The 576716-nt window shown below is 46.9% G+C and overlaps 8 protein-coding genes across 13 annotated transcripts; 7 read left to right on the forward strand and 1 right to left on the reverse strand.

Moving 5' to 3' along the window:
• Positions 1 to 15262: 15262 nt before the first annotated feature.
• On the forward strand, positions 15263 to 79635 carry LOC137327027 (lysozyme C-like). Its single transcript, XM_067992407.1, has 6 exons — positions 15263 to 15357; positions 27434 to 27578; positions 38133 to 38351; positions 52075 to 52248; positions 73602 to 73680; positions 78166 to 79635. The coding sequence occupies exons 3-6, from the start codon at positions 38222 to 38224 to the stop codon at positions 78230 to 78232; spliced, it is 450 nt and encodes a 149-aa protein (XP_067848508.1). The 5' UTR covers positions 15263 to 15357; positions 27434 to 27578; positions 38133 to 38221; the 3' UTR covers positions 78233 to 79635.
• A 32231-nt stretch (positions 79636 to 111866) lies between these two features.
• On the forward strand, positions 111867 to 127576 carry LOC137326865 (lysozyme C-2-like). The gene is made up of 4 exons (XM_067992248.1): positions 111867 to 111996; positions 121070 to 121243; positions 126465 to 126543; positions 127510 to 127576. The coding sequence occupies exons 1-4, from the start codon at positions 111867 to 111869 to the stop codon at positions 127574 to 127576; spliced, it is 450 nt and encodes a 149-aa protein (XP_067848349.1).
• Positions 127577 to 155289: 27713 nt separating this feature from the next.
• On the forward strand, positions 155290 to 160728 carry LOC137326866 (lysozyme C-2-like). The gene is made up of 4 exons (XM_067992249.1): positions 155290 to 155419; positions 157214 to 157387; positions 158643 to 158721; positions 160662 to 160728. Exons 1-4 carry the CDS (start codon positions 155290 to 155292, stop codon positions 160726 to 160728), a joined length of 450 nt encoding a protein of 149 aa, XP_067848350.1.
• Positions 160729 to 243524: 82796 nt separating this feature from the next.
• On the forward strand, positions 243525 to 346172 carry LOC137327504 (ubiquitin-associated and SH3 domain-containing protein A-like). Of its 2 annotated transcripts, none has more exons than XM_067993397.1 (14): positions 243525 to 243643; positions 255958 to 256011; positions 265107 to 265293; positions 277010 to 277208; positions 278552 to 278721; positions 280702 to 280910; positions 288701 to 288839; positions 296547 to 296655; positions 309736 to 309858; positions 320601 to 320693; positions 321183 to 321327; positions 323293 to 323399; positions 327162 to 327271; positions 345589 to 346172. In XM_067993397.1, the coding sequence occupies exons 1-14, from the start codon at positions 243531 to 243533 to the stop codon at positions 345724 to 345726; spliced, it is 1896 nt and encodes a 631-aa protein (XP_067849498.1). In that variant the 5' UTR covers positions 243525 to 243530; the 3' UTR covers positions 345727 to 346172. The 2 variants fall into 2 exon arrangements, with proteins under 2 accessions (XP_067849498.1, XP_067849499.1); XM_067993398.1 differs by having other exon boundaries at positions 327165 to 327271.
• A 5467-nt stretch (positions 346173 to 351639) lies between these two features.
• Positions 351640 to 427773, forward strand: hsf2bp (heat shock transcription factor 2 binding protein). Its single transcript, XM_067992408.1, has 8 exons — positions 351640 to 351706; positions 359121 to 359271; positions 360366 to 360469; positions 366575 to 366724; positions 371339 to 371480; positions 385119 to 385236; positions 397172 to 397275; positions 426574 to 427773. The coding sequence occupies exons 1-8, from the start codon at positions 351641 to 351643 to the stop codon at positions 426774 to 426776; spliced, it is 1038 nt and encodes a 345-aa protein (XP_067848509.1). The 5' UTR covers position 351640; the 3' UTR covers positions 426777 to 427773.
• A 23123-nt stretch (positions 427774 to 450896) lies between these two features.
• On the forward strand, positions 450897 to 472015 carry sik1 (salt-inducible kinase 1). 3 transcript variants are annotated; one of them, XM_067993390.1, is made up of 14 exons: positions 450899 to 451209; positions 451355 to 451471; positions 459908 to 459971; positions 460076 to 460237; positions 463854 to 463978; positions 464079 to 464202; positions 464381 to 464598; positions 465109 to 465261; positions 465516 to 465641; positions 465867 to 466080; positions 467661 to 467945; positions 468522 to 468682; positions 468781 to 468863; positions 469734 to 472015. In XM_067993390.1, exons 1-14 carry the CDS (start codon positions 451054 to 451056, stop codon positions 470149 to 470151), a joined length of 2406 nt encoding a protein of 801 aa, XP_067849491.1. In that variant the 5' UTR covers positions 450899 to 451053; the 3' UTR covers positions 470152 to 472015. The 3 variants fall into 3 exon arrangements, with proteins under 3 accessions (XP_067849493.1, XP_067849491.1, XP_067849492.1); XM_067993391.1 differs by having other exon boundaries at positions 465870 to 466080; XM_067993392.1 differs by lacking the exon at positions 468781 to 468863 and having other exon boundaries at positions 450897 to 451209; positions 469734 to 469946.
• Positions 472016 to 483566: 11551 nt separating this feature from the next.
• On the reverse strand, positions 483567 to 522679 carry cryaa (crystallin, alpha A). 2 transcript variants are annotated; one of them, XM_067993395.1, is made up of 3 exons: positions 522248 to 522679; positions 486632 to 486754; positions 483567 to 483857 (listed from the first exon to the last, which is right to left on the reverse strand). In XM_067993395.1, the coding sequence occupies exons 1-3, from the start codon at positions 522611 to 522613 to the stop codon at positions 483636 to 483638; spliced, it is 711 nt and encodes a 236-aa protein (XP_067849496.1). In that variant the 5' UTR covers positions 522614 to 522679; the 3' UTR covers positions 483567 to 483635. The 2 variants fall into 2 exon arrangements, with proteins under 2 accessions (XP_067849496.1, XP_067849497.1); XM_067993396.1 differs by lacking the exon at positions 522248 to 522679 and adding an exon at positions 490394 to 490678.
• On the forward strand, positions 514036 to 559954 carry u2af1 (U2 small nuclear RNA auxiliary factor 1). 2 transcript variants are annotated; one of them, XM_067993394.1, is made up of 9 exons: positions 514036 to 514143; positions 521489 to 521576; positions 530170 to 530236; positions 535312 to 535361; positions 541033 to 541131; positions 541838 to 541971; positions 547305 to 547397; positions 551465 to 551548; positions 558852 to 559954. In XM_067993394.1, the coding sequence occupies exons 1-9, from the start codon at positions 514100 to 514102 to the stop codon at positions 558988 to 558990; spliced, it is 798 nt and encodes a 265-aa protein (XP_067849495.1). In that variant the 5' UTR covers positions 514036 to 514099; the 3' UTR covers positions 558991 to 559954. The 2 variants fall into 2 exon arrangements, with proteins under 2 accessions (XP_067849495.1, XP_067849494.1); XM_067993393.1 differs by lacking the exon at positions 530170 to 530236 and adding an exon at positions 531176 to 531242.
• Positions 559955 to 576716: the final 16762 nt, after the last annotated feature.

Genomic DNA, 576716 nt, shown 5'->3' on the forward strand with positions numbered 1-576716 from the left:
CACTACTGATGTTAGGCTAACTGGTCTGGAATTCCCTGTTTTTTCTCTCCCTCCTTTTTTAAATAGTGGGGTTACATTTGCCACCCTCCAATCTGGAGGAACTGTTCCAGAGTCTATCGAATTTTGGAAGATGATCACCAATGCATCCACTATTTCCAGGGCCACTTCCATTAGTTCTCTGGGATGTAGATTATCAGGCCCTGGGGATTTGTTAGCCTTTCGCCCCATTAATTTCCTTCGCACTATTTTTTTGCTGATACCGGTTTCCTTCAGTTCCTCCCTCTCACTAGACCCTTGGTTCCCTAACATTTCTGGCAGGTTATTTGGGTCCTCCTTTGTGAAGACAGAACCAAAGTATGTGTTTAATTGTTCTGCCATTTCTTTGTTCCCCATTATAATTTCCCCCATTTCTGACTGTAAGGGACCTACATTTGTCTTCATTAATCTTTTTCACTTGACATATTTATAGAAGTTTTTACAGTCAGTTTTTATGTTCCCTGCTAGTTTACTCTCATACTCTATTTTTCCCCTCTTAATCAATCTCTTTGTTCTCCTTTGCTGAATTCTGAACTGTTCTCAATCCTCAGGCTTGCCGCTTTTTCTGGCAATTTTATATGTCTCCTCTTTGGATCTAATACCATCACTAATTTCTTTTGTAAGGCACGGTTGAGCCACCTTTCCTGTTTTATTTTTGCACCAGACAGGAATGAATAATTGTTGTAATTCCTGCACAAGTTCTTTAAATATTAGCCATTGTCTATCCACCGTCATCCCTTTTAGTAAAGTTCCCCAATCTATCATAGCAACTCGCACCTCATACTTTCGTAATTTCCTTTATTTAGATTCAGGACCCTAATTTCAGATTCGACTACTTCACTCTCCATCTTATTGAGGAATTCTATCATGTTATGATTGCTCTTCCCTAAGGGACCCCGCACAACAAGATTGTTAATTAATCCTTTCTCATTGCTCGATACCCAGTCTAGGATCGCCTGTTCTCCAGTTGGTTCCTCAACGTATTGGTCTAGAAAACCATCATGTACACACTCCAGGAATTCCTCCCCCACAGTATTATTGTTAATTTGATTTGACCAATCTATATGTAGATTAAAGTCACCCATGATTATAGTTGTACCCTTCTTGCATGCGTCTCTAATTTCCTGTATAATGCCCTCCCCTACATCTCCACTACTGTTTGGGGGCCTATAGACAATCCCCACCAACGTTTTCTGCCCCTTGGTGTTTCTTAGCTCCACCCATACAGATTCCACATCGTGATTTTCCGAGCCAATATCCTTCCTCACTATTGCATTAATTTCCTCCTTAACTAACAACGCTACCCCACCTCCTTTCCCTTTTTGCCTGTCCTTCCTAAATATTGAATACCTCTGGATGTTCATTTCCCATCCTTGGTCACCCTGCAGCCATGTCTCCGTAATCGCAACTATATCATAACCGTTAATATCTATCTGCGCTGTTAATTCATCTAGCTTATTGCGAATGCTCCGTCCATTAAGACACAATGCCTTTCGACTTGTCTTTTTAAGATTGCTAGTCATCTTAGTTTTATTTTGCACTATGGCCCTTTTTGTTTCTCGCCCTTTTCTCTGCCTTCCACTATAGCTTCTTCTCTTTCTGCCCTTTGTTTCTATCCTTGTTTCCCCCTCCTCTGTCTCCCTGCTCAGGTTCCCATCTGTAAGAATTCTGGGAATTCCATCTTTTCCCTGAGTATGTAAAACTTTAGCCATTGACCAAAATCCTAAGATGGAAGGATAGGTGAGAGGTCACCAGACGAATCAACAACACACACAATGGAAGGTGGGAGAATTACTGCTTCAGACATGTCTCTGTTTTAATGCAAAACCTACAGCAGGTGGTCAACGATCAGCACTAATTCGAGAGGCAGTAGACCATTGAGAGAGGCAACTGCTCCAGACATGGCGGAGCCATGCCTTGGTTCTGATGCAAAACCAATCGACACCTAGGACGTGGGATGAAAAGGGAGCCTTGTGTGGCAAGTGCTCGATGATCGGAATGAATTCGAAGAACAATGGCCCATCGAAGGAAGCAATTGCAACATGATGAGAGACCATCAAAAGCCATCAAGGACTCTTAAGGACTTTGTAAGAACTGTTTATACAGACATGGAAGTGCCTCATTTAACGACGAAAACTAATGTAAGAGAGGGGTATATAAGTGGAAGCTCAAAACCCCTCTCTCGTTTGCTCTCTTGCTTTTGGTCTCTTGTTTTTTGCTCTTGTTTGCTGTCTCTGGTTCTTGCTCTCTTGCTTCTTAGCTCTTATCTCTTTTCCAGCTCTCTCTCTCTCTCTCTTTCTCTCTCTTCCTCTTAGTTCCTGCTCGCTCTTTCTTTTTTCACCCAAGCTCACCAGGGAGGAGAGCAGCTTCCAGCGAATCCAACGAACCCTACGTGAGAGAACTGGTTAGCCAGACCTGCAAGTGCAAAGGATTGGGAAGCCTCGACCATACGTGTGTGTGTGTGATAGGTGTCTCCAGGGTCCCCACCAACCTCTTAGTTTAGCGGGATAAAGTACTGTAATGGGTGTGTGTAACTCAATGCACTGTGGAGGAACGTTTTTATCGTTATTTTCTTCGTGTTGACGGTATAATAAAACCAACATTCCAATTCAATTCAAACACCGAGTTTGTGTGTTCTCTGTGCTATTCAGCTACGTGATCCATCACCGGGTGCGTGAGCATAAGTCCCGTTTTCCTGAACCCCCGATCCGTGAGGTATAAGTGTTCCTTGGCTAGACCGGGGACCAGATATCTGCACCGAGCAATAAGGTGAGAACAACCCCAAGACACCCTACACATCCCCCTGCCATTCTAGTTTAAACCTTCCCCAACAGCACCAGCAAACACCCCCGCGAGGACATCGGTCCCGGTCCTGCTCGGATGTAACCCGTCCCGCTTGTACAGGTCCCACCTTCCCCAGAACCGGTCCCAATGTCCCAGGAATCTAATTCCCTCCCTCCTACACCATCCCTGCAGCCACACATTCATCCTGTCTATTCTCTTGTTCCTATACTCACTAGCACGTGGCACCGGTAGTAATCCTGAGATCACTACCTTTGATGTTCTGCTTTTTAATTTATCTCCTAACTCCTTAAATTCGCCTTGCAGGACCTCATCCCTTTTTTTACCTATGTCGTTGGTACCGATACGGACCACGACTACTGGGTGTTCACTCTCCCTCTCCAGAATGCCCTGCAGTCGCTCCGTGACATCCTTGAGCCTACCACCAGAGAGGCAACATACCATCCGGGAGTCACGTTTGCGGCCGCAGAAATGCCAATCTGTTCCCCGAGGGGAGGCAATATAAACTAGAGGGCACAACAATAAAAGGCTTTCAGAAACAGAGCGATCTGGGGGCAAATCAGTGGGAGTGCTGAGGTCCAGCACGATAGCAGTGGCCAGTCATGCAATGGGAAGGGAACATGTTGCCATCTTTCAGGATCACAGCAGGTCCAGACGCTCATGACTTCCTCAACCGATGCCTGTTCTGGTACCAGAAAGCCAGATGGGTCAGACTGCCCTGTATGTAGCCCCCGAGTTGCTGCAATTTAATGCCAGGGCTTCTCAGGCCCAGCTCCGAGAGGTCACTGAGCACGAGCATCTCAAGAACCCTTAACCGAGCCCCTTGCCATGGTCCACCCAGTAGGGGAGCACCTCATGGAAACACCAGACAAGGTAAGAGAGCATTTAAGACAGGCACCAGGGATTTACACTGGGTGATAATTAATGTTGAGCATTTGTACAAGGCTATAAAATTACAATCCTTTTTGAAATCTTGATGTGCAGAGTGTGTTCCTGCAGTAGCTGGTGATGCTGTAATTTTAGTTCATGTAAAGAAAAGAAAGAAAGACTTGCATTTCTGTAGCGCCTTTCATGACCTCAGGATGTCCCAAAGCGCTTTACAGCCAATGAAGTCCTTTTGAAGTGCAGCCACTGTTGTAATGTAGGAATCGCGCCAGCCAATTTACGTATATCAAGATCCCACAAACAGCAATGTGATAAATGACCAGATATCTGTTTTTAGTAATATTCATTGAGGGATAAATATTGACCAGGACACCAGGGAAAACTCAACTTCTCTTCTTCGAAATAGTGCCATGGGAGCTTTTACATCCACCCGAGAGGGCAGATTGGGCCTTGGTTTATCATCTCATTTGAAAGACGGAATCTCCGACAGTGCAGCACCCCGTCAGTACTGCATTGGGAGTGTCAGCCTGGATTTTGTGCTCAAGTCTCTGGAGTGGAGACTTGAACCCACAACCTTCTGACTTACTTCAGCAAAGCCTTTGACAAGGTACCGCATGGTAGGTTGTTACATAAGGTTAAATCTCACGGGATCCAAGGTGAGGTAGCCAATTGGATACAAAATTGGCTTGACGACAGAAGACAGAGGGTGGTTGTAGAGGGTTGTTTTTCAAACTGGAGGCCTGTGTCCAGCGGTGTGCCTCAGGGATCGGTGCTGGGTCCGCCGTTATTTGTTATTTATATTAATGATTTGGATGAGAATTTAGGAGGCATGGTTAGTAAGTTTGCAGATGACACCAAGATTGGTGGCATTGTGGACAGTGAAGAAGGTTATCTAGGATTGCAACGGGATCTTGATAAATTGGGCCAGTGAGCCGATGAATGGCAGATGGAGTTTAATTTAGATAAATGTGAGGTGATGCATTTTGGTAGATCGAATCGGGCCAGGACCTACTCCGTTGATGGTAGGGCGTTGGGGAGAGTTATAGAACAAAGAGATCTAGGAGTACAGGTTCATAGCTCCTTGAAAGTGGAGTCACAGGTGGATAGGGTGGTGAAGAAGGCATTCAGTATGCTTGGTTTCATTGGTCAGAACATTGAATACAGAAATTAGGATGTCTTGTTGATGTTGTACAAGACATTAGTAAGGCCACACTTGGAATACTGTGTACAGTTCTGGTCACCCTAATATAGAAAGGATATTATTAAACTAGAAAGAGTGCAGAAAATATTTACTAGGATGCTACCGGGACTCGATGGTTTGACTTATCGGGAGAGGTTAGATAGACTGGGACTTTTTTCCCTGGAGAGTAGGAGGTTAAGGAGTGATCTTATAGAAGTCTATAAAATAATGAGTGGCATAAGAACATAAGAACATAAGAAATTGGAGCAGGAGTAGGCCAATCGGCCCCTCGAGCCTGCTCCGCCATTCAATAAGATCATGGCTGATCTGATCCCAACCACAAATCTAAAGAACACAAGAAGTCGGAGCAGGACCCGGCCACATAGCCCCTGGGCCCTCTCCGCCACCCACAGGGCATTGACCGATCCGAACTCAGCTTCATGTCCAATTTCCTGCCCGCTCCCCATAACCCCTAATTCCCTTTACTTCTAGGAAACTGTCTATTTCTGTTTTAAATTTATCTAATGATGTAGCTTCCACAGCTTCCTGGGGCAGCAAATTCCACAGACCTACCACCCTCTGAGTGAAGAAGTTTCTCCTCATCTCAGTTTTGAAAGAGCAGCCCCTTTCAAAACTGAGATGAGGAGAAACTTCTTCACTCAGCTAGTCCCAATAGATAAGGTAGATAGTCAAAATCTTTTCCCAAAGGTAGGGGAGTCTATAACGAGGGGACATAGATTTAAGGTGAGAGGGGAGAGATACAAAAGGGTCCAGAGGGGCAATTTTTTCACTCAAAGGGTGGTGAGTGTCTGGAACGAGCTGCCAGAGGCAGTAGTAGAGGCGGGTACAATTTTGTCTTTTAAAAAGCATTTGGACAGTTACATGGGTAAGATGGGTATTTTTTTTTTTTATTCGTTCACGGGATGTGGGCGTCGCTGGCGAGGCCAGCATTTATTGCCCATCCCTAATTGCCCTTGAGAAGGTGGTGGTGAGCCGCCTTCTTGAAACGCTGCAGTCCGTGTGGTGACGGTTCTCCCACAGTGCTGTTAGGAAGGGAGTTCCAGGATTTTGACCCAGCGACAATGAAGGAACGGCGATATATTTCCAAGTCGGGATGGTGTGTGACTTGGAGGGGAACGTGCAGGTGGTGTTGTTCCCATGTGCCTGCTGCTCTTGTCCTTCTAGGTGGTAGAGGTCGCGGGTTTGGGAGGTGCTGTCGAAGAAGGGTATAGAGGGATATGGGCCAAGTGCAGGCAATTGGGACTAGCTTAGTGGTATAAACTGGGCGACATGGACATGTTGGGCCGAAGGGCCTGTTTCCATGTTGTAAGTTCTATGATTCTATGATTCTATGACTCAGAAGCCGAGAGAATGCTCTGCTCCTCAGATCAATGCAGGTATGTGTCCTGGGCCTATTCCAGTGAGCTCGCCTCCTTCTATTTGCTCTCTCTGAAGCTGCAGCTCTGTGAGCTTCTTCCTCCTCCTCCTTTGGCCAACTTTCCTTTTGCCAACATGGAATTGCCAGAAGCCGTTAAGAGTTCAGAATGGCATCAATACAGTTGACGGTGAATGGAGGACCAAAATGGTGGCCATTGAAGTGCTGATGGACTGACTGCTGCTGTCATTGCAACAATTATTCATGACAATTTGAGTCTGAAGAAAGAATCTGAATTTGTAACGCACCTTTCACACCCTCAGGATTTCCCAAAGCATTCCACAGTCAATTAATTATGTTTGTGAAGTCACATAGGCAAATGCAGCAGCCAACTTGCGCACAGAAAAATCCCACAATAAGCAAAGAGATAACTGACCACATTATTCTGCCTAGATGGTGTCGTTTCAGGGATAAATGTTGACCAGGACATCAGGAGAACTCCCTTACTCTTCGAATAGGTTTCTTGGAATCTTTTATGTCCACTGGTCCAGCCTAAGACCTGGGGTTGAGAAATGGATAATATTTATGAATTTAATATTGAGAGAGTAGTGACAGTTATCGCAGCGAAGGGAATTTCTTTATTTTTGATAGGGTCTGGGGGAATCATAGAATCATAGAAAATTTACAGCAGAAGGAAGCCATTCGGCCCATCGTGTCCACGCCAACTGAAAATGAGCCACCCAGCCTAATCCCACTTTCCAGCACTTGGTCCGTGGTCTTGCAGGTTACGGCACTTCAGGTGCGTATCCAGGTCCATTTTAAATGTGATGAGGTTTCTGCCTCTACCACCCTTTCAGGCAGTGAAGTTCCAGACCCCCACCACCCTCTGGGTAAAGAAACTTTTCCTCAGCTCCCCTCTAATCCTTCTACCAATCACTTTAAATCTAGTTCCCCTGGTTATTGACCCTTCTGCTAAGGGAAATAGGTCCTTCCTATCCACTCTATCTAAGCTCGTGATAATTTTGTACACCTCAATTAAATCACCCCTCAACCTCCTCTGAACCATAGAAAACAATCCCAGCCGATCCAATCTTTCCTCATAGCTAAAATTCTCCAGTCCTGGCAACATCCTTCTAAATCTCCTCTGCACCCTCTCGAGTGCAATTAAATTCTTCCTGTAATGTGGTGACCAGAACTGTGCGCAGTACTCAAGCTGTGGCCTATCCAATGTTTTGTACAGTTCCAGCATAATCTCCCTGCTCTTATATTCTATGCCTCGGCTAATAAAGGAAAGTATCCCGTATGCCTTTTTAACCACCTTATCTCCCTTCAGGGATCTGTGGACATGCACTTCCTCTACACCTCTCAGTATTCTCCCATTTATTGTGAATTCCCTGGCCTTGTTTGCCCTCCCCAAATGCATTACCTCACATTTCTCCAGATTGAATTCCATTTGCCACTTTTCTGCACACCTGACCACTCCATTGATATCTTCCTGCAGTCGACAGCTTTCCTCCTCACTATCAACCACACGGACAATTTTTGTATCATCTGCAAGTTTCTTAATCATGCTCCCTACATTTAAATCCAAATCATTAATGTATACCACAAAAAGCAAGAGACCCAGTACTGAGCCCTGCGGAACCCTACCGGAATTGGCCTTCCAATCACACCTATCAACAAAGGGGTCTTGGCCCGCAACAATGCCATCCCAGAAAGTTCACTAGTTTCCAGATGTACTGTCGCCAAAGTTATGGTGGGTGGGCCATTTCAAAACGGCCACAGATTGTTGGAGCCTACGGGCTAGAAATTGTTTTGGCGCTACGCGGCATTCCGATGTACCAAAATGGCATCCGGAATGCTCGTGCACGCTGCGCCTGTCGGCCATTACCCTTTGCTTTCTGCCACTGAGCCAATTTTAGATCCAACTTGCCACTCTCCCTTGGCCCATGGGCTTTTACTTTTTTGACCAGTCTGCCATGTGGGACCTCGTCATAAGCCTTACTAAAATCCATGTAGACTACATCAAACGTTCTATCTGTAACCCTCCTGGTTACCTCCTCAAAAAAATTCAATCAAGTTAGTAGACACGACCTTCCCTTAACAAATTCATGCTGACTGTCCTTGATTAGTCCATGCCTTTCCAAGTGACGGTTTATCCTGTCCCTCAGAATTGATTCCAGTAATTTGCCCACCACCGAGGTGAGACTGACTGGCCTGTAATTACTCGGTCTATCGGTCTCTCCCTTTTTAAACAATAGTACAATGTTAGCAGTCCTCTAATCCTCCGGCACCACGCCTGTGTCTAGTGAGGATTGGAAAATAATGGTCAGGGCCTCCACTATTTCCTCCCTTGCTTCTTTTAACAGCCTGGGATACATTTCATCTGAGCCTGGTGATTTATCGACTTTCAAAAATGCCAAACCCCTTAATACTTCCTCCATCACAATGTTTATCCCATCCAATATTTCACACTCCTCCTCCTTAACTACAATTTCTGCATCGTCCGCCTCTTTTGTGAAAACAGACGCAAAATATTCATCAAGAACCAGACCCACATCTTCTGCTTCCACACGGAGGTTACCTTTTTGGTCTCCAATAAGCCCTATGCTTTCCTTAGTTATCCCCCTTGCTCTTAATGTATTTATAAAACATCTTTGGGTTTTCCTTGATTTTACTTGCCAATATTTTCATGCCCTCTCTTTGCTTTCCTAATTTCCTTTTTAATTTTTTTAATTATTCGTTCATGGGATGTGGGAATCACTGCGAGGCCGGCATTTATGGCCCATCCCTAATTGCCCTTGAGAAATTGGTGGTGAGCTGCCTTCTTGAACCGCTGCAGTCCGTGTGGTGAAGGTTCTCCCACAGTGCTGTTCGGAAGGGAGTTCCAGGATTTTGACCCAGCAACGATGAAGGAACTGCGATATATTTCGAAGTCGGGATGGTTTGTGACTTGGAGGGGAACATGCAGGTGTTGGTGTTCCCATGTGCCTGCTGTCCTTGTCCTTCTAGGTGGTAGAGGTCGCGGGTTTGGGAGGTGCTGTCGAAGAAGCCTTGGCGAGTTGCTGCAGTGCATCCTGTGGATGGTGCACACTGCAGCCACTGTGCGCCGGTGGTGAACGGAGTGAATGATTAGGGTGGTGGATGGGATGCCAATCAGGCAGGCTGCTTTGTCCTGGATGGTGTCGAGCTTCTTGAGTGTTGTTGCAGCTGCACTCATCCAAGCAAGTGGAGAGTATTCCGTCACACTCCTGACTTGTGCCTTGCAGATGGTGGAAAGGCTTTGGGGAGTCAGGAGAATACCCAGCCTCTGACCTGCTCTCGTAGCCACAGTATTTATATGGCTGGTCCAGTTAAGTTTCTGGTCAACGGTGACCCCCAGGATGTTGATGGTGGGGGATTCGGCGATGGTAATGCCGTTGAATGTCAAGGGGAGGTGGTTAGACTCTCTCTTGTTGGAGTTGGTCATTGCCTGGCATTGTCTGGCGCGAATTTTACTTGCCACTTATCAGCCCAAGCCTGGATGTTGTCCAGGCCTTGCTGCATGCGGGCTCGGACTGCTTCATTATTTGAGGGGCTGCAATTGGAACTGAACACTGTGCAATCATCAGCGAACATCCCCATTTCTGACCTTATGATGAAGGGAAGGTCATTGATGAAGCAGCTGAAGATGGTTGGGCCGAGAACACTGCCCTGAGGAACTCCTGCAGCAATGCCCTGGGGCTGAGATGATTGGCCACCAACAACCACTGCCATCTTCTTTGTGCTAGGTATGACTCCAGCCACTGGAGAGTTTTCCCCCTGATTCCCATTGACTTCAATTTTACGAGGGCTCCTTGGTGCCACACTTGGTCAAATGCCGCCTTGATGTCAAGGGCAGTCACTCTCACCTCACCTCTGGAATTCAGTTCTTTTGTTCATGTTTGGACCAAGGCTGTAATGAGGTCTGGAGTCGAGCAGTCCTGGTGGAACCCAAACTGAGCATCGGTGAGCAGGTTATTGGTGAGTAAGTGCCGCTTGATAGCACTGTCGACGACACCTTCCATCACTTTGCTGATGATTGAGAGTCGACTGATGGGGCGGTAATTGGCCGGATTGGATTTGTCCTGCTTTTTGTGGACAGGACATACTTGAGCAATTTTCCACATTGTCGGGTAGATGGCAGTGTTGTAGCTGTACTGGAACAGCTTGGCTAGAGGCGCAGCTAGTTCTGGAGCACAGTCTTCAGCACTACAGATGGGATGTTGTCGGGGCCCATAGCCTTTGCTGTATCCAGTGCACTCAGCCGTTTCTTGATATCACGTGGAGTGAATCGAATTGGCTGAAGACTGGCTTCCGTGATGGTGGGGATATCGGGAGGAGACTGAAATGGATCATCCACTCGGCACTTCTGGCTGAAGATGGTTGCAAACGCTTCAGCCTTGTCTTTTGCACTCACGTGCTGGACTCCGCCATCATTGAGGATGGGGATGTTTGCAGAGCCTCCTCCTCCCGTTAGTTGTTTATTTGTCCACCACCATTCACGACAGGATGTGGCAGGACTGCAGAGCTTTGATCTGATCCGTTGGTTGTGGAATCGCTTAGCTCTGTCTATAGCATGTTGCTTCCACTGTTTAGCATGCATGTAGTCCTGAGTTGTAGCTTCACCAGGTTGGCACCTCATTTTTAGGTACGCCAGGTGCTGCTCCTGGCATGCTCTTCTCTACACCTCATTGAACTAGAGTTGATCCCCTGGCTTGTTGGTAATGGTGGAGTGAGGAATATGACGGGCCATGAGGTTACAGATTGTGCTGGAATACAATTCTGCTGCAGCTGATGGCCCACAGCGCCTCATGGATGCCTAGTTTTGAGCTGCTAGATCTGCTCTGAATCTATCACATTTGCACTTTCTGTACGCCTCTCGGCTTTCTGTAGTATTGAGTTCTCGGTGTATGACATAAGCTTTCCTTTTTTGCCTTATCTTACCCTGTATGCTCCTTGACATCCAGAGGGCTCTAGATTTGGCAGCCCCACCCTTTTTCTTTGTGGGAAGTGCTGTAGAGGTGCAACCCGTACAGCTTGTACAGGTCCCATCTCCCCCAGAACCAGTCCCAATGCCTCAGGAGTATAAAGCCCTCCCTCCTGCACCATCTCTCCAGCCACGCATTCACCTGCACTATCCTCCTATTTCTACACTCACCAGCACGTGGCACCGGGAGTAATCTGGAGATTACTATCTTTGAGGTCCTGCTTTTTAATTCCTTTCCTAGCTCCTTAAAATCTGCCTGCAGGTCTTCATCCCTCTTTCTACCTATGTCATTGGTACCGATATGGACCACGACCTCTGGCTGTTCACCCTCCCCCCTCAGAATATTCTGCAGCCACTCAGTGACATCTTTGACCCTGGTACCAAGGAAGCAACATACCGTCCGGAATCACGTCTGCGTCCGCAGAAACACCTGTCTATGCCCCTAACTATTGAATCCCCGATCACTATTGCTCTCCTCACCTTTCTCTTCCCCCCCTCTACAGAAACATAGAAACATAGAAAATAGGAGCAAGAGTAGGTGGTGAATACTGGTGGGGGAGAGGGTTCTTCTGGGGAGTCCAGCCAGAGCCCAGTCCATAGCACCATGGGTGGCTCAGCTGGAGTATTGTGTGCAGTTTGGGTTATTTTGAATGGCCATGTTTCTGTAATAGCTAAGATATTCGGCTGCTGGTGGAATAGGATGTGTTTCTTGACGCTTCCTATACTTACAGAGAATTGCTATGGTACATTTGAGAGTGGTTTGATAGGTACTGCCTTACGGTTGCTGTAATTTACAACAGTGTTTGAACAAGATTCCTGGCACCCATGGGTGGCCTGCTAGGGCTCCTGCTGGGCATAAAACATGACTGGGACCATGCAGAGAGGCCACGCGGAGCAGGTCAAGCTGCAAGGAAAGGGAGGAGGAGGCACAGGGCACTGAGCAGGAGGCCATATCGAACGAGGGCCTTCAGGGACCAATTCTCTTACCTCAACATGAACGAAGATCAGTGCATCCGACGGCTGCAGTTCACCAAAGAGGTTGTGATGGAGATATGTTAACTGCCGCAGCCACAACTGCAGCTTCAGTCCAGGGCAAGGACAGCATTGCCTGTGGCTGTCAAGGTCACCGTGGCGCTGAGCTTTTACGGCTCTGGATTCTTTCAGGCCGCTGTTGGCGATCTGTACATACCATAGGCATCCTCAAGCAGTGCTTCCGCTGCCTGGACCGTTCTGGGGGAGCCCTCCAGTACTCAGCTGAGCGGGTGTCAAGATTCATCATGATATGCTGCATGCTGCACAACCTCACCATAATGAGGGAACAGCCCTTGCCACCAATTATCCGGCAAGACCTTCAACCAGAGGCTGAGGAGGAGGAAGAGGCTGAGGATGAGGGGGACAAGACGGAGGGGAAAATGGAGGGGGGCAACAAGGAACACTGGCCCTGTCTGCCAGGGCTCTGAATGCTCACCTGATCCGTGAGCGATATCAATAACGTGAACGACACCTCCCAAGTCACCGACTATCCTACACTCCCCGCCCGTCCTCTCCCACATGACCATCAAATCACCCTCCATATGATTACACATTGCTTCCACCACCAAATGCAAATTCAGATTCACAATTATAAATTAACACATGAAAGGACGCAAACAAAATGAAACTATTCAACCTTGTGCATTCCCTTAGTGCCTTTTGTTCGTGTGCCTTTACCTATCCTAGTGATCCTACGAGATGCTTCCCCAGTGCCTGGAGCATGGGTGGTGGGAGGCTGCTGTCCTTCAATGGAGGAGCGTCCAGATGGCCTTGGAGGACGACCTCGAGCAGCTCTGGGCTAGGAGGGCCCGGCTTCAGACTGCACCGTCTCAGCCTGGGCTACAGCAGTCTGGCCTGGCTGGCTGATAGGCACAGCAAGGGCACTGGTGGAGTGGCAGGGATGGGAGCAGGAACGCTGTCGTCCGGAGAGAGGACAACAGGTTCGATTGCCATGGCACCACTGCCACTTGCACAGGGCAGTGTCTCAGCACTCCTGGCAATCAGCTGGAGAACGGATTGCTGGAGTGCTGTGATGCCTTGGAAGCCCCGTTCCACAGTGGTCCCCAGAGCCCCAGATAGCAGCAGTCTGAACTGCCAAAGCAGCAGGCTGAGCTTCAACTGAAGCACGCAGACCTTTGATGACATCAGTTTCTACTGCAATGGAAGCCGCGAATCGGCCATCAGACGTTGCATCATGGTGGGTTCCACAGGTGTGCTGATAGAGGTGACTACCCGTTCCATGTGGGTAAGGATGGGCTCCAAGCTCTGCACAAAGTCCTGTGCCAAGTTCGATGTGGACTCCTCCATGCCCCTTCACATTGTGCGCAGGCTTTCCCGTGCACCAAGCATTTGGTGGTGTACGCCGTCTCCTGTAGCCTGGCCCATCGAAGCCCTCATCTGACTCCTCAGCAGCAGCACCATTGTGTGACTTCGTCCTCCGGCGAGCTGGTCCTGTGGTATCCATTTCCCCCCGCCCCAGCTCCTGCGCACTTGTACCCAGTGTCTCACCACGTGCAGATCCCTCCTCAAACCCAGCCTCTAAAGGGCAATCAATGTCAGTATCTGAGCTGGTGGATGCGAGTGTAAGATCAAATGACGGTGTGGCTTCGTTATCAGTGTCCTCCTCCTCTACCTCTGACGGTGGCAACTCCAGTTCTTGGGTACCTGCAAAGACAAAGGGAGACAGGTTGAGTTGTGGAGCGGGGATAGGAGCGAGTAAGGCGTGTGTGCTGACACCATCTGCAGCACGAGCATCAGAAAAGATTGTGCGATGAGGGAGATGTGGGAAACGAGAAGGAGGATTCGGTATTCAGGGACCCCTTTCGCCAGGACCACCAGCACCGCCAGAGGCCACGTTCACAGCGACGGTCCGCCCAATCATGCGCATCATGGTCTCCTCTGGGGGGGTGAGGACGTGCAGGCGCACCTATCCTCCCTCAGGTCTCTCCTGCTGCCGGCCGTTATGTGCCACCTTCTCCTGCAAGACGGAGGACAGTGTGTGAATGAGTGTCCTGCAAGGTATCTGGGTGATGTGTCTGTCATGGTCGAATAACTGCCAGTATGTGTGACCTGTGAGTGGTGGTTGTGTGGCCTGCAAGTGTGCTACTGTGTGAGGGTGAGATGCAGCATCCAAAGGGCAGCGTTGTGTATGGATGGGCAGCGTTTGTTGGTGGGTGGGTGATGGGGGTGTCGTGCCTGGAGCAGTGCTGCGGTTGGTAGGACGTGCCACTCGACTCTTGCATTCACTCACCTTGACCACTCGTGTCTAATCATTGAACTTTCTCCGGCACTGCACCCATGTGCGTGTTGCCATGTTCCTGGCATTCACCTCCTAGGCCATTCCCTCCCACTGCCTGCGCAGCTGGTATCTGTAGGGTCACCTACCACCATGCGGGTACAGGATGGCCCTCCTTTCAACCTCTCCCACCATTAGGGCCTCCAGTGCATCGTCCGAAAACCTTGGGCCACGCTGTCTTGCCGGCCCAGCAATTCTGCCTGTAATCCTGCACTGCTCTCGTTGACTGTGCACCTCCCCTTTAAGAGGTGCAAGCTGCCTTTACTTAGTGCTGGCCACACCCCATATCAGGCCTCCTGCTGATGCGGGCAGTCTCTCAGCAGCACGGGTAACACTGGCTGCACGTACAAATCATGGTACTGATCAGGCAGCACGAATCTCACGTGGTGCCTGCATCGGAAGCACTGGGCATGGATTAATCGCAGACCGCGACACCCACTCCCGGATTGGGGCGTTATCGACTTTATCCCCCGAAGTTTTTTGGGTTTTTGTGGTAAAGTTTGTTCTGTCTTAAAAAGAAATGTGGCTGGGCTCCAGAATTTCACTCGCACCTGTTTTCTCGGAGTACACTGGCTTCAAATAGGCAGTTTCTGTGAATTTTTGTTTTCTCTGCTCTGTTTCTCGATTGCACAACACGATTGCTGAGATATAAAGCTGCTCCATCAGTCGGAATTCAATTCAATTGAGGGAGTCGCTCACAGTGACATCAGCCCCAGCAAGACCATGGTCAAGGAGCATGCAGGGTAAGATAAGGCCAAAAAGGGAAGCTTATGTCAGACACCGAGAGCTCAATATTACAGAAAGCCGAGAGGAGTATAGAAAGTGCAGGGGTGAAATTAAAAGGGAAATTAGGAAAGCAAAGAGAGGGCATGAAAAAAATACTGGCTAATAAAATCAAGGAAAACCCAAAGATGTTTTATAAATACATTAAGAGCAAGAGGATAACTGAGGAAAGAGAAGGGCCTATTAGAGACTGAAAAAGGTAACCTACGGGTGGAGGCAGAAGATGTGGGTATGGTTTTTAATGAATACCTTGCGTCTGTCTTCATAAAAGAGGGAGACAATGCAGACATTGTAGTTAAGGAGGAGGAGTGTGAAATATTGGATGGGATAAATATAGTGAGGGAGGAAATATTAAGGGGATTAGCATCGTTGAAAGTAGATAAATCACCAGGCCTGAATGAAATGTATCTCAGGCTGTTAAGAGAAGCAAGGGAAGAAATAGCGGAGGCCCTGACCATCATTTTCCAATCCTGCCTGGCTACAGGATTGGTGCCGGAAGATTGGAAGACTGCTAACGTTGTACCGTTGTTTAAAAAGGAAGAAAGAGATAGACTGAGTAATTACAGGCCAGTCAGCCTAACCTCGGTGGTGGGCAAATTATTGAAAACAATTCTAAGGGACAGTATTAATCGTCATTTAGAAAGGCACAGATTAATCAAGGACAGTCAGCATGGATTTGTTAAGGGAGGGTCATGTCTGACGAACTTGATTGAATTTTTTGAGCAGGTAACAAGGAGGGTCAATGGGGGTAGCACGTTTGATGTAATCTACATGGATTTTCGCAAGGCTTTGAACAAGGTCCCACATGGTCAGAAAAAAACAAGCCCATGGGATCCAAGGGAAAGTGGCAAGTTGGATCCAAAATTGGCTCAGTGGCAGGAAGCAAAGGGGATTGGCTAAGGGGTGTTTTTGTGACTGGAAGGCTGTTTCCAGTGGGGTTCCGCAGGGCTCAGTACTCGGTCCCTTGCTTTTTGTGGTATGCATTAACTATTTAGACTTAAATGTAGGGGGCATGATTTTGAAGTTTGCAAATTGGCCGTGTGGTTAATAGTGAGAAGGAAATCAGTAGACTGCAGGAAGATATCAATGGACTGGTCAGGTCGGCAGAAAAGTGACAAATGGAATTCAATTTGGAGAAGTGTGAGGTAATGCATTTGGGGAGGGCAAACAAGGTAAGAACATAAGAACATAAGAAATTGGAGCAGGAGTAGGCCAATCGGCCCCTCGAGCCTGCTCCGCCATTCAATAAGATCATGGCTGATCTGATCCCAACCACAAATCTAAAGAACACAAGAAGTCGGAGCAGGACCCGGCCACATAGCCCCTGGGCCCTCTCCGCCACCCACAGGGCATTGACCGATCCGAACTCAGCTTCATGTCCAATTTCCTGCCCGCTCCCCATAACCCCTAATTCCCTTTACTTATAGGAAACTGTCTATTTCTGTTTTAAATTTATCTAATGATGTAGCTTCCACAGCTTCCTGGGGCAGCAAATTCCACAGACCTACTACCCTCTGAGTGAAGAAGTTTCTCCTCATCTCAGTTTTGAAAGAGCAGCCCCTTATTCTAAGATTATGCCCCCTAGTTCTAGTTTCACCCATCTTTGGGAACATCCTTACTGCATCCACCCGATCAAGACCCTTCACAATCTTATATGTTTCAATAAGATCGCCTCTCATTCTTCTGAACTCCAATGAGTAGAGTCCCAATCTACTCAACCTCTCCTCATTTGTCCGCCCCCTCATCCCCGGGATTAACCGAGTGAACCTTCTTTGTACTGCCTCGAGAGCAAGTATGTCTTTTCTTAAGTATGGAGACCAAAACTGTATGCAGTATTCCAGGTGCGGTCTCACCAATACCTTATATAACTGCAGCAATACCTCCTTGTTTTTATATTCTATCCCCCTAGCAATAAAAGCCAACATTCCGTTGGCTTTCTTGATCACCTGCTGCACCTGCATACCAACTTTTTGATTTTCTTGCACTAGGACCCCCAGATCCCTTTGTACTGCAGTACTTTCCAGTCTCTCGCCATTAAGAAAATAACTTGCTCTCTGATTTTTCCTGCCAAAGTGCATAACCTCACATTTTCCAATATTATATTGCATCTGCCAAATCTCCGCCCACTCACCCAGCCTGTCTATATCCCCTTGCAGGTTTTTTATGTCCTCCTCACTCTCTACTTTCCCTCCCATCTTTGTATCATCTGCAAATTTTGATATGTTGCACTCGGTCCCCTCCTCCAAATCGTTAATATAGATTGTAAAGAGTTGGGGACCCAGCACCGACCCCTGTGGAACACCACTGGTTACTGGTTGCCAGTCCGAAAATGAACCATTTATCCCAACTCTCTGCTTCCTGTTCGATAACCAATCCTCCACCCATGCCAGAATATTACCCCCAATCCCGTGATTTTTTATCTTAAGTAATAATCTTTTATGTGGCACCTTGTCGAATGCCTTCTGGAAGTCTAAATACACTATGTCCACTGGTTCCCCTTTATCCACCCTATACGTTATATCCTCGAAGAACTCAAGCAAATTTGTCAGACATGACTTCCCCTTCATAAAGCCATGCTGACTTTGTCCTATTAAATTATGCTTATCTAAATGTTCCGTTACTGTCTCCTTAATAATAGACTCCAAAATTTTACCCACCACAGATGTTAAGCTAACTGGCCTATAATTTCCAGCCTTCTGCCTACTACCCTTTTTAAATAACGGTGTTACATTAGCAGTTTTCCAATCTGCCGGGACCTCTCCTGAGTCCAGGGAATTTTGGAAAACTATCACCAAAGCATCCACAATCCCTACTGCCACTTCCCTCAAGACCCTAGGATGGAAGCCATCAGGTCCAGGGGATTTATCCGCCTTGAGTCCCATTATTTTACTGAGTACCATCTCCTGAGTGATTTTAATCGTATTTAGCTCCTCCCCCCCGAGAGTCCCCTGTTTGTCCAGTGTTGGGATATTCTTAGTGTCCTCTACTGTAAAGACTGAAACAAAATATTTGTTCAGCATTTTTGCCATCTCCATGTTTCCCACCATTAATTTCCCGGTCTCATCCTCTAAGGGACCTATGTTTGCCTTAGCCACCCTTTTTCTTTTTATATAACTATAGAAACTCTTGCTATCTGTTTTTATATTTTTTGCTAATTTCTTTTCATAATCTAACTTCCCTTTCTTAATCAATCCTTTAGTTACTTTTTGCTGTCTTTTGAAGAATTCCCAATCTTCTATCCTCCCACTAAGTTTGGCTACCTTATATGTCCTTGTTTTTAGTCGGATACTATCCTTGATTTCTTTACTTAGCCACGGGTGGCTGTCATTTCTTTTACACCCTTTTTTCCTCAGTGGAATATATTTATTTTGCAAGTTGTAAAATAACTCCCTAAATGAACACCACTGCTCATGTACCGTCTTACCCTTTAATCTATTTTCCCAGTCCACTTTAATCAATTCCGCTCTCATACCATCATAGTCTCCTTTATTCAAGCTCAGTACGCTTGTTTGAGAATCAACCTTCTCACCCTCTAATTGGATATGGAATTCAACCATGTTGTGGTCGCTCGTTCCAAGGGGATCCTTAACTAGGACATTATTAATTAATCCTGACTCATTACACAGGACCAGGTCCAAGGTTGCCTGCCCCCTTGTAGGATCAGTTACATACTGCTCAAGAAATCCATCCCTGATGCACTCAATGAACTCGTCCTCAAGGCTGCTCTGCCCAATTTGATTTGTCCAGTTAATATGATAATTAAAATCCCCCATAATTATGGCTGTTCCCTTATTACATGCCCCGACTATCTCCTGATTAATACTTCTTCCAGCAGAGTTGCAACTATTAGGAGGCCTATATACTACGCCCACTAATGTTTTTTTTCCCTTATTATTCCTTATCTCCACCCAAACTGTTTCATTATCTTGATGCTTTGTCCCAATATCATTTCTCTGTATTACAGTGATTCCTTCCTTTATTAACATAGCCACCCCACCTCCCCTTCCTTCCTGCCTGTCCTTCCTGATTGTTAAATACCCTGGCATATTTAATTCCCAGTCGTTGTCACCCTGCAGCCATGTTTCTGTAATGGCCACAAGATCATACCCATACGTAGTTATTTGTGCCGTTAACTCGTCCATTTTATTACGAATGCTACGTGCATTCAGATAAAGAACTTTCAAATCTGTTTTGTGACGCTTAGTTCCTGCTTTTTCCTTTTTTAACACTTTACCTATTACTCCATACCTTCTGTCCCTTCCTGTTACGCTTTCCTCTCTCTCCCTGCTCAGGTTCCCAACCCCCTGCCACTTTAGTTTAAACCCTCCCCAACAGCACTAGCAAACACTCCTCCTAGGACAGCGGTCCCAGCCCTGCCCAGGTGCAGACCATCCGGTTTGTACTGGTCCCACCTCCCCCAGAACCGTTTCCAGTGTCCCAGGAATTTGAATCCCTCCCCCTTGCACCATTCCTCTAGCCACGTATTCATTTGAAATATCCTCCTATTTCTACTCTGACTAGCACGTGGCACTGGCAGCAATCCTGAGATTACTACCTTTGAGGTCCTATTTTTTAATTTACCTCCTAACTCCCTATATTCTGCTTTTAGGACCTCATCCCCTTTTTTACCTATATCGTTGGTGCCTATGTGCACCACGACAGCTGGCTGTTCGCCCTCCCCCTCCAAAATGTTCTGTAGCCGCTCCGAGACATCCTTGATCCTTGCACCAGGGAGGCAACACACCATCCTGGAGTCTCGGTTGCGGCCGCAGAAACGCCTGTCTATTCCCCTTACAATTGAGTCCCCTATCACTATAGCTCTGCCACTCTTTTTCCTCCCAGCCTGTGCAGCAGAGCTACCCGTGGTGCCAGGAAGTTGGCTGCTGCTGCCTTCCCCTGATAAGTCATCCCCCCCAACAGCATCCAAAGTGGCATATCTGTTTGAGAGGGGGATGGCCACAGGGGACCCCTGCACTACCTGCCTGCATCTCTTACTCTTCCTGGTGGTCACCCATTCACTTCCTGCCTGTATACCCTTTACCTGCGGTGTGACCAACTCGCTAAACGTGCTATCCACGAGTTTCTCTGCATCGCGGATGCTCCACAGTGAGTCCACCCGCAGCTCCAGCTCCGAGATACGATCGGTCAGTAGCTGCAGGTGGACACACTTCCCGCACACATGGTCGGCAGGGACACTGGTAGTGTCCATGACTTCCCACATCTTGCAGGAGGAGCATATCACGGGTGCGAGGTCTGCTGCCATGACTTGCCTTAGCTTAGTTACCCCTTTTAAATTACGTTGAAATTAGAAAATGTTAACTATACTAGGGACCTAGGTTCACTAAAAAAAAAACACTATCTGCTATAAAACCTGCAGATCTTCCCTTTCTTATTACTTTACTTACAGTAAAATGGTAGAAATACTCACCTGAACCTACTCACCAATCAGCTGCCTCCCCTGTGCCGCGTCACTTTCTGACTGGTGACGTCACCCCGAACTCTGCCGCTGGTCTCAGAGTCTCGCTCTCAGAGTAAGCTCTGGTCTCGCTCTCTCCGCGCTGTTTATATCTCCGCTCTGGTCTCGCTCTCTCCCGCCTCTCACCGCTCTCAGGTCCACTACCGCTCTGCAGGAAAAGCAAGGCAAAGCAGCACCTCCTTCCCCCACTTTACCAAACTCCCACACGTACCGAACTCTCAGCACACTGTGTTGTCCTCACACCGTGCTGTCCGCACTGACAGGCCCCTGTATTTCTACAGTTGAGACTCAGATGAGTCAGGCCTGCCCCACCTTCAGGTACCAATTGAATCTAGCTAACCAATTAACTTGCTACAGCAGCTCTCTGCTGAAGCCAGACAGAAACTTAGAAATTTAAACTTTTAAATTGACCTTAAACAGTTGAAGCAATATGCACTAGATTTAAAGAGATTAACCCTTAAAGAGATTAACCCTTCAACTCCCACACGTACCGAACTCTCAGCACACTATGTTGTCCTCACACCGTGTAAGGGAATACACAATAAATGGGAGAATACTGAGAGGTGTAGTGGAAGTGAGGGACCTTGGAGTGCATGTCCACAGATCCCTGAAGGTAGCAGGACAGGTAGATAAGGTGGTTAAGAAGGCCTACGGGATACTTCCCTTTATTAGCCGAGACATAGAATATAAGAGCAGCGAGGTTATGCTCGAACTATATAAAATACTAGTTAGGCCACAGCTTGAGTCCTGCGTACAGTTCTGGTCAACACATTACAGGAAAGATGTGGCTGCACTAGAGAGGATACAGAGGAGTTTTCTGAGGATGTTGCCAGGACTGGAGAATTTTTGCTATGAGGAAAGATTGGATAGACTGGGGTTGTTTTCTTTGGAACAGAGGAGTCTGGGGGGAGATTTAGTTGACGTGTATTAACTTATGAGGGGCCTAGATAGAGTGGGTAGCAAGGACCTATTTCCCTGAGCAGAGAGGTCAATAACCAGGGGCATAGATTTAAAGTCATTGGTAGAAGGATTAGAGGGGAGCTGAGGAGAAATTTTTTCACTCAGAGGGTGGTGGGGGTCTGGAACTCACTGCCCGAAAGGGAGGCAGAAATCCTCATCGCATTTAAAAAGCACTTGAAATGCCAAAATCTACACGGCTACGGACCAAGTACTGGAAAGTGTGATTAGGCTGGATGGTTCTTTCTCGACCGACACAGACACGATGGGCCGAATGGCCTCCTTCTGTGCCGATAATTTCTATAATTCTGTGAAGACCAGAAGTGAATCAATGTATGTTTGTTACAAATTCAGCCAAACAGGTAACTGAATCAGAGTACATTATCCAGAATTTATTTAAATGGATTTCTTCTTACAGTTAATAAGTTCGTTATATTCTCTCAATATTGTCCTTTCTAAATTCAAATTTAATGGACGACTCTTACTAGATCAGTATCCCTCTTCTCGGTGATTCTTTCATGCATTTCAGCATAGAATCATACAGCACAGAAGGAGGCCTTTGATTGAGTTCTTTGATGAAGTAACAGAAAGAGTTAATTATTTATTTTCCAAGCAGAGAGCCAGCCAGGAACAAAATGGCATAAAGAAATTCTGAATTTTGCATCCAAAGTTTAAAGTTAAGAACCAAGCAAAAAGGTCAGCAGCAAAATATCCCAAGGGCCCTGAATGGCGAAGTTTGAAATCAGCCATTTACTTGGAAGAGGCCAAGACAGGTTCAAGGCTACAGTGAGGAGAGGAGTAGTGCAACAGGGCCACAGATGGAGGACGTGTGTACTGCAAAAGAAAAAGAAGAAAGCTAGAACTTGCATTTATATAGCGCCTTTCACCACCTCAGGACATCCCACATTCTCGACGAGCTGAAGCCAGTAAACTCCGTGCACTCAGGTGCAAGTCAAAGTCAAATTTCTTCTTTACGAGAAAACAACCGTTTGCCGATCCAAAAAAACACATGAAATACATTTAAAGAAACGAGAGACCAATGGGAGTGAAACTCGTCTCAGGCGGTCGTACTAAATAGGCGATAGTGAATCGGCAGCCCGTCTGACACCCGGTCCGATTTGATTATTCATTGAATGGGACGTTCAAAGAGCTGCCGATTCGTTGTCATCCATTTTGATCCACTGCCCAAAATAAGTTTCACCTTAGAATTTTTTTTATTAACTTATTTTGATAACAGCAGGCACTGACTTTCATTGGATTTAAAAGGGGAAAAAGAAACAGCTACTTGTTCAAATGCAAGGACAGCGAGTGGGTGCAGCAGCATCAATCTCTAATTTACTTAAATGTACTTTGTTGCCTGATAATCCGGATGGTGTGTCAGTGCTCAAAGTCGAATTGGGGCCCTGAGCACCAAGATCACTCAGGGGCCCTCCGCACTCCCCCCGCACAGCCTCGTCCCATCCAAAAAAACTCAAATGTGTAGTAAAAAGCACTAAGATATCGGCCTGTCGAATGTTTACACACTGCTGCTCTTCTATGCAGTTTTTCAATGATGAGTTTTACAGTGGACCCCATATTTGGCTGGAGATCCCTCAGTAGGCTCGTGTGGTAATCATTTTATCACAGTATCATAGTAAATACAGCGTAGGAGGAGGCCATTTGGTCCATTGTGCTTGTGCTGGCTCTTTGAAAGAGCTATCCCATTAGTCCCATTGTTACTATTGAATCTGCTTCCACCACCCTTTCAGGCAGCGCATTCCAGATCATAACTACTCGCTGCATAAGAAAGTTTTTCCTCATTTCGCCTTTGGTTCTTTTGCCATCACTTTAAATCTGTGTCATCAGCTTTTCGACCCTTCTGCCAATGGAAACAGTTTCTCATTATTTACTTTATTTAAACCTTTCATGATTTTGATCACTTCGATCAAATCTCCTCGCAACCTTCTCTGCTCTAAGGAGAACAACCCCAGCTTCTCCAGTCTATCCACGTAACTGAAGTCCCTCGTCCCTGGAATCATTCCAGTAAATCTTTTCTGCACCCTCACTAAGGCCTTCACATCCTTCCTAAAGTGCGGTGCCCAGAATTGGACACAATACTCCAGTTGTGGCCGAACCAATATTTTATAAATGTTCAACATAACTTCCTTACTTTTGTACTCCATGCCTTTATTTATAAAGCCCAGTATCCCATATGCTTTTTTAACCACTTTCTGAACCTGTTCTGCCACCTTCAAAGATTTGTGCTTACAGACCCCCAGGTTCCTGCACTACCTTTAGAATTGTACCATACAGTTTAGAAAGTTTACATAACTGAACTCCCTCATCCTTGGCACCATTCTAGTAAATCACCCTCTCCTGCTCCCTCTCCTTGACATCCCTGACATCTTTACTAAAGTGAAGTGCCCAGAATTGAACACAATACTCCAGCTGATGCGTAACCAGTGTTTTATAAAGATTTAGAATAATCTCCTTACTTTTGTACCCTATGCCTCTATTAACAAAGCCCAGCATCCCATATGCCTTTTCAACCGCCTTCTCAACTTGTCCTGCCACCTTCAAAGATTTGTGTATGTGCACCCCCAGGTCTCTCCATTCCTGAACCTCTTGAAAATCGTATAATTTAGCTCATGTTGCCTCTCCTCATTCTTCCTACCAAAATGTATCACTTCACACACTGCGTTAAATTTCATCTGCCATGTGTGTGCCCATTTCACCGGTCTGTCTATGTCATCCTGAAGTCTGTTACTAGCCTCCACATTGTTTACTACAATTCCGAAGTTCGTGTCATCTGCAACCTTTGAGATTATACCCTCTATACCAAGTCCAGGTCATTAATATATATCAAAAAGAGCAGTGGTCCTAATACTGACCCCTGGGAAACACCACTGTATACTTCCCTCCAATCTGAAAAACAATCATTCACCATTACTCTCTGTCAATTTTGTATCCACGCTGCCACTGTCCCTTCAATCCCATGGGCTTTAATTTTGCTAATAAGCCTATCATGTAATACTTTATCAAATGCCTTTTGAAAGTCCATATACACATCAACCTCACTACCCTCATCAACCCTCTCCATTACTTCATCAAAGAACTCAAGCCAGTTAGTCAAATAAGATTTTCCTTGAACAAATTCGTGCTGGCTTTCATTTATTAGCCCATACTTTTCCAAGTGCCAATTAATTTTGTCCGGATTGTTGTCTCTAATAGTTTTTCCAGCACCGACGTTATGCTGACTGGCCTGTAATTGCTGGGCTTATCCCTCTCCTCTTTTTTGAACAGAGGTGTAACATTTGCAATCCGCCAGTCCTCTGGCACCACTCCCATATCTAAGGAGGATTGGACGATTGTGGCCAGAGCCTCTGCAATTTCCATCCTTCCTTCCCTCAGAAACCTAGGATGCATCCCATCTGGATCAGGTGGCTTTGCTATTTTGAATATCGCCAATCTTTTAAGTACCTCCTTGATCTATTTTTATCCTATCCAGTATCGCTGCCACCTCCTCCTTTACTGCTACAATGGCAGCATCCTCTTCTCTAGTGAAGACCGATGTGAAGTATTCATTTAGTGCCTCAGCCATGCCCTCTGCCTCCACAAGATGATCTCCTTTTTAGTCCCTAGTCGGACCCACCCTTCCTTTGACTACCCATTTACGATTTATATGTTTATAAAAGACTTTCGTGTTCCCTTTTAGGTTAGTCACTAATCTATTCTCATATTCTCTCTTTGTCTCTCTTATTCCATTTTTTAGATCTCCTCTATACTTTACGTATTCAGCCTGGTTCTCTGCTGTGTTATGAGCCTTACATTTGTCATAAATCTCCTTTTTCTGTTTTGTTTTAATCTCTATATCTTTAGTCATTCAGGGGGCTCTAGCTTTGGATGAACTTCCTTCCCCCCTCGTGTCTACTCTGTACCCGAACCAATTCCTCCTTGAAGGCCTCCCACTGTTCAATTACTGTTTTGCCACCAATTTTTGACACCAATCTACCTGGGCAAAGATCCCTTTTAAATTCACTGAAATTTGCTCCCGTCCAGTTAATTATTTTCACATTTGATTGTTCCTTGTCTTTTTCCATAACTGTTCTAAACCTAATGATATTATGATCACTGTTCCCCAAATGCTCCCCCACTGAAACATGCTCCACCTGCCCCACTTCATTCCCCAGAACTAGATCCAGCACTGTTTCCTTCCTAGTTGGGCTGGAAACACACTGTTCCAGAAAGTTCTCTTGAACACATTTCAGGAATTCCTCCCCCTCTTTGCCCTTTACACTGTCACGTTCCTAGTTTATGTTGGGATAATTGAAATCCCCCATTATCACCACTATATAATTCTTGCATCTTTCTATAATTTGCCTACAAATTTGCTCCTCTATCTCCTTCCCATTATTTGGTTGCCCTTAGTATACACCCAGTAGTGTCATAGCTCCTCTATTGTTCCTCAATTCTAACCAAATAGATTCTGTCTTTGACCCCTCAACTACACCATCCCTTTCCGGTGTTATAATAGTTTATCTGATCAATATTGCCACCCACCGCCCACCCCACCCACACCAGTGCCCAGATGTGCCTGAACCTCTGCCCCTGACCCCACCAAAGTTTGTAGGGACAAGTCACAGGGTTTAAATGTCTTTGGTGGGCTTGGGACACATCTGGGTGTTCTGCTTCCCGCTGAAGAGTTTGAATATCGGGTGGAAGAGTCGTGGGCCAGAGGAGGGGCAGGGTTTGGGGGGGTGGGCAGTGCCGGATTCCTCCCCAGAAGAAAACAATCGGCCTCTCCTTAGACAGGGAGCAGGTTAAAAACTTTTTAAAAAATTATGATGGCCAAATCCTTTTGTGGGTCCAGGCTTCAGTTGTGCCTTGGATTCCGAGATCATCCCCTCGCCCTCACCCCACCCACACCCCCTCCCCGAGGTGGGCTGAGATATATCAGGCTCTACCGGGCAAACCTCTGCCGGGTCATTCTGAAGGCCCGGGACGTAAGAAAGAAAGAATGAATTGCATTCATGCAGCACCTTTCACAACCTCAGGACGCTCCAAAGCACTTCACAGACAATGAAGTACTTCTTGAAGAAAAACCACTGTTGTAATCGAGGAAACACAGCAGCCAGTTTGCACTCAGCAAGATCCCACAAACAGCAAAGAACCAGAAAATCTGTCTTTGTGATATTGTTTACGAAACAAATATTAACCCAGGAAACCAACTATCTCAATACTGACACTGGATTATCAAACTAGATTTTTTACTTGAGGTGTCTGGAGTGAAATTTGAACCCATAAACCTGCTGATTTAGAGGTGAATAAGCTGCCCACTGAGCCACAGCTGACACCTCCCAATGTGGGCGTCTCGGCCCCCTATAATGCCATTCCAGAAAGTTCACTCGTTTCCGGGTGCACGGCCTGCAAAGTTACGACGGGCAGGTGCAGATTTTTGGTGCCTACGTTTATTGTATTTTCGGAAAAGTTTGTTCTGACTTCAAAAAAAATGTGGCCGGGCTCCAGAATTCCACTCATGCCTGTTTTCTCGGAGTACGCTGGCTTCAGATCCTTTGGAATAGGCAATTTCTGTGAATTTTTGTTTTCTCTGCTCTGTTTCACAGTTGCGCAACACGATTGCTGAGATATAAAGCTGCTCCATTGGACGGAATTCAATTCCATTGAGGGAGTCGCTCGCAGTGACAGCAGTCCCGGCAAGACCAGCAGTGAATCAACACGAGTATCTTTGTTACAAATTGTGGTAAACAGGTAAGTGAATCAGAGTACGTTAACTAGAATTTATTTGAATAGTTTTCTCCTTACAGTTAATAATTTATTTTCATTCTCCCATTATTGTTCAATCTAAATTCATATTTAATGGATGCCTCTCACTGGATCAGGACCCCTCCTCTCGGTGACTATTCCAGTGTTTCATTCCAGAATCATAGAATCATACAGCACAGAATGAAGCCTTTGATTGGGTTCTTTGATGAAGTAACAGAAACGGTTGATGAGGGTAGCACGATTGACATTTGTAAAGTATTAGGGTACGGTAGCATAGTGGTTATGTTACTGGACTAATAATCCTAGAGGCTTGGACTAAAATCCAGAGTCATGAGTTCAAATCCTGCTGTGGCAGCTGACGAGTTTAAATTCAACTAATTAATTTTTTTTAAAATGCAATTAATTAAATAAAAATCTGGAATTAAAATACTCGTATCAGTAATGATGGCCATGAAGCTACCGGATTGTCGTAAAAACCCATCTGGTTCACGAATGTCCTTTAGAGAAGGAAACCTGCTGTCCTTACCTGGTCTGGCCGATATGTGACTCCAGACCCACAGCAATATGGCTGATTCTTAATTGCCCTCTGAAATGGCCGAGCAAGCCACTCAGTTGTAAAATCTCGCTACGAAAAGTCATAATAAGAATAAAACCGGACGGACCACTAGGCACCGGACACGACAACGGCAAAACACCAAGCCCAGTCAACCCTGCAAGGTCCTCCTTACTAACATCCGGGGACTTGTGCCAAAATTGGGAGAGCTGTCCCACAGACGAGTCAAACATAGCCATACTCACAGAATCATACCTTTCAGCCAACGTCCCAGACTCTTCCATCACCATCCCTGGGTCTGTCCTGCCGGTGGGACAGGACATACCCAGGGTGGCGGTACAGTGATATACAGTCAGGAGGGAGTGGCCCTGGGAGTCCTCAACATTGACTCTGGGCCCCATGAAATATCATGGCATCAGGTCAAACATGGGCAAGGAAACCTCCTGCTGATTACCACCTACCGTCCTCCCTCAGCTGATGAATCAGTCCTCCTCCATGTTGAGCACCACTTGGAGGAAGCACTGAGGGTAGCAAGGGCACAAAATGTACTCTGGGTGGGGGACTTCAATGTCCATCACCAAGGGTGTCTCGGCAGCACCACCACTGACCGAGCTGGCCGAGTCCTGAAGGATATCGCTGCGAGACTGGGCCTGCGGCAGTTGGTGAGCGAACCAACACGAGGGAAAAACTTACTTGACCTCGTCCTCACCAATCTACCTGTCGCAAATGCATCTGTCCATGACAGTATTGGTTGGAGTGACCACCGCACAGTCCTCGTGGAGATGAAGTCCCGTCTTCGCACTGAGGACACCATCCAACGTGTTGTGTGGCACAACCACCGTGCTAAATGGGATAGATTCAGAACAGATCTAGCAGCTCAAAACTGGGCATCCATGAGGCGCTGTGGGCCATCAGCAGCAGGAGAATTGTATTCCAGCACAATCTGTAACCTCATGGCCCGGCATATTCCTCACTCTACCATTACCAACAAGCCAGGGGATCAACCCTGGTTCAATGAGGAGTGTAGAAGAGCATGCCAGGAGCAGCACCAGGCGGACCTAAAAATGAGGTGCCAACCTGGTGAAGCTACAAGTCAGGACTACATGCATGCTAAACAGCGGAGGCAACATGCTATAGACAGAGCTAAGCGATTCCACAACCAACGGATCAGATCAAAGCTCTGCAGTCCTGCCACATCCAGTCGTGAATGGTGGTGGACAATTAAACAACTAACGGGAGGAGGAGGCTATGCAAATATCCCCATCCTCAATGATGGCGGAGTCCAGCACGTGAGTGCAAAAGACAAGGCTGAAGCGTTTGCAACCATCTTCAGCCAGAAGTGCCGAGTGGATGATCCATCTCAGCCTCCTCCCGATATCCCCACCATCACGGAAGCCAGTCTTCGGCCAATTCGATTCACTCCACGTGATATCAAGAAACGGCTGAGTGCACTGGATACAGCAAAGGCTATGGGCCCCGACAACATCCCAGCTGTAGTGCTGAAGACTTGTGCTCCAGAACCAGCTGCGCCTCTAGCCAAGCTGTTCCAGTACAGCTGCAACACTGGCATCTACCCGACAATGTGGAAAATTGCCCAGGTATGTCCTGTCCACAAAAAGCAGGACAAATCCAATCTGGCCAATTACCGCCCCATCAGTCTACTCTCAATCATCAGCAAAGTGATGGAAGGTGTCGTCGACAGTGCTATCAAGCGGCATTTACTCACCAATAACCTGCTCACAGATGCTCAGTTTGGGTTCCGCCAGGACCACTCGGCTCCAGACCTCATTACAGCCTTGGTCCAAACATGGACAAAAGAGCTGAATTCCTGAGGTGAGGTGAGAGTGACTGCCCTTGACATCAAGGCAGCATTTGACCGAGTGTGGCACCAAGGAGCCCTAGTAAAATTGAAGTCAATGGGAATCAGGGGGAAAACTCTCCAGTGGCTGGAGTCATACCTAGCACAAAGGAAGATGGTAGTGGTTGTTGGAGGCCAATCATCTCAGCCCCAAGACATTGCTGCAGGAGTTCCTCAGGGCAGTGTCCTAGGCCCAACCATCTTCAGCTGCTTCATCAATGACCTTTCCTCCATCATAAGGTCAGAAATGGGGATGTTCGCTGATGACTGCACAGTGTTCAGTTCCATTCGCAACCCCTCAAATAATGAAGCAGTCCGAGCCCGCATGCAGCAAGACCTGGACAACATCCAGGCTTAGGCTCATAAGTGGCAAGTAACATTCGCGCCAGATAAGTGCCAGGCAATGACCATCTCCAACAAGAGAGAGTCTAACCACCTCCCCTTGACATTCAACGGCATTACCATCGCCGAATCCCCCACCATCAACGTCCTGGGGGTCACCATTGACCAGAAACGTAACTGGACCAGCCATATAAATACTGTGGCTACTAGAGCAGGTCAGAGGCTGGGTATTCTGCGGTGAGTGACTCACCTCCTGACTCCCCAAAGCCTTTCCACCATCTACAAGGCACAAGTCAGGAGTGTGATGGAATACTCTCCACTTGCCTGGATGAGTGCATCTCCAACAACTCTCAAGAAGCTCGACACCATCCAAGATAAAGCAGCCCGCTTGATTGGCACCCCATCCACCACCCTAAACATTCACTCCCTTCACCACTGACGCACTGTGGCTGCAGTGTGCACCATCCACAGGATGCACTGCAGCAACTCGCCAAGGCTTCTTCGACAGCACCTCCCAAACCCGCGACCTCTACCACCTAGAAGGACAAGAGCAGCAAGTACATGGGAACAACACCACCTGCACGTTCCCCTCCAAGTCACACACCATCCCGACTTGAAAATATATCGCCGTTCCTTCATTGTCGCTGGGTCAAAATCCTGGAACTCCCTTCCTAACAGCACTGTGGGAGAACCGTCACCACACGGACTGCAACGGTTCAAGATGGCGGCTCACCACCACCTTCTCAAGGGCAATTAGGGACGGGCAATAAATGCTGGCCTCGCCAACGACGCCCACATCCCGTGAACGAATAAAAAAAAAAGAGTTTCTACAGTATATAAAAAGGAAGAGAGTAGCAAAAGTAAATGTTGGTCCCCTAGAAGCTGAGACAGGAGAAATTATAATGGGGAATCAGGAAATGGCAGATGCATTAAACAAATATTTTGGCCCCGATATGAGAGTGGAGGTGAGATGGCAGCAGGGGGGTGAATGGGTGCGCGGGTAACCCAACTAATAAAAAATGTCCATTTCCCACACGATCGCAATTCAACTGGTGTCACTTAAAGCGGCTTCCGGGTTTGCCGTCCGAAAGCTGCACAGTGGGCGGACTGCGCACCCGCATCACAGGCTGTCAGCTGGAGGAGCTCTATTTAAAGGGCCATAGCTCCAATGGCTTATCCTGGAGCAAACACCCACACACCACAATGGAGCAGCACAGGGGCAAGGCTGCTCCAAGGTTCAATGCTGCCTCCTCTCCAGGTGACCGAGTCTGCCCCTGCACAGGTGCAGGTGGAGCAGTCTTTGGAGGGGCCCTCATGGGCTCCAAAACCCACAGGGCAGAGGCCCAAAGCATCTAAGCAGTCAGGGCATGAACATGAGCAACCTGCCACTACCTTTGCTGCAGCCACACGGGATGCACCACGTAGAAATAGCCACAAGAGAAAGGTGAAGGGTATGTGAGCACGAAGGGTATGCACAAGGGTGTTTGACAGATGGTCATCTTTTTCATTTATATTTGTTTTTTGTTAATATCACATTAAATATTATGATTGTCACCACTACTGCCACGTCTTGGTCATTCTTGACTGGCTTTTGTGACAGGGCCCTTTCATCAGGTTCACCATGAACGACGACACTTGATGCCACCCATTGGGTCACTTTACAGTGGACGTATGTGTAGTTGCAGGACTGTTTGGTGCAGGAAAGGGTGGGCAGCCTGGGTGTGGGCGCTGCTCTTTCCAGGTGGTCTGAAGACTGGATCTTCACACTTTCTAATGTTAGGAGAACCGTTCACATATCAGTGACTCCCTGGCCTCACGAGCAGCCAGGTGAGCCCCTGCTCTGCCCTTGGGTTCCTCCTGCTCCTCCTCCTCCTCCTCAATGTGGGTGGCAGGTGTGGATGGGGCCTCTTCAAATGGCACCCTTCCCTGTTGTGCCATGTTGTGCAGGGCACAACACTACTATAATGTATCCCACTTTGTCTGGTGCATATTGAAGCGCTCCCCCAGAACGATCAAGACACCTAAATTGTATCTTGAGCAGCCCTATAACATACTCAACTGTAGACGTGGTGGCGATGTGGCTGTCTTTATATCGACGCTGTTGCTCGGTGATGGGGTTCCTCAGAGGTGTCATGAGCCATGTGTGCAGGGGGTATCCCTTGTCCCCGAGGAGCCAGCCCTTAAGGATGTTCAGTGCATGGAAGAGGGGCGGGATCTTGGATTCCCTCAGGATGAAGGAATTGTGGCAGCTGCCAGGGAAGCTGGCGCACACGTGAAGGAATCTTTTGCGGTGGTCACAAACGAGCTGAGCGTTGATGGAGTGATACCCCTTTCTGTTGATGAACAGTCCTGGCTCATGTGGAGGTGCTCGGATTGCTATATGGGTACAGTCAATTGTACCCTGAACCCTATGCACTTGTGTGCAGACGACTGAGAGACCCTGGCGCTGTCCCCGGTGGCACCCTGGAATGATCCGGAGGCGAAGAAATTGCGGACAGTGGTGACTTTGACAGTGACAGGTAAGGAGATGCTGCTCGGCCCTGCCGGGAGCAGCTCGGTATGAAGGAGGCTGAGATGTCTGCGACCACCTGGCGACTCACTCTGAGCCTCCGTATGTCCTGCTCCTCAGAGATGTCCAGGAAGCTGAGCTTCACTCTGTAGAGCCTGTGGCGAGGGTAGTGCCACCTGCGACATCGTGATCTCTGTTGTTGCCCTGTGTGCTCTTGTGCAGGTGCCAGGGTTCAGCACTGTATTGTGGAGCTCCAAGTGGCGGAGGTGGCCTGGCGAGGCTGGTGATGTTGCTCGTCCTCAGATGTAGCGGTAAATGCAGCCATGGCACCTCCCATCCTGACGGTGTGAGTTTGAGGGGGTCGGAAAAGTAGTTAAATATATGTGAACAGAAGAATTGTGAGTGGAAAGTAAGAATTTTTAGTGAAAACACAAAGATCTTGCAGCCAAAAGTTTGTCTGAAAGAACTGAGTACCCTGCTGCAAGAACTCACCTTTTCTCCACATCTGTCAAACAAGCATTCGAATGTCCAACTGGCTGCTGGCTGAAACACGTCTGTTAGAACGTGGAGTGTGTCCTACAGCACAGGAAACACACCGAGGATGCTTCAAAATCGGACCCCTGCCTCAATGTGGAGAAAATTAAGGACTTCAAGTACTTAACTATCTAAACAACTGTGTAAAGTATCATCCCGCCGGCTTTAATTGCCAGTGGGACTTCCTCATTCGGGAGGCACGCATGCACCCAGACGCGTCAGTGGGGAACCCGGAAGTCTGCGGGTTGGAGCCGGTTTCCGAACCCGATCAGGATTTCCCCAATTTTCGGAGCCCCCCTACCCCCAACGCACATGCTACTTCCCTGCAAAATTGAGTCCTTTGTATCTGTCTTCACAGTAGAAGACACAAAAAGCATACCAGAAATAGGAGGGAACCAAGGGGCTAATGAGAGTGAGGAACTTAAAGTAATCAGTACCAGTAGAGAAAAAGTTCTTGAGAAACTAATGAGACTAAAAGCCAATAAATCCCAGGACCTGATGGCCTACATCCTCGGGTTCTAAAAGAGGTGGCTGCGGAGATAGTGGATGCATTGGTTATGATCTTCCAAAATTCCCTACATTCTAGATACTAGGTCCCAACGGATGGAAGGTGGCAAATGTAACCCTGCTATTCAAGAAAGGAGGGAGAGAGAAAACAGGGAACTACAGGCCAGTTAGCCTGACATCAGTCGTCAGGAAAATGCTGGAATCCATTATTAAGGAAGTGGTAACAGGGCACTTAGAAAATCATGATATGATTAGTCAGAGTCAACATGGTTTTATGAAAGGGAAATCATGTTTGACAAAATTATTAGAGTCTTTGAGGATATAACCAACAGGGTAGATAAAGGGGAACCCAGTGGATGTCGTATATTTGGATTTTCAAAAGGCTTTCGATAAGGTGCCACATAAAAGGTTGCTATGCAAGATAAGGGCTCATGAGGTTGGGGGTAACATATTAGCATGGATAGAGGATTGGTTAAAGGACAGAAAAGAGAGAGTAGGGATAAAGGGTCATTTTCAGGTTGGTAGGCTGTAACTAGTGGGGTACCGCAAGGATCAGTGCTTGGGCCTCAGCTATTTACAATCTATATTAATCATAGAATCATAGGAAGGCTACAGAACAGAAGGAGGCCAACTGGCCCATCGAGTCTGTGCCGGCTCTATGCAAGAGCAATCCAGCTAGTCCCACTCCCCCGCCCTATCCTCTATGTCCTCTGGTTCTTGACCCTTCTGCCAATAGGAACAGTTTCTCTCTATCTACTGTGTCTAGACCCTTCATGATTTTGACTACCTCTATCAAATATCCTCGCAACCGTCTCTGTTCTAAGGAGAACAACCCCAGCTTCTCCAGTCTATCCACATAACTAAAGTCCCTCATCCCTGGAATCATTCTAGTAAATCTTTTCTGTACCCTCTCTAAGGCCTTCACATCTTTCCTAAAGTGCAGTGCCCAGAACTGGACACAATACTCCAGTTGTGGCCTAACCAGTGTTTTATAAAGCTTCATTGTGACTTCCATATTTTTGTACTCTTTGCCTCTATTTATAAAGCCCAGGATCCCGTATGCTTTTTTAACCGCTTTCTCAACCTGCCCTGCCACCTTCAACGATTTGTGCACATATACCCCCAGATCTCTCTGTTCCTGTACCCCTTTTAGAGTTGTGACCTCTAGTTTATATTGCCTCTCCTCGTTCTTCCTACCAAAATGTATTACTTCGCATTTTTCTGGGTTAAATTTCATCTGCCACCAGTCCACCTATGCCACCAGCTTGTCTATATCCTCTTGAAGTCTATCACTATCCTCCTCACTGTTCACTACCCTTCCAAGTTTTGTGTCATCTGCAAATTTTGAAATTGTGTCCTGTACACCCAAGTCCAAGTCATTAATATATATCAAGAAAAGCAGTGGTCCCAGCACCGACCCCTGGGGAACGTCACTGTACACCTCCCTCCAGTCCGAAAAACAACCGTTCACCACGACTCTCTGTTTCCTGCCCCTTAGCTAATTCTGTACCCACGTTGCTACTGCCCCCTTTATTCCATGGGCCACAATCTTGATGATAAGCCTACCATGTGGCACTTTATCAGACCCATTTTGAAAGTCCATATCAACTGCATTGCCCTCATCAAAAATACTCTATCAGGTTAGTTAAACATAATTTGCCTTTAACAAATCCATGCTGGCTTTCCCTAATCAATCTACACTCGTCCAAGTGACTGATAATTCTGTCCCGGATTATTGTTTCTAAAGGTTTCCCCACCACTGAGGTTAATCTGACTGGCCTATAGTTGCTGGGTTTATCCTTACACCCTTTTTTGAACAAGGGTGTAACACTTGCAATTCTCCAATCTTCTGGCACCACCCCCGTATCTATGGATAACTTGGATGAAAGGACCGAGTGTAATGTATCCAAGTTTGCTGATGGTGCAAAGCTGGGTGGGAAAGTCAGCTGTGAGGAGGACACATTGAGTCTGCAAAGGGATATAGACAGGTTAAGTGAGTGGGCAAGAAGGTGGCAGATGGAGTATAATGTAGGGAAATGTGCAGTTATTCCCTTTGGTAGGAAGAATGGCAAAACAGAATATTTTTTAAATAGTGAGAAACTATTAAATGTTGGTGTCCAGAGAGACTTGGGTGTCCTGATACAAGAAACACAAAAGTTAGCATGCAGGGACAGCAGGCAATTAGGAAAGCAAATGGCATGTTGGCCTTTATTGCAAGGGGGTTGGAGTACAAGAGTAAGGAAGTCTTACTACAATTGTACAGGGCTTTGTTGAGACCTCACTTGGAGTACTGCGTACAGTTTTGATCTCCTAATCTAAGGATGGATATACTTGCCTTCGAGGCGGTGCAACGAAGGTTCGCTAGATTGATTCCTGGGATGACAAGGTTGTCCTATGAGGAGAGATTGAGTAGAATGGACTTGCACTCTCTGGAGTTTTGAAGAATGAGAGGTGACCTCATTGAAACAGATAAGATTATGAGGGGGCTTGACAGAGTAGATGCTGAGAGGTTGTTTCCCCTGGCTGGAGAATCTTGAACTAGAGGACACAGTCGCAGGATAAGGCTTCGGCCATGTAAAACTGAGATGAGGAGGAATTTCTTCACTCAGAGGGTTGTGAATCTTTGGAATTCTATATCCCAGACGGCTGTGGATGCTGAGTCGTTGAGTATATTCAAGGCTGAGATAGATAGATTTTTGGACCCTCGGAGAATGAATGGATATGGGATCGGGCAGAAAAGTGGAGTTGAGGACGAAGATCAGCCATGATCTTATTGAATGGCGGAGCAGGCTCGAGGGACAGAGTGGCCTAATCCTGCTCCTATTTCTTATGTTCTTATATGTATGTGGACTTTCAAAAGGCATTTGAGAAAGTACCACATAATTGACTTCCAAAATTAAAGCCCATATGATTAAAGGGATAGTGGCAGCGTGGATACAAAATTGGCTCAGGGACAGAAAGCAGAGAGTAGTGGTGAACGGTTGTTTTTCAGATTGGTGGGAAATATACAGTGGTATCCCCCAGGGGTCGGTATTAGGACCACTGCTCTTTTTGATATATATTAATGACCTAGACTTGGGTATAGAGGGTATAATTTCAAAGTTTGCAGATGACACGAAACTCGGAAATATAGTAAATAACGTGGAGGATAGTAACAGACTTCAGGAGGTTATAGACTGACTGGCGAAATGGGCAGACACATGGCAGATGCAATTTAATGCAGAGAAGGGTGTCGTGATACATGTTGGTAGGAAGAATAAGGAGAGACAATATAAACTAAATGGTACAATTTTAAAGGGGGTTCAGGAACGAAGAGACCTGCGGGTGCACATACACAGATCTTTGAAGGTGGCTGAACAAGTTGAGAAGGCTGTTAAAAAAGCATATGGGACCCTGGGCTTTATTGATAGAATAATAGAGTACAAAAGCAAGGAAGTTATGTTAAACCGTTATAAAACACAGGTGAGGCACTAGCTGGAATATTGTGTTCAATTCAATTCCCATCTAATGGGCAAGTAGGGATGCCGACCTTGCCAGCAATGCCCACATCCTGAGAATGAATAAATAATAAATTACATTTTATTCCGAGTGGCAATTCCTCCCCTCACCGAACACGAGCGCCCCGTTACCCACACTAATTACATCAATTACCCTGATCCGAGCGATGAGAGGCAAAGGCAAGGGGCCAGGCGGAAGGCCCACTGAAGATCCACTGCCACTGTGGCAAAGAGGGTAATTCAGGCGGCAGCAGACGAACTTGTAAAGAACTGTCTAAAACATCGCTGCCCAGAGACTGTGAAAGAGGTGTTTTATTTGATTGGTTCCTGGAAGAGAATGAATTAACATTTTCCTCACACACTCCAGCAGTATTAACCAATCCTTACGTAAAGAACGGTTGGTTTGGAATTCTCAACATCCACCCGGGATGCCTAAAACCTTAGGCCCCATGAATTTGGCAGTGGGACCAACGCCTGCATAGATTGGGCGCAGTCCAACATCAACATGCTTTACGCCCGAGGTGTGCCCTAAAATCGAACACAACTCCGACCAATTTCTACCACAATATTTCCGGGCTGTTAAGGAGATGAACCACCAACAGATTCATGTTTGAGAAATTTCAACCCCTTTGCTACTTATCCTCATATCACATATCATTAAATCAGTATGAAGTTTAGTAATCATGGTCCAATCTTACACACTTTATTTCTCTTTTTTTGTTTTCAAATTTTATTTCAGGAGCTTTGCAAAAAAGGATAAACCCGAGAGATATTTCCAGATTAGAGCAGACTCGTTTAAAGGCTGCACTTCGAGTGATTACCAACAAGATGAAGACCTTTTTCATTCTCAGTGCCCTGCTTGCAGGCACAAGTCTTGCCTTCTTTGACAAATGCGAGCTTGCCACCTTATTACGTCTTTTTGAATTTGACGGATATCAGGGATACAGTCTGGCAGACTGTGAGTCTCATGTTCTCTGCACCAGTAAACTGTTTCTGAATGTCTTCACTTCTCCAGGCTCAAACCACACTTTCGTTTTGTATCGATTCCTTTACACCATATTCAGTATTAAGAAAAAAAGAAAGACTTGCATTTATGTAGCTCCTATCACTACCTCTAGGACGTCCCAAAGTGTTTACAGCAAATTAAGTATTTTTGAACATAAGAACATAAGAAATAGGAGCAGGAGTAGACCATACGGCCCCTCGTGCCTGCTCCACCATTCAATAAGATCATGGCTGATCTTTGACCTCAATTCCACTTTCCTGCCCGATCCCTAGAGCTCTTGATTCCCTTAGAGTCCAAAAATCTATCGATCTCAGTCTTGAATATACTCAACGACTGAGCATCTACAGCCCTCTGGGGTAGAGAATTCCAAATATTCACGACCCTCTGAGTGAAGAAATACTTCCTCATCTCAGTCTTAAATATCCAACCCATTATCCTGAGACTATGTTCCCTAGTTCTATACTCTCCAGCCAGTGAAGTATAGTCACTATTGAAAAGTAGGTAACGTGGCAGCCAATTTGCACCCAGCAGAATCCCACAAACAGCAATGAGATAAATGACCAGACCAGATAATCTGTTTTTCATGGTGTTGGTCGAGAGATAAATATTGGCCAGGTCACCACGGAGAACTCTCCTGCCCTTCTTCAAAATAGTGCCATGGGATCTTTTAGCTCCACCTGAGAGGGCAGACATGTCATCTGAAAGACAGCACCTCTGACAATGCAGCACTCTCTCAGTATTGCACTGGAGTGTCAACCTGGATTTTGTGCTCAAGTACCTAGAGTTGGACTTGCTACTACTGAGCTACGGCTGACACCAATAAGTGCATCGTTTGTAGTTTTTCTCAATGGTTTTAGTTGTTGAGCTCACTGTTTGGTGTGAATTGAGCCACACTGACCAGGAGGTCCATGTTCCACCTCAGGACTGTGCTCAGCTGATGGTGCACTATAATTAGCCTCAGCACCCTCCGGGCTAGGGAGGGGGAAATAGAGCAAGTAGGGCACCAGCCAATGATGGCTACCAAGTGACCTCTTGCGAGAAGGTGCAAACATCCAGGGGGAAAACTGCCCATCCTGTATGTAGAGTTTGCTCCCGCACTGGAACCTCTGCAAATGACCTAGAAATGTTAAAGCCTTCCTTCTACATCATCTGTCAAGCCACTCTTTAATATGTTACACCCCTGTTCAAAAAATGGAAGAGGGATAAACCAGGCCAGTCAGGCTAACATTGGTTGTGGGGAAACTTTCAGACACAATAACCTGGTACAAAATTAATTGGCACTTGGAAAAGTATGGGCTAATAAATGAAAGCCAGCAAGGATTTGTTAAAGGAAAATCGTGTTTGACTAACTTGATTGAATTCTTTGATGAAGTAATGGAGAGGGTTGATGAGGGTAGTGCTATTGATGTTATGTATATGGACTTTCAAAAGCCATTTGATCACATAATAGACTTGTTAGCAAAATTAAAGCCCATGGGATTAAAGGGACAGTGGCAGCGTGGATACAAAATTGGCAGAGAGTAGTGGTGAATGATTGTTTTTCAGACTAGAGGGAAGTATACAGGGGTATACTATAATTATAGTGTTCACCAGGGGTCAATATTAGGACCACTGCTCTTTATGATATATATTAATGACCTGGACTTGGGTATAGAGGGTATAATCTCAAAGTTTGCAGATGACACAAAACTCAGAAATGTAGTATTCAGTGAGGAGGTTAGTAACAGATTTCAGGAGGACATAGACAGACTGGTGAAATGGGCAGACACTTGGCAGATGAAATTTAATGCAGAGAAGTGTGGATTGATACATTTTGGTAGGAAGAATGAGGAGAGGCAACTAAAATTAAGTGGTACAAATGTAAAGTGGGTGCAGGAACAGAGAGGTCTTTGAAAGTGGCAGGACAAGTTGAGCATATGGGATTCTGGGCTTTGTTAATAGAGGCATAGAGCACAAAAGCAAAGAAGTTCTGCTGAACCTTTATAAAACACTGGAGTATTGTGTTCAATTCTGGGCACCACACTTCAGGAAGGACATCAAGGACAGCAGAGACAGATTCAAGGTGATTGACAAAAGAGCCAGAGACGACATGAGGAAACATTACTTTATGCAGAGGGTTGTTTGAGAATTGTCACAACCACCTCCCTCGACCCCCACCCCCCATTGTCTCTCATTTATCACATTGCTTGTCCAAGATAGGCAAAAATTTCCTCCAACTAAATATCAGGAAGACCGAAGCCATTGTCTTTGGTCCGCGCCGCAAATTCCATTTCCTAGCCACCGACTCCATCCCTCTCCCTCGCCATTATCTGAGGCTGAACCAGACCGTTCGCAACCTTGGCTCCTATTTGACCCTGAGATGAGCTTCTGACCACATATCCGCTCCATCGCCAAGAACACCTACTTCCACCTCCGTAACATTCCCCCATCTCTGTCCCTGCCTCAGCTCATCTGCTGCTGAAACCCTCATCCATGCCTTTGTTACCTCCAGACTAGACTATTCCAATGCTCTCCTAGCTGGCCTCCCATCTTCCACCCTCCATAAACTTGAGCTCATCCAAAACTCTGCTGCCCATATCCTAACTCGCACCAAGATCCGTTCTCCCATCATCCCTGTGGCACTGACCTACATTGGCCCGCAGTCCGGGAACGCCTCGATTTTAAAATTCTCATCCTTGTTTTCAAATATCTCCACAGCCTCTACCCTCCTTATTTCTGTAACCTCCCCCAGCCCTACAACCCCTGAGATCACTGTGCCCCTCCAATTCTTGCCTCTTGCGCATCCCCGATTTTAATCGCTCCACCATTGGTGGCCATGCCTTCAGTTGCCTAGGCCCTAAGATCTGGAATTCCCTCTCTAAACATCTCTGCCTCTCTCTCCTCCTTTAAGACACTCCTTAAAACCTACCTCTTTGACCAAGCTTTTGGTCACCTGTCCTAATACCTCCTTATGTGGCTCAATGTCAAATTTTGTTTGATTACACTCCTGTGAAGCACCTTGGGACATTTTACGAAGTGCATTTTACTATATAAATGCAAGTTGTTCTTGTTGTTGTGATGATCTGCAATGCGCTGCCTGAAAGGGTGGAGGAAGCAGATTCAATAGTAACTTTCAAAATTAACTGGATTAATTGGATAGTTCTTTCAAAGATAAAAATAAAAGCAGAAAATGCTGGAGAAGTTCAGCAAGTCAGGCAGCATCGGTAGAGAAAGAAACAGAGCTAATGTTTCAGGTCGAAGACCTTTCGTCAGAACTGGAAGATGTTAAAAGATGTTAAAAGAGCTCTTTCAAAGAGCCGGCACAGGCACGATGGGACAAATGACCTCTACTGTGCTGTAACATACTATGATGCAATGATACCATGTCTAATCTACTTCTCCCGAACTAGTTCAGAATGTAACATGGGCGTTGTCCTGAGGTAACTACCCTGGAGGTCCTGCTTTTTAATCTAATACCGAACTCCTTAAACTCTCTTTACACGCCCTCTACCCTCTTCTTGTGGTTGGTTCTAGGATTAACCAGGGCTTTAATTTGATCAGGATGCTCACTCTTCCTTTCCAGAACCTTCTCCACCGTTCTGTTATTCTGTTGTTACCTCCATCCTACATTCATGCCTTTATCACCTCCGAGTCAATTACTCCAATGCTCTCCTCGTCAGCCTCCCATCCTTTACCCTACATAAACTTCAGTTCATCCAAAATTCTGCTGCCCATGTCCCATCCCACACTGCTTGCCTATCACCTCTCCTTCAATGACCTACTTTGGCTCCCAGTGTCTCAGATTTAAAATTCTCATCCTTACATTTAAATCTCTCTATGGCCTCGCCGCTCTCTATCTCTGCAACCTCCTCCAGCTCTACAATCCGCCTGAACTGTTTGCCCTCTGACTCCAGACTTTTGTGCATCCCATCCTCTCTTTACCCCACCAATGGCAGCCTTCCACTGCCTAGTCCACATGCTCTGGAATTCCCTCTCTACACCCCTCCGTCTCTTCATCACTGTCTCCTTCTTTAAGACCTTCTTAAAACCCATCTCATTGACCAAAGCTTTTGGTCACCCTTCCTAATCTCTCCTTCTTTGGCTGTGTGTCTGTTTTTCCGAATGTCTCTGAAGTGCCTTTCTCTATGATAAAGATGCTATATAAAGACAAGTTGTTGTTGTTATGTGCCTTACCATTAAGCTTGACAGCAATAGACCAAATGGGACTCCATTCAGAGCTGCAGAAAAGACTATCTAAACCTTTAATGCCCCATTAGAATCATAGAAATTTACTGCATAGAAGGAGGCCATTTGGCCAGTCGTATCTGTGCTGGCCGAAAAAGAGCCATCCAACCTAATCCCACTTTCCAGCTCATGGTCCGTAGCCTTGTGGGTTACAGCACTTCAAGTGCACATCCAAGTACTTTTTAAATGTGATGAGGGTTTCTGCTTCTACCCTATCAGGCAGTGAGTTCCAGACCCCCACCACCCTCTGGATGAAAGAATAACTCCTCAACACCCCTCTAATCCTTGTACCAATTATTTAAAATCTATGCCCCCTGGTTATTGACCTCTCTGCTAAGGGAAATAGGTCCTTCCTATCCACTCTATCTAGGCCCCTCATAATTTTATACACCTCAATTAAATCTCCCCTCAGCCTCCTCTGTTCCAAAGAAAACAACCCCAGCCTATCCAATCTTTCCTCAGAACAAAAACTCTCCAGTCCTGGCAACATCCTCGTAAATCTCATCTGTACTCCCTCTAGTGCAATTACATCCTTCCTGTAATGTGGTGACCAGAATTGCACACAGTACTCTAGCTGTGGCCTAACTAGTGTTTTATACAGTTCTAGCATAACCTTCCTGTTCTTATATTCTATGCCTCAGCTAATAAAGGAAAGTATCCCGTATGCCTTCTTAACCACCTTATTTGCCTGTACTGCTACCTTCAGGCACTCCAAGGTCTCTCACTTCCTCTACACCTCTCAGTATCGTATCAATTATTGTGTACTCCCTTGCCTTGTTTGCCCTCCCCAAATGCATTACCTCACACTTCTCCGAATTGAATTCCATTTGTCACTTTTCTGCCCACCTGACCATTGATATCTTCCTGCAGTCTACTGTTTTCCTTCTCACTTTCCTTCTATCAACCACACGGCCAATTTTTTGTATCATCTGCAAACTTCTTAATCATGCCCCCTACATTTAAGTCTGAATCATTGATATATACTACAAAAAGCAAGGGACCTAGTACTGAGCCCTGTGGAACCCCACTGGAAACAGCCTTCCAGTCACAAAAACGTCCATCGACCATTACCCTTTGCTTCCTGCCACTGAGCCAATTTTGGATCCAACTTGCTACTTTCCCATTGGCTTTTACTTTTCTGACCAGTCTGCCACATCAAAAGCCTTGTTAATATCCATGTAGACTACATCAAATACGCTACCCTGATCGACCCTCCTTGTTACCTGCTCAAAAAATTCAATCAGGTTAGTCAGACACGACCTTCCCTTAACAAATCCATGCTGACTGTCCTTGATTAATCCATGCCTTTCTAAATGACGATTAATATTGTCCCTCAGAATTTTAAACAACAGTACAAAGTTAGTCGTCCTCCAGTCCCCCGACACTGCATCTATAGCCAGAGAGGATTGGAAAATAATGGTCATAGCCTTTCCTATTTCCTCCCTTGCTTCTCTTAACAGCCTGGGATACATTTCATCCAGGCCTGTCGATTTATCTACTTTCAAAGATACTAAACCCCTTAATACTTCTTCTCTCACTATGTTTATCACATTCCTTCTCCTTAACTACAATGTCTGCACGTCCCCCTCTTTTGTGAAGAGAGACAGAATGTATTCATTAAGAACTTTACCCATGTCTTCTGCCTCCACACACAGGTTACCTCTTTGGTCTCTGATAGCCCCTACTCTTTCAATAGTTATCCTAAGAATATAAGAACATAAGAAATAGGAGCAGGAGTAGGCCATACAGCCCCTTGAGCCTACTCCGCCATTCAATCATGGCTGATCTTCGACCTCAACTCCACTTTCCCGACAATCCCCATATCCCTTGATTCCCCTAGAGTCCAAAAATCTATCTATCTCAGCCTGGAATATATTTAATGACTCAGTATCCACAGCCCTCTGGAATAGAGAATGCCAAAGATTCACAACCCTTTGAGTGAAGAAATTCCTCCTCATCTCAGTCCTGAATGGCCGCCACTTTATCCTGCGATTATAAGAACATAAGAACATAAGAAATAGGAGCAGGAGTAGGCCAATCGGCCCCTCGAGCCTGCTCCGCCATTTAATAAGATAATGGCTGATCTGATCGTAACCTCAAATCTAAATTCATGTCCAATTTCCTGCCTGCTCCCCGTAACCCCTAATTCCCTTTACTTCCAGAAAACTGTCTATTTCTGTTTTAAATTTATTTAATGATGTAGCTTCCACAGCTTCCTGGGGCAGCAAATTCCACAGACCTACTACCCTCTGAGTGAAGAAGTTTCCCTCATCTCAGTTTTGAAGGAGCAGCCCCTTATTCTAAGATTATGCCCCCTAGTTCCAGTTTCACCCATCCTTGGGAACATCCTCACCGCATCCACCCGATCAAGCCCCTTCACAATCTTATATGTTTCAATAAGATCGCCTCTCATTCTTCTGAACTCCAATGAGTAGAGTCCCAATCTACTCAACCTCTCCTCATATGTCCGCCCCCTCATCCCCGGGATTAACCGAGTGAACCTTCTTTGTACTGCCTCGAGAGCAAGTATGTCTTTTCTTAAGTATGGACACCAAAACTGTATGCAGTATTCCAGGTGCGGTCTCACCAATACCTTATATAACTGCAGCAATACCTCCCTGTTTTTATATTCGATCCCCCTAGCAATAAATGCCAACATTCCGTTGGCCTTCTTGATCACCTGCTGCACCTGCATACTAACTTTTTGATTTTCTTGCACTAGGACCCCCAGATCCCTTTGTACTGCAGTACTTTCCAGTCTCTTGCCATCAAGATAATAACTTGCTCTCCGATTTTTCCTGCCAAAGTGCATAACCTCACATTTTCCAATATTGTATTGCATCTGCCAAATCTCCGCCCACTCACCCAACCTGTCTATATCCCCTTGTAGGTTTTTTATGTCCTCCTCACTCTCTACTTTCCCTCCCATCTTTGTATCATCTGCAAACTTTGATATGTTACACTCGGTCCCCTCCTCCAAATCGTTAATATAGATTGTGAAGAGTTGGGGACCCAGCACCAACCCCTGTGGAACACCACTGGCTACTGGTTGCCAGTCCGAGAATGAACCATTTATGCCCCCTAGTTCTAGACTCGCCAGCCAGGGGAAACAATCTCTGAGCATCTACCATGTCAAACCCCCTCATAATCTTATATGTTTCAATGAGATCACCTCTCATTCTTCTAAACTCCAGAGAATATAGGCCCATTCTACTCAATCTCTCCTTATAGGGGAACCCTCTCACCCCAGGAATGAATCTAGTGAACCTTAGTTGCACCGCCTCCAAGGCAAGTATATCCTTCCTTAGATAAGGAGACCAAAACTGTAGGCAGTACTCCAAGTGAGGTCTCACTAAAGCCCTGTACAACTGTAGTAAGACTTCCTTACTCTAGTACTCCAACCCCCTTGCAATAAAGTCCAACATGCCATTTGCTTTCCTAATTGCCCGCTGTACCTGCACACTAACTTTTTGTGTTTCTTCTACGTGGACACCCAAGTCTCTCTGAACATCAACATTTAATAGTTTCCCACCATTTTAAAAAAATCTGTTTTTCTATTCTTCCTACCAAAGTGAATAACCTCACATTTCCCCACATTATACTCCATCTGCCACCTTCTTGCCCACTCACTTAACCTGTATCCTCCTCACAGTTTACTTTCCCACTTAGCTTTGAATCATCAACAAACTTGGACACATTACACTTGGTCCTTTCATCCATGTCATTAATATAGATTGTAAATAGCTGAGGCCCAAGCACTGATCCTTGCAGCATGCCACTAGTTACAGCCTGCCAACCTGAGAATGACCCGTTCATCACTCCTCTCTGTTTTCTGTCCTTTAACCAATCCTCAATCCATGCTAATATATTACCCCCAATCCCATGAGCCGTTAACTTGCATAACAACCTTTCATGTGGCACTTTATCGAAAGCCTTTTGAAAATCCAAATATACTAAATCCACTGTTCCCCTTTATTTACCCTGCTAGTTATATCCTCAAAAAACTCTAATAAATTTGTCAAACACATTTTCCCTTTCATAAAACCATGTTGACTCTGCATAATCATATTGTGATTTTCTAAGTGCCCTGTTACCACTGCCTTAATAATGGATTCCGGCATTTTCCTGACGACCGATGTCAGGCTAACTGACCTGTAGTTCCTTGTTTTCTCTCTACCTCCCTTCTTGAATAGTGGGGTAACATTTGCTTCTTTCCAGTCCACTAGGACCGTTACAGAATCTGGAGAATTTTGGAAGATCATAACCAATGCATCCACTATTTCCACAACCACCTCTTTTCGAACCCTCGGATGCAGGCCATCAGGTCCAGGGGATTTGTTGGCTTTTAGTCCCATTAGTTTGTCCAGTACTTTTTCTCTAGTGATATTAATTGCTTTAAGTTCCTCACTCTCATTTACCTCTTGGTTCCCCATTATTTTTGGGTATGCTTTTTGTGTCTTCTACTGTGAAAACAGATACAAAATATTTGTTTAACGCATCTGCGATTTCCTGATTCCCCATTATAATTTCTCCTGTCTCTGCCTCTAAGGGACCAACATTTACTTTTGCTACTCTTTCCCTTTTTACATTCCTGTAGATGCTCTTAAACTTCATTTTTATATTTCTTGCTAGTTTACTTTTGTATTCTATTTTCTCCCTTTTTATCAATATTTTGGTTGTCCTTTGTTGGATTTCTAAAACTCTCCCAGTCAGCAGGGTTATTACTCTTCTTGGCAACATTATAGGCCTCTTCTTTCAATGTAATACTCTCCTTAACTTCTTTAGTTAGCCGTGGGTGGATCACTTTCCTCTTGCTCTTAATGTGTTTATGAAACATCTTTTGGTTTTCCTTGATTTTACTTTCCAATAATTTTTCATGCTCTCTCTTTGCTTTCCTAATTTCCTTTTTAATTTCACCGCTGCACTTTCTATACCCCTCTGGGCTTTCTGCAATATCGAGCTCTCAGTATCTGACATAAGCTTCCCTTTTTTGCCTTATCTTACCCTGTATGCTCCTTGACATCCAGGGGTCTCTAGATTTAGGAGTCCCGCCCTTTTTCTTTGTGGGAACATATTTGCTCTGAACCTTCACTATCTCCTTCTTGAATGCCTCCCCCTGCTCTGACACTGATTTACCTTCAAGTAGCTGTTTCCAGTCCACTTTTGCTAAATCACATCTCAGCTTGGTAAAATTGGCCTTTCCCCAATTGAGAACTTTTACTCTTATTCTATCTTTATCATTTTCCATAACTACGCTAAATCTAACTGAATAATGATCACTACCACCTAAATGCTCTCCCACTGATACTCCTTCCACCTGCCCAGCTTCATTCTCTAAAACTAAGTCCAGAACTGCCCCCTCTCTTGTTGGGCTTGCTACGTACTGGCTAAAAAGTTCTCCTGAGTGCATTTTCAGGATTCTGCGCCCTCTATACATTTTACATTGATTTTGTCCCAGTTAATATTAGGGTAGTTGAAATCCCCTACTATTACTGCCCTATTGTTTTTGCACTTCCCAGAAACTTGCCTACAAATTTGCTCTTCTATCGCCCTCTGACTGTTTGGGGGTCTACATTACACTCGCAGCATGCGATTGCCCCTTTTTTATTCTTCAGTTCAACCCATATGGCCTCATTTGATGATCCTTCTAACATATCATCCCTCTTCACAGCTGGACCATGACCTCTGGCTGTTCACCCTCCCCCTCAAAATGTTCTGCAGCCGCTCAGTGACATACTTGACCCTGGCACCAGGGAGGCAACATACCATCCTGGAATCATGTCTGTAGCCGCAGAATCATCTGTCTGTTCCCCTAACTATTGAATCCCCTTTCACGATTGCTTTCCTGACCTTCCTCCTCAATTAGCACCACTAGTCTTTCCTCAACACTATCATTTCTTCCCCTCACTTAGCTGCCCGCTCCATGGGGCACTGGCCTTTCTTGTGATACCTTTTCTGCATGTTGCTATCCTAGTCTGGATCATGCCCATCTAGCATGGTGTATCCAAGGTAAGGAATAAAAACAGGAAATGCTGGAAACATACAGGAGGCCAGTTAGCATTTGCAAGGAGTAAGGAGAGGTTATAGGAACAGGAGTAGGCCATTCAGCCCCTCGAGCCTGTTCCGCCATTCAATTAGATAATAGCTGGTCTATATCTTAACTCCATTTACCCACCTTGGTTCTATATTCCTTAATACGCTTACCGAACAAAAATCTATCAATCTCAGTTTTGACATTTCTAATTGACACCCAGCCTCAACATCTTTTTGGGGGAAAGTGTTCCAGATTTCCACCACCCCTTGTGTGAAGACATGATGCTTTGGGTTGAAATCTCGAGTTATCCTTCCTTCACGGCAGATGGGCATCCACTTCCCTTCCTCTACCTCAATATTTCTCGCTCGGTATCATAGAATCATAGAATCATAGAAAGGTTACAGCATGGAAGGAGGCCATTCGGCCCATCAAGTCCACACCAGCTCTATGCAAGAGCATTCCAGCTAGTCCCATTCCCCCCGCCCTATCCCCATAGCCCTGCAAATTTTTTCCTTTCAAGTACTTATCCAGATCCCTTTTGAAGGCCATGATTGAATCTGCCTCCACCACTCCCTCAGGCAGTGCATTCCAGATCCTAACCACTCGCTGTGTAAAAAAGTTTTTCCTCATGTCACCTTTGGTTCTTTTGCCAATCACCTTAAATCTATGTCCTCTTGTTCTTGACCCTTCCACTAATAGGAACAGTTTCTCTCTATCTACTCTGTCCCTTCATGATTTTGAATACCTCTATCATTCAATTGTAAGGGGAACAGATAGGCGTTTTTGCGGCCGCAAACGTGACTCCAGGATGGTATGTTGCCTCCCTGGTGCTAGGGTCAAGGATGTCACGGAGCGGCTGCAGGGCATTCTGGAGGGGGAGGGTGAACAGCCAGTAGTCGTGGTCCATATTGGTACCAACGACATAGGTAAAAAAAGGGATGAGGACCTACAAGGTGAATTTAAGGAGTTAGGAGATAAATTAAAAAGCAGGACTCAAAGGTAGTGATCTCAGGATTACTACCAGTGCCACATGCTAGTGAGTATAGGAACAGGAGAACAGACAGGATGAATGCGTGGCTGCAGGGATGGTGTAGGAGGGAGGGATTTAGATTCCTGGGACATTGGGACCGGTTCTGGGGAAGGTGGGACCTGTACAAGCGGGACGGGTTACACCCAAGCAGGACCAGGACCAATGTCCTCGCGGGGGTGTTTGCTAGTGCTGTTGGGGAAGGTTTAAACTAGAGTGGCAGGGGGATGGGAACCTGAGCGGGGAGTCAGAAGGGAATAAAGTTGAGAGCAGCAAGAGAGGGGAAGACCCAGGGGAAATCTACAATACAAATAGTACAAACAGTTGTTCAAGAACAAGTGAAAGGGAAAAGCGTAGAGCAGCGGAAGGAAAGTGTACTTTAGGCACGACAGACAAAATAAAAACTCGAAGGCGTAAGGCGATTAACCCAGAATCAATGCTGTGGCAGGGGGTTGGGAACCTGAGCAGGGAGACAGAGGAAAGCGTGTCAGGAAGGGACAGAAGGTATGAAGTAAAAGGTAAAGTGTTAAAAAAGGAAAAAGCAGGAACTAAGTGTCACAAAACATATTTGAAAGTTCTTTATCTGAATGCACGTAGCATTCGTAACAAAATGGACGAGTTAACGGCACAAATAACTACGTATGGGTATGATCTTGTGGCCATTACAGAAACATGGCTGCAGGGTGACAACGACTGGGAATTAAATATGCCAGGGTATTTAACAATCAGGAAGGACAGGCAGGAAGGAAGGGGAGGTGGGGTGGCTATGTTAATAAAGGAAGGAATCACTGTAATACAGAGAAATGATATTGGGACAAAGGATCAGGATAATGAAACAGTTTCGGTAGAGATAAGGAATAATAAGGGGAAAAAAACACTAGTGGGCATAGTATATAGGCCTCCTAATAGTTGCAACTCTGATGGAAGAAGTATTAATCAGGAAATAGTCAGGGCATGTAATAAGGGAACAGCTATAATTATGGGGGATTTTAACTATCATATTAACTGGACAAATCAAATTGGGCAGGGCAGCCTTGAGGAAGAGTTTATTGAATGTATTAGGGATGGATTTCTTGAGCAGTATGTAACTGATCCTACAAGGGGGCAAGCAACCTTGGACCTGGTCCTGTGTAATGAGCCAGGATTAATTAATAATGTCCTAGTTAAGGATCCCCTTGGAATGAGTGACCATAACATGGTGAGACCGCACCTGGAATACTGCATACAGTTTTGGTCTCCATACTTAAGAAAAGACATACTTGCTCTTGAGGCAGTACAAAGAAGGTTCACTCGGTTAATCCCGGGGATGAGGGGGTGGACATATGAGGAGAGGTTGAGTAGATTGGGACTCTACTCATTGGAGTTCAGAAGAATGAGAGTCGATCTTATTGAAACATATAAGATTGTGAAGGGGCTTGATCGGGTGGATGCGGTAAGGATGTTCCCAAGGATGGGTGAAACTGGAACTAGGGGGCATAATCTTAGAATAAGGGGCTGCTCTTTCAAAACTGAGATGAGGAGAAACTTCTTCACTCAGAGGGTAGTAGGTCTGTGGAATTTGCTGCCCCAGGAAGCTGTGGAAGCTACATCATGAAATAAATTTAAAACAGAAATAGACAGTTTCCTAGAAGTAAAGGGAATTAGGGGTTACGGGGAGCAGGCAGGAAATTGGACATGAATTTAGATTTGAGGTTAGGATCAGATCAGCCATGATCTTATTGAATGGCGGAGCAGGCTCGAGGGGCCGATTGGCCTACTCCTGCTCCTATTTCTTATGTAAATCTCCTCGCAACCTTCCTCTGTTCTAAGGAGAACAAACCCAGCATCTCCAGTCTATCCATGTAACTAAAGTCCCTCATCCCTGGAATCAATCTAGTAAATCTCTATGGCCTTCACATCTTTCCTAAAGTGCAGTGCCCAGAACTGGACACAATATTCCAGTTGTGGCTGAACTAGTATTTTATAAAGGTTCATTCTGACTTCCTTACTTGTATGTTCCAGGAAGCCTTCCTCCTCTTGTTCAGTTTAGAGTATCTCTGGTTTAGAGGAACTCCCACAACATGCAAGTTCCACACCACTGGTTTCCATTATCCGGCAGTAATGAACGGACTCTTCTCAATCCTGGTGTGTGTCCTGAACTATCAGCCCTGCCCCTCATCTAGATTTCTCAGTTTTAAAATAAAGAGAATGTAATTGTCAATGGCATTGACAGAGACTGAATGGGTCCTTAGCACAGGAGTGTGTGGGGAGAGGGGCAGAAGAGGAAAAGTGACAGAAAGTTGTTGCAAAGCCCAAGCTACTCCAGACTCACCCCGATGGAGCTTGTCCATGAGGTGCAATGTGAGTCACATTTTCAGTGGAACTCAAAAATGGTTTTGCCTTTGTTTTAGGGACGCATCTGCTGCTAACTGAAATGACAACTCACGGTAATTTCCGTAGCTTCAGCAGGAGACGCAGAAGGACTGTGCCGTCGGTCTACAGGCTCTTGCAGATCAACAGCAAAAGGTGGTGTGAGGATGTTCAAACTCAGAACTCAAAGCCTGCCTGTGGGACAAAGTGTGATGGTGAGCGATTCAACACATCATTAAACTCAGGGTCAGTTCCCTTTCTCTCCTAGGATCCCTTTTAATAATTATTCTCAGGCTGTTCATTACTGCCGGATAATGGAAACCAGCGGTGTGGAACTTGCATGTTGTGGGAGTTTCTCCAAACCAGAGATACTCCGAGCAGGAGGAGGAAGGCTTCCTGGAACATACAATCAATTGTTGACCTGAAAAGGTGGTGGTCGACCTTCTCCTTACATTGAGTTGCATTGAGTTACATTGAGTCTACAGCACAGAAACAGGCCATTCGGCCCAACTGGACTATGTCGGCATTTATGCTCCACATGAGACTCCTCCCTCCCTATTTCATCTGACCCTATCAGAACACCCTTCTATTCCTTTCTCTTTCTTGTGCTTATCTAGCTTCCCCTTAAATGCATCTATACTATTCGCCTCAACTACTCCTTGTGGTAGTGAGTTTCACATTCTTACCATTCTTTGGGTAAAGAAGTTTCTCCTGAATTCCCAATTGGATTTATTAGTGACTATCTTATATTTATGTCTTCTAATTTTGGATCCTCCACAAGTGGAAACATTTTCTCTATGTCTACCCTATCAAATCCTTTTATTATCTTAAAGATCTCTATCAGGCCACCCCTCAGCCTTTTCTTTTCTATGGAAAAGAGCCCCAGCCTTTTTAGTCTTTCCTGATAAGTATATTCTCTCATTTCTGGTATCATCCCTGTGAATCTTTTTTGTACCTTCTCCAATGTCTCTATACCTTTTTTATAATATGGACACCAGAAATGTTCACAGTTCTCCAAATGTGGTCCATCCAAGGTTCTAGACAAGTTTAACATAACTTCTCTGCTTTTCAATTCTATCCCTCTAGAGATGAACCCCAGTGCTTGGTTTGTGATTTTTATGGCCTTATTAGTCTGCGTTGCTAATTTTTGTAATTTGTGTATCCGTATTCCCTACATCAAGAAAGGAGGGAGAGAGAAAACAAGGAACTACGGCCAGTTAGCCTGATATCAGCCATCGGGAAAATGCTGGAATCCATTATTAAGAAAGTGGTAACAGGGCACTTAGAACATCATAATATGATTAGGCAGAGTCAACATGGTTTTATGAAAGGGAAATCATGTTTGACAAATTTATTAGAGTTTTTTGAGGATGTAACTGGCAGGGTAGACAAAGGGGAACCAGTGGATGTCGTATATTTGGATTTTCAAAAGGTATTCAATAAGGTGCCACATAAAAGGTTGATACGCAAGTTAACGGCTCATGGGATTGGGGGTAACATATTAGCATGGAAAGAGGATTGGTTAAAGGACAGAAAACAGAGAGTAGGGATAAAAGGGTCATTTTCAGGTTGGCAGCCTGTAACAAGCGGGGTACCGCAAGGATCAGTGCTTGGGCCTCAGCTATTTACAATCTGTATTAATGACTTAGATGAAGGGACAGAGTGGAATGTATCCAAGTTTGCTGATGATACAAAGCTGGGTGGGAAAGTAAGCTGTGAGGAGGACACAGAGTCTGCAAAGGGTTATAGACAGGTTAAGTGAGTGGGCAAGAGATGGCAGATGGAGTATAATGTGGGGAAATGTGAGGTTATTCACTTTGGTAGGAAGAATAGAAAAACAGATATTTTTTAAATGGTGAGAAACTATTAAATGTTGGAGCTCGATTTTCAAGCTGAAGTGCGTTGGGGGTGGGAGTGCTCTGAAAATCGGGGAAATCCCGAGCGGTTGAGGAAGCTGGCTCCAACCCGCCGAATTCCTGGTTCCCCACAGACGCGTCTGTGTGTGTACGGCTCACGAATGCAGAAGTCCCACCGGCAATTAAAGCCAGCGGGATGATAGTTAACAAAGTTATTTAGATAGTTTAAATATTTGAACCAGTTAATTTCATGGTGATTGAGGCAAGGGACCGATTTTCATTCAGCCTCAGCATGTTTCCCGTGCTGTGGGAAACATTCCATGTTTTAGGAGACGTGTTTCAGCCAGCAGCCAGTTGGACACTGAAATACTTGTTTAACAGATGGGGATAAAAGGTGAGTTATTGCAGCAAGGGCACTATGGTCTTTCAGACAAACTTTTGGCTGGGAGATCTTTGTGCTTACACTGAAAATTCTTAGTTTCCACTCAGAATTCTTCTGTTGACGCATATTTACCAACTTTTCGGACCACCTCAAATTGACACCATCAGGATTGAGGGGGATGATATCTGCATTCACCACTACATCCGAGGACAAGAAACATCACCAGCCTCACCAAGCATAGCGTGAACTTCTGCCTCTTGGAGTTCCATAACACAGTGCTGCGCCACAGGCACCCGCACAAGAGCACAGAGGGGAACAACAGAGAGAACGACGTCGCAGGAGGCACTACCCTCGCCACAGGGTCTATGGACTGAGGCTCAGCTTCCTGGACCTCTCTGAGGAGCAGTGCATACAACGGCTGAGAGTGAGACGCCAGGTGGTCGCAGACATCTGCAGCCTCCTTCAAGCCAAGCTGCTCACAGCTGGGCTTGGGGGCATCCATAACCCGTCGCAGTTAAAGTTACCACCGCCCTCAACTTCTCTACCTCCGGATCTTTCCAGGGTGCCACCGGTGACATCACCAGGGTCTCTCAGTGGCCTGCACACATGTGCATAAGGCAGGTCACCGACGGCTTGTTTTGCAGGGCCTCACAATACATCAACTTCCCCAAGGATTGCACCCATATAGCGATACAAGCACTTCCACACGAGACAGGACTGTTTATCAACCGAAAGGGGTATCACTCCATCAACGCTCAGCTCGTTTGTGACCACCGCAAAGGATTCCTTCACATGTGCGCCAGATTCCTGGCAGCTGCCACGATTCTTTCATTCTGAGGGAATCCAACATCCCGCCCCTCTTCCACGCACCAAGCACCCTTGAGGGCTGGCTCCTCGGGGACAAGGGATACCTCCTGCACACATGGCTCATGACAGCTCTGAGGAACCCCATCACCGAGCAACAGCATCGATAAAACGACAGCCACATCGTCACCAGGTCTATAATTGAACATGCGATAGGGCTGCTCAAGATGCGATTTTGGTGCCTCGATCGTTCTGGACGAGAGCTTCAATACGCACCAACTAGAGTGGGTCGCATTACAGTAGTGTGTTGTGTCCTGCACACTATGGCTCAACAGAGAGGGGTACTGGTTGAGGAAGCCCCATGCCCTCATCCACCGTCCACATCTGCCATCCACATGGAGGAGGAGCAGGAGGAGGAGGAGGAAGAAGACAAACCCATGGGCAAAGCAGCGGCTCACCTGGCTACTCGTGAGGCCAGGGAGTCACCTATATGTGAACGGTTCTCATAAGATCAGAAAGTGAGAAGACTCCAGTCCTCACACCACCTGTAAAAACCAGCACCAGCCCCACCCCCCCTGCACAAAACAGTTCTGCAACTACACATACACCCACTGTAAAGTGATCCAATTGGTGGCATCAAATGTCGCCGTTCATGGTGAACCTCATGAAAGGGCCCCAACTAAAAAGCCAGTCAAGAATGGGCAAGACGTGGCAGTAGTGGTGAGAATGATAACATTTAATGTGACTTCAACAGAAACCAAATATAAATGAAAAACATGACAGTCTGTCAGACACCCTTGTGTATACCCTTCGTGATCACAAAACCTTAGCCCTTCTCTTCCTATCGTTTCTACGTGGTGCGTCCCCTGTGGCTGCAGCAGAGGTAGTGGCAGGTTGCTCATGTCCATGGCCGGACTGCTTAGATGCTTTTGGCCTACGCCCTCTGCGTTTTGGAGCCCATGAGGGCCTCTCCAAAGACTGCTCCACCTCACATGCAGGGGCTGAATCGGCCACCTGGAGAGGAGGCAGCATTGTGGGTACTGGTTGAGAGGGGGGCAATAGGTGAGACGTGGGAGCACTTTGAATGGCGTCGCCACTTCCATGTCCCCTTTCGCCATCATCCCTCTCCTGGACCAGGCTGACATCACTCCTACCACCCTGCTGGACAACAGTTTGGAGGACATGTTTGGTGCCTTAGAAGCCCAGTTGTAAAGTTCCTGTCTGCCTGTTTAAGGCAGCAGAATGTTGTTCACCGTGAGTCTGAATGGCTGTTGTCAGGGCCAGAATGGACTCATTTGTGAGCCATGCTTGAAGCTCAACAGAGACTAGCCTTCGCTCCATCGCAGACATTCCTGCACTTACCTGCGACACTATCTCAGACATTTCCCCACTTACCTGCGACACTATCTCAGACATTTCCCCACTTACCTGCGACACTATTTTTGACCCAGCGACAATGAAGGAACGGCGATATATTTCCAAGTCGGGATGGTGTGCGACTTGGAGGGGAACGTGCAGGTGGTGTTGTTCCCGTGCGCCTGCTGCTCTCGTCCTTCTAGGTGGTAGAGGTCGCGGGTTTGGGAGGTGCTGTCGAAGAAGCCTTGGCGAGTTGCTGCAGTGCATCCTGTGGATGGTGCACACTGCAGCCACAGTGCGCCGGTGGTGAAGGGAGTGAATGTTCAGGGTGGTGGATGGGGTGCCAAACAAGCGGGCTGCTTTATCTTGGATGGTGTCGAGCTTCTTGAGTGTTGTTGGAGCTGCACTCATCCAGGCAAGTGGAGAGTATTCCATCACACTCCTGACTTGTGCCTTGTAGATGGTGGAAAGGCTTTGGGGAGTCAGGAGGTGAGTCACTCGCCGCAGAATACCCAGCCTCTGACCTGCTCTCGTAGCCGCAGTATTTATATGGCTGGTCCAGTTAAGTTTCTGGTCAATGGTGACCCCCAAGATGTTGATGGTGGGGGATTCGGCGATGGTAATGCCGTTGAATGTCAAGGGGAGGTGGTTAGACTCTCTCTTGTTGGAGATGGTCATTGCCTGGCACTTATCTGGCGCGAATGTTACTTGCCACTTATGAGCCCAAGCCTGGATGTTGTCCAGGTCTTGCTGCATGCAGGCTCGGACTGCTTCATTATTTGAGGGGTTGCGAATGGAACTGAACACTGTGCAGTCATCAGCGAACATCCCCATTTCTGACCTTATGATGGAGGGAAGGTCATTGATGAAGCAGCTGAAGATGGTTGGGCCAAGGACACTGCCCTGAGGAACTCCTGCTGCCCTGGGGCTGAGATGATTGGCCTCCAACAACCACTACCATCTTCCTTTGTGCTAGGTATGACTCCAGCCACTGGAGAGTTTACCCCCTGATTCCCATTGACTTCAATTTTACGAGGGCTCCTTGGTGCCACACTCGGTCAAATGCTGCCTTGATGTCAAGGGCAGTCACTCTCACCTCACCTCAGGAATTCAGCTCTTTTGTCCATGTTTGGACCAAGGCTGTAATGAGGTCTGGAGCCGAGTGGTCCTGGTGGAACCCAAACTGAGCATCGGTGAGCAGGTTATTGGTGAGTAAGTGCCGCTTGATAGCACTGTCGACGACACCTTCCATCACTTTGCTGATGATTGAGAGTAGACTGATGGGGCGGTAATTGGCCGGATTGGATTTGTCCTGCTTTTTGTGGACAGGACATACCTGGGCAATTTTCCACATTGTCGGGTGGATGCCAGTGTTGTAGCTGTACTGGAACAGCTTGGCTGGAGACGCAGCTAGTTCTGGAGCACAAGCCTTCAGCACTACAGCTGGGATGTTGTCGGGGCCCATAGCCTTTGCTGTATCCAGTGCACTCAGCCGTTTCTTGATATCACGTGGAGTGAATCGAATTGGCCGAAGACTGGCTTCTGTGATGGTGGGGATATCGGGAGGAGGCCGAGATGGATCATCCACTCGGCACTTCTGGCTGAAGATGCGACACTATCTCAGACATTTCCCCACTTACCTGCGACACTATCTCAGACATTTCCCCACTTACCTGCGACACTATCTCAGACATTTCCCCACTTACTTGCGACACTATCTCAGACATTTCCCCACTTACCTGCGACACTATCTCAGACATTTCCCCACTTACCTGCGACACTATCTCAGACATTTCCCCACTTACCTGCGACACTATCTCAGACATTTCCCCACTTACCTGCGACACTATCTCAGACGTTTCCCCACTTACCTGTGACACTATCTCAGACATTTCCGCAGTTACCTGCGACACTATCTCAGACATTTCCCCAGTTACCTGCGACACTATCTCAGACATTTCCCCAGTTACCTGTGACACTATCTCAGACATTTCCCCAGTTACCTGCGACACTATCTCAGACATTTCCCCACTTACCTGCGACACTATCTCAGAAATTTCCCCACTTACCTGCGACACTATCTCAGACATTTCCCCAGTTACCTGCGACACTATCTCAGACATTTCCCCACTTACCTGCGACACTATCTCAGACATTTCCGCAGTTACCTGCGACACTATCTCAGACATTTCCCCACTTACCTGCGACACTATCTCAGACATTTCCACAGTTATCTGCGACACTATCTCAGACATTTCCGCAGTTACCTGCAACACTATCTCAGACATTTCCGCAGTTACCTGCGACACTATCTCAGACAGTTCCTCACGTCTCTGCGACACTATCTCAGAGATTCCCTCCTGTACCTGTGCCACCATTCCACTAATACAGGAGATGGACTCCCCCATCCTCTGGGCTATGGTGGAGAGTGTGCGTGACACCTGTTCCAGTACCTCGCAAATGTGCTGCTGTGCCTCGATCATTCTCCTTTTAAAGGATGGCCCCCGGGGTTCAGCATCTGCGTCCAGCTGAGCAGAGCCTGCAGATGAGTGCGCCCACCGACGCGGACCCTCCACATCTGTCCCTGCTACCAGTGTCTGCTCGTGCTTACTTGTGTGTGGTGACTCACCAGGTGCCAACCCAACCAACTGACTACTAGGGCCCACCGAGGTGTGAGTATCTGTGCTGGTGGATGGCTCGCTAAGATGTGACAGTGCGCCCTCAGAGGTCGGCAGGTCCTCTGAGGAATCACCCTCTGCTGTCACTGAGGTCGTAGAAGGGCCTGTAAGAGAACAGAAGGCAATATTAAGTATCATCGTGGATGTGTCATGTTGCAATGAGCATACTGAAGTGTTCAACATGGCAAGCATTGTTAACACAATTCATGTTGTGTGTGATGAATGTTAAAGTTGTGTCACCACACAACTGTGGGGTGCCAGTCTCGGCATTCCCGACAGACAGGCACTCGAGGGTGCAGCTGATCTGCAGGGCCTCCTCCTCTGTCTCTGTGAGGGCCACAAGAAATAGTTATTATCTAAATAATATTAGAAGACCTTAAAGTGGACAAAGTGATCCAGGCTCAAAATTCATATGCGGCAAATTCTGGAACTCTCACAATTTTGTCTGAAACTGCAACCTCTCTGCCTTCAGATGGTAACCTTTATCCTCGTCTGTATCCTGAATTGTCTCAGTATATGGGGCTGAGTCTGAATGATGAAGAGATACAAAAGAACATGGCTGTGGATGCAGCAACAGAGCAAGCTGTTGCTAGGCCATCTAGTATAAATTACATGGTGCCACCAGTAACTGGAAATGATTTGGGTCTTCGGAGAGCTCAAGGCAAACAGCTCTTGACTGTTTGAGCCTCCAGTCCCCACCCTCTCGCGCGCATTTTGCGCTCTCTTCTCCTAGAAGGGGAGAAAGGTCAGACGTGTGAGTGAGTGAGGGTGAAGTGGTCAGCCAATGAATGCATTGCTTTGGGTGAGGCTGACCATGAAAGAGGTGCATCAGAGGGTGAGTATGAGACAGAGACATCACATTGGATGAGGATTTGAGTGGTAGTGGTGAGGACACAAATGGGGAGGTGAGGATGTGCTCAGGATGTGCAGGTAAGTTGAGGATGAACCTTAAGTGGGTGTGAGGAGTGATGTGATGGAGTAGTCTTGACAGTGCAGAATGAGTTGGGAGGGTGGGGTGATGTGCACCACGGAATGCAGGAGAATCAGTAAGTGTACTCACATTTGCTGACCTAGTTAGGTCATTGAACCACTTCCTGCACTGGACCCAAGTGCGGGATATGATGCTCCTGCTCGTGACCTCCTCTGTCACCTCGAGCCAGACCTTCTTGGTGGCAGAGGCAGGGTACTTCCTCCTGTCGGCTGGGTCAAATAGTTCCCTCCTCCTTCTCACCCCAGCCAGTAGCAGCCGAAGTGAGGCATCGCTGAATCTTGGAGCAACCTTGCCCCTGTGCTGCTCCATTGGGTCTTCTTGCTCCTTGCTCCAGCAAAATCTATTGGAGCAATGGAGCAATAGCCCTTTAAACCCAGACGCTCCAGCTGAGAGCCTGTCATGCGGGTGTGCAGTCCACCCACTGCGCAGCTTTCGGATGGCAAACCCGGAAACAGATTAATGGCCACCAACTAAGTCGCAATCGCATGGGAAACGGTAAGATTTTATTATTTGGGTTTGCCCATTGACCCCCCCCCCGCCCTCTGCTACCATCCCGCTGCCCTTTTAAATCAAGCCCTTGGTGTCCAGAGAGACTTGGGTGTCCTGGTACAAGAAGCACAAAAAGTTAGCATGCAGGTACAGCAAGCAATTAGGAAAACAAATGGCATGTTGGCCTTTATTACAAGGGGGTTAAGAAATCTTACTACAATTGTACAGGTGAGACCACATCTCAGAGTCTAAATGGGATAGAGGAGCAAAGGGATATATAGAGGCGCAAAGGGATATAAGACCACATCTATGAACAGTTTTGGTCTCCTTATCTAAGAAGGGATACACTTGCCTTAGAGGCGGTGCAACAAAGGGTCACTAGATTAATTCCTGGGATGAGAGGGTTGTCTTATGAGGAGACGTCGAGTAAAATGGACCTATAGGAGTTTAGAAGAATGAGAGGTGATCTCATTGAAGCATACAAGATTCTGAGGGGGTTTGACAGGGTAGATGCTGAGAGGTTGTTTCCCCTGGCTGGCGGGCCTAGAACTAGAGGACACAGATGCAGAATAAGGGGTCGGCCATTAAGACTGAGATGAGGAGGAATTTCTTCACTCAGAGGGTTGTGAATCCTTGGAATTCTCTACCCCAGAGGGCTGTGGATGCTGAGTCATTGAGTATATTCAAGGCCAAGATAGATGGATTTTTGAACTCTAGAGGAATCAAGGGATATGGGGATTGGGTGGGAAAGTAGAGTTGAGGTCAAAGATCAGCCATGATCTGATTGAACGGTGGAGCAGGCTCGAGGGGCTGTATGGCCTACTCCTGCTCTTATTTCTTATGTTCTTATATCCCTTTGCTCCTCTATCCCATTTAGACTCTTATTATCCAAGCAGTATGTGGCCTCCTTATTCTTCCTACAAAATGCACCACCTCACACTTATCTATATTGAAATTAATTTGCCAATTTCACGTCCACTCTGCAAGTTTATTGACATCTTCTTGCATTTTAGTGCATTCTTCCTTTTATATTAACTATAACCCCCAATTACGTGTCGTCTGCAAATTTTGAAATTGTACTTCCGATTCCCGAGTACAAATCATTGAAGTAAATTCTAAACAATAGTGGTCCCAGCATCGATCCCTGTGCAACACCAATTCCCACCTTTTGCCAGTCTGAGTAGCTACCCTTAACCCCTAATCTCTGTTTTCTGTTTTGTAGCTAGCTTGTTATCCATTCTGCTACCTGTCCCCTGACTCCACATGCTCTGACCTTAGTCATGATTCTACAATGTGGTATCTTATCGAAGGCCTTTTGAAAATCTAAATATATTACATCTACTACATTACCCTTGTCTACTCTTTCTGTTACTCCATCAAAGAATTCAATAAGGTTAGTTAAGCATGACTTTCCCTTCTGAAATCCATGCTGACTATTCTTTATTATATTTTCATTTTCTAGATGTTTTTCTATTACATCTTTCAGTGAAGATTCCATTATCTTTCCTACCACCGATGTTAAGTTAACTGGTCTAAAGTTCCCTGGACTTGTTCTATCTCCCTTTTTAAATATAGGAACAATATTAGCTGTCTGCCAGTCCTCTGGCGCTGTTTCCTTTTCTAATGAATTTTGATATATAACAATATAACAGTAAGAACATAAAAAATAGGAGCAGGAGTAGGCCATACGGTCCCTCGAGCCTGCTCCATCATTCAATAAGATCATGGCTGATCTTCGACCAAAACTCCACTCTCCCACCAGATCTCCATATCCCTTGATTCCCCTAGAATCCAAAATTCTATCTAACTCAGCCTTGAATAATTTCAATGACTCAGCATCCACAGCCCTCTGGGGTAGTGAATTCCAAAGATTCACAACCATCTGCGTGAAGAAATTCCTCCTCATCTCAGTCCTGAATGGCCGCCCCCTTATTCTGCGACTATGCCCCCTTGTTCTAGACTCTCTAGCCAGGTAAAACAGTCTCTCAACATCCACTCTGTCAAGCACCCTCATAATCTTATATGTTTCAATAGATCACCTCTCATTCTTCTAAACTCCAGAGAGTGTAGGCCCATTCTACTCAATCTCTCCTCATAGGATAACCCTCTCATCCCAGGAATTAATCTAGTGAACCTTTGCTGTACCGTCTCCAAGGCAAGTATATCCTTCCTGAGATAAAGTCTATGTAATAGCGCCTCTGCTATCTCTTCTCTAACATCTTTTAATATGCACAGATGCAATCCATGCAGACCAGGGATTTTATGCTCTCTAACTTTGATTAGTTTATCAATTATCTCTCCCCTTTCTATCTGAAATGTTTTAATATCTTTTTTGTCCTCCTCTTCTAATGTCATGCCTATCTTGTTAGGCTCCCTGGTAAATACTGAAGCAAAGTAACTATTCAATATTTCTGCCATTTTGCTGTCATTACCTGGTGAGTTTATCTTCTGCATGCCCTGGTGGCCCTATCCCTATCCTGATTTTTCTTTTATTATTTATGTGTCTGTAGAATACTTTACGATTTCTTTTTATATTCCTCGATAATTTAATTCTGTAGTTCCTCTTTGCTTTCCTAATTGTTTTTTGACATCTTTCCTAACCTTTTCGTATTCCCTTTTGGAGAGAATGCTTTTTTTAGTTTCAATTTTACCCTTATCTCTTTATTCATCAATGGTGTTTGATTATTGGCTAGTTTGCTTTTGTTTTTTAGAGGAATATATTTCTCCTGAACGCTATTGATCGCAGTTTTAAGTATTTCCCACTGCTGTTCTATTTCCTTGTCTGTCAAAATTGTTTTCCAGTTTACCTTCCCAAGTTCTCACCAAGAGTGGCTCGGTAGCACCACTACTGACCGAACTGGCCGACTCCTGAAGGACATAGCTGCCAGACTGGGCCTGCAACAGGTGGTGAGCGAAGCAACACGAGGGAAAAACCTACTTGACCTTTCCCTCATCAATCTACCCGTCTCAGATGCATCTGTCCATGACAGTATTGGTTGGAGTGACCACCTTAGAGACGAAGTCCCGTCTTCACACTGAGGACACCATCCAACATGTTGTGTGGCACTACCACCATGCGAAATGGGATAGATTCAGAACAGATCTAGCAGCTCAAAACTGGGCACCTGTCAGGTGCTGTAGGCCATCAGCAGCAGCAGAATTGTATTCCAGCACAATCTGTAATGGCCCGGCATATTCCTCACTCTGCCATTACCAACAAGCTAGGGGATCAACCCTGGTTCAATGAGGAGTGTAGAAGAGCATGCCAGGAGCAGCATCAGGTGTACCTAAAAATGAGGTGCCAACCTAGTGAAGCTTCAACACAGGACTTACATGCATGCTAAACAGCGGAAGCAACATGCTATAAACAGATCAAAGCGATTCCACAACCAACGGATCAGATCAAAGCTCTGCAGTCCTGCCACATCCAGTTGTGAATGGTGGTGGACAATTAAACAACTAACGGGAGGAGGAGGCTCCATGAACGTCCCCATCCTCATTGAGAGCAGAATCCAGCACATGAATGCAAAAGACAAGGCTGAAGCGTTTGCAACCATCTTCAGACAGAATTGCCAAGTGGATGATCTATCACACCCGCCTCCCGATATCCCCACCATCACAGAAGCCAGTCTTCAGCCAATTTGATTCACTCCACGTGATATCAAGAAACGGCTGAGTGCACTGGATACAGTAAAGGCTATGGGACCCGACAACATCCCTGCTAAAGACTTGTGCTCCAGAACTAGCCAAGCTGTTCCAGTACAGTTACAACACTGGCATCTACCCGACAATGTGGAAAATTGCCCAGATATGTCCTCTCCACAAAAAGCAGGACAAATCCAATCCGGCCAATTACCGCCCCATCAGTCCACTCTCAATCATCAGCAAGGTGATCATCCACATCATGGCTACTATGGACACCACAAACTGCCGGCTCACAGTGGAGAGAATATCCAAGAAGATCACGCATATAGACACAGACATCAAGTTTTTACAGAGCTGCAAGAAAGCAGACAAGATCCCGAAAGGACTACAGATCGCGAACCCACTCAAGTCGACATACAACTCGGATTACGCTGAGAGACTCTGCCGTCGTACCTCTCGCACACTCCGCAACCATCTCGTACGCCAACTCTGCAGCAGACACCGCAACCTCGAAACCAAGATAGAGTCCATACTCTCAACCTGTACTCAGGACACAGCAGACCAGCTACGAGACACCGCCAATCAGACGGGGCAACGGAACTACGCTGCCTACATGAAAACCAAGAGCAGGAAGCTTCAGAAACTCGGCATCACCACCAGCGTTAACCAAGCCTCCCCCGGTACCACGGTTCCAACTACAGGCAAGTCTATCGTCAATTTATCCGACCACACCCTTCAACCAGACGAAATCGAAGTTCTCAGCCGAGGGCTCAATTTCTGCCCCACCACCAAAATGGACCCCATTGGTCTCGCGGCGGACACAGAGGAATTCATCAGGAGAATGAGGCTCCGGGAATTTTTCCACAAATCCCAAGATTTCAGCAGCGAACCCAATGAGACAATCAACGATCCGGAACAGCAGACAGAGGGATCCGCGGTACAGCAACCGAAGAAGAAAGAGTCAATTTGGACTCCTCCGGAGGGTCGCTGCCCTAAGCTTGACATGTATGCTCAAGCTGTCAGGAAATGCGTCAATGCCAGATTCATCAGCCGCACTCACAAGACAGTCCAGAATGTCACCCGAGCACAACGCAACGCCATCGATGCTCTCAAGACCAACCGCAACATCGTCATCAAACCAGCAGACAAAGGAGGAGCCATCGTCATACAGAACAGAACGGACGATTGCAAAGAAGCATACCGACAACTGGACAACCAGGAACACCACAGACGGTTACTCGCAGATCCGACCAAGGAGCACACCCACCAGCTCAACAAACTGATCAAGACCTTCGATCCAGACCTTCAAAGCATCCTACGCGCTCTCATCCCACGTACTCCCCGCGTGGGAGACTTTTACTGCCTCCCAAAAATACACAAAGCCAACACACCCGGACGTCCTATCGTATCAGGCAACGGAACCCTGTGTGAGAACCTCTCTGGATACGTCGAGGGCATCCTGAAACCCATCGTACAGGGAACCCCCAGCTTCTGTCGCGACACTACAGACTTTCTACAAAAACTCAGCACCCACGGACCAGTTGAACCAGGAACACTTCTCACCACGATGGACGTCTCGGCACTCTACATCAGTATCCCCCACGATGACGGCATCGCTGCAACAGCATCAATACTCAACACCAACAACAGCCAATCGCCAGACGCCATCCTACAACTCATCCGCTTCATCCTGGATCACAATGTCTTCACCTTTGACAACCAGTTCTTTGCCCAAACACACGGAACAGCCATGGGGACCAAATTCGCACCCCAATACGCCAACATTTTCATGCACAAGTTCGAGCACGACTTCTTCACTGCACAGGACATCCAACCAACGCTATACACCAGATACATCGACGACATTTTCTTCCTATGGACCCATGGCGAAGAATCACTGAAGAGACTACACGATAACATCAACAAGTTCCATCCCACCATCAAGCTCCTCAGAATCGGTTTCTTTCTTGGACACACGAATCTCCATCAAAGACGGGTACCTCAGCACCTCACTCTCCCACAAGCCCACGGACAACCTCACGATGCTCCACTTTTCCAGGTCCCACCCGAACTACGTCAAAGAGGCCATCCCCTATGGACAGGCTCTGCGAATACACAGGATCTGCTCAGACGAGGAGGAACGCGATGGACACCGACAGAGGCTGAAAGACGCCCTCGTAAGAACAGGATATGACGCTCGACTCGTCGATTGACAGTTCCGACAGGCCACAGCGAAAAATCGCATAGACCTCCTCAGGAGACTAACACGGGACGCAACCAACAGAGTACCCTTCGTCGTCCAGTACTTCCCCGGAGCGGAGAAACTACACCATGTTCTCCGCAGCCTTCAACATGTCATTGATGACGATGAACACCTCGCTAAGGCCATCCCCACACCTCCACTACTCGCCTTCAAACAGCGGGTACGGTAGCATAGTGGTTATGTTACTGGGCTAGTAATCCAGAGGCCTGGACTAAAATCCAGAGACATGAATTCAAATCCCGCCACGGCAACTGGCGAATTTAAATTTAATTAAATTCAATTAATTAAATAAAAATCTGGAATTAAAATACCAGTATCAGCAATGATGGCCATGAAACTACCGGATTGTCGTAAAAACCCATCTGGTTCACTAATGTCCTTCAGGGAAGGAAGCCTGCCGCCCTGACCCGGTCTGGCCTCTCTGTGACTCCAGACCCACAGCAATGTGGTTGATTCTTAATTGCCCTCTGAAATGGCCGAGCAAGCCACTCAGTTGTAAAATCTCGCTACGAAAAGTCAAAATAAGAATAAAACCGGACGGACCACCCGGCATCGGACCACGAGGCACCGGACACGACAACGGCAAAACACCAAGCCCAGTCGACCCTGCAAGGTCCTCCTTACTAACATCTGGGGACTTGTGCCAAAATTGGGAGAGCTGTCCCACAGACGAGTCAAGCAACAGCCTGACATAGCCATACTCACAGAATCATATCTTTCAGCCAACGTCCCAGACTCTTCCATCACCATCCCTGGGTATGTCCTGTCCCACCGGCAGGACAGACCCACCAGAGGTGGCGGTACAGTGATATACAGTCAGGAGGGAGTGGCCCTGGGAGTCCTCAACATTTACTCTGGACCCCATGAAATCTCATGGCATCAGGTCAAACATGGGCAAGGAAACCTCCTGCTGATTACCACCTACCGTCCTCCCTCAGCTGATGAATCAGTCCTCCTCCATGTTGAACACCATTTGGAGGAAGCACTGAGGGTAGCAAGGGCACAAAATGTACTCTGGGTGGGGGACTTCAATGTCCATCACCAACAGTGGCTCGGTAGCAGCACTACTGGCCGAGTCCTGAAGGACATAGCTGCTGGACTGGGCCTGCGGCAGGTGGTGAGCGAACCAACACGAGGGAAAAACTTACTTGACCTCGTCCTCACCAATCTACCTGTCGCAAATGCATCTGTCCATGACAGTATTGGTAGGAGTGACCACCGCACAGTCCTCGTGGAGATGAAATCCCGTCTTCGCACTGAGGACACCATCCAACGTGTTGTGTGGCACTACCACCGTGCTAAATGGGAGAGATTCAGAACAGATCCAGCAGCTCAAAACTGGGCATCCATGAGGCGCTGTGGGCCATCAGCAGCAGCAGAATTGTATTCCAGCACAATCTGTAACCTCATGGCCCAGCATATTCCTCACTCTACCATTACCAACAAGCCAGGGGATCAACCCTGGTTCAATGAGGAGTGTAGAAGAGCATGCCAGGAGCAGCACCAGGCGTACCTAAAAATGAGGTACCAACCTGGTGAAGCTACAACTCAGGACTACATGCATGCTAAACAGCGGAAGCAACATGCTACAGACAGAGCTAAGCGATTCCACAACCAACGGATCAGATCAAAGCTCTGCAGTCCTGCCACATCCAGTCGTGAATGGTGGTGGACAATTAAACAACTAACGGGAGGAGGAGGCTCTGCAAACATCCCCATTTTCAATGATGGCGGAGTCCAGCACGTGAGTGCAAAAGACAAGGCTGAAGCGTTTGCAACCATCTTCAGCCAGAAGTGCCGAGTGGATAATCCATCTCAGCCTCCTCCCGATATCCCCACCATCACGGAAGCCAGTCTTCGGCCAATTCGATTCACTCCGCGTGATATCAAGAAACAGCTGAGTGCACTGGATACAGCAAAGGCTATGGGCCCTGACAACATCCCAGCTGTAGTGCTGAAGACTTGTACTCCAGAACTAGCTGCGCCTCTAGCCAAGCTGTTCCAGTACAGCAACAACACTGGCATCCACCCGACAATGTGGAAAATTGCCCAGGTATGGCCTGTCCACAAAAAGCAGGACAAATCCAATCCGGCCAATTACTGCCCCATCAGTCTACTCTCAATCATCAGCAAAGTGATGGAAGGTGTCGTCGACAGTGCTATCAAGCGGCACTTACTCACCAATAACCTGCTCACCGATGCTCAGTTTGGGTTCCGCCAGGACCACTCGGCTCCAGACCTCATTACAGCCTTGGTCCAAACATGGACAAAAGAGCTGAATTCCAGAGGTGAGGTGAGAGTGACTGCCCTTGACATCAAGGCAGCATTTGACCGAGTGTGACACCAAGGAGCCCTCGTAAAATTGAAGTCAATGGGAATCAGGGGGAAAACTCTCCAGTGGCTGGAGTCATACCTAGCACAAAGGAAGATGGTAGTGGTTGTTGGAGGCCAATCATCTCAGCCCCAGGGCATTGCTGCAGGAGTTCCTCAGGGCAGTGTCCTTGGCCCAACCATCTTCAGCTGCTTCATCAATGACCTTCCCTCCATCATAAGGTCAGAAATGGGGTTGTTCGCTGATGACTGCACAGTGTTCAGTTCCATTCGCAACCCCTCAGATAATGAAGCAGTCCGAGCCTGCATGCAGCAAGACCTGGACAACATCCAGACTTGGGCTGATAAGTGGCAAGTAACATTCGCGCCAGATAAGTGCCAGGCAATGACCATCTCCAACAAGAGAGAGTCTAACCACCTCCCCTTGACATTCAACGGCATTACCATCGCCGAATCCCCCACCATCAACATCCTGGGGGTCACCATTGACCAGAAACTTAACTGGACCAGCCATATAAATACTGTGGCTACGAGAGCAGGTCAGAGGCTGGGTATTCTGCGGCAAGTGACTCACCTCCTGACTCCCCAAAGCCTTTCCACCATCTACAAGGCACAAGTCAGGAGTGTGATGGAATACTCTCCACTTGCCTGGATGAGTGCAGCTCCAACAACACTCAAGAAGCTCGACACCATCCAAGATAAAGCAGCCCGCTTGATTGGCACCCCATCCACCACCCTAAACATTCACTCCCTTCACCACCGGCGCACTGTGGCTGCAGTGTGCACCATCCACAGGATGCACTGCAGCAACTCGCCAAGGCTTCTTCGACAGCACCTCCCAAACCCGCGACCTCTACCACCTAGAAGGACAAGGGCAGCAGGCGCATGGGAACAACACCACCTGCACGTTCCCCTCCAAGTCACACACCATCCCGACTTGGAAATATATCGCCGTTCCTTCATTGTCGGTGGGTCAAAATCCTGGAACTCCCTTCCTAACAGCACTGTGGGAGAACCGTCACCACACGGACTGCAGCGGTTCAAGAAGGCGGCTCACCACCACCTTCTCGAGGGCAATTAGGGATGGGCAATAAATGCCGGCCTTGCCAGCGACGCCCACATCCCGTGAACGAACAAAGAAAAAAGCCACCCAACCTCAAACAGACCATCGTTCGCAGCAAATTACCCAGCTTTCAGGAGAACAGCGTCCACGACACCACACAACCATGCCACGGCAACCTCTGCAAGACATGCCAGATCATCGACACAGATACCACCATCACACGAGAGGACACCAGGTACATGGTTCATACTCCTGTGACTCGGCCAACGTTGTCTACCTCATACGTTGCAGGAAAGGATGCCCCGGAGCATGGTACATCGGCGAGACCATGCAGACACTGCGACAACGGATGAACGGACACCGCGCAACAATCACCAGACAGGAGGGTTCCCTCCCAGTCGGGGAACACTTCAGCAGTCAAGGACATTCAGCCTCTGATCTTCGGGTAAGCGTTCTCCAAGGCGGCCTTCGAGACACACGACAACGCAAAATAGTCGAGCAGAAATTGATAGCCAAGTTCCGCACCCATGAGGACAGCCTCAACCGGGATCTTGGGTTCATGTCACGCTACACGTCACCCCACCAGCGAAAAAAAGTAATCTGTTTTTAATACAACGGGTCATTCTCTGTCTTTCTCTTCCTTTTGGATGTTTCTCTCTCTCTCTCTGTCTTTTGTTCTGGCCGTTTGTATATTCAGTGGTCCTGTAGGTAACATCTCTCTGTCTGAACACTTTGATTGCCTTGACAACGGGCAGTTGGAAAGATTATCTGTAATCACCAGGTATTGTTCTCTGACTATAAATGCGGTAACCTTCCATGGAATCCCACACTCATCTGACGAAGGAGAAAGCCTCCGAAAGCTTGTGATTTTCAAATAAAACAGTTGGACTATAACCTGGTGTTGTAAGATTCCTTACATTTATCAGCAAAGTGATGGAAGGTGTCGTCGACAGTGCTATCAAGCGGCACTTACTCACCAATAACCTGCTCACCGATGCTCAGTTTGGGTTCCGCCAGAACTCGGATCCAGACCTCATTACAGCCTTGGTCCAAACATGGACAAAAGAGCTGAATTCCCGAGGTGAGGTGAGAGTGACTGCCCTTGACATCAAGGCAAAATTTGACCGAGTGTTGCACCAAGGAGCCCTAGTAAAATTGAAGTCAATGGGAATCGGGGAAAACTCTCCAGTGGTTGGAGTCATACCTAGCACAAAGGAAGAGGGTAGTGGTTGTTGGAGGCCAATCAACTCAGCCGAAGGACATTGCTGCAGGAGTTCCTCGGGGGAGTGTCCTCGGCCCAACCATCTTCAGCTGCTTCATCAATGACCTTCCCTCCATCATAAGGTCAGAAATGGGGATGTTTGCTGATGATTGCACAGTGTTCAGTTCCATTCGCAACCCCTCAGATAATGAAGCAGTCCGTGCCCGCATGCAGCAAGACCGGGACAACAACCAGGATTGGGCTGATTAGTGGCAAGTAACATTCATGCAAAACAAGTGCCAATGACCATCTCCAACAAGAGAGTCTAACCACCTCCCCTTGACATTTAACGGCATTACCATCGCTGAATCCCCCACCATCAACATCCCGGGGGTCACCATTGACCAGAAACTTAACTGCACCAGCCACATAAATACTGTGGCAACAAGAGCAGTTCAGAGGCTGGGTATTCTGCGGCAAGTGACTCACCTCCTGACTCCCCAAAGCCTTTCCACTATCTACAAGGCACAAGTCAGGAGTGTGATGGAATACTCTCCACTTGCCTGGATGAGTGCAGCTCCAACAACACTCAAGCAGCTAGACACCATCCAGAAAAAGCAGCCCGCTTGATTGGCACCCAATCCACCACCCTAAACATTCACTCCCTTCACCACCGGAGCACCGTGGCTGCTGTGTGTACCATCCACAGGATGCACTGCAGCAACTCGCCAAGGCTTCTTCGACAGCACCTCCCAAATCTGCAACCTCTACCAGCTAGACGGAGAAGAGCAGCAGGCACATGGGAACAACACCACCTGCACCTTCCCCTCCAAGTCATACACCATCCCGACTTGGAAATATATCACCGTTCCTTCATCATCACTGGGTCAAAATCCTGGAATTCCCTTCCTAACAGCACTGTGGGAGAACCTTCACCACACGGACTGCAGCGGTTCCAGAAGTTGGCTCATCACCACCATCTCAAGGGCAAATAGGAATGGGCAATAAATGTTGGCCTCGCCAGCGACGCCCACATCCCATGAACGAATTTTTAAAAAGTTCCATTCTCATCCTCTCAAAATTGGCTTTTTTCCGTCTATTAATTTGGTCTTTGTCTCACTTATGTCTTTCTCAATCATTATTTTAAACCTTATTATGTTATGATCGTTACTGCCTCGACGTTCCCTTATGCTTACCTCTCTTATTTTCTCCAGTTGATTTCCCATTACTGGATCCAGCAGTGATTCCTCTCTTGTTGAGTTTCTCACATACTGGGTAAGAAAGGAGTCATGTACACACTGTAAATGCCCCATTCCCTTTTCCCTTTCCCTACCTCTTCTTTCCAGTTTATTTGTGGGTAGTTGAAATCGCCCATGATTATTATTCAATGTTTTTTACTCATTTCATAGATTTGTCTACATATTTCATTCTCCACTTCCCTTCTGTCGAATATCCCTATTAACGTGATCGATCCCTTCTTATCCTTTGTCTCAATCCATATGGATTCTGTTTCTAAATATGATTTATGTCCCTTTTTTCTATTGCCATTATGTTGTCTCTAATTAATACAACTACTTCCCCCTCTCGTCCTTCCCTCTTCTTTCTAAATGTGTTATACCCTGCCTGTTCTTTATGCAGCCATGTTTCAGCTATCCGTATTACATCTGGCCTCTGGCTACAAATTATTGCCTCCAATTCCCCTGTTTTGTTTCGCGTGCTTTGCACATTGCTGTACAGGCAATTTATTTTGTTCTTAACAATTGTTCCCCTCACTTTATTTTTTGCAGACATTTTGTACTCATGTTCTATAATTGTATTTGTTCCCTGACTGTACATTGCTGCACTTATTGTGCTGATGGTACTCCCATGATAAAGAAAAAATTGCATTTATACATCACCTTTCTCAACCTCAGGACGTCCTAAAGCGTTTAACAGCCAATAAAATACATTTTGAAGTGTATTCACTGTTGCAATGTAGGAAATGCGGCAGCTAATTTGCATACAGCAAGGTCACATAAACAGCAAAAATGACCAGATATTCTGTTTTCGTGATATTGGTTGAGAAAAAAATATTGGCCAGGACACCCCTACTTTTTGTTGAATAGTGCCATGGGATCTTTTATGTCCACCTGAGAGGGCAGACGGGGCCTCGGTTTAATGTTTCAGCCAAGAGACAGCATCTCCGACAGTGCAGCACAGCCTCAGTGATGCACTGGAAGTGCCCGCCTACATTTTGTACTCAAGTCCCTGGAATTGGAGTTGAATTCACAACCTTCTAACTCAGAGGTCAGGATGCTACCACTGAACCACAGCTGATACTTACGATGCTTGGTGGGGAAGGGAAGAGTAGATAATTAAATCCTACCCCTTCAAAGAGATGTGTTTCCTGCACCCAGTGGCACATCGCCTGGGCCTAGTTTCCTAAGCCTTTCTAACTCTGTCATAATATACCTCAAGTATGAACATTCAACTGATTGATTTTAATGCCACATTTTATTTTTCTTTGTAGATTTTATCAATGATAACATCGCAGATGACATTCAATGCTTGAAAAGGGTGGTGAGAGACCGCCAAGGAATGAATGCCTGGTATGTTAAAACCTGTTCACTGTTTTGCCTCTAGCCTTGTGTTTCAATACCATTTGCATTTGGGAGTAATGGAGCCCTGTCGGTTGGTGTCTGCAAACACTGCAGCCTTGCTCTAAGAACAGTCTATAAGAGCCACAGCTTCAATGCACTGGAAAAATCAGCCATCTTTCTCCATTGAACATCCTCACACACTGTCGGAGTGAAACCGAGATTGATTGGCTCATTCACTGATCAATACCTTGAGTGCTTGGTGTCTGTATGTGACACCATGCTGTGCCATACTTGCTTTCAGTTCTTGGCCGGTTCTTGATAGTTCTACTTCTGAATAGTGAATGATTAATTCACATCAAAATGAACAAATAAAGAAAGATAAAGGCAAAAGGAAGAAGGCTGTTCCTGATCAGGATTGGCCATCCCTGGACAGTTCCAAATGTTACAAAATAAGGGCACACCAAACCCGACCTACTACATCCAAGGGAGGGCTGCGTTGGGTTATTGATTGGTTATTGGGGGCCACACATACACCCCAACTGAACACCACTTTAACGTAGAAAAATGTCCCACAGTGCATCACAGAGGGCTGAGGAAAACAATGAACATCAGGTCAAAGAAGGAGCTATTAGATGGGGTGACGAAAAGCTTGGTCAAAGAAATGGGTTGTAAGGAAAAGGAGGAGTAAACATTGGAACAGGAGTAGGCCATTCAGCCCTTCGAGCCTGTTCCACCATTCAATTAGATCATGGCTGATCCGTATCTTAACTTTGTTTACCTGCCTTTACTCCATATCCCTTGATACACTTAATAGCGAAAATCTATCGATCTCAGTCTTGATAGCTCCAATTGACCCCAGCAACCACAGCCTTTTGGGGGAGAGAATTCCAGATTTCCACTACCCTTTCTGTGAAAAAGTGATTTCACTCCAGAATGGCCTAGCTCTAATTTTAACATTATGCCCTCTTAGAATTACATAGAATGTACAGCACAGAAACAGGCCATTCGGCCCAACTGGTCCATGCCGGTGTTTATGCTCCACACAAACTTCCTCCCTCCCTACTTCATCTAACCCTATCGGCATATCCACTTTTCCTTTATCCTTCATGTGTTTATCTAGCTTTCCCTTAGAGACATTTATGTTTGTCGCTTCAACTGCTCCTTGTGGTAGCGAGTTCCACATTCTAATCGCTTTCTGAGTAAAGAAGTTTCTCCTGAATTCCCGATTGGATTTATTAGTGACGATCTTATATTTATCTGGGTTTCCTAGAACATGAATCACAAAAAGTTAGTATGCAGGTACAGCAAGTGATTAGGAAGGCAAATGGAATGTTGCCATTTATTGCAAGGGGAATGGAATAGAAAAGTAGAGATGTTTTGCTACAGTTGTACAGGGCATTGGTGAGACCACATCTAGAATACCGTGTACAGTTTTGGCCTCCTTATTTAAGAAAGGACATAATTGCTTTGGAGGCGGTGCAGAGAAGGTTCACTTGACTGATTCCTGGGACGAGGGGGTTATCTTATGAGGAAAGGTTGGACAAGTTGGGCCTGTATACACTGGAGTTTAGAAGAATGAGAGGTGACCTTATTGAAACATATAAGATCCTGAGGAAACTAGAAGGTGTAGATGCTGAGAGGATGTTTCCCCTTGTGGGAGAGACTAGAACTAGGGGCCACAGTTTAAATATAAGGGGTCTCCCATTTAAGACAGAGATGAGGAGAATTTTTTTCTCTCAGAGGCTCGTGAGTCTGTGGAACTCCCTTCCCCAGAGAGCGGTGGAGGCAGGGTCATTGAATATTTTTAAGGCTGAGTTGGATAAATTCCTGATTAACAAGGGAGTCAAAGGTTATAGTAGGTAGATGGGAAAGTAGGGTTGAGGTCACAATCCGATCAGCCATGATCTTATCAAATGGCAGAGCAGGCTCGAGGGGCCGAATGGTCTACTCCTGCTCTTAATTCGTATGTTCGTATGTTATGGCCACCAGTTCTGGTCTCCTCCACAAGTGGAAACACCTTCTGTACGTCTGTCCTATCAAACCCTTTCATAATCTTAAAGACGTCTATCAGGTCACTCCTCAGTCTTCTCTTTTCGAGAGAAAAGAGCCCCAGCCTGCTCAATCTTTCCTGATAGGTGTAACCTCTCAGTTCTGATAACATCCTGGTTAATCATTTTTGCACCTTCTACAGTTTCTCTGTATCCTTTCTATAATATGGAGACCAGAACTGTTCACAGTACTCCAAGTGTGGTCTAACCAAGGTGCTATGCAAGTTTTACATAACCTCTCTGCTTTTCAATTCTATCCCTGTAGAAATGTACCCGTGCTTGGTTTGTTTTCTTCATGGTCTTATTAACCTGCATGGCTACTTTTAGCGATTTGTGTGTCTGTACCCCCAGATCCCTCTACCCCATTTACACCATTATCCAAGCAGTATGTGGCCTCCTTATTCTTCCGACCAAATGTAATGCCCCACACTTATTTATATTGGAATTCATTTGCCAATTATACACTCATTCTGCAAATTTATTAATGTTTTCCTTTTTTTTGTCGCAGTTCTGGTATCACCCTGGTAAATCTTTTTTGAACCCTCTCCAGTGGACAGGTCCATCTCAGTGTTTAGCAACACGTTACACTGCTGTAATGTTTAAATATCGAGCTGTTAATGTTAGGACACAGTATTCCTTCCTGTGCAGGACATTGAGTTAATGATAAAATGTAGAGCATTGAGTGCGTGAACCGTGTATTAGCTTCTGTGCAGGACGTTGAGTTAATGATAAAATGTAGAGCACTGAGTACATGAACCGTGTATCACCTTCTGTGCAGGACGTTGAGTTAATGATAAAATGTAGAGCATTGAGTGCGTGAACCGTGTATCACCTTCTGTGCAGGACATTGAGTTAATGATAAAATCTAGAGTATCTAGAGCTGGGACAGTAACTCCCCCCATCCCTTTCTTCCCAACCACCCCACCCCAAAAGAAGGGAGTAGCTGCCGACTCGTGTTCAGGCAGTGGAACTGTCCCATTGGCCCAGTCCGGCAGTGGGGATGGGACATGCTCTTTGCAGTCGGGCCGGGGGGGTGATCCCATTGAAGGGAGGGAGAAAAGGGGGCGTAAAAAATCCTCCCATTGGTTTTAAGGAGGAGGAATCTGCTGCTCTTTGCCACAGATATAAGTCTGTGGGACACAGCCTGTTAGCCAAGCCTGCTTTAAGAAGCCTTTCGCTTCCTTCAAGCACACGGTGAGTGTGTACAATGATCCTTTTCTGGACCTGGTCTGCAGGTTGGGGAAGGAAATCCCCATGTGATTACTGTCAATGCACCTTGTTTTGTCATTTTAAAGAAACCCACGACTAACTGCGTTAATTGTTTTGCACGATTTGAATTCAGAACCTTGGGTGAAGCCAGCTCCAACTCTAATCGTGTCGAGCGGACCTCCACCTCTTGCATTGTGTGTACCTGTAGAGGGCAGGGAATGACTGCATAGCCCGATTGGTTCAAGTCCTCAATCTGATTGCTAACACTCTCCTCCATGAATCAGAAGGTTGTGGATTCAAGACCCACTCTCTTGTTCTGGATTTCCCAACCAGGGGAAACAGCTTCTTTGTATCTACCCGAGTGAATCCCTTTATCATTTTAAATATCTCAATTAAATCACCGCTCAACTTTCTGAACTCAAGGGGATACAAACCAAGTGTATGCAGGGAAATGGAAGGGCGGAAGGTGTTTGGAGAACGAATTCCGGATGTGGGGCCACGATGGCTGAAGCTGCAGCCACCATTAGTGGGAGGAGTTGGGAGTCAGAGGAAGGAAGGGTGGGAAATAGGGTTGTAGTGCTGGATGAGGTTATGGAGATAGAACGGGAGGGATTTAAATACAAGGATAAGAATTTTAAATTTGAGGCATTGGAGGACCGGAAGCCATTGTAGGTCGATGAGGATGGGTGTGCTGGGAGAATGGGTCAGGCAAGTGGGCCTCGGTATAGGATAGGATACTGGCAGCAGAGGTTTGGATGAGATTAAGTTGGTACAGGGTGGAAGATGGGAGGAGAGCATTGGAATAATCCATGTTCAGTCCAATTACTGTTTAACAGTCAAAGTTGCTCAGCCGATTTGTTTTCACGAATCAGCGCTGGCTCCCAAATGTCTGATGCAAACTGACCTGTCAATGGGCGTCTTCTTCACCAGCAGTTGCTGGAGTGTTTAGTCTTATAACCTCACACCCAGCATGAACATAAGATCGGGCTCTTCGTGCAATGACCCTTCACACTCACTGTCTTGCTGAACAATAACTTGAGTGAATTGCTGGACACCTGCCGGCATCACGAGAACTGGACAAAAGGCCTGGTTCAATCCCTTCAGGAGAGGAGGGACAAAACTGGGGCAAGAGAAAGCCCTCAGCCCCCTGATACCAGTAAATAAATAAGAATGTTGCTGGGACTCTGGCTATTCATTGCCACAGTTTTATCGTGTCTGACGCTTTTTTCTTTTGCAGGAATGGCTGGAAGAATAATCGCAAGAGGAGAGAGCATGAAGATTATCTGGATGATTGCCATTTTTAATGGGTGAAAGAGCCGATCCATTGGGCCTGCTTGCTGCATGTGTTGCTTTTACTAGTTCGCTTGGAGATGTGAAATAGACAAAGTTATGCAATCACTTTCTGTGCCTTTGATTGGTGAAGTGATTGGAATCCACTGCCATCTATTTGTCATCTTGAAGGAACTGATTTAGTCCAGTGAAAGAAATGTTGCCCTCTGCTCTGGACATGGTCTCCACACGATCCCATGTCAGTGTGGAGTGGAGTGACCTGTGTGGGACTGAAAGATTCAGGCCAGGAAGGTCCGAGCTTCAGCCTTTCCATCTGTGCTACATTAACTGCCTTGGTCAGGGCAGGTGTGGGTGAGTGGTAGTACTACAATTAGCAAGTGGTAATACTTCAGTGACCCTGAGCTAGAGAGGCTAACAATTAGCCACACACCCCACCCCGTTCACCATCCAGTGATCACTGCTGCAAAACTCGACATCGCCACGTCAGCACTGGGAATTTCCTTTGGGATTTTCCGGATTGGCCGCCACAACTTTGGCGGAAACCCCAGATAAATTATGTAAACAGGACTTCCACCAATCTTCTGCTGAAATTAAGGCGGTCGATCGAGGGAATCCTCGAGAAAATGGGGGTTAGCTGAGGATCAGATGAGGCTTCCCACAGTTGAATATCCTGCCAACATCCAGTGTCTGTGGCCAAGCAGGAAGAATGGTCACTTGTCCCCTCACACTGAGAAACCATCATATCCTGTGGAACTGACTCGAGCTCAAGTCACCACCTCGAAGAGCGGAAAGGATAAAATTGCTGGGGGAGAGGGAGAGGAAACTGACTCACGTTGGGTATAAATTGGAAATCCATCTTCATCAGCTCAATGTAGAGTTTGCTTCATTTCTTCAAACTCACGAGCAATCAGATCTTTCCATCTAATGCAGTAAACTTCACTTCAGTCCTTTCGAGACACTTAACAACAGAACACCGAACAATAAGGCAACAACAGAACCTCTGGGGTGGTGACACCATCACATTGGCAAGGACATCCACCGCTACTAATTATTTTCAAACTTGTTAATTAACAGTTGGCACAGAGAAAAGTCTAACTGAACAAGTTGTACATGTTTGTGCAATAGTGGGTAGAGTGAATGATATCTGTTGGTCAGTGTGAGTCTATCAGGGCCTGAGGTCAAAACCTCCTTCAAGATGGCGACATTAACACTGGAGCTTATTACAGTGAGAGGCTACCATGGTAACCATTAACTTGCTCCAGCCTTGCACTAATTCCTTTCATTGCTTATAATCCATATTATTGTGTATTACACAGTGAATACGTTCTGCGCTGAAACGCTTCTCGTTGTGATTTAAATCGTGGGATTTCCACCCCGTGGCAATTATTTTACAGCTGTCCGCATTAAATAAACAAACACAACAAATATCAGGCCTCGAGTGTTTCATTTCCGTTTCGCACACATTCCTGACCCTTCCACTCTCACGGTCACTGGACCGCAGGGGTGGGAGAATGAAACAATTGACAGAAAGGAATGGTGTACTTGAGGAGTCAAAGACAGAATCGATTCGGTTAGAATTGAGGAACAAAGAGGAGCGATTATGCTGCTGGGTGTATCCTCTCGGCCACCAAATAGTGGGAAGGAGATAGAGGAGCAAATTTACAGGAAGATGCAAGAACTATAGAGTAGTGATAACGGGAGGGGGGCTTCAATTATCCCAATACAGACTGGGATAGTAACAGTGTAAAGGGCAAAGAGGGGGAGGAATTCCTGAAATGTGTTCAAGGGAATTTTCTTGATCAGTGTGTTTCCAGCCCAACAAGGAAGGAAGCAGTGCTGGATCTAGTTCTGGAGAGTGAAGTGGGGCAAGTGGAGCTTGTTTCAGTGGGGGTGTTTTTGGGGAACAGTGATCATGATATAATTAGGTTTAGAATAGTTATGGAAAAGGACAAGGAACAATCAAGCGTAAAAATACTGAACTGGAAGAGGGCGAATTTCAGTGAGTTAAAAAGGGATCTTGCCCTGGTGGATTGGTAACAAAAATTGGTGGCAAAACAGTAATTGAACAATGGGAGGCCTTCAAGGAGGACATGGTTCGGCTACAGAGAAGACACTTTCCCACAAGGGGGAAAGGAAGGGCATCCAAAGCTGGAGCTCCCTGGATGACTAAAGATGACTAATGAAATACCATGGATAAATAAAGAGATAAGGGTAAAATTGAAGCTAAAGAAAAAGGCATACACTAAGTACATAGACAATAAAGGAGAGGATGACAAAAGGGAATACGAAATGATTAGGAAAGAAGTCAAGAAAACAATTAACAAAGTGAAACTATGAAATTAAATTATCAAGGTATATAAAAGGAAAAATAAACTATTCTACAGACACAAAAATAACAGAAGAAAAATCAGGATAGGGATAGGGCCACTAAGGGATGCACACAATGAACTCACAGGTAATGAGAGCAAAATGGCAGAAATATTAAATCATTACTTTGCTTCAGTATTTACCAGGGAGACTAACAAGGTGGGCAGGACATTAGAAGAGGAGACAAAAAAAGTAGAAAGACATTTAAGATAGAAAGCGGGGAGATAATTGATAAACTAATCAAATTTAGAAAGGATAAAACCCTGGTCCGGATGGATTGCATCCGCGAATTTTAAATATGCTCGGGAAGAGATAGCAGAGGCACTATTACATATATATAACAATTCATTAGAAAAGGGAACAGCGCCAAAGGACTGGCAGACAGCTAATGTTTTCCTATATTTAAAAAGGGAGATAGAACAAGTTGAGGAAACTTTAGCGCAGTTAGCTTAACATCGGTGTTAGGAAAGATAATGGAATCCTTCCTCAAAGATGTAATCGAAAAGCGTCTAGAAAATGAAACTACAATAAAGAGAAGTCAGCACGGATTTCAGAAGGGAAAGTCATGCTTGACCAACCTTATTGAATTATTTGACAAAGTAACAGAAAGAGTAGACAAGGGGAATACAGTAGATGTAATGGGCTATAAATTCGGCCATGTAGCGCCCATTTTGCAGGCGCTATGTGGCCTCCTAAGGTACCAAAATGGCATCCGGAATGTGCGTACATGCTTTTAGCGTGACGTGGGCCGAACGACAACTTGGTAAAGGCGTTTGCGCATGCACAGATGACGAACGCTGGTACCATGTAAAGTAAGAAGAATATGCGTTAGACCAGTGTACAATACTGATTTACAGGGATAGACACCATTTTGGCACTCAATACTCCAGCCAATGCACTGTTTTAACCATGAACACCTGAACATGTCGATCAAGGCCTGGAGAACCCCCCACCAGCGCTATTTAAAGGGACCATGCAGGATTTACAGGTTGGTTGCTGGATTATTGCTTCTGGTTGCATTTGTAGCTGGTTTTGGAGGCATCTTATACTTAAATATTATGACTAGGGGACATAGCCTAAAATTTAGAGCCAGGACTTACAGGAGTGAAGTTGAAAAATGCTTCCACATGCAAAGGGTGGTAGAAGTTTGGAATGCTCTTCTGCAAACGGCAGTTGATGCCAGCTCAATTGTGAATTCTAAATCTGAGATTCATAGATTTTTGTTAACCAAAGGTATTAAGGGATATGGGGCTAAGGCGGGTATATGGAGTTAGGTCACGGATCAACCATGTTCTCATTGAATGGCGGAACAGGCTCGAGGGGTTAAATGCCGCTGCCACTTGCAGCCTCCTGTTACGCTCCACCTTCTCTTGCAAGGAAGCGGGATGTGTGTCAGTGAGTGTCCTGCAGGATGTTTGGGTGATGTGCCTGTCATGGTTGAATAGCTGCCAGTGTGTGTGACCTGTGAGCTGTGGGTGTGTGGCTTGCAAGAGTGGTAATGTGAGAGGGTGAGAGGAAGCATCTGATTAGAAGAGTTGAGGACTGATGGAAAGAGTTTGTTGGTAGGTGGGTGATGGGGGATGTAGTGCGTGGAGCAGTGGATGTGATTTGTGGTGCAGTTGGTAGGAGACGCCACTTGACAGTTGACCTCCTTCACCTTGACCACTCGTGTCAAAGCATTGAACTTCACCCTGCACTGCTTCCATGTTCATGGTGCGATGCGCTTGGTATTGACTTCGTCCCCTGCTGCCTCCCACTGCCTTTTCAGCAGATGTCTGGAGGGCCTCTTGCCCCCCCCGCTCGGATATAGGATGACCCTCTTTCTGTCTACCTCTTGCACCAAGGTCTCTCGTGCATCATCAGAGACCCTTGGTGCACGCACTCTTACAGGCCTGGTACAAACTCAGAGCGACACATTGGTGAGGTCTAGCGTGCAGATTGGTGGATGTGGGATTTAGTAGTGCACAACCTTAATTTAATATTTTAACATAACTCAGCAGTTTGTAAACATAGGGACGGGACCTGCACCTGTACTTTACATGTGCGATGTCTGATCTCCGTTCAGACTCCTTGCGGACCCGTATCTTATTTTTTGCAAAGCAGAGGTGCAGGCTGCCTTTATGAGTTGCAGGCTGTCTTTAAGAGTTGCGAGCCACTCATGCGATATCTGGGCCCACCTGCTGATGAGAAGTCACAGAACACGCAGCTCGGCCTGGCTGCTCGCGCTGGAATCAGGTAAGTGAGCAGGATCAACGAATCGCCCGTGCTGCCTGCATCGAAACGACCGGGCGTGGGTTAATCAGACACTGCAACCCCTGCACCTGGATTCGGGGGTTATCGAATTTTTTTTTTATTTGTTCATGCGATGTGGGTGTCGCTGGCAAGGCCAGCATTTATAACCCATCCCTAATTGCCCTTGAGAAGGTGGTGGTGAGCCGCCTTCTTGAACCGCTGCAGTCCGTGTGGTGAAGGTTCTCCCGCAGTGCTGTTAGGGAGTACCAGGATTTTGACTCAGCGACGATGATGGAACGGCGATATATTTCCAAGTCAGGATGGTTTGTGACTTGGAGGGGAACGTGCAGGTGGTGTTGTTCCCATCTGCCTGCTGCCCATGTCCTTCTCGGTGGTAGAGGTCTCGGGTTTGGGAGGTGCTGTCGAAGAAGCCTTGGCGAGTTGCTGCAGTGCATCCTGTGAATGGTACACACTGCAGCCACGGTGCGCCGGTGGTGAAGGGAGTGAATGTTTAGGGTGGTGGATGGGTTGCCAATCAAGCGGACTGCTTTGTCCTGGATGGTGTCGAGCTTCTTGAGTGTTGTTGGAGCTGCACTCATCCAGGCAAATGGAGAGTATTGCATCACACTCCTGACTTGTGCCTTGTAGATGGTGGAAAGGCTTTGGGGAGTCAGGAGGTGAGTCACTCGCTGCAGAATACCCAGCCTCTGACCTGCTCTTGTAGCCACAGTATTTATGTGGCTGGTCTAGTTAAGTTTCTGGTCAATGGTGACCCCCAGGATGTTGATGGTGGGGGATTCGGCGATGGTAATGCCATTGAATGTCAAGGAGAAGTGGTTAGACTCTGTCTTGTTTGAAGTGGTCATTGCCTGGCACTTGTCCGACACGAATGTTACTTGTCACTTATCAGCCCAATCCTGGATGTTGTCCAGGTCTTGTTGCACGCGGGCACGGACTGCTTCATTATCTGAGGAGTTGCGAATGGAACGGAACACTGTGCAATCATCAACGAACATCCCCATTTCTGACCTTATGATGGAGGGAAGGTCATTGATGAAGCAGCTGAAGATGGTTGGGCCTAGGACACTGCCCTGAGGAACTCCTGCAGCAATGACCTGGGGCTGAGATGATTGGCCTCCAACTTTAACCCCCAGTATATTGGATTTTCAAAAGGTGTTCGATGAGGTCCCGCATGATAGACTCATGACTAAGGTCAGAGCATGTGGAGTCAGGGGACAGGTAGTAGAATTAATAGCAAGCTGGCTACAAAACAGAAAACAGAGTGTTGGGGTGAAAGGTAGTTACTCAGAGCAGCAAAAGATGGGAAGTAGTGTTCCACAGGGATTGGTGCTGGGACCATTGTTATTCACAATTTACATTCATTATTTGGACTCGGGAATCAAAAGTACAATTCCAAAATTTGCAGATGACACCAAATTGGGGGGTATAGTTCATACAAAGGAAGAATGCGTTAAAATGCAAGAAGACATTAATAAACTTGCAGAATGGGCGTGTAATTGGCAAATGAATTTCAATATGGATAATTATGAGGTGGTGCATTTTGGTAGGAAGAATAAGGAGGCCATACTGCTTGGATAATAAAAGTCTAAGGAGACGAGCAGGAGGATTTAGGGGTACAGGTACACAAATCACTGAAAGTAGTGACGCAGGTTAACAAAGAAATGAAAAAGGCAAATCAAGCACTGAGGTTCATTTCTCGGGGGATCGAATTGAAAAGTAGAGAAGTTATGTTAAACTTGTCTCGAACTTTGGTTAGTCCACACTTGGAGTACTGTGTACAGTTCTGGTCTCCATATTATAAAAAGGATAGAGAGGCATTGGAGAAGGTACAAAAAAGATTCACAAAGATGATACCAGAACTGAGAGGATATACTTATCAGGAAAGGCTGAACAGGCTGGAGCTCTTTTCTCTAGAAATCAGAAGGCTGAGGGGTGACCTGATCAGGGTCTTTAAGATTATAAAAGGGTTTGATAGGGTGGACGAAGAGAAAATGTTTCCACTTGTGGGGGAGTCCAAAACTGGAGGTCATAAATATAAGATAGTCACAAATAAATCCAATAGGGAATTCAGGAGAAACTTCTTTACCCAAAGAGTGGTGAGAATGTGGAACTTGCTACCACAAGGAATAGTTGAGGCAAATGGCTTAGATGCATTTAAGGGGAAGCGAGAGAAGCACACGAGGGAGAAAGAATGGAAGGGTGCAACGAAGCAGCGAGTGAGACAACTGAGAGTTTGGTGAGTGTGGGAGTTTAAGCGTTAATCTCTTTAAAATCTAGTGTAAATTGCTATCAACTGTTTAAGTTCAATTGCTATCAACTGTTTAAGTTCAATTTTAAAGTTTAAATTTTTAAGTTTCTGTCAAGCTTCAGCAGAGAGAGCTGCTGTAATTAGTTAATTAGTTAGCTGGATTAAACTGGTTACTGAAAGAGGAGCAGGCCTGACTCATCTGAGTCACAAACAGTCGAAATACAGGGGCCTGTTAGTGCAACCAGCACTGAGTGCAGCGGACACAGAGTGAAACAACTGAGAGTTTGGTGAGTGTGGGAGTTTGTTGAGGTGGGGGAAGGAGGTGCTGCTTTGCCTTGCTTTTCCTTACTTTTCCGCAGAGCGGCAGCGGACCTGAGCAGCAGAAGACTGAGAGTGGGGAATAAAAGCAGCAGCAGACCTGCAACAAGAGAAAACTACTGTGCGATGTCACAGGTGAGGCAGGAGAGTCCGAGAGGTGAGCACAGTATAAAAGGAGAGACCGAGAGTGGGAGGAGAGTCTGAGAGGTGAACGCAGTGTAAATCTAAGGCAAGTCATGGCAGCAGAGCTCGCACCCGTGATGTGCTCTTCCTGCACGATGTGGGAAGTCATGAACACGACCAGTGTCCCTGGCGACCATGTGTGCAGGAGGTGTGTCCAGCTGCAGCTACTGGCAAACCGCATTACAGAGCTGGAGCTGCGGGTGGATTCACTGTGGAGCATCCGCGTGCTGAGATTATCGTGGCTAGCACGTTCAGTGAGGTGGTCACACCGCAGGTAAAGAGTACACAGGCAGAAAGGAAATGGGTGACCGCCAGGCAGAGTAAAAGGACTAAGCAGGTAGAGCAGGAGTCCCCGGGGGCCATCTCCCTCTCAAAGAGATATACCGCTATGGATACTGTTGGGGGAGATGGCCTATCAGGGGAAAGCAGCAAGACTCAAGTTCGTGGCACCATGGGTGGCTCTGCCTCACAGGACGGGAGGCAGAAGAGTGGCAGGGCTATAGTGATAGGGGATTCAATTGTAAGGGGAACAGATAGGCGTTTCTGCGGCCGCAAACATGACTCCAGGATGGTATGTTGCCTCCCTGGTGCTAGGGTCAAGGATGTCACGGAGCGGCTGCAGGGCATTCTGGAGGGGGAGGGGTGAACAGCCAGTAGCCGTGGTCCATATCGGTACCAATGACATAGGTAAAAAAAGGGATGAGGTCCTGCAAGGTGAATTTAAGGAGTTAGGAGATAAATTACAAAGTAGGACCTCAAAGGTAGTGATCTCAGGATTACTACCGGTGCCACGTGCTAGTGAGTATAGGAACAGGAGAATAAACAGGACGAATGTGTGGCTGCAGGGATGGTGTAGGTGGGAGGGATTTAGATTCCTGGGACATTGGGACCAGTTCTGGGGAAGGTGGGACCTGTACAAGCGGGACGGGTTACACCCGAGCAGGACTGGGATCAATGTCTTCGCAGGGGTGTTTGCTAGTGCTGTTGGGGAAGGTTTAAACTAGAGTGGCAGGGGGATGGGAACCTGAGCGGTGAGTCAGAAGGGAGTAAAGTTGAGAGCAGCAAGAGAGAGGAAGACCCAGGGGAAATTTACAATACAAATAGTACAAACAGTTGTTCAAGAACAAGTGAAAGGGAAAAGCGTAGAGCAGCAGAAAGAAAGTGTACTTTAGGCACTGCAGATAAAGTGAAAACTAGAAGGCGTAAGGCGATTAACCCAGCATCAAGGGTGTGTGGCCCAACTAAGAGTTCTATATACAAATGCATGGAGTATAAGGAATAAATTAAATGAACTACAGGTTCAAATTCAAATTGGAGGGTATGACATGATAGCTATTATTGAGACATGGCTGCAGGATGGTCAGGATTGGGAACTAAATTTACCAGGTAATAAGAACATAAGAACATAAGAAATAGGAGCAGGAGTAGGCCAATCGGCCCCTCGAGCCTGCTCCGCCATTCAATAAGATCATGGCTGATCTGATCCGAACCTCAAATCTAAATTCATGTCCAATTTCCTGCCCGCTCCCTGTAACCCCTAATTCCCTTTACTTCTAGGAAACTGTCTATTTCTGTTTTAAATTTATTTAATGATGTAGCTTCCACAGCTTCCTGGGGCAGCAAATTCCACAGACCTACTACCCTCTGAGTGAAGAAGTTTTTCCTCATCACAGTTTTGAAAAAGCAGCCCCTTATTCTAAGATTATGTCCCCTCGTTCCAGTTTCACCCATCCTTGGGAACATCCTTACCGCATCCACCCGATCAAGCCCCTTCACAATCTTATATGTTTCAATAAGATCGCCTCTCATTCTTCTGAACTCCAATGAGTAGAGTCCCAATCTACTCAACCTCTCCTCATATGTCCGCCCCCTCATCCCCGGGATTAACCGAGTGAACCTTCTTTGTACTGCCTCAGGAGCAAGTATGTCTTTTCTTAAGTATGGAGACCAAAACTGTATGCAGTATTCCAGGTGCGGTCTCACCAATACCTTATATAACTGCAGCAGTACCTCCCTGTTTTTATGTTCTATCCCCCTAGCAATAAAAGCCAACATTCTGTTGGCCTTCTTGATCACCTGCTGCACCTGCATACTAACCTTTTGATTATCTTGCACTAGGACCCCCAGATCCCATTGTACTGCAGTACTTTCCAGTTTCTCGCCATTAAGATAATAACTTGCTCTCCGATGTTTCCTGCCAAAGTGCATAACCTCACATTTTCCAATATTGTATTGCATCTGCCAAATCTCCGCCCACTCACCCAGCCTGTCTATATCCCTAGGTTATAAGGTCTACAGGAGAGATAGGGAAAATGGAAGAGGGGGAGGATCTAAGACTATAGTGGGAGTTGTGTATAGGACCCCTGGCAGCAGCTCTGAAGTGCTGGATTGTATAAATGCAGAGATTAGACAAGCGTGTAGCAAAGGCATAGTGGTCTAAATGGGGGACTTTAACCTTCACATAGATTGGGAAAAGCAGACTAGCAACTGTCAGAAAGGTAGTGAATTTCTTGAGTGTGTCCGGGATAGTTTTATACAGCAGTATGTCCTGGAGGCAACAAGGGGGCAAACCATTCTAGATTTAGTAATGAGTAATGAACCAGATTTAGTTAACAGCTTAACTGTGTGCGAACATCTATCCAATAGCGATCATAACATGATCGAGTTCAGTGTAGTGTTTGAAAGGGAAAAAAGTGAATCAGCTGCTAAGATTCTAGACTTGGGTAAGGCCGACTTCAATGGGATGAGTCAGAGACTGTCCACAGTAAACTGGGCAAATCTGTCAATGGGTAAAACGACTGATGATCAGTGGGAAATGTTTAAAGAAACAGTTAACGAGATACAGAATCGGTTTATACTCCTGAGGGGCAAGAACTCTACTTGCCAAAAAAACAGCCATGGACAAGTAAAGAGGTAAGGGACAGTATAAGATATAAGGAAAGGGCATACAAAAAGGCAAAAAATGGCACAGATCCTGGTGAATGGGAAAGGTAGAAAAATTAACAAAGGGTCACAAAACAGATGGTAAGAACGACAAAAAGAGAGTATGAAAAGAAACTTGGAAGGGATATCAAAACCAATACGAAGAACTTTTATCGTTATATTAGGAAAAAGAGGGTGGTCAGGAGCAGTGTTGGCCCCTTAAAAACTGAAAGTGGGGATATTGTCATTGACAATGGGGAAATGGCGGACATGTTGAATAATTACTTTGCGTCAGTATTTACAGTAGAAAAAGAGGATAGCATGCCGGAAATCCCAAGAAAACTAATATTGAATCGGAGACAGGGACTCAATAAAATTAACATAAGTAAAACAACAGTAATGAAGAAAATAATAGCTCTAAAGAGTGACAAATCCCCAGGACCAGATGGTTTCCATCCCAGGGTTTTAAAGGAAGTAGGTGAGCACATTGCAGATGCCCTAACAACAATCTTTCAAAGTTCTCTAGATTCAGGAACTGTCCCTCTAGATTGGAAAATTGCACGTCACTCCGTTTTTAAGAAAGGAGAGAGAGGGAAACCAGGGAATTACAGACCAGTTAGCCTAACATCTGTTATGGGGAAAATGCTGGATTCGATAATTAAGGATCGGGTGACTGAACACCTCAAGAATTTTCAGTTAATCAGAGAAGGCCAGCATGGATTTGTGAAAGGTAGGTCGTGCCTGACAAACCTGATTGAATTTTTTGAAGAGGTGACTAAAGTAGTGGACAGGGGAATGTCAATGGATGTTATTTATATGGACTTCCAGAAGGCATTTGATAAAGTCCCACATAAGAGACTGTTAGCTAAGATAGAAGCCCATGGAATCGAGGGAAAAGTACGGACTTGGTAAGGAAGTTGGCTGAGCGAAAGGCGACAGAGAGTAGGGATAATGGATAGGTACTCACATTGGCAGGATGTGACTAGTGGAGTAACGCAGGGATCTGTCTTGGGGCCTCAATTATTCACAATATTTATTAACGACTTAGATGAAGGCATAGAAAGTCTCATATCTCAGTTTGCTGATGACACAAAGATTGGTGGTATTGTAAGCAGTGAAGATGAAAACATAAAATTACAAAGCGATATTGATAGATTAGGTGAATGGGCAAAACTGTGGCAAATGGAATTCAATGTAGACAAATGTGAGGTCATCCCCTTTGGATCAAAAAAGGATAGAACAGGGTACTTTCTAAATGGTAAAAAGTTAAAAACAGTGGATGTCCAAAGGGACTTAGGGGTTCAGGTACATCGATCATTGAAGTGTCATGAACAGGTGCAGAAAATCATCAATAAGGCTAATGGAATGCTGGCCTTTATATCGAGAGGACGAGAGTACAAGGGGCAGAAGTTATGCTGCAGCTATACAAAACCCTGGTTAGACCGCACTTAGAATACTGTGAGCGGTTCTGGGCACCGCACCTTCGGAAGGACATATTGGCCTTGGAGGGAGTGCAGCGCAGGTTGACTAGAATGATACCCGGACTTCAAGGGTTAAGTTACGAGGAGTGATTACACAAATTGGGGTTGTATTCTCCAGAGTTTAGAAGGTTAAGGGTTGATCTGATCGCGGTTTATAAGATATTAAGGGGAACAGATAGGGTGGATAGAGAGAAACTATTTCCGCTGGTTGGGGATTCTAGGAGTAGGGGGCACAGTCTAAAAATTAGAGCCAGACCTTTCAGGAGTGAGATTAGAAAACATTTCTGCACACAAAGGGTGGTAGAAGTTTGGAACTCTCTTCCGCAAACAGCAATTGATACTAGCTCAATTGCTAAATTTAAAACTGAGACAGATAGCTTTTTGGCAACCAAAGCTATTAAGGGATATGGGCCAAAGGCAGGAAAATGGAGTTAGATCATAGATCAGCCATGATCTTATCAAATGGCAGAGCAGGACGAGGGGCTGAATGGCCTACTCCTGTTCCTATGTTCCTATGTGTGCTGATAGGGTTAGATGAAGTAGGGAGGGAGGAGGCTCATGTGGAGCATAAACGCCGGCATAGGCCAGTTGGGCCAAATGGACTATTTCTGTGCTGTAGGCTCGATGTGACAGCAAGGTTCCACAAAGAGCAATGAGATAACTGACCACATTATTCTGCTTCAATGGTTCCGTTTCAGGGATAAACGTTGGCCAGGACATCTGGAGAACTCCCATACTATTCGAATAGGTTTCTTGGAATCTTTTATGTCCACTGGTTCAGTCTCAGACCTGTGGCTGAGAAAGGAACATAGGAACATAGGAACAGGAGTAGGACATTCAGCCCCTCGTGCCTGCTCCGCTATTTGATAAGATCATGGCTGATCTGTGATCTATCTCCATAAACCTGCCTTTGGCCCATATCCTTTAATACCTTTGGTTGCCAAAAAGCTATCTATCTCAGATTTAAATTTAGCAATTGAGCTAGTATCAATTGCCGTTTGCGGAAGAGAGTTCCAAACTTCTACCACCCTTTGTGTGTAGAAATGTTTTCTAATCTCACTCCTGAAAGGTCTGGCTCTAATTTTTAGACTGTGCTCCCGACTCCTAGAATCCCCAACCAGCGGAAATAGTTTCTCTCTATCCACCCTATCCACCCTATCCGTTCCCCTTAATATCTTATAAACTTCGATCAGATCACCCCTTAACCTTCCAAAATCTGGAGAATACAACCCCAATTTGTGCAATCACTCCTCATTGCTGCAGGAGTTCCTCAGAGCAGTGTCCTAGGCCCAACCATCTTCAGCTGCTTCATCAATGACCTTCCCTCCATCATAAGGTCAGAAATGGGGATGTTCGCTGATGACTGCACAGTGTTCAGTTCCATTCGCAACCCCTCAAATAATGAAGCAGTCCGAGCCCGCATGCAGCAAGACGTGGACAACATCCAGGCTTGGGCTCATAAGTGGCAAGTAACATTCGCGCCAGACAAGTGCCAGGCAATGACCATCTCCAACAAGAGAGAGTCCAACCACCTCCCCTTGACATTCAACGGCATTACCATCGCCGAATCCCCCACCATCAACATCCTGGGGGTCACCATTGACCAGAAACTTAACTGGACCAGCCATATAAATACTGTGGCTACGAGAGCAGGTCAGAGGCTGGGTATTCTGCGGCGAGTGACTCACCTCCTGACTCCCCAAAGCCTTTCCACCATCTACAAGGCACAAGTCAGGAGTGTGATGGAATACTCTCCACTTGCTTGGATGAGTGCAGCTCCAACAACACTCAAGAAGCTCGACACCATCCAAGATAAAGCAGCCCACTTGATTGGCACCCCATCCACCACCCTAAACATTCACTCCCTTCACCACCGGCGCACTGTGGCTGCAGTGTGCACCATCCACAGGATGCACTGCAGCAACTCACCAAGGCTTCTTCGACAGCACCTCCCAAACCCGCGAACTCTACCACCTAGAAGGACAAGGGCAGCAGGCGCATGGGAACAACACCACCTGCACGTTCCCCTCCAAGTCACACACCATCCCGACTTGGAAATATATCACCGTTCCTTCATTGTCGCTGGGTCAAAATCCTGGAACTCCCTTCCTAACAGCACTGTGGGAGAACCGTCACCACATGGACTGCAGCGGTTCAAGAAGGCGGCTCACCACCACCTTCTCGAGGGAAATCCGGGATGGGCAATGAATGCTGGCCTCGCCAGCGACGCCCACATCCCGTGAATGAATAAACAAAAACATCTTGCCAACCTGAAAATGACCCATTTATGCCTACTCTCTGTTTCCTGTTAGCTAACCAATCCTTTATCCATGCTAATATGTTACCCCCTACACCATGGGCTCTTATTTTGTGTAGTATTCATACAAAGTGAGAAAGGCCTAGGATAGTAGGCCCAGGCGGTTTGCCACTGGGTGCACAAAACACATCTCTTTGAAGGGGGTCAGGATTAATGTCCCGTTCTGCTTCCAGGAGAGGTTTGTTATCTGGGGCGAGGGGCTGGGCAGTGTCTATGCTGGAAACATTCCTCAAATGGAGAATGAAAAAGCAAAAAACGTAGTGTCCCTATTTAGCAAGTTACCAAGAGCTCCTTCATGAGTGGGCCCTCGGAAATGGCCTGATACATAACCCATCTTTATGATGAAGCAGCGAGTCACTGACAACGTGTAGCTACGTGAATATTTGGAATTCTTTACCCCAGAGTCCTGAGTATATTCAAGACGGAGATTGCTCGATTTTTGGACTCTAAGGGAATCAAGGGATATGGGGATCGGGCGGGAAAGTGGGGTTGAGGTTGAAGATCAGCCATGATCTTATTGAATGGCGGAGCAGGCTCAAGAGGCCATATGGCCTACTCCTGCTCCTATTTCTTATGTTAATAAATGACAGCCAACATGGATTTGTTAAAGGCGAATTGTGTCTGATTAACTTGATTGAGTTTTTCGCCGAAATAACGAAGAGGGTTGATGAAGGTCGTGCAGTTGATTTGTATTTATGGACTTTCAAAAGGCATTTGATGAAGTACCACGTAATAGACTTATTATAAAGCCCATGGGATTAAAGGGACAGTGGAAGCGTGGATACAAAATTGCGAAACGGAAAGCAGAGAGTATTGGTGAACGGTTGTTTTTCGGACTGGAGGGAAGTGTGCAGTGGTGTTCCCCGTGGGGTTGGTGTTGGGACCTTTGCTCTTTTTGATATATATTAATGACCTGGAGTTGGGTATAATTTCAAAGTTTGCAGATGACACAAAGCTTGGAAATGTAGTGAACAGTGAGGAGGATAGTAACAGATTTCAGGAGGACATGGACTGGTGAAATAGGCAGACACATGGCAGATGAAATTTAATGCAGAGAAGTGTGAAGTGATTCATTTTGCTAGGAAAAATGGCGAGAGGCAATATAAACTAAATGGTACAATTTTAAAGGGGGTGCAAGAACAGATAGACCCGGGGTTGTCCGCACACAAATCTTTGAAGATGGTAGGACAAGTTGATGAAGCTGTTAAAACTGCATTTGGGATTCTTGGCTTTATAGAGGCATAAAGTACAAAAGCAAGGTAGTTATGCGAAACCTTTATAAATCACTGGTTAGTCCTCAGCTGGAGTATTGTGCCCAATTCAGGGCACCACACTTTTGGTATGACATTAGGGCATTAGAGAGGGTGCAGAAGAGATTTACCAGATATGGGGATTCAGTTGTCTGGGGAGACTGGTGAAGCTGGGATTGTTCTCCTTAGAGTAGAGACGGTTAAGGGGAGATTTCATAGAGATGTTCAAAATTATGAAGGGTTTCGATAGAGTAGATAGGGAGAAATTGTTTCCACTAGTGGGAAGTTCGGTAACCAAAGGACACAGATTTAAAATAATTGGCAAAAAAGCCATAGAATCACAGAATCATAGAACATTTAGGGCACAGAATGAGGTCATTCGGCCCATCGTGTCCGCGCTGGCCGAAAATGAGCCACCCAGCCGAATCCCACTTTCCAGCACAACATCCCAGCTGTAGTGCTGAAGTCTTGTGCTCCAGAACTAGCTGCCCCTCCAGCCAAGCTGTTCCAGTACAGCGACAACACTGGCATCTACCCGACAACGTGGAAAATTGCCCAGATATGTCCTGTCCACAAAAAGCAGGACAAATCCAATCCGGCCAATTACCGCCCCATCAGTCTACTCTCAATCATCAGCAAAGTGATGGAAGGTGACCGAGTGTGGCACCAAGGAGCCCTAGTAAAATTGAAGTCAATGGGAATCAGGGGGAAAACTCTCCAGTGGCTGGAGTCATACCTAGCACAAAGGAAGATGGTATCATAGAATAGAATCATAGAAGTTACAACATGGAAACAGGCCCTTCGGCCCAACATTTCCATGTCGCCCAGTTTATACCACTAAGCTAGTCCCAATTGCCTGCACTTGGCCCATATCCCTCTATACCCATCTTACCCATGTAACTGTCCAAATGCTTTTTAAAAGACAAAATTGCACCCGCCTCTACTACTGCCTCTGGCAGCTCGTTCCAGACACTCACCACCCTTTGAGTGAAAAAATTGGCCCTCAGGACCCTTTTGTATCTCTCCCCTCTCACCTTAAATCTATGTCCCCTCGTTATAGACTCCCCTACCTTTGGGAAAAGATTTTGACTATCTACCTTATCTATGCCCCTCATTATTTTATGGACTTCTATAAGATCACCCCTTAACCTCCGACTCTCCAGGAAAAAAAGTCCCAGTCTATCTAACCTCTCCCTATAAGTCAAACCATCAAGTCCCGGTAGCATCCTAGTAAATCTTTTCTGCACTCTTTCTAGTTTAATAATATCCTTTCTATAATAGGGTGACGAGAACTGTACACAGTATTCCAAGTGTGGCCTTACTAACGTCTTGTACAACTTCAACAAGACATCCCAACTCCTGTATTCAATGTTCTGACCAATGAAACCAAGCATGCCGAATGCCTTCTTCACCACCCTATCCACCTGTGACTCCACTTTCAAGGAGCTATGAACCTGTACTCCTAGATCTCTTTGTTCTATAACTCTCCCCAACGCCCTACCATTATCGGAGTAGGTCCTGGCCCAATTCGATCTACCAAAATGCATCACCTCACATTTATCTAAATTAAACTCCATCTGCCATTCATCGGCCCACTGGCCCAATTTATCAAGATCCTGTTGCAATCCGAAATAACCTTCTTCACTGTCCACAATGCCACCAATCTTGGTGTCATCTGCAAACTTACTAACCATGCCTCCTAAATTCTCATCCAAATCATTAATATAAATAACAAATAACAGCGGACCCAGCACCGATCCCTGAGGCACACCGCTGGTCACAGGCCTCCAGTTTGAAAAACAACCCTCCACAGCCACCCTCTGTCTTCTGTCGTCAATCCAATTTTGTATCCAATTGGCTACCTCACCTTGGATCCCGTGAGATTTAACCTTATGTAACAACCTACCATGCGGTACCTTGTCAAAGGCTTTGCTGAAGTCCATGTAGACCACGTCTACTGCACAGCCCTCATCTATCTTCTTGGTTACCCCTTCAAAAATCTCAATCAAATTCGTGAGACATGATTTTCCTCTCACAAAACCATGCTGACTGTTCCAAATCAGTCCCTGCCTCTCCAAATGCCTGTAGATCCTGTCCCTCAGAATACCCTCCAACAACTTACCCTCTACAGATGTCAGGCTCACCGGTCTGTAGTTCCCAGGCTTTTCCCTGCCACCCTTCTTAAACAAAGGCACAACATTTGCTACCCTCCAATCTTCAGGCACCTCACCTGTAGCTGTCGATGATTCAAATATCTCTGCTAGGGGACCCGCAATTTCCTCCCTAACCTCCCATAACGTCCTGGGATACATTTCATCAGGTCCCGGAGATTTATCTACCTTGATGCACGTTAAGACTTCCAACCCCTCCCTCACTGTAATATGTACACTCCTCAAGACATCACTATTTATTTCCCCAAGTTCCCTAACATCCATGCCTTTCTCAATCGTAAATACCGATGTGAAATATTCATTCAGGATCTCACCCATCTCTTGTGGTTCCGCACATAGATGACCTTGTTGATCCTTAAGAGGCCCTACTCTCTCCCTAGTTACTCTTTTGCCCTTTATGTATTTGTAGAAGCTCTTTGGATTCTCCTTTGCCTTATCTGCCAAAGCAATCTCATGTCCCCTTTTTGCCCTCCTGATTTCTCTCTTAACTCTACTCCGGCAATCTCTATACTCTTCAAGGGATCCACTTGATCCCAGCTGCCTATGCATGTCATATGCCTCCTTCTTCTTTTTGACTAGGGCCCCAATCTCCCGAGTCATCCAAGGTTCCCTACTTCTACCAGCCTTGCCCTTCACTTTATAAGGAATGTGCTTACCCTGAACCCTGGTTAACACACTTTTGAAAGCCTCCCACTTACCAGACGTCCCTTTGACTGCCAACAGACTCTCCCAATCAACTTCTGAAAGTTCCTGTCTAATACCATCAAAATTGGCCTTTCCCCAATTTAGAATGTTAACTTTTGGGCCAGTGGTAGTTGGAGGCCAATCATCCCAGCCCCAGGACATTACTGCAGGAGTTCCTCAGGGCAGTGTCCTAGGCCCAATCATCTTCAGCTGCTTCATCAATGACCTTCCCTCCATCATAAGATCAGAAATGGGGATGTTCGCTGATGATTGCACAGTGTTCAGTTCCATTCGCAACCCCTCAAATAATGAAGCAGTCCGAGCCCGCATGCAGCAAGACCTGGACAATATCCAGGCATGGGCTCATAAGTGGCAAGCAACATTCGCGCCAGATAAGTGCCAGGCAATGACCATCTCCAACAAGAGAGAGTCTAACCACCTCCCCTTCACATTCAATGGCATTACCATCGCCGAATCCCCCACCATCAACATCCTGGGGATCACCATTGACCAGAAACTTAACTGGACCAGCCATATAAATACTGTGGCTACAAGAGCAGGTGAGAGGCTGGGTATTCTGTGGCGAATGACTCAACTCCTGACTCCCCAAAGCCTTTCCACCATCTACAAGGCACAAGTCAGGAGTGTGATGGAATACTCTCCACTTGCTTGGATGAGTACAGCTCCAACAACACTCAAGAAGCTCGACACCATCCAAGATAAAGCAGCCCGCTTGATTGGCACCCCATCCACCACCCTAAACATTCACTCCCTTCACCACCGGCGCACTGTGGTTGCAGTGTGTACCATCCACAGGATGCACTGCAGCAACTTGCCAAGGCTTCTTGGACAGCACCTCCCAAACCCGCGACCTCTACCACTAGAAGGACAAGGGCAGCAGGTACATGGGAACAACACCACCTGCACGTTCCCCTCCAAGTCACACACCATCCCGACTTGGAAATATATCGCCATTCCTTCATTGTCGCTGGGTCAAAATCCTGGAACTCCCTTCCTAACAGCACTGTGGGAGAACCGTCACCACACGGACTGCAGCGGTTCAAGAAGGCGGCTCACTACCACCTTCTCAAGGGCAATTAGGGATGGGCAATAAATGCCGGCCTCGCCAGTGATGCCCACATCCCATGAACGAATAAAAAAAAACTTTCCAGCACTTAGTCCGTAGCCTTGTAGGTCACGGTACTTCAGGTGCACATCCAGGTACTTTTTAAATGAGTTGAGGGTTTCCGCCTCTACCACCCTTTCAGGCAGTGAGTTGCAGACCCCCACCATCCTCTGGGTGAAAAGATTTTTCCTCAGCTCCCCTCTAATCCCAGAGGGGAGATGAACAGAATTTTTTTTACTCAGCGAGTTGTTATGATCTGGAATGTGCTGCCTGAAAGGATGGTGGAAGCAGATTCAATAGTAACTTTCAAAAGGGCTATGGGGAAAGTGCAGGGGAGTGGGACTAATTGGTAGCTCTTTCAGAGAGCCAGCACAGGTTCAATGGGCCAAATGGCCTCCTTCTGTGCTGTATGATAAGACACTCCTTAAAACCTACCGCTTTGTCCATGCTTTTGGTCACTTGTCCTAATATCTCCTTATGTGGCTCAGTGTCAAGTGATGTTGGATAATGCTCCTGTGAACGCCTTGCAATGCTTTACTATGTTAAAGGCACTATATAAATGCAAGTTGTTGTACTTTGTTATTGTATAATGAGAAGGCTCATCACCACCTCCTCACGGCAACTAGGGATGGACAATAAATGCAACCTGAGGATAATTAATAAAAGGGATCCTAGGAGAGAAAGGAAGCTGACCATGAGTTTAATGATGTGTTGAATCGCTCACCATCACACTTCCTCCCACACCCATCCTGAGTTTTTTGAGCTCTGAGTCAGCCCATCATCACACCACCGGATGCTGCTGATCTGAAAGAGCCCGTAGTCTGATGACTAGAAAGACGTATTATTCTATGATTCTTTGACAGAGTCCTTCCACTTCTCCTGTTCCGTCCAACTACTCTTGTGTTATAACTGCTTTCATATTGAACCAAACACACCCCTAAAAACGAAGGCAAAATCACGTCCGTGTGTTATACTTTTGCTCTGAATTCCCACCACCCTGTCCCCACACACAGTCCTGAGATAAGGATCTATTCAGTCTGTCAGTTCCATTTACAATTACAATCGCTCTTTTTTCACCTGAGAAATTTAGATGATGGGTCAGTGCTGATAGTGCAGGATACTGCCAGGGTTGAAAAGAGTCCATTCCAGCAAAATGGAAACCAAACGTTCTATGGAACTTGAGGGAGTTCCTACAAACCATGCCTCATGCCCAGAAGAGGAGTTGTCCAGCTCAAAGTTACTGAGCTTGAGAAACAGTTGGAGGCAAGGGTTGCCCTCGTGGACGATGTCCAATTGCCCAGTTCAGATCTACCACAGAGGTATTCGACATTGAGCCCAAAGCTTTTCCCACAGAATGTCTGCTGCTCGCACCTTCCAGCAAGAGGTCACTTGGTAGCCCTCATTGGCAGGTGCCCAACTTGCTCTACTTCCCCCTCTTTAACCTAGGGGATGCTGAGGCTAATTATAAGAACATAAGAACATAAGAAATAGGAGCAGGAGTAGGCCATATGGGCCCTCGAGCCTGGTCCGCTGTTCAATAAGATCATGGTTGATTTTCGACCTCACTCTACTTTCCCACCCGATCCCCATATCCCTTGATTCACTTAGAGTCCAAAAATCTATCCATCTCAGCCTTGAATATATTCAATGACTCAGTATCCACAGCCCTCTGGGGTAGAGAATTCCAAAGATTCACAACCCTCTGCATGTAGAAATTCCTCCTCATTTCAGTCTTGAATGGTCGACCCCTTATCCTGACACTATGCCCCCTAGTTCTAGACTCTCTAGCCAGGGGAAACAATCTCTCAGCATCTACCCTGTCAAGCCCCCTCAGAATCTTATATGCTTCAATGAGATCACCTCTCATCTAGAGAAACATTGGACTTGTTCAAAGTCAAGTTGGATGTTGTGATGTGAGTGTTGGGGGAATTAAAGGTTTGAGTTTCCATAGGATAAGGGGTCGGCCATTTACGACTGAGATGAGGAGGAATTTCTTCACTCAGAGGGGTGTGAATCTTTAGAATTGTCTACCCTAGAGGGCTGGGGATGCTGAGTCATTGAGTATATTCAAGACTGAGATCGATAGATCTTTGGACTCTAGGGGAATCAAGGGATATGGGGATCGGGCGGGAAAGTGGAGTTGTGGTTGAAGATCAGCCATGATCTTATTGAATGGCAGAGCAGGCTTGAGTGGCTATATGGCCTACTCCTTTTCCTATAGAAACATAGAAACATAGAAAATAGGAGCAGGAGTAGGCCACGAGGCCCTTCAGGCCTGCTCCGCCATTCAAAATGATCATGGCTGATCGTCTAACTCAGTACCCTGTTCCCACTTTTTCCCCATATCCCTTGAGCCCTTTAGCATTAAGAAATATATCTATCTCCTTCTTGAATACATCTAATGACTTGGCCTCCACTGCCTTCAGTGGTAGAGAATTCCACAGGTTCACCACCCTCTGAGTGAAGAAATTTCTCCTCAACTTGGTTCTAAATGGCATACCCCGTATCCTGAGACAGTGACTCCTGGTTCTGGACACCCCAGCCATTGGGAACATCCTCCCGCATCTAGTCTGTCTAGTCCTGTTAGAATTTTATATGTTTCGATGAGATCACCTCTCATTCTTCTAAACTCTAGTGAATATAGGCTTCATCGACCCAATCTCTCCTCATACGTCAGTCCTGCCATCCCAGGAATCAGTCTGGTAAACCTTCATTGCACTCCCTCCATGGCAAGGACATCCTTCCTCAGATAAGGAGACCAAAACTGCACACATTACTCCAGATGTGGTCTCACCAAGGCCCTGTACAACTGCAGTAAGACATCCCTGTTCCTGCACTCAAATCCTCTTGCAATGAAGGCCAACATACCATTCGCCTTCCTAACTGCTTGCTGCACCTGAATGCTCAGTTTCAGCGACTGGTGTACAAAGACACCCAGGTCTCGTTGCATCTCCCTTTTTCCCAATCTATCATCATTCAGATAATAATCTGTCTTTCTGTTTTTACAACCAAAGTGGGTAACCTCACATTTATCCACATAATACTGCATCGGCCATGTTCTTGCCCACTCACCCAACTTGTCTAAATCACATTGGAGCCACTTTGCATCCTCCTCACAGCTCACATTCCACCCCAGCTTTGTGTTGTCTGCAAACTTGGAAATGTTACATTCCGTTCCCTCATCCAAATCATTGATATATATTGTGAATAGCTGGGGCCCAAGCATTGATCCCTGCGGTACCCCACTAGTCACTGCCTGCCACCCGGAAAAAAACCCGTTTATTCCTACTCTCTGTTTCCTCTCTGTCAACCAATTCTCAATCCATGCCAGTATATTCTCCCCAATCCCATGTGCTTTAATTTTGCACTCTAACCTCTTGTGTGGGACCTTATCAAAAGCCTTCTGAAAATTCAAGTACACCACATCCACTGGTTCTCCCCTATCTAGTCTACTAGTTACCTCCTCAAAAAACTCCAGTAGATTTGTTAAGCATGATTTCCCTTTCATAAACCCATGCTGACTTTGTCCAATTAATGCCTTCCAAGTGTTCTGTTATCACATCTTTTATAATAGACTCTAGCATTTTCCCCACTACTGATGTTAGGCTAACTGGTCTGTAATTCCCTGTTTTTTCTCTCCCTCCTTTTTTAAATAGTGGGGTTACATTTGCCACCCTCCAATCTGTAGGAACTGTTCCAGAATCTATAGAATTTTGGAAGATGATCACCAATGCATCCACTATTTCCAGGGCCATTTCCTTTAGTACTCTGGGGTGCAGATTATCAGGCCCGAGGGATTTGTCAGCCTTCAGCCCCATTAATTTCCCGAGCACTATTTTTTTACGAATACTGATTTCCTTCAGTTCCTTCCTCTCACTAAACCCTTGGTTCCCTAACATATCCGGGAGGTTATTTGGGTCCTCCTTTGTGAAGACAGAACCACAGTATGTGTTTAATTGTTCTGCCATTTCTTTGTTCCCCATTATAATTTCCCCCATTTCTGACTGTAAGGGACCTACATTTGTCTTCACTAATCTTTTTCTCTTGACATATTTATAGAAGTTTTTACAGTCAGTTTTTATGTTCCCTGCTAGTTTACTCTCATACTCTATTTTTCCCCTCTTAATCAATCTCTTTGTTCTCCTTTGCTGAATTCTGAACTGCTCCCAATCCTCAGGCTTGCCGCTTTTTCTGGCAATTTTATATGTCTCCTCTTTGGATCTAATACTATCCCTAATTTCTTTTGTAAGGCACAGTTGAGCCACCTTTCCTGTTTTATTTTTGCACCACTCAGGAATTAATAATTGTTGTAATTCCTGCACACGTTCTTTAAATATTAGCCATTGCCTATCCACCATCATCCCTTTTAGTAAAGTTCCCCAATCTATCATAGCCAACTCACACCTCATACTTTCGTAATTTCCTTTATTTAGATTCAGGACCCTCGTTTCTGATTCAACTGCTTCACTCTCCATCTTAATGAGGAATTCTATCATGTTATGGTCGCTCTTCCCTGAGGGACCCCGCACAACAAGATTGTTAATTCATCTTTTCTCATTGCACAATACTCAGTCTAGGATCGCCTGTTCTCTAGTTGGTTCCTCAACATATTGGTCTAGAAATCCATCACGTACACACTCCAGGAATTCCTCCCCCACTGTATTATTGCTAATTTGGTTTGACCAATCTATATGTATATTAAAGTCACCCATGATTATAGTTGTACCCTTCTTGCATGCATCCCTAATTTCCTGTTTAATGCCCTCCCCTACATCTCCACTACTGTTTGGGGGCCTATAGACAACTCCCACCAACGTTTAGTGCCCCTTGGTGTTTCTTAGCTCCACCCATACAGATTCCACATCATGATTTTCCGAGCCAATATCCTTCCTCACTATTGCATTGATTTCCCCCTTTACTAGCAACGCTACCCCACCTCCTTACCCTTTTTGCCTGTCCTTCCTAAATATTGAATACCCCTGGATGTTCAGTTCCCATCCTTGGTCACCCTGCAGTCATGTCTCCGTAATTGCAACTATATCATACCCGTTAATATCTATCTGCGCTGTTAATTCATCTACATTTTTATTATTATTTTTTAATGTTTCTTATGTCCTCTGGCACGCCCTCCAAATGCAAGTTCTTTCTTTCCAATCACCATGAGATGGTGGTGATGGACCTTCTCCTTGAACGGCTGTAGTACTCTTGCCCATGGCGCTTCCATGGTGGGGAATTCCAGGATTTTGATCCATAGTCAATGAAGAAGCAACCATATGTGTCCAAGTCAGGATGGTGCATGACTTGGAGGGGAACATGGAGGTGATGGTGTTCCCATGAGCTTGATGTTCTTGTCCTTCTCAGTGGTGGAGGTTGCTGGGAGGAGTTGTTGAAGTAAACTTCATCATAAAAGGGAAACAATCGAACAGACAGCTCTGTTCTGGATGGGGTATCGAGCCTCTTAAGTGTTGTTGAGGCTGCACTATCCAGGCGAGTGGTGAGTATTCCATCAAACACCCAACGTGAGTCATGTGATGGTGGATAGAATGAGGCAATCTTGATGATGGATAGTATGTAGGGTTTGGAGCTCAGCTCAAATTAATTCGGGTTAGCCTAACTAAGTAGCCAGTTTTTTTTTATTCGTTCATGGGATGAGGGCGTGGCTGGCGAGGCAGGCATTTATTGCCCATCCCTAATTGCCCTTGAGAAGGTGGTGGTGAGCCGCCTTCTTGAACCGCTGCAGTCCGTGTGGTGAAAGTTCTCCCACAGTGCTGTTAGGAAGGGAGTTCCAGGATTTTGACCCAGCGACGATGAAGGAACGGCGATATATTTCCAAGTCGGGATGGTGTGTGACTTGGAGGGGAACGTGCAGGTGGTGTTGTTCCCATGTGCCTGCTGCTCTTGTCCTTCTAGGTGGTAGAGGTCGTGGGTTTGGGAGATGCTGTCGAAGAAGCCTTGGCGAGTTGCTGCAGTGCATCCTGTGGATGGTACACACTGCAGCCAAGGGAGTGAATGTTTAGGGTGGTGGATGGGGTGCCAATCAAGCGGGCTGCTTTGTCCTGGATGGTGTCGAGCTTCTTGAGTGTTGTTGGAGCTGTACTCATCCAAGCAAGTGGAGAGTATTCCATCACACTCCTGACTTGTGCCTTGTAGATGGTGGAAAGGCTTTGGGGAGTCAGGAGGTGAGTCACTCGCCGCAGAATACCCAGCCTCTGACCTGCTCTTGTAGCCACAGTATTTATATGGCTGGTCCAGTTAAGTTTCTGGTCAATGGTGATCCCCAGGATGTTGATGGTGGGGGATTCGGTGATGGTAATGCCATTGAATGTCAAGGGGAGGTGGTTAGACTCTCTCTTGTTGGAGATGGTCATTGCCTGGCACTTGTCTGGCGCGAATGTTACGTGCCACTTATGAGCCCAAGCCTGGACGTTGTCCAGGTCTTGCTGAATGCGGGCACAGACTGCTTCATTAACTGAAGGGTTGCGAATGGAACTGAACACTGTGCAATCATCGGTCAACATCCCAATTTCTGACCTTATGATGGAGGGAAGGTCATTGATGAAGCAGCTGAAGATGGTTGGGCCTAGGACACTGCCCTGAGGAACTCCTGCAGCAATTTCCTGGGGCTGAGATGATTGGCCTCCAACAACCACTACCATCTTCCTTTGTGCTAGGTATGACTCCAGCCACTGGAGAGTTTTCCCCCTGATTCCCATTGACTTCAATTTTACTAGGGCTCCTTGGTGCCACTCTCGGTCAAATTCTGCCTTGATGTCAAGGGCAGTCACTCTCACCTCACCTCTGGAATTCAGCTCTTTTGTCCATGTTTGGACCAAGGCTGTAATGAGGTCTGGAGCCGAGTGGTCCTGCCGGAACCCAAACTGAGCATCGGTGAGCAGGTTATTGGTGAGTGTGTGCCGCTTGTCGACGACACCTTCCATCACTTTGCTGATGATTGAGAGTAGACTGATGGGGCGGTAATTGGCCGGATTGGATTTGTCCTGCTTTTTGTGGACAGGACATACCTGGGCAATTTTCCACATTGTTGGGTAGATGCCAGTGTTGTAGCTGTACTGGAACAGCTTGGCTAGAGGCGCAGCTAGTTCTGGAGCATAAGTCTTGAGCACTACAGCTGGGATGTTGTCGGGGCCCATAGCCTTTGTTGTATCCAGTGCACTCAGCTGTTTTTTGATATCACGTGGAGTAAATCGAATTGGCCGAAGACTGGCTTCTGTGATGGTGGGGTTATCGGGAGGAGCCCGAGATGGATCATCCACTCAGCACTTCTGGCTGAAGATGGTTGCAAATGCTTCAGCCTTGTCTTTTGCACTCACGTGCTGCACTCCGCCATCATTGAGGATGGGGATGTTTGCAGAGCCTCCTCCTCCCGTTCGTTGTGTAATTGTCCACCACCATTCACGACTGGGTGTGGCAGGACTGCAGAGCTTTGATCTGATCCGTTGGTTGTGGAATCACTTAGCTCTGTCTATCGCATGTTGTCCCCACTGTTTAGCATGCATGTAGTCCTGAGTTGTCGCTTCACCATATGGAGCTGGCCACATACGGAGCTGGCCACATACCTATGGGCCATGCTCACTGAGGAGCAGGATATAGACAAAGAATAGGAGGGAAAAAAATGATTAAAGTCCTTCTCGACATCCAGCTGTATATAGGGGGCATGTTTGTAGCTTGTGCATGCAACAGTACCTCAACAGGACAGAGGTCACTCGTGCAGATGCTGGAGATGTTTCTGTGTAAGAACTACTGTACAGTGAATGCCCCTTAATTTATTAATTACATCGAATATACAGCACAGAAACAGAACATTCGGCCCAACAGGTTTATGCTCCATATGAGCGTCCTCCCTCCCTACTTCATCTCACCCTATCCACAGATCCTTCTATTCCTTTCTCTCTCATGTGTTTATCTAGTTTCCCCTTAAATGCTTCCATGTTAATCGCCTCAACTACTCCTTGTGGTAACGAGTTCCACATTCTAGCCACTCTATGGGAAAAGAAGTTTCTCCTGAATTCCCCATTGGTTTTATTTGTGACTATCTTATATTTATGGCCCCCAGTTCAGGTCTCCCTGCAAGTGGAAACATGTCCTCTATATCTACCCTATCAAACAGTTTCATAATCATAAAGGCCTCTATCAGGTCACTCCTCAGTCTATTTCTGGAGAAAAGAGCCCCAGCCTGCTCAATCTTTCCTGATAGGTATGACCTTTCAGTTCTGGTATCACCTTGGTAAATCTTTTTTGCACCTTCTCCAGTGGGTGGGTCTATCTCAGTGTTGAGCAACACGTTGTACAGCTGTAATGTTTAAATATCGAGCTGTTAATATTGGGACACAGTATTCCTTCCTGTGCAGGACATTGAGTTAATAATAAAATGTAAAACATCTCGGGCTGGAACCGTGTATTACCTTCTGTGCAGGGCATTGAGTTAATGATAAAATGTAAAACATCTAGGGCTGGAACCGTGTATTACCTTCTGTGCAGGGCATTGAGTTAATGATAAAATGTAAAACATCTAGGGCTGGAACCGTGTATTACCTTCTGTGCAGGACATTGAATTAATGATAAAATGTACAGCGTCTAGAACTGAGACAGGGTATTTCCTCCTGTGCTTTGAAGCACTGTTGCACGGAATACCGCAGCATAGGTGCATAGCACAGTAACTGTCCCATTGGTCCAGTCGAGAGCGGGGGGGTGATCCCATTGCAGGGATGGAGAAAGGGGGGTGTAAAAAACCCTCCCATTCGTTTTAAGGTGGAGAAATCTGCTGCTCTTTGCCACAGATATAAGCCTGCTTTAAGAAGCTTTTGGTTTCCTTCAGGCACACGGTGAGTGTGTACAATGATCCTTTTCTGGACCTGGGTGCAGGTTGGGGAAGGAAATCACCATGTGATAACTGTTTTGTCATTTTAAAGAAACCCACACCTAACTGTGTTAATTGTTTTGCACGATCTGAATTCAGAACCTTGGGTGAAGCCGACTCCAACTCTATCCCTGTCAAATGGACCTCCACCTCTTGCACTGTGTGTACCTGTAGAGGGCAGGGAATGACTACATAGCCCAATAGGTTCAAGTCCTCCAGCTAATTGCTAACACTCTCCTCTATGAGTCAGAGGTTGTGGGTTCAAGACCCACTCCAGAGACCTGAGCACAAATTCTAGGCTGACACTCTCAGTGCAGTATTGAAGGAGCGCTACACTGCCGGAGGTGCCGCCTTTCGGATGAGGCATGGACGTAAAAGATCACACGGTACTATTTCAAAGAAGTGCAGGAGTTCTCCCTGATGTCCTGCCAATTATTATCCCTCAACCAACATCACTAAAAACAGATTATCTGGTCATTAGCACATTGTTGTTTGTGGGATCTTGCTGTGTGCAAATTGGCTGCTGAGTTTCCCTGCATTACAATAGTGACTACACTTCAAAAGTACTTCATTGGTTGTAAAGCCCTTTCGGACATCTCGAGGTATCAAAAGGTGCTTTATAAATGTAAGTTCTTTTTCCTTTTTCTTTTATAACTGATGAAGCAGCTGAAGATGGTTGGGCCAAGGACAGTCCCTTGAGGAAGACTGGAAAGGCACCATCAGATTGAAAACAGGGCAATGCAGCACCCATGTTCAAAAATGACAGCTTACACTCATGCAACTACAGGCCAAATAATGCAAAGTGAGAGCAGGTGCTCTGGGATTGGGGAAACCGGAATTTGGGGCTGGGCCCAGACATGCCGGGATTCTGCCCTATGCACAATAAGCAGAGGAAATTCCAGCCAGCGAGAGTGGGCGAGTCTTCTGCCCATCACCAACTACATCAAACTGTATAGTGCTCTGATCAGACGGCACCTTGAGTACTTGGTCCAGTAACCCTTATCAAGACAAAATGGGGAGCCTTGCAACATTGCAGGCTATTCCTTAGTCCGAAAGCTTTGCCTGATGAGGAAAGACCGGAGATACTTGGGCTTTTCACTCTTGAAAGGAGACGTCAGAGGATGTCAACAGTGACTACATGTCAAAAGTACTTCATTGGCTGCAAAGCGCTTTGGGACGTTGTAAAGTCGTGAAAGGCACGATATAAATGCAAGTCTTTCTTTATTTCTTTCTCAGACTCGCCTCACACATGAAAAATTCCCAACCAGACTAGGAAGGGTTGCTGGTGCCCCGAGAACCGTAACCAGCAAGAGCCAGTGCTTCCAGGAAGGGTGGGGAGAGAATTGAAACAAATCTTTTTTCTTTTTATTCATTCGTGGGATGTGGGCATTTATTGCCCATCCCTAATTGCCCTTGAGAAGGTGGTGGTGAGCCGCCACCTTGAACCGCTGCAGTCCGTGTGGTGAAGATACTCCCATAGTGCTGTTAGGTAGGGAATTCCAGGATTTTGATCCAGCAACGATGAAGAAATTGCCGATATATTTCCTAGTGAGGATGGTGTGTGACGTGGAGGGGAACGTGCAGGTGGCGTTGTTCCCATCAGCCTGCAGCCCTTGTCCTTCTAGGAGTTAGAGGTCGCTGGTTTGGGAGGTGCTGTCAAAGAAGCCTTGGCAAGTTGTTGAGATGCACTGCAGTGGATAGCAGTGGCAAACATTTAAAAAGATATTTTATGACTCGCAACAAAAATATATCCCTGTGAGGAGGAAAGACTCCACAAAAAGGGTGAACCAACCATGGCTAACTAAGGAAATAAAGGGTGGTATCAGGTTAAAAGAAAAAGCATACAACATGGCAAAGATTACTGGTAAGCCCGAAGATTGAGAAAACTTTAAAAAACAGCAAAGGATGACTAAAAGAATAATAAAGAGGGAGAAAATAAATTATGAGAGTAAACTAGCAAGAAATATAAAAACTGACAGTAAAAGCTTCTACAAGTATATAAAAAGGAAGAGGGTAGCTAAAGTAAACATTGGTCCCTTAGAGGATGAGACTGGGGAAATAATAATGGAAAACAAAGAAATGGCAGAGGAATTGAACAGATATTTTGTATCTGTCTTCACAGTAGAAGACACTAATAACATACCAATAATAGTAGAAAATCAAGGGGCAAAGGGGAGGAAGGAACTAAAACCAATCACTATCACTAGAGAAAAACTACTAGGTAAACTAATGGGTCTAAAGGCTGACAAGTCCCCTGGACCTGATGGCTTGCATCCAAGGGTCTTAAAGGAAGTGGCTACAGAGATAGTGGATGCATTGATTGTAATCTTCCAGAATTCACTAGATTCTGGAAAGGTCCCAGCGGATTGGAAAACCACAAACGTAACATCCCTATTCAAGAAGGGAGAGAGACAGAAAGCAGGTAACTATAGACCAGTTAGCCTAACATCTGTCATTGGGAAAATGCTAGAATCCATTATTAAGGAAATAGTACCCAGACATTTGGAGACTCATAATACAATCAAGGAGAGTCAACATGGTTTTATGATGGGGAAATCATGTCTGACAAATTTATTAGCGTTCTTTGAGGAAGTAACGGGCAGGGTGGATAAAGGGGAACCAATGGATGCAGTATATTTGGATTTCCAAAAGGCATTCGATAAGGTGCCACATCAAAGATTACTGCACAAGATAAGAGCTCATGGTGTTGGGGGTAATATACTGTCATGGATAGAGGATTGGCTAACCAACAGAAAACAAAGAGTCGAGATAAAAGGGTCATTTTCAAAATGGCAATCTGTAACTAGTGGGGTGCCGCAGGGCTCAGTGCAGGGGCCTCAACTATTTACAATATATATCAATGACTTGGATGAAGGAACAGAGTGTCTTGTGGCCAAAGTTGCTGATAATACAAAGATAGGTGGAAAAGCAAGTTGCGATGAGGACACAAAGTGTCCGCAAAGGGATATTGACAGGTTAAGCGAATGGGCAAAAATTTGGCAGATGGAATATAATGTGGGAAAATGTGAAGTCATCCACTTTGGGAGGAAAAATAAAAAAGCAAAATATTATTTGAATGGAGAAATACTACAAAATGCTGTGGTACAGAGGGATCTGGGTGTCCTTGTACATGAAACACAAAAAGTCAACATACAGGTGCAGCAGGTAATCCGGAAGGCAAACGGAATATTGGCCTTTATTTCTAGGGGGATGGAATATAAAAGCAGGGAAGTCATGCTACAACTGTACAGGGTGCTGGTGAGACCAAACCTGGAGTACTGCGTACAGTTCTGGTGCCCTTATTTAAGGAAGGACATACTTGCATTGGAGGCAGTTCAGGGAAGGTTCACTGGGTTGATTCCGGGTATGGAAGGGTTGTCTTATGAGGAAAGATTGAACAGGTTGGGTCTATACTCATTGGAGTTTAGAAGAATGAGAGGAGATCTTATTGAAACATACAAGATTCTGAGGGGACTCGATAGGCTAGATGCTGAGAGGATGTTACGCCTCATGGGGGAATCTGAAACTAGGGGGCATAGTCTGAGAATAAGGGGTTGCCTGTTTAAGACGGAAATGAGGAGGAATTTCTTCTCCCAGAGGGTCGTGAATCTTTGGAATTCTTTACTCCAAAAAGCTGTGGAGGCTGAGTCATTGAATACATTCAAGGCTGAGTTAGACAAATTTTTGATCAGCAAGGGAGTCAAAGGATATGGGGAAAGGGCGGGAAAGTGGAGTTGAGGTAAAAATCAAATCAGCCATGATCTCATTGAATGGCGGAGCAGGGGCCGAATGGCCTATCCTGCTCCTATCTCTGATGGTCTTATGGTCTCATTCAGCCACGGTGCACTGGTGGTGAAGGGAGTGAATGTTTAAGGAGGTGGATGGGGTGCCAATCAAGTGGGCTGCTTTTCCTGGATGGTGTCGAGCTTCTTGAGTGTTGGAGCTGCACTCATCCAGGCAAGTGGAGAGTATTCCATCACACTCCTGACTTGTGCCTTGTAGATGGTGGAAAGGCTTTGGGGAGTCAGGAGGTGAGTCACTCGCCACAAAATGCCCAGCCTCTGTCCTGGTCTTGTAGCCACAGCTGAAGATGGTTGCAAACGCTTCAGCCTTGTCTTTTGCGCGCAAGTGCAGGGCTCTGCCATCACCGATGATGGGAATGTTCACGGAGCCTCTCCTCCCATTCGTTGTTTAATTGTTCACCACTATTCACAACTGGATGTGACAGGGCTGCAGAGCTTTGATCTGATCTGTTGGTTGTAGGATCGCTTATCTCTGACTATAGCATGCTGCTTCTGCTGTTTAGCATGCACGTAGTCCTGTGTTGTAGCTTCACCAGGTTGGCACCTCATTTTTAGGTATGCCTGGTGCTGCTCCTGGCATGCTCTTCTACATTCCTCATTGAACCAGGGTTGATCCCCTGGCTTGATGGTAATGGTAGAGTGAGGGATATGCCGAGACATGAGGTTACAAATTGTGGTGGAAAACAATTCTACTGCTGCTGATGGATGCCCAGTTTTGAGAAGTCCCCCACCCATTCTGTGCCCTTGCTAACCTCAGTGCTTTCTCCAAATGGTGCTCAACGTGGAAGAGTACTGATTCATCAGCTGAGGGAGAGTGGTAGGTGGTAATCAGCAGGAGGTTTCTTTACCCATGTTTGACCTGATGCCATGAGATTTCTTGAGGTCCGGAGTCAATGTTGAGGACTCTCAGGGCCACTCCCTCCTGACTGTATACCACTGTGCTGCCACCTCTGGTGGGTCTGTCCTGCCGCTGGACAGACCCACCAGTTGGCTGAAAGGTATGATTCTATGAGTATGGCTATGTCAGGCTTGACTAGTCTGTGACACAGCTCTCCCAATTTTGGCACAAGTCCCCAGTTGTTAGTGAGGAGGACTTTGCAAGTTCGACTGGGCTTGGTTTGCCATGGTCGTGTCCAGTATCTTATTACGTCTTCTTGTAGTGGGATTGCAACTGAGTGGCTTGCTCGGTCATTTAAAAGGACAATTAAGAATCAATCACATTGCCGTGGGTCTGGAGTCACATACAGGCCAGACCTGGTGAGGTTTCCTTCCCTAAAGGACATTAGTGAACCAGATAGGTTTTTACGACAATCCAGTAGTTTCATGGCCACCATTACTGATACTAGCTTTTTATTCCAGATTTTATTAAATTAACTGAATTTAAATTCCCCAGCTGCCATGGTGGGATTTGAACTCATGTCTCCAGATTTTTAGCCTTGTTGCAGATTCTATCTGTGTCATATCCATTCCCCTTGTATCATAGACGATTGTTAAATCAGTGGGACATTTGGTCATTTTTAAAAAAGTTTTTCTCTTTTCATTCCAGAGTCGTGTTTGAGGAACTTTGTGAGCTGAACACAGCTCGAACGTATTTCTATATAAGGACAGAATCAATATCAGTCTCCAGCCTTTGCTGTTAGAGACAAGATGAAGATACTGCTTGTACTCAATCTCCTGCTTGTGGCCACGAGTGCCAAAATCTTTCAGAGATGTGAGCTTGCACGAATCTTAAAGGCTCACGGATTGGATGGATTTCATGGATACAGCCTGGCTAACTGTGAGTCTCAATGCGTCAGCGCTAGTTAAACACAGCCGGCACACTCGTACATCCCCACTGGGTCAGGGCCTTCCCTTGGTGCACACTCCCTTCCCTGATAGTGATAATTTAAGATGTGGAGATGCCGGTGATGGACTGGGGTGGACAAATGTAAGGGGTCTTACAACACCAGGTTATAGTCCAAAAGTTTTATTTGAAATCACAAGCTTTCGGAGGCTTCCTCCTTCGTCAGGTGAGTGTTGGATTCCATAAAGGTATAGCATAGAGTCAGAGAACAATGCCTGGTGATTATAGATAATCTTTCCAACTGCCCGTTATCAAAGCAATCAAAGGAGTTGAATGGTGTTCAGATCGGGAAACATTACATACAAGACTACTGAATACACAAACGGTCACAACACAAAGACAGAGAGAGAGAGAGAGAGACACACACACCTGAAAGGCAGAGAAAGAGATAGAATGACCAGTTGTATTAAAAACAGATAACTTTTTTTCGCTGGTGGGGTTACATGTAGCGTGACATGAACCCAAGATCCTGGTTGAGGCCGTCCTCATGGGTGCGGAACTTGGCTATCAATTTCTGCTTGACGATTTTGCGTTGTCGTGCATCTCGAAGGCCGCCTTGGAGAACGCTAACCCGAAGATCGGAAGCTGAACGTCCTTGACTGCTGAAGTGTTCCCCGACTGAGAGGGAACCCTCCTGTCTGGCGATTGTTGCACAGTGTCCGTTCATCCGTTGTCGCAGTGTCTGCATGGTCTCGCCGATGTACCATGCTCCGGGGCAGCCTTTCCTGCGACGTATGAGGTAGACAACGTTGGCCGAGTCGCAGGAGTATGAACCATGTGCCTGGTGGGTGGTGTCCTCTCGTGTGATGGTGGTATCTGTGTCGATGATCTGGCATGTCTTGCAGAGGTTACCGTGGCAGGGTTGTGTGGTGTCGTGGACGCTGTTCTCCTGAAAGCTGGGTAATTTGCTGCGAACGATGGTCTGTTTGAGGTTAGGTGGCTGTTTGAAGGCGAGTAGTGGAGGCGTGGGGATGGCCTTAGCGAGGTGTTCGTCGTCATCAATGACATGTTGAAGGCTGCGAAGAACATGGCGTAGTTTCTCCGCTCCGGGGAAGTACTGGACGACGAAGGGTACTCTGTTGGTTGTGTCCCTTGTTTGTCTTCTGAGGAGGTCTATGCGATTTTTCGCTGTGGCCCGTCAGAACTGTCGATCGACGAGTCGAGCGTCATATCCTGTTCTTAGGAGGGCGTCTTTCAGCATCTGTAGGTGTCCATCGCGTTCCTCCTCGTCTGAGCAAATCCTGTGTATTCGCAGGGCCTGTCCATAGGGGATGGCCTCTTTGACGGAGTTAGGGTGGAAGCTGGAAAAGTGGAGCATCGTGAGGTTGTCCGTGGGCTTGCGGTAGAGTGAGGTGCTGAGGTGCCCGTCTTTGATGGAGATTCGTGTGTCCAAGAATGAAACCAATTCTGAGGAGTAGTCCATGGTGAGTTTGATGGTAGGATGGAACTTGTTGATGTCATTGTGTAGTCTCTTCAGTGATTCTTCGCTGTGGGTCCATGGGAAGAAAATATCGTCGATGTATCTGGTGTATAGCGTTGGTTGGAGGTCCTGTGCAGTGAAGAAGTCGTGCTCGAACTTGTGCATGAAAATGTTGGCGTATTGGGGTGCGAATTTGGTCCCCATGGCTGTTCCGTATGTTTGGGTAAAGAACTGGTTATCGAAGGTGAAGACATTGTGATCCAGGATGAAGCGGATGAGTTGTAGGATGGCGTCTGGAGATTGGCTGTTGTTGGTGTTGAGTACTGAGGCTGTTGCAGCAATGCCGTCATCGTGGGGGATACTGATGTAGAGTGCCGAGACGTCCATCGTGGTGAGAAGTGTTCCTGGTTCAACTGGTCCGTGGGTGCTGAGTTTTTGTCGGAGGTCTGAAGCTTCGCGACAGAAGCTGGGGGTTCCCTGTACGATGGGTTTCAGGATGCCCTCGACGTATCCAGAGAGGTTCTCACACAGGGTTCCGTTGCCTGATACGATAGGACGTCCGGGTGTGTTGGATTTGTGTATCTTTGGGAGGCAGTAGAATTCTCCCACGCGGGGAGTACATGGGATGAGAGCGCGTAGGATGCTTTGAAGGTCTGGATCGAAGGTCTTGATCAGTTTGTTGAGCTGGTGGTTGTGTTCTTTGGTCGGATCTGTGGGTAACCGTCTGTAGTGTTCCTGGTTGTCCAGTTGTCGGTATGCTTCTTTGCAATAGTCCGTTCTGTTCTGTATGACGATGGCTCCTCCTTTGTCCGCTGATTTGATGACAATGTTGCGGTTGGCCTCGACAGCGTAGATGGCGTTGCGTTGTGCTCGGGTGACATTCTGTCTTGTGAGTGCAGCTGATGAATCTGGCATTGACGCAACTCCTGACAGCTTGAGCATACATGTCAAGCTTAGGGCAGCGACCCTCCGGAGGAGTCCAATTTGACTCTTTCTTCTTCGGTTGCTGTACCGCGGATCCCTCTGTCTGCTGTTCCGGATCGTTGATTGTCTCATTGGGTTCGCTGCTGAGATCTTGGGATTTGTGGAAGAATTCCCGGAGCCTCATTCTCCTGATGAATTCCTCTGTGTCCGATGCGAGACCGATGGGGTCCATTTTGGTGGTGGGGCAGAAATTGAGCCCTCGGCTGAGAACTTCGATTTCGTCTGGTTGAAGGGTGTGGTCGGATAAATTGACGATGGACTTCCCTGTGGTTGCAACCGTGGTACCGGGGGAGGCTTGGGTGATGCTGGTGGTGATGCCGAGTTTCTCAAGCTTCCTGCTCTTGGTTTTCATGTAGGCAGCGTAGTTCCGTTGCCTCGTCTGTTTGGCGGTATATCGTAGCTGGTCTGCTGTGTCCTGAGTACAGGTTGAGAGTATGGACTCTATCTTAGTTTCGAGATTGCGGCGTCTGCTGTAGAGTTGGTGTACGAGATGGTTGCGGAGTGTGCGAGAGGTATGACGGCAGAGTCTCTCAGCGTAATCTGAGTTGTATGTCGACTTGAGTGGGTTCGTGATCTGTCGTCCTTTCGGGACCTTGTCTGCTTTCTTGCAGCTCTGTAGAAACTTGATGTCTGTGTCGATATGCGCGAACATCTTGGAGATCCTCTCCACTGTGAGCCGGCAGTTTGTGGTGTCGATAGTAGCCATGATGTGGAGATGCCGGTGATGGACTGGGGTGGACAAATGTAAGGAGTCTTACAACACCAGGTTACAGTCCAACAGTTTTATTTGAAATCACAAGCTTTCGGAGGCTTCCTCCTTCGTCAGGTGAGTGTAGGATTCCATAAAGGGATAGCATATATAGTCAGAGAACAATGCCTGGTGATTACAGATAATCTTTCCAACTGCCCATTATCAAAGCAATCAAAGGAGTTGAATGGTGTTCAGACATGGAAACATTACATACAAGACTACCAAATACACAAACAGTCACAACACAAAGACAGAGAGAGAGAGAGAGAGACACACCCGAAAGGCAGAGAAAGAGATAGAAGGACCAGTTGTATTAAAAACAGATAACTTTTTACCGCTGGTGCGGATGCAACCACGGGGAAGTCTATCGTCAATTTGTCCGACCACACCCTTCAACCAGACGAAATCGAAGTTCTCAGCCGGGGCTCAATTTCTGCCCCACCACCAAAATGGACCCAATCGGTCTCGCATCGGACACAGAGGAATTCATCAGGAGAATGAGGTTCCGGGAATTCTTCCACAAATCCCAAGATCTCAGCAGCGAACCCAATGAGACAATCAACTATCCGGAACAGCAGACAGAGGGATCCGCGGCACAGCAACCGAAGAAGAAAGAGTCAATTTGGACTCCTCCGGAGGGTCGCTGCCCTAAGCTTGACATGTATGCTCAGGCTGTCAGGAGATGCGTCAACGCCAGATTCATCAGCCGCACTCAAAAGACAGTCCAGAATGTCACCCGAGCACAACGCAACACCATCGACGCTCTCAAGACCAACCGCAACATCGACATCAAACCAGCGGACAAAGGAGGAGCCATCGTCATACAGAACAGAACGGACTATTGCAAAGAAGCATACCAACAACTGGACAACCAGGAACACTACAGAGTTACCCGCAGATCCGACCAAAGAACACACCCACCAGCTCAACAAACTGATCAAGACCTTCGATCCAGACCTTCAAAGCATCCTACGCACTCTCATCCCACGTACTCCCCGCGTGGGAGAATTCTACTGCCTCCCAAAGATACACAAATCCAACACACCCGGACGTCCTATCATATCAGGCAACGGAACCCTGTGTGAGAACCTCTCTGGATACGTCGAGGGCATCCTGAAACCCATCGTACAGGGAAGCTTCTGTCGCGACACTACAGACTTCCTACAAAAACTCAGCACCCACGGACCAGTTGAACCAGGATCACTTCTCACCACGATGGACGTCTCGGCACTCTAGACCAGTATCCCCCACGATGACGGCATCGCTGCGACAGCATCAGTACTCAACACCAACAACAGCCAATCTCCAGACGCCATCCTACAACTCAGCCGCTTCATCCTGGATCACAATGTCTTCACCTTCGATAACCAGTTCTTTACCCAAACACACGGAACAGCCATGGGGACCAAATTCGCACCCCAATACGCCAACATTTTCATGCACAAGTTCGAGCACGACTTCTTCACTGCACAGGACCTCCAACCAACGCTATACATCAGATACATCGACGACATTTTCTTCCTATGGACCCACAGCGAAGAATCGCTGAAGAGACTACACGATGACATCAACAAGTTCCATCCCACCATCAAACTCACCATGGACTACTCCTCAGAATCGGTTTCATTCTTGGACACACGAATCTCCATCAAAGACGGGCACCTCAGCACCTCACTCTACCGCAAGCCCACGGACAACCTCACGATGCTCCACTTTTCCAGCTTCCACCCTAACCACGTCAAAGAGGCCTTCCCCTATGGACAGGCCCTGCGAATACACAGGATTTGCTCAGACGAGGAGGAACGCGATGGACACCTACAGATGCTGAAAGACGCCCTCCTAAGAACAGGATATGACGCTCGACTCGTCGATCGACAGTTCCGATGGGCCACAGCGAAAAATCGCATAGACCTCCTCAGAAGACAAACAAGGGACACAACCAACAGAGTACCCTTCGTCGTCCAGTACTTCCCCAGAGCGGAGAAATTACTCCATGTTCTTCGCAGCCTTCAACATGTCATCGATGACGACGAACACCTCGCTAAGGCCATCCCCACGCCTCCACTACTCGCCTTCAAACAGCCACCCAACCTCAAACAGACCATCGCTCGCAGCAAATTACCCAGCTTTCAGGAGAACAGCGTCCACGACACCACACAACCCTGCCACAGCAACCTCTGCAAGACATGCCCGATCATCAACACAGATACCACCATCACACGAGAGGACACCACCCACCAGGCACATGGTTCATACTCCTGCGACTCGGCCAACGTTGTCTACCTCATATGTTGCTGGAAAGGATGCCCCGGAGCATGGTACATCGGCGAGACCATGCAGACACTGCGACAACAGATGAATGGACACCGTGCAACAATCGCCAGACAAGAGGGTTCCCTCCCAGTCGGGGAACACTTCAGCAGTCAAGGACATTCAGCCTCCGATCTTCGGGTAAGCGTTCTCCAAGGCGGCCTTCGAGACACACGACAACGCAAAATAGTCGAGCAGAAATTGATAGCCAAGTTCCGCACCCATGAGGACGGCCTCAACCGGGATCTTGGGTTCATGTCACGCTACATGTAACCCCACCAGCGAAAAAAAGTTATCTGTTTTTAATACAACTGGTCATTCTATCTCTTTCTCTGCCTTTCAGGTGTGTGTGTCTCTCTCCCTCTCTCTCTCTGTCTTTGTGTTGTGACCGTTTGTGTATTCAGTAGTCTTGTATGTAATGTTTCCCTGTCTGAACACCATTCAACTCCTTTGATTGCTTTGATAACGGGCAGTTGGAAAGATTATCTATAATCACCAGGCATTGTTCTCTGATTATATATGCTATATCTTTATGGAATCCAACACTCACCTGACGAAGGAGGAAGCCTCCGAAAGCTTGTGATTTCAAATAAAACTGTTGGACTATAACCTGGTGTTGATAATTTAAGGCCACAGATTTCTGGTCATCTCAGTGGCTTAGATAGTAAACGCAGCATGTGGTATGGGACTGAGCCAATGTAGACCAGAAGTTCCACGGTTCCAGCCCATTCACTGATCTCAGCTTGGGTGATGGCCTGTGGACTGTACCCCAGTAAACATCAAGGGGAAAAACAGAGAGACCTGGAAACAGCGTTTGTGTTTGTGTCTTTCTCCAGTTTGTGCAACCTCTATCTGCAAACAAACGATGTAAACTGAAGGGTTCTCAAAATTCCCACATTTTTCATATCATCAATGAGGATATGACTTTTGGACTTTTATGGCAGAGGACCCAACTGCTGGGTTAAATGTGGAACCCTGCAGACAGGAGGTTAGGCCCATGAGGGCCTGGGACTTGACATGCCTGGGCTTGTTGGGTGCAGTGTGGATTGTTGCCTGAAACCAGACAACGAGAGGAGACAGAATATGCATTCTTCCCTTTAAAACAATCAACCCAGAGAAAGACTTCATCTTACACGAAACTAAAGCCCATCAAAACCTTGCATAAATAATCGCTACTAACTACTAAGGCAGGAAGACAACAATGGAGCAATTATGCAAGCCCATCAAGACTTCACATATACAATGGCTTTCAGTTCAAGGCTAGTTACAGGGGCAGGAAGGCAACGATAAACATTATGCAAGCCCATTAAAAAGGAGACAACCGCCCCAAAACCAGTTAAGGCGAAAAACTATAATCACCTGAAGAAGCCCACCTAAATCAGACAAAGAACTAACCTTGATTTGGCACTCAGATAAGAAATTTGAAAAAACAGTATAACTGGGCCACCAGTTACAAAGGGGGCGGGTTTTAAGCAGAGTTTAAGCAGGGAGAGATAGCTGAACCAACGGAGGAAGGAGATCCGGAGGTTCGCAGGCCTGCAGGCAACATCACGGCAAGGGGCACAGTGTGGCAGGCTCAACCGAAGACAACATGGCCTCAACCGCAGCCCTCCACGAAGATCGACCACCCACAACCGCGCTTTATCGCATCAGCGGACTCCACCCAACTGAAGAACCTTTGCAAATTCCACAGACCAGGACCACGTGGGGACGGCAGGCCCCAAAGGACACAAAGAGCATACCCCAAAACTGCAACCGGCTTACCTGGCTGGATTTCGAACTGTCAAGGAACCCTGGTTGGTAAGCATGATCCCTGACCTCTCCTAGTTCAATTTAGTTAGGTTTTGGGGGTGGGACAAGGGTAAGGGGATTAATAGCGTGATTTTCCCCCGTTATGCCATGTGTTCCCCATTCTTAACTAAGTGTACTTTTGTATGTCTGTATAATCTCAGTGTAATCCTAATGTTATAAGTTCATTTGTGACTTCAATAAACCCAGTTTTTCTTGCACCAAAACCAGTTGTCCGCTGCACTTTTTGTCACAACCCCCAAATAAGTCCAAGGTCTAGAACCAAGGGAGTGGGAGCGATTCGAACCGCTCAGAAGTCAGAGGTGAAGCTGACACACACCACCACCCCCTACAAAACCTACATCGGTACCCACATTCTGTGCTGTTTTGGTTGTTCTCGGTCTCACTCCTGCACCTGGATCCAACAGAGAGACCTGGAAACAGCGTTTGTGTTTGTGTCTTTCTCCAGTTTGACTCTTTCCGATCCTTTAAAACTCAAACTTCAGATCATCCAATCATTGCGACTTGATTTACTTCATCTCTTCTATTATCAGTCTAACAAGTGGCCTGACTATGGACCTCAGCCCTTCACCAAGGTCACTCAATAAAAACCATTGTAAATGGACTGTAAGTGAGGAGAGAGGGGGAGAGAGAGAGAAAAACAGAGAAAGACTCTCTTAATGGGACTCCCCGAGACTGAATGGAGCCTTGTGACAAGGGCAATGGAGTGGAGAGAGCAAATGAAAGAAGGTTGCTGCTACAAGAGATCTGTAGCAGTTATGCTACGGACTAGTAGCTCAGAGGTCATGAGTTAAAATTCCACCGTGGTGAGTTATGAACTAACAAATCTGTTTTTTTGTGGGCGAGCACCAGTAACAAAACATGAGCAGATGTTTCCACTTGTGGGGGAGACCAAAATTAGGGCCATAAATGTGAGATCGTCACTAATAAATCCAGTAAGGAATTCAGGAGAAACTTCTTAACCAGAGTGGTGAGAATGTGGAACTCGTTACCACAAGGAGTAGTTGAGGCGAATCGCATAGATGCATTGAAGGTGAAGCTAGATAAACACATGAGGAAGAAAGGAATAGAAGTATATGTTGATAGGGTGAGATGGAGTATGGTGGGAGGAGGCTCATGTAGTGCATAAATACCGACATGTTTGTGTGTGTGTGAAGTTCTATGTAATGAAAACTGTTGGATTGTTGCAAAAATATAAGGAGTTCATCGATGTCCTTCAGAACAGAGAATCCAGTCCAATGACATGACTCCAGTCTACATCACGTGGTTCACTCTTTATGCCTTCTGAAGTATAAAAAAACACAATCACTTATTACTACAACTGGGCAGTAAGTAGGGTTGCCAACTCTAGTTGGAAGTATTCCTGAAGGTTTCATCACAAGCCCTCCCACCTCCAACTGCCCTGCAGAGTCAAACGGCCTTTTTTTTCCTATTTCTATAACTAAAAAACAAAAGTATTCAAAGAATATGAAAAAAACATAATTTTTTTAAGGCCCCGTGGCTTTTTCTCTCTGGGGTTTTGCTCGCAGCAGTGTCCAGGAAATTAATCTTCAATTCCTTGAGACTCCAGGGCAAAGCTGGAGGGTTGGCAACCCTGGCAGTAAGTGCAGCCTTGTCAGTATTTACCCACCTCCTGAGGACAGTTTAAAAAAAACGCTGAGGTTTAACATGAATTAAACTTGTGTTTATGAAGTTTTACAAACAATGGTGTTCGTGTGTTATTTTAATTGCAGGGCTGTGCGTGGCTTACGGTGAAAGTGTCTTCGACACGCAAGCAATCAAACATTATCGGAATGATGGAATAATGATATCAACTAACTATGGGATTTTCCAGATTAACAGTAGGCTGTGGTGTAATGATGACATGACCGAGTTCTCCAAAAATCTCTGTGGGATCAACTGTCACAGTAGGTCAATCAACACAACAATAATCTTGGTTATTTTCTTTTTTTATGTATCAGCCGTGGATCAGTGGGTGGCACGCTCGCCTCCAAGTCAGAAGGCTTGTGGGGTCGAGTCCCACTCCAGAGACTTGAGCACATAATCTAAACTGACACTTCCTAGGGAGTGCTGCATTGTCGTAGGTGCTGTCTTTCGGATGAGACGATAAACCGAGGCCCTGTCTGCCCCCTCAGATGGAGGTAAATGATCCCATGGCACTATTTCGAAGAAAAGCAGGGGCATTTTCCCTGGTGTCCTGGCCAATATTTAACCCTCAACTAACAATGCTAAAACAGGTTATCTGGCCATTATGAACATAGGAACCAGGAGTAGGCCATTCAGCCCCTCAAGCCTGTTCTGCCATTCAATGGGATCATGGCTAATCTATATCCTAACTCCATCCACCCGCCTTGGCTCCATATCTATTAATACCCTTGGCTAGCAAAAATCTACCACTCTCAGATTTAAAGTTATTAATTGAGCCAGCATCTATTGCTTTTTGTGGGAGACACCACCTTTTGTGTTAAGAAGTGTTTCTTAACTTCTCTCCTGAGTGTCCTGGCTCTGATTATAAGGTTATGTCCCCTTGTCCTAGACTCCCTCCGCCAGCAGATTACTAGTCCAGGGAGATAACCACTAGTGTACCTTATCCTGAGTGTTATCCAGCAAAGGCAGCTTGTTTGTGTGATGTGGTGGAATAACCCACTGCTATTTCTCCCCGCAGAGGTATCTGGTCCGGCAGGGATAAGAAGACTGGTGGGATTACGCAGGAAGAAAGGAAATGGGTGACCGCCAGGCAGAGTAAAAGGACTAGGCAGGTAGAGCAGGAGTCGCCGGGGGCCATCTCCCTCTCAAACAGATATTGTGCTTCAGATGCTGTTGGGGGAGATGGCCTATCAGGGGAAAGCAGCAAGAGCCAGGTTCGGGGCACCACGGGTGGCTGTGCTGCACAGGACGGGAGGAAGAAGAGTGGCAGGGCTATAATGATAGGGGATTCAATTGTAAGGGGAACAGATAGGCGTTTCTGCGGCCGCAAACGTGACTCCAGGATGGTATGTTGCCTCCCTGGTGCTAGGGTCAAGGATGTCACGGAGCGGCTGCAGGGCATTCTGGAGGGGGAGGGTGAACAGCCAGTAGTCGTGGTCCATATTGGTACCAACGACATAGGTAAAAAAAGGGATGGGGTCCTGCAAGGTGAATTTAAGGAGTTAGGAGATAAATTAAAAAGCAGGACTTCAAAGGTAGTGATCTCAGGATTACTACTGGTGCCACGTGCTAGTGAGTATAGGAACAGGAGAATAGACAGGATGAATGCGTGGCTGCAGGGATGGTGTAGGAGGGAGGGATTTAGATTCCTGGGACATTGGGACCGGTTCTGGGGAAGGTGGGACCTGTACAAGCGTGACGGGTTACACCCGAGCAGGACCGGGACCAATGTCCTCGCGGGGGTGTTTGCTAGTGCTGTTGGGGAAGGTTTAAACTAGAGTGGCAGGGGGATGGGAACCTGAGCAGGGAGTCAGAAGGGAATAAAGTTGAGAGCAGCAAGAGAGGGGAAGACCCAGGGGAAATCAACAATACAAATAGAACAAGTGAAAGGGAAAAGTGTAGAGCAGCGGAAAGAAAGTGTACTTTAGGCACGACAGATTAAATAAAAACTAGAAGGCGTAAGGCGATTAACCCAGCATCAAAGCTGTGGCAGGGGGTTGGGAACCTGAGCAGGAAGACAGAGGAAAGCGTGTCAGGAAGGGACAGAAGGTATGGAGTAAAAGGTAAAGTGTTAAAAAAGGAAAAAGCAGGAACTAAGTGTCACAAAACATATTTGAAAGTTCTTTATCTGAATGCACGTAGCATTCATAACAAAATGGACGAGTTAACGGCACAAATAACTACGTATGGGTATGATCTTGTGGCCATTACAGAAACATGGCTGCAGGGTGACAACGACTGGGAATTAAATATGCCAGGGTATTTAACGATCAGGAAGGACAGGCAGGAAGGAAGGGGAGGTGAGGTGGCTATGTTAATAAAGGAAGGAATCACTGTAATACAGAGAAATGATATTGGGACAAAGGATCAGGACAATGAAACAGTTTGGGTAGAGATAAGGAATAATAAGGGGAGAAAAACACTGGTGGGCATAGTATATAGGCCTCCTAATAGTTGCAACTCTGCTGGAAGAAGTATTAATCAGGAAATAGTCGGGGCATGCAATAAGGGAACAGCTATAATTATGGGGGATTTTAACTATCATATTAACTGGACAAATCAAATTGGGCAGGGCAGCCTTGAGGAAGAGTTTATTGAATGTATTAGGGATGGATTTTTTGAGCAGTATGTAACTGAACCTACAAGGGGGCAAGCAACCTTGGACCTGGTCCTGTGTAATGAGCCAGGATTAATTAATAATGTCCTAGTTAAGGATCCCCTTGGAATGAGTGACCATAACATGGTTACATTCCATATCCAATTAGAGGGTGAGAAGGTTGGTTCTCAAACAAGCGTACTGAGCTTGAATAAAGGAGACTATGATGGTATGAGAGCGGAATTGATTAAAGTGGACTGTGAAAATAGATTAAAGGGTAAGACGGTACATGAGCAGTGGTGTTCATTTAAGGAGTTATTTTACAACTTTCAAAAAATATATATTCCACTGAGGAAAAAAGGGTGTAAAAGAAATGACAGCCATCCGTGGCTAAGTAAAGAAATTAAGGATAGCATCCGACGAAAAAAGGACATTTTAGGTAGCCAAACTTAGTGGGAGGATAGAAGAATGGGAAGTCTTCAAAAGACAGCAAAAAGTAACTACAGGATTGATTAAGAAAGGGAAGATAGATTATGAAAATAAATTAGCAAAAAATATAAAAACAGATAGCAAGAGTTTCTATAGTTATATAAAAAGAAAAAGGGTGGCTAAGGCAAACGTAGGTCCTTGAGAGGATGAGACCGGGAAATTAATGGTGGGAAACATGGAGATGGCAAAAATGCTGAACAAATATTTTGTTTCAGTCTTTACAGTAGAGGACACTAAGAATATGCCAACACTGGACAAACAGGGGGCTCTAGGGGGGGAGGAGCTAAATACGATTAAAATCACTAAGGAATTGGTACTCAGTAAATTAATGGGACTCAAGGCGGATAAATCCCCTGGATTTGACGGCTTACATCCTAGGGTCTTGAGGGAAGTGGCCGTAGGGATTGTGGATGCTTTGGTAATAATTTTCCAGAATTCTCTGGACTCGGCAAAGGTCCCAGCAGATTGGAAAACTGCTAATGTAACACCCTTATTTAAAAAGGGTAGTAGGCAGAAGGATGGAAATTATAGACCAGTTAGCCTAACATCTGTGGTGGGTAAAATTTTGGAGTCTATTATTAAGGAGACAGTAGCGGAACATTTGGATAAACATAATTTAATAGGACAAAGTCAGCATGGCTTTATGAAGGGGAAGTCATGTCTGACAAATTTGCTTGAATTCTTTGAGGACATAACGTACAGGGTGGATAAAGGGGAACCAGTGGACGTAGTGTATTTAGACTTCCAGAAGGCATTCGACAAGGTGCCACATAAAAGATTATTGCTCAAGATAAAGAATCACTGGATTGGGGGTAATATTCTGGCATGGGTGGAGGATTGGTTATCTAACAGGAAGCAGAGAGTTGGGATAAATGGTTCATTCTCGGACTGGCAACCAGTAGCCAGTGGTGTTCCGCGGGGTCAGTGCTGGGTCCCCAACTCTTTACAATCTATATTAACGATTTGGAGGAGGGGACCAAGTGCAACATATCAAAGTTTGCAGATGATACAAAGATAGGAGGGAAAGTAGAGAATGAGGAGGACATAAAAACCTACAAGGGGATATAGACAGGCTGGGTGAGTGGGCGGAGATTTGGCAGATGCAATACAATATTGGAAAATGTGAGGTTATGCACTTTGGCAGGAAAAATCAGATAGCAAGTTATTATCTTAATGGCGAGAAACTGGAAAGTACTGCAGTACAAAGGGATCTGGGGGTCCTCGTGCAAGAAAATCAAAAAGTTAGTATGCAGGTGCAGCAGGCGATCAAGAAGGCCAACGGAATGTTGGCGTTTATTGCTAGGGGGATAGAATATAAAAACAGGGAAGTATTGCTGTAGTTATATAAGTTATTGGTGAGACCGCACCTGGAATACTGCATACAGTTTTGGTCTCCATACTTAAGAAAAGACATACTTGCTCTCGAGGCAGTACAAAGAAGGTTCACTCGGTTAATCCCGGGGATGAGGGGGTGGACATATGAGGAGAGGTTGAGTAGATTGGGACTCTACTCATTGGAGTTCAGAAGAATGAGAGGCGATCTTATTGAAACATTGAAACAAGATTGTGAAGGGGCTTGATCGGGTGGATGCGGTAAGGATGTTCCCAAGGATGGGTGAAACTAGAACTAGGGGGCATAATCTTAGAATAAGGGGCTGCTCTTTCAAAACTGAGATGAGGAGAAACTTCTTCACTCAGAGGGCAGTAGGTCTGTGGAATTTGCTGCCCCAGGAAGCTGTGGAAGCGACATCATTGAATAAATTTAAAACAGAAATAGACAGTTTCCTAGAAGTAAAGGGAATTAGGGGTTACGGGGAGTGGGCAGGAAATTGGACACGAATTTAGATTTGAGGTTCGGATCAGATCAGCCATGATCTTATTGAATGGCGGAGCAGGCTCGAGGGGCCGATTGGCCTACTCCTGCTCCTATTTCTTATGTTCTTATTGTGTCAGTCAAGTCCCCAATTTATCGAAATCCATTCGCAAAATGTGTCCCTCCTCTAAAGTTCTGATTTTGTTGCAGAATTTGGCGCCAACCACAAATGTAACTATGGTACTGTCTATACTCTCCTCCAGGTCCTTACTGAATATAATGAATGGGGAGGGGGGTGTGGTGGCGGCGGGGGGGAACCTTACAATTAACTCTGTGGTACCCGCTTATGACTAAACCACATGTAAAATCACTATTTGTTCATGGTCCCTTAGATCATTTGTTATGCATCTTCTCTGAAATAAGCCTGGTTTAAAAGAAAGACTTGCATTTATATAGCGCCTTTCACAACCTCAGGACGTCTCAAAGCTTTTTGCTGCCAATGAAATGCTTTTGAAGTGCAGTCACTATTGTAATGTAGCAATTAAAAATATTGGAATAAATATATTGTATTTTTTTATTACAGGTTTGTTGGACGATGACATCACTGATGACATTCAATGTGCCAAGTCTGTAGTTGTCACCCAGCTTGGAATGGAAATCTGGTACACTAAACCCTGCTTTCTTTTTTTTGCCTCAAGCTAAAACTTTGAATATTCATGTTGGCAATTCAAAGTGATGGAAATACACTTTTAAATGAGAACCCAAGGTGAAGGGTCAAGGCCCACAGGCCCATGGGTGAAAAAAGTAACAGAATTCAATTTGTGTTTTGGTGACTCCAAAATTAGGTGTTAAGAGACTAAGATGAGGGAAATACTCAGGGTGATCAGTAAGGAGTTCCAAGACTTTTGGGAATGAGTTATAATAGGAGGCAGTGTGATGAGGCTTGATTTGTGTCAGCTGTGGCTCTAGTAGCACTCTCATCTCTAAGTCAGAAGTTCGGATTGCCAACACTGGTTGGACGTATTCCTGGAGGTTTCATCACATGACCTGGAGGTTTGGCAACCCTATCAGAAGGCTCAACCTCATTAAGAAACTTGAGCATATAATCTAGGCTGACACCTCAGTGCTGCACTGTCGAGGTGCCATCTTTTGGATGAGACATTAAACTGCCCTCTTAAGTGGGCATAAAACATCCCATGGCACTATTTCAAGAAGTACAGGGGAGTTCTCCCATTGCTCTGGCCCACATTTATCCCTTATCCAGTGTCATTAAAATAGATCACCTGGTCATGTGTCTCATTGCTGTTTGTGGGACTTTGCTGTGCACAAATTGGCTGCCATGTTACATGGAGTTTACATAGAATATACAGCACAGAAACAAGCCGGTGGAAATGCTTCACACGAGCCTCCTCCCACTCTATTTACTTCATCTCAACCTATCATCATATCCTTCTATTCCTTTTTCACTTATGTACTTATCTAGCTTCCCCTTAAATGCATCTACGCTATTCACCTCAACTGCTCCAAATGGCCTGTTTCTGTGCTGTAAAGTCTATGTGCAAATGCTGTGGGATTCTCCTTATTCACTGTCACTGTTCTTTCATGTCTGATGCTCTTTTCTATTGCAGGCCTGGCTGGAAGAGGAAGTGCATGGGGCAACAAGTCGATCGGCTTCTGTTTCGATGCGAAATATAAAGATGGAAGAGACCCCACTCGCCAGTCCCACTCCCTCCATCCCTAATGCAGCATGAGGCTCCTTTGCTAGTTAGCTTTGCATTGCTAGAGCATTCACATCTCTTTAAACTGCACTTACCAGAGACGTTAAATTGTCAACCCCATGGGAATTGCTTTCTACACCTTCCGTTGATGGGGGAGGGGAAGTGATTGTCAGGAGCTGTGACCCCCCCCCACCACCATCTGATCACCATTTGGAGGGAGGTCATGTGAGCCTAGTAGCCTAGTACAGGAGATGTCCATATCCTGTTGCATCAGTATGTAAATCACCATTCAATGTGGACCCCATGAATAAATACTATATAGGTCCTGGATCTGATCCCTTGTCTGTGCTGAGATAGTTGTGAGGGGAGAGGAGAGAAGGCTACAATTGGCTTCAATATCCTTGGGCTACGGGAGGTGGGGGGGTGAAAATAAACCAATCTATGGCACCCGATGCGAATGATCCCCAATCAACAATGTGGCACTTTCAGCACCTGAGGCTGGCTCCAAACTTCCCGACAAGATGGCGACATGAACACCAGCGCTTTAAATGATGCTTGTTACACTCGGCGTATGACAGTAAGGCTACCATGGTAACCGTTAAATTGTCTCAGCCTTGCACCAATTCCCTTCGTTGCTTCTGTAATGCTTCTCGCTACAGTTAGAACCGCTGAACTCCTCTGGACAGTTATTTTACAGCTGTACCTACCAGAGTTAATAAATAAAGAAGCACAGCCAAAAAAAGCAGGCCTCGAGTGTTTCATTTCCATTTATGTTCTCAAACATTCCGCCCTGGATAACTAGCAAAAGCTGACATAGCCCCCAAAAGTGAGACAATGCAAGAATGGGCCTGGCAGGTGACAACAAGTCAGTAAAGGGGCCTTGTACTTTAAGTGGTCAGTGTACACAACATTCTTTCAACAACAATAAGAACTTGCATTTATACAGTGCCTTTAACATAGTAAAAGGTCGCAAGGCACTTCACAGGAGCGTTATCAAACAAAATTTGACACCGAGCCACATAAGCAGATATTAGGACAGGAATCTTGGTAAAAGAGGTAGATTTTTTAGAGTCTTAAATGAGGAGAGAGCTGGTAGAAAGGCGGAGAGGTTTAGGGAGGGAATTCCAGAGCTTAGTACCTAGGCAGATGAAGGTCTCCAATGGTGGAGTGATGAAAATCATGGATGTGCAAGAAGCCAGAATTGGAGGAGCGCAGAGATCTCGGAGGATTATAGAGCCAGAGGAGGTTACAGAGATAGGGAGGGGCGAGGCCATGGTGGAATTTGAAAAGAAGGATTAGAAATTTAAAATCGAAGCGTTGCCGGACCGGGAGCCAATGTAGGAGAGTGAGCACAGGGATGATGGGTGAACAGGACCTGGTGCAAGGTAGGATATGGGCTCAAGTTTTGGATGAGCTCAAGTTTACGAAGGGTGCAAGATGGGAGGCCGCCACAAGACCATTGGAATAGTCAAGTCTGGAAGTCTCAGAGGCTCTTGTCATGGAGGATAAAAGGACCCAAGGGCATGAGACTGTGAAGGGTAAATCCAAATGTTGAAGGGGGGGACATGTTTCCTCATAATTTTATCATGACCGCATTTATGCTTCACAATTAATAGATTAAGAAAGAACTTGCGTTTATATATCGACTTTCATGACCTCAGGACGTCCCAAAGTGCTTTACAGCCAATGGAGTACTTTACAAGCGTGGATACTTTTGTAATGTAGGAAACGCAGCAGCCAATTTGTGCACAGCAAGGTCCCACAAACAGTAATGTGATAATGACTAGTGGGACAGGAGCTTGTTGTAACTTAAGCAGCGGGTGTACCCAGTATATCCATCACTTGTATCCATCACATCCCCATCTATCACATAGGGATGGGCAATAAGTGCTGGCCTTGCTAGCAACGCCCACATCCCAAGAATTAATTTTTTTTTAATTGTATTGCAGATAGAACCGATTTACATAAAAGTGCATTTTTCACTTTGGTAAATCTAGACGTCCGTGAAGGAGAGTGTGAGCACTGAAGATGCAAAATTAATTTCCTAAAGGTGACTGGGGACATATCCTCGCCCCAGGAAATTTTACGATACTTTGATGCATTTTCCAGCATTTTGAAGTGTATTGTGTCTTAGTTTTTGCAGCCAAAAAATAATATACTCGGGAATGGGTGCAGATATTTTGAATATTAAAATAAGAATCTAGGACGCAGTGAGGGTGAATTTCTGCTTTTGATACATGGGGTAAACTGGGGTAAGCTGGGGTGAGCGGGAGAGGAAAGTTGGGTAGAATATTTTGCCGTGGGCTCTCCTACAATTTGACGCCGGAAATAATGTCAGCCATATAATATGTTATCCCAAATATGGGCACTGTATTATAATATGACGCAAATGATGGCAAGATGTCACACAATGTATTTCATGCACAAGTTCGAGCAGGACTTCTTCACTGCACAGGACCTCCAACCAACACTATACACCAGATACATCGACGACATTTTCTTTCTATGGACCCACGGTGAGGAATCACTAAAGAGACTACACGATAACATCAACAAGTTCCATCCCACCATCAAGCTCACCATGGACTACTCCTCAGAATCAGTTTCTTTCTTGGACACACGAATCTCCATCAAAGACAGGCACCTCAGCACCTCACTCTACCGCAAGCCCACGGACAACCTCACGATGCTCCACTTTTCCAGCTTCCACCCTAACCACGTCAAAGAGGCCATCCCCTATGGACAGGCCCTGCGAATACACAGGGTCTGCTCAGACGAGGAGGAACGCGATGGACACCTACAGACGCTGAAAGACGCCCTCGTAAGAACGGGATATGATGCTCGACTCATCGATCGACAGTTCCGACGGGCCACAGCGAAAAATCGCATAGACCTCCTCAGAAGACTAACACGGGACGCAACCAACAGAGTACCCTTCGTCGTCCAGTACTTCCCCGGAGCGGAGAAACTACGCCATGTTCTCCGCAGCCTTCAACATGTCATCAATGATGACGAACACCTCGCTATGGCCATCCTCACACCTCCACTACTCGCCTTGAAACAGCCACCCAACCTCAAACAGACCATCGTTCGCAGCAAATTACCCAGCTTTCAGGAGAACAGCGTCCACGACACCACACAACCCTGCCACGGTAACCTCTGCAAGACATGCCAGATCATCGACACAGATACCACCATCACACGAGAGGACACCACCCACCAGGTGCACGGTTCATACTCCTGTGACTCGGCCAACGTTGTCTACCTCATACGTTGCAGGAAAGGATGCCCCAGAGCATGGTACATTGGCGAGACCATGCAGACGCTGCGACAACGGATGAACGGACACCGTGCAACAATCGCCAAACAGGAGGGTTCTCTCCCTGTCGGGGAACACTTCAGCAGTCATGGACATTCAGCCACCGACCTTCGGGTAAGCATACTCCAAGTCGGCCTTCGAGACACACGACAACGCAAAATCGTCGAGCAGAAATTGATAGCCAAGTTCCGCACCCATGAGGACGGCCTCAACCGGGATCTTGGGTTCATGTCACATTACACGTAACCCCACCAGCGAACAAATGTTATCTGTTTTTAATATAACGGGTCATTGACTGTCTTCCTTCTCTCTCTCTCTTTTTTTTGGGGGGGTTTGTATATTCGGTGGCCTTTTAGGTGACACCTTTCTGTCTGCTCACTGTGATTGCCTTGGCAACGGGCAGTAATCACCAGGCATTGTTCTGTGATTTTTAAATGCGAAGGATTCGAAGGTTTCATTTCCACACCGTTCACCTGAGGAAGGAGGAAGCCTCCGAAAGCTTGTGGAATTTAAAATAAATTTGTTGGACTATAACTTGGTGTTGTAAAATTGTTTACAATTGTCAACCCCAGTCCATCACCGGCATCTCCACATCATGGCTACCATCAACACCACAAACTGACGGCTCACAGTGGAAAGGATATCCAAGAAGATCGCGCATTTAGACACAGACATCAAGTTTTTACAGAGCTGCAAGAAAGCAGACAAGATCCCGAAAGGACTACATATCACGAACCCACTCAAGTCCACATACAACTCGGATTACGCTGAGAGACTCTGCCGCCGTACCTCTCGCACACTCCGCAACCATCTCATACACCAACTCTACAGCAGACGCCGCAACCTCAAAACTAAGATAGAGTCCATACTCTCAACCTGTACTCAGGACACAGCAGACCAGCTACGATATACCGCCAAACAGACGAGGCAACGGAACTACGCTGCCTACATGAAAACCAAGAGCAGGAAGCTTGAGAAACTCGGCATCACCACCAGCATCGACCAAGCTTCCCCTGGTACCACGGTTGCAACCACAGGGAAGTCTATCGTCAATTTGTCCGACCACACCCTTCAACCAGACGAAATCGAAGTTCTCAGCCGAGGGCTCAATTTCTGCCCTACTACCAAAATGGACCCCACTAGTCTCGCGGCAGACACAGAGGAATTCATCAGGAGAATGAGGCTCCGGGAATTCTACCACAAACCCCAAGATTTCAGCAACGAACCCAATGAGACAATCAACGATCCGGAACAGCAGACAGAGGGATCCGCAGTACAGCAACCGAAGAGGAAAGAGTCTCACTGGACTCCTCCAGAGGGTCGCTGCCCTCAGCTTGACATGTATGCTCAAGCTGTCAGGAAATGCATCTATGCCAGATTCATCAGCCGCACTCGGAAGACAGTCCAGAATGTCACCCGAGCACAACGCAACGCCATCAAAGCTCTCAAGCCCAACCGCAACATCGTCATCAAACCAGCGGACAAAGGAGGAGCCATCGTCATACAGAACAGAACGGACTATTGCAAAGAAGCATACCGACAACTGGACAACCAGGAACACTACAGACGGTTACCCACAGACCCGACCAAAGAACACACCCATCAGCTCAACAAACTGATCAAGACCTTCGATCCAGACCTTCAAAACATCCTACGCGCTCTCATCCCACGTACTCCCCGCGTGGGAGAATTCTACTGCCTCCCAAAGATACACAAAGCCAACACACCCGGACGTCCTATCGTATCAGGCAACGGAACCCTGTGTGAGAACCTCTCTGGATACATCGAGGGCATCCTGAAACCCATCGTACAGGGAACCCCCAGCTTCTGTTGCGACACTACAGACTTTCTACAAAAACTCAGTACCCACGGACCTGTTGAACCAGGAAGACTTCTCACCACGATGGACGTCTCGGCACTCGACACCAGTATCCCCCACGATGACGGCATCGCTGCGACAGCATCAATACTCAACACCAACAACAGCCAATCTCCAGACGCCATCCTACAACTCATCCGCTTCATCCTGGATCACAATGTCTTCACCTTCAATAAACAGTCCTTTACCCAAACACACGGAACAGCCATGGGGACCAAATTCGCACCCCAATACGCCAACATTTTCATGCACAAGTTCGAGCACGACTTCTTCACTGCACAGGACCTCCAACCAACACTATACACCAGATACATCGACGACATTTTCTTTCTATGGACCCACGGTGAGGAATCACTAAAGAGACTACACGATAACATCAACAAGTTCCATCCCACCATCAAGCTCACCATGGACTACTCCTCAGAATCAGTTTCTTTCTTGGACACACGAATCTCCATCAAAGACGGGCACCTCAGCACCTCACTCTACCGCAAGCCCACGGACAACCTCACGATGCTCCACTTTTCCAGCTTCCACCCTAGCCACGTCAAAGAGGCCATCCCCTATGGACAGGCCCTGCGAATACACAGGGTCTGCTCAGACGAGGAGGAACGCGATGGACACCTACAGACGCTGAAAGACGCCCTAGTAAGAACGGGATATAACGCTCGACTCATCGATCGACAGTTCCGACGGGCCACAGCGAAAAATCGCATAGACCTCCTCAGAAGACTAACACGGGACGCAACCAACAGAGTACCCTTCGTCGTCCAGTACTTCCCCGGAGCAGAGAAACTACGCCATGTTCTCCGCAGCCTTCAACATGTCATCAATGATGACGAACACCTCGCTATGGCCATCCCCACACCTCCACTACTCGCCTTTAAACAGCCACCCAACCTCAAACAAACCATCGTTCGCAGCAAATTACCCAGCTTTCAGGAGAACAGCGTCCACGACACCACACAACCCTGCCACGGTAACCTCTGCAAGACATGCCAGATCATCGACACAGATACCACCATCACACGAGAGGACACCACCCACCAGGTGCACGGTTCATACTCCTGTGACTCGGCCAACGTTGTCTACCTCATACGTTGCAGGAAAGGATGCCCCAGAGCATGGTACATTGGCGAGACCATGCAGACGCTGCGACAACGGATGAACGGACACCGCGCAACAATCGCCAAACAGGAGGGTCCCCTCCCAGTCGGGGAACACTTCAGCAGTCATGGACATTCAGCCACCGACCTTCGGGTAAGCATACTCCAAGGCGGCCTTCGAGACACACGACAACGCAAAATCGTCGAGCAGAAATTGATAGCCAAGTTCCGCACCCATGAGGATGGCCTCAACCGGGATCTTGGGTTCATGTCACACTACACGTAACCCTGATGTGGAGATGCCGGTGATGGACTGGGGTTGACAATTGTAAACAATTTTACAACACCAAGTTATAGTCCAGCAATTTTATTTTAAATTCACAAGCTTGTGAATTTAAAATAAAATTGCTGGACTATAACTTGGTGTTGTAAAATTGTTCACACATAACCCCACCAGCGAACAAAAGCTATCTGTTTTTAATATAACGGGTCATTTGCTGGCTTTCTCTGCCTTCCGGATGTTTCTGCCTCTCTCTCTGTTTTTTTTTTCCTTTTTGTTTTTTTTTGTTGTTGAATGTATATTCGGGGGTTCTGTAGGTAACACCTCTCTGTCTGAACACGGTGATTGCCTTGGCAACGGGCAGTTGCAAAGAATGTCTGTAATCACCATGTATTGTTCTGTGATTTATAAATGCGTAGGCTTCGAGGAGTTCCTGACATTTACCCGAGGAAGGAGGAAGCCTCCGAAAGCTTGTAAATTTCAAATAAAATCGTTGGACTATAACTTGGTGTTGTAAAATTGTTTACAATGGTGATAGAAGGAAATCTGATGTATCACGGAGAAAAGTAGCAATGTAAGGTGGCCAACCACAACCATCACGTAGGTCCAATAAAGGCACCTAAAGGAAATCAGAAAGCAGACGAATTGGCTAAGAAAGGAGAAGAGGAGGGAACGGATCGGGATCCGTTGAAACGTTTCCCCCAGTGGACTCTAATCAGCCTGAGAAATTGCCCGGCCTATCAGCCCAAATTAAAGGTGAAAGATGGGATCCTGCTATATGATCAAAAGTGGGTGGTACCACAGATTGAGCACAATGCCTTTCTTTACCAAGCCCATGATGCACCCACTTCAGGACACCCCGACCCATGGGGAACGTTAGAAAGGCTCCAGCAAGTTGAATGGTGGCCAGGAATGAAAAGCCAAGTGGAGCATTATTGTCAAAACTGTTTAATTTTCATATAACACAAGCCGGATGCTAATACCATGAAGGCACTGTTGCACCACACTCGGCCGACAGACGGCCTTTGATCAGATCTACAGATCGATTATATTGGGGCCTTTCCCCCTTCCTGTCGAGGTAATCAGTATGTATTAATGGTAATAGACACATTCTCAAAGTGGGTAGAAGCATTTCCAACACCCCATGCGACAACACAGGCCACTGCTAAAATACTGGTGAACCACATATTCACTGGATGGGGACTCCCAAAGTCCACTGACTCGGGCCAAGGTAGTCATTTTACGGGGAGGGTACTGCAAACTGCTATGCAGCTGTTAGGAATCAGAACACGATTCCGTTTTTCACATAATCCCACTTCATCAGGCATAGTGGAGAGAATGAACCGAACATTAAAAACAATGCTAAAGAAGTTGACTGAGCAATCCTGCAAAACTTGGGATCAATTGCTGCTTTTGGCATTAATGGCTATAAGATCTACTGAGTCACATACCACCAAGGTTTCACCCCATGAGTTAATGACAGGAAGGGTGATGAGAACCCCATAACATGTGATGTATCAGGATATGTCTGAGCCACAGTATCAGGCCTTGACTCAAGAGTGGAACATTAACCGATTACGTGACCAGCTGCAACAGACAATGGTCTTTGCTGCCGTTAATATTGGACAAACTAAAAAGGCCAACAAAATGTATTTTGACACCAAAGTCAAAGCAGTAGAATGGAAGGTGCGACAGACAGTGATGGTAAAAACTTACCAATCAGCCGGGCCATTTGCAGATCACTTTTCTGGACCATATCCCATTGTGGATAAAGCTAGTCCATCTGTGTACAAAGTAGCCCTGTAAAAGGGAAAAGGAACATGGTTCCATGTTAACCAAACAAAAGAGTACAAGAGAGATGTACATAGTGTAATGAGCCCGATAGAGGAAGAGATTACTCAACTCCCTCCTATGCTATGGGACGAGGAGAATGTCAACACATTACACCCACCTGTGATAAGACAGAGAGCCCCCAGTACTAGGCGACTGAGACAAAGGCCAGTCCTTCCACCTGATAGGTACACTCCTCCATGGGATGATAGACAAAGACGGTTACGATACGTAAATGGCAGAAGACATCTACACGAAACGGAATAAAAGAGTAATAAGATATTAACAAAGAGCAAACATTACCCATGTTTTGTTTTGTCCTAGTTCCTGACTTAAGACCAACATCGAGAAAGGCAAACGAAACATCATCAAGAATGAAATGTTAACATTGTGTCTAAATGGATTTCAAGAAAGAAATGAAGAATGTAGCTTAACAGTATATCAAGGTAGCGACCCAACAGGACAAAACTGGAACAGGAAGTTGGGATGGGTAGGAGAGGAAGAAGTTAGACTACATTGTAAATGCACAGGAGAGAGTGGTACACCAAGCCTCTCCCTAACCTGAAAGAAAGGAGAGATCCTGGATGGTAACATAGAAGGAGACCTAATTAAGAAATCTTAAAGACTAGCATTTAATAAAAGGTATGAGGAGCTGTTTAGCTGTGGCAATATCTTTTACAAGTATGGCGATTAATGTTGTCTGGGACAATGTTACAACCATTCCACTCACCAATGGTACGGGACCCACAGTAGAAGAAGGCGGGGAGATGAGAGTCATGGCTGGAACAGCAGCCTGGAACTAGACAGACATAGAGAACAGCGAGAATAAATGAGGGACCTTTTAAAGAGCATGAATAAAGGGGATAGAGATCTGATATATGAAACCCAATAGGATACAGTATCAATAGCCAAAATAACAAAAAGCATGGAGTAAATAATGGCAAGAGTAAATGACATAACGGGACTCAAACACAATATAGCGGGATATTTTAGGAAATAAAAAAAGTCGAAGAAGAGGTTAAATAAAATAAATGAACAGTATAACTTAGACCAGGTTGGGAATGTTTAGTCTATGTTTCAATAATATTGTATTGAACAGTAAAGCTCCTCCAGGACTCATGGCTGAGATGAAATCGTAAATTGAGAGCTTTCTTTTGGAGATGTTTGTGTCTTTGCCTGTCCTGATAGGCTGGCCACTACCCAAAACATCCGGACCATGAAGGGGGAGATAAGCAAAGGCCTCCAGGCATCTTAGCAAGAATTATCTACAAAATGGATAATGGTAAAAGGAGAGCTGGAGGATCCTTTAAGTCCAAGATTTCTTGATAATATTGTACACTGTAATTTTCTGACAAACTTGGTGAGGATGAAACTAGCTAATGCGCTTATAGAACAAAAAAATACAAAAGCTAGTAGATAATGAGTGGTGAGTGACAGTATATAATTTTGGACAACATGATTAGAATGGCTTTAATTTGTACGGAATGTATACTAGTGTTTATTATGATAATCTGCTTATATGTAATGCGATGTTTAATCTGCAAGCGTGGCAAAGCAATATTATTTCTGCGTCTGTCATGGCAAACCTGTCCTACATTGGAACATGACCCAATGATAAAGAAAACTTAACAACCATGGACAATGCTCAAGGAGTGTGAAAGTGGATGGGTCAAAAGATTAGTCAGATCCACTTGAGGAGGGACTGTAAGGATTTTGGACATTGGGTCAAACTCCATTTCACTCTTTTGAACTACTGGATGATTCAACATAAAGGGTTAACCAGTTCCTTTAAGGATTTGGACATTCACTAGGATAGTACATTTACGTACATTCGAAAGCAAGGGTTAACTTGCCCCGGACATTACAGTATAAATGCACAATTGCAAAGCAACAAAGTGCAGATGGATTAAACTGGATAGTTGTACATCAGTTTAACAATGCAGGAGCAATACAATACAGAAACTGTAAACAGGCTGTGACTTCCAATAACAATTGATGAGGAGAAGCTTCCTGAAGGTTTTCGATGTCGACAATTGCAAAGGACAAAGAACTGATAGCACACCTGGCTTCGTCTAAAGGGGAGGATATAAGGGGTTCATACAGTCCATGAGTGGTCCAATCAGCTGTCCATCTTAATGCGATGGGCATATTGGGCCTTCTCTTAACTTGGTTCACACCTATTTGCAAAAGCATATAAAGATAAAACATCGTAGCAGTCAAAACAACAGACAACAGGCAACATCAGAGAAGCTGAAAGAGGCTTCAAGAGTTAACGACTGCAACATGAGCTCCTCCAACAATGAGCACTTCAATACTTTGCTTCTAAACTTTGACAAAAAGACTTTGATTCTGAGCTTTGACCAAACCACTTTGTCTCTAAACTCTGATGGAAAGACAAACCTTGATTAGAAGAACCTTGAGACATCACTCAATACATCTTTCAATGTCGCACCTGTTACCACAGCAATCAACTCCCCACTTTTGAACGGAAACGACTGCTTTGATGTATAAGGTTGTATATGCTACCTGCTCACTTTGCTTCATGCCTGCTTATGTGCTCTTTTAAATTATTAAATAAAGAATGCTGCGAACCCCCACTTGTATTGTCGGGTACAGTAATCCATGTGTTGATTGAGTCGCTTCATGCTTGCCATGTGGTCTTTTTAAATCACTAAATAAATAATCACTTTGATCAAGGAAATACCGCGTCATGTATCTGAACTATTGTCCAGATCCACAACGTCTGGGAAAGACCCTAAATTCCCTACAGCATACACTAAGTAAGTAGATAACAAAGGAGAGGATGACAAAAGGGAATACAAAAAGGTTAGGAAAGCCAAAAAAACAATTAGGAAGGCAAAAAGAAACCACTGAATTAAATTATCAAGGAATATAAATAAAGTAGTAAAGTATTCTACAGACACATCAATAACAAAAGAAAAATCAGGATAGGGATAGGGCCATTAAGGGATATACACAATAAACTCACAGCAATGACAGCAAAATGGCAGAAATATTAAATAATTACTTTGCTTCAGTATTTACCAGGGAGACTAATATGGTAGGCATGACATTAGAAGAAGAGATCAAAAAAGATGTAAAGACATTTAGAATTGGAAGGGGGGAGATAATTGATAAACTAATCAAACTTAAAGAGGATAAGACCCCTGATCCGGATGGATTGCGTCTGTGCATATTAAAAGAAGTTGGGGAAGAGATAGCAGAGGCACTATTCCATATATACAAAAATTCATTAGAAAAGGGAATAGTGCCAGAGGACCGGCGGACAGCTAATGTGATTCCTACATTTAAAAAGGAAGATAGAATAAGTCCAGGGAACCATAGGTCTATTAGCGTAACATCGGTGGTAGGAAAGATAATAGAATTCATACTCAAAGATGTAACAGAAAAAATCTAGAAGCCAAAAATATAATAAAGAGTAGTCAGCACAGATTTCAGAAGGAAAGGTCATGCTTGACCAACCTTATTGAATTCTTTAAAGAAGTAACAGAAAGGGTAGACAAGGGTAATGTAGTAGATGTAATATATTTGGATTTTAAAAGGTCTTCGATAAGGTACCGCATAGTAGACTCATGACTAAGGTCAGAGCATGTGGAGTCAGGGGACAAATAGCAGAATGGATTGCAAGCTGGCTACAAAACAGAAAACAGAGATTAGGTGGCTAGAGTCATACCTGGCACAAAGGAAGATGGTAGTGGTTGTTGGAGGCCAATCATCTCAGCCCCAGGACATTGCTGCAGGAGTTCCTCAGGGCAGTGTCCAAGGCCCAACCAACTTCAGCTGCTTCATCAATGAACTTCCCTCCATCATAAGGTCAGAAATGGGGATGTTCGCTGATGATTGCACAGTGTTCAGTTCCATTCGCAACCCCTCAGGTAATGAAACAGTCCATGCCTGCATGCAGCAAGACCTGGACAACACCCAGGATTGGGCTGATAAGTGGCAAGTAACATTTGTACCAGACAAGTGCCAGGCAATGACCATCTCCAACAAGAGAGAGTCTAACCACCTCCCCTTGACAGTCAACAGCATTACCATCGCCGAATTCCCCCACCATCAACATCCTGGGGGTCACCATTGACTAGAAACTTAACTGGACCAGCCACATAAATACTGTGGCTACAAGAGCAGGTCAGAGGCTGGGTATTCTGCGGGGAGTGACTCACCTCCTGACTCCCCAAAGCATTTCCACCATCTACAAGGCACAAGTCAGGAGTGTGATGAAATACTCTCCACTTGCCTGGATGAGTGCAGCTCCAACAACACTCAAGAAGCTCGACACCATCCAGGACAAAGCAGCCCACTTGATTGGCACCCAATCCACCACCCTAAACATTCACTCCCTTCACCACCGGCGCACAGTGGCTGCATGTGTGTACCATCCACAGGATGCACTGCAGCAACTCGCCAAGACTTCTTCGACAGCACCTCCCAAACCCGCAACCTCTATCACCTAGAAGGACAAGGGCAGCAGGCACATGAGAACAACACCACCTGCACCTTCCCCTCCAAGTCACACACCATCCCGACTTGGAAATATATCGCCGTTCTTTCATCGTCGCTGGGTCAAAATCCTGGAACTCCCTACCTAACAGCACTGTGGGAGAACCTTCACCACAAGGACTGCAGCGGTTCAAGAAGGTGGCTCACCACCATCTTCTCAAGAGCAATTAGGGATAGGCAATTAATGCTGGCCTCGTCAGCGGCGCCCACATCCCATGAACGAATTTAAAAAAAGATAGTCACTCAAACTGTCAAAAGGTGGGAAGTGGTGTTTCACAGGATCAGTGCTGGGACCACCATTGTTCACCATATACATAAACAATTTGGACTCAGGAATCGGAAGTATAATTTCAAAATATGTGGAAGACATCAAATTGGGGGTATAGTTAATACTGAGGAGGACTGCAACAAAATATAGGAAGACATTAATAAACTTGCAGAATGGGTGTGTAATTGGCAAATGAATTTCCATATAGATGTGTAAGGTGGTACATTTTGGTAGGAATAATAAGGAGGCCACATACTCCTTGGAAAATAAGATTCTAAACAGGGTAGAGGAGCAGAAGGATTTAGGGGTACAGATACACAAAGCACGAAAAGTAGCGACGCAGGTTAATAAGGCTACGAAGAAAGCAAACCAAGCATTGGGGTTCATGTCTAGAGGGATAAAATTGAAAAGCAGAGAAGTTATGCTAAACTTGTACAGAACCGAGGTTAGACCATACTTGGAGGACTGCAAGCAGTTCTGGTCTTCACATTATAAAAAGGATATAGAGGCACTGAAGAAGGTGCAAAAAAGATTTACTCGGATACCAGAACTGAGAGGTTATATCCATCAGGAAAGATTGAATAGGCTGGGGTCTATTCTCTAGAAAAGAGAAGACTGAGGGGTGTCCTGATAGAGGTATTTAAGATTATGAAAGAGTTTGATGTTTCCACTTGCAAGGGAGACCAGAACTCAGGGCCATAAATATAAGATAGTCAATAACAAATCCAATGTTGAATTCAGGAGAAACTTCTTCACCCGATGAAATACTTTTGAAGTGTAGTCAGTTGTAATGTACAATACGGGGCTGCCAATTTGTGCACAGCAAGGTCCCACAAACAGCAATGTGATAATGACCAGATAATCTGTTATTAGTGTTGGTTGAGGGATAAATGTAAGAATGGCAAGAATGTGGAACTCGCTACCATAAGGAATAGTTGAGGTGACGAGCATAGATGTATTTAAGGGGAAGCTAGATAAACACATGAGGGAGAAGGTAATCAAAGGATATGTTGATAGGGCTAGATGAAGAAAGTTGGGAGGAGGCTCACATGGAGGATAACAACGGCATGGACCTGTTGAGCTGAATGGCCTGTTTCTGTGCTGTACATTCTTTGTAATTCTTTGCAAACACCTTAACTTTCTCTGGTCATCTTTCACCTTCAGTCGGAACCTCCTGCTACACTACACTTCGGGAAGGGGCTGAAGCAATGTCCCTGCCACGTTAGGCAGGGGTGATTGAGATCGCTGAAGATGAAGTCAAAAAAGACCTAATAGCTTAGTAGATTTATCACTCAAGATGCCCAACTAATTAGTAGCCGCAATCAACAAGAGAATGTAATGTTGACCTATGGAGTGAGAACAAGAGAATACAAGTCAGAGGAATCCATGCATCAGTTTCTTCAGACGCTCAACAGCCAAAACATCCAATAGGTGCCATCCAGAATGGTTTTTACTTATCTTATTGTGGAGCCACAAGGAGCAAGAGTGTTCAGCTGTGTCAGCCATGGCTCAGTGGTAGCATTCTCACCTCTGAGTCACAAGATTGTAAATTTTTTTTTATTCGTTCATGGGATGTGGGCGTCGCTGGCGAGGTCGGCATTTATTGCCCATCCCAAATGCCCTTGAGAAGGTGGTGGTGAGCCGCCTTCTTGAACCGCTGCAGTTCGTGTGGTGACGGTTCTCCCACAGTGCTGTTAGGAAGGGAGTTCCAGGATTTTGACCCAGCGACGATGAAGGAACGGCGATATATTTCCAAGTCGGGATGATGTGTGACTTGAAGGGGAACGTGCAGGTGGTGTTGTTCTCATGTACCTGCTGCTCTTGTCCTAGGTGGTAGAGGTCGCGGGTTTGGGAAGTGCTGTCGAAGAAGCCTTGGCGAGTTGCTGCAGTGCATCCTGTGGATGGTACACACTGCAGCCACAGTGCGCCAGTGGTGAAGGGAGTGAATGTTTAGGGTGGTGGATGGGGTGCCAATCAAGCGGGCTGCTTTATCTTGGATGGTGTCGAGCTTCTTGAGTGTTATTGGAGCTGCACTCATCCAAGCAAGTGGAGAGTATTCCATCACACTCCTGACTTGTGCCTTGTAGATGGTGGAAAGGCTTTGGGGAGTCAGGAGGTGAGTCACTCGCTGCAGAATACCCAGCCTCTGACCTGCTCTTGTAGCCACAGTATTTATATGGCTGGTCCAGTTAAGTTTCTGGTCAATGGTGAACCCCAGGATGTTGATGGTGGGGGATTCGGTGATGGTAATGCCGTTGAATGTCAAGGGGAGGTGGTTAGACTCTCTCTTGTTGGAGATGGTCATTGCCTGGCACTTATCTGGCACGAATGTTCCTTGCCACTTATGAGCCCAAGCCGGGATGTTGTCCAGGTCTTGCTGCATGCAGGCTCGGACTGCTTCATTATTTGAGGGGTTGCGAATGGAACTGAACACTGTGCAATCATCAGCAAACATCCACATTTCTGACCTTATGACGGAGGGAAGGTCATTGATGAAGCAGCTGAAGATGGTTGGGCCTAGGACACTGCCTTGAGGAACTCCTGCAGCAATGTCCTGGGGCTGAGATGATTGGCCTCCAACAACCACTACCATCTTCCTTTGTGCTAGGTATGACTCCAGCCACTGGAGAATTTTCCCCCTGATTCCCATTGACTTCAATTTTACGAGGGCTCCTTGGTGCCACACTCGGTCAAATGCTGCCTTGATGTCAAGGGCAGTCACTCTCACCTCACCTCTGGAATTCAGCTCTTTTGTCCATGTTTGGACCAAGGCTGTAATGAGGTCTGGAGCCGAGTGGTCCTGGCGGAACTCAAACTGAGCATCGGTGAGCAGGTTATTGGTAAGTGCCGCTTGATAGCACTGTCGACAACACCATCCATCACTTTGCTGATGATTGACAGTAGACTGATGGGGCGGTAATTGGCCGGATTGGATTTGTCCTGCCTTTTGTGGACAGGACATACCTGGGCAATTTTCCACATTGTCGGGTAGATGCCAGTGTTGTAGCTGTACTGGAACAGCTTGGCTAGAGGCGCAGCTAGTTCTGGAGCACAAGTCTTCAGCACTACAGCTGGGATGTTGTCGGGGCCCATAGCCTTTGCTGTATCCAGTGCACTCAGCTGTTTCTTGATATCACGTGGAGTGAATCGAATTGGCTGAAGACTGGCTTCTGTGATGGTGGGTGGGGATATCTGGAGGAGGCCGAGATGGATCATCCACTCGGCACTTCTGGCTGAAGATGGTTGCAAACGCTTCAGCCTTGTCTTTTGGAATCACGTGCTGGACTCCGCCATCATTGAGGATGGGGATGTTTGCAGAGTCTCCTCCCCCCGTTAGTTGTTTAATTGTCCACCACCATTCACGACTGGATGTGGCAGGACTGCAGAGCTTTGATCTGATCCGTTGGTTGTGGAATCGCTTAGCTCTGTCTATAGCATGTTGCTTCCGCTGTTTAGCATGCATGTAGTCCTGACTTGTAGCTTCACCAGGTTGGCACCTCATTTTTAGGTAAGCCTGGTGCTGCTCCTGGCATGCTCTTCTGCACTCCTCATTGAACCAGGGTTGATCTCCTGGCTTGTTGGTAATGGTAGAGTGAGGAATATGCTGGGCCATGAGGTTACAGATTGTGCTGGAATACAATTCTGCTGCTGCTGATGGCCCACAATGCCTCATGGATGCCCAGTTTTGAGCTGCTAGATCTGTTCTGAATCTATCCCATTTAGCACGGTGGTAGTGCCACACAACACGTTGGATGGTGTCCTCAGTGCGAAGACGGGACTTCATCTCCACTAGGACTGTGCGGTGGCCACTCCTACCAATACTGTCATGGACAGATGCATTTGTGACAGGTAGATTGGTGAGGACGAGGTCAAGTAAGTTTTTCCCTCGTGTTGGTTCGCTCACCACCTGCCGCAGGCTGAGTCTGGCAGCTATGTCGTTCAGGACTCGGCCCGCTCGGTCAGTGGTGGTGCTACCGAGCCACTCTTGGTGATGGACATTGAAGTCCCCCACCCAGGGTACGTTTTATGCCCTTGCTACCCTCAGTGCTTCCTCCAAGTGGTGCTCAACATGGAGGAGGGCTGATTCATCAGCTGAGGGAGGACGGTTCGACTCCAAGTCACACACATAGTATTGGCCATTCCTTGAACACATGCCTGTGCCGGTTCTTTGAAAAAGCTATCCAGTCTCTTTCCCCATAGCCCTGTAACTTTTTTCCCTTCAAGTATTTATCCAATTCCCTTTTGAAAATTATTATTAAATCTGCTTCCACCACCCTTTAAGGCAATGCATTCCAGATCATAACAACTCTGCATAAAAAAATGTTAGCTCATATCACCTCTGGTTGTTTTAATTCCATGTCTTTTGGTTACCGACCCTTCTGCCACTGGAAACAGTTTCTCCTTATTTGCTCCATCAAAACCATTCATGATTTTGAACACTTCAATCAAATTGCCTCTTAGCCTTCTCTGTTCTGAGGAGAACAACCCCAGCTTCTCCAGTCTCTCCACATAACTGAAGTCTCCCATCCCTGGTACCATTCCAGTAAATCTCTTCTGCACCCTCTCTAAGACCTTGACATCCTTCCTAAAGTGCGGTGCCCAGAAGTGAACACAATACTCCTACTGAGACCTAACCAGTGTTTTATAAAATAACTTTCAGAATAACTTCCTTGCTTTTGTACTCTATGCCTCTATTAATAAAGCCTAGGATCCCATGTTTTTTAACAGCCTTCTCAACTTGTCCTGCCACCATCAAAGATTTGTGTACGTACACCCCCAGGTCTCTCTGTTCCTATACCCTTTAAAATTGTACCATTTAGTTTATATTGCCACTCCTCATTCTTCCGACCAAAATGTATCACTTCACACTTCTCTGCGTTAAATTTAATCTGCCATGAGTTTCGTGTCATCTACATACATTGAAATTATACCCTGTATACTCAACTCCAGGTCATTAATATAAATCAAAAAGAGCAATGATCATAATACTGACCCCCGGGGAAAGCCACTGTCTGAAAAACTACCGTTCACCACTACTCTCTGCTTTCTGTGCCTTACCTAATTTTGTATCCACACTGCCACTGTCTTATTAATCCCATGGGCTTTAATTTTGCTAACAAGTCTATTATGTGGTACTTTATCAAATGCCTTTTGAATGTCCATACACACATCAACTGCACTCAACAGGACATTCTGGAGGGGGAAGGGTGAACAGCCAGTAGTTGTGGTCCATATCGGTACCAATGACATAGGTAAAAAAAAGGGATGAGGTCCTGCAAGGTGAATTTAAGGAGTTAGGCGATAAATTAAAAAGCAGGACTTCTAAGGTAGCGATCTCAGGATTACTACCAGTGCCACGTGCTAGTGAGTATAGGAACATGAAAATAGACCGGAGGAATGCGTGGCTGCAGCAATGGTGTAGGAGGGAGGGATTTAGATTCCTGGGACATTGGGTTCTGGGGAAGGTGGGACCTGTACAAGCGGGACGGGTTACACCCGAGCAGGACCGGGACCAATGTCCTTGCAGGGGTGTTTGCTAGTGCTGTTGGGGAAGGTTTAAATGAGAGTGGCAGGGGGATGGGAAACTGAGAGGGGAGTCAGAAGGGAGTAAAGTTGAGAGCAGCAAGAGAGGGGAAGAGCCAGGGGAAATTTACAATACAAATAGTACAAACAGTTGTTCAAGAACAAGTGAAAGGGAAAAGCGTACAGCAGCAGAAAGAAAGTGTACTTTAGACACTACAGATAAAGTGAAAACTAGAAGGTGTAAGGTGATTAACCCAGCATCAAAGCTGAACGTCAGACTAGGGGGTGTGGCCCAACTAAGAGTTCTATATACAAGCGCACGGAGTATAAGGAATTAATTAAATGAACTACAGGTTCAAATTCAAATTGGAGGGTATGACATGATAGCTATCACTGAGACATGGCTGCAGGATGGTCAGGATTGGGAACTAAATATACCGGGTTATAAGGTCCACAGGAGAGACAGGGAAAATGGAAGAGGGGGAGGAGTAGCCTTAGTGATTAGAGATGAAGTCACTTCAATGATAAAGGAGGATATAATGAGGTAAGCAGCCAACAGACACCTTATGGGTTCAATTGAGAAATAGGAAAGGATCTAAGACTATAGTGGGAGTTGTGTATAGGACCCCTGGCAGCAGCTCTGACGTGCTAGATTGTATAAATACAGAGATTAGACAAGCGTGTAAGAAAGGCATAGTGGTCTTAATGGAGGACTTTAACCTTCACATAGATTGGGAAAAGCAAACTACCAACTGTCAGAAAGGTAGTGAATTTCTTGAGTGTGTTCGGGATAGTTTTCTACAGCAGTATGTCCTGGAGGCAACAAGGGGCCAAGCCATACTAGATCTAGTAATGAGTAATCAACCAGATCTAATTAACAGCTTAACTGTACGCGAACATCTATCCAATCGCAATCATAACATGATTGAGTTCAAGGTAGTGTTTGAAAGGGAAAAAAGTGAATCAGCTGCTAAGATTCTCGACTTGGGTAAAGCCGACTTCAAAGGGATGAGACAGAGACTGTCCACAGTAAACTGGGCAAATCGGTTAATGGGTAAAACGACTGATGATCAGTGGGAAATGTTTAAAGAAAGATTTAACGAGATACAGAATCGGTTTATACCCGTGAGGGGCAAGAACTCTACTTGCCAAAAAAAACAGCCATGGACAACTGAAGAGGTAAAGAAAGGACATACAAAAAGGCAAAAAATGGCACAGATCCTGGCGAATGGGAAAGATACAAAGATCAACAAAGGGTCACAAAACAAATAGTAAGAGCTACAAAAAGAGAGTATGAAAAGAAACTTGCAAGGCATATCAAAACCAATTTGAAGAACTTTTATAGTTATATTAGGAAAAAGAGCAGTGTTGGCCCCTTAAAAACTGAAAGTGGGGATATTGTCATTGACGATGGGGAAATGGCGGACATGTTGAACAATTACTTTGCGTCAGTATTTACAGTCGAAAAAGAGGATAGCATGCCGGAAAACCCAAGAAGACTAATATTGAATCGGGGACAGGGACTCGATAAAATTAATATAAGTAAAGCAACAGTAATGAAGAAAATAATAGCACTAAAAAGTGACAAATCCCCAGGACCAGATGGTTTCCATCCCAGGGTTTTAAAGGAAGTAGGTGAGCACATTGCAGATACCCTAACTATAATCTTTCAAAATTCTCTAGATTCAGGAACTGTCCCTCTGGATTGGAAAATTGCACGTCACTCTGCTTTTTAAGAAAGGAAAGGGAAACCAGGGAATTATAGACCAGTTAGCCTAACAGCTGTTGTGGGGAAAATGCTGGAGTCTATAATTAAGGATAGGGTGACTGAACACCTCAAGAATTTTCAGTTAATCAGAGACAGCCAGCATGGATCTGTGAAAGGTAGGTCGTGCCTGACAAACCTGATTGAATTTTTTGAAGAGGTGACTAAAGTAGTGGACAGGGGAATGTCAATGGATGTTATTTATATGGACTTCCAGAAGGCATTTGATAAAGTCCCACATAAGAGACTGTTAGCTAAGATAGAAGCCCATGGAATCGAGGGAAAATTACGGACTTGGTTAGGAAGTTGGCTGAGCAAAAGGCGACAGAGAGTAGGGATAACGGGTAGGTACTCACATTGGCAGGATGTGACTAGTGGAGTCCCGCAGGGATCTGTCTTGGGGCCTCAATTATTCACAATATTTATTAACGACTTAGATGAAGGCACAGAAAGTCTCCTATCTAAGTTTGCCGATGACACAAAGATTGGTGGCATTGTAAGCAGTGTAGATGAAAACATAAAATTACAAAGCGATAGTGATAGATTAGGTGAATGGGCAAAACTGTGGCAAATGGAATTCAATGTAGACAAATGTGAGGTCATCCTCTTTGGATCAAAAAAGGATAGAACAGGGTACTTTCTAAATGGTAAAAAGTTAAAAAGTGGATGTCCAAAGGGACCTCGGGGTTCAGGTACATAGATCATTGAAGTGTCATGAACAGGTGCAGAAAATAATCAAGAAGGCAAATGGAATGTTGGCCTTTAAATCTAGAGGACTAGAGTACAAGGGGGCAGAAGTTATGCTGCAGCTATACAAAACCCTGGTTAGACCGCACCTGGAGTACTGTGAGCAGTTCTGGGCACCGCACCTTCGGAAGGACATAATGGCCTTGGAGGGAGTGCAGCGTAGGTTTACTAGAATGATACCCGGACTTCAAGGGTTAAGTTACGAGGAGAGATTACACAAATTGGGGTTGTATTCTCTGGAGTTTCGAAGGTTAAGGGGTGATCTGATCGAAGTTTATAAGATATTAAGGGGAACGGATAGGGTGGATCGAGAGAAACTATTTCCGCTGTTTGGAGATTCTAGGAGTGGGGGCATAGTCTAAAAATTAGAGGCAGACCTTTCAGGAGCGAGATTAGAAAACATTTCTACACACAAAGGGTGGTAGAAGTTTAGAACTCTCTTTCGCAAACGGTAATTGATACTAGCTCAATTGCTAAATTTAAATCTGAGATGGATAGCTTTTTGGTAATCAAAGGTATTAAGGGATATGGGCCAAAGGCGGGTATATGGAGTTAGATCACAGATCAGCCATGATCCTATCAAATGGCAAAGCAGGCACGAGGGGCTGAATGGCCTACTCCTGTTCCTATGTTCCTAACCCTCTCCATCACTTCATCAAAGCACTCAATCAAATTGGTCAAATATGATTTTTCTTTAACAAATCCATGCTGCCTTTCATTATTGGCCCATACTTTGCCAGGTACCAATTTATTTTATCCTGGATTATCGTTTCTAAATGTTTCACCACCACCGCTGACTGGCCTGTAATTGCAGGGTTTATCCCTCTCCCCTTTTTTGAACAGGGGTGTAACATTTGCAATCCTCCAGTCCACTGGCACCATCCTCCAAATGCAAGTTCTTTCTTTCTAATCACTCTGAGATGGTGCTGGTGGACATTCTCCTTGAACGGCTCTAGTACTCTTGCCCATGGTGCTTCCATAATGGGGAATTCCAGGATTTTGACCCAGAGACAACAAAGAAGCAACAGTGTGTGTCCAAGTCAGGATGCTGCATGACTTGGAGGGGAACGTGGAGGTGATGGTGTTCCCTTCTTGTTGAGCTTGATGTTCTTGTCCTTCTCAGTGTTGGAGGTTGCCGGGAGGTGTTGTTGAATTAAACATCATCATGGAGGGTCACCAATCGAACAGACAGCTCTGTCCTGGATGGGGTATCAAGCTTCTTGAGTGTTGTTGAGGCTGCACTATCCAGGCGAGTGGTGAGTATTCCATTACACACCCAACGTGAGTCATGTGATGGTGGATAGAATGAGGCAATCTTGATGATTGATAGGATGTGAGGTTTGGAGTTCAGCTCAGGATTAATTAGGATTCAGCATCATTAGGGTTAGCCTAGCCAAGTAGCCAGTTACTATATATATGGAGTTGGCCACATGCCTATGGGCCATGTTCACCAAGGGGCAAGGTATAGACAAATAGGAAGGAACAAACGAATAAAGTTCTTCTGGACTTCCAACTGAAAAAGGGGGCATGGACCCACAACAAAGGGAGCTCAGGTACAAATATAGAATCCGCCTGTTTGCTGCTTGTGTATGCAACAGTACCTGATGTACCTTAACAGCACGGAGGTCACTAGTGCAAATGCTGGAGATGTTTCTGTGTAAGAACTACTGTACTGTGAATGCTCCTTAATTTATTAATTACATAGAATGACATAGAATGTATAGCACAGAAACAGGCCAATCAGCCCAACAGGTCCATGCCAGTGTTTATGCTTCACATGCGTTTCCTCCCTCCCTACTTCATCAAACCCTATCAGCATATGAGCCCCAGCCTGCTCAATCTTTCTTGATATGTATAACCTCTCAGTTCTGATATCATCCTAGTAATTCTTTTTTGCACCTTCTCCAGTGCCTCTGTATCCTTTTTATAATATGGAGACCAGAACTGTTCACAGTACTCCAAGTGTGGTCTAACCAAGGTGCTATGCAAGTTTTACATAATCTCTCTGGTTTTCAATTCTATCCCTGTAGAAATGTACCCGTGCTTGGTTTGCTTTTTTCATGGTCTGCTTTTAGTGATTTGTGTATCTGTACTCCCAGATCTCTCTACCCCATCTACACTATTATCCAAGCAATATGTGGCCTCCTTATTCTTCCTACCAAAATGTAATACCTCACACTTGTCTATATTGGAATTAATTTGCCAATTATGCACCCATTCTGCAAGTTTATTAATGTCTTCCTGTTTTTTGTCACAGTCCTCCTCGGTATTAACTGTACCCCCCAATTTGGTGTTGTTCGAAAATTTTGAAATTGTACTTCAGATTCCCGAGTCCCAAATCTTTCCTGATAGGTATAACCTCCCAGTTCTGGTATCATCCTGGTAAATCTTTTTTGAACCCACTCCAGTGGACAGGTCCATCTCAGTGTTTAGCAACACGTTACACTGCTGTAATGATTCAATATCGAGTTGTTAATGTTGGGACACAGTATTCCTTCCTGTGCAGGACATTGAGTTAATAATAAAATGTAAAACATATAGGGCTGAAACCTTCTGTGCAGGACATTGAGTTAATGATAAAATGTAGAGCACTGAGTACATGAACCGTGTATCACCTTCTGTTCAGGACATTGAGTTAATGATAAAATGTAGAGCATTGAGTGCGTGAACCGTGTATTACCTTCTGTGCAGGACATTGAGTTAATGATAAAATCTAGAGTATCTAGAGCTGGGACAGTAACTCCCCCCATCCCTTTCTCCCCAACCACCCCACCCCAAAAGAAGGGAGTAGCTGCCAACTCCAGTGTTCAGGCAGTGGAACTGTCCCATTGGCCCAGTCCGGCAGTGGGGATGGGACATGCTCTTTGCAGTCGGGCCGGGGGGGTGATCCCATTGAAGGGAGGGAGAAAGGGGGGACGTAAAAAATCCTCCCATTGGTTTTAAGGAGGAATCTGCTGCTCTTTGCCACAGATATAAGTCTGTGGGACACAGCCTGTTAACCAAGCCTGCTTTAAGAAGCCTTTCACTTCCTTCAAGCATACGGTGAGTGTGTACAATAATCCTTTTCTGGACCTGGGCTCCCGGTTGGGGAAGGAAATCCCCATGTGATTACTGTCAATGCACCTTGTTTGGTTGTGTTAAAGAAACCCACATCTAACTGCATTAATTGTTTTTGCACGATCTGAATTCAGAACCTTGGATGATGCCGACTTCAACTCTATTCGTGTCGAGAGGACCTCCACCTCTTCAACTTTGTGTACCTGTAGAGGGCAGGGAATGACTGCATAGCCCGATAGGTTCAAGACCTCTATCTGATTGCTATTACTCTCGTATATGAATCAGAAGGCTGTGGGGTCAAGATCCACTCCAGGGTTTGAGCATGAATTCTAGGCTGATACTCCCAATGCAGTACTGAGGGAGTGCTGCATTGTCGGAGGTCCCGTCTCTCGGATGAGACGTTAAACCGAGGCCCTTTCGGGTGGATGTTAAAGATCACCTGGCATTATTTTGAAAAAGAGCAGGGATGTTCTCCCTGGTGTCCTGGCCAATTATTATCCCTCAACCAACACTAAAAAACAGATTATCGGTTCATTATCACATTGCTATTTGTGGGACCTTGCTGTGCTCAAATTGGCTGCCTACATTATACCAGTGACTACATTTCAAAAATTACTTCATTGGTTGTAAAGCCTTTTGGGACATCCTATGGTTGTGAAAGGTGCTATATAAATGCAAGTTCTTTCTTTTTTTCCTTTTTATGTTGAGAATTCAGGCACCAGGAACTGGACAATGATACAGAAGTCAGGAGTGAAATAACAAAACACAGCATCAGCTCTGTATACAGCTCTGGTTTTGATGCTCTCTCTACATGTATTACTGCCCTCCCCACACTGGAAGTATCACACAAGCCTAATGTAGCACCACTGTTATACAACACAGCACCGTTGTTTCTCACAGAGCCAAAAGAGAAAAAATGAATTGGAGAGTAGAGTTGATATGCTCACAGTGATCGGTGAATGTGAAAGGTTTGTAAGTGATACATGGCTGCTCTTCAACTCAATTGGAGAGCCAACACAGGACGGGCACCATGGAGAGGGGCATTTAGACATAGGCAGAAGTGATAGTGGAGGAAGAGATAGGGATTGGGCTACACTATGAGGAGGCCGCAAGAAAAGGCAGGAAGCACCTTGGAGCAATACAGGAAATAACAGCATCAAATGCAATTCAGGCACTGAATAACACTGAAGGCATAACTCGGGAGCAGGAAGAGAAAAAAGGAGGGGAAACAGGTGAAATGAGAGATAATGAGGGAGAGGGGAATGAGAGGGACAATGAAGGAAAGAGGAATGAGAGAAATTAGGAATGAGGGCAAGCAGGGCAAATGAGAGAGAATGAAAAAGAGGTAGAAGGAATGAAGAACGCAGGGAGAGAAAGAGTGAGTCCTGGAGAATGAGGAAATGAGAGGAGGAGGAATAAGGGGAAAGGGTTTGCAAGACAGAAAGGAGGAAGATTGTGATAGAGGGGTACAAAAGATGAGGAAAATAAGAGCAGAGGAATGACGGGAAAAATAGGAGAGAAAATAAAGGAATGTGGCTCAAAATAAAGAGGAAGAAGGAAATAGATAGAAGATGAATAAAAAAGGAGCAGGGAAGGTGAAGGGGGAATGAGGATGATGGGACAGAGAAAGAAACCTGATGATTGAGGGAATAAGAGGGAATGAGATAGCGAAAGACAGTGAAAGGAAATAACAGTGATACGGTGAATGAAAGCAAGAGAGGTAAAAATTGATTTGTCCTGGAAGGTGTCAAACTTCTTGAGTGTTGTTGCAGCTGCACCCATCCAGGCAAATTTCACCCTGCTTCCAATTTGAGTCTTGTAGATGTTAAGAGGTACTGAAGGGTCAGGGTGTGGTCACTTGTGACAGAGTAGCCAGCCTCTGACATGATTCCTTATCCACCGCGTTGATATGGGTGGTCTAGTTAAGCTTCTGGTCAAAGCCGACCCCCGCCCCCAGGATGTTGAAGATGCGGGACTTGGTGATGGTGTTGCCATTAAAGATCAGGAGATAGCTAGGCTTTTTCTTGTGGGAGATAGTCATTACCTGGCACTTATGTGGTGCAAATGTCACCGGCCACTTGCCAGCCCAAGCCATGATGTTCTACCACAGGCTGCTTTACTAACATGAATGGAGCTGAACATTGCAGAATCATCAGTGAACAGCCCCAATCCTGATTTTATGAAGGGGGTTAGCCATTGCTTAGTGGGTAGTACTCTCACCTCTGAATCAGTAGGTTGTGGGTTCAAGTCCTACTCCAGGGACTCGAGCACGAATTCTAGGCTGACACTCCCAATGCGATACTGAGGGAGCACTGCACTGTTCGAGGGGAAATCTTGCAGATTGCACAAATTGGCTGCTGTGTTTCCTACAGAACAACTGACTATACTTCTAAAGTACTTTATTGGCTGTAAAATGCTTTGGGATGTCCTGAGATCATGAAAGGAGCTGTATAAATGCAAGTTCTTTCTTTCCTTTTTCTTTTCTTTTATAACTGATGAAGCAGCTGAAGATGATTGGGCCAAGGACAATTCCTTGAGGAAAACTGGAAAGACACCATCAGATGGGAAACAGGGCATGTTCAAAAATGACAACAAATCAGACTCAGGCAACTACAAGCCAAAAAGGCAAGGGAGACCAGGTGCTCTGGGAGTGGGGCGGGACCAGAATTTGGGACTATGCCCAGACATGCCAGGATTCTGCCCAATGCAGAATAAGCAGAGGAAATTCCAGTCAGGGAGAGTGGGCAAGTCTTCTGCCCATCTCCACTATGTCAAATTGTACAGTGCTCTGGTCAGACCGCACCTTGAGTACTGTGTTCAGTCACGCTTATCAAGACACATTGGGGGAACCTTCCAACATTGCAGGTTATTCCTTAGTCCTAGAGTTCTGCGTTATGAGGAAAAACCAGAAATACTTGGGCTTTTCACTCTTGAAAAGAGACATCTGAGGATGTCAAGTGACTACATTTCAGAAGTACTTCCTTGGCTACGAAGTGCTTTGGGACATCCCAAGGTCGTGAAAGGCTCTACATAAATGCAAGTGTTTCTTTTTTTCTCAGATCCTCCTCACACATGAAAAATTCCCAACTGGACTAGGAAGGGCTGCTGGTGTCCCTGGGAATGTGACCAGCAAGAGCCAGTGCTTTCAGGAAGGATAGGGAAAGAACTGAAACAAATCTGCCCTGGTTGCAGACTCTGTGTCAATCCCTTCCCCTTTTACAACAGATGATTGTTAAATCAGTGGGACATTTGGTCATTTTTAAAAAACGTTTTTTTTGCTTTTCATTCCAGCGTCGTGTTTGAGGAACTTTGTGAGCTGAACATAGCTCCAACGTATTTCTATATAAGGACAGAATCAATACCAGTCTCCAGCCTGTGCCATCAGAGACAAGATGAAGATACTCCTTGTACTCAATCTCCTGCTTCTGGCCACGAGTGCCAAAATCTTTGAGAGATGTGAGCTTGCACAGACATTAAAGGCACACGGATTGGATGGATTTCACGGATACAGCCTGGCTAACTGTGAGTCTCAATGCGTCAGCGCTAGTTAAACACAGCCGGCGCACTCGTACATCCCCACTGGGTCAGGGCCTTCCCTTGGTCCACACTCCCTTCCCTGATAGTGATAATTTAAGGCCACAGATTTCTGGTCATCTCAGTGGCTTAGATAGTAAACGCAGCATGTGGTGCGGGACTGAACCAATGTAGACCAGAAGGTCCACGGTTCCAGCCCGTTCACTGATCTCAGCTTGGGTGATGGCCTGTGGACTGTACCCCAGTAAACGTCAGGGGAAAAAAACAGAGACACCTGGAAACAGCGTTTGTGTTTGTGTCTTTCTCCAGTTTGTGCAATCTCTATCTACAAACAAACTGTAGATAAACCTACATCGGTAGCCACTTTTTGTGCTGTTTGGTTGTTCTTGGTCTCACTTCTGTCCCTGGATCCAACTCACTCTTTCCCACAACTTCAAAACTGTGGAACTCTTTCCCATCCTTCAGATCGTCCAATCACTGCAACTTGATTTACTTCATCTCTTCTATTATCAGTCTAACAAGTATCCTGCACTATGGACCCCAGCCCTTTACCAAGGTCACTCAATAAAAACCATTGTAAATGAACTGTGATTTAGGAGAGGGGAGAGAGAAAGAGGAAAAGAGAAAGAGGGAGAGCGAGGAAAAGAGAAAGAGAGAGAGAGAGGAAAAGAGAGAGACTCTCTTAATGGGACTCACCAAGATGGAATGGAGCCTTCTGACAAGGGCAATGGAGACGAGAGAGCAAATGAAAGATGGTTGCTGCTACAAGAGATCTTGGAGCCATTCTATAGTTTCGAGTTCTGTTGTAGTTATGCTATGGACTGGTAGCCCAGAGGTCGTGAGCTAACATCCCACTGTGGTGAGTTATGAAACTGAACTAACAAATCTGGTCTTTTGTGGGCTAGCAACAGAAACAAAACATGAGAAGATTGTTTCTACTTGTAGGGGAATCCAAAACTAGGGGCCATAAATATAAGATAGTCACTAATAAATCCAACAATGAATTGAGGAGAAACTTCTTTACTCAGAGACTGGTTGGTGAGCATGTGGAATTCGGTACCACATGGAGTAGTTGAGGCGATAGCATAGGTTCACTGTAGGTGAAGCTAGATAAGTACATAAGGAAGAAAGGAATAGAAGAATATGTTGATAGGGTGAGATGAAGTATGGTGGGAGGCTTGTGTGAAGCACAAACCCCAACATATTTCTGTGTGTAAAATTCTATGTAATGAAAACTGTTGGATTGTTGCAAAAATATAAGGAGTTCATCAACGTCCTTCAGAACAGAGAATCCAATTCAATGACATGACTCCAGTCTGCATCATGCGGTTTCACTCTTTATGCCCTCTGAAGTATTTTTAAAAATCACTTATTACAATGACTGGACAGTAAGTACGGTTGTCAACGCTGGAGGTTTCATCATAAGACCTCCCACCTCCAACTGCCCTGCATAGTCAAACAGCCTTTTTTCCTATTTCCAATATTTCTATAACTAAAAAACAAAAGTATTCAAAGAATATGAAAAAAAAAATTTTTTTTAAGGCCTCTATAACTTTTCCCTTGGGGGTTTTGTTCGCAGCAGTATCCAGGAAATTAATCTTCAATTCCTGGATGCTCCAGGGCAATCCTGGAGGGTTGGCAACCCTGGCAGGAAGTGCAGCCTTGTCAGTATTTAACCACCTCATGAGGACAGTTTAAAAAAAAACTAAGGTTTAACATGAATCAAATTTGTGTTTGTGAAGTATTACAAACAATGGTGTCCTTGTGTTATCTTAATTGTAGGGTTGTGCATGGCTTATAGTGCAAGTGGCTTCAACGCACAAACAATCAAAAATTACCGGAATGAAGGGATTATTTCGTCAACTAACTACGGGATTTTCCAGATTAACAATAGGCAGTGGTGTAATGATGGTACGACCAAGTTCTCCTACAATCTCTGTGGGATCAACTGTCACAGTAGGTCAATCAACACAATAACCTTGGTTGTTTTCTTTTGTGTCACGTATCATTTTATGTGTCAGCTGTGGCTCAGTGGGTACCACACTTGACTCTGGGTCAGAAGGTTGTGGGGTCATGTCCCATTCCAGAGACTTGAGCACATAATCGAGGCTAACATTCCCAGTGCAGTACTGAGGGAGTGCTGCACTAACGGAGGTTCCGTCTTTCAGATGAGATGTTAAACCGAGGACCCGCCTGTCCTCACCGGTGGAAGTAAAAGATCTCACAGCAGGGGAGTTCTCCCTGGTATCCTGGCCAATATTTATCCCTCAACCAACATTGCTTAAACAGGGTTATCTGGTCATTATCACATAATTATGGGCATATAGAAACAGGAGTAGGCTATTCAGCCCCTCAAGCCTTTTCCGCCATTCGATGGGATCATGGTTGATCAGTATCCTAACTCAATCCACCCGCCTTGTCTCCATATCCCTTAATACCCTTGGCTGGCAAAAATCTACCGCTCTCAGATTTAAAATTATTAATTGAGCTAGCATCTACTGCTTTTTGTGGAAGACAGTTCCACACTTCTACCACCTTTTGCGTGAAGAAGTGTTTCCTAACTTCGCTCCGGCTCTGATTTTAAGGTTATGTCCCCTTGTCGTAGACTCCCCCGTCAGCGGATTACTAGTCCAGAAAAATAACGATTAAACTGCCATACCATGAGTGTTATCCGGCAAAGGCAACTTGTTTGTGTGACGTGGTGGAATAACCCACTGCCATTTCTCCCCACAGAGGTACCTGGTTCGGCAGGGATAAGATTGGTGGGACTGTATCAGTCAAGTCCCCATTTTATTCAAATGCACTCGCAATCTGTTTCCCTCCTCTATGATTCTGATTTTGCCACAGAATTTGGCACCAATCACAAATGTAATTGTGGTACTGCCTATATCCTCCTCCAGGTCCTTATTGAATATAATGAATGGGGTGTGTGGGGGGGGGGGGGGGGGGAACCTAACACTTAACTCTATGGTACCCATTTATGACTAAACCACATTTAAAACCACCATTTGTTCATGGTCCCTTAGATCATTTGTTATGCATCATCACTGAAATAAGCCTGGTTTAAAAGAAAGACTTGCATTTATATAGCACCTTTCACAACCTCAGGATGTCCTAAAGTGCTTTACAGCCAATGAAGTGCTTTTGAAGTGTAGTCACTGTTGTAATGTAGCAATTACAATATATTTATTCCAATTTATTTTTCTTACAGATTTGCTGGACGATGACATCATTGATGACATTCAATGTGTCAAGTCTGTAGTTGTCACCCAGCTTGGAATGGAAATCTGGTACACTAAACCCTGCTTTTTTTTGCCTCAAGCTAAAACTTTGAATATTCATGTTGGCAATTCAAAGTGATGGAAAAAAGTTTTTAAATGAGACCCCAAGGTGAACGGCCCACAGTGCAGGACATCACCACAGGTGATAAAAGTAACAGAATTAAATTAGTATTTAGGTGATGCCAAAATTAGGTGTTAAAATCATAAGATAAAGGAAATACTCATGCTGATAGGTTAGGAGTCCCAAGACTTTTAGGAATGAGGTAGAATAGGAGGCAGTGTGACGAGGCTTGATTTGTGTCAGCTGTGGCTCTGTAGTAGCCTTCTCATCTCTGCATCAGAAGATAGGGTTGCCAACTCTGGTTCGAAGCATTCCCGGAAGTTTCATCCCATGACTTCCCATCTCGAAACACCCCCCCACCATTGATCCATCTTCCAGGCACCACTGCCTTCCCAGCCAATTGGAAAGGGTACAGAATCTTTGTTGCCCAACTGGATTAATCTTGACTGTCAGTCAAACAGTCTTTCTCCCCATCCCCAATATTTTTATAACTAATAAATGAAACTGTTCAAGAAAATTTTAAAAAACATAATTTGTTTGATGCCCCTATGATGTTTCTCCCGGGTGTTGCTCACAGCAGTGTCCTGGAGATTAATCTTCAATTCCTGGAGACTCCAGGACAATCCTGGAGGGTTGGCAACTCTATCAGGTCATGGGCTCAACCCCAATAAGAAACTTCAGCATATATCTAGTTTGACACCCCAGTGCTGCACTGTCGAGGTGCCATCTTTCAGATGAGACATTAAACTGCTCTCTTAAATGGACATAAAAGATTCCATGGGACTATTTCAAGAACAGCAGTGGTGTTCTTCCGCTGCCCTGAACCACATTTAATCCTTATCTAAAGTCATTAAAGCAGATCATCTGGTCATGTATCTCATTGCTGTTTGTGGGACTTTGCTGTGCACAAGTTGGCTGCCGTGTTACATAGAATTTAAAGCACAGAAACAGGCCATTCAGCCCAACTGGTCTATGTTCCACGCGAGCCTCTTCCCACTCTATTTATTTCATCTCACTTTATCAGTATATCCTTCTATTCCATTCTGCCTCATGTACCCTCCCTCCCTAGCTTTGACGAACCGGATTCTTTCCCCTCAGTCTGGTTCAGTAAAAACTGAAGTCGAATGTATTTTAAAGTTCATCACAACTTTAATAGCAGGGTTCTTAGTCTGCAGCACTGATTTGGACTCCTGATAGAGTCCCTCTATGCTGGCAGAGCAAGAACAAAAACATACAGAAATCCACACGTTTTTATACAAATCAATAGGGTTGGAACATACTTAACGAGGGTCAACACCAATCATAAGCCGGGCACAGGTTGCCATGCGAGGTTACATTATTTCCGGCCAATCATAGATAATCCATGTGCTGACCATGTTGCTGTTAGACATCAAAGGGGATACTTCCTCACCTTCCAACTTGGAATGTTCTTCCCTGTTCCTTCTGTTCCTTATCTCCCAACCTGGAATGTCTTTCAACTTTGGCTAAGCTCGTTACCTATATTGATCTGCCATCAACATGGAGACATTCAGACCAGTCCTTGAATCACATCAAAGACTCTACATTGATAAGACAATGCAAACCTGCTGACTACGCAAACATATGGCCCAGCAGGAGGCCAGGCCACCTGTACCAATCTCAGTTACTAACTAATTAACCCTTTCTAACCATTTTACATTCTGCTTCTTTGCCACGTAGGCATTTTAATATTTTACCGAAAACTGACCACGTAGGGATTCTCAGCTTCCCCTTAAATGCATCTACGCTATTCACCACAACTACTCCAAATGGCTTGTTTCTGTGCTGTAAAGTCTATGTACAAATGCTGTGGGACTCTCCTTATTCACTGTCACTGTTCTTTCATGTCTGATGCTCTTTTCTATTGCAGGCCTGACTGGAAGAGGAAGTGCATGGGGCAAGAGGTCGACCAGTTTCTGCACCAATGCGAAATATAAAGATTGTAAACAATTTTACAACACCAAGTTATAGTCCAGCAATTTTATTTTAAATTCACAAGCTTTCGGAGGCTACCTCCTTCCTCAGGTGAACGATGTGGATTTTCCACATCGTTCACCTGAGGAAGGAGGTAGCCTCCGAAAGCTTGTGAATTTAAAATAAAATTGCTGGACTATAACTTGGTGTTGTAAAATTGTTTACAATTGTCAACCCCAGTCCATCACCGGCATCTCCACATCACAAATATAAAGATGGAAGAGACCCCACTCGCCAGTCCCACTCCCTCCATCCCTAATGCAGCATGAGGCTCCTTTGCTAGTTAGCTTTGCATTGCTAGAGCATTCACATCTCTTTAACCTGCACTTACCAGAGACGTTAAATAGTTAACCCCATGGGAATCGCTTTCTACACCTTCCGTTGATGGGGGAGGGGAAGTGATTGTCAGGAGCTGTGACCCCCCCCCCACCCACCATCTGATCACCAGTTGGAGGGAGGTCATGTGAGCCTAGTACAGGAGATGTCCATATCCTGTTGCATCAGTGTGTAACTCACCATTCAATGTGGACCCCAGGAATAAATACTATATAGGTCCTGGATCTGATCCCTTGTCTGTGCTGAGATAGTTGTGAGGGGAGAGGAGAGAAGGCTACAATTGGCTTCAATATCCCTGGGCTACGGGGGGTGCAAATAAACCAATCTATGGCACCCGATGCGAATGATCCCCAATCAACAATGTGGCACTTTCAGCACCTGAGGCTGGCTCCAAACTTCCCGACAAGATGGCGACATGAACACCAGCGCTTTAAATGATGCTTGTTACAATTACATGACGGTGAGGGGGCTACCATGGTAACCGTTAAATCGTCTCAGCCTTGAAGCAATTCCCTTCATTACTTCTGTAATGCTTCTAGCTGCAGTTGGAACCGCTGAACTCCTCTCGGCAGTTATTTTACAGCTGTACCAACCAGAGTTATTAAATAAAGCACAGCATAAAAAAGCAGGCCTTGAGTGTTTCATTTTCATTTACGTTCTCAAACATTCCACCCTAGATAACTAGCAAAAGCTGACATAGCCCCCAAAAGTGAGTCAACCTAAAAATGGGCCTGGCAGGTGACAACAAGTCAGTAAAGCGATTTACTTGTACTTCTTTCAATTTAGTATAGTGTATTTGCTGCTCTCAACACAGTCTGCTCTACAATGGGGAGACCAAATGCAGATTGGGTGATTGCTTTGCTGAACACCTCCGCTCAGTCCGGAAGCGTGACCCTGACCTGCCGGTCGCTTGCCATTTTAATTCTCCGTCCCACTCCCATTCTGACCTCTCTGTCCTCGGCCTCTTACACTGTTCCAATGAAGCTTAACGGAAGCTCGAGGAACGGCAAGTGCTTGTAATGATCCTGATATTGCCATTTACAGCTCCTCGAGACCCAACTGTTGTTTCTTTATTTGTCCCATTCCCACCCTCCTTACTTTGCACCATCATCCCTTTTGTCATTTAATAACTCCAGCCCTCCACCCAATCAGAGACCTTCCCTTTTGTTCTTTCCTCCCCTTCCTTACCCACCTCCCCCCCGCCCCTGATTTTCCCTGGCTCTGTACTTGCTTAAAAACTGTTTAATCTTCAACTTCTTCCAGTTCTGACGAAAGGTCATCGACCTGAAGCTTTAACTTTGTTTGCTTCTCCACAGACTGACTTGCTGAGTATTTCCAACATTTTCTGCTTTTAAGTCAGAAAAGGGGCCTTTTACTTTAAGCGGTCAGTGTGTCCAACATTCCTTCAACAAAAACAACTTGAAATCATACAGCACCTTTACCATAGTAAAACATCCCAAGGTGCGTCACAGGAGCGTTATCAAACAAAATTTGACACCGAGCCATATAAGAATATATTAGGACAGGAATGTTAGTCAAAGAGGTTGGTTTTAAGGAGCATCTTAAAGGAGGAGAGAGAGGTAGAAAGGCGGAGAGGTTTAGGGAGGGAATTCCAGAGCTTGGGGTCCAGGCAAATGATGGCACGCCAGCCAATGGTGGAGCGATGAAAATCATGCATGTGCCAAAGGCCAGAATAGGAGAAGCGCAGAGATCTCGGAGGATTGCAGGGCTGGAGAAGGTTACAGAGATTGGGAGGGCGAGGCCATGGAGAGATGTGAAAACAATGAGTATATTAAAATCAAGGCGTTGCTGGACCGGGGAGCCAATGTAGGTCAGCCAGCACAGGGGTGATGGATGAACGGGACTTGGTGTGAGTTAAGAGATAGGCAGCAGAGTTTTGGATGAGCTCAAGTCAATGGAGGGTGTAAGGTGGGAGGCCGGACAGGAGACCATTGGAATAGTTGAGTACAAACATACATGTATTGGGGGGAAAAATGGTCTGAGAGTGTGAAGGGTAAATCCAAATGTTGAAAGAACAAAATTGGTCATTCATTTCTATAGAGGTCTAACGTGCCAGCTATCTTTCACTCGACTCTGCAAGTCAAAGGCTGGCTACTGGGCGACAAGGGCTATCCCCTCACGCCGTGGCTCATGACAGGAACCCATGCACATGTGCACAGCAGGCCTATAATGAGATGTATGCTGCCACACGCAACATCGTGGAGCACACCATAGGCCTCCTCAAACAATGCTTCCGCTGCCTGGACCGGTCTGGAGGAGTCCTGCAGTACTCCCCTGAATGGATGGGCAGATTGGTGGTGTAATGCTGCATGTTGCACAACCTTGCCATAATGAGGGACCAGCCTTTGCCACCAATGATTGGAGAAGACCCTGAGCCAGAGGTGGAAGAGGAGGAGGCTGAGGAGGAAGAGGCTGAGGAGGAGGAGGACGAAGAGGCTGAGAAGGAGGAGAAGGGGGGGTGGAGCCAGAAGAGGAAGTGGAGGAAGATGCAAAGATGCAACAGGAACCACAAGCCTTGTCTGCAAGGGCTCTGCGTGCTCGCCTGATCCATGCCCGCTATCAATAATGTCAACTACATCCCCCAACTCACCAACAGTCCTACATTCCCCACCTTTCCGCTCCCACAAGACAATCAAATCGCCCTCCATCTGATTACACATTGGTTTCTCTCTCAGCTCATTGCATAAATAAAAACCACCACCAAATGCAAATTCAAAGCCACATTTATCAATGAATAAATGAAATTATGCTAACGCATTCCCTTAGTGACTTTTGTTTGTGTGCCTTTACCTATCCTAGTGCTCCTACGAGGTGCTTCCCTAGTGGCTGGAGCATGGGTGGTGGGAGGCTGCTGGCCTTCAATGGAGGAACGTGCAGATGGCCTTGGAGGACGACCTCGAGCAGCTCTGTGCCAGGACAGCCCGGCTTCAGACTGCACCATCTCAGCATGGGCTGCAGCAGTCTGGCCTGCCTGGCCGATAGGCAACAACAGGGGCACTGGCAGAGTGGCAGGGGTGGGAGCAGGGAGACTGTTGTCCTGACAGAGGACAGCAGGTCCGACTGCCATGGCGCCACTGCCACTCTCACGGGGCGGCGCATCAGCAATCCTGGTGATCAGCTGGAGAACGGATTGCCGGAGTGCTTTGACGCCCTGGGAAACCCTGTTCCACAGTGGTCCCCAGACCCACGATAGCAGTAGTCTGAGCTTCCAAGGCAGCAGTCTGAGCTCCAAACGCAGCAGTCAGACCTTGGATGGCAGATGTTTGTGCTGCAATGGAAGCTGTGACATCAGTCATCAGCCACTGCATCATGGTTGGTTCCACAGGTGTGCTGATGGAGGTAACCACCAGTTCCATGCTGGAAAGGATGGGCTCCAAGCTCTGCGTAAAGCCCTGTGCCAAGTTGGAGCTGGACTCCTCCATGCCCCTCCTCATTGTACGCAGGCTTTCTGGCAAGCTTTCCAGTGGCCTGAGCATTTGGTGGTGTATGCCCATCAGCCATCTTCTGTAGCCTGGCCCATCGAAGTCCTCATCCAAGTCCTCTGCAGCAGAACTAGTGAGCAACCTCGCCCTCCAGCGAACTAGCTCATCTGGTATCTGATCCCCCCGCCCCGGCTCCTGCGCACTTGTGCTCAGTGTCTCACCACGTGCAGGTTCCTCCTCTAACCTAGCCTCTAAAGGACGTGCAGTGTCAGTCTCTGAGCTGGTGGAAGCAAGTGTCAGATCGAGTGACGGTGTGGCTTCAGTGTCTTCCTCCTCCTCCTCCTCCTCGGACGGTGCCGCCACGTGTTCTTGGGTATCTGCAATGACAAAGGGAAACAGGTTGAGTTGTGGAGTGGGGAGAGGAGCAAGTAAGACGTGCATGCTGACAGCATCTGCAGCACATGAGTCAGAAAAGATTATGGGTGGAGGAAGATGTGGGAAAGGAGGAGCAATAGATATGCAGAGACACCCTTCATCGGGACCTCCAGCGCGGCATGCTGTGACGGCTGCAGCGAAGGCCCGCCCAATGATCCTAAGCACTGTCTCCTCTAGGGAGGTGAGGATGTATAAGTGTGCCCGTCCACCCTCAGGTCCCTCCTGCTGCCAGCTGTTATGCACCACCTTCTCATGCAAGACAGAGGACAGTGTGTCAGTGAGTATCCTGCAAAGTGTGTGGGTGATGTGCCTGTCATGGTCGAACAGCTGCCAGTTTGTGTGACCTGTGAGTGCTGGTTGTGTGGTCTGCAAGTATGGTACTATGTGCGGGTGAGATGCAGCATGCTGAGCGCAGCATTGCGTATGGATGGACAGTGTTTGTTGGTGGGTGGGTGACGGGGCGTGTGATGCTTGGAGCAATGGTGCAGTTGGTAGGATGTGCCACTTGATACTTGCATTCACTCATTTTGACCACTCGTGACAAATCATTGAACTTCTTTCGGCACTGCATCCACGTGCATGGTGCAATACTCCTGGCGTTGACTTCCTGCACCACAGCCTACTAATGCCTGCGAAGCTGCAGTCTGGAGAGTCTCCTGCCACCCTGCGGGTAACTGTTGGCCCTCCTGTCATCCAACCCTTCCACCAGGACCTCCAGTGCATCATCGGAGAAGCGAGGAGCCCTCTCTCGTGTCGGTCTTGCTATCCTCGTGGCCATCTTTCCTTCCTGCAAGTACGCTATGTACCTGCCATTTGAAATGTGCACCTGCACCTTTAAAAGGTGCAGGCTGCTGATGACATGCGCTGTGCATGCCCCATTTCCAACTTCCTCATTCACAACCCTCCGAGTGAAGAAATTCCTCCTCATCTCAATCTTAAATGGCCAACCCCTTATCCTGCGACTATGCCCCCTAGTTCTAGACTCTCCAGCCAGGGGAAACAACCTCTCAGCATCTACCCTGTCAAGCCCCCCCAGAATCTTATATGTTTCAATGAGATCACCTCTCATGCTTCTAAACACCAGAGAGTATCGGCCCATTCTACACAACCTCTCTTCACAAGGCAATCCTCTCATCCCAGGAATTAATCTAATGAACCTCCATTGCACTGCCTCTAAGGGAAACATATCCTTCCTGAGATAAGGAGACCAAAACTATATGCAGTACTCCAGGTGAGGTCTCATCAAAGCCCTGTACAATTGTTGTAATTGGGATGTCGTCAAAGGTGCTTTATAAATGGAAGTCTTTCTTTTTATTGTGGGAGTGCCATTACCACGATGACTACGGTGGTTAAAGGAGATGGCCCACCACCATCTTCTTAGGGTATCTAGGGATGGCTAATGTTGCTCATATACCAAGAGAAATATCAAACAGTCTGGTGAAATGGTCAAACACATGGCAGATGAAATTTTACACAAAGAAGTGTGAAGTGATACATTCTGATAGGAAGATAGAGGAGAGGCAATATAAACTAAATGGTACCATTTTAAAGGGGGTGCAGGAACAGAGAGACCTGGGGATGTATACACAAATCTTTGAAGGTGGCAGAACAAGTTGAGAAGGCTGTTAAAAAAGCATATGGGATCCTGTGCTTTATAAAAAGAGATTTCTAAATAAACTTCAGCGGTTCAAGAACGCGGCTCACCACCACCTTCTCAAGGGCTATTAGGGATGGGCAATAAATGCTGGCCTTGCCAGCGGCGCCCACATCCCATGAACGAATTTTTTAAAAAGTACAAAACCAAAGAAGTTATGCTAATCCTTTCTAAAACACTGGTTAGGCCTCAGCTGGAGTACTGTGTTCAATTCTGGGCACCACACTTTAGGAAGGATGTCAAGGCCTTGGAGAGGGTGCAGAAGTGAATGCCACGAACATTGCACCATTCACATGCATGCAGTGGAAGAAAAAATGTAACGATTTGACACGAGTGCTCAAGTGAATTCAAGTGTCAAGTGGCACAACCTACCAACTGCACCACTGCTTCACGCATGACACCCCCCATCACCCACCCACCAACAAAAGCTTCTCATCCGCACACAATGTTGCACTTCGGATGCTGCATCTCACCCTCACATAGTACCACTCTTATATCCACACACCCACCACATATAGGTAACACACACTGGCAGCTACTCAACCATGACAGGCACATCACCCAAACATCTTGCAGGACACTCACTCATATTTCCCTCTGTCTTGCAGGAGAAGGTGGCGTATAACAGCCAGCAGCAGGAAAGAATGGACAGAGGACAGGCACGACTACATAGCGCTGGTGAGGGGTCCTCCAGGCCATCTATGACCTGTTCAGCTGAGCGTGGTTAAGACTGTGCATTTGTTTCTGTCCCTAATCAGTCCCACCCTTGCTTTGACTACCCTTTTACTATTTGTACATTTATAAAAGACTTTTGGGTTCCCTTTTATGTTAGCCGCTGATCTATTCAGATTCTCTCTCTTTGCCCCTCTTACTCTTTTTTAGATCTCCTCTGTACTTTCTGTATTCAGCCTGGTTCTCTACTGTATTATGAACCTTACATTCATCATAAGCCTCCTTTTTCTGTTTCATTTTAATCTCTATGGGGGTTAAATTGGTTAGTCCCTGAAAATAGGCTCAGGGATTGCAGTGTGCGATTTTCCAGCACCTGGCCGTTGAGATACAGGCAGCACGTAACATTCATGCTGCCTGATGATCTACATGATGGCTGCACATACCAGCGGGGACCCCGATATCCAGAGTGGCTAGCACTACTTAAGGCCAGCCTGCACCTCTTAAAGGCAAGGTGCACTGTGGCTGCAGGAAGTGGTGTGAGAAGTGAGTCCTGGGCTGGAAGATATTGAAGGATGGCTGCGCCTGCGAGAGAGCATGCACCAAGGTTCTCAGACGGTGCACTGGAGGCCTTGGTGGAAGAGGTGGACAGATGGAAGGCTATCCTGTATCCCCGGGGGGGCAGGAGGCCCTCCAGACATATGCTCAAAAGGCAGTGGGAGGCTGTAGCGGATGAGGTAAATGCCAGGAGCATCATTCCATGCACATGGATGCAGTACAGGAAGTAGTTCAATAATTTGACACGAGTGGTCAAGTTGAGTGCGTACAGCTGTCACGTGTCCTATCCTACCAACTGCACCACTAGCCTCATCCACTGCTCCATGCATGACTTCCCCAGTCACCCATCTACCAACAAACTCTTTCAATCAGTACGTAACCCCGCAAATCAGATGCTGCATCTCACCCTCACACATTATCATTCTTACAAGCCGCACACCCAGGTCACACACAATGGCAGCTATTCAACCATGACAGCCACATCACCCAAACATCTTGCAGGACACTCACTGATACACTTCCCTCTTTCTTGCGGGAGAGGTTGGTGCATAACACTAGGCAGCAGGAAATACCTGGGGAAGGACAGACGCACCTACACGTCCTCATCCCCATGGAGGACACGTGGCTGGCGATCATTGGGTGGTCCATCGCTAAGCACGTAGCCACTGGCAGTGCTGGAGATATCGATGATGAGCATCCCTGCATACCTAATCCTCCTTCTCGCTTCCCACTTCTCCCTCATCCCACAATCTTTTCTGACTCACGTGCTGCAGATGGTGTCAGCACGCATGTCTTACTTTCTCCTCTCCCCTCACCACAACTCAACCCGTGTTCCTTTGATATTTCAGATAACCAAGACCTGGAACCAGCACCATCAGAGGAGGCAGAGAAAGATGGCAATGATGATACAGACATGCCGTCACTTGATCTTACACTCGCAGCCAACAGCTAAGATACTGACACTGCATGTACTTTAGAGGCTAGGATAGAGGAGGGATCTGCACGTGGTGAGACACTGGGTACAAGTGCGCGGGAAGTGGGGGTGGGGGTGCAGGTACCACAGGTGTGAGCTCGCCAGAGAGCAAGGTCGCACGCTAGTTCTGCTGCAGAGCAGTCATGATGACTTTGATGGGCCAAGCTACAGAAGAAGGCTGATGGGCGTACAGAAACAAATGCTCAGTGTACTGGAAAGCCTGCTCACAATGTCAAGGGGTATGGAGTCCAGCTCCAACTTGGCGTAGGGCTTTGCGCAGAGCTTGGGAGCCCATCCCTTCCTACATGGAATAGGAGGTCACCTCCATCAGCACACCTGTAGAATCCACCATGATGCAGCGTCTGATGACCAATGTCTCAGCTTCCATTGCAGCACAAACATCTGCCATCTAAGGTCTGCATGCTGTATTCAGAGCTTAGACTGCTGCATGGGCAGCTCAGGCTGCTGCGTTACAGGCTCAGACTGCTGCTATTGTGGCTCTGGGTACAACTGTGGAATGGGCTTCCAAGGCGTCACAGCACTCCAGCTGATCACCAGGATTGCTGAGGCGCCGCACCATCGGGAGAGTGGCAGTGGCGCCATGGGAGGCGAACCTTCTGTCCTCTCTCAGGATGACAGAATTCCCGCTCCCACCCCTGTGACTCTGCCAGTGCCCTTGCTGTTGCCTGTCAGCCAGTCAGGCCAGATTGCTGCAGCCCAGGCCGAGATAGTGCAGTCCGCAGCCGGGCCCTCCCGGCCCAGAGCTGCTCGAGGTCGTCCTCTAAGGCCATCTACACTCTCCTCCATTGAAGTTTAGCAGCCTCCCACCACCTATGCTCCAGCCACTGGGGATGCACCTCGTAGGACCACTAGGATAGGTAAAGGCACACGAATGACAGGCACCAAGGGAATGCATAAGGGTGAATAGTCTCATTTTGTTTGCTTTATTACATATGTTAATTGATAAATCTGGATTTGGATTTACATTTGGTGTTGGCTTTCATTTCTGTGATGAGCAGAGAAATGAAGCAATATGTAATCATAAGGAGGTCAATTTGATGGTCATATGGGAGCAGAAAGATAATGAATGTGGGACTGTTGGTGATTGGGGAGGATTTTTTTTTTATTCATTGAGGTTACTGGTATCTCTCATTAATATGGGGAAATACTGGAGTATAATGTGGGGAAATGTGAGGTTATTCACTTTGCTAGGAAGACAGAAAAACAGGATAATTTTTAAATTTTGAGAAACTATTAAACGTTGGTATTCTGAAAGATCTGGGTGTCCTCGTACAAGAAACATAAAAAGTTAGCATGCAGGTACAGCAAGCAATTAGGAAGGCAAATGGCGTGTTGGCCTATATTGCAAGGGGGCTGGTGTACAAGAGTAAGGAAGTCTTACTACAATTCCACAGGGCTTTAATGACACCTCCCCTGGAGTACTGTATACAGTTTTGATCTCCTTACCTAAGGAAGGGCATACTTGCCTTAGAGGCAGTGCAACAAAGGTTCACTAGAATCATTCCTGAGATGAGAGGGTTTTTTTTATTCGTTCATGGGATGTGGGCGTCGCTGGCAAGGCCAGCATTTATTGCCCATCCAAATTGCCCTTGAGAAGGTGGTGGTGAGCCGCCTTCTTGAACCGCTGCAGTCCGTGTGGTGAAAGTTCTCCCACAGTGCTGTTAGGAAGGGAGTTCCAGGATTTTGACCCAGCGATGATGAAGGAACGTCAATATATTTCCAAGTTGGGATAGACTTGGAGGGGAACGTGCAGGTGGTGTGTTCCCATGTGCCTGCTGCCCTTGTCCTTCTAGGTGGTAGAGGTCACGGGTTTGGGAGATGCTGTTGAAGAAGCCTTGGCGAGTTGCTGCAGTGCATCCTGTAGCCGGTACACACTGCAGCCACGATGCGCCGGTGGTGAAGGGAGTGAATGTTTAGGGTGGTGGATGGGGTGCCAATCAAGCAGGCTGCTTTGTCCTAGATGGTGTCGAGCTTCTTGAGTGTTGTTGGAGCTGCACTCATCCAGACAAGTGGAGAGTATTCCATAACACTCCTGACTTGTGCCTTATAGACGGTGGAAAGGCTTTGGGGAATGAGGAGGTGAGGTACTCACCACAGAATACCCAGCCTCTGACCTGCTCTTGGAGCCACAATATTTATGTGGCTGGTCCAGTTAAGTTTCTGGTCAATGGTGACCCCCAGGATGTTGATGGTGGGGGATTCGGCAATGGTAATGCCGTTGAATGTCAAGGGGAGGTAGATAGACACTCTCTTGTTGGAGATGGTCATTGCCTGGCACTTATCTGGCGCGAATGTTACTTGCCAAGCCTGGATGTTGTCTAGGTCTTGCTGCATGCGGCCACAGACTGCTTCATTAACTGAGGGGTTGCAAATGCAACTGAACACTGTGCAATCGTCAGCGAACATCCCCATTTCTGACCTTATGATGGAGGGAAGGCCATTGATGAAGCAGCTGAAGATGGTTGGGCCTAGGACACTGCCCTGAAGAACTCCTGCAGCAGTGTCCTGGGGCTGAGATGATTGGCCTCCAACAATCTTCCTTTGTGCTAGGTATAACTTCAGCCACTGATTCCCATTGACTTCAATTTTACGAGGGCTCCTTGGTGCCACACTCGGTCAAATGCTGCCTTGATGTCAAGGGCAGTCACTCTCACCTCACCTCTGGAATTCAGCTCTTTTGTCCACGTTTGGACCAAGGCTGTAATGAGGTCTGGAGCCGAGTGGTCCTGGCGGAACCCAAACTGAGCATCAGTGAGCAGGTTATTCGTGAGTAAGTTCCACTTGATAGCACTGTCGGCGACACCTTCCATCACTTTGTTGATGATTGGGGGCGGTAATTGGCCGGATTGGATTTGTCCTGCTTTTTGTGGACAGGACATACCTGGGCAATTTTCCACATTGTTGGGTAGGTGCCAGTATTGTAGCTGTACTGGAACAGTTTGGCTAGAGGCGCCGCTAGTTCTGGGGCACAAATCTTCAGCACTACAGCCAGCATGTTGTTGGGCTCATAGCCTTTGCTGTATCTAGTGCACTCAGCCGTTTCTTGATATCACGTGGAGTGAATCGAATTGGCTGAAGACTGGCTTCTGTGATGGTGGGGATATCGGGAGGAGGCAGAGATGGATCGTCCACTCGGCATTTCTGGCTGAAGATGGTTGCAAACGCTTCAGCCTTGTCTTTTGCACTCACGTGCTGGACTCTGCCATCATTGAGGATGGGGATGTTTACAGAGCCTCCTCCTCCTATTAGTTGTTTAATTGTCCACCACCATTCACAACTGAATGTGGCAGGACTGCAGAGCTTTGATCTGATTCGTTGGTTGTAGAATCTGTCTATAGCATGTTGCTTCCGCTTTTTAGCATGTATGTAGTCCTGTGTTGTAGTTTCACCAGGTTGGCGCCTCATTTTTAGGTATGCCTGGTGCTGCTCCTGGCACGCTCTTCTACACTCCTCATTAAACCATGGTTGATCCCTGGCTTGTTGGTAATGGTAGTATGAGAAATATGCCAGGCCATAAGGTTACAGGTTGTGCTGGATTACGAGGTCAAGTAGGTTTTTATCTCGCGTTGGTTCACTCACCACGTGCCGCAGGCCCAGTCTGGCAGCTACGTCCCTCAGGACTCGGCCAGCTCGGTCAGTAGTAATGCTACCGCGCCACTCTTGGTGATGGACATTGAAGTCCCCCACCCAGAGTACATTCTGTGCCCTTGCTACCCTCAGTGCTTCCTCCAAGTGGTGCTCAACATGGAGAAGGACTGATTCATCAGCTGAGGGAGGGGGGGTAGGTGGAAATCAGCAGGAGGTTTCCTTGCCCATGTTTGACCTGATGCCATGAGATTTCATGGGGTCCAGAGTCAATGTTGAGGACTCCCAGGGCCACTCCCTCCTGATTGTATATCACTATACCACCACCTCTGGTGGGTCTGTCCTGCCTGTGGGACAGGACATACCCAGGGATGGTGATGGAAGAGTCTGGGACGTTGGTTGTAAGGTATGATTCTGTGAGTATGGCTATGTCAGGCTGTTGCTTGACTGATCTGTGGGCAGCTCTCCCAATTTTGGCACAAGTCCAATTGAATCCAGTTGTCCAATGAGAAGAAATTGAGTGGAATGGGCCTATACTCTGGAGATTAGATGAATGAGAGGTGATCTCATTGAAACATACAAGATTCTGAGGGAGCTTGACAGGGTAGTTGCTGAGAGGTTGTTTCCCCTGGCTGGAGAATCTAGAACCAGGGAGCATAATCTCAGGATAAGAGGTTGACCAATTAAGACTGAGATAAGGAGAAATTTCTTCATGCAGAGTTGTGAATCTTTGGAATTCTCTACTCCAGAGGGCTGTGGACGCTGAGTCATTAAGTATATTCAAGGCTGAGATAGATTTTTGGACTCTAGGGAAATCAAGGGATATGGGGATTGAGCGGGAAAGTGGAGTTGAGGTCGAAGATCAGCCATGATCTTATTGAACGGCGGAGCAGGCTCGAGGGGCCGTATGGCCTACTCCTGCTCCTATTTCTTATGTTCTTATAATCTGATCACGCAAAGTCCTGGCAAACAGGGTCTGTCTACCATGTTGCCTCCTTCCCTTTTCCTCCACTTCCTGCTGCACTTCCTCCTCCTCTTCCTCTACTTCCTCCTCTGTCTCTTCCTCCTCTTCCTCTGCCTCTGGCTCAGGTTCTCGATGGATTGGCAGTGGCAAGGGCTGTTCCCTCATAATGGCAAGGTTGTGCAGCATGCAGCATACAACGACAAATCTTGATACCCGCTCAGCTGAGTACTGCAGGGCTCCTCCAGAGCGGTCCAGGCAGCAGAAGCGTTGCTTGAGGACGCCTATGGTGTGCTCAATGATGTTCTGTTTGGCAGCATGGCTCTCGTTGTACACCTGCTGTGCACGTGTGTGCGCATTCCGGACCGGAGTCACATGCCACTTCATGAGGGGATAACCCTTGTCGACCAGTAGCCAGCCTTTGATTTGCTGTGCTGCTTGTAATACAGCTGGCACAATGGTCTGCCGCAAAATGAAGGAGTCATGACTGCTGCCAGGATAGCGAGCATTGACCTGCGAGATGAGATGCTTTTGGTCGCACACCAGCTACACATTGAGGGAGTGGAATCCCTTTCTGTTCATAAAGATGGTCGAGTTCTAATCTGGAGCACGCCTACCAATGCAGGGAAAACCCTCGTGCTCACTCATGTTGCTTGTCTCTGTCAAGAGGGAACATGATGAATCTGTTTCTCAGTGCGTACAGCACCTGCGTGACCTCCCTTATACAGCAGTGCACTGCAAACTGCGAGATGTTGCTTATATCGCCAGCAGCAGCCTGAAAGGAGCCAGAGCCATAAAAATTAAGCGCCACTGTTACCCTGACAGCCACAGGCAATGCTGATCTTACCCTGTTCTGAGCCAGCAGTTGTGCCTGCAGCAGTTGACAAATCTCAGTCACGACCTCTTTCGTGAACTGCAGCCGTCGAACGCGCTGGCCGTCGCTGAAGTGGAGTTCAGAGAATTGGTCCCTGAAGGCCCTCGTTCGATATGGCCTCCTGCTGAGTGCCCTGCACCTCCTCCTCCACCTCCCTCTTCTCACAGCATGTCCTGCTCTGCATGGCATCTCTGTGTGCTCCCATTCATGTTCAATTCCCAGAGGAAGCCCTAGCAGGCCACCCATCTCTGGAAGCAACGTTGTTCAGGACACTATTTTAAATGTCACTAACGGTACTGCAAGACCACCCAGACCACTCTCTATATAATATTGCAACTTTCTCCAAGTATAGGAAACTTCCACAAACATGTAGGGGATTAAATTCGAGAAGGCCGGATATTGGGCACAGCAGTCACAGTGCGCAATTTGTATGTGCGGCCAACGCTACCCGCGCTGTTGAGTAGCTGCACACACCAGCAGGAGACCCAATATGGTGTGTGGCCAATACTAGGTAAAAGCAGCCTGCATCTCTTAAAGGGGACGTGCATTGTCAATGGAAGCAGTGCAGGATGACAGGCAGAATGGCTGGTGCAACAAGAGAGCATGCCCCGAGGTTCTCCAACAGCGCACTGGAGGCCTTAGTAGAAGGAGTGCAGGAATGCAGAGCGATCCTGTATCCGCAGGGTGGCATGAGATCCTCTGCTGAGGCAGTGGGAGGAAGTGGTTATGGAGGTGAATGGCAGGAGCACAGAACCACACACGTGGATGCAGAGCCAGAAAAAGTTCAATGATTTGACACAAGTGGTCAAGGTGAGTGAATGCAAGTGTCGAGTGGCACATCCTACAAACCACAACACTGCTGTAGGCACAACACCCCATCCCCTCACCCACCCACCAACAAATGCTGCCCAACTGTACACAACGCTGCACTTTGGATCCTGCATCTCACCCTCACATAGAAGCACACTTGCAATTCACACACCCACCACTCACAGGTCACACACACTGGCAGCTATTCAACTATGACAGACACATCACCCAAACACATTTCAGGACACTCACTGACACACTTCTCTCTGACTTGCAGGAGGTGGTGCGTAACAGTCGGCAGACCGAAAGACCCAAGGGAGGACAGGCACACCTACACGTCCTCGCTATGGCAGTCGAACCTGCTGTCCTTTCTCCGGACAGCATTCTTGCTCCCATCCTTGCCATTCCGCCAGTTCCCTTGCTGTTGCCTGTCAGCCAGCCAGGCCAGACTGCTGCAGCCCATGGCGAGATGATGCAGTCCGAAGCCGGGCCCTCGCGGCCAAGAGCTGCTCGAGGTCGTCCTCCATGGCCACATGCACGTTCCTCATTTGAAGGCCAGCAACCTTCCACCATCCATGCTCCATCCTTTGGGGATGTGCCTCGTAGGAGCACTAGGAAAGGCAAAAGCAGATAAACGACAGGCAATGAGGGAGTGCACAAGGGTGAATAGTGTAATGTTTGATACTTGAGTTAATGGCCCCAATTTTAGAATGGAGGCGGGATGACAGCTGGAGGCGGGGGGGGGCAGTGGATAGGTGCATGGGTAATCCAACCAATAAATATATCCGTTTCCCACGCGATCGCAAGTGAATTGGTGCCACTTAACGTGGCTTCCGGGTTTGCCGTTTTTTGCGGTGGTCACAAACAAGCTGAGCGTTGATGGAGTGGTACCCCTTTCCGTTCATGTGGAGGTGCTCGTATTGCTATATGGGTGCAATCGATTGCACCCGTGGGAAGCCAGCCACTGCCCTTTCCGACTGGCTGAGGTCGTCCATGGGGAAGTTGACGTACTGTGAAGCCCTGCAAAACAAGCCGTCGGTGACCTGCCTTATGCACTTGTCTGCAGAAGACTGAGAGACCTCGGCGATGTCCCCGGTGGCACCCTGGAATGATCCGGAGGCGAAGAAGTTGAGGGCAGTGGTCACTTTAACCGCGACGGGTAATGAGATCCCACTCGGCCCAGCCGGGAGCAGCTTGGCATGGAGGCTGCAGATGTCTGTGACTACCTGGCGACTCACTCTCAGCCTCCGTACGCACTGCTCCTCAGAGAGGTCTAGAAAGCTGAGCCTTGGTCTGTAAACCCTGTGGCGAGGGTAGTGCCTCCTGCGATATCGCTATCTCTGTTGTTCCCCTCTGTGATCTTGTGCAGGTGCCTGTGGCGCAGCACTGTGTTGTGGAGCTGCAAGTGGCAGAAGTGCGCGCCGTGCCTGGACAGGATGGTGATGTTGCTTGTCCTCGGATGTAGTGGTGAATGCAGCCATCGCTGATGGTGTCAGTTTGAGGTGGTCCGAAAAGTTGGTAAATATGTGTGAACAGAAGAATTCTGAGTGGAAAGTAAGAATTTTCAGTGAAAACATAAACGTTTGTCTGAAAGAACAGAGTGCCCTGCTGCAATAACTTACCTTTTATCCCCATCTGTTAAACAAGCATTCGAATGTCCAACTGGCTGCTGGCTGAAACACGTCTGGTAGAACATGGAGTGTTTCCCACAGCATGGGAAACACGCTAAGGATGTTTGAAAATCGGACCCCTGCCTCAATGTGCACAAAATTAAGTACTTCAACTATCTAACTAACGGTGTTAACTGTCATCCCGCCAGCTTTAATTGCCGGTGGGACTTCCGCATTCGTGAGATGCGCGCACACCCAGACGCGTCAGTGGGGAACCCAGAAGTCTGCAGGTTGGAGGCGGGTTCCGAACCCGCTCGGGATTTCCCCGACTTTCGAAGCCCCCCTCCCCCAACACAACCGCACTTGGATTCCAAAATTGATGGTCACGTGTGGGAGAGGACAGGTGGAGAGTGTAGGACCGTTGGTGACTTGGGAGGTGTTGTTGAGGTTAGTGATATCGCTCACGAATGAAGTGAGCACGCAGAGCCCTGGCAGACAGGGTCTGTGTATCTTGTTGCCTCCTCCTCCTTCACTTCCTCCTCCTCAGCCTCTCCTGCGGTGGCAAGGGCTATTCCCTCAGAAGGGCGAAGTTATGCAGAATGCGGCATACCACGACGAATCTTGAAACCCGCTCAGCTGAGTCCTGCAGAGCTCAACCATAACGATCCAGGCAGCGGAAGCGTTTCTTTAGGAGGCCTACTGTGTGCTCAATGACGTTCTGTGTGACCGCATGACTCTCATTGTATGCCTGCTCTTTACGTGTGTGTGTGTGTGTGTGTGTGTGTCTGTCTGACCAGGGTCATGAGCCACCTCATGAGGGGCTAGCCCTTGTCGCCCTGTAGCCAGCCTTTGACTTGCCGGGCCAGTGCAAAGATAATTGGGATGTTGGGCTGCCACATAATGAAGGTGTCGTGACTGCTTCTAGGGTAGCGGGCATTGACCGGCATGATGCGCTGTGTGTGGTCACACACCAGCTGCACATTGAGGGAGTGGATCCCCTCTCGGTTCATGAAGATGTGGAGCATGCCTGGCTATATGCCTGGAGTCAATAGCACCCTGCAACATGGGGAAGCCTGCAATGCGAGCAATCCCTCATGCTCGCTTGTTCTGCTTCTCTCTGTCAAGAAGGAACATGATAAACCTGCTGAGCAGCTTGTACAGTGCCTCCGAGATCTCCCTAATGCAGCAGTGCACTGCAAACTGCAAGATGTTACACATATCACCAGCAGAGGCCTGAAGGAGTCCAGAGTCATAAAAGCTCAGCGCCACGGTTACCTTCACAGCCACAGGAAATGCTGTCCTTGCCCTGGACTGAGGCTGCAGTTGTGGCTGCAGCAGTTGACACATCTCTGTCTCAACCTCCTTGGTGAACCGCAGCCATCAGATGCACTGATCTTCGCTCATGTTGAAGTATGAGTATTGTTCCCTGAAGGATCTCATGGGATATGGCCTCCCGCTCAGTGCCCTGTGCCTCCTCCTCCCTCTCCTTGCAGCTTGACCTGCTCTGCGTGGCCTCTCTGCAAGCTCCCAGTTGTGTTCTCTGCCCAGCGGGAGCCCGAGCAGGCCACCTGTGAGTGCCAGGAATCTTGTTCAGCACACTGTTGTAAATTGACACCAACAGGAAGCTTCAACAAACACGTACAATTGTACCAGCAGCCAGAAACAATAATCCAGCCACTAACCTGCAAGACCTGCATGATCCCTTTAAATTGCACTGGTGGGGTATCCTCCAGGCCTTCTAAGACATGTTCAGCTGCTCATCGCTAAGAAAGTTCATTGGTTGGAGCGTTGAGTGCCAATATGGTGTCTATCCCTTTAAATCAGCGTTGCACACTCATCTAATGCATATTCCCCTTATTTTACATGATGCCAGCGTTCATTATCAGCTCGTCTGCAAATGCCTTTACCAAAATGGCGTCTAGCACGTCACGCTAGAAGTGTGCGCATGCATTCCGAACGCCATTTTGGTACGCTGAATTTTTAGCCCATACAATTGTACCAGCAGCCAGAATAACTAATCCAGCAACTAACCTGTAACTCCTGCATGCTCCCTTTAAATAGCACTGGTGGGGGGGTCCTTCATGCCCTTTAATTCCTGTTCAGCTGTGCGCGTTTAGGACAGTGCATTGGCTGGAGCGGGAAGTTCGAAAATGTTGCGGACTGCTTCGAATCAGTGTTGCACCTTGATTTACGTCATAATTTCCCTACTCTACATGATTCCGGCGTTCATTAGTTTCGCCTGAGCAACTACCTTTACCAAGAAGACTTCCTGCGCACATCACGCCGGAACTGTGCGCGCGCATCTCGGACAGTTCCTTGATACTTAGGCATCCGTGTAGCTACGCGGCCCAATTTAGCCCCCTATATCTTTAGTCATTCAGGGAGCTGTAGCTTTGAATTACATTCCCAGTAAATTATTAAACATTCCAAGTAAATTATTAATAAATTATTAAAACATTCCTGGTAAATTATTAAACATTCCAGTAAACTATTAAAATATTCTAGTAAATTATTAAACATTCCTGGTAAATTATTAAAACATTCCCTGTATTATTATTAATGCTGGGAATGTTTTAATAATTTAATAATTTACCAAGAATGTTCAATAATTAATAAATTATTAAAACATTCCCAGTAGGTTATTAAAACATTTCTGCTAAATTATTTACAAATTATTAAAACACTTCTAGTAAATGATTAAACATTCCTAGTAAATTATTAATAAGTTATTAAAAAATGCACAGTAAATTATAAAACATTATTAAACATTCCCAATAAATTCTTAAAACAGTCCCACTGAATTATTAAACTTTCTTGGTACATTATTAAAACATTCCTGGTAAATAATTAATAAATTATTAAAAATTCCCACTACATTACTAAAGCATTCCTAGTAAATTATTATGTATTCCTGATAAATTATTAAACATGCCTGGTACATTATTAATAAATTATTAAAACAGTCCCGGTAAACTATTAAACCATTTGAGGTAATTTATTAAATCATTTAAAACATTCCCAGTAAATCATAAACCAGTCCCGGTAATTTATTAATAAATTATTTAAAGCATTCCCAGTAAATTATTGAACATTTACCCAGGAAGGATAGGAAAAAAGGTAAAGGTGGTGGGGTAGCTCGGTTAATAAAGGATGAAATTGGTATAATAGTAAGAAATGATCTTCGCTCAGAAGATCAAGATATCAAATCAATTTGGGTGGAGATAAGAAATAGCAAGGGAAAGAAATCACTGGTGGGAGTAGTATATAGGCCCCCCAACGGTAGCTACACTGTAGGGCAAAATATAAATCAGGAAATAAGGGGGGCTTGTAAAAAAGGTAATGCAATAATCATAGGCGATTTTAACTTTCATACAGATTGGACAAATCAAATTGGCAAAAATAGCCCTGAGGAGGAGTTCATAGAGTGTATTCGGGACTGTTTCTTAGACCAATACTTCGGGGAACCAACCAGGGAACAGGCCATTTTGGATCTGGGAATGGGTAACAAAACAGGATTAATTAATGATCTCAAAGTAAAGGATCCCTTGGGGAGCAGTGATCATAACATGATAGAATTTCACATCCAGTTTGAGAGTGTATTAAACTTAAATAAGGGCAATTATAAAGGAATGATGGCGGAATTGGCTAAAGTGGACTGGGTGAACAGATTAGATGGTATGATGGTAGAGAAGCAGTGGCAAACATTTAAAAAGATATTTTATGACTCGCAACAAAAATATATCCCTGTGAGGAGGAAAGACTCCACAAAAAGGGCGAACCAACCATGGCTAACGAAGGAAGTCAAGGATGGTATCAGGTTACAAGAAAAGGCATACAACATGGCAAAGATTACTGGTAAGCCCGAAGATTGGGAAAACTTTAAAAACTAAAAGAATAGAGGGCGAAAATAAATTATGAGAGTAAACTAGCAAGAAATATAAAAACTGACAGTGAAAGCTTTTACAAGTATATAAAAAGAGGATAGCTAAAGTAAACATCGGTCCCTTAGAGGATGAGACTGGGGAAATAATAATGGAAAACAAGGAAATGACAGAGTAATTGAACAGATATTTTGTATCTGTCTTCACAGTAGAAAACACTAATAACATACCAATAATTGTAGAAAATCAAGGGGCAAAGGGGAGGGAGGAACTAAAAACAATCACTATCACTAGAGAAAAAGTACTAGGTAAACTAATGGGTCTAAAGGCTGACAAGTCCCCTGGACCTGATGGCTTGCATCCGAGGGTCTTAAAGGAAGTGGCTGGAGATAGTGGATGCGTTGGTTGTAATCTTCCAGAATTCACTAGATTCTGGAAAGGTCCCAGCGGAAAACCGCGAACGTAACACCCCTATTCAAGAAGGGAGTGAGACAGAAAGCAGGTAACTATAGACCAGTTAGCCTAACATCTGTCATTGGGAAAATGCTAGAATCCATTATTAAGGAAGTAGTAGCAGGACATTTGGAGACTCATAATACAATCAGAGAGTCAACATGGTTTTATGAAGGGGAAATCATGTCTGACAAATTTATTAGAGTTCTTTGAGGAAGTAACGGGCAGGGTGGATAAAGGGGAACCAATGGATGCAGTATATTTGGATTTCCAAAAGGCATTCGATAAGGTGCCACCTAAAAGATTACTGCACAAGATAAGAGCTCATGGTGGTGGGGGTAATATATTGGCATGGATAGAGGATTGGCTAACTAACAGAAAACAAAGAGTCGGGATAAAAGGGTCATTTTCAAAATGGCAATCTGTAACTAGTGGGGTGCCGCAGGGATCAGTGCTGGGAAGGACATACTTGCATTGGAGGCAGTTCAGAGAAGGTTCACTAGGTTGATTCCCGGTATGGAAGGGTTGTCTTATGAGGAAAAATTGAACAGGTTGGGTCTATACTCATTGGAGTTTAGAAGAATGAGAGGAGATCTTATTGAAACATACAAGATTCTGAGGGGACGCGATAGGGTAGATGCTGAGAGGATGTTACGCCTCATGGGGGAATCTAAAACTAGGGAGCATAGTCTCAGAATAAGGGGTCGCCCCATTTAAGACGGAAATGAGGAGGAATTTCTTCTCCCAGAGGGTTGTGAATCTTTGGAATTCTTTACCCCAAAAAGCTGTGGAGGCTGAGTCATTGAATACATTCAAGGCTGAGTTAGACAAATTTTTGATCAGCAAGGGAGTCAAAGGATATGGGGAATGGGCAGGAAAGTGGAGTTGAGGTAAAAATCAGATCAGCCATGATCTCAATAAATGGTGGAGCAGACTCGAGGGGCCAAATGGCCTACTCCTGCTCCTATCTCTTATGGTCTTATTCCTGGTAAATTATGAAACCATTCCCTGTAAATTATTAATACATTCCTGGTAAATTATGAAACCATTCCCTGTAAATTATTAATACATTCCCTGTAAATTATTAAAACATTCCTGGTAAATTACGAAACCATTCCCTGTAAATTATTAATACATTCCTGGTAAATTATGAAACCATTCCCTGTAAATTATTAACACATTCCCTGTAAATTATTAAAACATTCCTGGTAATTTATTAAAACATTCCTAGCGAATTATGAAACATTCCTGGTAAATTATTCATAAATTATTAACAACATTCCCAGTAAGTTATTAAATATTCCTGGTAAGTTATTAAAACATTCCCAGTAAATTATTAAACATTCCAGGTAAGTTATCAAAAACGTTACTGGTAAATTATTAAAATATGCCCAATAAATTATTAATAAATTATTAAAAATTCCTGGTAAATTATTAAAACATTCCCAGTAAATTATTAAAACATTCCTGCTAAATTATTAAACATTCCTGATAAATTATTAAAACATTCCCAGTTAATTATTAAAAACATTCACGGTACATTATTAAACATTCCGAGTAAATTATTAAACATTCCTGGGGCAAGAAATTCAGCCGTGTAGCGTCCGTTTCAGGCGCTACGCGGACTCCCATGGTCCCAAAATGGCATCCAGAATGCACGCACGTTTCTAGCTGGAAGCCATTTTGGTAAAGGCGTTTGCGTACGTACAGATAACGAACGCCAGCACCATGTAAAGTAAGGAGACTATGCGTTAAATCAGTATGCAATGCTGATTTGAAGAAATGGACACCATTTTGGCACTCAACGCTCCAGCCAACGAACTTTCATAACCACGAGCAGCAGAACGGGCGCTAAATTGGGCCGTGTAGCGCGGCTTCTCTGACATCCAAGATGGCGTCTTGGTTGCGCACGCATGTTTCCTGCGTGACGTGCGCCAGACGCCATATTGTTATAGGAGTTTGCACAGGCACAGATAAGAAACGCTGGAATCATGTAAAGTAGGGAGAAAATGGCTTCAATTAGTATGCAACGCTGATTTAAAGTGATAGATACAATTTTGGGACTTAACGCACAACTCAACGCACAGTCTTAACCCCGACCATCTGAACATGTCTTAGAGTGCCTGGAGGACCCCCCACCGGCGCTATTTAAAGGGACGATGCAGGATTTACAGGCTGCCGGGACATTTGTAACCGTTTTTGGAGGTCTCCTAGACTTCAATACTAGGACGCGGGGACATTGCCTAACATTTAGAGCCAGGACGTGCAGGAGTGAAGTTAGGAAATGCTTCTACACGCAAAGGATGGGAGACGTTTGGAACGCTCTTCTACAAATGACAGCTCGCTTGTGAATGTTAAATCTGAGATTGAAAAATTTCTGTGAACCAAAGGTATGAAGGCATATGGGGCTACAGCGGCTATATGGAGTTAGGTCACAGGTCCGCCATGATCTCACTGAAAGGTGGAACAGGCTCAAGGGGCTAAATGCCACTGCCACTTGCTGCCTCTTGATATGTGCCACCTTCTCCTGCAAGAAAGCGAGGCGTGTGCCTGGATGATGTGCCTGTCGTGGTTGAATAGCTGCCAGTGTGTGCGGCCTGTGAGTTGTGGGTGGGCGGCTTGAAACGGTGGTAAAGTGTAAGGGCGGGAGGAAGCATCTGATTGGAAGAGTTGAGTACTGATGGAAAGAGTTTATTGGTATGTGGGGGATGAGGGGTGTAGTGCGTGGTGTAGTTGGTAGGAGACGCCACTTGGCAGTTGACCTCATTCACCTTGGCCACTCATGTCAAAGCATTGAACTTCTTCCTGCACTGTGTCCATGGTCATGATGCTGTGTGCCTGGCATTGACTTTGTCCACCGCTGCCTCCCACTGTCTTTTGAGTATATGTCTGGAGGGCCTCTTGCACCTCCCCCCCCCCCCCCCCCACTGCAGATATAGGATGTCCCTCCTTCTGTCCACCTCTTGCACCCAAGGTCTCTAGTGCATCAGCAGAGAACCTTGGTGCACGCACTCTCCCAGGTGTACCAACTCAGATCGGCGGATTGGTGAGGTCTGGTGTGCAGATTGGAGGGTGTGGGATTTAGTAGTGCGCAATCTTTATTCAATGTTTTAACATAGCTCATCAGTGTGTAAACATAGGGATGTGATCTGCATCTGTGTTTTATGTGTGCGATGTCTGATGTCTGTTCAGACTCCATGCAGACAGTAGACTGATGTTTTCAGCAAATAACAGGTACCAGCGACCTTTAAGAGATTTCGAAGAAACATCCTCCCTTTAAGAGATGGTGCTCCCTCTGGTGGTGGAAAGTGCGAATTGCATTCATTCCAGGTGCAAGGCCTGGAAAGGAACGCCGATTGCAGGTAAGTGCTCCCTTGGGACCAAACTTGCGTCTTGCCTGCCCAGGGTCCGTCAGGTGCAGGGTGTTTCACACTAACATCGCTCAGAACGGACCCGTAACCAATTTCTCCCCCAACATGTTTTAGATAGCCTGAAGGACACCCCACCAGCGCAATTTAAAGGGATCGTGCAGGTGTTGCAGGTTAGTGGTTGGATTATTGCTTCTGGCTGCTGATACAATTGTACTCATTTGTTGAAGCTACTTATACTTGGATAGAGTTGTTAGAGTATATAAAGAGTGGTTTGGCAGGTCCTGCATTAGTGTTGGTGTCAATTTACAAGTGTGCTGAACAGGATTCCTGGCAACCATGGGTGGCCTGTTATAGAACACAACTGAGCAGAGCACGTCAAGCTGGGAAGAGAGAGAAGAGGAGGAGGCAGGGAACAATACCCTTACCTCAACATGAACGAAGATCAGTGCATCTGACGGCTGCGGTTCACCAAAGAGGATGTGATGGAGATATGTTAACTGCTGCAGCTACAATTGCAGCTTCAGAGCAGGGCAAGGACAGCATTGCTTGTGGCTGTCAAGGTAACCGTGACGCTGAACTTTTATAGCTCTGGATCCTTTCAGGCCTCTGCTGGCGATCTGTGCAACATCTCAGTGTACAGTGCACTGCTGCATAAGGAAGGTCACGGAGGCACTGTATGAGCTGCACAACAGGTTCATCACATTCCCTCTTGACGGAAAGAAGCAGAACAAGCCAGCACAAGGGTCTGCTCGCATTGCAGGCTTCCCCGTGGTGCAGGGTGCCAGTGACTGCACGCACAGGGCATCATGCAGTTCAATGCCTGCTACCCTGGCAGCAGTCACGACGCCTTCATTATGTGGCAGTCCAATGTCCCAACTATCTTTGCACCGGCACAGCAAGTCAAAGGCTGGCTACTAGGTGACAAGAACTGTCCCATCATGAGATGGCTCATGACTTCAGTCAGGCATGCACACAAACGTGCAGAGCAGGCATACAACAAGAGCCATGCTGCCACAAGGAACATCGTCGAGCACAACATAGGCCTCCTAGAGCAATCTGGACCGTTCTGGTGGAGCCCTTCAGTACTGCACGGAATGGGTGTCAAGATTCGTGATGGTATGCCGCATGCTGCATAACCTCACCTTTATGAGGGAACAGCCCTTGCCACCGCCTATCCGGCAAGACCCTGAGCCAAAGGCAGAGGAAGATGGGCAAGGGGAGGAAGAGGCTGAGGAGGATGAGGAAAAGGAGGAAGAGGTGGAGGAGGGGGAGGAGACGGAGGAGGAAGCGGAGAAAGAAGAAATGTGAAGAGGCAAGAAGGTGCACGGGCTCTGTCTGCCAAGGCTCTGCGAGCTCACCTTATTCATGAGTGGTATCACTAACCTCAACAACACCTCCCAAGTCACCAACAGTCCTACACTCCCCACCTGTCCTCTCCCACATGACCATCACATCGCCCTCCACATGATTACACATTGCTTCCTCCTGCAGCTCGTCACATAAATAAAAACCACCACCAACTGCAACTTCAAATCCAAACTTGTAATGTAACACATTAAGTCAAGTATCAAACATTACACTATTCATCCTTGTGCATTCCCTTAGTGCTTGTCGTTCGTGTGCCTTTGCCTTTCCTAGTGCTCCTACGAGATGCATCCCCAGTGGCTGGAGCATGGGTGGTGGAAGGCTGCTGGCCTTCAATTGAGGAGCATGCAGATGGCCTTGGAGGATGACCTCGAGCAGCTCTGGGCCAGGAGGGCCCGGCTTCAGACTGCAACAGCTCGGCATGGGCTGCAGCAGTCTGGTCTGGCTGGCTGACAGGCAACAGCAAGGGCACTAGCAGAATGGCAGGGGTAGGCACAAGAATGTTGTCATCCGGAGAGAGTACAGAGGGTTTGACAGCCAGAGCACCACTGCCACTTGCATGGGGCGGCACCTCAGCATTCCAGGGGATCAGCTGGAGAACGGATTGCTCGAGTGCTGTGATGCCTTGGGTACCAAAGCCATGATAGCAGCAGTCTGCGCTTCCAAAGCAGCAGTCTGAACTGCCATTGCAGCAGGCTGAGCTTTAACTGAAGCACGCAGACATTTGATGACATCGGTTTCTGCTGCAATGGAAACCGCAACATCAGTCATCAGACACTGCATCATGGTGGGTTCCACAGGTGTGCTGATGGAGGTGACTACCCGTTCCACGTGGGTAAGGATGGGCTCCAAGCTCTGCACAAAGTCCTGTGCCAAGTTCGATGTGGACTCCTCCATGCCCCTTGACATTGTGCTCAGGCTTTCCCATGCACCAAGCATTTGGTGGTGTACGCCGTCTCCTGTAGCCTGGCCCATCGAAGCCCTCATCTGACTCCTCGGCAGCAGAACCATTGTGTGACTTCGTCCTCCGGCGAGCTGGTCCTGTGGTATCCATTTCCCCCGCCCCAGCTCCTCCACACTTGTACCCAGTGTCTCACCACGTGCAGATCCCTCCTCTAACCCAGCCTCTAAAAGGCAATCAGTGTCAGTATCTGAGCTGGTGGATGTGAGTGTCAGATCAAGTAACGGTGCGGCTTCGTTATCAGTGTCCTCCTCCTCTACCTCGGACGGTGGCGGCTCCAGTTCTGCGCTACCTGCGAAGACAAAGGGAGATGGGTTGAGTTGTGGAGCGGGGATAGGAGCGAGTAAGGCGTGTGTGCTGACACCATCTGCAGCACGAGCATCAGAAAAGATCATGTGATGAGGGAAATGAGAAGGAGGATTAGGTACACAGAGAACCCCTTCGCCAGGACCTCCAGCGCTACTAGTGGCCACAGCCACAGTGATGTCCCGCCCAATGATGCACAGCACAGTCTCCTCCGGGGTGGGAGTGGCGGGGGGGGGGCGGGGGGGTGGAGGACGTGTAGGCTTGCCTGTTCTCCCTCAGATCTTTTGGTCCGCCGGCTGTATGCGCCACCTTCTCCTGCAAGACAGAGGGAAATGTGTCATTGAGTGTCCTGCAATGTGTTTGGGTGATGTGTCTGTCATGGTTGACTAGCTGCCAGTGTGTGTGACCTATGAGTGGTGGGTGTGGATTGCAAGTGTGCTACTATATGAGGCTGAGATGCAGCATCCAAAGGGCAGCGTTTGTGGTGGGTGGGTGATGGGGGTTTCGTGCCTGGAGCAGTGCTGCGGTTGGTAGGACGTGCCACTCGACACTTGCATTCACTCACCTTGACCAATCATGTCTAATCATTGAACTTTTTCCGGCACTGCATCTACGTGCGTGGTGCTATGCTCCTGCCATTCACCTCCACGGCCACTTCCTCCCACTGCCTCCGCAGCTGGTGTCTGGAGGGTCTCCTGCCACCCTGCAGGTATTGGATGGCTTTCTGTTCCTACATTGCCTCCACTAAGGCCTCCAGACGGAGAACCTCGAGGCATGCTCTATTGCCGCTTCAGCCATTCTGCCTGTCATCCTGCAATGCTTCCATTGACAGTGCACCTCCTCTTTAAGAGGTGCAGGCTGCCTTTACCTAGTGCTGGCCACTCACCGTATGGGGACTCCTGCTGGTGCGGGCAGCCACTCAACGGCGCAGGTAGCACTGGCTGCACGTACAAATCATGGTAATGAGGATGCAGCATGAATCTTACATGCTGCCTGCATCAGTAACACTAGGCGTGGGTTAATCGCACACTGTGACCACCATGCCCGGTGTCGGGCCTTATCAAATGTAACTCCCCTGGTAAATTATTAAACCATTCCTGGTAAATTATGGATAAATTATTAAACACATTCCTGGTAAATTATTAAACCATTCCTGGTATTCCTGATAAATTATTAAAACATTCCCACTAAATTATCAAACAATCCTCGTAAATTATTAAATTATTCCCAGTAAATTAGTAAAACATTCCTGGTAAATTATTAATAAATTATTAAAACATTCCTATAAATTATTAAACATTCCCAGCAAATTATTAAAACATTCCTGATAAATTATTAAACATTCCTGGTAAATTATTATTAATTTATTTAAAACATTCACATTAAATTATAAAATATTAATAAACATTTCCACTAAATTATTAAACATTCCCGGTACATTATTAAAATATCCCTGGTAAATTATGAACCATTCCCTGTTTTCTCGGCTCTAACAGGGGGAATTCATTCACCTGCCCAACCGCTCGAGCCACAGCCACAATAACGGATCCACACGCGACCTGACAACCGACTCCCGTAGGCACGAAATCAGGGCCCGCCAATAGGAGGCAGGGACAGGAAACCACATGATCCAGCACCTGGCGCCCGCCAATAGGAGGCAGGAAAAGGAAACCACGTGACTCCTCCCTCACAGCACCGGCACCCGGCGCTTGAGACAAGAGCACTCCGGGCGCCTCCAGCCATGGTCCAATTCCACCAAGCCCACATACTAGTAACTAGTGTTACTAACTCTGGTTACACTAATCCTAGAGGCTTCCCCACAGATTACAAAGGTTAGTGCATTTAACTTATAAAGGATGACTTCCCCCCCACCCCGAAGATGCTGTCTGATCCCCACCCCCCCCCCAGATACTGTCTGATCTCCCCCCCCAATACTGCCTGATTCCCCCTCCCGATACTGTCTGATTCCCCCCGATACTGCTTAATTGCCCCCATATACTGTCTGATTCCCCCCCCAAGATACAGTCTGATTCTCCCCTCCCCAGATACTGTCTGGTTTCCCCCCTCCCCAGATACTGTCAAGTCTCCACACCCTCCCCCCGCAGCAGATACTGTCTGAATCCCCCCTCCAATAGATACTAGCTGGTCCCACCCCTCCCCACCACAGATACTGTCAGATATCCCCCCACCTCGATACTGCCTGATCCCCCACCCCAGATACTGTCTAACACCCCACCCCCAGATACTGTCTGATCGCCCCCCACCACAGATACAGTCTGATCGCCCCACAGTAAGTCTGATTGCTCCCCCATATACTGTCTAATTTCCCCTCCGATACTACCTGATTCCCCCCTCCCAGATACTGTCTGATTTCCACTCCCCCATATACTGTCTGCTCCCATCCCCCAACCCCACACCGATACTTGTTACAAACTGGATAGAGGTGGTGAAGAATAGAACACAACAGCCTAGTCCTCAGTTGCCTTTATGCACAGAGCTCCACGTTACACCCACACCACGCCCTAGATCAGCTCTATTATAAATGGATAGAAGAGTTCTCAATTGATACACACCACCTGAATACAATTAACACTAATTGACATAAATCACATGGATACAATTAACAATAATGTCTGCTCCCACACCCCAGATAATGTCAGCTCCCAAACCCCAGATAATGTCTGATCCCCCATCCCAGATAACCCTAACCCTAACCTTAATACCCTAACCCTAACCCTGACCCTAACAACATCCACCCCAATCCTTAAACCCCAACCCGTAACCATAAACCCTAATCCACCCTCCAATACCCTAGCCCTAACCCGCCCTCCAATCATAACTGCCAAAATGACACTAACCACCCTCTAACCCTAACCATCCCCATAACCCTAACCACCCCCATTACCCTAACCGTCTCCTAACCATAACACTCACCCTGAGCTTGACTCTAACCTTACCTCTTGCCCTAGCCGTAAACCCTACTCCCCCCAAACCCTAAATCTAGCCCTACCTCTAACCCCTACCCTCACCACCAACCTCACCCCCACCCTAACCCTAACACCCTAACCCTAACAACCCAACCCTAATGCAGTGTTACCCTAGCACTAACCCTAACATCTAACCCCAGCCCTAATGCAATGCAACCCTAACCCTAAACCCTAACCCCAACCCAAATCCTAACCCTAACCCTAAACCTCACACTGAACCACACCTTGACCCTAACCCTAATATCTTAATGCCCTAATCCTAATATCCTAATACACCAACCCTGGCCCCTGACCCTAACCCTAACCCCCGTCCCAGAGACTGTCTGATCCCCTGTCCCACATAATATCCGATGCCCCAGATAAACCTAACCCTGAACACTAACCTTAACCCCAACCCTAATACCCTAACCTTAATACCGTGACCCTACCGGCCTAACCCTAATACCCTAACACTGAACCTGACCCTAACCTCTAACAACTAACATCTACCCCAACCCCTAACTCTAACTCCCTAACCCTTAGCATTTCCTAACCCCAACCGTCCCCTGAACCCAAACCGTCCCCCTAACCCTAGCCATCCCACAACCCCAACCGTCCCCACAACCCTAACCCCAACCCTAACCATCCCTTAACCCTAACCATCACCCTGACCCTAACCCTAACTCTAGCCCTGGCCCCAATCCCTACCCCTAACCCCTAATCTCAAACCTAACCTTACCCCTAACCCCTACCCTCATCACCAATCTCACCCCATCCCAACCCTAAACCTAATACCCTAACCCTAACATCCTAACTCTAACCAAATGTAAAACAAGCTCAATATGTAAGGGCCCGGTAACAACAGCAACAATGAAACAGTATAAAACACAATCAATATACAAGGGATACAGTACCAACATCAATATTAAACATTATAAAACACACTCAATATGCAAGGGATATGGTACCAACAGCAATAATAAAATAGCATAAAACTACAATCAATATACAAGGGCAACAGTACCAAAACAAGTAGACAGTGTGTATCTCCGGTTTAATTCACGCCCCTCAGTTGATTTAATTCTCTCTCATCAGGAGCTTTAATTCTCTCCACTCAGATGCATTAATTATATCCCCTCAGGTGCTTTATTTATCTCCTCTCTTGTTTTAATTCCCTCCCCTCTGTTGCTTTAATTCTCTCCCTTCAGTTGGTTAATTCTCTCCCCTCAGTTGGTTTAATTCTTTCTACTCAGATGGATAATTCTTTCCCTTCAGTTGGTTATTTCTCATCCCTCAGATGCTTTAATTGTTTCCCCTCAGCTAGTTAATCCACTCCCCTCAAAAAGTTTCTCTCCCCTTAGTTGATTAATTCTCACCCGTCACTTGGTTTCTTTCCCCTCAGTTGGTTTTATTCCCCTCAGTTGGTTAATTCTCTCCCCTCAGTTGGTTAATTTCTCTCCCCTCAGTTGGTTAATTTCTCTCCCCTCATTTAGGTTAATTCTCTCCACTCAGTTAGTTTAATTCTTTCTGCTCTCTTGGTTAATTCTCTCTCCTTAGTTGGTTTAATTCTCACCCTTCAATTGGTTAATCCTCTCCCCCTATTAGGATAAATTCTCTGCCATAAGTTGGGTTAATTCCCTCCCCTCAGTTGGTTAAATTCCCTCCCCTCAGTTGTTTAAATTCTTTTCTCTCTGATCATAAAATTCTCTCCCCTCAGTTGGTTAAATTCTCTCCCCCGTTGGTTTAATTCTTTTCTCTCTGATCGTAAAATTCTCTCCCCTCAGCTGGTTAAATTCTTTCCCTTGAGTTGGTTTAATTCTCTCCCCTCAGTTGGTTTTCCTCCCCTCACTTAGTTTAATTGTCTCCCTTCTTTTTGTTAAATTCTCTCCCCTCCGTTGGTTAAATTCCCTCCCCTCACTTGGTTAATTCTCCCCCCTCACTTGGTTAATTCTCCCCCCTCACTTGGTTTCTTTTCCCTCAGTTGATTTAATTATTTTCCCAGTTGGTTAATTCATTCCCCTCAGTTCCTTAAATTCTGTCCCCTCAGTTGGTTTCATTCCCCTCGGTAGATTTAATTCTTTCCCCTCCGTTGCTTTAATTCTCTCCCCTCAGTTAGTTAATTCCCTCCCTTCAGTTGGTTTAATTCTTTCCCCTCAGTTGGTTTAATTCGCTCCCCACAGTTGGTTTAATTCACTCCCCTCAGTTGGTTAAATTCTCCCCCCTCAGTTGGTTTAATTCGCTCCCCACAGTTGGTTTAGTTCTCTCCCCTCAGTTGGTTTAATTCGCTCCCCTCAGTTGGTTAAATTCTCCCCCCACAGTAGGATACACTCTCTCCCGTAAGTAAATTCTTTCCCCTCAGTTGGTTTAATTCTCCTCCCTCAGTCGGTTTCCTTCCCTTCAGTTGCTTTCGCTCACCTCAGTAAATTTAATTCTCTCCCCTCAGCTGGTTTAATTCTTTTCCTTAACTTGATTCAATTCTCTCCCCTTAGTTGATTAATTCTCTCCCCTCAGTTGGTTAATTCTCTCCTCTCAGTTGGTTAATTCTCTCCTCTCAGTTGGTTTAATTCTTTTCGCAGTTGATTAATTCTCTACCGTTGGTTAATTCTCTCCCTGCAGTAGTTTTCTGTCCCCTCAGTTGGTTAATTGCCCACCTCAGTAGCTTCCTTTCCCCTCAGTTGGTTAATTCCCTCCCATCAGTTGGCTAATTCTGTGCCCTCAGTTGGTTTAATTCTGTCCCCTCAGTTGTTTTAATTCATTCCCCTCAGTTGATTAATTCTCCCACCTCAGTAGGATAATTCACTCCCCTCAGTAGGTAACTCTCCCCTCAGTTCGTGAATTCTCTTCCCTCAGTTGGTTTCTTTCTCCTCAGTTGATTAATTCTCTTCCCTCAGTTGGTTTAATTCTTTCTCCTCAGTTGATTAATTCTCTTCCCTCAGTTGGTTTAATTCTTTCCCCTCAGTTGGTTTCTGTCTCCTCAGTTGATTAATTCTCTCCCCTCAGAAGGATAATTCACTCCCCTCAGTTGGTTTCTTTCTCCTCAGTTGGTTAATTCTCTTCCCTCAGTTGGTTTAATTAAAACTCCCCTCAGTTTGTAGAAAATCCCCCCCCCCCACCGATACAACGCCGGCCGACCCGCCGATAGAACAGCAGCCGAGGACCGGGAGGGCGGCTCCGAGTCGCGGCCTCGGCCTCCCGTTCAAGGGCAGGATTTGAAACGTGGTCAGAAGTCGGAGTCGGGGATGAACCGCTTCCAACAACCCCGGTAAATTAATGAAAACATTGCCGGTAAATTATTAAACCAATCCCGGCTCGGGCACGGTTCTAACGGTGGGAATTTACTCACTCTCCGCAGCGCTCGAGCTTCAGGCGCCAGAACCGCTCCGCACGCGCCGCCGCCAGTGCACTCCCGCAGGCGCCAAACTTACTCCCGCCAATAGGAGGCAGGGAAAGGAAACCACGTGACACCCCCCCCCCCCCCCCAAGCACCGGCTCCTGGTAGCGTGCGCGCAACGTACGTTTTCGACCGTTTGTGGAATACTGGGGGGCACATTGCACCTGGTCCAATTCCACCAACCCATCCACAAGCAGGGCTGATAACTCAGGTTGGGCTAATCCTGGAGGTTTGATGAAGTGATGTTTGGCTGCAGTTTGAAAAGTTAAGTGCATTTACCTTATAAAGTTTGGCCTTAGTGTAAAGGTCCCCTGTAGTTGAGTGTATTTACCACGAGTTACATCGAAACTACAGCACCGAAACAGGCCATTCGGCCCAACATCCCAACATAAGAAATAGGAGCAGGAGTAGGCCATACGGCCCCTAGTGTCTGCTCCGCCATTGAATAAGATAATGGCTGATCTTCGACCTCAACTCCACTTTCCTGCCCTATCGCCATATCCCTTGATTCCCTTAGTGTCCAAATATCCATCGATCTCAGTCTTAAATATACTCAATGACTGAGCATCCACAGTCCTTTGGGTAGACAATTCCAAAGATTCACAACCCTCTGAGTGAAGAAATTTTTCCTCATCTCGGTCCTAATTGGCCGACCCCTTATCTTGAGACTATGCCCTCTAGTTCTAGACTCTCCAGCCAAGGGAAACAGCTGGTCTATATCGGCGTTTATGCTCCACACAAGCCTCCCCCCCACTTCATTTAACCATATCAGCATATCCTTCTATTCCTTTCTCTCTCGTGCTTATCTCGCTTCCCCTTAAATGCATCTATGCTATTTGCCTCACCTACTTGTGTTAGTGCATTCCACATTCTTCCCACTCTTTGGGTAATGACATTTCCCCTGAATTCTCTATTGGATTTATTAGCGACTATTTTATATTTATGATCTCCAATTTTGGACTCTTTCACAAGTGGAAACATTTTGTCTACGTCTACCCAATCAAACTCTTTCATTATCTTAAAGACTTCTATCAGGTCACCCCTCAACTTTCTCTTTTCTATCTTGTGAATCTTTTTTGCACCCTCTCTAATGACTCTATATTCCTTCTATAATATGGAAACCAGAACTGTGCACAGTAACAAGTGTGGTCTAACCAAGATTCTATACAAGTTTAACATATCTTCTCTGCTTTTCAATTCTATCCCTCCAGAAATGAACCCCAGCGCTTGATTTGTCTTTTTCATAGCCTTATTAACCTGCGTCGTTACTTTTAGTGATTTGCGAACTTGTACTCTTAGATCCTCTGCTCCTCTATCCTGTTTAGACATTTGTTATTCAAGCAGTATGTGGCCTCCTTATTCTTCCTACCAAAATGCACCACCTCACACCTATATTGAAATTCATTTGCCAATTACATTCTGCAAGTTTATTAATGTCCTGTTGCATTTTGAGGCATTCTTCCTTTGTATTAACAATACCCTCCAATTTGGTGTTGACCGCAATTTTGAAATTGTACTTCCGATTCCCGAGTCCAAATTGTTTATGTAAATTGTGAACAATAGTGGTCCCAGCACTGATCCCGTGGAATACTACTCCCCACCTTTTGCCAGTCTGAGTAGTTACCCTTAACCCCTACTCTCTGTTTTCTTTTCGTAGCCAACTTGCTATGCATTCTGCTACCTGTCCCCTGACTCCACGTGCTCTGACCTTAGTCATGAGTCTACAATGTGGTACCTTATAGAAGGTCTTTTGAAAATCTAAATATATTACATCTACTGCATTACCATTGTCTACTCTTTCTGTACTTCTTCAAAGAATTCAATAAGGTTAGTCAAGCATGGTTTTCCCTTCGGAAATCCGTGCTGATTATTCTTTATTATATTTTCGTTCTCTAGGTGTTTTTCTATTAGATAATTGAGTAAAGATTCCATTATCTTTCCTACCACTAATGTTAAGCCAACTGTAGGGGGTGGTGGTGTGTGTCAGCTTCACCTCTGACTACTGAGCGGTCCGAATCGCTCCCACTCCCCGGGTTCTAGACCTTGGACTTATTTGGGGGCTGTGACAAAAAGTGCAGCAGACAACTGGTTTTGGTACAAGAAAAGAAAATGGGTTTATTGAAGTCACAAATGAACTTATAACATTAGGATAACACTGAGATTATACAGACATGCAAAGTACACTTAATTAAGAATGGGGAACACACGGCATAACGAGGGAAAATCACCCTACTAATCCCCTTACCCTTGTCCCACCCCCAAAACCTAACTAAATTGAACTAGGAGAGGTCAAGGATCATGCTCACCAAACCAGGGTTCCTTGACAGTTCGAAATTGCAGTTTTGGCATACGCTCTTTGTGTCCTCTGGGCCCTGCCGTCCCCACGTGGTCCTGGTCTGTGGAATCTGCGAAGGTTCTTCAGTTGGATAGAGTCTGTTGGTGCGGTAAGGCGCAGTTGTGGGTGGGCGATCTTTGTGGAGGGCTGCGGTTGCCTTCTTGCTGCTCCAAAACTGTTGTTTAAAACTGAACTGCTTAGAACCTGCTCCAAAACCAAACTCCCTGTGCTTCGTAACTGGTCGCCCAGTTATACTGTTTTTCGAATTTCTTATCTGAATCCAAAACAAGGTTAGTTCTTTGTCTGATTATGGTGGGCTTCTTCCGGTGATTGTTGGCTTCCTGTCCCCGTAACTAGTCTTGAACTGAAAGCCATTGTATTGATGGGTTTGCATAATTGCATTGATTGCTACCTTCCTGCTTTTAGTAGTTAGTAGCGATAATTTATGCAAGGTTTTGATGGGCTTTAGGTTCGTGTAAGCTGAAGTCTTTCTCTGGGTTGATTGTTTTAAAGGGAAGAATGCGTATTCTGTCTTCTCTCATTGTCTGGTTTTCAGGAACAATCCACACTGCACCCAACAAGCCCGGGCATGTCCAGTCCCAGGCCCTCATGGGCCGAATCTCCTTTCTGCAGGGATCCATATTTAACCCAGCAGTTGGGTCCTCTGCCATAAAAGTCCAAAAGTCATATCCTCGTTGATGATATGAAAAATGTGGGAATTTTGAGAACCCTTCAATCCCCCCTGTGATACTTAAACCTTGCTTCAAGTATCATACTGGAAAAAGATAAGCAAAATTCCCGATACTCCATAGTCAATCTTCCCCTGTAATTACCTATCTAAGATCTCATGACACATACATTCCCCATTCTATAAAAATGTGGGGTACGTAAGCATGCAAAGGCAAAATACAGTTATTTACATACATCCAAACATGGAGGGGGTCCAACACCCCACTTGGTGCACATACATCTTTATTAAAAGAAAACAACACGTAAAAGTCTTTCTTAAAAATAACCGAACACAAAAAAAACAACAATCTTTATTCAGGGACACAAAAAAAATATCAAAGGTTCAAACAGGTGTATCTCTCTCCACCTTAGCATAATGCTTCTTCCAGGTCCTTTCGTTTCGGAACTCTAGGATTTTGCCTTTTCCCTTGCACTGAGAGCACAACAGGTACAACACTATTCCCAGCTGGCAAACCACGAGGATGTGGGAAGCCATTCTGACCCATGAAGGAACCTCTATGTTTTTGAAAATGTCCCACCAGGGCGGGACTGTGATACCTTGAATCTCTCCCTCTATCTCGTGTGTTTTCTGTTCCAAAGTATAGAAATGCTTTTGTGATAACTCGACAGCTTTTAGTAGTTTAGTAAGATGTTCTGGTAGAGGGGGAATTTCGTAACCGAAATGTGTGACATAGCTCTGCAGGTTGGTAATGTTTTCCCTAACAGTGAGGTGAACAGTGGAGGGTTCAGGAATGGGGACAATCCGTTCCTGGGCCACTTGAACTTCTGCCTCGGGTTTAAAACAAAAATTGCTGTCACTCACCGGACACCAGATGTGCTGTCCAAGCTGGTAGTGGGGCGCACTTGTGGTGACACAATATGTCCCACCCCCTATATATGCTACCTGTGGGGGAACATGGCCTTGTGCCATTACCTCCATGGTACAGTTTATAGGTCGTGCACCAGCAGTTTTAAACCCGTACTGTGGTCTAACATAGGCATTCAAGTGCTGAGGACACAGTGTGCACCCCGGCTCCGAAACCCAGAGAGGTCTGTACCTGTCATCATGTGCTCCCACTTTATGACGTAAGGTGGGACCGCTGCGAAACGGACGTGTGCACCCCCTTGAATGACTCCAATGTTCTCCACCCTATATATCGGTGCAGGTCGGGCTGTCCCACCCATGACCGGCATCCTCACTACGATACCCATGATGGTGTGGTTGGAGCGCCCACAATCTACTGGGACAGGGTATGCTTCAGAGGCTAGGCGGAACTGACACGGGCTTAGTGAATTCTCAAATGGGTGGAGGGCTGCGAGGTGCTTGTTGCTGATCCAGGAGGGGACTAAACCCTGCTTTAAATCCTCCAGGTTGCTGCGGCCCTCGCCCAGCAACCATGCCCCGTATAGCACGCACACCTCATTCTGTGCAGCCTGGTCTGATGCATTCCTATGCTCTCGAATGAGTGCATTCACTGTTTTGGCGTGCCTTTCCAACTCAGCAATAATCTCCTTTAAATGGACCGTCATGGCCTGGTCCTCGTGTAGCTCTGAGCCTACCACTATGTTTTTCTCTATTAAGATTTTTCGTAATTGTGTTTTTAAACCGTTTATTTGTGTCTGCAATTCTATGTCATCCAGACTGTTTATCACAGAGGATCCTGTATTATACGCTGTGAAAACATCATTCCAGGTTCCCCTTCTTTGTCTCCCCGCATTGCTAAAGTACTCAGTGTAGGTAGTGTACAGTTCTGTTTTGTCTACATTGGCAAAATCGAACTCGTAGAATTTCCTGAACATTTCTCTTAACAGGGCCTGGTATAGCTGTTCTGTCTCCTTGGGGCACCACTCAGGTAAGTGTACCTCTGTGAGGTTTAGAATCACGGAAGCTACCGCGTCGTGTACCCCCTGGTATAGCACCTTTTCGGTCGGCACTAGTACCAGTCCATTCCCTGGTCCCTTGGTGGTGGCAGGGCACTTCTCCATATGTGTCCTTACTGTCGGAGCCGTGGGCAGGGCCTTTCGGGCGCGTGCCACGAGTTCAGTGGCCTTAACTGAGGCTGGAGAGGATGGGGTTATGCAAGTGTGTAGATGGGAATCCCATTCCACCCCCTTCCCCTTGTCCAGCCATGCTGCGGAAAAGATAATGGATACGCCCATGGGGCAGGTCTTCCGCGACCCCCACATGCAGACATAGAAACCCTGTTCCGATATCCACCACTTGTCCCAGCACACGCTTACCCCCCCATGGTTCCCTGTAATGGTCCGATGGATGTCATTCCCCAGTCGCTCCCAGTCAGCTGTACGGTCCCCCATGTCTCTGCTCAGCTTCCTGAGCCACCACCACCTTCCCAGGGGAATCTGTCCTCTGCAGGTCAGGCACACGCGTTTCCCCTCAGTGACCCCGACCTGTGAGGCCACAACCTGTATGCTGGGGCAGGGGAGGGAGGCCTCCCCGTAGGTGAACCTGGTCTGACTGGAGTATCGGGTGGAGTTAGATCCCAGCCACCCTGGCCATCTTCCCTCATGGGAATAGGTGGTGATCTCCTCCACGTTACCTTCGCTGCCCCCCGCAGTCACAACCGGTGCTCTCTCCCCTGAGCACCCCAAAATGTGGGAGTCCTCTACGTCACCTCGTCTCCCAGCGGCCATTCCTATCAGGGCGAGTAGGAGTATGCCCCCCATCCTATCGAAATCTCTTCTGTAGGGAGACATAAGAGCATATAGCCAGGTCCCGAACAGATTCGCTGGCTTGGGTAAAGCATAGTCGAGTCTTGCAACCTCGACTCAATACAAACATTCTTAAACAATAATACTTAAACTACCAACCACCTTATTTAAAATTTAACTAAAACACTCAAACTTAACAATCTCAAAATTAAATAACAGAAGCTATGTACATCCGCTGCCCGTCCCCGGGCGGCCAGGCTAATCCCTGTTCGGGCTACAGCACACTACTCCCTTCGGTGTGGCCGCCCTGTCCTGTACCTTTGGTCCCTTGCAGCCTGCGGCTGCTGGCTGGGGACCTCTGTCCTCAGATCGATCCCTGACTTGAGGGGCTGCCCTTTTAAACTGGGGAGCCGGTGACCACGGTTTCTTTGGCCGTGGCGTTCGTGGGGGCCTTCTAGGGACTCTGGCTGGTCGGAGCTTTCTGGCTGGTGAGTCTTTAACTCGAGCCACTGTCCCCTCTTGTGCGGTCTGTGGAATCTCCACTGCCGCTGGCTGGGGATTTCTATCCTCAGGCTGTACCTCTTCTAAACCTGTGTCAGGGGCAGGTAACTCTCTGCCCTCAGGTCCCACCTCGTCTGAGTCCCAGATGAGCGGGGGAGTGTCCCAAACGGTGGGTGGGATGGCCCTTCCCTTAAAACAAGCCGCTGCACCCGCTTGTGCAGTCTGTGAGTTTGCTCCTGCTGCAGGCTGAGGATTTTTATCTCCCACTCGTGGTGCGTACGGGGTTCTAACAGCAGTCGGTTACTCCAATGCTGTTTTCCCATGTTGCTAGCAGCCTGCCAGTGAACCTGTTTCAGGTGTTCAAACAGATTCCTGTCGAAGCTGTCCCAGTTCACCTCTCTGAGCTGACCCTCCGTGAGCACCGGGGCTAGCACATGGGTGGGGGTCCGCATAACCCTACCAGTCATGAGCTCGTGTGGGGAATACCCCGTGCTTTTTGACTGGCTGGCTCGGATGCCCATTAGGACCAACGGTAAGACTTCTACCCACTTTCTAGGTGAGTCTACCGTCTCTTTCCTCAGCCTTTCTTTCAAGATTCTGTTCATCCTCTCTACAATCCCTGAGGACTGTGGGTTGTGTGCAACGTGCCATTTCCCCTCTATGCCAAGTACCATAAGGGTATTCTGCATGACCTGCCCGGTAAAGTGGCTCCCTTGGTCGGACTCCACATACTGTGGTAGCCCCCATTGTGAGAACACCTCCCTGACCAGGATCCTGGCTGTACTCATAGCCGTGGCTGTTCGACAGGGGAAGGCTTCTACCCACTTTGTGAACACATCCACCAGGACTAGGCAGTACTTATAGCCTCCCTGAGCGGTGGGTAGGGGCCCAATGTAGTCGACCTGGATCGACTGCCATGGTCCCTCTACCCTCCTGATGTGTCCCATAGGTACTTTCCTTTTGTGGGGGTCAGGGTTGTTAGCAGCACACACCAGACAGCTGACACAGAACTCACGGACATCTTCCCTGAGTCCTGGCCACCATCCTGCCTGTTCCACCCGCTGCCAGGTGATCTCAGGCCCGGGATGCCCCGCTCCTGGACCCTCATGGGCCAGTTGAAGGAATTCCCTCCTGTGCTGCTGTGGTACTACCCATTGCTCTCCCTTAAACAGCATGCCCTCCTTTACAGAGAGGGCTGGTGTGCTGTAAGGGCCCTCTATCCTTTTCCCTTCTGCCACTGCACTGAGGACTGCCTTGAGGACGGGGTCTTGGGTTTGGACCGTCTTAAGGTCCGGGGTTAAAGCTACCCCTGCACTCCCCTGTGTCCCATTCTTACCCGTGACTGCTGCTATAGGATGGGACCCAAATGGGTCCCAGAAAGTGCCTGTGCGGGCACCCTCCTTAGCTAGCACGTCGGCCTGCCGGTTGCCCTCACTCCGGGGTTCTGCGGAGGAATGGGTTTTCACCTTATGGATGAAAACCTCCCCTTCCTCCCCGACTGCTGCTAAGATTTTCTCCAGCAAGGGTTTCACTGTGAGGGGTCTCCCGTCAGCGGAGGTGTATCCGCGGCGGGACCAGATGGCCAGGTACTCCGTACACGAATTGCATGTGAACATGTTGTCCGAGCAAATTGTGTATGGGGTGGGGAAGATCTCGGGGTGTGTAACCACGTACACTACCGCGGACATTTCAGCCTGCTGGGCGCTCATGGTGCTGGGGAGCTTAATTGCCAGGGCAAGGTTTGCCGCTGGGTCATAAACTCCACACCCCGTGAGTCGCTCACCAGCAGATACTGTGCTGGAGCCATCCACATAGATTTCATGGCCTGTGGGGTGTATCCCGGCCCGTAAACCTATGTTTACTTCCCAAACCCCTTCTATGGAACACCGGTGGGCTGTTCCAGGATATACCAGGTTAGCTGCGAGCTTTGGCTCGCAGAGCCCTTTTACTTTCAGGTCCATCTGTGAGAGAAGCAGGGTCCAGCAAGCAATGCGGGCACTGCTCACTGTCCCATCCTTGATTCTCCCGTCCAGGAGCATCTGGGTGGGCGTGTGATGGGTGAGGAGGGTGATGGGAGAGGTGCCTGTGAAGATCAGCGATCTTTTCACAGCCCAATATGTGGCCAAGAGGTGCCTTTCACAATTGGAGTAGCTCTTCTCCACATCTGTTAGTATCCTGGAGGAGTAGACTACTGGTCTCAGCTTGCCATGCCGCTCTTGGAGCAGCACAGCACTCAGGCTGTCCCCGCTGGCTGCTACCTCCAGGAAGAACTTTTTCCCTCCATCTATGGCCCCTAGAGCTGGTGCGGTCTGCAGATCTTTCTTGAGCCTGACAAATGCTGCCTGGCAACCCTCATCCCAAACCCACTCCACTCCCTTATGCAGGAGTCGGAGCAGAGGGGCTGCTGTGGCCGCATAGTCCTCAATGAAGTCTCTGCAGTACCCGGTTAGCCCTAGAAACGATCTCACTCCCATGACTGTGTTGGGGACTGGTAACTCCTGTACTGCTTCCCTTCTAGCTTTATCTATGGCCCTTTCCCCAGCGCGTATTGTCAGGCCCAGGAATTTCACCTCCTGCTGGCCAATCTGTGCTTTCTTTGGGTTCACTTTAAAACCTTCCTGCCCGAGCAGTTCCAGCAGTTCGGCCAGAAGTGGGCCATGCTCCTCTCTCAAATCGGTGAATAGGAGCAGGTCATCCACGTATTGTACCAGCTGCCTGGGCTGGCTGAAGCCCTTTAAACTGTTTGCCATGCATTGGTGGAAAATGCTGGGGCTATTGTGGAAGCCCTGAGGCAGACAGTTCCAGGTGTACTGTTGCCCTTTAAAGGTAAAGGCAAACTTGTACTGATCCTCTCTCCTTAAAGGGATGGACCAAAACCCGTTGGAGATATCCAGCACCGTGAAAGTGGTCGCGGATGCTGGGATACTTCCTATCAGGTCGGCAACTGCTGCTACCGTGGGTGCACAGGCTGGGATGTTACTGTTGAGCACCCGATAGTCCACTGTGGCCCTCCAGGAGTTGTCCGGTTTTCTAACCGGCCACAGTGGAGAGTTCACGTGGGTGGCTATCGGTCTCAGGACGCCCTGTTGCACTAAAAAGGACATGGCTGCTTCCATGTCTGGCTCCGCTTCCCTGGGGAAGTTATATTGCTTTTGTGGTCGGGCCATAGGGTCCCCATCTACACTGACCTCGAACCCGTTGACCCTCCCACAGTCGTGTTTGTGTGTGGCAAATGTGGCTCGGTGGGCTCGCACAAATGCCTGGAACTCCCTTGGGGTATTGCTGACCATGAGTTCGAGGTTATAACCCTCTTTAGGCTTCATGGTGCACAGGGTCCCCTTCCCCTGTTTCCCTGGGATGACTACTACTCCGCCTTCCTTTCCTGTATTTGCCCCCCCACAGGCAGTGATTCCTCAAATCCACTAGGATCCCGTGGCCTACAATAAAGTCGGCTCCCAGGATCCCTTTTCCACCCTCCACTTCCCACTTCATTAGGATACAGGTCCACTTACAGCGGAGTGTTCCTAAACGAATGTTCAGCAGGATGGAAAATGAGTCAGCCTGTTCTTTACCTGTGAATCCCGACAGACTGTATGGGACCCCGTTAGATAGAGGTAAGGTGGTGGGGTTAGCTGAATGGATCACGGTACATGATGCTCCCGTGTCCAACAGATAGGTCCCCTTTACCTCTTCTCCCTCCATCTCAACGAGGGTCTCTTCCATAAGTCGTAGGTAAGGGAACACAGGTAAACAGGCTGCGCTGGCTCTAGTCAGGGTTGTGGGTTAGATGGGGCTGATGGGGTCAGAGCGCCGGTGGTGGCTGCTACCTTCCCTGGGCCAGTCAATAGGGTTCTCATGGCGTCCAAAAATGACTCGACAGTGGCGGGAGGGATTCCTGTCTCTGCCTTTTGGGCTGGGGTTGAGGAATTCTTTCCCTTGTTATCTTTCCAAGGATTCTTACACTCCTTCCTCCAGTGTCCATCCTTCCCACACCCATAACAGTTGAGCTTTGTGCTGGAAGGGTTATTCCCTTCCTGATGCCACTCCTTCCTACCCTGGCCGGGTTTCATTTCATGCACTTTCCCTTTAGGTGGGTGTGCATCGGTTCCTTTACCATTACGGTAAGCTATGGTCAATTGTCTGATCACTGTGAGTTCGGTAGTCATGGAATTCTTTGGGTCAAACCACATTCCAAGCTGTTTGCCACCAGGCAACGGAGCCAGTGGGCCCGCTGATCCTGGTCCAGGTTAGCTCGGTTAGGCGTCCCACTGCATGCGCTCCTATACACCGGCCACAACCTGTCTGCAAAAGCCTGCGGGGTTTCTCCTACGAGCTGCACTGTTTTTTCCACCCGGGAGAAAGGACTTCCCTCATTCATCCCCATGGCCTCAAGAACTTCCTCCTTGAGCTCCCCATAATCACACTGTCCCATCTTACATTGGTCAGAGAGGGACTGGAAGAGCTTACTCTCCAGGGAGAATAGCAGCATTTTGGCCTGTTCAGCATCATTGCACTCGTTGATGCTTGCTGCTTGTTCCACTTCCCTGAAGTGGACCGAGGTTGTCCCCATTTGCCGCAAGTTTAGTTAAATGGCTTACCATGGCCCTAAGCTGTTGGGTGCCGTGGGGAACTACGAACTGGTTTTGGAGGGGTCCCTCATCCCCATTATCAGCGGGCGGGCCGAACCTTTGCTGCCGGGCCGGGCACATCAGCCCCGGTCCCAGCCTCTCTTGCTGGGGGTTTTCCTCCTCAGCTTCTGCCCCTAATTCCACCCCCCTCTCCTGCCAGATTTCGCTAAAGCTTGGCGCTACGGGTGGTGGTCGTGGGCCCTCCTGCTCCTCAACTGGATCGTCCCTTGGCACTACCTGTGGTGTCTGAACCGTTCTCCCCAGGTTCCCTGTGAAGTCGACCTGGGCTGCACTAGGGCTTATGAGGCATACCATGCCTTTTGCCGTCCTTAGAGCAAGGTTCAGACTCTCTATCTGCTTCTGGCAGGGGCCATGGTCTGCATCCTCAAACCTCTGTGTGCTCACTATCTTATAGGCTGCCTGTAAGCCTTTTACTTTCTCCTCCTGCTCTCTTACTTGTCTTGCTAGGTGGGCATTCTTTTCCCGCAGCCTCAGCTCGTTGTTCTTGGCCTCAGTGACCTGACACTGTAAATATTCCTGCTAGGTCTTATGCTCCCCCACTAACTGCACCCTTTCCTGGTTCAGAGTTTGTAATGCTAACAGTAACTTCTCCCCTGCTAGGGCCTTTGTTTGGACTTCAAGGGCTGACTGCCGAATCTCAGCTGCCTGTGCTTCAACGAGCCTGTCCAAAAGCTGGATCTGTTTCTTGAAGCACATCAGCCAGACTGCCTTTTCTATGGATTTTTTATGATCCTTCCCTCCTGTCCATTTAGCTGCAGCATCTACCGGGAGCCCAGCCTTTAACAGATTAGAGACCCATTTTTTTTCCATATTCACCTTACTGAACACATAATTTGAAATCCTCTCTTCCATTACAGTTCTCTCTTCCAAATCAGTGTCCACTGTGTCACATCCCTTTTGCCAAGGTCCCATCTTGGTGGTCGCCATTTCTGTAGGGGGTGGTGGTGTGTGTCAGCTTCACCTCTGACTACTGAGCGGTCCGAATCGCTCCCACTCCCTGGGTTCTCGACCTTGGACTTATTTGGGGGTTGTGACAAAAAGTGCAGCAGACAACTGGTTTTGGTACAAGAAAAGAAACTGGGTTTATTGAAGTCACAAATGAACTTATAACATTAGGATAACACTGAGATTATACAGACATGCAAAGTACACTTAGTTAAGAATGGGGAACACATGGCATAACGAGGGAAAATCACCCTACTAATCCCCTTACCCTTGTCCCACCCCCAAAACCTAACTAAATTGAACTAGGAGAGGTCAAGGATCATGCTCACCAAACCAGGGTTCCTTGACAGTTCGAAATCCAGCCAGGTAAGCCGGTTGCAGTTTTGGCGTACGCTCTTTGTGTCCTCTGGGCCCTGCCGTCCCCACGTGGTCCTGGTCTGTGGAATCTGCGAAGGTTCTTCAGTTGGATAGAGTCTGTTGGTGCGGTAAGGCGCAGTTGTGGGTGGGCGATCTTTGTGGAGGGCTGCGGTTGCCTTCTTGCTGTTCCAAAACTGTTGTTTAAAACTGAACTGCTTAGAACCTGCTCCAAAACCAAACTCCCTGTGCTTCGTAACTGGTCGCCCAGTTATACTGTTTTTCGAATTTCTTATCTGAATCCAAAACAAGGTTAGTTCTTTGTCTGATTATGGTGGGCTTCTTCCAGTGATTGTTGGCTTCCTGTCCCCGTAACTAGTCTTGAACTGAAAGCCATTGTATTGATGGGTTTGCATAATTGCATTGATTGCTACCTTCCTGCTTTTAGTAGTTAGTAGCGATAATTTATGCAAGGTTTTGATGGGCTTTAGTTTCGTGTAAGCTGAAGTCTTTCTCTGGGTTGATTGTTTTAAAGGGAAGAATGCGTATTCTGTCTTCTCTCATTGTCTGGTTTTCAGGAACAATCCACACTGCACCCAACAAGCCCAGGCATGTCCAGTCCCAGGCCCTCATGGGCCGAATCTCCTGTCTGCAGGGATCCATATTTAATCCAGCAGTTGGGTCCTCTGCCATAAAAGTCCAAAAGTCATATCCTCGTTGATGATATGAAAAATGTGGGAATTTTGAGAACCCTTCACAACTGGTCTATAGTTCCCTGAACTTGTTCTATCTTGCTATTTAAATATAAGAATAACATTAGCTGTCTGCCAATTCTCTGGCACTATTCCCTTTTCTAATGAATTTATATATATATATATGTGTAACAGTGCCTCTGCTATCTCCTCCCTAACTTCTTTTAATATTCACGGATGCAATCGATCCGGACCAGGGGTTTTATCCTTTCCAAGTTTGATCAGTTTATCAATTATCTCCCCCTTTCTATCTTAAATGTTTTAATATCTTTTTTGATGTCTTCTTCAAATGTCATGCCCACATTGTTAGTCGCCCTGGTAAATACTGAGGCAAAGTAACTATTCAATTTTCTGCCATTTTGCTGTCATTACCTGTGGGTTTATCTTGTGTATCCCGAGTGGCCCTATCTCTATTCTGACTTTTCTTCTGTTATTTATGTGTCTGTAGAATACTTTACTTTTTTCTTTTTATATTCCTTGACAATTTAATTTCATGGTTGCCTTTTGCTTTCATAATTGTTTTTTGACTTCTTTCCTAACCTTTTCGTATTCCCTTTTGTCATCCTCTCCTTTATTGTCTATGTACTTAGAGTATGCCTTTTCCTTTAGTTTTAATTTTACCCTTATCCCTTTATTCATCCATGGTGTTTCAATATTGGCTAGTTTGTTCTTGCTTTTTAGAGGAATATATTCCTCCTGAATGTTATAAATCAACATTTTAAATATTTCCCACTGCAGTTCTATATTTTTGTCTGTCAACATTTTTTTCCAGTTTACCTTCCCTAATTCCATTCTCATCCCCACAAAAATAGCTTTTTTCCAATCTATTATTTTGGTCTTTGTCTTACTTACATCTTTCTAAATCATTATTTTAAACCTTATTATGTTATGATCACTATTGCCTAGATGTTCCCCAAAGCTTACTTCTCTTACCTGCTCTGGTTCATTTCCCATTATTAAATCCAGCAGTGATTCCTCTCTTGTTGGGCTTCTCACATATTGGATAAATGTACACACTGTAAAAACTCCATTCCCTTTTCCCTTTCCCTACCTCTTCTTGCCAGTTTATTTGGGGTGTTGTGGGAAAATCACCACTCAGAGTCAGACTTAAAGATTCAACATGCAGTTTATTGGACAAAGTACTTTGGGAGAAGAACTGGTCACTCCGCAGCGCACGCAGCTACCTTCTCAACTTCAAAATGGTTGTCGCGCTTATTTTATACCTTTGAAATACAGATTTTCAGCAGCTATTACATTATTAGTCTTGATTAGTGTATACATTAGCCAATTAAGCCCGCACAGCAACCACGGACCTCCAATCATATTAAAACAACTGTTATCACCTTAAGACAGTATGGTCTTTGTCTATTCAGTCTGGTTCTGTAGTTTTTATCAGCTCATTGTGAAATGTCTTTTGTATTCCCAGACTGTAAGTCAGTTTTCTGAACATACAAACTCAGCATTTTAAATGTCTTTCCCACAGTCACATAATCCATTTTGTTTAGTAGAGTCCATTTTGTTAGTCGTCCTATGTTATGTTTAAGCTTTTAATTAGGGTTAGTCTGGTCTGCACAAAGCGCATTTCAGTGTGGTCTTGGGGCAATGACCGCAGCCATGCACATAATAGTCACTTCATCTTTGCCTTTAACCCAACAGCCCAAATTTTACCCTAACAGATCCTCCTTTTGGTCATGATTATGGCTTAATAATCATTGAGACCAATACCGATAAAGTCCATGCAACATTGGTCCGGCACTTAATACACAGCCTTTCAAGTATTTAACTTCCGTGATGTTCTGTGCGTATGCCTAACCCGTAACTCTCAGGTTACATGTTACAGATAGTGTTGCTCCGCTTTGTTATCGTCCTTCCTGGCGTCCTCAGGTGTCTTCAGATGTTCTTGGTCAGTGACCACGCTGGATCCTGGCATAATCCGAGTCATCATAACTTTGCAGCAGACATTAAAACATCCGACCACGAAACAACAAGCAATTATGATTCCAACGAAAATAATTAGTCCATGCAGTAAATAAGACCCCCAGGATCCTCCCAATAACCAATCAAGCCAACCACTTCCTTTCCTGGGGCCTTGTCTAAATTCATTGAGTTGTTCTTTAATATCGTTAACGGCTTGGGTGATATTGTAGGATTCGTCTGTAACATGTGTTATACAGACGTCTCCTATTATAGTGCATACTCCCCCCTGCTGGGCTAATATATAGTCCACGGCATAACGGGTTTGCTGCGAGTACAAACTTAATTCAGCTAGTTCTTTATTAATGGCGCTTAATCCTTTTGCTGTGCTATTTCCCAAGATTGTTAGTCCACAGATTAAATAGTTTCTGTTCTTTGCGCCGATTACTCCTGTAGATCCTCCCAGAGAGAGAGACCCCAAGAACCCATAGCCGATCGAAGATCCCATTGTGACTGGGCCCCTCCAGTCGGCACAAAACTCCTGGCTGATAGCCCGTGTTACAATCTTTCTGTGGACATGTACCCTCTGAGGGCATGGGACCGTGAGTGGTCCAATTGTCCCTACTGCAAAAAGGATGGGGAGGGTTGGCGTTGCCGTCGTGAAGGTGCCGTTTAGGAGGAACACAAATCCCTTCCTAGCTCGGTAACATTTAACGTCCCGAGTGCCGGTTCGTACAAATTGCAGATATCGCCAATTGCTTGGATCCTTCGATGTTCCCCCTACCTTTGTCAGTTGATAAGTATCGAATGGGTATGACCATGTGGCTGAGCTAACATGCGTCCCATTACACTGACCACAAATGAATTGTCTCCCTGCGGTCACGTTCAGGCATCTTTGCTCTTTACAAATACAAACAAAGTGATCTCCGTTCACTTGACAGTGTTGACGGGCACATTGCATCTGCACACAGGAGGCACTCTCGGGGACCCAGGCGTACGCACACCCCCATCCGTATCCCGTAAAGCAGAGCGGGTAACTTGTATTGTCTGAGCATACTCTCCCTTTTACTCCCTGCACCCCCCAAAACACAGGATTTGTGGAGTTTATTAGTTCCACGCATCTTCCCTGTATACCCCTCGTGTATGGGCCTGCACGTCCCTTACAGGGTGCGTCTGAAGTATCTGTGGTATATAAATTATGGGGGTTCCACCCAGGGGTGGCCACAAACAGGGCCTCAACGGATTGGGCTAATGGGTAACACACGGTTCGATTTCCATGTAAATGTACATGGGTCTTGAAAAATAAATTATCTTTCAATCCCATTAATTTTACAACTGCGAGCACATAAAATGACATGATTATACACATATATTTAGACATGTTAGTTAGGTTTTTCTTATTACTCTATATTAACAACTTCCCAAAGGCTATATCGCCAACCCGAACGCTTCAATTAATCTTGCTTGTAGTTATCATCTGTTGTAAAATAAAATGAAAGATTTGTTCAATGTTTATTCATTGGGTTCTTTGTATAACTTTAACTGAGTCCAATGCTTCCATATTCCCTTCCCTCTTATGTCCAGACAGGCACAAGTGTCCCCACTAATTATGACCTCGTATGGGCCGTTCCATTTTGGGGCAAACCCCGGTTTCTCGGGTAAAACTTTTACCATGACGCGACGTCCCGCCGTTGGGACGTAAGGGAGCGTTCCAAGTTCTCTCTGCGCGTCTCTCTTTTCCTGATTATCTCGTACTGCTGTGCGCATTCCTTTTAACTGGGTACTTAGTTCCAAAACATAACGTTTAATTTTGTCTTTTAGTGGGCCTACATCGGCCCCACCTGTTATGATGTTTTCTAGTAATTGCATTGCTCTGCCTGTCATTAACTCATAAGGGGTCAATCCGGTTGTCCGGTTTGTTGTGGCTCTTAATCTCATTAATATAATAGGTAATACTTCTGTCCATGTTTTTCCTGACATTTGCATAGCTTTGGCCAGGGTATTCTTAAGGGTTCGGTTCATACGTTCTACCATTCCGGAACTCTGCGGATGGTAAGGGATGTGGAATTTTTGTTTTATCCCCATCAATTGACACACTGTTTTTATCACTTTACCGGTGAAGTGTGTCCCTTGATCCGAATCAATTTGTGTGGGTACTCCCCATCTAGGGATTACCTCCTCTGCTAATACTCTAGCCACTGTAGTGGCAGTGCAATTTCTGGTAGGGAATGCTTCCACCCACCTAGTAAACTGATCTATGATAACCAAACAATAGGTTTTACCGTGGGATTGTGGTCGCGGCCCCGTGAAATCTATTTGTAGATGTTCCCATGGTCCCTTTGGTCGGGGTTGGTGTCCCATCTTAATTTTTATGGGTCGACCGGGGTTATGTTGCGCACATGTCACACAGCGGTGACAATATCGGGCTATATCTCTCCCCATTCCTTTCCACCACCATTCCTTCCCAATACGAGTTGTCATGGTTTCCCTCCCTGCATGTGAGAGTCCATGGTGTAATTCCAAAAGGGTGTTCTGTATACATTCTGGCGCCACTACCTTGTCATTATGTCTCCAAACGTTATCAGTTCCTTTGCTTGCTCCCTGTGTCTCCCACCTAGTCTTTTCCTCTTCCGAGGTATCCTCATGTAAGTCTTGAATATTTATTTTGTCTTCTGTCTGGCCTGTTACTGCCACTGGCAAATCGCCAATTGTCTCTTGTTCTAACGCTAGCTGCGCTGCTCTATCTGCGGTTTGATTCCCTTTGTATTTTAGCCAGTCGGGGCTGTCTTTTCCTGGTTCTTTCTGATGTGCCTTAACTTTTATTACTGCTGCTTCTCGGGGTTTTTCACTAGCTTTCAGCAATGCTTGAATTCTTTGTTGATGTTTAATAGGGGTTCCCCCCGTAGTTAGGAACCCTCTTCTACCCCATGCCGCCATATAATCATGCACTACTCCGAACGCGTATCTACTGTCGGTATATATATTTACCGCCTTTCCCCTCGGATAATTCCAGTGCCTCTGTGAGTGCCACTAATTCCGCCACCTGCGCGGATAAGCCCCCATCAATTCTCCCTGCCCGTACTGTTTGCAATTGGTCATTTACTACTGCCCACCCCATCCGGGGTGACCCTTGCACGTATTTACGTGAGCCATCTACAAAAAAGGTTTCTTCAGCCATTGCTAAAGGTACATCCTTTATTTCACTCTCTTCTGTATTCATGTCTACGTCTCCACAGTTATGTGGTTCGCCTAGTTCCAAAATTCCTTCTGCTGGGTTTTGTCCTGTATCGCGTACTATTGTGACTGATTTATTAGGAGGTAGGAGAACGGCTTCCCATTTGGCCCTTCTCATATTCGAAACAGATCTTAATTTCCCCGTATTTAGCATTTCCACTAAAGTGTGTTTGGTGTGCATGATTATATTTCCTGTCATCACTATTGGTTCGCTAACCCTTACTGCCCATGCGGCGCAATCTAAAGCAGCTATACACCTTGGTAGTCCGGTTACTACCGGCCCTTCTGCCGTCGAATAATAGCCTATGGGTCTCCGTTTGTCGCCGTGATCTTGCGTTACTACAGCAGAGTAAAACCCCCCTTCATTATTGCAGTATATGTGGAAATCTTTGTTGGAATCTGGTAGTCCCAGTCCGGGGGCTGCTATTAGTTCTGTCTTCAATTTACTATAGGCTCCCTCTTGTTCAGGTCCCCATTCTATAGAGTTTAGAGCTGGCTTTCCGCCTTTGACTAACCGTTGTATAGGCTCTGCCAATTTTGCGAATTCTGGGATAAAGCTTCGGCTGTAATTAAATAGCCCCAACACTTTCCTGACTCCTCTTACGGTGACTGGCCGCGGCATTTGCTGCACTGCCTTCTTTCGGTCTGAGGGCATTTCTTTAATGCCCTGTGAAATTGAGTGTCCCAGGTACAGGACTTGTGCTTTCCCAATTTGTGCCTTTTTGGGATTGACCTTTAATCCTGCAACTTTTAGTTCATCCAATACTAAATATAGCGCTTCCTGATGCCCCGGTTTCGATTCTGAGACTATCAATATATCATCCACATATTGTAAAATTGTGCTGCTCTTTTTTAATTTTACCCTTTTCAAAATGTCACTCATTACTCGATGGAAGATAGCGGGACTATTGTGGAATCCCTGTGGTAGGCGAGTCCGTGTATATTGTTTGTCTCCCACCGTAAATGCAAATTTTTCCTGGGAGTCGGGATCCAGGGGTAGGGACCAGAATCCATTGGCTATGTCTAATACCGTAAAAATTTTATGCTTCGGCGACAATCCGTTTAGGATTGTTGAGGGGCTTGCTACAATGGGATGCAATTTGGGCGTAACTTTATTAAGGGCAGTATAGTCTATCGTGAGTCTATAACTTCCGTCGGGTTTGCTCACTGGCCAAGTAGGGGAGTTAGTGGTACTCGTAGTTTCCCTTAGGATTCCTTTTTCAACTAATCCCTTAACTATTTCTACTACTGCTGCTTTTGCTTCTGGTTTTATTGGGTACTGTCGGTGGGGCTTATGCTCCGGTCCGGGCACCTGTATCGGGTCAGTCTTGGTTAGTCCGGTATCCAATTTCGTTTTGGCCCATACTTCAGGGACGGAGGTACAGATGGCTCCGAACCCTTCTGTTTCTAGTCACCAATCCCTAGAGGTAACCGTGGCCACCTTAAGGGTCTCGAGGTGACTCGTAAGTCTCCCCATTCTTGTTTTCCGGCCGTCCTGTTTTGGCCAGATTAATTCTCCCTTTCCACAGTCAATCAAAATTCAATACTCTTTCATTAAATCGTTCCCCATTATCATACCTTCGTTGTTTTTACATACGCAAAATTTCATGGGTATATACAAATTATTTATCTCCACTAATGTAGTCTCACTCAGGTAAGCGGGTATTTTATTCCCCCCTACCCCTGTTAAATAAATCATCTTACTTGTAATGGGTAAGGGGAGGTCAGTAACGGATATGGATGCCCCTGTGTCCACTAACATTTCACATTGCCTGCCCCCTACCAGTGCAGACACATAGATCCTTCCCTCTTTCTTACCCTTACTAATGGGGGCTGCCGACCGTCAGTCTTGCTGACCTCGGAGGTTGCTTGGTCCCTCCGGTTCCATGGACACGGGTCGGGGTGGGGGTTTGCCATATTTGCTCCAGCATATCTCTTCTATGTGTCCATATTTATTACACTAAGTACAAAGTTTCCTGCAGTTGTTTGATTTGGTGTGGAACCGGCACTCTCTTGCAACATGCCCATGTCGGCCACAATTGTAACAAGTCAGACCAGAACAGGTTCCGTTCTCACTCCCGTATGCGGCTACTCTTTCCTGCTTTATCTTTGTGTGAGATTTCTCCTCTCCACTCCCTTGTACGCCGCTAGCCCATTCTACCAATTCATCATAATCTTGGGACAGGATCACTCCCATTTTTAAGATAGCTTGGTGAGCGCTCGAGAGCCCATCCTTGAAAGCCTGGATGAAGGCTCGATCCCCACGGCCCGGGTTTTCTTGCCCTGAACATTCCTGATATATTTGGAACAATCGTTCCCCATATTCAGAGGCCCCTTCCGCCCTCTGCTGTTTGGTTGTTGTAATTTTACTCCAATTAGTAGGGGCATTCCCTAAAACTCTCTGCATTTCTGTTTTAAACAAGATAAACAGTGCCTGCTGGGCATCCAATTCTGCCGTCAGAGCTACCGCATGTGTCCAACGCCCCCCATTATAGTCTACTGCGGCGAGGGCGGCGGGCCCTCCGGCCACCTGTCTCCATTTGTCCGCTGGACATGCGGCTCTGACTAATTGGTGTATATCTCTTAAGTGCAATTGGTGTCCTACCCAGGCTGTATCTGTATTTGTGCTCCTGGGTTGTAATTTACCCAGGGATGCCATTATCTGTGGTCTTTCTCCCGGGGTGAATGATTTATACTGTGCTGTTGGCCGTGCGTTAGTCCCCCCCCCTCCCCGTGTTATTGGCGCTAAATTATGTTCGGGCATAATTTCTTCTTCTTGAGGGGCGGTAGCTTCCTCATAAGGGGGAAGAGGGAAATTTTTCTCCTCCCATTGAGTCCCTACTTGCTTTCCCTTTTCTAACTCCTTTATCCTAGTTTCCAATTCCCTTATTTTATCCTTATCTTCGCTCCACTTTCTAGTGGAGGTGCCTACTTGTCCTATTAGTCCAGCTAGTTGGTGGACTAGTAAAACTCCTGCCTTTTTTGTTCTGTCCTTCTTTTCCCCATCTATCCACTTTCTCTGTTGTTCTAAGGTCTGAGAAAGATCCCAGCCATCCTTTTGCATCTGCTTAATCAACGAGTGTCTGTCTGTCATATATTTATCAATAAGGGAACCCGCAGGTCCCCATCTAGGTTGTTCACTTGTCATCTTTATTTGCTGTGTCTCGATCTCGCTATATCTTTCGGGTCCCGGTCTTTCCCACCGGATTTTCTTTTCTCTCAAACTTTCTGCCTCCAGTCTCTTTATCGCCGGCCTATGCCGATCTCTTTATCACCGGTCTTTGCCGGTCTCTTTATCGCCGGCCTATGCCGATCTCTTTATCACCGGTCTTTGCCGGTCTCTCACTGGAATCTTTCTCTCAAACTTTCGGGTCCCGGCACCGGAACTCCGCCGGTCTCTAATCACTGATCACTGTCGGTTTTGTCGGGCACTGCCGACCTCTAATCACCGGTCACTGCCGCTCTCGCCAGATTTACTTTTCTCTCCCAAACTTTCTGAAACTTTCTCACTCCCAGCCCGAACTCCACTCCAGATTTTACTTTCAGTTGCAACTATATACTCACGGCCACAATTACCAGTTTGGTAATGTGCTTCCTCGTATGGAGTTCGGCTCCAGGTTAAGGTGATCAGACAGTACACATCGTAAATTAACTTATGCTCTAATCTCTGCTTTTGTTCGCCACTACAGAGTTTGATACCGGATGGTTCTGATTACTTGTGCTTCACAATCGCAAGTGCCCCCAGTTTCTGCGCCCACTTCAGGGTCCTGACCTTCGCGTGGGGGATCTCCCCTCTTAACAGCCGGTCTAAGGCTGGGCGTCGGCCGGAGGCACTCCCTTGTCCTTAGTCGATCAGCACAAGCAACCAGTTCCTGTTATACCCAACAATCCCATAAATTCTCTTAACTTACCCCCCGTTTTTAACTGCAGTGTTGGCTCAGTCTGACTCCCACAGTTCAATAATCTCTACTCCAGTTCGCTGATCGAGGCCAACCGATCAACTCACCAGCAGTGAGATCCTGCCGACTATGCCAATTTGTTGTGGGAAAATCACCACTCGGAGTCAGACTTAAAGATTCAACATGCAGTTTATTGGACAAAGTACTTTGGGAGATGAACTGGACACTCCGCAGTGTACGCAGCCACCTTCTCAACTTCAAAATGGTTGTCGCGCTTTTTTTATACCTTTGAAATACAGATTTTCAGCAGCTATTACATTATTAGTCTTGATTAGTGTATACATTAGCCAATTAAGCCCGCACAGCAACCACGGACCTCCAATCATATTAAAACAACTGTTATCACCTTAAGACAGTATGGTCTTTGTCTATTCAGTCTGGTTCTGTAGTTTTTATCAGCTCATTGTGAAATGTCTTTTGTATTCCCAGACTGTAAGTCAGTTTTCTGAATATACAAACTCAGCATTTTAAATGTCTTTCCCACAGTCACAGAATCCATTTTGTTTAGTAGAGTCCATTTTGTTTAATAGTCATATGTTATGTTTAAGCTTTTAATTAGGGTTAGTCTGGTCTGCACAAAGCGCATTTCAGTGTGGTCTTGGGGCAATGACCGCAGCCATGCACACAATAGTCACTTCATCTTTGCCTTTAACCCAACAGCCCAAATTTTACCCTAACAGAGGGTAGTTGAAATCTCCCATGATTATTATTTGTTTTTTTACTGATTTCATAGATTTGCCTTCATATATTTCATCCTCCACTTCCCTTCCACTATTAGGTAGTCTGTAGAATATATCTGTTAACGTGACCGATCCCTTCTTACCTTCTTATCCTTTGTCTCAATCCATTATTTGCCCCCATGAGCCTATGAAAAATCTTTCTACTCACTGATAGGGGCGGTCTGGGTATGAGGAAGTCAGGAAAATTCCCGAGTGCCCCATGAATGTTTTCCGACCAACACTGGCCGTTGCACTCTCTGATTTTCCACCCCCCCCACAAGATACTCCCTGATCCACCCCGAGATGCTCTCTGAACCCCGAGATGCTCTCTGAACCCCGAGATGCTCTCTGATCCTCGAGGTAATCTCTGATTCCCCCCCCACACCGAGATAATCTCTGAATCCCCCCCCCCACGAGATAATCTCTGATATCCCCCCCACCGAGATAATCTCTGATATCCCCCCCACCGAGATAATCTCTGATATCCCCCCCACCGAGATAATCTCTGATATCCCCCCCACCGAGATAATCTCTGATATCCCCCCCACCGAGATAATCTCTGATATCCCCCCCACCGAGGTAATCTCTGATATCCCCCCCACCGAGGTAATCTCTGATTTTCCCCCCCACCGAGATAATCTCTGATCCCTCCCCTGGCGATGCCGTCTGATCCCCCCAGAGATACTCTCTGATCCCCCAAGATACTCGCTAATCCCCCGGAGATGCTCTCTGATCCTCCGAGATACTCTCTGATCCCTTTCCAATGCTCTCTGATCCCCCTGAGAAACACTCTGAACCCCCCCAAGATACTCTCTGATCCTCTCCAATGCTCTCTGATCCCCTCCAATACTCTCTGATCCCCCCGAGATACTCTCTGATCCCCTCCAATACTCTCTGATCCCCCCGAGATGCTCTCTGATCCCCCCCGAGGTGCTCTCTGATCCCCCCCGAGGTGCTCCCTGATCCCCCCCGAGGTGCTCTCTGATCCCCCCCGAGGTGCTCTCTGATCCCCCCCGAGGTGCTCTCTGATCCCCCCCGAGGTGCTCTGTGATTCCCCCCGAGGTGCTCTCAGATTCCCCCCGAGGTGCTCACTGATCCCCCGAGATTCTCTCTGATTTCCCCCCCGAGATGCTCTCTGACCCCCCCCCCCCCCGCCCTTTCCCCTGCCTAACCTTCTAACAGAAACCCACCCCCATCTGAAGACCATAGGCCTCCACTCAGTGCACTGGCCCTGCTCATAACTTTACTTCCTATTTTATCCTGGGTTGCTTGCACCAGTGCCCAGGAGATCTATCCTCAATTCTAGGAGTCTTCAGGGCCGTCCAGGAGCATTGGCAAACCTACACTCAACACAAAGACCTTGACCCTCACCTTAATGCCCTCAGTCTACTACAATAGTGATTTTTTTTGGTGACTAATGATGGCCTACTCAACCAGTCAGCCTAACACAGTAATCCTAATGCAGTTGTGGGTTATAACCTTTACATAATCCATACCCTAACCTCTACCTTCACCTCTACCTTGATGCTCTTAACACAGTGGCCGTGACCAACTGTTACCCTAATGCACCACCCCTCACCCTGATTCAACACTTCTCACATCTGCACACTGCCAGTAAGAACCATGTACGCAAAGCCATAACCTTCATCCACACATCCATTGTCAGATACACACAGACACACATAAACAAAGTTCTCTCATCTAAAAATGGTTGCAATTCACATATCAAGAACATTCCAAATTATACCATAATCAATCTGATCTTGTACTGATATGTATCAGCCAGCCAGGCTTTTTTCTTCAACTGAACCTGGTTTTAACCCAGAAGGTAATCAAGACAACAAAAAAAAGACATTATATAGCATGGATAAAACAAATGTTGTCACAAGGTTTAATACTCCTTTTTCAATACTTTACACAGGGCAGTGTTATTAGGAGAAAAGTGATACATATTAACATTTGAAAAATGGTAGACAGGAAAAGACCAGCTGATAAGAACGTAAAAACATAAGAAATAGGAGCAGGAGTAGGCCATACGGTCCCTCAAGCCTGCTCCGCCATTCAATCAGATCATGGCTGATCTTCTACCTTAACTCTACAATTCTGCCCTATCCCCATATCCCTTCATTCCCTTAGTGTCCAAATATCCATCGATCTCTATCTTGAATATACTCAATGACTGAGCATCCACAGCCCTCTGGGGTAAAGAATTCCAAAGATTCACCACCCTCTGAGTGAAGAAATTCCTCCTCATCTCAGTACTAAATGACCGACCCTTTATCCTGAGACAATGCCCACTCGACTCTCCAGCCAGGGGAAACATCCTCTCAGCATCTACCCTGTCAAGCCATCTAAGAATTTTATACGTTTCAATGAGATCACCTCTCATTCTTCAAAACTCCAGAGAATGCAGGCCCATTCAATCACTCAATCTCTCCTCATAGGACAACCCTCTCATTACAAGAATCAATCTAATGAAACTTCGTTGCACCGCCTCTAAGGCAAGTATATCCTTCCTTAGGTAAGGAGACCATGGGGGAAAAGAATTGGATCGGAGCCGTTTTTGGGCACGGGTAGTGTAATGCGTTATTACCCCGCACCCAATGGCCCCTCGCGCAGGCAGGAAGAAAGTTTCGGCCGGCCCGAGGACTTACCTGCAATCAGGGTTCCATTCCAGGCCTTGCACGTGGAATCAATGCAATTCGCACTTTCCAACACCAGAGGGAGCTCCATCTCTTAAACGGAGGATGTTTCGTAGAAGTCTCTTAAAGGTAGCTGGTACCTGTTATTTGCTGAAAATAACTGTCTACTGTCTGCACAGAGTCTGGACGGAGATCAGACATCGCACACGTAAAACACAGATACAGGTCCCATCCCTATGTTTACACACTGATGAGTTATGTTAAAACATTGAATAAAGGTTGCGCACTACTTTTTTTTTATTCGTTCATGGGATGTGGGTGTCGCTGGCGAGGCCGGCATTTATTGCCCATCCCTAATTGCCCTTGAGAAGGTGGTGGTGAGCCGCCTTCTTGAACCGCTGCAGTCCGCGTGGTGAAGGTACTAAATTCCACATCCTCCAATCTGCACGACAGATCTCACCAATCTGCCAATCTGAGTTGCTACCAGTCCTGCGAGAGTGCATGCACCAAGGTTCTCTGCTGATGCACTAGAGACCTTGGTGCAAGAGGTGGACAGAAGGCGGGATCTCCTATATCCGCAGGAGGGTGGCGGAGCAAGAGACCCTCCAGACATTTATCCAAAAGGCAGTGGGAGGCAGCGGGGGACAAAGTCAATGCCAGGCGCACAGCATCATGAACATGGATGCAGTGCAGGAAGAAGTTCAATGCTTTGACATGAGTGGTCAAGGTGAGTGAGGTCAACTGTCAAGTGGCGTCTCCTACCAACTGCACCACGTACTACACCCCTCCATCCCCCACATACCAACAAACTCTTTCCATCAGTACTCAACTCTTCCAACCAGATGCTTCCTCTCACCCTTGCACATTACCACTGTTGCAAGCCACCCACCCACAACTCCCAGGCCACACACACTGGCAGCTATTTAACCATGACGGCACATCACCCAGACACATGTCCCACTTTCTTACGGGAGAAGGTGGCGCATATCAAGGGGCAGCAAGTGGCAGTGGCATTTGGCCATCGAACCTGTTCCACCATTCAATGAAATCATGGTGGACCTGTGACCTAACTCCATATACCCGCCTTAGCCCCACATCCCTTAATACCCTTGGTTCACAGAAATCTATCAATCTCAGATTTAAGTTTCAGAAGTGAGCTAGCATCAACTGCCATCTGCAGAAGAGCGTTCCAAACGTCTCCCACCCTTTGCGTGTAGAAGCATTTCCTAACTTCACTCCTGCGCGTCCTGGCTCTAAATGTTAGGTATGTCCTCGTGTCTAGTATTTAAGTGTAGGAGACCTCCAAAAACTGTTACAAATGTCTCGGCAGCCAGAAGCAATAATCCAGCAACTAACCTGTAAATCCTGCATAGTCCTTTTAAATAGCCCCGGATGGGGGGGTCCTCCTGGCACTCTAAGACACGTTCAGATGGTTGGGGTTAGGACTGTGCGTTGAGTTGAGCGTTAAGTCCCAAAATGGTGTCTATCACTTTAAATCAGCGTTGCAAACTGATTGAAACCATTTTCTCCCTACTTTACATGATTCCAGCGTTCTTTATCTGCGCCTGCGCTAACTCCTATACCAAGATGGCGTCTGGCGCACGTCACGCTGGGAACGTGCGTGCGCATCCATGACATCATTTTGGATGTCAGAGAGGCCGTGTAGCACTGAAACAACGGGCGCTTCACGGTCCAATTTAGCACCCAAAAACTGTACGCGGTACTCCAGGTGTGGTCTCACCAGAGCCTGATATAATTGCAGCAAAACCTCCTTGCTCTTATACTCCAACCCCCTTGCAATAAAGGCTAACATACCATTTGCCTTCCTAATTGCTTGCTGTACCTGCATGTTAACTTTCTGTGATTCATGCACAAGGAAGCCCAAATCCCTCTACCAACATTTCTTAGTCTCTCACCTTTTAGAAAATATTCTGCTTTTTTATTCTTCCAACCAAAGTGGATAATTTCACATTTTCCCACATTATACTCCATCTGCCACCTTCTCGCCTACTCATTTAATCTGTCTATATCCCTTTGCAGACTCTTTGGGCTTGATTTTACCACCCGCTATCGGGTGCGTTCTCGACGGGGGGGCCCGAAAATCGGGGAATCCCGGAGCGGGACCGGATCCCGTCTCGAACCCGCCCACTTCCGGTTCCCCACGGACGCGCCGGCGTGCGCGCGCAGACCCCGCAGGTGGGAATCCCGCAGGCAATTAAAGCCAGCGGGATGCCACTTGTAAGCATTTATCTTGCTCGTTCAGGTCGTTTACAGGCCTGATTGAGCTGTTTTATTAGGAAGGGTGGGATTTTACCTTGAACTGAGACTGTTTCCCATACTGGGGGAAACACTCTCACTTCAAACGGACGTGTTGCAGCCAGCAGCCTGTGGCAGCTGCCAAGGTGCATTCCACAGGTGGGGGGGGGGAGACCCTTCACCAACGCAGGAGGCTACTCCGTCACATAGGGCAACGCCTGCCCTCCACCACCCTCCTCCTAGCAAGAAGATTCACCGACGTGGAACCGCAACCCCGGTGCGAGGACACACTTACCGACCGTGCACAACCCCTCAGACCTACACCTGCCAGATGGGGGCCGCCTTGACCTCCTCGGAGGACGAACAGCATCACCAGCCTCAGCAGCCTCGCAGGCCACGCCGTCCGCCTTAGACACGTGGAGCCCCACAACACGGTGCTGTGGCACATCCACCTGCACAGCAGGAGGGAGGGCAACCGCAGAGAGAGATGCGTCGCAGGAGGCACTACCCTCGGCACAGGGTGTACAGACCGAGGCTCAGCTTCCTGGACCTCTCTGAGGAGCAGTGCATACGGAGGCTCAGAGTCAGTCGCCAGGTAGTCGCCGACATCTGCAGCCTCCTTAATGACGAGCTGCTCCCGGATGGACCAAGCAGCATCTTCTTACCCGTCGCCGTCAAAGTCACCACTGCCCTCAACTTCTTCGCCTCCGGATCCTTCCAGGGTGCCACCGGGGACATCACCGGGGTCTGTCAGTCGTCTGCACACAAGTGCATAAGGCAGGTTACCGATGGGTTGTTCCACATGGCCTCGTACTACATCAACTTCACCATGGATGACCGCAACCAGATGGAGAGGGCGGTTGGATTCCATGCTGTGGCTGGCTTCCCACGGGTGCAGGGTGTAATCGATTGCACCCACATAGCAATACGGGCACCTCCACATGAGCCAGGACTGTTCATCAACAGGAAGGGGTATCACTCCATGAACGCCCAGCTCATCTGTGACCACCGCCAGAGATTCCTACACGTGTGCGCCAGATACCCTGGCAGCTGCCACGATGCCTTCGTTCTCAGGGAGTCCACCGTCCTACCCCTCTTCCACTCACCCAACACCGGCAACGGCTGGCTCCTCGGCGACAAGGGATATCCCCTGCACACGTGGCTTATGACACCTCTGAGGAACCCCATCACCAAGCCGCAGCGTCGATATAATGACAGCCACATTGCTAGCAGGTCTACAATTGAGCAGGCTATAGGGGTGCTCAAGATGCGCTTCAGGTGCCTTGATCGTTCTGGGGGAGCGCTCCAATACGCGCCACTCAGAGTGGGACGAATTATAGTTGTCTGCTGTGCCCTGCACAACATGGCACAACAGAGAGGGGTGCCGCTGGAGGAGGCCCCGTGCACATCCGCCACCCATATTGAGGAGGAGGAGGAGCAAGAGGAGGAGGAAGGACCCATGGGCCGAACACCGGCTCACCTGGATGCTCGTCAGGCCAGGGAGGCACTCATATGTCAACGGTTCTCCTAACATCAGACTGTCTGAGGCGTCCAGACCTCATCACGTGCACAGAGGAGCGGCCATACCAGCCCCCTCCACTGAAGAGTGGTGCCATTACTCCTGCACCCACTGTAGTGTGACCCAATGGGTGGGACCAGGTGTTCGTCGTCATGATGAGCCCCACGAAAGGGACCTATTGCACAAGCCGCTCAAGAATGGACAAGAGGTGGCAGTAGTGGTGAGAACAATTGTGTTTATTGTGTATGTGCAGTAAACGACTATAAATAAAAACATAACAAATTGTCATACACCCTGGTGCATTCCCTTTGTGTTCATAACACCCTAGCCTTACGTTTGCGGGAACCCCTACGTGGTGCTACCCCTGTGGCTCCAGCAGAGGTAGTGGCAGATTGCTCTTGTTCGTGCCCTGACCGGGTAGATGCTTTGGGCCGACGCCCCCTGGGTTTCGGTGCCCGTGAGGGCACCTCCACAGACTGCTCCTCGGGCACCTGTGCAGGGGCAGACTCGGCCACCTGGAGAGGAGGCACCATTGCGGGTACTGGTTGAGAGGGGGGCAACGGGTGAGACATGGGGGCACTTTGAGTAGCGTCCCCACTTCCATGTTCCCGTTCACCATTTTCCCTCTCATGGCCTAGGCCCACATCACTCCTTCCAACCTGCTGGACGGCAGTTTGGATGACCTGTGTGAGACCTTGCAAGGCCACCTCTAATGTATCTGTCAGCCTGTTTATGGCGGCAGAATGTTGCTCACCCTGAATCCGAACAGCCGTTGTCAGGGCCTGGATGGACTCCATGTTGAGCTGTGCGTGACGCTCGAGGGAGGCTAGCCTTTCCTCCACCGCAGACGTTCCTGCACCTACCCGCGACACTATCTCGCGGATACCCTCCTGTACTTGTGCCACCATTGCCCTCATGCAGGAGTTGGACTCCTCCATCACCTGCGCGATTGTGGAGAGTGCGCGTGGCACCTCTTCCAGTACCTCGCCAATGTGCTGGTGCTCCTTGACGACTCTCCTTTTGACTGGTGGCCCCCTGGGTTCAGCATCTGGGTCCGGCTGAGCAGAGCCTGGAGAAGAGTGCTCCCACCGATGCAGACCCTCCGCGGCTGCCCCTGCCACCAGGGTCTGCTCATGCTCACATGTGCGCAGTGACTCACCATGTGCAATCCCAACTAATTGAGGAGGGGGACCCACCGAGGTGTGTGTATCTGCGCTGGTGGATGCTTGGCTCATATGTGACGATGGACCCTCAGAGACCGGCATGTCCTCTGAGGAATCGCCCTCCACACACACGGCGCTCGCAGACGGCCCTGCAAGAGAACAAAGGGCAATATCAGGCATGTGGACAAATGTTGAGGTGCGGCAGATGCCAAGTGATGCTAAGATCATTGGCGATCATGAGTGCTGAGTGTTAGCTTTCCGTTACCGGATGTTTCTGCAGCCCCAGCCTCGCCATCCGCCACAGACAGGCAATGCAGCGTGTGGCTGATCTCCAAGGCGTCCAGCTCTGCGTGCGTTAGAACCACCTCGTGTGGCGGGCCCCCTCCGGTGCGTGCCCTTTCCCGGGCGTTCTTGCATCTCTTCTCCTGTCAAGGCAAAACACAGATGCGTGATTGAGTGATGACTGCATTGTGAGACACTTCAAGCATTGGTGTGGGTGGGTTGAGCGTGTGGGAGATAGATGGGAGGATGCGTGTGCCACATGCCCATCCCATTGTATGGGGATTGGGGTGTGTGGTAGTGTTCGAATGGGGACAGGGACGGTGGGTACGTGCAGGCACGGTGAGGATGATAGTTGAGTGGCTGTGAGGATTGATGTGGGAGCGCTGTGGTGGCAGTGCAGAAGGGGTTGTGAGGTGTTTGAGGTGATGTGGAAGACGGAGTGTGGGAGAATGCGTTAGTGTACTCACTTTGCCGGACCTAGTGAGATCATTGAATCTCTTGCGACACTGGATCCATGTTCTGGTGGTGTTGCCCCTGCTGCTAACCTCCGCGGCCACCTCCGCCCATGCCTTCCTGGTGGCGGAGGCAGGGCACTTCCTTCCATCGCTGGGGAACAACGTCTCCCTCCTCCTCCTTACCCCGTCCAGCAGCAGCTGGAGTGAGTCGTCAGAAAATCGTGGGGCAGCCTTACCCCTGGGGTGCTCCATGGTGTGCTACTTCTTGTTTGCAGCAGGAGGAGCATTGGTGGACTGCCCCTTTAAATAGAGCTCCACCATCACTCAGACGTCACTGCGTATGCGCAGGCCGCCGGTGCGCAGCTGAGCAGCGGAAAACCCGTAACCACAGGTAAATGACTTCGATTATCCTGTGATCGCGCGAGGGTCCGCACTCATTTCACCGGGCACGTTACCCACGCGCCCGATAGCCCCCCCGCCGGGAACCCGCAGGCCTGCTAACATCGGGCCCTTTGTGTCCTTCCCACAGCTTACTTTCCCACCTAGCTTTGTATCATCAGAAAACTTGGATATTTTATTCTCTATCCCCTCACCTAAGTCATTGATCTAGATTGTAAACAGCTGAGGCCCCAGCACTGATCCTTGTGGCACCCCACTAGTTACAACCTGCCAACCCAAAAATGACCGATTTATTCCTACTCTCTGTTTTCTGTCCTCAATCCATGCTAATATATGACTCCCAATCCCATGAGCCCTAATCTTGTGTAAAAACCTCTTGTGTGGCACCTTATCAAATGCCTTTTGAAAATCCAAATATACCACATCCACTGGTTCCCCCTATCTACCCTGCTAGTTACACCCTCAAAAAACTCTAATGGATTTCTCAGACACAATTTTCCTTTCATGAAACCATGTTGACTCTGCCTTATCATGTTTGGATTTTCTAAGTGCCCCGTTACTACGTCCTTAATAGTAGGTTCTAGCAATTTCCCTACTGCTGATGTCAGGATAACTGCCCTATAGTTCCCTGTTTTCTCTCTCCCTCCTTTCTTGAATAAGGGGGTTATATTTGCTGCCTTCCAATCCACGGGGACCATTCTAGAATCTAGGAAATTCTGGAAGATCACAACCAATGCATCCAGTATCTTTGCAACCACTTCTTTTAAAACCCTAGGATGTAGGCCGTAAGAAATAGGAGCAGGAGTAGGCCATACGATCCCTCGAGCCTGCTCCGCCATTCAATAAGATCATGGCTGATCTTCAACCCTTCAATCTACTTTCCTGCCTGATCCCCATATCCCTTGATTCCCGTAGAGTCCAAAAATCTACCTATCTCAGCCTTGAACATACTCAGTGACTCAGCATCCACTGCCCTCTGGGGTAGAGAATTCCAAAGATTCACAACCCTCTGAGTGAAGAAATGCCTCCTCATCTCAGTTTTAAATGGCCGACCCCTTATCCTGTGACTATGTCCTCTAGTTCTAGACTTTGCAGCCAGGGGAAACAACCTCTCAGCCTCTACTCTGTCAAGCCCCCTCATAATCTTACATGTTTCAATGAGATTACGTCTCATTCTTCTAAACTCCAAAGATTATAAGCCCATTCTACTCAACCTCTCCTCATAGGACAACCCTCTCATCCCAGGAATTAATCTAGTGAACCTTCGTTGCACCGCCTCCAAGGCAAGTATATCCTTCCTTAGATAAGGAGGCCAAAACAGTACGCAGTACTCCAGGTGAGGTCTCACTAAAGCCCTGTGCAATTGTAGTAAGACTTCCTTACTCTAGTACTCCAACCCCCTTGCAATAAAGGCCAACATGCCATTTGCTTTCCTAATTGCTTGCTGTACCTGCGTGCTAACTTTTTGTGTTTCTTGTACCAGGACACCCGAGTGTCTCTGGACACCAACATTTAATAGTTTCTCACCATTTAAAAAATATTCTGTTTTTCTATTCTTCCTACCAAAGTGAATAACCTCACATTTCCCCACATTATACTCCAACTGCCACCTTCTTGTCCATTCACTTAACTTGTTTATATCCCTTTGCAGACTCTTTGTGTCTTCCTCACAGCTTACTTTCCCACCTAGCTTTGTATCGTCAGAAAACTTGGATACATTACACTCAGTCCCTTCATCCAAGTCATTAATATAGATTGTAAATAGCTGAAGCCCTAATGTAGGCCATCAGTCCAGGGGATTTGTCAGCTTTTAGTCCCATTAATTTCTCCAGAACCTTTTCTTTACTAATCTTAATTGGTTTAAGTTCCTCACTCTCATTAGGCTCTTGGTTCCCCATTATTTCCAGTATGTTTTTTGTGTCTTCTACTGTGAAGACAGATACCAAATATTTGGTTAACATCTCTGCCATTTCTTTATTCCTCATTATAATTTCTACTGTCTCAGCCTCGAAGGGACCAACATTTACTTGTGCTAATCTGTTCCTTTTTACATACTTGTAGAAGCTCTTACAATCTGCTTTTATATTTCTTGCTAGTTTACTCTCATATTTTCTTCCTCTTTATCAATTTCTTGGTCACCCTTTGCTGATTTTGAAAACCCTCCCAATCCTCAGACTTACTATTCTTTCTGGCAGCATTGTAAGCCTCTTCTTTTAATCTAATACTATCCTTAACTTCTCTACTTAGCCATGGATGGATCATTTTTCGTGGAGCTTTTATTCCTCAAGGGAATGTATATTCGTTGAAAATTATGAATTTTTTTTAATGTTCTCCATTGCTTATCTACCATCATATCTTTGAATCTAATTTCCCAATCTAGCCAACTCAACCCTCATACCTATGTAATTGGCTTTGTTTAAATTTAAGACTCTAGTTTCGGACTTAACTACATCGCTCTCAAACTCAATATGAAATTCTATCATATTATGATTACTCTGCCCCAGAGGATCTTTAACGATGAGATTACTAATTAACCCTGTCTCCTTACACAATACTCAATCTAAAATAGCCTGTTCCCTAGTCGGTTCCTCGACATATTGTTCTTGAAAACTGTTTCGAATGCATTCCATGAACTCGTCCTCCAAACTACTTTTGCCAATTTGGTTTGCCCAGTCTGTATGAAGATTAAAATCCCCCACGATTATTGCATTACCCTTGTTATAAGCTGCTCTAATTTCTGATTTATACTCTGTCCAACACTATAACTACTGTTAGGGGGCCTGTAAACTACTCCCATCAGTGTTTTCTGCCCCTTGTTATTTCTTAGCACCACCCAGACTGATTCTACATCCTGATTTTCTGAGCTAAGATCCTTTCTCATTACTGTCCTTATGTCATCCTTTATTATCAGGGCTACCCCACCCCCACCCCCCGCAACTTTTCCATTTTGTCTGTCTTTTCTAAAAGTCAAGCACCTTGGAATATTTAGTTCCCGACTTTGGTCACCCTGCAACCAAGTCTCAGTAATGACTACTAGATCAAACCCATTTATCACTATTTGTGCCATTAACTCATCTGTCTTGTTACGAAAGCTTTGTACGTTCAGATATAGTGCCTTTAATTTTAACTTTTTACTATTTTTCCCTGATGTGACCTTGGTCACTAATGCCCTGTTATCTTTGTTAAACTCTCTGTGGGAAAAATCGGACAGGGGCCGTTTTTGGGTGTAGATAGCGTGATGCGCTATTACCCCCGCACCCAATGGCCCCTGCGCAGGCTGGACGCAAGTTTCGACCCACCCCAGAACTTACCTGCAATCAACGTTCCTTTCCAGGCCTTGCACGTGGAATCAATGCAATTCGCACTTTCCACCATTGGGGGCGCTCAATCTCTTAAAGGGAGGATGTTTCTTAAAAATTTCTTAAAGGTAGCTGGCACCTGTTAGTTGCTGAAAATAACATTCTACTGTCTGCACAGAGTCTGAACGGAGATCAGACATCGCACATGTAAAACACAGATGCAGGTGCCATCCCTATGTTTACACACTGATGAATTATGTTAAAACATTGAATAAAGTTGTGCACTTCTAAATCCCACATCCTCCAATCTGCACGACAGACCTCACCAATCTGCCGATCTGAGTTGGTACCAGGCCTGCGAGAGTGCATGCACCAAGGTTATCTGCTGATGCACTAGAGACCTTGGTGCAAGAGGTGGGCAGAAGGAGGGACCTCCTATATCCGCAGGGGGGTGGTGGGGGAGCAAGAGGCCCTCCAGACATATATCCAAAAGGCAGTGGGAGGCAGCGGGGGACAAAGTCAATGCCAGGTGCACAGCATCATGACCATGGATGCAGTGCAGGGAGAAGTTCAATGCTTTTACAGAGAGGGAGGTACTGGAAGTCTTAACGCGCATCAAGGTAGATGAATCTCCGGGACCTGATGAAATGTATCCCAGGACGTTATGGGAGGTTAGGGAGGAAATTGCGGGTCCCCTAGCAGAGATATTTGAATCATCCACCGCTACAGGTGAGGTGCCTGAAGATTGGAGGGTAGCAAATGTTGTGCCTTTGTTTAAGAAGGGCGGCAGGGAAAAGCCTGGGAACTACAGACCGGTGAGCCTGACATCTGTAGTGGGTAAGTTGTTAGAGGGTATTCTGAGGGACAGGATCTACAGGCATTTGGAGAGGCAGGGACTAATTAGGAATAGTCAGCATGGTTTTGTGAGAGGAAAATCATGTCTCACAAATTTGATTGAGTTTTTTGAAGGGGTAACCAAGAAGATAGATGAGGGCTGTGCAGTAGACGTGGTCTACATGGACTTCAGCAAAGCCTTTGACAAGGTACCGCATGGTAGGTTGTTACATAAGGTTAAATCTCATGGGATCCAAGGTGAGGTAGCCAATTGGATACAAAATTGGCTTGACGACAGAAGACAGAGGGTGGTTGTAGAGGGTTGTGTTTCAAACTGGAGGCCTGTGTCCAGCGGTGTGCCTCAGGGATCGGTGCTGGGTCCGCTGTTATTTGTTATTTATATTAATGATTTGGATGAGAATTTAGGAGGCATGGTTAGTAAGTTTGCAGATGACACCAAGATTGGTGGCATTGTGGACAGTGAAGAAGGTTATCTAGGATTGCAACGGGATCTTGATAAATTGGTCCAGTGGGCCGATGAATGGCAGATGGAGTTTAATTTAGATAAATGTGAGGTGATGCATTTTGGTAGATCAAATCGGGCCAGGACCTACTCCGTTAATGGTAGGGCGTTGGGGAGAGTTATAGAACAAAGAGATCTAGGAGTACAGGTTCATAGCTCCTTGAAAGTGGAGTCACAGGTGGATAGGGTGGTGAAGAAGGCATTCGGCATGCTTGGTTTCATTGGTCAGAACATTGAATGCAGGCGTTGGGATGTCTTGTTGAAGTTGTACAGGGCATTGGTGAGGCCACACTTGGAATACTGTGTACAGTTCTGGTCACCCTATTATAGAAAGGATATTATTAAACTAGAAAGAGTGCAGAAAAGATTTACTAGGATGCTACCGGGACTTGATGGTTTGACTTATAGGGAGAGGTTAGACAGACTGGGACTTTTTTCCCTGGAGAGTAGGAGGTTTAGGGGTGATCTTATAGAAGTCTATAAAATAATGAGGGGCATAGATAAGGTAGATAGTCAAAATCTTTTCCCAAAGGTAGGGGAGTCTATAACGAGGGGGCATAGATTTAAGGTGAGAGGGGAGAGATACAAAAGGGTCCAGAGGGGCAATTTTTTCACTCAAAGGGTGCTGAGTGTCTGGAACGAGCTGCCAGAGGCAGTAGTAGAGGTGGGTACAATTTTGTCTTTTAAAAAGCATTTGGACAGTTACATGGGTAAGATGGGTATAGAGGGGTATGGGCCAAGTGCAGGAAATTGGGACTAGCTTAGTGGTATAAACTGGGCGACATGGACATGTTGGGCCGAAAGGCCTGTTTCCATGTTGTAACTTCTATGATTCTATGAGTCTATGACATAAGTGGACAAGGTGAGTGAGGTCAACTGTCAAGTGGCGTCTCCTACCAACTGCACCACGCACTGAACCCCCATCCTCCACATTCCAACAAACTCACTCTTTCCATCAGTACTCAACTCTTCCAACCAGATGCTTCCTCTCACCCTTGCACATTACCATTGTTTCAAGCCGCCCACGCACAGCTCCCAGGCCACACACACTGGTAGCTATTCAACCATGACAGGCATATCACTCAGACACACGTTCCGCTTTCTTGCAGGAGAAGGTGGCGCATATGAAGAGGCAGCAAGTGGCAGTGGCATTTAGCCCCTCGAGCCTGTTCCACCATTCAAAGAGATCATGGTGGATCTGTGACCTCACTCCATATACCTGCCTTAGCCCATATCCCTTAATACCCTTGGTTCACAGAAATCTATCAATCTCAGATTTAACTTTCACAAGTGAGCTAGTATCAACTGCCATCTGCAGAAGACCGTTTCAAATGTCTCCCAACCTTTGTATGTAGAAGCATTTCCTAACTTCACTCCTGCACGTCCTGTCTAAATGTTAGACTATGTCCCCACATCCTAGTATTCAAGGAGACTTCCAAAAACAGTTGTAAATGTCTCAGCAGCCAGAAGCAATAATCCAGCCACTAACCTGTAAATCCTGCATGGTCCCGTTAAACAGCCCCAGATGAGGGGTCCTCCTGGCACTCTAAGACATGTTCAGATGGTCGGGATTAAGACTGCGCATTGAGTTGAGTGTTAAGTCCCAAAATGGTGTCTATCACTTTAAATCAGCGTTGCACACTGATTGAAACCATTTTCTCCCTACTTTACATGATTCCAGCGTTCCTTATCTGCGCCTGCGCTAACTCCTATACCAAGATGGCATCTGGCGCACATCACGCTGGAAACGTGCGTGCGCATCCAAGACACTATCTTGGATGTCAGAGAGGCCATGTAGAGACAAAATAACGGGCGCTACACGGCCCAATTTAGCGCCCTCTGTCCCTTCCTGACACACTCTGCTTGTTTTTACCCAAATCGCTACTCTGCTCTACAGCCTTGACTTTTCTCCTTAGACTTATAAATTTACTGTAACCTGAACCCTAACCTCTCCCCCACCCCCTTATTAGTTTAATCACTTATCTGCTGCCCTACTTATTTGAGTCACCAGGACACCGGTCCCAGCCCGGTTTAAGTAGAGCCCATCCCAACGGAACAGCTCCCTCTTTCCTCAGTACTGGTGCCAGTGCCCACTGATACATTGAGCATGTCCCATATAGTCATGTTGCAATTGAGAATCATGATCACCAAAAGCTCCCAACCCATCAGCAACCATGTAATCTTCTGGGAGAAGCAAAACAAGATTTTAAAAAACACCATGGCCAATTCAAGGCAATATAGTTTTGGGAAAATGCCTCTCGAGCTCCCAAAAGTGATTAAAACCATTTCCAGGTGACCAGAGTGACCATGAGACACATCACCTTACATGCCACCTACCCTTCATATGCAGGGATATCAGCTTCAGCCAGAAACACGTTGAACACTTTGGGCTCAATTTTCAAATTAAAAAACAGGTGGGTTGGGGGCGGGGGGGGGCATTGAAAATTGCCACCATTTCAGACCCGGTCCCAACCCGGCTCCAACCCGCCAATTTCCGGTTTTCGCCGGGGCAGGATGAGGGGTGGGCGACCAACCCACTTCCTCCCCCCCAGTCTGATCCTCTCATCCCCGACCCTCCCCCTCAACGATTGTGGACCCCGCAATGACACCCGATCCCGACACCCTCCCATGACTGACCCCCGATCCCAATCCCCATGACTTGTGACCCCTGTGCCAACCTATGCCCACCTGTACCAACCTATGCCCATATGTGCCCACCTATGTCCACCCATGCCCCCCGCACCCATCCCCCCATCCATATATACAAAGGCTTACCTGCAGACTTAACTGAACACATCCTCTCCCTGGCTGGTCTCCCATCCAACTGAGACCAGCCTGTCAATCAGCCGGTCAGTCTGACAGGAAACTGACAAAAAAATAAAAGAGATCCTTACGTCACAATTGTAAGAACGTCTGGGAAACCCGTACTAATGAGTTTCCCAACCTAAATTTGACCCCACTGCCCCCTTTCCGGCTCCATTTTAAAATCGCCCTCTTTGTAACAAATCTGCAGTTACTGCATAAGCCAGCATCTTGTTCCAAAGGCTCAGTGATCCTCTACGAAAAGACAAACTTCTTTGACTAAGGTTTTGGTCACCACTCCCAATATCACCTTTGGCTAGGTGTCCATATCTTTCCCTATGCCTTTGAGAAGCACCTTGGGATATTAATGTTATCTATGTTAAAAAGGTACGATATAAAAACAAGTTGTTACTGTCATTGCTGTTAGTTGTGTGATGTGCTACTATTGGCGGTCACTCCCCTAGGCATAACTGCACTGTATGGGTTCTACGTCTCTCCTGTCCAAGTAGTATAGCCTCCTGTGCCTTGCTTTGTGGATAAGCATGCCCCTTAACTTGTTCCAAGCCTTTAAATCCTGCAGCAGGACCGAGTTTTCTGTCCCTGGAATGGTGAGTTCCCAAAGGCCCTGCTCAGAACTATGAAGGAGCTTACAGAAAGTAAAACCTGCATCATATGTTGCTATGAAGAGAGGACAATGGGAAACAATCCTAAAATAGAGAGATTTTTTTTAAGCTTTTGCAGACTGAATTTGAAATAGCACTGCCACTCAGAATTCACCTGTAATATTAAATGAGGCGAACTCTGTGGTGGAGTCATCCACGTTATTTCTTGAGGGCATGAATCGTGCTCTCCCATTTTTCGACTCAGATTTATGGCCAAGCAGAAAATCTAGATTTATGTACTGTTCACAGGTACAGGAGGAAATCTGACATTGTATGTACAGTTAGGAAAGGTGACCTGACCAGGTGTACAGTTGGTCCTCAAGCCCCTGCTCCCCAGCACCTGGTCCCTAACCCTAGCCCCTAACACTATCCCCTAACCCTAGCCCTATCCCCTAACCCTAGCCCTAATGCAAGCCTAACTCTACCCTAACCACAACCGTAACACCCGATCACCAACCCTAACCCCTATCCCCAAACCCTAAACCCCCAACACCCTAACCCTAACACTGACCCCAACTCCAACCCTAACCCTAAGCCCCTAACCCTAATGCACTAACCTTACCTAGTGTTACCCTGACCCTAACCCTGACTAAATCCATTAGACAGAAAATACAATACACATTATAATAAATCACTACTCCTGACCCTAACCCTAATCCTAACTATCCCAGATCCCTACCACACCCCTAATCCTAAATACCCCAGACACCAACCCCACTCCTAACCCTAATCCCAACTACGCTGAACCCTAACCCTAACATCAACTACCCCAGACCCTAACCTGCACCTGAACCTAACCTGAAAACTTCACCCTAAAATATCCCCAACCATCACTCTTATCCTCATCCTAACCTAAACCAGGTTTACCCCCTTTCAAGAATCCAACATATGCCTCAAATCCCAACTATTCAGGTTAAAGCCAGCCCACAATACTCAAATAAACAGCACCCATGGGAAGTCACAGTTTGATGGGACCCAAGATAAAGCACATTACCATAACCGCAGCCGGGGGAAAGAAAAACTACAAAAAAAAAGGATAAGGGCAAGTAGATCAGGACAAAAAGCAATATAAAGCGCAAGCCGAACAGAAGTGGCAGGATGCAGTGCAAAAAAAACTCGAGAAATGAGAACACAAACACAAGAGGGAACAACAACCCTCCTGTCCGCACCCCCTAATCTTATCCTAATCCTAACCGCAATTCCAACCCTAAAGCTAATACCTTAAATCCAACTGCAAAACCCATCCCTACGCCAATCTGTATCCCTACCTAAGCCCAAACCCCTAGCCCTAACCACAACCCCAACCCCATACACAACACTCCCCCACCCCAACCTCAACCTCAACCACAACCACAAAACCAACACCAACACCAACCCTAACCATAACACAGTTACCTACCCTAACCCTAACCCTAAACCTAAGCCTAATGCAATTCACTAACTCTAAACCTAAGACCTAAATGCTGACACTGACCCTGACCCTAATGACCCTGATCCTGATCCTGACCCTAATCCTAACCCTAATTCAGTGTTACCCTAACTATAACACTAACATAAGCCTAACCCTAATATCCTAACCCTAACCCTAAATCCTGACCCTAATGCTAGAACTGTATAAAACACTAGTTACGCCACAGCTTGAGTACTGCGTACAGTTCTGGTCACCACATTACAGGAAAGATGTGATTGCACTAGAGAGGGTACAGAGAAGATTTACGAGGATGTTGCCAGGACTGGAGAATTTTAGCCATGAGGAAAGATCGGATAAGCTGGGGTTGTTTTCTGTGGAACAGAGGAGGTTGAGGGCTGATTTAATTGAGGTGTATAAAATTATGAGGGGCCTAGATAGGGTGGATAGGAAGGACCTATTTTCCTTAGCAGAGAGGTCAAAAACCAGGGGGCATAGATTTAAAGTAATTGGTCGAAGGTTTGGACGGGAGTTGAGGTGGGGATCTGGAACTCGCTGCCTGAAAGGATGGTAGAGGCAGAAACCTCAACTCACTTAAAAAGTGCTTAGATATGCAGTTAACATGCCTCAACCTACAAGGCCACGGACCAAGAGCTGGAAAGTGGGAATAGTTTGGATGGCTTGTTTTTGGCCGGCACAGACACGATGCACCAAATGGCCTCCCTCTGTGCTGTAAATTTCTATGATTCTTTGATGTTGTGTATATGGACTTTCAAAAGGCATTTGACAAAGTGCCACATAATAGGCTTGTCAGCAAAGTTGAAGCCCATGCAATAAAAGGGGCAGTGGCAGCATGGATACAAAGTTGGCTAAGTAACAGGAAACAGAGAATAGTGGTGAATGGTTGTTTTTTGGACTGGAGGAAGGTATACATTGGTGTTCCCCAGGGGTTGGTATCAGAACCACTGCTTTTTTTTAATATAGATTAAGGACTTGGACTTGGGTGTACAGGACACAATTTCAAAACTTGCAGATGACACAAAACTTGGAAGTGTAGTAAACAGTGAGGAGGATGGTAATAGACTTCAAGAGGACATAGACAAACTGGTGGAATGGGCGGACACATGGCAGATGAAATTTACGGCAGGGAATTGTGAAGTGATACATTTTGGCCGGAAGAATGAGGAGAGGCAATATAAACTAAAGGATACAATTCTAAAGGGGGTGCAGGAACAGAGAGACGTGGGGGTATATGTGCACAAATCTTTGAAGGTGGCAGGACAGGTTGAAAAAGCAGTTTAAAAAGCATATGGGATCCTGGGCTTTATAAATGGAGGCACAGGTTACAAAGGCAAGGAAGTTATGTTGAACCTTTATAAAAACACTGGTTCGGCACAACTGGAGTATTGTGTCCAATTCTGGCACCACACTTTAGGAAGGATGTGAAGGCCTTAGAGAGAGTGCAGAAGAGATTTACTAGAATGGTTCCAGGGATGAGGGACTTCAGTTACATGGATAGACTGGAGAAGCTGGGGTTGTTCTCCTTAGAGCAGAGAAGGTTGAGAGGAGATTTGATAGAGGTGTTCAAAATCATGAAGGGTTTAAATAAAGTACATAAAGAGAAACTTTTCCCATTGGTGGAAGGATCGAGAACCAGAGGACACAGATTTAAGGTGGTTGGCAAAAGAACCAAATGCAACATGAGAAAAAACTTTTTTATGCAGCGAGTAGTTATGATCTGGAATGCGCTGCCTGAAAGGGTGGTGGAAGCAGATTCAATGATGGCTTTCAAAAAGGAATTGGATAAATACTTGAAGGGAAAAAAATTGATGGCTACAGGGAAAGAGCGGGGGAACGGGACTAACTGGATTACTCTTACAAAGTGCCGGCATGGGCTCGAAGGTCACAGCACAGAAGGAGGCCGTTCATCCTATGCTGTTATACTATGATTCTAAACCTAACCCTAACCCTAACCTTAATGCAGAATACCCCAACCCAAATCTTACCCCTAAACTCTAACCTTAACCCTAAAATGCTACCCTAATCCTACCCCAATGCCTAACCCCAATGCAGTACCCTAACCCTAACCCTAATCCTAACTCTCATGCAGTGTAGCCCTAACCCTAACACTAAGCCTAACTCAAACCCTAAATCCAACACCTAAACTTAACCCTAACCCCTAACCCTAACCCAAATGCACTAACCCTATCATTAACCCAAACCCTAACCTAACCCAAATGCAATGAACCCTAATCCTAACCCTAACCCTAAAGCATTAGCCTAACCCTAACCTGAACGCTTAGTCTTAACCCTGACCCTAACTCTAATCATAGAATCATAGAAAGTTATGGCACAGAAGGAGGCCATTAGGCCCATCAGGTCCGTGCCAGCTGATAAAGAGCTTTCCAGCTTAATCCCACTTTCCAGCACTTGGTCCTTAGCCCTGCAGGTTATGGCACTTCAAGTGCACATCCAAGTACTTTTTAAATGAGTTCGGGGTTTCTACCTCTACCAACCTTTCAGGCAGTGAGTTCCAGATCCCCACCACCCTCTGAGTGAAAAAAAATTTCCTCAGCTCCCCTCTAATCCTTCTACCAATTACTTTAAATCTATGCCCCCTGGTTATTGACCTCACTGCTAAGGGGAAAAGGTCCTCCCTATCCCTCTATCTAGGCCCCTCATAATTTTATATACCTCAATTAAATCTCCCCTCAGCCTCCTTTGTTCAAAAGAAAACAACCCCAGCCTATCCAATCTTTTCTCATAGCTAAAATTCTCCAGTCCTGGCAAAATCCTCGTAAATCTCCTCCATACCCTCTCTACTGCAATCACATCTTTCCTGTAATGTGACCAGAACAGTATGCAGTACTCAAGCTGTGGCCTAACTAGTGTTTTATACAGTTCCAGCATAACATCCTTGCTCTTATATTCTATGCCTCGGCTAATAAAGGAAAGTATCCCTTATGCCTTTTTAACCATCTTACCTACCTGTCCTGCTACCTTCAGGGATCTGTGGACATGCACTCCAAGGTCCCTTTGTTCCGCTACATCTCTCAGTATCCTCCCATTTATTGTGCACTTCCCTGCCTTGTTTGCCCTCCGCTTCTATGGATTGAATTCCATTTGCCACTTTTCTGCCCACCTGACCAGTCCATTGATATCTCCCTACAGTCTATAGCTTTCCTCCTCACTATCAAACACACAGCCAATTTTTTTATCATCTGCAAACTTCTTGATCAAGCCCTCTACATTCAAGTCCAAATAATAAATATATACCACAAAAAGCAAGGGAACTACTATTGAGCCTTGCAGGACCCCACTGGAAACAGCATTCCAGTTGCAAAAACACACTAACCCAAATCCTAACTCTAACACTAACCATAAGGCAGTACCCTAACCCTAACCCCAACCCTAACTCTAACCTTAGCCCTAACCCCGAATCCCTATTCCTAACCCCAACTCTAACTGTACACCTAACCCTAACCCAACTCCAAACCATTAGCCATAGTCATACCCTAACCCTAAACATAACTCCCTAATCCCCTATCCCTGACCGCAACTCTAACCCTAACCGTATCCCTAACACCCTATCCCCCAACCTTAACCTTGATCCTAATGCAGTACCCTAAACTGAACCCTAACCCTAATGCTAACCCTAACCCTAACACAGAGCATCCCAACCCTAACTTTAACACAAACCCCTAACTACTGAGCCTAACCCTAACGCACAAACCTAACCCATTAGATTACTCCCTGGGACGAGAGGGTTGTCCTATGAGGAAAGATTGAGTAGAATGGGCCTATGCCCGCTGGAGTTTAGAAGAATGAGAGGCGATCTCATTGAAGCGTACAAGATTCTAAGGGAGCTTGACAGGATAGATGCTGAGAGGATGTTTCCCCTGGCTGGAGAGCCTAGAACTAAGGGACATAGTCTCAGGATAAGGAGTCGGCCATTTAGGATTGAGACGAAGAAGAATTTCTTCATTCAGAGGGTCATGAATATTTGGAATTCTCTACCCCAGAGGGCAGTGGATGCGCAGTCGTTAAGTATATTCAAGACTGAGATCGATAGATTTTTGGACTCTAAGGGAAACAAGGGATATGGAGATCGGGCGGAAAATTGGAGTTGAGGTCGAAGATCAGCCATGATCTTATCGAATGGCGGAGTTGGCTCGAGGGGCTACATGGCTTACACCTGCTCCTATTTCTTATGTTCTAATGGTTTTACCCCTAACCCTAACACTTACCCCTAACCCTAACCCTAACCCTAAACCTTAACCCTACCCCAAATGTAATCTTATTCCTAGCCTAACCCTAATCCTAACCCTAACCATTACCCCAACCCTAATCCTAATCCAATGCAATACCCTAACCCTAACCATAATTCCTAACCCTAACCCTAATGCAATGCACCCTAAGCCTAGCTCAAACTCAATGCAGTACCCTAGCCCTAACCCTAACTCTAAAGCAGTCTCCCTAACCCTAACCCCATACACTAACCCTAATCTACCCTCATCCCAACCCTAAGGCCAACCCCCTAACACCATAAAACCCTGACCCTAGCACCCTAACCCCTAAACCTAATGCAGCGTTCCTAACTCTAACCCCTTAACCCTAAACCCTAATCTTAACCCGACACCTTAATCCCAACCAACCCTTACCCTAATTCAAACCCCTAACCCTAACACAAGCCAATCCACAACGCTCAAGAAAACCCATGGAACAAACAATCCTAATATAGGAAGTCACAGTTTGTTGGGGACCAGAATCAACCCCACTACCATAACACCAGCCAGACACCAGAAAAACTACCGAAACAAAGTATAATAGCAAGTATAACAGGACAAGAAGCAATAGAAAGCGTGAGCCAAACTAAAGTGGCAGGCCCCAGTGAAACAAAAAACTCAAGAAATGAGAAAACGAATACAAGAGGGCACAACCACCCTCCTGCCTGCACCCCCGAACCCAAACCCTAATATTAACCCTAACATCTAACCTCTAACTCTAACTCCTAACCTTAATCTTAACCCTATCCTTAACCCACATCCTAACACACCCAAACCCTAACCCTCACACCCTGACACACCCTGACCCTAAACCAAACGCCCTAACCTGAATCCTAACCCTAACCTGAATGGTGCCTGACTCTCTTTAGCTTGATCTTGTGCTGTGTATCCTCCTCCTCCATGGCAATAGCCTAATGGTATGCCCATAGGGAAAACCATGCCTGAACAGGAAGGGAACATAGGAACAGGAAGAGGCCATTCAGCCCCTTGAGCCTGTTCCACCATTCAATTAGATCATGGCTGATCCATATCTCAACTCCATTTAGCTTCATATCCCTCGATACCCTTACTCAACAAAAATCTATCAATCTCAGTCTTGAAGATTTCAATTGACCCCCAGCATCCACAGCCTTTTGGGGAGAAAATGGCCTAGCTCTAATTTTAAGATTATGCCCCCTTGTTGTGAGCTCCCCCACCAAAGGTAACAGTTTCTCTATATCTCCCTATCGAATCCTTTTGTCATTTTAAAGACCTTGATTAGAATAACCCTCAACCTTTTAAACTCAAGCGAATGCAAGCCAAATTTCTGAAAACGGTCCTCATAAGAGTCTGGAAATCTTCCAGTGGGCTGACCTTGTGAGAGCTGGTCAGAAGTAAGTGCAGGTCTTTGTGACCTGCCAGGCTGCAGAAATCACTATATAAAGTTTCCAGACTCCTCAAGCTTACGAACTCCTCACTTACACCTTGATCAGCTGATCCAGGCAGCAACTACCCTTTGTGTGAAGAAGTGCTTCCTGATTTCACCACTGAACGGCCTAGCTCTAATTTTATGATTACGCCTCCTTGTTCTTGATTCCCCCACTAGAGGAGATAGTTTCTCTCCATCTACCCCATCAACTCCATTAATCATCTTAAACATCACAATTAGATCACCCCTTAATCTTCTATATTTAAGGGAATACAAGCCTAGTCTATGCAACCTGTCCTCATCATTTAACCCTTCAAGCCCCAGTATCATTCTGGTGAATCTGCACTGCACCCTTTCCAAGGCCAATATAGGAACATAGGAATTGCTAGACAAAAAAAGACCAAGGTCCATCTAGTTCACCTTCTACCATCCTGGTAGGCGCATGACAATAATAATGCAGTTATTGACTAATCATAGCAATCAATCTCTATCAATGAGTCTACAACAGGCCCAGATATGAGCCGATGAAAACCCCCACTGGTGGAGAGCTTTGGGAACCATAGGTCCAAAGCCACCTGTTCCTCCCGAGCCTGTTACACTTACCACATGTCATGTCTCAAATTATTCATATACTGCATCCCAAAATGTTATTTTCTGATATATCCTTCGGTGCCCAACAGTTGACTCTTAAGTGCCCTCTGAAATGACCTAGCAATTCACTCAGTTGTAACAAACTGCTAGCGGTTGAAGGAGAAGGCCCACCACCACCACATGGACTAAAGGGTCAAGGAGAAAGCCCACCACCACCACACAGACTACAGAGGGTCAAGGAGAAGCTCCATCTCCACCACACAGACCACAGAGGGTCAAGGAGAAGGTCCACCACCAGCACACGGACTAAAGGGTCAAGGAGAAGGCCCACCACCACCACACAAACTAAAGGGTCAAGGTGAAGGTCCACCTCCACCACACGAACTACAGAGGGTCAAGGAGAAGGTCCACCACCACCACACGGACTACAGAGGGTCAAGGAGAAGGTCCACCTTCACCACACGGACTACAGAGGGTCAAGGAGAAGGTCCACCACCACCACACGGACTAAAGGGTCAAGGAGAAGGCCCACCACCACCACACGGACTAAAGGGTCAAGGAGAAGGTCCACCTTCACCACACAGACTACAGAGGGTCAAGGAGAAGGTCCACCACCACCACACGGACTAAAGGGTCAAGGAGAAGGCCCACCACCACCACACGGACTAAAGGGTCAAGGTGAAGGTCCACCTCCACCGCACGAACTACAGAGGGTCAAGGAGAAGGTCCACCTTCACCACATGGACTACAGAGGGTCAAGGAGGAGGTCCACCACCACCACACGGACTAAAGGGTCAAGGAGAAGGCCCACCACCACCACACGGACTAAAGGGTCAAGGAGAAGGTCCACCACCACCACACAAACTAAAGGGTCAAGGTGAAGGTCCACCTCCACCACACGAACTACAGAGGGTCAAGGAGAAGGTCCACCACCACCACACGAACTACAGAGGGTCAAGGAGAAGGTCCACCACCACCACACAGACTACAGAGGGTCAAGGAGAAGGTCCACCTTCACCACATGGACTACAGAGGGTCAAGGAGAAGGTCCACCTCCACCACACGAACTACAGAGGGTCAAGGAGAAGGCCCACCACCACCACACGGACTACAGAGGGTCAAGGAGAAGGTCCACCTCCACCACACGGACTACAGAGGGTCAAGGAGAAGGCCCACCACCACCACACGGATTACAGAGGGTCAAGGAGAAGGCCCACCACCACCACACAGACCACAGAGGGTCAAGGAGAAGGTCCACCACCACCACAAAAAGTATAGATGTGGAGATGCCGGTGATGGACTGGGGTTGACAATTGTAAACAATTTTACAACACCAAGTTATAGTCCAGCAATTTTATTTTAAATTCACAAGCTTTCGGAGATTTTCTCCTTCCTCAGGCAAATGTTTCAGGATCTCCTTGAAGCCTACGCATTTATACATATTGAACAATACATGGTGTTTACAGACTGCCCCTGCAACTGCCCGTTGCCAAGGCAATCACCGTGTTCAGACAGAGAGGTGTCATCTGCAGAACCCCCGAATACACATTCAACAAAAAAACAAACAGGGAAAAAAAACAGAGAAAAAAAAACACAGAGAGAGGCAGAAACATCCGGAAGGCAGAGAGAGCCAGCAAATGACCCATTATATTAAAAACAGATAACATTTGTTCGCTGGTGGGGTAACGTGTAGCGTGACATGAACCCAAGATCCCGGTTGAGGCCGTCCTCATGGGTGCGGAACAATCGCCAAACAGGAGGGTTCCCTCCCAGTCGGGGAACACTTCAGCAGTCATGGACATTCATCCACCGACCTTCGGGTAAGCGTACTCCAAGGCGGCCTTCGAGACACACGACAACGCAAAATCGTCGAGCAGAAATTGATAGCCAAGTTCCGCACCCATGAGGACGGCCTCAACCGGGATCTTGGGTTCATGTCACGCTACACGTTACCCCACCAGCGAACAAATGTTATCTGTTTTTAATATAATGGGTCATTTGCTGGCTCTCTCTGCCTTCCGGATGTTTCTGCCTCTCTCTGTGTTTTTTTTTCTCTGTTTTTTTTCCCTGTTTGTTTTTTTGTTGAATGTGTATTCGGGGGTTCTGCAGATGACACCTCTCTGTCTGAACACGGTGATTGCCTTGGCAACGGGCAGTTGCAGGGGCAGTCTGTAAACACCATGTATTGTTCAATATGTATAAATGCGTAGGCTTCAAGGAGATCCTGAAACATTTGCCTGAGGAAGGAGAAAATCTCCGAAAGCTTGTGAATTTAAAATAAAATTGCTGGACTATAACTTGGTGTTGTAAAATTGTTTACAAAAAGTATAGGGTCAAGGAGAAGGCCCACCACCACCACACGGACTACAGAAGGAGAAGGTCCATCACCAACACACGGACTACAGAGGGTCAAGGAGAAGGTCCACCTTCACCACACGGGCTGCAGTGGGTTAAGAGGAAGGCCCACCTTCACCTTCTCAGGATAACTTTGGATGGGCAATAAATGCCCACATCCCGAGAATGAATAAAAGTCATTCTCAGAGCTACCAAGCTACAAATTTTCTGCAACACTTTTGCTTAATTGCTCTAATTCAAAAAGGATGGTTCCTATTTTGTGCCAAATTTGTTTAAATATTAACAAAAATAGTTTGGAAAACTGTCAGATTGAAAGAAAAGACTGAAACTATTGCTCATTATAAAGAAACTATTCTGCCAGATAGTTGTTACAATTTACTGTCACCTGCTGCAGGGAAAAGCTTCAGCGGCAATGACAGGAAATCAACTGTTAAAAAGGTCACATGGATGTTTGAGGTTTGAGCGCAAACTAACTGTGCTGTTGAAGAAGCCTAGAGATGGCGCAGAGTGAAACAGAGCTGTTTGCAAAGTATCCCACTCGGCTGAAAAGTAGGAGCACATTCACCTTGCTTGAGTCCGTCCTTTCTATGGGTTTCCCAGAACACACAGCGTAAGTAACTGTATCTTAACTTTTTTTAAGTTATGAAAAAGTACTTTATTGGTTTTTGGTTTCTTAATCCATTTGGATCTGGTAATTGCAGGTGTTTTTACAGCTGTTCTATCGAAAATGTTCAGTAACGGCTTTAATTGTTTAATAATTCAGAGTTTAATGAGATGAGAGGATCAATAACCAAAGGACACAGATTTAAGGCAATTGGCAAAAGGACCAGAGGGGAGATGAGGAGAATGTTTTTTTACTCAGCGAGTTGTTATGATCTGGAATGCACTGCCTGAAAGGGTGGTGGAAGCAGATTCAGTAGTAACTTTCAAAAGGGAATTGGATAAATACTTTAAGGGGAAAGATTTGCAGGGCTATTGGGAAAGAATGGGGGGAGTAGGACTAATTGGATAGCTCTTTCAAAGAGCTGGCACAGGCACGATGGGCCGAATGGCCTCCTCCTGTGCTGATTCTATGAGAGTAATATGACATGTGTTCCACAGATAAACACGTTTCTAAAGGGATTCTTTTCACAATTTATTTATTTTATCATAGCAATAACTATGCCTCAATTGTCAAACTCAAAGACTTGATCTTAACTTCGATCAATGAAGGTGCTGGACTTGGGATCACTCACAGCTACTGTTAAAGTTGAATATTGATGCAGCTTTTGTCATCTCCTAGGCCCTTTATACAGAGATTTCTACATTGAGATTTTAAAGTGTCCCAAATTTTTAGAGCAAGCCAAACGTAAACTTAGGCTGGGAATTTCCTCAGCGCTTTTAGGGGTTTATGTATAACAAAAACAAAGAGGTCACCCTGACTGTACAAAGTCACATCCAGAACACTAAAGAAGAAAGACTTGCATTTATATTGGCCTTTCAGAACTTCAGGACGTCCCAAAGCACTTTACAGCCAATTAAGTACTTTGGAGTGTAGTCACAGTTGCAATGTAAGAAACTGTGTGCAATGTTAGGCTCGTCACTAAAGGAGCAGTATAATATCCCTGGTCAGGTTTCCCAGGACGGTATCAGAGATAAGGGGGCCGATTTTCACTTGGTTTATAGGGCGGCAAAGGCCTTATCGCCTCATTAACCCAGATAAATGACTTGCCGCCATTTTGAATGGAGCTTACCACTTGGCCGAAGGGCCTGCCCGAAGTGAGCAGTTGGCTTCTTTTAACATGCGAATCACAAGCCATAGAGCCAAAGAGGCCCAGCAAAGATAAGTTTAAAATTATTTTTATCGAGCCAGATAGGAGCAGGACCCTGTCTCCTTAACTTAGCTTGCATTAAGCAGGGCAGCCCAATATTGGCCAGACTTAACCTGGCGAGCTGTATTGGAATGCCCGTTTGGTGCTCCGCAGCCTGGGCCTCAAGTAGGGTTGCCAACTCTGGGTCAAGGCATTCCTGGAGGTTTGATCACGTGACATGCTGACCACATGACATCTGACCATATGATGCCTGATCACATGATATCTGATCATGTGGCATTTGATCACATGACTTCTACAAATGTTATTGCATTTACCTTATAAAGATTGGGTGTCCTGCAGTCGAGAACTTTCGCTCATGGTTTCACACCAGCAGCTGCTCTCCGAGAAGTTCCAACAGCCAGGAGGCCATGAGCAGGAGGAGAGGGGAAACCGAGGGCAGGAGAAGAAGGGAAACCGAGGGTGGGGGAAGAGGGGAAACCGAGGGTGGGGGAAGAGGGGAAACTGAGGCCGAGGGAAGAGGGGAATCTGAGGCCGAGGGAAGAGGGGAAACCAAATGTGGGGGAGTGATTTGCAGAGGGGAAACGAGAGGTGGGAGGAACTTTGATTCCACCAGTAACTAATGGGAACTCACTGAAATTGCACTGATAACAATTAGTAAAGTGGTAATGCTCAGATTTCTCTCATAACCAACAGTACAATTACTCACTGATAGTCTATATGTAGCTGGCAGTAATAGGTGAAACGCCCCGATATCCTACCTGTAACGAGTAGTAATCCTATAACCCGCTGATATTCACCCTGAAACCATAGCCAGAATCACCCTACACTGCACAAGGTGCGGTCAGGCTCTCCAGTCGATGCCACTTTTAATACGCCCAATCTCTCTCCCTATCTCCTTGGACCCCGGTTCCGTGTGAAGGTGACGACTCTGAACTGGGAACCTCTGTCAGAGCCGATCTGTACTTGGACTTCACAAATCAAAACTGACCAGTACAGACCGATCCGAACCAAACCGAGTGATCATACAGGTCAGCAGGCTCGGTGATTGGGGCACTTCTCCAAACTCAGCTCAGCACCAATGTTTCTAAACCACTCCCTGGGCTCAGACTCAATAAAGGAAGGTTGTCATAGAATTATAGAAATTACAGCACAGGAGTTAGGAGATAAATTAAAAAGCAGGACCTCAAAGGTAGTGATCTCAGGATTACTACCAGTGCCACGTGCTAGTGAGTATAGGAACAGGAGAATAGACAGGATGAATGCGTGGCTGCAGCGATGGTGTAGGAGGGAGGGATTTAGATTCCTGGGACATTGGGACCGGTTCTGGGGAAGGTGGGACCTGTACAAGCGTGACGGGTTACACCCGAGCAGGACCGGGACCAATGTCCTCGCGGGGGTATTTGCTAATGCTGTTGGGGAAGGTTTAAACTAGAGTGGCAGGGGGATGGGAACCTGAGCGGGGAGTCAGAAGGGAGTAAAGTTGAGAGCAGCAAGAGAGGGGAAGACCCAGGGGAAATTTACAATACAAATAGTACAAACAGTTGTTCAAGAACAAGTGAAAGGAAAAAGCGTAGAGCAGCAGAAAGAAAGTGTACTTTAGACACTACAGATAAAGTGAAAACTAGAAGGCGTAAGGCGATTATCCCAGCATTAAAGCTGAAAGTCAGACTAGGGTGTGTGGCCCAATTAAAAGTTCTATATACAAATGCATGGAGTATAAGGAATAAATTAAATGAACTACAGGTTCAAATTCAAATTGGAGGGTATGACATGATAGCTATTACTGAGACATGGCTGCAGGATGCTCAGGATTGGGAACTAAATATACCGGGTTATAAGGTCCACAGGAGAGATAGGGAAAATAAAAGAGGGGGAGGAGTAGCCTTAGTGATTAGAGATGAAATCAATTCAATGATAAAGGAGGATATAACGAGAGGTAAGCAACCAACAGAGACCTTATGGGTTGAATTGAGAAATAGGAAAGGATCTAAGACTATAGTGGGAGTTGTGTATAGGACCCCTGGCAGCAGCTCTGAAGTGCTAGATTGTATAAATGCAGAGATTAGACAAGCGTGTAAGAAAGGCATAGTGGTCTTAATGGGGGACTTTAACCTTCACATAGATTGGGGAAAGCAGACTAGCAACTGTCAGAAAGGTAGTGAATTTCTTGAGTGTGTCCAGGATATTTTCTACAGCAGTATGTCCTAGAGGCAACAAGGGGGCAAGCCATACTAGATTTAGTAATGAGTAATGAACCAGATTTAGTTAACAGCTTAACTGTGCGTGAACATCTATCAAATAGCGATCATAACATGATCGAGTTCAATGTAGTGTTTGAAAGGGAAAAAAGTGAGTCAGCTGCTAAGATTCTAGACTTGGGTAAGGCCGACTTCAATGGGATGAGACAGAGACTGTCCACAGTAAATTGGGCAAACCTGTAATGGGTAAAACGACTGATGATCAGTGGGAAATGTTTAAAGAAACATTTAACGTGATACAGAATCGGTTTATACCCCTGAGGGGCAAGAACTCTATTTGTCAAAAAAAACAGCCATGGACAACTAAAGAGGTAAGGGACAGTATAAGACGTAAGGAAAGGGCATACAAAAAGGCAAAAAATAGCACAGAACCTGGCGAATGGGAAAGATACAAAGATCAACAAAGGGTCACAAAACAGATAGTAAGAGCTACAAAAAGAGAGTATGAAAAGAAACTTGCAAGGGATATCAAAACCAATACAAAGAACTTTTATAGTTATATTAGGAAAAAGAGGGTGGTCAGGAGCAGTGTTGGCCCCTTAAAAACTGAAAGTGGGGATATTGTCATTGACAATGGGGAAATGGCGGACATGTTGAATAATTACTTTGCATCAGTATTTACAGTAGAAAAAGAGTATAGCATGCCAGAAATCCCAAGAAAACTAATATTGAATCGGGGACAGGGACTCAATAAAATTAACATAAGTAAAGCAACAGTAATGAAGAAAATAATAGCACTAAAGAGTGACAAATCCCCAGGATCAGATGGTTTCCATCCCAGGGTTTTAAAGGAAGTAGGTGAGCAGATTGCAGATGCCCTAACTATAATCTTTCAAAGTTCTCTAGATTCCGGAACTGTCCCTCTAGATTGGAAAATTGCACATGTCACTCCGCTTTTTAAGAAAGATGAGAGAGGGAAACCGGGGAATTATAGACCAGTTAGCCTAACAGCTGTTGTGGGGAAATTGCTGGAGTCTATAATTAAGGATAGGGTGACTGAACACCTCGAGAATTTTCAGTTAATCAGGGAGAGCCAGCATGGATTTGTGAAAGGTAGGTCGTGCCTGACAAACCTGATTGAATTTTTTGAAGAGGTGACTAAAGTAGTGGTCAGGGGAATGTCAATGGATGTTATTTATATGGACTTCCAGAAGGCATTTGATAAGGTCCAACATAAGAGACTGTTAGCTAAGATAGAAGCCCATGGAATCGAGGGAAAAGTACGGACTTGGATAGGAAATTGGCTGAGCGAAAGGCGACAGAGAGTAGGGATAATGGGTAAGTATTCACATTGGCAGGATGTGACTAGTGGAGTCCTGCAGGGATCTGTCTTGGGGCCTCAATTATTCACAATATTTATTAAGGACTTCGATGAAGGCATAGAAAGTCTCATATCTGAGTTTGCCGATGACACAAAGATTGGTGGCACTGTAGGCAGTGTAGATGAAAACATAAAATTACAAAGCGATATTGATAGATTAGGTGAATGGGCAAAATTATGGCAAATTAAATTCAATGTAGACAAATGTGAGGTCATCCACTTTGGATCAAAAAAGGATAGAACAGGGTACTTTCTAAATGGTAAAAAGTTAAAAACAGTGGATGTCCAAAGGGACTTAGGGGTTCAGGTACATCGATCATTGAAGTGTCATGAACAGATGCAGAAAATAATCAAGAAGGCTAATGGAATGCTGGCCTTTATATCTGAAGGACTGGAGTACAAGGGGGCAGAAGTTATGCTGCAGCTATACAAAACCCTGGTTAGACCGCACCTGGAGTACTGTGAGCAGTTCTGGGCACCGCACCTTCGGAAAGACATGTTGGCCTCGGAGGGAGTGCAGCGTAGGTTTACTAGAATGATACCCAGACTTCAAGGGTTAAGTTTCGAGGAGAGATTACACAAATTGTATTGTCTAGAGTTTCGAAGGTTAAGGGGTGATCTGATCGAAGTTTATAAGATATTAAGGGGAACGGATAGGGTGGATAGAGAGAAACTATTTCCGCTGGTTGGGGATTCTAGGAGTAGGGGGTACAGTCTAAAAATTAGAGCCAGACCTTTCAGGAGCGAGATTAGAAAACATTTCTACACACAAAGGGTGATAGAAGTTTGGAACTCTCTTCCGCAAACGGCAATTGATACTAGCTCAATTGCTAAATTTAAATGTGAGATAGATGGCTTTTTGGCAACCAGAGGTTTTAAGGGATATGGGCCAAAGGCAGGTATATGGAGTTAGATCACAGATCAGCCATGATCTTATCAAATGGCGGAGCAGGCACGAGGGGCTGAATGGCCTACTCCTGTTCCTATGTTCCTAAGAGGAAGACATTCAGCCCCCGATCCTGGCGTGCTCTCCTGTAACCCCATTCCCCCCCCCTAAAGATTTTTCATTATTCCTCCTTTCCAAATATTTATCCCATTCCCTTTGAAATGGTGTTTTAGCCTCTACCTCAATCGCACATGTGGTGAAGTATCCCACGGTCTAATAGCCCTCAGTTCAACAACTTTCCTCCTCCCTTCCCCCATGTTTCTTCCAGAGAAAATCCTTGGGTTCCGTTCCCTCATTCCCCATTCACCCATCAGTGGAAATAATCTTTCACTATTTACCCAGAGTAAGGTCCCCAGGTTTCACTCCCTGCTTTACTGGCTGCTCCTCCCTCAACGCTACTCTCACTCACAATCTTGCTGCTGCTACCGGCTCTGCAGGAAATGCTGGCCCCCACGCCCACCCCACCCCATTCTCCCCCACCCCCGCTTGAGCCCCAACCCCTCAACAAAGTGTCCCCTTTTCTCCCCCAACTTCCCATCCCCGATCCCCCATTCCCTAATCTCCTTCGCTCCCCGAGCCCCCATTCCCCAGTCTCCCTCTCTTCTCCCCCACTCTTGAGCCCCTCTTGATTTCAGAGGCCCTGCTGATTTCAGAGGCCCTGCTGATCTCAGAGTCCCCCCGATTTCAGAGCCCTCCGCCAATTTCAGACCCCCCCCACCCCGGATTTCAGAGCCCTGCCCCGCCCCTCCCCCCCCCGGATCTCAGAGCCCCCCGGATTTCAGAAATCACCCCCCCCCCGGATTTCAGAGACCACCCTGATTGCAGGGCCTTCCCTGATTGCGGAGCCCCCCCCGCCCCGATCGCAGAGCCCTCCCGATTGCAGAGCCCCCCCCTCAATGCTCTGTACAAACTCACAATCACTTCCTGAGATTTGTGCTCTATTCTCTAACCGTATTTGCTCTCATTATTGCTGCCGCACTTGTACTAATGGCCTCAGCAATGTATCTGCCAGTGCCCCGGTGTCCTGTTCCGTCCAATGGTCCATTTATTTTATACTGCCGCTGTTTATTATCCTGTCCCAATGTCATTAGTTTACATTTGTCCACATTAAATGACATCTGACATTCATCAGCCCAGCTCCCCGATCTATCCTGGTCTCTCAGTGTTTGAACAGCCTGCTCCCTTTTACAGTCCCTCCCAGTTTGGGACCATAGAATCATAGAATCGTAGAAAGGTTACAGCACGGAAGGAGGCCATTCGACCCATCGTGTCCCCTTTTTTAAGCTGGATTGCAAATAGCCCTGTGAATTTTTTCCTTTCAAGTTTTGAAGGCCATGATTGAATCTGCCTCCACCACCCCCTCAGGCAGTCATTCCAGATCCTAACCACTCGCTGTGTAAAAAAGTTTTTCCTCGTGTCGCCTTTGGTTCTTTTGTCAATTATCTTAAATCTATGCCCTCTGGTTCTTGACCCTTCCGCCAATGGGAACAGTTTCTCTCTATCTATTCTGTCTACACCCTTCATGATTTTGAACACCTCTATCAAATCTCCTCGCAACCTTCTCTGTTCCAAGGAGAACAACTCCAGCTTCTCCAGTCTATCTGCGTAACTAAAGTCTTTCATCCCTGGAATCATTCTAGTAAATCTCTTCTGCACCCTCTCTAAGGCCTTCACATCTTTCCTAAAGTGCGGTTCCCAGAACTGGACACAATACTCCAGTTATGGCCGAACCAGTGTTTTGCAAAGGTTCATCATGACTTCCTTACTTATGCACTGTATGGGCTCGATTTTCACACCTGCGATCGGGTGCGTTCCTGGCGGGGGGGGGGGGCTACGAAAATCGGGGATTCCCAGGGCGGGGTGCCACTTAAGGTATTTATTTTGGAATTGCAGGTCGTTTACCGACCTGATTAACGTGATATTTTAGGAGGGTTGGGATTTTACAAACAACTGGGACTGTTTCCCGTACTGAGGGAAACACTTCCAGTTCAAATGGACGTGTTGCAGCCTCAGCCTGTGGCAGCTGCAAAGGTCCATTTGACAGGTGGTGGGGGGGGGAGACCCTCACTCATTGCAGGAGGCCATTCTGTCACTTTGGACAAAGTTTGGCCTCCACCACCCTCCTCCTAACAACAAAATTCACCAACTTGCACACTTACCCCGGGGTCCAGACACATGTACCTACCTTGCGGACCCCATCAGATGTACATCTTCCGGATGGGGGCCGCCGTAGCTGCAGTCATGAACTTCTCGGAGGGCGAACAGCATCACCAGCCTCGCCGGCCATGCTGTCTACCTCTGACACGTGGAGCTCCACAAACACAGTGCTGTGACACATCCACCTGCACAGCAGGAGGGAGGGCAACCGCAGAGAGAGATGCGTCGCAGAGGGCACTACCCTCGCCACAGGGTCCACAGACCGAGGCTCAGCTTCCTGGACCTCTCTGAGCAGCAGTGCACACGGAGGCTCAAAGTCACTCGACATGTCGTCGTGGACATCTGCAGCCCCCTTCATGCCGAGCTGCTCCCAGCTGGCCCGAGCACCATCTTCTTACCTGTCGCTGTCAAAGTCACCACTGCCCTCAACAACTTCTCTTCCGCATCCTTCCAGGGTGCCACTGGGGACATCACCGACGTCTCTCAGTCATCTGCACAAAAGAGCCCTGCAAATACACCTACACCCACTCTGCAGTGACACAATGGGTGTCATCAGGTGTGGGTCTTCATTGTGATCCTCAGGAAAGGGCATCATTGCACAAACCAGACAAGATTCGCAAAGACGTGGCAGTAGTGGTGCCAATATAATACGTAATGTGAGTTGATCAGAAATTAAATATAAGTAAAAACCATGACAAACCCTCAAACACCCTTGTGCATCCCCTTCATGCTCACGACACGTTTGCCTTACGCTTCCTACTGCACATATGTCATGCATGCCCTGTGGCTGCAGCACAGGTAGTGGCAGGTTGAGTGAGGCTGACCGTGAAAGAGATGCATGAGAGGGTGAGTATGAGATAGAGCCATGAGATTGTATGAGGATTGGGTTGAGTGGTAGTGGCGGGATGAGTACTGGCGAGGTGAGTAAGTGCAGGTAAGATGAGGATGAGGTTTGAGTGGGTGTGAGGGGTGATGTGACAGAGTAGTGTTGGCAGTGCAGAAGGAGATGTGGGGTGGGGGCAGTGATGTGGCAGATGGAGTGTAGGGGAAAGAGTAAGAGTACTCACTTTGGCTGACCTACTTAGGTCATTGCAGCGCCTCCTGCACTGTATGCAGGTGGGCGATATGTTGGTGGTGCAGGTGACCTCCTCTGCCACCTCGAGCCAGGCCTTGGTGGCAGAGGCAGGTCGCTTCCTCCCGCCCGCCGGTGGGGAAGATCTCTGTCCTCCCCCTCCTCCTCACCCCATCCAATGATACCTGGAGTGAGGCATCATTAAACTGGGAGCAGCCTTCCCCCTGGGCTGCTCCATGCTGTAATTTTTCCTATTTCTTGCAGCATCAGTCAGTGGAGGACTGCCCCTTTAAATAGAGCTCCTCCAGCTGACAGACCTTACTGCGCATGTGCAGTCCGCCCGCCGCGCAGCTCAGCAGCGGGGAACCCGGAACAACAGGTAAGTGGATCCAATCAGCCTGCGATTGTGCGCGGGGCAGACTGATTTCACCGGGTGCGTTACCCACGCGCCCAATCGCCCCCCCCTCCCCCGCCGCGAACCCGCCGCCATGGTAATATCGGGCCCTATGTCTCTATTTATAAAGCCCAGGATCCCGTATGCTTTTTTAATCGCTTTCTCAACCTGCCCTGCCACATTCAATGATTTGTGCACGTATACCTGCAGATCTCTCTGTTCCTGTACCCCTTTTAGAATTGTGCCCTCTAGTCTATATTGCCTCTCCTCGTTCTTCCTGCTGAAATCTATCAATTCGCATTTTTCTGCATTAAATTTCTGGAACCATCTGTAAACTTGGAAAATTTTGTTTTCTTCCCCACTTGCAAGTCTTTTATGAATATTGCAAACAGAAATGGCCCCAAAACTGATTCCCTCGTTCCGTCCCTGACCCTGACCCTGACCCTGGCCCTGACCCTGCCGCACTCCTGCTCTTTCTGACCCCACAAGGAAAGTAAAAAAACTTTAAAATACTTACCTCTTTGGGCTGCTTCTGGCCCCGACTCCTGGTCTGGCGGGAATCCACGCTTCCTGCTCAGGCCCATGGTTAAAATCACAGCCTATGGGATCGGCGGGATCGTAAGTGGGAGTGTCCCACAGGGATTTTAACTACCCAGCTTCCGCCATGGGCTGGGTTAAAATTGCCCCGACTATCTTCGAATTAATAAAAGGAATAGACAAGGTAAAATACTTTCATTGGTAAATAAATGGAAGAGAAGAGCCCATGATGTGAAGATAAGCACTCGATACCTAAAATAGAAGATTTGAAGAAGCTTGTTGACACAAGTTATTATAGTGCGGAATGTTTTACCCCAAGTGATGACCCCCTAACCTCCGACCCCCCACCCCTCACTTATGTGCCCTGGGAAAACCCTACCCTTCTCATTTGTAATGATCCCATTTGATCAATTTCAGAAGAAAGTCAGAAGTCTGTTTGCACAGTATCTCGAGCGGGGGTGGGGTGGAGCGAATGGGGGAATGGGGGGATGGGGGGGACTGGGGAAGGCTGGGGCCGGGGCGGGGGGTAGGGAGGCCTTGCGTACAGTATCAAGGTCCTGAGGCCAGACATATTGGCCTTGAAATTAATCCCCCGCCCCCATGTTGGACAGGAGCGGGTTGGGTGACAGGTGTTAAAGTGTTAAATAGGGGGAACATGACCCTCACACGCCCACAGCCTATTTCATTCCGGTGGATAGCGGACTGTGGAGAGGCCGGACGCTCATTAACATATTTAAATTGAGCTCCCACTGTTCAATTGGGAGCCCGATTTGAAATGAGCTTGTGCTGTGCGGGTTTCCCAGGGGTTGGGAATCCCGGCAGTGAAACGGAGGCAGGATAAGTGGTTGTTTCAGAATTCCTTGTGGGCCCTGTTTGCAGGCTCTCCCCCCCGCAACCCGATCACGGGCTCTCTTCCCCCCCCCTCCCAGCCCCCAATCACCAGCACTCTCCTCCCCCCCACCACCCCCGATTGTGGGCTCTCTCCTCTCCCCCCACCATCGATCACAGGTTCTCTCCCCCCCCAACCCCGATCATGGGATCGCTCCTTTCCCCCCCCACCCCGATGACGGCCTCTCTCTCCCCCTCCCCACCCCCCGATAGTGGGATCTCTCACCCTCCGCCCTGATAGTAGGCTCTCTCCTCCCCCCCACCCCACAATCACTGGTTCTCCCCCTCTCCCCGATCACAGTCTCTCTCCCCCCCCCGACCACATGCTCTCTCTCCCCCCCCCGACCACATGCTCTCTCTCCCCCCCACCCCGATTGTGAGATTCCCCCCCATCCCGACTGCCAGTGACCGTCCCAAAGGGTCCCAGTCTGCAGCCTCCTGCTACTAGTCTCCCCTCCCGCCCATCGGCTGACTCTCCATTTGACTGGCTGCCGGGCAGGAGGCGGAGCAGAGAGATATTAATGAGGTCCTGCCATTAAGTTCAACAGAATCGCCGCATTGTTAGGCCATTTTCCCCCTCCCCACACCCTCCCCCGTGTCTCCTGCCTAACCTTCCACTTGGGAGGGGGTGTGCGAATGGAGTGAGGTCCATAACTAGTACTAGTGCTCGGCCCCCCCCACCCACCTAAATCGGAGGATTTGAACAGGGCAGGCAGCAAGGCCATGGTGGACACAAAATGATAAGTATCCCTTTTTTTGAAGGTCCACCAAAAGACCCACCAACAGCCAGAAGGACCAAAGCAGGTGGTCATTAATGTGGCCGAGGCTTCATTCAAGCGGTGGGTCTGCACTAAGGGAACATTGGTCTAAGGTTAGGGTTAGGTTTAGGGTTAAGTTCAGCCAGATGGAGTGTACTTCAGGTGTGTTCCAGGCAGGGAAACTAACCCAATAGTGTGTGTGTGTGTGTGTGATCTACAAAAATACAACACAAAGATACAGAAGCAGAGTTTCATTACTTGGTGTAGCCCAGCAGCCGACCATTCAGCCCATGCCTCAGTTGGACTGCACGCCTACCCATAACAACTTGCATTTATGTAGCGCCTTTAATGTGGAAAATATCCCTAAATGCTTCACAGAGGTGGAACCAAGGCTGAGAATTAGTGGAAGAATTAGGAGAGGTAACCAAAAGAATGGTTTTGAAGAGGGTTTTAAGGGCAGAGAGGTGGGTAGCAATACAGAGGAGTATTAGATTAACGGAATAGAAAATGCCCCTCGACCGGAGCTTGACAGCAACATTTGGGTGTGGGGATTAGTGTGCCCACATAATGAATTCATGAAATCTACCCCAACATCCTTCTCGAATGTAATGGGGTAAAGTGTTCTGGTGGAGTTAATGTTCCGTCTGTCATAGACCGGGACAAATTTTCATTCCATTGATCGATTCTCCCAGATTACCATCCATATGACGAAGACAAAAGTCGCCGCCGCTATCTGATTTTGTGATGTTTGTGAGGTTTGGTGAATTCTCTCTCTGCAGGCAGAAAGCACTAGCTGCAACAGGAAGAAGAAGCCCCCAAGAGGCTGCTGATTGGTGAGTGTTGGTTACCGTTACTTCCTTCCGTCCTCAATCTGTTTTGTTTTGTAATGTTTGCAATATTGAAATTTGATTCTGCAGAGTTACAAACCCATACCTGAGCAGAGGACATCGACACTTTTGTTAAGAAACTACACAGAGGTTTATGAATAAGGAAAATTGTACGAAAGGAAAAGGTCATTCAATATATAGAAATATACAAAGGTTACAACACGAAAGAGGCCATTCAGCCCATTAACACCATTTATCCTCCACACAAGCAAATAGTCTAATCACATAGAATTATACAAACTTACAGCACAGGAGGGGGCCACTTGGCCCATCGTGCCTGTGCCAGCTCTTTGAAAGTGCTATCCAATTAGTCCCATTCCCCTGCTCTTTCCCTATAGTCCTGTAATGTTTTCCCCTTCAAGTATTTATCCAATTGCATTTTGAAAGTTACTATTGAATCTGTTTCCACCACCCTTTCAGGCAGCGCATTCCAGATCACAACAACTCGGTGCGTAAAAACCATTCTCAACTCCCCTCTGATTCTTTTACCAATCACCTTAAATCTGTGTCCTCTGGTTACTGACCCTTCTGCCACTGGAAACAGTTTCTCCTTATTTACTCTATCAAAACCCATAATGATTTTGAACACCTCTATCAAATCTCCCCTTAACCTTCTCTGTTCTAAGGAGAACAACCCCAGCTTCTCCAGTCTCTCCACATAACTGAAGTCCCTCATCCCTGGTACCATTCTAGTAAATCTCTTCTACGTCCTCTCTAAGGCCTTGACATCCTTCCTAAAATGTAGTACCCAGAATTGAACACAATACTCCAGCTGGGGCCTAACCAGTGTTTTATAAAGGTTTAGCATAACTTCCCTGCTTTTGTACTCTAAGTCTCTGTTTATAAAGCCAAGGGTACTATATGTTTTTTTAATAGCCTTCTCAACTTGTCCTGCCACCTTCAAAGATTTGTGTACATACATCCCCGGGTCTCTCTGTTCCTGCACCCCTTTAAAATTGTACCATTTAGTTTATATTGCCTCTCTTTATTCTTCCTACCAAAATGCATCACTTCACACTTCTCTGCATTAAATTGCATCTGCCATGTGTCTGCCTATTTCACCAGTCTGTCTATGTCCTCCTGAAGTCTGTTACTATCCTCCTCGCTTTTTACTACATTTCCAAGTTTCGTGTCATCTGCAAACTTTGAAATTATACCCTTTATACCCAAGTCCAGGTCATTAATATATATCAAAAGAGCAGTGGTCCTAATACTGACCCCTGGGGAACACCGCTGTATACTTCCCTCCAGCCTGAAAAACAACCATTCACCACTATTCTTTGCTTTCTGTCTCTTAGCCAATTTTGTATCCATGCTGCCCCTGTCCTTTAATCCCATGGACTTTAATTTTGCTAACAAGTCTATTATGCCTTTTGAAAGTCCATAAAGACAACATCAACCCTCTCTGTTTCTTTATCAAAGATCTCAATCAAGATAGTCAAACACAATTTGACTTTAAGAAATCCGTGCTGGCTATCATATTTAACTCTATTTTTCCAAGTGACAATTAAGTTGGTCTTGGATTATTGTCTCTAAAAGTTTCCCCACCAACGACGTGAGGCTGACCGGCCTATAGTTGCCAGGTTTATCCCTCTCCCTTTTTTGAACAGGGGTGTAACATTTGCAATTCTCCACTCCTCTGGCACCACTCCCATATCTAAGGAGGATTGGAAGATTGTGGCCAGACCCTCTGCAATTTCCACCCTTACTTCCCTCGGTAACCTAGGATGCATCCCATCCGGGTGACTTTTCTACTTTGAGCATTGCCAACCTTTTTAGTACCTCCTCTCTATCTATTTTTATCCTATCCAATTTCTCTACTACCTCCTCCTTTGCTGTGACATGGGCGGCATCCTCTTCTCTAGTGAAGACTGATGCAAAGTATTCATTTAGTACCTCAGCCAAGCTCTCTGCCCCCACAGGAAGATCTCATTTATTGGTCCCTAATCAGCCCCACCCTTCCTTTGATTACCCTTTTACTATTTATATCTTTATAAAAGACTTTTTAGTTCCCTTTTATGTTAGCCGTTAATCTATTTTCCTATTCTCTTTTTGCCCCTCATCTTTCCTTTTTCAGTTCTCCCCTGTACTTTTTGTATTCAACTTGGTTCTCTACTGAATTATGAACCCGACATTTATCATAAGGCTTCTTTTTCTGTTTCATTTTAATCTCTATATCTTTAGTCATCCAGGGAGCTCGAGCTTTGGATGCCCTTCCTTTCCCCCTACTGGGAATGTGTCTACTCTGTACCCCAACTATCTCCCCTTTAGGGCCTCCCATTGCTCATTTCCTGTTTTACCTGCCAATCTTTGATTCCAATTCACCTGGGCCAGATCCCTTCAACCCCTTTCCTTCATAGGAACTTGGGAATTTGCAGAAGGAAAAAGACCAAGGTCCATCTAGTTCGCCTTCTACCATCCTGGTAGTCGCATGACACAACGATAATGAATTTGTTGACTGATCATAGCATTCAATCTCTACAGACCCAGACATGAGGCGAGGAAACCCTCAGTGGTGGAGAGCTTTGGGAACCAAAGTCACCTGTTCCTCCCAAGCATGTTACACTTACCACATGTCATGTCTCAAATTACTCACATACTGTATCGCAAAATGCTATTTTCTGACAGAAATCTATCTCATTTGCATTTGAATGAATCAATACCGTCTCCCTAGGGAGCCTGTTCCGTAGATTGATCACTCACTCACTGAAATATTGGCCCTGATTTTAATTGCCCCCACATGCTGGAAACTGCACTGGGGGCCTGTTAATATAATGGGAGTCACTTACCTCCAACCATCCGGCTTCCTTCCGCCATGTCCCGAGAGTAACCTGTTCTTTTGAGCAGGCAAGCGGGACACCCACAGGAAGGAAGCAGGGTATCTTTAAATATGCAGATTAGGTCCAATGATGTCATCAGGAACCAATCTACAATTTCAACCTGGGGCCTGAGCAGGGGAGGGAGGGGAGGAGCCGGATCCTGGGCAAAACCTGGAGCCGGATCCTGGGCAAAACCTGGAGCCGGATCCTGGGCAAAACATGGATCCAGATCGTGGGCCAAACCTGGATACAGAGCCAGAAGAGGCCCAACAGGTAAATATAACATTTATTTTGTAGTTGTAGTATTGGATTAGCTAAGATATTGCTGAGTTGTAGTATTGGATTAGTTGAGGTGTTGCTGAGTTGCAGTATTAGATTATGTGAGATTTTGCTGAGTTGCAGTATTGAATTAGCTGAGTTGTAGTATTGGATTTGTTGTAATCTCTAAAATATCTTTTTTGAGTTGATCAGGGCAAAGGATGTTGGTGATGGTAAATTGAACACTTTACCATTTCAGACATAACCCTGATCAGGTACTGCCTGGCCCCTGGATGCTGGGTAAAGTTCCCTTTATGTTGGTATAATTCATGTTTGATACATTCTTACCAACTACACTTCAACTTGTGTGGTTGGTTTTCTTCCTGTAGTGAACTACACCACTCAAAACATTTGCAGTTTTTAACCTCAATGTGCCACGTTGTGATCTCACTGCAATTCTGTAAAACTATACCACACATCTCTGATCTGATATCACACCACAAGATCACAGCACTGCACCAGTTAAATCCCTGCACAAAATAGAACAGAATTCTTTTCTAAATATTAGTGCTGTACATTTCAAATGGAATGAAACATCAGCAATGCTTTAACACACAATCCTTACTCTCCAATTCTAAGGGGTGAAGTGAATTTGTTGTTCACAAACGTACAGCAGGGCCTCCCACCAATTAAGGCACGTAAAGAGCTGGAAGTATGGGTTTAGCTTGTATAGAACAAGGGTTAGAATGTAGACTGTGTCTTAGGGATCTCTGCATATACACTAAGGTAGAGAAATAAACAAAGGAACACCTTACACATGTCCAACAAATGCAGCCCATAGCTGGCATTGGTAGAGTGTTCCCCTAGCCAGGCTTCTGTCGAAGTTCTGTCGATCTTCTTCCTCACCTCTAACATCCTTAGGCCCTGAAATTTAATTGGGTTCATCATATCTTCTGCTGTAAAATGGGTGGAACTCCCAGAGGAGCAGCGTAAATGGTCTCAGCTACACCATTTTTCTGGGTTCCCACAATCTCTCACTGAAGTTAAGGTGGGAAACAGATGGAAGCCTCACCAAATTTCCTGTCCTTAGTCTATTTCACACGTGAAGCACTCATCCTTTAGTTCAGTTGTAGAATTAACATGTGTTTGGAAGGAATTCTAATGAACTGTTTGAATGTTCAGTGCAGCAATCCACATTCCAACCTTCATAAACACAAGGATCTGGAAATTCCTTGTGCTCTCCACCGCTTTTACTCCAGTGGAAAATTTGTTGCTCCCACCGATGGCCTGGAGAGGTATTCACACCATAATTTCCTGGATAACTCGTTTGCATATCCATTGTAGTACTGATTGGTGCTAAACTTGTGTAAAAAGAGAGTAAAGTGCTGGTGTGTATAGAAATTAGAGTGCAGCCTTTAAAAAGCCAGTCTGGTTGAAGATTGCAGCAACAGATTAGTAAGGAACAGGGCTTGGCTCAGTCAGTTTGCTGAAACTAGTTTGAATGCATGGCTCGATTTTGAAAGCGCCTGCCTGGTGGGAATGGGGTGCTGTGCCCCAAAAAACTGCAGCTCAGCAATTGCCACACCGTCCTACTTCTGGTCCACCAAGGCCCTTCGCCAGGGCGGTCCAGATACCTGCCTGTTTCAGGTGAGTCTACTTTTAATATGTAAATGCCGGTCGTAGGACCTTTATGTAATTTTGAGGTGACAACGGGCAGAGTGTCACTGTGTAAGCTTCACCCATTGGTACGAGGCATTGAGTGACCTGAGCAGAGGCCGCTCCGGAAACAGGTAAGTATGAATCTTCCTCCTGGCCCCACAAAAAATCTTCTGGCCCACAGAGGGTCTTCTGCACCACCACCCCCTTGAGTCCCAACCTCCACCGGATTTCCCCCCCCCCCCCCCAAACGGCGAGATGCTTGAGCGCTGATTCTGTGTTCGTACCTCACTACTCACATTGAAATCAAGCCAAGCTCTCAGAATGGCTGGGACCTCCGGCAAGGACTTTTGAGTGGGTGAAGAAGCTGCTTCTCCCACCCGGTGAAATTCATCCCCTGTTTACAAGAATGTCTAACTCAGGACAACCTGGCAGAGGCAGCCAATGAAGGGAGCAGAGCACGGCACAACGGCAGAGAAGAAAATAACCCAATGTCATGGAGTCTGACCTGCAAACTCTCCTGGGTGAAATAGAACAGAGGAGACACAGACTGCTGGCTGTCCACAGCACAAATCTGACAAAAAGGACACGTAGCCATGGGGAGGGAGGTGGCACTAGTATTGAATACCAACAGCCTACGAGGAGCAGACCATGGGGAGGGACTCTGCTCTTGCTGTGCGAGACAGAAAAGTTGGGAGCATAGTGCCAACATCAGGTTAGTGACTGAACACCTACATGGTCACAATGGCATCCCTGTGAAGAACCACACAGCCCCCTCTCTCCTAATGGGGTTACGGTTCCTCCATTTTTAGCTTGCACCTTCCTTTCCTGTGAATCCACCCTGGAAACGGGAGCACAGGAGGAGAAAGATGAGGAACGGAGAGACAACTATTTCCTTGTGCACTATGATGATGAGGAAGGCAAGAAGGTTGAAGAGGGAGATACTTTGGACTCAAGCCCATTCCTGCAGAAACCTCCTGCCCCAAGTTTCTCTGTCCCAACCCTCTCGAACTTACAACGTCTGGCTTGTTTCATCACTCCCACGCAACAATCCTGATACTTTTGCCGAGGGAGAATTAGATTGCGGTGAGATAGCGTTAGATTGCAGTGAGACTGCAATGAGATTGCGGTGAGATTGCGATAGACTGCGGTGAGATTGCGATGAGATAGCGTTAGATTGCGGTGAGATTGCGGTGAGATAGCGTTAGATTGCGGTGAGATAGCGTTAGATTGCGGTGAGATAGCAGCGAGATAGCATTAGATTGTGGTGAGATAGCGTTAGATTGCGGTGAGATAGCGGCGAGATAGCATTAGATTGTGGTGAGATAGCGTTAGATTGCGGTGAGATTGCGGTGAGATAGCGTTAGATTGCGGTGAGATAGCGTTAGATTGCGGTGAGATTGCGGTGAGATAGCGTTAGATTGAGGTGAGATAGCGTTAGATTGCGGTGAGATTGCGGTGAGATAGCGTTAGATTGCGGTGAGATAGCGTTAGATTGTGGCGAGATAGCGTTGGATTGCGGTGAGATAGCGTTAGATTGCGGTGAGATTGCATTAGATTGCGGTGAGATAGCGGCGAGATAGCATTAGATTGTGGTGAGATTGCATTAGATTGCGGTGAGATTACGGTGAGATAGCGTTAGATTGCGGTGAGATAGCATTAGGTTGCGGTGAGATTGCGTTAGATTGCGGTGAGATAGCATTAGGTTGCGGTGAGATAGCGTTAGATTGCGGTGAGATAGCATTAGGTTGCGGTGAGATTGCGTTAGGTTGCGGCGAGATTGCGGTAAGATAGTGTTAGGTTGCGGTGAGATTGCGTTAGGTTGCGGTGAGATAGCGTTAGGTTGCGGTGTGATTGCGTTAGATTGCGGTAAGATAGCGTTAGATTGCGGTGAGATAGCATTAGATTGCATTAGAGAGGAAGTGGCACCATGTGACTTACAGAGCCCGAGGGAATTGGAGGAGTAAGGAATGGGTGAAGATCTGCCACCTTCGCAGTGCGATATTGCCTTTTTTATGGCTTTATTAGCCTGCTTCGCTACTTTCAGTGATCTGTGTATCTGTACCCCCAGATCCCTTTGCTCCTCTACACCATTTAGACTATTATTTTCCAAGTAATATGTGGCCTCCTTATTCTTCTTACCAAAATGTACCACTTCACACTTATCTACATTGAAATTCATTTGCCAATTACACACCCATTCTGCAAGTTTATCATAGAATGATACGGCACAGAAGGAGGCCATTCGGCCCATCCTACCTGTGCCAGCTCTTTTAAAAAGCTATCCAATTAGTCCCATTCCCCTGCTCTTTCCCCATAGCCCTGTAAATTTTTCCCCTTCAAGTATTTATCCAATTCTCTTTTGAAAGTTATTATTGAATCTGCTTCCACCACCCTTTCAGGCTGTGCATTCCAGATCATAACAACTCGCTGCGTAAAAAAAAATTCTCTTCATCTCCCCTCTGGTTCTTTTGCCAATTTCCTTAAATTTATGTCCTCTGGTTACCAACCTTTCTGCCACTGGAAACAGTTTCTCCTTATTTACTCTATCAGAAACCTTCATGATTTTGAACACCTCTGTGAAATCTCCCCTTAACCTTCTCTGCTCTAAGGAGAACAACCAAACGTTCTCTCTTCACATAACTGAAATCCCTCATCCCTGGTACCATTCTAGTAAATCTCTACTGAACCCTCTCTAAGGCCTTGACATCCTTCCTAAAGTGTGATGCCCAGAATTGTACACGATACAGCTGTGGCCTAACCAGTGATCCATAAATAGCATAACTTCCTTGCTTTTGTACTCTAAGCCTTTATTAATAAAGCCCAGGACACGTATGCTTTTTTAACAGCCTTCTCAACTTGTCTTGCCACCTTCAAAGATGTTTGTGCATATACCCCCAAGTCTCTCTGTTCCTGTTCCCCATTTAGAATTGTTTTTAAGTTTATATTTAGTTTATACTGCCTCTCCTCATTCTTTCTAACAAAATGTATCACTTACATAGAATTACATAGCACAGAAACAGGCCATTCGGCCCAACAGGTCCATGCCAGTGTTTATGCTGCACACGAGCTTCCTCCCCACTACTTCATCTAACCCTATCAGCATATCCTTCTATTTCTTTCTTCCTCATGTGTTTATCTAGTTTCCCCTTAAATGCTTCTATGGTAGTCGCCTCAACTACTCCTTGTGGTAGCGAGTTCCACATTCTAACCACTCTCTGGGTAAAAAAGCTTCTCCTGAATTCCCTATTGGATTTATTAGTGACTATCTTATATTTATGGCCCCAAGTTCAGGTCTCCCCCCACAAGTTGAAACATCTTATCTACGTCTGCTTCACACTTCTCTGCATTAAAGCGCATCTGCCATGTGTCTGCCCATTTCACCAGTCTGTCTATGTCCTCCTGAAGTCTGTTACTATCCTCCTCACTGTTTACTACATTTCCGAGTTTCGTGTCATCTGCAAACTTTGAAATTACGCCCTGTATACTCAAGTCCAGGTCATTACTATATATCAAAAGGAGCAGTGGTCCCAATACTGACCCCTGGGGCACACCACTGTATACTTCCCTCCAGTCTGAAAAACAACTACTAACCACTACTCTCTGCTTTCTGTCCACTAGTTTTGAGTGATTTCTGTACTTGGACCCCTAGATCTCTCTGCTATTTCACAATTCCTAACTTCTCACCATTTAGAAAATACTCTGATTTATCTTTCTTGGATCCAAAGTGGATGACCTCACACTTCCACACATTGAACTCCATCTGCTACAGTTTTTCCCATTCACTTAATCTATTAATGTATCTTTGCAACTTTCTGCTCCCATCGACATTATTTACAGTGCCACCTAACTTGGCGTCATCAGCAAACTTGAATATATGGCTCTCTATTCCTTCACTAAATATAATGAGGCCCCAGCACAGATCCCTGGGGTCACCACTAGTCCTCACTAATGCAGCATCCCTTGAAGAAGTGGACTGAGGCTTCAAGTTGTGACCGGGACTCAGATTGGAAATTGCTTCATGCAGGAGTGCGAGAGAGCGGCAGACACATGAAACACGGGAAACCCAGATGTGTTGTGGAAACGAGGCTGGGCCTCCACGTCTCGCCAAGTTGTGGACTCGCTGCCCACTTCCGCCATCGCACATTCCGTTCCCGCCCCCCACTTAAAATCGGGGCCCTAGAATTTAAAGAGGCCATTCAGTCCACCAGGTCTGTGCTAGCGCAAGCTCTTCCATTGCGGCTCTGTGCTCCGATCTATTTGAAGTTTTATCCAATATTGTTTGATGAAGAATATTTTTTTCAACAGGATATTTGCTCATCGGAATGACCCCACTCGAGATGATCTCATCCCACAAGAGTATGTTCTGTACCTGTGTCCCTCAGGTCCACTCTGGGATAAGCTGATGGCATTCTGGACCGAAAGCCAAAAATGCTGCGGTAGGAATCGAGCTCACGAAGTCTTTCCACACGTCACTCTCTGCGGATTCTTCACAGTAAGGCAGTTTCTTTTCTGTTGAATATTAGCAAAAGTTTTTAACTTTGGTGATGTGAAACATCAACAACAACTTGCATGTATATCGGCCCGGAAATTGCTCATGAAATAACGGCGATGCTAAGAGGGCTCACCGTTATTTCAGGGCAAATGGAAGAGCAAGTTCCAGAGAACGCACACGCGCAATCAAATGTGGAAATCCGGAAATTGCTCTACCATTTGCCCTGCTCATTTGAAAGCTTCGCACTAAAGAGATCTCGCCGGCTGAATGAATGGACCAATGGGAACCTGCTGCACTGTTCAGCTAGAAATGAACTAATCTACACAGAAAAAAGGAACGCTGGGTTTTTTTTTTAGGTCTAAACTAACTTTTAACGGCATGGTAAGTCTTAATGACTGCCAAACAACCTCCCTGGCACTGAAAATTAACTTTTAAAAATCTCATTCCTCCTGATATTAATTGTTGTTGTGGACATTTTAAAAAAAGTTTTAAATTTAAAATTGTTATTTTTTAATTTTTCTTTCTGTCTCTTTTATCTATGTCTTTTAATCTTACCCTCTCTTTTTATTTTGCTTTCTCTAACTTATTTTATAGTGAATTTACTAATCTACCTGACACTTTCTGGTTTTGACTGCGCGGCTTGTCAAGGATGCTTCCAGCTGATTGGTTGAGGGGAGAGAGCGATCCTTTCCCAGCTCTCACAGCTCAGAGAAGCTGGGAGAGATCACTGCACTTCCTGCAGGCCTCCATTGAAGGAAGTTGGCGTCCAGAAGCCTGCAAAAAGTTTGTGGGTGAGTCAGTTACCTACGAGCAGCAGGTGACATTCATGTGCTGTTCACAGCAATTTCTGGGCCTATGTCGTCAATGTAGAAAAACCAACAAAATGACCGTATGTTTCTAACAAGAGATGGGCTTGTTGGGCTGAATGGCCTCCCTCCTCTGTATTTACCTTTGTGCGATACAGCGACATGCACACTGCACTAGTGTGGTCACACTTGGTTTGTTGCACTGGTGCAGTCACACATAGTTTATTGCACTAGTGTGGTCACACTTGGTTTGTTGCACTTGTGCGGTCACACTTGGTTTGTTCTACTGGTGTGGTCACACATGGTTTGATCCACTAGTGCGGTCACACATGGTTTATTAGACTGGTGCGGTCACATTTGGATTGTTGCACTAGTGCAGTCACAGTTGGTTTGTTGCATTGGTGCGGTCACACTTGGTTTGTTCCACTAGTGCAGTCACACATGGTCTTTTGCACTAGTGCGGTCACACCTGGTTTATTGCACTAGTGCAATCACACTTGGTTTATTGCGCTGGTGTGGTCACATTTGGTTTGTTGCACTAGTGCGGTCACACTTGGTTTATTGCACTGGTGCGGTCACACATGGTTTGTTCCACTGGTGAGGTCACACAAGGCTTGTTCCACTATTGTGGTCACACATGGTTTCTTGAACTGGTGCGGTCACACTTGGTTTGTTGCACTAGTGCAGTCACACTTGGTTTATTGCACTGGTGCGGCCGCACTTGGTTTGTTGCACTGGTGCAGTCCCACCTGGTTTGTTGCACTTGTACGGTCCCACCTTGTTTGTTGCACTGGTGCGGTCACACTTGGTTTGTTGCACTGGTGCGGCCACACTTGGTTTGTTGCACTGGTGCAGTCACACTTGGTTTGTTCCACTAATGCGATCATACATGGTTTATTGCACTGTGCGATCACTCTTAGTTTATTGCACTTGTGCGATCACTCTTGGTTTATTGCACTGGTGCGGTCACACTTGGTTTATTGCACTAGTCTGGTCACACTTGGTTTGTTGCACTGGTGTGGTCATACTTGGTTTATTGCACTAGTCTGGTCACACTTGGTTTATTGCACTGGTGCGGTCACACTTGGTTTATTGCACTAGTCTGGTCACACTTGGTTTATTGCACTGGTGTGGTCACACTTGGTTTGTTGCACTAATGTGGTCACACATGGTTTTCTCCAAGAAATATTTCCCCCTCCCACCAAAGTCTAAATGGATTGAGAATTAGCTCAGCAGCAGGAGACTGGAGATTAATAGCAAAACCAATGAGTGAGGATCTGCTCGGCACCCCCTGCCCCCACTGCCAATCTCGCCCCTCCCCCCCACTCTCTTGTTGGAGATGCTCGATGCCTGGCACTTGTGTGGAGCGAATGTTATTTGCCACTTATCAGTCCAAGCCTAGATGTTGTCCAGGTCTTGCTGCATGTGGGCACGGACTGCATCATTATCTGAGAGGTTGTGAATGGAACTGAACACTGCGATCATTAGCGAACATCCCCATTTCTGACCTTATGATGGAGGGAAGGTCATTGATGAAGCAGCTGAAGATGGTTGGGCCTAGGACACTGCCCTGAGGAACTCCTGCAGCAATGCCCTGGGGCTGAGATGATTGGCCTCCAACAACCACTACCATCTTCCTTTTTGCCAGGTGTAACTCCAGCCAATGGAGTGTTTCCCTGCACTTCAGTTTTACTGGGGCTCCTCGGTCAAATGCTGCCCTGATTTCAAGGGCAGTCACTCTCACCTCACCTCTGGAATTCAGCTCTTTTGTCCATGTTTGGACCAAGACAGTAATGAGGTCTGGAGCTGAGTAGTCCTGGCGGAACCCAAACTGAGCTCGGTAAGCAGGTTATTGGTGAGTAAGTGCCGGTTGATAGCACTGTCGACGACACCTTCCATCACTTTGCTGATGATTGAGAGTAGACTGATAGGACGGTAATTGGCCAGATTGGATTTGTCCTGCTTTTTGTGGGCAGGTCATACTTGGGCAATTTTCCACATTGTCGGGTAGATGCCAATGTTGTAGTTGTACTGGAACAGCTTGGCTAGAGGTGCAGCTAGTTCTGGAGCACAGGTCTTCCACACTACAGCCGGGATTTTGTCAGGACTGGTAGCCCTTGCTGTGTCCAGTGCACTCAGCCATTTCTTGATATTACGTGGAGTGAATCAAATTGGCTGGAGACTGGCTTCTGTGATGGTGGGACCTCAGGAGACGACCGAGAAGGATCATTCACTCAGCACTTCTGACTGAAGATGGTTGCAAACTCTTCAGCCTTGTCTTTTGCACTCACGCGCTGGGCTCCGCCATAGTTAAGGATGGGGATGTTCATGGAGCCTCCTCCTCCTGTTAGTTCCTTAATTCTCCACCACCATTCATAGTTGGATGTGGCAGGACTGCAGAACTTTGACCTGATCCATTGGTTATGGATTCACTTAGCTCTGACTATGACATGCTGCTTCCCCTGTTTAGCATGCATGTAGTCCTGTGTTGTACGTTCCCCAGGTTGGCACTTCATTTTCAGGTACACCTGGTGTTGCTCTTCTAGTCATTGATCCAGGGCTGGTCATCTGGCTTGATGGTGATGGAGGAGTGAGTAATATGCAAAGCTGCAGGAAGGTTGAGGAGGGATAGTTTACCACGGTCACAGTCACATAGGATGTCATTTGTGACTTTGATAAGGGCCGTTTCAGTGCTGTGGCAGGGACGGAAACCTGATTGGAGGGTTTCAAACATGGAGTTGCAGGAAAGATGGGCACGGATTTGAGAGGCAACAACATGTTCAAGGACCTTAGAGAGGAAAAGGAGGTTGGAGATGCAAAAACAACAAAGCAATAAGATTGGTTGGTCTTAACTATCCCAAGATAGACTGGAATAAAGATAATGCTTGTAGTCACAGTGGGGAAAGCGCTCTCAAATGTGTCCACTGCTGACTCCTCGCTTCGTGTATTTCTCGTCCAATAAGGAAAAAAGCATTGCTTGATACAGTTCTGGGAAATGAAGTGAGGTGGGAGTAGGAGAACAATTGGGAAATAGTGACCACAACATAGTTAGGTTCAATGTCAGCAAAGGAAATGTTAGTGAGAATTTATAATAACAGAAACTAGCCATTCAGCCCAACCAGTCCGTGTCAGCGTTTACCCTCCACACGCCCAAATAGTCTTAATCACATTCACCCGCCCTTTTCCTTCTTCCACCTATCCACACAGACTGCAGCAGTTCAAGAAGGCGGCTCACCACCACCTTCTCAAGGGCAATTAGGGATGGGTAATAAATGCTGGCCTTGCCAGCGACGACCATATCCCATGAACGAATAAAAAAAATCCAATCTAATCTTGAATGTTGACATAGTTTCTGCTCAACTATGGACAAAGAGAGGGGCAAATAAGAGGGGCAAAGAGGGAGTATGAGAATAGATTAGCGGCTAACATAAAAGGGAACCAAAAAGTGTTTTATAAACATATAAATAGTAAAAGGGTAGTCAAAGGAAGAGTGGATCCGATTAGGGACAAAAAAGGAGATCTCCTTGCTGCCATTGTAGCGATATTGGATAAGATAAAAATTGATAAAGAGAAAGTACTTAAATATTGGCAGTATTCAAAGTAGAAAAGTCACCCGGTCCAGATGGGATGCATCCTAGGTTACTGAGGGAAATAAGGATGGAAATTGCGGAGGCTCTGACCACAGTCTTCCAATCCTCCTTAGATACGGGAGTGGTGCCGGAGGACAGAAGGATTGCAAATGTTCAAAAAAGGGGAGAGGGATAAACCCAGCAACTACAGGCCAGTCAGCCTAACATCAGTGGTGGGGAAACTCTTAAAGACAGTAATCCGGGACAAAATTAATTGGCACTTGGAAAAGTATGGGCTAATAAATGAAAGTCAGCATGGATTTGTTAAAGGAAAATCATGTTTGACTAACTGGCTTGAGTTCTTTGATGAAGTAATGGAGACGGTTGATGAGGCTAGTGTTGATGAGGTTGTGTATATGGAGTTTGAAAAAGCATTTGATAAAGTGCCACATAATAGACTTATTTGCAAAATGAAAGCCCATGGGATTAAAGGGACAGTGGCAGCATGGATACAAAATTGGCTAAGGGACAGAAAGCAGAGAGCAGTGGTGAATGGTTGTTTTTCAGACTGGAGGGAAGTATACAGTGATGTTCCCCAGGTGTCAGTATTAGGACCACTGCTGTTTTTGATATATATTAATGACCTGGACTTGGGTATACAGGGCATAATTTCAAAGTTTGCAGATGACATGAAACTCAGAAATGTAGTAAACAGTGTGGAGGATAGTAACAGACTTCAGGAGGACATAGACAGACTGGTGAAATGGACAGACACATGGCAGATAAAATTTAACGCAGAGAAGTGTGAAGTGATACATTTTGGTAGGAAGAATGAGGAGAGGCAATATAAACTAAATTATACAATTTTAAAGGCGATGCAGGAACAGAGAGACCTGGGGGCATACGTACACAAATCTTTGAAGGTGGCAGGACAAGTTAAGAAATCTGTTAAAAAAGCATATGAGCTCCTGGGCTTTATAAATAGAGGCATAGAGTACAAAAGCAAGGAAATTATGCTATAAACCTTTATAAAACACTGGTTAGGCCCCAGCTGGAGTATTGTGTTCAATTCTGGGCACCACACTTTAGGAAGGATGTCGTTAGAGAGAGTGCAGAAGAGATTTGCTAGAATGGTTCCAGGGATGAGGGACTTCAGTTATGTGGAGAGACTGGAGAAGCTGGGATTATTCTCCTTGGAACAGAGAAGGTTAAGGAGAGATTTGATAGAGATGTTCAAAATCATCAATTGTTTTGATAGAGTAAATAAGGAGAAACTGTTTCCAGTGGCAGAAAGGTCGGTAACCAGAGGACACAGATTTAAGGTGATCGGAAAACGAGCCAGAGGTGACATGAGGAAACATTTTTTTACGCAGAAAGTTGTTCTGATCTGGAATGCACTGCCTGAAAGGGCGGTGGAAACAGATTCAATAATAACTTTCAAAAGAGAATTGGATAAATACTTGAAGGAAAACATTTTACAGGGCAAAGGGAAAGAGCAGTAGAATGGGACTAACTGGATAGCTCTTTCAAAGAGCCTGTGCTGTACCTACTATGATACTATGATATCAACCCTGGAAGCGAATTCCTCAGCCTCACAACTCTTTGTAAAGATGTTTCTCCTGCCCTTTGTTCTAAATCTCTTAAAGTTAATGCTGTATCTATTGTTCCTCGTGAAGCACCTTGGGACGTTTTACTACGATAAAGGCGCGATATAAATGCAAGTTGTTTTTATTATTGTTATTCCTCTTTCCAGTGGGTTTGATGCAACTGAGTTTTTTGCTAGGCCACTTCAGAGAGCAGTTAAGAGTCAACCATGTTGATGTGGGACTGGAGTCACATATAGGCCCAGACCGAGTAAGGACGGCAGGTTTCCTTCCCTAAAGGACATTTTACGACAATCTCACAGCTTCATGGTTACTTTTACTGATACCAGCTCTTTATTTCCAGATTTTTTAAACTGGAATTAAATTCTGAAACTACCATGGTGAGATTTGAACTCATAATCTCCGGATTATCAGCCCAATAACACCATCAATACATTCCCGTACCCCATACCCACTACACTTCTATACCCCAAACCACTACACTACCGTACCCCAAACCCACTGCCATACCCCAAACCACTACACTGCCATACCCTAAACCCACTACACTAAAGTACCCCAAACCCACTAAACTACCGTACCCTAAATGCACTACACTACTGTACTCCAAACAACTACACTACTGTACCCCAAACCCACCACACTACGTACCCCAAACCCACTACCATACCCCAAACCACTACAGTACCATACGCTAAACCCACTACACTACCATAGCCCAAACCCACTGCTGCATCCCAAACCCACTACACTACAATACCACAAACGCACTATACTACTGTACCCCAAACCACTACGTAACTGTATCCCAAACTCACTACACTACCATACCCCAAACCCACTACCGTACCCCAAACCATTACACTACCATATCCTGAACCCACTACACTACCGTACCCCAAATCCACTACCCCAGATTCACCCCGAGTTCCATGTTTAAATAGACAGATTGACAATAAACTGAAACTTAACAATGAGGCACAAGATAAAACTGTGAAGATCTTCATGAGGAATATGGAAAGTGTAGTGGGGAGGTGAAAGGGAAATTAGAAGGGCTAAAAGGGAATATGAAGAAGGCTTGTAGATAATATAAAAATGGACAGGGCTTTTTAAAGCATGTAAAATGTAAAAGAATAATTAAAGATCTCTAGTGGAGAATGAAGTTACGCTGGAACTAGTAAATAAATATTTTGCATCTGTTTTTTACAATGACAGTTAAAGTGAGAATCAGGTGTACTCGAGGAGAGTGTGGATCACCTGTTGGAGATACTGTAGAAAAGGAATTGGTCCTGGATAATTAGCAAAACTCCGGCTGGATAAGATTGGGTGCCTGAGAGGAGAGACTCTGGTCATAATTTCTCAATCCTCCTTAAGTATGTAAATTGTGCCGTGGAACTGAGAGTAGTCGATTAATACCCAAATTGAAGGGAGAGGACGGACTGATAATTATAGACCGGTTAATCTATGGTCAGTTGTGTAAACTCTTAGGAAGGGAGTTTCCTCCACATTTCTGCCTGATTACGGGCCAGATAGTGGCAGGAAAATGAGATCTCGAGGCTAACCATAAGCTCTCTGTCCCACCCGGGATTTCTCTCCCCCACCCAACAGGTCCATCGGCTGCCGTGGACAACGTGACCGTAGGCCCTGGGTAACTGCCCTGAGATGTCTCCAGGGAGGGAGAGGGCCTTGGAGCAGCCTCTTCTCCCTCCATTCAGTCCCCAATGTTGAAGGTCCTGATCCTGGTCTTTGCTTCCAATCTTCTGCCCATTTAAGATCCAGTACTGTTGGCGCTTCCTCCTTCGCACTGACTCCCTCTTGATGGTGGGAATGCCGCCAGGAGCCTACACTTAGTAATCCCAACCCAGGAAAATGCGTCAGGGTTGAAATAGATATAGAGGGCAGATGGAGGGGTGGATGGAAGTCTAACTCCACCAGGAAGTCCTCCCTAAACTGGTCAATCATCCCTAAGAAATCACAATTCAAGATATCTATCCTAAGGATTTAGAAATCAGGCTAATCAAGGACAGCCAGTTTATTTTAGAAGTGACTAAATGTATAGATAAAGGAAATGCATTAGATCTTCAGCAGACATTCAATAAAACTATAAAGTAGTGATAATGGGGGCCTTCAATTATCCTAATATAGACCGGGAAAATAACAGTGGAAAGGGGAAAAAGGGGAGGAATTTCTGAAATATGTACAAGAAACTTTCTTGATCAGTATGTTTCCAGTCCAACGAGGAAGGACACAATGCTGGATCTAGTTCTGGGGAATGAATTGGGGCAAGTGGAGCATGTTTCTGTGGGACAGCATTTGGGAAACAGTAATTACAATATCATTTGGTTTAAAGAAGTTATGAAAAAGGACAAGGAACAGTCAAAGTTGAAGATACTCAACTGGAGGAGGGCTAATTTCAGTGAGTTGAAAAGGGATCTGGCCCAGGTGGATTGGAATCAAAGATTGGCAGGTAAAACAGTAATTGAGCAATGGGAGGCCTTCAAAGGGGAATTGGTTTGGGTACAGACTAAACATATTCCTATGAAAGGGAAACAAAGGGCATCCAAAGCTACAGCTCCCTGGATGATTCAAGTTATAGAGATTAAAATAAACAGAAAAAGGAGGCTTATGATGAATGTCAGATTCATAATACAGTAGAGGATCAAGCTGAATGCAGAAAGTGCTGAGAAGAACTGAAAAAGGAAATAAGAGGGGTAAAGAGAGAATATGAGAAAAGATTAGCAGGTAACATAAAAGGGAACACAAAAGTATTTTATAAACATATAAACAACGACAACAACTTGCATTTATATAGCGCTTTTAACGTAGTAAAACGTCCCAAGGCGCTTCACAGGAGCGATTATCAAACATAATTTGAAACCAAGCTACATTTGGAGATATTAGGACAGGTGACCAAAAGCTTGGTCAAAGAGGGAGGTTTTAAGGAGCGTCTTAAAGGAGGATAGAGAGGTAGGGAGGTGGAGAGGTTTAGGGAGGGAATTCCAGAACTTAGGGCCTGGGCAGCTGAAGGCACGACCGCCAGTGGTGGAGGGATGAAAATTGGGGATGCACAAGAAGACAGATTGGAGCAACGCAGAGATCTCGGAGGGTTGTAGGGCTGGAGGAGGTTACAGAGATAGGGAGGGGCGAAGCCATGGAGGGATTTGAAAACAAGGATAAGAATTTTAAATTTGAGGCGCTGCTGGACTTATGGGCTCAAATCTCTGGCATAGGACTCGAATCCACGACCTTCTGACTGAGTGGCAAGAGCGATACCACTGATCCAGGGCCATACTGGGACTATTTCCACTTGAACTGAGAAGATTTAAGATCTAAGAGAAGATTTAAGATCGAATGAGTAGGAAAAGATTATTTCACCTGGTTGGGGAGTTAGTGATGACGGATTGTCAATTTAGAATTGGCACTAACGGAGTGAGGTTAGGAGGAATGTCTTTACACGGAGGGTTATTGGAGCAGAGTGTTATTGCTTGGCCACAGGGAGTAATCTTTTAAGGAAAAAGTGAGTAAATATTTGAAGCAGGTGAACACACAGGGTTAAGAGGGGAGAACAGGGCCGTTGGATTACTTTTGGATTGATCTAGTAAGGAGCCAGCAGAGACATGGTTGTAAGATTAAGCCTTTTACATGATGTCTTTCTAATATATAAAACTTATGTTTAGATTAGGTGTTTTTAACATATCAAACATATAAATCACTCACTTTTGGGCTAGGCATTCTAATACATATAACCAGCTCACGCTTATAGAAATTAGGTTAAGTATTAACAAAAAAACAGCTAAAATGACAGAAATGGTCAAATTAAGCTACCCATAAGGCAGAAGGACAGCTAACAAAGGATGCTCCCAGAGCTTGTTTTTACAGCAAATCTTTGTGAAAACTGGGAGGAGATACTGGAAAAGTTCAGGCATTGCTGAAACAAGATGCGAGAGGCCCTTCACATTCCAGTGTCTTGGGTAAACAACATAAGAGATTAGCAGCTGTAAACAACTCACTTATTTTTACGTGACCAGGTTCTCTATAATACAGGGGTTTTTAACTCTTGAATTTTTGTAGAGGTCCCAGACGTGAATCCATGAGGTTGCTTCCCTCTACCCGAGGAAAGAACATGGTAATATTGTGTATACTATATCTATGTTAGGACTTGTTGTCACACAATAAGTGGACAAGTTGCAACCATATTTGCTGTCAGATTTGAATTTACTTACAAGGTGGTCGAATGGCCTCCTTCTGTGCTGTAAACCTCCATGGTCTGATTTCTATTAATTTGGGCCCATGTGCCCCTATAGGTTTATATTTTAGGAACAATTTATTTTTTGCCATTATCGTCCACATTACTTGCATTGTTGCCGACATCAGACATTTGCACTTTAACCCTTGTGCCCAGCTGATCTGTACTCTGTGTATAGAAGTTGTAAACATGATCCACATTTTCTCCACCTTTCGTTTCCTGACAATGATGTGAATTCCAGCTCCCTCAGCTCATCCTTCCACATCTGTCTGTCTAAGGTTGTATGTTTCTATTATACTTATCATCTTTCCATCATAAGCCTAACCTTACATGAAATCTACAGCACAGAAACAGAACTCTGGATGGATTGGAACTCAAGGGGTGGGGGTGGGACTGAGGGGGTGGGGGAGATGGGGTTGGGGGAGATGGGTGGGACTGAGGGGGTGAGGGAGATGGGTGGGACTGAAGGGGTGGGGAAGATGGGGTGGGACTGAGGGGGTGGGGAGAGTTGGGTTGGAGGAGAGATGGCGTGGGACTGAGGGGGTGGGGGAAATGGGGGTGGGGGAGATGGAGATGGAGTGGGACTGAGGGGGTGGGGGGAGATGGGTTGGAGGAGATGGGGTGGGACTGAGGGGGTGGGGGAGATGGGGTGGGACTGAGGGGGTGGGGGGAGATGGGGTGGGGGAGTTGGGGTGGAACTGAGGGGGTGGGGGGAGATGGGGTTGGGGAGATGGAGTGGGACTGAGGGGATGGGGAGATGGGTTGGAGGGGAGATGGGGTGGGACTGAGGCCGTGGGGGGAGATGGGATGGGGGGAGATGAGGTGGGGTGGAGAACGGGTGGGGGGAGATGTGGTGGGGAAGATGGGATGGGGGAGATAGGGTGGGACTGAGGCTGTGGGGGGAGATGGGGTGGGGGGAGATGAAGTGGGGTGGAGAAGAGGTGGGGGGAGATGGGGTGCGACTAAGGGGGAGGGGGAGATGGAGTGGGGTAATTTTCTGATTTTGCATTCATGGTAGGGAATCATTTGAATTATTCGTTGAAAATTGAGCGCAGTGGTATGCATTCCCGGTGGGTGAAGGTTCCCGGTGGGCGAGGGTTCCCGGTGGGCGAGGGTTCCCGGTGGGCGAGGGTTCCCGGTGGGCGAGGGTTCCCGGTGGGCGAGGGTTCCCGGTGGGCGAGGGTTCCCGGTGCAAGTGCAATATTGGAAAGTTAGCCCCATAAAATCATCTCTTTGTGTTCATAGAATCATAGAATCTTACTGCACAGAAGGAGGTCATTCGGCCCATCATGCCTTTGCCGGCTCTTTGAAAGAGCTGTCCAATTAGCGTTATTTCACAAATAGAGAAAAAAAATCAGTAAATCTTGGGCACAAAGAATTCGAGCTATTTTACTTTTCACTTCCCATCAGCTCAGTTTCAATTTGAACTTTCGTATTTTGAATGGGCCATTCATGTGACTTTATTGCCATTAATGGTATTTCTCGCTGCAGTGTGAAGACAGTAAATTGGAGAGTTTGTATGAAGCGTTGAAGAAGGCAGGAGACAGGTTTGTGGGGCGTTTCCCATCCTCTCTCTCTCTAAACTTGCACACAGCCCCCACTTATATCGGATTCTTCTTTGATGAAACAAGTGCTGACATCATCAAACAGTTTGCACTGGCCTTTGCTGCAGAAGCAACTGTGTTGGCAGGTATGAGGCACGGATTTGTATTTTATATCTGACAAAGTATCAGTAGATCTTCAAGTTACCTAGTTTTAACTCAAACATTCTGTGAATATCCAATAATAAATTGTATGATTAATTGAGTGACTGATACCACTATTTCATGGAGGCACTAGGAACTACTAATAAAGCAGCATTTTACACCCCACTGGGCGGGTGTATAATGGGTGGCTGTATAACGGGAGTAGTATGTAACGGGGAGGTGTGTACTGGGCGTATGTATAACGAGGGGGTGTATAATAGGCATATGTATAATGGGCGTGTGTATAACGGGGAGGTGTATAATGGGCGTGTGTATAACGGGGAGGTGTATAATGGGCGTGTGTATAACGGGGAGGTGTATAATGGGCATGTGTATAACAGGCGTGTGTATAACGGGGAGGGGTATAATGGGCGTGTGTATAACGGGGAGGTGTATAATAGGCATGTGTATAGCAATGTGTATAACGGGCATGTGTATAACAGGCGTGTGTATAACGGGGAGGTGTATAATGGGCGTGTGTATAACGAGGTGTATAACAGGCATGTGTATAATGGGGAGGTGTAAACGAGCATCTGTATAATGGGAGTGTGTATAACGGGGAGATGTATAACGGAGAGGTGTATGACGGGCGTGTGTATAACGGGCATGTGTATAACGGGGAGGTGTATGACGGGCATGTGTATGATGGGCGTGTGTATAATGGGCATGTGTATAATGAAGAGGTATGTAATGGGCGTGTGTATGACGGGCATGTGTATGACGGGCATGTGTATGACGGGCGTGTGTATAACGGGGAGGTGTATGACAGGCGTGTGTATAACGGGGAGGTGTATGACGGGCGTGTGTATGACGGGCGTGTGTATGACGGGCGTGTATATAACGGCTGTGTGTATGACGGGCGTGTATATAACGGCCGTGTGTATGACGGGCGTGTGTATGACAGGTGGATGATCCCCCACTGCCCGTTTTGTACGTCTTTTGAAGTTCAATTTCACACCCTATGGGTCTGTGTTTTTCACAGGGTGGGGAGCGGAGACTGTGGGAGGTCTTCAGGGGGTGGGGAGCGGAGACTGTGGGAGGTCTTCAGGGGGTGGGGAGCGGAGACTGTGGGAGGTCTTCAGGAGGTGGGGAGCGGAGACTGTGGGAGGTCTTCAGGGGGTGGGGAGCGGAGACTGTGGGAGGTCTTTGTGAAAGTGACTGCTGTTTTCATAAATTTTATTGAAACTGACCTGCTGAAGATACCTGACGACCTTTCCCACTGTTTCCTGTAACCTGTTTGATATCTATTGATATCGATTGAATCGTTCTTTTGCTTTTCTCCATACAGATTGTCATATTGAACTCTACAACAAGCAATTGCACCTCACGCTGTCTCACAAGTTTTTCCCACAGCATCAGTGGACTTTGGAAGAGATGGCTCGGTCCATCGTGTTAGGGCTGAGCTGTCAGTGGACAGCAGCAATTTATTCCAGAGACATGCGATTTGTACATTACCAGGTAACTGATTGCTGCACTGGCTATGTGTTTGTTCGTATGAGTGTAAAGGGGATATTCAGTGGGGGAACAGTGGAGATATGTAGAAGAAACAGGATATGGAGAATGTAGATGGAACTGTGTTGCCCATTTGGTGGGAGTTTCGTGAAATCCCCCATCTTCCTGGAGCTACAGGTGATGCTAACAGTGTCCGACTGAAGGTTCAGGAGACAGGCAATACTAACAGCGTCCTCCTGAAGGTTCAGGAGACAGGTGATGCTAACAGTGTCCGACTGAAGGTTCAGGAGACAGGTAATACTAACAATGTCCTACTGAAGGTTCAGGAGACAGGCAATACTAACAGCGTCCTCCTGAAGGTTCAGGAGACAGGTGATGCTAACAGTGTCCGACTGAAGGTTCAGGAGACAGGCAATGCTAACAATGTCCTACTGAAGGTTCAGGAGACAGGTAATCCTAACAGTGTCCGACTGAAGGTTCAGGAGACAGGTAATCCTAACAGTGTCCTACTGAAGGTTCAGGAGACAGGCAATGCTAACAATGTCCTACTGAAGGTTCAGGAGACAGGCAATGCTAACAATGTCCTACTGAAGGTTCAGGAGACAGGCAATGCTAACAATGTCCGACTGAAGGTTCAGGAGACAGGTAATCCTAACAGTGTCCGACTGAAGGTTCAGGAGACAGACAATTCTAACAGTGTCCTACTGAAAGTTCAGGAGACAGGTGATACTAACAGTGTCCGACTGAAGGTTCAGGAGACAGGTGATACTAACAGTGTCCTACTGAAGGTTCAGGAGACAGGCAATGCTAACAGTGTCCTACTGAAGGTTCAGGAGACAGGTAATACTAACAGTGTCCGACTGAAGGTTCAGGAGACAGGTGATACTAACAGTGTCTGACTGAAGGTTCAGGAGACAGGTAATACTAACAGTGTCCTAATGAAGGTTCAGGAGACAGGTGATGCCAAACAGTGTCCTACTGAAGGTTCAGGAGACAGGCAATGCCAAACAGTGTCCTACTGAAGGTTCAGGAGACAGGCAATGCTAACAATGTCCTTCTGAAGGTTCAGGAGACAGGCAATGCTAACAATGTCCTACTGATGGTCATGGTTGGAACACTGAAAATTCAGTGTGATGCATCACTGCCTGTTATCTGTTTTAAATTGCTTGTGGCAGTTGCAATTTCTTGACGAGAATTAGGAAGGAGGATAGGATCAGGAGGAAGCTATTCAGCCCCTCGAGCCTGTTCTGTCATTCAATTAGGTCATGGCTGATCTATTTTCTAACTCCATCTACCTGTCGATTCTCCATATCTCTTAATTCCCTTGCCTAACGAAAATCTATCAATCTCAGTTTTGAAATGTTTAATTGACCCCCAGCGTCAACAGCTTTTTGGGGGAGAGAGTTCCAGATTTCCACTACCCTTTGTGTGAAGAAGTGTTTCCTGACATCACCCCTGAACGGCCCAGCTCTAATTTTAAGGTTATGCCCCCTTGTTCTGGACTCCCCCCACCAGAGGAAATAGTTTCTCTCTATTTACCCTATCAAATCCTTTAATCATCATAAACACCTCAATTGGATCACCCCTTATTCTTCCATACCCAAGGGAATACAAGCCTAGTCTATGCAACCTGTCCTTATAATTTAACCCTTTTAGCCCTGGTATCATTCTGGTGAATCTGCGCTGCACCCCCTCCAAGGCCAATATATCCTTCCTGAGATGCATTGCCCTGAACTGAACACAGTTCTGAATGGGGTCTGACCGAAGCTTTATAAAACTGTAACAAAGCTTTCTCCCCTTTGCATTCCAGACCCCTTAAGATAAAGGCCAACATTCCATTTGCCTTTTTAATTATTTCGCTGGTAATTCATCTTCCTCTTGGTCGAGGGGCTATTTGTAAAAATGTAAACTCAATAATCCTGAACATTTTGGAATCCTTTCCAGAGAAATGTACTACTTACTGGATATAATATGTTGTTTTTCTAGATTTCACGTGCACTTTATCCATATATTCCTCAGAATGAGGATGAACTGAAGCTTAATCTTAGTGATTATATCTTCCTGGACCCCACAGACCAGCACGGTATAAGCGAAGGCTGGATCTGGGGTATTTCACATCAGACCGGCTGCAGAGGCCTTCTGCCTGAAAACTACACAGAGAAAGCTTATGAGTCAGACACCTGGGTCAGACACAGGTAAGGTTATGAGTCAGACACCTGGGTCAGACACAGGTAAGGTTATGGGTCGGACACCTGGGTCAGACACAGGTAAGGTTATGGGTCGGACACCTGGGTCAGACACAGGTAAGGTTATGAGTCAGACAGCTGGGTCAGACACAGGTAAGGTTATGGTTCGGACACCTGGGTCAGACACAGGTAAGGTTATGAGTCAGACAGCTGGGTCAGACACAGGCAAGGTTATGAGTCAGACACCTGGGTCAGACACAGGTAAGGTTATGAGTCAGACACCTGGGTCAGACACAGGTAAGGTTATGAGTCAGACACCTGGATCAGACACAGGTAAGGTTATGAGTCAGACACAGGTAAGGTTATGAGTCAGATACCTGGGTCAGACACAGGTAAGGTTATGAGTCAGATACCTGGGTCAGACACAGGTAAGCTGTAAACAACCAACTGAAGCCTAGAAATGACTGATGGTGATGTTATTGTTTGAACATTTAATGGACTCATCAAATTACTTACATCGCGATTTTAACAGAGACAAAAGGCCATTTATTTGAAATAAGTTAACACCACTGTTAAATTAGCAGAGAGAGGAATTTGATACAAGCACATTAATCATTTGCATGATAATATCACTGAAAGTAATTTCTATCTTCAAATATTTCACACTGTTAGCGTGGATTTTGGACTGTTGAATTAAAGGCAACCATGAAGTGACTAATGGGTACACGACAGTGGTATTTACCCTAAGTGGTTTTAGGGTAAATACCACTGTCGTGTACCCATTAGTCACTTCATGGTTGCCTTTAATTCAACAGTCCAAAATCCACGCTAACAACACCAACAGAAGCACAATGTACAGGGGAGAAAGCATGTTTCTCTAATTATGCTAATTTAAGGAAATCATAGAATCATAGAATGATACAGCACAGAAGGAAGCCATTTGGCCCATCGTGCCTGTGCCGGCTCTTTGAAAGAGCTATCCAATTAGTCCCACTGCCCTGCTCTTTCCCCATAGCCCTGTAAATTTTTCCCCTTCAAGTATTTATCCAATTCCCTTTTGAATGTAATTATTGAATCTGCTTCCACCACCCTTTCAGGCAGTGCATTCCAGATCATAACAACTCACTGCGTAAAAACATTTCTCCTCATCTCCCATCTGGTTCTTTTGCCGATCACCTTAAATCTGTGTCCTTTGGTTACCGACCCTCCTGTCATTGGAAGCAGTTTCTCCTTCCAAATCCTTCATGATTTTGAACACCTCTATTAAATCTCCCCTTAACCTTCTCTGCTGTAAGGAGAACAACCCCTGCTTTTCCAGTCTCTCCACATAACTGAAGTCCCTCATCCCTGGTACTATTCTAGTAAATCTCTGCACTCTCTCTAACGCCTTGACATCTTTCCTAAAGTGCGGTGCCCAGAATTGGACACAATATTCCAAGTGGGGCCTAGCCAGTTATTTATTAAGGTTTAGGATAACTTCCTAGCTTTTGTACTCTATGCCTCGTTTATAAAACCAAGGATCCTATATGCTTTTTTAACAGCCTTCTCAACTTGTCCTGCCACCTGGTTGCTTAACGACTTCTGGCTGTTCCATTTCCATCTGCAAAATGTTCTGCACCCATTCCATGATATTGATTACCAGATGTACTAATGATAATTTTCCAAAATTCCTTGGAAGCATTAATTGTAGAGTCAGGAAATTGTGGGTTCAAGTGCCATTCCAGAAACGAGTACATAATCTATGCTGTCACTTCAGTGCAGTACTGAGGGAGCGCTGCACTGTCTGAGGTGCCGTCTTTCAGATGAGACTTTAAACCTAGGCCCTGTCTGCCCTTTCAGGTGAATGTAAAAGATCCCATGGCACTATTCAAAGAAGAGCAGGCAAATTCTCCCCAGTGTCCTAGCCAATATTTATCCTTCAACCAACATCACTTAAAAAAAACAGATTATCTGATCATTCATCGCATTGCTGTTTGTGGGATCTTGCTGTGCGCAAATTGGCTGGCGCGATTCCTACATTACAACAGTGACTACACTTCAAAAGTACTTCATTGGCTTTAAAGCACTTTGGGCATCCTGACACGTGAAAGGTGCTATATAAATGCAAGTCTTTGCTTCTTTCTCATCACTCTGGTTACCCAAGAATGGGAGGGAAGGTAAAAATCTTAAAATTCTCAAACCCGACCCCAACCTGCCCACTTCTGGGTTTAACAGAGGCGGGTCGGGGGGCAACCAATCCGCTCTCAGGAGGCGGGTCGGGGGGGGCGACCAATCCGCTCTCAGGAGGCGGAACAGGGGGTGACCAATCCGCTCTCAGGAAGCGGGTCAGGGGGTGACCAATCCGCTCTCAGGAGGCGGGTCGGGGGGGGGGGGGGGTGCGCGGGTGGTCAACCAATCCGCCTCCACTTTAACTCAATTTTTATTTTTAACGCTGCAGGCCGGGATTCCCGACAGGTAAAAGGAGGTGAGACGGACCGGGTCAAAGAGGTAAATGCCTTTCCAGCACTGCCTGGGGGTCAGGAGGAACTGGAGTGCTCCCCCATCCCCCCCAAGCAAGCCTTGACACAGTCGGACTCCCAAAGACCCTGATCTCTTCCCGAAACCGTGTTCGAAACCCCAAAGACCCCGATCTGTCCCCAACCCCTCAATCCAAACCCCAAAGTCCTCGATCTCTCCCTGTCCCCGTGATCCAAACCCCAAAGACCCCCGATCGTTCCCAGACCCCCCCGATCCAAACCCCAAAGACCCCGATCTCTTGCTGACCCCACGATCCAAACCCCAAAGACCTCGATTACTCCCGATCCAAACCCCAAAGACCTTGATCTCTCCCCCAGCCCTCGATTCAAACCCCAAAGACCCCGATCTCTCCCCCAGCCCTCGATTCAAACCCCAAAGACCCCAATCTCTTGCCGACCCCCCGATCCAAACCCCAAAGACCCTGATTGCCCCCTGACCCCTCTATCTAAACCCCAAAGACCCCGATCTCTCCCCGACCCCCCGATCCAAATCCCAAAGTCCCTGATCACTCTCCGGCTGCTTTCCCGCCTCTCAATCTGGCTGTCGGGCGTAAGACCTGTTGAAAAAATTTAGAAGATGTCCTACCGTCAAAATCCTTCCCCTTCGCTCTCTTCCCGGCTCCGAATAAATATCGGGGCCTTGGTCTCTGATGATGGATTTCAGTAATATCCCCAAAACTGATGTTAACTGACAGGTCTGTCATTTCCTGGTTTCTCCCTCCCTCCCTTCTTAAATAATGGAGTGACATTTGCAATTTTCCAATCCAAAGCCACAGTTCCTGAATCTAGAGAGCTTTGCAAAATTATGACTAACACATCTACAATTTCCTCACCTGCTTCTTTTAATGCCCTAGGGTGGAAACTATCAGGTCCTGGAGATTTGTCAGTCTTAGAGATGTACACCCTCTTGGTTGAGGAAGGAAGGGAAGAACTTTCATTTATATAGCAGTTTTCGCACCTTCAGGACGTCAAAAGTGCTTCACAGCCAATGAATTATTTTTTTTGGTGTAGTCACTGTTGTTACAAACTGAACAGCCAATCTGTGCACAGAAAGGTCCCACAAACAGCAATGAAATAAGAGACTGGTTAATCTAGTTTGGTGGTGTTGCTTGAGGGATCAATGTTGGCTAGAACATTGGGAGAACTCCCTACTCTTCTTTTACATCTTATCCAACCATAGCACCATCAATACGCCCCTGAAGTGTAAGCCTAGATTATGTGTTGCATTCCTAGAATGGAGTTTGAACTTACAACCTTCTAACTCAGAGATGAGGGCATCACCACAGAACCAAGCAGGCATTGGGAACACCTACTGTTCTGGTTGAGACAATGGCCAAGGATATCTTTAGAGATTGGAGCTTCCAGTAAAACAAAGCTAGTGCTTGAAGCATTCTGTGTTGTTACATTTCTGCAATTCAAGTGAACTACTCAGATACCAGGACAGAATCTTCACACATCTGGCACAATTTACTAAGATCAAATGTGCCCCGTTATAACTATAAATAGATTTGCTTGTTAGATCAGTTTTAAGATTATATGTCCTGCCATACAAGGCAAGACAGGAAAAGTGTATTCACCGCAGGTTAGACAGGCCTTGCTCCGTTTGGTGGTTTTCTATATTTCTAACGCGGTGAGTATAAGGAGTGCTGGTTCACTCATGGTTGTGCCCCACCCAATGGCAGAAGTAGTGAGGAAATAAAATGTTGAATAGCGGCACAATCATAGGACGATGTGCCTCTCACAAACTCTGCAACCGATTACTCTTCCTGCAGACACAGAGTGGCAGAAATTGGGTCTCATTGTGCCCGCTTTACGGTCAGAAAATGGGCAAAGCGAGGCACAATTTTGGGGACCAACTCTCAGTGCCTCAAGGATGCCTGAAAGACGACCGAGCTGAAGTTGGGCCTCTTCCTTCCCCTTCCTGAGCAGGTGTCTCACCTGGTGTGAAACCGCCCACCTCTGAGCAGGTGTCTCACCTGGTGTGAAACCGCCCACCTCTGAGCGGGTGAGGAGTTCGTCATTTTAGTTTAATTCACATGGAGCCAGAAGGAGCAGGAGTCACCCACAGCTCTCATCACGGCCACGATCCTCCCCCTCCCACTGTATTCACCCCACTGTACTCCCCCCTCCCACTGTACTCCCCCCTCCCACTGTACTCCCCCCTCCCACTGTACTCCCCCTCCCACTGTACTCCCCCCACAATCCTCCCCCTCCCACTGTACAGCCCCTCCCACTGTACAGTCCCTCCCACTGTCCTCCCCCTCCCACTGTCCTCCCCCTCCAACTGTACTCCCCCTCCCACTGTACTCCCCCCAATATACTCCTCCCTCCCACTGTACTCCCCCCTCCAACTATACCCCCCACTGTACAGCCCCTCCCACTGTACACCCCCTCCAACTATACCCTCCACTGTACAGCCCCTCCCACTGTACACCCCCTCCAACTATACCCTCCACTGTACAGCCCCTCCCACTGTACCCCTCCATTGTACCTCCCCCACTGCCCTCCCCCTCCCACTGTACACCCCCCCACTGTACACCCCCCTCTCACAGTACTCCCACCCTCCCACTGTACAACCCCCCCACTGTACTCCCCACTCCCATTGTACACCCCCCTCCCACAGTACTCAGCCCCCTCCCAAATTACTTCCCCCTCTCACTGTGCTCCCCTCTCCCTCTGTACTCCCCCCCTCACTGTACTCCCCCTCCCACTGTACTCCCCCCACTGTACACCCCCTCCATCTGTACCTCCCCCACTGCCCTCCCCCTCCCACTGTTCACCCACCTCCCATTGTGCACCACCCCCCAGCACACAGAAGGGCTGAGATTCCTGAACTTGCTGGGTTATTGAGATGAGGCCTGAGGTTCGGCTTCGACTGAGGCCACTTTGCCCCGACAGCCGACTCGTTTCAACCATGAGGGTCGGTGTCGGGCACCCAGTGGATTTAAGGACAAATCCTGTACACTGAGTGGGGACTGTGCTCAAAAGGAGTGTGGTCAGGACAGGTGGAAAAATGCTAGAGATTAGGGTGTTAGCTTTGAGGTTGACTGTTACAAGTGGGACACGGGAATCTTCCTCAATCAGAGACAAATACATAGGAATCGCTAGATGAGAAAAAAAACAAGGTCCATCTAGTCCGCCTTCTACCTTTCTGGTAGTCCACATGATACATCAATAATGGAGTTGTTGACTAATCACAGCAATCAATCTCTATCAATTAGTCTACAACAGACCCAGACATGAGGCGAGAAAATCCCCTACTGGTGGAGAGCTTTGGGAACCATAGGTCCAAAGTCACCTGTTCCTCCCAAGTATGCTGCACTTACCACGTCGGGGAATAAATTGGATAAGGGTCTGTTCTGGGCGATGATGCGCTAACATCCCGCGCCTGACGGACCCTGGGCAGGCAAGACGCAAGTTTGGTCCCAAGGGAGCACTTACCTGCAATCGGCGTTCCTTTCCAGGCCTTGCACCTGGAATGGATGCAATTCGCACTTTCCACCACCAGAGGGAGCTCCATCTCTTAAAGGGAGGATGTTTCTTCGAAATCTCTTCAAGGTCGCTGGTACCTGTTATTTGCTGAAAACATCAGTCTACTGTCTGCATGGAGTCTGAACAGAGATCAGACATCGCACACATAAAACACAGATGCAGATTCCATCCCTATGTTTACACACTGATGAGTTAAGTTAAAACATTCAATAAAGATTGCGCACTACTAAATCCCACATCCTCCAATCTGCACGCCAGACCTCACCAGTCTGCTGATCTGAGTTGGTACACCTGGGAGAGTGCGTGCACCAAGGTTCTCTGCTGATACACTAGAGACCTTGGGTGCAAGAGGTGGACAGAAGGAGGGACATCCTATATCCACAGGGGGGCAAGATGCCCTCCAGACATATATCCAAAAGGCAGTGGGAGGCAGCGGTGGACAAAGTCAATGCCAGACACACAGCATCATGAATATAGATGCAGTGCAGGAAGAAGTTCAATGCTTTGACATGAGTGGCCAAGGTGAGTGAGGTCAACTGTCAAGTGGCGTCTCCGACCAACTGCTCCACGCACTACACCCCTCATCCCCTACATACCAACAAACTCTTTCCATCAGTACTCAACTCTTCCATCCAGATGCTTCCTCCCACCCTTACATATTACCACTGTTTCAAGCCGCCCACCCACAACTCACAGGCCACACACACTGGCAGCTATTCAACCATGACAGGCACATCACCCCAGGCACACGTCCTGCTTTCTTGCAGGAGAAGGTGGCACATATCAAGAGGCAGCAAGTGGCAGTGGCATTTAGCCCCTCGAGCCTGTTTCGCCATTCAGTGAGATCATGGTGGACCTGTGACCTAACTCCATATAGCCGCCGTAGCCCCATATGCCTTCATACCTTTGGTTCACAGAAATCTATCAATCTCAGATTTAACACTCACAAGTGAGCTAGCATCAACTGCCGTCAGCAGAAGAGCATTCCAAACGTCTCCCACCCTTTGCGTGTAGAAGCATTTCCTAACTTCACTCCTGCACGTCCTGGCTCTAAATGTTAGGCTATATCCCCACGTCCTAGTATTGAAGTCTAGGAGACCTCCAAAAACAGTTACAAATGTCTCAGCAGCCAGAGGCAATAATCCAGCCACTAACCTGTAAATCCTGCATGGTCCCTTTAAATAGCACTGGTGGGGGGTCCTCCAGGCACTCTAAGACACGTTCAGATGGTCGGGGTTAAGACTGTGCGTTGAGTTGAGCGTTAAGTCCCAAAATGGTGTCTATCACTTTAAATCAGCGTTGCACACTGATTGAAGCCATTTTCTCCCTACTTTACATGATTCCAGCGTTCATTATCTGCGCCTGCGCTAACTCCTATACCAAGATGGCATCTGGCACACGTCACGCAGGAAACATACGTGCGCATCCAAGACGCCATCTTGGATGTCAGAGAGGCCATGTGGCGCCGAAACAACGGGCGTTACACGGCCCAATTTAGCGCCCGTCATTTCTCAAATTACTCTTATACTTTCTCCCAAAATACACCAGGGATTTGTACACATCTAAGGCAGAGACCAGCATTCCCACTCGAGGTATCAAGGATAGTGATAGGAGTGTGAGGTGACTTTTTAAATGATAATTCTGATCATATAACATATTTCCAATAGAATTAGAAGCTACTAATTATGAAAAAATCCATCATAACATTTGTGACAAATCAGCTCTTTATAACATGAATTTCTTTAGTTTATGATTTTAACTCACACATCTATTTATTTATCTTTTTAATAGGATATATGTTTTTTGTCAGACGCAAGTGAAAGCCACGACAAGTGTTGAGGAACAAAGTCTTTCATCTTCAATAAGTGGAGTTCTTGCACCTTCACAACCACGAGCAACTAACAGTATTCACAAACTACTAGAGACACAGGTAACTGCAAAAACACAATCAGTCCTTGTAAAACAACTAAAGATCTCAGTAAACGTTCTCCAACTAACATTATGGGCTTCAGTTCACCAAAAGCCATCCTTATGCCACAAATACTGTTAAAAACAGACCTCAAGATGTTTAATGCAGGCACTTTAGAAAGGACAGGGCCATGCAAAATCTGCCAGCTTGTGCTCACTGTATTGCCAGAGAAATGATATATTTTTCTGATAATATATGTGTGCCTATTTAATGATGTTAGGGGAAATGGGACTAACTGGATTGCTCTTACAAAGAGCCGGCACGGGCTTGATGGGCCAAATGGCCTCCTTCTGCGTTGTAACCATTCTATGATTCTATGCCTCTGCACTACAGTACCATAACTGGTAATAATGCAAACCATTACCAGTAATTATGCAAACCATAACCGGTAATAATGCAAACCATAACCAGTAATAATGCAAACCATTACCGGTAATAATGCAAACCATAACCGGTAATAATGCAAAGGGCCCTGCCCTGCTCCCTCTGTTTTACTCTTACCACCATACCCTTAGACGTTGCTTTCTCTCCTCCCTCAGCCATTGGTTCCTCTGTGCTTCACGCTGGTCTTCTCCCCCATCATTGCTCGATGAGTTAGGAGGGCTGCTCCTATTGGAGGATACGGTGTTCAAACACTGCTCCATGGCATAGCAACTGAAACCATTAATAATGTGATGAGAATCCGCCCCATCATCTCACACTCAACAGAGCTGCACAGCCAGTTTGCAACTGGTTAGCTGTCTTTACCATGCAACTAGTTAGCTGTCTTTACCATGCTACTGGTTAGCTGTCTTTAGAGTCAGCCAGTTAAGAATATTCTCACAGACCTTTGGGGTAGATTTTGGTCTGGGCCTGTTTCCTGGCTCAGACTTGGCGCCTGAACCAGGAGGTCGGAGAATCGATGGAACTTGGTCCTCAAGCCTCATCAACATACTCGGGTGAGCTGCCGGCGCAGGTCCTGTCTCCATAGGCAGCTCGGCCCGAACAGACACCACCAAGAAAAGAGTATAAGGGCCATGAGCGAGGATGAGTTCCTAGCAAACAGCATGATGGTGAGCGATGAATGATGGTGAGCGATGAATGATGGTGAGCGATGAATGATGGTGAGCAATGAACGATGGTGAGCAATGAACGATGGTGAGCAATGAACGATGGTGAACGATGGTGAGTGATGAGGGAAAGGCCAGGAGAATGTGGGATTTCAGGCTCAGGCAGAGTTCAGACACAGACGGTGTTCAATCACTAAATTGTCAGTTAATTTTATTCAAGGCTTAAGAGAAAATAGTTTATTTGAAGGAGCTGGAGCCTGTGATGTGGGAAATTCAGCATAGTTTAGGTGTCTGGGATGAGCACGAGTACGGGAAGGGCCTCTGTCCAAACACAAGGGGGTCAATATTAACCCCCATGTCAGGCGGGAGAGGGTCAGAGTGAGTTTAAAATTAATAATCGGGGAGTGTGACCCCAACATGCTGAGTACGTGCCCGTTGCCGCCATTTTTATGACGATGGGTTTCGAGCTGCACAAGTCCCGTTTGGAGAGGTGGGAAACCTCATTATAATATCTAAATCAGACTTCCACAGTGCAGCTGGGAGCCGGCTGGGTGTCCCGGGTTCAGGAAAGCAGGCAGCTCAAGGGAGGTGAGAGCAGCCGGATCCAACAGGTTAGAGCTTTTTACAGTACTCCTTGTGGGCCAGGAGGAGCAGGAGCCCCCATCTCCATCCCAGCCACATAAGCAAGCCTTCGGCCCCTCCTCACTGCCATGATCGGCCGACCGCTCCCCCCCCCATCTCCAATCACCGACCCCCCACCTCCAACCCCCAACCCCCCCCTCCAAACCCAGACCCCCGCTCCAACCCCCACCTCCAACCCCCGACCCCCCGTCCAAACTCCGACCCCCGCTCCAACCCCCACCTCCAAACCCGAAACCCCTCCAACCCCCAAGCCCCTACCACCAACCCTTTATCCCCCCCCTCCAACCCCTTATCCCCTCCTCCAAACCCCAACCCCTGCTCCAACCCCCAAACCCGCCTCCAATCCCTGACCCCCCCTCCAATCCCCCACCCCCCAACTCCCGACTCCCTACCTCCAGCCCCCGACTCCCGACCTCCAACCCCCGACTCCCTACCTCCAACCCCCAACCCCGCCTCCAACCCCCAACCATCCTCCAACCCCCAACCACCCTCCAACCCCTGACCCCCACTCCAACCCCCAACCCCCTCCAATCCCTGAACCCCACATCCAACCCCCAAACCCCGAACCCCCGACCCCCACCTCCAACCCCCAACCCCGCCACCTCCGACCTCCTGTCTCTCAATAGGACAACCACCCTCCCATCCAAGCTCCGGTCTTTCCTGATTGCCAGGGACCGTCCCCATCGATCCCCGACTGCCGTTGGTATTCCCAACCAGTTGCTGGAAGGAGAAAATGTTAATGAAGTCCTGCCGTTAAATTCATCCTCCCCTACATGCTCCGCTGCACCCTCCGCCACACTCTACAGGCCGAGTCGTCCCAATCTCTTCTCATACGACAGTCCTGCCAGCCCAGGAATCAGTCTGGTGAACCTTTGCTGCAATCCCTCTATCGCAAGTATATCCTTTCTTAGGTAAGGAGACCAAAACTGCACACAGGTGTGGTTTCACGAAGGCCCTGTAAAACTGCAGTAAGACATCCTTGCTCCTATACCTGTACGGTAGCATAGTGGTTATGTTACTGGGCTAGTAATCCAGAGGCCTGGACTAAAATCCAGAGTCATGAGTTCAAATCCCGCCACGGCAGCTGGCGAATTTAAATTCAATTAATTAAAATAAAATCTGGAATTAAAATACCAGTATCAGTAATGATGGCCATGAAACTACCGGATTGTCGTAAAAACCCATCTGGTTCACTAATGTCCTTTAGGGAAGGAAGCCTGCCGCCCTTACCCGGTCTGGCCTACATGTGACTCCAGTCCTACAGCAATGTGGTTGATTCTTAATTGCCCTCTGAAATGGCCTAGCAAGCCACTCAGTTGTAAAATCTCGCTACGAAAAGTCATAATAAGAATAAAACCGGACGGACCACTAGGCACCAGACACGACAACGGCAAAACACCAAGCCCAGTCGACCCTGCAAGGTCCTCCTTACTAACATCTGGGGACTTGTGCCAAAATTGGGAGAGCTGTCCCATAGACTAGTCAAGCAACAGCCTGACATAGCCATACTCACAGAATCATATCTTTCAGCCAACGTCCCAGACTCTTCCATCACCAGAGGTACAGTGTACAGTGATATACAGTCAGGAGGGAGTGGCCCTGGGAGTCCTCAACATTGACTCTGGACCCCATGAAATCTCATGGCATCAGGTCAAACATGGGCAAGGAAACCTCCTGCTGATTACCACCTACCGTCCTCCCTCAGCTGATGAATCAGTCCTCCTCCATGTTGAACACCACTTGGAGGAAGCACTGAGGGTAGCAAGGGCACAAAATGTACTCTGGGTGGGGGACTTCAATGTCCATCACCAAGAGTGGCTCGGTAGCACCACTACTGACCGAGCTGGCCGAGTCCTGAAGGACATAGCTGCTAGACTGGGCCTGCGGCAGGTGGTGAGCGAACCAACACGAGGGAAAAACTTACTTGACCTCGTCCTCACCAATCTACCTGTCGCAAATGCATCTGTCCATGACAGTATTGGTAGGAGTGACCACCGCACAGTCCTCATGGAGATGAAATCCCGTCTTCGCACTGAGGACACCATCCAACGTGTTGTGTGGCACTACCACCGTGCTAAATGGGATAGATTCAGAACAGATCTAGCAGCTCAAAACTGGGCATCCATGAGGCGCTGTGGGCCATCAGCAGCAGCAGAATTGTATTCCAGCACAATCTGTAACCTCATGGCCCGGCATATTCCTCACTCTACCATTACCAACAAGCCAGGGGATCAACCCTGGTTCAATGAGGAGTGTAGAAGAGCATGCCAGGAGCAGCACCAGGCGTACCGAAAAATGAGGTGCCAACCTGGTGAAGCTACAACTCAGGACGACATGCATGCTAAACAGCGGAAGCAACATGCTATAGACAGAGCTAAGCGATTCCACAACCAACGGATCAGATCAAAGCTCTGCAGTCCTGCCACATCCAGTCGTGAATGGTGGTGGACAATTAAACAACTAACGGGAGGAGGAGGCTCTGCAAACATCCCCATTCTCAATGATGGCGGAGTCCAGCACGTGAGTGCAAAAGACAAGGCTGAAGCGTTTGCAACCATCTTCAGCCAGAAGTGCCAAGTGGATAATCCATCTCAGCCTCCTCCCGATATCCCCACCATCACGGAAGCCAGTCTTCGGCCAATTCGATTCACTCCACGTGATATCAAGAAACGGCTGAGTGCACTGGATACAGCAAAGGCTATGGGCCCCGACAACATCCCAGCTGTAGTGCTGAAGACTTGTGCTCCAGAACTAGCTGCGCCTCCAGCCAAGCTGTTCCAGTACAGCTACAACACTGGCATCCACCCGACAATGTGGAAAATTGCCCAGGTATGTCCTGTCCACAAAAAGCAGGACAAATCCAATCCGGCCAATTACCGCCCCATCAGTCTACTCTCAATCATCAGCAAAGTGATGGAAGGTGTCGTCGACAGTGCTATCAAGCGGCACTTACTTACCAATAACCTGCTCACCGATGCTCAGTTTGGGTTCCGCCAGGACCACTCGGCTCCAGACCTCATTACAGCCTTGGTCCAAACATGGACAAAAGAGCTGAATTCCAGAGGTGAGGTGAGAGTGACTGCCCTTGACATCAAGGCAGCATTTGACCGAGTGTGGCACCAAGGAGCCCTAGTAAAATTGAAGTCCATGGGAATCAGGGGGAAAACTCTCCAGTGGCTGGAGTCATACCTAGCACAAAGGAAGATGGTAGTGGTTGTTGGAGGCCAATCATCTCAGCCCCAGGGCATTGCTGCAGGAGTTCCTCAGGGCAGTGTCCTAGGCCCAACCATCTTCAGCTGCTTCATCAATGACCTTCCCTCCATCATAAGGTCAGAAATGGGGATGTTCGCTGATGACTGCACAGTGTTCAGTTCCATTCGCAACCCCTCAGATAATGAAGCAGTCCGAGCCTGCATGCAGCAAGACCTGGACAACATCCAGGCTTGGGCTCATAAGTGGCAAGTAACATTCGCGCCAGATAAGTGCCAGGCAATGACCATCTCCAACAAGAGAGAGTCTAACCACCTCCCCTTGACATTCAACGGCATTACCATCGTCGAATCCCCCACCATCAACATCCTGGGGGTCACCATTGACCAGAAACTTAACTGGACCAGCCACATAAATACTGTGGCTACAAGAGCAGGTCAGAGGCTGGGTATTCTGCGGCGAGTGACTCACCTCCTGACTCCCCAAAGCCTTTCCACCATCTACAAGGCACAAGTCAGGAGTGTGATGGAATACTCTCCACTTGCCTGGATGAGTGCAGCTCCAACAACACTCAAGAAGCTCGACACCATCCAAGATAAAGCAGCCCGCTTGATTGGCACCCCATCCACCACCCTAAACATTCACTCCCTTCACCACCGGCGCACTGTGGCTGCAGTGTGCACCATCCACAGGATGCACTGCAGCAACTCGCCAAGGCTTCTTCGACAGCACCTCCCAAACCCGCGACCTCTACCACCTAGAAGGACAAGGGCAGCAGGCGCATGGGAACAACACCACCTGCACGTTCCCCTCCAAGTCACACACCATCCCGACTTGGAAATATATCGCCGTTCCTTCATTGTCGCTGGGTCAAAATCCTGGAACTCCCTTCCTAACAGCACTGTGGGAGAACCGTCACCACACGGACTGCAGCGGTTCAAGAAGGCGGCTCACCACCACCTTCTCGAGGGCAATTAGGGATGGGCAATAAATGCCGGCCTTGCCAGCGACGCCCACATCCCGTGAACGAATAAAAAAAAAGCCTCTTGCAATGAAGGCCAACATACCATTTGCCTTCCTAACTGCTTGCTGCACCTGCATGTTTGCTTTCAGTGACTGGTGTACAGGGACACCCAGGTCCCTTTGTACATCAACATTCCCCAATCTATTACCATTTAAATAAACTGCCTTTCTGTTTTTCCTTCCGAAGCAGATAACTTCACATTTATCCACATTTATCCACATCTGCCATGTGTTTGCACACTCACTCAACTTGTCTAAATCGCCTTGAAGCCTCTTTGCATCCTCCTCACAACTCACGATCCCACCTAGTTTTGTGTCGTCGGCAAATTTGGAAATATTATATTTGGTTCCCTCATCCAAATCATTAATATATATTGTGAATAGCTGGGGCCCAAGCACTGATCCCTGCGGTGCCCCACTAGTCACTGCCTGCCACCCCGAAAAAGACCCATTTATTCCTACTCTCTGTTTCCTGTCTGTTAACCAATTTTCAATCCATGCCAGTATATTACCCCCAATCCCATGTGCTTTAATTTTGCACACTAACCTCTTATGTGGGACTTTATCAAAGACGTTCTGAAAATCCAAATAAACCACATCCTTATTTATTCCCCCTTATCTATTCTACCAGTTACATCCTAAAAAAACTCCAGTAGGTTTGTCAAACATGATTTCCCTTTCTTAAATCCATGTTGACTTTGTCTAATCCCAGGGCTGTGGCTGTGGGGCTGGTTAATTTTGGGGCTGAGGGGCTGGATAATATCGGGGCTGGTTAATATCAGTGACCAAACAGAGCCTTCTTCTCACATATCAATCCCTACATTTCAGTAATTGCCTTTAATACGATGTCTCAACCTCATACTCCTCATCAAAAAAACAGGAACATAATCCATGTTGCTATTCTCTTGCTCAGAGCTGGATTTATAGGAGACCTGAACACTGCCCCTTTAAGTGATTGAAACTAAAGCTTTTTAAACGGAAGTGCTGGTTCCTCCCTTTTACCAAATCAGCAAGAAGAAGGTAGGTGGAGGGGGTTCGTGCCTCATGAATCTGGCAGTGGGAAGGGGCCAGAAGTGGGAGGGATATCTCCACAGGCCTCGGGGAGCTGGGGCTAAAAGCAGAATTAGGACCAGAAGACTCAAGGGAATTATTTCAGGGCAGGAGCAGGATTAGGATCAGGATCAGGGCCAGGATCATGAGCAGGATCAGGGCCAGGATCATGAGCAGGAGCAGGATCAGGATCAGGATCAGAGCCAGGATCATGAGCAGGAGCAGGAGCAGGATCAGGATCAGGGCCAGGATCATGAGCAGGAGCAGGGCCAGGATCATGAGCAGGAGCAGGATCTGGATAAGGAGCCTGAGAAAAAAAATAAAGATAAGAGGAACTTATATTAAAACAGGGAACAAGGAAATTTAGTGGTCTGGCCAGTAAAATGTATTGAGCTGGGAGAGGGAAAGGTGAAGCATTAAATCAGCACCTACTGGTGCAGTCATTGTTCACATAGGAACACGCCATTATAAAATTAACATTGTAAATGTTCATATAAATATGTTAACATTTGTGGCAACAGGAAGTTAAGATTTTGGGACAGGAAGCTGGTGACATCACAAGACACTAATTAATTGCTATTGTTGACATTTCATGACAAACAAGTTAAATCGAGTATAACACTGATTCTAATGAAGTACTTATTTAAATGGTCATGTTAAGTCTGTCATTACTGTGTAATTTCCCATCTTACAGCTGATTGAGGCAGTTTCCTCGAGGAGACAACTCTTTGTCATACGGCACGGTGAGAGAGTGGACTTGGTGTTTGGCAAGTCCTGGTTAGCGCAATGCATCAGTGCAGAAGGTATGTTTAAGATGGAGAATGGAAGTAAGTGACAAGAAATATCCAGCGGCTTTCTGTGACTCACCTAGTATTAAACTCAAGTGAAGCTCATGATAATGTGATAAGCTGCCAACAAATTACATCATTCACTTTTCCTGCTGTTTTCTCTTTTCTATCCTATAATCCATCCCATGCTAAGGTTTGTTCCCTCTTGTTATCATCTCACTGATCAGTGAAAACAATCTCTCACTACTTATCATATCATGTTTAAAAATTCATTCTCGGGATGTGGGTGTCACTAGCAAGGCCGGCATTTATTGCCCATCCCTAGTTTCAAAAAAAATATATTCCACTGAGGAAAAAAGGGTGTAAAGGAAATGCCAGCCATCCGTGGCTAAGTAAAGAAATTAAGGATAGTATCCGACTAAAAACAAGGGCATATAAGGTAGCCAAACTTAGTGGGAGGATAGAAGATTGGGAAGTCTTCAAAAGACAGCAAAAAGTAACGAAAGGATTGATTAAGAAAGGGAAGATAGATTATGAAAATTAGCAAAAAATATAAAAACAGATAGCAAGAGTTTCTATAGTTATACAAAAAGAAAAAGGGTGGCTAAGGCAAACGTAGGTCCCTTAGAGGATGAGACTGGGAAATTAATGGTGGGAAACATGGAGATGGCAAAAATGCTGAACAAATATTTTGTTTCAGTCTTTACGGTAGAGGACACTAAGAATATCCCAACACTGGACAAAAAGGGGGCTCTAGGGGGGAGGAGCTAAATACGATTAAAATCACTAAGGAATTGGTACTCAGTAAATTAATGAGACTCAAGGCGGATAAATCCCCTGGACCTAATGGCTTACATCCTAGGGTCTTGAGGGAAGTGGCCGTAGGGATTGTGGATGCTTTGGTAATAATTTTCCAAAATTCTCTGGACTCGGCAAAGGTCCCGGCAGATTGGAAAACTGCTAATGTAACACCCTTATTTAAAAAGGGTAGTAGGCAGAAGGCTGGAAATTATAGACCAGTTAGCCTAACATCTGTGGTGGGTAAGATTTTGGAGTCTATTATTAAGGAGACAGTAACGGAACATTTGGATAAACATAATTTAATAGGACAAAGTCAGCATGGCTTTATGAAGGGGAAGTCATGTCTGACAAATTTGCTTGAGTTCTTTGAGGACATAACGTACAGGGTGGATAAAGGGGAACCAGTGGACGTAGTGTATTTAGACTTCCAGAAGGCATTCGACAAGGTGCCACACAAAAGATTATTGCTCAAGATAAAGAATCACTGGATTGGGGGTAATATTCTGGCATGGGTGGAGGATTGGTTATCTAACAGGAAGCAGAGAGTTGGGATAAATGGTTCATTCTCGGACTGGCAACCAGTAGCCAGTGGTGTTCCGCAGGGGTCGGTGCTGGGTCCCCAACTCTTTATAATCTATATTAACGATTTGGAGGAGGGGACCGAGTGTAACATATCAAAGTTTGCAGATGATACAAAGATGGGAGGGAAAGTAGAGAGTGAGGAGGACATAAAAAACCCTAAGGGGATACAGACAGGCTGGGTGAGTGGGCGGAGATTTGGCAGATGCAATACAATATTGGAAAATGTGAGGTTATGCACTTTGGCAGGAAAAATCAGAGAGCAAGTTATTATCTTAATGGCGAGAAACTGGAAAATACTGCAGTACAAAGGGATCTGGGGGTCCAAGTGCAAGAAAATCAAAAAGTTAGTATGCAGGTGCAGCAGGTGATCAAGAAGGCCAACGGAATGTTGGCTTTTATTGCTAGGGGGATAGAATATAAAAACAGGGAGGTATTGCTGCAGTTATATAAGGTATTGGTGAGACCGCACCTGGAATACTGCATACAGTTTTGGTGTCCATACTTAAGAAAAGACATACTTGCTCTCGAGGCAGTACAAAGAAGGTTCACTCGGTTAATCCCGGGGATGAGGGGGCGGACATATGAGGAGAGGTTGAGTAGATTGGGACTCTACTCATTGGAGTTCAGAAGAATGAGAGGCGATCTTATTGAAACATATAAGATTGTGAAGGGGCTTGATCAGGTGGATGTGGTAAGGATGTTCCCAAGGATGGGTGAAACTAGAACTAGGGGGCATAATCTTAGAATAAGGGGCTGCTCTTTCAAAACTGAGATGAGGAGAAACTTCTTCACTCAGAGGGGAGTAGGTCTGTGGAATTTGCTGCCCCAGGCAGCTGTGGAAGCTACATCATTAAATAAATTTAAAACAGAAATAGACAGTTTCCTAGAAGTAAAGGGAATTAGGGGTTACGGGGAGCAGGCAGGAAATTGGACATGAATTTAGATTTGAGGTTAGGATCAGATCAGCCATGATCTTATTGAATGGTGGAGCAGGCTCGAGGGGCCGATTGGCAAACTCCTGCTCCTATTTCTTATGTTCTTATGTCCTTGAGAAGGACCACTGGAGTCCGTGTGGTGTATAAGATGTACATATTTTACAAAAGGCTCTTCAAACCCCACACAAACTGAGTGCCGATAATAAAAATAACTAATACTTGGTATTGCAGCAATGCAAGACTCGGAATTTTCTTGGAAAAGCTGATTAAAAATAGGTCACATTAAATGAACAGAAAATCAAAATTTATCAAACAACAATTAATCAATTTTTTAATGCTGTTAGGCAGGGAGTTCCAGGATTTTGACCCAGTGACGATGAAGGAACGGCGATATATTTCCAAGTCGGGATGGTGTGTGAGGTGGTGGAGGTGGTGTTGTTCCCATGCACCTGCTGCCCTTGTTCTTCTAGGTGGTAGAGGTCGTGGGTTTGGGAGGTGCTGTCGAAGAAGCCTTGGCGAGTTGCTGCAGTGCATCCTGTGGATAGTGGGTTCTCTCAACCCCCAACTCGATCGCTGTACCTCCCCCCTGATCACGGTCTTTTCTCCCCCCCCCCGATCATGCTCTTTTCTCCCCCCCGATCACTTTCTCCCCCTCTCACCCCCCCCCCCGATCCCAGTCTCTCTCTTCCCCCCACCCCCCAAACAGGCTCTCTCTCTCTCTCTCTCTCTCTCTCCCCACCTCCCAATCGCAGGCTCGCTCCCCCCACACCTTGATCAGTTCTCTCTCCCCCCCCCGCACCAAACACAGGCTCGCTCTCGCTCTCTCTCTCTCTCTCTCTCTCTCCCCACCCCCCGATCACGTTCTCTCTCCCTTCCCCTCCCCCAAACACAGGCTCTCTCTCTCTCTCGCCCCACCCCCCAATCACGTTCTCTCTCCGTCCCCCCACCAAACACAGGCTCTCTCTCTCTCTCTCTCCCCACCCCCCATCACGTTCTCTCTCCTCCCTACCCTGATCACAGGCTCTCTCTCTCTCTCTCTCTCTCTCTCCACGGGCTCCCAGATCGCAGGTTCTCTATCCACGCCCCCCCGATCGCGGTCTCTCTCCACCACCCCTCCGCCGCCCCCCCCCCCTCCCCCCGCCAATCACGGTCTTTCTCTCTCTCTCTCTCTCTCTCTCTCCCCCCACCCCACACCCCTTCCCACCCCCGATCACGGTCTTTCTCTCTCTCTCTCCCCCCACCCTACACCCCTTCCCACCCCCGATCACGGTCTTTCTCTCTCTCTCTCCCCCCACCCTACACCCCTTCCCACCCCCGATCACGGTCTTTCTCTCTCTCTCTCTCTCTCCCGCCACCCCACCCCCACCCCGATTGCGGTCTCTCTCCACCACCCCCCGATCACGGTCTTTCTCTCTCTCTCTCCCCCCACCCTACACCCCTTCCCACCCCCCAATCACGGTCTTTCTCTCTCTCTCTCTCCCCTCCCCGATTGCGGTGTATCTAACCCACCCCCCCCAATTGCGATCTCTTTCTCTCCACCCCCTCCTGATCTAAAATGTTAGATTTCCTGTCGAAGGTAAAACAGTAATTGAACAATGGGAGGCCTTCAAGGAGGAGGTGGTTCAGGTACAGAGTAGACAAATTCCTATGAGGGGGAAAGGAAAGGCTCGAACTCCCTGAATGACTAAAGATATAGAGATTAAAATGAAACAGAAAAAGAAGGCTTATGATAAATATTGGATTCATAATTCTGTAGAGAACCAGGCTAAATACAGAAAGTATGGAGGAAATGTAAAAAAGGGAATAAGAGGGGTGAAGAGTATGAGAATAGATTAGCGGCTAACATAAAAGGCAACTCAAAAGTCTTTTATAAACATATAAGTTGAAGAGTAATCAAAGGAAGGGTGGGACCGATAATGGACCAAAAAGGAGATTTTCTTGTAGGGGCAGAGGGCATGGCTGAGGTATTAAATGAATACTTTGCATCTGTCTTCTGGAGGAGGTAGTAGAGAAATTGGATAGGATAAAAATAGATAAAGAGGAGGTACTTAAAAAGTTGGCAGTACTTCACGTAGAAAAGTCACCCAGTCCGGATGGGATACATCCAAGGTTACTGAGGGAAGTAAGGGTGGAAATTACGGAGGCTCTGGCCACAATCTTCCAATCCTCCTTAGGTATGGGAGTGGTGCCAGAGGACTGAGGGATTGCAAATGTTAGACCCTTGTCCAAAAAAAGGGAGAGAGACAAACTCGTTAATTACAGGCCAGTCAGCCTAACATGGGGAAACTTTCAGAGACAATAATACGGGACAAAAATAACTGTGACTTGGAAAAATATGGGTTAATAAATGAAAGCCAGTACATATATAGAATCATAGAAGTTTACAACATGGAAACAGGCCCTTCGGCCCAACATGTCCATGTCGCCCAGTTTATACCACTAAGCTAGTCCCAATTTCCTGCACTTGGCCCATATCCCTCTACACCCATCTTACCCATGTAACTGTCCAAATGCTTTTTAAAAGACAAAATTGTACCCGCCTCTACTACTGCCTCGGGCAGCTCGTTCCAGACACTCACCACCCTTTGAGTGAAAAAATTGCCCCTCTGGACCCTTTTGTCTCTCTCCCCTCTCACCTTAAATCTATGTCCCCTCGTTATAGACTCCCCTACCTTTGGGAAAAGATTTTGACTATCTACCTTATCTATGCCCCTCATTATTTTATAGACTTCTATAAGATCACCCCTTAACCTCCTACTCTCCAGGGAAAAAAGTTCCAGTCTATCTAACCTCTCCCTATAAGTCAAACCATCAAGTCCCGGTAGCATCCGAGTAAATCTTTTCTGCACTCTTTCTAGTTTAATAATATCCTTTCTATAATAGGGTGACCAGAACTGTACACAGTATTCCAAGTGTGGCCTTACTAATGTCTTGTACAACTTCAACAAGACATCCCAACTCCTGTATTCAATGTTCTGACCAATGAAACCAAGCATGCCGAATGCCTTCTTCACCACCCTATCCACCTGTGACTCCACTTTCAAGGAGCTATGAACCTGTACTCCTAGATCTCTTTGTTCTATAACTCTCCCCAACGCCCTACCATTAACGGAGTAGGTCCTGGTCAGATTCGATCTACCAAAATGCATCACCTCACATTTATCTAAATTAAACTCCATCTGCCATTCATCGGCCCACTGGACCAATTTATCAAGATCCCGTTGCAATCCTAGATAACCTTCTTCACTGTCCACAATGCCACCAATCTTGGTGTCATCTGCAAACTTACTAACCAATCCTCCTAAATTCTCATCCAAATCATTAATATAAATAACAAATAACAGCGGACCCAGCACCGATCCCTGAGGCACACCGCTGGTCACAGGCCTCCAGTCTGAAAAACAACCCTCTACAACCACCCTCTGTCTTCTGTCGTCAAGCCAATTTTGTATCCAATTGGCTACCACACCTTGGATCCCGTGAGATTTAACCTTACGTAACAACCTACCATGCAGTACCTTGTCAAAGGCTTTGCTAAAGTCCATGTAGACCACGTCTACTGCACAGCCCTCATCTATCTTCTTGGTTACCCCTTCAAAAAACTCAATCAAATTTGTGAGACATGATTTTCCTCTCACAAAACCATGCTGACTGTTCCTAATCAGTCCCTGCCTCTCCAAATGCCTGCAGATCCTGTCTCTCAGAATACCCTCTAACAACTTACCCACTACAGATGTCAGGCTCACTGGTCTGTAGTTCCCAGGCTTTTCCCTGCCGCCCTTCTTAAACAAAGGCACAACATTTGCTACCCTCCAATCTTCAGGCACCTCACCTGTAGCTGTCGATGATTCAAATATCTCTGCTAGGGGACCCGCAATTTCCTCCCTAACCTCCCATAACGTCCTGGGATACATTTCATCAGGTCCCGGAGATTTATCTACCTTGATGCACGCTAAGACTTCCAGCACCTCCCTCTCTGTAATATGTACACTCCTCAAGACATCACTATTTATTTCCCCAAGTTCCCTAACATCCATGCCTTTCTCAACCGTAAATACCGATGTGAAATATTCATTTAGGATCTCACCCATCTCTTGTGGTTCCGCACATAGATGACCTTGTTGATCCTTAAGAGGCCCTACTCTCTCCCTAGTTACTCTTTTGCCCTTTATGTATTTGTAGAAGCTCTTTGGATTCTCCTTTGCCTTATCTGCCAAAGCAATCTCATGTCCCCTTTTTGCCCTCCTGATTTCTCTCTTAACTCTACTCCGGCAATCTCTATATTCTTCAAGGGATCCACTTGATCCCAGCTGTCTATGCATGTCATATGCCTCCTTCTTCTTTTTGACTAGGGCCTCAATCTCCCGAGTCATCCAAGGTTCCCTACTTCTACCAGCCTTGCCCTTCACTTTATAAGGAATGTGCTTACCCTGAACCCTGGTTAACACACTTTTGAAAGCCTCCCACTTACCAGACGTCCCTTTGCCTGCCAACAGACTCTCCCAATCAACTTCTGAAAGTTCCTGTCTAATACCATCAAAATTGGCCTTTCCCCAATTTAGAATTTTAACTTTTGGGCCAGACCTATCCTTCTCCATAGCTATCATAAAACTAATGGAATTATGATCACTGGTCCCAAAGTGATCCCTCACTAACACTTCTGTCACCTGCCCTTCCTTATTTCCCAAGAGGAGGTCAAGTTTTGCCCCCTCTCTGGTCGGGCCATCCACATACTGAATGAGAAATTCCTCCTGAATACACTCAACAAATTTCTCTCCATCCAAGCCCCTAATGCTATGGCTGTCCCAGTCAATGTTGGGAAAGTTAAAGTCCCCTACTATTACCACCCTATTTTTCTTGCAGCTGTCTGTAATTTCCTTACATATTTGCTCCTCAATTTCCCGTTGACTATTTGGGGGTCTGTAGTACAATCCTATCAAAGTGATCTCTCCCTTCTTATTTTTCAGTTCTACCCATATAGACTCTGTGGGCGAACCCTCGGATATATCCCCTCTCACTACTGCCGTGATGTTCTCCCTAATCAAGAACGCAACTCCCCCTCCTCTCTTACCTCCTGCTCTATCTTTCCTATAGCATCTGTACCCTGGAACATTGAGCTGCCAGTCCTGCCCCTCCCTTAGCCATGTTTCAGTAATAGCTATAACATCCCAGTCCCATGTACCCATCCATGCCCTGAGTTCATCTGCCTTGCCCATCAGACTTCTTGCATTGAAATAAATGCAGTTTAATCTAGACTTCCCTTGGTCTTTGCCCTGCTTTCTCAGACCATCTGTCCGGTCATGTTTTGTACACTCTCCTTGACTGCCTTTTGTTTCTGTCACCACTTTACTTCCCACTGACTTCCTGCATCGGTTCCCATCCCCCTGCCACATTAGTTTAAACCTTGCCCAACAGCACTAGCAAACACTCCCCCTCGGACATTGGTTCCAGTCCTGCCCAGATGCAGACCGTCCAATTTGTACTGGTCCCACCTCCCCCAGAACCGGTTCCAATGGCCCAGGAATTTGAATCCCTCCCTCTTGCACCATCTCTCAAGCCACGTATTCATCCTAGCTATCCTGTCATTCCTACTCTGACTAGCCCGTGGCACTGGTAGCAATTCTGAGATTACTACCTTTGAGGTCCTACTTTTTAGTTTAACTCCTAACTCCCTAAATTCAGCTTGTAGGACCTCATCCCGTTTTTTACCTATATTGTTGGTACCTATATGTACCACGACAACTGGCTGTTCACCCTCCCCCTCCAGAATGTCCTGCAGCCGCTCCGAGACATCCCTGACCCTTGCACCAGGGAGGCAACATACCATCCTGGAGTCTCGGTTGCGTCTGCAGAAACGCCTGTCTATTCCCCTTACAATCGAGTCCCCTATCACTATAGCTCTGCCACTCTTTTTCCTGCCCTCCTGTGCAGCAGAGCCAGCCACGGTGCCATGAACCTGGCCGCTGTCACCTTCCCCTGGTGAGCCATCTCCCCCAACAGTATCCAAAACGGTATACCTGTTTTGGAGGGAGATGACCGCAGGGGACCCCTGCACTGCCTTCCTACTCTTCCTCTGTCTGTTGGTCACCCATTCACTATCTCCCTCAGTAACTTTTATCTGTGGTGTGACCAACTCACTGAATGTGCTATCCACGACTTCCTCAGCATCGCGGATGCCCCAAAGTGAGTCCATCCACAGCTCCAGAGCCGTCAAGCGGTCAAACAGTAGCTGCAGCTGGACACACTTCCCGCAGGTGAAGGAATCAGGGATACAGGAAGGATCCCTGAATTCCCACATCCCACAAGAGGAACATGATACGCGTCTGGGATCTCCTGCCATGACTTAACCCTTAAATTAGCTTAACAACAACTACAATGTCAAGAAAAAAAAGGAAAGAAAAACTACTTACCAGTCACCAGCCAATCACTTACCTGTTGGCTGTGACTTCGTGCCTCCAGCAGCTGCAGTAGCTCGATCCTCCTCCTAGTCAACTTGCTTGCCCTCCTCACAGTGCCTCCTTTTTTTTTGGTTGGAGGAGGAGGGAGGGAGGGAAACACAAGTGTTAAAGGAAAATTGCGTTTAACAAACTTGATTGAGTTATTTGATGAAGTAACGGAGAGGATTGATGAGGGTAGTGCGGTTGTTGTATATATGGACTTTCAAAAGGCATTTTACAAAGTATCACGTAATAGACTTGTTAGCAAAATTGAATGGTTAAAGGGACAGTGGTAGCATGGATGCGAAATTGACTAAGACAGAAAGCAGAGAGTGGTGAACGGTTGTTTTACAGACTGGAGGGAAGTATACAGTAGTGTTTTTTCGATATATATTAATGACCTGGATTTTACATAGAATTACATAGAACATACAGCACAGAAACAGGCCATTTGGCCCAACAGGTCCATGCTGGTGTTGATGCTCCACACGAGCCTCCTCCTTCCCTTCTTCCTCTAATCCTATCAGCATATCTTTCTATTCCTTTCTCCCTCATGTGTTTATCGAGCTTCCCCTTAAATGCATCTATGCTATTCACCTCAACTACTCCTTGTGGTAGCGAGTTCCACACTCTTACCACTCTCTGGGTAAAGAAGTTTCTCCCGAATTCACCATTGCATTTATTAGTGACTATCTTATATTTATGGCCCCTAGTTCTGGTCTCCCCCGCAAGTGGAAACATCTTCTCTACATCTACCCTATCAAACCCTTTCATTATCTTATAGACCTCTATCAAGTTATCCCTCAGTCTTCTCTTTTCTAGAGTCTTTCCTGATAGATATAACCTCTCAGTTCTGGTGTCATCCTACTAAATCTTTTTTTGCACCTTCTTCAGTGCCTCTCTATCCTTTTTATAATATGGAGACCAAAACTGTTCACTGTACTCCAAGTGTGGTCTAACCAAGGTTCTGTACAAGTTTAACATAAATTCTCTGCTTTTCAATTCTATCCTTTTAGAAATGAACCCCAGTGCTTGGTTTGCTTTTTTTATGGTCTTATTAACCTGCGTCGCTACTTTTAGTGACTTGTGTATCTGTACCCCCAGATCCCTCTGCTCCTCTATCCCATTTAGACTCTTATTTTCCAAGCAGTATGTGGCCCCCTTATTCTTCCTACTGAAATGTAGTACCTCACATTAATCTTTATTGAAATTCATTTGCCAATTACTCGCCCATTCTGCAAATTTATTAATGTCTTCCTGTATTTTGTCGCAGTCCTCCTCAGTATTAACTGTACCCCCCAATTTGGTGTCGGCCACAAATTTTGAAATTGTTCTTCCGATTCCCGAGTCCAAATCGTTTATGTAAATTGTGAACAACAATGGTCCCAGCACTGATCCTTATAGAACACCACTTCCCACCTTTTGTATAAGGTAGTCTGGGTAACTACCTTTAACCCCTAATCTCTGTTTTCTGTTTTGTAGACAGCTTGTTATCCATTCTGCTACCTGTCCCCTGACTCCACATGCTCTGACCTTAGTCATGAGTCTACTATGCGGTATCTTATCGAAGACCTTTTGAAAATCCAAATATACTATATCCATCCACTATTACACTTTCTGTTACTTCTTCAAAGAATTCAGTAAGATTGGTCAAGCCTGACCTTCCCTTTTGAAATCCATGCTGACTATTCTTTATGTTATTTTTGGTTCCTAGATGTTTTTCTATTGCATCGCTGAGTAAGGATTTCATAATCGTTCCTACTAACGAAGTTAAGCTAATTGGTCTGTAGTTCCCTTGACTTGTTCTATGTCCCTTTTTAAATATAGAAATCACATTAGCTGTCCGCCAGTCCTCTGGCACTATTCCCTTTTCTAATGCAGGGCACAATTTCAAAGTTTGCAGATGACACAAAACTCGAAAATGTAGTAAACAGTGCAGAGGATAATAACAGTCTTCAGGAGGATATAGACAGACTGGTGAAATGGGCAGACACATGGCAGATGAAATTTAACGCAGAGAAGTGTGAAGTGATTCATTTTCTTAGGAAGAATGAGGAGAGGCAATATAAACTAAATGGTACAGTTTTAAAAGGAGTGCGAGTTCAGAGCGACCTGGGGTGTATGTACACAAAGGTGGCAGGACAAGTAGAAAAAGTTATTAAAAATTCATAGTCCAAAAGCAAGGAAGTTATGTTAAACCTTTATGAAACAGTGGTTAGTATCCAGTTGGAGCATTGTGTTCAATTCTGGGCACCACACTTTAGGAAGGCCTTAGAGAGGGTGCAGAGGAGGTTTACTAGAATGGTACCAGGGATGAAGGACTTCAGTCATGTGGCGAGACTAGAAAAGCTGGGATTGTTCGTCTTAGAGCAGAGAAGGTTAAGAAGAGATTTAATAGAGGTGGTCAAAATCATAAGTGTCTTTTGATAGAGTAGAAAGGGAGAAATTGTTTCCAATGGCAGGAGGGTCGATAACCAGAGGACACAGATTTAAAATAATGGGCATACAATCCAGGGGGGAAATGAAAAATGTTCTTATGCAGCAAGTTGTTATGATCTGAAATGCACTGCCTGAAAAGCAGTGGAAGCAGATCCAATAGTAACTTTCAAAGGTGAATTGGATATATACTTGAATGGGAAAAATTTGCAAGGGCAAGAGTAAAGGGCAGGGGAGTGGGACTTATTGGAGAGCTCTTTCAAAGAGCTGGCAGACACATGATGGGCCGAATGGCCTCGTTCTGTGCTGTATGATTCTATGAATGATGGAGTGGGGGGATTTCTCCATGGGCTGCCCCATGTTGAGGGTTCTTGTATCTCAACCTCTGCACCTTTTAGGCTTGGTGCTTTGCCTGAACTAACATGATTCTGTGGTCAATGCTCGATAAGCACTCATTTGGGGTTCTTAGCAAGATTCTTGCTATGGATTTGATATTTAGGCATTTTCTGAGATTCTAAGATATGCAAATGTTCTGCAGGAACGAGTTGGGTGAACGAACTTCCATTTCTCCATCTCCCACTGCTTGTGTGGAATTATCTCCTCAATTCTCCATGGCCTCTTGTGCCTGACAGGTTAATACCCTGACGCTTGGTAATCCTGCCCCCGTTGCCTGCCATTCTCAGGTAATTCCTGGGATGAGAGAGTTGTCCAATGAGGAAAGATTGAGTAGGATGGGCCTATGCTCTCTGGAGTGTGAAGAATGAGAGGTGATCTCATTGAAACGTATAAGATTCTGAGAGGGGTTGACAGGATAGATGATGAGAGGTTGTTTCCCCTGGCTGGAGATTCTAGAACTAAGGGGCATAGTCGCAGGATAAGGGGTCGGCCATTTAAGACTGAGATGAGGGTTGTGAATCTTTGAAATTTTCTACCCCAGAGGACTGAGGATGCTCTGTCGTTGAGTATATTCAAAGCTGAGATTGATAGGTTTTTGGACTCTGGGGGAATCAAGGAATATGGGGATCGGGAGGGAAAGTGGAGTTGAGGTCGAAGATCAACCTTGATCTGATTGAATGGCGGAGCAGGCTCGAGAGGCCAAGCGGCCTAGTCCTGCTCCTATTTCTTATGTTCTTATATTAACAACTATTTTCTCCTGCAGGATGAACGAATAATTTTAATTGTCTGTAACAGTCTCCAAGTTTTTCATTTTATTTGTTGTCATTATTCAACTATTGGAGGGGATTATTAACATCTACAATGGAGTACAGACACGAAAGGCAATACTTACAAAGATTAGCACACATAACACATATGGAGGGATCAGGTGACAGACAAACAGGAGATGGTAACATATTGGTCACTGTTAGGGCAAGGAATGAATACTGAGGTACTTGGTAACCAGTCATGGCACTTAGCTGCCAAGTAAATTACCTTTGCTACCCTTATAAGATCATTAAACTTCTTCTGACACTGGAGGGGTGTTCGAGTGTTAAGGAGTGTCTGAGTGTTAAGGAGTGTCCGAGTGCACCTGCACCAAAAGCTGCTCCTCGGCTTCATTTCAGTTGATAGATTCTCTAACTCACTTTCTGTGGATTTAGCTGCTCTTTTTCTTCCATTTCCTGTTGAACAACATTTGCCTCTTTAAGTGCATTCTGCCGTTAAATGTTGTACTTGTGGCCAAACTCTGCCTTCTTCCAGCCCGTGAGGCATTTCTAGCCTATTGTTGCTCATACTGATGTCAATGATCAGCCAGAATTATGCTCAATAGCTGACACTGGGATTTCTGGCGGGATCTGTATCCTGACAAATCCATGCACACAAATCCCTTCCTGCACAGTGAGGACACTGGGATTTCAGGCCCATAAAGCAGAAATGTCTGATAAAAATTGTTCTTATGTTTTTAGGTAGATATATCAGACCAGACTTAAACTTCCCACACAGTATCCCACAGAGGATTGGTGGGACCAAGGATTACGAACACGATTCCCCTTTATCATCCTGTGGGATATTCCAGTCTAGGTTAATGGGTAAGTTTAAGATGTCGCATTACATAGATTTCAGAAGGACGGTTTTGGCTCCGTGATCCACTTTTAACCCTTCTTTCCGGTTTGCAAACAATACTGTTTTTCTAGGTCAGGTCAAGAATGGCTCAGTGTTGATGTTATTTCCATAAATCACCTCCTGGAGACACAATCCCCAACATTCTTGTAGGGCCGGTCTGAGGGGGATGAGTGGTAGAGCAGATCCTAAATCTACCTTTTTTTATTTGTTCTTGGGATTTGGACAACACGGGCAAGGCATCATTTATTCATATCATAGAATGATACAGCACAGAAGGAGGCCATTCGGCCCATCGTGCCTATGCCAGCTCTTTGGTATTGCCCATCCTTAGTTGTACTGAAAAGGTGGTGTTGGGCCTTCTCCTTGAACTGCTGCAGTCGTGGTGATGGTGCTCCTACAATGGTGTTAGGGAGTGGATAGGCATAGTCCTCATCCCAAATCCTGAGGGATGGAGTCATTTCCATGCTTGGATGGATCTCATTTCCATGGTTGGATAGATCTCATTTCCAAGGTCAGATAGACCTCATTTCCATGGTCGGGTGGGCACCCACCAAACTTTGCCCCTGTAAAACAGAGCAGCCACAGCTGCTCCGCCTGAGATACCCCAAAACTTCCAGGCTGAATATAAAAATTGGCTACAGTAGTTTTCAGCTGCAAGATAACCGATTTTGCCTCAAGACAGAAGGTAATAGATGCCCTCCAGGATCAATTACCTTAATTTGGATTAGGCTTGGGACCGTTGAAAAGGCCGTCCTTGAGTTGCTGCGTACTCCCTCAGCTCCCCTTTGAGGTGGAGAGGGTAGGCGGAAGATATACCCCATTTTCAGCCTCCTGATCTGGAAATTTACTGGTATTCTGCCTTGACCCAGATTGGAAATTCGGGCCCACATTGGCCAAAGTAGACCTCAGTCAGTACATCCACATAAAAGATTAAAGATCATGGTTTAAGTATTTAAAATGTCAAAATGACAACAGCACAGTAGGTACAAAAAGATCAGATGCAGAACTGGTAGACTTGTATTTAAACCTTCCTCAGCTGTCTCTGTACTCAAACCAGGGCACCTGTTTGGTAAATCTTCCCTGAATCACTGGGGTCAGAGTAATCTTTTCCCTTTCCAAGCATGATTCCTGGTAGACCAAAGAAGGAGTAGCAAAGACGGAGCTCCCTGAACAGCTCAATGAGTTCACCCAGTGAGTGGCTGAGCCACACACATCCCAGTTAGCTGATTTCCCCGGGGTGGTGGTAGAGATTTCCCCGGGGTGGAGGTAGAGATTTCCCCGGGGTGGCGGTAGAGATTTCCCCGGGGTGGCGGTAGAGATTTCCCCGGGGTGGCGGTAGAGATTTCCCCGGGGTGGCGGTAGAGATTTCCCCGGGGTGGCGGTAGAGATTTCCCCGGGGTGGCGGTAGAGATTTCCCCGGGGTGGCGGTAGAGATTTCCCCGGGGTGGTGGTAGAGATTTCCCCAGGGACGGTGGTAGAGATTTCCCCGGGGTGGTAGTGATTTCCCCAGGGACAGTGGTAGAGATTTCCCCGGGGTGGTGGTAGAGATTTCCCCGGGGTGGTGGTAGAGATTTCCCTGGGGTGGTGGTAGAGATTTCCCCGGGGTGATGGTAGAGATTTCCCCGGGGTGATGGTAGAGATTTCCCCGGGGTGGTGGTAGAGATTTCCCCGGGGTGGTAGTAGAGATTTCCCCGGGGTGGTAGTAGAGATTTCCCTGGGGTGGTGGTAGAGATGCTACAATTGGCTTCAGCACCTTGGGGCACTGAGGGAATCATTGACCAGGGTTCTGGCTCTGAATAGGTGGGAAGATGGGATGGAATTAACAAAAACAGCTTTCATACAGTATGGTTATCGAAAAATTATAAATAATGGTAGAAAATCTTCTAAAGAGTTGTACTTATATAGCACCTTTAACTGAACAAAGCATTGCAAGGCACTCACAAGACATCAAGCAAGTGAAAATTCAGATTCTTGAGCAGAGATTGGGAGAAGAGTTAGGGGAGGTGACCATTGGTAAATACTCTATTATTGATGCCATAATGGTTATCCCTAGGAGTGAAATAATCTGGATAAAGAAATGTTAACCTACCAAAAAATGAACAGTTAGAAATGATGCAGCCATACCTTTTGTATCCTTTGATAGCTCTGTGTATAAATGCTCCACCTGGTGTATTATTGAGTCGTACAGACCAGAAAAGGGCCAGGAATATACCTTGCCTATGCTGACTTGGCTGATTCTCAGGGAAGCTACGATTGGCCTACACACTCCTGGGAGAAGAAGAGGAGAGATAAACCAGTGTTCCTATCGCTGATTACTATCCAGTAACAATTGCTGAAAAGTGGACATTGAGTTGGGTTTGGCCCTGACATTCCCAATTTCAAATAGCCACTGTTCTAGGCTCCCACAAACACATAAAAAATGGCTATTTATGTATAATAGTGAGTGTTGCCAATGCCCGTGGAACCATTCCCAGCATTCCCACTGCCTTCAGGGGAAGAAAGGCGAACATATAAGAAAAATAATAGTTGTTGTTATTCATTAGCATCCAAGAGACTCAACTGCAACCGTCCTAAATGTGGGATTGGAAGAAACAAACAGCATTAGAATGAAGAGTAGTCCAGAAATAGGAGGGATCAGACAGGGGAGAAATGCAAATCAAACCAAGGTGGGTTTGGAGTATGTTTGCATAAATGCACAAAGTGTGGTAAACAAGGTTGCTGAGCTGCAGGCACAAGTTGCCACATGGGTTATAGGAAGGAAGTAACATTGGAACAGGTGTAGCCCATTCAGCCTCTCGAGCAAGTTCCGCCATTCAATTAGATCATGGCTGATCTGTATCTTAACTCCTTAGTGTTTTTAGTGGTTAGTGTTTCAGTGTTAGCTAAACAGTAAATTGCCTTAAAGCTAAACAAACAGTTTCAATAACTGTGAGCTAACATGGCAGGACAGCTGGGGCCTGTCTCATGCACATCCTGTGCCATGTGGGAACACCAGAACACTTCATGTGTCCTGGAAAACCACACGTGTGCAGGAAATGCCGTCAACTGCTCGAGCTCGAGCTCGAGCTCAGAGTTTCTGAGCTTGAGGGGCGGCTGGCGTCACTACAGTGCAGACGGGAAGCTGAGAGTTTCATGGATTGTACATTTCAGGAGGTGATCACCTCGCAGCTACAGAGAGTTCAGGCGGAGAGGGAGTGGGTGACCGCCAGTCAGACTAGGAGCAACAGGCAGGCAGTGCAGGAGTCCCCTGAGAGAGTGGCACTCACAAACCGGTATTCAACGTTGAATACCAACCGACTGGCAACCACAGGGAAGTGGCGTACCACAGGGATCGGTGCCGGGACCACTGTTATTCACAATTTACATTAACGATTTGGATTCGGGAATCGGAACTATAATCTCAAAATTTGCGGACGACACCAATTTGGGGGGTGTAGTTAATACGATGGAAGAATGCGTCAAAATGCAAACCAAAGACTGGGGTTCAATTCTAGAGGGACGGAATTGAAAAGGAAAGAAATTATGTTAAACTTGTATAGAAGTTTGGTTAGACCGGACTTGGAGTATTGTATGCAGTTCTGGGGCCCGATGTTACCAGGGCTGCGGGTTCTCGGCGGGGGGGGGCTATCGGGCGCGTGGGTAACGCGCCCGGCGAAATCAGTCAGCTCCCCGCGTGATCGTAGCATAATTGGATTCACTTACCTGCTCCTCCGGGTTCCCCACTGCTGATCTGCGCGTCGGGCGGGCTGCGCATGCGCAGTAAGATCTGTCAGCTGGAGGAGCTCTATTTAAAGGGGCAGTCCTCCACTGACTGACGCTGCAACAAACAGAAAAAATCACAGCATGGAGCAGCCCAGGGGGAAGGCTGCTCCCAGTTTAATGATGCCTCACTCCAGGTATCAATACATGGGGTGAGGAGGAGGGGGAGGACAGAGATCTTCCCCCCGGCGGGTGGGAGGAAGCGGCCTGCCTCTGCCACCAGGAAGGTCTGGCTCGAGGTGGCAGAGGAGGTCACCAGCACCACCAACATATCGCCCACCTGCATACAGTGCAGGAGGCGCTCCAATGACCTCAGTAGGTCAGCCAAAGTGAGTACACTTACTCTTTCCCCTACACTCCGTCTGCCACATCACCGCCCCCACCCCACATCTCCTTCTGCACTGCCAACACTACTCTGTCACATCACCCCTCATACCCATTCAAACCTCATCCTCATCGTATCTGCACCTACTCACCTCGCCAGTACTCATCCCACCACTACCACTCAAGCCAATCCTCATACAATCTCATGGCTCTATCTCATACTCACCCTCTCGTGCATCTCTTTCATGGCTAGCCTCACTCAACCTGCCACTACCTGTGCTGCAGCCGCAGGGCATGCATCACATATGTGCAGTAGGCAGCGTAAGGCAAACGTGTCATGAGCATGAAGGGGGTGCACATGGGTGTTTGAGGGTTTGTCATGGTTGTTACTTATATTGAATTTCTGACCAACTCACATTACATATTATATTGGCACCACTACTGCCATGTCTTCGCAAATCTTGTCTGGTCTGTGCAATAATGCCCTTTCCTGAGGATCACTATGAAGACCCACAACTGATGCCACCCATTGTGTCACTGCTGAGTGGGTGTAGGTGTATTTGCAGGGCTCTTTTGTGCAGACGGCTGAGAGACGTCGGTGATGTCCCCGGTTGCACCCTGGAAGGATGCGGAGGAGAGGTCGTTGAGGGCAGTGGTGACTTTGACAGCGACAGGTAAGAAGATGGTGCTCGGGCCAGCCGGGAGCAGCTTGGCATGAAGGAGGCTGCAGATGTCCACGACGACATGTCGAGTGACTCTGAGCCTCCGTGTGCACTGCTGCTCAGAGAGGTCCAGGAAGCTGAGCCTCGGTCTGTGGACCCTGTGGCGAGGGTAGTGCCCTCTGCAACGCATCTCTCTCTGCGGTAGCCCTCCCTCCTGCTGTACAGGTGGATGTGTCACAGCACTCTGTTGTGGAGCTCCACGTGTCAGAGGTGGACGGTGTGGATGGCGAGGCTGGTGAGGCTGGTGATGCTGTTCGCCCTCCGAGGAGGTCATGACTGCAGCTACGGCGGCCCCCATCCGGAAGATGTACTTCTGAGGGGGTCCGCAAGATAGGTACATGTCTCTGGACCCCGGGGTAAGTGTGCAAGTTGGTGACTTTGATTGTCAGGAGGAGGGTGGTGGAGGCCAAAGTTTGTCCCAAGTGACAGAGTGGCCTCCTGCAATGAGTGAGGGTCTTCCCCCCCACCTGTCAAATGGACCTTTGCAGCCGCCACAGGCTGACAGCTGCAACAGGTCCATTCGAACTGGGAGTGTTTCCCCCAGTGTGGGAAACAGTCCCAGTTTGCTCTAAAATCCCACCCCTCCTCACATAATCCCTTAATCAGGTCAGTTAATGACCTGAACAAGCCAAATAAATAGGCTCAAGTGGCATCCCGCTGGCTTTAATTGCCTGCGGGATTCCCACCAGCGGGGGCTGCGCGCGCACGCCGCACGTCAGTGGGGAACCCGGAAGTGCGCGGGTTCGAGGCGGGCTCCGGTCCCGCTCCGGGATTCTCCGATTTTCGGAGCCCCCCTACCAGGAACGCACCCGATAGCGGGTGCTAAAATGCTGCCCCAGGTCTCCATATTATAATAAGGGTATCGAGGCATTGGAGAGGGTGCAAAAAAGATTCACAAGGATGATACCAGAACTGAGAGGATATCCTGATCAGGAAAGACTAAACAGACTGGGGCTCTTTTCTCTAGAAAAGAGAAAGCTGAGGGGTGACCTGATAGAGGTCTTTAAGATAATGATAGGGTTTGATAGGGTAGACTTGTGAGGGAGACCAGAACTAGAGGTCGTAAATATAAAACAGTCGTTAATAAAGAATTCAGGAGAAACTTCTTTACCCAAAGAGTGGTGAGAATGTGGAACTCGCCACCACAAGGAGTAGTTGAGGCAAATAGCATAGATGCATTTAAGGGGAGAAAGTAATAGAAGGGTATCCTGATAGGGTTAGATGAAGTAGGGATGGAGGAGGCTCTTTTGCATTGTAAATGCTGGCATAGATCAGTTGGGCCGAACGGCCAGTTTCTGTGCTGTAGTTTCGATGATAAGGGGCTCGATTTTCAAAGGGTGGCGGGATGGCAGCGGAGGGGATCAGTGGGTGTGCGGATAACACGACTAATAAAATCTAACCATTTCCCACACGATCACAAGTTAATTGGTGGCCCTTAACGTAGCTTCTAAGTTTGCCGTCCAAAAGCTGCACAGTGGGCAGACTGTGCACCCGCATGGCAGGCTGTCAGCTGGAGCGGCTCTATTTAAAGGGCCATTGCTCCAAAGGCTTTTGCTGCAGCAAACACCAAAAAGGCACAATGGAGCAGCACAGGGGCAAGGCTGCTCCAAGATTTAGTGATGCCTCACTGCAGCAGCTGCTGGCCGGAGTGAGGAGGAGGAGGAAAGTCTTTTACCCGGCAGACAGGAGGAACTGCCCTGCCTCTGCCACCATGAAGGCCTGGCTCGAGGTGGCAGAGGAGGTCACCGGCAGCAGCAACATCTCCCGCACCTGGGTCCAGTGCAGGAAGCGTTTCAATGACCTAACTAGGTCAGCAAAAGTGAGTACACTTACTGATTCTCCTGAATTCCGTGTTCCACATCACCCCACCCTCCCAACTCATTCTGCACTGCCAAGACTACTCCATCATATCACTCCTCACACCCACTTAAGGCTCATCCTCAGCTTATCTGCACTTCCTCAGCACTTCCTCGCCTCCCCATTAGTCACCCCACCACTACCACTTACCCCAATCCTCATCCAATGTGATATCTGTCTCATATTCACCCTCTGATGCACCTTTTTCACGGTCAGCCTCACCCAAAGCAATGCATTCATTGGTTGGCCACTTCACCATCACTCACTCACACGTCTGACCTTTCTCCCCTTCTAGGAGAAGAGAGCGCAAAATGCGCGCGAGAGGACGAGGACTGGAGGGGGGCCATAACAAGTAGTGATCCTCACAGACGCGGAGCAGGAGGCGCTCGAGATCAGCCACACCCTCGAGTGCCTGTCCGTTAGGGACGCCGAGACTGGCACCCCATAAACGTCTGGTGACACACGATAAGAATTGATGTTAACAATGCTTGCCATATTGAACACCTCAGAATGCTCATCGCAACATGACACATTTGTGATGATGTTTAATATTGCCTTCTGTTCTCTTACAGGCCTTTCAATGACCTCAGTGACAGCAGCGGGCGACTCCTCAGAGGAGCTCCAGGCCTCTGAGGGCGCACCGTCACATCTTCGCGAGCCATCCACCAGTGCAGATACTCACACCTCGGACCCTAATACTCAGTTAGTTGGGATGGCACCTGGTGAGTCACCACACACAAGTGAGCACGAGCAGACACTGGTGGCAGGGACAGCTGTGGAGAGCCCGCGTCGGTGGGAGAAACTCCTCTCCAAGCTCTGCTTAGCTGGAGGCAAATGCTGAACCCTGGGGGGCCATCCTTTAAAAGGAGAATGATCGAGGGACAGCAGCACATTTGCGAGGTACTGGAACAGGTGCCACGCGCACTCTCCGCAATAGCGCAGAGGATGGAGGAGTCCAACTCCTACATGAATGGAATGATGGCACAGGTACAGGAGGGAATCTCTGAGATAGTGTCGCAGGGACGTGAGCAACTGTCTGAGATAGTGTCGCAGGTAACTGCGGGAATGTCTGCGATGGAGAGAAGGCTAGTCTCCGTTCAGCTTCAAGCATGGCTCACAAATAAGTCCATTGTGGCCCTGACAATGGTCGTTCGGACTCGGGGTAAACCACTTTCTGTCGCCTTAAACAGGCTGACAGATACTCTAGGACTGGCCTTACAAGGCTTCACACATGTCCTCCAAACTGTTGTCCAGCAGGATGGTAGGAGTGATGTGGGCCTGGCCCGGGGGAGGGATGATGGTGAAAGGAGAACATGGAAGTGAGGACACCACTCAAAGCGCTCCCACGTCTCACCCGTTGCCCCCCTCTCAACCAGTACCCGCAATGCTGCCCCCTCTCCAGGTGGCCGAGTCTGCTCCGCACAGGTGCAGGTGGAGCAGTCTTTGGAGGGGCCCTCACGGGCACCGAAACCCAGAGGGCGTAGGCCCAAAGCATCTAAGCAGTCAGGGCATGAACATGAGCAACCTGCCACTACCTCTGCTGCAGCCACGGGGGATGCACCACGTAGAAGCAGTAGGAAGAGAAAGGCAAAGGATTTGTGATCACGAAGGGGATGCACAAGGGTGTTTGACAGACTGTCTTGTTTTTCATTTATATTTGTTTTTTTGTTATATTCACATTAAATGTCATCATTCTCACCACTGTCTGCCAATCACTGCCACGTCTTGCCCATTCTTGACTGGCTTTTGTGACAGGGCCCTTTCATGAGCTTCACCATGAGCAGCGTCATTTGATGCCACCCATTGGGTCACTTTACAGTGGGTGTGTAGGGAGGGGTGGACAGCCTGGTGTTGGCACTGCTCTTTCCAGGTGGTCTGAGGACTGGACTCTTCACGCTTTCTGATGTTAGGAGAACCGTTCACAAATCAGTGACTCCCTAGCCTCATGAGCAGCCAGGTGAGCCGTTGCTCTTCCCATGGTTTCGCCCTTCTCCTCCTTCTCCTCCACCTCCCCCTCTTCCTTCTCCTCCTCCTCAATGTGGATGGCGGATGTGGATGGGGCCTCCTCAAGCGGCACCCCTCTCTGTTGTGCCATGTTGTGCAGCACACAACACACTACTGTAATGCGACCCATTCCGTCTGTTGCATATTGAAGTGCTCCCCCAGAATGATCAAGGCACCTAAATCGCATCTTGAGCAGCCCTATAGCTTGCTCAATTGTAGACCTGGTAGCGATGTGGCTGTCGTTGTATCGACGCTGTTGCTCAGTGATGGAGTTCCTCAGAGGTGTCATGAGCCATGTGTGCAGGAGGTATCCCTTGTCCCCGAGGAGCCAGCCCTTAAGGGTATTTGGTGCATGGAAGAGGGGCGGGATGTTGGATTCCCTCAGAATGAAGGAATTGTGGCAGCTGCCAGGGAATCTGGCGCACATGTGAAGGAATCTTTTGCAGTGGTCACAAACGAGCTGAGCGTTGATGGAGTGATACCCCTTTGTTGATGAACAGTCCTGGCTCGTGTGGAGGTGCTCGTATTGCTATATTGGTGCAATCAATTGCACCCTGTACACGTGGGAAGCCAGCCATGGAGTGGAATCCCGCTGCCCTTTCCATCTGGCTGAGGTTATCCATGGGGAAGTTGAGGCCCTGCGGAACAAGCTGTCGGTGACCTGCCTTATGCACCTGACGACTGAGAGACCCCGGCAATGACCCGATGGCACCCTGGAATGATCCGGAGGCGAAGAAATTGAGGGCGGTGGTCACTTTAACTGCGACGGGTAATGAGATCCCACTCGGCCCAGCCGGGAGCAGCTTGGCATGAAAGGAGGCTGCAGATGTCTGCGACTACCTGGCAACTCACTCTCAGCCGCTGTATGCACTGCTCCTCAGAGAGGTCCAGGAAGCTGAGCCTCAGTCCGTAGACCCTGTGGCGAGGGTAGTGCCTCCTGCGACGTCGTTCTCTCTGTTGTTCCCCTCTGTGCTCTTGTGCGGGTGCCTGTGGCGCAGCACTGTGTTATGGAACTCCAAGAGGCAGAAGTTCACGCTGTGCTTGGTGAGGCTGGTGATGTTTCTTGTCCTCGGATGTAGTGGTGAATGCAGATATCATCCCCCTCAATCCTGATGGTGTCAATTTGAGGTGGTCCGAAAAGTTGGTAAATATGCGTCAACAGAAGAATTCTGAGTGGAAACTAAGAATTTTCAGCGAAAGCACAAAGATCTCCCAGCCAAAAGTTTATCTGAAAAACCATAGTGCCCTTGCTGCAATAACTCACCTTTTATCCCCATCTGTCAAACAAGTAGTTCAGTGTCCAACTGGCTGCTGGCTGAAACACGTCTCCTAAAACATGGAGTGTTTCCCACAGCACGGGAAACATGCTGAGGCTGAATGAAAATTGGTCCCTTGCCTCAATCACCATGAAATTAACTAGTTCAAATACTTAAACTATCTAACTAACTGTGTTAACTATCATCCCGCCGGCTTTAATTGCCGGTGGGACTTACGCATTCGTGGGGAACCAGGAAGTCGGCGGGTCGGAGCTGTCTTCCTCACCCGCTCTGGATTTCCCTGATTTTCGGAGCTCCCCTGCCCCCAACTCACCCACAATTTGATTCGAAAATTGGGGCCAAGGAGAAATTGTTTCCACTGGCAGAAGGGTCGGTAACCAGAGGACACAGATTTAAGGTAATTGGCAAAAGAACCAAAGGGGAGATGAGGAAACATTTTTTTAAGCAGCAAGTTGTTCTGATCTGGAATGCGCTGCCTGAAAGGGTGGTGGAAACAGATTCAATAGTAACTTTCAAAAGGAAATTGGATAAATAGTTGAAAAGGAAAAATTTGCAGGGCAATGGGGAAAGAGCAGAGGAAGTGGGACTAATTGGATAGCTCTTTCAAAGAGCTGGCACAGGCACGATGGACCGAATGGCCTCCTTCTGTGCTGTATGATTCTTTGTGGGTCAATATGAATTTCAAAGTCTGTATTGTAAAACTGGAGCTGAGAAAGATTTTTAATTTCTCGGATAAAGAGCTGCTGTTTTTATTTTGCAAACTAGGTGAAGCGATTCTCGAGACAGAAATGACGATCAAATGTGTCTACTGCTCTCCCGCACTGCGCTGCGTCCAGACTGCTCACTATATTCTTGAAGGTAGGCTAGTGTAATGATAGCATGTGTAAAATCATCACCATTTTAAGTATCTCAACACCATTATTTAAAAAGAAAGAAAACTTGATATTTGTGCTCATGTCTGTGCAAGATGTTAGTGCTAATAAGTGAATAAATACCCAGTGACAGTTTCAAACAGTCCAAGTTAGGAACAGCACAGTTAGATTCAAAGTTAATCTGGGTCTTCTCTGCCCAAACCTAAGAATGTCTCTACTGCAGCCATGTGATGGCCGATTCAGTGGGGGATTGTCAACTGCTCTTCTGTGCTTTAGGGCCAAACCCCCCAGGTCGTGGATTGAGACCGTCTCATACAAGAACCTGACAGTCATCCCAATCATTTGAGCAGAATTTGAACCCATATCCCAGAGATGAAAACCCATTTCTAACTCACTAACCCAGTCCTTCCACAGAAAGCTTACATTAAAAAACAAGGACAATGTAATTTAATGGTGTCTCTTGTTCCTGATACAGTTCTCCAGCTTGATCAGAAAGTAAATGTCCGAGTGGAACCAGGGCTTTTTGAATGGACCAAATGGGAAGGGGAGAAGGTGATACCAAACTTCATGTCTGTCACTGAACTCAAAGCAGCAAAGTATCGTGTGGATATTAACTACAGGTATTATTCCATCTTTGGCTTTTTTATAACTTTCTATATCTTCTCATCTGTGATTAATTTGATTTTGGACAATTGCCTCGTGAGAAATGGTTCTGAGGATTTAAGAAGTTCCCCCTCATTTAAATGTTTTAGGAGGTTACCTGGCGGTATTCATACCTGAACTTGGCCATTTGGGGGAGGGGCAGGGAGTGGGGAGGGGGTGGGGTGGGGTATGGTTTGGGGGAGCGGGAGAGGGTGGGGGAGCGGATGGGGTGGGGAGGAGGTGGAGGGGGGAGGGGACAAAGGGGGTTGGAGAAGGGAAGGGGAGGGATTATGGGATGGGTTGGGAGAGGGTGGGGATGGGGGAGGGGGAGAAAGACTGGGAATTGGCTGAAGCTGCGGGAAGCCAGAGGACATTGGTGCCTCTGCATCAGTGCCGACCACTGGTAAACTGTCTGATGCTTCTCTGGGCAACACCGGACCCCTGTTCTGGGACAACATGGAGTGTTGCCAAGGCATAATGTTTGAAAATGAGACCTTTGCCACCAGACTGTCATTACTGCCTCATTAGAATACAGCCACCTATATTTGGGTGGTCACTTTCAATATCGTCTACCAATAATGGAGTACCAAATTATTACACATCTGTTTCAAGGTTGTTTCGTAGCATATACCTTAACTCTAACTGCCAAGCACTACTGTCCTTTGGGGAGGTGCTCCAGATTGAGTGACAAATGCTTCTCACACCCGTCTCGTACAGCAGCACCTCCACTCTGCCAGCCATCTGAGAGGTAGTTTGGGTGCCGCACTCCTTCATCATTTCCCACAGATTCCATTTCTTGTCTCCACGTTAGCTTTGCTCTGTTGTGTGTTTGCCAGCCATGCCTGTTCCTCCATGCAGCTTTGGAAAGGCTAAAAAATAGATCTTAAGTCTTTGTAGCCTTTAGAATGGTTGAAAGTATTTTTGGCCTCCTCAGTAAGTGGCTGCATCCCTTTTAATTATGGTCTGTGGCCTCACCTCCTTTAGCAACCTCTCACCAAGAGGCTTGATCTGGCTGAGAACTGGTCATGAAGAGGTCATTAGGGCTGACCCTGTTCAACGTTGGGGGAAACTGTGACCCTATACCCTTAGGGTCACTAATATATGTCATTTAATTGTATTTAAAGTGATACAATGGGACTGAACTTCAATATTACAGAATTAGCTCAAAGGGATTTTCAAGGATTCTGGGACGACCTTTGCAACCACCAAGAGTGAGATATCCGGCCAAATGGCCTCCTTCTGTGCTATATCATTCTATGACTCTATGAGTGTTGTGGGCATTTCACTTAAAGATAAGGAGTGTTGAGGGAAATTTACCAAACCCACATGCCCAGCAGGTGAGTGTTCTGGACCTATCTCCAACCACGCTCTCTTCAAATGTGGCTTATTAAATCCAACGGTATAGGTTCACTGGAAAACACAATGATAAGACCAAGTGCATTTTGACAAAGATAACTGCCTACAAGCTGCTTATACAATTTAAAGGGGCACTGTCTTAAATGTCTGCCAAACCTTTTATTTCTAGGGGAATGGGAAGTGTCATGAAACTGTGACCATTTCTACTTTGTTGACACTGTGAGAAAATGGCAAATGATGGATTCAATCTGGTAAATACCATTGTACTGACTGCTTGGAAATACACACAAAAAAAAGCTTTGTTATACACTTTCTTGAAGATGGGACCCATTTAAGTTCTCCACCTGTCTCCAGGCCTCTGCCGAGATGGTATGTGAGAGAAGTATTCAGTGACGTGCCTGGTTTTATTCTCCCCTTCACCTTGGGCCAGGTCAAGGTCAGGAAGTCATTCTGTAATGAAATCATCTGGTCGACCTCCATCCATACAGCATGTTAGGACATCACCCCATACCAAGGACTATGCTTTTTAGTAGAATTGTTTATGGTACATTTGTTAATATGTAAACATTTGTGCTTCTTGTCCATAGTATCCATGTTCCTGTCTCCAGCCTGATCCCATCGGAAACATATGAAGATTACATTAGTAGGTGTTCTTCAGTGATGAAAGCGATTGTGGACAGCTGCAAGGATCAAGGTAAAATTGTCACAGCGATGAGCAAACAAATTCAGAATTGATCTAAAAAAGTTTGAATTATATATAGGACATTGTGCCGAGTTCCTCACAGAGCGATTGACAGTGTGGCACATCCAGATTTGAAATTTAAGCTTATGATATGTCACATGACTATTGGTATGGGAGTAAGTTTGAAACAAGTTGACTATCAACACTTTGTGACATATAATCTTGGGCCATCATCCTGATACATGGTACTGTCAGGTTAATTTTATCTTGCCAGATGCGTCATCTTCGAATGTACCTGCAGGAAGTGTACGTAGTCCCTGCTGCCAGAATTGTGCGGTGCTGTTTCTGGGGAGCGTGCACTGAAGTGCCCAATAGGGAAACTCACTTCACCTCACACTCACTTCACCACACCTCACACTCACCTCACCTCACACTCACCTCATTTCCAAGTCACAAACCATCCTAACTTGAACACATGCCACTGTTCCTTCTCCATCGCTGGGTCAAAATTCTGGAATTACTTACCGAACAGCATGGTGGCACAGGACTGCAGTAGTTCAAGAGGAAAGTCCACCATCACCTTCTCAGGCATCTAGGGATGGGCAATAAATGCAGCCTTTCCAGCATCGCTCATACCCCAGAATACATTTTTAAAAATGCAGCTACACATCAATTGTGACAGCCATGTAAGAGGGGATTGATTGGGTGATGTACTGCTCCAATTAATCTGTTCTGTTCAGTTTCCTCTCACTTCATTTCTGACTGGCATCTTGAGAGGTTTTGATAGAATAAAAAGGAGAAATTGTTTCCAATAGAAGGAGAGTCGGTAACCAGAGGACACAGATTTAAGATAATTGGCAAAAGAACCAGAAACAAAAGGAGGAGAAATGTTTCTACGCAGCGAGTTGTTCTGATCTGGAATGCGCTGCCTGAAAGGGCGGTGGAAGCAGATTCAATAATAATTTTCAAAAGGAAATTGGATAAATACTTGAAGGGAAAAAATTTACGGGGCTATGGGGAAAGAGCAGGGGAATGGGACTAATTGGATAGCTCTTTCAAAGAGCTGGCACAGGCACGATGGGCCAAATGGCCTCCTTCTGTGCTGTATCATTCTATGATTCTAGCACTTTCTGCTAGAAGAAAAACTAGAGGATAAATTTCAAGAACTTTATTCAGACAGAGTTATGTTAAGTTTTTTTTCAATTAAGGGGCTGTGTTTGTGTGTAGAGCAAGAATGATAAAAGCTCCAGTACAATCCTGTCTCACCCCCGGGGGCGATAATGCAGACTGGGTACCAGTGCACTGGTGCTCCAGTACAATCCTGTCTCACCTCCGGGGGCGATAATGCAGACTGGGTACCAGTGCACTGGCGCTCCAGTACAATCCTGTCTCACCCCCGGGGGCGATAATGCAGACTGGGTACCAGTGCACTGGTGCTCCAGTACAATCCTGTCTCACCCCCAGGGGCGATAATGCAGACTGAGTACCAGTGCACTGGCGCTCCAGTACAATCCTGTCTCACCCCCGGGGGCGATAATGCAGTCTGAGTACCAGGGTACTGGCGCTCCAGGTGCATCTCTCAATGCGTCAGGGCCTCACAATGGAGGAGCATCAGCTCGTTACGGGCTGCTTTCTGTGTTCTGTGCACCTCCCTTTCCCCGTGTGGGAGGCGAGGGACAATGAACATGCGGTGGGGGTGGGGGTGGAGGTTCAGGAGAGGCAAAGGGTGAACTCCCCACATCAACTGTTCCACTTGAGTGTTGTGCAACCACATCATGGGACAGTCCCTCATTTTAATGTAAATTGTGCTCAGGTTCCCTCTCCTTTTGTGTTTGATTTGAGCACTAAGCACTCTGAGTACATCATTCGTACACTGTGGGTCCATAGCTTCCTAGGATTAAGGATAGGGTGACTGAACACCTCGAGAATTTTCAGTTAATCAGGGAGAGCCAGCATGGATCTGTGAAAGGTAGGTCGTGCCTGACAAACCTGATTGAATTTTTTGAAGAGGTGACTAAAGTAGTGGACAGGGGAATGTCAATGGATGTTATTTATATGGACTTCCAGAAGGCATTTGATAAGGTCCCACATAAGAAACTGTTAGCTAAGTTAGAAGCCCATGGAATCGAGGGAAAAGTACGGACTTGGTTAGGAAATTGGCTGAGCGAAAGGCGACAGAGAGTAGGGATAATAGGTAAGTATTCACATTGGCAGGATGTGACTAGTGGAGTCCCGCAGGGATCTGTCTTGGGGCCTCAATTATTCACAATATTTATTAACGACTCAGATGAAGGCATAGAAAGTCTCATATCTGAGTTTGCCGATGACACAAAGATTGGTGGCATTGTAAGCAGTGTAGATGAAAACATAAAATTACAAAGCGATATTGATAGATTAGGTGAATGGGCAAAATTGTGGCAAATGGAATTCAATGTAGACAAATGTGAGGTCATCCATTTTGGATCAAAAAAGGATAGAACAGGGTACTTTCTAAATGGTAAAAAGTTAAAAACTGTGGATGTCCAAAGGGACTTAGGGGTTCAGGTACATAGATCATTGAAATGTCATGAACAGGTACAGAAAATAATCAATAAGGCTAATGGAATGCTGGCCTTTATATCTAGAGGACTGGAGTACAAGGGGGCAGAAGTTATGCTGCAGCTATACAAAACCCTGGTTAGACTGCACCTGGAGTACTGTGAGCAGTTCTGGGCACTGCACCTTCGGAAGGACATATTGGCCTTGGAGGGAGTGCAGTGTAGGTTTACTAGAATGATACCCAGACTTCAAGGGTTAAGTTACGAGGAGAGATTACACAAATTGGGGTTGTATTCTCTGGAGTTTCGAAGGTTAAGGGGTGATCTGATCGAAGTTTATAAGATATTAAGGGGAACGGATAGGGTGGATAGAGAGAAACTATTTCCGCTGGTTGGGGATTCTAGGAGTAGGGGGCACAGTCTAAAAATTAGAGTCAGACCTTTCAGGAGTGAGATTAGAAAACATTTCTACACATAAAGGGTGGTAGAAGTTTGGAACTCTCTTCTGCAAACGGCAATTGATACTAGCTCAATTGCTAAATTTAAATGTGAGATAGATAGCTTTTTGGCAACCAAAGGTATTAAGGGATATGGGCCAAAGGCAGGTATATGGAGCTAGATGACAGATCAGCCATGATCTTATCAAATGGCAGAGCAGGCACGAGGGGCTGAATGGCCTACTCCTGTTCCTATGTTCCTATGTTCCTAGCCTGTCCGCCATGTCAGTGTCATTCTACGCCAGAGAATCAGCCTTTGTATGTGAAGGGAACAAGCATGGAAATGGGATTACAGTAATTTGCCACAGTTGAAGAGCAAGTAGAGGCACAATGGGATGAGTGGCCTCCTTACGTAACTCTAGGTAAAGCTTTGCAATGCTTCTGAGAGGTGTGATAATGAGCTATATGCATCCCTTTCTCTTTTTAATATCAGAGTGATTGATATTCCCCAAAACAAATGTTGTGACCTTTTACAGACCTCACAACCTGTAAAACTATTTCCCCGTCCATCCTCTCATCCATCCCAGTAACTCGGAGACAGTCAATAATTACCTTCTTTCCTTGACTAGAAATGATACGGTCTGTGCTATAATTGCCAAGGCAGTTACATCATTGCTTTCTGTGTATTCTATGCTCAGTACAGCCCCTCAGTCTCTTTGAAGCTGCAGCTTCCACTGTTGAATGATCAAAGCAAAAACTGAAACTGTATTTCTCTAATAGCATTTAACCTTCTTCCTCAGCAGGTAATATTCTGGTGGTGGCTCATGCTTCAACCTTGGATTCCTGCACTCGCCCTTTACTGGAATTGCCTCCTAAGGACACCAAGGAATTTGTACAAATGGTTAGAAAGGTAAGACTTTTAAAATGGGGAACAGCAAGGCGCTGGTGGGAGCCCTGATCCATTTAAATGGCCAGTCCTCATCAAGACATGTGCGGGTGGTAGGTGCCAAACCTGCAGCTCTCCAAAGACTGAAATGGCCAAGGGAGGGGAGGGGGGGTCCATGAGGAGGGGGTGTCCATGGGGAGGCCGGTCCACAGGGAGATGGGGTGTTCATCGGGAAGGGAGGTTCATTGGGAAGGGGTAGGGGTAGCCTGGGGCAACAGCCCACATCAATCCCACTCCTCCTGGTCCCAATAACATAATTGCAACACGTTATGTATGATTCCAGATCTCCTCATCCCTTCATGATTTTGAACACCACTATTAAATCTGCCCTTAACCTTTTCTGTTCTAAGGAGAACAACGCCAGCTTCTCCAGACTCTCCACATAACTGAAGTCCCTCATCCCTGGCACCATTCTAGTAAATCTCCTCTGCACCCTCTCTAAGGCCTTCACATCCTTCCTGAAGTGTGGTGCCCAGAATTGGACACAGTTCTCCAGCTGAGGCCTAACCGTTGATTTATAAAGGTTTAGCATAACTTCCTTGCTTTTGTACTCCATGCCTCTATTAATAAAGACCAGGATCCCATATACTTTTTAACAGCTTTCTCAACTCGTCCTGCCACCTTCAAAAATTTGTGTACGTACACCAGTCTCTCTGTTACTGCACCCCCTTTAAAATTGTACCATTTAGTTTATGTTGCCTCTCCTCATTCTTCCTACCTAAATGTATTACTTTGCACTTCTCTGTGTTAAATTGCATCTGCCATGTGTCTGCCCATTTCACCAGTCTGTCTATGTCCTCCTGAAGTCTATCACTATCCTCCTCACTGTTTACTACATTTCCAAGTTTCGTGCCATCTGCAAACTTTGAAATTATGCCCTGAACACCCAAGTCCAGATCATTAATATATATCAAAAAGACAATGGTCCAAATGCCGACCCCTGGGAAACACCACTGTATACTTCCCTCCAGTCTTAAAAACAACCGTTCGCCACTACTCTCTGCTTACTGTCCCTTAGCCAATTTTGTATCCACACTGCCACTGTCCCTTTAATCTCATGGACTTTAATTTTGCTAACAAGTCTATTATGTGGTACTTTGTCAAACGCCTTTTGAAAGTCCATATACACATCAACCGCACTACCCTCATCAACCCTCTCATTACTTCATCAAAGAACTCAATCAAGTTAGTCAAACATGATTTTCCTTTAACAAATCTGTGCTGGTTTTCATTTATAAACCTATATTTTTCCAAGTGACAATTAATTTTGGATTATTGTCTCTAAAAGTTTCCCCCACCGACGTTAGGCTGACTGGCCTGTAGTTGCCAGGTTTATCCCTCTCCCTTTTTTGAACAGGGGTATAACATTTGCAATTCTCCAGTCCCTTGGCACCACTCCCATATCTAAGGAGGATTGGAAGATTGTGGCCAGAGCCTCTGCAATTTCCACCCTTACTTCCCTGTAACCTAGGATGCATCCCATCTGGACCGAGTGACTTTTCTACTTTGAGCAGCTCCTCTTTAATTATTTTTATCCTATTCACTTTCTGTAGTCCCTCCTCCTTTACTGCTACATTGGCAGCATCCTCTTCTCTAATGAAGACCAATGCAAAGTATTCATTTAGTACCTCAGCCAAGCCCTCTGCCTCCACAAGAAGATCTTTTTTGTCCCTAATCGGTCCCACCCTTTCTTTGACCACACTTTAACTATTTAGATGTTTATAAAACTTTTGAGTTCCCTTTTATGTTAACCGCTAATCTATTCTCATACTCTCTCTTTGCCCCTCTTATTTCCTTATGCAGTTCTCCTCTGTTCTTGCTGTATTCAGCTTGGTTCTCTACTGTATTATGAACCCAACATTTATCATAAGCCTCCGTTTTCTGTTTCTTTTTAATCTCTATATCTTTAAATCTGTATATTTCACATGATTATATTTTGTGTTTTAATGCCTTCATTAAAGTTTTTACTTGAAAATCTAAATCTCTCCCAAAAGCCTGGGTTGGGACTTTGTATTTGGAATTTAGTTTGTGAAAATACAAAGTACCTAGTTTCCTCGGCTGCACTGATACTAGTCAGCTAATGGGATGTTTTATTTAGCTTCCAAAGAGTTGAATACAGAAAGCATAGAGCTTTAAATACAGACCTGGGTGAGAGTTGGGTGAATCTGCTAAATAGAGTGACGAAAGGAAATTGGTGAGAGTGGGAATTCGGTGCAGAGGGGAAGGGGGTGCTAAGAAATTTAAACCAAGGGGCAACAGTAAATAAGTTAATATATAAATAATCAGAGTAATTAATTAGATCTAAGCGGATAAAATTAAAATTAACAAAGTAGAGGATACCAATATTAAAGGGATCTGAATTGCATTAAATAAAAATTTTGTAAACATAAATAATAAATAGAAGTAAGGGGATACTAAACTAAAAACATACATGTACAACATAAGAGACATATATGTGTGTGTATATATATATATATATATATATAAAAAACATAAGTAGATGGACTTTTAAGCAAAATGATGGGATAGCTGAGACCCTTTGCCTGCAATTCCTGTGCCATGTGGGAACTCCAGGATGCTTCAGGAATCCTGGATAACCACCTGTGCAGGAAGTGCCTCCCTCCGGTTGGTCGGGCTCGAGCTCAGAGTTTCTTCAAAGAGCCGACACAGGCATGATGAGCCGAATGGCTTCCTTCCAAGCTGTAAGATACTATGATACTGTGATAGGAGCGGCTGGAATACTGAAAAGGATATGGGGAAAAGGCGGGAAAGTGCAATTGAGGTAAAAATCAGATCAGCCATGATCTCATTGAATGGCGGAGCAGGCTCGAGGAGCCGAATGGCCTATTCCTGCTCCTATCTCTTATGATCTTATGGTCTTATGGTAGTGGTTGTTGGAGGGCAATCATCTCAGCCCCAGGACATTGCTGCAGGAATTCCTCAGGGCAGTTTCCTAGGCCCAACCATCTTCAGCTGCTTTATCAATGACCTTCCCTCCAGCATAAGGTCAGAAATGGGGATGTTCGCTGATGATTGCACAGTGTTCAATTCCATTCGCAACCCCTCAGGTAATGAAGCTGTCCGTGCCCGCATGCAGCTAGACCTGGACAACATCCAGGCTTGGACTGATAAGTGGCAAGTAACATTCACGCCAGACAAGTGCCAGGCAATGACCATCTCTAACAAGATAGAGTCTAACCACCTCCCCTTGACATTCAACAGCATTACCATTGCCGAATCCCCGACCATCAACATCCTGGGGGTCACCAGAAACTTAACTGGACCAGCCACATAAATACTGTGGCTACAAGAGCAGGTCAGAGGCTGGGTATTCTGTGGCGAGTGACTCACCTCCTGACTCCCCAAAGCCTTTCCACAATCTACAAGGCACAAGTCAGGAGTGTGATGGAATACTCTCCACTTGCCTGGGTGAGTGCAGCTCCAACAACACTCAAGAAGCTCAATACCATCCAGGACAAAGCAGCCCACTTGATTGGCACCCCATCCACCACCCTAAACATTCACTCCCTTCACCACCAGCGCACTGTGGCTGCAGTGTGTACCATCCACAGGGTGCACTGCAGCAACTCACCAAGGCTTCTTCGACAGCAACACCCAAATCCGCAACCTCTACCACCTAGAAGGACGAGGGCAGCAGGCACATGGGAACAACACCACCTGCACGTTCCCCTCCAAGTCACACACCATCCCGACTTGGAAATATAGCGCTGTTCCTTCATCGTCGCTGGGTCAAAATCCTGGAACTCCCTACCTAACAGCACTGTGGGAGAACCTTCACCATATGGACTGCAGTGATTCAAGAAGGCGGCTCACCACCACTTTCTCAAGGGCAATTAGAGATGGGCAATAAATGCTGGCCTCGCCAGTGACGCCCACATCCCATGAATGAATATAAAAAAAAATCATCCCTTTCCAGTGCAATACTGCCACACCCCCTCCTTTCTTTCCTTCCCTATCTTTTCGGCTTACCTTGTAGCCAGGAATATTAAGTACCCAATCCTTCCCTTTGTTGAGCCAGGTCTCTGTTATTGCCACTATATCATAGACCCATGTGGCGACTTGAGCCTGCAGCTCACCAACCTTATTTACCACACTACGTGCATTTACACACATGCACTCCAAACTCATCTTAGAATGCCTCGCATTTGCCCCCTATCTGATCCCTCCTATTTCTTAGCTATTCTTTACTCTAGTGCAACATGTCCCTCCCAGTCCCTGTGGACCTTGTTTCTCCTGTCTAATGCTTCATCCTGGTGCCCCTACCCCTGCCAAATTAGTTTAAACCCTCCCTCTCAGCACTAGTTAACCTCCCCGTGAGGACATTGGTCCCAGCTCTGTTCAGGTGTAACCCGTCCATCTTGTACAGGTCCCTCCTGCCCCAGAATTGGTCCCAATGCCCAGGAATCTGAAGCCCTCCCTCCTGCGCCATTTCTCCATCCACGCATTAACCTGTCTTATCCTACTGTTCCTATACTCACTAGCGCATGGCACTGGGAGTAATCCAGAGATTACTAACTTTTGAGGTCCTGCTCTTTGAACTTCCTCCCTAACTCCTGAAGCTCTGATTGCAGGAGCTTGAGCCTTTTTCCTTCCTATGTCATTGGTTCCAACATGGACCATGACTTCTGGCTGTTCCCCTTCCCCCTGCAAAATGTTCTGCACCCTCTCAGTGATGTCCTTTACCCTGGCACCAGGGAGGCAACACACCAAGCGGGACTCACGTCAGAGGTTACAGAAACGCGTGAGTCCCCCTGACTATTGAACTCCCTATAACCACTGCATTCCTACACGTCACTGTGCCCCACTGTGCAGTCCTTTGCCACATGGTGCCATGCTCCGGACTGCACTCCTTCAAGGTGTCATCACCCTCTCCGGTATTCAATACTGAAAAGCGGTTAGTGAGCCACACGCCCCTGCAGGATTCCTGCACTGCCTGCCTCTTCCTACCCTGCCGGATGGCCACCCACTTACTATCCTCAGCTCTCTGTAGCTGTGGGGTGACCACCTCCTGGAGCGTGCGCTCCAGGAAATTCTCAGCCCTGCAGTCATTCAGTATTGAATACCAGAGAGGGTGATGACACCTTGAAGGAGTGCATTATCTGAGGGGTTGCGAATGGAATTGAACACTGTGTAATCATCAGCAAACATCCCCATTTCTGACCTTATGATGGAGGGAAGGTCATTGATAAAGCAGCTGAAGATGGTTGAGCCTAGGACACTGCCCTGAGGAACTCCTGCAGCAATGCCCTCGGGCTGAGATGATTGCCCTCCAACAACCACTATCATAAGACCATAACAGATATGAGCAGGAGTAGGCCATTCGGCCCCTCGAGCCTGCTCCGCCATTCAATGAGATCATGGCTGATCTGATTTTTACCTCAACTCCACTTTCCCGCCTTTTCCCCACATCCTTTAACTCTGATCAAAAATTTAACTAACTCAGCCTTGAATGTATTCAATGACTCAGCCTCCACAGCTTTTTGGGGTCAAGAATTCCAAAGATTCACGACCCTCTGGGAGAAGAAATTCCTCTTCATTTCCGTCTTAAACAGGCGACCCCTTATTCTGAGACTATGCCCCCTAGCTTTAGATTCCCCCATGAGGGGTAACATCCTTTCAGCATCTACCCTATCGAGTCCCCTCAGAATCTTGTATGTTTCAATAAGATCTCCTGTCATTCTTCTAAACTCCAATGAGTATAGACCCAACCTGTTCCATCTTTCCTCATAAGACAACCCTTCCATACCCGGAATCAACCTAGTGAACCTTCTCTGAACTGCCTCCAATGCAAGTATGTCCTTCCTTAAATAATGGCACCAGAACTCTACGCAGTACTCCAGATGTGGTCTCACCAGCGCTCTGTACAGTTGTAGCATGACTTCCCTGCTTTTACACTCCATCCCCCTAGAAATAAGGGCCAATATTCCGTTTGCCTTCCAGATTACTTGCTGCACCTGTATGTTGACTTTTTGTGTTTCATGTACGAGGACACCCAGATCCCTCTGTACCACAGCATTTTGTAGTATTTCTCCATTCAAATAATATTTTGCTTTTTTATTTTTCCTCCAAAAGTGGATGACTTCTCATTTTCCCACATTATATTCCATCTTTCAAATTTTTGCCCATTCGCTTAACCTGTCAATATCCCTTTGCAGACACTTTGTGTCCTCATCGCAACTTGCTTTTCCGCCTATCTTTGTATCATCAGCAAATTTGGCCACGAGACACTTTGTTCCTTCATCCAAGTCATTGATATATATTGTAAATAGTTGAGGCCCCAGCACCGATCCTTGCGGCACCCCACTAGTTACAGATTGCCATTTTGAAAATGACCCTTTTATCCCGACTCTTTGTTTTCTGTTAGTTAGCCAATCCTCTATCCATGCCAGTATATTACCCCCAACAACCATGAGCTCTTATCTTGTGCAGTAATCTTTGATGTGGCACCATATCGAATGCCTTTTGGAAATCCAAATATACTGCATCCATTGGTTCCCCTTTATCCACCCTGCCCGTTACTTCCTCAAAGAACTCTAATAAATTTGTCAGACACAATTTCCCCTTCATAAAACCATGTTGACTCTCCTTGATTGCATTATGAGTCTCCAAATGTCCTGCTACTACTTCCTTAATAATGGATTCTAGAATTTTCCCAATGACAGATGTTAGGCTAACTGGTCTATAGTTAGCTGCTTTCTATCTCACTCCCTTCTTGAATAGGGATGTTACGTTTGTGGTTTTCCAATCCACTGGGACCTTTCCAGAATCTAGGACCAAATGCTGGAATATGGGATTAGAGTAGACAGGGCTGATGGCCGGCGCGGACACGATGGGCCGAAGGGCCTCTATCCGTGCTGTATGACTCTATGACTCTATGACTCTATTACAACCAATGCATCCACTATCTCTGTAGCCACTTCCTTTAAGACCCTTGGATGCAAGCCATTCGGTCCAGGGGACTTGTCAGCCTTTAGACCCATTAGTTTACCTAGTACTTTTTCCCTAGTGATAGTGATTGTTTTTAGTTCCTCCCTCCCCTTTGCCCCTTGATTTTCTACTATTATTGGTATATTATTAGTGTCTGCTGCTGTGAAGTCAGATACAGAATATCTGTTCAATTCCTCTGCCATTTCCTTGTTTTCCATTATTATTTCCCCAGTCTCATCCTCTAAGGGACCAATGTTTACTTTAGCTACCCTCTTCCTTGTTATATACTTGTGGAAGCTTTTACTGTCAGTTTTTATATTTCTAGCTAGTTTACTCTCATAATTTATTTTCTCCCTCTTTATTATTCTTTTAGTCATCCTTTGCTGGTTTTTAAAGTTTTCCCAATCTTCGGGCTTACCAGTAATCTTTGCCATGTTGTATGCTTTTTCTTTTAACCTGATACCATCCTTGACTTCCTTAGTTAGCTATGGTTGTTTCACCCTTTTTGTGGAGTCTTTCCTCCTCACAGGGGTATATTTTTGTTGCGAGTCATAAAATATCTTTTTAAATGTTTGCCATTTCTTATCCACTATCATACCATCTAATCTGTTTACCCGTCCACTTTAGCCAATTCCGCCCTCATTCCTTTATAATTGCCCTTATTTAAGTTTAATACAGTAGTTTCAGATCTAAGATCCTTGCTTTCAAACTGGATGTGAAATTCGATCATGTTATGATCACTGCTTCCCAAGGGATCCTTTACTTTGAGATCATTAATTAATCCTGTTTCGTTACCCATTACCAGATCCAAAATGGCCTGTTCCCTGGTTGATTCCCCGATGTATTGTTCTAAGAAACAGTCCGTAATACACTCTATGAACTCCTCCTCAGGGCTATTTTTGCCAATTTGATTTGTCCAATTTATGTGAAAGTTAAAATCGCCCATGATTATTGAATTACCTTTTTTACAAGCCCCCCTTATTTCCTGATTAATATTTTGCCCTACAGTGTAGCTACTGTTAGGGGGCCTATATACTACTCCTACCAGTGATTTCTTTCCCTTGCTACTTCTTACCACCACCCAAATTGATTCGACATCTTGATCTTCTGAGCCAAGATCATTTCTCACTATTGTACAGATTTCATCCTTTATTAACAGAGCTACCCCACCACCTTTACCTTTTTTCCTATCCTTCCGAAATGTTAAATAACCCTGAATATTTAGCTCACAACCTTGGTCACCTTGCAACCACGTCTCTGTAATGGCCATCTTTCTTTGTGCTCCAGCCACTGGAGAGTTTTCCCCCTGATTCCCATTGACTTCATTTTCTTAGGTGACCAAAAGCTTGGTCAAAGAGATAGGTTTTAAGGAGCATCTTAAAGGAGGAGAGAGAGGTAGAGAGACGGAGATGTTTAGGGAGGGAATTCCAGAGCTTAGGGCCTAGGCAGCGGAAGGCATAGTCGTCAATGGTGGAGCGATTAAAATCGGGGATGCGCAAGAGGCAAGAATTGGAGGAGCGCAGAGATCTAGGAGGGTTGGAGGGCTGGAGGATAGAGATAGGGAGGGGCGAGGCCATGGAGGGATTTGAAAACAGGGATGAGAATTTTAAAATCAAGGTGTTACCGGACCGGGAGCCAACATAGGTCAGCGAGCACAGGGGTGATGGGTGAACGGGACTTGGTGCGACTTAGGATACGGCCAGCAGAGTTTTGGATGAGCTCAAGTTTATGGAGAGTGGAAGATGGGAGGCCAGCCAGGAGGTCATTGGAATAGTCGCGTCTCGAGGTAACAAAGGCATGGAAGAGGGTTTCAGCAGCAGATGAGCTGAGGCAGGGGCGGAGATGGGTGATATTATGGAGGTGGAAGTAGGCGGTCTTGGTAATGGAGCGGATATGTGGTCGGAAGCTCATCTCGGGGTCAAATATGTCGCCAATGTTGCGCATGGCCCTATCTTGCTTGCTAATATAGACTGGAGTATTGGGGGAAAAAATTGGATAGGGGCCATTTTTGGGCATGGGTAGCGTGATGCGCTATTATGCCGTGCCCAATGACCCCTGCGCAGGGAGGATGCAAGTTTCGACTGGTCCAAGGACTTACCTGCAATCAGGGTTCCTTTCCAGGCCTTGCACGTGGAATCAATGCAATTTGCACTTTCCACCACCAGGGGGTGCTCAATCACTTAAAGGGAGGATGTTTCTAAGAAATCTCTTAAAGGTAGCTGATACCTGTTATTTGCTAAAAATAACTGTCTACTGTCTGCACGGAGACTGAACGGAGATCAGGCATCGCACACGTAAAACACAGATGCAGGTCCCATCCCTATGTTTACTCACTGATGAGTTAAGTTAAAACATTCAATAAAGGTTGCGCATTTCTAAATCCCACATCCTCCAATCTGCACGCCAGACCACACCAATTTGCCAATCTGAGTTGGTACCAGGCCTGCGAGAGTGCGTGCACCAAGGTTATCTGCTGATGCACTAGAGACTGGGTGCAAGAGGTGGACAAAAGGAGGGAGTTCCTATATCCGCAGGGGGGGAATGGGGGCGGGGGTGGCAAGAGGCCCTCCAGACATATACTCAAAAAACAGTGGGAAGCAGCGGGGGACAAAGTCAATGCCAGACGCACAGCATCGTGAACATGGATTCAGTGCAGAAAGAAGTTAAATTTATTTTTTATTCGTTCATGGGATGTGGGCGTCGCTGGCGAGGCCGGCATATATTGCCCATCCCTAATTGCCCTTGAGAAGGTGGTGGTGAGCCGCCTTCTTGAACCGCTGCAGTCCGTGTGGTGAAGGTTCTCCCACAGTGCTGTTAGGAAGGGAGTTCCAGGATTTTGACCCAGAGACAATGAAGGAACGGGGATATATTTCCAAGTCGGGATGGTGTGTGACTTGGAGGGGAACGTACAGGTGGTGTTATCATAGAATCATAGAAGTTTACAACATGGAAACAGGCCCTTCGGCCCAACATGTCCATGTCGCCCAGTTTATACCACTAAGCTAGTCCCAGTTGCCTGCACTTGGCCCATATCCCTCCATACCCATCTTACCCATGTAACTGTCCAAATGCTTTTTAAAAGACAAAATTGTACCCGCCTCTACTACTGCCTCTGGCAGCTCGTTCCAGACACTCAGCACCCTTTGAGTGAAAAAATTGCCCCTCTGGACCCTTTTGTATCTCTCCCCTCTCACCTTAAATCTATGCCCCCTCGTTATAGACTCCCCTACCTTTGGGAAATGATTTTGACTATCTACCTTATCTATGCCCCTCATTATTTTATGGACTTCGATAAGATCACCCCTAAACCTCCTACTCTCCAGGGAAAAAAGTCTCAGTCTATCCAACCGCTCCCTATAAGTCAAACCATCAAGTCCCAGTAGCATCCTAGTAAATCTTTTCTGCACTCTTTCTAGTTTAATAATATCCTTTCAATAATAGGGTGACCAGAACTGTACACAGTATTCCAAGTGTGGCCTTGTACAACTTCAACAAGACATCCCAACTCCTGTATTCAATGTTCTGACCAATGAAACCAAGCATGCTGAATGCCTTCTTCACCACCCTATCCACCTGTGACTCCACTTTCAAGGAGCTATGAACCTGTACTCCTAGATCTCTTTGTTCTATAACTCTCCCCAACGCCATACCATTAACGGAGTAGGTCCTGGCCCGATTCGATCTACCAAAATGCATCACCTCACATTTATCTAAATTAAACTCCATCTGCCATTCATCGGCCCACTGGCCCAATTTATCAAGATCCCGTTGCAATCCTAGATAACCTTCTTCCCTGTCCACAATGCCACCAATCTTGGTGTCATCTGCAAACTTACTAACCATGCCTCCTAAATTCTCATCCAAATCATTAATATAAATAACAAATAACAGCAGACCCAGCACCGATCCCTGAGGCACACCGCTGGTCACAGGCCTCCAATTTGAAAAACAACCCTCAACAACCACCCTCTGTCTTCTGTCGTCAATCCAATTTTGTATCCAATTGGCAACCTCACCTTGGATCCCGTGAGATCTAACCTTATGTAACAACCTACCATGAGGTACCTTGTCAAAGGCTTTGCTAAAGTCCATGTAGACCACGTCTACTGCACAGCCCTCATCTATCTTCTTGGTTACCCCTTCAAAAAACTCAATCAAATTTGTGGGACATGATTTTCCTCTCACAAAACCGTGCTGACCGTTCCTAATCAGTCCCTGCCTCTCCAAATGCCCGTAGATCCTGTCTCTCAGAATACCCTCTAACAACTTACCCACTACAGATGTCAGGCTCACCGGTCTGTAGTTCCCAGGCTTTTCCCTGCCGCCCTTCTTAAACAAAGGCACAACATTTGCTACCCTCCAATCTTCAGGCACCTCACCTGTAGCTGTCGATGATTCAAATATCTCTGCTAGGGGACCCGCAATTTCCTCCCTGACCTCCCATAACGTCCTGGGATACATTTCATCAGGTCCCGGAGATTTATCTACCTTGATGCACGTTAAGACTTCCAGCACTTCCCTCTCTGTAATATGTACACTCCTCAAGACATCACTATTTATTTCCCCAAGTTCCCTAACATCCATGCCTTTCTCAACCGTAAATACCGATGCGAAATATTCATTTAGGATCTCACCCATCTCTTGTGGTTCCGCACATAGATGACCTTGTTGATCCTTAAGAGGCCCTACTCTCTCCCTAGTTACTCTTTTGCCCTTTATGTATTTGTAGAAGCTCTTTGGATTCTCCTTTGCCTTATCTGCCAAAGCAATCTCATGTCCCCTTTTTGCCCTCCTGATTTCTCTTTTAACTCTACTCCGGCAATCTCTATACTCTTCAAGGGATCCACTTGATCCCAGCTGCCTATGCATGTCATATGCCTCCTTCTTCTTTCTGACTAGGGCCTCAATCTCCCGAGTCATCCAAGGTTCCCTACTTCTACCAGCCTTGCCCTTCACTTTATAAGGAATGTGCTTACCCTGAACCCTGGTTAACACACTTTTGAAGGCCTCCCACTTACCAGACGTCCCTTTGCCTGCCAACAGACTCTCCCAATCAACTTCTGAAAGTTCCTGTCTAATACCATCAAAATTGGCCTTTCCCCAATTTAGAATTTTAACTTTTGGGCCAGACCTATCATTCTCCATAGCTATCATAAAACTAATGGAATTATGATCACTGGTCCCAAAGTGATCCCTCACTAACACTTCTGTCACCTGCCCTTCCTTATTTCCCAAGAGGAGGTCAAGTTTTGCCCCCTCTCTAGTCGGGCCATCCACATACTGAATGAGAAATTCCTCCTGAATACACTCAACAAATTTCACTCCATCCAAGCCCCGAATGCTATGGCTGTCCCAGTCAATGTTGGGAAAGTTAAAGTCCCCTACTATTACCACCCTATTTTTCTTGCAGTTGTCTGTAATCTCCTTACATATTTGCTCCTCAATTTCCCATTGACTATTTGGGGGTCTGTAGTACAATCCTATCAAAGTGATCTCTCCCTTCTTATTTTTCAGTTCTACCCATATAGACTCTGTGGGCGAACCCTCGGATATATCCTCTCTCACTACTGCCGTGATGTTCTCCCTAATCAAGAACGCAACTCCCCCTCCTCTCTTACCTCCTGCTCTATCTTTCCTATAGCATCTGTACCCTGGAACATTGAGCTGCCAGTCCTGCCCCTCCCTTAGCTATGTTTTAGTAATAGCTATAACATCCCAGTCCCATGTACCCATCCATGCCCTGAGTTCATCTACCTTGCCCATCAGACTTCTTGCATTGAAATAAATGCAGTTTAATCTAGACTTCCCTTGGTCTTTGCCCTGCTTTCTCAGACCATCTGTCCGGTCATGTTCTGCACACTCTCCCTTACTGCCTTTTGTTTCTGTCACCACTTTACTTCCCACTGACTTCCTGCATCGGTTCCCATCCCCCTGCCACTTTAGTTTAAACCCTCCCCAACAGCACCAGCAAATGCTCCCCCTCGGACATTGGTTCCAGTCCTGCCCGGATGCAGACCGTCCAATTTGTACTGGTCCCACCTCCCCCAGAACCGGTTCCAATGTCCCAGGAATTTGAATCCCTCCCTCTGGCACCATCTCTCAAGCCACATATTCATCCTAGCTATCCTGTCATTCCTACTCTGACTAGCCCGTGGCACTGGTAGCAATCCTGAGATTACTACCTTTGAGGTCCTACTTTTTAGTTTAACTCCTAACTCCCTAAATTCAGCTTGTAGGACCTCATGCTGTTTTTTACCTATATCGTTGGTACCTATATGCACCACGACAACTGGCTGTTCACCCTCCCCCTCCAGAATGCCCTGCAGCCGCTCCGAGACATCCCTGACCCTTGCACCAGGGAGGCAACATACCATCCTGGAGTCTCGGTTGCGTCCGCAGAAACGACTGTCTATTCCCCTTACAATCGAGTCCCCTATCACTATAGCTTTGCCACTCTTTTTCCTGCCCTCCTGTGCAGCAGAGCCAGCCACGGTGCCATGAACCTGGCTGCTGCCACCTTCCCCTGGTGAGCCATCTCACACAACAGTATCCAAAACGGTATACCTGTTTGAGAGGGGGATGGCCACAGGGGACCCCTGCACTACCTGCCTGCACCTCTTACTCTGCCTGGTGGTCACCCATTCACTTCCTGCCTGTACTCCCTTTACCTGCGGTGTGACCAACTCGCTAAACGTGCTATCCACGAGTTTCTCTGCATCGCGGATGCTCCACAGTGAGTCCACCCGCAGCTCCAGCTCTGAGATACGATCGGTCAGTAGCTGCAGGTGGACACACTTCCTGCACACATGGTCGGCAGGGACACTTGTGGTGTCCATGACTTCCCACATCTTGCAGGAGGGCCATGTACCTGCTGCTCTTGTCCTTCTAGGTGGTAGAGGTCGCGGGTTTGGGAGGTGCTGTCGACGAAGTCTTGGCGAGTTGCTGCAGTGCATCCTGTGGATGGTACACACTGCAGCCACAGTGCGACGGTGGTGAAGGGAGTGAATGTTTCGGGTGGTGGATGGGGTGCCAATCAAGCGGGCTGCTTTGTCCTGGATGGTGTCGAGCTTCTTGAGTGTTGTTGGAGCTGCACTCATCCAGGCAAGTGGAGAGTATTCCATCACACTCCTGACTTGTGCCTTGTCGATGGTGGAAAGGCTTTGGGGAGTCAGGAGGTGAGTCATTTGCCGCAGAATACCCAGGCTCTGACCTGCTCTTGTAGCCACAGTATTTATGTAGCTGGTCCAGTTAAGTTTCTGGTCAATGGTGACCCCCAGGATGTTGATGGTGGGGGATTCGGCGATGGTAATGCCGTTGAATGTCAAGGGGAGGTGGTTAGACCCTCTCCTGTTGGAGATGGTCATTGCCTGGCACTTGTCTGGCGTGAATGTTAATTGCCACTTATCAGCCCAAGCCTGGATGTTGTCCAGGTCTTGCTGAATGCAGGCTCGGACTGCTTCATTATCTGAGGGGTTGCAAATGGAACTGAACACTGTGCAATCATCAGCGAACATCCCCATTTCTGACCTTATGATGGAGGGAAGGTCATTGATGAAGCTGCTGAAGATGGTTGGGCCAAGGACACTGCCTTGAGGAACTCCTGCAGCAATGTCCTGGGGCTGAGATGATTGGCCTCCAACAACCACTACCATCTTCCTTTGTGCTAGATATGACTCCAGCCACTGGAGAGTTTTCCCCCGATTCCCATTGACTTCAATTTTACTAGGGCTCCTTGGTGCCACACTCGATCAAATGCTGCCTTGATGTCAAGGGCAGTCACTCTCACCTCACTTCTGGAATTCAGCTCTTTGTCCATGTTTGGACCAAGGCTGTAATGAGGTCTGGCGCCGAGTGGTCCTGGTGGAACCCAAACTGAGCATCGGTGAGCAGGTTATTGGTGAGTAAGTGCCGCTTGATAGCACTGTCGACGACACCTTCCATCACTTTGCTGATGATTGAGAGTAGACTGATGGGGCGGTAATTGGCCGGATTGGATTTGTCCTGCTTTTTGTGGACAGGACATACCTGGGCAATTTTCCACATTGTCGGGTAGATGCCAGTGTTGTAGCTGTACTGGAACAGCTTGGCTGGAGGCGCAGCTAGTTCTGGAGCACAAGTCTTCAGCACTACAGCTGGGATGTTGTCGGGGCCCATAGCCTTTGCTGTATCCAGTGCACTCAGCCGTTTCTTGATATCACGTGGAGTGAATCGAATTGGCCGAAGACTGGCTTCCGCGATGGTGGGGATATCGGGAGGAGGCCGAGATGAATCATCCACTTGGCACTTCTGGCTGAAGATGGTTGCAAACGCTTCAGCCTTGTCTTTTGCACTCACGTGCTGGACTCCGCCATCATTGAGGATGGGGATGTTTGCAGAGCCTCCTCCTCCCGTTAGTTGTTTAATTGTCCACCACCATTCACGACTGGATGTGGCAGGACTGCAGAGCTTTGATCTGATCCGTTGGTTGTGGAATCGCTTAGCTCTGTCTATAGCATGTTGCTTCCACTGTTTAGCATGCATGTAGTCCTGAGCTGTCGCTTCACCAGGTTGGCACCTCATTTTTAGGTATGCCTGGTGCTGCTCCTGGCATGCTCTTCTACACTCCTCATTGAACCAGGGTTGATCCCCTGGCTTGTTGGTAATGGTAGAGTGAGGAATATGCCGGGCCATGAGGTTACAGATTGTGCTGGAATACAATTCTGCTGCTGCTGATGGCCCACAGCGCCTCATGGATGCCCAGTTTTGAGCTGCTAGATCCATTCTGAATCTATCCCATTTAGCACGGCGGTAGTGCCACACAACATGTTGGATGGTGACCTCAGTGCGAAGATGGGACTTCGTCTCCACGAGGACTGTGCGGTGGTCACTCCTACCAATACTGTCATGGACAGATGCATCTGCGACAGGTAGATTGGTGAGGACAAGGTCAAGTAAGTTTTTCCCTCGTGTTGGTTCACTCACCAAAATGCTTTGACATGAGTGGTCAAGGTGAGTGAGGTCAACTGTCAAGTGGTGTCTCCTACCAACTGCACCACGCACTACAACCCCCATCACCCACATACCAACAAACTCTTTCCATCAGTACTCGGCTCTTCCAACCAGATGCTTCCTCTCACCCTCACACATTACCACTGTTTCAAGCTGCCCACCCACAACTCACAGACCACACACATTGGCAGCTATTCAACCATGACAGGCACATCACCCAGACACATGTCCCACTTTCTTGCAGGAGAAGGTGGCGCATATCAAGAGGCAGTGGCATTTAGCCCGATAAGCCTGTTCCGCCATTCATTGAGATCATGTTGGACCTGTGACCTGACTCCATATGCCCGCCTTAGCCCCATATCCCTTAATACCCTTTGTTCACAGAAATCTATCAATCTCAGATTTAACTTTCATAAGTGAGCTAGCATCAAATGCCGTCTGCAGAAGAGCGTTCCAAACGTCTCCCACCCTTTGCGTGTAGAAGCATTTCCTAACTTCACTCCTGCATGTCCTGGCTCTAATTGTTAGGCTATGTACCCGCGTCCTAGTATTCAAGTGTAGGAGACCTCCAAAAACAGTTACAAATGTCTCGGCAGCCAGAAGCAATAATCTAGCAACTAACCTGTAAATCCTGCATGGCTCCTTTAAATAGTGCTAATGGGGGGGTCCTCCAGGCACTCTAAGACACGGTCAGATGGTCGGAGTTAGGACTGTGCGTTGAGTTGAGTGTTAAGTCCCAAAATGGTGTCTATCACTTTAAATCAGCGTTGCATTTTCTCCCTACATTACATGATTCCAGTGTTTGTTATCTGCGCCTGCGCTAACTCCTATACCAAGATGGCGTCTGGTGCACGTCACGCTGAAAACGTGTGTGCACATCCAAACGCCATCTTTGATGTCGGAGAGGCCGTGTAGCACCGAAACAACGGGCGCTACACGGCCCAATTTAGCGTCCATAAGGTGTACAATTCTGGGCACCACACTTTAGGAAGGATGTGAAGGCCTTAGAAAGGGGGCAGAGGAGATTTACTAGAATGGTGCCAGGGTTGAGGGACTTCAGTTATGTGGAGAGACTGCAGAAGCTGTGATTGTTCTTCTTCGAACAGAGAAGGTTAAGGGGAGATTTGATAGAGGTGTTCAAAATCATGAATGGTTTTGATAGAGTAAATAAGGAGAAACTGATTCCAGTAGCAGAAGAGTCGAGAACCAGAGGACAACCAGAAAAAAAATTTACGCAGCGAGTTGCAATGATCTGGAATGCGCTGCCTGAAAGAGTGGTGGAAACAGATTCAATAGTAACTTTCAAAATAATAACTTTCAAAATGGAATTGGATAAATACTTGAAGGGGAAAAATTTACAGGGTTATGGGGAAAGAGCAGGGGAGTGGGACTAATTGGATAGCTCTTTCAAAGAGCTGGCACAGGCACGATGGGCCAAATGGCCTCTTTCGGTGCTGTATCGTTCTATGATTCTAGTGCTTTCTGCCAGAAGAAAAGCTAAAGGATAAATTTCAAAAACTTTATTCAGATAAAGTTACGTTAAGTTTTTTTAAAACTGAAGAGCTATGTTTGTGTGTAGAGCAAGAATGAGAAAAGGTGACTAATGGTTAGACCCTTGTAGCTTTTGATTTGTTTACGATAAACTTAAGAAAGTTCATGCTGTTAATTTAGTTTAAAGAAAACACTAGTTGAATTTTGAAAGCAACTAATCATCTCACCTGTCTTCACTGATAAAGTTAATGCCCTCACTGCTTACGGCGGTGAGACAGATGTTATAATTGCGACCACCTGTGAGTCCCACCACACTTCCTGCAAAGTTAGGGATGGGAGAACGGGAGCTGAGGATATTCCAAACCCAGGGGTAGAGTTCAAATAAAGTGGGGAGGGGGGGGTGGTTAAAGAGGCGTAGGGATAATTGGACCAGCACACGCAGACATAATTCATTCCCATTTTAAAGTCATACATTGTCCTCATTTTTATATAATCTTTTGATTTTATATTATAATTAATTAGTAAAATTATGGCAATTTGGGAAGCAAAAAAGTAGAGTTGGATGAAGTGTCGGAGCTTCTCACCGAGAGGTGGGAGGTGCTACAGTATCGTCACTGGCAGGAAGGTGCGACTAGAGTGGGCCAAGTTTACATAGGCAGTTTCCATTCTAAATATGGTCACAGGAAGTTGACAAAGTGTGACAAGAATGTGACATAAAGTAAGATTCTTTTATATATTAAGGTAGATGGTTAAATAACATTCAACAGAAATATTTGATGGCATTTTTAATATAAAGTTTATTTTTTGAGTTGAACTATTGTAATATATTACCTTTTGCTGCCTCTCTGCTGCAGATTCCTGCTCTTGGATTGTGCTGCTGTGAAGAGGTCAAAGAAACACAGAAGTGGCAAATGATTGACCCCCCCATCAGAACCCTGACCCATGGACCCAACCCAGCATTTAGCTGGAAAGATACAATACTGCAAATTTAAGGACATTATTTTGGACAGATATATTCCTTACCATTGAATCAATTTTCTCACACAACCTGTTTTTTAGCAGTGGTCAAATAACTGAAGTCTAACTTGGTAATAACACTTAATGAAGGTTGTCTCTAACCATGGAAGGGAGAGATATTTAGGATAACTGTCTGTGACCGCAAGTTTTTAAATCTGAATCATAACCGTAACTCAGCATTCATCTGAAACCAGATTATTTTATAAACTACTCCTACTATTAAAACAAACCGCAACGTTAATACAACCAGTGTTTTACTGAGCAGATATGGCCTTTGGTTCTTAGACAAAGCATCTTCTCGTTTACAGTTTCTTTTATCTTTACTATACTTTTTAATTTGAGGCAATGAATTTACTGAGAAAGGTAATACATATTTTGTATCTTCAAAATGTAAAATGCTGTAAATTAAAATTTTGGTACAAAAGTGATTTCAAATCAGGACTGTGAAACAATGGGAATAATTTTTGCCGCATTACTATATTATTTGGAGCCCGATTTTGGAGTAAACTTTCTTGGAAGCAGTCTCAAAAACAATATGACTGTTTCAGGGAGGATAGAATAGGTCAGAAGGGAGAAGGTGAAGCGTTATTTATCAGAGATAATCCCTGCCTACTGTGGCAAGAGATATTAGCGCATCAACAGCAGCAGAATCTGTTTGGATTCAGTGGCCCCGATACTTACAGGAAGGAGCCGAGGTCCTGTCGAATTTAACAGCAGGATCTCATTTATATTTTTTTTTCTCTGTTTCCCAGTGGGTAGCCAGATTGAGAGGCTGGCCGGCAAGGAGAGGAGAGAGAAATTGTGGGGGAAGGGAGGGCAAGAGAGGTCGGTCAGGGGAGGGAGAGAGAGATTGTGGGGGGAGGTAGGGAGGGTGAGATGGGTGGGGGGAGGGAGAGAGAGATCGTGGAGGGAGAGAGGGCGGGGGATATCGGTCGGGGAAGGAGAGAGAGATCGCGGGGGGAAGGAGAGATTGCAAGGTGAGGGAGAGATTGCGGCGAGAGGGGAGAGAGATCATGAGGGAGAGAGATCACGGGGAAGGGAGAGAAAGATTGCAGGGGGAGAGAGGGAGAGATCGTGGGGGGAGAGAGGGAGAGATTGCGAAGGAGAGGGGGAGATCGCAGGGAGGGAGGGTGAGATCGCGGGGGAGAGATCGCGAGGGAGGGAGAGATCGCAGGGGAGAGATCGCGGGGAGGGAGGGAGGGAGAGATCGTGGGGGAGAGATCGCGGGGAGGGAGGGTGAGATCGCAGGGGAGAGATAGCCAGGAGGGAGGGAGAGATCGCAGGGGAGAGATCGCGGGGAGGCCCATGTCCAGAACCGTTAGAAGCTTCTCCCACTTACCCGCCCCCTCTCACCAGGCGGCCAAAGATCAGGAACGTGGGGCTGAAGTGCAGCCAGGATTTGAGGAGCAGCCGCTCAGATAGCAATACACAGGCTGCTGCCTCTCGCACTCAATGTACAGGTGAGACACCGATTCATCCAGGCCACAAAAATCACAAACGGCCTGGGAATCCCTAAATTTTATTACACACAACCACTCCGTGCCACCCGATCCCCCCGATCCCCAATGGTGCTGGGAAGGATCCCAAACAGGGAGCATTCCACCAGGGACCTCCTCCGCCAGACAGAGAGATGGAACGGCAGGGCGCGTCCAGAAAGTGAGATGGAACCCAGGGCCCGTCCGGACGGTGAGATGGAACGCCAGTGTGTGTCCGGACGGTGAAATGGAACGCCAGTGTGTGTCAGGACAGTGAGATGGAACGCCAGTGTGTGTCCGGACGGTGAAATGGAACACCAGTGTGTGTCAGGACGGTGAGATGGAACGCCACTGTGTGTCCCGACGGTGAAATGGAACGCCAGTGTGTGTCCGAACGGTGAGATGGAACGCCAGTGTGTATCCGGACGGTGAAATGGAACGCCAGTGTGTGTCCGGACAGTGAGATGGAACGCCAGTGTGTGTCCGGACGGTGAGATGGAACGCCAGTGTGTGTCCCGACGGTGAAATGGAACGCCAGTGTGTGTCCGAACGGTGAGATGGAACGCCAGTGTGTGTCAGGACGGTGAGATGGAACGCCAGTGTGTGTCCGGACAGTGAGATGGAACGCCAGAGTGTGACCGGACGGTGAGATGGAACGCCAGTGTGTGTCCAGACAGTGAGATGGAACGCCAGAGTGTGACCGGACGGTGAAATGGAACGCCAGTGTGTGTCCGGACAGTGAGATGGAACGCCAGTGTGTGTCCGGACGGTGAGATGGAACACCAGTGTGTGTCAGGACGGTGAGATGGAACGCCAGTGTGTGTCCCGACGGTGAAATGGAACGCCAGTGTGTGTCCGAACGGTGAGATGGAACGCCAGTGTGTGTCCGGACGGTGAGATGGAACGCCAGTGTGTGTCCGGACAGTGAGATGGAACGCCAGAGTGTGACCGGACGGTGAGATGGAACGCCAGTGTGTGTTCGGACAGTGAGATGGAACGCCAGAGTGTGACCGGACGGTGAGATGGAACGCCAGTGTGTGTCCCGACGGTGAGATGGAACGCCAGTGTGTGACCGGACGGTGGGATGGAACACCAGTGTGTGTCAGGACAGTGAGATGGAACGCCAGTGTGTGTCCGGACGGTGAGATGGAACGCCAGTGTGTGTCAGGACGGTGAGATGGAACGCCAGTGTGTGACCGGACGGTGGGATGGAACGCCAGTGTGTGACCGGACGGTGAGATGGAACGCCAGTGTGTGTCCGGACGGTGAGATGGAACGCCAGTGTGTGTCCGGACGGTGAGATGGAACGCCAGTGTGTGACCGGACGGTGAGATGGAACGCCAGTGTGTGTCCGGGCGGTGAGATGGAACGCCAGTGTGTGTCAGGACGGTGAGATGGAACGCCAGTGTGTGTCCGGACGGTGAGATGGAACGCCAGTGTGTGTCCCGACGGTGAGATGGAATGCCAGTGTGTGTCCCGACGGTGAGATGGAACGCCTGTGTGTGTCCGGACGGTGAGATGGAACGCCAGTGTGTGTCAGGACGGTGAGATGGAACGCCAGTGTGTGTCCGGACGGTGAGATGGAACGCCAGTGTGTGTCCGGACGGTGAGATGGAACGCCAGTGTGTGTCCGGACGGTGAGATGGAACGCCAGTGTGTGTCCGGACGGTGAGATGGAACGCCAGTGTGTGACCGGACGGTGAGATGGAACGCCAGTGTGTGACCGGGCAGTGAGATGGAACGCCAGTGTGTGTCCGGACGGTGAGATGGAACGCCAGTGTGTGTCCGGGCGGTGAGATGGAACGCCAGTGTGTGTCCGGACGGTGAGATGGAACGCCAGTGTGTGTCCGGACGGTGAGATGGAACGCCAGTGTGTGTCCCGACGGTGAGATGGAACGCCAGTGTGTGTCCGGACGGTGAGATGGAACGCCAGTGTGTGTCCGGACGGTGAAATGGAACGCCAGTGTGTGACCGGACGGTGAAATGGAACGCCAGTGTGTGACCGGACGGTGAGATGGAACGCCAGTGTGTGTCCGGACGGTGAGATGGAACGCCAGTGTGTGACCGGACGGTGAGATGGAACGCCAGTGTGTGTCCGGACAGTGAAATGGAACGCCAGTGTGTGTCCGGACGGTGAGATGGAACACCAGTGTATGTCAGGACGGTGAGATGGAACGCCAGTGTGTGTCCCAACGGTGAAATGGAACGCCAGTGTGTGTCCGAACGGTGAGATGGAACGCCAGTGTGTGTCCGGACGGTGAAATGGAACGCCAGTGTGTGTCCGGACGGTGAGATGGAATGCCAGTGTGTGTCCGGACGGTGAGATGGAACGCCAGTGTGTGACCGGACGGTGAGATGGAACGCCAGTGTGTGTCCGGACGGTGAAATGGAACGCCAGTGTGTGTCCGGACGGTGAGATGGAACGCCAGTGTGTGTCAGGACGGTGAGATGGAACGCCAGTGTGTGTCAGGACGGTGAGATGGAACGCCAGTGTGTGTCCGGACGGTGAGATGGAACGCCAGTGTGTGACCGGACGGTGAGATGGAACGCCAGTGTGTGTCCGGATGGTGAGATGGAACGCCAGTGTGTGTCCCGACGGTGAGATGGAACGCCAGTGTGTGTCCGGGCGGTGAGATGGAACGCCAGTGTGTGTCCGGACGGTGAGATGGAACGCCAGTGTGTGTCAGGACGGTGAGATGGAACGCCAGTGTGTGTCCGGACGGTGAGATGGAACGCCAGTGTGTGTCCGGACGGTGAGATGGAAAGCCAGTGTGTGTCCGGACGGTGAGATGGAACGCCAGTGTGTGTCAGGACGGTGAGATGGAACGCCAGTGTGTGTCCGGACGGTGAGATGGAACGCCAGTGTGTGTCCGCACGGTGAAATGGAACGCCAGTGTGTGTCCCGACGGTGAGATGGAACGCCAGTGTGTGACCGGACGGTGAGATGGAACGCCAGTGTGTGTCCGGACGGTGAGATGGAACGCCAGTGTGTGTCCCGACGGTGAGATGGAACGCCAGTGTGTGTCCGGACGGTGAGATGGAACGCCAGTGTGTGTCCGGACGGTGAAATGGAACGCCAGTGTGTGACCGGACGGTGAAATGGAACGCCAGTGTGTGACCGGACGGTGAGATGGAACGCCAGTGTGTGTCCGGACGGTGAGATGGAACGCCAGTGTGTGTCCGGACGGTGAGATGGAACGCCAGTGTGTGACCGGACGGTGAGATGGAACGCCAGTGTGTGTCCCGACGGTGAGATGGAACGCCAGTGTGTGTCCCGACGGTGAGATGGAACGCCAGTGTGTGTCCGGACGGTGAGATGGAACGCCAGTGTGTGTCCGGACGGTGAGATGGAACGCCAGTGTGTGTCCGGACGGTGAGATGGAACGCCAGTGTGTGTCCGGACGGTGAGATGGAACGCCAGTGTGTGTCCGGATGGTGAGATGGAACGCCAGTGTGTGTCCGGACGGTGAGATGGAACGCCAGTGTGTGTCCGGACGGTGAGATGGAACGCCAGTGTGTGTCCGGACGGTGAGATGGAACGCCAGTGTGTGTCCGGACAGTGAGATGCAATGCCAAGGTGTCCACACTCTCTCCCCCCCGCCCCCCCCAGTACAGACTCTCTTCCCCCCAGTGCCGAATCTCCCCCCCCCCCACCGTTCTCCCCCTCGCCCAGTGCGGTTGCAACTTTGCAAGTGACGTCACGGAGCTGGGGGGCGGGGTTCACTGTGGCGGGAAATTTAAATCGCGTATCTTCCAGCTGTTGGAGTCAGTGTTCCGGGGAGGGACCGTATCCAGGCCCCTCCCCCTTCCTCAGGCCCTTCCCCCTCCACAGGCCCCTGCCCTTCCTAAGAGCTCCTCCCCGGCCCCTCCCCTCCCTCAGCCCTTCCCCCTCCCCTCCCTCAGCCCCTCTCCTCCACTAGGTCCCTCCCCCTTCCCTCAGCTGCCTCCCTCTACCTGCTCTCTTCCCCAGGCCCCTCCCCTGCCTCAACTCCCTACCCCTCCCCGGTCCCGCCCTAAAGCCACTCCACCATCCCTCAGCCCCTCACCCTCCCCAAGGCCCCTCCCAACAGATGCACCCTCTCTTCCCTCAGCTCCCTCCCCAGGCCCCTCCTCCAGCTCCCTGCCCCTTCCCAGGCCCCGCCCCTTCCCCAGGCCCCGCCCCCAGCTCCTTCCCCCCCTTCCAGGCCCCGTCCCTCAGTTCCACCCCCTCCATCAGGTCCCTCCCCCTCCCTTAGCCCCTCCCCTCCCCAAAGCCCCGCCTCTCCCTCAGCTCACCCCCCCCCCTCCCTCTCTCTCAGTCCCCTCCCCCACTCCGGACTGAACCGTTTGAGTTTGGGCGGGAATGGCCGCCGCGGTTGGGTTGGTGCGCGTGCGCGGAGCCCCTCTCGGCGGAGCTCGCGGACATTCGGCGGCCATGAGGCGCTCGGCGACGCTGCGGAGAGCGGGCCCGGTCAGGGTGGCCCGCGGCATCGGCAACCCGGTAATACACGGCTCAGTTCAGCTGGGGGCTGAGGTGCGGGTGTTAATTGGGGCTTTATTGCACTCGCACTGGGGCTAAACACGGCGGTGGGCGGTCCCCGTCAATCTTAATGGTCCTCCTGAGGGGAGAGCCGTTACAGCGGGAGGACCATCGGGACAGAATCAAAGGAAGGTTACAGCATGGAAGGAGGCCATTCAGCCCATCGAGTCTGCGCTGGATCTCTGCAAGAGCAATCCAGCTAATCCCACTCCCCCGCCCTATCCCCGTAGCCCTGCATTTTTTTTCTTCCAAGTACTTATCCAGTTCCCCTTTGAAGGCCATGATTGAATCTGCCTCCCGACCGCCCCCTCGGGCCGTGCATTCCAGATCCTGACCACTCACTGTATAAAAAAAAAATTTCCTCATGTCACCTTTGGTTCTTTTGCCAATCACCTTAAATCTGTGTCCTCTGGTTCTTGACCCTTCTGCCAATCATAGAAGTTTACAACATGGAAACAGGCCTTTCGGCCCAACATGTCCATGTCGCCCAGTTTACACCACTAAGCTAGTCCCAATTGCCTGCACTTGGCCCATATCCCTCGATACCCATCTTACCCATGTGACTGTCCAAATGCTTTTTAAAAGACAAAATTGTACCCGCCTCTACTACTGCCTCTGGCAGCTCGTTCCAGACACTCAGCACCCTTTGAGTGAAAAAATTGCCCCTCTGGACCCTTTTGTATCTCTCCCCTCTCACCTTAAATCTATGCCCCCTCGTTATAGACTTCCCTGCCTTTGGGAAAAGATTTTGACTATCTACCTTATCTATGCCCCTCATTATTTTATAGACTTCTATAAGATCACCCCTAAACCTCCTACTCTCAAGGGAAAAAAGTCTCAGTCTATCCAACCTCTCCCTATAAGTCAAACCATCAAGTCCCGGTAGCATCCTAGTAAATCTTTTCTGCACTCTATCCACTCTGTCTAGACCCTTCATGATTTTGAATACCTCTATCAAATCTCCTCGCAACTGTCTCTGTTCCAAGGAGAACAACCCCAGCTTCTCCAGTCTATCCACGTAACTAAATCCCCTCATCCCTGGAATCATTCTAGTAAATCTTTTCTGCACCCTCTCTAAGGCCTTCACATCTTTCCTAAAGTGCAGTGCCCAGAACTGGAGACAAGACTCCAGTTGTGGCCGAACCAGTATTTTATAACGGTTCATAAGACTTCCTTGCTTTTGTACTCTATGCCTCTATTTATAAAGCCCAGGATCCTGTATGCTTTTTTAACCACTTTCTCAACCTGCCCTGCCACTTTCAATGATTTGTGCACAAATACCCCCAGATCTCTCTGTTGCTGTAACCCTTTTAGAGTTGTGCCCTTTAGTTTATATTGCCTCTCCTCGTTCTTCCTACCAAAATGTATCATTTTGCATTTTTCTGCGCTAAGTTTCATCTGCCACGTGTCCGCCCATGCCACCAGCCTGTCTATATCCTCTTGAAGTCTATCACTATCCTCCTCACTGTTCACTACCCTTCCAAGTTTTGTGTCATCTGCAAATTTTGAAATTGTGCCCTGTACACCCAAGTCCAAGTCATTAATATATATCAAAAAAAGCAGAGGTCCCAGCACTGACACCTGGGAAACACCACTGTACACCTCCCTCGAGTCCGAAAAACAACCATTCACTTCTCTCTGTTTCCTGTCCCTTAGCCAAGTCTGTATCCATGTTGCTACTGCTCCCATTATTCCATGGGCCGCAATCTTGATGACAAGCCTACCATGTAGTACTTTATCAAATGCCTTTTGAAAGTCCACATACACCACATCAACTGCATTGCTCTCATCTACTCTCTCTGTTACCTCATCAGAAAACTCTTATCAGGTTGGCTAAACACGATTTGCCTTAAACAAATCCGTGCTGGCTTTCCCTAATCAATCGACACTCGTCCAAGTGCCTGCTAATTCTGACCCGGATTATCGTTTCTAAAAGTTTCCCCACCACCAAGGTTAAACTGACTGACCTATAGTTGCTCGGTTTATCTTTACACCCTTTTTTGAAGATGGATGTAACCTTTGCAATTCTCCAATCCTCTGGCACCACCCCCATATCTAAGGATGTTTGGAAGATTATGGCCAATACTTCTGCAATTTCCACCCTTCCCTCAGCAACCTAGGATGCATTCCATCCAGACTGGGTGACTTATCTACTTTAAGTACATCTAGCCTTTCTAGTATCTCTTCTTTATCAATTTTTAGCCCATCCAGTATCTCAACTATATCTTCCTTTACTGAGACTCTGGCAGCATCTTCTCCCTTGGTAAAGACAGATGCAAAGTACTCATTTAGTACCTCGGCCATGCCCTCTGCCTCCATGAGTGGATCTCCTTTATGGTCCCTAATCGGCCCCACCCCTCCTCTTACTACCTGTTTACTATTTATATGCCTGTAGAAGACTTTTGGTTTCCCTTTTATGTTGGCTACCAGTCTATTCTCATACTCTCTCTTTGCCCCTCTTATTTCTTTTTTCATTTCTCCTCTGAACTTTCTATATTCTGCCTGGTTCTCACTTGTGTTATCAACCTGACACCTGTCATACACCCCTTTTTTTCCAGTACATCTTCCTCTCTACCTCTTTTGTCATCCAGGGAGCTCTGGCTTTAGTTGCCCTACCTTTCTCCCTCGTGGGAATGTACCTAGACTGTACCCGAACCATCACCTCTTTAAAGGCTGCCCACTGTTCAATTACAGCCCCTCAAGCCTGTTCTGCCATTCATTAACTGATCTGTATCTTAACTCCCTCTCCCTGTTTGGTTACGTAACCCTTATACCCTTACCCACCAAAAATCTATCAATCTCAGTTTGAAATTTTCAGTTGACCCCCCAGCCTCAAGAGCTTTTTGGGGGAGAGAGTTCCAGATTTCCACTACCCATTGTCTGAAGAAGTGCTTCCTGACATCACCCCTGAACGGCTTAGCTCTAATTTTAAGGTTATGCCCCCTTGTTCCCCCACCAGTAAAAATAGTTTCTCTCTATCTACCCTATCAAATCATTCAATTGTCTTAAACAACAACAACTTACATTTATACAGCGCCTTTAACATAGTGAAATGTCCACAGGAGCGATTATCAGACAAAATTTGACACCGAGCCATGTGGGATATTAGGACAAGTGACCAAAAGCTTGGTCAAAGAGGTAGTTTTTAAGGAGCGTCTTAAAGGAGGAGAGGTGGAAAGGTTTAGGTAGGGAATTCCAGATCTTAGAGCCTAGGCAGCTGAAGGCATGGCCACCAATGGTTGAGCGATTAAAATCAGGGTTGCGCAAGAGGCCGGAATTGGAGAAGCGCAGAGATCGTGGAGGGTTGTAGGGATGGAGGAGGTTACAGAGATAGGGAGTGGTGAGGCCATGGAGGGATTTGAATACGAGGATGAGAATCTTAAAACTGAGGCGTTCCCAGACCGGGAGCCAATGTAGGTCAGCGAACACAGGGAGATGGGTGAACGGGACTTGGTGCGAGTCAGGGTATGGGCAACAGAGTTTTGGATAAATTGAAGTTTACGGAGAGTGGAAGATGGGAGGCCGGCCAAGAGAGCATTGGAATAGCTAAGTCTAGAGGTAACAAAGGCATGGATGAGGGTTTCAGCAGCAGATAAGCTAAGGCAGGGATGGAGACAAGTGATGTTACAGAGGTGGAAGTAGGCAGTCTTGGTGATGGAGCAGATATGTGGTCAGAAGCTTATCTCAGTGTCAGATAGGATGCCAAGGACAATCTGGCTTAGCCTAAGACCGTGGCCAGGGAGAGGTATGAAGTCGGTGGCTAGAGAATGTAGTTTGTGATGGGGACTGAAGACAATGGTTTTGGTCTTCCCAATATTTAATTGGAGGAAATTTCTGCTCATCCAGTACTGGATGTCGGACAAACAGTGTGACAAAGCAGACAGTAGAGGGTTCAAGAGAGGTGGGGGTGAGGTGGAGCTGAGTGTTGTCAGTGTACTTGTGGAACCAGACTTTAGCGTTTTCGGATGATGTCACCGAGGGGCAGCTTGTAGTTGAAAAATAGGAGGTGGCCAAGGTTAGATCCTTGGGTGACTCCAGAGGTCACAGTGTGGGAGCGGGAAGAGAAGCCATTTAAGGAGATTCTCTGGCTATGACTGGATAGATAGGAATGGAACCAGGTGAGGGCAGTCCTTAAACACCTCAATTATATTATTCCTTAATCTTCTAAACTCAAGGGAATTCAAGCCAAGTTTATGCAACCTGTCCTTTTAAATTAACTCTATAAGTCCCGGAATCATTCTGGTGAATCTGCGCTGCACCCCCTCTAAGGCCAGTATATCCTTCCAGAAGTGCCGTGCCCAAAACTGAATGCAGTACTCCAGATGGGGTCTAACCAGGATTCTATACAACTGAGATAAAGGCCAACATTCCATTGGCCTTTTTGATTACTTTTTATACCTGTTCAATAGCTTTTAATGATTTGTGAACCTGGACATCCAAATCTCTCTGCTCCTCCACAGCTCTTAGTCTCGCCATTTAGAAAAGATTCTTTCTCTGATCCAAAGTACCTCACACCTCCCCACATTGAACTCCATCTGACATAATTTTGCCCACTCACTTAGTCTGTCTATGTCCTTTTGTAGCCTCCTGCTCCCATCTACACAACTTACTGTACCTCCTAATTTACTGTCATCTGCAAACTAGGGATCATGGGGTACAGATTCACAAATCATTAAAAGTAGCAATGCAGATTAATAAGGCCATAAGAAATGCAAACAAAGCACTGGGGCTAATTTCTAGAGGAATAGAATTGAAAAGCAGAGAGTTTATGTTAAACTTGTACAGAACCTTGGTTAAACCACACTTAGAGTACTGTGCACTGTTCTGGTCTCCATATTACAAAAAGGAGAAGGTGCATAAAAGATTTACAAGTATGATACCAGAACTGAGAGGTTAGAACTTTCAGGAAAAATTGAACAGGCTGGGGATCTTTTCTCTAGAAAAGAGAAGTCTGAGAGATGACTGGATAGAAGTCTTTAAAATTATGAAAGGGCTTGATAGGGTAGACATAGAGAAGATGTTCCACTTGTGGGGGAGACCAAAACCAGGGACCATAATATAAGACGGTCACTAATAAATCCAGTAAGGAATGCAGGAGAAACTTCTTTATCCAGAGAGTGGTTAGAACGTGGAACTCGCTACCGTAAGGAGTAGTTGAGGCGAATAGCATAGATGCATTTAAGGGGAAGCTAGATAAACACATGAGGGAGAAAGGAATAGAAGGATATGCTGATAGGGTTAGATGAAGTAGGATGGGAGGAGGCTCGTGTTGAGCACAAACACCGGCATGGACCTGTTGTACCGAAAGGCCTATTTCTGTGCTGTACATTCTATGTAACTTGCATATACAACTATTCCATCATCCAAGTTAATAATATATATGATGAAAAGCTGATGCCTCAGTACAGATCCCTGGGGAACACCACTTGTCACATCCCACCAATCAGAGAACATTCCATTTATCCCTACTCTCTGTCTCCCACGTCCCAACCAATTACTAATCCATGTCACAAGATTACTTCCAATTCCGTGCACTTTAATTTTTGCTGATAATGTCTTGTGCAGAACCTTATTAAATACCTTCTGGAAATCCATATAGAACAATATCCATAGACACTCGCCTTTCCACCAAGCTAGTGACCTCCTCAAAAAATTCAACTAGATTAATCTGACATTACCTGACCCAGTCAGACATGAAAAGGAAAAATTTGCAGGACTATGGGAAAAGAGCAGGGGAGTGGGACTAATTGGATATCTCTTTCAAAGAGCCGGCACAGGCATGATGAGTTGAATGGCCACCTTCTGTGCTGTGTCATTCTATGAGCTGCTTTTCACAAGTCCATGCTGACTCTCTTTGATCAGCTGATACTTGTCCAAGTGCTCAGTCACTCTGTCCCTGATGATAGATTCCAGTAACTTCTCCACAATTGATGTTAAACTGCCAGGTCTGTCGTTTCCTGGTTCCTCCCTCCTTAAATCATGGAGTGACATTTGCAATTTTTCAATCCAAAGGCACAGCTGAATCTAGGGAGCTTTTGAAAATGATGACTAATGCATCTTCAATTACCCCATCTGTTTCTTTTAATACCCTGGTGTGGACACAATCAGGTCCTGGAAATTTGTCTATCTGAAGTTGCATTACTTTCTCCAGTACCATATTTTTTACTTATATTAAATCCAATAAATTTCGCTGGAATTTTGTGTTTTTTCTCTGCTGTGAAAATGAACATTTGCCTGAGGAAGGAGAAAATCTCCGAAAGCTTGTGAATTTAAAATAAAATTGCTGGACTATAACTTGGTGTTGTAAAATTGTTTACAATTGTCAACCCCAGTCCATCACCGGCATCTCCACATCGTGAAAATGAATGCAAAGTACTCATTTATCGAGTGTCCCATTTCCTTACTTCATTGTGTTTGTGCCAGCTGTTGACTATATTAATCCCAAACTAATCCCACTACTGCACCCACCCCAAAGCCCTGTATCATTCCAAAACTAACCCCACTGCCCCGCTCTCTCCCCATAGTCCTGTATCAATCCTAAACTAATCTCACTATCCAGCTCTCTCCCCATAGCCCTGTATCAATCCTTAACTAATCCCACTGTCCAGCTCTCTCCCCATAGTCCTGTATCAATCCTAAATTAATCCCACTATCTAGCTCTCTCCCCAAAGTCCTGTATCAATCCAAAACTAACCTCACTGCCCCACTCTCTCCCCATAGTCCCATATCAATTAAACTAATCCCACTGTCCAGCTCTCTCCCCATAGTCCTGTATCATCCTAAATTAATCCCACTATCTAGCTCTCTCCCCATAGTCCTGTATCAATCCTAAATTAATCCCACTATCTAGCTCTCGCCCCAAAGTCCTGTATCAATCCAAAACTAACCCCACTGCCCCACTCTCTCCCCATAGTCCTGTATCAATGAACTATTCTCACTATCCAGCTCTCTTGCCATAGCCCTGTATCATTCGAAAACTAACCCCACTGCCCCGTTCTCTCCCGATTGTCCTGCATCAATCCCAAATTAATCCGACTGCCCCACTCTCTCCCCATAGTCCTGTATCAATCCCAAACTAACCCCACTGCCCTGCTCTCTCTCCATGGTCCTGTATCAATCCAAAACTAATCCCACTGTCCCGTTCTCTCCCCATAACTCCTGTATGGTACCAACTTTTTAAAGCAACAATGTGTTTGCCTTTTTCAATAACAACGTATTTTTGGAAGTAGAAATTGAACATTATTAAAAAAGAGGAAGGCTTGTGCTCAGAGTTGTTTCTGCTCCTTTAACAGTTAATAATTAAATGCTCTCAGGACTCCATCAATGGACTTTACCTACCTACTGAGCTTTCTACTGCTAATTATTTGTGTTTCAGAAGCCTGTAGGCAAAGATGAGTTTGTTAAAATTCGGAGGAGAGACTTAGAGAGGCTAACAACTGAGACTATGCAAATCAAGGACTTTTTGCCTAAGATTCTTAATGGAGAATTCCTGGAGAACTTTCACCAACTGGAAATCACTGAAACAAGTGAGTTTTTTGCTTTTGTTGTACAATGTTTTCTGTTGGAAGAATGTAATTCAGTTTATGAATAAGCAGCCATGGAGATGCTGTAAAGGTTTGGTTAGCCATTAATGCTGCACAAATTATTAACCACAAAGTTTTTAAAATTGGATTTTTCTTTCTTAATTTAATGTATTTACTATAGCTCATAAGATGCTGCCCGTAAGAACTGGTGGAATTATTAATATTGGGCATGGAATGGGACCATGTTAAACATCATGGGCATTATTTTAGCCTGGAAAAACGGGTGGGTTGGGGGTGGGGGGGCAGTAACAATTTCAAAATTCTAAAACTCGCCCATTTCCAGTTTTCACGGGGGTGGGACAAGTGGTAGGCAACCAACCCAGTCTTAGGTGGGTCGGGCATTAAAAGTTTTAAAGGAGGCTGTGGGACTTCATTTTCAAAGCTTATTTGATTTTAGCCCCTGGGGGCCGGGTTTCCCGGGCCTTCTCCTTCACGCCATGTGAGAGAAGGCGAAAAGGCCCAAAACTGCAGGTAAGTGCTTTTGTAGCACAGCTTCTGGATCAGGAGGAGGAGGAGTGCTTCCCCCAGGTCCAACAAGCCTACCCTTAGCGACCACCCCCCCAATCTCTCCAACCCCCCCCCCCCCAAATGACTGACAGCCCCCCCACGTATCTAGCTCTTAACTGATCACGTCCTCTTCCTTCCTCTTCTCCCATCCAACTGAGAGCCAGCCTGTCAATCAGGCCAGCCTGTTGGGCGGGAAACCAGCAAAAATAAACAGCACCCTTTCGTCAAAATCATAAAGATGTCTGGGAAACCTGTACTTCTAGGTTTCCCGTCAGGAATTCCAACCCCGCCCTCTTCCTGGTTCCAGGCTAAAATCAAGCCCCATAGCTACACTTCAAGACCACTGTCAGCAATGCCACGGAACATCAGCTAGTGGGTAAATTCACGGGAAGCCCATTGGAGGGTGGGATTGAACCGTGGGTGTGAAATATTACATATTGCTGCTACATCATGCCTTGGTGTAAAGCACAACTTTTTACAGTGTCAGAGTTATGGCTCCTTTTTATACATGTAATATTTCTATATTACAGCTTTAGAGAGAAAGGAACAGGAGAATGAACAGTTACGATTGGATTGTGATCATTTTAAAGCTAGGCTGCAAACAGCACAGACAGACTGCCAAAAGGAGCGAGAGGTAACAATTCATTAAGCAATGTCCAGCTGCCACTTGGTCCCATATATGTCAATTTTCATATCATGGCCTAGGAATTAGATGGCGCAGTGCCCGTTATTCAAGCGCCAAACAGGTGCCTAAGCGTCCAATATGGCAGGCAGGGCACGCACACGTACGTCCTCTTCCTCTTCTCCTGTCCAACTGAGAGCCAGCCTGACAATCAGGCTGGCCTGTTGGGCGGGAAACCGGCAAAAAAGAAAACAACACCCTTTCATCAAAATCGTACGGATGTCCGGGAAGCCTGTACTTCCAGGATTCCAGTCAGGAATTCCAACTCCGCCCTCTTCCCGGCTCCGGGCTAAAATCAAGCCCCATAGCTACACTTCGAGACCACTGTCAGCAATGCCACGGAGCATCAGCTAGTGGGTACATTCACGGGAAGCCTGTTGGAGGGTGGGATTGAACCGTGGGTGTGAAATATTACATATTGCTGCTACATAAGCGTCCAATATGGCAGGCGGGGCACGCACACTCATTGTGCGCTGAAGGGGCGCCGCCACCATATTGGTAAAGGCAGAAACAGTGGCTTCGAGATTCGCGCCTGAAACAGGGCAAATAGGAGGCCGAATAAGAAAGAACTTGCATTTATATATCGTCTTTCACTACCTCAGGATGTCCCACAGCGCTTTACAGCCAATGAAGTACTTTTGAAGTGTAGTCACTGTTGTAATGCAGTAAGTGTGGCTGCCAGTTTGCGCAGAGCAAGATGATCCCACAAACAACAATGAGATAATGGCCAGATAATCTGTTTTAGTGGTATTGATTGAGGGTTAAGTGTTGGCCAGGACACCGGGGAGAACTCCCCTGCTCGTCTTCAAATTGTGCCACGGGATCTTTTACATCCACCTGAGAGAGCAGACATCAGTTCAACAAAAATCTCATCCGATAGACAGCTCCTCTGGCAGTGCAGCGTTCCCTCAGTACTGCCCCTCCGACAGTGCAGCACTCCCTCGGTACTGCCCCTCCGACAGTGCAGCACTCCCTCGGTACTGCCCCTCCGACAGTGCAGCACTCCCTCGGTACTGCCCCTCCGACAGTGCAGCACTCCCTCGGTACTGCCCCTCCGACAGTGCAGCACTCCCTCGGTACTGCCCCTCCGACATGCAGCACTCCCTCGGTACTGCCCCTCCGACAGTGCAGCACTCCCTCGGTACTGCCCCTCCGACAGTGCAGCACTCCCTCGGTACTGCCCCTCCGACAGTGCAGCACTCCCTCGGTACTGCCCCTCCGACAGTGCAGCACTCCCTCGGTACTGCCCCTCCGACAGTGCAGCACTCCCTCGGTACTGCCCCTCCGACAGTGCAGCACTCCCTCGGTACTGCCCCTCCGACAGTGCAGCACTCCCTCGGTACTGCCCCTCCGACAGTGCAGCACTCCCTCGGTACTGCCCCTCCGACAGTGCAGCACTCCCTCGGTACTGCCCCTCCGACAGTGCAGCACTCTCTCGGTACTGCCCCTCCGACAGTGCAGCACTCCCCCGGTACTGCCCCTCCGGCAGTGCAGCACTCCCTCATTACTGCATTGGAGTGTCAGCATGGATTATGGTCTCAAGTCCCCCATTGATTGGAAGATCGCTCTCCCTCTCCCGATCGCTGCTCCCCTCCCTCTCCCGATCGCTGCTCCCCTCCCTCTCCCGATCGCTGCTCCCCTCCCTCTCCCAATCGCTGCTCCTCTCCCTCTCCCGATCGCTGCTCCCCTCCATCTCCCAGTCGCCCCCTCCATCCCGATCTCTCCCCCACCCCTGATCTCCCAGGTCGTAGCTGAGGGCTGCTGCAGAATGGATAGCAAGCTGTCTATCAACAGAAAAGAGAGTAGGGGTTAAAGTTAGTTACTCAGACTGGCGGAAGGTGGGAAGTGGTGTTCCACAGGGATCGATGCAAGGGCCACTGTTCACCATTTACATAAACGATTTGGACTCGGGAATCACAAGTACAATTTCAAAATTTGCAGTCGACATGAAATTTGGAGGGTATAGTTGATACTGAGGAAGAGGAGCAATTGAAGGAGATTCTCTGGCTATGACTGGATAGATAGGAATGGAACCAGGCAAGGGCAGGAGAGAAGTTAGGAAACACTTCTTCACGCAAAGGGTGGTAAAAGTGTGGAACTCTCACACAAAAAGCAATAGATGCTAGCTCAATTAATAATTTTAAATCTGAAATCGATAGATTTTTGCTAGTCAAAGGTTATTAAGGGATATGGAACCAAGGCGGGTGGACAGAGTTAGGATACAGATCAGCCACTGAATAGTGGAACAGGCTTGAGGCGCTGAATGGCCTACTCCTGTTCCCATGTTCCAGTGTTAAATTATAAGGACAGGTTGCTTTCAATTCCATGAGTTTTAATTTTAGCTAACAATCTCTTTTGTGGAACCTTATCAAATGCCTTCTGGAAGTCCATATAAACTGCATTCATAGACATTCCCCTGCCTACTACTTTAGTTATTTCCTCAAAAAATTCAGTTAGGTTCGTTAGACATGACCCGCCCTTTACAAATCCATGTTGGCTCTCTCCAATCAGCTCACATTTCCCAAAGTGCTCAGTCACTCTGTCTTTAATTATAGATTCCAATAACTTCCCCAGAACAGATGTTAGACTAACAGAGCTGTAATTTCCTGGTTTCTCTCTCACACCTTTCTTAAATAATGGCATTACATTTGCAATTTTCCAATCTAAAGGGACAATTTCTGAATCAAGAGCTTTAGAAATTATGAAAATGAACCCTGTAAGCCTCTGGTAAATAAGTGCAGCATAACTTCCCATTGTATTCCAGTCCCTGTGTGATATAGGCCAACTTCTTTTAACCTTTGTGATTACTTTTTGAACCTGTCCACCAGCTTTTAATGATTTGTGAACCTGGACATCCAAATCTCTCTGCTCTTCCACATCTCCAGTCTCATCATTTAGAAAAGATTCTTTCTCTGATCCAAAGTGGATAACCTCACACCTCCCCACATTGAACTCCATCTGACATAGTTTTGCCCACTTACTTAGTCTGTCTGTGTCCCCTTGTAGACTCCTGCTCCCATCTACACAACTTACTGTGCCTCCTAACTTTATCATCTGCAAACCAGGGATCATGGAGTATAGATACACAAATCACTAAAAGTAGTGACGCAGGTCATACTTTTTACTTAAGGCCATAAAAAATAGCAAACAAAGCAATGGGGTTCATTTCTAGAAGAATAGAATTCAAAAGCAGAGAGGTTTTGTTAAACTTCTACAGAACCTTGCTTAAACCACACTTGGAGTACTGTGCACAGTTCTGGTCTCCATATTATAAAAATGATATAGAGGCACTGGAGACAGTGCAAAAAAAATTACAAGGATGAAACCAGAACAGAGATTATGCCTATCAAGAAAGATTGAACAGGCTGGGGCTCTTTTCTCTAGAAATGAGAAGGCTGAGGGGTGACCTGATAGATGTATTTAGGATTATGAAAGGGTTTGACAGAGTAGACATAAAGAAGATGTTTCCACTTGTGGATGAGACCAAAGCTAGGGGCCATAATTATAAGAGAATCACTAATAAATCCAATAAGGACTTCAGGCAAAACTTCTTTACCGAGAGGGTGGTTAGAATGTGGAACTCGCTACCTCAAGGAGTAGTCGAGGCGAATAGCATAGATGCATTTAAGGGAAATCTAGATAAACACATGACGGAGAAAGGAATAGAAGTTTATGCTGATCGGTTTAGATGAAGTGGGATGGGATGAGGCTTGTGTGTAGCATAATCACCGGCATAGACCTGTTGGGCCAAATGGCCTATTTCTGTTCTGTACATTCTATGTAAGGAGTGACTTAGAGGAGGAGAGGTTGAGAGATTTAGGGAGGGAATTCCAGATCTTCGGGCCTAGGCAGCTGCAGGTACAGCTGCCAATGGTGGAACGAAGGAAATCAGAGATGCGCAAGAGGTCAGAATTGGAGGAGTGCAGAGATCTCGGAAGGACTGGAGGAGGTTACAGAGATAGGATGTGGCGAGACCATAGAGGGATTTGAACACAAGGATGAGAATTTTAAAATCGAGGCGTTGCTGGACTGGCAGCCAATGTAGATCAGCAAGCACAGGGGTGATGGGTGAACGGGACTTGGTGCAAGTTAGGTTATGGGCAGCAGAGTTGTGGACAAGCTCAAGTTTACGGAGGGTGGTAGGTAGAAGGTCGGCCAGGAGAGCATTGGAGTGGTCAAGTCTGGAGGTAACAAAGGCATGGATGGGCTGAGGCAGGGGCGGAGGCGGGCGATGTTACAAAGGTGGAGGTAGGCGGTCTTAGTGATGGAGCGGATATGGGGTGGTCGGAAGCTCATCTCGGGGTCAAATAGGATGTCAGAGTTGCGACCAGCTTGGTTCCACCTTGGACAGAGGCCATGTTTCTGATCTGTGAAATTATGTTAGCATGTTGACTATCTTTATGTTTATTTTAAAATCATAGAATGATACAGCACAGAAGGAGGCCATTCAGCCCATCATGCCTGTGCCGGCTCTTTGAAAGAGCTATCCAATTAGTCCCATTCCCCTGCTCTTTCCCCATTGCCTTGCAAATTTTTCCCCTTCCAGTATTTATCCAATTCCCTTTTGAAAATTACCACTGTATCTGTTTCCACCACCCTTTCAGGCAGTTCATTCCAGATCATCATAACTCGCTGCGTAATAAAACTTCTCATCTCGCCTCTGGTTCTTTTGCCAATTACCTTAAATCTGTGCCCTCTGGTTACCAACCCTTCTGCCACTGGAAACAGTTTCTCTTTATTTACTGTATCAACACCCTTCATGATTTTGAACACCTCTATCAAATCGGCCCTTAATCTTCTCTGCTCTAAGGAGAACAACCCCAGCTTCTCTAGTCTCTCCACATAACTTAGTACCATTCTGGTAAATCTTCTGTGCACCTTCTCTAAGGCATTGAAATCCATCCTAAAGTGTGGTGCCCAGAATTGGACACACTACCCCAGCTGGGGCCTAACCAGTGATTTTTAAAGGATTAGCATAACTTCCTTGCTTTTGTACTCTATGCCTCTGTTTCCAAGGATCCATATGCTTTTTTAACAGCGTTCTCAACTTGTTTTGCCACCATCAAAGGTTTGTGTATGTACACCCCCAGGTCTCTACTCCTGCACCCCCTTTAAAATTGTTCAGTTTATATTGCCTCTCCTCATTCTTCCTACCAAAATGAATCACTTCACACTTCTCTGCATTAAATTTCATCTGCCATGTGTCTGCCCATTTCACCAGTCTGTCTATGTCCTCCTGAAGTCTGTTACTATCCTCCTCACAAATGTTTACTACATTTTTGAGTTTCGTGTCATCTCCAGACTTTGAAATTATACCCTGTATACTCAAGTCCAGGTCATTAATATATATCAAAAAGAGCAGTGGTCCCAGTACCGACCTCAGGGGGACACCACTGTATACTTCCCTCCAGTCTGAAAAACAAACATTCACCACTACTCTCTGCTTTCTGTCTCTTAGCCAATTCCGTATCCACGCTGCCACAATCCCTTTAATCCCATAAAAGTAGGATTATGTTAGCTATTTTCAGTATATACATTACGCGGCTAATTTTGTGAGGCATCACTAGATGGGAGTGCGAGTTAGAAAAGTGCTTTAATACTGAAGGCCGACACTGAGAGAGGGGCCATGCGAAATGGCCCTTGTATATCATGGTGTTGCAAAATGAGGGATGAAGGCTAAGAACGATTATAACAGGATTCTTAATTTGAAATGATGCACTGAAAGTTCAATTAAATTAAATATTGAAGTTCTCACTTAACAAGAATGTACTTGTGATTCTCTGAGCGTTCAGTCAGCCTTTGGCGGTAGTGCAGAATGGGCGATAGCGAATCGGCTACCATCAACTTCATCCCCTCTGTATGCCTGTATTTCTCCAGCATGCTTACTTTACATTGGGACTATAAATGTTTAAAAGTCAGTCTCCTGTGGTGGTGTAGACATTAAGCAGCAGCAGTGTTGTGGCAAATGGAGAAGCCAAAATCTGTTCTTTTGCTCTGCGCTGTGCTGGATTATTACTTCCAGCTAAAATGACGACTTCTATATTTTTCTTCATGAAGGAAAAATTGGCATCGAGGCTACAGTTGAACGAAGCAAGACAGCAACTGCTTCAACAAGCTGAGTACTGCACAGAAATGGGTGCTGCCGTCTGCACTTTGCTTTGGAGTGTCTCCAGCAACGAGGATTCTGTTAAATTTATCCTTGGAGGAGTAGGTTGTATTGGAACTTTAAAGTATAGTAGCTTTTGGTGGCTGTCTGAGGCTGGGTGGTTTGGCAGCAAACCTCAAATTCATTCAAAGCTTTGATCATTTTTAATAATGACATGTATCAGATTGCATCACATTTTTAAATCTAGGGCTGATCTGATTACAAATAGTTGGCCAGGAGGAGGAATCAGTAACAGAGATCTGTGGGCCACAGGGGCCATAGAAAAATACAGGGCTGGATAAGACAGTGCAGTCCTAAAAACTAGTGGTGGTTAAATTCGGTTGCGCCCACTTTTGGGGGCGTTATTCTCCCCCCATCTTCCCCCCTCCCCCCACCCCCCCCCCCCCAGCGCACCGTTACTCCCCACCCAGTGCGGCGGTACTCCACCCCCCCCAGGCGCGGCATTACTCCCCCCACCCCCGCGCTAACTGCCTCGAGGCAAACTAATTGCTGCTAGACATCTGAAACAGATTACATGGCCATTCATCTTCTCTTCATAGCTCAGAATCCTTAGATATGTGTTTACTTAGCGTTTTCTGCACTGCCATGATCCCTGAAGTCAGGCAGTGATGGTGCCCTCCAGAGCTGACCCCGCTCCAATTTGTGGGGTCAATAGGAGGGCATCTAATCTACATGTGGCTTATGGACACATCTTCGACACCTGCCTGCGCCATGCTGCTGGAAATCCAGCACCAGACCACCATCTAAGGGGGGGAGCCCAGATCTCCCCCCTCTCCCTCCCACCCGCCAGAGGCCTCATACAGCCCACTACCCCCTCCTTCCCTGTGTACAGGACCTGATTATTTCGCCCTTTTTCATGGGTCTAGACCACTGTCCTGGCCTGGACCCCTGTACCCATTCCCCAGGGGTTACCCACTTGTCCGATGAGGCCGGTCAGCCTCATCTCACTGGATACAACAGCCGCTAGTTTTACACCAGGCCTCTGACAGACCAGGGTCAAGGAATCTCCTGGCTTAGGAGTCCCTAGCTTTGTAAAGAGCATGCATAGGTTCCGTTTCCTACAAGATCCAGCAGGAACTCCCAGTATAGGCCAGGACTTGGTATATCCAGATCCCAGTCAAATTCCTGACACTTCTGCTACGCTCCCACCACAGTTGAGGCTGGATTGAGCCAGAAGACCTCAGCAGTCTCAGCCCCAGTCAATCACCTGCTTCATAAGATTAAATAAGTTAATGGGCCGTAATTTGCTGTGGCAGGGCTTCAAACGGCATCTGATATTAGTTGGACTTGCCCTTGCATGTTTATGTTTTGAAATTTTTTGCATGGCAAGTTGCTGAAGTGCGAGCTGGTAACGTCACAGCGAGAGAAATAGGGCATCTGGGTCCTGAGTGAACAGGGCAAGCAACTGGGTATCTCCTTAACCAATCAGATTGAAGGATTGTGAAATTAACAGCGCAAGGACTGGGAAGGAAGTGTAAGTTAGAGGGGGTGAATTCATGTCAAATTAGGTACAGAAAGAGAAATAGAGAGAGGGAAAGACATTTTTACATTTTTTTTTACTTTTCTTTTCTGACTTTTTTCTTTCTCTCTTAATCCAGAGACAGAAAGGATTTTTTTTAATGTAAAAATTTTAAAAATATCCAATAATTAAAACCTGAAGGAATGAGACTTCACGCTTACATAGAATTACATAGAATGTAAATATAGCACAGAAACAGGTCAATCGGCCGAACAGATCCATGCTCCACATGAGCCTCCTCCCTCCCTACTTCATCTAACCCTATCAGCATACCTTTATTCATTTCTCCCTCATGTGTTTATCGAGCTTCCCCTTAAATGCATCTACACTATTCGCTCAACTACTCCTTGTGGTAGCGGGTTCCACATTCTTACCACCCTCTGAGTAAAGAAGTTTCTCCTGAATTCCCTATTGGATTTACTAGTGACTATCTTATATTGATGGCCCTTAGTTCTGGTCTCCCCCCAAGTGGAAACATCTTCTCTACGTCTACCCTAACCCACCCTTATAGTGGAAACATCTCCTCTACATCTACCTTATCAAACCCACTTGTAATAGTTAATTTTCAGTGCCAGAGAGGTTGATTGGCATTAATTAACACTTACCACATCGTTAAAAAGGGTACTTAGACTTGAACTAACAAGACTTAACTTTCTTTGGCGAGTTTAGTTTGTATCTACTGCGCAAATACAGCAACTTCACGCCGTTCAGTGCATTTGAATGGTGAGGCAGACAATGAGATGCCATTTTCGTGAAGCTAACGGCAGAGCGGCTCAACTCGAACAGCAAATTTTGGATTTCCGTGTTTAACCTCGCATCTGCCCCTCGCCTGAAGTTGCCGGACCATTTGTGCATAAATAATGCGAGTGCCCATAGCCTCACTGTTATTTTGTCAGCAAAATCTGGCCCAATGTTTCTGACGGTGCAGATTGTACATAGATGATGGAAAGAATGATTTTGAAGGGCAAAATTGTTTCATATATTCTTTTGTAACTGTGTTTACATTTGGTAATTGACATCGGCTGTGCACACGGGCTGAGGCTACATTGTTGCTGTAGATCTTTGTGACTGCAGGTGAGAGACACAGCTGAGCTCAGGCACCTTGAGCGCTAAATTAGGCCGAGTAGCGCCCGTTGTTTCGGCGTTACACGGCCTCTCTGACATTCAAGATCTTGGATGCGTACGCACGTTTCCAGTGTGACGTGTGCCGGACGCCATCTTGGTATAGGAGTTAGCGCAGGCGCAGATAAGGAACGCTGGAATCATGTAAAGCAGGGAGAAAATGGCTTCAATCAGTGTACAACGCTGATTTAAAGTGATAGACACCATTTTGGGACTTAACGCTCAACTCAATGCACAGTCTTAACCCCGATCATCTGAACGTGTCTTAGAGTGCCTGGAGGACCCCCACCAGCGCTATTTAAAGGGACCATGCAGGATTTACAGGTTAGTGGCTGGATTATTGCTTCTGGCTGCCCAGACATTTACAACTGTTTTTGGAGGTCTCCTACACTTGAATACTAGGACACAGGGACATAGCCTAACAATTAGAACCAGGATGTGCAGGAGTGTAGTTAGGAAATGCTTCTGAATGCAAAAGGTGAGAGACGTTTGGAATGCTCTTCTGCAAACGGCAGTTAATGCTTGCTCACTTGCAAATGTTAAATCTGAGATTAATAGATTTCTGTGAACCAAGGGTATTAAGGGATATGGAGCTAAGACGGGTATATGGAGTTAGGTCACAGGTCCACCATGATCTCAGTGAATGGCAAAACAGGCTCGAGGGGCTAAATGCCACTGCCACTTGCTGCCTCCTGATATGTGCCACCTTCTCCTGCAAGAAAGCGGGACGTGTGTCTGGGTGATGTGCCTGTCATGGTTGAATAGCTGCCAGTGTGTGTGGCCTGTGAGTTGTGGGTGGGCAGCTTGAAACAGTGGTAATGTGTAAGGGTGAGAGGAAGCATCTGATTGGAAGAGTTGAGTACTGATGGAAAGAGTTTGTTGGTATGTGGGTGATGGGGGTGTAGTGCGTGGTGCAGTTGGTCGGAGACACCACTTGACAGTTGACCTCAGACACCGTGACCACTCATGTCAAAGCATTGAACTACTTCCTGCACTGCATCCATATTCATGATGCTGTGCGCCTGGCATTGACTTTGTCCACCGCTGCCTCCCACTGCCTTTTGGATATATGCCTGAGGAAGGAGAAAATCTCCTTCCTCATTTGCCTGAGGAAGGAGAAAATCTCCGAAAGCTTGTGAATTTAAAATAAAATTGCTGGACTATAACTTGGTGTTGTAAAATTGTTTACAATTTTGGATATATGTCTGGCGGGCCTCTTACCGCCCCCCACCTCGGATATAGGATGTCTCTCCTTCTGTCCACCTCTTGCACCAAGGTCTCTAGTGCATCAGCAGAGAACCTTAGTGCATTCACTCTCGCAGGCCTGGTACCCCAACTCAGATCGGCAGTTTGGTGAGGTCTGGTGTGCAGATTGTAGGATGTGGGATTTAGTAGTGTGCAACCTTTATTCAATGTTTTAACATAACTCATCAGTGTGTAAACATAGGGATGGGAGCTGCATCTGTGTCTTACATGTGCGATGTCTGATCTCCGTTCAGACTCTGTGCAGACAGTAGACTGTTATTTTTAGCAAATAACAGGTACCAGCTACCTTTAAGAGATTTCTAAGAAACATCCTCCCTTTAAGTGAATGAGCTCCCTCTAGTGGTGGAAAGTATGAATTGCATTGATTCCATGTGCAAGGCCTGGAATGGAACGCTGGGCGTGGGGTAATAGCACATCACACACCCAAAAATGGCCCCTAAACAATTTTTTTCCCCCCTTGTGTCCATACTCACGTCTGTTCCTGGCCCTCGGTGAAACCTTTGCTTTAGCATTAAGTTGAAATTGATTTATTAAGTGATTGCTGATTAACCTGTTTCACCACAAGTGCCATAAATTCAAGTAATGTCATTCAGAAATTTATATTCTGCATTTACAGCCTATGCTTTTTAGAACTAACTGGAATTTTATTGAATAGTTTTAAATCCTTGTACATTGTTGTAATATGTTTGTATTTCTGCATATTAAGTATTTTAGTTATTAACAGGAACTTTTTTTAATTCATTAATAGAGCAAAGCAGAAAAGTTTTTCAGTATTGTGGGACAGACAATAGAAAGTTTTGTGAAATCTCTAGATGGGAGCATCAAGGAACAGCAGAATCTGGATTCAGATGAAAACCAGTTTGTTCTGGCATTGGCAGGAATTGTAACAAGTAAGTCTCAAGTTCCTGGTTAAAATAAATGTTTGTGTTCTATACAGCATTCTTCATTCCTTCACCAATTCCTACTTTACTATCAGTATATATATTGATGCAAACGAGCCCTGAAATTCTACCCGGATTTGCACAGATATCTGCTCCCTAACATTGCCCGCCTCCGCCCCTGCTTATCTGCTGCTGAAACCCTCATCCATGCTTTTGTTACCTCCAGACTCGAGCATTCCAATGGTCCCCGGCCGGCCTTCCGCCCTCCTTAACTTGAGCTCATCCAAATCTCTGCTGCCCGCATCCAAAACCCGCGTGGCTGGGACCTAGACATCGAATTCAGACACGACGAAGATACACCCAGCCCAGTCGACCCGACAAAGGTCTTCTCACTAACATAGGGGGACTAATGCCAAAGTTAGAGAGCTATCCCTGACATAGTCATACTTACAGAATCATACCCATCATTCAACATCCCAGACTCCTCCATCACCATCCCTGGGTACGTCCTGTCCCACTAGCAGGACAGACCCACTAGAGGTGGGGCCACAGTGGTATACAGTCAGGTGGGAGTGGCCCTGGGAGCCATAGAATCATAGAAAGGTTACAGCACGGAAGGAGGCCATTTGGCCCATCGAGTCCGCGCCGGCTCTATGTAAGAGCAATCCAGCTAGTCCCACTTCCTCACCCTTTCCCCGTAGCCCTGCAAATTTTTTCCTTTCAAGTACTTATCCAGTTCCCTTTTGAAAGCCATGATTGAATCTGCCTTCACCACTCCCTCAGGCAGTGCATTCCAGATCCTAATCACTCGCTGTGTAAAAAACATTGACTTCGGACTCCATAAAGTCTCATGGCTTCAGGTCAAACATGGCAGGGAAACCTTCTACTGATTACCACCTACCGCCCTCCCTCAGCTGATGAATCCCTATTTCTCCATGTTGAGCACCACTTGGAGGAAGCACTGAGGTTAGCTTCCCTCATATACTCTGAGTGGGGAACTTCAGTGTCCATCACCAAGAGATGCTCGGTAGCACCACCACTGCCCGAGCTGGCTGAGTCCTGAAGGACATAGCTGCCAGACTGGGCTTGCAGCGGGTGGTGAGAGAACCAACATGAGGGGAAAACCTACTTGACGCGTTCTCACCAGTCTACCAGTCGCAGATGCATCTGACCATGACGGTACTGGTGGGAGTGACCACTGCACAGTCCTTGTGGAGACCGAGTCCCGTCTTCAGACTGAGGACACCCTCCATCGTGTCATGTGGCACTACCACTGTACTAAGTGGGATAGATGAAGAAAAGATCCAGCAGCTCAAAACTGGGCATCCATGAGGTGCTGATGACCATCAGCAGCAGCAGAATTGGATTCCACCACAATCTGTAACCACATGACCCAGCATACCCCTCCACCATCACCATCAAGCCAGATGACCAACCCTGGTTCAATGACTGCAGAAGAGCAACACCAGGTGTACTTGAAAATGAGGTGCCGAAATAGCAGAAACAGCATGCTATAGATAGAGCTAAGCGAATCCACAACCAACGGACCTTGTCAAAGCTTTGTAGTCCTGCCACGTCCAATCACGAATGGTGGTGGAGAATTAAGCAACTAACAGGAGGAGGAGATTCCATGAACGTCCCCATCCTTAACCATGGCGGATGATTGAAAAAGGCAAGGCTGAAGCGTTCACAACGATCCTTAGCCAGAAATGCTGAATGAATGATCCTTCTTGCCCTCCTCACAGATGCCAGTCTCCAGCCAATTCGACTCACTGCACGTGATATCAAGAAATAGCTTAGTGCACTGGACACAGCAAGGGCTGCGGGTCCCGACAATATCCCAGCTGTAGTGCTGAACACCTGTGCTACAGAACTAGCCGCACCTCTAGCCAAGCTGTTCCAGTACAGCTATAACACTGACATCTACCCGACAATGTGGAAAATCGTCCAGGTATGTTCTGTCCATAAAAAGCAGGACAAATCCAACCAGGCCAATTACCATCCTATCAGCCTGCTGTCAATCATCAGCAAAGTGATGGAAGGTGTCATCTACAGTGCTATCAAGCGGCACTTACCAATAACTTGCTCACCAATGCTCAGTTTGGGTTCCGATTGGACCACTCGGCTCCAGACCTCATTACAGCCTTGGTCCAAACATGGACAAAAGAGCTGAATTCCAGAGGTGAGGTGAGAGTGACTGCCCTTGACATCAAGGCAGCATTTGACTGAGTGTGGCATCAAGGAGCCCTAGTAAAATTGAAATCAATGAGAATCATGGGGAAAACTCTCCAGTGGTTGGAGTCATACCTAGCACAAAGGAAGATGGTAGTGGTTGTTCGAGGCCAATCATCTCAGCCCCAGGACATCGCTGCAGGAGATCCACAAGGCAGCATACCAGGCCCAACTATCTTCAGCTGTTTCATCAATAACCTTCCCTCCATCATGTACCTTAAACTTCTCTGCTCCAAGAAGAACAATCCCAGCTTCTCTACTCTCCACATAACAGCAACTTCATCCCAGTTTTATTCTGTGATTTGCTGCTTGGGTATTTGGTGGTCTGAACCTGCTATTTGTGCTGGCTGAACTTTGTTGGGGCTGCCTCGAAGTTGCAATTAAAGGCCCCAAAATTCCCAGAAAGCCCGATTTCTGTCTGGGGGGAGGGGGTCAGAAATGTGGAGCTGAACTTGGTTCAGCTAGGATTCTGCCCCATTTGCTGTGACAAATTCAAATTTCAGTGAGGAAGGCAATGCCTACCTCCCCCACATCAATGGGGTATGACTCAGGAAGTTCCTGGGCTTCCCCAGGAGATTCCGCCTCGTAAGCCTCCTGTTAGGCCCAATGAAATCCACACCTGCTAAAAGCAGGCACAGATTCTGTTATAGGAACAGGAATAGGCCATTCAGCCCCTCGAGCCCGCTCCGCCATTTGCTAAGATCATGGCGGATCTGTGATTTAACTCCATGGGCTCGATTTTGGCGTCGGGTTTCCAGCGGGGGGGCCCCGAAAATCCCGATATCCGGTCACGTGACCGGATCGCGACGAAATCCCGGCCACTTCCGGGTACCGCGCTGACGTGCGGGGCTGCGCGCGCAAGCCCCGCTGGTGGGAATCCCGCAGGCAATTAAAGCCAGCGGGGTTCCACTTGAGAGTACTTACCTTGCTTGTTGAGGTCAGTTAATGAGCTGAATCAGCTGTCAAAAGAGGAAGTGTGGGATTTTAGGTTCAAGGCAGTGAGTTTCCCACACTGGGTGAAACAGTCTCTCTCCAACCAGGCATGTTGCAGCCAGCAGCCTGTGGCAGGTGCCAAGGTGCACTCCACGGGGGAGAGCCCTCACCCACGCAGGAGGCCACCGCGTCACATAGGGCAACCCCTGCCCCCCACCACCCCCCGCCAAGCCAGAGGACAGACCGACACGAAACCGCAGCCCCAGTCCGAGGAACCACCCACCTACCCTGCACAACATCTCAGACCAACACCTGCCAGATGGGTGGTGTGTGGACACCCTCGGAGGACGAACAAAATGACCACCCCCAGCAGCCTCGCAGTCCACGCCGTCCGCCGCAGAGACGTGGAGCCCCCCAACACGGTGTTGTTGCACGCCCACCTGCACAGCAGGAGGGAGGGCTACCGCAGAGAGAGACGCATCGCAGAGGGCACTACCCTCACCACAGGGTCCACAGACCGAGGCGCAGCTCCCCGGACCTCTCCGAGCAGCAGTGCACAGGGAGGCGCAGATTCGCTCGACATGTAGTCGTGGAGATCTGCAGCCTCTTTCATGCCGAGCTGCTCCTGGCTGGCCCCAGCACCAACTGCTTACCTGTCGCTGTCAAAGTCACCACTGCCCTCCACACCTTCTCCTCCGCATCCTTCCAGGGTGCAGCCGGCTACACCGCCGATGTCTCTCAGTCGTCTGCGCGGACGAGCCCTGCAAATACACCTGCACCTACTCTGCAGTAACACGATGGGTGGCATCAGTGGTGGGTCCTCATAGTGATACCCAGGAGCGGGCATTATTGGACACAGCGGACAGGATTCGCGGAGACGTGGCAGTGGTGGTGTCAATATAATGTGTGCTGTTTGTTGCTCTGAAATTCAATATAGGTAACACCCATGACAAACCCTCAGACACCCTTGTGCACCCCCTTCATGCTCACGACACGTTTGCCTTACGCTGCCTACTGCACATATGTGATGCATGCCCTGTGGCTGCAGCACAGGTGGTGGCAGGTTGAGTGAGGCTGGCCGTGAGGGAGATGCACGAGAGGGTGAGTATGGGATGGAGCAATGAGATTGTATGAGGATTGGGTTGCGTGTTAGTGGCAGGATGAGTACTGGCGAGGTGAGTAGGTGAAGGTAAGATGAGGATGGGGTTTGAGTGGGTATGAAGGGTGATGTGACAGAGTAGTGTTGGCGGTGCCGAAGGAGATGTGGGGTGGGGGCAGTGATGTGGCAGACGGAGTGTAGGGGAAAGACTTCGTGTTCTCACTGTGGCTGACCTACTGCGGTCATTGCAGCGCCTCCTGCACTGTATGCAGGTGGGCCATATGTTGGTGGCGCAGGTGACCCCCTCTGCCACCTCGAGCCAGGCCTTCTTGGTGGCAGAAGCAGGCCGCTTCCTCCCGACCGCCGGGTGGAAGATCTGTGTCCTCCCCCTCCTCCTCACCCCATCTGATGATACCTGGGGTGAGGCATCATTAAACTGGGAGCAGCCTTTCCCCTGGGCTGCTCCATGCTGCAATTTGTTCCATTGGTTGCAGCATCTGTCAGTGGAGGACTGCCCCTTTAACTAGAGAGCCTCCAGCTAACAGATCGTACTGCGCATGCGCAGCCCGCCCGACGCGCAGGCCAGCGCCGCGGACCCCGGAGGAGCAGGTAATTGATTCCTATTAGTGTGTTGCCTGCTACGATCGCGTGGGCAACCCACTAATTTCTCCGAGCGTGTTGACCACGCTCCCGAAACCCAACCCGCCGGAAACCCGCAGGCCTGCTAAAATCAGGCCCCATATACCTGCTTTTGGCCCATATCCCTTAATACCTTTGATTGCCAAAAAGCTATCTATCTCACATTTAAAATTAGCGATTGAGTTAGCATCAATTGCCATTTGCAGAAGAGAGTTCCAAACTTCTGCCACCCTTTGTGTGTAGAAGTGTTTTCTAATCTCACTCCTGAAAGGTCTGGCTCTAATTTTTAGACTGTGCCCCCTAGTCCTAGAATCCCCAACCAGCGGAAATAGTTTCTCTCTATCCACCCTATCTGTTCGCCTTAATATCTTAAACTTTGATCAGATCACCCCTTAACCTTCTAAACTCTAGAGAATACAACCCCAATTTGTGTAATCTCTCCCCGTAACTAAACCCTTGAAGTCTGGGTATCATTCTAGTAAACCTACGCTGCACTTCCTCCAAAGCCAATATGTCCTTCCGAAGGTGCGGTGCCCAGAACTGCTCACAGTACTCCAGATGCGGTCTAACTAGGGTTTTGTATAGCTGCAGCATAACTTCTGCCCTCTTGTACTCTCGTCCTCTAGATATAAAGGCCGACATTCCATTAGCCTTATTGATTATTTTCTGCACCTGTTCATGACACTTCAATGATCTACGTACCTGAACCCCTAAGTCCCTTTGGACATCCATTGTTTTTAACTTTTTACCATTTAGAAAGTACCCTGTTCTATCCTTTTTTGGTCCAAAGTGGATGACCTCACATTTGCCTACATTGAATTTCATTTGCCACAGTTTTGCCCATTCACCTAAACTATTAATATCCCTTTGTAATTTTATGTTTTCATCTACACTGCTTACAATGCCACCAATCTTTGTGTCATCGGCAAACTTAGATATGAGACTTTCTGTGCCTTCATCTAAGTTAATAAATATTGTGAATAATTGAGGCCTCAAGACAGATCCCTGCGGGACTCCACTAGTCACATCCTGCCAATGTGAGTACCTACCCATTATCCCTACTCTCTGTCGCCTTTCGCTCAGCCAACTTCCTAACCAAGTCCGTATTTTTCCCTTGATTCTATGGGCTTCTATCTTAGCTAACAGTCTCTTATGTGTGACTTTATCAAATGCCTTCTGGAAGTCCATATAAATAAATCCATTGACATTCCCCTGTCCACTACTTTAGTCACCTCTTCAAAAAATTCAATCAAGTATGTCAGGCACGACCTACCTTTCACAAATCCATGCTGGCTCTCTCTGATTAACTGAAAATTCTCGAGGTGTTCCATCACCCTATCCTTAATTATAGACTCCAGCAATTTCCCCACAACAGATGTTAGGCTAACTGGTCTATAATTCCCTAGTTTCCCTCTCTCTCCTTTCTGAAAAAGCAGAGTAACATGTGCAATTTTCCAATCTCGAGGGACGGTTCCTGAATCTAGAGAACTTTGAAAGATTATAGTTAGGGCATCTGCAATGTGCTCACCAACTTCCTTTAAAACCCTGGGATGGAAACCATCTGGTCCTGGGGATTTGTCACTCTTTAGTGCTATTATTTTCTTCATTTCTGTTGTTTTACTTATGTTAATTTTATTGAGTCCCTGTCCACGATTCATTATTAGTTTTCTTGGGATTTCCGGCATGCTATCCTCTTTTTCTACTGTAAATACTGACGCAAAGTAATTATTCCACATGTCCGCCATTTCCCCATTGTCAATGACAATATCCCCACTTTCAGTTTTTAAGGGGCCAACACTGCTCCTGACCACCCTCTTTTTCCTAATATAACTATAAAAGTTCTTCGTATTGATTTTGATATCCCTTGCAAGTTTCTTTTCATACTCTCTTTTGTAGCTCTTACTATCTGTTTTGTGACCCTTTGTTGATCTTTGTACCTTTCCCATTCACCAGGATCTGTGCCATTTTTTGCCCTTTTGAATGCCCTTTCCTTATGTCTTATACTGTCCCTTACCTCTTTAGTTGTCCATGGCTTTTTTTTTGGCAAGTAGAGTTCTTGCCCCTCGGGGTATAAACCGGTTCTGTATCACGTTAAATGTTTCTTTAAACATTTCCCACTGATCATTATGGGCCTAATGAAGGTCCCAACCTTTACTAGAGTAAATAAATCTGTAGCTTATCCTGTTCAGATTTGCAGTGCACCACTTTGAATAGCTTTGTATCATCCGCAAATTTAGCTACTGTGCTGGTGACCTCTAGCTCCAGGTCATTTATGAAGTTATTAAACAGAAGAGGTCCCAAAACAGATCCCTGTGGAACCCCACTGGTAACAATCTCCCAGGCTGGTGACAATCCCTGTACCACCACCCTCTAGATTCTCTCAATTGTAAACAATTTTACAACACCAAGTTATAGTCCAGCAATTTTATTTTAAATTCACAAGCTTTCGGAGGCTTCCTCCTTCGTCAGGTGAACGATGTGAAAATGAAATCCTCGAAATGAAATTGCATTTATAATTCACAGAACAATGCTTGGTGAGTACAGACAGTTTTTTCAACTGCCCGTTGCCAAGGCAATCAGTGTGCAGACAGACAGGTGTTACCTGCCAGGTCTCACAGAATATACAAATCACCAAAAAAAAAACAACAAACAAAAAAAAACAGAGATAGAGAGGTAGAAACATGGAAAAGACAGCAACTGACCCGTTATATTAAAAACAGATAACATTTGTTCGCTGGTGGGGTAACGTGTAGCGTGACATGAACCCAAGATCCCGGTTGAGGCCGTCCTCATGGGTGCGGAACTTGGCTATCAATTTCTGCTCGACGATTTTGCGTTGTCGTGTGTCTCGAAGGCCGCCTTGGAGTACGCTTACCCGAACGTCGGTGGATGAATGTCCATGACTGCTGAAGTGTTCCCCGACTGGGAGGGAACCCTCCTGTTTGACTATTGTTGCGCGGTGTCCGTTCAATTTTGAAGGATGTACATCCTTCAAAATTGCACCATTTAGTTTGTATTGTCTCTTCACGTTCTTCCTACCAAAAAGCATTACTTAACACTTCTCTGCATTAAATTTCATCAGCCATGTATCTGCCCATTTCACCTGTCTGTCTCTGTCCTCCTGAAGTCTGTTACTATCCTCCACATTGTTTACTACATTTCCGAGTTTCGCGTCATCTCCAGACTTTGAAATTATGCCCTGTATACCCAAGTCCAGGACATTAATATATATCAAAAAGAGCAGTGGTCCCAATACTGACCCCTGGGAAACACCACAATATACTTCCCTCCAGCATGAAAAACAACCGTTCACCACTACTCTCTGCTTTCTTTCCCTGTGCCAATTTTGTATTCACACTCCCACTGTCCCTTTAATCCCATGGGCTTTAATTTTGCTAACAAGTCTATTTTTTGGTACTTTATTAAATGTCTTTTGAAAGTTCATATACACAACATCAACCGCACTATCCTCATCAACCCTCCCATTACTTCATCAAAGAACTCAATCAAGTTAGTCAAACACGATTTCTCTTTAACAAACCCGTGCTGACTTTCATTTATTAGCCCATACTTTTTCAACTGTCAATTAATTTTGTCCTGGATTATTGTCTCTAAAAGTTTCCCCACCACCGACGTTAGACGAACTGGCAGGTTTATCACTCTCCCCTTTTTTGAACAGGGGCGTAACATTTGCAATCCTCTAGTCCTCTGGTACCGCTCCCATATCTGAGGAGGATTGGAAGATTGTGGCAAGAGCCTCCGCAATTTCCACGCTTATTTCCCTCAGTAACCTAGGATGCATCCCATCTGGACCAGGTGACTTTTCTACTTTGAATGCTGCCAATTTTTTTAAGTATCTCCTCTTTTTATCCTATCCAATATTGCTACTACCTCCTCCTTTACTGCTACAATGGCAGCATTCTTTTCTCTAGTGAAGACGAATGAGAAGTATTCATTTAGTACCTCTGCCATGCCCTCTGCCTCCACAAGAAGATTTCCTCTTTTGTCCCTAATCGCCCCCACCCTTCCTTCGACTACCGTTTTACTGTTTATATGTTTATAAAAGACTTTTGGGTTCCCTTTTATGTTAACTGCTAATCTATTCTCATACTCTCTCTTTGCCCCTCTTACTTTTTTAGATCTCTGTACTTTCTCTTTTCATGATGTGGAGATGCCGGTGATGGACTGGGGTTGACAATTGTAAACAATTTTACAACACCAAGTTATAGTCCAACAAATTTATTTTAAATTCCACAAGCTTTCGGAGGCTTCCTCCTTCGTCAGGTGAACGGTGTGGAAATGGTTCTCTACTTTATTAGCCTGGTTCTCTACTTTATTATGAACCTTACATTTGTCATAAGCCTTTTTCTGTTTCATTTTAATCTCTATATTTTTAGTCATCCAGGGAGCTCTAGCTTTGGATGCCCTTCCTTTCCGCCTCATGGGAATGTGTCTACTCTGTACCCGAGCCATCTCCTCCTTGAAGGCCTCCCATTGTTCAATTACTGTTTTGCCTACCAATTTTTGATTCCAATTCACCTGGGCAAGATCCCTTTTTAACTTGAAATTAGCCCTCCTCCAGTAAGTATTTTCACATTTGAATGCTCCTTGTCCTTTTCCATAGCTATTTTAAACCTAATGATATGATCACTGTTCCCCAAATGCTTCCCCACTGAAAAATGCTCCACTTGCCTTATTTTATTCCCCAGAACTAGATCCAGCACTGCTTCCTTCCTCGTTTAGCTAGAAACACACTGTTCAAGAAAATTATCTTCTACACATTTCAGGAATTCCTCCCCCTCTTTGCCCTTTACACTGTTACTATCACAGTCTATATTGGGATCATTGAAGTCCCCCATTATCACTACTCTATAGTTCTTGCATCTTTCTGAAATTTGCTCCTCTATCTCCTTCCCACTATTTGGTGGGCTATAGTATACACCCAGTAGTGTAATAGCTCCTCCATTGTTCCTTACCTAAGAAAGGATATACTTGCCATAGAGGGAGTGCACGAAGGTTCACCAGGATGATTCCTGGGACGGCGGGATTGTCGTATGAGGAGAGATTGAGTAGACTAGGCCTGTATTCTCTAGAGTTCAGAAGAATGAGAAGTGATCTCATTGAAACATACAAAATTCTTACAGGGCTGGACAGGGTAGATGCGGGGAGGATGTTTCCCCTGGCTGGGGAGTCTAGAACCAAGGGTCACAGTCTCAGAATAAGGAGTAGGCTATTTAAGACTGAGATGAGGAGAAATTTCTTCATTCAGAGGGTGGTGAATCTTTGGAATTCTCTACCCCAGAGGGGTGTGGAGGCTCAGTCATTGAGTACTTTCAAAACAGAGATTGATAGATTTCTAGATATTAAAGGCATCAAGGGATATGGGGATAGTGCAGGAAAATGGCGTTGAGGTAGAAGATCAGCCATGATCTTGTTGAATGGTGGAGCAGGCTCGAGGGTCTGGATAGCCTACTCCTGCTCCTATTTCTTATGTTCTTCATTCTAACCCAATAGATTCTGTCTTTGATCCCTCAACTAGATCATCCCTTTCCAGTGCTATAATAGTTTGTTTGATCAATACTGCCAACCACACCCCGTCTTCTTTCCTTCCCTGTCTTTCCTGAATACCTTGTAGCCAGGAATATTAAGTACCCAATCCTTCCCTTCTTTGAGCCAGGTCTCTGTTATTGCCACTATATCATAGACCCATGTGGTGACTTGAGCCTACAGCTCACCAACCTTATTTATCACATTACGTGCATTTATACACATGCACTCCAAACTCATCTTAGACTGCCTCACATTTGCCCCTGTCTGATCCCTCCTAATTCTGAACTATTTTTTACTCTAGTGCTTTTTGTCCCCACCATTCCTCTGTGCACCTTGTTTCTCCACTCTAATGTTTCATCCTGGTGCTCAGCCCCCAGCCAAATTGGTTTAAACCCTCCCCACAGCACTAGTTAACCTCCCTGCGAGGATATTGGTCCCAGCTCTGTTGAGGTGCAACCCGTTTATCTTGAACAAATCCCTCCTGCCCCAGAACTGGTCCCAGTGCCACAGGAATCTGAAGCCCTCCCTTCTGAACCATTTCTCCAGTCACGCATTAACCTGTCTTATCCTACTATTCCCATACTCACTAGTGCATGGCATTGGGAGTAATCCAGAGATTACTATCTTTGAGATGCTGCTTTTTAACTTCCTCCCTAGCTCCTGAAACTCTGACTGCAGAACCTCAACCCTTTTCCTTCCTATGTCATTGGTTCCCACATGAACTACGACTTCTGGCTGTTCCCGCTCCCCCCTCAAAATGTCCTCTACCCTGGCATCAGGGAAGCAACACACCATGCAGGAGTCACGTCAGCAGCTGCAGAAACACCTGTCTATCCTCCTGACTATCGACTCCCCTATAACCACTGCATTTCTTGTGGCCAAGTCTCCCACAGTACCATGGATTTGCTCCTGACTGCATTCCCCCAAGATGTCAACACCTTCACTGGTATTTAACACTGAACACCGTTTTTTTAGTGCCACGCTCTCAAGGAATTCCTGCACTGCCTGCCTGTTCCTACTAGTCTGTCTGGTGGTCACCCACTCCCTCTCCGCCTGAACTGAGCAGGTCAGAGGCTGGGTATTCTGCGGTGAGTGAATCACCTCCTGACTCCCCAAAGTCTTTCCACCCTCTACAAGGCACAAGTCGGGTCTGTGATGGAATACTCTCCACTTGCCTGGATGAGTGCAGCTCCAACAACACTCAAGAAGCTCGACACTATCCAGGACAAAGCAGCCCCTTGATTGGCACCCCATCCACCACCTTAAACATTCACTCCCTCCACCATCGGTGCACCGTTGCTGCAGTGTGTACCATCTACAAGATGCACTGCAGCAACTGGCCAAGGCTTCTTCGATAGCACCTCCCAAACCCGTGACCTCTACCACCTAGAAGGACAAGGGCACAGGCGCATGAGAACACCACCACCTGCACGTTCCCCTCCAAGTCCCACAACATCCTGACTTGGAAATATATCGCCGTTCCTTCATCATCTCTGGGTCAAATCCTGGAACTCCCTACCTAACAGCACTGTGGGAGAACCTTCACCACACGGACTGCAGCGGTTCAAGAAGGCAGCTCACGGGGGATTAGGGCTGGGCAATAAATGCTGGTCTTGCCAACGACGCCCACATTCCATGAATGAATAAAAAAAACTCTCTGTAACTGCGGGGTGACCATCTCCTGAAACTCTCAGCTTCCTGTATGCACTGTAGTGACACCAGCCGCCCCTCACACTCAGGACATGAGCCAGTCATCGCAGAGTACCCAGCCTCTGCCCTGCTCTTATAGCAGCGGTGTTGATACGGTTGGTCCAGTTTCAGCTTCTCATCAATGGTGACCCTCAAGATATTGATGGTAGGGGACTCAACAATGGTGGTACCATTGAACGTCAAGGCTGGGGTTTCTGTTATTGGAGATAGTCGTTGCCTGGCACTTAAATGGCACAAATGTTACCTGCCACATGTCAGCCCAAATCTGAATGTTATCCAGTTCTGCTAGAGGCCAACATGGGCTGCTACATTTTCAGAGGAGTTGTGAATGTAGCTGAATACTGAAGCGAGCAGCCCTACTCCTAAATTTATAATAAAACAGCTGAAAGTGGTTATCCTGTATGATGACCTCTAGAAGACTGACTGGTCTACAGTTACCTAGTTTATCCTTTTTTTAAAAAATTTTGCGGAGGTGCTACAATGGGAATCTTCCAGTCCTCTGACTTTCTTCAATATTTTAGGTGCATGCCTTCAGGGCCAAGTGCCTTTTCCATTTTAATTTCCATCAACTTTTTCAGGTGCCTCTTAAGAACATAAGAAATAGGAGCAGGAGTAGGCCATTCCGCCCCTGGAGCCTGCTCTGCCATTCACTCAGATCTTGGCTGATCTTCGACCTCAACTCCACTTTCCCGCCCGATCCCCATATCCCTTGATTCCCCAAGAGTCCAAAAATCTATCTATCTCAGCCGTAAATATATTCAAGACTCAGCACCCTCTGCGTGAAGAAATTCCTCCTCATCTCAGTCTTGAATGGCCGACCCCTTATCCAGCGACTATGCCCCCTAGTTCTAGACACTTTAGCCAGGGGAAACAATCTCCCAGCATCTTACTTTGGTTAACATAGTGAGGCCGCTGAACAACTAGCTGAACAACTTGATGCAAGGGTTAGTGGAGGTGGTGCTCACTACCAAGGTCGGTGCCTTTCACTAAGCCTGCATAGTGCCCTGCGTAGGCCTTCTACTCTCAGTGCCAGAAATCTGCTTCTTTTGCTCGATTTTTGACAATTTCACAACAATGCAGGCGTCTAAATTTGGGGAGTTCTGTGCCTTCATGAACCAGCCTCACTTTATTACCACTGTTCTGATTTGGCACTCACACGAAGTGGCTGGTTTGCCCCTTTCCGCTGCTGCAGATGTTTAAATGTTGTAGTATTGCCGGATTTCCCTCCCCCACCCAATTTAAAAGCCATACTATTGCAGGATTTCCCTCTCTCCAGTCCCGTTCCCCCCCCCCCACCTCCAGTGCTCACCCACAATATTAAAATAGGGTTGACGGAGAAAGTTAGAGTGGGATCACCAGCGGGTGGAAATGCGGTTTCAATGTACTTCTGACAATGGTATCTCCACGGAGGAAAATCCAATTCTTCTATCTTCTGGGTGTTTGTTTATTTATGCTGCATATGAGTTTTTTGTTGTTAATTGCAGATGTGGCTGCGGTAGCCTGCGGTCGGGAGTTCTTGGTTAATTCTTCTCAAATTCTGCTGGAAACACTGTTGCAGCTCCTGGCGGAAATGAAGGCAGGTCTATGCACAAAGCTCAAAGTGTGAGTGTTGCAATAGCAACTTTTTTTTACTGTTTTCGAGAAGCCCACATTATCAGGAATTGACTTCCAAAGTAATAAAGTAAGATTATCCATCTTAGAAGGGCTCCTTTATTCTTCAAATGTTAGGCGTCCGTCAAACTCTACTGGAGCTGAGCTGTGTCCTGATCAACACTCTCGAAAAACTATAGAGTGCCTCCTAGTGATGTTTTTGATGTCATGATAATTGGGTGACACCAAGCTACATTGTCTCCCCACCCCTCTCTGCTTCTGTATTGTATAAAAGGCTCTACTTTACGAAGTAGTTTATTCAAAGAATGACCACTGTAGAAGATAGGTAGTCTTTCTTCTTCATTCTGCATCCTCTGTACACCCCCTACATACCAACCAGTAATGCCTAGAAATAGGAGGGAGACCCTAGCCACCACAATAGCTCACCCATCACCCCTGTCCTCGCTGACTGCATTTGCACCCGGTCCCCCAGTACCTTAAATTTAAAATTCTCATCCTTCTGTTTAAATCCATTCATGGCCTCGCCCCTTCCTACTCTGTAATCTCCTCCAGTCCTACAATCCCCCTTCCCCCAAATTCTCTGTTCTCTAACTCTGGCCTCCTGTGTACCCCCTCTCCTTTCACCCCACCTTTAGCACCCGTGCCTTTAGTCACCTAGACGTATGCTCTGGAATTCCTTCCCGAAATCCCATTGCCTCTCCACCTCCATCTCTTCTGTTAAGACCCTCCTTATAACCTGGCTCTTTGACCAAGCTTTTGGTCACCCTCTCCTAATATCACCTTCTTTGGCTTGGTGTCCGTTCTGTTAATTATGCCATAGAATATTTTTCTATGGTAAAAGCACTATAAAAATGTGAGTTGTCCATTATTCCTTCCAATGTGTAGCACTTCACTGCATTAAATGTCATCATCTGCTTTGGTTCCACCCACTTAGATATTTTGTCTAACTCATTCTGTAATTTCTGTGCTGCCTTCTCCAATTCAACTGGCTCTCCTAGCTTGGCATCATAGTATGTTACAGCATAGAAGGAGGCCATTCGGCCCATCGCACATGTGCCGGCTCTCTGAAAGAGCTATCCAATTAGTCCCACTCCCCTACTCTTTCCCTGTAGCCCTGTAAATATTTTCCCTTCAAGTATTTATCCAATTCCCTTTTGAAAGTTATTGAATCTGTTTCCACCGCCCTGTCAGGCAGTGCATTCCAAACAACTCTGCTTAAAAAAATGTTTCCTAATGTCACCTTTTTGCCAATCACCTTAACTCTGTATCCTCTGGTTATCGACCCTTCTGCCACTGGAAACCAGTTTCTCCTTATTTACTCTATCAAAACCGTTCATGATTTTGAACACCTCTATTGAATCTCCTCATTTGCAAATCTGACCACATTGCATTGAGTTTCTGAATCCAGGTCATCTATGTAAATTCAAGACAATTGTGGTCTCAGCACTGAGCCCTGGGCTATCCCACTCAGTACTTAAACTTTCTAATCAGTCCTTATTGTTTCCTACTCTTCAGCCAGTTTTTTATCCATTCCTAGAGTTTTCCATAAATTCATACAGTTGAGGTACACAATGTCATAGAGCTTCCCACAGTCTGCTTGGGTTGGTCAGGCTGACTCTTCGGTTATTGTTGTACAGATAATCTTCAAGTTTACTACTGATAATCAATTCCATTACTTTACATGGACTGGAAGTAAGACTATTTGACTGTCAATTTTGTCACCCTTTTTGAATATGGGCACCGTATTAACCTATTTCCAATCTAATGGTACCTCCACAGTGTCCATTGACTGTACAGCACAGAAACAGGCCATTCAGCCCAACTGGTCTATGCCGGTGTTTATGCTTCACTGGAGCCTCCTCCCTATTTCATCTACTCCTATCAGTATACCCTTCTTTCTATTCCTTTCTCCTTCATGTGCTTATCTGGCTTCCCTTTAAATACATTTATGCTATTTGCCTCAACTACTCCTTGTGGTAGCATGTTCAATATCCTTAACACTCTTTGGGTAAAGAAGTTTCTCCTGAATTCCCTATTCGATTTATTAGTGATTATCTTATATTGATGACCTCTAGTTTTGGACTCAAGTGGAAACATTTTCTCTACGTCTACCCTATCAACCCCTTTCGTTATCTTAAAGACCTCTATCAGGTTACCCCTCAGCCTTCTCTTTTCTAGACATGATAGGGGTTTTATCATGTTGGCAGGTGTCCCAAAGGGTAGGGTGCAATAGGTGGCACCCATGTAACATTGCTAACTACTGTTAACCCCCTCAATTGTCTTAATAAAGTGTCTGCCTCAGCTCAGTGATAGCGCTCTCACCTCTGAGGCCGAAGATTGTGGGTTCAAGACCCACTCCAGAGACATGAGCACATAACATCATAGTATCTTATAATAGGTACAACAGGAGGAGGCTATTCGTCCCATCGTGCCTGTGCCGGCTCTTTGAAAAAGCTATCCATTTAGTCCTATTCCCCTGCTCTTTCCCCATAGCCCTCCAAGGCTTTGACATCCTTCCTAAAGAGTGGTGCCCAGAATTGAACACAATACTCCAGATGAGGCCTAACCAATGTTTTATAAAGGTTATGTCACACTACACATTACCCCACCAGCGAACAAATGTTATCTGTTTTTAATATAACGGGTCAATTGCTGTCGATATGTTTCTGCCTCTCTCGCTCTGTTTTTTTAATTGGCATCTCCACATCATCTGTTTTTTTAGTTCTGGCTATTTGTATATTCGGTGGCCTTGTAGGTAACACCTATCTGTCTGAACACTTTGGTTGCCTTGGCAACGGGCAGTTGAAAAGACTTCTGTAATCACCAGGCATAGTTCTGTGATTTATAAATGCAATAGGTTCGAGGATTTCATTTCCACATTCACCTGAGGAAGGAGGAAGCCTCCGAAAGCTTGTGGATTTTAAAATAAAATTGTTGGACGATAACTTGGTGTTGTAAAATTGTTTACAATTATAAAGGTTCAGCATAACTTCCTTGCTATTGTACTCTATGCCTCTGTTAATAAAGCCCAAGATCCCATATGCTTGTTTAACAGCCTTCTCAACTTGCCCTGTCACCTTCAAAGATTTGTGGATGTGCACCCCCAAGTCTCTCTGTTCCAGTACCCCCTTTAAAATTGAACCATTTGCCTCTCCTCATTCTTCCTACCAAAATGTATCACTTCACACTTCAAATTTCATCTGCCATGTGTCTGCCCATTTCACCAGTCTGCCTATGCCTCCTGAGGTCTGTTACTACCCTCCATATTTTTTTTTTTTATTCGTTCATGGGATGTGGGCGTCGCTGACGAGGCCAGCATTTATTGCCCATCCCTAATTGCCCTCGAGAAGGTGGTGGTGAGCCGCCTTCTTGAACCGCTGCAGTCCGTGTGGTGACGGTTCTCCCACAGTGCTGTTAGGAAGGGAGTTCCAGGATTTTGACCCAGCGACGATGAAGGAACGGCGATATATTTCCAAGTCGGGATGGTGTGTGACTTGGAGGGGAACGTGCAGGTGGTGTTGTTCCCATGCGCCTGCTGCTCTTGTCCTTCTAGGTGGTAGAGGTCGCGGGTTTGGGAGGTGCTGTCGAAGAAGCCTTGGCGAGTTGCTGCAGTGCATCCTGTGGATGGTGCACACTGCAGCCACAGTGCGCCGGTGGTGAAGGGAGTGAATGTTTAGGGTGGTGGATGGGGTGCCAATCAAGCGTGCTGCTTTATCTTGGATGGTGTCGAGCTTCTTGAGTGTTGTTGGAGCTGCACTCATCCAAGCAAGTGGAGAGTATTCCATCACACTCCTGACTTGTGCCTTGTAGATGGTGGAAAGGCTTTGGGGAGTCAGGAGGTGAGTCACTCGCCGCAGAATACCCAGCCTCTGACCTGCTCTCGTAGCCACAGTATTTATATGGCTGGTCCAGTTCAGTTTCTGGTCAATGGTGACCCCCAGGATGTTGATGGTGGGGGATTCGGCGATGGTAATGCCGTTGAATGTCAAGGGGAGGTGGTTAGACTCTCTCTTGTTGGAGATGGTCATTGCCTGGCACTTATCTGGCGCGAATGTTACTTGCCACTTATGAGCCCAAGCCTGGATGTTGTCCAGGTCTTGCTGCATGCGGGCTCGGACTGCTTCATTATCTGAAGGGTTGCGAATGGAACTGAACACTGTGCAGTCATCAGCGAACATCCCCATTTCTGACCTTATGATGGAGGGAAGGTCATTGATGAAGCAGCTGAAGATGGTTGGGCCGAGGACACTGCCCTGAGGAACTCCTGCAGCAATGCCCTGGGGCTGAGATGATTGGCCTCCAACAACCACTACCATCTTCCTTTGTGCTAGGTATGACTCCAGCCACTGGAGAGTTTTCCCCCTGATTCCCATGGACTTCAATTTTACTAGGGCTCCTTGGTGCCACACTCGGTCAAATGCTGCCTTGACGTCAAGGGCAGTCACTCTCACCTCACCTCTGGAATTCAGCTCTTTTGTCCATGTTTGGACCAAGGCTGTAATGAGGTCTGGAGCCGAGTGGTCCTGGCGGAACCCAAACTGAGCATCGGTGAGCAGGTTATTGGTGAGTAAGTGCCGCTTGATAGCACTGTCGACAACACCTTCCATCACTTTGCTGATGATTGAGAGTAGACTGATGGGGCGGTAATTGGCCGGATTGGATTTGTCCTGCTTTTTGTGGACAGGACATACCTGGGCAATTTTCCACATTGTCGGGTAGATGCCAGTGTTGTAGCTGTACTGAAACAGCTTGGCGAGAGGCGCAGCTAGTTCTGGAGCACAAGTCTTCAGCACTACAGCCGGGATGTTGTCGGGGCCCATAGCCTTTGCTGTATCCAGTGCACTCAGCCATTTCTTGATATCACGTGGAGTGAATCGAATTTGCTGAAGACTGGCTTCTGTGATGGTGGGGATATCGGGAGCAGGCCGAGATGGATCATCCACTCGGCACTTCTGGCTGAAGATGGTTGCAAACGCTTCAGCCTTGTCTTTTGCACTCACGTGCTGGACTCCGCCGTCATTGAGGATGGGGATGTTTGCAGAGCCTCCTCCTCCCGTTAGTTGTTTAATTGTCCACCACCATTCACGACTGGATGTGGCAGGACTGCAGAGCTTTGATCTGATCCGTTGGTTGTGGAATCGCTTAGCTCTGTCCATAGCATGTTGCTTCCACTGTTTAGCATGCATGTAGTCCTGAGTTGTAGCTTCACCAGGTTGGTACCTCATTTTTAGGTACGCCTGGTGCTGCTCCTGGCATGCTCTTCTACACTCCTCATTGAACCAGGGTTGATCCCCTGGCTTGTTGGTAATGGTAGAGTGAGGAATATGCCGGGACATGAGGTTACAGATTGTGGTGGAATACAATTCTGCTGCTGCTGATGGCCCACAGCGCCTCATGGATGCCCAGTTTTGTGCTGCTAGATCTGTTCTGAATCTATCCCATTTAGCACGGTGGTAGTGCCACACAACACGTTGGATGGTGTCCTCAGTGCGAAGACAGGACTTCATCTCCACAAGGACTGTGCGGTGGTCACTCCTACCAATACTGTCATGGACAGATGCATCTGCGACAGGTAGATTGGTGAGGACGAGGTCAAGTAAGTTTTTCCCTCGTGTTGGTTCGCTCACCACCTGCCGCAGGCCCAGTCTAGCAGCTATGTCCTTCAGGACTCGGCCAGCTCGGTCAGTAGTGGTGCTACCGAGCCACTCTTGGTGATGGACATTGAAGTCCCCCACCCAGAGTACATTTTGTGCCCTTGCTACCCTCAGTGCTTCCTCCAAGTGGTGCTCAACATGGAGGAGGACTGATTCATCAGCTGAGGGAGGACGGTAGGTGGTAATCAGCAGGAGGTTTCCTTGCCCATGTTTGACCTGATGCCATGAGATTTCATGGGGTCCAGAGTCAATGTTGAGGACTCCCAGGGCCACTCCCTCCTGACTGTATATCACTGTACCGCCACCTCTGGTCGGTCTGTCCTGCTGGTAGGACAGGACATACCCAGGGATGGTGATGGAAGAGTCTGGGACGTTGGCTGAAAGATATGATTCTGTGAGTATGGCTCTCCCAATTTTGGCACAAGTCCCCAGATGTTCGTGAGGAGGACTTTGCAGGGTCGACTGTGCTTCGTGTTTTTTTGCCGTTGTCGTGTCCGGTGCCTAGTGGTCCGTCCGGTTTTATTCTTATTCTGACTTTTCGTAGCGAGATTTTACAACTGAGTGGCTTGCTGGGCCATTTCAGAGGGCAATTAAGAATCAACCACATTGCTGTGGGTCTGGAGTCACATCTAGGCCAGACCGGGTCAGGACGGCAGGTTTCCTTCCCTGAAGGACATTAGTGAACCAGATGGGTTTTTACGACAATCCGGTAGTTTCATGGCCACCATTACTGATACTGGTATTTTAATTCCAGATTTTTATTTAATTGAATTTAATTAATTGAATTTAAATTCGCCAGCTGCCGTGGCGGGATTTGAACTCATGACTCTGGATTTTAGTCCAGGCCTCTGGATTACTGGTCCAGTAACATAACCACTATGCTACCGTACCCGATATTGTTTGCTACATTTCCGAGTTTTGTGTCATCTGCAAACTTTGAAATGATTCCCTGTATACCCAAGTCCAGGTCATTCATACATATCAAAAAGAGCAGTGGTGCTGTCCCTGGGGAATACCACTATTTATTTTCCTCCAGTCTGAAAAACAACTGTTCACCACTATTGTCTGCTTTCTGTCGCTTAGCCAATTTTGTATCCACCCAGCCACTGTCTCTTTAATCCCATGGGCTTTAATTTTGTTAACAAGTCTATTATGTGGTACTTTATCAAATGCCTTTTGAAAGTCCATATACACATCAACCGCACCACCCTCATCAACCCTCTCATTACTTCATCAAAGAACTCAATCAAGTTAGTCAAACAAGATTTTCCTTTAACAAATCCATGCTGACTTTCATTTATTAGCCCATACTTTTCCAAGTGCCAATTAATTTTGTCCTCGATTATTGCCTCTAAAAGTTTCCCCACCACCGACGTTAGGCTGACTGGCCTGTAATTGCCGGGTTTATCCCTCTCCCCTTTTTTAAACAGGATATAACATTTGCAATCCTCCGGCACCATCCTCATATTAAGGAGGATTGGAAGATTGTGGCCAGATCCTCTGCAATTTCCACCCTTACTTCTGTCAGTAAGCTAGGATGCATCCAATCTGGATCGGGTGACTTTTCTACGTTAAGTACTGCCAATCTTTTAAGTACCTCCTCTTTATCTATTTTTATCCCATCCAATATCGCTACTACCTCCTCCTTTACTGCTACAATGGCAGCATCCTCTTCTCTAGTGAAGACGGATATGAAGTATTCATTTAGTGCCCCAGGCATGTCCTCTGCCTCCACAAGATGATCTCCTTTTTTTGACCCTAATCGGACCCACCTTTCCTTTGACTACCCTTTTGCTATTTATATGTTTCTAAAGACTTTTGGGTTCCCTTTTATGTTAGCTGCTAATCTATTCTCATACTCTCTATTTGCCCCTGTTATTTCTATTTTTAGCTTGGTTCCCTACTCTATTATGAACTTTACATTTGTCATAAGCCTCCTTTTTCTGTTTTATTTTAATCTCTATATCTTTAGTCATCTAGGGAGCTCTAGCTTTGGATGCCCTTCCTTTCCCCCTCGTAAGAATGCGTCTACTCTGTACCTGAACCAACACCTCCTTGAAGGCTTCTCATTGTTCAATTACTGTTTTGCCTAACAATTTCCGATTCCAATCCAACTGGGCTGACACCACAGTGAATACACCTCAAAAGTATTTAATTGGCTGTAAAGAGGTTTGAGATGTCTTGAGCTCATGAAAGGTGGTATATACATGCAAGTTTTCTTTCTCTAATAGAAAGGGGTACCACTCACTGTGCAGATTGTGTGTGACTCGATGTATAGAATCCTTCATGTGAATGCCAGATTTGCTGGAAGTTGCCACAATGCATTTGTCAGGAGTTCTACACTCCCTGAACCCTTCAAAGAAGACCATCACATGAAAGGATGGTTTGTGGGTGACAAGATGTAGCCCTTGCTACCAAGGATAGTCATCCCTCTAATCATCCCTCTAAGAGTTCCAAGAACAGTAACTGAGGAGCTGTTTTTAGGATTCTAAAGGGACTAGATAAAGTAGACCATGATAAGCTGTTCAACCTTATCCAGAACAGTAAAACCAGGGGACAAGGCCTGTGCTTAAAGAACTAATCTACGGAAACATTATTTCAGTGAGCGAGTGGTCATTCTATGGAACAGGCTCCCTAGGGAGATGGTGGAAGCAGTTAGTATTGATTATTTCAAAAACAAATTATATTTAAAAAGGGAGATAGAACATGTCCAGGGAACTATAGACCAATTAGCTTAACGTCAGTGGTAGGAAATATAATGGAATCCTTACTCAAAGATGCAATAGGAAAACATCTAGATAATGAAAAAATAATAGAGTAGTCAGCATGGATTTCAAAGGGGAAGATCATGCTTGACCAACCTTATTGAATTCTTTGAAGAAGCATCAGAAAGGGTGGTCAAGGGTAATGCAGTAGATGTAGTTTATTTGGATTTTCAAAAGGCCTTCGATAAGTTACTGCATAGCAGACTCATGACTAACGTCAGAGCATGTGGAATCACGGGTCAAGCAACAAAATGGATAGCAAGCTGGCAACAAAATAGAAAAGAGAGTAGGGGTTAAAGGTAGTTACTCAGACTAGCAAAAGGTGGGAAGTGATGTTCCACAAGGATCAGTGCTGGGACCACTGTTTGTATTCACCATTTGCATAAACGATTTGGACTTGGGAATCGGAAGTACAATTTCAAAATTTGCGGACGACACCAAACTGGGGGTATAGTTAATACCGAGGAGGACATTAATAAACTTGCAGAATGGGCATGTAATTGGCAAATGAATTTCTATATAGATAAGTGTGAGGTGGTACGTCTTGATAGCAAGAATAAAGAGACCACATACTCCTTGGAAAATAAGAGTCTAAATGGGGTAGAGGAGCAAAGGGATACATAAGATACACAAATCACTAAAAATAGCAACACAGGTTAATAAGGCCATAAAAAACCAAACAAGCACTGGGGTTCATTTCTAGAGGGATAGAATTGAAAAGCAGGGATGTTATGTTAAACTTGTATAGAACCTTAGTTAGAGCACACTTGGAATACTGTGCACAGTTCTGGTCTCCATTTTATAAAAAGGATATAGAGGCATTGGAGACGGTGCAAAAAATATTTACTAGGATGACAACCAGAACCTCTAACAGGAAAGACTGAACAGACTGGGGCTGTTTTCTCTAGAAAACAGAAGACTGAGTGGTGACCTGATAGAGGTCTTTAAGATTATGAAAGGATTTGATAGGATAGGTGTAGAGAAGATGTTTCCCGTTGTGAAGGAGACCAGAACTAGGGGCCATAAATATAAGGTAGTCACTAATAAATCCAATGGGGAATTCAGGAGAAACTTTTTTACCCAGAGAGTGGTTAGAATGTGGAACTCGCTACCACAAGGAGTAGTTGAGGTGAATAGCATAGATACATTTAAGAGGAAGCTAGATAAACACATGAGAGAGAAAGGAATAGAAGGATATGTTGATGGGGTTAGGTGAAGAAGGGTGGGAGGAGGCTCGTGTGGAGCATAAACACCGGCATTTACCTGGGCCAAATGGCCTGTTTCTGCGCTGTAATTTGATGTAATTCTACGTAAAAATATAAATAGATTTAATTCAGAAAATAATATTTTTGGATGCGGTATATGAATAATTTGAGACTTGAAATGGTAAGTGTAGCATGCTTGGGAGAAATAGATGACTTTGCACCTTTGGTTCCCAAAGTTTTCTGCCATTGGAGATTTTTTTCGCCTCCCGTCTGGGTCTGTTGTAGATTAATTGATAGTGATTGATTGCCATAATTAATCAACAACTCCCTTATTGGTGTATCATACAACTACCAGGATGGTAGAAGGCGAACTAGATGAGCGTTGGCCTTTTTTTATCTAACAATTCCTATGGTCCTATGAGCGCTACAGTGAGGCACTTGCTTCTGCCAGGGTTCTTAATAAGAGTACCATGGGATCTTAAACTGCTGCTTTTGCTGCCTTGATAGATCAGGAGGGGCTCTGTAATATGCTCCAGAGCATGTATCCTGCATAGTTGTAGCCTGTTCTGCGCTGCACAACCTTGCCATCCAAAAAGGCTTGGACATGGAGATTGCTGGGGAGGTGACCCTAGCAGCTTCCGATGCAAAAAAGCATGCTGTGGAGCATCTGGAGAACCATCACTCAGGAATCCTCAGTGACAACTGCAAGTGAATTCAGAACTCAACTTATCAATGAAGTGTTCTCATCTGTTTAACACAGCCTACCTTTGTCATCCCTGCAATAGTGTTCTTCCCGCCTTCAAATAGATAACATATTCTTCAAACCAATACTTATGCCGCAACAACACATCATCCCTTTGTCCCTATATGACCATTCAAGTCTAAATCACCTGATTGAATAACAGCTTGAAATAAGTGTACATTCTACTTTAAGACAAGGAACTCAAGCCTTCCTACTTGTTCTGCAATCTCTGCTTTCCCTGAGAGTTTAAAGCTGCCTTTCTTGCTCTTATTCTAGTGCCTTTAGGGGCAATCTGAGGGCCAGTATCACAAAAGACTACTGACTGCTCCTGTGGTAAAAAAGGCTCATGGGACTGTGATGATCCTTCTTTCATGGACTGAGGTGACCCTCCTCTCCTGGGACTGAGGTGACCCTCCTCTCCTGGGACTGAGGTGACCCTCCTCTCCTGAGACTGAGGTGACCCTCCTCTCCTGGGACTGAGGTGACCCTCCTCTCCTGGGGCTGAGGTGACCCTCCTCTCCTGGGGCTGAGGTGACCCTCCTCTCCTGGGGCTGAGGTGACCCTCCTCTCCTGGGACTGAGGTGACCCTCCTGTCCTGGGACTGAGGTGACCCTCCTGTCCTGGGACTGAGGTGACCCTCCTGTCCTGGGACTGAGGTGACCCTCCATGGCAGCTGGCTCCTGGCAGGGAGCTGTTGCTGGCTGCATCCCTGGAGCTGGTGCCTGGGCTGTTAGGTGTCACCTCCTACATATCATTTGTGTAGTGTTCTGTGGAGGAAGGCTTGTGCTGCTCTCCTGAGCAATGGCATCCTCGTGCAGGTCAATTGTAGCCATTGCCATTCTGCTGAGCCCTAGATCTGCATTCGCACTGACCAGCGGATTGGCTAGTATAATGGCAGCTATCAGATCCTGAAAGTCCTTACAAACAGCAGCCCTCATTCTGGCGCCAAGAGTCTGAAATCTGGTATGTAGGGTGCTGCCTTATCTGTCCCCTACCGCCACCAGAGATGCGGTCTGCTCCATGATGGCACGGTCACCCACTCTTCCCAGGCTGTTTCGGGAGGGCTGATTGCAATGCAGCAGCCAGACTATTTATTGATTCTTGCAACAAAGAGAAAGCATCCCTGATGATGTAGTAAATGAGGGCTATAGACTCGTGTCACAGCTCTCAAATGCCGCCTTTCCTTGTAGACTGTCCTCAGAGCCTCCATGTACGTATGATGTTCCTTGAGTATTCTTCTTTTCAGACTAGTACCCATGACTCCAAAGCCATGGGCAGCGGCCTTTTCCTCTGCCTCCGCTCAGAAGATGACATGTCCTCACCCACTCTCAGGAATCCCAACCAACATCATTCTACTTCAGGTGGGAGGATGCTGTCCCCCATCCCCAGAAACCAAGACTATGCAGCCCACCAGCCCCCTTTGAAGAAATGGCATAGGCTCAATGGGCAGAATGGTCTCCTTTTGTGCTGTAATTTCTAAGACTATGTTTTCCTACGAAACAATTATATTAATTGTGCAGGCAAAGGTTTAATGTTGGGAAAAATGGCTTTCTTTTGCAGACTAATGTTGATGTGTTTGTACAATGTAAGCATTAACTTGAAAGGCCTGCAGTACATCAGTGAGAGCCCAGGCTTCATCCCCTTGTTGTCCTGGCTTCTGGAAGGTAAGTCTTTTATGAGTTGGCAGCAACAATGTTACTTGTCTTATGTCACATTTTTAGCTTAATATAATCAGATCTCTTTATTGACTTTAATCTTGTCCTAATGTTATGGATGAAATGTACTCTGGAAGTTTCTAATAAGCTGCCTGTCAGCCTCCATTGGGTCACAGAAAATTTCATACCAGAAATTTTTATTAGAATTGTGCCCAAACATAACACTTATGCAGGGCGTCTGATGCGGAAAAATTGCCCTACTTTACAGAGAAGTGGACACCAAGCAGGAGGTAAGATATTCTGTGGGTGGGGGAACACTGAAGAGATATGGTTTCAGGATGTTTTTGAAGGCAGGGAGTGAGGTGACATGGTGAAGTGCCTTTAAAGGAGATTTCCAGAAGGCAGGGATCGGCCTCTGATGGTGGGGTGGGAAATAATCCAGAGTCAGAGGGATGGAAGTTGATTGCTGTGGTTCAGGTTCCTGGGACATTGGGACCAATTCTGGGACAAGAGTGGCCTGTTCAGGATGGATGGGGGCTGGAGGGATGATGTAGGAGGAAAGGTTCAGATTCCTTTGTATTGGGACGTATTGTGGGGGCAGGGATGGCCTGGATGAATAGGCTTCATTTGAACAAGGCTGGGACCATTGTCGCCAGGAGAGTTAGTAGCGCTGTGGCGGAGGGCTTGAACTATTATGGCAGGGAGAGGGAAAAAACAAGATGAGCAAATAGGAAGGAGAATGAAAGGGGAAAGGGGTGTAGGAAAGAAAAAAGAGAACAACCATAAGAGATAGGAGCAGGAGTAGGCTATTCGGCCCCATTCTTGTTCCACCATTCAATGAGATCATGGCTGATCTGACTTTTACCTCAACTCTACTTTCCCGCCCTTTCCCCATATCCTTTGACTCCCTTGCTGATCAAAAATTTGTCTAACTCAGCCTTGAATGTATTCAATGACTCAGCCTCCACAGCTTTTTGGGGTAAAGAATACCAAAGATTCACAACCCTCTGGGAGAAGAAATTCCTCCTCATTTCCGTCTTAAACGGGTGACCCCTTATTCTGAGACTATGCCCCCTAGTTTTAGATTCCCCCATGAGGGGTAACATCCTCTCAGCATCTACCCTAACGAGTCCCCTCAGAATCTTGTATGTTTCAATAAGATCTCCTCTCATTCTTCTAAACTCCAATGAGTATAGACCCAACCTGTTCAATCTTTCCTCATAAGACATACCTGGAATCAACCTAGTGAACCTTCTCTGAACTGCCTCCAATGCAAGTATGTCCTTCCTTAAATAAGGGCACCAGAACTGTACGCAGTACTCCAGGTGTGGTCTCACCAGCACCCTGTACAGTTGTAGCATGACTTCCCTGCTTTTATACTCCATCCCCCTAGAAATAAAGGCCAATATTCCGTTTGCCTTCCGGATTACTTGCATGTTGACTTTTTGTGTTTCATGTACGAGGACACCCAGATCCCTCTGTACCACAGCATTTTGTAGTATTTCTCCATTCAAATAATATTTTGCTTTTTATTTTTCCTCCCAAAGTGGATGACTTCACATTTTCCCAAATTATATTCCATCTGCCAAATTTTTGCCCATTCGCTTAACCTGTCAATTTCCCTTTGCAGACACTTTGGGGCCGATTTTTGGATGGCCGAGTGGGTGCGTTAGGGGCAGGGGGACTCGTAAAATGGGGGAATCCCAGAGCGGGTCCGGAACCCGGCTCCAACCCGCCCACTTCCGGGTTCCCCAATGACGCATTCGGGTGCGCGCGCAGCTCCCGCATGCGGGACTCCCACCGGCAATTAAAGCCGGCGGGATGACAATTCACATAATTATTTAGATAGTTGAGGTCCTTAACAGACCTCATTGACAGGAGATTTTGGCAGGGGTGCAATTTTCAAGTATCCTCAGCGTGTTTCCCGTGCTGTGGGAAACACTGTTGTAGCAGACGTGTTTCAGCCAGCAGCCAGTGGGAGATGCAAAGGATTCTTTGACAGGTGGGGGGAAAACCTCATTTATTGCAGCAGGCACTCTGTCACTTCAGACAAAGTTTTGGCTGCAATACCTTTGTCTTTCCACTCACATTTATTAATTTATACCCTAAACTCTGCTGTCCAAACACATTTACCTACGTTGCGGACCCCCTCAAACTCACACCGTCAGGATGGGGGGCGCCATAGCTGCATTCATCACTTCATCCGAGGACGAGCAACATCACCAGGCACGCTGTCCACCTCCGCCACATGGAGCTCCACAACACAGTGCTGTGCCACACGCACCTGCACAACAGCACGGAGGGCAACAACAGAGAGAGCGGCGTCGCAGGAGGCACTATCCTCGCCACAGGGTCTACAGACTGAGGCTCAGCTTCCTGGAACTCTCTTAGGAGCAGTGCATATGGAGGATCACACTCAGTCGCCAGGTAGTCGCGGACATCTTCATGCCGAGTTGCTCCCGGCTGGCCCGAGCAGCAGCATATTACGTGTCACTGTCAAAGTCACCACTGCCCTCAACTTATTCGCCTCCGGATCCTTCCAGGGTGCCACTGGGGACATCGCCAGGGTTTCTGTCGTCTGCACACAAGTGCATAAGGCAGGTCACCGATGGCTTGTTTTGCAGGGCCTCTGGGTTTCAGTGCCCGTGAAGGCCCCTCCAAAGACTGCTTCACCTGCACCTGTGCAGCGGCAGACTCGACCACCTGGAGAGGAGGCAGCATTGCAGGTACTGGTTAAGAGGGGGGCAACGGGTGAGACGTGGAAGTGTTTTGAGTGGCGTCCCCACTTCCATGTCCCGTTTCGCCATCATCCCTCTCCTGGGCCAGGCCCACATCACTCCTACCACTCTGCTGGACAACAGTTTTTTAGGACATGTGTGAAGCCTTGTCAGGACAGTGCTAGTGGATCTGCCTGCCTGTTTAAGACGGCAGAAAGTTGCTCACCCTGAGTCCGACTGGCCGTTGTTAGGGCCTCAATGGCCTCATTGTTGAGCCGTGCTTGAAGCTCGATGGAGGCTAGCCTTCCCTCCATCGCAGACATTCCCGCACTTACCCGCGACACCAAATCAGAGATGCCCTCACGTCCCTGTGACAGTATTCCATTCATGCAGGAGTTGGACGACTCCATCCTCTGCGCGATTGTGGAGAGTGCGCGTGGCACCTGTTCCAGCACCTCGTAAATGTGCTGCTGCCCCTCGATCATTCTCCTTTTCATGGATGGCCCCCAGGGTTTAGCATCTGTGTCCAGCTGAGCAGAGCCTGGAGAAGAATGCTCCCACCGACGCAGACTCTCCACAGCTGCCCCTGCCACCAGTGTCTGCTCGTGCTCACGTGTGTGGTGACTCACCATGTGCAACCCCAACTAATTGATGGGACCCACCAAGGTGTGTGTATCTGCGCTGGTGGATGGCTCGCTCAGATATGACGCTGCCCCCTCAGAGGCCGGTAGGTCCTCTGAGGAATCGCCCTCCGCCATCACGGCAGTCGTTGAAGGCCCTGTAAGAGAACAGAAGGCAATATTTAGAATGATGACAGATGTTGAGGTGCTGAAGATGACAAGGCATGTTAATATCATTTCTGAGTGCTGAATGTTAAAGTTCTATCATCAGCCATTTGTCAGGTGGCAGTCTCGGCGTCCCCCACGGACAGGCACTCGAGGGTGAGCCTCAATTCAAGAGCCTCCTGCTCCACGTCCATGAGGACGACCTGATGTTGCAGCCCCCCTCCTGTCTTCGTCCTCTCCCGTGCGTTCTGGGCTCTTCTCCAATAAGTGGAGAAAGTAGAAAGGTGTGAGTGAGTGATAGTGACATGGCCAACCGCTGAATGCATTGGTTTGGGTGAGGCTGACCGTGAAAGAGATGCATCAGAGGGTGAGTATGAGACAGGGTCATGACATTGTATGAGGATTGGGTTGAGTGGTAGTGGTGGGATGAGTACTGGGGAGGTGAGTAAATGCAGGTAAGTTGAGGATGAGGTTTGAGTGGGTGTGAGGAGTAATGTGATAGAGTAGTGTTAGCAGTGCAGAAGAAGTTGTGGGGTGGGGGCGGTGATGTGAAAGATGGAATGTAGAAGAATGAGTAAGTGTACTCACTTTGGCTGACCCAGTTAGGTCATTGAAGCGCTTCCTGCACTGGATCCAGCTGCAGGATACGTTGCTGCTGACCTCCTCACGCCTTCTTGGTGGCAGAGGCAGGCCACTTCCTCCTGTCCGCCAGGTAGAATATCTCTCTCCTCCTCCTCACCCCATCCAGTAACACCTTTTTTTTTTTTTTATTCGTTCACGGGATGTGGGCGTCGCTGGCAAGGCCGGCATTTATTGCCCATCCCTAATTGCCCTTGAGAAGGTGGTGGTGGGCCGCCTTCTTGAACCGCTGCAGTCCGTGTGGTGACGGTTCTCCCACAGTGCTGTTAGGAAGGGAGTTCCAGGATTTTGACCCAGCGACAATGAAGGAACGGCGATATATTTCCAAGTCGGGATGGTGTGTGACTTGGAGGGGAACGTGCAGGTGGTGTTGTTCCCATGCGCCTGCTGCCCTTGTCCTTCTAAGTGGTAGAGGTCGCGGGTTTGGGAGGTGCTGTCGAAGAAGCCTTGGCGAGTTGCTGCAGTGCATCCTGTGGATGGTGCACACTGCAGCCACAGTGCGCCGGTGGTGAAGGGAGTGAATGTTTAGGGTGGTGGATGGGGTGCCAATCAAGCGGGCTGCTTTATCTTGGATGGTGTCGAGCTTCTTGAGTGTTGTTGGAGCTGCACTCATCCAGGCAAGTGGAGAGTATTCCATCACACTCCTGACTTGTGCCTTGTAGATGGTGGAAAGGCTTTGGGGAGTCAGGAGGTGAGTCACTCGCCGCAGAATACCCAGCCTCTGACCTGCTCTCGTAGCCACAGTATTTATATGGCTGGTCCAGTTCAGTTTCTGGTCAATGGTGACCCCCAGGATGTTGATGGTGGGGGATTCGGCGATGGTAATGCCGTTGAATGTCAAGGGGAGGTGGTTAGACTCTCTCTTGTTGGAGATGGTCATTGCCTGGCACTTATCTGACGCGAATGTTACTTGCCACTTATGAGCCCAAGCCTGGATGTTGTCCAGGTCTTGCTGCATGCGGGCTCGGACTGCTTCATTATCTGAGGGGTTGCGAATGGAACTGAACACTGTGCAGTCATCAGCGAACATCCCCATTTCTGACCTTATGATGGAGGGAAGGTCATTGATGAAGCAGCTGAAGATGGTTGGGCCTAGGACACTGCCCTGAGGAACTCCTGCAGCAATGCCCTGGGGCTGAGATGATTGGCCTCCAACAACCACTACCATCTTCCTTTGTGCTAGGTATGACTCCAGCCACTGGAGAGTTTTCCCCCTGATTCCCATGGACTTCAATTTTACTAGGGCTCCTTGGTGCCACACTCGGTCAAATGCTGCCTTGATGTCAAGGGCAGTCACTCTCACCACACCTCTGGAATTCAGCTCTTTTGTCCATGTTTGGACCAAGGCTGTAATGAGGTCTGGAGCCGAGTGGTCCTGGCGGAACCCAAACTGAGCATCGGTGAGCAGGTTATTGGTGAGTAAGTGCCGCTTGATAGCACTGTCGACGACACCTTCCATCACTTTGCTGATGATTGAGAGTAGACTGATGGGGCGGTAATTGGCCGGATTGGATTTGTCCTGCTTTTTGTGGACAGGACATACCTGGGCAATTTTCCACATTGTCGGGTGGATGCCAGTGTTGTAGCTGTACTGGAACAGCTTGGCTAGAGGCGCAGCTAGTTCTGGAGCACAAGTCTTCAGCACTACAGCTGGGATGTTGTCGGGGCCCATAGCCTTTGCTGTATCCAGTGCACTCAGCCGTTTCTTGATATCACGTGGAGTGAATCGAATTGGCCGAAGACTGGCTTCCGTGATGGTGGGGATATCGGGAGGAGGCTGAGATGGATTATCCACTCGGCACTTCTGGCTGAAGATGGTTGCAAACGCTTCAGCCTTGTCTTTTGCACTCACGTGCTGGACTCCGCCATCATTGAGAATGGGGATGTTTGCAGAGCCTCCTCCTCCCGTTAGTTGTTTAATTGTCCACCACCATTCACGACTGGATGTGGCAGGACTGCAGAGCTTTGATCTGATCCGTTGGTTGTGGAATCGCTTAGCTCTGTCTATAGCATGTTGCTTCCACTGTTTAGCATGCATGTAGTCCTGAGTTGTAGCTTCACCAGGTTGGTACCTCATTTTTAGGTACGCCTGGTGCTGCTCCTGGCATGCTCTTCTACACTCCTCATTGAACCAGGGTTGATCCCCTGGCTTGTTGGTAATGGTAGAGTGAGGAATATGCCGGGCCATGAGGTTACAGATTGTGGTGGAATACAATTCTGCTGCTGCTGATGGCCCACAGCGCCTCATGGATGCCCAGTTTTGAGCTGCTAGATCTGTTCTGAATCTATCCCATTTAGCACGGTGGTAGTGCCACACAACACGTTGGATGGTGTCCTCAGTGCGAAGACGGGACTTCATCTCCACAAGGACTGTGCGGTGGTCACTCCTACCAATACTGTCATGGACAGATGCATTTGCGACAGGGAGATTGGTGAGGACGAGGTCAAGTAAGTTTTTCCCTCGTGTTGGTTCGCTCACCACCTGCCGCAGGCCCAGTCTGGCAGCCATGTCCTTCAGGACTCGGCCAGCTCGGTCAGTAGTGGAGCTACCGAGCCACTCTTGGTGATGGACATTGAAGTCCCCCACCCAGAGTCCATTCTGTGCCCTTGCTACCCTCAGTGCTTCCTCCAAGTGGTGCTCAACGTGGAGGAGGACTGATTCATCAGCTGAGGGAGGACGGTAGGTGGTAATCAGCAGGAGGTTTCCTTGCCCATGTTTGACCTGATGCCATGTGATTTCATGGGGTCCAGAGTCAATGTTGAGGACTCCCAGGGCCACTCCCTCCTGACTGTATATCACTGTACCGCCACCTCTGGTGGGTCTGTCCTGCCAGTGGGACAGGACATACCCAGGGATGGTGATGGAAGAGTCTGGGACGTTGGCTGAGAGATATGATTCTGTGCGTATGGCTATGTCAGGCTGTTGCTTGACTAGTCTGTGCGACAGCTCTCCCAATTTTGGCACAAGTCCCCAGATGTTAGTAAGGAGGACCTTGCAGGGTCGACTGGGCTTGGTGTTTTGCCGTTGTCGTGTCCGGTGCCTTGTGGTCCGTCCGGTTTTATTCTCATTATGACTTTTCGTAGCGAGATTTTACAACTGAGTGGCTTGCTCGGCCATTTCAGAGGGCAATTAAGAATCAACCACATTGCTGTGGGTCTGGAGTCACATATGGGCCAGATCCGGGTAAGGATGGCAGGTTTCCTTCCCTAAAGGACATTAGTGAACCAGATGGGTTTTTACGACAATCCGGTCGTTTCATGGCCATCATTTTAATTCCAGATTTTTATTTAATTAATTTAATTTAATTAATTAAATTTAAATTCGCCAGCTGCCATGGCGGGATTTGAACTCATGACTCTGGATTTTAGTCCAGGCCTACTGGATTACTAGCCCAGTAACATAACCACTATGCTACCGTACCCTACTGGAGTGAAGCATCATTAAACCTGGGAGCAGCCTTTCCCCTGGGCTGCTCCATGCTGCTCTTTTGGTTGTTTGCTGCAGGAGCAGCATTGAAGGGCTGCCCCTATAAATAGGGCTCCTCCAGCTGACAGCCTGTGATGCGGGTGCGCAGTCCACCTGCTGCGCGGGTTTCCAACGGGAAACCCGGAAGCCAAGGTAAGTGGCTTCAATTTACCCGCGTGGGGAACGTACCGATTTTACTGGGCGGGTTATCCACGCGCCCAGTTCCCCCCACCCACCCCCGCTGCCAACCCGCCTTCCTGGTAATATCACGGCCTATGTGTCCTCATCGCAACTTGCTTTTCCACCTATCTTTGTATCATCAGCAAATTTGGCCACAAGACACTCTGTTCCTTCATCCAAGTCATTGATATATATTGTAAATAGTTGAGGCCCCAGCACCGATCCTTGCGGCACCCCACTAGTTACAGATTGCCATTTTGAAAATGACCATTTTTTTCCCGACTCTTTGTTTTCTGTTAGTTAGCCAATCCTCTATCCATGCCAGTATATTAACCCCAACACCATGAGCTCTTGTGCAGTAATCTTTTATGTGGCACTTTATCGAATGCCTTTTGGAAATCCAAATATACTGCATCCATTGGTTTCCCTTTATCCACCCTACCCGTTACTTCCTCAAAGAACTCCAATAAATTTGTCAGACATGATTTCCCCTTTATAAAACCATGTTGACTCTCCTTGATTGTATTATGAGTCTCCAAATGTCCTGCTACTACTTCCTTAATAATGGATTCTAGAATGTTAGGCTAACTGGTCTATAGTTACCTGCTGTCTGTCTCACTCCCTTCTTGAATAGGGATGTTACGTTTGTGGTTTTCCAATCCGCTGGGACCTTTCCAGAATCTAGTGAATTCTGGAAGATTACAATCAATGCATCCACTACCTCTGTAGCCACTTCCTTTAAGACCCTCGGATGCAAGCCATCAGGTCCAGGGGACTTGTCAGCCTTTTGACCCATTAGTTTACCTAGTACTTTTTCTCTAGTGATAGTGATTGTTTTTAGTTCCTCCCTCCCCTTTGCCCCTTGATTTTCTACAATTATTGGTATGTTATTAGTGTCTTCTACTGTGAAGACAGATACAAAATATCTGTTCAATTCCTCTGCCATTTCCTTGTTTTCCATTATTATTTCCCCAGTCTCATCCTCTAAGGTACCAATGTTTACTTTAGCTACCCTCTTCCTTTTTATATACTTGTAGAAGCTTTTACTGTCAGTTTGTATATTTCTAGCTAGTTTACTCTCATAATTTATTTTCTTCCTCTTTATTATTCTTTTAGTCATCCTTTGCTGGTTTTTAAAGTTTTCCCAGTCTTCGGGCTTACCAGTAATCTTTGCCATGTTGTATGCTTTTTCTTTTAACCTGATACCATCCTTGACTTCCTTAGTTAGCCATGGTTGGTTCCCCCTTTTTGTGGAGTCTTTCCTTCTCACAGGGGTATATTTTTGTTGCGAGTCGTAAAATATCTTTTTAAATGTTTGCCACTGCTTATCCACCATCATACCATCTAATCTGTTTACCCAGTCCATTTTAACCAATTCCGCCCTCATTCGTTTATACTTGCCCTTATTTAAGTTTAATACAGTGGTTTCAGACCCAAGATCCTTGCTCTCAAACTGGATGTGAAATTCTTGTTATGATCACTGCTTCCCAAGGGATTTTCAGAAGGCCTTTGATAAAGTCCCACATAAGAGGTTAGTGTGCAAAATTAAAGCACATGGGATTGGTGGTAATATAGTGGCATGGATTGAAAATTGGTTAACAGACAGGAAACAGAGAGTAGAAATAAATGTATCTTTTTCAGGGTGGCAGGCTGTGACTAGTGGGGTGCCGCAGGGATCAGTGCTTGGGCCCCAGCTATTCACAATATATATCAATGATTTGGATGAGAGAACCAAATGTAATATTTCCAAATTTGCTGATGACACAAAACTATGTGAGATTGTGAGTTGTGAGGAGGATGCAAAGAGGCTTCAAGGCGATTTAGACAAGTTGAGTGAGTGGGCAAATTCATGGTAGATGCAGTATAATGTGGATAAATGTGAAGTTATCCACTTCGGAAGGAAAAACAGAAAGGAAGAGTATTATTTAAATGGTGATAGATTGGGAAATGTTGATGTACAAAGGCACCTGGGTGTCCTTGTACACCAGTCACTGAAAGCAAAGATGCAGGTGCAGCGAGCAGTTAGGAAGGCAAATGGTATGTTGGCCTTCATTGCAAGAGGATTTGAGTATAGGAGCAAGAATGTCTTACTGCAGTTATACAGGGCCTTGGTGAGACCACATCCGGAGTATTGTGTGCAGTTTTGGTCTCCTTACCTAAGAAAGGATATACTTTCCATAGAGGGAGTGCAGTGAAGGTTCACCAGACTGATTCCTGAGATGGCAGGACTGTTGTATGAGGAGAGATTGGGTCGACTCAGCCTGTATTCACTCGAGTTTAGAAGAATGTGAAGGGATCTCATTGACACATATAAAATTCTGACAGGGCTAAACAGACTGGATGCAGGGAGGATATTTCCCCTGGCTGGGGGTGTCCAGAACGAGGGGTCACAGTCTCAGGATACGGGGTAGGACATTTAGAACTGAGATGAGGAGAAATTTCTTCACTCAGAGGGTGGTGAACCTGTGGAATTCTCTACTACAGAAGGCTGTAGAGGCCAAGTCACTGAATATATTGAAGAAGGAGCTAGATAGATTTCTAGATATAAAAGATCAAGAGGTCTGGGGAGAGAGCGGGAATATGGTGTTGAGAAAGAGGATCAATCATGATCATATTGAATGGCGGAGCAGGCTCGAAGGGCCGAATGGCCTACTCCTGCTCCTATTTTCTATGTTTCTATGGATCCTTTATTTTGAGATCATTAATTAATCCTGTTTCATTACCCATTACCAGATCCAAAATGGCCTGTTCCCTGGTTAGTTCCCCGACATATTGGTCTAAGAAACAGTCCCTAATACACTTATAGGGTACGGTAGCATAGTGGTTATGTTACTGGGCTAGTAATCCAGAGGCCTTGACTAAAATCCAGAGTCATGAGTTCAAATCCCGCCACGGAAGCTGGCGAATTTAAATTCAATTAATTAAATCTGGAATTAAAATACCAGTATCAGTGATGATGGCCATGAAACTACCGGATTGTCGTAAAAACCCATCTGGTTCACTAATGTCCTTTAGGGAAGGAAACCTGCCATCCTTACCCGGATCTGGCCTATATGTGACTCCAGACCCACAGCAATGTGGTTGATTCTTAATTGCCCTCTGAAATGGCCTAGCAAGCCACGCAGTTGTAAAATCTCGCTACGAAAAGTCAGAATAAGAATAAAACCGGACGGACCACGAGGCACCGGACACGACAACGGCAAAACACCAAGCCCAGTCGACCCTGCAAGGTCCTCCTTACCAACATCTGGGGACTTCTGCCAAAATTGGGAGAGCTGTCCCACAGACTAGTCAAGCAACAGCCTGACATAGCCATACGCACAGAATCATACCTTTCAGCCAACGTCCCAGACTCTTCCATCACCATCCCTGGGTATGTCCTGTCCCACCGGCAGGACAGACCCACCAGAGGTGGCGGTACAGTGATATACAGTCAGGAGGGAGTGGCCCTGGGAGTCCTCAACATTGACTCTGGACCCCATGAAATCTCATGGCATCAAGTCAAACATGGGCAAGGAAACCTCCTGCTGATTACCACCTACCGTCCTCCCTCAGCTGATGAATCAGTCCTCCTCCATGTTGAGCACCACGTGGAGGAAGCACTGAGGGTAGCAAGGGCACAGAATGTACTCTGGGTGGGGGACTTCAATGTCCATCACCAAGAGTGGCTCGGTAGCTCCACTACTGACTGAGCTGGCCGAGTCCTGAAGGACATAACTGCCCGACTGGGCCTGCGGCAGGTGGTGAGCGAACCAACACGAGGGAAAAACTTACTTGACCTCGTCCTCACCAATCTCCCTGTCGCAAATGCATCTGTCCATGACAGTATTGGTAGGAGTGACCACCGCACAGTCCTCGTGGAGATGAAATCCCGTCTTCGCACTGAGGACACCATCCAACGTGTTGTGTGGCACTACCACCGTGCTAAATGGGATAGATTCAGAACAGATCTAGCAGCTCAAAACTGGGCATCCATGAGGCGCTGTGGGCCATCAGCAGCAGCAGAATTGTATTCCAGCACAATCTGTAACCTCATGGTCCGGCATATTCCTCACTCTACCATTACCAACAAGCCAGGGGATCAACCCTGGTTCAATGAGGAGTGTAGAAGAGCATGCCAGGAGCAGCACCAGGCGTACCTAAAAATGAGGTACCAACCTGGTGAAGCTACAACTCAGGACTACATGCATGCTAAACAGCGGAAGCAACATGCTAGAGACAGAGCTAAGCGATTCCACAACCAACGGATCAGATCAAAGCTCTGCAGTCCTGCCACATCCAGTCGTGAATGGTGGTGGACAATTAAACAACTAACGGGAGGAGGAGGCTCTGCAAACATCCCCATTCTCAATGATGGCGGAGTCCAGCACGTGAGTGCAAAAGACAAGGCTGAAGCGTTTGCAACCATCTTCAGCCAGAAGTGCCGAGTGGATGATCCATCTCAGCCTCCTCCCGATAGCCCCACCATCACGGAAGCCAGTCTTCGGCCAATTCGATTCACTCCACGTGATATCAAGAAACGGCTGAGTGCACTGGATACAGCAAAGGCTATGGGCCCCGACAACATCCCAGCTGTAGTGCTGAAGACTTGTGCTCCAGAACTAGCTGCGCCTCTAGCCAAGCTGTTCCAGTACAGCTACAACACTGGCATCCACCCGACAATGTGGAAAATTGCCCAGGTATGTCCTGTCCACAAAAAGCAGGACAAATCCAATCCGGCCAATTACCGCCCCATCAGTCTACTCTCAATCATCAGCAAAGTGATGGAAGGTGTCGTCGACAGTGCTATCAAGCGGCACTTACTCACCAATAACCTGCTCACCGATGCTCAGTTTGGGTTCCGCCAGGACCACTCGGCTCCAGACCTCATTACAGCCTTGGTCCAAACATGGACAAAAGAGCTGAATTCCAGAGGTGAGGTGAGAGTGACTGCCCTTGACATCAAGGCAGCATTTGACCGAGTGTGGCACCAAGGAGCCCTCGTAAAATTGAAGTCCATGGGAATCAGGGGGATAACTCTCCAGTGGCTGGAGTCATACCTAACACAAAGGAAGATGGTAGTGGTTGTTGGAGGCCAATCATCTCAGCCCCAGGGCATTGCTGCAGGAGTTCCTCAGGGCAGTGTCCTCGGCCCAACCATCTTCAGCTGCTTCATCAATGACCTTCCCTCCATCATAAGGTCAGAAATGGGGATGTTCGCTGATGACTGCACAGTGTTCAGTTCCATTCGCAACCCCTCAGATAATGAAGCAGTCCGAGCCCGCATGCAGCAAGACCTGGACAACATCCAGGCTTGGGCTCATAAGTGGCAAGTAACATTCGCGTCAGATAAGTGCCAGGCAATGACCATCTCCAACAAGAGAGAGTCTAACCACCTCCCCTTGACATTCAACGGCATTACCATCGCCGAATCCCCCACCATCAACATCCTGGGGGTCACCATTGACCAGAAACTGAACTGGACCAGCCATATAAATACTGTGGCTACGAGAGCAGGTCAGAGGCTGGGTGTTCTGCGGCGAGTGACTCACCTCCTGACTCCCCAAAGCCTTTCCACCATCTACAAGGCACAAGTCAGGAGTGTGATGGAAGACTCTCCACTTGCCTGGATGAGTGCAGCTCCAACAACACTCAAGAAGCTCGACACCATCCAAGATAAAGCAGCCTGCTTGATTGGCACCCCATCCATCACCCTAAACATTCACTCCCTTCACCACCGGCGCACTGTGGCTGCAGTGTGTACCATCCACAGGATGCACTGCAGCAACTCGCCAAGGCTTCTTCGACAGCACCTCCCAAACCCGCGACCTCTACCACCTAGAAGGACAAGAGCAGCAGGCACATGGGAACAACACCACCTGCACGTTCCCCTCCAAGTCACACACCATCCCGACTTGGAAATATATCGCCGTTCCTTCATCGTCGCTGGGTCAAAATCCTGGAACTCCCTTCCTAACAGCACTGTGGGAGAACCGTCACCACACGGACTGCAGCGGTTCAAGAAGGCGGCTCACCACCACCTTCTCGAGGGCAATTAGGGATGGGCAATAAATGCTGGCCTCGCCAGCGACGCCCACATCCCGTGAACGAATAAAAAAAAACTCTATGAACTCCTCCTCAGGGCTATTTTTGCCAATTTGATTTGTCCAATCCATGTGAAAGTTAAAATCGCCCATGATTATTGCATTACCTTTTTTACAAGCCCCCCTTATTTCCTGATTAATATTTTGCCCTACAGTGTAGCTACTGTTAGAGGGCCTATATATTACTCCCACCAGTGATTTATTTCCCTTTCTATTTCTTACCTCCACCCAAATTGATTCGACATCTTGATCTTCTGAGCCAAGATCATTTCTCACTATTATACCAATTTCATCCTTTATTAACAGAGCTACCTCATCACCTTTACCTTTTTTCCTATCCTTCCGAAATGTTAAATAACCCTGAATATTTAGCTCCCAACCTTGGTCACCTTGCAACCACGTATCTGTAATGGCCACAATATCATACCCATTTGTTTCTATTTGTGCGTCAATTCATCTATCTTATTCCGAATGCTGCACGCATCCAGATAAAGAACCTTTAATTTTGTCTTTTTACCATTCTTTCCTACCTCGGCCCCATTTGCTTAGTGCACTCTTATGTTTGTATGCTAAGTCCCTTCCTGATACACTGTGTTTATCATTACCCCCATCACTTTCCTGTACTATTTCCTTGTCTTTTCTCTTTATCAATCTGAGCCCTCCTCCCCTCTATTTAGTTTAAAGCCTTCTCTACCGCCCTAATTATTCAGTTTGCCAGAACACTGGTCCCAGCATGGTTCAGGTGAAGCCCATCCCAACGGAACAGCTCCCTCTTTCCCCAGTACTGGTGCCAGTGCCCCATGAATTTTTGAGCCACACATTCATCTCTCTGATCTGATTTACCCTATGCCAATTTGCTCGTGGCTCAGGTAATGAAATGGACATTATCACCTTTGTGGTTCTGCTTTTTAATTTAGTCCTAGCTGCTCAAACTCCCTCAGCAGAACCTCTTTCTTAGTCCTACCAATGTTGTTGGTACCTACGTGGACCACGACAACTGGATCCTCCCCCTCCCACTCCAAGTTTCTCTCCAGTCCTGAGGAACTGTCCTTAACCCTGGCACCGGGTAGGCAACACAGCCTTCGGGACTTTTGCTCTTGGCTGCAGAGAACAGTGTCTATCCCTCTAACTATACTGTCGCCTACTACAACCACGTTCCATGGTGCCGTGGCCAGTTTGCTCATCCTCCCTGCAGTCCCTGTACTCATCCAAAAGGACTGCAAGAACCTTGTTCTTGGACAAGTGCAGAGGCTGAGGCTCCTGCGGTGCTACCTCCTGGATCCCCGTACCTGCCTCACTCGCAGTCACACCCTCCTGTCCCTGACCATGTGCCAATTCTACAGTATTTAGTCTAAGGGGCGTGACTGCCTCCTGGATCAAAGTGTCCAGGTGACTTTCTCCCTCCCTGATGCATCGCAATGTCTGCAGCTCCTCAACTCGGAGCCGAAGTTCCTCAAACTGCAGACACTTACCGTAGATGTAGTCGCCCTGGACAAAACTGTCCAGTAGCTCCCACATATTGCAGCTGCAACACATCTCCTGCCCTGTCATAACTATTTTATTTATTTAGTTGATTACTACGATGCCAATCAAATTATTTTTAGGTTGAACCAAGTACTGGCTTTGTTTAATTTATTAAATTAAGTTTAGTTTTTTTTAAATTCAGTTCTATGCTATAAGTTACTGAGCTATAAAAACAGGAAAGTAACAAAGAATAAATCAGAAGGAGGAGGAATTAAAAAGAGTAAGATTACTGAAAAATTGAAGTCAGGATTGAGTGGTAGGTACATGAATGCACAAGGCATTTAAAACAAAACTGAAGAGTTAGAAGCATTAAAAAGTATGGAAGGATAAGATATTGTAGCTGTAGCAAGGATATGGCTTTGGGTTGGACCGACTGAGGTCGATTCTGTTGTGTTTAATTCTCCGATTTGGGGAGTGGTAACGGCTGGGAAATTTGGCATGTTTCTGGCCCGCCCAATTTTCAGTCCACTCAATTTTGAAGAGAGGGCCAGATTTCTCAGCCGCAAACAGTTCCTCTCTGAAGCAGTTGAGAGCAGCGCAAATAAATTCAAATGAGGGATGGATAATATCATGGACGCAGGAAGACCAATTCACAACCTTTGCACCCCACTAATTTCACTTAGTGTTCCTGCCTACAGACAGTGGGCGCTGGAACTTCTCAGATGTCCGATTTAAAGGGGCAAGCAGCCCATACCTGGTATTGTTGCCAGAAACTATTTCTGCTTTCCTCCAAGTCCCTGCTCTTTAGTGCAGGAGGTATAGACAGAAGATTGGATTATAGCAGCAAGCCAACCTTTCCTCTCCAAGGGGCTTGTTCTTGGAATGCCACTATATGCCTACTGGGTGGGGGAGGAGTCGTCAGCAGGCATGCAGGTGAAACGTCAACATGTAGGAGGAGGCTTGCTCGCACACACTTTTCTCCCCCAACAGAATGTACTGGCCCAGAAAAACATTCCTGGTCTAAGCCAAGTGCACTGGACACAGCAAAGGCTACAGGCCCCAACAACATCCCAGCTGCAGTGCTAAAGACCTATGCTCCAGAACTAGCCATGCTCTTGGCTAAGCTATTCCAGTACAGCTATGATGCTGGCATCTACCCGACAATGTGGAATATTGGCCAGGTATGTCCTGTCCACATAAAGCAGGACAAATCCAATCTGGCCAATTACCATCCTGTCAGCCTACTCTCAATCATCAGCAAAGTGATGGAAGAAGTCATCATCAGTGCTGTCAAGTGGTGCTAACCCACCTCTAACCTGCTCACCGATGCTCAGTTTGGGTTCTGCCAGGACCACTCAGCTTCAGACCTTAATTTAGCCGTGAACCATACATGGAGACAAGACCTGAATTCCAGAGGTGAGGTGAGAGTGACTGCCCTTAACATCAAGGCTGCATTTGGCCCAATGTGGCACTAAGGAGCCACAGTAAAATGAAGTCATGGGGATCAGGAGGGAAACAATCCAGTGGCTGGAGTCATACCGAGCACAAAGGAAGATGGTTTTGGTTGTGGGAGGCCTATCATCTCAGCTCGAGGAGTTCCTCAGGACAGTGTCCTGGGCCCAACTGTCAGCTACTTCATCAATGACCTTCCCTCCAGCATAAGGTCAGAAGTGGGGCTGTTCGCTCATGATTGCAGTGTTTGGCTCCATTCACAATTCCTCAGGTGTCCACGTGCAGCAAGACCTGAACAATACCCAGACTTGGGCTGATAAGTGGCAAGTATCATTCATGCCACACAAGTGCCAGGCAATGATCATCTCCAACAACGAAGAGAGTCTTTCCTTGCCATTCAATGGCATTACCATTGACATCAACATTCTGGGGGCCATCATTGACCAGAAACTCCAGAAAGCCACATAAATGCCGTGGCTACTAGAGTAGGTCAGAGGCTGAGTATTCTGCAGCGAATGGCTCACCTCCTGACCCCCCAAAGCCTCTCCACTACCTACAAGGTACAAGTCAGGAGTGTGCTGGAATACACTCCACTTGCGTGGATGGGTGCAGCTGCAACAACACTCAAGAAGCTCGACAACATCCAGGAAAAAGTAATCCGCTTAATCGGCAGCCCATCCATCACCTTAAACACCCATTCCCTCCACCACCAGTGTACTGTGACTGCAGTGTGTACTATCTACAGGATGCACTGCAGCAACTCACCAAGGCGTCTTCGACAGCACCTCCTAAACCCGCAACCTCCACCACCTAGAAGGACAAGGGCAGCAGGTGCATGGGAACACTATCACCTCCAAGCCACACACCATCCTGACTTGGACATATATCACCAGTTCCTTCATTGTCGCTGTATCAAAATCCTGGAACTCACTGCCTAACAGCACTGTGGGAACACCTTCACCACATGGACTACAGCAGTTCAAGAAGAAGGCCCACCACCACCTTCTCAAGGGATGGGTAATAAATACGGGCCTTGCCAGTGACGCCCACATCCCAAGAATGAATTTTTAAAGAAGATAGCGACTGACCAAGACTCTACAACTGAAGCATAACTTCCTCACTTTTGTATTCTAGCCCTCTTGAGATAAAGGCCAATATTCCATGAGCTTGATTACTTTCTGTACCTGTGCACTAGTGATTTATATACGTGGACAACCAAATCCCTTTGCTCCTCCACAGCTTCTAGTCTCTCATCATTAAAAAAATATTCTGATTTATGTTTCTTGGATCCAAAGTGGATGACCTCATATTTGCCCACATTAAACTCCATCTGCAACAGTTTTGCCCACTCACTCAGTCTGTCTATGTCCCTTTGTAACCCTGCTCCCATCTACACAACTTATTGTGCCTCCTAATTTAGTGTCATCTTTGAACTTGGATATAAACCTCTATTTCTTCATCCAAGTCATTGATATATATGGTAAAAAGCTGAGGCCCCAGAACAGATCCCTGGGGATCACCACTCGTCACATCCCGTCAATTAGAGAACGTCCTTGAATTGTTACTCTGCCTCTAACCTCAAAATCAATGACCAACCCATGTCACTAAGTTCCTCCCCTTGCCTTATTTTTATGTTCCCTTGTCCCGCTGGTATTTCGTCCTCTTCCTGTACTGTGAAAGTGGATACAAAGTATTCATTTAACAAGTCTGCCATTTCCTTACTGTCCATTATAGTCTCACCTGCATCTGTCTATAATGGGCCCACATTCCTCCTACTACCACTCTCTTTTAATATGTTTTTAAAAATTTACTGTTAACTCTTGCAAATTTTTGTTCATATTCCCTTTTTCCATCTTGTTACATAAGAAATAGGAGCAGGAGTAGGCCATACGGTCCCCCGAGCCTGCTCCGCCATCAATTTGATCATAGCTGATCTTCGACCTCAACTCCATTTTCCCGCCCGATCCGCATATCCCTTGATTACTTTCTTTGTATCCCTTTTTTTTATAGCTCTCCAGTCCGCTGGATTTCCACTTTTCTTTGCATTTGTGTAAGGGCGCTAAATTGGGCCGTGTAGCACCCGTCGTTTCAGCGGTCCACGGCCTCTCCGACATCCAAGATGGCACCTTGGCTGTGCATGCACATTTCCAGCGTGACATGTGTCGGACGCCATCTTGGTATAGGAGTTAGCGCATGCGCAAATACTGAACACCGGGAGCATGTAAAGTTGGGAGAAAATGCATGCAGTGTGCAACGCTGATTTAAAGTGATAGTCACCATTTTGGCACTTAATGCTCAACTCAACGCACGGTCTTAACCCCGACCACCTGTACATGTCTTAGAGTGCCTGGAGGACCCCCATCATGCAGGTTAGTTGCTGGATTATTGCTTCTGGCTGCTGGTGAAATAGGAAGTATTTTTTGAAGCTCCCCACACTTAGTGAGAGTTCCCAGAGTACATTTGAGAGTGGTTTTGCAGGGACTGCCTTACAGTTCGGAAAGTTACAACCGTGGTTGAACAACATTCCTGGCAACCATGGGTGGTCTGCTAGGGCTCCCGCTGGGCATTGAGCACAGCTGGGAGCATGAAGAGAGGCCATGCATAGCAGGTCAAGCTGCGAGGAGAGGGAGGACGAGGAGGCACAGGTCACTGAGCAGGAGGCCCTATCCAATGAGGGCATTCCAGGACCAAGTCTCTTACTTCAACATGACCGAGGAGGATTGCATCCGTGCCTGAAGTTCACCAAGGAAGCTGTGACTGAGATCTGTCAACTGGTGCAGCCACAACTGCAGCCTCAGAGCAGGGCAAGGACAGCATTGCCTGTAGCTGTGAAGGTCACTGTGATGCTAAATTTCTACAGCTCAGGATCATTTCAGGCCTCTGCTGCTGACATCTCGCAGTATGCAGTGTACTGCTGCATAAGGGAGGTCACAGACGCACTGTACCAGATGAGGAACAGATTCATCACCTTCTATCTTGACAGAGACAAGCTGAGCGAGTGAGCATGGGGGTTCACTCGCATTGTTGGCTTCCCCATGTTGCAGGGTGCCATTGACTGTATGCACATTGCCCTGCATGTCCTGCATATCAACTCAGTCGCCTTCGTCAACCAAAAGGGCTTCCACTCCCTCAACGTGCAGCTGGTGTGCGACCACACGCATCGAATCATGGAGGTCAATACCCACTACCCTGGGAGCAGCCACAACGCCTTCGTCATGCGGCAGTCCAACTTGCCAGCTATCTTACACCCACCTCCACAAGTCAAAGGCTGGCTACTGGGCGACAAGGGCTATCCCCTCATGCCATAGCTCATGATTCCAGTCAGGCACCCACGCACACGTGCACAGCAGGCCTATAATGAGAGCCATGCTACCACATGCAACATCGTGGAGCACACCATAGGCCTCATCAAATCACGCTTCCGCTGCCTGGACCAGTCTGGAGGAGCCCTGCGGTACGCAGATGGGCAGATGCGTGGTGGTATGCTGCATGCTATACAACCTCGCCATCATGAGGGACCAGCCTTTGCCACCAGTGATCGGAGAAGACCCTGAGCCAGAGGTGGAGGAGGAGGAAGAGGTTGAGGAGGGAGAAGAGCCAAAAGAAGAAGTGGAGGAAAACGCAGGGGTGCAACAGGGACCACAAGCCTTGTCTGCAAGGGATCTACTCGCCTGATCCATGCCCGCTATCAATAATGTCAACTACATCCCCCAACTCACCAACAGTCCAACACTCCCCACCTTTCCGCCTCCCACAAGACAATCAAATCGTCCTCCATCTAATTGCACATTGGTTTCCCCCTCAGCTCTTCGCACAAATAAAAACCACCACCAAATGCAAATTCAAAGTCACATTTATCAATGACTAAATGAAATTATGGAAACAGAACAGAACCATTCACCCTTGTACATTCCTTTAATGCCTGTTGTTCGTGTGCCTTTACCTATCCTAGTGCTCGTACGAGGTACTTCCCCAATGGGTGGTGGGAGGCTGCTGGACTTCAATGGAGGAGTGTGCAGATGGTCTTGGAGGACGACCTCAAGCAGCTCTGGGCCGGGAGGGCCAGGCTTCAGACTGCACCATCTCAGTATGGGCTGCAGCAGTCTGGCCTGGCTGGCCGATAGGCAACAATAGGGGCACTGGCGGAGTGGCAGGGGTGGGATCAGGAACACTGTCGTCCTGAGAAAGGACAACAGGTCCAACTGCCATGGCGCCACTGCCACTCCCCGGGTGGTGCCTCAGCAATCCTGGTGATCAGCTGGAGAACGGATTGCTGGAGTGCTGTGACACCCTGGAAGCCCCGTTCAACAGTGGTCCCCAGAGCCACGATAGCAGTAGTCTGAGCTTCCATTGCAGCAGTCTGAGCTGCAAATGCAGCGGTCAGACCTTTGATGACATTGGTTTGTGATGCAATGGAAGCCACGAGTCGGCCATCAGATGCTGCATCATGGTGGGTTCTACAGGTGTGCTGATGGAGGTGACCACCCGTTCCATGTTGGAAAGGTTGGGCTCCAAGCTCTGCGTAAAGCCCTGTGCCAAGTTGGAGCTGGATTCCTCCATGCCTCTTCTCATTGTGCACAGGCTTTCCCAAGCATTTGGTGGTGTACGCCCATCAGCCGTCTTCTGTAGCCTGGCCTATCGAAGTCCTCATCTGACTTCTCTGCAGCAGAACTTGTGAACGACCTCGCCCTCTGGTGAGCTGGCACCTGTGGTATCCGTTCCCCCCCCGCCCCGGCTCCTGTGCATTTGTGCCCAGTGTCTCACCACATGCAGATCCTTCCTCTAACCTAGCCTCTAAAGGACACGTAGTGTCAGTCTCTGCGCAAGTGTCAGATCGAGTGACGGTGTGGCTTCAGTGTACCCCTCCTCTTCCTTTTCCTCGGACGGTGCCGCCACGTGTTCTTGGGTATCTGCAATGACAAAGGGAAACAGGTTAAGTTTTGGAGCGGGGAGAGGAGCAAGTAAGACGTGCATGCCGACAGCACGTGAGTCAGAAAAGATTATGGGAGGAGAGAAATGTGGGAAAGGAAAACGAGCATTAGATATGTAGAGACCCCCTTCATCAGGACCTCCAATGCGGTGTGTTGTCGCAGCTGCAGCGACGGCTTGCCCAATGATCGGAACACTGTCTCCTCTAGGTGTGCGAGGACATTTTAAGCGTCCCCGTCCACCCTCAAGTCTTTTTTTATTCGTTCATGGGATGCGGGCGTCGCTGGCAAGGCCGGCATTTATTGCCCATCCTAATTGCCTTTGAGAAGGTGGTGGTGAGCCGCCTTCTTGAACCGCTGCAGTCCGTGTGGTGAAGGGAGTTCCAGGATTTTGACCCAGCGACGATGAAGGAATGGCGATATATTTCCAAGTCAGGATGGTGTGTGACTTGGAGGGGAACGTGCAGGTGGTGTTGTTCCCATGTGCCTGCTGCCCTTGTCCTTCTAGGTGGTAGAGGTCGTGGGTTTGGGAGGTGCTGTCAAAGAAGCTTTGGCCAGTTGCTGCAGTGCATCCTGTGGATGGTTCATACTGCAGCCACTGTGCACCGGTGGTGGAGGGAGTGAATGTTTAGGTCTCTTCTGCTGCCGACTTATGCGCTACCTTCTCCTGCAAGACCGAGGACAGTGTGTCAGTGAGTATCCTGCAAGGTGTGTGGGTGATGTGCCTGTCGTGGTCGAACAGCTGCCAGTGAGTGTAACCTGTGAGTGGTGGTTGTGTGGCCTGCAAGTGTGGTACTATGTGCGGGTGAGATGCAGCTTGCCAAGTCCAGCATTGCTTATGGATGGGTAGTGTTTGTTGGTGGGTGGGTGATGTGCATGGTGCCATGCTCCTGGCGTTAACTTCCTGCGCCACAGCCTGCCAATGCCTGCAGAGCTGCAGTCTGGAAGGTCACCTGCGGGTACATGTTGGCCCTCCTTTTGTCCACTCCTTCCATCAGGGCCTCCAGTGCATCACCGGAGAAGCGTAGGCTCTCTCTCGCGCCAGCCTTGCCTTTAAGAGGTGCAGGCTGCTGATGACGTGCACTGAGCACTCCCCATTTTGGACTTCCTCATTCTTTGTGCAGCCAGCGCTACCCACGCTGCTGAGAGGCTGCACGGAGACACCATGGTAAGTAGCAGGCAGCTCAAAATTCACGTGCTGCCTGCGTAGGAGCCATCGGGTGCGGGGTAATAGTGCATCATGCTACTTGCGCCCGAAAATGGCCCTTATCGAATTTTTTTTCTCCCTAAGTCTTTTCTTTTAGCTTGTTGACCGGAAGTCACCGGTTAACGGTTTTGGCTTAGTACACAGAGGAAGAGTCAATTCTCTCTTAATTCTCAATTCGCTTTATTAACGTTATTAGATCATGTACATACCGCTTATACGTCTAGTTAGATATAGGCATGCAGTTGACAGCAGGTTATACAGTTTTATACTCAAACTAGGATTTAAACGCACACCCACTAGCTGACTAACACTCCCTGAGTATTAGGATTTAAATGCACACCCACTAGGTTTTCCTGACTACACTCCCTGAGTGTTCACAGAATAGAAAGGATATTATATTACCTGGAAAGGAGAGATACTGCTGGCCAGGCAATTCTCTCTCTCACTCCCGACGTCGTCTCTACGTCCCTGACGTAGGGTTCCCACTTCCACGATGGTTAGTCTCCGGAGTCTCCCTCAAAAACACACACACTCTGAGTACCAAGCCTGCAATTCTTCAGTTTTATTCCAAGTCTGTCTTTTCGAATGATGCTGTCTTCTCCAGTTGGCTTAAAATTCCTTGAGTGGTCAGTGTCATCCCCTGATTGGCTCTGTTCCAAGGGGTTAGGTAGCATCACCTCATACTCCTTTTCTAAATAAGGACTGGTGTCTCATCTCAGTTCCTTTGTCCCTGTAAGAAGCGAAACGAATTCAAACCAGGTCTGGCCAGTTCAGACCAGTGACTGAACTCCAGGTCACTTCAGTTTAAAAGGTCAGTGTCTTTGTTAGCAATTCGAATTAACCTCAATAGGTTTCTGCAGCCTCTGGCCAACAAGCTTAATACTGTCTCTTACCTCGTTTGTTGACCATTGTTGATTAACTGCACAAGTGGAGCTGATTTTGTATTGTACCAAAAACATCCTTGAAAACTTCCCACTATTTGTTTGTAGGTTTATTAGCAGCTCAGCCCAGTTTACTGTGGTCAATTTATTTCTCATCCCTTCGAAGTTTGCCTTGCTTAAATGTAAAACCTTGATTTGTGACTCTCTCAAACTTAATATCACATTCAGTCATATTATGCAAGATGTTCCCTTACTGTCTGTTTGTTAACTAATTCTCTTTCATTACTCATCACCAAATTCAGTATGACCAGCTCTCTTGTTGGTTCTAAAACATATCGTCCTAGAAATCATTTTGCCCCCACCCCAGATTGCTTCCTGCTCCACGGTGTCATGGTTAGCATTCTGGCCCTCCTGCCCGCAGCCTTCTTCCTTATCCTCACAGGAAGCAAGAACATCGTTTCTATTTGACAGGACCAGTTTCAGCAGTCCCTCGTTCCCTACCTCCACTAGGTTTCCCCTACCCTGCTAACTATCGATGTTCGGGAAATACTATTTCCTCTGGTTGGGAAGTCAGTAACAAGAAGTTATCAATTAAAAATTTTAAATTGTCACTGAGTGAGGAAAGCAGTTAGAAGAAATTTCTTTAGTCAGAGGATTGAAGGAGCATCCAATGCTTCATCACAGAGAGTAGCTGAGACCCATTACATGTTTTATTGCAGATAAGAGCAGATAAACATCTGAAGCAGAGGCAGATGTAGGCTCAAGGCAAGCAAGGCAAAGAGCTGGCATAGATACACTGGACCAAATGGCCTGTCTCTGTGCTGTTACTCTCTATTCCCTCCCTCTCAGTTCAGTTTTCCTGCAATTTTACTTTGAGCCCATTAACAAAGTGTAACCTAAAGTAGGTTTGACACTTACATACTCGAGACTCTTAAATGCTCAGTGAGTCGGAGGGCATGCTGCTTTGTCACCCTTTTGTGGTTAGTTTTTTGACTTTTTGTCCCCACTGCAACTCTCCTTTAATGGCTAGCTGTGGCTGTTAAAGAGCTGCTGTTTCACCACATCTTCCCATCCCCAGTTAAGCGTGTCACAGTTTCCCATGGTCACGAAAACACTCCCTGCATGGCAACTTTCGTTATGGCACACACACTGACATGAAAGGTAGTTTTTTTAAATCAACAGCCTGTTTAAGATTTCTGAGATATAAACTGATAAAGCTGCATAACGTGTCAAGAGTCTTTCCTAAAGTCAGCAGAGTATTATTCAACAATAGTGATTGCAGGAAAGGAACTACCAGATGGTGTGTGAGTGTTACGCGTAAATAGAAATCTGCCACCCTGAAAGTGCATTACAGATAAGCCTTTAAGTGTTAATGTAAGATCACTAATAAGGCTTACTGGAACTAGGAGAGGGCTCAGCTGTTCAGGGCACTGCAAATGACGAAGAATCTGTCTCTTTGTCTAATCTTTACTCCACGGCTCTATTTGAAATGACGTCAAACTGTACGTGCTACAGCACAATCCACAGTAAAGAGGGCAACACAAGTTCAGCAGATGGCTGAACACATTTCATATGGTTTCACTGGCTGGTCATATTTTCTTTTTTAGGAAAGAAGTGAAGACATAAAACATATTTAGTAACTTTACGATACTGTTTGTAAAAAGTGTGTATATGTACATTTATCTGTATCCCGATCTATCTATAATAATGATTTTAAAGCAGTCAGTTATGCTTATGTCTCCACTACAACCCATGTTATATTTTGCTTTGAGATACAAGTGTAATCTGTCCATAAATTAAAAAGGATAGGGCAATTTTTCTCTATTTTATGTCCTAAATATGCCTATTCCCATTATGTCAGGTCTCCATCCGCTTTGAGTTTCATGGAAATGAAGCTATCCTTAAGTGTGGCTGGAGAGCTCCCACCTGAAACAGACAGAAGCATTTAAATCCAGTGTGAATGTGGTAGGAGTGAGTATAGAACGCCTCCCAAGTAATTTTCCAAACACCCAAAAGCTGCCGTTGCAGCCTGCCCCCTCAGATTGGAGGGTTTGAGAATGAGCTTGCTGCATTCTGTTTTTGGATAAAAGCCAGTCAGCCTTAGTGCAGGCCTGACACCTCAAAGAGCAGGGCAGGCAGAATTTTCCCATGGGGGTTCCTCCACCCATTTTAAATAGGCTAAAGATACAAAAAAAGCTTTCCCAGAGAGCTTGGTCTGTGAAAATGGAAAGAACTGCAGCTAGCTATTGAAGTGGTAATGGAGAAATTGATCACAGTAGCACTGCATGGGCATATCAGCTAGAGAATGCTGTAGTATGCCTCCGTTACTCCACCTGGACCTGTATTCCACACATTCCTGATACCAATTCTAAAATTGCCAAGAAAATGAGTGATCAATGTGTGGAATAAACTTCCAGATAGAGCAATATACATGTACTTCCTCCAATTTAGGTGTCAGCTGTGACTCAGTAGGTAGCACTCTTAGCTCTGAGTCAGAAGGTTGTGGGTTTGAGTCCCACTCCAGGGACTTGAGCACAAAATCCAGGCTGACACTCCAGTGCATTACTGAGGGAGTGCTGCACTGTCTTTCAGTGCCGTCTTTCAGATGGCAGAGTAAAAGATCCCACAGCACTATTCAAAGAAGAGCAGGGGAATTCTCCCCGGTGTCCTGGCCAATATTTGTTCCTTAACTAACACCACTAAAACAGGTTATCTGGTCATCATCTCATTGCTGTTTGTGGGAGCTTGCTGTGCCCAAATTGGCTGCCACATTTCCTACATTACAACAGTGACTCACTTACAGCAAAAAAGTACTTCATTGGCTGTAAAGCACTTTGGGATGTCTTGAGGTCTTGAAAGGCACAATATAAGTACAAGTCTTTCTTTTTACTTTTTCTAGTTTAGTATACTGTATTCGCTCCTCATGGTGCGGTCTCCTCTACATTGAGGAGACCAAACGCTGATTAGGTGATCACTTTGCTGAACACCTCCATTCTGTCCGCAGGTACGACCCCAAACTCCGTTACTTAATCACTTCAATTCCCCACCCCACTCTGACCTCTGTTATTGGCCTTCTATAGTATTTCAGTGAAGCTCCGTGTAAGCTCAAGGAACAGCACCTCATCTTTCTACTGGCCTTAACATGGACTTTAACAACTTCAGACCTTAACTACAAGTCCCATTTTCTCTCTGGCAGTCAGTGCTGGCAGTGCAGCGGATGGGTGTGCCAGTGTTTCTGGGGATAATGGGGGGATGGTACTAGTGGTGGGCACCCCCTATCAGAACACTACTGGTGTCTGGTCTGTGCCCTTGGTGTCGACCTGCTTCCTTTTGTTTCTTCTTTCACCAGACTGCTGGGCCACTGAAGCTAGCTCTGCCTTGCCAATTTTTCATGCTACCCTTTACCAACCCCCTCAGCTATTCAACCACTGTGTGTCTCAGATATTGCTTAGATTTCTCTCATTATGTCTCCCTATGACTCCTGCTAATATCATATTTGCTTTTTAAGCATCTCCTGTCCTCCACCCAAGCAGGAGGTGCTGTCGAAGAAGCCTTGGTGACTTGCTGCAGTGCATTCTGTAGATAGGACACGCTGCAGCCATGGTGCGCTGGTGGTGGAGGGAGTGAATGTTTAAGCTGGTGGATGAGGTGCCGATCAAGCGGACTGCTTTCTCCTGGATGGTGTCGAGCTTCTTAAGTGTTGTTGCAGCTGCACCTATCCGGGCAAGTGGAGGGTATTCCATCACACTCCTGACTTGTACCTTGTAGGTGGTGAAGAGGCTTTAGAGAGTCAGGAGGTGAGCCATTCACCACAGAATACCCAGCCTCTGGCCTGCTCAAATTGGTTGTACTTATTTAGTGTTGAATCTGCTAAAAGTCCTAGGTCCCTTTCAACTTCATCCTCAGCTATTTCAACATCATTCAAGGAGCTTGTATGTTGCCTATTTTTCCTTCCTACTTGTCGTACTTTACACTTGTCTGCATTGAATTTCATCGGCCATTCCTCTGCGCCTTATGTATTCTATCTAACTCATTCTGTAATTTCTGAGCTGCTGATTCCACTGCCCCATCTAGTTTGATATCATCTGTCAATTTGAGCACTTCGCATTGAGTTTCTGAACCCAGGTCATTGATGCCAATTAAAAACAGTAGTGGTCCCAGCACTCACTGCTTCCCCCCATTCTGACACAGTTTGTAGTGGAGATATGTTGCAGTTTAGGCTGCATGTTTGTCGTGCACACAGGAACAGGTACAGATGTAATAAAACATCCCAAAGCGCTTTGCTGAGACATAAATAACCGGACATCGGTTGTGGGAGATTTTGGCTGTTCACTGAAAGCTTGGGTGGGAATCAGGGTTTCAGGGGCTGAAGCCGGCCGCTAACCTTCCGGCCCCTGGAGTAAGTCCAAGGAATTGGATAGCGCTTACAAGGAGCCAGCACGGGCACGATGGGCCGAATGGCCGCCTTCTATGTTGTATCATTCTATGATTCTAACTCCCGGGCCTCATCTACAGGCCCCAACTCTGACTCCAGGCCTCATTTAAAGCCCTGACTCTGACTCCAGGCCTCATTTACAGGCCCCAACTCTGACTCCAGGCCTCATTTACAGGCCCCGACTCTGACTCCAGGCCTCATTTAAAGCCCGGAGTTACAGTGACCGAGTTTGACATCACTCCGTTATCACTGCGCTGTTTGAATTCGTGCGCCCATACATGCGTAGACATTCAACGTCTGATGCTAGATTATGTTTTGAAATTTTCAGTTTGAGCAGAATATTCTGACTATACTAGGAACATAGGAACAGAAGGAGGCCATTCAGCCCCTTGAGCCTGTTCCGCCATTCTGTTAAATAATGGCTTATCTGTATCTTAACTCCATCTACCCACCTTGGTTCCATAATCCTTAATACGTTTACCTAACAAAAAGCTATCAGTTTCAGTTTTGAAATTTTCATTTGACCCCCAGCCTCAACAGCTTTTTGGGGGAGAGAGTTCCATATTTCCCCTACCCTTTGTGTGAAGAAGTGCTTCCCGACATCACCCCTGAACGGCCTGGCTCTAATTTTAACGTTATGCCCCCTTGTTCTGGACTCCCCCCACCAGAGAAAATAGTTTCTCTCTATTTACCCTATCAAATCCTTTAATCATCTTAAACACCTCAATTAGATCACCCCCTAATCTTCTGTACTCAAGGGAAAACAAGCCTCGTCTGTGCAACCTGTCCTCATAATTTAACCCTTTTAGACCCAGTATCATACTACACTTCTAAATTTTCAGTTTGAACAGAATATAACACCAAGCTACGTTTTGAAATTTTTAACTTGTCTAAAGAAAAATATCTACTTAGATGGATTTTAATTGATTGTATTTAGCTACTAACTATCTATTCCTTACACAGACTTCACTCTTGAGTATCTGACATATTGTAATTTTAATAATACATTCAGCGACATTTACAAAATGAGCAGTGATGCAGCTGACCATTAATGCTGTTTTATGCACTAGATCCAGATACGGAAGTTTGTCTCCATGTTCTGCGGCTCATTCAGTCTCTGATTCTTGAACCGGAGGTTTTCTCCAGAGTGGCAACACAGCTCCGTGAATCTCTGCCGGAGCAGCGTGTTCTAGAACTTACCAACAACCGTAACCCAGATCTCCGCAACATAGCAAGTGAGCTGCTAGAGGACATGAAAATGCTTTCTATTTAACTAGAGCTTGTTTTACTTGAGCCAGTAGTTTTTGTTGCAGAATTTATTCACATTTGAAAACTTTGTTTGGTATATGAGTAGAAAAGAGTGTAGATCTCAGTTTCATTTTATAGGGTGCAAATGTGATAAACTGCTGTTGCTAATTAATGGCCAAGCGTGGTATGGTGGGTTTGTGCCTCCGAATGTTCCAAAAGAAGACAACTTTGGTACAACGTGACTCTTAAGACGAAGCTGGATTTCTGGAGAACTGTAATGGGTGAATATAAGATTGCAGAGTTTAAATAACAAGATTTCCCCATTCCCATACATTACTCTCTGGTTGAAAGGCCAGGAAAGTGAACTGCTTTTAGCTTCCTACTGGTACCCCTCCTGAACCACACACTAGGTGCATAAGAAGGGTGATTTGGCCTCCGACTTTTTTACCCTCCCTTTAGAGGTATGCCTGTAGCACAGAAACAAAAGTGGAATTGTGGGCCAAACCTTAATTATACCATTGCCTGTCATCGCATGTTGCCGCTCCAGTCGCTGCCCTGCTCACAGCATGAAAACATTAATAAGCTGAAATGTCAACATGTATGTGTGTGCTGTGACAATAGAGAAATTTCCACTCCTAATGCACAATCTAAACTGGTTAGGAAAGTCAAGCCGCTACTTTCACCTCCAAAATGTCTGTACAGTAACATTGCTGACCGCAATTTTCAGGCTTTAGCTTTATGCTTTTCTGTGATCCGTATGACCGCGGATTTGCTGAGCTAAAGCTTTTTATGATTTAATAGACTTCTGTGTAACCAGGGGTGCTTATGAAGCTCATCTAAATGCATTTTTCATTAAGAGATGAATGCTGATGATTTGTAGAGGTTGATTGACTCATCAGCACACATTAGGTCTCTGGATTTACTCTCACTCCAGGACTGACAGCGGTTACGTATGTACCGGTTACATTGAAATAATTACAGATACTTCCTATACGTTTGTTTAATAAAAGTTTGCAGTTATTTTACCCGAATCTCCAGTTTATTCTCGGGTTTTACCTGTGGTTGGAAATCTAAGGTTTGAGAAAGATGTTGGCTCCAAAAATCCATAAACCTTCTGGTGGATTTGGGACAGTGGAGACTTGCAGTAGCAGAAATTGGGATGAGCCTGTTATTCCAGATCTCTGTCCCATTCAACCTTGTGCTGGGGGTTCCAGTGTGGCCAGGTGCAGTATCCGCCCAATCACAGTCAAGCGTCATAAATGAAGGCTGGACCAGTGGAATGACCTCACCCACCAGCTGTTGTCCTCAGTGTTGTACACCTGCAAGAGGTGCACGGTCCTTCTCAGCAGCCCACAAGAGTGTTTCAGGCTGTTTTTATAAACTGGAACACTGATGAAAATCAGATTTAACCATCGGGAAATTGGGCTTCCGAGAAAGGCTGATTTCCAGTTTTCACCAAAATCTTAAGCCGGGCCCGTCGGCTCTGCCTCAAGTCACGGCTGCATTTTCCTCCTACCCAACTATGGGCACTCCAGCTGAGCCTATACTGGTACAGGGTGCCTGACAACAAAAGACAGAATGTCTGACCCAAGGATATCTGACTCGGGTGCTTTAGATGTTCCACCCAGTCACTTTTATGTCAGCACGGTGGGATTGCAGGTTTCCTGCTCCAGCTTTGGGAGAAAATTATTACAGCAGACTGCTTGCTTCTGAGATTTGGCAGTATAAATGTTGCTTTTCTTGTTGGGAATTTAAAAAAATATATTAGTGGATTTCTTGCAATGTTGCTCCGGGGGAGGGAAGATGCAGGTGGGAGGCAGGCTGGGAACTCCCATGGCCACTTGTCTGATTTTGCTCCTGTAACATGAACAGTAATAGCACTTTGGTATCAATCAGTTGCAACTCATTCATTTGTATGGACAGTGCTGGCTAAATTCATTCATACTGAGGCAAAAGGGTTTGTCAAGGGTTGATGTTCTCTGGATAGATAGAGAGGTTATAGAAAAAAATAGATTAAGAAGATATAAACATAGGGAAGGTAATACAGAAAAGGGAACTATAATAATTCAAAGGTGAAGATACTCAGCTGGAGGAGAGCTAATTTCAGGGAGTTGAAAAGGGATCTGGCCCAGGTGGAATGGAAACAAACATTATCGGGTGATACAGCAAATGAGCAATGGGAGGTCTTCAAGGAGGAGATAGTTTGGGACAGGCTAAATACATTCCCACGAGGGGAAAAGAAAGGGCATCCAAAGCTAGAGCTCCCTGAATGACTAAAGAAATTGGGAATAAAATGAAACAGTAAAAGGAGGCTTATGACAAATGTCAGGTTCATAATACAATAGAGAATCAAGCAGAATACAGAAAGTACAGGGGAGAACTGAAAAAGGAAATAAGAAGGGCAAAGAGAATGTATGAGAAAAGTTTAGTGGCTAACATAAAAGGGAACACAAAACTATTTTATAAACATATAAATAGTAAAAGGGTAGTCAAAGGAAGGGTGGAGTCGATTAGCAACCAAAAAGGAGATCTTGTGGAGGCAGAGGGCATGGCTGAGGTACTAAATGAGTACTTTGCATCTGTCTTCACAAACAACAACAACTGGCTTTTTTTTAAAGAGTTTTTAACGTAGTAAAATGTCCCAACGTGCTTCACGGGAGTGTTATCAAACAAAATTTGACACTGAGCCACATTAGGAGATATCAGGTTAGGTGATCAAAAGCTTGGTCAAAAAGGTAGGTTTTAAGGAACGTCTTAAAGGAGGAGAGAGGCGGAGAGGTTTAGAGAGGGAATTCCAGAGCTAAGGACCTAGACAGCTGAAGGCACGACCGGCAATGATAGAGCAATTAAAATTGGGGATGCGCAAGAGGCAAGAATTGGAGGAGCGCAGAGATCTCAGTGGGTTGTAGGGCTGGAGGAGGCTACAAAGATAGAGAGGGACGAGGCCATGGAGGGATTTGAAAACAAGGATGAGAATTTTAAAATTGAGGCGTTCCCGGACAGGAAGCCAATTTACGTCAACGAGCACAGGGGTGATGGGTGAACAGGACTTGGTGCAAGTTAGGATACGGGCAGCAGAGTTTTGAATGAGCTCAAGTTTATGGAGGGTGGAAGATGGGAGGCTGGCCCGGTGAGCATTGGAAAAGTCTAGTCTAGTCCAGGCATGGATGAGGGTTTCAGCAGCAGATGAGCTGAGGCAGGGGCGGAGATAGATGATGTTACGGAGGTGGAAGTAGGCGGTCTTGGTGATGGAGCGGATATGTGGCTGGAAGCTCATCTCAGGGTCAAATAGGACGCCAAGATTGGGATAAGGGTAGGTGAGTTTATTTGGAGGGAGAGATTAAGCAAGGATAGCAGGGCAGTGAACCCAGAGGAGAGAGAACATGATGAGTTGAGATGGAGGTTGAAGTCACCGAGGATGCAGAGGCTGAGGGAGGAAAGCAATGAAGATATCTCGGTGAGAAACACAGCGTGCTACTTGGGTGGGCAGTAGAGAACCAGGATTTTAAAGGAGAGGCGAAAGAGGTGAAACAAGGTGAGATGCTCAAAGGAGGAGAATGTGCCAGAGGAGTAGGGGACAGTAGGTTCCTTCATTGTCGCTGGGTCAAAATCCTGGAACTCCCTTCCTAACAGCACTGTGGGAGAACCTTCACCACATGGACTGCAGCGGTTCAAGAAGGCAGCTCACCACCACCTTCTCGAGGGCAATTAGGGATGGGCAATAAATGCCGGCCTTGCCAGCGACGCCCACATCCCGTGAACGAATAAAAAAAAAGACCAAGGTGTGATTTGGTGATAGGGCCACTCTGCCACCGCAGAGTTCTGGGCAGGGCTAGTGGTGGAAAGTATAGCCAGGCGGGGAGGCTTCATTAAGGGGAAGGAGTCATCACCCGTTGGCCAGGTTTCTGTCAAGGCCATGATGTCGATGCAATCATCCACAGTAAGCTCATGGATGGCAAGGGCCTCGCTCACAAGTGAACAGACATTCTGGAGGGAGATGTGGAGAGGGGCAGTGATAGCTGATCGACTGGCAGAGTCCACAGGGTAGCTGTGGGAGGGGTGAGTGGGACAGGAAGGAGATTGGCAAGATGAGTACTTTGCATCTGTCTTCAAAAAAGGAGAGGATGCTGCTAGTGTCACAGTAAAGGAGGAGGGGGTAGAGAAATTGGATAGGATAGAATAGATAAATAGGAGGTACTTAAAAGGCTGGCAGTGCTAAAAGTAGATAAGTCACCCGGTCCAGATGGGATGCATCCTAGGCTGCTGAGTGAAGTACGGGTGGAGATAGCGGAGGGTCTGGCCACAATCTTCAAATCCTCCTTGGATATGGGAGTGGTGCCAGAGGACTGGAGGATTGCAAATGTTACACCCCTGTTCAAAAAAGAGGAGAGAGATAAACCCGGTATCCATAGGCCAGTCAGCCTAACATCAGTGGTGGAAAAACTTAAGACCATAATCCGGGACAAAATTAATTGTCACATGGAAGAATATGGGTTAATAAATGACATGGATTTGTAAATCTTTATAAAACACTGGTTAGGCCCTACTTGGAGTATTGTGTCCAATTCTGGGTACCACACTTTAGGAAGGATGTCAATTATTTTAAATCTGTGTCCTCTGGTACTGATCCTCCTGTCAGTGGAAACAGTTTCTCTCTATCTACTCTATCAAAACCCCTCATAATTTTGAACACCTCTATTACATCTTCCTTTAACCTTCTCTGCTCTAAGGAGAACAAATCCAGCTTCTCCAGTCTATCCATGTAAGTGAAGTCCCTCATTCCTGGTACTATTCTGGTAAATCTCCTCTGCATCTTCTCCAAGGATCAAGATGATTAACTGGGGAAACATCTCATAGGAGCACTAACTTAGATACAGAGGTAATTGAGTTGTCTGATAAATTTGTTTTGTCCTGGATTTGTTGTTTATATTTGTAGTAAAGTGAGGGCAAGACCCAAGAGGCTGGAGTGAAGGAAGGCGATGGGCTGGTGGTAGTAAGGATGGTGGTGATACGGACTGCTGGTGTATTGGGATAGAGCGGATGGTTCAGGTGAAGCGTTCCTCGATGTACTGCTCGCTCAGAACTCCGGCAGCTCGGAGCACTGATGGTCAATGCCTCTCCTGCTCTTCCTTCTCTTCATGCTTCTCCTTCTCTCTTGCTCCTCCTCCTCCTCTGCTGCTGCGCCTCCTGTACTTGTTGCTGCCTAGGTGGTGGTAAGGGTTGGTCCCTTATGATAGCAAAGTTATGGAGCATGCAGCAGACGACCACAAATTTGGATAGCCGCTCAAAGCTCCTCCCGAATGGCCCAGGCAGCAGAAGTGTTGCTTGAGCACGCTGATTGTTTGCTCGATAATGTTTCTGATGGTGGCATGGCTCTCGTTATAGGCACGCTCTGCAGCTGTGACCGGGTTCCTGGCAGGAGTCATGTCTGGAGGGGATACTCTTGTCACCCAGTAGCCAGTCTGTAACCTGATGGCCGGCTAGAATAAAAGCAACATTGAGGACTGGCACAGGATGAAAGAGTCATAACTACTGGCAGGATATCAGGCACAGACCTGCATGATGCACTGCCTGTGGTTGCAAACCAGCTGTACACTGAGGGAGTGGAATCCCTCTCAATTGATAAAGATGCCAGGCCGGTGATTGGGTGTACACAAGGAAATGTGCTTGTAGTCTATGGCACCTTGCACCCTGGGGAGGCCTGCAATATGAGCGAAGCCTAGTGCTCTCTCGTCCTGCTTCGCTCTGTTCTTGGGGAAGGAGATGTAAGAGTTCTTCCTGGTGTAGAAAGCCTCAGTGACCTCCGTGATACAGCGGTGGACTGCAAACTGGGAGATGTTGCTGATGTCACCAAGTGCAGCCTGAAAGGAGCCCGTGGCATAAAGGTGAACTTGAAAGCCACAAGCTGTGCAGCCCATGCCCTGGTGTGAGGCTGCAGTTGTGGCTGCAGCAGGTTACGTAGCTCGATGACAGACTCCTTTGTGAAGCAAAGGCACCTCATACATTGCTCCTCTGAAAAGTTCATGTAGGAGAAGTGCTCTCTGAAGACCCTCTGTGGGTACGGCCTCCTGCATAATGCCCTCCTCCTCCTTCCTCTTGTTCCAGCTGCTCCTGTTCTCTGGAGTCCGTGCATTGATCATCTCAGTCAAATAAGAGCAGCATTAAGACGAAGATTAGCCTTAAACCACTTTGCTTAAAAGTCATTGTTTCTTGCACAGCATTCCAGGATCAGGTCCCCCCCTGGACTAACATGCAAACACAAGGTATGTTAGCACCCATATATATCCTTGATATGCACAGCCATAATATACAGCATAAAGGGCAGAGGTCCTCTAAGAAAATACCAACAACAATAGCCCTTGAAACTATGTGCAGTTGTTTGGAAGTCTAATGTGCTTCTTGTGTGGTCTACTTTTTGTTTGCCCAGTTCTTCCCCTTGGTAATATTGAGTGTCGGGTTCTAGGTTATCTAATGCACCTTCTGAAGGGACATGTGGTGCCGAGCTGCTGGATGTCCCTCAGCAGTTCCTGGAATGGAGATGGCCCATGGCCTACCTTGTCAGTAGAAGCCTGTGCAGTTGCAGGGCTACTTGTGCTGCTGTGGTGGCTTCCTGGGTTGCTCAGAGAGACACCTCCTCATCTCTCCCTCCTCCTGCCATGCACCTGCTGTTGGGTATGGTAGTGCAGTGGTTATGTCACCGCACCAGTAATCCAATAGGCCTGGACTAATAATCCAGTATGAACGTGAGTTCTAATCCCACTGCAGCAGTTTGAGAATTTGAATTCTGTTTTGAAAAATCTGGAAATAAAGAGCTGGTATCGGTAAAAGTGACCATGAAGCTGTTGGATTGTCGTAAAAACTCAACTGGTTCACTAATGTCCTTTAGGGAAGGAAACCTGCCGTTCTTACCCGGTCTGGGCCTGTATGAGACATATCCACGTCTTTCTCTCCCTAATCTGGAGGGAATTGCAGGCGACAAGGACACTCTCCCCAAGCCAGCTGTTTCCGCTTTGAATAAGCAGATCAGGATCCGATGATGTCATCTGCTATTTTAACCAGAGGCTTGAGCAACGGTGGCTTCCTCGCCAGGTAAAACCTGCCGAATGCAGCAGCCAGGGCTGGTAGAGGCCCAGCATTTTAAGTTCTTAAAAAAACAATTTTAGTTTCGTTGTGGGCTCGGAGCTCGATTTTAAGTCGGCATGTTAGAGGCCCCGCCGTTAAAATCGGCCTTCCTGCTACTGCTCCAGGACAAGTCGGCCACTCGCTAAGCCACATTCCTGACCGGCAGTTAAAATCGAGCCCCACATCTCTGGTAAACAGAGGCACTGCTGCAGATACCCCTGGGGTTTTGCCACGTGATCCAGAGGTATCTGCAGTTAGAGCTATGGAAATTTATAACACAGAAGGAAGTGATCCGGCCCATTTTATCTGTGCCAGCTCTTTGCTAGAGCAATCCAAAATGAATCCCACTGCCCCACGCACTCCCCATAGCCCTGTATCTTCCTTTGCTTCCAATATTTAACCATTTTTTCCTTAAAAGATATATTAGTCTCTGCCTGAACTGCTCCCTGTGACAATGCAATCCGTGCTCCAACAAACCGTATGAAGAAATTTCTCCTAACCTCTCTTAATGGCAATTTTAAATTGATGACCTTGACTCTCCAACCAGAGGAAATGGTCTTTCCCGAAGCAGGTAGTGGACATCCAGACTAGCCATCATACCGTGCAGTATTCTTTCCACACTCTCAAAGGACTCAATGAATTGATGGTGCTCAGAAAGCAACTTTGGTATAATTCCCAGAACTCAGCATCTGATAGTGGCCTAGAAGAGGCAATCCAGCCCATTTCAGGCTTCTCTGCTGTGGCCTCCTGCATTTACTCCTCTTCACTCATGCTGTGTGCCTCACCCAGTGCTCCCTACTCTAACTGTTAACACTACACGTTCGCCCCAAGTGGATATTCGTGGGATGATGTTTGCCGCAGGTGGAGTGAGTGACAGTGTGGAGTGAGCGAGGCAGTGTGGAGTGAGTGACACAGGAGGAGTGAGTCATTGTGTGGAGTGAGTGACAGTGTGGAGTGAGTCATTGTGTGGAGTGAGTGACAGTGTGGAGTGAGCGACGCAGTGTGGAGTGAGTCATTGTGTGGAGTGAGTGATACAGGAGTGAGTCATTGTGTGGAGTGAGTGACTGGAGTGAGTGACGCAGTGTGGAGTGAGTCATTTTGTGGAGTGAGTGACATTGGAGTGAGCGACGCAGTGTGGAGTGAGTGACACTGTGGAGTGAGTGACAGTGTGGAGTGAGTCATTGTGCGGAGTGAGTGACAAAGTGTGGAGTGAGCGACGCAGTGTGGAGTGAGTCATTGTGTGGAGTGAGTGACAGTGTGGAGTGAGCGATGCAGTGTGGAGTGAGTGACTGAGGAGTGAGCAATGCAGTGTGGAGCAAAGTGGATGTGCACTGCTGCTCCTCTTTGAGGGAAGAGAAAGGAATGAATGGATTCCGATTCAGGTTCTCCAGTGGGGACCGTAGTGTGTCCACTCACTGCCAGGATGAACTCTTTAAGATGTATCAAAGTCTGGAGATTTGAGGGTCCGCTCTAGTTTATAGACTCAACCTTCTATTGTGGACTTCCTTGGTCTCCAGTCAGAAGATACAATCAAAATGCTGACTGTTTCCAGAGGCCTGCTAGAAGTAGGCAATTGGCCACTGTGCTTCCCTGAGCAGAAGTGCAAGAACAAGCAGCATGCAAATGGGTACTGGGGGAGTCTTTAATGGACCTTCCCACCTTCAGTGAAATGTTCCTGGAGAAGGTAAAACATGTTTCATAGATGAATATAGGTTGCCTTGTGTTAGTGGTAGAGAGCATCAAGGAGTATATAAAGATAAAAAGGCATTCCACAAGTACAAAGTCTGTGTGTGTGTGTGTGTGTGTGTGTTGCACGCATGCTACTGCAGACCGCTGCAGAGATAAGTAAAGGACTCATTCATTTTGGCAAACTTCTTGAGGGCGCTAAATGTCTTTCTCAGCTGGGAGGCTGATCTCTTTGCTGGAAACACTGCGTTGATCTCCTCGGTCATCTCTCAGGCTGCCCTAACTGCATCTTGCTGAGGAAGGTGCTACTTGTCAAAAAATGACACCTTCTTACCAGGACCTCCTTTAACATCACCTTCAGGGCTCTCTTGCTAAAGGAATGGTCCTCCCTCTCACCTGGGAATTGTTGGACTTTTGGTTCATTTCCTGAAGACTTGCACTACAGGTGTGCACTGCAGGCCACCAAACAGTGAACATGAGATCGCTTAGAAAGCTCAGAGACATATGTAAGAACATATATTGGATGATTTAAGTTATCCCAAGATAGAGTAGAATAAAGATAATGAGTCAGAAATCGGTCCCGAAATAATGGAGGAGCTCAACAGTGCTCTCCGTTGCTAGTGGTGAATTGAAGGAGCAAGTTCCCGCGTTTGCAAATGCGCAATGAAACGCAGGAATCCGGAACTTGCTCCTATTGGTTCGCCGACGATATGACAGTTTCGAATTAAAGGGCCATCGCACACTGCAATCAGAGAAATCATTGAAAAAGCACCAACTTGCTTATCTGCCCAGTTGGAAAGTAACTAATTACACCACCACACAGATACACTTAAAAAAAACAGGTCTAAGTTTTAACAACGCGGTTAGTCTTAATGACTGCCAAGCAACTAAAATTTAACTTTTAAAAATGTGGAGTCTCATATTACTCCTTTTAATAGTTTTTGATCATTAACATTTTTTTAAATTAAAAAATGTTTTAATTTTTTTTTACTTTTCCCTCTGTCTCTTTAATTTAATTCAATTATTTCTTTGGCTTTTTATTTTGAAAAATTGGAATTTTTATTTACAATGACATACAGAATACTAACTTTAAATGAATGTGGTCTGCTTGTCTGCTTAAGCAATGCCGCCTGAATCTGTGGGCGTGACTTCTTTTCCTGACAGATTTTGTGGGCATGTCTTCTCCTCACAGACTTTTCCAGCCGCGAAGCAACTCACGCTGCTCAGAGGATGGGTTGATAGCGCACATTTTTTTTAAAGTTCAAATTCAAGCTATTCGACACCATAGAGTCTGCAGTAAGTATTTTCATTAAATTAATTCGCAGAAGTGGTAAAAGTGGGGAATGCATTTTAGAATGCATCAAAGACTGCTTCCTAGATCAGTAGGTTTCTATCGTTCTTTGATTTTATTGCAGAAAATGAAGTGGGGCAAAAATCTCAGATAGGGCAGGCGATCATTTGGGAAATAGCAATCACAACATAGTTAAGTTCAATGTGGAAATAGAAACGGTTAATGGAAAGTCAAAGATAAGGGGCTGAACTGGAAAAAGGCAAAGTTCAATGAAAAAATTGACTGGGCAGTAAAATTACCAAACAGGACAGGATGATGGACTTGCAGTGAGGAATCTTCAAATATCAAAAGATTTCTGAAGCTATTTCTCGAGTTTCCACTGAGGTTACCGCGAGAGATCCAGTCCTCCGGCACCTCTCCCATATCCAAGGAGGATTGAAAGGTTGTGATCAGAGCTTCTGCTATCTCCACCCTTGCTTCCCTCAGCAACCTTTGATGCATCCCTTCGGGACCGGATGCCTTGTCACCTTTGAGTGACGCCAATCTTTTTAGTACCTCCTTTCTATCTTTTTACCCTATCCAATATCTCTATTCTCTCCTCCTTTACTGCGACATTAACTTCATCCTCTTTTGTGAAGAAAGATGCAAAGTACTCATTCAGTATCTCAGTCATGCCCTCTGTCTCCACAAGAAGATTTCCTTCTTTGTCCCTAATCAGCCCCACCATTCCTTTAACTATCCTTTTATGTTTATAAAAGATTTTTGGGTTTCCTTTTATGTTACCCGCTAATCTTTTCTCATATTCTCTCTTTGTACTTCTCATATCCTTTTTCAATTTCCCCCTGCACTCTCTGTATTCTGCCTGGTTTTCTACCCTATTCTGTACCTGATATTTGTCGTAAACCTCCTTTTTCTCTTTTATTTTAACCTCTATTTCCTTTGTCATCCAGGGAGCTCTAGCTTTTGATGCCCTATCTTTCCTCTTTAAGGGAATATGCTTGGTTTGACTCTGAACTATCTCTGCCTTGAAGGCCTCCCATTGCTCATTTACTGTTTTCTTGGCCAATCTTTGTTTCCAGTCCACCTGTGCTAGGTCCCTTCTCAAATGACTGAAATTGGCTCTCTTCCAGTTGGGTATTTTCACCTTTGATTTTTCTTTGTCCCTTTCCGTAACTACGTTAAACCTAATTATATTATGATCACTATTACCCAGATGTTCTCCCACTGAAACACACTCCGCTTGTCCAATTTCATTCTCCAAAACTAGATCCTGCTTCCTTCCTCATTGGGCCAGAAATATACTGATTAAGAAAGTTCTTCTGTACACTTTTTGGGAATTCTTCACCCTCCTTGCCCTTTACACAGTTTTTTTCTCAGGCTATATTAAGGTAATTGAAGTCCACTAGAGCAGGGGAGATTAAGTAGAGGTTTTTAAAATTATGAATAGAGTGAATTGGGAAATACTATTTCTTCTGGTTGGGGGGTCAATGAGGAGTGGACATCAATTTAACATTATCACTAAGGGAGTGAGTAGGTTAGGAGAACTTTCTAACAGAGGATTATTTGTGCATAGAATGCTTTGCCACAAGAAGTGGTTGAGGCAGATACCGTTACATCTTTTAAAGGAAAATTGGATAAGTACTTGAAGCAGAGGAAGGTACAGGGCTATGCGGATGCAAATAGACAGTGGGATTAGTTTTGAAATGCTCTACGAAAGAACCAAAACAAACACAATGGCTTCCTTCTGTGCTCTTAACTCTACGGTACCTCTCTTGACTCTAATTTGCCTCTGTACGTTAGATTGCTGTCCACTTCCTCCAGCTCAACGTTGGGAAGATGAAGCCAACACCTTCAATCTCACCACAAACTCTGCTCCTTTGCCATTGATTCCTTCTTCCTCTCCAACAACTGTCTCAAACTCAGTTAGTCGATTCACAAGCTGGCACCTTGTTCAACATGGAACATAGCTTCCTCTCCACCACAAAGACTGCTTACTTCTGCCTCTCTGCCCTTTCACTGCTGAACCCCTCATAAAAGCCTTTGTCATCTCCAGACTTGACTAATCCAATGCATTCCTGCTGGATTCCCATACTCCACCCTCCATGCACAAAACTGCTGCACACATTCTGCCCCACAATAAGTCTCGCTTAGATTAGACTTCTTTTTTATCTAATTGTTTGCTTAATTGTGATGGAAGCAATCGCAATATTGAACTGTATAACAAACACGTCAGCTAAAGCAAATAGCATCTACTAATGTGACCTGGCTATCTATCTTCACTGACTTACAGTCGTTCCCTGTTTGCACACACTTTAGAACACACTTAAATTACAATCTATAGAAATGATCCCCAAAAGTACTAGTTCCAGTACATTAAATTTAAGATATTTGTTCTTCTCTTTAAATCCTTCTATGGTTTCACTCACCATTTCTCTGCAATCTCCTCCAGCCCAAATCCCCTCCCCGCCAAACCCTTCTTCTCACTCTGGCCTTTATTGCATCCTGCCCACTTTGTCCCACCATTAGCAGCATATCCTTCTTCCACTCTCAAATTACCTCCATAAAACCCCCTTCCTCTCCACCTCTCTCTCTTCCTTTAAAAACTTACTCATCACTTTGACATTCCGCATTGGCACTTATTGACTAAATCTAACTCGTTTTGATTCATTCACATTTAATAAATCAGATATTTAATTGTTTTTAAAATATCTACCTTACAACAGTGACTACACTTCAAAAGTAGTTCATTGGCTGTAAAGCGCTTTGGGATGTTTTGAGGTCGTGAAAGGCACTGTATAAATTCAGGTTCTTTCTTTAATAGATAAGTGCTTATTTCAGCTACACTCATTTTTGCCCTATTTGATTTGACGTCTTTTGCCCTATACGGTGTGATGCCTTAGAAATGAAATGGACAAACACTAGACTTTTAATTATATAAATAGATAGATTTATCTGGCGCAATCCTAATGCAGCTGCTTCTACCTTTCTCCAGATTAGCAAGACTGACTGACATGATAGTGAGTCTATTGCATCTGTCATTCAAATGGGTGCTGCCTGGGAAACAGGTGAGACTGCTTGTGACTGGGAATGGACAGCTGCACTTTGCTCAGCCTTCCCTGATTAAAACACTGCCCTTGGTACATTACCAGGATTGTTATTCAGCTTCATTAAAAAAAAGTTATGTCTTTTAGTTCCTCAGTTTCTTGGTGATAGAATCACAGTAATAGCTGCTGTCCACAGTGCTGATTCGGGCATTGTACCCCTTTAAAAAGGGAATGCTTCCCTGGATTTCTGAATGCTAGCGAAGTTTGTTAGAAAAGTTATGTACAAACTTTGGGGTAGAAATTCCTTTATGACCTGTCGATTTTTAGAGTGTGAATTCAGCGTGGAGAGATTCTCCTAAGCAAATCCTCTCCACAGCAAACCAACTGTCTCACCATTTGCCCAACTCCTTCCACCTATCTTCTGCATGCCCTCCAACACTGCTACCTCATTGGCCTTCTTCCTACAAAACTATCAATATAAAGACCAACAGCAAAGCCAAACAAATCAAAACTATTTACTTCACATCGTGCACATTGTGTATTTTACATCTTTTCCCTTCTCTTATTGAAATTAAATCACCCTGGTAAATTCCCTTTGTGCCTAGCCTCAGTACTTGTTGACGTATTCTAGTGCTCCTATGAAATGTTTCCCGTCACAAGGGCCCAGCTGCAGATTGCTGTGTTTCGCACCTGGGCCAGCTGGCTGTGTGGGACCAATAAGGGTGCTGGGTCAGAGGCAGAGGCGTGCTGTGATGGCACTCTGTCTCCACACTCCCCCTGCTCTGCATGAGAGCAGTGAAGGAGTGTATCAATGCTCCTGAAGCCCCATTCCATGCTCTCCTTCATGAATTGAAAGGCTAAGGAAATGATAGACGCCAAAGCAGTCTGAGCTCCCAGTGAAGCTGCCACAGCTGTCACCATTGTGGGCCCCACTGCAGTATTCATAGAGCTAACCACTCGCTCCATGGTTGACTGCATGGCCTCAATGCCATACTGGACGACCCCACACAAGTTAGAGCTGGACTCTCCTGCTCTGCTGTTGTGCGCAAGCTCTCTGGCAGGCTGTCCAGTGCACCTAAAAGATCCTGGCATATAGGGATCAGTCTCTGTAGCCTTGAGATCTTCATCTCTGCCCTCTGCAGCAGGCCAAGGATGCAAGCTGTCCCTCCGGCCAGCTGCTTCCCGGACCCTCCCATCCCCTGCCCATGCTCCTGCGCACTAGTGCTCCGTGAATACCTTGTAGCCAGGAATATTACATACCCAATGCTCCCCTTCTTTCAGCCAGGTCTCTGTTATTGCCACTATATCATAGTCCCATGTGGTGACTTCAGCCTGCAGCTCACCAACCTTATTTACCAAGCTACGTGCATTTACGCATGTGCACTCCATCTCATCTTAGACTGCCTCGCATTTGCCCCTGTCTGATCCATCCTATTTGTGAACTATTCTTTACTCTAGTGCTACTTGTCCCTCCCAGTCCTCTGTGCACTTTGTTTCTCCTCTCTAATGTTTCATCCTGGTGTCTATACCCCTGCCAAATTAGTTTAAACCCTCCCCCACAGCACTAGTTAACCTCCCTTTCTCCATATCAAGCAACCATATCCTTGATTTTTCCACAGTGTTTGACTCATTCACTCATGCTATCCTGAATCACTTCTCCATTGTCATGGGACTGCCTTGCACCCCTCTCAATCGAACACAGTCAGTGCATCTCCAGCGATGATTTCTCTTCCCTTTCCCACATCATCACCTCCAGAATTCCCATCATCTGTATCCTGCCCCTCAGTGACATTATCCGCAGGCACGGCATCAACTTTTATATCCAGCTCTACCTCTCCACCACTTCTCAACCCCACTACCTACCTATCCTACATCAAGGTATTGATGGATCACAGTTTCCTTCAGCTGAACTTCAGGAAGGTACAATTCTATTTCCTTGCCCATGATTTCATCCCCCTCTCTAGTCATTCACACAGGCTGAACAAGACCAGGAAAAACCTTGGCATATTGTTTGACCTTGAGCTAACCTTCAAATCCCACATCCTGTCCATCACCAGTACTGCTTATTTCCATCTTTGCAATGCTGCCCTCCTCCCTCCTAAGTTAGCATTGTTCAAAAAAGGGTGTAAGGATAAACCCAGCAACTACAGGCCAGTCAGTTTAACCTTGGTGGTGGTGAAACTGTTAGAAATGATAATCTGGGACAAAATTATCAGTCACTTGGACAAGTGTGGATTGATTAGGGAAAGCCAGCACGGATTTGTTAAAGGCAAATCGTGTTTTTTTTCATTCGTTCATGGGATGTGGACGTCGCTGGCGAGGCCAGCATTTATTGCCCATCCCTAATTGCCCTTGAGAAGGTGGTGGTGAGCCGCCTTCTTGAACCGCTGCAGTCCGTGTGGTGAAGGTTCTCCAACAGTGCTGTTAGGAAGGGAGTTCCAGGATTTTGACCCAGCGACGATGAAGGAACGGCGATATATTTCCAAGTCGGGATGGTGTGTGACTTGGAGAGGAATGTGCAGGTGGTATTGTTCCCATGTGCCTGCTGCCCTTGTCCTTCTAGGTGGTAGAGGTCGTGGGTTTGGGAGGTGCTGTCAAAGAAGCCTTGGCGAGTTGCTGCAGTGCATCCTGTGGATGGTACACACTGCAGCCACAGTGCGCCGATGGTTAAGGGAGTGACTGTTTAGGGTGGTGGATGGGGTGCCAATCAAGCGGGCTGCTTTGTCCTGGATGGTGTCGAGCTTCTTGAGTGTTGTTGGAACTGCACTCATCCAGGCAAGTGGTGAGTATTCCATCACACTCCTGACTTGTGCCTTGTAGATGGTGGAAAGGCTTTGGGGAGCATTTAACTAACTTGAGTGTTTAACTAACTTGATTGAGTTTTTTGATGAGGTTACAGAGAAGGTAGGTGAGGGCAATGTGGTTGATGTAGTGTATATGGACTTTCAAAAGGCGTTTGATGAAGTGCCGCATTGTAGACTTGTCATTAAGATCGAAGCCCATGGGATAAAGGGGGCAGTGGCAGCATGGATACAAAATTGGAAAAGTAACAGGAGGCAGAGAGTCATGGTGAACGGTTGTTTTTTGGACTGGAGGGAGGTGTACATTGGTGTTCCCCAGGGGACAGTGCTGGGACCATTGCTTTTCTTGATATATACTAATGACTTGGACTTGGGTGTACAGGGCATAATTTCAAAATTTGCAGATGACACAAAACTTGGAAGTGTAGTGAACAGTGAGGTGGATAGTGATAGACTTCAAGAGGATATAGACAGGCTGGTGAAATGGGCAGACATATTACAGATGAAATTTAATGCAGAAACGGTTCTGGGGGAGGTGGGACCAGTACAAACCGGACGGTCTGCACCTGGGCAGGGCCGGGACCGCTGTCCTAGGAGGAGTGTTTGCTAGTGCTGTTGGGGAGGGTTTAAACTAAAGTGGCAGGGGGTTGGGAACCTGAGCAGGGAGAGAGAGGAAAGCGTAACAGGAAGGGACAGAAGGTATGGAGTAATAGGTAAAGTGTTAAAAAAGGAAAAAGCAGGAACTAAGCGTCACAAAACAGATTTGAAAGTTCTTTATCTGAATGCACGTAGCATTCGTAATAAAATGGACGAGTTAACGGCACAAATAACTACGTATGGGTATGATCTTGTGGCCATTACAGAAACATGGCTGCAGGGTGACAACGACTGGGAATTAAATATGCCAGGGTATTTAACAATCAGGAAGGACAGGCAGGAAGGAAGGGGAGGTGGGGTGGCTATGTTAATAAAGGAAGGAATCACTGTAATACAGAGAAATGATATTGGGACAAAGCATCAAGATAATGAAACAGTTTGGGTGGAGATAAGGAATAATAAGGGAAAAAAAACATTAGTGGGCGTAGTATATAGGCCTCCTAATAGTTGCAACTCTGCTGGAAGAAGTATTAATCAGGAGATAGTCGGGGCATGTAATAAGGGAACAGCCATAATTATGGGGGATTTTAATTATCATATTAACTGGACAAATCAAATTGGGCAGAGCAGCCTTGAGGACGAGTTCATTGAGTGCATCAGGGATGGATTTCTTGAGCAGTATGTAACTGATCCTACAAGGGGGCAGGCAACCTTGGACCTGGTCCTGTGTAATGAGTCAGGATTAATTAATAATGTCCTAGTTAAGGATCCCCTTGGAACGAGCGACCACAACATGGTTGAATTCCATATCCAATTAGAGGGTGAGAAGGTTGATTCTCAAACAAGCGTACTGAGCTTGAATAAAGGAGACTATGATGGTATGAGAGCGGAATTGATTAAAGTGGACTGGGAAAATAGATTAAAGGGTAAGACGGTACATGAGCAGTGGTGTTCATTTAGGGAGTTATTTTACAACTTTCAAAATAAATATATTCCACTGAGGAAAAAAGGGTGTAAAAGAAATGACAGCCACCCGTGGCTAAGTAAAGAAATCAAGGATAGTATCCGACTAAAAACAAGGACATATAAGGTAGCCAAACTTAGTGGGAGGATAGAAGATTGGGAATTCTTCAAAAGACAGCAAAAAGTAACTAAAGGATTGATTAAGAAAGGGAAGTTAGATTATGAAAAGAAATTAGCAAAAAATATAAAAACAGATAGCAAGAGTTTCTATAGTTATATAAAAAGAAAAAGGGTGGCTAAGGCAAACATAGGTCCCTTAGAGGATGAGACCGGGAAATTAATGGTGGGAAACATGGAGATGGCAAAAATGCTGAACAAATATTTTGTTTCAGTCTTTACAGTAGAGGACACTAAGAATATCCCAACACTGGACAAACAGGGGACTCTCGGGGGGGAGGAGCTAAATACGATTAAAATCACTCAGGAGATGGTACTCAGTAAAATAATGGGACTCAAGGCGGATAAATCCCCTGGACCTGATGGCTTCCATCCTAGGGTCTTGAGGGAAGTGGCAGTAGGGATTGTGGATGCTTTGGTGATAGTTTTCCAAAATTCCCTGGACTCAGGAGAGGTCCCGGCAGATTGGAAAACTGCTAATGTAACACCGTTATTTAAAAAGGGTAGTAGGCAGAAGGCTGGAAATTATAGGCCAGTTAGCTTAACATCTGTGGTGGGTAAAATTTTGGAGTCCATTATTAAGGAGACAGTAACGGAACATTTAGATAAGCATAATTTAATAGGACAAAGTCAGCATGGCTTTATGAAGGGGAAGTCATGTCTGACAAATTTGCTTGAGTTCTTCGAGGATATAACGTATAGGGTGGATAAAGGGGAACCAGTGGACGTAGTGTATTTAGACTTCCAGAAGGCATTCGACAAGGTGCCACATAAAAGATTATTACTTAAGATAAAAAATCACGGGATTGGGGGTAATATTCTGGCATGGGTGGAGGATTGGTTATCGAACAGGAAGCAGAGAGTTGGGATAAATGGTTCATTTTCGGACTGGCAACCAGTAACCAGTGGTGTTCCACAGGGGTCGGTGCTGGGTCCCCAACTCTTTACAATCTATATTAACGATTTGGAGGAGGGGACCGAGTGCAACATATCAAAATTTGCAGATGATACAAAGATGGGAGGGAAAGTAGAGAGTGAGGAGGACATAAAAAACCTGCAAGGGGATATAGACAGGCTGGGTGAGTGGGCGGAGATTTGGCAGATGCAATATAATATTGGAAAATGTGAGGTTATGCACTTTGGCAGGAAAAATCAGAGAGCAAGTTATTTTCTTAATGGCGAGAGACTGGAAAGTACTGCAGTACAAAGGGATCTGGGGGTCCTAGTGCAAGAAAATCAAAAAGTTGGTATGCAGGTGCAGCAGGTGATCAAGAAAGCCAACGGAATGTTGGCTTTTATTGCTAGGGGGATAGAATATAAAAACAAGGAGGTATTGCTGCAGTTATATAAGGTATTGGTGAGACCGCACCTGGAATACTGCATACAGTTTTGGTGTCCATACTTAAGAAAAGACATACTTGCTCTCGAGGCAGTACAAAGAAGGTTCACTCGGTTAATCCCGGGGATGAGGGGGCGGACATATGAGGAGAGGTTGAGTAGATTGGGACTCTACTCATTGGAGTTCAGAAGAATGAGAGGCGATCTTATTGAAACATATAAGATTGTGAAGGGTCTTGATCGGGTGGATGCGGTAAGGATGTTCCTAAAGATGGGTGAAACTAGAACTAGGGGGCATAATCTTAGAATAAGGGGCTGCTCTTTCAAAACTGAGATGAGGAGAAACTTCTTCACTCAGAGGGTGGTAGGTCTGTGGAATTTGCTGCCCCAGGAAGCTGTGGAAGCTACATCATTAGATAAATTTAAAACAGAAATAGACAGTTTCCTAGAAGTAAAGGGAATTAGGGGTTATGGGGAGCGGGCAGGAAATTGGACATGAAGCTGAGTTCGGATCGGTCAATGCCCTGTGGGTGGCGGAGAGGGCCCAGGGGCTATGTGGCCGGGTCCTGCTCCAACTTCTTGTGTTCTTTAGATTTGTGGTTGGGATCAGATCAGCCATGATCTTATTGAATGGCGGAGCAGGCTCGAGGGGCCGATTGGCCTACTGCTGCTCCAATTTCTTATGTTCTTATGTTCTTATGTAAAGTGATACATTTCAGTAGGAAGAAAGAGGAGAGGCAGTATAAACTAGAGGGCACAATTCTGAAAGGGGTAAAGGGACAGGTCTGAGGGTATATGTCCACATACGGGATCCTGGGCTTTATAAATAGAGGCAAAGAGTACAAAAGCAAGGAAGTCATGATGAACCTTTATGAAACACTGGTTCGACCACAACTGGAGTATTGTGTCCAGTTCTGGGCACTGCACTTTAGGAAAGATGTGAAGGCCTTAGAGAGGGTGCAGAAAAGATTTACTAGAATGATTCCAGGGATGAGGGACCTTAGTTACGTGGATAGACTGGAAGCTGGGGGTGTTCTCCTTGGAACAGAGAAGATTGAGAGGAGATTTGATAGAGGTATTCAAAATCATGAAGAGTCTAGACAGAGTAGATAGAGAGAAACTGTTCCCATTGGCGGAAGGATCAAGAATCAGAAGACATAGATTTAAGGTGATTGGCAAAAGAACCAAAGGTGACATGAGGAAAAACTTCTTTACGCAGAGAATGGTCATGATCTGGAATGCACTGCCTGAAAGGGTGGTAGAGGCAGATTCAATCGTGGTTTTCAAAAGGGAACTGGATGAGTATTTGAAAGGAAAAAATTTGCAGGGCTACGGGGATAGGGTCGGGGAGTGGGACTAGCTGGATTGCTCTTGCATAGAGCTGGCATGGACTCAATGGGCCGAATGGCCTCCTTCCATGCTGTAACCTTTCTATGATTCTGTTGCTGAAACTCTTATTCATGCTTTTGTCACTGGTAAGACACGATTTTTCTACTGCTCTCTTTGCTGGCCTCACATCCTCCATAAACTCCAATTTGATCAAAACACAGTTCCCCGTATCCTATCCCACACTAAGCCCTGTTCATCCGTCATTCCCATCCTCATGCACCTCACTGGCTCTCTGTCCCCCAACACATTAAATTAAAAGTCTTCATCCTCATCTTCAAATTTATCTATTGCCTTGCTCTGGGAGACTCCTTTTAAATTGGTCTACGCTGACTTCCCAGGAGGTGAGCGGGGAAGGGGGAAATGGAGACGACTACAGTAATGCAGTGTGGTGAGCGCATATGAGCAGGATGGCTTTTTCCCGTCCTTAGGATATAACATAAAGATTCACAAGGATGATACCAGAACTGTGAGGATATCCTTATCAGGAAAGGCTGTACAGGCTGGGGCTCTTTTCTCTAGTTAACCAGAGAAAGCCTGAGAGATTCCAGGCAGAGGTATGAATGCGGAAAGCCTGTAGGAGAAAAAGTTAGTTCAGGGACTGTTAATTTATGAGTGAGTTTAGCCTGCAAAAGGGCAGGGTCACATATTTTATTATGCTTTATGATACAAAGAGTGGTGGGGAATTGATTGAATATCACTATGAAGGCTGTATTCTGTTCATTCATATATTTCATGTAAAATAAGCCAGTTGGTTTACAGTTGTCATCTCACTGCAGAGCTTTTCAGTCCACCTTCCGAAAGATAGACGAAAACACAGGGTGGTAGGCACAACACGGACTCTGTTGTTATGATATTTGGTTCACACTATCATTTAAATAGATATGCGGCAGTAAGGGTACTCACCAGATCATAGGGGATTTGAGATCCAATTATAGGGATGACCAGTGTTGCTAAACCCGGGAGAATGTCTACTGTAGACCTGTAAATTTATAACATTTACCCTCCCAAACACTCCAGTCTTCTACTCTGGCATGCGCCCCCCCCCCCTCCCTTCGCCTCCCATCCCTTCCCCATTTCCCTTCCTCCCCTTTCTTTACCCCTCCCTTTCTCCCTCCCATTCCCCCCTCCCTTCACCTTCCTCCCTCGCTCCTCCCCCTCTTTTCCCCCCTCCCTTTCCCCCCCTCCCTTTCCCCCCCCCTCACCCCCGATGGAAGATTCTCAGGCACTCTCTGGAACTCCCACCAACTCTCTTCTCTCTTTAAAAATCTTTGGCCAAGCCTAATTCGCCACTCCTAAAACCACTTCCCTTGGCTCAGCATTCACTTTTGCTATTTTATAAAGTGCCTTGGGATGTTTTTAAAACAAATTTTGAAAATACAGGACAAGTGTAGAAAAATACAAAAATTGCAAATGCATTAAAGAATGTCAGCAATTGCTGGTGGGAAAATAATATCTGAGGGTCAGCATCGAAATGTCCAGTGCCAGTGACTGATATATTTCTGTGGCAACTGCATCACAAACAGCCATGTACCTAAAATATAAACCACTTGGGTCTGAGCTCATTGTAACCTGACTCACACTGCCTGACATCACAATGGGGTTGATTTTCCCAGGAATCACTGATTCTTCTAACCTAATTTTTCTGTGAGGAAAAGAGTGACAAAATTGCTTTTCCTATTTGAAATAAGAAAACTGCTACATAATTTGATACCAGAATTGCTGCTAATTATAAAACAATAGTGAGCACAGGTGAGAGGTTGCCTTCTCCCTAGCACTGTGCAGGTTATATTTTAACCTGCAATATGGCTAAAGATTGGAGTGGAGCTTACAGGGAAAGAGAGGATTTTATGCAATTAATTCAACAACAACTTGCATTTATATAGCGCCTTTAACGTAGTAAAACATCCCAAGGCACTTCACGGGAGCGATTTTCAGACAGAATTTAACACCGAGTCGCATAAGGAGATATTAGGACGGGTGGCCTAAAGCTTGGTCAAAGAGGCAGATTTTAAGGAGCATTTTAAAGGAGGAGAGAGAGAGAGATGGAGAGGTTTAGGGAGAGAATTACAGAGCTTAGGGCCTAAGCAGCTGAAGGCATGGCCGCCAATGGTGGAGCGATTAAAATTGGGGATACGCAAAAGGCAAGAATTGGGGCCTCTCTGTTCCTGCACCTCCTTTAAAATTGTACCATTTAGTTTATATTGCCTCTCCTCATTCTTCCTACCAAAATGAATCACTTCACACTGTTCATCTGCCACATGTCTGCCCATTTCACCAGTCTGTCTATGTCCTCCTGAAGTCTGTTACTATCCTCCTCACTGTTTACTACATTTCTGAGTTTCGTGTCATCTACAAACTTTGAAATTATGCCCTGTATACCCAAGTCCAGGTCATTAATATATATCAAAAAGAGCAGTGGTCCTAATACTGACCCCTGGGGTGGTCCCTATACTTCCCTCCAGTCTGAAAAAGAACCGTTCACCACTACTGTCTGCTTTCTGCCCCTTAGCCAATTTTGTATCCACACTGCATGGGCTCTAGTACTGCACTGGAGAGTCAGCCTGGAGATTTGTTTAGAGATGAACAACTTTTACTAGTTTTTAACAATTTGTGTACTTGGACTCCCAAATCTCTTTGCTCCCCTACAGTTCCTAGTTTCTCACCATTTTAAAAAATACTCCAATTTAACTTTCTTGGACCAAGTTGCTGACCTCACACTTACCCACATTGAACTCCATCTGTCTTAGTTTTGGCCACTCACTTAGTCTGTCTATGTCCCTTTGTAACTTCCTGCTCCTATCTGCACTACTTACCATCCCTCCTATCTTAATGTCATCTGCAAACTTGGATAAACAACTTTCTATTCCTTCATCCAAGTCATTAATAAATATGGTGAAAAGTTGAGGCCCCAGTACAGATCCCATCCAACCAATCAGAGCACATTCCCTTTACCCCCACTCTCTGTCTCCTCCCAACCAATTTCCAACCCAAGTCAAAAGGCTACCTCCAATTCCGTGCGCCCTCATTTTTGCAAATAAAATCTTGCCGCACTCACATGAACGGTGGGATTTTTGGGTGAGGTACTGGGAATGATTGACCCCATGGGACTGTACCCCAGGGAAACATTGCAGAGCCAGTCCAGGCTCAGCTGTACTCTCCAGTTTCACCCTTTCCGGTATCCCTTTAAATGAACAGTATCCCTTTAAGTGAACGGTATCCCTTTCAATGAACAGTATCCCTTTAAGTGAACGGTATCTCTTTAAATGAACAGTATCCCTTTAAGTGAACGGTATCCCTTTCAATGAACAGTATCCCTTTAAGTGAACGGTATCTCTTTAAATGAACAGTATCCCTTTAAGTGAACGATATCTCTTTAAATGAACAGTATCCCTTTAAGTGAACGGTATCTCTTTAAATGAACAGTATCCCTTTAAGTGAACGGTATCCCTTTCAATGAACAGTATCCCTTTAAGTGAACGGTATCTCTTTAAATGAACAGTATCCCTTTAAGTGAACGTGGTTTGAATGTCCGGGAAGCCCTGCATTCAGCGCCTGGCCCAACCTGTGCCTGATTGGGCAGCTGTCCCCGACGCGTTCCCCTTTACCACTGACGTCAGACGCAGCTTAGCCATGGCAACCTGCTATGGTGTTACGTAAGCGGCGTTGCCATGACGACCGTATCTGTCATTCTCCAGCTGCTTGCGCCTGGTCCTCGTCGATTTGACGTCAGAAATACGTCAATGGGAAGGGGGGTTGCTGCACGCGCGGAGTTCCCGCCTCAGTCAGCGCGCGGGTCCCGGGCAGTGTATCAATTAGCGGGGGTCCCGGGCAGTGTATCAATTAGCGGGGGTCCCGGGCTCGGAGTTATCGGTGATCGGGGTCCCGGGCTTGGCCATGGTGATGACGGATTGCGAGCGGACCCCGGGCTTATCTCAGTCTCAGCCCCAGCGGCGGGCTCTGAGAGTCGGCTTTTATGACATAGAGAAGACGCTGGGAAAAGGGAACTTCGCGGTGGTGAAGCTGGCGCGGCACCGGGTGACCAGGAGCCGGGTGAGTGGTGGCGTCCGGAGCTTTGTTGTGTGTTGGGGAAAGTTTGGGCCGGGACTCAATGGCTGCTGGACTGGGTTAATTTGTGGGGTCCGGGGAGGTCGGTTCGGGCCGCAGACTGTTTGAAATCTGCCTCTTCTCCTTTCAGGTTGCAATCAAAATAATCGACAAGACCCGGCTGGACCCCAGTAACTTGGAGAAGATTTACCGCGAGGTGCAGATCATGAAGCTCCTGAACCACCCGCACATCATTAAACTATATCAGGTACAGACCCGGAGTGTCAGGGCACCAGGAGTCCTGTTGGGCTGCGGACAGTGTCCGAGTGTAAACTGGGGCTTTAAGCCTCCGATTAAAAGTTTAAACTGTACGGAGTTGGAGGGCAGAGCATCGGGAATCTGCCTCTAGCAGGGTCTCCCGATATTTACCAAACTTTCACCATGAATCTCTTTAACATAGATTTGAGTACAATGCCAATATTTACTTAATCGTTAAATTATTGTATTCCTCCCTTACGGAAATAACTAGAATATTCAAAAGCGCACGGCCATAGGGAGTACATTTACCGATCATAAGATCATAAGAAATAGGAGCAGGAGTAGGCCATACGGCCCCTGGAGTCTGCTGCGCCGTTCACATTTACCTGAGGAAGGAGGAAGCCTCCGAAAGCTTGTAGATTTCAAATAAAATCGTTGGACTATAACTTGGTGTTGTAAAATTGCTTACAACCATTCAATAAGATCATGGCTGATCTTCGACCTCAACTCCACTTTCCTGCCCCATCCCCATATCCCTTGATTCCCCTAGAGTCCAGAAATCTGTCTAGAATATATTCAAGGACTGAGCATCCAGAGCCCTCCAGGGTAGAAAATTCCAAAGCTTCACAACCCTCTGATTGAAGAAATTCCTCCCCATCTCAGTCTTAAATGGCCGACCCCTTATCCCAGCGCTGTGGGGGCCACATATTGCTTGGATAATAAGAGTTGAAATGGGGTAGAAGAGCAGAGGGATCTGGGGGTACAGACACATAAATCAGTAAAAATAGTCATTCAGGCATTTACCGGTTGAGCGGAATGGCCTGTTTCTGTGCTGTAAATTCTTTATAACCGGATGTAAATTTGCACAAGGTGACAGTTAGTGACCAAGTGCAGTTTTTGGGCTCCCCATTATAGAAAGGACATTAAAACCAGAGAACGTACAGCGTAGATTCACCAGGAATGATGTAAGGGAGGGAAAGCTATAGTTATAAGGAGAGACTTAAGACACTGGAACTATTTCCATTACAGCAGAGAAGACTGAGGAAAGATTTAATAGAAAATTTTAATATTGGAAAGAGTTTTGATAGTGAATGGGGAAAGACTGTTTCCACTGGTTGTGGAATCAATGACAAGGAAGTCATCAATTTAAAATTATTGCTTAAGGGTGAGAGGGTAGGAGAAATTTCTTTGCACTGTGGATGGTTTGAGCATAATGGAATGCTTTTCTACAGAGAGTGGCTGAGACAGAGACCATCACATCTTTTAAGGGAACTTTAATGAATATTTGAAGCAGAGGGAAGATACGGGGCCATGGGAAAAGAGTGGGACAGTGGAATTAGTTTGCGATTGATGCAGGGCTATGGGGAGAGAGTGGGCAGTGGGATTTATTTGGGATTGATACAGGGCTGTGGGGCAGTGGGGTTAGTTTTGAATTGATACTGGGCTATGGGGCGACTGCAAGACAGCAGGATTAGTTTGAGATTAATGCAGGGCAATGGGGAGAAAGCAGTGCAGTGGGTTTAGTTTGGGATTGATACAGAACTATGGGGAGAGAGTGGGGCAGTGGGATTAGTTTGGGATTGATACAGGACTATGGAAGAGAGTAGGGCAGTGGGATTAGTTTGGGCTTGATACAGGGCTATGGGGAGCGAGCCAGGAGTGTTATGTAGGGACAATGGAGTTAGAGTGTGTCCAAGGCATTTCTAATTAACTATTATTACACAGGAAATAAATAAATATACAATTCACACTATTCAAATACAGTGGAATAAATTGGTCCCGATTTAAAAGAGGAGAAATTTCACTCTATCCCAGAGTCATGACTTTAATAAGCCCCAGGGTGAGAATCATTTTTTCAGTTGTGGATTTTACTTCTTGCAGTTCCCATTAATTCTGTGTTCTTGGAACCTCTCGTCTCAGGCACATCAGTCATTTCCCTTAGTCTTGTAGTTAAAATCCTACCTGGAATTCTATGGTCTGTATTTAAACTTTAGCATGGGAACTGGAGCCACCCCCTCAGCTTTTATCTCCTTTTCTCACTGACTGGTAAACAAGATGTACATTCACCAAACTGCACTTTCACCAAGCTGCCGCCTGGGTTTGAAGTGCAGCCTCAGTCATTGATTCAGTCGTCGTGACGATCAGAAAGCTGTAGGTCACCTTTCCACACGAATTGTTCTCACTCAAGTCCCAAACTTGTTTCCCACTCGGCCAAAGGGAATCATTGCAAGGCAGTTTCTCTCTCCTCCTGTGCTCTGATATGGTATTGCCTGATAGTCTGGCTCAGTGCCCAGAGTTGTTCAGTACATCATGCTCTGCTTACTTGCCCACTTGAACTTGTCATTTCCTGGAACTGCACAGCTCTCCTTGCAGTTCTTGGTAATTGCTGTTTTCTCTGACGTATTTGGAGCTGCCAGTCAATTCTTGTGCACTCATTGCGTGTCTAAAGCACTTGAGAACGGGTTAGTCATTTACTTAACCAACTTAAGGTGAAGTTTTAATTATAAAGTGTTCATTGACTCTTATGTCTTTCTAGGTAAGTTCAAGTTCTTTCTGTCAACATTTCACATCCAGCAATTGTACAAGAGATCTATTTTATCTTTTTCCTTTTATTTGCTTAATTTTATATTCCTGAATGTAAAGGATTGAACGTTTTCCACTTGCACTCCCAGGGCAGGTACAGCTCGGGTTAGATACAGAGTAAAGCTCCCTCTACACTGTCCCACCAAACACTCCCAGGGCAGGTACAGCTCGGGTTAGATACAGAGTAAATCTCCCTCTACACTGTCTCATCAATCACTCCCAGGGCAAGTACAGCACGGGTTAGATACAGAGTAAATCTCCCTCTACACTGTCTCATCAAACACTCCCAGGGCAGGTACAGCTCGGGTTAGATACAGAGTAAAGCTCCCTCTACACTGTCCCATCAAACACTCCCAGCACAGGTACAGCACGGGTTAGATACAGAGTAAAGCTCCCTCTACACTGTCCCATCAAACACTCCCAGCACAGGTACAGCACGGGTTAGATACAGAGTAAAGCTCCCTCTACACTGTCCCATCAAACACTCCCAGGGCAGGTACAGCTCGGGTTAGATACAGAGTAAAGCTCCCTCTACACTGTCCCATCAAACACTCCCAGGGCAGGTACAGCTCGGGTTAGATACAGAGTAAAGCTCCCTCTACACTGTCCCATCAAACACTCCCAGGGCAGGTACAGCACGGGTTAGATACAGAGTAAAGCTCCCTCTACACTGTCCCATCAAACACTCCCAGGGCAGGTACAGCACGGGTTAGATACAGAGTAAAGCTCCCTCTACACTGTCCCATCAAACACTCCCAGGGCAGGTACAGCACGGGTTAGATACAGAGTAAAGCTCCCTCTACACTGTCCCATCAAACACTCCCGGGGCAGGTACAGCACGGGTTAGATACAGAGTAAAGCTCCCTCTACACTGTCCCATCAAACACTCCCGGGGCAGGTACAGCACGGGTTAGATACAGAGTAAAGCTCCCTCTACACTGTCCCATCAAACACTCCCGGGGCAGGTACAGCACGGGTTAGATACAGAGTAAAGCTCCCTCTACACTGTCCCATCAAACACTCCCAGGGCAAGTACAGCACGGGTTAGATACAGAGTAAAGCTCCCTCTACACTGTCTCATCAATCACTCCCAGGGCAAGTACAGCACGGGTTAGATACAGAGTAAAGCTCCCTCTACACTGTCTCATCAATCACTCCCAGGGCAGGTACAGCACGGGTTAGATACAGAGCATCGCTCCCTCTACACTGTCCCATCAAACACGCCCAGGGCAGGTACAGCACGGGTTAGATACAGAGTAAAGCTCCCTCTACACTGTCCCATCAAACACTCCCAGGGCAAGTACAGCACGGGTTAGATACAGAGTAAAGCTCCCTCTACACTGTCCCATCAAACACGCCCAGGGCAGGTACAGCACGGGTTAGATACAGAGTAAAGCTCCCTCTACACTGTCCCATCAAACACTCCCAGGGCAAGTACAGCACGGGTTAGATACAGAGTAAAGCTCCCTCTACACTGTCCCATCAAACACGCCCAGGGCAGGTACAGCACGGGTTAGATACAGAGTAAAGCTCCCTCTACACTGTCCCATCAAACACTCACAGGGCAGGTACAGCACGGGTTAGATACAGAGTAAAGCTCCCTCTACACTGTCCCATCAAACACTCCCAGCACAGGTACAGCACGGGTTAGATACAGAGTAAAGCTCCCTCTACACTGTCCCATCAAACACTCCCAGCACAGGTACAGCACGGGTTAGATACAGAGTAAAGCTCCCTCTACACTGTCCCATCAAACACTCCCAGGGCAGGTACAGCTCGGGTTAGATACAGAGTAAAGCTCCCTCTACACTGTCCCATCAAACACTCCCAGGGCAGGTGCAGCTCGGGTTAGATACAGAGTAAAGCTCCCTCTACACTGTCCCATCAAACACTCCCAGGGCAGGTACAGCACGGGTTAGATACAGAGTAAAGCTCCCTCTACACTGTCCCATCAAACACTCCCAGGGCAGGTACAGCACGGGTTAGATACAGAGTAAAGCTCCCTCTACACTGTCCCATCAAACACTCCCAGGGCAGGTACAGCACGGGTTAGATACAGAGTAAAGCTCCCTCTACACTGTCCCATCAAACACTCCCGGGGCAGGTACAGCACGGGTTAGATACAGAGTAAAGCTCCCTCTACACTGTCCCATCAAACACTCCCGGGGCAGGTACAGCACGGGTTAGATACAGAGTAAAGCTCCCTCTACACTGTCCCATCAAACACTCCCGGGGCAGGTACAGCACGGGTTAGATACAGAGTAAAGCTCCCTCTACACTGTCCCATCAAACACTCCCAGGGCAAGTACAGCACGGGTTAGATACAGAGTAAAGCTCCCTCTACACTGTCTCATCAATCACTCCCAGGGCAAGTACAGCACGGGTTAGATACAGAGTAAAGCTCCCTCTACACTGTCTCATCAATCACTCCCAGGGCAGGTACAGCACGGGTTAGATACAGAGCATCGCTCCCTCTACACTGTCCCATCAAACACGCCCAGGGCAGGTACAGCACGGGTTAGATACAGAGTAAAGCTCCCTCTACACTGTCCCATCAAACACTCCCAGGGCAAGTACAGCACGGGTTAGATACAGAGTAAAGCTCCCTCTACACTGTCCCATCAAACACGCCCAGGGCAGGTACAGCACGGGTTAGATACAGAGTAAAGCTCCCTCTACACTGTCCCATCAAACACTCCCAGGGCAAGTACAGCACGGGTTAGATACAGAGTAAAGCTCCCTCTACACTGTCCCATCAAACACGCCCAGGGCAGGTACAGCACGGGTTAGATACAGAGTAAAGCTCCCTCTACACTGTCCCATCAAACACTCACAGGGCAGGTACAGCACGGGTTAGATACAGAGTAAAGCTCCCTCTACACTATCCCATCAAACACTCCCAGGGCAAGTACAGCTCGGGTTAGATACAGAGTAAAGCTCCCTCTACACTGTCCCATCAAACACTCCCAGGGCAAGTACAGCACGGGTTAGATACAGAGTAAAGCTCCCTCTACACTGTCCCATCAAACACGCCCAGGGCAGGTACAGCACGGGTTAGATACAGAGTAAAGCTCCCTCTACACTGTCCCATCAAACACTCACAGGGCAGGTACAGCACGGGTTAGATACAGAGTAAAGCTCCCTCTACACTATCCCATCAAACACTCCCAGGGCAGGTACAGCACGGGTTAGATACAGAGTAAATCTCCCTCTACACTGTCCCATCAAACACGCCCAGGGCAGGTACAGCACGGGATAGATACAGAGTAAAGCTCCCTCTACACTATCCCATCAAACACTCCCAGGGCAGGTACAGCACGGGTTAGATACAGAGTAAATCTCCCTCTACACTGTCCCATCAAACACTCCCAGGGCAGGTACAGCACGGGTTAGATACAGAGTAAAGCTCCCTCTACACTATCCCATCAAACACTCCCAGGGCAGGTACAGCACGGGTTAGATACAGAGTAAAGCTCCCTCTACACTGTCCCATCAAACACTCCCGGGGCAGGTACAGCACGGGTTAGATACAGAGTAAAGCTCCCTCCACACTGTCCCGTCAAACACTCCCAGGGCAGGTACAGCTCGGGTTAGATACAGAGTAAAGCTCCCTCTACACTGTCCCATCAAACACTCCCAGGGCAGGTACAGCACGGGTTAGATACAGAGTAAAGCTCCCTCTACACTGTCCCGTCAAACACTCCCAGGGCAGGTACAGCTCGGGTTAGATACAGAGTAAAGCTCCCTCTACACTGTCCCATCAAACACTCCCAGGGCAGGTACAGCACGGGTTAGATACAGAGTAAAGCTCCCTCTACACTGTCCCATCAAACACTCCCAGGGCAAGTACAGCACGGGTTAGATACAGAGTAAAGCTCCCTCTACACTGTCCCATCACACACTCCCAGGGCAGGTACAGCACGGGTTAGATACAGAGTAAAGCTCCCTCTACACTGTCCCATCAAACACTCCCAGGGCAGGTACAGCACGGGTTAGATACAGAGTAAAGCTCCCTCTACACTGTCCCATCAAACACTCCCAGGACAGGTACAGCACGGGTTAGATACAGAGTAAAGCTCCCTCTACACTGTCCCATCAAACACTCCCAGGACAGGTACAGCACGGGTTAGATACAGAGTAAAGCTCCCTCTACACTGTCCCATCAATCACTCCCAGGGCAGGTACAGCACGGGTTAGATACAGAGTAAAGCTCCCTCTACACTGTCCCATCAAACACTCCCAGGGCAGGTACAGGGTTAGATACAGAGTAAAGCTCCCTCTACACTGTCCCATCAAACACTCCCAGGGCAGGTACAGCACGGGTTAGATACAGAGTAAAGCTCCCTCTACACTGACCCATCAAACACTCCCAGGGCAGGTACAGCACGGGTTAGATACAGAGTAAAGCTCCCTCTACACTGTCCCATCAAACACTCCCAGAGCAGGTACAGCACGGGTTAGATACAGAGTAAAGCTCCCTCTACACTGTCCCATCAAACACTCCCAGGGCAGGTACAGCATGGGTTAGACACAGAGTAAAGCTCCCTCTACACTGTCCCATCAAACACTCCCAGGGCAAGTACAGCTCGGGTTAGATACAGAGTAAAGCTCCCTCTACACTGACCCATCAAACACTCCCAGGGCAGGTACAGCACGGGTTAGATACAGAGTAAAGCTCCCTCTACACTGTCCCATCAAACACTCCCAGGGCAGGTACAGCTCGGGTTAGATACAGAGTAAAGCTCCCTCTACACTGTCCCATCAAACACTCCCAGGGCAGGTACAGCACGGGTTAGATACAGAGTAAAGCTCCCTCTACACTGTCCCATCAAACACTCCCAGGGCAGGTACAGGGTTAGATACAGAGTAAAGCTCCCTCTACACTGTCCCATCAAACACTCCCAGGGCAGGTACAGCACGGGTTAGATACAGAGTAAAGCTCCCTCTACACTGACCCATCAAACACTCCCAGGGCAGGTACAGCACGGGTTAGATACAGAGTAAAGCTCCCTCTACACTGTCCCATCAAACACTCCCAGAGCAGGTACAGCACGGGTTAGATACAGAGTAAATCTCCCTCTACACTGTCCCATCAAACACTCCCAGGGCAGGTACAGGGTTAGATACAGAGTAAAGCTCCCTCTACACTGTCCCATCAAACACTCCCAGGGCAGGTACAGCACGGGTTAGATACAGAGTAAAGCTCCCTCTACACTGACCCATCAAACACTCCCAGGGCAGGTACAGCACGGGTTAGATACAGAGTAAAGCTCCCTCTACACTGTCCCATCAAACACTCCCAGGGCAGGTACAGCACGGGTTCGATACAGAGTAAAGCTCCCTCTACACTGTCCCATCAAACACTCCCAGGGCAGGTACAGCACGGGTTAGATACAGAGTAAAGCTCCCTCTACACTGTCCCATCAAACACTCCCAGGGCAGGTACAGCACGGGTTAGATACAGAGTAAAGCTCCCACTGTCCCATTAATGTGCTTCGATCGCAATTTTAGAAGTGTGCCCTGGTTGTGCCAGTTTGACACCTCCATTTCTCTCACCGCTAAAGTGGATTGTTCCCCACCAAGACCTGCATTAAAACTGCCACTAGTTCATTTTACATGGGATCTTGTAGCTGGTTGAGAGGGAGGGTACCCCCATCAGTCAGCTTGATTGAAGCCCCTGTCCAGGCGGTGGGAGAGAGGTGTGACATGCAGTGCAACGTCTTTACAGAGATTTCCCGAATTAGAACTCGGCTTGACCTGATAACAAGATATAACTGAAAACCACAGCACACATTAACTATTTTAATATTTTAATTAAAAAGTTTCAGATTCTGGATAACATCCTATTTATTTTATTCTAAAGGTGATGGAAACACAGGACATGCTGTACATTGTGACGGAGTATGCACAGAATGGAGAGATGTTTGGTTAGTCTTTCCTCTTCTCAAAATTTTTCGGGCTCAGTTGAAAGATGACTTTCCATATGCTTTGAAAGGCCCGGAGCAGTAACCAGATCCTTTGTGTTGTGCAGATTACCTGTCTACAAACGGGCCCCTGAGCGAGAGTGAGGCTCGCAGGAGGTTCTGGCAGATAGTGACGGCGGTGGAATATTGTCACAATCACCACATTGTTCACAGGGACCTGAAGAGTGAGAATCTGCTGCTGGATAGTAACATGAACATTAAGATTGCAGGTGAGCAAGCTCCTGTCCAGCTCAGTGCTGATGTTGACCCCAGTTTCTGGGGATTCAGACATTCTAAGCTTCATTCTAAACCAAGAAAAAAAACATGTTGAACTTAAATTTAAACCTGTTTTCCTAATTTTTTCCGTCCCTGTGCCACATACTATTCTGCTGTCCACAAGGATGGAGACCAGCTCGTTCCTGGGCCGGACTTCATTCTGCTGATTTATTTTTTCTTTTCTTCCTTTACTTTGACAACAGACAAGAGCCTCGGCCCTGACCTCGAATTGTGTGTGTGTGTGTGTGTGTGTGTGTGTGGAGGGGACAGTCGATGGTGTGTGTGTGTGTGTGTGTGTGTGGAGGGGACAGTCGATGGTGTGTGTGTGTGTGTGTGTGGAGGGGACAGTCGATGGTGTGTGTGTGTGTGGAGGGGACAGTCGATGGTGTGTGTGTGTGTGTGTGTGTGTGGAGGGGACAGTCGATGGTGTGTGTGTGTGTGGAGGGGACAGTCGATGGTGTGTGTGTGTGTGGAGGGGACAGTCGATTGTGTGTGTGTGTGGAGGGGACAGTCGATGGTGTGTGTGTGTGGAGGGGACAGTCGATGGTGTGTGTGTGGAGGGGACAGTCGATGGTGTGTGTGTGTGGAGGGGACAGTCGATGGTGTGTGTGTATGGAGGGGACAGTCGATGGTGTGTGTGTGGAGGGGACAGTCGATGGTGTGTGTGTATGGAGGGGACAGTCGATTGTGTGTGTGTGTGGAGGGGACAGTCGATGGTGTGTGTGTGTGGAGGGGACAGTCGATGGTGTGTGTGTATGGAGGGGACAGTCGATGGTGTGTGTGTATGGAGGGGACAGTCGATTGTGTGTGTGTGTGGAGGGGACAGTCGATGGTGTGTGTGTGTGTGTGGAGGGGACAGTCGATGGTGTGTGTGTGTGGAGGGGACAGTCGATGGTGTGTGTGTGTGGAGGGGACAGTCGATGGTGTGTGTGTGTGTGTGGAGGGGACAGTCGATGGTGTGTGTGTGTGTGGAGGGGACAGTCGATGGTGTGTGTGTGTGTGGAGGGGACAGTCGATGGTGTGTGTGTGTGTGGAGGGGACAGTCGATGGTGTGTGTGGAGGGGACAGTCGATGGTGTGTGTGTGTGTGGAGGGGACAGTCGATGGTGTGTGTGTGTGTGGAGGGGACAGTCGATGGTGTGTGTGTGTGTGGAGGGGACAGTCGATGGTGTGTGTGTGGAGGGGACAGTCGATGGTGTGTGTGTGGAGGGGACAGTCGGTGTGTGTGTGTGTGGAGGGGACAGTCGATGGTGTGTGTGTGTGGAGGGGACAGTCGATGGTGTGTGTGTGTGTGGAGGGGACAGTCGATGGTGTGTGTGTGGAGGGGACAGTCGATGGTGTGTGTGTGTGGAGGGGACAGTCGATGGTGTGTGTGTGTGGAGGGGACAGTCGATGGTGTGTGTGTGTGTGGAGGGGACAGTCGATGGTGTGTGTGTGTGGAGGGGACAGTCGATGGTGTGTGTGTGTGGAGGGGACAGTCGATGGTGTGTGTGTGTGGAAGGGACAGTCGATGGTGTGTGTGTGTGTGGAGGGGACAGTCGATGGTGTGTGTGTGTGTGGAGGGGACAGTCGATGGTGTGTGTGTGTGGAGGGGACAGTCGATGGTGTGTGTGTGTGGAGGGGACAGTCGATGGGGTGTGTGTGTGTGGAGGGGACAGTCGATGGTGTGTGTGTGTGTGGAGGGGACAGTCGATGGTGTGTGTGTGTGTGGAGGGGACAGTCGATGGTGTGTGTGTGTGTGGAGGGGACAGTCGATGGGGTGTTTGTGTGGGTGGAGGGGACAGTCGATGGTGTGTGTGTGTGTGTGTGGAGGGGACAGTGTGTGTGTGTGTGTGGAGGGGACAGTCGATAGTGTGTGTGTGGAGGGGACAGTCGATGGTGTGTGTGTGTGTGTGTGGAGGGGACAGTGTGTGTGTGTGTGTGGAGGGGACAGTCGATGGTGTGTGTGTGTGGAGGGGACAGTCGATGGGGTGTTTGTGTGGGTGGAGGGGACAGTCGATGGTGTGTGTGTGTGTGGAGGGGACAGTCGATGGTGTGTGTGTGGAGGGGACAGTCGATGGGGTGTGTGTGTGTGGAGGGGACAGTCGATGGGGTGTGTGTGTGTGGAGGGGACAGTCGATGGGGTGTTTGTGTGGGTGGAGGGGACAGTCGATGGTGTGTGTGTGTGTGTGTGGAGGGGACAGTGTGTGTGTGTGTGTGGAGGGGACAGTCGATGGTGTGTGTGTGGAGGGGACAGTCGATGGTGTGTGTGTGTGTGTGTGGAGGGGACAGTGTGTGTGTGTGTGGAGGGGACAGTCGATGGTGTGTGTGTGTGGAGGGGACAGTCGATGGTGTGTGTGTGTGTGTGGAGGGGACAGTCGATGGTGTGTGTGTGGAGGGGACAGTCGATGGGGTGTGTGTGTGTGGAGGGGACAGTCGATGGGGTGTTTGTGTGGGTGGAGGGGACAGTCGATGGTGTGTGTGTGTGTGGAGGGGACAGTCGATGGTGTGTGTGGGTGGAGGGGACAGTCGATGGTGTGTGTGTGTGTGGAGGGGACAGTCGATGGTGTGTGTGTGTGGAGGGGACAGTCGATGGTGTGTGTGTGTGTGGAGGGGACAGTCGATGGTGTGTGTGTGTGTGGAGGGGACAGTCGATGGTGTGTGTGTGTGTGGAGGGGACAGTCGATGGTGTGTGTGTGTGTGGAGGGGACAGTCGATGGTGTGTGTGTGTGTGTGTGTGGAGGGGACAGTGTGTGTGTGTGTGTGTGGAGGGGACAGTCGATGGTGTGTGTGTGTGGAGGGGACAGTCGATGGTGTGTGTGTGTGGAGGGGACAGTCGATGGTGTGTGTGTGTGGAGGGGACAGTCGGTGTGTGTGTGTGTGGAGGGGACAGTCGATGGTGTGTGTGTGTGTGGAGGGGACAGTCGATGGTGTGTGTGTGTGGAGGGGACAGTCGATGGTGTGTGTGTGTGGAGGGGACAGTCGATGGTGTGTGTGTGTGGAGGGGACAGTCGATGGTGTGTGTGTGTGTGGAGGGGACAGTCGATGGTGTGTGTGTGTGGAGGGGACAGTCGATGGTGTGTGTGTGTGTGTGGAGGGGACAGTCGATGGTGTGTGTGTGGAGGGGACAGTCGATGGGGTGTGTGTGTGTGGAGGGGACAGTCGATGGGGTGTTTGTGTGGGTGGAGGGGACAGTCGATGGTGTGTGTGTGTGTGGAGGGGACAGTCGATGGTGTGTGTGTGGGTGGAGGGGACAGTCGATGGTGTGTGTGTGGGTGGAGGGGACAGTCGATGGTGTGTGTGTGTGTGGAGGGGACAGTCGATGGTGTGTGTGTGTGGAGGGGACAGTCGATGGTGTGTGTGTGTGGAGGGGACAGTCGATGGTGTGTGTGGGGCTATGGTCACTGATGTCACTCCATGCCACATCCCCCGTAATTATAACAGATTGCAGTCACAGATCTGGGGAGAGGGGGCTGGAGGTGCGATCTGGGGAGAGGGGCTTTCCGTCTGATGAGGTTAAGTTCTGGGTGATGCTCCTCAGATATGGCAGGTTTTGATTTGTCAGGTGATTAATCCACCTCGTCTTTCACAGATTTTGGATTTGGAAACTTTTACAAACTGGGAGAGCCGTTGTCCACCTGGTGCGGGAGTCCCCCCTACGCTGCACCTGAGGTCTTTGAAGGGAAGGAATATGAAGGCCCCCACCTTGACGTCTGGGTACGTAAAACAGAAGGAGCTTGTTCACAGACTTGGGACACCTTTGATTCTGGTGCTGATGAAGAAATGATTGATAATAAACGTCTTTTTGTTCCCGCAGAGTTTGGGGGTGGTGCTGTACGTTCTAGTTTGTGGATCTCTCCCTTTCGATGGGCCCACGTTACCGGTTCTGAGACAGAGGGTGCTCGAGGGCCGTTTCCGTATCCCCTTCTTCTTATCTGAAGGTACGTTACGTCTCTGCCTGCTTATCATTTCCAGGCAGTACTTTGTCATTTTATATTTAACATTCCTCAGATTAATACGGCCAAAAGCCACTGCTGTGATGTGAAGTTTATGTGCAGTTTGAGCTTAATCCCAATTTCATGTTTTAAAAGCACTAAAACCGGTTATTTGCTCCACCAGACTGTGAAAGTTTAATTCGCCGGATGCTGGTCGTGGATCCTGCAAAGCGGATTACAGTCTCGCAGATTAAGCAGCACCACTGGATTCAGGCAGAGGTGTCCCTGCAGGAACCACTGGTTTATTCCGTCAAAGATTACAATTCAAACCTCGGCGATTACAACCAGCAGGTCCTTGGCCTCATGCACAGTCTTGGTATCGACAGGCAGAAGACTGTTGAGGTAAAGCAGCACGTCTGATACCAGGGGTGGGGGCGGGGGCTGGTGGGCAAGGGGCGACAGGGGAGGGGCAGGGCGGGGAGGGGCTCGAGCCAGTGCCCGATGCTGTAGAGAGGTGATGTTTAGGGGCAGTAATGTGCTTTATATTTACGGCTCTCTATGCGTGAATGAAAGATGCAAAGCGGATTGTAGAAAATCGAAAACCATTTCCTTTAACATTAAATATCAGAAAGTAGAAGTAATTTACTAAAGGTAACTTTCAATAATTTAAGTTATTTTTAAAACACTGGCAGGGCTTCAATAGGAACAGGAGGAGGCTATTCGGCCCCTCGAGCCTGTCACACCATTCAATATTGTGTAGTTCTGGAGTTCACTGGGTGCTGTTACTGAGCACGAGTGATTATAATTCCAAATATCTTGTGTTGTCTGACTTCAAGTTACAAAGATTGAGCCATATTTTTGGGTCCTTGCGTCACTTCATTCTGACACTTCAATGGAATTTTTATTTTGCAGTCCTTGCAGAACAGCAGTTACAACCATTTCGCTGCAATTTATTACCTTCTCCTGGAACGAGTTAAAGAACACAGAAGTAACCAGGCAGTAAACTGTCAGACTTCAGCCCAGTACCAAGTGCCCAGAACAGCCACCGAACAGATCCAACCAGGGGTGAGTTGTGAATGGTTTCTGCATTAAATAGAGTCTCACAGCACCTGCGGTGCATTTTTGGCGACTTATTTTATTTTTCTAAGATGTAAAGCGATATTAATGTCATGGAGCAAGCATCTACTGAGCCTCAGACTCAAGTCCCTGTAATAATCTCTCCACACTTCTTTTAACATTCAATCATTCAGCTTTGCCATGCACCTTCCATCTGGTCACTATGCATTTCTTCTTATTTTTAATATTTATTGGCTTCCTAGGTGTCTGGGGAAGCTTTCGCTGTGGATTTGATGACCCCTCATCTGTATCCTCCTGTACAAATCGCACCTCTGTCGGCTCCTGTGCTTCAGAGTGACCTAGAATGTGACCTCAGCTGTTCTTTCCAGGTTAGTCTAAGAATGTTTTGCATTTAATGGGAGGAAGGGTTTACATTTGCTTTAAACAGTGATTAAATATCTGAAGATAATAATCTAAATTGATTTGGCGGCTGAACTCAATGTGGAAAATGTCTTGTTCCATTTCGCATTCTGTTTTTTTAGATTAATGAAATAACTCATATTTTCACTGCAGAAACCACTAAGCTTCCTTTCATTTTGCATTTATTCATTAAGCAGCCAGTCCTCGCATCGGGCAATGTTCTGACAAGGAACGGAGCAATATCCCCAAGCAGCTTGCTGGAAACTGCCATCAGCGAGGAGGTGAGGCAGGACCTGGAGGAGGAGGTGATGGGGAAAATGCAGAACTCCTCGCACGCTCTAGGCAGTACGAGTCGACGGCACACGGTGGCTGAGGTGTGCGCCTACTTCAAGAACCACACTGCTCCCTGTGAGTCTCTGCCTAATATATTGTAGCTCCATCGTTGTCAATCGCTGCATCTCGCTGGCTCGAGAGTACCCTCGATTTCTCAGTTGCTGTAGTGAGATTTTAACTGTACTGTACATTTACAGCACTCTGAGAGAAGTGATGTGATACTGCTCCGTGATATTTGAACTGCTTCCCTTCATGATTATGGCTTTTATCTTCAAGTAACAGACTGCTTCACAATCTTTGTTGAAGAGCTTTGAATGTTCTGTGCTTTAATTTTATACACTAGCGTATTTCCAGATTTATACAGACAGTGGTGTTTTGCCAAATAGTATTGGGGAGGGGCCTGCCTGTGGGTTAGTGTTTCAGGGCCTAGTAGTATTTTTTGAGGGGGGTCCCAAATTCTGGAAGCAATGGCTGGGGAGTCCTGGGAATCTAGGAATACAGGAGAGAGATTCTGGGAAGCCTGGGGCAGATCCTGAGATTTCGGAGCATTGGGGAGAGTGTTCCTGGGTTTCAGAGCATTGTGGATTGCTGTAGCATCAGGAAGCAGAGGGAATGTAGTCTAGGCTTTATCAGTACTGAGTGTTTTCTGAGGTTTGGGGAGGGGGATTCTGAGTCGAGCAGGACTAGGAGGGTGTGTTTTGTTGCGTTGGATGGGGTCAGAGCCTTGGGGTTACTGGGAGGGAGCAGCTCTAACAGTCTTGAGGAGGGGACCCAGGAGAATGGGACCCAATCCGCCATTGTCCCCTTTTAAAACCATCAACCACATTCCCACTCATTGGTCTCCACACCTGATCTGTTCTCAGTCCCCATTGTACCCTCCGATATTCTTGCCCAGCTGCTTCCTGTCTTTTCTTTCTTGCCTTTAAAGCATTGTCTGCTTTTTAAAATTGAGATTCACAGGCTGGAGGCCCAGCTTCCTGTCTGCTGTCAGTGCGTGTCAGCAACACAGAAACAGAATATTGACCCTGTTACCCTACAGTTAGTGAGCAAACAAAAATACCTCATCTAAAAGGTCAGATACCCAGTAGAAACCCAGGCCCAGGTCTAGAAACCTTAATGAAAGTTTCAAGATAGGCCACAGTTCAGTGGGTAAATTTATTTTTATTTTTCTGAAGTATGTAATTTTTAAAATTTTGTTTAAAATACTATTTTGGACGTAGAACTTTCAGTTACTGAGGGAAAAGGGCGAAGGAATGTTTGCCTCCAAAACAAAAAGCATTTTGAGTCATTTTGTATCAACAAACAGCGAGAGACCGAGATCCTCTCTCTTGTTCACATCGGTGGTTTCATAGTTAAATGTGACCAAAAAGTTTGAAAGCAGGAAGTATGGTTTGTGGTCAGGAAGGATTTACGTGCACAACATTTTTAATCATAAATTTCACATCTTTTCTGTTCACTTGTGAAGTTCATAAAACATCAGGTGAGCTCCATGATTCATCACCGGTGTTGGTGAATATTTGATTGATTATATTTGCAAATGTAGTTAATCGTAGAACTGTGGGTTTGGGGTGTGGAGACTGGGGAGATGTTGGGCACTGAGACACAATCCAGCACTGCAAAGTTTTATCAGCATTGACCATCTCCATTTTCCACAGGTATTGTTGTCTCCTCCTGTGCCGGCCAGCCAGAGGGTACCTGCTCTGACAGCTGCCTCCTGGCCTGCTCCAATGATGGATTCCACTCCACAAACAGCAACAGCCTTCATGACCCTGTGACCATGGCAAACTGTGCTGCAGCGAGGGGGACTCCACCGTTCGTGTACACGAGCTCAGCAACTCCCATACTGCAGACACAGGGACACGGAGCTGGGATCAGTGGCACTCTGCTCCCCGTCACCTTCCAGGAAGGAAGAAGGGCCTCTGACACCTCACTAACTCCAGGTAAATCTCCAGGAAAGCTTCAGCTTTACAACCTGGCATTTGAAACAAAGATCTAGTACTACTGGGGGAGGGTTTTAAACATGTGAGTGGAGCCGGGCGAGTGGGGGCCTGGGGCCGGGGTGGGCGAGTGGGGGCCTGGGGCCGGGGTGGGCGAGTGGGGGCCTGGGGCCGGGGTGGGCGAGTGGGGGCCTGGGGCCGGGCGAGTGGGGGCCTGGGGCCGGGGTGGGCGAGTGGGGGCCTGGGGCCGGGGTGGGCGAGTGGGGGCCTGGGGCCGGGGCCGGGCGATTGGGGGCCTGGGGCTGGGCGAGTGGGGCCTGGGGCTGGGGCTGGGCGAGTGGGGGCCTGGGGCCGGGGCTGGGCGAGTGGGGGCTGGGGCTGGGCGAGTGGGGCCTGGGGCCGGGGCTGGGCGAGTGGGGCCTGGGGCTGGGCGAGTGGGGCCTGGGGCCGGGGCTGGGCGAGTGGGGCCTGGGGCTGGGGCTGGGCGAGTGGGGCCTGGGGCCGGGGCTGGGCGAGTGGGGCCTGGGGCTGGGGCGAGCGAGTGGGGACCACACTGATTTCTGCTGGGTTTTTTTGCAGGACTGAAGCCTTTCCGACAGCAGCTGCGTAAAAGCAGCAGAACGAAAGGAGTCTTCGGGCTTAACAAAATCAGCGGTTTCCCTCGTCAAGTCTGGCCGTCTCCTCCCTGTAGCTGGACACGGAATCGATTGTCCTACCGGCCTCCCACCAGCCCCCTGCAGGTATGTCCGCTGCTCAAACCCTTTCATTTCATCGTTAATTTCTAACATTTTACCTTTTCCGGTTGCAATTGTCTGATGTAATTCTGTTCCTGACTCAGAGCGTGAGATTCCCGACCAGCCCCAGCAACGGGAACTCAACACAAGCCCCCAACCTGCTGGAGGAAGTTTTGCACCAACAGAGGTGACTGAGCTCGGTTTCTATTAAAGGCTGTGGGGAACATTCCAATATTGTCATTTAAAGCACGGAAATAATGAGTACCGGGGCTCACTTACAGAACCCCCGGGGTATTCCCCCCCCCCTTGCCCCCCTGGGGTATCCCCCTTCCCCCGGGTATCCTCTTCACCCCTCCCCCACCCTCAGGGGACATCCTCTCTTCTCTTTCTCCCCCCCCCCCCCCCCACCCCCAAACCAGGATAGAACCCCACCCTCCTCCAAGAAATCCCTCTCTGACGAACCCCCCGCCCCCCCCCCACCGCCTCCCGAGGTATCCTGTCTCCCCCCCCCCCCCCCGGGGTACCCTCTCTCTCTCTCCCCCCCCCCCCCCCCCGCCCCGGGGTACCCTCTCCCTTTCCCCCTCCCCCCCGGGGTACCCTCTCCCTTTCCCCCTCCCCCCCGGGGTACCCTCTCCCTTTCCCCCTCCCCCCCGGGTACCCTCTCTTTCCCCCCCCCCCCCCCGGTACCCTCTGTCCCCCCGGGGTATCCTCTCTTCCCTCCCCACCCCGGTGTATCCTCTCTTCCCTTCCACCCCACCCCCTCCAAGAAGTCCCTTCCCCCCCCCCCCCCCCCCTCCCCCCCCCCCGGGTATCCTTCCTCCCCACCCCGAGATACTCCTTCCCCGAGATATTCCTCCCCGCGGGGGTCCCCCCCTCACCAGGGACGGGGGTGACCTGTCGAACTGCACCCCGGGTGTCGCTGCTTTTCAGGGGACGATGGCAGGAGGTTTTGCTGCATACTTTGACCATCTGTCATACCGGGGGGGAAGGGAACTGTATTTCAAAGTAATTCACTGTTATTTGAAGCTTGTCTCTAATTGCTAATTTAATTTCGCAGAATGCTGCAGCTGAGACACCAGCAGCTGGGATGGCCGAACAGCCCCCAGCCCACGCGCTTTGCGCAGACAAACTCTGTGGAGAGTCCTGCATACCAGGACCTGGAACTGGCATCGCAAGGTTTTAAACCTGCAGCACCTCACCTAACTCCCCCTTTCCCCGCAATGGACTTTACACAGGAAGACTCCAAGACGGCCTGCAGAGCCCAGTCGCAGCTGAGCAGCTTGGTGGGCACCTGCCTGTCGTCTCCTCCTTCCAGTTCCAGCCCTTTGGATTTACATTTATCTCCCACATTCTCCGAGTTACTCCAACAAACTCAGTTCTCGTCGCCACGGCGAACCTGTGAGCCGCTGGGCATGGACTGTGAAATGGAAGAGCTCACATCAACACAACTTGGCAAAATTGTGCTGGTGAATTAAGCCACTCAGGTCCCAGTGCGAACTCTGTGACCTCCAAAGCAATAAAAACTTCAGTCTGTGATATTCTGATAAATGGTCACACTCGACAACAGTAGAAGAGTGTAAATTCTCCCACTTTATTGTTGATTGTGAAGCGTTTGTGTGGAACTTCATTTAAACAACCAAAGGACGAGCCCATTCCCCCAGGAATATATTTTAAGCTGCAGTCTCTGTCGGCAAAGCATATGTCACTTTAATTATCAACTCACACCAAAAGGAGGTGGCCGAGGCAGCTGAGATCTACCTGACAGAATTACCTCAAGAAAACAGGCGTAGCCAGGGCTTTGGGCGAGCAGTGTGCTGCTGTATAACAGACTGTAGTGAGGATATCACAGCCTGCCCCCAACTGTGAATCTTTGTTTCCATGAAGTGACGTTACTGAAAAATGTCCATTTTCTGTACAAATTGTCATTCATCTCTTGCGTGAATCCTGGGATAAATATTCCTTTAGCATCTGGGAAATCCATCCTGCTGCAAAAAGAAGAATCCTGGTATTCCTGCAATTGTTTGATAGCGGTTTACTGGGTTTGAAATTCCAGGGATTGTAGAGCATTTGTCAGGATATGTGTTAGTTTGAAGAGTCCTGAAGTGTCCAGGTATGAGATCAGGATTCTGCTGCTAATGTGTGAGTGTTTTTTATTATCTGGGTCCAATTAGGAATTAACTCACTTTAGGGACTGTGCAATAATCTGTTCCAATTTGTATCTGATATAAAGAGAAAATGAACAATTTTTTAAGTACATTATTTAAGTGTCTGTGAAAGCTGGTTGTATTTGTATAAAATGATTTCCTACATTTTTAGCACAATTTCCAAACTGAGACACTATGTAGTTCCTATGATTTTTCTATGTGTTAAAGTGACCTCAGTTACTTCCAGGTTCAGCTGGAAGATTAATTTGAGCCTTACTCAGTATTTGGCCACCTGCATTTTAGCATAACTGACCATTGCTTCATTTTCTAGTTGGTGTGGATTCCCGAGTTTGGAAACAGGGAAGTTGCACATCGATAAATAAAAACAGAAAATGCTGGAAACGCTCAGCAGGTCAGGCAGCATGTGTGTCGAGAGAAACAGAGTTAAAATTTCAGATCAATGACCCTTCGTCAGAAGGGCCTCAACGACAGTATTAAAAACAGGCTGAAGCCTTTGACCGAGTAAATGGGGGGGTTGATGCTTGACATTTTGTACATTCCCTTCAGAGACTATAATACAGCACTCCAGAAAGCATCAGTCCTGAGTTGTTGGGTATGTTACCTTACCCCTCATTGGATTGTAATGGTCACCTCACCAAGGCCACAAGAGCAGTGGTTTTGTCCGATTTAAAGCATTGAACTAATTTCTCTCGGCCTCCTAAAGCCCTGACTGAGCGTGGCCTCCATCACTGGACCGAGCTGACCTCCTCTGAGGCTTTTCCGCAGCCCGGTGTGAGGGACTGGAGGGCAGTGAGCTTGCTGCGGGCGGGAGGGTTACAGGTGAGAGGGATCCTTTCTCCAGCTCAAACTTTTGAGCATGGAAGGCGGTCTTTAGAGTTTTCTTGAACCTGGGATGCAGGTCCAACAAACACGGATTTAAAATTAATTTAAAATATCGACTACTGAAATGTAATTGGATGGTAAAAGAATTTGAGGGTTCCTAGTTTGAAATTTAGAAACCAGAGGAACGGATGTCGGGCTGTGGTCCAGTGGAATGTAAACACACTGCAGGAAATTTGAAAGATTTGATTATTGTGACTAAATGCTCATTTTTATTTGTGGAATTGACCAATGTTTAGATTTATTTATGTGACTATTTATTGATTTAATCAAATAAAACTGGCTTTCAGGTTTATTATGTTGCATTGCTGTGTTTTCTCCTTTGCAGCATCTGTTGACATTCCTCACCTAGGCCAAGCTGGAGGGAGCTACGAGCTTAGATGAGGCTTGTGGCAATCGCCTGCTTTAATTCCCAGCCTGTCTCCATCAAGTGCTCCTTAATCTTAATGCTGTTTGGGAGCTCTTGTTGTTTGAAAATGGCAGGTTTGAGCCATCGGCCAATGTGTAAAACTCTCTGCAAATCGCAGTCGGTCACAGTGGTGGTACCCAGAGATACTGGAGTGAAAGATTAATGGCCCAGAAATTGCTCGGAGCAGCGAACCAACAGTGCTCGCCGCTCCATAGGTTTATACTAACCCACTAACTTACTTTACTGGGTGCAATTCCTCGAATAGGAAACAGAGAATAGCCCAGCGTCAGTTCAGGCGAAGCTAGAACCCTGGGAGAAGCGAAAGGATTGATCTCACCCCTCGATCAATCAGATCACAGCATTTTTGACAAACTGCAAACAGTCACTGCAAACTGGAAGTGTAAAATCCAGGAAGTGAAAAGTACAACACTCAAATCATTTGTAAAAACAGTTATAAATAGCAAAAAGAAAGAGAGGGTAAAAAATAATTGCCTTAAATAAGAGACAGAAGGGAAAAGTTTTTTTTTAAATATATTTTTTTGATTTAATTTTTTTTAATAACCAAGAACTATTAAAATCAGGAATAATGAGATTCTGTGTTTTTAAAAGTTAATGACTGCCAAACAACTTAAACTTAAGACTTAATGTGCTGTTAAAACTTAGTTTAGGCCTGGTATTTTTAAACCTACCTGTTTTGTGGTAATATTACTTTCCAGCTGGACAGAAGAGCAAGTTGGCGCTGGCCCCTTGTTTCCACTGATTCCAGCCAGCGATGTTCCTTTAATGCGAAGCTGTCAAATCGCTGGCGAACGAGGAGGAGAAAGTTCCGGATTTCCGCGTTTCGCTGTGCATGTGCAAACACTGGAACTTGCTCCTCGATTTCGCCACTGACAAGGGTGAGCGCTGTTAAGTTCACCATTCTTTTCTTTTTCATAAGCAATTTCTGGGCCATTGAATTGTCATTTTCAAACCAGTAACTGTCCACATCCCTGTGGGGCCTGAGCCAGCAGCATGCAAGACAGCTGTCCTAACTCGACCATCACTCACTGGGTTCTTCAAATAATTCAAGGTTCATTTTTCCTTCACTGAATGAGAATCTAACCAGATTCCACAATCCGCAAATTAAAAAGTAAATCGCTACCAGCACCACACCGACTTGTTACTGTTGGTCACAAGCTTACAGCAGCAGGTTTGTTGCCTGCCTTTTATCATAGTAGGTACAGCAAGGAAAGAGGCCATTCGGCCCATCGTGCCTATACCGGCTCTTTCAAACAGCTATCCATTTAGTCCCATTCTCCTGTAAATTTTTTCTCTTCAAGTATTTATCCAATTCCCTTTTGAAAGTTATTATTGTATCTGCTTCCACCGCCCTTTCAGGCAGCGCATTCCAGATCATAACTTGCTGTGTGTAAAAAAAAAAAATGTGTTCCTCCTCTCGCCTCTGGTTCTTTTGCCAATTACTTTAAATCTGTGTCCTCTGGTTACTGACCCCTCTGCCATTGGAAACAGTTTCTCCTTATTTACTCTATCAAAACAGTTCATAATTTTGAACACGTCAATCAAATCTCCTCTTAACCTTCTCTGCTCTAAGGAGAACAACCCCAGCTTCTCCAATCTCTCTACATAACTGAAGTCCCGCATCCCTGGTACCATTCTAGTAAATCTTTTCTGCACCCTCTTAAGGCCTTGACATCCTTCCTAAAATGTGGTGCCCAGAATTGAACACAATACTCCAGCTGAGGCCTAACCAGTGTTTTATAAAGGTTTAGGATAACTTCCTTGCTTTTATACTCTATGCCTCTATTAAAAAAGCCCAGGATCCCATATGCTTTACAGCCTTCTCAACTTGTCCTGCCACCTTCAAAGATTTATGTACGTACACCCCCACGTCTCTATGTTCCTGCACCTCCTTTAAAATTGTACCATTTAGTTTATATTGCCTCTCCTCATTCTTCCTACCAAAATGTATCACTTCACACTTCTCTGCGTTAAATTTCATCTGCCATGTGTCTGCCCATTCCACCAGTCTGTCTATGTCATCCTGAAGTCTGTTACTATCCTCCACATTGTTTATTACATTTCCAAGTTTCGTGTCATCTGTAAAATTTGAAATTATACCCAAGTCCAGGTCATTAATATATATCAAAGAGCATTGCTCCTAATACTGACCCCTGGGGAACACCACTGTATACTTCCCTCCAGTCTGAAAAACAACCATTCACCACTGCTCTCTGCTTTCTGTGCCTTGGCCAATTTTGTATCCACGCTGCCATTGTCCCTTTAATCCCATGGGCTTTAATTTTGTTAACAAGTCTTTAATGTGGAGTCTTATCAAATGCATTTTGAAAGTCCATATACATAACATCAACCGCACTACCCTCATCAATCCTCTCCGTTACTTCATCAAAGGAAAGATAGAGCAGGAGGGAAGAGAGGAGGGGGAGTTGCGTTCTTGATTAGTGAGAACATCACGGCAGTAGTGAGAGAGGATATATCCGAGGGTTCGCCCACTGAGTCTATATGGGTAGAACTGAAAAATAGGAAGGGAGAGATCACTTTGATAGGATTGTACTACAGACCCCCAAATAGTCAACGGGAAATTGAGGAGCAAATATGTAAGGAGATTACAGACAGCTGCAAGAAAAATAGGGTGGTAATAGTAGGGGACTTTAACTTTCCCAACATTGACTGGGACAGCCATAGCATTAGGGGCTTGGATGGAGAGAAATTTGTTGAGTGTATTCAGGAGGAATTTCTCATTCAGTATGTGGATGGCCCGACTAGAGAGGGGGCAAAACTTGACCTCCTCTTGGGAAATAAGGAAGGGCAGGTGACAGAAGTGTTAGTGAGGGATCACTTTGGGACCAGTGATCATAATTCCAGTAGTTTTAAGATAGCTATGGAGAAGGATAGGTCTGGCCCAAAAGTTAAAATTCTAAATTGGGGAAAGGCCAATTTTGATGGTATTAGACAGGAACTTTCAGAAGTTGATTGGGAGAGTCTGTTGGCAGGCAAAGGGACGTCTGGTAAGTGGGAGGCTTTCAAAAGTGTGTTAACCAGGGTTCAGGGTAAGCACATTCCTTATAAAGTGAAGGGCAAGGCTGGTAGAAGTAGGGAACCTTGGATGACTCGGGGGATTGAGGCCCTAGTCAAAAAGAAGGAGGCATATGACATGCATAGGCAGCTGGGATCAAGTGGATCCCTTGAAGAGTATAGAGATTGCCGGAGTAGAGTTAAGAGAGAAATCAGGAGGGCAAAAAGGGGACATGAGATTGCTTTGGCAGATAAGGCAAAGGAGAATCCAAAGAACTTCTACAAATACATAAAGGGCAAAAGAGTAACTAGGGAGAGAGTAGGACCTCTTAAGGATCAACAAGGTCATCTATGTGCGGAACCACAAGAGATGGGTGAGATCCTAAATGAATATTTCTCATCGGTATTTACGGTTGAGAAAGGCATGGATGTTAGGGAACTTGGGGAAATAAATAGTGATGTCTTGAGGAGTGTACATATTACAGAGAGGGAGGTGCTGGAAGTCTTAACGCGCATCAAGGTAGATAAATCTCCGGGACCTGATGAAATGTATCCCAGGACGTTATGGGAGGTTAGGGAGGAAATTGCGGGTCCCCTAGCAGAGATATTTGAATCATCGACAGCTACAGGTGAGGTGCCTGAAGATTGGAGGGTAGCAAATGTTGTGCCTTTGTTTAAGAAGGGCGGCAGGGAAAAGCCTGGGAACTACAGACCGGTGAGCCTGACATCTGTAGTGGGTAAGTTGTTAGAGGGTATTCTGAGAGACAGGATCTACAAGCATTTGGAGAGGCAGGGACTGATTAGGAACAGTCAGCATGGTTTTGTGAGAGGAAAATCATGTCTCACGAATTTGATTGAGTTTTTTGAAGGAGTAACCAAGAAGATAGATGAGGGCTGTGCAGTAGACGTGGTCTACATGGACTTTAGCAAAGCCTTTGACAAGGTACCACATGGTAGGTTGTTACATAAGGTTAAATCTCACGGGATCCAAGGTGTGGTAGCCAATTGGATACAAAATTGGATTGACGACAGAAGACAGAGGGTGGTTGTAGAGGGTTGTTTTTCAAACTGGAGGCCTGTGACCAGCGGTGTGCCTCAGGGATCGGTGCTGGGTCCGCTGTTATTTGTTATTTATATTAATGATTTGGATGAGAATTTAGGAGTCATGGTTAGTAAGTTTGCAGATGACACCAAGATTGGTGGCATTGTGGACAGTGAAGAAGGTTATCTAGGATTGCAACGGGATCTTGATAAATTGGGCCAGTGGGCCGATGAATGGCAGATGGAGTTTAATTTAGATAAATGTGAGGTGATGCATTTTGGTAGATCGAATCGGGCCAGGACCTACTCCGTTAATGGTAGGGCGTTGGGGAGAGTTATAGAACAAAGAGATCTAGGAGTACAGGTTCATAGTTCCTTGAAAGTGGAGTCACAGGTGGATAGGGTGGTGAAGAAGGCATTCGGCATGCTTGGTTTCATTGGTCAGAACATTGAATACAGGAGTTGGGATGTCTTGTTGAAGTTGTACAAGACATTAGTAAGGCCACACTTGGAATACTGTGTACAGTTCTGGTCACCCTATTATAGAAAGGATATTATTAAACTAGAAAGAGTGCAGAAAAGATTTACTAGGATGCTACCGGGACTTGATGGTTTGACTTATAGGGAGAGGTTAGATAGACTGGGACTTTTTTCCCTGGAGAGTAGGAGGTTAAGGGGTGATCTTATAGAAGTCTATAAAATAATGAGGGCCATAGATAAGGTAGATAGTCAAAATCTTTTCCCAAAGGCAGGGAAGTCTATAATGAGGGGACATAGATTTAAGGTGAGAGGGGAGAGATACAAAAGGATCCAGAGGGGCAATTTTTTCACAAAGGGTGGTGAGTGTCTGGAACGAGCTGCCAGAGGCAGTAGTAGAGCCGGGTACAATTTTGTCTTTTAAACAGCGTTTGGACAGTTACATGGGTAAGATGGGTATAGAGGGATATGGGCCAAGTGCAGGCAATTGGGACTAGCTTAGTGGTATAAACTGGGCAACATGGACATGTTGGGCCGAAGGGCCTGTTTCCATGTTGTAAAAAAAGAACTCAATCAAGTTAGTCAAACACGATTTTCCTTTAACAAATCCGTGCTGGCTTTCATTTATTTGCCCATATTTTTCCAAGTGCCAATTATTTTTGTCCCGGATTATTGCCTCAAAGTTTCCCCACCACCGACGTTATGCTTACTGGCCTGTAATTGCTGGGCTTATCCCTCTCCCCTTTTTTTGAACAGAGGTGTAACATTTGCAATCCTCCAGTGCTCTGGCACCACTTCCATATCTAAGGAGGATTGGAAGATTGTGGCCAGAGCCTCCGCAATTTCCACCCTTACTTCCCTCAGTAACCTAGGATGCATCCCATCTGGACCGAGTGACTTTATCTATTTTTATCCTATCCAGTATCGCTGCTACCTCCTCCTTTACTGCTACAATGGCAGCATCCTCTTCTCTAGTGAAGACCGATGTGAAGTATTCATTTAGTGCCTCAGCCATACCCTCTGCCTCCACAAGATGATCTCCTTTTTAGTCCCGAGTCGGACCCACCCTTCCTTTGACTACCCTTTTACTATTTATATGTTTATAAAAGACTTTTGGGTTCCATTTTATGTTAGCCACTAATCTATTCTCATTCTCTCTCTTTGTCCCTCTTATTCCCTTTTTTTAGATCTCCTCTGTACTTGACGTATTCAGCCTGGTTCTCTACTGTGTTATGAACCTTACATTTATCATAAGCCTCCTTTTTCTGTTTTGTTTTAATCTCTATATCTTTAGTCATTCAGGGAGCTCTAGCTTTGGATGTCCTTCCTTCCCTCCTCGTAGGAATGTGTCTTCTCTGTACCCGAACCATCTCCCCCTTGAAGGCCTCCCATTGTTCAATTATTGTTTTGCCACCAATTTTTGATTCCAATCCACCTGAGCAAGATCCCTTTTTAACTCACTGAAATTAGTCCTCCTCCAGTTAAGTATTCTTACGTTTGATTGTTCCTCTCCTTTTCAATAACTATTCTAAACCTAATGATATTGTGATCACTGTTCCTCAAATGCTCCCCCGCTGAAACAAGCTCCACTTGCCCCACGTCATTCCCTAGAACTAGATCCAGCACTGCTTCCTTCCTTATTGGGCCGGAAATACACTGATCAAGAAAATTATCTTAGATACACTTCAGGAATTCCTCCCCCTCTTTGCCCTTTACACTGTTACTGCCAAAATCTATATTGGGATAATTGAAGTTCTCCATTATCACTACTCCCCCTCCGTCTCACCCCCTCCGTCTCGCCCTCATGGAATAGCGCGAGTGTGCTATTTTGTCTATTCGAGGTCTGAATTTCAATTCTATTTTAACAAAAAAAAGTAGTTAAAGCGGAAACTCAAATTAGTATGATAAGGCTATAACGGATTTAATTTAACTATTTCTCTAATATAAATGTAGTATAATGAGGTTACAATGGCCAAATTAAACTAAAGTATTTGCTGCAGTCCTGTATTTACTGAAATGAGTGCTGGTCATTGCAGGAAGGCTGGAATCACGTGATTATCGGTGACGACCCTCTGAGAATGGCCGCAATCCCCACAAACTCGGCACGGACTCGATGGGCCTAATGGCCGCCTCCTGTGCTGTAACCATTCTATGATTCTATAACTCGTTATCCTCATTATTTTGACCTGTGGGCAGGGCCAGTTTTGTCGGTGGGGCCAGCTTCGGGTGCAGTGATTTTTAAGGTTGCGTCTATTACCACCACCGTGGTAGAACTAACATAACTGCTATTGCCACCAACGGGAAGTGGGAGGACAATATTCACCCAACCTTTTGTCTGGAATGTGTGATTTGATCCAGTCATTGTCAGGCAGGCTACAGCGTTCAGACAAGGCACAGCGCTAACACTACCGAGTTCAGAGGATGAACAGTACTAACACTACCGAGATCAGAAAGGGAGGGGTGAGGCCATGGAGGGATTACAACGTGAGAATCAGAATTTTAAAATCAAAGTGTTGGTGGACCAGGAGCCAAGCACAGGGGTGATGGATGAATGAGACTTGCTGCGAGTTAGGATACGTGCAGCAGAGTTTTGGATGAGCTCAAGTGGGTGGAAGATGAGAGGCCGGCCAGGGGTGCATTGGAATTGTTGAGTCTGGAGATAACAAAGGAATGGATGAGGCTTTCAGCAGCAGATGGACTGAGTCAGGGGCTGAGACGGGCAATGTTGTGGAGGTTTATGATGCTACCTCAATTGTTAATTTTAAATCTGAGATTGATAGATTTTTGTTAACCAAAGGTATTAAGGGATATGGGGCTAAGGCGGGTATATGGAGTTAGGTTACAAATCAGTCATGATCTCATTGAATGGCGGAACAAGCTCGAGGGGCTAAATGGCCTTCTCCTGAGCTAATGAGAGGATATGGGATCAGAAGCTCAGCTAAGGGTCAATTAGGATGCCGAGGTTGCAAACGGTTTGTTTCAGCCTGAGACAGCGGCCAGGGAGGGAGGTGGAATCAGTAGTGAGGGAACGGAATTTGTGGCAGGGACCGAAGACATTGTCCTTGGGTCTTCCCAATGTTTAAATGGAGGAATTTGCAGTCCATCCAAGACTGGATGTTGGACAATCAGTCTGACAACACAGAGGCAGTGGAGGGGTCGAGAGAGGTGGTGGTGAGGTAGAGCTCGGCGTCGTCAGTATACATGTGGAACCTGACGTTATGTCTTTGGATGATGTCGTCAAGGGACAGCATGTAGATGAGAAATAAGAGAGGGCCAAGGATAGATCGATCGGGGACTCCAGAGGTAATGGCGCGGGGGCAGGAAGAGAAGCCATTGAAGGAAATTCTCTGGCTACAACTGGACAGGTAATAGTGGAACAAAGCAAGGGCATTCCCACTCAGCTGGACAATGGAGGAGAGGCGTTGGAAGAGGATGGTGTGGTTAACTGTGTCTAAAAACTACTGAAATAAAGATGAGGAGGGAGAGTGCACCACGGCCACAGTCACTGAGGATCTCACTACTGACTTTGATTAGAGCCGAAATCTGATTGGAGAGTTTCAAACATGGAGTTGCAGGAAAGGTGGCCGACAGGTGTGGGGCCAATGGGCAGCAGCATTGCCTTCTACTCCACAGCTGCAGATAACGCACTGGAGTACAGGCGGTAGCTGTTGGGAATTGCAGGCAACGCAAACTGCACAGTGCCGCCTCTTCACTCCTACAGCTGCCCTGCCAGTTGGGTTATGTGTATCTATGAATTGCTGCTCGTCCTCCTTCCATTTGCTCCTTCTCTTCCTCATTCAAGAAAAAGAGATCACAAGGTAACTGTGGATGAGCAAGGCCATTTGGCTCACCTTGAATTAAGTGTTGATCCCTATGTGTGTGTGAAGAATGATTTCTTGATATCATTCCTACATTTGAATCTCTGTTGTTTTCTCCTACACTGACGATCCTCCTTGTGGCTTTTCTCTGCACTGCCCACAGCACATCAGTGCCACAGTGACCGGCACTGCACAGGGGAGTCAAGGTGTGGTCTGAGCAGCAGACTCTTCACAACTTCCTCTGACATAAAGGCATGGACTTTCCTTACGAAAACCACCCACTTCTGGTTGGTGATCTGGCAAGTGAAGTGGGGCAGGGCCCCTCAGCCCAAACTCCGCCCCAAAACTGGTCATCTCGATTTCTGCCTTGATTTCCCTCCCATGACCCCTCTGCGGCCCTGATCATCCTGCTGGCAGCGCGCCCACCGGAATCAAATGAACAGAAGTGACAACAGCTGCTAAATACTACAATCTATCTTTCTTAGGTCCAAAGTGGATGACCTCACTTTCCCACAATAAACTCCATCTGCCACAGTTTTGCCCACTCACTTAATCTATCAATGTCCCTTTGCAACTTTCTGCTCCCATCTAACTTAGTGTCATCAGCAATCTTAAATATATGGCTCTTTATTCCTTCCTCCAAGTCATTTATAAATAGAGTGTAACGCTGAGGCCCCAACACAGATCCCTGGGGGACACCACTAGTCACATCCTGCCAATTTGAGTACATACCCATTATTCCTACTCTCTGTCTCCTACCCACTAACCAACTCCCTATCCAAGCCAATAGGATGCCTCCAATTCTATGCACTCTCATTTTCGTTAACAGCCTCTTATGTGGAACCTTGTCGAATGCTATCAGCATGATCTGTAAAAACTCCAGCGAAACTCCCGTCTGCTGGGGGAGTGAGGCCTCCACATTGCGAGTAGCTGCTGGGGGGATTGCGTGGGCAGGCATATGTCCCACCCTGCCCACTTCACCAACACCATCTCATTGCTGTTTGTGGGACCTTGCTGTGTGCAAATTAGCTGCCGTGTTTTGGTTCCTTTATTTCCTTCCTTCCTTCCCCTGGTCTGGTCCCCATCTTCACTCCTGCAGGCCCAAGGGGGCACAGTCCTGGTAGTGTCCGGTGCACAACACACTTAACCATCCAACACCTTATCAGAATGGACAACCTCAAGTGCTTTCAGGCCTCACCCTCCTCTGCCAAGACCGCCTATTACTCCAGGGTCATCCTGGAGAGCAATGATAATCCTCCACTTCTTTACTGAACCATCACTCATTTCCATGAACTCGCCCCTACCTACCCCTCACCTCCAACAACAAGTTGCGAGGAACTCACTGTCACTGTGTTGCACTATTCCTCCCTCGTCCTCACCCTCATGGCCCATAGTCATTGATCACCATCATGCCTGGGGACTCGGCCTGCTGCAATGCCTGGTGTGGAAGGGCATCTCGGGAGCAGCAGCAGGTGGACCTTTGAATGGCCCACAAACCCAGTGAAACGCCCATGCTCGCTAAACACCAAAATGGCAAATTACACATAAATGTAGAGTAGTGCGTGTTGATAGGGCCAACACAGAATATGCTATCGTTACAGGGAATAATACTGAATGAGGTTGAGTGAGGAAAAGGTGTAAGTGTTATTGTGCACAGATCACTGAAGGTTCATGACCAATGTGGAGAAGCTGTAGCCCCCCTCCCCCCACCGAGCTCTGCTCCCTCCAGGCTTCTGCTTCACCTCCCCACCCCCAACCCCAGCTTCTGCTTCACCGCCCCCCCCCCGCTTCTGATTCCCTCCCCCAACTTCTGCTTCTACCCCCTGCTTCTAATTCACCCCCTCCCCGCTTCTCCCCTTCCCCCACTGCTCTCCCCTTCCCCCCACTGCTCTGCTCTCCTCCCCCTTTCCCCGCTGCTCCGCTCTGCTCCCCTTCCCCTGCTGCTCTGCTCCCCTTCCCCTGCTGCTCTGCTCCCCTCCCCATTCCCCCATTGCTCTGCTCCCCTTCCCCTGCTGCTCTGCTCCCCTCCCCATTCCCCCGCTCTCCTCCCCCCCACTGGTCTGCTTTCCTCCCCTTCCCCCCACTGCTCTGCTCCCCTTTCCCCCACTGCTCTGCTCTCCTCCCCCCTTCCCCCTGCTGCTCTGCTCCCTTTCCCCCTCTGCTCTGCTCCCCTTCTCCTGCTGCTCTGCTCCCCTCCCCTTTCCCCCCGCTGCTCCCCTCCTCTTTCCCCCCGCTGCTCTGCTCCCCTCCCCTTCCCCCCGCTGCTCTGCTCTCCTCCCCCTTCCCCCCGCTGCTCTGCTCCCCATCCCCCCGCTGCTCTGCTCCCCTCCCCCTTCCCCCCGCTGCTCTCCTTCCCCCCGCTGCTCTCCTCCCCCTTCCCCCCACTGCTCTGCTCCCCGCCCCTTCCCCCCGCTGCTCTGCTCCCCTCCCCTTCCCCCCGCTGTTCTGCTCCCCTCCCCTTCCCCCCGCTGCTCTGCTCTCCTCCCCCTTCCCCCCGCTGCTCTGCTCCCCATCCCCCCGCTGCTCTGCTCCCCTCCCCCTTCCCCCCGCTGCTCTCCTTCCCCCCGCTGCTCTCCTCCCCCTTCCCCCCACTGCTCTGCTCCCCGCCCCTTCCCCCCGCTGCTCTGCTCCCCTCCCCTTCCCCCCGCTGTTCTGCTCCCCTCCCCTTTCCCCCCGCTGCTCCCCTCCCTTTCCCCCCGCTGCTCTCCTCCCCTCCCCTTTCCCCCCGCTGCTATGCTCCCCACCTCCCTTATGACTACCTGCATCGGCTGCATTTTTGGTGCTCGGCGATGGGCCTCCGTTCCACGCTTTTAGTGAACGGCAGCAAGGGCAGTTGGTGACCTACAGTGCGCAGCCTGATTGCTGTCCCACGTCATCGAAAGAGCAACTACTCAATCCCTGGCAATAGTTACAGTGCTAAAGTTTGCAGAAACTCTGTTGTTTTGGACAACTCAGTAAGTTTTGGGCTTAACTCGCTTGCGCTTAAAATTCCGCGATCTTTTGCGCTGGTTCTACCCGATTCTGCCAGGATTGTGTGGATATAACGAGCGGAAACTCAACCCCAGTGCTTTGGTTTAAAGGTTTATTGTCAGTTTTCATGCCCATTATCGGTACAATAAAAGAAACAATGGTAAACCTCATGGATCGGCACTGATCACTGGCTGGCTACCAAGCTTCTCCTCATGGGTCACAGGGATGGGTTGGTTTTGCCAGTTGGAATCGGCTCCTGATGGATTCTTGGGGCCGCACAGAGTCAGCATACCTTCGGGAGACAGTGAGCAGCTGAGGGATGACTGGTCCACGTTACTGGGCAGACGGTAAGTGCGGTGAAACTCACGGGAAACACGGCCATGGTCCTCCTATAGAGAGTAAAATCATTTAGACTGAATCGACTCACGCAGGCCGTACAGTACCAGATGGAAGTGAATCATTCCCCTTTACCCACTGTATACTGTACATGTACAGAAGCTCAAAACAGTGAAGGCCCAAAGAGACTTAGGGGGTCCATGTACATAGATCATTAAAATGTCATGGACTGATACAGAAAATAATCAAGAAGGCTAATGGAATGCTGGCCTTTATATTCAGAGGACTAGAATACAAGGGGGTAGAAGTTATGCCACAGATATACAAAGCCCTGGTTAGACCACACCTGAAGTACTGGGTTCAGTTCTAGGCACCACACCTTAGGAAGGACATATTGGCCTTGGAGGGAGTGCAGCGTAGATTTACTAGAATGATACCTGGACTCCAAGGGTTAAATTATGAGGAGAGATTACACAAACTAGGGTTGTATTCCCTGAAATTTAGAAGATTAAGGGGTGATTTGATTGAAGTTTTCAAGATATTAAGGGGAACTGATAGGGTAGAGAGAGAGAAACTATTTCTGCTGGTTGGGGAGTCTAGGACTGGGGGACATAGCCTAAAAATTAGAGCCAGGACTTTCAGGAATGAAGTTAGGAAACACTTCTACACGGAAAGGGTGGGAGAAGTTTAGAATTCTCTTCCGCAAACGGCAGTTGATGCTAGCTCAATTGTTAATTTTCAATCTGAGATTGATAGATTTTTGTTAACCAAAGGTATTAAGGGATATGGGGCTAAGGCGGGTATATGGAGTTCGGTCACAGATCAGCCATGATCTCATTGAATGGCGGAACAGGCTCGAGGGGCTGAATGCCCTAATCCTGTTCCTAGCTTCCTATGACACAGGCACATGGGCTTTACAATACCAGACAAGAGTGGAGTTCCCTTTTACCCGCTGGGTGCTGTACATGTGCAGGAGCTGACACTGAGACACACACGGGCCGTACAGTACCAGACAGGAGTGAATCGTTCCTGGCACATGTAGGGAAGCTCGCTGTTTGAAGGAGCTAGCCTGTCTGGTGGCTCCAGATTGATTGATGGATTAAAGGCATTTGTGTGGCATTGTATCACATTCTCAAAGTTATGGACCTTCACACCCAGTGAACTGCTTTCTGCAGTGCAGCACCTGTTATGTTGGTGAATGATGGAGCCATTTTGTGCATAGCAAGACCCTCCAAACAGCAAATAAGACGAATGAGCAGGTAATATATTTTTGAAGAAGTAATGTTGACCAGGACACTAGAAATCTCTCCTCTTCATCAAAGTATCATGGGATCTTTAGCACCCAGTTCCCTGAATACCCTGGAGTGTGAGCTGTGGCAGAGAGTGTGATGAGGAGCCACCATTTCCTGAGGCAGGCTGACTCACACTGACACCGACTAATTCAGCACCACTTAGACCTCTCCTATTCCCTGTTCTTCATGTAAAACCTGGCTTACTGACAGAGGCCATTACCTGCTTCAAGGGTCAGTTCCATCTCAGTTCAGGCCCTCCTCAACCTCATGAGGAGCTGTAAAAATCTCAGGGCAGGGAATGACTCATCTCTGCACACCTCACCCACCCCTGGACACCTCACCCACCCCTGGACACCTCACCCACCCCTGGACACCTCACCCACCCCTGCACACCTCACCCACCCCTGGACACCTCACCCACCCCTGGACACCTCACCCACCCCTGGACACCTCACCCACACCTCATAATAGCCAGAGATATGCACCTCTGGCTATCTCCACCGCACCCCCGCCCCCCCACCTCGGGCTATCTCCCCCCCGGGATATCTCCCCACCCCGGGATATCTGCCCCCCCCAGGTTATCTCCCCCTCCCCCTAGGAAATCTCCCCCCCAACTCCGGAATATCTCCCCGCCCCGGGATATCTTCCCCTCCCCCTGGGATATCTCCCCTTCCCCCGGGATATCTCCCCCACCCCCCCGGGATATCTCCCCCACCCCCCCGGGATATCTCCCCCCCCCGGGATATCTCCCCCTCCCCCTGGGACAGCCCACCTGCTCCCAGATGTCTGAGCTTGCCCTGTGGTATCCCTCTCCTCCTATTATGGTGGATAGAGAGAAACTATTTCCACTGGTTGGGGATTCTAGGAGTAGGGGGCACAGTCTAAAAATTAGAGCCAGACCTATCAGGAGCGAGATTAGAAAACATTTCTACATACAAAGGGTGGTAGAAGTTTGGAACTCTCTTCCGCAAACGGCAATTGATACTAGCTCAATTGCTAAATTTAAATGTGAGATAGATAGCTTTTTGGCAACCAAAGGTATTAAGGGATATGGGCCAAAGGCGGGTATATGGAGTTAGATCACAGATCAGCCATGATCTTATCAAATGGCGGAGCAGGCATGAGGGACTGAATGGCCTACTCCTGTTCCTATGTTCCTGTGTACCACTTGTCACAGCAACTCGCTGGGATTCAAAGACTGAATTGAAACTGGTGCAAGAAGTACTGAAAACCGGAAAAAATGGTGTGTGTGGCAAATGGATGCTGGGCCTGGGAGTACGAATGGGGCCTGAACTGTAGTTAGGGTCCAGGCTGCCCACCACCTGTACCGCCAACTGATTGCTATACTCCAATTGCCACACTCATAGGCTCCGGGTGGGGATAGAGCAGGAGAGGGTCAAGCCCGCGACCTGCGAGTGAGTGACACTGGCAGGAGGAGTGGGGGCGGGTCACACAGCCACACCCTCCATGACTCTTGGTCAAAGGTGAACTAAAGACAGGAGAAACATCTCCTGAGAGTGAGGCCACAAACTCACCTGTCGTTCAGCATGCTTCCCATGGATCTCCACAAAGTCATCAATGATCTTGACACTTAGCTCATCGGGGGAGAAGTGCTTGACATTCAGGTTAATCAGAAATCTGTCCTTCTCATAGCGCACCTGAAACACAATGTTCGTAGCCGGTAACACCCACACCCACACAGCGGTATGTATTCCACCTGGGAAAGTTATGGGAAGATCACAGCAGCACCTGGGACACTCTTCACCAGAGTTATGAATGAGGAGGATCATTTGAGGCATCATAGTTCATCCATAGAACATACAAGTTACAACACGGAAACAGGCCATTTGGCCCAACCAGTCCATGTTGGTGTTTACCCTCCACACGAGCAAATAGTCCAATCAAATTTATCCACCCTCTTCCCACATCCCTTCATCCCCTTTTCCTTCTTCCACCTATCCAATCTAATCTTGAATGGTGACAGTTTCTGCCTGAACCACTAACCCTTGAAGTGAATTCCACAGACTCACAACTCTCTCTGTGAAGATGTTTCTCCTGACCTCTGATCTAAATCTCCTGCATTTAATCTTGTATCTCTGGCTCCTTGTTTTTGACACCTCAACTTCTGTAAACACTCTGCTTCTATCTACACTGCCCTATCCTTTCATAATTTTAAACACTTTTATTATAATCGCCCTGTATTCCACATTATTCCAATGAAAAAAGACCCAAGTTTTCAAGTCTTTCAAAATTGACATTTCCTCACACCAGGCAGCATCCTAGTCAATCTGTGTTGTACCCTCTCTGAAGCCCCAATATCATTCCTGTAATGCGAGAGGCCATAACGTACTCTTTGGAGGTTGAGGTTAAGGTACATTGTGGGATACAGCTTTACTCTGTATCTAGCCCGCGCTGTACCTGCCTTGGGAGTGTTTGTTGGGACAGTGTAGAGGGAGCTTTACTCTGTATCTAACCCGTGCTGTACCTGCCTTGGGAGTGTTTGTTGGGACAGTGTAGAGGGAGCTTTACTCTGTATCTAACCCGTGCTGTACCTGCCCTGGGACTGTTTGGTGGGACAGTGTAGAGGGAGCTTTACTCTGTATCTAACCCGTGCTGTACCTGCCCTGGGAGTGTTTGATGGGACAGTGTAGAGGGAGCTTTACTCTGTATCTAACCCGTGCTGTACCTGCCCTGGGAGTGTTTGATGGGACAGTGTAGAGGGAGCTTTACTCTGTATCTAACCCGTGCTGTACCTGCCCTGGGAGTGTTTGATGGGACAGTGTAGAGGGAGCTTTACTCTGTATCTAACCCGTGCTGTACCTGCCCTGGGAGTGTTTGATGGGACAGAACACTATGTGAAACATGCTGTTGGGATCTTGGAAATCACAGGCCAAGGAAGACAATCAATCAATATGAATAATGTAGGATATAAAGATTAGAATAGTCTCTAATTTTACTTGATTAGGTTCAGGGGCTGGGAAAAACTTTCTCTGGAGATTAAACAGGTAGATTAATGTCTTTTACAGAAAAACGACCGTTCACCACTACTTTCTACTTTCTGCCCCTTAGCTAATTTTGTATCCACGCTGCCACTGACCCTTTAATCCCATGGACTTCAACTTGCTAACAAGTCTATTATGTGCACTTTATCAAATGCCTTTTGAAAGTCCATATACACAACATCAACTACACTACTCTCATCAACCTTCTCCGTTACTTCATCAAAGAACTCAATCAAGTTAGTCAAACATGATTTTCCTTTAACAAATCTGTGCTGACTTTCATTTATTAACCAATATTTTTCCAAGTGCCAATTAATTTTGTCACAGATCAATGTCTATTAAAACATTAATCTACCTGTTTAATCTCCAGAGAAAATTTTTCCCAGCTCCCGAACTTAATCAAGTAAAATTAGGGACTATTCTAATCTTCATATCCTACATTATCCATATTGACTGGAGGACATAGACAGACTGGTGAAATGGGCAGACCCACGGCAAATGAAATTTAACACAGAGAAGTGTGAAGTGATTAATTTTGGTGGAAAGAATGAGGAGAGGCAATATAAACTAAATGGTACAATTTTAAAGGAGGAGCAGGAACAGAGAGACCTGGTGGTATCCGTACACAAGTCTTTGAAGGCTGTTAAAAAGGCATATGGGATCCTTGACTTTATAAATATAGGTATAAGAGTACAAAAGAAAGGAAGTTATGCTAAACCTTAAAAAAGCACTGGTTAGGACCCAGCTGGAGTATTGTGTTCAATTCTGGGCACCACACTTTAGGAAGGATGTCAAGGCCTTAGAGAGGGTGCAGAAGAGATTTACTAGACTAGAACCAGGGATGAGGGACTTCAGATTCCTGGAGAGACTGGAGAAGCTGGGGCTGTTCTCCTTAGAACAGAGAAGGTTAAGGGGAGATTCAATAGAGGTGTTCAAAATCATGAAGGGTTTTGATAGAGTAAATAAGGAGAATCTGTTACCAGTGGCAGAAGGGTCGGTAACCAGAGGACACAGATTTAAGGTAATTGGCAAAAGAACCAGGGGCGAGATGAGGAAAAAAAAATTTACCCAGCGAGTTCTGATGATCCGGAATGCACTGCCTGACAGGGCAGTGGAAGCAAATTCAATAGTAACTTTTAAAGGAGAATTGGATAAATACTTGAAGGGGAAAATTTTGCAGGGCTATGGGGGAAAGAGCAGGGGAGTGGGACTGATTGGATAGCTCTTTCAAAGAGCCGGCACAGGCACGATGGACCGAATGGCCTCCTCCTGTGCTATATCATTCTATGATTCTATGATTAAAGTCACTGATTGGATGGGTTATACATGGTCTGTGGAAAGAGGTTAAATGGGTGAGGTAATTTTAAAACAGTATGGGGAAAAGACAGGGAATGAGGCTGAGTGGATAGCTCTTTCAGAGAGCCTGTACTGACATGATGGGCCAAATGGCCTACCTCTGTGCTGTAAAATTCTAGACTAAATGATTCCAGCTGAACATAGCTGAGAATGAAACACAACTGTGACACAAAAAGGTTGAGGAGACTCAGAGAATACGGAGGGAGTACGAGACAATGGGAGAGACAGGGAAAGGAGGTGATGTGGTGAAATTTAAATTAAGGAACAGGAATGTAGGACAGGCCAGCAAACAGTGAGCAGAGAGGAGCAAATTAAAATTCTCTGCCCACCTGCACATGTGGAAAACACGCAAGGAGCACATTACAATAATCTACACGAGCGGAAAGCGGGGAGACTAACTCACCTGCAGCTCTCCGCGATCGCAGGTGCTCACTGAGAACTCTGGGAAACATACCCAATTCTACTGTTTTCTGTTACTCCAAATCTCACTTGCTTGTCGCTGTCTCAGGTGGACAGTTCACTGTCTCGTGGGGAATTCTCCAGCAATGTTGGCGCTGGCTGACTAATGGTGCATATTACAGGTGTAACACATTCTCTGGACAGGCACCCACCGCGTCTGTTCGGTCCTTTAAACAATGCCAGCCTCCTGCTCCCTGTCCTCATACAAAGGTCGATGACAACAGCAATCATGGGAATCTTCTGACTCAAGCTAATTATGTATTAGTTTAAGTAATAGGTCACTAGGACAAGTTATTGCTTAATTCAATGTAAATTTTACCCTGAATCTGTTAACAGAATAGAATTGGTTAACAAAGTATCTTAAATGGATTACATGCAGAGCATTTACTAAGAACATCACTCATTATTACTGTAATTACACTACTGCACTTATCATTATTGTAATTGATAATCTTGTCAGTCACAAAGCGAGATGTTTACCTCAGAGATGCCAGAGTCCAGGAAGTTGCGAGACATTGACTGCCTGTAGTAGGGGCTGATGGTGGAAGAGAAGAAAGGAACGAGGTCATAGTCAAAAAGACTGTCTCCAAAAAACTGATCAAAGAGGCGGCTTGGATAGAAAGATCCCAGGCCGCGCCTGAACCAGGGATACTGAATGACAAGATCCATGCTGCAGAGCGACTGTGATCTCGTGCTGCGTGACTGTGTGTCGAGCACAGAGCGCAGAGCAATTTATATACTTATTGTACTGAATAGACCAGTAATCTGGATGGTTCTGGAATGACGAACTCATGAATAAAGTTGGAAAAACTGTTGATTGTCAGCAGTTATTGGACGGGTGATCACACACACTCGCAGGATTGCTGACAGAGGAGACTGGCTCAGGGCAAAAACAAGATCACTGCTCTCAAGCAAAAGGCAGTGAGTTCAGACAAAGGAAGATATAGCCCAGACAATCAGCACCTTGCGTGTTACATGGAGTAACAGCAGGGAGCGCGTTACATGGGGTAACAGCAGGGAGCGTGTTACACGGGTTAACAGCAGGGAGCATGTTACATGGGGTAACAGCAGGGAGTGTGTTACACGGAGTCAAAGCAGGGAGTGTGTTTACACGGGGTCCCAGCAGGGAGTGTGTTTACACGGGGTAATAGCAGGGAGTGTGTTACACAGGGTCAAAGCAGGGAGTGTGTTACACAGGGTCACAGCAGGGAGTGTGTTACACGGGGCACCAGCAAGGAGTGTGTTACACAGGGTCACAGAAGGGAGTTTGTTTACACAGGGTCACAGGAGGGAGTGTGTTACACGGGGTAACAGCAGGGAGCGTGTTACACGGGGTCACAGCAGGGAGCGTGTTACACGGGGTCACAGCAGGGAGTGTGTTACACAGGGTCACAGGAGGGAGTGTGCTACACAGGGTCACAGCAGAGAGTGTGTTACACAGGGTCAGAGGAGGGAGTGTGTTACATTGCTGCAGGAGTTCCTCAAGGCAGTGTCCTAGGCCCAACCATCTTCAGCTGCTTCATCAATGACCTTCCCTCCATCATATGGTCAGAAATGGGGATGTTCGCTGACGATTGCACAGTGTTCAGTTCCATTCGCAACCCCTCAGGTAATGAAGCAGTCCGAGCCCGCATGCAGCAAGACCTGGACAACATCCAGGCTTGGGCTCATAAGTGGCAAGTAACATTCGCACCAGATAAGTGCCAGGCAATGACCATCTCCAACAAGAGAGAGTCTAACCACCTCCCCTTGACATTCAACGGCATTACCATCGCCGAATCCCCCACCATCAACGTCCTGGGGGTCACCATTGACCAGAAACTTAACTGGACCAGCCATATAAATATTGTGGCTACGAGAGCAGGTCAGAGGCTGGGTATTCTGCGGCGAGTGACTCACCTCCTGACTCCCCAAAGCCTTTCCACCATCTACAAGGCACAAGTCAGGAGTGTGATGGAATACTCTCCACTTGCTTGGATGAGTGCAGCTCCAACAACACTCAAGAAGCTCGACACCATCCAAGATAAAGCAGCCCGCTTGATTGGCACCCCATCCACCACCCTAAACATTCACTCCCTTCACCACCGGCGCTCTGTGGCTGCAGTGTGTACCATCCACAGGATGCACTGCAGCAACTCGCCAAGGCTTCTTCGACAGCACCTCCCAAACCCGCGACCTCTATCACCTAGAAGGACAAGAGCAGCAGGCACATGGGAACAACACCACCTGCACGTTCCCCTCAAGTCACAAACCATCCCGACTTGGAAATATATCGCCGTTCCTTCATCGTCGCTGGGTCAATATCCTGGAACTCCCTTCCTAACAGCACTGTGGGAGAACCGTCACCACACGGACTGCAGCGGTTCAAGAAGGTGTCTCACCACCACTTTCTCGAGGGCAATTAGGGATGGGCAATAAATGCCGGCCTCGCCAGCGACGCCCACATCCCATGAACGAATAAAAAAAAACACAGGGTACCAGCAGGGAGTGTGTTACACGGGGTAACAGCAGGGAGCGTGTTACACGGGGTAACAGGAGGGAGCGTGTTACACAGGGTCACAGCAGGGAGTGTGTTACACAGGGTCACAGCAGGGAGTGTGTTACATGGGATCACAGCAGGGAGTGTGTTACACAGGGTCACAGCAGGGAGTGTGTTACACAGGGTCACAGCAGGGAGTGTGTTACACGGGGTAACAGCAGGGAGCGGGTTACACGGGGTTACAGCAGGGAGTGTGTTACACAGGCTCACAGCAGGGAGTGTGTTACACAGGGTCACGGCAGGGAGTGTGTTACACAGGGTACCAGGAGGGAGTGTGTTACACAGGGTCACAGCAGGGAGTGTGTTACACAGGGTCACAGCAGGGAGTGTGTTACACAGGGTATCAGGAGTGAGTGTGTTACACAGGGTCACAGCAGGGAGTGTGTTACACAGGGTCACAGCAGGGAGTGTGTTACACAGGGTCACAGCAGGGAGTGTGTTTACACAGGGTCACAGAAGGGAGTGTGTTTACACAGGGTCACAGCAGGGAGTGTGTTTACACGAGGTCACAGCAGGGAGTGTGTTTACACAGGGTCACAGAAGGGAGTGTGTTTACACAGGGTCACAGAAGGGTGTGTGTTACACAGGGTCACAGCAGGGAGTGTGTTACACAGGGTCACAGAAGGGAGTGTGTTTGCACAGGGTCACAGAAGGGTGTGTGTTACACAGGGTCACAGCAGGGAGTGTGTTACACAGGGTCACAGCAGGGAGTGTGTTACACAGGGTCACAGAAGGGAGTGTGTTACTCATGGTCACAGCAGGGAGTGTGTTTACACGGGGTCACAGAAGGGAGTGTGTTACACAGGGTCACAGAAGGGAGTGTGTTGTACAGGGAGTGTATTACATGGAATAACAGAGAGCAGGGAGTGTTTCAGAGAGGATGGGATGGGGAGCTGGTTACCATTAGATTCGGGGGGGGTTTCACTGTATTTATTTCTTGGGTTCTGTTTGAAGGAGAATTCTCATAAAGGAACCCAGGCTCCCTATGATCTGGAGTGTACCCAATATGTAGGTAAATGTAGTGAGCCTAGGGGCTGATCAGAAAGTCCTTGTCACTATACATATTATCCCATCGGATCCTCAACTTTGAAGGTGGGTAAATGGACTGTATCATCCTATGGCTGAGACTGGAAACTGCTGGTCAGATTTATTAAACAGCAAATAGATCAATGAACAGTTTTAAAGACAAACTGCAGATCCATAGTAATTACAGAACTTATTATTCATGCCAGATTGAAAACAACAACAGTGCTTTTCTTGTGCTAACATTCAACATAAAACTGACCCTTGAACCCTGGCTGTTTGCTTCCCATGTATCTGACCTGCACCATCACCGACAGTTCCAGAATGACGCAGACTGTGAGAAAGTTATCCTCAGCCAAAGATCATATGAAATCCTCAGAAGATACAAACAAAGAAAATTAAAAATGTAAAAGTAGCGATGCAGGTTAATAAGGCCATAAAAAAGCAAATCAAGCACTGGGGTTCATTTCTAGAGGGATAGAATTGAAAAGCAGAGAAGTTATGTTAAACTTGTATAGAACCTTGGTTAGATCACACTTGGAGTACTGTGAATAGTTCTGGTCTCCATATTATAGAAAGGATATGGAGGCATTGGAGAAGGTACAAAAAAAATTTACTAGGATGATACCAGCACTGAGAGGTTACATCTATCAGGAAAGATTGAACAGGCTGGGGCTCTTTTCTCTCGAAAAGAGAAGACTGAGGGGTGACCTGATAGAGGTCTTTAAGATTATGAAAAGGTTTGATATGGTAGACGTAGAGAAGATGTTTCCACTTGAGGGGGAGACCAGAACTAGGAGCCATAAATATAAGATAGTCACTAATAAATCCAATAGGGAACTCAGGAGAAACTTCTTTACCCAGAGGGTGGTTAGAATGTGGAACTCACTACCACAAGGAGTAGTTGAGGTGAATAGCACAGATGCATTTAAGGGGAAGCTAGATAAACACACGAGGGAGAAAGGAATAGAAGGATATGCTGATAGAGTTAGATGAAGTAGGGCGGGAGGAGGCTCGTGTGGAGCATAAACACGGGCATGGACCCGTTGGGCTGAATGGCCTGTTTCTGAGCTGTACGTTCTGTGTAATTCTATGTGATGCTTCCAGAGACCAAGCCTACTTCCATTCACAGAATAATTACTTCTGTTTTTTTGTTTACCAAAATATCACACATCACAGTTACTGAGACTGAATTCCATCTGCCACTTTTTAGCCCATTCTCCCATCATAGCAATATTCTTTTTCAGCTTCCTTTGGTCTTCTAAAGAATTAATTATACCTCCTATTTTAGTATCATCTGCAAATTTGGACACCACTCCCTCTAAGCCTATATTCAAATCACTGATCTACACAGTGAACAGAAGTGGCCCCAAGACTGAACCCTGTGGGACACCACTACCCACTTCCCTTAACTCCTACTCTCTGTTTTCTCCTTTTAATCAATTTTTAATCCAGTTTGCAATGCTCCCTCAAATTCCAATAACCCTTAATCTTTTCTAGTAATCTCCCATGTGGTACCTTGTCAAAGACTTTCCTAAAATCCATGTACACCACATCCACTGCATTTCCCCATCCACTGTACCTGTTACCACCTTAAAGAATTCTATGAGGTTTGTCGAGCACGATTGTCACTTTTGAAATCTGTGCTGGCTCCTCCTAGTTTCTCTTTAACGAGATACCTGGCAATTTCATCGTTAAAGATTGTAACATGTTCCCTACCTTAGCCCACACTTCTTTGTTCCATCTAGTGATTTGTTAATAATTCAAAAGCTCTAATAAATTTATCAACATCAACCCCCTCTTCGAAATTTGGTATCAGACTGGATTTAGTGAAAGAACGTCGTATCAGGTTATGGACTAGATGACCTGTGCCCTCACCTACAGGACACACTGTTCAAGTTCCTCTCCCTACCGGTCCAAGCACATTATTGCTCCATCTCCTCGGCCTTTACATAGGAACAGGAGGCCATTCAGTCCCTCGAGCCTGTTACACAGGAACAGGCCATTCAGTCCCTCGAGCCTGTTACACAGGAACAGGCCATTCAGCCCCTTGAGCCTGTTACACAGGAACAGGCCATTCAGTCCCTCGAGCCTCTTACACAGGAACAGGCCATTCAGTCCCTCGAGCCTGTTACACAGGAACAGGCCATTCAGTCCCTCGAGCCTGTTACACAGGAACAGGCCATTCAGCCGCTTGAGCCTCTTACACAGGAACAGGAGGCCATTCAGCCCCTTGAGCCTGTTCCACTCTTTTGTTGCATCTCATGCCCTCGCACCTCGAATCAGCCTACTGCCCGCAGTCTTTCTCTGCCTGCCCGCTGTCTTCTTTGTGTCTTTCCTTGGCAACCTTCGCACGTTCCTTGTGTTCTTTGCCTCTGCAGCCAAACACATTAACACTACTTCTCTGTCCAAGCCTTTTGGCTTCTGTAGATGTTTTAAAGAGACTGCTGGTGATAATGTTTCATTTACTTTAAATCTGAATAATTTAAATGCAGCAAGAGGATCAGTAACCAGAGGACACAGATTTATGGAAATTGGCAAAAGAACCAGAGAAATTAGAAGTTTTTTTAAGCAGAGACTTGACATCTGGAATGTGCTGCCTGAAAGGGCGGTGGAAGCAGATCCAATAGTAACTTTCAAAAGGGAAATGGATAAATACTTGAAGGGGAACATTCTGAAGGGCAATGGGGAAAGAGCAGGGGAGTAGGACTAACGGGATAGCTCTTTCAAAGAGCTGGCACAGGTACGATGGGTCGAATGGCCTCTTTTTGTGCTGTATCATTCTATGATGTTGTATTCCAATTGGCTGCCACCACGGTTAGGTTTTTGCGATTTTACGCTAGATATTTTTCTTGGGTTCAGCCTCACAGGTCACTTTTTGTAAGCAAGCCAGAGTTGCCTTTACTTGTTGTGTAAATGTAATGAGTCCAAGGGCTGAACACAGGTCCTATGTCACCGTAGGCCAGGGTGTCAGTACCCAGTACCTGGCCTACTCAACTCTGGAAGGCCGAAGATTGAACTGTGTCATCCTGTGACTGAGCCTGCAAGCTATTAGAAATTGTAATTAAAGCAGTGACTCATTTTTTGAGAGGCTAGATTTCTATACTGTGATCAACTGCTGTAGGGAAACCCCAGCCTAAATGCCTCTGTTGGCCCAGCGACACTGGGCGCCTGGGATGTGCAGATGTGCCTTGCACTCAGGATAGAATTTTCCTCGGTTGCATGGTGTCATAATATTGCCCGTCCATTTCTGAGTGGTAGTATCATGTGCCCAACCCCAAAATCTGTGGAATTTCTGATAGGGCAAAACAGGGCAGTGGCTCAGAGTGACCTGGTCTGCTCTAAATGTTGCCCCCCATTTCCACAGAACAGAGGAATTTGGCGCTGGTATCTCCACATGGTGAGCCTGTCACAGGATTCAAAGCAGAGTTTCCCCACAATTACAGCTGCCACTTACATAGATTTTAAGACGTCTCTCACCCTGCCTGCACCTACTTGAGGTGTTACACTGACCAAACTGAACAGAAATGTACCAATGCAGGTAGGTATCAGGAAACATAGAAAATAGGAGCAGGAGTAGGCCATTCGGCCCTTCAAGCCTGCTCCGCCATTCGATACGATCATGGCTGATCCTCTATCTCAATACCATATTCCCGCTCGCTCCCCATACCCCTTGATGCTTTTTGTGTCTAGAAATCTATCTAGTTCCTTCTTAAATATATTCAGTGACTTGGTCTCCACAGCCTTCTGTGGTAGAGAATTCCACAGGTTCACCACCCTCTGAGTGAAGAAATTTCTCCTCATCTCTGTCCTAAATGTCCTACCCCTTATTCTGGACACCGCCCCCCCCCCCACCCCACCCCAGGGAAACATCCTCCCTGCATCCAGTCTGTCTAGGCCTGTCAGAATTTTATATGTTTCAATGAGATCCCCTCCCTCATTCTTCTAAACTCAAGTGAATACAGGCCGAGTCAACCCAATCTCTCCTCATACGACAGTCCTGCCATTCCAGGAATCATTCTGGTGAACCTTCGCTGCACTCCCTCCATGGCAAGTATATCCTTTCTTAGGTAAATGCTTTGAAAGAATAATAGGCATTTGATAAGGTCCCACATAAGAGACTGTTAGCTAAAATAGAAGCCCATGGAATCGAGGGAAAAGTACGGACTTGGTTAGGAAGTTGGCTGAGCGAAAGGCGACAGAGAGTAGGGATAATAGGTAAGTATTCACATTGGCAGGACGTGACTAGTGGAGTCCCGCAGGGATCTGTCTTGGGGCCTCAATTATTCACAATATTTATTAACGACTTAGATGAAGGCATAGAAAGTCTCATATCTAAGTTTGCCGATAACACAAAGATTGGTGGCATTGTAAGCAGTGTAGATGAAAACATAAAATTACAAAGCGATATTGATAGATTAGGTGAATGGGCAAAACTGTGGCAAATGGAATTCAATGTAGACAAATGTGAGGTCATCCACTTTGGATCAGAAAAGGATAGAACAGGGTACTTTCTAAATGGTAAAAAGTTAAAAACAGTGGATGTCCAAAGGGACCTAGGGGTTCGGGTGCATAGATCATTGAAGTGTCATGAACAGGTGCAGAAAATAATCAAGAAAGCAAAGGGAATGTTGGCCTTTATATCTAGAGGACTAGAGTACAAGGGGGCAGAAGTTATGCTGCAGCTATACAAAACCCTGGTTAGACCGCACCTGGAGTACTGTGAGCAGTTCTGGGCACCGCACCTTCGGAAGGACATATTGGCCTTGGATGGAGTGCAGCTTACTAGAATGATACCCGGACTTCAAGGGTTAAGTTACGAGGAGAGATTACACAAATTGGGCTTGTATTCTCTGGAGTTTCGAAGGTTAAGGGGTGATCTGATCAAAGTTTATAAGATATTAAGGGGAACGGATAGGGTGGATAGAGAGAAACTATTTCCGCTGGTTGGGGATTCTAGGACTAGGGGGCACAGTCTAAAAATTAGAGCCAGACCTTTCAGGAGCGAAATTAGAAAACATTTCTACACACAAAGGGTTGTAGAAGTTTGGAACTCTCTTCTGCAAACGGCAATTGATACTAGCTCAATTGCTAAATTTAAATCTGAGATAGATAGCTTTTTGGCCAGCAAAGGTATTAAGGGGTATGGGCCAAAGGCAGGTATATGGAGTTAGATCACAGATCAACCATGATCTTATCAAATGGCGGAGCAGGCACAAGGTGCTGAATGGCCTACTCCTATTCCTATGTTCCTATGTTCTGGGGGGTGCAAAACCACCGTTAGCTGGGTGATGAGGGGCAAATTTGGGGTGGGACCCAGTTACACCAAGTCCCCAGCCCGTTTTGCCCCCATCACAAATTCTGTAGATACTATGATTCTTTGCAAAGGAGGCATCGGAGAGGTGATCTTGTAGAGAGATATAAGACAGTGAATAATATAGAAAAGGTTAATCAGGAATACTACTTTAAATTAAACATTGCGAGTCGGGCAAGCGGGACACAGGTTCAATCTAGTAAAAAGTCATAAAACAGTCAGCATTTCATCAATTTCCTCGTGATTGCAGGAAAAACTTGTGTCACCAAAGGGCGAGGCAGACAAATGGAGGGGCGCACTCAATCGCAAGTCTCTAAGCAGCCTGGCGAGCTCAGGCTGGTTATTATGGCCAACAAACTCTCTATTAAGCCCATTGGAGAGGAACATGCAGGTGGCTAGTCTCCAGGCTTGTACACATTCTTTCAATCTTTTCTTCCCTCAAAGAATTTGTCACACACACAGGTATTCTGCCAATAGGGTACTTAGCAGGCAGCACCGTATCATCACGTGGCACGAACTGGCTACTTTGATCTGTTATAAGCACCATTTTGTACGTTACAGTATATACTTCTGATTATATTTCCATTAGGTACAAATGAGAAACCACAGCTAGCAGAGCCCAAGGCTGAGGGCTCATCACTATCACAGGACACAGGAAACAGCATCACTCCAGACCAGCATCAGCCCAGGAACATCCGGTGTGGGGGAAGAGATAGAGATGGAGACGGAGATGGACATAGCGATAGAGTTAGAGAGGTGGGCACTGGGTAAAGGAAAGCATTTGCAGGTGGCAGCAGGGGAGCCCCGGTCTCTCTTTGGTCCTTTTCTAATAGCATCACTATGCAGTATACGGCATAAAAATTATGATTTTGTAGAGCTTTTCAGGGCTGTACAGCAGAGGCCCTGGAGCAATGCATACAGCAGACCTGCTGTGTGTTCTACCTGCCCCCTTGTGGAGCCATGTGCCTCCTTATATTTGGTTTCTGCTCCAGTACTTGAATCCCTCACTAGTGTCGTCAGCCACCGTGTGGGGGGAACTCTTGATCACACAGGGTCCATCCATCTAGGGTAGACATGCCTATGGGACTGTAGACTGGTGTAGAATAAATGTAGTTGTAAGAGTCATATACAGCCTGCACATTGATGGACTGGAGGTCCTTTTTAACCATAGTGTTGGTGCAAGGAGCCCATATGGCCACATGGCATTCATCAGTAAGGCCTTGCACTTTTGGGAAGCCTGCCACTCAATTAGTGAAGAGCTCTCTTCCTTCCAAAAGTCAGCATTCTTTGGAAAAGTCATGAAGCCCTTAGCTCTGGAAAACAATGCATCACTGTCCATGTGCACAAATCACTAAAAGCCAGTGCACAAGTACAAAGATAATTAAAAAGGCTAATGGAATGTTGGCTCCTATCTCATGGGGACTGGAATACAAAGGGGAGGACGTTATGCTGCACTTATACACAGCCTTGGTTAGACCCCATCTGGAGATACTGCATTCAGTTCTGGGCACCGCACCTCAGGAAGGCTATATTGGCCTTGGAAGGGGTACAGCGCAGATTCACTAGAGTGATACCGGGGCTAAAGGGGTTAAATTATGAAAACAGGTTGCATAAACTTGGCTTGTATTCCCTTGGTATATAAATGTAAGGAATCTTACAACACCAGGTTATAGTCCAACAGTTTTATTTGAAAATCACAAGCTTTCGGAGGCTTTCTCCTTCGTCAGGTGAGTGTCAGAAGACAAACACGGGACGCAACCAACAGAGTACCCTTCGTCGTCCAGTACTTCCCCGGAGCGGAGAAACTGCGCCATGTTCTCCGCAGCCTTCAACATGTCATCGATGACGTCGAACACCTCGCTAAGGCCATCCCCACGCCTCCACTACTCGCCTTCAAACAGCCACCCAACCTCAAACAGACCATCGTTCGCAGCAAATTACCCAGCTTTCAGGAGAACAGCGTCCACGACACCACACAGCCCTGCCACGGCAATCTCTGCAAGATATGCCAGATCATCGACACAGATACCACCGTCACACGAGAGGACACCACCCACCAGGTACATGGTTCGTACTCCTGTGACTCGGCCAACGTTGTCTACCTCATACGTTGCAGGAAAGGATGCCCCGGAGCATGGTACATTGGCGAGACCATGCAGACACTGCGACAACGGATGAATGGACACTGCGCAACAATCGCCAGACAGGAGGGTTCCCTCCCAGTCGGGGAACACTTCAGCAGTCAAGGACATTCAGCGACCAATCTTCGGGTAAGCGTTCTCCAAGGCGGCCTTCGAGACACACGACAACGCAAAATCGTCGAGCAGAAATTGATAGCCAAGTTCCGCACCCATGAGGACGGCCTCAACCGGGATCTTGGGTTCATGTCACGCTACACGTAACCCCACCAGGGGAAAAAAAAGTTATCTGTTTTTAATACAACTGGTCATTCTCTCTCTTTCTCTTTCTTTCGGATGTTTCTCTCTCTCTCTCCCTCTCTGTCTTTGGTTCTGGCCGTTTGTATATTCAGTTGTCTGGTATCTAAGGTTTCTCTGTCTGAACACTATTCAATTCATTTGATGGCCTTGATAACGGGCAGTTGGAAAGATTATCTGTAATCACCAGAGATTGTTCTATGACTATATATGCGGTAATTTTCAATGAATCTCGACACTCACCTGACGAAGGAGAAAGCCTCCAAAAGCTTGTGATTTTCAAATAAAACTGTTGGACTATAACCTGGTGTTGTAAGATTCCTTACATTTGTGCACCCCAGTCCATCACCGGCATCTCCACACCTTGGTATGTCAGGTTGAGGGTTGATCTAATCGAGGTGTTTAAAATGATAAAGGGATATGATAGAGTATAATAATCTGCTCACCAATGCTCAGTTTGGGTTCTACCCGGAGCTCGTTACAGCATTGGTTCCAGAGGTGGGTGAGAGTGACTGCCCTTGACATCAAGGCAGCATTTGACCGAGTGTGGCACCAAGAAGCCCCAGTAAATCTGGTCAATGGGGATCAGGAGGAAAACTCTCCAATGGCTGGAGTCATACCTGGCACAAAGGAAAATGGTAGTAGTTGTTGGAGGCCAATCATCTCAGCCCCAGGATATCGCTGCAGGAGTTCCTCAGGGCAGCGTACAAGGCCCAACTATCTTCAGCTGCTTCATCAATGACGTTCCCTCCATAATGTCAGAAGTGGAACTGTTCGCTGATGATTGCACAGTGTTCAGTTCCATTCGGAATTCCTCAGATAATGAAGCAGTCAGTGCCCGCATGCAGCAAGACCTGGACAACATTCAGGCTTGGGCTGATAAGTGGCAAGTAACATTCATGCCACACAAATGCTAGGCAATGACCATCTCCAACAAGAGAGTCTAACCACCTCCCCATGACATTCAATGGCATTACCATCGCCAAATCCCCCACCATCAATGTCCTGGAGGTTACCATTGACAAGAAACTCAATTGAACCAGCCGCATATATGCCATGGCTACAAGAGCAGGTCAGAGGCTGAGTATTCTGTGGCAAGTGGATCATCTCCTGACTCCCCAAAGCCTCTCCACCACCGACAAGGCACAAGTCAGGAGTGTGATGGAATATTCTCCACTTGCCTGGATGGCTGCAGCTGCAACAACACTCAAGAAGCTCCACACTATCCAGGAGAAAGTAGCCCGCTTGATCGGCAGCCCATCCATCACCTTAATGACCCACTCCCTCCACCGCCAGTGTACCATGCCTGCAGTGTGTACTATCTACAGGATGCATTGCAGCAACTCACCAAGGCGTCTTTGACAGCATCTCCTAAACCCGTGACCTCCACCACCTAGAAGGACAAGGGCACCAGGTGCATGGGAACAACACCATCACCACCAAGTCACACACCATCCTGACTTGGACATATATCGCCGTTCCTTCATTGTCGCTGGGTCAAAATCTTGGAACTCCCTACCTAACAGCACTGAGAGAGAACCTTCACCACATGGACTGCAGCGGTTCAAGAAGGCTCATCACCACCTTCTCAAGGGCAATTAGGGATGGGCAATAAATGCTGGCCAGTGATGCCCACATTTCAACAATGAATATTAAAAAAATTACAGAGAAACTATTTCTTCTGGTGGGGGAATCCAGAACAAGGGGACACGATCTTAAGATTAGAGCTAGGCCGTTCGGGAGTCAAATCAGGAAGCACTTCTTCACACAAAGGACGGTGGAAATCTGGAACACTCTCCTCCAAAAGGCTGTGGATGTTGGGGGTCAATTGAAATTTCCATGTCTGAGATCGATAGATTTGTATTAGGTAAGGGTATCAAGGGATATGGAGCAAAGACGGGTAAATGGAGTTGAGCTACAGATCAGCTGCTATCTAATTGACTGACAGAACAGTCTCGAGGGGCTGAATGGCTACCTCCTGAATGTTCCTATGTTTGCCCGATAATAGAGTACACTCTCACCCGGTCACGCAAGCCCTGTATAGCACTGGGGGGGAAATCCCCTCCAGCCCTTGGGGGTGGGCCGCAGGAATTGAGGGGGGGGAAGCACTGGGGGCAGCTGCCAGCACCGGGGGCGGCAGCACTGGCTGGGGGGAAATCAAGCACTGCGGAAGGGGGGAAGGGGGGGTTGGGGAACCAAACACTCGGGTTCATTTCTAGAGGGATAGAATTGAAAAGCAGAGAAGTTATATTAAACTTGTACAGAATCTTGGTTAGACAACACTTGGTTACTGTGAACAGTTCTAGTCTCCATATTATAAAAAGGATATGGAGACACTGGAGAAGGTTCAAAAAGATTTACAAGAATGATACCAGAACTGAGAGGATATCCTTATCAGGAAAGGCTGAAGAGGCTGAAGCTCTTTTCTCTAGAAAAAAGACTGAGGGGTGACCTGATAGAGATCTTTAAGATAATGATAGGGTTTGATAGGGGAGACATAGAGAAAATGTTTCCACTTGTAGGGGAGTCCAAAACTAGAAGTTTTAAATATAAGGTGGTCACTAGTAAATCCAGTAAGGAATTCAGGAGAAACTTGTTTACCCAGAGAACAGTAAGAATGTGGAACTTGCGATCACAAAGAGTAGTTGAGGCGAACAGCATAGATGAATTTAAGGGGAAGCTAGATAAGCACATGAGGGAGAAAGGAATAGAAGGATATGCTGATAGGGTGAGATGAAGAGAGGAGGGAAGAGGCTCGTGTGGAGCATAAATGTTGACATAGACCAGTTGGGTCGAATGGCCTGTTTCTGTGCTGTAAACTTGATGTGACCGATTCCCCAGTGTGGGATCTGTAATACGGGCACTAGCCGTTGTTGAGATGTCACGTAAGCGGATAGTTTGCGAGCTGATTCCACACTCCCCGCAGTTTGTTTATCAGGCGCCTCGACTGCCTGATGAGGGTTTAATAGATCAAAAAGCGGATCAGTTTTCCAGCTCACCGCCATAGAACATCCAATGCAGCAAATGCCGGCTGTGCTCAGTCCATTGTGTAGCAGCAAGGAATGTAATTTCGGTGATGTATTGGCCAGAAGTCAAGACGAGCTCAGCAACTTCAGCTGAACTGAGAGTGGTTTTTGAATGAAGGCGGTCACAGTGTGAATGAGTAAATCCGCCCGTCCCATCGCCCCACCATGACATCAGTGCAGACAAAGGGTCAACGCAGGCTGTGTTATCACAGGCACATTCTTCACACCTTCTCACCGACAAGGCTCCGTCTCTGTATTAAAAGGACGCGGCAGCAGGCTCGGAAATTTCTAATTGGGTTCAGTTAGTGGCAGAGCGCAACGGAGTGTCCGATGAAATTTAAACTGAAACGATCATTGTAACCGACCGCAACAAGGTTTCCAAAGCAACTTTGAGTTTTTATTTGTTTTCGTTTAAAATTATAATAGTTTCAAGCAGGTGATACGAGAGCACAAGAGCAAGAGAGTGGGAGCGCCAGAGGCACAGAAAGTTATTTCAACGGAACAGTTCAATCATTCCAATATAAACTGTAAATCACAAGTTGTTTAGAATCAGAGTTGGCAGATTCTCTATGGTGTATATCTACTTGTTGACAAAGTGCGTGAACATAGGAACAGGACGAGGCCATTCAGTATCTCAAGCCATTCAATGAGATTGTGACTGATCTGTATCCTAACTCTGTCCACCCGCTTTAGCTCCATATCCCTTAATTCCCTTTGACTAGCAAAAATCTATCCATCTCCAACTTAAAATTATTAATTGAGCTAGCATCTAGTGCTTTTTGTGGGAGAGGGTTCCACACTTCTACCACCCTTTGCGTGAAGAAGTGTTTCCTAACTTCTCTCCTAAATGGCCTGGCTCTGATTTTAGTTATGTCCCCTTATCCTAGCCTCCCCCACCAGCAGAAAAAGTTTCTCTCTATCTACCCTATCAATTCCTTTCAAAATCCTAAAAACATCAATCAAATCACCCCTTAACAGCGCAACGGAGTGTCCGATGAAATTTAAACTGAAACGATCATTGTAACCGACCGCAACAAGGTCGGTTACAATGCATCAATGATCCAAAGCATCAATGATCCAAAGCAACTTTGAGTTTTTATTTGTTTAACAGCAGGTGATACGAGAGCACAAGAGCAAGAAAGTGGGAGCGCCAAAGGCACAGAAAGTTATTTTAACAGAACAGTTCAATCACTCCAATATAAACTGTACATCACAAGTTGTTTAGAATCAGAATACAAGCCTAGTTTATGTAATCTCTCCTCGTAATCTAACCCTTGGAGCCCAGTAACATTCTGGTGAATCTGTGCTGCACTCCTTCCAAGCCATTATATCCTTTCTAAGGTGCGGTGCCCAGAACTGTACACAGCACTCCAGATGTGGTCTAACCAGGGCTTTGTATAGCTGTAGTAAAACTTCCTCCCCTTTATATTCGAGCCCTCTCGTTATAAAGGCTAACATTCCATTAGCCGTTTTGATTATTTTTCGGACCTGACCACTACATTTTAGTGATCTGTGTACATGGACCCCTAAATCTCTTTGGACTTCCACTGTTCCGAGCTTTTCACCATTTAAAAAATACTCAGATTGATCGTTTTTTAGTCGAAATTGGATGACCTCACACTTACCTTCGTTGAAATCCACCTGCCACAGTTTTGCCCAGGAAGCCCTGAGTGTCAATGCTCACCTGGGAACACAGGAACATTCAGCCCCTCGAGCCTGTTCCGCCATTCAATGATATCATGGCTGATCTGTCACCTAACTCTATATACCCGCTTTAGCCCCATATCCCTTAATACCTTTGGTTAACAAAAATCTATCAATCTCAGATTTAAAATCTTCACCTGTATGAAGACTTCCTCCAAGTATTCACAAGGGAAGACATAAGCAACATGTCCTCTCCAAACAGAGATATCAAAAGTAAAACCAATGAGATCGAAGTCCTTGACAGGCTAATTAGACTCAAAACAAAAGATTTGTGAGGCACTGACAATCATTATGGGAGAGTCATAACACAGAAAGTTAACATGCAGGTACAGCAAGCAATTAGGAAGGCAAATGGTATGTTGGCCTTTATTGCAAGGGGGTTGGAGTGCAAGAGTAAGGAACAGGAAATAATTGCTGGTCTTGCCAGCAATGCCCACATCCCATGAACGAATAAAAAAAGTCTTGCTGCAGTTATACAGGGCTTTGGTGACACCACATCTGGAGTACTGTGAACAGTTTTGGTCTCCTTATCTAAGGAAGCAGAACCACAAAGGTTATATAATAATCTCTGGATTATTACCTGAGCCACGAGCAAATTGGCACAGGGTCAATAGGATCAGGGAGATGAATGCGTGGCTCAAAGATTGGTGTGGGAGAAGTGGGTTTCGATTTGTGGGGCACTGGCACCAGTACTGGGGAAAGAGAGCTGTTCCATTGGGACGGGCTTCACCTGGACCATGCTGGGACCAGAGTTCTAGCGAATCGAATAACTAGGGAGGTAACTAGGGCTTTAAACTAAATAAGGGGGAGGGGGGAGGGTCCCGGTGGAGAGAAAAGACAAGGAAGCAGTGCAGGAAAGTGATTGGGGTAAGGATAACCAGATTGTGTCAGGAAGGGACAGAACATACAAACAAAAGAGTGCACTAACAAATAGGGTCCGGGTAAGAAAAAATGGTAATAAGACAAATAGGACCATAGTACAAAAAAATGTTATGATGTCTAAAAATGTTAAAAAGACAAATCTAAAGGCACTGTATCTGAATGCACGAAGCATTCGTAATAAGGTAGATGAATTAACAGCGCAAATAGATGTAAACGGATGTGATATATTAGCAAATACAGAGACATGGCTGCAGGGTGACCAAGGCTGGGAGCTTAATATCCAAGGGTATTCAATATTTAGGAAGGACAGGCAAAAAGGAAAAGGAGGTGGGGTGGCATTGTTAGTAAAGGATGAAATCAGAGCAATAGTGAGAAAGGATATTGGCTCAGAAAATCAAGATGTAAAATCAGTCTGGGTGGAGTTAAGAAACACCAAGGGGCAGAAAACACTGGTGGGAGTTGTCTATAGGCCTCTAAACAGTAGTGGTAATGTAGGGGATGGCATCAAACAGGAAATTAGAGATGCGTGTAACAAGGGTACTACAGTAATCATGGGTGACTTTAATCTGCGTATAGACCGGCCAAACCAAATTAGCAATAATACTGTGGAGGATGAATTCCTGGAGTGTGTACGAGATGGTTTTTTAGACCAGTACGTTGAGAAGCCAACCAGGGAACAGGCTATCCTAGATTGGGTATTGTGCAATGAGAAGGGGTTAATTAATAATCTTGTTGTGCGGGGTCCTTTAGGGAAGAGTGACCATTACATGATAGAATTCTTCATTAAGATGGAAAGTGAAGTAGTCCAATCCGAAACTAGGGTCCTAAATCTAAACAAAGGAAACTACAAAGGTATGAGGAGTGAGTTGACTATGATAGATTGGGAAGCTTCATTAAAAGGCAAGACGGTGGATAGGCAATGGCTAGCATTTAAGGAACAACTTTCTTTCTGGCGCAAAAACACAAAAGGAAATGCGGCCCAACCATGGCTAACAAAAGAAATTAAGGATAGTATTAGATCCAAAGAGGAGTCATATAAAGTTGCCAGAAAAAGTAGTAAGCCTGAGGATTGGGAGCAGTTTAGAATTCAGCAAAAAAGGCCCGAGAGATTGATTCAGAGGGGAAAAATAGAGTATGAGAGTAAACTTGCAAGTAACATAAAAGTAGACTGTAAAAGCTTCTACAAGTATGTAAACAGAAAAAGATGAGTGAAGACAAATATAGGTCTCTTACAGTCAGAAATGGGAGAATTTATGATCGGGAACAGGGAAATGGCAGAGCAATTAAACAAATACTTTGGTGCTGTCTTCATGGAAGAGGAAACAAATAACTTCCCAGAAATGCTAGGGAACCAAGGGACTAGTGAGAAGGAGGAATTAAAGGAAATTAGTATTAGTAAAAAAAATAGTGCTGGAGAAATTAATGGGACTGAAAGCCGATAAATCCCCAGGACCTGATAATCTGCATCCCAGAGTACTAAAAGAGGTAGCCATGGAAATAGTGGATGCATTAGTTGTCATCTTCCAAAGTTCTATAGATTATGGAGCAGATCGTGCAGATTGGAGGGTGGCAAATGTAACCCCACTATTTAAAAGAGGGAGAGAGAAAACAGGGAACTACAGACCAGTTAGCCTAACATCAGTAGTAGGGAAAATGCTAAAGTCTACTATAAAGGATGTGATAACAGGACACTTAGAAAATAACAGGATTAGACAAAGTCAACATAGATTTATGAAAGGGAAATCATGTTTGACAAAACTACTGGAGTTTTTTGAGGATGTAACTGGTAGAATAGATAAGGGAGAACCAGTGGATGTGGTTTATTTGGATTTTCAGAAGGCCTTTGATAAAGTCCCACATAAGAGGTTAGTGTGCAAAATTAAAGCACATGGGATTGGGGGTAATATACTGGCATGGATTGAAAATTGGTTAACAGACAGGAAACAGAAAGTAGGAATAAATGGGTCTTTTTCAGGGTGGCAGGCGGTGACTAGCGGGGTACCGCAGGGATCGGTGCTTGGGCCCCAGCTATTCACAATATATATCAATGATTTGGATGAGGGAACCAAATGTAATATTTCCAAGTTTGCTGACGACACAAAACTAGGTGGGATCGTGAGTTGTGAGGAGGATGCAAAGAGGCTTCAAGGTGATTTAGTCAAGTTGAGTGAGTGGGCAAACACATAGCAGATGCAGTGTAATGTGGATAAATGTGAAGTTATCCACTTTGGAAGGAAAAACAGAAAGGCAAAGCATTATTTAAACGGTGACAGATTGGGGAATGTTGATGTACAAAGGGACCTGGGTGTCCTTGTACACCAGTCACTGAAAGCAAAGATGCAGGTGCAGCAAGCAGTTAGGAAGGCAAATGGTATGTTGGCCTTCATTGCAAGAGGATTTGAGTATAGGAGCAAGGATGTCTTAATGCAGTTATACAGGGCCTTGATGAGACCACACCTGGAGTATTATGTGCAGTTTTGGTTTCCTTACCTAAGAAAGGCTATACTTGCCATAGAGGGAGTGCAGCGAAGGTTTACCAGACTGATCCCTGGGATGGCAGGACTGTCGTATGAGGAGAGACTGGGTCGACTCGGCCTGTATTCACTCGAGTTTAGAAGAATGAGAGGGGATCCTATTGAAACATATAAAATTCTGACAGGGCTAGACAGACTGGATGCAGGGAGGATGTTTCCCCCGGCTGGGAGTTCCAGAACGAGGGGTCACAGTCTCAGGATATGGGGTAGGACATTTAAGACTGAGATGAGGAGAAATTTCTTCACTCAGAGGATGGTGAACCTGTGGAATTCTCTACCTCAGAAGGCTGTGGAGACTAAGTCACTGAATATATTGAAGAAGGAGCTCGATAGATTTCTAGACACAAAAGGCATCAAGGGGTATGGGGAGAGAACGGGAATATGGTATTGAGATGGAGGATCAGCCATGATCATACTGAACGGTGGAGCAGGCTCGAAGGGCCGAATGGCCTAATCCTGCTCCTATTTTCTATGTTTCTATGAAGGATATACTTGCCTTAGAGGTGGTGCAATGAAGGTTCACTAGATTGATTCCTGGGTGAGAGGGTTCTCCTACGAGGAGAGATTGAGTAGATTGGGCCCAAATTCTCTGGAGTTTAGAAGAATGAGAGGTGATCTCATTGAAACATTTAAGATACTAAGAGGGCTTGACAGGATAGATGCTGAGAGGTTGTTTCCCCTGGCTGGAGAGACTAGAACTAGGGGTCACAGTCTAAGGATAAGGGGTCGGACATTTAGGACTGAAATGAGGTGGAATTTCTTCACTCAGAGGGCTGTGGATGCTCAGTTGAGTATATTCAAAACTGAGATCGATAGATTTTTGGACTCTAGGGGAATCAAAGGATATGGGGATCGGGCGGGAATGTGGAGTTGAGGTTGAAGATCAGCTATGATCTTAATGAATGAATCCAGCAGGCTCGAGGGGCTGCATGGCCTACTCCTGCTCCTATTTCTTATGTTCTTATTGGACTCTAGTTAAATAACGGTCTGACCCAGGGATCACAAATCCAACACCCCTCCTTGTGTGAAATGGACATCATAATCTCACACTCCGTGGGTCACCAAGTGCAGATCGCCTGCCTATTTGGACAGCAGACTGACAAGCACTCTAGTGAGATGAGGCAAGTTATAAATCAATAAAAATGGGTTATTTTACATAAAATACATGAATGTGCAGAATACAGTTTTCAGAGATATATCCATTTATCATTCCTTGGACCCTGCCCTGCATTTACAAGTGAACAGTCCCTAAATTAACTGCCACTGACCTTTCCTCTTGCAGGCCATGCGAATTCAGGCCTCAGCCTGGAGCTTCACAATAGAAGGCGGGACCTCACCAGTCTCTCAGACTGTTCCAGGCTGACTGGTCTAGGGCAACTTTTCAAAACGGATGGAGACAAACGCCGGCCTCTGAACCCTCCCTCAGATCTAGGTGATGAGGATTGGCTAAGGGTCCAGCCCTTGGTGTGGGAGCCTATGGCGACTACATGGTCTGTTCAGCAAAGGTTCCCTTCCGCCAGGGCTGGGTGTCTTCAATCAAAACCCATTCTGTACACGTAGAAGCTGACCCCATAAGACTTGCATTTCTTTAGTACCTTTCACTATCACAGGTCATCCAAAACCACTTTACAGCTAATGAAGTACTTTTGAAGTGTAGTCACTGTTGTAATGTAGGAAACGCAGCAGCCATTTGCCTACAGCAAGATCCCACAGACAGCAATGTGATAATGACCAGATCATCTATTTTAGCGATGTTGGTTGAGGGATAAATATTGGCCAGGACACCGGGGAGAGCTCCCCATCTTTTCTTCTAAATAATCCCACGGGATCTTTTACATCCACCTGAGCGGGCAGATGGGGCCTCAGTTTAACATGTCACCCCAAAGACAGCACCTCCGACAGTGCAGCACTTCCTCGGTAATGACCCTCCAACAGTGCAGCGCACCCTCAGTACTGCCCCTCCGACAGTATAGCACTCCCTCATTACTGCCCCTCTGACAGTGCAACGGTCCCTCAGTACTGCCCTTCCGACAGTGACACACCATCCCGACTTGGACATATATCGCCGTTTTTTCATCGTTGCTGGGCCAAAATCCTGGAACTCCCTACCTAACAGCACTGTGTGCATACCTTCACCACACAGACTGCAGCAGTTCAAGAAGGCCCATTACCACCTTCTCGAGGGCATCTAGGGATGGGTAATAAATGCCGGCTTTGCCTGTGACACCCACATTTCAACAATGAATATTAAAAAAATACAGAGAAACTATTTCTTCTGGTGGGGGAATCCAGAACAAGGGGACACGATCTTAAGATTAGACCTGGGCCGTTCAGGAGTCAAATCAGGAAGCACTTTTTCACATAAGGGACCGTGGAAATCTGGAACACTCTCCTCCAAAAGGCTGTGGATGCTGGGTGCCAATTGAAATTTTCATGTCTGAGATTAATAGATTTATATTAGGTAAGGATATCAAGGGATATGGAGCAAAGGCTGGAGTTAAGATACAGATCAGCCATTATCTAATTAACTGATGGAACAGGATTGAGGGGCTGAATGGCCTCCTCCTGTACGTTCCTAAGTTTACCCAATAATAGAGAACACTCTCACTCCCCATGGGGACATTACCCAGTCACCTATGCCCTGTACAGCAAGCTGGGGGGGGGGGGGGGGTAATTCCCTCCAGTATTGAGGGGAGAGGGGCACCAGCACTGAGAGGGGGATCCCCTCCAGCACTTAGGGTGGGGGCAGTATCAGCCTGGATTATATGCTGGAATCTTTGGAGTGGGACTTGAACCCACGACCTTTGGTCGACTCCAGTCGGAGCTCTTGCCCGTCGGGGGTAGCGGCCGTCCTGCAGGAGCCGCTGCTCGGGAATCCGTTCCTCCGCGATGTCGGCTTCGGCCGCTCGTGGCTGACGGAGCGGAGGGCTGTGGCCGGTCGGGTGACCAGTCAGGGACGTCCTGGATGGCGGAGGGTCGGGTTGGCTCGAGCTGTGGGCGCTCGCCGCTCACATGTCCTCGTGGCGTGCCGGGGACGCGGCCGCCGCCATCCAGGCATTGAAATCAGCGCTCGGCCCTGACTCCACTCGGGGTGTGGAGGCGGCTCAAGCGTGCGGAGCCATCCCGTCCGACCTGACCCCCGTTCGGACGGAATTCCTCCTCGGCGCCAAACCCCGGAACCTCCCTCGGAGGGCCGCGCCTCACAACTTGAGCCGTCTCTCGGAAATTCCCTCTGTGCCGTTTCACACCGCGCGGAGGGATTTCCTGTACGGGCTGCTCCTGCACACCATCCACTTCCTCGCCCGGACACGCCCTGGCGTGCCATCCTGCCGTCCGGCGGAGGCCCCCAGTGGGAGGCTCTCTATGCGAGGGTCCTCCCGTGTTACTTTGGGGATCTGGGGTGGAGGGTGTTGCACGGAGCAGTCCCGTGCAATAGGCAGCTACGCCATTTTACGGACACCCAGGCCGCTTGCATTTTCTGCGGCCTGGAGGAGTCCGTTTTTCATTTGTACACTGGGTGTGCGAGACTGCAGCCCCTGTTCCATTATTTGGAGGGGCTGCTCCTCAAGTTCTGGCTGCACTTCAGTCCCACGCTCCTGATCTTTGGCCGCCCGGTGAGGAGGGGGGCGGGCAGGTCGGTGGACGTCCTCGTGGGCCTGCTCCTGGGCCTGTCCAAGGTGGCTATCCACAGGTCCAGGATGCTCGCGGTCCGTGGGGGCGGGCGCTCAGCCTGTCTGCCTCTCTTTCGCGGGTTGCTCCGCGCCCGGGTGGCCCTGGAGATGGAGCACGCGGTGTCTGCCGGTACGCTTGAGGCTTTCCGCGACCGTTGGGCACCGCAGGGGCTGGAGTGCATCCTGAACGAGGATAATAAAATTTTGATTTGAACACTTGGTTTTGGTTTGTTTGGTTTTTAGTTGTTAAGCACACCCCACACCTCCCCTTCTTATAAAAGGAAAAAAAAAACCACGACCTTCTGACTCAGAGGCGGGAGGGGGACCACTGGGCCCTGGCCGACTCCTGTCTGCCCCAACACAGGCCTCCGCCTCACTTTCTGTGACCGCAGGGGCTGGAGTGCATCCTGGACCGATAAAATAAAACTTTAATTTGACACTTATTTTGGGTTTATTGGTTTTCTGCACATGAACACACCCTAAGCCCCCTTATGAAAGGGGGGCCTGAAATACAAAAAAAAAGCGTCATTCTGACTGAACTTTAAAATAAAAGGCCTCCGCCTCAGGCCCCGCACTCCAGCAGCCTCCCCTCCGCCTCAGGCCCCGCACTCCAGCAGCCTCCCCTCCGCCTCAGGCCCCGCACTCCAGCAGCCTCCCCTCCGCCTCAGGCCCCGCACTCCAGCAGCCTCCCCTCCGCCTCAGGCCCCGCACTCCAGCAGCCTCCCCTCCGCCTCAGGCCCCGCACTCCAGCAGCCTCCCCTCCGCCTCAGGCCCCGCACTCCAGCAGCCTCCCCTCCGCCTCAGGCCCCGCACTCCAGCAGCCTCCCCTCCGCCTCAGGCCCCGCACTCCAGCAGCCTCCCCTCCGCCCAACGAAGGCGGTTTCATCTGCAGGAGTCGACTCCAGCTCCGTCTCCATGGAGACGATGCGCGGTCACGTGATCTGTTCCCGCCTCGCTCCAAGTGGCCACGTGATGCGCAGACTGGCGGATCGGTCTTTGTGTATCACGTGAACCCGGAAAGTGGTGACGTACACCGCGCGGCGCGAGCGGTGCTGAAGATGGCGGAGTATTTGGCCTCGATTTTCGGCACCGAAAAGGACAAGTGAGTGCGGCCGGGGAGCGGGGTACCGAGCGGACCCGGGTCCGGGCCGTCAGGGGGAGCGGGGTACCGAGAGGGCCCCGGCCGCTGGGACACAGAGCGGGGCTGTGAGGGCCGCCCGCCCGCCCGCGGTGATAGGCTGGCTCAGCCGGCGGGAGGGAGGCCGGCCCGGGGCCTACGCGACATGGCGCAGCGGCTGCTCGGGAACACGCACCTCGGTCACAATGGAGTCGGGCTCGGGACCCGATGCGGAAGCGGCCTGGATTGGGTCAGCGGCCTGGGCCTGGCTCGGCACTACGGCTCCCACGCGGCCTCGCGGCGCCGAGCACCTTGCGGCCCAGGGTCGCTCCGCAGGGAGGGGCCTTTATGTGGATCAGGCCGTCGGTCGTAACGTGGGGTCTGACCCGCTCACTGGGCCGGCGCAGGCAGCAGGTCGGGTGGCGGCGAGGCCGAGGCCCGATGATCCGATGGCCTCTCACGGGGACAATGGATTTAATGGGCTCCAACCTGCTGGGCCTGGAATTCTGATTAAAAAGAACCAAAGGGGAGAAAGAATTTTTTTTTTTACACATCGAGTTGTTCTGATCTGGAATGCGCTGCCTGAAAGGGCGGTGGAAGCAGATTCAATAATAACTTTCAAAATGGAATTGGATAAACACTTGAAGGGGAAAAATTTGCAGGGCTATGGGGAAAGAGCAGGGGAGTGGGACTAATTGGATATCTCTTTCAAAGAGCCGGCATAGGCATGATGGGCCGAATGGCCGCCTCTTGTGCTGTATGATTCTATGATGTGGAGATGCCGGTGATGGACTGGGGTGGACAAATGTAAGGAATCTTACAACACCAGGTTATAGTCCAACAAATTTATTTTAAAATCACAAGCTTTCGGAGATTATCCCCTTCGTCAGATGATTGAATGAAAAGGTTCTCAAATCGCATATCTTATACGATGTTGGGACAGCATCACACCAATCAAAAGGTGTCGTTGTTATTCAAACAGGCCAGTCACGGAGAACAGCACGTCCCAGTACACTCGATTTGAGAACCTTTTCATTCAATCATCTGACGAAGGAGATAATCTCCGAAAGCTTGTGATTTTAAAATAAATTTGTTGGACTATAACCTGGTGTTGTAAGATTCCTTACATTGATTCTATGACTGCATTTATATTGTGTCTTTCACGATGATCCAATTTGCTTCACAGCCAAAGAAGTACTTTTGAGGTTTAGTCATTGTGTTGCAGGGAAACACAGCCAATTTGCGCACAGCAAGGTCCCACAGGCAGCAGTGAGTTAACGACCAGATAATCTGTTTCGATGCCGTTGGTTGAGGGATTAATGTTGGCCAGGATACCGAACAATGGCACGCCTGACAGTGCAGCACTCCCTCGGTACTGCACTGAAATGTCAGCTTAAATTATGTGTTCAAGTCTCTGGAGCGAGGCTTGAACCCACAACCTTCTGACTCCCATCACCAAGACAGCCCACTTGCACCTCCATAACATTGCCTGTGTCTCCCCCCACCCCAGCCTCAGCTGATCTGCTGCTGAAACCCTCATCCATGCCTTTATTACCTCTAAACTTGACTATTCCAATGCTTTCCTGGCCGGCCTCCCATCTTCACCCTCCATAAATTGCACTCACCGAAAACTTTGCTGTCCATATCCTAACTCGCTCCAAGTCCTGTTCACACATCAACCCTGTGCTCGCTGACCGACATTAGCTCCTGGCACGGGAACGCCTCGATTTTAAAATTCTCATCCTTGCTTCTCTCTATCTCTGTAACCTCCACCAGCCCTACAACCCTCCAAGATCTCTGCGCTCCTCCAATTCTTGCCTCTTGCGCAGCCCCACTTTTAATAGTTTCACTATTGGCGGCCATGCCTTCAGCTGCCTGGGCCCCAAGACCTGGAATTCCCTCTCTAAACTTCTCCATCTCTCTACCATTCTCTCCTCCTTCAAGCTGCTCCTTATAACCTACCTCTTCGACCAAGCTTTTGGTCACCTGTCCTAATATTGCCTTAAGTGGCTCAGTGTCAAATTTTGTTTGTAAACACTCCTGTGAAGTGTCTTGGGCTGTTTTACTACGTTAAAGGCGCTATATAAATGCAAGTTGTGGACTTGGAGGGGAGAGTGCTAACATATGTACAGCAGGAATGTCGGTGTGAGAGAAAAAGACATGGAGACACTTAATGAGCTCCAATGCTAAAAAAAAATTGTTCATTTCCAGTACTGAAAAGAAAGACCTTGCATTTAAATGGCACCTTTCACGGCCTCAGAACTTTACCCAAAGCACTTCACCTGGAATGCAAAGATAACCCCCGGCTTCTCTTCACTACAAACCATCTTCTTAAACCCCTCTCCTCTGCCTACTCCACCCTCGCCTCCAACAAGAAGTGCGGGGAGCTCATAGACTACTTTGTCACTAAGATTGAGACCATCCATTCAACTTCCTCTGCCACTTCCCTCTCTTCCCCTAGCCCACCAAGCCAAACTTCCCCCTATAGATCCCCCCTGCCCTAGCCCTGAACTTGCATCTTTCTCTAGTTTCTCTCCTAACTCCTCACATGCCTACTCGAAGCTCATCTTGACCATGAGACCCACCTCCTGCGCCCTCAACCCTATTCCCACTAAATTTCTATTATTAACGGTTCTCTCTCCTCAGGTACTGTCCCTCTGACCCACCCATTACCCCTCTGTCCATGCAAACTGCTGCCCCATCCCCAACCTTCCTTTCCCCTCCAAAGTCCTTGAATGTGTTGTCACCTCCCAAATCCGTTCCCATCTTTCCCACAACTCCATGTTTGAATCCCTCCAATCAGGTTTCTGCCCCTGCCACATCACTGAAACGGCCCTTATCAAAGTCACAAATGACATCCTATGTGACTGTGACAGTGGTAAACTAACCCTTCTCGACCTGTCTGCAGCCTTTGATACAGTTGACCACACCATCCTCCTCCGCCGTCCAGCTGGGTGGGACTGTGCTCGCCTGGTTCCATTCTAATCTATCCAGTTGCAGCCAGAGAATCGCCTGCAGTGGCTTCTTTTCCTGCTCCCGCAATGTTACGTTTGGAGTTCCCCAAGGATCTACCCATGGCCCCCTCCTATTTCTTGCCCCTGACGACATCATCCGAAAAAATGTCAGGTTCCACATGTACACTGATGACACAGTTCTACCTCACCATCACCTCCCTTGATTCTTCCACTGTCTCTGATTTGTCACACTGCTTGTCCGACATGAGCAAAAAATTTCCTCCAACTAAATATTGAGAAGACTGAAACAGTTGTCTTTGGTCCCCGCCACATACTCCATTCCCTGGCCACTGTCTGAGGCTGAACCAGACCATTCACAGCCTCGAAGTCCTATTTGACCCTGAGATGAGCATCCAATCGCATATCCGCTTCGTCACCAAGACCGCCTACTTCCAAGATCGCCCGTCTCTGGCCCTGCCTCAGCTCATCTGCTAAAACGCCCTCATCCATGCCTTTGTCACCTCTAGACTTGACTTTTCCAATGCTCTCCTGGCCGGCCTCCCATCTTCCACCCTCCATAAAGTTCAGTTTATCCAAAACTCTGCTGCCCGTATCCTAACTTGCACCAAGCCCCATTCACCTATCACCCCTGTGCTCACTGATCTACATTGTTCATTTCCAGTACTGAAGAGAAAGGCCGTGCAATTATATAGCGGCTTTCACGGCCTCAGGACGTCCCAAAGAACTTTAAATCGAATGTAAAAGAATTTGTGCTGTAAGCAAGTTGAAGGTCCCCATTATCGAGTCTGTCTTCCAACTTATGTAAAAATGTTTTTATAAATAGTTCAGTTTAGAAGAGTGTAACCATATCTGGAACATAAGGAACTGATCTTATCTCTCCAATGTAAAAGGAAGTTTCCCCATCTAATATTGAAACAATTTTCCACTGTAAGGATGCAAATCCAATTTTCTCATACTTTTTTGCCCTTTTTAAATCCCACAGCTTCTGAACCTTTGGGTGGGTGAGAGCAATCCACTCCATTTATTACCCCCCCCCCCCCCCGTAGTGGAACACTTGCACCCACCTCCTGCCATTCTCAGCAGGTTATAGTCTAACAGTTTTATTTTAAATCACAAGCTTTCGGAGCTTACCTCCTTCGTCAGGTGAGTGAAGGGTTCTAAAAACGCATAGCATATATAGTCAGAGAACAATGCCTGGTGATTACAGATAATCTTTCCAACTGCCCCCTATCACATCTCGGCTGGGAGACGATCACAGCAATCAAAGGTGTCGTTGGTGTTCATACAGATTAGCCACGGAAAACATTACATCCCAGTATACTGAATATACAATGGGTCAGATTACAAAGACAAGAGAGAGAGAGAGAGAGAGAATGTCCAGTTGTATTAAAAACAGATAACTTTTTTTCGCTGGTGGGGTTACATGTAGCGTGACGTGAACCCAAGATCCCGGTTGAGGCCGTCCTCATGGGTGCGGAACTTGGCTATCAATTTCTGCTCGACGATTTTGCGTTGTCGTGTGTCTCGAAGGCCGCCTTGGAGAACGCTTACCCGAAGATCGGAGGCTGAATGTCCTTGACTGCTGAAGTGTTCCCCTACTGGGAGGGAACCCTCCTGTCTGGCGATTGTTGTGCGGCGTCCGTTCATCCGTTGTCGCAGTGTCGCGACAGTACTGCGACAATGGCTGAACGGACACCGCACAACAATCGCCAGACAGGAGGGTTCCCTCCCAGTTGGGGAACACTTCAGCAGTCAAGGACATTCAGCCTCCGATCTTCGGGTAAGCGTTCTCCAAGGCGGCCTTCGAGACACACGACAACGCAAACTCGTCGAGCAGAAATTGATAGCCAAGTTCCGCACCCATGAGGACGGCCTCAACCGGGATCTTGGGTTCACGTCACGCTACATGTAACCCCACCAGTGAAAAAAAGTTATCTGTTTTTAATACAACTGGACATTCTCTCTCTCTCTCTCTGCCTTTCGGATCTCTTTCTCTCTCTTGTCTTTGTAATCTGACCCATTGTGTATTCAGTATACTGGGATGTAATGTTTTCTGTCGCTAATCTGTCTGAACACCAACGACACCTTTGATTGCTATGATCGTCTCCCAGCCGAGATGTGATAGGGGGCAGTTGGAAAGATTATCTGTAATCACCAGGCATTGTTCTCTGACTATATATGCTATGCGTTTTTAGAACCCTTCACTCACCTGACGAAGGAGGTAAGCTCCGAAAGCTTGTGATTTAAAATAAAACTGTTGGACTATAACCTGGTGTTGTGCAAGTCCTTGCATTTGTCCACCCCAGTCCATCACCGGCATCTCCACATCATTCTCAGCAGGGCACCTGTGATCAGAAACTTGACCACATGTAATCAAGCGTGAACACTGGTGACCCACCTCTCTGATGCCGTTAGTGAATTCTTCGGTTGTGTTTCACAGAATTGATTAACTTTAATGAGCAGTGTGACTTCTCTTTATATCTCCCATTGATCCAAATACATTAAAGCAGATGTCCAGTCCTGCAGCAGAGCTGAGGGGGCCTGGACAGTGCCATCTGTCCTACAAGAATGTAACATCAGATATACAATCTCATGCTGGGGTGGGTGGGGGGTCACCTAATACAGGCCAATCTGGTGATCAGAGTCCTCACTACTGTTGGGAAGCAGCTGCTCTCTGCTCCAATCTCCTGCCTGATCAGTACGTGAGGACTGGGTTCAGACACTCACCATATGAACCGGTGTAAATGTGAATCCACATTCCTCCCTGTAAATTTGTTGTAGCAGCGCAATTGACCAGAATTTTTTTTTTAGCGAGCACTATTGACATTTTTTAAGTAGGATTTGATCCGTGTATAATACTTCATAAGTTAGGAACAAGAAAGAAAGCTACTCAGGCCATACTTAATCATATGCCTATCTTGGACCGAGTGTTAAATCGGGAATGTGTATATTTCCTTTGTGTGCCTCAGGACACTTTGTATCAGGTGACAGATTATTCTTTTAAATTAACAACTTGCATTTATATAGCGCCTATGTAGTAAAACATAGCATAACTGCACCTCTCCCTGCGCCAAATATTACAATCTCTGCAGGTGTGGCTGCTGCAGCATGCAGGTTTACTTTCGAACTTCCCATAGTCGCTGTCCCATAGCTGACTACAGAGCCTTGTGGAGGAGTGGGACCAGGCCCCAGGCTGTCAGATCAGCCAGGGAACCACAAGGCACGAGCAAAAAGGATGAAAGGCATACACAGAATATAAAAGCAGCAATATAAGAAGTTACAGAAAGTTACAGCTAGCTCACTTTTTCAGCACCTAGCCATTTCCACCCAACTGGACCTCAGGCAGAGCGGCAGGACACCACTCTGACTTACGACGGCCATTCGGATGCACTCCTCCAGAGGCCAGTAATCCACCTTGTGCCTGAGATTTTGGACAGGGACAGGTGTGGAATATGCTCGTAACATTTATGCTGGCAGGTCAGGCCCTCAGGAATTTTGTGGTTTAATTGTTTTGAAGTAAAATTTGGGACAGTTTCAAACTATCTCTGGAGTTGCATGCAGGAGTAGAGGTCCATCTACTGAAGTAAAGTATCAGACTTTACATGGAGTAGGAGCTTCAGATCTAAATATCAAATAAGGCTATAAAAAAGGCACTGGGGTTCATTTCTAGAGGGGTAGAGTTGAAAAGCAGAGAACTTGTATAGAACCTTGGTTAGACCACACTTGAAGTGCTGTGAACAGAGTATTCAGAATACTGTGAACATAGAAAAGATATCATGGCGTTGGAGAAGGTGCAAAAAAGATTCACAAGGATGATACCAGAACTGAGAGGATATACTTATCAGAAAAGGCTGAACAGGCTGGGGCTCTTTTCTCTAGAAGAGGTCGCCCCTCAACCTACTAATAGAGGTCTTTAAGATAATGAATGGGTTTCATAGGGTAGACGTAGAGAACATCTTTCCACTTGTGGGGGAGTCCAAAACTAGAGGACATAAATGTAAGATAGTCACTAATAAATCCAATAGAGAATTCAGGAGAAGCTTCTTTACCGAAAGAGTGGTTAGAATGTGGAACTCGCTACAAGGAGTAGTTGAGGCAAATAGCATAGATGTATTTAAGGAGAAGCTAGATAAGCACGTGAAGGAGAAAGGAATAGAAGGGTATGTTGATGGGGTTAGATGAAGGGGGGTGGGAGGAGGAGGCTCGTGTGGAGCATAAATGTAGGCATAGACCAGTTGGGCCGAAAGGCCTGTTTCTGTGCTGTAGACTCAATGTAAATGACTGGAATAACTGGGATTTGAAGTTAAATACTGCAATTGAATGCCATACTGAGCAGCTGTGTCCTCTCATGACAGGGTCAACTGTTCGTTCTATTTTAAAATTGGAGCCTGTCGTCATGGAGACAGATGTTCTCGTTTGCACAACAAGCCAACATTCAGTCAGGTGAGCTTGCATTGCCCGTTTGTAACGTGAATGTATGTCGGTATTCAACAACTCTCCCGAGAGCTGAAACACGTGTGTACATATACTAGCTAAAGGTGTACACTGCTTTGAAGCTCTTCAGTCAACTTCCCATAAAGATCTTCCCTGTTGTTAAGATCGTGGCTTTCTGCTGTGAATCTGTTCCGTTTCAAAGGGCCATTGTCTTTTGTGTCTGTCCCCTTTTGAAATGCTGGAATTGGGCAGTTCAGTTCTGGGACAATGAGCTGCCAATTAGCAGAAGTGCTGAATTTGCCTGGGAACTGTCATTGAATTGTACATCCCAGGGTTCTCCCTGTGAACTTGGGTACCAGCGGCCAATCGGCCCTTCCTTTGAAGCTAAGATGCCACTTTGAAAAGGGCAGCCGGATCCCTCACCCTGCGCCTGCTCTCTGACATCTAAAATTGTGTCAATGCTGCGAACTGTTCATGTTGAAGTTTCAATGATGTAAAAATGCTGGGGGAGTTGTTGTTTACAGCTCTTGGGCTTCTCGTTTAACCAGGGAGAACCCAGCGGCTGACTGCAATTTGTACTACAGCACTTGAAGTTCCACCGGACTGGCCATGCTCCTTTGCTCTGCCTGCTTTCCAGGGGTCTGTACCCATCGTACGCATCAACATGGGAGTTAAATTACCTGGGGCCGACGTGCTCCCTCGTGCGCGTCCATCCCGGTGAGGCCGACGTGCTCCCTCGTGCGCGTCCATCCCGGTGAGGCCGACGTGCTCCCTCGTGCGCGTCCATCCCGGTGAGGCCAGCGTGCTCCCTCGTGCACGTCCATCCCGGTGAGGCCAGCGTGCTCCCTCGTGCACGTCCATCCCGGTGAGGCCAGCGTGCTCCCTCGTGCACGTCCATCCCGGTGAGGCCAGCGTGCTCCCTCGTGCACGTCCATCCCGGTGAGGCCAGCGTGCTCCCTCGTGCACGTCCATCCCGGTGAGGCCAGCGTGCTCCCTCGTGCACGTCCATCCCGGTGAGGCCAGCGTGCTCCCTCGTGCACGTTCATCCCGGTGAGGCCAGCGTGCTCCCTCGTGCACGTCCATTGTAGTGATGCCCCATTTTAATATCGAATTGATCTGCTTTTCAATTCTGTTAACCAGAGAAATGGTTTATTCGTTTCACTAGTTTTCAGTCTCAAGATGTACATGACACAAAGCCTGAGTGAACTGACGGAGCAGTGAGGTATTTTATAGACGTGCATTTATACAGTGCGATATTACATCAAACCTTTCAAAGCCCTTCACTCAATTATCTTTGGAGTGCAATGACTTATTAGATTCAGTACTGCAGCATTTATCTGGCTGTCCAGCTTTAATATCCTAATCCACAAGAAGTCTGGGCGATGGTGACTTAAACTATGCCTGTAGTAAGACTCTATATGCAGTCCCCCCCAAAGCTGGAGTGGTGGTGAGGAGTGTGGTCCACTTTTTCAGTTCTGTAACAGGTACTTAAATCCTCAAGCTCTCCCCAGCAGTACTCAGGGACCTCCAATTGTTTCCTGTCCCCAGGGGTTGTTAAACTGGGTGGGATATTTCCTACTAAACTAGTTGTTCAGATTCCATTTACCATGTGCAATTGTGCTTCTAATTTGATTTGTTTTCTCGGCTATTCCCTGGTAATGGGGCTCATCAAAGTGAAGTTGACCTAAACCCGCCCTGGGTGTTGCTGTCCCTTGCCCATCTGTGCTGTGGACACCCTTGAATCCTGTGGAGAGCACCACTTGTGATTTTGAACAGCTGAATGTTTTGTTACTGTATAACTTTTGAGAGTCCAGACCTAATGGTGCACTGTTTGGGGCTGGGTTTTTTTGGTGCCTCCTTTTGATGAGGAAATGCTTCCATACAATTGGGCGTAATTAGAATTTGGGATGAAATGCCAGCTTCCTGCTTAAAGGAGCACTACCTCCAGTTTAAAGACACAAACCACATGGTCACAATATTCTTAGGTTGGTCAGGCTTGCCCCTGAAGTTCAGAACTTGCAGGCATTCGCGCACAGGCAGATCTGCCACAATCTAATTGAATGGTGGAACATGCTCAGTGGCTTCCTCCTGTTCTTGTATTGGTGTCGTTGCAGTGGGGCAGGTTTTACAGTGGTGGATCTTGCACCAGCTGTTCTGCTGCAGCTTTAACACTTAAATTGGGATGAACACAGCTGCGGCCAGTGTGGTAATACAGCGTTGGCATTCTTCCCTGCTGTCTTGAGCAGTACAGAATTGATCAGCTCACTCTCTTTGCAGGATACCTGTTTAGTGCTGTGGCATACATGGTCATAGGTGAGCGCTTTATGCTGCAAGATAACAGCAAATGGCAATTGTTCACTGCTGGCCATGTTAAACTGGATTAACATTGTAAAATGTGAAGATTTGAGAAACGGCTAAACTGCCCAAAGGAACCTTGAATTTGGTGTTTATACTGGGACTGTGGGAGTGAAGAACATGTGTCGAGTTCAAGCACAGGCTGACCCTTGGTCTTTGCTTTCATTGCCGGTGCTGCCTCTTGGTTACCAGGAGATTTACTTCAGTTCCCCAGAGTTACCCCATCAAAAGGATTATACTTTACCGGGCACTGGTTTCATCTGTAAAGACAGTTGATTCGATTCACCCTTTTCTTTTCACCGCTTCCTCCTGCTTTCTAATTGCCCTGCCTCATCCCAAATTTAGTGAGAGCTGAAATTTCATAATGGAGTCACTGGCCCCTCTATAAGTCATCCCTTCGTAACCCTGCACTATTAGAACACACCACTGTCCCTTCATAATCCTGCTCTATTCGAACACACCGCTGTCCCTTCATAACCCTGCACTATTAGAACACACCACTGTCCCTTCGTAACCCTGCACTGTTAGAACACACCGCTGTCCCTTCATAACCCTGCACTATTAGAACACACCACTGTCCCTTCATAACCCTGCTCTATTAGAACACACCGCTGTCCCTTCATAACCCTGCTCTATTAGAACACACCGCTGTCCCTTCATAACCCTGCACTATTAGAACACACCGCTGTCCCTTCATAACCCTGCACTGTTAGAACACACCGCTGTCCCTTCATAACCCTGCTCTATTAGAACACACCGCTGTCCCTTCGTAACCCTGCTCTATTAGAACACACTGCTGTCCCTTCGTAACCCTGCACTGTTAGAACACACTGCTGTCCCTTCATAACCCTGCTCTATTAGAACACACTGCTGTCCCTTCGTAACCCTGCTCTATTAGAACATACCGCTGTCCCTTCGTAACCCTGCTCCATTAGAACACACCGCTGTCCCTTCGTAACCCTGCTCTATTAGAACACACTGCTGTCCCTTCATAACCCTGCTCTATTAGAACATACCGCTGTCCCTTCGTAACCCTGCTCTATTAGAACACACTGCTGTCCCTTCGTAACCCTGCTCTATTAGAACACACCGCTGTCCCTTCGTAACCCTGCTCTGTTAGAACACACCGCTGTCCCTTCGTAACCCTGCTCTATCAGAACACACTGCTGTCCCTTCATAACCCTGCTCTATTAGAACACACCGCTGTCCCTTCATAACCCTGCACTGTTAGAACACACTGCTGTCCCTTCATAACCCTGCTCTATTAGAACACACCGCTGTCCCTTCATAACCCTGCTCTATTAGAACACACCGCTGTCCCTTCATAACCCTGCTCTATTAGAACACACTGCTGTCCCTTCGTAACCCTGCTCTATTAGAACACACCACTGTCCCTTCATAACCCTGCTCTATTAGAACACACCGCTGTCCCTTCATAACCCTGCTCTATTAGAACACACTGCTGTCCCTTCGTAACCCTGCTCTATTAGAACACACCACTGTCCCTTCGTAACCCTGCTCTATTAGAACACACCGCTGTCCCTTCGTAACCCTGCACTATTAGAACACACCACTGTCCCTTCGTAACCCTGCTCTATTAGAACACACCGCTGTCCCTTCATAACCCTGCACTGTTAGAACACACCGCTGTCCCTTCATAACCCTGCTCTATTAGAACACACCGCTGTCCCTTCGTAACCCTGCACTATTAGAAAACACCGCTGTCCCTTCGTAACCCTGCTCTATTAGAACACACCGCTGTCCCTTCATAACCCTGCTCTATTAGAACACACCGCTGTCCCTTCGTAACCCTGCTCTATTAGAACACACCGCTGTCCCTTCATAACCCTGCTCTATTAGAACACACCGCTGTCCCTTCATAACCCTGCTCTATTAGAACACACCGCTGTCCCTTCGTAACCCTGCACTGTTAGAACACACCGCTGTCCCTTCATAACCCTGCTCTATTAGAAAACACTGCTGTCCCTTCATAACCCTGCACTGTTAGAACACACCGCTGTCCCTTCATAACCCTGCTCTATTAGAACACACCGCTGTCCCATCGTAACCCTGCTCTATTAGAACACACCGCTGTCCCTTCGTAACCCTGCTCTATTAGAACACACCGCTGTCCCATCGTAACCCTGCTCTATTAGAACACACCGCTGTCCCTTCATAACCCTGCTCTATTAGAACACACCGCTGTCCCTTCATAACCCTGCTCTATTAGAACACACCGCTGTCCCTTCATAACCCTGCACTATTAGAACACACCGCTGTCCCTTCATAACCCTGCTCTATTAGAACACACTGCTGTCCCTTCATAACCCTGCACTGTTAGAACACACCGCTGTCCCTTCATAACCCTGCTCTATTAGAACACACTGCTGTCCCTTCATAACCCTGCTCTATTAGAACACACCGCTGTCCCTTCATAACCCTGCTCTATTAGAAAACACTGCTGTCCCTTCATAACCCTGCACTGTTAGAACACACCGCTGTCCCTTTATAACCCTGCTCTATTAGATCATCTGAAATGGAGGAGACGGCAGAATGTTTTTGCTGTTGTAGGTTTTTGATGTACTATAACAGAGTTAACTGTTGAAATGCCTTTTTTTTTCCAGACTACGGTTTTAAGAAGAATACAAATTAAGTGCATGTCCTCAATCCTTGGACGTTGCCATATTACAGTCACTATTTGGGTTGAGGGCTGCACCACATGGATAAGGGAGTATGGTTAGAACGGGTACTGTGTTGATTCCCTGCAACATCCATGAGGTTACTCTTGATTGCAGACTCGTCAGTCACAGAATACATACCAAGTTTGTTATTAATCAAGTGGCACAATTTGTATATCTGGATTTCTCTGCTCGTGGCATCTCCACAGCTTCTGTCGGCACTATTGGGTGGGCTTTTTGGCCTTCGTTCCAATTTTCTTTTGCAAATGGATGTGCGGGAGACCATCTGTGTGCCTGACTCTGTAGCCTGTTAAACCTTTGACTCTGAATTAATTTTGAGGCATTTCCTACTTGTCGATATCCCTTTCTGTCACAGGTGGCAGTTTTTACACTGCACCAATGCACTAGGGGTTAGCACTGTTGAGTCCCAATGTTTGGATGCAGAAAATTGGATCCCAAGTATTGCCCTTTAGAACCTTCATACCTGTTTGGAAAAGGGTTGTAAAGGCATCTGCACATCCAGTCATTGGTACCCACTGAACACTGAACTATCAGCTTGATATTTCACCTTCCCAACTCTTATCAGATGCTCGTTCCACATCTGTGATAGTTTGCCCTGTTGCTGTGCTTGTGTTTTATTTCTGTATTATTTGCTCATTTAAACAAGGAGGCAGAGGCAACGCACCCAGTGAGAGGAGCTGAGCTGTGTGCTCGTTGCATACTGTTCACGTGCTGGGAAAGTAAAATTAATGATTCAAACAAAAATCCCAATTCTCCCCCTCCCACCCGAAGGTGATGGCTCTTACCGGAGTGGAGCTATGCAGCACCAGCACGTCTCTGGTACCGTGCCCAACTTGCGTGATGGTGAGTTTTGGTGGGTGGGGAGCTAGCAGAGCTGAACCCGCTTCAGTCGTTCCCCCCCCCCCCCCCCCTCCACCCAAGCCACAGCTCATTCGGAGAAAGGGGGGGTTGAGATTAAGCAGCACAGCTTGTAACTGAATGAAATTCTGAGCGTTCACTTGCCCATGGGTCACTGGCAGAATGGCTATGCTCTTAAGTCAAAAACTTGTTGGCTAAACTGCCATCTAGTTTTGTAAGTATTGATTCTGCTGAAACATTTAAAAGGGAATTGGTTTGATTCCTGATTCATCAGAGGTCTGGAGATAGAATACTGGTAAAACATCAGCTGGGACCTTGTGGGTTGAACGGTGTTTTCTCATCCAAACATTTTTCTTTTCCCCCTTTTCTTGTGTACTGTTATACTCCTGCCAGCCGCTCCTGTTCTTTGTGCAGGTGGCCTGTTTTCATTTGTAAGCCAAACCATGACTGTCATTAGACTGTTCAACTGTGAGGGGCAACAGAATGAATCCAGTGTTGTGTGCACATACATTTTGCAGCAGGAGTCACTGGCCAATGATCAGGAACCGTCCCTGCTGAGATCAGTAAACTCAGCACATTTCAGGAGTTGACGCTGAGACGTTCCTGATCTGCCTGTTCTGTCCCCGCTCAGATACAACACCATGCGGTGCATTTATTTATTTGCTAAACTATCGGGAGAGCCCTGTTCTACATTTTCATGGGGTGCATGTGGAATTTATAGGAACCTCTTTTGCACCCCTGCCTCTAAGCATTTTATCTGCTCTTTCATCTCAGCTGCTTGTGGAGTGTTGCTTGCTTTTCTATTCGCTGCATTAAAAATGTGCAGCGTTGTCTGTGTCCAGGACCTTCTAGCTTTGTAATGGGGACAGATGTGGAAACATCTTTTTTCTAGAGTTGGCACTAAAATATCTCATTCGTGTTAACATAATACCAGGATTAAATCTTCTGTGGCACGCCTGTGATCGGTTTTGGATGGTAGACACTTGCACACAGCTCTCCTATCAGACCAGCTGCTTGTAACTCTGCTCCTGGACACCAAGGATATTTACACTTTTCAAAATGGCTTATCCCTGTTAAACATCAGTTAAAACCTTCCATTCAAATTGTTGGGAGCTTTAAGAACTTCTAAACGAAGGGGTTTTAATTTTTTGTACCAATGCTTTTGTATCTTGGTAACTGTTCCCTGGTTGAACACTGCAGGAACTTGCAGGGAGGAATTAGTATCTGTTTTTTTAAAAAAAATACCCCAGGATCTGATTCCTGGTGCTGCTTTCCTCCAGAAACCCTTCCTATCAGGAGTATCACAGCTCATAATTTACGTGGAAAGTTAGGTTTGGGATTGATAGTGAGGGACTGACTTGAAATGGTACTGTACAAGCTCCGAACATAAACCTGTTAAATTCTTTGGGTAGTTTAATAAAATTGGAACTACTTTGCAGTGTTAGAGCTCCAGCTCTCCCTGTGGCTTAGTGAGGAGATGGTCAGTACCCAATGTAGTGCAACAGTGAGCCATATAGACCAGGAGGTATCCACATCTGATTTCCTGGTCTGCTGAGCTCAGCTGGGATGGTGGGACGATGCAGCTAATGACCTCATCATTCCTGAGCTCGTGAGGGAAAAATTGGCCAGAGTTCCTGCCTGTGATCGTTGTCCAGTGACCCTGCTGGCAGGTGCACGGACATTGGGTGACCATGAGGGTTAGCTTGGCTAAGCTGACTTTGCACTAATAGCCTGGTGCTACTGACTGTTCTAAATACTTCAGCAAAGTACCAGAAGGTTGCTGTTGATGAAATGTAGGTGGGTGAGATCTGCACTCTTGGAATAAACTAAAGCCTATATGGCAACTGATGTAACCCTGCAGTAACTTGACCGTATGAAGCGTTTGGGTGCAGGACTGACTCTCGTGGGTGTAAGAAGTTTTCACATGGACTGAATAGCACAAGATCCACTTAATCTCCGGGGTGAGAAGGGAATTCCGCTTTTTGAAAAGGAATTGCACCGATCTCCACGTACTCCAGAGAAAGGTGTGCTTTGGACATCCCGCATGGTGGCTTCTATCAAAGTCCTCAGAATGTCCCTTCTAACCCGCCCACGTCGCTGCTTTTTAAAGCGAGTTCCCTCTGACCGCAGATTAAGTTGAGCTTCAGAAAATTGAGTGTTACTTTTTGCTCTTGGCGTGATCCCACGTGCATCTGGTTTAACAGCACATCTACTTGACTGGCTAAAGCAAGCAACTTTTCCAACATGTTCACGGTCACTAAACTTGGTGACTGTTCAGCAGTAGCATGCCTGCTCGGGCTCGGGTTTGGGCTGCAGGAACATCCACATCATTCCCCCCCCCCCCTCCCCAGGTGCTGCTAGTAGTAAAGACAGTTGCAGCTGCTTTTAATTATGACTTTTTTTTTGCATGTATGTACAGAACCCTGCTCACACTATCGCCAAGATCAGATTGTAAAACCAGCCAAAAAAACACAACACAGACACTAAATCATCCAGTCTAATGAAAGGTTTCTTACCACCTCACTGACTCCCACTGCGTTTCTACCCTAGGCTGCCCTGTCGCATTGAGCTGTACGCTGGGTAGCCTCATGAATGTAGCATTGTTTATGATCATGTCAGAGTTCTCTCCACTCCGCAGTCCTCTCCATTATGTGCCGCAGCCAACGGGATTTCCTTTTTTTCTTCTGCAGACCATCTTGATTCAAAACATCTACCGTAATCCCCAAAATAGTGCACAGACGGCTGACGGCTCACACTGTAAGTCCCACCATTGGAGATTTGGGGGTTTGGCCGTTTCGTAGAGCAGTAGCTGTTGGTCTCACCTGATTTGAGGCCAGTTCAAGCAAAGATGAGGTGTAACCATGAAGTCGGCATTGATCCAGGGCTTGATGTTCATTTCCCAACAAGCACTAGTATTCAAATCTTCTCCATAAGTGTGCACGTAGGTTGGCAAGGTCTTTACGGGCACCAGTAAGTCCTATCCCAGTATCCAGAGTTGGGAAGGCTGGACATGATAAATTTGACATTAAAGAGAATCTCTCAGAAAACATCAAACCCTGGCTAGTGAGTGCTAAAAGCGTTAGCTTCTGGGCACCAGGTATGGTGCTGGAGACGGTTCAGTAATGTGAACTCGCCCAGGGTAAGTAGAGGATTTTCAGTACCATGCATTGCTGAGATAGGCCAACAACTCAAGACCAGTATTTTGATTCCGCATAACCTCAATTCTCCTCAAATTTGTGGGGATCTCATGGTATAAAATTACAAGTAGGACAGTTGTTGCTGTATTGACTGAACTTGCCCTGGTGTCTGGGGCAGGTGCCTGCAGTGATCCTGTGGCTGCACTTCCTGACATGTTTAAAACAAAATACGTTAGAAAAGCAAATGGTTTTGTAGACAGTGCTCGCTATAATGTGTATTTGTGAGCTGCCATCTTAGGCAAATTTACCATTCTGAGACGTGACTTAGTTGCTAGTGGTCCTGCTGCTCTTATATCATGATATCTCCATATCTTCACAGCTTTGTCAGACGAGTTCTGACGAAAATGAAGACTCATCACTCTGAAGGGATTAACTTTTTCTTTTCAGCTCCCTATTTGCAGTCTACCCTCGAGTCAAAGGGGTGAGGCGTGAAGTAGGTTTTAAGTTGAATTTTTTTTTAGAGATGTGGTGTCAAAACTTGTTACGTTTTGTATTTCAGACCATTGCGCTCTTGAACTTATACCGTAACCCTCAAAACTGTACCCAGACAGCAGACGGTTTCCACTGTAAGTTAACAAACGCCTTTGCAGGTTGTTGCGTTGTATTTACAGTCAGGAGGATGTGTGTTTTGTCATCCTATTCAGTACTTTGTAATAATATAGTTTGAGCAAAGTCCAGTATATGTGTGAACTTGCAAATTTCTCAACCAGCTGTCTGAGAGTAAGGATGAACTGGGGGAGGGTGTGTTGGTAGTTGGCAAAGATTGGAGCAGAAGATTCAAGACGTGGAATAGCAATTTAATGACTAGAGGAAAACCCTTCCAGGTTGGGGGTCTGGTGTTTTGACTAAGCTTGATCCAGGGGCTAGAATGTTGCACCAGGTGTCTTCGGATTGTGGTGCTGTCTGAGCCTTGGACCGGGGGTCAGAACAGAGTCCAACGTAGAAGTGGTCCAGTTATTGACCTGAAAGCTTTCTGTTCTGAGGTTACCTATGGTAGGGAGCAGGAAGCTCAGTTGCAGTGATGAGTTGGGAATTTTTTTCTTGAATTGAAGCAGTTTTTGGGGGAGGGCAGAGTGAAGGTTGAACAGTTATGCGGGGAAGGGGGTTCAACAATCTTAGTTCTGTAATGAATGAGTAATATAAAGATGGGAAGCTCTCTTCTGCTGGTTGTGGTCTGCAACACTAACTACATAAAATGGCCTGGTGTAAAATGTTCAGTAGTAAAGGTAGATGGTAGAGCTGGGGTTCCCCTGAAAAAGTATGTAGTTTTTTTTAAAAAATCATTTCATCTATATTTTATAATTTGTCAGATGTATCTCACATGGGTTATACGCTGTTAGTTTGGCAGCACACATCTGATACTTTCCCAAAAGCCATGGTCCATTTTCCCAATGTAAATATGAAAACTGAAAAAATTGTTTGGTTTATGTTTTCTTGTGTTAAGTGTGCAGCTTGGCTGTGTTCAACTGTAGGACAAACATTGTGGGGTTTAGGAAATCTAAGGATGAGACTTATAAACTGCAGAACCCTTAGCTGAGAGTAGATAACTTTAGACTCTTACTGATCAAAGCTTACGGTAGAACAACAATTAGTCCCTAGTGTTTAATGTATGTGAGGCACAATAGAATTAGTTGTGCTCACCGATCTCTTGCTATTGTTGGTGTTTCATGGAAACATTGGGAGATCATTGCTCCCTTGGGAGGTTTACTGACCCTGTAACAGGTTAGTGGTACACCATTCCCTTTCGAGCTTCATGCATGATGCCACATGAATCGTCCCATCCAATTTAAACCGTGCCCTGCTGCATAATTAGGAGATGGTGCCAGTGGCTTGCAGTTTGGCAGATTGTTCCCCAAAGGGCAGGTCTTTGTGATGGCTGTGCCAAGTTCACATGGAGCCAGAGTTGGGTGTCCCTTTTTGTGCATGTGTAAGAATGAGCTAATTGCGTGCTGCCACTGGACAGAAATTCAAGGATGAGTTAAATTAATTGGACCTTGTGCACACGTGCAAATGGTGATTTAAGTGGTTGTGCACTGGTTCACTTGGAGTCAGACTCGGTCCTTCCAGAGCTCGGACAAAGATTTAGCTGTAAATACATCTGAGCGATCCTGGTTCAGTGTTTCTGGCACATACAGCTCTGGGTTTAGGACTTCTTTCTGAAAAGCTGTTCTGGGCCACTGAGAAAAGGCCCGGCCTCAGTGTCTGTGGTCTTGGCTTACCAGCTGCTCTCCTTGGACAAGTAGGTCACATAGCACAGTTGTCAGTGATTTCGGGGTGGAGGGGAAAAACCACTTGATCCGCATCCTTTTCAGTTGGGAAGCTTTTCAAGGGCTGTTTACCACAGGGCCCCTCTTACAAGTCTCTAGTCAGGACAGAGGCTGGGATATAGTGCAAACGCCTCAGTGACCCAAGAGCCAGGGCTGCTTTGTAGTTTTTCCAGTAGGAGGGGTTTGTGCCCAAAGGGAAGCTCAGATTAGGGCTGCCGCTACCAATGGTCTGTTGGCGTATCAGTCTTTTCCCTTCCCCCTCCCCCCCTCCCCCACCTCTAAACTTCATATAATGAAAAACATTTCTCTGTATTAACAAACACCCCAACCTTCAAACTGTTCTGGATCTAGAATAGTGACTAACATGTAAGAGAAAGATTTACCTTAACCAAAATCAGTTCCAGGGGAAATGTAAAATGAAAGCTACTGGTCTCTGTTATGAAACTTCTGCAAGGAAAAGTGAGCTTGTGAAAGGGCCATGGTTGTACCCCGAGGGAAAATAGTTTCCTATTTGCCAGCACAAGACTCCCAGCCTGTCCAATGCTCCGCCAACCCTGGTTTGAGGGTTTGTTTGGTGCTAAATCCCACGGAGTGGTATGATATGCATTTTGCAGCCACAATTCCCCAGGTCGTAGCCTTGATCTTGGCTTGAGCTGGGGAAAGACACCATGTAGCAGCCAGCCTATTCCACTCAGAGAGAGGATCGGTCACTCCTGGCTGCTCGTATCTAGGATGGTCGGTTTGATTGAGGTTTCGATCAGGTTAGCTGCCCACCCTGTCTGCCAAGGACTGATCTAAGAACTAGGAGGCAAACAATAACTAAACTGGCCTGCCCTTACCTTGGATCCACGTGGAGCGTGAAATCTAATGATAGCAGACAGGATGTGATTTATAACCAATTAATACAGAAGCTGCAGTGTCCTCGATTGACCAAGTCCATTTCCGGTTGACTTTTATTAATTGGGTGGGTGATGTCCCATTGCATCATAACGGTGCACAATATAACACAAACTGGTCTTGTGTGGTAGGCTTCTATTGTGTGTTTCCATTGTCTTTATATCACTTTGGTGTAAGTTCTTTGATTCAGAAACCTTAGTGTGTTTGTGTCATTACCTGTCCCCATACTGACGTTTGTAACAGGAGGCTGGAGAGTCTCAAACGTTCAGCACTGCCTGCTCACACACGCAAGGCCATTGCTCAGAGATGGATTGAATTGGGCTGTGGTTCAGTTTTTTACCTGATCTTACATGAGAGCAGGAAAGAATTTGTGACCGACATTAAACAACAATAGGTTGTCACGTATACCTGCAGTATTGGTTAACCTAGTGATGTTTCAAATATTGTCCCCACATAAATCTGAATATTGACACGCACTGTCCCACTCTCCCCACATAAACCTGAACACTGACACATACTGTCCCACTCTCCCCACATTGACACATACTGTCCCACTCTCCCCACATAAACCTGAACACTGACATGTACTGTCCCACCTACGACCTGTACCACCTAGAAGGACAAGGACAGCAGGCACATGAGACAACACCACCTGCACATTCCCCTCCAACTCACACACCATCCCGACTTGGAAATATATCGCCATTCCTTCATCGTTGCTGGGTCAAAATCCTGGAACTCCCTACTTAACAGCACTGTGGGAGAACCTTCACCACACGGACTGCAGTGGTTCAAGAAGGCGGCTCACCACCACATTCTCGAGGGCAATTAGGGATGGGCAATAAATGCCGGCCTTGCCAGCGATGCCCACATCCCATGAATGAATTTTAAAAAACCTCCCCACATAAACCTGAATAGATTTGTTTGGGCTCCGCAATTACAACAGGGATTTCAAACCAAAGCAACTCCTGTATCTTGGCAACTGGCTGGAGATAATGTGGAATTGAGAATCTCACACTGGAGTGCCATGTAATCCTGGCATTTGCTTGCCCTTTGAAGAATTTGATACTGAATGGACATTTTTGAATGTCCTGAGTTGTAAAATTAATTGGTGTGTAAACAGTAAATGTGATATGAAGAAGTGAGCTGTGCTGCTTGTTGGGGCTACAAGCCAGCCAGAAGCGAGCACCCTAAATAAAATAATAAGTGCCTGTTACAAGAGCTGTAATAATCTGCTCAGCTGAAACTGGAAATGTACGTGGGTGCAAAATGGGTCTTTAAACACCGAGATTTTTTAATATTCACACTGGGATGAGGATTCAGTATCTGAAGTGAAGAAGTGTATTTAATGAGTTTATTTGTGTTTGGTTTGATTTGTATAAGGTCAATCGGATACTGCAGCTTCCTTTAAGATCTCGGGTTTGGCGTTAACTGCAACTGTCTGAAGCTTGTTCATTGTGTCTCATATTAGGTGCTGTTGGTGATGTTGAAATGCAGGAACATTATGATGAGTTCTTTGAGGTAAGTGACTCGAGCTTTCTTGCCCTGTGTATAGCGAACGATGGAGGGAGGGGTTTATATGGTGAACATATGCTGGGTAGATGGTGTAGAGTGGATGCCTGCCTTTCCTGCAGTGATCCAATCAGCTTCATTTCCATCCATCAGTCTGGGTGCGTGTCTTTGCCGCAGCCGGGATCTTGAGATATAATCTTTTGGGCCCTGGCATTTTCGTAGAATCATAGAAAAGTTACAGCAGAAGGAGGCCATTCGGCCCGTCAAGTCCGCGCCGGCCCTATGCAAGAGCAATCCAGCTCCCACCCCCCTGCCCTGCAAATTTTTTCCGTTCAAGTACTTATCCAGATCCCTTTTGAAGGCCATGATTGAATCTGCCTCCACCACCCCCTCGGGCAGGGCATTCCAGATTCTAACCACTCGCTGTGTAAAAAAGTTTTTCCTCATGACACCTTTGGTTCTTTTGCCGATCACCTTAAATTTATGACCTCTGATTCTTGACCCTTCCGCCAATGGGAACAGTTTCTCTCTATCTACTCTGTCCAGACCCTTCATGATTTTGAATACCTCTATCAAATCTCCTCTCAATGTTCTCTGTTCCAAGGAGAACACCCCCAGCTTCTCTAGTCTATCCACGTAACTAAAGTCCCTCATCCCTGGAAACATTCTAGTAAATCTTTTCTGCACTCTCTCTAAGGCCTTCACTTCTTTCCTAAAGTGCGGTGCCCAGAACTGGACACAATACTCCAGTTGTGGCCGAACCAGTGTTTTATAAAGGTTCATCATGACTTCCTTGCTTTTGTACTCTTTGCCTCTATTTATAAAGTCCAGGATCCTGTAAGCTTTTTTAACCCCTTTCTCAACCTGCCCTACCACTTTCAATGATTTGTGGACATATACCCCTAGATCTCTCTGTTCCTTTACCCCTTTTAGAATAGTGCCCTCTAGTTTATATTGCCTCTCCTCGTTCTTCCTACCAAAATGTATCACTTCGTATTTTTCTGCATTAAATTTCATCTGTCATGTGTCTGCCCATGCCACCAGCCTGTCTATATCCTCTTGAAGTCTGTCGCTATCCTCCTCACTGTTCACTACACTTCCAAGTTTTGTGTCATCTGCAAATTTTGAAATTGTGCCCTGTACGTCCAAGTCCAAGTCATTAATATATATCAAGAAAAGCAATGGTCCTAGTACCAATCCCTTGGGAAAACCACTGTACACCTCCCTCCAGTTCGAAAAACAACCGTTCACCACTGCTCTCTGCTTCATGTTACTTTGCCAGTTTTGTATCCATGCTATTACTGCCCGCTTTATTCCATGGGCTTCGATCTTGATGACGAGCCTATTATGCGGCACTTTATCAAACGCCTTTTGAAAGTCCATATACACCGCATCAACCGCATTGCCCTCATCTACCCTCTCCGTTACCTCATCAAAAATCTCAATCAAATTAATTAAACATGATTTGCCTTTAACAAATCCATACTGATTTTCCCTAATTAATCCACACTTGTCCAAGTGATTGATAATTCTGTCCCGGATTATCATTTCAGAAGATTCCCCACCACTGACTGGCCTGTAGTTGCTGGGTTTATCCTTACATCCTTGTTCAAAAAAGGGTGTAACATTTGGAATTCTCCAGTCCTCTGGCACCATCCCCGTATCTATGGATGTTTGGAAGATTATGGCCAGTACCTCCACAATTTGCACCTTTACTTCCCTCAGCAACCTCGGATGCATCCCATCCGGACCGGGTGACTTATCTACTTTAGTACAGCTAGTCTTTCAAGTACCTCTTCTTTATCAATTTTTAGCCCATCCAGTATCTCAACTATACCTTCCTTTACTGACACTCTGGCAGCATCTTTTTCTTTGCTAAGGACAGATGCAAAGTACTCATTTAGTACCTCGGCCATCCCCTCAGCCTCTATGAGTAGATCTCCTTTATGGTCTCTAATCGGCCCCACCCCTCCTCTTACGACCCGTTTACTGTTTACATGCATGTAGAAGTCTTTTGGATTCCCTTTTATGTTGGCTGCCAGTATATTCTCATACTCTCTCTTTGCCCCTCTTATTTCCTTTTTCACTTCCCCCCTGAACTTTCTGTATTTAGCCTGGTTTTGTCTTTCTTTAGCCTAGAACGTTTATTTTAAATTTTCCTTTTATCCAGCACCAGATTGCTCATCTCACTCAACCCCTTCAGGGTTCACCCCCTCTGCGACATCATCTTTAGTAAAGACCGATGCAAAGTAATGAGAGGTGATCTCTTTGAAACAGACAAGATTCTGAGGGGCCTTGACAGGGTAGATGCTGAGAAGTTGTTTCCCTTGGTTGGAGAGTCTAGAACTAGGGGGCATAGTCTCAGGATAAGGGGTCGGCCATTTAAGACTGAGATGAGGAGGCATTTCTTCACTCAGAGGGTTGTGAATATTTGGAAATCTCTACCCCAAAGGGCTGTGGATGCTCAGTCATTGAATATATTCAAGGCTGAGATAGATAGATTTTTGGACTCTATGGGAAATCACGGGACACGGGGATCGTGCAGGAAAGTGGAGTTGAGGTCGAAGATCAGTCATGATCTGATTGAGTGGCGGAGCAGGCTCGAGGGGCTGTATGCCCTAGCCTTCCTATTTCTTATGTTCTTGCTTCCACACGAGTCAATAGTCCTAATCACATTCACCAGCCCTGTTCCAATATCACCTTCAACTTTTCCTTCTTCCACCTATCCAATCTAATCTTCAATGCTGACACAGTTTCTGCCTCAACCACTGACCCTGGAAGTGAATTCCACAACCTCACAATTCTCTGTAAAGATGTTTCTCCTTCCATCTGTTCTGAATCTCTTACGTTTAATCTTTTATCTATGGCCCGTCGTTCTAGATCCCTCGACTACTGGAAACAGTCTGCTTCTATCCATCCCAACCCGTTTCATCATCTTAAACTTTTCTATCATATCACCCAGTAACCTGTGATCTAACGAAAAGCTTCAACTTTTCAGGTCTTTGGTATTTGTATTTCCTCCCACCAGGCAGCATCCTAGTGAATCTGTGCTGTCCCTCTCCAAAACCTCAATATCCTTCCTACCGTGTGGAGCCCAATACAGCACAATTTAAATCTTATGGTCTTATACAGGCTCATAATTACCTCTTGGCATTTATATTCTTTACCTCTTGAGATAAAACCTAGAATTACATCAGCTTTTTTTTAGGCCTAATTAACCTGAGATGCTACCGTTAATGTCCTGTGAACCAGTACCCCCAAATCCCTCTCTGTGCACCGAGCTTGTATGTATTATATTCAACTTCCCCGGGATTAGAAACATAGAAAATAGGAGCAGGAGTAGGCCATTCGGCTCCGCTATTCAGTATGATCGTGGCTGATCCTCTATCTCAATACCATATTCCCATTCTCTCCTCATACCCCTTGATGTGTCTAGAAATCTATCTAGCTCCTTCTTAAATATGTTCAGTGACATGGCCTCCACAGCCTTCTGTAGTAGAGAATTCCACAGGTTCACCACCCTCTGAGTGAAGAAATTTCTCCTCATCTCAGTCCTAAATGTCCTACCCCGTATCCTGAGACTGTGACCCCTCGTTCTGGACCCCCCCCCCCCAGCCAGGGGAAACATCCTCCCTACATCCGGTCTGTTTAGCCCTGTCAGAATTTTAAATGTTTCAATGAGATCCCCTCATTCTTCTAAACTCGAGTGAATACAGGCCGAGTCGACCCAATCTCTCCTCGTACGACAGTCCTGCCATCCCAGGAATCAGTCTGGTGAACCTTCGCTGCATAAGGATTCTGAGATGTATTCTGTCGGGCCCTGGCGGTTTGTCTTCCTTTAGCCTAGAACATTTATTTTAAATTTTCCTTTTATCCAGCATCAGATCTGTCATCTCACTCGATCCTTCAGGGTTCACCCCCTCTGTGACATCTTTTCTGGTAAAGACTGATGCAAACTTATTAAAGTACTTTGCCATTTTTTGATCGTCATCTATAAATTGACAATCCTCTCAGGGTCACGCCTCACTTTAAAGATTCTCTTTTTAACTGATATAGTTGTAAAATACTTTACTGTTCCTTTTTGTTATTTGACTTTTGTTTTATCATACTCCACCTTAGCTTTCCTCATCCTGCTCTTAACCTCTTAATTTTCACATATTGTCTTTGTTTTTTCATATTATTCTCCTAGTTCTTACAGGTCCTGTCCAATTTTAAGTGGTTTTTAACCTCTTCCTAAAACTACTAGAAATTTCCTTCATTTTTAAATGCAATATATATTCTGTACCTTTGCAAACTTTTTCAAAAACATCCCACTGTTGCTGTATAGTCCTCTGTGACAATTTCTCCTCCTACCTCCTCAGATAGCTTACTCCTCATCTCTCTAATCTACCCTAGTCCATTCTGGTGTTCTAGTTTTTGTACTGACTTTTTCCCTTTCTTAGATCTTAAACTATATCATATTGTGGTTATGACTGTACTCCCCAGGTGCTCATCCACATTTAGTTTGTCGACCTGATCTATCTCATTGCTCGTAACCAGACCCAACATCACCTCCTCCCCTGTAGACGGACTAATGCACTGCTCCAGAAAGGAGTCCCATACATGCTACAGGAATCCCATTCCCCTTTCCCCATTTAATCTCTCTCTGTCCCAATCAGTAAGTGGATAATTCAATCTCCCAGTACAATTTTGTTTCCCCACACATGTCTCTAATCTGACTGTAGATTTCCTCTTCCATTTCCTTCCCACAATTAGGAGGTCTGTAATACACCCTGACTAATGGAACAAGCCCTTTTTATCCTTGAGCTCCAACCATACTGACTCTGTGTCCATTCCCTGTCTACATTACCTGCCCTACACCAAGTATTCCCTCTTTAACCAATGTTGCCCTCCACCTCCTTTTTTATCTTTCTATCCTTCCTAAATATATAATATCCCAACACTTTTATTTTCTATTCTTGTAGCCAGGTTTCTGTTGATGTTAATCTGTAAAATAATTACTTCTAGTTCTCCCAGTTTATTTCCCACATTCTGCATTTTAATCTTTCCTGGGGTTTTTTTGTCAAAGCTCCCCCAGCTTTGTCTTTTCCCTGTATATGGCTTGTCCATTTGATTTTATTCCCCTACTCCACATCTCTCTTGGTCAATTAGTTTCTGCATGAATATTATCTCCATCTATTTCTCACTTCACTTAGCTGATCCTGGCTAGTTTTATTTTCGGAATTGTAGATGCTGAGTACCAGTTAAAGGGAGTACTGTGCTATATTTTGGATGCTGCATTTTGGTTCCATTTTAGCTTTGGTTAACTGGAAAGGAGACCACTGTGTATATTACCTGTGGAGAGGAGGTCACTGTGTATAGTAACCGGAAAGCTGTGGCGCAGGTTACTGTATATATACACACACTGTATACGTGTCTGCTTTGTGGTGCCCTGGGATGTGCTACAGTTCCTTCATCGATCAGTTTGAACATTGCATTCTGGTGCATCTTTGTGTTGTATGTATTGGTTAGATAATTGAGCCGCAGTGTGTGCTTGTCATCAATTTCTTTCCTTCTCCCCCTTCCCCACAATCGGCACTATGTACCTGGTTGGTTCACCAACTAGTATAGTGAGGAGCTTAGACAGCACACCTGCCCCAATGTTGAAGGGTGTAACTGCCATGTTGTCCTTTATCTACAGGAGGTCTTCACAGAAATGGAGGAAAAATATGGTGAAATTGAAGAGATGAATGTCTGCGACAATCTGGGTGATCACCTGGTTGGAAATGTCTATGTAAAGGTAAGAATTTGTAGACTTTTAAACGCCCCCCCCCTCCACATTCTCCCTGGTTCCAGAAATGAAGGTGTGTGCATTGAGGTGTCCTGTAGAACTTGGAGCTTTGGGCCTGAGGCTGGGACTCTGAGCTCTGGCTGGCTGTTTGTGCTCAGTTGTTGCTTTGGGAGTGAGGTTTTTTGGCTGTGTTTGTCTTTTTATTGAGGTGGGGCACAAAGAGCATGTTTCATAATACTGTGGTAGGTGTCACGTTTGGGGTCAGCACTGGCCGAGTGTACCTGGGCCCAGGGGGCTGCAATGAGCCCTGTTCACTGGCCGAGTGTACCTGGGCCCGGGGGTCTGCAATGAGCCCTGTTCACTGGCCGAGTGTACCTGGGCCCGGGGGTCTGCAATGAGCCCTGTTCACTGGCCGAGTGTACCTGGGCCCAGGGGGCTGCAATGAGCCCTGTTCACTGGCCGAGTGTACCTGGGCCCGGGGGTCTGCAATGAGCCCTGTTCACTGGCCGAGTGTACCTGGGCCTGGGGGTCTGCAATGAGCCCTGTTCACTGGCCGAGTGTACCTGGGCCCGGGGGGCTGCAATGAGCCCTGTTCACTGGCCGAGTGTACCTGGGCCCAGGGGTCAGCAATGAGCCCTGTTCACTGGCCGAGTGTACCTGGGTGTAGCAATCCTTGTTTGTGTTCACTCTTGACTCTCCTGTTCTCCTGTTTCAGTTTCGTCATGAGGAAGATGCAGAAAAGGCTGTGAATGACCTGAACAATCGCTGGTTCAATGGACAGCCAATCCATGCGGAGCTCTCGCCAGTGACTGACTTCAGAGAAGCCTGCTGCAGGCAGTATGAAATGGGGTGAGTGTTCACCAGTCACTGAGCTGCTGCCTTTAGCCTGCAAAAAGGTTCAAAAATAAATCAAAAGAAACAAAAGCGTGGCCCAAATAATGGAGTACAGTGAAGCCTGTTTCAGTAAGTAAATGCCAATGTGAAAACCCTTTCATAGATCTGCCAGTGACTTCCAGATCATTTAACTGAATAGTCCCAGTCTTCCTGACTCCTCGATCTCTTCAGGCTCCCACACCGATGTGGCCTTGTGAGGTATCGATTTCTCTCGCCCCTCTGCCTGTCACCCACTGATCACCAGTGGGACATTGCAGCTGAGATTCAATTGGGGCTGCAATTTGCCTCAGTGACAACCCCTCTGTGAGGTTCGGGGGGTTAGGGTGGCAGGCAGCAGGAGCAGCACTAAAATGAGTCCTGGTCACATTCTGGTGAATCTGCACTGCGCTCCTTTCAAGGCCATTATATCCTTCCTAAGATGTGGTGCCCAGAACTGTACACAGCACTCCAGATGTGGTCTAACCAGGGCTTTGTATAGCTGTAGTAAAACTTCCTCCCCTTTATATTCTAGCCCTCTAGTTATAAAGGCTAACATTTTGTTAGCCTTTTTAATTATTTTTTGTACATAGAATCTTACAGCACAGGATGCCGCCATTCGGCCCGTCGTGCCTGAGCTGGCTCCGGCTCTTTGAAACAGCTGTCCAATTTAGCCCCACACCCCAACTTTTTCCCCATAACCGTGCAAATTAGTCCTCGTCAAGTACTTGTCCAATTGCCTTTTGAAAGTTCCTATGGAATCTGCTTCCACCACCTTTTCAGGTAGTGTGTTCTAGATCTCAAGAATCTCTGGAAGACATGGTCTTCATTTGCCCCCAAGTTCTTTTGCCAATTATTTTAAATCTGTGACCCCTGGTTACTGACCCACGTGCCAGTGGAAACAGTTTCTCCCTATTTGCTCTATCAAAACCCCTCATTATTTCGAATATCTCTTAGGTCTCCCCTTAACCCTCTCTGCTCCAAAGAGAACAACCCCAGCTTCTCCAGTCTCTCCACATAACTGAAGTCCCTCATCCCAGTACCCTCTGCAAGGCCTTGACATCCTTCCTAAAGTGTGGTGCCCAGAATTGTACTCCAGCTGAGGCCTAACCAGTGATTTGTAAAGGTTTAGCATGACTTCCTTGCTTTTGTATTCAGTGCCCCTATTTACAAAGCCAAGTATCCCATATGCTTTCTTAGCCACCTTATCAACTTGCCCTGCCATCTTCAAAGATTTGTGACTATGTATCCCCAGGTCCCTCTGCTCTTATGCTCTGAAGCGCTTTGGGACATCCTGAGAATGTAGAAGGTTCGTTCCTTGTGTGTTTTTTTGAAAACCACTTGTAATTATTTTAAAATAATAATTTGCCTCCAGTATGTCACATTTAGCAATGCTGCTATTGCACAGAAATGTATGAACCTTGTAAAATCAAAAAGTGCTTTGGAAGGGAGTCCGATTGTATCTGGTCCATGCCGCTGCACAGTCGTTGCTTTCCTGCTGAAGTTCCACCATCTCTACACCGGGTGGCAGTGTGAAGTGAAAAGTAGACATACCTGCATTTGTATTGGGCCTTTTCACCAACTCTTGTACCAGCTCTAACCCTGCCACTTGACAGCAAATTGTTCGAATGTCGTCATTCTACGCCCACAAAGAGGGAGATGAAAGGCTGTTCGTGAGAATTGTTGCAACTGTCATAAAATCTTGGAATCTTAACAGCACAGAGGAGGCCATTCGCCCCATCATGTCTATGCCGGCTCTTTGAAAGAGCTATACAATTAGTCATAGACTCTTACAGCACAGAAGGAGGCCCTTCAGATCGTTGTACCTGTGCCGGCTCTTTGAAAGAGCTGTCCAATTTAGTCCCACACCCCAGCTTTTTCCCCATAACCCTGCAAATTAGTCCTCTTCAAGTACATGTCCAATTGCCTTTTGAAAGTTCCTATGGAACTTGATTCCACCACCCTTTCAGGGAGTGTGTTCCGGATCTAAACAACCCTCTGTGAAAAAAGTTCTCCTCATTTCCTCTCCGGTTCTTTTGCCAATTATTTTAAATCTGTGACCTCTGATTACCGACCCACTTGTCAAAGGAAACAGCTTTTCCCTACTCTATCAAAACCCCTCATTATTTTGAATATCTCTATTAGGTTTCCCCTTAACTTTCTCTGCTGTAAGGAGAATAATCCCAGCTTCTCCAATCTCTCCACATAACTGAAGTACCTTATCCCTGGTACCATTCTACTAAATCTCCTCTGCACCCTCTCTAAGGCCTTGACATCCATCCTACAGTGTGGTGCCCAGAATTGAACACAATACTCCAGCTGAGGCCTAACTAGTGATTTATAAAGGTTTAGCATAACTTCCTTGCATTTGTACTCTTTGCCTCTGTTGTTAAAGCCATTGATCCCATATGCTTTGTTAACAGCCTTTTCAACTTGTTCTGCCACCTTTGAAGATTATTTTGAACACCTCTATTAGGTTTCCCCTTAACCTTCTCTGTTCTAAGGAGAACAATCCCAGCTTCTCCAATCTCGCCACATAACTGAAGTCCCTCATCCCTGGAAACAGGTTTCTGAGCTTTGTATCATCTGCTACTTTGAAATTGTTCCCTGTATACCCAAGTCCAGATCATTTTTATATATATATATATATATATATCTATCAAAAAGAGCAGTGGTCCCAACACTGACCCCTAATACTGAGCACCACTATACCTCACTTCCTTCCGTCTGAAAAACAACCATTCACCACTACTCTCTCTTTCTGACTCTTAGCAATTTCGTATCCACGCAGCCACTGCCTCTTTAATCCCCTTGTCCTCTGACTCATCCTCCCAGCTGAATAGACAGCATTTGGGCAGGGGGGGTTGTATCTGTGACCCAGAGTGACTTGGTGAATGAATCACGTCCTCAACCCACTGCAGTTTGTAAAAAAAAAAATCTCCTTACTCTTCCCTTCGTTCTTTTGGTGTTGATCTTAAATTTATGCCGTCTGGTTACCAACTCAACAACCAGTGGAAATAGTTTTTCCCAATTTACCTCATCAACGATAACGGAGTTGTTGACTAACCATTGCAATCAATCTCTATCAATTAGTCTACAACAGACCCAGACATGAGGTGAGGAAAACCCCCAGCGGTGGAGAGCTTTGGGAACCATAGGTCCAAATTCACCTGTTCCTCCCAAACCTGTTAGACTTATCACACATGTCTCAAATTACTCATATACTGTATCCAAAATGTTATTTTTTTGAAAGAAATATACCTAATTTGCATTTGAATTAATCAATACCGTCTCCCTGGAGAGCCTGTTCCACGGATTGACCACTCGCTCACTGAAATATTGTTTCCACAGATTTTAAATTTACCTCCCTTCAAGCACAGGTTGTACTGTTCTGGACAAGGTGAAATAGTTTGTCATGGTCGACATTGTCTAGTCCCTTTATAATCCTAAAAACAGCAATTATATCACCTCTCGGCCTTCTCTGTTCCAGTGCGAACATGTCCAGTACACATAATCGCTCCTCATAATCCAATCCCTCCATCTCCTTAATCATTCTGGTTGCTCTCTTCTCGATCCTTGCAATAGCTGCAATTTCCTCCTTGTACTGTGGCGACCAGAACTGTAGACAGTATTCTAAGTGGCAGGATTACCTCTCTATTTCAACTCAATATTGATCTTTTAATACATCCCAACATCTGATTTGCTTTACTCACTTTCACCGAGCATTGTTGTGATAGTTTTCAATTTATTGTCCATCAGGACCCCCACATCGCTCTCATTTTTCGTGCAAATTATTTTCTTTCCATTCAAGTAATGCTCCCTTTCTGAAGCACTTTGCGTTTCTCTATATTGAATTTCATCTGCCACTTGTTTGCCCAATTCCCAAGTATATTCAAATCCTCCTGTAGCTTATCCTGTTCAGCTTTGGAGTCTACAACTTTCATTAGCTTTGTATCGACTGCAGATTTAGCCACTGTGCTTGTGACTCCCAGCTCCAGGTCATTTATAAAAATATGCAACAGAAGAGGTCCCGAAACAGACGCCTGTGGGACCCCACTGGTAACAATCTCCCCAGGCTGGTGACAATCCCTGTACCACCACTCTCTGGATTCTCTCAGTCAACCAATTACGTATCCATTGTAAATTATTTCCACTGATTCCCACTTCCTTTATTTTCAGTACCAGCCGTTGCAGAGGAACTGTTTCAAAGGCCTTACTGAAATCCAAGTACACCACATGCACTGCCATATCCCTGTCAAGCTCCTTTGTCACACCCTCAAAGAAATCAGTAAATTAGATTGGCAAGATCGCCCCTTCATGAGCCCATATTTGACTATCTTTTATGATTTTATTTCCATCAAGATGCTCCATGATTTTATCTTTAAAAGGGTTTCCATAACTTTACCCACAACAGACTTAAAACTTACTGGTCTGTTTTTTTTTAAATACGAGTATCATCTGCCTTTCTCCAGTCTCCAGGAAACGCTCCAGTGTTCAGTGATTTCTGGATGATTGGTGTCAGATTTCCTCCCTTGGTTCCTAAGAATCCTCGGATGCATCTTATCCGGCCCCTAGGATTTATTTACCTTGAGTTTACACAGTTGTTCGGCAACCATACTGGTTGTAATGTGAATCGTGTCACAACTCACTTCTGCAACACCCTCTGATTCCCAGTCCAGATCAGATTAGTTACCTGTCTCCACCTTGATGAAAATTGAGGGTTTCTGGGACTTGATGCGCATTTCCTTTATCAATTCGCTCTTACTGTCTTTAAACTTATTTGTCAGATGCAAACCTCCCTTTTAAAATTTTGTCCTGGCTAACAGCAGCTTGCATTTCTATAGTGCCTTTTACATAAAGCAACGTCCCACGGTGCTTCAGAGGCTTAAGGGAAATGGACATTGAACCAAAAGGACAACCAGAAGCTTGATCAAAGCGGTAGGCTTTAACCAAGGCCGTGATCGAGGCAGAGAGGTTTAGGGAGAGGGGAACCCGGGCGGCTGGAGGCCCCGCTCCCAATAGTGCGGTAAAAGGAGGGGAGGGAGAAGCACAAGAGGTCAGACTCAGAAACGGAATTTGGTGGGGTTTGTAGAGATGGGTAGGGGCGAGATCACAAAAGGATATGAATACAAGAATGAGAACTTCAAATATAAGGCGTTGGGGGACCAGGAGCCAATATAGGGCAGCGAGGACAGGAGTGATGGGTGAGCAGGACCTGGGGCAGGATAGGATACTCTCTAAGGTGCAAACCATCCATGCTTGGTACCTTTTCCATTTTGTCAAACGGTTTATTCTTTGCTTTGTTTTTGCAGAGAGTGCACCCGAGGGGGGTTTTGTAACTTCATGCACCTGAAGCCGATCTCGCGGGAGTTACGCCGTGAGCTGTATGGACGTCGTCGCAAGAGGTCAGTTCCGGGTTTGTCAATGGCTGTGTGTTTGTATAAAACTATCGTTGCCAGCACGAAGAGCCTAGGAATCTTAGCGAAAGCTGCGAGTGCCAGTATAGTGTTGGCTTGTGCATCACAGACCCCATCTTTTATTGAATCAGAGGCTGGTGCGTAGGTTCCAGAGCTAATTCGCCCAACGGTAAAATACAAGGGGCTTTTCCCTCTGGTACAATAGGAGCCGGTTTAAGCACTTTGGATTTTCAGCCTTTTGTCATCCGATTACGTCAGGATAGTGTCTCCTGTTGGCTGGAAACTAGGAACCTAAATCCTATGCACTGGTTTAAAATCTTGTAATCTTTTTATCGCACTGTTTTCTCCCCATTTCATCCTACAGCTGATCAAGGACTGGGCAACGGATATCGAAGTGTGACTCTCCCCTCCCCGCTTCACTTTGTGCTGTGCCTGAAAATTGCTCTTATGTATTAATTTCCTTTTCCCCCTCGCAATGCGGAATAAATGTGCGGAACGCCTGATGTTTAATTTAACTCTGATAAGAACCCTGCTGTGTTGATATTTATGTACAAATACATAGAAGTTACAACCCAGAAACAGGCCATTCAGCCCAACCAACCAATGTCCTAATCGCATTTACCTGCCCCCCGTTCCCCATTTCCTTCAACCACCTGTCCAACCACTAACTCTAGAAGAGAGTTCTACAGCCTCACAACTCTGCAAAGAAGTTTATCCTGCCCTCTGGCATTTAAACTTGGTACCTCATTCCAGACCCCTCAACCAGTGGAAACAGTCTGCTTCTAACTAACCCGTCCCATGCTTTCATAATTGTAAAGACTTCTATCACATCACCCCGTAATCTGCGCTGTTCTAATGAAAATTATAATAAAAACGTTAATTAATTAAATATATAAAACAAGGTTAGATTGGGATGCCAGAGCAGGCGGTGTGTTGTAATTGCAGCATGTGGGAGTTTGTGGAGACCGGCGAGATCCCGAGCAACCACATCTGCAGTAAGTGTCTGCAACTCGAGGAACTTCGGCTCAGAGTTGTTGAGCTGGAATCCGAGCTGCAGACATTGCAGTGCATCAGGGGGTGGGAGAGTTATCTGGACACTTTGATCCAGGAGGCAGTCACGTCCTTTAGGTGAGGTAGTAATTTAGATTTGGTCTGTGGTCAGTGACAGGAGGATGTGACTGCGAGTCTCTGCAGCCGCGAGCTGGAGTCCCGAAGGCTGTGTTGCCTGCCTGGTGCCAGGGTTAAGGATACCTCCTCACGGCTGGAGAAAAACTTTGAGCACGAGGGGGAGGATCCAGTTGTCATAGTCCACATAGGAACCAACGACAGCGGTAGAACTAGGAATGAGGTTCTGCTGAGGGTGTTTGAGGAGCTAGGGTCTAAATTAATAAGCAGAACCTCAAAGGTGGTAATCTCTGGATTACTACCTGAACCCCACGCAAATTGGCAGAGGGTCAAACAGATCAGAGAGTTAAATGCGTGGCTGAAAGAGTGGTGTGGGTTTCGATTCGTAGAGCACTGGCACCAGTACTGGGAAAAGAGGCAGCTGTTCCATTGGGACAGGCTCCACTTAAACCGGGCTGGGACATGTGTCCTGTCGAATCAAATAACTAGGGTGGTAAATAGCCTTTAAGCTAAAAATATGACGGTAGATAAGCAATGGTGAACAATTAAAAGGAATGTTTCACAATTCTCAGCGAATATACATTCCCTTAAGGAATAAAAACCCCTCGGGAAAAGTGATCCAACCGTGGCTGACTAGAGAAGTTAAGGATAATATTAGATTAAAAGAAGAGGCTTACAATGTTGCCAAGAAGAGTAGTGAGCCTGAGGATTGGGAGTGTTTTAGAAACCAGCAAAAGATAACCAAAAAATTGATAGAGGGAGAAAATAGAATGAGAGTAAACTATCAAGGAATATGAAAACAGATTGTAAGAGCTTCTACAAGTATGTAAAAAGGAAGAGAGTAGCAAAAGTAAACATGGATCCCTTAGAGGCTGAGACAGGAGAAATTATAAAGGGGAATCAGGAAATGGCAGAGACGTTAAATAAATATTTTTGTATCTGTGTTCACAGTAGAAGACACAAAAAAATACCAGAAATAGGGTCTAATGAGAGTAAGGAACTTAAAGTAGTTAATATTAGTAAAGAAAAAGTACTGGAGAAATTAATGGGACTAAAAGCCGACGAATCCCCTGGACCTGATGGCCTACATCCTAGAGTTCTAAAAGAGGTGGCTGCAGAGATAGTGGATGCATTGGTTGTGATCTTCCAAAATTCCCGAGATTCTAGAACAGTCCCTGTGGATTGGAAGGTAGCAAATGTAACCCCGTTATTCAAGAAAGAGGGAGAGATAAAACAGGGAACTACAGGCCAGTTAGCCTGACATCAGTAGTCGGGAAAATGCTGGAATCCATCATTAAGGAAGTGGTATCGGGGCACTTAGAAAATCATATGACTAGGCAGAGTCAACATGGTTTTATGAAAGGAAAATCATGTTTGACAAATCTACTGGAGTTTTCTGAGGATGTAACTAGCAAGGTAGATAAAGGGGAACTAGTATATTTAGATTTTCAAAAGGCATTTGATAAGGTGCCACACAGAGGATTTTACACAAGATAAGGGCTCATGGGATTGGCAGTACATTAGCATGGATAGAGGATTGGTTAATGGACAGAAAACAGAGTAGGAATAAACGGGTCATTTTCAGGTTGGCAGGCTGTAACTAGTGGGGTGCCGCAAGGATCAGTGCTTGGGCCTCAGCTATTTACAATCTATATTAATGACTTAGATGAAGGGACTGAATGTAATGTATCCAAGTTTGCTGACTGTACAAAGCTAGGTGGGAAAGTAAGCTGTGAGGAGGACACAGTCTGCAAAGGGATATAGACAGGTTAAGTGAGTGGGCAAGAAGGTGGCAGATGGAGTATAATGTGAGGTTATTCACTTTGGTAGGAAGAATATTTTTTAAATGGTGAGAAACTGTTAAATGTTGGTGTTCAGAGAGATTTGGGTTCCTTGTACACAAAACACAAGTTAACATGCAGGTATAGCAAGCAATTAGGAAGGCAGATGGTATGTTGGCCTTCATTTCAAGGGGGCTGGGGTACAAGAGTAAGGAAGTCTTGCTGCAGTTGTTACAGGGCTTTGGTGAGACCACACCTGATATACTGTGTACAGTTTTGGTCTCCTTACCTAAGGAAGGATATACTTGTCTTAGAGGCGGTACAATGAAGGTTCACTAGATTGATTCCTGGGATGAGAGGGTTGTCCTATGAGGAGAGATTGAGTAAAATGGGCCTATAGTCTCTGGAGTTTAGAAGAATGAGAGGTGATCTCATTGAAACATATAAGATTCCGAGAGGACTTGACAGAGTAGCTGCTGAGAGGCTGTTTCCCCTGACTGGAGAGTCTAGAACTAGGGGGCATAGTCTCAGGATAAGGGGTCAGACATTTAGGACTGAGATGAGGAAGAATTTCTTCACCTGAGGGTTGTGGATGCTCAGTTGTTGAGTATATTCAAGACTGAGATTGATAGATGTTTGGACTCTAAGGGATATGGGATTGGACAGGAAAGTGGAGTTGAGGTCAAAGATCAGCCATGATCTTATTGAATGGCGGAGCAGGCTCGAGGAGCTGTACGGCCTCTGCGCTTATTTCTCATATTCTTAAAATAGTCCCAATTGTCTTTTGTATTTATATTGCCTCACACCAGGCAGTATCCTAGTGAATCTGTGTTGTACCCCCTGTAAAGCCTCAATATCGTCCCTGTAGTGCAGAGCCCAATACTGCGCTCAGTGCTCTTAAATCTTGTGGTTTGATATTCAGGTATTATATAGGTTCATCATTACCTCTTCTTCTATCCTCTTGTGATAAAACCTAGAATTCCATTAGCTTTTTCCACAGTTTTATCAACCCGAGGAGCTGTCCTTAATGTCCTGTGAACCTGTGCCCCCAAATCCCTCTTCCATAGACCGCACCTACTTCCATTCACAGTATAATTACTGCTGTTATTTATTTACCAAAAATGCATCACCGTTTCCCATGTATTTCAGCCAGCAGCAGGGTAGCCGCGTGACCTCGTCTGGTGACAAACGGCTGCTAACCATCACCCCAAAGCACTTAATGGCTGCCATCAGGTGAGTACAATCCTTCATCACGTCTTAACGTCAATGATATGCATCAGAATAACTTAATTCTAGTTTAATGCTAAAGGAGTGGTTGGAGAGATCCATTGGAACGGACGGGAGTTCAGTGACCCTAAAGTTGGGGTGGGGAGGGGTGGGGGGTGCGGTCATCAACGCCAAGTGGTGTGGGAGGGGTGTCCCTGATAGAATAATCAGTCACAGGCTCTGGGTGGAGATGGACTGAAAGCTTTTTCTTTTATTTTGGTTTTAATGTTGCACTGTGACATCAGCACCAGGGGTCACGCTGTGACCCGGGGCCCCCGTAATCAGCACCGGGGGCCACGCTGTGACCCGGGGCCCCCGTAATCAGCACCAGGGGCCACGCTGTGACCCGGGGCCCCCGTAATCAGCACCAGGGGCCACGCTGTGACCCGGGGCCCCCGTAATCAGCACCAGGGGCCACGCTGTGACCCGGGGCCCCCGTAATCAGCACCGGGGGCCACGCTGTGACCCGGGGCCCCCGTAATCAGCACCGGGGGTCACGCTGTGACCCGGGGCCCCCGTAATCAGCACCAGGGGCCACGCTGTGACCCGGGGCCCCCGTAATCAGCACCAGGGGCCACGCTGTGACCCGGGGCCCCCGTAATCAGCACCAGGGGCCACGCTGTGACCCGGGGCCCCCGTAATCAGCACCAGGGGCCACGCTGTGACCCGGGGCCCCCGTAATCAGCACCAGGGGCCACGCTGTGACCCGGGGCCCCCGTAATCAGCACCAGGGGTCACGCTGTGACCCGGGGCCCCCGTAATCAGCACCAGGGGTCACGCTGTGACCCGGGGCCCCCGTAATCGCACCAGGGGCCACGCTGTGACCCGGGGCCCCCGTAATCAGCACCAGGGGCCACGCTGTGACCCGGGGCCCCCGTAATCAGCACCAGGGGCCACGCTGTGACCCGGGGCCCCCGTAATCAGCACCAGGGGCCACGCTGTGACCCGGGGCCCCCGTAATCAGCACCAGGGGCCACGCTGTGACCCGGGGCCCCCGTAATCAGCACCAGGGGCCACGCTGTGACCCGGGGCCCCCGTAATCAGCACCAGGGGTCACGCTGTGACCCGGGGCCCCCGTAACCTAAAAAGGATAGATCAGAGTACTTTCTAAATGTTGAAAAGCTCGAAACAGTGGAGGTCCAAACAGACCTCGGGGTCCATGTACATAAATCATTAAAATGTCATTAAAAGGAATGTTGGCCTTTATATCTAGAGGACTACAATACAAGGGGGTAGAAATTATGCTACAGCTATACAAAGCCCTGGTTAGACCACACCTGAAGTACTGTGTTCACTTCTGGGCACGGCACCTTAGAAAGGATATATTGGCCTTGGAGGGAGTACAGTGTAGATTTACTAGAATGATACCTGGACGCCAAGGGTTAAATTATGAGGAGAGATTACACAAACTAGGGTTGTATTTCCTGGAATTTAGAAGATTATGGGGTGATTTCATCAAAGTTTTTAAGATATTAAAAAGAAGTGATAGGGTAGATAGAGAGAAACTATTTCCGCTGGTTTGGCAGTCTAGGACTAGGGGACATAGCGATAATCTCATTGAATGGCGGAATAGGCTCAAGGGGCTAAATGGCCTACTCCTGTTCCTATGTTCCTAGAAGCACCGAGTCGGGGTGCAATGGAGCCACGGTTGGTGGTGGAGCCCTCGGCTGGAGGGCGGAGTGGGGGGATGGAGCCCACGGCTTGGGGGGAGTGGGGGGATGGAGCCCTCGGCTGGAGGGCGGAGTGGGGGGATGGAGCCCACGGCTTGGGGGGGTGGGGAGTGGGGGGATGGAGCCCTCGGCTGGAGGGCGGAGTGGGGGGATGGAGCCCACGGCTTGGGGGGGGTGGGGAGTGGGGGGATGGAGCCCTCGGCTGGAGGGCGGAGTGGGGGGATGCAGCCCACGGCTTGGTGTGGGCTCCATCCCCCCACTCCGCCCTCCAGCCGAGGGCTCCATCCCCCCACTCCCCACCCCCCTCCAAGCCGTGGGCTCCATCCCCCCACTCCGCGGAAATAGTTTCTCTCTATCTACCCTATCACTTCTTTTTAATATCTTAAAAACTTTGATCAAATCACCCCATAATCTTCTAAATTCCAGGAAATACAACCCTAGTTTGTGTAATCTCTCCTCATAATTTAACCCTTGGCGTCCAGGTATCATTCTAGTAAATCTTGGTTGGGGGGGGGGTAGTGGGGGGATGGAGCCCACGGCTTGGGTGGGGGGGGTAGTGGGGGGATGGAGCCCACGGCTGGGGGTGGGGTGGCAGTGGAGCCCGCGACGGGAGGTGGTGAATCAGGAGCGGGTGGTGATTCCCGGTGCCTGGCCGGTTTGGGTGTCACTGCTGAGCCGCAGCGAACCAACTGCTCACTGCCTGAGCTTCAATCCTTGGCTCTGCCACGGTCAGGAATTCTTGTGGATCCTGTGCTTCCCATCCCTCTGAAAATGAAATGCCTCCCGTTTCCCCAACAGGAGTCAGAGCCTTTGGGGATGGGGGGGGCAACCAAAATTAAAATAAAGTTGTACCAGTTATGCTCCATGCACGGTGCCCTACAGCTGTGTGTGGATTTGAATGTAGAAACTGAACAGCGCTGGTCTTTGTGGGGTGGGAGGGGTGAGGCAAGGCAGTGAAGGGTGGAATGGGGCATCTTGTGGGAAGAATGAGCCCCAGGGTGTGAGGGGTATGAACCCCGAGGAGTCCTGTGTGAGGGTTGAGCCCCTGGCAAGCCCTGTCGGGTTGAGGGGGGGCTGGTGGTGAGCCCTGGGAAGCCCTGTTAGAAGGGTTTGGGACCTTGTGTGAATACGGAGTGTCCCTGGGCTCTATCACTTCACGTTCTGTTCTGTAGTTGCCTGTTGTGCAAGTAGGGTGGTGAGCAGTGGGAGTGAACGCAGTGGAACAGCACTGATGGTGTCGATGAACTGGGGGACCAAGGGATTCAAACCTGAAAGTGAGACTACAGGGAGATAAAACCAGCAAAAAGGTCAACAGCTTTTTGAATCAATTTGTACAAAAGTAACAGTTTTCCCACAGCCAGAGACTGTAGTTTTGGTGCCCCATTATAGACATCGAAGGCATAGAGAATGTACAGCATTCACCAGGTTGATGCCAGGGATGGAAAACTAAAGAGGAGAGACTTCAGACTCTGGAACTATTCCCACTGGAACAGAGAAGGCTGAGAGGAGATTTAATGGAGGTTTTAAAATTGTGGAGAGCTTTGATGGAGTAAATAAGAAAAAACAGTTTCCTCTGCTGGAGGAATCAATGACGAGTGTATATCATTTAAAAGATTGCACCTTTTAGGGGAAAGTGAACAAGTATTTGAAGCTAAGGAAGATACAGGGCTATGGGTAGAGAGCAGGGTAATGGGATTAGTTTGAGATTTAGAAAGGACTATGCATATGGAGAGGGGGGCAATGGGACTGGGTTGAGATTTATATAGGGCTATGTGTAGGGAGAGAGGGGGAATGGGATTAGTTTGGGTTTGACAGGGCTATGAGGAGAGTGTTCGAATACAGCAACAACACTGGCATCTACCCAACAATATGGAAAATTGTCCAGGTATGTCCTGTCCACAAAAAGCAGGACAAATCCAATCCGGCCAATTACCGCCCCATCAGTCTACTCTCAATCATCAGCAAAGTGATGGAAGGTGTCGTCGACAGTGCTATCAAGCGGCACTTACTCACCAATAACCTGCTCACCATTGCTTAGTTTGGGTTCCGCCAGGACCACTCGGCACCAGACCTCATTACAGCCTTGGTCCAAACATGGACAAAAGAGCTGAATTCCAGAGGTGAGGTGAGAGTGACTGCCCTTGACATCAAGGCAGCATTTGACCGAGTGTGGCACCAAGGAGCCCTAGTAAAATTGAAGTCAATGGGAATCGGGGGAAAACTCTCCAGTGGCTGGAGTCATACCTAGCACAAAGGAAGGTGGTAGTGGTTGTTGGAGGCCAATCATCTCAGCCCCAGGACATTGCTGCAGGAGTTCCTCAGGGCAGTGTCCTAGGCTCAACCATCTTCAGCTGCTTCATCAATGACCTTCCCTCCATCATAAGGTCAGAAATGGGGATGTTCGCTGATGATTGCACAGTGTTCAGTTCCATTCGCAACCCCTCAGATAATGAAGCAGTCCGAGCCCGCATGCAGCAAGACCAGGACAACATCCAAGATTGCGCTCATAAGTGGCAAGTAACATTCGCGCCAGACAATGACCATCTCCAACAAGAGACAGTCTAACCACCTCCCCTTGACATTCAACGGCATTACCATCGCCGAATCCCCCACCATCAATATCCTGGGGGTCACCATTGACCAGAAACTTAACTGGACCAGCCATATAAATACAGTGGCTACAAGAGCAGGTCAGAGGCTGGGTATTCTGCGGCGAGTGACTCACCTCCTGACTCCCCAAAGCCTTTCCACCATCTACAAGGCACAAGTCAGGAGTGTGATGGAATACTCTCCACTTGCCTGGATGAGTGCAGCTCCAACAACACTCAAGAAGCTCGACACAATCCAGGACAAAGCAGCCCGCTTGATTGGCATCCCATCCACCACCCAAACATTCACTCCCTTCACCACCGGCGCACTGTGGCTGCAGTGTGTACCATCCACAGAATGCACTGCAGCAACTCGCCAAGGCTTCTTCGACAGCACCTCCCAAACCCGCGACCTCTACCACCTAGAAGGACAAGAGCAGTAGGTACATGGGAACAACACCACCTGCATGTTCCCCTCCAAGTCACACACCATCCTGACTTGGAAATATATTGCCATTCCTTCATCGTCGCTGAGTCAAAATCCTGGAACTCCCTTCCTAACAGCACTGTGGGACAACTTTCACCACACGGACTGCAGTGGTTCAAGATAACGGCTCACCACCACCTTCTCAAGGGCAATTAGGGATGGGTTATAAATGCTGGCCTCGCCAGCGACGCCCACATCCCGTGAACTAATAAAAAAAAATTTTAAAAAGATTGGGATTGATATTGGGCTATGGGGAGAGAGTGGGGCAATGGGATTAGTTTGGGATTGATGCAGGGCTCTGGGAGAGCGAGCAGTGGGATTAGTTGGGGATTGATTCAGGGCTGTGGAGTAAGAACTGGGCAATGGGATTAGTTGGGGATTGATACAGGACAATGAGGAGAGGAACATAGGAACAGGAGTATGCGATTTAGCCCCTTGAGCCTGTTCCACCATTCAATGAAATCATGACTGATCTGTGACCTAACTCCTTCGCCCCATAACCCTTAATACCTTTGGTTGACAAAAATCTATCAATCTCAGATTTAAAATTAACAATTAAGCTAACATCACCTGCCGTTTGGGGAAGAGAATTCCAAACTTCTACCACCCTTTGCGTGTAGAAGTATTACCTAACTTCACTCCTGAAAGTCCTGGCTCTAATTTTTAGGCTATGTTCCCTCGTCCTAGACTCCCCAACTAGTGGAAATAGTTTCTCTATCCACCCTATCCGTTCCCCTTAATAGCTTGAAAACTTCTAAATTCCAGGGAATACAACCCTAGTTTGTGTAATCTCTCCTTATAATTTAACCCTTGGAGTCCAGGTATCATTCTAGTAAATCTACACTGCACTCCTTCCAAGGCCAGTATATCCTTCCTAAGGTGCGGTGCCCAGAACTGAACTCAGTACTAAGGTGTAGTCTAACCAGGGCTTTGTATAGCTGTAGCATAACTTCTAGTCCTCTAGCTATAAAGGCCAGCATTCCAATACCCGCCTTGATTATTTTCTGTACCTGTCCATGACCTTTTAATCATAGAATGGTTATAGCACAGAAAGAGGCTATTCGGCCCATCAAGTCCGTGCCGGGTCTGCAAGAGCAATCCAGCTAAGTCTCACTCCCCTGCCCTATTCCTGTAGCCCTGCAAATTTTTTCCCTTCATGTACTTATCCAATTCCCTTTTGAAAGCCACGATTGAATCTGCCTTCACCACCCCTTTGGGTAATGCACTCCAGATCACAACCGCTCGCTGTGTTTTTAAAAAAAAAGTTTCCCTCATGTCGCCTTTGGTTCTTTTGCCAATCACCTTAAATCTCTGTCCTCTGGTTATTGACCCTTCCGCCAATGGGAACAGTTTCTCTCTACTCTGTCTAGACCCTTCATGATTTTGAACACCTCTATTAAATCTTCTTGCAATCTTCACTGCTCTAAGGAGAAAAACCCCAGCTTCTCCAGTATCCACATAACTGAAGTTCCTTTTGGAATCATTCTAGTAAATCTCTTCTGCACCCTCTCTAAGGCCTTCACATCATTCCTAAAGTGTGGTGCCCAGAACTGGACACAGTTCTCGAGTTGTGGTCGAAACTGTGTTTTGTAAAGGTTCATTATGACTTCCATGCTTTTGTACTCTATATGCCTCTTTATAAAGCCCAGGATCCCGTATGCTTTTTTAATCGCTTTCTCAACCTGCCCTGCCACCTTCAACGATTTGTGCGCATATACCCCCAGATCTTCCTGTTCCTGCAGCCCTTTTAGAATTGTACCTTTTAGTTTATATTGCCTCGCCTCGTTCTTCCTACCAAAATGATCTATGTGCGTGGGCCCTTAAATCTCTTTGGACCTCCACTGCTTTTCACCATTTAGAAAGTACTCTGATCTATCCTTTTTAGGTCCAAAGTGGATGACCTCACTTGCCTATGTTGAATTCAATTTGCCACAGTTTTGCCCATTCACTTAATCTATTAATATCTCTCTGTAATGTTATGCTTCCATCTACACTGCTTACAATGCAACCTAGCTTTGTGTCATCGGCAAACTTGGATATGTGGGTCTCAATCCCATCATCGAAGTGGTTAATAAATAGTGAATAGTTGAAGCCCCAACACAGATCTTTGTGGGACACCACTAGTCACATCCTGCCAATTTGAGTACCTGCCCATTATCCCATTAGAGAGTGGGGCAGTGGGATTAGTGTGGGATTGATACAGGGCTATGGGGAGAGAGCGGGGCAGTGGGATTACTTTGGGATTGACACAGAACTGGGGAGAGCTGAGAGGTCTGGTTAATTTAGGGAGTGAGAAACCAGGCAACAGCCATGACTGTTTGGCTCGTGGTTTCTGGTGGGAATTACGGGCATGGATTTGTTGGTGCTGTGGCTGTGGTGATGTTCGCGGGGTTTGTGCTGCGTGCGCCGTGTGGTGTGGTTTGTGGCAGTGTGCGCACGTGCGGCGAGTGTACTGTGGCTTCTGCCGTATAGAGCTCCCTGCCCAGGTTGTGAAATATTTTTAATGGTTTTGTGCTTTGTAACAGACACAGGTCAAGGTCGAGATCTCGTGAACGCAAGCGGTCCAGATCACGGGAGCGTGGCGAACGTGGTGGCCGTGGAGGGCGGGATCGAGACCGCGATCGCAGGCGGTCCAAGGATCGGGAAAGATCTGGAAGATTCTAAGGGTCTGATGTCAGTCTGCATGACTGCTCGTTTAGAAGGACCACAAGCTCAACAAATAATTGGAATTTAATACTTTTTATGTTTGTTTAAAATAAAACTCAGTTCTGTTTCCTTTTGTTGTTCAATAAACCTTTTTAAAATAAAAACCGAGCTGGTGCTAGCTACTGTGCTGTACCAGATCCAGCTTTTAGCTCACCTTCCTTTGTGTATGTGATGAGGCCAGTGTACCCTGTAGAGTTGAGTAGGTTTAGGAAGATGTAGTTTTCACACTCGGTGTTTTGATGTGCCTGCTTGCACAGAATGCTTCAGCTCCACGTTCCTGCTGGGACCTCGTTACAACTGGATTGAAGCACCACCTATTGGAAGCATCTGGCGGCCGCACCTCGCACTCACTCAGTGATCTTTCTCCCTCTGATAGTAAAGTGAGATTATTACTCTGAATTTACAGATTTCTCAATGGAAAGCAATCCAGTGTGAGTATTGGTTTGGATTAAAGGTCCCTTGACCGTTGGTACAACTTTACTTCCTTAAAGGTGATGGGGACCATGACAGAGTTGATTTACACTCCAGCTTCCAATTCACACTCGCTCCAAATCCACAGCTGTCTGCTGCAGTGGCTGGGGCTAATTACTCAGTAGAAAAACCCAGGGGGTGTTGCAGTTTAGTGGGTCAGTGCGGGCAGGCAGTGTCTGATTGCTGCGATGCATCGAGAAGCAGGAGGTGAATGGAGACCGTGATGAGATTGTGGCTGAGCTGTGCAGCATTTAGTGATGTAGTAATCTGTGACTAGAAGTCGCAATAGGGGGGGTTACCTCAGGTGGGTGGGGGCTTCCCTGACGTGGGTTTGTAACTTTACTGCTTTACTGTAGAATGTACGTTGCTGATCAGCTGCTCTGCATCTGGTTCTTTGTTTCAAAAGGATCACTTGTTAACAGACTTATAGATTAAAGAGATGGTGAAATTAGATTGTGTTGGTCACTCATTTCGGAAGCAGCATTTAATGAGATCTAAATTGTAAACCTGGGCTACTGATAATTAGCATTTATAAAATATCAATGGAAGCTCGAGGAACAGCACCTCATTTGATTAGGGGCTTTACAACCTTCTGGACTGAACACTGATTTCAATAACCAGATCATAACCATTGCTTCCATTTTTTTCAGACAGCAGGTGTTGGTAATGGTTCTGCTGTTGCCATTTTACAGCTCCTCTGGACCCATCTTTTGTTTCTTCATTTGTCCCATTTCTACCCCCTTTGCTGTGCATCATCATCCCTTTTGTCATTTGAACACAGACTTTCCCTCTTTCCCTGGCTCTGTACTTGCTTAAAAACTGATAAACCTTTAACTTCTTCCAGTTCTGATGAAAGGTCATTGACCTGAAACGTTTCTCTCTCCACAGATGCTGCCTGACTTGCCGAGTATTTCTAGCATTTTCTGTCGTTATTTATCAAATATAACTAGCTGATTGTTTACAGGGTAGTGGAGTGGGCTGGGGAACATGTAGGTCTGGACTGAGGCTACCTAAAGAGTGGGAGGCCAGAGCAAGCAGTAGGGAATGGGAGGGACATAAGAACAGTAGTAGGACACTCAGCCCGTCGAGCCTGTTCCACCATTAAATGAGACCGTGGCTGATCTGTATCCTAACTGTCCACCCGCCTTAGCTCCCTATCCCTTAAAAACCTTAGCTAGTAAAAATCTTATCAGTGCCAGTTTTAAAATTATTAATTGAGCTAGCGAGTGTGTTTTGTGGGAGAGTGTGCCACACTACTACCACCCTTAGCTTGAAGTGTTTCCTAACTTCTAAATGGCGAGGCTCTGATTTTTAAGGTTTATGATCCCATGTTCTAGACTTCCCCCATCTATGGCAGGTTGGAGAGCTGTAGGGAATGGTAATGGGGTGGGAGGTCAAAGCAGTTGAGAAAGGTAATGGGGAGGGGGGTGGTCAGAGAGCTGTAGGGAATGGTAATGGAGGGGTCAGGGAACTGTAGGGAATGGTAATAGAGAGGTCAGGGAGCAGTAGGGAATGGTAATGGAGGGTCAGAGAGTGAGCTGTAGGAATGGTAATGGGGTGGGAGGTCAAAGCAGTTGAGAAAGGTAATGGGGAGGGGGGTGGTCAGAGAGCTGTAGGGAATGGTAATGGAGAGGTCAGGGAGCAGTAGGGAATGGTAATGGAGAGGTCAGGGAGCAGTAGGGAATGGTAATGGAGGGTCAGAGAGTGAGCTGTAGGAATGGTAATGGGGGGGTCGGAGCAGTAGGGAAAGGTAATGGGGGGGGGGGGTCAGGGAGCAGTGGGGAATGGTAACGGAGGGGTTAGAGAGTGAGCTGTAGGGAAAGGTAATGGGGGAGGTCAGAGCAGTAGGGAATGGTAACGGGGAGTCAGAGAGTAGTAGGGAATGGTAATGGAGTGGGAGGTCAAAGCAGTTGGGAATAGTAATGGGGGGGTCAGAGAGCTGTAGGAATGGTAATGGGGGGGTCAGAGAGCTGTAGGGAAAGGTAATGGGGGGGTCAGCGAGCAGTAGGGAAAGATAATGGGGGGGGTCAGGGAGCAGTAGGGAAAGGTAATGGGGGGGGTCAGGGAGTAGTAGGGAAAGGTAATGGGGGGTCAGGGAGCAGTAGGGAAAGGTAATGGGGGGGTTGGAGCAGTAGGGAAAGGTAATGGGTCAGGGAGCAGTCAGGAAAGGTAATGGGGGGGTCGGAGCAGTAGGGAAAGGTAATGGGGGGTGAGGGAGCAGTAGGGAAAGGTAATGGGGGGGTCAGAGAGCAGTGGGGAATGGTAATAGGGGGGTCGGAGCAGTAGGGAAAGGTAATGGGGGGGTCAGAGAGCAGTGGGGAATGGTAATAGGGGGGTTGGAGCAGTAGGGAAAGGTAATGGGGGGGTTGGAGCAGTAGGGAAAGGTAATGGAGGGGGGGGTCAGAACTGTAGGGAAAGGTAATAGAGGTCAGTTTCTGTGTCCCTGTCGGATTCGGTGTGTGTGTTGGTTTCAGCGTGTCCCTGTTTCGTTGTCTATCAGTTTCTGTGTCCTTGTCGTTTTCAGTGCGTGTGTCGGTTTCAGTGTGTCCCTGTCGGTGTCAATGGACCTGTTGGTTTCAGTGTGTGTGTCGGTTTCGGTGTTGGTGTCCCTGTCAGTTTCAGAGTGGGTGTCAGTTTCAGTGTGTAAGTGTGTGTGTTGATGTCAGTGCATGCATCGGTTTCCGTGTCCCTGTTGGTTCCAGTGCGTGTTTGGGTTTCAGTGTGTGCGTTGGTTTCAATGTGTGTGTCGATGTAAGTGTGTGTAAGTATGTGTGTCCGTTTCAGTGTCTCTGTCGGTGCTGTTGTGTCCGTCAGTTTTAGTGCCTGCGTCAGTTTCAGGGTCCCTGTCGGTGACTGTGTCAGTGCGTGTGTCGGTGTCAGTGTCCCTGTCGGTTTCAGTGCCTGCGTTGGTTTCACGGTCCCTGTCGGCGATGGTGTCAGTGCGTGTGTCAGTGTCCCTGTCGGCGATGGTGTCAGTGTGTGTGTCGGTGTCAGTGTCCCTGTCAGCGATGGTGTCAGTGCGTGTGTCGGTGTCAGGGTCCCTGTCAGCGATGGTGTCAGTGCGTGTGTCGGTGTCAGTGTCCCTGTCGGCGATGGTGTCAGTGCGTGTGTCGGTGTCAGTGTCCCTGTCGGCGATGGTGTCAGTGTCCCTGTCGGCGATGGTGTCAGTGTCAGCGTCCCTGTCAGTTTTCATTGCGCCCCCGTCGGTCTCAGTGCGTGCGTCGGTTTTAGTGTCCCTGTCGGTTTTGGTTTCCGTGTGCTGGTGTCGGTTTCAGTGCGTGTGTCGGTTTTGGTTTCCGTGTGCCGGTGTCGGTTTCCGTGTGTCAGCTTGGTTTCCGTGTGCCGGTATCAGTGTGTGTGTCGGTTTCCATGTGTCCCTGTCGGTTTTGGTGCGTGTGCCAGTTTCCGTGTGTCCGTGTCAGTTTCCGTGTGTCCCTGTCGGTTTCGGTTTCCATGTGTCGGTTTCAGTGCGTGTGTCGGTTTCCATGTGTCATAGAATCATAGAATCATAGAAGTTACAACATGGAAACAGGCCTTTCGGCCCAACATGTCCATGTCGCCCAGTTTATACCACGAAGCTAGTCCCAATTGCCTGCACTTGGCCCATATCCCTCTATACCCATCTTACCCATGTAACTGTCCAAATGCTTTTTAAAAGACAAAATTGTACCCGCCTCTACTACTGCCTCTGGCAGCTCGTTCCAGACACTCACCACCCTTTGTTTTGACCCTGTCGGTTCCTGTGTGTTCCCCTGTCCCGGTTCAACAGCCCACACTGTTTATAAACGAGCTCTTTGTGCTTTAGTGGGTTTGACTTATTCATCCAATCTTGTGATGCTGAGTTACTCGTGTGTTTATTTTGGTGGCAAATAGGTTACATATTAACTCCTGGTAACCAAACACATTATACAGATTGATAACCTCGGACCTTGTAAAGGCTACACTCTGATTAAGTGGCTTTAAGATTAATTTCTTTGAGAAGTCAGAACAGAGTGCCGACCTATAAATACTTTGTTCAATAATTTGAAATGCAGAGTTTGCTAGAAACCTGGTGCCACCTTTTACCCCTTGGGTACCTCATCCGAGTGACCATTCTTCATGTGAGAACTTGCAGTGAGTTGTGGGGTATTTGACCGTGGAAGGCAGCACAAGTTAGCCTGATCCTGTCCCAATCCACACATGCATTTTCCAGCAGGAGTCCCCGCACATTCCAGAGCCTTGGCTGATTTTCCTCTCGCCCTCCTTAGCTCAGGAATCCTGGCCCATTACCTTAACTGAGATGAGGGCGGGAATCGAACCTGGGGCCCATTGGTGTTTATGGTCCAAGTTACTCACTGCTGTTACCAAATGGCCTCTCACACAAGCCTCGAGTGTGGAAGACAACTTATCCTTGAATTTCTATGTTAAAATGTTCTCCACTTTGGAATATTTCTACACTGCCCAGTTGTGGCCTCAGGTTTGGGGGCTGTATGGAGATGGGAGTATACTGGCTTTGAGTCTGATCCTGCACAAGGAACCCAGAGATCATGAGTTCAATTCCCACCAGGCCAAGTGGTGAAACTGAATTCAATAAATCTGTTGATAGCACAGGAAAATAACCAGAAAAACTGCTGGATTGTTGTAAAAATCCAACTGGTTCCATAAGACCTTAAGAGATAGGAGCAGGAGTAGGCCATTCGGCCCATCAAGTCTGCTCCTCCATTTAATGAGATCATGGCTGATCTGATTTTTATCTCAACTCCACTTTCCCACCCTTTCCCCATATCCTTTGACTCCCTTGCTGATCTAACTCAGCCTTGAATGTATTCAGTGACTCAGCCTCCACAGCTTTTTGGGGTAAAGAATTCCAAAGATTCACGACCCTCAGGGAGAAGAAATTCCTCCTCATTTCTGTCTTAAACGGGTGACTCCTTATTCTGAGACTATGTCCCCTAGTTTTAGATTCCCCCATGAGGGGTAACATCCTCTCAGCATCTACCCTATCAAGTCCCCTCAGAAACTTGTATGTTTCAGTAAGATCTCCTCTCATTCTTCTAAACTCCAATGAGTATAGACCCAACCTGTTCAATCATTCCTCATAACAACCCCTCCATACCTGGAATCAACCTAGTGAACCTTCTCAGAACTGCCTCTAATGCAAGTATGACATTCCTTAAATAAGGGCACCAGAACTGTACGCAGTACTCCAGGTGTGGTCTCACCAGCACCCTGTACAGTTGTAGCATAATTTCCCTGCTTTTATACTCCATCCCCCTAGAAATAAAGGCCAATATTCTGTTTGCCTTCCGGATTACCTGCTGCACCTGCATGTTGACTTTTTGTGTTTCATGTACAAGGACACCAAGATCCCTCTGTACAGTAGTATTTCTGCATTCAAATAATATTTTGCTTTTTTATTTTTCCTCCAAAAGTGGACGACTTCACATTTTCCCACATTATAATCCATCTGCCAAATTTTTGCCCATTTGCTTAACCTGTCAATATCCCTTTGCAGACACTTTGTGTCCTCATCACAACTTGCTTTTCCACCTATCTTTGTGTCATCAGCAAATTTGGCCACAAGACACTTTGTTCCTTCATCCAAGTCATTGATATATATTGTAAATAGTTGAGGCCCCAGCACTGATCCCTGTAGCACCCCATTAGTTACAGATTGCCATTTTGTAAATGACCCTTTTATCCCGACTCTTTGTTTTCTGTTAGTTAGCCAATCCTCTATCCATGCCAGTATATTACCCCCAAGAACCATGAGCTCTTGTGCAGTAATCTTTGATGTGGCACCTTATCGAATGCCATTTGGAAGTCCAAATATACTGCATCCATTGGTTCCCCTTTATCCACCCTGCCCGTTACTTCCTCAAAGAACTCTAATAAATTTGTCAGTAATGATTTCGCCCCCATAAAACCATGTTGACCCTCCTTGATTGTATTATGAGTCTCCAAATGTCCTGCTACTACTTCCTTAATAATGGATTCTAGCATTTTCCCAATGACAGATGTTAGGCTAACTGGTCTATAGTTACCTGCTTTCTGTCTCACTCCCTTCTTGAATAGGGATGTTACGTTTGTGGTTTTCCAATCCACTGGGACCTTTCCAGAATCTAGTGAATTCTGGAAGATTACAATCAATGCATCCACTATCTCTGTAGCCACTTCCTTTAAGATGGATGCAAGCCATCAGGTCCAGGGGACTTGTCAGCCTTTAGACCCATTAGTTTACCTAGTACTTTTTCCCTAGTGATAGTGATTGTTTTTAGTTCCTCCCTCCCCTTTGCCCCTTGATTTTCTACTATTATTGGTATGTTATTAGTGTCTTCTGCTGTGAAGACAGATACAAAATATCTGTTCAATTCCTCTGCCATTTCCTTGTTTTCCATTATTATTTCCCCAGTCTCATCCTCTAAGGGACCAATGTTTACTTTAGCTACCCTCTTCCTTTTAATATACTTGTCGAAGCTTTTACTGTCAGCTTTCATATTTCTTGCTAGTTTACTCTCATAATTTATTTTCTCCCTCTTTATTATTCTTTTAGTCATCCTTTGCTGGTTTTTAAAGTTTTCCCAATCTTCGGGCTTACCAGTAATCTTTGCCATGTTGTATGCTTTTTCTTTTAACCTGATACCATCCTTGACTTCCTTCGTTAGCCATGGTTGGTTCGCCCTTTTTGTGGAGTCTTTCCTCCTCACAGGGATATATTTTTGTTGCGAGTCATAAAATATATTTTTAAATGTTTGCCACTGTTTATCCACCATCATACCATCTAATCTGTTCACCCAGTCCACTTTAACCAATTCCACCCTTTATAATTGCCCTTATTTAAGTTTAATACAGTAGTTTCAGGCCCAAGATCCTCGCTCTCAAACTGGATGGTCCATTCATGTCCTGCAGGAGAGGGAACCTGCCGTCCTAACCTGGTCCCACCTAAATATGATTCCAGTCACATGCTGCTTGGTACAGACAGGACCGTGTTGGCCACATCCCAATAAGTTTAAAAAAGCAACTCGGTCAAGACGTGTTTCCCTCAGCAACGGCTCCCTCAGCAATGGTTCCCTCACTAACGGCTCCCTCAGCAATGGTTCCCTCACTAACGGCTCCCTCAGCAATGGTTCCCTCACTAACGGCTCCCTCAGCAAACAGCTCCCTCACCAACGGCTCCCTCACTAACGTTGCTCCTTCACTAAGGCTGCTCCCTCACTAACTGCTGCCTCACTAAAACCTCCTTCACTAACGGCTCCCTCACTAACAGTTCCCTGACTACCAACTCCCGCACTAATGCTGCTCCCGCACTAACACTTACCATGGCAACAATCCAGTGTAACAATGAAGGGTAATAATCCAGGGTATTAACGACGGTGACAATCCAGGGTAACGACCCACAGTAACTCTTGGGTTTCCTTCTTAAGGGTTCCAGTTATTAACTGATTTCCTGTGGCATTGCTCAACAATAACTTGCATTTATTTCACTCCTTTAACGTAGTAAAATGTCCCAAGGTGCTTCACAGGAGTGATTTTCAGACAAAATTGCACACTGAGTCAAAAAAATAAGACATTAGGACAGGTGACCAAAAGCTTGATCGAAGAGGTAGGTTTTAAGGAGCGTCTTAAAGGAGGAGAGAGAGGCGGAGAGGTTTAGGGAGGGAATTCCAGAGCTTAGGGCCTAGGCAGCTGAGGGTCAGCCGCCAATGGTGGAGCAATGGAAATCGGGGATGCACAAGAAGCCAGAATTGGAGGAGGGCAGAGACCTCAGAGGATTGTAGGGCTGGAGGAGGTTACAGAGATAGGGAGGGGCAAGGTCATGGAGGGATTTGAAAATAAGGATGAAAATTTTTTAAATTGAGGCGTTCCTGGACCGGGAGCCAAGGTAGGGCAACGAGCACAGGGGGTGATGGGTGAACAGGACTTGGTGCGAGTTAGGATACGGGCAGCAGAGTTTTGGATGAGCTCAAGTTTACGGAGGGCGGAAGGTGGAAGGCCGGCCATTGGAATAGTCTAGTCTGGAGGTAACAAAGTCTAGAGGGTTTCAGCAGCAGATGAGCTGAGGCAGGGACAGAGACGGGGGATGTTACGGAGGTGGACGTAGGTGGTCTTGCTGATGGAGCGGATATGTGGTCGGAAGCTCATCTCAGGGTCAAATAGGATGTCAAGGTTGCGAACGGTCTGGTTCAGCCTCAGACAGTGGCCAGAGAGAGGGAACGGAGTTTGTGGCGGGAACCAAAGACAATGGCTTTGGTCTTCCCAATATTTAGTTGGAGGAAATTTCAGCTCATCGAGAACTGAGTGTTGGGTAACTTTGCGAGCACCAATCATACTTGAAAACAGAATTCAATAAACTGGAACAAAAGGAAAGGGGGTTGAAGGGATTTGGGAAGAGGTCAGGTAAACATGATTAAAACTATTTGTTGGCGTGGATGGTAAACACTGGCATGGACTGGTTGGGCAAATGGTCTCTTCCATTCAATAATAACTTTCAAAAGGGAATTGGATAAATACTTAAAGGGGAAAAATTTACAGGGCTATGGGGAGAAAGCAGGGGAGTGGGACTAATAAGATACCTCTTTCAAAGAGCCGGCACAGGCACGATGGGCCAAATGGCCTCCTTCAGTGCTGCATCATTCTATGATTCTTTCCGTGCTCATACCTTGTATGTATTTTATTTAAACCTTTTATGGTCGCCAGTGTTGCCTACAGCCTGAGAACAAATAATTTAAGAAAGTTCCAACCTGTCTTAGGAGACAGTTCAGTTTGCTGATGACTCTAAATTAGCTGGCACGGCAAATAGTGTAGATAGGAGCAGAAAGTTGCAAAGGGACATTGATAGATGAAATGAGTGGGAAAAACTGTGGCAGATGGAGTTCATTGTGGGAAAGTGCAAGGTCATCCAATTTAGATCTGAGAATGATAGATTGTAGTATTTACTAAATGGTGAGAAGCTAGGAACTGTGGAGGAGCAGAGACATTTATTTATTTTTTTATTATTCGTTCATGGATGGCGAGGCCGGCATTTATTGCCCATCCCAATTGCCCTTGAGAAGGTGGTGGTGAGCCGTCTTCTTGAACCATCGTTCCATCGTGGTTTGGTGTCCATTCCTTTCATTATCTATTTCTGTTTATCTTTCCACACCCTGTGTAGAGTGCCATGGAACATTTTTTAAATGTTAAATATGCTATGTGAGGTGAAGGTTCTCCCACAGCGCTGTTAGGAAGGGAGTTACAGGATTTTGACCCAGCGATGATGAACAACAATATATTTCCAAGTCGGGGTGGTGTGTGACTTGGAGGGGAACGTGCAGGTGGTGTTGTTCCCATGTACCTGCTGCCCTTGTCCTTCTAGGTGGTAGAGGTCGCGGGTTTGGGAGGTGCTGTCAAAGAAGCCTTGGCGAGTTGCCGCAGTGCATCCTGTGGATGGTACACACTGCAGCCACGGTGCACCGGTGGTGAAGGGAGTGAATGTTTAGGGTGGTGGATGGGGTGCCAATCAAGTGGGCTGCTTTGTCCTGGATGGTGTCGAGTTTCTTGAGTGTTGTTGAAGCTGCACTCATCCAGGCAAGTGGAGAGTATTCCATCACACTCCTGACTTGTGCCTTGTAAATGGTGCAAAGGCTTTGGGGAGTCAGGAGTTGAGTAACTTGCTGCAGAATACCCAGCCTCTGACCTGCTCTTGTAGCCACAGTATTTATGTGGCTGATCCAGTTAAGTTTCTGGTCAATGGTGACCCCCAGGATGTTGATGGTGGGGGATTCGGCGATGATAATACTGTTGAATGTCAAGGGGAGGTGGTTCGACTCTCTCTTGTTGGAGATGGTCAATGCGCGAATGTTACTTGCCACTTATCAGCCCAAGGGGTCCAAGTAGAGAGAGAAATCACTAAAAGCTATTGGATCGGTACAAAAAAATAATGAAAAGGACTAATGGAATGTTAGCCTTTATCTCAAGAGGGCTGGAATTCAAAGATTCACCTGAATGGCACCGGGCCCAAAAGGGTTAAATTATGAGGTAAGGTTGCACAGACTAGGCTTGTATTGCCTTAATTATAAAAGACTAAGGGGTGATCTAATTGAAGTGTTTAAGATGATTAAAGGAGTTGATAGGGTAGATAGAGAGAAACTATTTCCTCTGGTGGGGGGAGTCCAGAACAAGGGGGCAAAACCTTAAAATTAGAGCCAGGCCGTTCAGGGGTGATGTCAGGAAGCACTTCTTCACACAAAGGGGAGTGGAAATCTGGAACTCTCTCCCCCAAAAAGCTGTTGAGGCTGGTGGCCCATAGAAAAATCCAAAACTGAGATTGATAGATTTTTGTTAGCCAAGGGTATTAAGGGTTACAGAACCAAGATGGGTAAATGGAGTTAAAATACAGATCAGCCACGATCTAATAGAATGGCAGAACAAACTCGATGGGCTGAATGGTCTCCTCCTGTTCCTATATTCCTATGAGACTAGGACAAGAGCAGGAAGTTCTTTGGCTCACTAGCTAACCTATAAGAACATAAGAAATAGGAGCAGGAGTAGGCCATACGGCCCCTTGAGCCTGCTCTGCCATTCAATAAGATCATGGCTGATCTTTGACCTCAACTCCACTTTCCCGCCCGATCCCCATATCCCTTGATGCCCTTAGAGTCCAAAAATCTATCCATCTCAGTCTTGAATATACTCAACAACTGAGCATCTACAGCTCCCTGGGGTAGAGAATTCCAAAGATTCACAACCCTCTGAGTGAAGAAATTTCTCCTCATCTCGGTCCTAATTGGCCGACCCCTTATCCTGAGACTATGCCCCCTAGTTCTAGACTCTCCAGCCAGGGGAAACAACCTCTCAGCATCTACCCTGTCAAGCCCCCTCAGAATCTTATATGTTTCAATGATGTGGAGATGCCGGTGATGGACTGGGGTTGACAATTGTAAACAATTTTACAACACCAAGTTATAGTCCAGCAATTTTATTTTAAATTCACAAGCTTTCAGAGGCTACCTCCTTCCTCAGGTGAACGATGTGGAAATTTCCACATCGTTCACCTGAGGAAGGAGGTAGCCTCTGAAAGCTTGTGAATTTAAAATAAAATTGCTGGACTATAACTTGGTGTTGTAAAATTGTTTACAAATGTTTCAATGAGATCACTTCTCATTCTTCTAAGCTCCAGAGAGTATGGGCCCGTTCTACTCAATCGCTCCTCATAGGACAACCCTCTCATCCCAGGAATCAATCTAGTGAACTTTCGTTGCACCGACTCCAAGGTAAGTATATCCTTCCTTAGGTAAGGAGCTCAAAACTGCACACAGTGCTCCAGGTGTGGTCTCACCAAAGCCCTGTACAATTGCAGCAAGACTTCCTTACTCTTGTACTCCAACCCCCTTGCAATAAAGGCCAACATACCATTTGCCTTCCTAATTGCTTGCTGTACTTGCATGTTAACTTTCTGTGTTTCTTTTACCAGGACACCCAAATCCTTGAATCATATAATGATACAGCACAGAAGGAGGCCATTCGGCCCATTGTGACCATGCTGGCTCTTTGAGAGAGCTACTTAATTAGTCCCACTCCCCTGCTCTTTCCCCATAGCCCTGTAAATTTCTCCTTTTCGAGTATTTATCCAATTTCCTTTTGAAAGTTATTATTGAATCTGCTTCCACCGCCCTTTCAGGCAGTGCATTCCAGATCAGAACAACTCGCTGTGTACAAAAATTTCTTCTCATTTCCTGCCTGGTTCTTTGCCCATTACTTTAAATCTGTGTCCTCCGGTTACTGACCCTTCTGCCATTAGAAACAGTTTTTCCCCATCCACTCGATCAAAACCGTTCATGATTTTGAACACCTCTATTAAATCTCCCCTTAACCTTCTCTGTTCTAAGGAGAAAAATCCCAGCTTCTCCAGTCTCTCCACATAACTGAAGTCCCTCATCCCTGGTACCACTCTAGTAAATCTCCTCTGCACCCTCTCTAAGGCCTTGACTTCCTAAAGTGCCCAGAATTGGACACAAAACTACAGCCAGATTTTTACTGGGGGTTTTCTCCCCATTCTCTGGGTTTTTACCCCTTGTTCTCTGGGTTTTTAACCCCTGTTCTCTGGGTTTTTGCCCCCTGTTCTCTGGGTTTTTGCCCCCTGTTCTCTGGGTTTTTGCCCCTTGTTCTCTGGGTTTTTACCCCCTGTTCTCTGGGTTTTTGCTCCCTGTTCTCTGGGCTTTTACCCCTTGTTCTCTGGGTTTTTGCCCCTTGTTCTCTGGGTTTTTAACCCCTGTTCTCTGGGTTTTTGCCCCCTGTTCTCTGGGTTTTTACCCCCTGTTCTCTGGGTTTTTACCCCCTGTTCTCTGGGTTTTTACCCCCTGTTCTCTGGGTTTTTGCTCCCTGTTCTCTGGGCTTTTACCCCTGTTCTCTGGGTTTTTGCCCCTTGTTCTCTGGGTTTTGCCCCCTGTTCTCTGGGATTTCCCCCCCTGTTCTCTGGGTTTTTACCCCCTGTTCTCTGGGTTTTGCCCCCTGTTCTCTGGGTTTTTACCCCCTGTTCTCTGGGATTTTCCCCTCCCTGTTCTCTGGGTTTTTGCCCCCTGTTCTCTGGGATTTTCCCCTCCCTGTTCTCTGGGTTTTGCCCCCTGTTCTCTGGGTTTTTACCCCCTGTTCTCTGGGTTTTTGCCCCCTGTTCTCTGGGATTTTCCCCTCCCTGTTCTCTGGGTTTTTGCCCCCTGTTCTCTGGGACTTTCCCCTCCCTGTTCTCTGGGTTTTGCCCCCTGTTCTCTGGGTTTTTCCCCTCCCTGTTCTCTGGGATTTCCCCCCCCCCTTCTCTGGGTTTTTAACCCCTGTTCTCTGGGATTTTCCCCTCCCTGTTCTCTGGGTTTTGCCCCCTGTTCTCTGGGTTTTTCCCCTCCCTGTTCTCTGGGATTTCCCCCCCCCCCCTTCTCTGGGTTTTTACCCCTGTTCTCTGGGATTTTCCCCTCCCTGTTCTCTGGGTTTTGCCCCCTGTTCTCTGGGATTCCCCCCCCACCCCCCATTCTCTGGGTTTTGCTCCCAGTTCTTTAGGTTTTGCCCCCTGTTCTCTGGATTTTGCCCCCTGTTGTCTGGGTTTTGCCCCCTGTTCTTTAGGTGCTGGGACCAATATATTAATGACTTGGACTTGGGTGTACGGGGCACAATTTCAAAATTTGCACATGACATGAAACTTGGAAGTGTAGTGAACAGTGAGGAGGATAGTGATAGACTTCAAGAGGCTGGTGAAATGGGCGGACACATGGCAGATGTAATTTAACGCAGAAAAATGTGAAGTGACACACTTCGAAGAACGAGGAGAGGTAATATAAACTAGAGGGCACAATTCTAAAAGGGGTACAGGAATAGAGAGACCTGGGGGTATATGTACACAAATTGTTGAAGGTGGCAGGGCAGATTGAGAAAGTGGTTAAAAAAGCATACGGTATCCTGGGCTTTATAAATAGAGGCATAGAGTACAAAAGCAAGGAAGTCATGATGAACCTTTATAAAACACTGGTTCGGCCACAACTGGAGTATTGTGTCAAGTGCTGGGCACCACATTTTAGGAAAGATGTGAAGGCCTTAGAGAGGGTGCAGAAGAGATTTACTAGAATGATTCCAGGGATGAGGGACTTTAGTTACGTGGATCGACTGGAGAAGCTGGGGTTGTTCTCCTTAGAGCGGAGAAGGTTGAGAGGAAATTTGATAGAGGCGTTCAAATTATGAAGGGTCCAGACAGAGTAGATAGAGAGAAACTGGTCCCATTGGTGGAAGGGTCAAGAACCAGAGGACATAGATTTAAGGCGACTGGCAAAAGAAGCAAAGGTGACATGAGGAAAAACTTTTTGACACAGCGAGTGGTTAGGATCTGGAATGCACTGCCCGAGGGGGTGGTGGAAGCAGATTCAATCATGGCCTTCAAAAGAGAACTGGATAAGTACTTGAAAGGAAAAAATTTGCAGGGCTCCAGGGGTCAGGCGGGGGAGCGGGACTAGCTGGATTGTTCTTGCATAGAGCCAGCATGGACTCGATGGGCCGAATGGCCTCCTTCCGTGCTGTAACCTTTCTATGATTCTATGATTCCTGGTTCTCTGGGTTCATTCCCCAGATCTCTGGGTTTTATTCCCAGTTCTGAGTTTTTTCCTGGTTCTCTTTTTTTTCCTTGTACATAGAATCATCGAAAATTTATAGCACAGAAGGAGGCCATTTGGCCCATCGTGTCCGCGCAAGCTGAGAAACGAGCCACCCAGCCTAATCCCACTTTTCCGCATTTGGTCCCTTGCTCTGTAGGTCACTGCCATTCAGGTGCACATCCAGGTATTTTTTAAATGAGTTGAGGGTTTCTGCCTCTACCACCCTTTCAGGCAGTGAGTTCCAGATCCCCACCACCCTCTGAGTGAAAACATTTTCCCTCAGATCCCCTCTAATCCTTCTACCAATCACTTTAAATCTATGCCCCCTGGTCACTGACCCCTCCGCTAAGGCAAATAGGTCCTTCCTATCCACTCTATCTTGGCCCCTCATAATTTTGTACAGCTCAATTAAATCACCCCTCAGCCTCCTCTGTTCCAAGGAAAACAACCCCAGCCTATCCAATCTTTCCTCATAGTTAAAATTCTCCAGTCCTGGCAACATCCTTGTAAATCTCCTCTGCACCCTCTCTACTGCAATCACATCCTTCCTGTAATGTAGTGACCAGAACTGTACACAGTACTCAAGCTGTGGCCTGACCAATGTTTTATACAGTTCCAGCATAACATCCCTGCTTTTATATTCTATGCCTCGGCTAATAAAAGAAAGCATTCCATATGCCTTCTTAACCACCTTAGCTACCTGTCCTGCTAACTTCAGGGATCTGTGGACATGCACTCCAAGGTCCCTCACTTCCTCTACACCTCTCAGTATCCTCCCATTTATTGTGTATTCCCTTGCCTTGTTTGCTCTCCCCAAATGCATTACCTCACACTTCTCCGGATTGAACTCCATTTGCCACTTTTCTGCCCATCTGACCAGTCCATTGATATCTTCCTGGAGTCTACAGCTTTCCTCCTCACTATCAACTACACGGCCTATCTTTGTGTCATCCGCAAATTTCTTAATCACACCCCCTACGTTTAAGTCCAAATCGTTAATGTGTACCACAAAAAGCAAAGGACCTAGTACCGAGCCCTGCGGCACCCCATTGGAAACAGCCTTCCAGTCGCAAAAACATCCATCGACCATTTCCCTTTGCTTCCTGCCACTGAGCCAATTTTGGATCCAATTTGCCACTTTCCTTTGGATCCCATGTGCTTGTACTTTTTTGACCAATCTGCCATGTGGGACCTTGTCAAAAGCCTTGCTAAAATCCATGTAGACTATATCAATTACACTACCCACATTGATCCTCCTTGTCACCTCCTCAAAAAATTCAATCAGGTTAGTCAGGCACGACCTTCCCTTAACAAATCTGTGCTGACTGTCCTTGATTAGTCCGTGCCTTTCTAAGTGACAGTTTATCCTGTCCCTCAGAATTGATTCCAATAATTTGCCCACCACCGAGGTTAGGCTGACTGGCCTGTTATTACTTGGTCTACCCTTTGCTCCCTTATTAAACAACGGTACAACGTTAGCAGTCCTCCAACCCTCCGGCACTACGCCTGTATCCAGTGAAGTTTGGAAAATGATTGTTAAAGCCTCCGCTATTTTCTCCCTGGCTTCTTTTAACAGCCTGGGATACATTTCATCCGGTCCTGGTGATTTATCTACTTTCAAAGATGCTAATCCCCTTAATACTTCCTCTCTCACTATGTTTATCCCATCCAATATTTCACACTCCTCCTCCTTAACTACAATCCCTGCATCATCCCTCTCCTTTGTGAAGACAGATGCAAAGTATTCATTAAGAACCATACCCACATCTTCCGCCTCCACACATAATTTACCTTTTTGGTCTCTAATAGGCCCTACTCTTTCCTTAGTTATCCTCTTGCTCTTAATGTATTTATAAAACATCTTTGGGTTTTTCTTTGATTTTACCTGCTAATATTTTCTCATGCCCTCTCTTTGCTTTCCTAATTTCCTTTATAACTTCACCCCTGCATTTTGTATACTCCTCTAAGCTTTCCGTAGTATTGAGGTCAGAGGCTGGGTATTCTGCGGCGAGTGACTCACCTCCCGACTCCCCAAAGCCTTTCCACCATCTACAAGGCACAAGTCAGGAGTGTGATGGAATACTCTCCACTTGTCTGGATGAGTGCAGCTCCAACAACACTCAAGAAGCTCGACACCATCCAGGACAAAGCAGCCCGCTTGAATGGCACCCCATCTACCACCCTAAACATTCACTCCCTTCACCATCGGCGCACTGTGGCTGCAGTGTGTACCATCCACAGGATGCACTGCAGCAACTCGCCAAGGCTTCTTCAACAGCACCTCCCAAACCCGCGACCTCTATCACCTAGAAGGACAAGGGCAGCAGGCACATGGGAACAACACCACCTGCACATTCCCCTCCAACTCACACACCATCCCGACTTGGAAATATATCACCGTTCCTTCATCGTCGCAGGGTCAAAATCCTGGAACTCCCTACCTAACAGCACTGTGGGAGAACCTTCACCACACGGACTGCAGCGGTTCAAGAAGGCGGCTCACCACCACCTTCTCAAGGGCAATTAGGGATGGGCAATAAATGCCGGCCTCGCCAGCGACGCCCATATCCCATGAACGAATTTAAAAAAAGTTCCCGGGTGTCTATCGTAGGCTTTCTTTTTCTGCCTTCTCTTACCCTGAATGCTTCTTGACATCCAGGGGTCTCTAGATTTGGCGGCCCCCCCTTTTTCTTTGTGGGTTTACCCTGAACCCCTTGAATGACCCCTTTGAATGTCTCTGGGCTTTTCCCCCTACTCACTGTTTTTTTTTCCCTGTTCTCTGTTTTTTTTCCCTTTATTCCCTGGGTTTTTTTTCCCGGTTCTATGGGTTTTTCTTCCTATTCTCTGGGTTTTTTCTGTTCTCTGATTTTTTTTTCCTGGTTCTCTGTTTTTTCTCTCAGGGTTTTTTCCCTTGTTCTCTGGGTTTTTTTCACCCTGGGTTTTTTCCTGGTTCTCTGGATTTTTTTCCTGGTTCTCTGGGCTTTTCTTCATATTCTCTGGGATTTACTCCCTGTTCTCTGGATTTTTTCCCTGTTCTCTGGGATTTTCTCCCTGTTCTCTGGGGTTTTTCCTCTGTTCTCTGGGGTTTTCCCACCTGTTCTCTGGGATTTTCGTCCTGTTCTCTGGGAT

This window comes from Heptranchias perlo, chromosome 11 (assembly GCF_035084215.1).
Source record: "Heptranchias perlo isolate sHepPer1 chromosome 11, sHepPer1.hap1, whole genome shotgun sequence".
Lineage (NCBI taxonomy): Eukaryota > Metazoa > Chordata > Chondrichthyes > Hexanchiformes > Hexanchidae > Heptranchias > Heptranchias perlo.

Coding starts and splice junctions, on each gene's coding strand:
- LOC137327027 (XM_067992407.1), top strand. CDS start 38,222: ATGAAGACCTTTTTCATTCTCAGTGCCCTGCTTGCAGGCACAAGTCTT. Junction 38,352..52,074: donor GGGATACAGTCTGGCAGACT/GTGAGTCTCATG, acceptor CCTTTGTTTTAG/GGACGCATCTGCTGCTAACT. Junction 52,249..73,601: donor CTGTGGGACAAAGTGTGATG/GTGAGCGATTCA, acceptor TTTTCTTTGTAG/ATTTTATCAATGATAACATC.
- LOC137326865 (XM_067992248.1), top strand. CDS start 111,867: ATGAAGATACTGCTTGTACTCAATCTCCTGCTTGTGGCCACGAGTGCC. Junction 111,997..121,069: donor TGGATACAGCCTGGCTAACT/GTGAGTCTCAAT, acceptor TTTTAATTGCAG/GGCTGTGCGTGGCTTACGGT. Junction 126,544..127,509: donor CAGCTTGGAATGGAAATCTG/GTACACTAAACC, acceptor TTTCTATTGCAG/GCCTGGCTGGAAGAGGAAGT.
- LOC137326866 (XM_067992249.1), top strand. CDS start 155,290: ATGAAGATACTCCTTGTACTCAATCTCCTGCTTCTGGCCACGAGTGCC. Junction 157,388..158,642: donor CTGTGGGATCAACTGTCACA/GTAGGTCAATCA, acceptor TTTTTCTTACAG/ATTTGCTGGACGATGACATC. Junction 158,722..160,661: donor CAGCTTGGAATGGAAATCTG/GTACACTAAACC, acceptor TTTCTATTGCAG/GCCTGACTGGAAGAGGAAGT.
- LOC137327504 (XM_067993397.1), top strand. CDS start 243,531: ATGGCGCAGAGTGAAACAGAGCTGTTTGCAAAGTATCCCACTCGGCTG. Junction 321,328..323,292: donor CGTGTGGATATTAACTACAG/GTATTATTCCAT, acceptor TCTTGTCCATAG/TATCCATGTTCCTGTCTCCA. Junction 327,272..345,588: donor TTGTACAAATGGTTAGAAAG/GTAAGACTTTTA, acceptor TCTCTGCTGCAG/ATTCCTGCTCTTGGATTGTG.
- hsf2bp (XM_067992408.1), top strand. CDS start 351,641: ATGAGGCGCTCGGCGACGCTGCGGAGAGCGGGCCCGGTCAGGGTGGCC. Junction 360,470..366,574: donor ACTGCCAAAAGGAGCGAGAG/GTAACAATTCAT, acceptor TTCTTCATGAAG/GAAAAATTGGCATCGAGGCT. Junction 371,481..385,118: donor ATTGGCAGGAATTGTAACAA/GTAAGTCTCAAG, acceptor TGTTAATTGCAG/ATGTGGCTGCGGTAGCCTGC.
- sik1 (XM_067993390.1), top strand. CDS start 451,054: ATGGTGATGACGGATTGCGAGCGGACCCCGGGCTTATCTCAGTCTCAG. Junction 451,210..451,354: donor ACCGGGTGACCAGGAGCCGG/GTGAGTGGTGGC, acceptor TTCTCCTTTCAG/GTTGCAATCAAAATAATCGA. Junction 467,946..468,521: donor TGACACCTCACTAACTCCAG/GTAAATCTCCAG, acceptor GTTTTTTTGCAG/GACTGAAGCCTTTCCGACAG.
- u2af1 (XM_067993394.1), top strand. CDS start 514,100: ATGGCGGAGTATTTGGCCTCGATTTTCGGCACCGAAAAGGACAA. Junction 514,144..521,488: donor TTCGGCACCGAAAAGGACAA/GTGAGTGCGGCC, acceptor CTCTCATGACAG/GGTCAACTGTTCGTTCTATT. Junction 521,577..530,169: donor ACAAGCCAACATTCAGTCAG/GTGAGCTTGCAT, acceptor TTTCTTCTGCAG/ACCATCTTGATTCAAAACAT.
- cryaa (XM_067993395.1), bottom strand. CDS start 522,613: ATGAACGTGCACGAGGGAGCACGCTGGCCTCACCGGGATGGACGTGCA. Junction 486,755..522,247: donor AGGGAGCACGTCGGCCCCAG/GTAATTTAACTC, acceptor ATTGTGTTTCAG/GTGCGCTATGAGAAGGACAG. Junction 483,858..486,631: donor GGAAGCATGCTGAACGACAG/GTGAGTTTGTGG, acceptor TACTCTCTATAG/GAGGACCATGGCCGTGTTTC.